The 547,619-nt window shown below is 48.7% G+C and overlaps 36 protein-coding genes, 2 long non-coding RNA genes and 2 pseudogenes across 162 annotated transcripts; 22 read left to right on the top strand and 18 right to left on the bottom strand.

Moving 5' to 3' along the window:
* The first annotated feature begins 96,327 nt into the window (after positions 1 to 96,327).
* LOC129489329 (dehydrogenase/reductase SDR family member 4) lies at positions 96,328 to 112,494 on the top strand. 6 transcript variants are annotated; one of them, XM_055291738.2, is made up of 8 exons: positions 96,328 to 96,536; positions 97,655 to 97,832; positions 102,797 to 102,898; positions 108,979 to 109,049; positions 109,146 to 109,197; positions 109,497 to 109,631; positions 110,429 to 110,484; positions 111,974 to 112,494. In XM_055291738.2, the coding sequence occupies exons 1-8, from the start codon at positions 96,409 to 96,411 to the stop codon at positions 112,086 to 112,088; spliced, it is 837 nt and encodes a 278-aa protein (XP_055147713.1). In that variant the 5' UTR covers positions 96,328 to 96,408; the 3' UTR covers positions 112,089 to 112,494. The 6 variants fall into 6 exon arrangements, with proteins under 6 accessions (XP_055147713.1, XP_055147714.1, XP_055147715.1 ...); XM_055291739.2 differs by lacking the exon at positions 102,797 to 102,898; XM_055291740.2 differs by lacking the exons at positions 102,797 to 102,898; positions 109,497 to 109,631.
* Positions 112,495 to 113,143: 649 nt separating this feature from the next.
* LOC134731414 (uncharacterized) lies at positions 113,144 to 132,337 on the top strand. Its single transcript, XR_010113641.1, has 2 exons — positions 113,144 to 113,359; positions 127,370 to 132,337. It is a non-coding gene; the product is annotated as an uncharacterized lncRNA (long non-coding RNA).
* Positions 132,338 to 133,547: 1,210 nt separating this feature from the next.
* Positions 133,548 to 148,102, top strand: LOC129489332 (dehydrogenase/reductase SDR family member 4-like; annotated as a pseudogene).
* A 600-nt stretch (positions 148,103 to 148,702) lies between these two features.
* On the top strand, positions 148,703 to 166,147 carry CARMIL3 (capping protein regulator and myosin 1 linker 3). 13 transcript variants are annotated; one of them, XM_055291718.2, is made up of 40 exons: positions 148,703 to 148,930; positions 150,442 to 150,536; positions 150,824 to 150,874; positions 150,978 to 151,037; positions 151,132 to 151,247; positions 151,447 to 151,544; positions 151,802 to 151,872; positions 151,973 to 152,046; positions 152,279 to 152,354; positions 152,435 to 152,523; positions 153,034 to 153,128; positions 153,357 to 153,443; positions 153,649 to 153,758; positions 153,901 to 153,978; positions 154,536 to 154,612; positions 154,693 to 154,797; positions 154,888 to 154,957; positions 155,424 to 155,505; positions 155,634 to 155,730; positions 155,879 to 155,933; positions 156,020 to 156,192; positions 156,397 to 156,465; positions 156,702 to 156,795; positions 156,889 to 156,987; positions 157,361 to 157,489; positions 157,660 to 157,773; positions 158,233 to 158,408; positions 159,220 to 159,307; positions 159,446 to 159,583; positions 159,860 to 159,923; positions 160,065 to 160,273; positions 160,670 to 160,770; positions 161,372 to 161,687; positions 162,036 to 162,164; positions 162,811 to 162,877; positions 162,983 to 163,072; positions 165,002 to 165,120; positions 165,204 to 165,384; positions 165,555 to 165,665; positions 165,797 to 166,147. In XM_055291718.2, the coding sequence occupies exons 1-40, from the start codon at positions 148,891 to 148,893 to the stop codon at positions 165,820 to 165,822; spliced, it is 4,119 nt and encodes a 1,372-aa protein (XP_055147693.1). In that variant the 5' UTR covers positions 148,703 to 148,890; the 3' UTR covers positions 165,823 to 166,147. The 13 variants fall into 13 exon arrangements, with proteins under 13 accessions (XP_055147693.1, XP_063465410.1, XP_063465411.1 ...); XM_063609340.1 differs by having other exon boundaries at positions 165,794 to 166,147; XM_063609341.1 differs by having other exon boundaries at positions 160,667 to 160,770; positions 165,210 to 165,384; positions 165,794 to 166,147.
* Positions 166,148 to 167,265: 1,118 nt separating this feature from the next.
* CPNE6 (copine 6) lies at positions 167,266 to 174,822 on the top strand. 2 transcript variants are annotated; one of them, XM_055291727.2, is made up of 18 exons: positions 167,266 to 167,453; positions 167,953 to 168,067; positions 169,377 to 169,548; positions 169,944 to 170,123; positions 170,487 to 170,561; positions 170,727 to 170,801; positions 170,967 to 171,050; positions 171,142 to 171,231; positions 171,591 to 171,695; positions 171,924 to 172,010; positions 172,245 to 172,304; positions 172,565 to 172,698; positions 172,776 to 172,830; positions 172,922 to 172,973; positions 173,614 to 173,747; positions 173,889 to 174,125; positions 174,328 to 174,502; positions 174,623 to 174,822. In XM_055291727.2, exons 1-17 carry the CDS (start codon positions 167,408 to 167,410, stop codon positions 174,463 to 174,465), a joined length of 1,839 nt encoding a protein of 612 aa, XP_055147702.1. In that variant the 5' UTR covers positions 167,266 to 167,407; the 3' UTR covers positions 174,466 to 174,502; positions 174,623 to 174,822. The 2 variants fall into 2 exon arrangements, with proteins under 2 accessions (XP_055147702.1, XP_055147701.1); XM_055291726.2 differs by having other exon boundaries at positions 167,269 to 168,067.
* Positions 174,823 to 177,562: 2,740 nt separating this feature from the next.
* On the bottom strand, positions 177,563 to 212,197 carry NRL (neural retina leucine zipper). Of its 7 annotated transcripts, none has more exons than XM_055291750.2 (4): positions 212,058 to 212,140; positions 181,216 to 181,441; positions 179,186 to 179,593; positions 177,563 to 178,285 (listed from the first exon to the last, which is right to left on the bottom strand). In XM_055291750.2, exons 3-4 carry the CDS (start codon positions 179,564 to 179,566, stop codon positions 177,953 to 177,955), a joined length of 714 nt encoding a protein of 237 aa, XP_055147725.1. In that variant the 5' UTR covers positions 179,567 to 179,593; positions 181,216 to 181,441; positions 212,058 to 212,140; the 3' UTR covers positions 177,563 to 177,952. The 7 variants fall into 7 exon arrangements, with proteins under 7 accessions (XP_055147725.1, XP_055147723.1, XP_055147724.1 ...); XM_055291748.2 differs by lacking the exon at positions 212,058 to 212,140 and adding an exon at positions 191,386 to 191,492; XM_055291749.2 differs by lacking the exon at positions 212,058 to 212,140 and adding an exon at positions 191,380 to 191,487.
* On the top strand, positions 191,038 to 201,043 carry PCK2 (phosphoenolpyruvate carboxykinase 2, mitochondrial). Of its 6 annotated transcripts, XM_063609373.1 has the most exons (11): positions 191,124 to 191,172; positions 191,680 to 191,759; positions 193,790 to 194,035; positions 195,114 to 195,298; positions 195,386 to 195,589; positions 195,968 to 196,155; positions 196,478 to 196,640; positions 196,913 to 197,131; positions 199,669 to 199,806; positions 200,072 to 200,167; positions 200,423 to 201,043. In XM_063609373.1, the coding sequence occupies exons 4-11, from the start codon at positions 195,241 to 195,243 to the stop codon at positions 200,875 to 200,877; spliced, it is 1,521 nt and encodes a 506-aa protein (XP_063465443.1). In that variant the 5' UTR covers positions 191,124 to 191,172; positions 191,680 to 191,759; positions 193,790 to 194,035; positions 195,114 to 195,240; the 3' UTR covers positions 200,878 to 201,043. The 6 variants fall into 6 exon arrangements, with proteins under 6 accessions (XP_055147705.1, XP_063465440.1, XP_063465441.1 ...); XM_055291730.2 differs by lacking the exon at positions 191,680 to 191,759 and having other exon boundaries at positions 191,038 to 191,352; XM_063609371.1 differs by lacking the exon at positions 191,680 to 191,759 and having other exon boundaries at positions 191,086 to 191,172.
* Positions 212,104 to 221,312, top strand: DCAF11 (DDB1 and CUL4 associated factor 11). 32 transcript variants are annotated; one of them, XM_055291733.2, is made up of 15 exons: positions 212,104 to 212,259; positions 212,878 to 213,084; positions 214,248 to 214,375; positions 214,597 to 214,724; positions 215,000 to 215,064; positions 215,385 to 215,485; positions 215,718 to 215,864; positions 216,080 to 216,134; positions 216,477 to 216,545; positions 216,890 to 216,947; positions 217,042 to 217,227; positions 218,164 to 218,317; positions 218,691 to 218,843; positions 220,266 to 220,372; positions 220,470 to 221,312. In XM_055291733.2, exons 2-15 carry the CDS (start codon positions 212,930 to 212,932, stop codon positions 220,602 to 220,604), a joined length of 1,641 nt encoding a protein of 546 aa, XP_055147708.1. In that variant the 5' UTR covers positions 212,104 to 212,259; positions 212,878 to 212,929; the 3' UTR covers positions 220,605 to 221,312. The 32 variants fall into 32 exon arrangements, with proteins under 32 accessions (XP_055147708.1, XP_063465463.1, XP_063465449.1 ...); XM_063609393.1 differs by having other exon boundaries at positions 212,717 to 213,061; XM_063609379.1 differs by having other exon boundaries at positions 212,717 to 213,084.
* A 1,216-nt stretch (positions 221,313 to 222,528) lies between these two features.
* FITM1 (fat storage inducing transmembrane protein 1) lies at positions 222,529 to 229,845 on the top strand. The gene is made up of 2 exons (XM_055291737.2): positions 222,529 to 228,825; positions 229,207 to 229,845. The coding sequence occupies exons 1-2, from the start codon at positions 228,560 to 228,562 to the stop codon at positions 229,817 to 229,819; spliced, it is 879 nt and encodes a 292-aa protein (XP_055147712.1). The 5' UTR covers positions 222,529 to 228,559; the 3' UTR covers positions 229,820 to 229,845.
* A 3,046-nt stretch (positions 229,846 to 232,891) lies between these two features.
* Positions 232,892 to 236,392, top strand: PSME1 (proteasome activator subunit 1). Of its 3 annotated transcripts, XM_055291702.2 has the most exons (12): positions 232,892 to 233,255; positions 233,559 to 233,731; positions 234,415 to 234,447; positions 234,573 to 234,635; positions 234,751 to 234,861; positions 234,950 to 234,995; positions 235,130 to 235,227; positions 235,479 to 235,547; positions 235,626 to 235,693; positions 235,775 to 235,829; positions 235,904 to 235,990; positions 236,169 to 236,392. In XM_055291702.2, exons 1-12 carry the CDS (start codon positions 233,078 to 233,080, stop codon positions 236,247 to 236,249), a joined length of 1,062 nt encoding a protein of 353 aa, XP_055147677.2. In that variant the 5' UTR covers positions 232,892 to 233,077; the 3' UTR covers positions 236,250 to 236,392. The 3 variants fall into 3 exon arrangements, with proteins under 3 accessions (XP_055147677.2, XP_055147678.1, XP_055147679.1); XM_055291703.2 differs by lacking the exon at positions 232,892 to 233,255 and having other exon boundaries at positions 233,572 to 233,731; positions 235,665 to 235,693; XM_055291704.2 differs by lacking the exon at positions 232,892 to 233,255 and having other exon boundaries at positions 233,573 to 233,731; positions 235,904 to 235,998.
* On the bottom strand, positions 236,393 to 239,951 carry EMC9 (ER membrane protein complex subunit 9). 7 transcript variants are annotated; one of them, XM_063609339.1, is made up of 6 exons: positions 239,743 to 239,951; positions 238,532 to 238,741; positions 238,314 to 238,390; positions 236,975 to 237,044; positions 236,790 to 236,884; positions 236,393 to 236,626 (listed from the first exon to the last, which is right to left on the bottom strand). In XM_063609339.1, the coding sequence occupies exons 2-6, from the start codon at positions 238,727 to 238,729 to the stop codon at positions 236,440 to 236,442; spliced, it is 627 nt and encodes a 208-aa protein (XP_063465409.1). In that variant the 5' UTR covers positions 238,730 to 238,741; positions 239,743 to 239,951; the 3' UTR covers positions 236,393 to 236,439. The 7 variants fall into 7 exon arrangements, with proteins under 7 accessions (XP_063465409.1, XP_055147684.1, XP_055147683.1 ...); XM_055291709.2 differs by lacking the exon at positions 239,743 to 239,951 and adding an exon at positions 238,863 to 239,672; XM_055291708.2 differs by lacking the exon at positions 239,743 to 239,951 and having other exon boundaries at positions 238,532 to 239,673.
* A 629-nt stretch (positions 239,952 to 240,580) lies between these two features.
* Positions 240,581 to 244,528, bottom strand: PSME2 (proteasome activator subunit 2). 2 transcript variants are annotated; one of them, XM_055291705.2, is made up of 11 exons: positions 243,764 to 244,528; positions 243,437 to 243,469; positions 242,922 to 242,984; positions 242,591 to 242,677; positions 242,455 to 242,485; positions 242,270 to 242,367; positions 241,612 to 241,680; positions 241,404 to 241,471; positions 241,187 to 241,241; positions 240,801 to 240,887; positions 240,581 to 240,705 (listed from the first exon to the last, which is right to left on the bottom strand). In XM_055291705.2, the coding sequence occupies exons 1-11, from the start codon at positions 243,809 to 243,811 to the stop codon at positions 240,625 to 240,627; spliced, it is 720 nt and encodes a 239-aa protein (XP_055147680.1). In that variant the 5' UTR covers positions 243,812 to 244,528; the 3' UTR covers positions 240,581 to 240,624. The 2 variants fall into 2 exon arrangements, with proteins under 2 accessions (XP_055147680.1, XP_055147681.1); XM_055291706.2 differs by lacking the exon at positions 243,437 to 243,469 and having other exon boundaries at positions 243,764 to 243,891.
* A 30-nt stretch (positions 244,529 to 244,558) lies between these two features.
* RNF31 (ring finger protein 31) lies at positions 244,559 to 257,927 on the top strand. 4 transcript variants are annotated; one of them, XM_063609323.1, is made up of 21 exons: positions 244,559 to 245,121; positions 245,207 to 245,353; positions 245,490 to 245,645; positions 245,874 to 245,933; positions 246,033 to 246,108; positions 246,650 to 246,827; positions 247,313 to 247,700; positions 247,857 to 248,147; positions 248,566 to 248,646; positions 248,752 to 248,937; positions 249,053 to 249,259; positions 252,419 to 252,592; positions 252,676 to 252,774; positions 252,865 to 252,954; positions 254,576 to 254,690; positions 254,806 to 254,924; positions 255,181 to 255,294; positions 255,427 to 255,484; positions 257,129 to 257,225; positions 257,507 to 257,675; positions 257,788 to 257,927. In XM_063609323.1, exons 1-21 carry the CDS (start codon positions 244,930 to 244,932, stop codon positions 257,839 to 257,841), a joined length of 3,051 nt encoding a protein of 1,016 aa, XP_063465393.1. In that variant the 5' UTR covers positions 244,559 to 244,929; the 3' UTR covers positions 257,842 to 257,927. The 4 variants fall into 4 exon arrangements, with proteins under 4 accessions (XP_063465393.1, XP_055147671.1, XP_055147670.1 ...); XM_055291696.2 differs by having other exon boundaries at positions 248,398 to 248,646; XM_055291695.2 differs by having other exon boundaries at positions 248,398 to 248,646; positions 255,115 to 255,294.
* IRF9 (interferon regulatory factor 9) lies at positions 257,928 to 263,831 on the top strand. 7 transcript variants are annotated; one of them, XM_055291698.2, is made up of 10 exons: positions 257,928 to 258,603; positions 259,402 to 259,582; positions 260,233 to 260,416; positions 260,648 to 260,778; positions 261,146 to 261,224; positions 261,328 to 261,399; positions 261,852 to 262,220; positions 262,322 to 262,448; positions 263,112 to 263,227; positions 263,387 to 263,831. In XM_055291698.2, exons 2-10 carry the CDS (start codon positions 259,403 to 259,405, stop codon positions 263,518 to 263,520), a joined length of 1,392 nt encoding a protein of 463 aa, XP_055147673.1. In that variant the 5' UTR covers positions 257,928 to 258,603; position 259,402; the 3' UTR covers positions 263,521 to 263,831. The 7 variants fall into 7 exon arrangements, with proteins under 7 accessions (XP_055147673.1, XP_063465401.1, XP_063465403.1 ...); XM_063609331.1 differs by having other exon boundaries at positions 257,980 to 258,603; positions 261,879 to 262,220; XM_063609333.1 differs by lacking the exon at positions 262,322 to 262,448 and having other exon boundaries at positions 257,982 to 258,603; positions 259,402 to 259,538; positions 261,879 to 262,220.
* A 4,873-nt stretch (positions 263,832 to 268,704) lies between these two features.
* On the top strand, positions 268,705 to 277,450 carry REC8 (REC8 meiotic recombination protein). Its single transcript, XM_055291675.2, has 20 exons — positions 268,705 to 269,545; positions 269,647 to 269,788; positions 269,893 to 269,961; positions 270,079 to 270,221; positions 270,306 to 270,378; positions 270,471 to 270,591; positions 272,713 to 272,794; positions 274,011 to 274,090; positions 274,332 to 274,413; positions 274,544 to 274,574; positions 274,656 to 274,732; positions 274,904 to 274,953; positions 275,295 to 275,423; positions 275,808 to 275,874; positions 275,979 to 276,112; positions 276,281 to 276,329; positions 276,593 to 276,659; positions 276,795 to 276,926; positions 277,000 to 277,106; positions 277,206 to 277,450. The coding sequence occupies exons 2-20, from the start codon at positions 269,733 to 269,735 to the stop codon at positions 277,289 to 277,291; spliced, it is 1,635 nt and encodes a 544-aa protein (XP_055147650.1). The 5' UTR covers positions 268,705 to 269,545; positions 269,647 to 269,732; the 3' UTR covers positions 277,292 to 277,450.
* IPO4 (importin 4) lies at positions 277,415 to 286,093 on the bottom strand. Of its 2 annotated transcripts, none has more exons than XM_055291665.2 (30): positions 285,892 to 286,093; positions 285,725 to 285,811; positions 285,516 to 285,595; positions 285,388 to 285,429; positions 284,839 to 284,968; positions 284,569 to 284,748; positions 284,257 to 284,322; positions 284,054 to 284,155; positions 283,884 to 283,967; positions 283,463 to 283,627; positions 283,305 to 283,358; positions 283,036 to 283,145; positions 282,635 to 282,743; positions 282,359 to 282,488; positions 282,043 to 282,156; positions 281,826 to 281,939; positions 281,491 to 281,611; positions 281,191 to 281,302; positions 280,976 to 281,091; positions 280,781 to 280,858; positions 280,647 to 280,704; positions 280,441 to 280,546; positions 280,174 to 280,367; positions 279,989 to 280,039; positions 279,475 to 279,600; positions 279,152 to 279,360; positions 278,908 to 279,040; positions 278,710 to 278,814; positions 277,885 to 277,954; positions 277,415 to 277,768 (listed from the first exon to the last, which is right to left on the bottom strand). In XM_055291665.2, exons 1-30 carry the CDS (start codon positions 285,958 to 285,960, stop codon positions 277,638 to 277,640), a joined length of 3,246 nt encoding a protein of 1,081 aa, XP_055147640.1. In that variant the 5' UTR covers positions 285,961 to 286,093; the 3' UTR covers positions 277,415 to 277,637. The 2 variants fall into 2 exon arrangements, with proteins under 2 accessions (XP_055147640.1, XP_063465392.1); XM_063609322.1 differs by having other exon boundaries at positions 277,879 to 277,954; positions 285,892 to 286,048.
* A 223-nt stretch (positions 286,094 to 286,316) lies between these two features.
* On the bottom strand, positions 286,317 to 304,707 carry TM9SF1 (transmembrane 9 superfamily member 1). Of its 7 annotated transcripts, XM_055291669.2 has the most exons (7): positions 304,480 to 304,707; positions 296,926 to 297,022; positions 291,844 to 292,205; positions 289,810 to 290,431; positions 289,333 to 289,518; positions 287,553 to 287,826; positions 286,317 to 286,979 (listed from the first exon to the last, which is right to left on the bottom strand). In XM_055291669.2, exons 3-7 carry the CDS (start codon positions 292,186 to 292,188, stop codon positions 286,586 to 286,588), a joined length of 1,821 nt encoding a protein of 606 aa, XP_055147644.1. In that variant the 5' UTR covers positions 292,189 to 292,205; positions 296,926 to 297,022; positions 304,480 to 304,707; the 3' UTR covers positions 286,317 to 286,585. The 7 variants fall into 7 exon arrangements, with proteins under 7 accessions (XP_055147644.1, XP_055147642.1, XP_055147646.1 ...); XM_055291667.2 differs by lacking the exons at positions 296,926 to 297,022; positions 304,480 to 304,707 and adding an exon at positions 292,719 to 293,445; XM_055291671.2 differs by lacking the exons at positions 296,926 to 297,022; positions 304,480 to 304,707 and adding an exon at positions 292,865 to 292,930.
* Positions 292,863 to 306,050, top strand: TSSK4 (testis specific serine kinase 4). Of its 5 annotated transcripts, none has more exons than XM_063609337.1 (5): positions 292,863 to 293,529; positions 293,781 to 293,893; positions 300,727 to 304,008; positions 304,736 to 305,099; positions 305,551 to 306,050. In XM_063609337.1, the coding sequence occupies exons 3-5, from the start codon at positions 303,797 to 303,799 to the stop codon at positions 305,710 to 305,712; spliced, it is 738 nt and encodes a 245-aa protein (XP_063465407.1). In that variant the 5' UTR covers positions 292,863 to 293,529; positions 293,781 to 293,893; positions 300,727 to 303,796; the 3' UTR covers positions 305,713 to 306,050. The 5 variants fall into 5 exon arrangements, with proteins under 5 accessions (XP_063465407.1, XP_055147662.1, XP_055147663.1 ...); XM_055291687.2 differs by lacking the exon at positions 293,781 to 293,893 and having other exon boundaries at positions 292,884 to 293,529; positions 300,727 to 303,433; positions 303,794 to 304,008; XM_055291688.2 differs by lacking the exon at positions 293,781 to 293,893 and having other exon boundaries at positions 292,884 to 293,529; positions 300,727 to 303,433; positions 303,794 to 304,008; positions 305,480 to 306,050.
* A 1,026-nt stretch (positions 306,051 to 307,076) lies between these two features.
* On the bottom strand, positions 307,077 to 311,419 carry CHMP4A (charged multivesicular body protein 4A). Its single transcript, XM_055291689.2, has 6 exons — positions 310,955 to 311,419; positions 309,229 to 309,378; positions 308,964 to 309,141; positions 308,098 to 308,212; positions 307,810 to 307,945; positions 307,077 to 307,397 (listed from the first exon to the last, which is right to left on the bottom strand). Exons 1-6 carry the CDS (start codon positions 311,061 to 311,063, stop codon positions 307,339 to 307,341), a joined length of 747 nt encoding a protein of 248 aa, XP_055147664.1. The 5' UTR covers positions 311,064 to 311,419; the 3' UTR covers positions 307,077 to 307,338.
* Positions 309,243 to 314,074, bottom strand: MDP1 (magnesium dependent phosphatase 1). Of its 4 annotated transcripts, XR_008659954.2 has the most exons (7): positions 313,467 to 314,066; positions 313,285 to 313,345; positions 313,101 to 313,211; positions 312,041 to 312,148; positions 311,859 to 311,944; positions 311,544 to 311,700; positions 309,243 to 309,378 (listed from the first exon to the last, which is right to left on the bottom strand). XR_008659954.2 is itself a non-coding variant. In XM_055291693.2 (6 exons), the coding sequence occupies exons 1-5, from the start codon at positions 313,501 to 313,503 to the stop codon at positions 311,574 to 311,576; spliced, it is 390 nt and encodes a 129-aa protein (XP_055147668.1). In that variant the 5' UTR covers positions 313,504 to 314,074; the 3' UTR covers positions 309,243 to 309,378; positions 311,544 to 311,573. The 4 variants fall into 4 exon arrangements, 3 of the variants coding, with proteins under 3 accessions (XP_055147668.1, XP_055147665.1, XP_055147667.1); XM_055291693.2 differs by lacking the exon at positions 311,859 to 311,944 and having other exon boundaries at positions 312,095 to 312,148; positions 313,467 to 314,074; XM_055291690.2 differs by lacking the exon at positions 309,243 to 309,378 and having other exon boundaries at positions 311,505 to 311,700.
* Positions 314,075 to 314,399: 325 nt separating this feature from the next.
* On the bottom strand, positions 314,400 to 330,325 carry NEDD8 (NEDD8 ubiquitin like modifier). Its single transcript, XM_055291694.2, has 4 exons — positions 330,186 to 330,325; positions 315,937 to 315,984; positions 315,686 to 315,768; positions 314,400 to 314,766 (listed from the first exon to the last, which is right to left on the bottom strand). The coding sequence occupies exons 1-4, from the start codon at positions 330,201 to 330,203 to the stop codon at positions 314,670 to 314,672; spliced, it is 246 nt and encodes an 81-aa protein (XP_055147669.1). The 5' UTR covers positions 330,204 to 330,325; the 3' UTR covers positions 314,400 to 314,669.
* On the top strand, positions 329,584 to 337,535 carry GMPR2 (guanosine monophosphate reductase 2). Of its 10 annotated transcripts, XM_063609330.1 has the most exons (11): positions 330,796 to 330,912; positions 331,154 to 331,270; positions 331,409 to 331,528; positions 332,049 to 332,177; positions 334,029 to 334,112; positions 334,259 to 334,432; positions 335,364 to 335,445; positions 335,540 to 335,646; positions 335,815 to 335,857; positions 336,544 to 336,703; positions 336,887 to 337,535. In XM_063609330.1, exons 1-11 carry the CDS (start codon positions 330,811 to 330,813, stop codon positions 337,074 to 337,076), a joined length of 1,308 nt encoding a protein of 435 aa, XP_063465400.1. In that variant the 5' UTR covers positions 330,796 to 330,810; the 3' UTR covers positions 337,077 to 337,535. The 10 variants fall into 10 exon arrangements, with proteins under 10 accessions (XP_063465398.1, XP_063465396.1, XP_063465397.1 ...); XM_063609328.1 differs by adding an exon at positions 329,584 to 330,782 and having other exon boundaries at positions 330,888 to 330,912; positions 335,540 to 335,857; positions 336,544 to 337,535; XM_055291681.2 differs by lacking the exon at positions 332,049 to 332,177 and having other exon boundaries at positions 330,778 to 330,912.
* On the bottom strand, positions 334,757 to 341,243 carry TINF2 (TERF1 interacting nuclear factor 2). 3 transcript variants are annotated; one of them, XM_055291684.2, is made up of 9 exons: positions 340,449 to 341,243; positions 340,202 to 340,306; positions 339,987 to 340,088; positions 339,499 to 339,606; positions 339,315 to 339,411; positions 338,714 to 339,170; positions 338,558 to 338,625; positions 338,359 to 338,450; positions 334,757 to 338,227 (listed from the first exon to the last, which is right to left on the bottom strand). In XM_055291684.2, the coding sequence occupies exons 1-9, from the start codon at positions 340,638 to 340,640 to the stop codon at positions 338,093 to 338,095; spliced, it is 1,356 nt and encodes a 451-aa protein (XP_055147659.1). In that variant the 5' UTR covers positions 340,641 to 341,243; the 3' UTR covers positions 334,757 to 338,092. The 3 variants fall into 3 exon arrangements, with proteins under 3 accessions (XP_055147659.1, XP_063465405.1, XP_055147660.1); XM_063609335.1 differs by having other exon boundaries at positions 334,757 to 336,108; positions 340,449 to 341,175; XM_055291685.2 differs by lacking the exon at positions 340,202 to 340,306 and having other exon boundaries at positions 340,449 to 340,931.
* A 6,211-nt stretch (positions 341,244 to 347,454) lies between these two features.
* TGM1 (transglutaminase 1) lies at positions 347,455 to 364,447 on the bottom strand. 2 transcript variants are annotated; one of them, XM_063609314.1, is made up of 16 exons: positions 364,360 to 364,447; positions 362,079 to 363,252; positions 361,037 to 361,342; positions 360,700 to 360,888; positions 359,458 to 359,706; positions 358,953 to 359,071; positions 358,717 to 358,824; positions 358,097 to 358,271; positions 357,559 to 357,697; positions 357,309 to 357,412; positions 354,713 to 354,801; positions 354,085 to 354,238; positions 353,693 to 353,974; positions 353,385 to 353,545; positions 352,871 to 353,007; positions 347,455 to 347,860 (listed from the first exon to the last, which is right to left on the bottom strand). In XM_063609314.1, the coding sequence occupies exons 3-16, from the start codon at positions 361,338 to 361,340 to the stop codon at positions 347,632 to 347,634; spliced, it is 2,439 nt and encodes an 812-aa protein (XP_063465384.1). In that variant the 5' UTR covers positions 361,341 to 361,342; positions 362,079 to 363,252; positions 364,360 to 364,447; the 3' UTR covers positions 347,455 to 347,631. The 2 variants fall into 2 exon arrangements, with proteins under 2 accessions (XP_063465384.1, XP_055147639.1); XM_055291664.2 differs by lacking the exons at positions 362,079 to 363,252; positions 364,360 to 364,447 and having other exon boundaries at positions 361,037 to 361,365.
* A 79-nt stretch (positions 364,448 to 364,526) lies between these two features.
* RABGGTA (Rab geranylgeranyltransferase subunit alpha) lies at positions 364,527 to 370,838 on the bottom strand. 4 transcript variants are annotated; one of them, XM_055291658.2, is made up of 17 exons: positions 370,484 to 370,838; positions 370,109 to 370,165; positions 369,833 to 369,943; positions 369,330 to 369,454; positions 368,945 to 369,132; positions 368,483 to 368,686; positions 368,073 to 368,156; positions 367,902 to 367,984; positions 367,712 to 367,813; positions 367,501 to 367,606; positions 367,356 to 367,407; positions 367,097 to 367,185; positions 366,857 to 366,945; positions 366,647 to 366,763; positions 365,759 to 365,872; positions 365,416 to 365,503; positions 364,527 to 364,752 (listed from the first exon to the last, which is right to left on the bottom strand). In XM_055291658.2, the coding sequence occupies exons 2-17, from the start codon at positions 370,109 to 370,111 to the stop codon at positions 364,604 to 364,606; spliced, it is 1,704 nt and encodes a 567-aa protein (XP_055147633.1). In that variant the 5' UTR covers positions 370,112 to 370,165; positions 370,484 to 370,838; the 3' UTR covers positions 364,527 to 364,603. The 4 variants fall into 4 exon arrangements, with proteins under 4 accessions (XP_055147633.1, XP_063465389.1, XP_063465388.1 ...); XM_063609319.1 differs by having other exon boundaries at positions 364,527 to 364,744; positions 370,484 to 370,637; XM_063609318.1 differs by having other exon boundaries at positions 370,109 to 370,245; positions 370,484 to 370,635.
* LOC134731413 (uncharacterized) lies at positions 370,586 to 397,902 on the top strand. The gene is made up of 3 exons (XR_010113640.1): positions 370,586 to 370,601; positions 397,201 to 397,306; positions 397,742 to 397,902. It is a non-coding gene; the product is annotated as an uncharacterized lncRNA (long non-coding RNA).
* Positions 389,735 to 398,986, bottom strand: DHRS1 (dehydrogenase/reductase 1). The gene is made up of 9 exons (XM_055291661.2): positions 398,770 to 398,986; positions 398,086 to 398,259; positions 395,864 to 396,007; positions 395,635 to 395,714; positions 391,812 to 391,944; positions 391,339 to 391,485; positions 390,709 to 390,778; positions 390,278 to 390,358; positions 389,735 to 390,134 (listed from the first exon to the last, which is right to left on the bottom strand). The coding sequence occupies exons 2-9, from the start codon at positions 398,233 to 398,235 to the stop codon at positions 389,998 to 390,000; spliced, it is 942 nt and encodes a 313-aa protein (XP_055147636.1). The 5' UTR covers positions 398,236 to 398,259; positions 398,770 to 398,986; the 3' UTR covers positions 389,735 to 389,997.
* Positions 398,987 to 399,024: 38 nt separating this feature from the next.
* On the top strand, positions 399,025 to 408,282 carry NOP9 (NOP9 nucleolar protein). Of its 4 annotated transcripts, none has more exons than XM_055291656.2 (10): positions 399,025 to 399,390; positions 399,598 to 400,038; positions 400,795 to 400,905; positions 401,148 to 401,289; positions 401,415 to 401,607; positions 402,258 to 402,398; positions 402,914 to 403,039; positions 403,223 to 403,459; positions 403,677 to 403,782; positions 404,122 to 407,339. In XM_055291656.2, exons 1-10 carry the CDS (start codon positions 399,144 to 399,146, stop codon positions 404,277 to 404,279), a joined length of 1,902 nt encoding a protein of 633 aa, XP_055147631.1. In that variant the 5' UTR covers positions 399,025 to 399,143; the 3' UTR covers positions 404,280 to 407,339. The 4 variants fall into 4 exon arrangements, with proteins under 4 accessions (XP_055147631.1, XP_055147632.1, XP_063465385.1 ...); XM_055291657.2 differs by having other exon boundaries at positions 399,028 to 399,390; positions 403,223 to 403,370; positions 403,754 to 403,782; positions 404,122 to 408,282; XM_063609315.1 differs by having other exon boundaries at positions 399,030 to 399,390; positions 400,753 to 400,905.
* On the bottom strand, positions 404,810 to 407,111 carry CIDEB (cell death inducing DFFA like effector b). 2 transcript variants are annotated; one of them, XM_055291662.1, is made up of 5 exons: positions 406,984 to 407,111; positions 406,558 to 406,702; positions 405,558 to 405,707; positions 405,131 to 405,321; positions 404,810 to 404,951 (listed from the first exon to the last, which is right to left on the bottom strand). In XM_055291662.1, exons 1-5 carry the CDS (start codon positions 407,022 to 407,024, stop codon positions 404,819 to 404,821), a joined length of 660 nt encoding a protein of 219 aa, XP_055147637.1. In that variant the 5' UTR covers positions 407,025 to 407,111; the 3' UTR covers positions 404,810 to 404,818. The 2 variants fall into 2 exon arrangements, with proteins under 2 accessions (XP_055147637.1, XP_055147638.1); XM_055291663.1 differs by lacking the exon at positions 405,558 to 405,707.
* A 997-nt stretch (positions 408,283 to 409,279) lies between the features above and the next one.
* On the top strand, positions 409,280 to 411,180 carry LTB4R2 (leukotriene B4 receptor 2). The gene is made up of 2 exons (XM_055291659.2): positions 409,280 to 409,393; positions 409,789 to 411,180. The coding sequence occupies exon 2, from the start codon at positions 409,799 to 409,801 to the stop codon at positions 410,873 to 410,875; it is 1,077 nt and encodes a 358-aa protein (XP_055147634.1). The 5' UTR covers positions 409,280 to 409,393; positions 409,789 to 409,798; the 3' UTR covers positions 410,876 to 411,180.
* A 994-nt stretch (positions 411,181 to 412,174) lies between these two features.
* On the top strand, positions 412,175 to 417,472 carry LTB4R (leukotriene B4 receptor). Its single transcript, XM_055291660.2, has one exon. The coding sequence runs from the start codon at positions 414,694 to 414,696 to the stop codon at positions 415,825 to 415,827; it is 1,134 nt and encodes a 377-aa protein (XP_055147635.1). The 5' UTR covers positions 412,175 to 414,693; the 3' UTR covers positions 415,828 to 417,472.
* On the bottom strand, positions 417,464 to 433,409 carry ADCY4 (adenylate cyclase 4). The gene is made up of 25 exons (XM_055291648.1): positions 432,835 to 433,409; positions 431,115 to 431,312; positions 430,846 to 431,007; positions 430,110 to 430,259; positions 429,530 to 429,678; positions 429,340 to 429,451; positions 428,491 to 428,618; positions 428,184 to 428,342; positions 427,725 to 427,857; positions 427,385 to 427,558; positions 425,323 to 425,366; positions 425,103 to 425,189; positions 424,849 to 424,918; positions 424,408 to 424,505; positions 423,352 to 423,436; positions 423,107 to 423,244; positions 422,392 to 422,502; positions 421,952 to 422,136; positions 421,671 to 421,755; positions 421,112 to 421,270; positions 418,839 to 418,985; positions 418,433 to 418,540; positions 418,202 to 418,316; positions 417,759 to 417,883; positions 417,464 to 417,673 (listed from the first exon to the last, which is right to left on the bottom strand). Exons 1-25 carry the CDS (start codon positions 432,988 to 432,990, stop codon positions 417,521 to 417,523), a joined length of 3,231 nt encoding a protein of 1,076 aa, XP_055147623.1. The 5' UTR covers positions 432,991 to 433,409; the 3' UTR covers positions 417,464 to 417,520.
* Positions 433,410 to 434,366: 957 nt separating this feature from the next.
* RIPK3 (receptor interacting serine/threonine kinase 3) lies at positions 434,367 to 462,059 on the bottom strand. Its single transcript, XM_063609321.1, has 13 exons — positions 462,000 to 462,059; positions 458,084 to 458,181; positions 439,784 to 440,068; positions 438,156 to 438,248; positions 437,806 to 437,946; positions 437,363 to 437,672; positions 436,764 to 436,909; positions 436,591 to 436,637; positions 436,215 to 436,382; positions 436,037 to 436,104; positions 435,426 to 435,800; positions 435,225 to 435,285; positions 434,367 to 434,729 (listed from the first exon to the last, which is right to left on the bottom strand). The coding sequence occupies exons 4-13, from the start codon at positions 438,173 to 438,175 to the stop codon at positions 434,533 to 434,535; spliced, it is 1,533 nt and encodes a 510-aa protein (XP_063465391.1). The 5' UTR covers positions 438,176 to 438,248; positions 439,784 to 440,068; positions 458,084 to 458,181; positions 462,000 to 462,059; the 3' UTR covers positions 434,367 to 434,532.
* LOC129490827 (uncharacterized) lies at positions 450,368 to 450,468 on the bottom strand (annotated as a pseudogene).
* NFATC4 (nuclear factor of activated T cells 4) lies at positions 459,986 to 470,811 on the top strand. Of its 5 annotated transcripts, XM_055291653.2 has the most exons (11): positions 459,986 to 460,099; positions 461,063 to 461,191; positions 462,252 to 463,347; positions 465,190 to 465,352; positions 465,922 to 466,121; positions 466,447 to 466,619; positions 467,078 to 467,218; positions 468,414 to 468,469; positions 468,729 to 468,855; positions 469,047 to 469,307; positions 470,388 to 470,811. In XM_055291653.2, the coding sequence occupies exons 1-11, from the start codon at positions 460,090 to 460,092 to the stop codon at positions 470,453 to 470,455; spliced, it is 2,424 nt and encodes an 807-aa protein (XP_055147628.1). In that variant the 5' UTR covers positions 459,986 to 460,089; the 3' UTR covers positions 470,456 to 470,811. The 5 variants fall into 5 exon arrangements, with proteins under 5 accessions (XP_055147628.1, XP_055147624.2, XP_055147629.1 ...); XM_055291649.2 differs by lacking the exon at positions 459,986 to 460,099 and having other exon boundaries at positions 460,795 to 461,191; positions 469,047 to 469,628; XM_055291654.2 differs by lacking the exons at positions 459,986 to 460,099; positions 461,063 to 461,191 and adding an exon at positions 461,279 to 462,129.
* Positions 470,812 to 491,921: 21,110 nt separating this feature from the next.
* NYNRIN (NYN domain and retroviral integrase containing) lies at positions 491,922 to 512,244 on the top strand. 2 transcript variants are annotated; one of them, XM_055291647.2, is made up of 9 exons: positions 491,922 to 492,140; positions 492,284 to 492,498; positions 501,313 to 501,491; positions 501,616 to 503,172; positions 504,049 to 504,179; positions 504,327 to 504,423; positions 505,939 to 506,040; positions 506,259 to 506,360; positions 507,542 to 512,244. In XM_055291647.2, exons 2-9 carry the CDS (start codon positions 492,301 to 492,303, stop codon positions 510,390 to 510,392), a joined length of 5,217 nt encoding a protein of 1,738 aa, XP_055147622.1. In that variant the 5' UTR covers positions 491,922 to 492,140; positions 492,284 to 492,300; the 3' UTR covers positions 510,393 to 512,244. The 2 variants fall into 2 exon arrangements, with proteins under 2 accessions (XP_055147622.1, XP_055147621.1); XM_055291646.2 differs by having other exon boundaries at positions 500,833 to 501,491.
* Positions 510,773 to 512,244, top strand: LOC134731409 (uncharacterized). Its single transcript, XM_063609311.1, has one exon. It carries the CDS (start codon positions 510,773 to 510,775, stop codon positions 511,406 to 511,408), a length of 636 nt encoding a protein of 211 aa, XP_063465381.1. The 3' UTR covers positions 511,409 to 512,244.
* A 7,573-nt stretch (positions 512,245 to 519,817) lies between these two features.
* On the bottom strand, positions 519,818 to 523,151 carry CBLN3 (cerebellin 3 precursor). The gene is made up of 3 exons (XM_055291645.2): positions 522,011 to 523,151; positions 521,557 to 521,676; positions 519,818 to 521,257 (listed from the first exon to the last, which is right to left on the bottom strand). Exons 1-3 carry the CDS (start codon positions 522,440 to 522,442, stop codon positions 521,060 to 521,062), a joined length of 750 nt encoding a protein of 249 aa, XP_055147620.1. The 5' UTR covers positions 522,443 to 523,151; the 3' UTR covers positions 519,818 to 521,059.
* Positions 523,024 to 534,574, top strand: KHNYN (KH and NYN domain containing). Of its 4 annotated transcripts, none has more exons than XM_063609302.1 (8): positions 523,024 to 523,233; positions 523,956 to 524,173; positions 524,701 to 525,845; positions 525,957 to 526,087; positions 526,171 to 526,267; positions 529,310 to 529,417; positions 529,626 to 529,727; positions 530,276 to 534,574. In XM_063609302.1, the coding sequence occupies exons 1-8, from the start codon at positions 523,182 to 523,184 to the stop codon at positions 530,523 to 530,525; spliced, it is 2,103 nt and encodes a 700-aa protein (XP_063465372.1). In that variant the 5' UTR covers positions 523,024 to 523,181; the 3' UTR covers positions 530,526 to 534,574. The 4 variants fall into 4 exon arrangements, with proteins under 4 accessions (XP_063465372.1, XP_063465375.1, XP_063465373.1 ...); XM_063609303.1 differs by having other exon boundaries at positions 523,214 to 523,361; XM_063609304.1 differs by having other exon boundaries at positions 523,225 to 523,409.
* SDR39U1 (short chain dehydrogenase/reductase family 39U member 1) lies at positions 533,004 to 536,103 on the bottom strand. 6 transcript variants are annotated; one of them, XM_055291641.2, is made up of 7 exons: positions 536,042 to 536,099; positions 535,640 to 535,746; positions 535,482 to 535,564; positions 535,075 to 535,099; positions 534,244 to 534,371; positions 534,016 to 534,161; positions 533,004 to 533,725 (listed from the first exon to the last, which is right to left on the bottom strand). In XM_055291641.2, exons 1-7 carry the CDS (start codon positions 536,055 to 536,057, stop codon positions 533,316 to 533,318), a joined length of 915 nt encoding a protein of 304 aa, XP_055147616.1. In that variant the 5' UTR covers positions 536,058 to 536,099; the 3' UTR covers positions 533,004 to 533,315. The 6 variants fall into 6 exon arrangements, with proteins under 6 accessions (XP_055147616.1, XP_055147614.1, XP_055147613.1 ...); XM_055291639.2 differs by lacking the exon at positions 534,244 to 534,371 and having other exon boundaries at positions 534,016 to 534,159; positions 534,978 to 535,099; positions 536,042 to 536,103; XM_055291638.2 differs by lacking the exon at positions 534,244 to 534,371 and having other exon boundaries at positions 534,016 to 534,159; positions 534,978 to 535,099; positions 535,413 to 535,564.
* Between the last annotated feature and the right edge of the window lie 11,516 nt (positions 536,104 to 547,619).

The following is a 547,619-nucleotide window of genomic DNA, read 5'->3' as shown; positions in this document are numbered from 1 at the left end:
AATAAAAGAGGACACAAACAAATGGAAGAACATTCCATGCTCATGGGTTGGAAGAATCAATATCGTGAAAATGGCCGTACTGCCCAAGGTAATTTATAGATTCAATGCCATCCCCATCAAGCTACCAATGACTTTCTTCAAAGAATTGGAAAAAACTACTTTAAAGTTCATATGGAACCAAAAAAGAGCCCGCATCGCCAAGTCAATCCTAAGCCAAAAGAACAAAGCTGGAGGCATCACGCTACCTGACTTTAAACTATACTACAAGGCTACAGTAACCAAAACAGCATGGTACTGGTACCACAACAGAGACATAGATCAATGGAACAGAACAGAGCCCTCAGAAATGATGCCACATATCTACAACTATCTGATCTTTGACAAACCTGACAAAAACAAGAAATGGGGAAAGGATTCCCTATTTAATAAATGGTGCTGGGAAAACTGGCTAGCCATATGTAGTAAGCTGCAACTGGATCCCTTCCTTACACATTATACAAAAATTAATTCAAGATGGATTAAAGACTTAAATGTTAGACCTAAAACCATTAAAATCCTACAAGAAAACCTAGGCAATACCATTCAGGACATAGGCGTGGGCAAGGACTTCATGTCTAAAACACCAAAAGCAATGGCAACAAAAGCCAAAATTGACAAATGGGATCTCATTAAACTAAAGAGCTTCTGCACAGCAAAAGAAACTACCATCAGAGTGAACAGGCAACCTACAGAATGGGAGAAAAATTTTGCAACCTACTCATCTGACAAAGGGCTAATATCCAGAATCTACAATGAACTCAAACAAATTTACAAGAAAAAATCAAACAACCCCATCAAAAAGTGGGCAAAGGATATGAACAGACACTTCTCAAAAGAAGACATTTATGCAGCCAAAAAACACATGAAGAAATGCTCATCATCACTGGTCATCAGAGAAATGCAAATCAAAACCACAGTGAGATACCATCTCACACCGGTTAGAATGGCCGTCATTAAAAAAGCAGGAAACAACAGGTGCTGGAGAGGATGTGGAGAAATAGGAACACTTTTACACTGTTGGTGGGACTGTAAACTAGTTCAACCATTGTGGAAGTCAGTGTGGCGATTCCTCAGGGATCTCAAACTAGAAATACCATTTGACCCAGCCATCCCATTACTGGGTATATACCCAAAGGACTATAAATCATGCTGCTATAAAGACACATGCACACGTATGTTTACTGAGGCACTATTCACAATAGCAAAGAGTTGGAACCAACCCAAATGTCTAACAACAATAGACTGGATTAAGAAAATGTGGCACATATACACCATGGAATACTATGCAGCCATAAAAAATGATGAGTTCGTGTCCTTTGTAGGGACATGGATGAAACTGGAAAACATCATTCTCAGTAAACTATCTCAAGGACAAAAAACCAAACACTGCATGTTCTCACTTATAGGTGGGAAGGTGGGAATTGAACAATGAGAACTCATGGACACAGGAAGGGGAACATCACACTCCGGGGACTGTTGTGGGGTGGGGGGAGGGGGGAGGGACAGCATTAGGAGATATACCTAATGTTAAATGACGAGTTAATGGGTGCAGGAAATCAACGTGGCACATGGATACATATGTAACAAACCTGCACATTGTGTACATGTACCCTAAAACCTAAAGTATAATTTAAAAAAAGAACACATATGGTTACATGTGCTTGAAATGTAAAATAACTGGAAGGAATTCCAAATGTTTTATTATTTTAAAAACTCTGTGGTCATTCAGTGTTTATCTGTTGAATGACTTATGAATAAAATGAAAACGAAGTAGAACTAAATTAATACACGTATCCAGAAATTCACCATTTCCTCCCACTTTCAACATCTTTATTGTGTTCCTTCTTAAATATGTAGGAAATGAAGCAAATGTTTGCCAGAGAGACATAGGTGAGTAGTTTTTCTTTTCTGAGTCTAAGGAGAGCAAACAATTAAAAGACAATTTTACTGTGGTCAGTTTTTGTGACCCTGTATCATCTTTGTAATGTCTGACTTCCAGCTTTAGTGCATTACAGTAGGGATCAAATGTCTGTATTTTAAGAATGTCATTGGTAGCTTTTTGAAAGTTGATAGATTTAAGTGTAAACCAGTGTTTGAACATGAAGATCTGGATCACAGTTTTGTAACATCACCTTTCAATAAAGGTAGCTCAACAGTTGGAGATAATAATGACTTCTTGTTTAACATAGTATGTGATTTATACAGACAAAAAAACAACACGGTGTTTGTTTGTTTGTTGTGTATTGATCTGTTCTTAGTAAAATTTACAAGATGTTTTTATTTTTAATTATCTGCTGCTTTTTTTAATAGAAGCGATTTAATTTCCCTAGTTTCAGGTTAGAAATATGTCTTTTTCTTTCAGAATGGTAATTTTATTTCTTGAGGTAGAGTTTTCCTCTTGAAGCTTCTCATATTCATGTCTCCGAACTTCAACTTCTGATGTATTTCACAGCACATGATTTGCAGGTCATGCATCATTGCCTGCAACTCTTTCTCCCTCTGAAAAAGCCTGGGATGATAACAATCTCTCTTTGAACTTTTTCATCAGCTACTGTAACTTATTCTCTCCAGTTCTAACTCTGCTTTTGTGACCTGATGCTGAAACGTTTATCTTGAAGACCTAAAAAAGTGATATTTTCCTCCAGTATAACTTTATCCTGTACTCTTGGCTTCTGTTGATGTATCTGAATTGTTCCACGTAACCAGGAAACTTCCCATGCTATTGTTAAGAGTACTATATTCCCCTACTCAAGATACTAGTTTTCTTATTTACCTTCCTCTATAATATGGTATGCACACGTTCTTCCTGTGACTGATTAGATTCAGATACCTTTTAAATTAGGTTCAATTTCCAGGGTATCCAAATGGGCTGCCCATGAGGAGAAGCAAGCACACTGCAGGAGGTTTTCTTTAACTTTTTGGGCACTGACCTAAAAAAAAAAAAAAAAAAAGAGAGAGAACTTATGTTTTATCAAGATAACTTTCTGTGTTATCTTTACTAGGTTTCTGATTACTTAGGAAAACTGAGCTTTGAAAATGTTAAGGTTTTTAAAAATCCATATAACTTTCTGTATTGCTTTTGAAGTTGTTTATCACTCTGGTTAAATGCATGGCTATTGATTTATAGTAACCTATGATCCTGTTTCGATCAACTGTTTCAAAACTTTTTTCCACCTTTGGCATGCTTCCCCAGGATCAAAATTCTAAATTAAATCATTTTGACTTAGATTTCACTTTGGAATTTTCCAGTTGAGCCCCTGGAGAGTCTCAAAGGATATACTTCTCATCTTGTAGAGACATTAAATGATTAGGCTTATTTGGTAAATTTTATGGGGAACACTGTCAAAGATGAGTGATGCTAGATCTTCTTTCAGTTGCATTCATGAGTGTGTTTTTGATATGACTGTTCCGAAACTTAATAAGACTCTTAGAAATCTGTCATCAGTCATAATTCTGGATATTATGTTACATGCAACAAAAATAAGTGAATTTCCTTGTCAATTGCTGATTACAACGAACTTTCGTCAGATTTTTAATCACGACTAGTTTAAGTTTTGGTCATCCACAGTTATTGTTTTGATTTTTCTCTAAAAGCAGTTGAATTACTTTTCATAGAAAAGACTCTAGAAGTACTCTTAAATATAGGTTTTTAATAACTTTAAGATCAACGGACTAGATAAAAATTTCCCAGAACTCTAGTAAAGAAACTGATGAGTTCATGAAATTGCTGATCAAGATCAAGCAAGACAAAAATTAATTATGTGAGACTGAATAACTGATGAAGATAATGCTTTTGTGGTCTTTATTTAAAACATTTTTGGCCAGCACAGTGGCTCATGCCTGTGATCCCAGCATTTTGGGAGGCCGAGGTGGGCAGATCACAAGGTCAAGAGATCGAGACCATCCTGGCCAACATGGTGAAACCCCATCTCTACTAAAAATACAAAAATTAGCTGGGCGTGGTGGCATGCGCCTGTAGTCCCAGCTACTCAGGAGGCTGAGGCAGGAGAATTGCTTGAACTTGGGAGGTGGAGGTTGCAGTGAGCCGAGATTGCACCACTGCACTCCAGCCTGACGACAGAGCGAGACTCCATTTCAAAAAAAAAAAGCCAAAAAACAAAAACAACAAAATAATAAAACATTTTTGATTCTTTACTTGAATGTTTTGTTTTTCAGATTTAAAGAAATTTTCTCTCTCAAGCTATCGGTAGCTTGCAGCAACTTGGCAAAGTATACTTTTGTGAACAAAGATGGATGCATTTGCCTTTTCTCTCCACTTGATTCCTCCAAAATTTGGAAACTATTCATAAGTATTCCTATGGCAATGTGGTTATTTGCATAAGTCCAGTGAAAATCTGCTCTCTCTTTACAGCAGGATACAATTAGAAACATTGGCTATATTGTCAAAGCTTTGATGGAAATGTCATTTTGAGAATGTGCATAGAATGCCTGGCTTCCCAGGCATTCTGGTTTCCAGCCTTACCACACGTAGATAAAAATGATCACTTCCTGGAAAACTCAAGAACCCTAATAGTTTGAATTTTAGATTTAGATTTTAATTTAGATTTTAGTAAAATCTAAAGTCTGCCTTGGTTTGGCTTTCTAATGTCAAGAGGTTTTTAAATCTGAGATTCTCATGTGATCTATGTGGAGAGAAAAGATTATGTTTCCAACAAAAAGCTAAAACATCTGTTACTGGGTTGTAGCTCTGCACTTTTTCAAATTCTTGCTATCTGACTATAGACTACACTAGACCCTGAATTCATCTAGATTCCTCCAATCCAACTTTCTTCCATGAAAATACTAAAAACAGTAACTTCTTTGTTTCTAAAACCCTATAAGCTGAAACTTGACAAATTTTTAAAAATGAGTCCTGTGCCTAATGTATAGGCCACACAGAAAGTTCACCAAACTACGCAATGCTATATCCAGAGACATTCAAACTACAAATCAGGATGAGAAAAGTTAACTTTTTCTTTTCTTTTTTTTTTTTTTTTTTGAGACAGAGTCTTGCTCTGCTCCCCAGGCTGGAGTGCAGTGGCGTGATCTTGGCTTACTACAACCTCTGCCTCCCAGATTCAAGTGATTCTCCTGTCTCAGCCTCCTGAGTAGCTGGGATTACAGGGGTGTGCCACCACACCTGGCTAATTTTTGTATTTTTAGTAGAGATGGGGTTTCACCATTTTGGCCAGGATGGTCTCGATCTCCTGACCTCAAGTGATCTGCCTGCCTCGGCCTCCCAAAGTGCTGGGATCACAGGCATAAGTTACCACACCTGGCCAAAAAGTTGACTTTTTCATGTTGTTAACAGCTTTTCCCAAGATATCAGAATAAGACTCTATATTATAATGAGACTCTTACCCTCTTAAAGCCTACCTTTTTCATTTGACAGGATAATGGTCATTTGATTTATTCAACTGGTTACTTAGGTTCATGGCTCAAAGCCATTATGCAAACTGGTATTGTCATACTACCATTAATTTTACTTTGTATTTTTCTTTTTAAACTTTGCATCTGTTATTGCTAAATTTTGCAGAAGTGCAATTCCTGACAGAATAATGCTGGCTCAGCACTTTGAAATGATAACAAATGCCTATGAAATACAAAAATAAACTTAACAATGGACTCCAGGTATACTCAGCCTGAGAGCCACTCCCTTCAAACCTCTCTTGTTGCTCAAATTGTGGCTAAAAGGGTTTTAACACTGACTTCTCACTGCCACTTACTTTCGCCAAAGTGGGACCGTCTAGACCAGCAACCAAGGACAGGTTTATCTCAGCACCAAGGAGTATCAAAACCTCATTACAGGATGACTTATTAGTGATACTGTTGGAGAAAGATCTTGATCAAATGGAGAAAATGTGAAATTTGTCAGAATCAAAATGGAATCACTTATGTTTAAACACAAAAAAACAAAAACAAAATTTGACAAATAGAGCTAGAGAAAGCAATGAAGAGAAAGTTTTGCTGGGCATGGCAGCTCACACCTGTAATCCCAGCACTTTGGGAGGCCAAGGTGAGCAGACTGCTTGAGCTCAGGAGTTTGAGACCAGCCTGGGCAACATAGTGGAACTCCGTCTCTACAAAAAGTTAACTGGGCATGGTGGCACACATCTGTAGTCCCAGCTACTCAGGAGGCTGAGGTGGGAGGATCGCTTGAGCCCAGGAGGCAGAGGTTGCAGTGAGCTGAGATCATACCACTGCACTCCAGCCTCGGCAACAAAGCCAGAACCTGTCTCCAAAAGAAAAAAAGAAAAAAAAAGGGGTTCTTATGCATCAATGCCTAATAACAAAAACTATTACAAAAGATTCTGTAGAAACTGCAATCTTGCACAAAGGCCATTGCAATCTTACAAAAAAAAATACATCTGCAAGAAAATCTGCCCAGCAACTGCCTATACAACCTTGGACTGGCATCACTCCTGTTATTGATCCTTGTAACAAAGGATAATTATCTTAAAACAATTATGAAATCATCTTCATTTTTCTTTAAAAATCTTTGTCTTCCTTTGTTTCCCTGAATATGCATGTAGTTTACTATGGCATGCATATTTCCATTGCAATGCCCTATTCTAAAAAATGTATAATTTTTTAAAGCCTCTCTCGCTGTGTTTATTATTTAGGTTGACAGCAGGAATCATGTTCTTAACATCCTACATTTTCAAATATTTGGATTTATATTAGATAATAATTATATTTAGTTGCCAAATGTCCTAAAGCTCATCTCAGTGCAAGGACTTGGTGTCTTTTGGAGTTAACTGGTTCAGCGTCCAATGCATTGGTCAACATCCCACATTAGAACACTCCATGGCACCATTTTCTTTTCTTTGGCAAGAAAGGATATGAGAGTGGAACACATACTCACACATGCAATTAACTAGTAATAGCATAGGCCTGCCAAGGGGCATGACACCTGAATTTGGCAGGAAAGTTGTTGAGCAGTAGCTAATCTCTTCTTAAATTGGTGATGGGTACATAGACTTTGACTACGGCCTAAAGGTGATCCCAGTGACAGGAGTTATTCTTAAGGTTGGATAGGTCCTTGGGTGTCTGGGCAGCTGTTGTTCTCTCTGCTCTTAAAGGCAGGTTATCCTTCCCTTTCTCCTCCTCCTAGGACACACCCATGACGTCTCCCCACCCTCTTTCCAGAATTCACTTGGTTGAATTATCAAGACCCCACATCACCTCCTTTGGAAGTGATTACTTCTGAGAGGAAGCCTTCCTTGCTTGTCTGTCCCTTCAATCACACTCTGTATCTTCAGCATCTAGCCCAATACATAGTCTAAAAACAGATGCTCAATAAATGTCTGCTGAACTAACAAATGAATACCACTCATTTGAACCTCATCTACTGCTTTGTCTTGTTCATTTCCCCCAATTTTTTTTCTGAATTTGACTGCAAATGCATTAAGGATAAGATGTTAAAATGTGTTGCTTTCCTAAAGAGTCCATATTTGCAGTTTTGGTTAGCCATTATATGTTTGTGAGTTCCTTGAATCCTTCTCCAAAGCACAAATCTCTTGCTTAAGAGAGGTCATTTTTAGGAGAGCCCAGTCTTATATCATAATGAATTGTGTGTAGGGCCTAGAGAGAAGAAAGCCATTGGAAGAGATGCCTTGGATGAGCCTCAGATCCATTAACTCATTTTTTCATTTCATTTTCATACTAACTTCACTGGATTAGTAAGGTTGGTGGCACTAATCCACTAGATTGGTTGATTATCTTTAAAGCCCATGTTCGTAACATCTATGTCACTCCTAGGAGTTCAATTATGAGTAGATGAAATATGGTGAATTCAAATTTAAGCCATGTTGAATCTTGAGCCCTCAAACACCTATAGAAGCAGGAGGATACCTATGTGCAGGCAGAGGCCACATAAGACTTAATAAATCCTAGCTGGTCTTATCTTAAGTGGGCCTCCCCAACCCATTGTCCACATTCTGAGCTGCTTTTGAGATTGGGCAATTAGTACTTACCCTAGTGTGGATTAGAAAAGAGTCCCGTCTGGGCAAAGTACTAGAGATGCACAGCTTGTTGACTGGGTGGCACTGTTGTTCAAATTAGGAAAAGCATCTCCTCTGGGTGGACAGCTGAGAAGATTTGAGTCTGAGCAGGATTCCAGGCTCCCTCTATATTTTCTGGGCTCCCTCTCCATTTCCGACAGTCCTGATGACTCTGCTCTCTACCTTCTCAAATCCTTGAGGTCTCAGCCATTCATATTTGCAGTAAGCCATCCCTCTACAGGAACCTGTAAGCCACCACTGGTCCTAATCCTTATCTCTATAAAGATCCCATATACAGAGTTACTCTCTTCTCATAGTCCGTGCATATGGAAAGGACAAGAGTCCTTTCCAGGTTTTTAATTTACTTTGGCCCCATTTAAATTAATCACTCAAATGTTATGAGACACACAAGGTAATTGGCACATGCAAGCCCTTGGGATTACCATCACATCTTCCCACAGTCACCTGAAAACATATTTCAGTTTATATGAATGTGGTCCCTAAAACAAAAATAAGAGGTTTAGAGTGGTTTTCTCTTTCCCAACCCTTCTTGCTGCATTCAGTCTGTACAACTATCACCATTCTTATCCCTGCAGAGCCAGCGAGATGACTATTCTCTGATAAGAAGCAGTTGTACCTCTGTCTGATAGGAGAGCCATGTAAGTGGGAAAAAGAGAGAGTGTGTAGTAGCTGTGAACTGCTGGCCTTCCCTTCTGTTGCCTTCACCACCCATAACCTGAACTCTCCTTTCCCCTCTACCCTTCTCCCTGTCAAATACTAACAAGGCAGATTTCAGCTTCTTAGAGTAGAAGGTATCTTGGCTGTGCCCAGAGAAGATGGATGAGCATCAGCGTTGACTGTGAGTTTGAGTTCCTGTAGGGCCTTGAGCTTCTTTTGATGGAATATAATTCCAGTCAGTCATCTTCCAGCCTCTCCAGGAAATTGATCCTGTCCTAGCCTTTACTGGAGCAGAGACCTCTTGTGTTTCCTGCTTCCACCCCATGCCCGAATTAGTGGTTCAGGCCCCTGGATGAAAACTCACAACCTTGTGAACCCTGCTGTCCTAATCTTCAGTCCCAACCTCAGGACAGAACTCATGAGGATTGGGCCTGAGGTTTCCACAGTGTCAGCAATGGTGATGTGGAAAGGGGAGCCCTGAGATTCACAGCGGGTTCTCCAGGCTTTTTTCCTCTTCATAAGTGTAACATAATGAAATAAAGTATCTCCAAGGGAGAGGCCAAAAATGCTTGGGGCCCAGATTCTCGTTGGGGCTGAGATTCCTGGAGTGTCTCACCTTAGTAGGGTAACCACCAGTCTGAAGTTTTCCTTTAGCTTGGCATGTTCATGTCTTCACTGCCATCTTATTCGTGAGCAATCAGACCACTGGAAAATGCCTCCAGCTTATAACCTCATTGAAATAGATTTGTATCAGGACATTCTATTCCCATAAATTTATCAACTGAAGGGTTAATGATGTCATGTCAGCCAGTCAGAGCCTCTTTCCCCAGGAGAGTAATCTGACTGGAGAACACAATTCTTATCAAAAATTTGCTTGGAAAATATGGGTTCAGTAAATAGAACTGGACTATTTTAGGAGACACTTTGTTCAAGTCGATAACCAATTTGTCATTCATTTCAACTAAGATTCTCTAAGGGGACTGTGTTAGTCCATTTTGCACTGTTATAAAGGAATACTTGAGACTGGGTAATTTATAAAGAAAAAAGATTTATTTGGCTCACAGTTCTGCAGGCTGTACAAGCATGGCACCAGCATCTGCTCAGCTGCTGGTGAGGTCCCAGGAAGCTTTTATTCATGGTGAAAGGCAAGGAGGAAGCAGGGATGTGACATGGTGAAAGAGGGAACAAGAGAGAAAGAAGGAGGTCCCAGCCTCCCTTAAACAACCAGCTCTTGCATGAACTAATAGAGTGAGAATTCACTTATCTCCAAGGGGATCGCACCAAGCCGATAGTGAGGGATTCACCCACCATGACCCAAACACCTCCTACCAGGCCCCACCTCCAAGATTAGGGATCACATTTCAACATGGTATTTGGAGGGGACAAATATCTAGACTATATCAGGGACCAAGTATTTGCATTGTCTTTCTCCTTACAAATCTTTTGCATTTTTTACTGTGAACCGTGTCCTGTAACAACACTTTGTAACTTGTGATGACTTTCAAGTTTGTGTATAAAACTTCGGATTGAACTGAGATTTACCAAGTCACGGTGATATGTAGAATGACCCCTTAATCTTCAGGAAGGTAATTCAGTTTATTCCACATCACACATTTTTCTACTAGATTGTTAACACTTTTCATTTGCCTCAACTTCCACACATTAAAGGATTTAGTCTTTCTATCATATATGTTGCAAAAAATATTTCTCAATTTGTTTTGCCATTTACCAACAATAAGTTTTAAATTTTTTCATAATAAAACTGATCATTCTTTCGTGGCTTGGAAGATTAGATTGTCAGTCTTAAGAGTATTGATTAAAATGCCCGAAGCGAAGGGAGAAAAGGAAAGTTGAGGCAGTTGCTCCTCAAGGGCTGAACAAATTACAATAAATACAGAGATTATATATATATATACACATTTTACCTATGTATCTATTATCTACCTTATAATCCACCCATTCATCTATCTACCATGGTACTAACAGAATGTGCCTTGAAGGTCTACAATTACAGGGAATGTAATTAAGCAGAGGCTCCAACTGCTGCAGTCTGAAATCCACCTGGGCATTTCCTGGGGATCTATGCTCTCCCTCTGCCCCACTCTCCCACCCCACCTACTCCCTGGCTACTCCTAGCCAATGACTGATCACAGCAGGGACACTAAGACAGGCTTGTTCCTGGGAGATGCAGAGCTCCTCTGACAGCAGACTTGGGCCTGAGGACTCCCAGCAGCCTTGCTGAACTTTCCTAGACTGTACAGCAGTATAGAACAATTCCACCTAGCTTTTCTTTTCTCTCTTTTTTTATTCAGAGTCAAATGTACATGGCAGTCTGATGCTCTCCCAGCGCTCTGGATCCTTCCTCATTTTCTCTTACAAGTATTTGTCCTAATAAGGTCCTTGCACCCTTAATCTTATTTTGGTATCTGCTTCGTAGAAGACCCTGGCTAACATCTTATGATGCTCTCTCATTTCTTAATTGTGTGGCAGCTGCCTAGCTCCTCATGGTAATTTTAGGTCAATTTCTTCTCTTACGTCGTGATTCCTTTCTTTTCCTATTGACCCATTGCCATGAGGAGCCCAGAATGATGAGGTAGTACTCACAGCTTTGAGTACAGAGGACCCTTACTGACTCCTCCTGTGAAAGTATCCCCCTGGTCCCCACTGTCCAGGAGCTAGCACTTCTGATTCAGCAGTGCCTGAGGTTATGGGATCAGAAAGTGTGCAGTCCACAGTGGATCAATGGGATTGATCATAAGAGAGGCTGCTAATACTTCTACTCATCAGTTTGCAGATCCATGTATTCTAGATATTGGTGTATATCACATATATACCATATATAATGAGTGTACTTACTGACTGAGGACAGTTCCAATCCTACAGTGTCTTGTCTACAGCTAGTGACTTAGATTAGCCTTTGAAGGCCTTTCCATTTTTCTAGTAGATGGAAGGCTTCCAGTGTATGGTAGAACCAGTGGATCCTATGGTAATACCTCCATGACCATACCTCTTTTGCCATTAAATGAGTCCCTTGATTTGAAGCAATGTTGTGCAGAATCTAGTGCTGACAATTCAGTCATTCTGTAAACCCTAAGATAGTAATCCTGGAAGAACCATGCAATTAAGAAGGCAGAACATATTCTGGAAGGAGAAATCACTGCCTCCTCCAGGGTAGGAGTCCAGTGTAATCAGCCTGTGCCCAAGAGGCTGGCTGCTCTCCTTGAAAAATGGTTTTATACTGAGGGTGTACAGGGCCAGTCTCTGCTTCTGGAAAGTTGAGAATTCAGTAGTGCAGATAGCTAGATCAGTGTTAATGAAAGGGAATACATGCTGTTGGGTTCATGCACAGCCTCCATCCCTGGCTATCACTGGCCATTGCATGAGCACTTCAGTAATCAAAGGGAGTTGTTGTGTTTATTTTGTTTCTGCATGCCTTCTCTATGATGGTTGCTCTCTCGTGGGCACTGATGTAGACACAAAGATCTGCACAATTTGTCCCCACTGCCACAGATCCACCCACCTGTGTTTTTCCCAGATCTCCTACTCTCTGACCAATTAGGGGGTGGGGTGTCATACACTTTTAAACAACCAGAACTCAGAGCAAGAATTCTCTCATTATTGTAAGGAGGGCACAAAGCCATTGATGAGGGATCCGTCTCCATGATCCGAACACCTTTCATTGAGGCCCCACAACTAACATTGGGGATTACATTTCAACATGAGATCTGAAAAGCACAAACATCTTAACCATATGTCTCGTATGGTGAATTAGGGTTGTAGGTTTTTTGTAGTGACATGGGGCCATAGGTTCAGGCCATAGCCATTTGGTCACCAAAAGCAGATGGCCACGTATTTTTTGTATGAGTCATCAGGGAGGCTCTGGGCCCTGCAAAGGGCTGCCCCAGGAAGGACTTAGACATGGAAAAGAGGAAGCTCCTGCCCTTTCTGGACCTCACTCTGTTGGATCTGGGCTTCAAAGAGTCTATTTATGCTTGAGGGCACTACCAAGCTGCAAGGGAAAGGCAGCCTATGCCACATGAGAATTATGTGTTTGTCAGAGTCACATTTGAGACGTCTAGGCAGTTTGACATTTGAGAAGGAAATAGATGCTGGCTGAATTATTGAGCCATGACATCTGCCCAGGCTTAATTTACCCTAAGGATTCTGCTAATAGCATCCATAAGACACTTTTCTAATACACAAGGGGTCACAGGACTTTGATAGTATCCTGTGTGCCTTCCACCCTTGACATAAGTATTTGGTTTAATTTGCTTATACCAGATTGTCTTTGTCAATTAGGCATCATCTCCACGCTTTCTGCATTCTCCTCTGCATTGCAGGGAGGTCTGGAACGTCATTTCCCAGTGTCACTTTCCTGTATGGCCTTGGGTTAGAGTCTGCCAATTAAAGGCACTCACGAGGCATTTGGAAAGCAGAAGAGAAGTCAGTATCTCTGTTGGCAGCTGTGAACAGATGCTTGGACATATGACAGGCATACGATTTGCTCCAACTTCCAGGCAACCTCCTGAGAATCACCTGCTTTGGTATTGTAGACAGCTGTGGTTATTGTTAGCAGCTTTACTGGAATCTAGCCGTTCTTAATTTCATGAAGGTAGCAACAGTTTCTATATTGCTTCTCCAACCCTTCTAATCGTTGTGTAAGCTTCTGATTTCCTGTTTTAAAACCCTTTCTCCTTGCAATGCAAATGTGCTTCTCTTTCACTGAGAGAACCCTGACTGATAGAACAGTGCTGCAGCCTCCCGTCTCCCGTCGCTTCATGATGATCATAGTGGTGGTTGGGGGCGACCTTTAGGAGTAAGAACTCCTAGCAAATGTTTCAGTATAGCAGAGCAGGCAGCTTCTAGATAATTCCTCTATCTCTGTGCCAGAGACCCTTTCTGTACAATAACAGTCACCCCTGGTGGTGTAGAACAAATAGGATTAGATTTTATTTCTCCTCTTGTGGCCTTCCATTGGCTAGAGTTCAGCATGACTAAGGTACTTCACTTAAGACGACTTAGCTGGCTAATGCATGATCTGGCTATAGTCTAAGATATTTGCAGTGAATTATGCAGAATTAAAGGGATAGATATTCACTCTTAGACTCTAAGCCATATGGGGAGTGCTTCCTCAAGCAAACAGGTATGAGTGTATGTGTCACACAAGGAATTTGTCCATTATCAGAGATCTCATATTTCCTTTGTTTTTAACACAAATATGCCCTTAGGGAAGTTGATTGTCAGGGATAGAGGAAACTAAGGACAACGTGGGGATGTGGATGTCTCAGTGTATGCCAGCCTTGTTATATGATGAGGACCACTGCAGCAGACACTGCTGGTGCCCCGTCTATTTTCCCTTTCTGCACTCAACATTCCCACAGACAGCAGCTGAAGGTAAGTACCTGTGGCTATGCTCGAGGGCTTTGGCTGGCCAAAAGACATTCAGCTTGGGTGCAGGGGAGGCCAGAAATGCCAGGGGAGTTCTCAATTAATGATCGGAGCAGGTGGATAAATAACCCCATCTTCTTTGCCCACCACTGGGACAAATCTGGGGCATGCTTTGTCTCTGAGTCAAATTCCATGAAAGTTTCTCCAGGGAGACTGAGCCCCAGTATCTAGGGTTGCCAGATTTAGCAAACAAAAATACAGGATACCCACTCAAATGTGAAGTTCAGATGAATGATGAATAATGTTTAGTATAACTATGTCCATCGTAATACTCAGGACATACACATATTAAAAAATTATTTGATGTTTGTTTGAAATACAAATTTAACCAGGAGTCCTGTATTTTATCTGCAAAACCTACCAGGAGTCCAAAGCAGTTACTTGCTCATTAGAGCTCCCTGTATTGGCTTCCTGACCTTCTGTGTCCCACATCCCCCAGCTCCTTGCTGGAGCTTCCTGGGGTCACCTCTGAAATAGACGCTCGCTCTCCATCTCACTCTTAAGAGTCTGATCAAACAGCTCCTCTCAACTATTGCTGTGGCACTGGGAGGTCCTCAGAAATGAAAGCCCTGAGGATGCCTTGAATTGACTATGGATAACTTTCTGGAAGCTATCAGAACAGTGGCTCAAAATAAAACTTAAGCTTGGTTACAAGAGAATAAAGTTACATTTCTTGAACAGCAGAGTTTGTTGCCTGAGCTTCGTACGTGCAGTCCACGTCTTAAACCTTCACAAAGACGCTATGGGCTAGGGACTATTATTCCACATTTAACCATGGTCATTTCAGGATGCCAAGTGATTTGCCCAAAGTCATAGCTAGTAAGTGGCAAAGCCAGGATTCAAACCCAGACCGTCTGCCTCCAGAGCCTGTGGTCTCATCCACGCAATACACTGGGAGACGTGGGGAAAGACTAGGTTTTAGTTGTGCCACCTAAAGATGGTTAGGGTCTAGACTAAAGCAGTGGCAGCAGGGATCCAGGGGAGGTTGCTCTGGTTGCACCTGTGGGTTCTGGTGGCTGGTTGGTTGTGAGAGTCGTGAGAGCACCCCCTCAGTTTTATCTCTTGCCATATACACTGCCCCACATTCCAGCAGCACTGGCCTTCTTTCTGGTTCTCATAAGTATTCATGTCTACACCCAAGACAGGAGTATGCTTTTCCTTGTGCCTAGAAGTCTGTTTCTGGCCCTCTTCCTTGTCTCTCTCACACTCATCTTTCAAGGCTTGGCTTATTTTTTTTATTGTGGTACAATATACATGGCATAAAATTTACTCACCATTGTAACCATTTGTAAGTGTTCGGTTCAGAGGCATTAAGTACATTCACATGGTTGTGCAACTGTCACCACTATCCATCTCCAGAATATTTTCATCTCGTCAAACTGAAACTCTAAACCCGTTAAACAGTAACTCTCCATTCTCTCCTCCTCCAAGCCTATTGCAACCACCATTCTACTTTGTCTCTATGAATTTGACCACTCTAACTACTTCATAAAATTGACTCATACAGTATTTCTCATTTTGTGACTGGCTTAGTTCACTTAGCATAATGTCCTCAATGTTCATCCATGTTATAGTGTATTGCAGAATTCCCTTCCTTCCTTTTTAAGGCTGATGAATATTCCATTGTATGTACGTATCACATTTGGCCTATCCATTCATCCGTTCACAGACTGGGGTGCTCCCACATTTTAGCTACTACAAAAAATGCTGCTATCAGCGTGGGTGTACACGTCTCTTTGAGTCCCTGCTTTCAAGTCTTTGGGATATACACCCAGAAATGAAATTGTTGGATCATATGGTAATTCTGTTTTTAGCTTTTTGTGGAAATGCCATACTGTTTCCCATGGTGGCTGCACCATTTTACATTCCCACAAGAATTCCATTATCTCCATATTCTCAGCACCTCGGCTTATTTGTAGTTTCTTTAAGGAAGCCTCTTCTGACCCTTTTTACTAAGCTTACTCCCGCCCCGCTCCTTGCCACATCTTCATTGAGCTTATCATAGTTGAAATTTAAATGTTTATTTTTATGATTATTTGCTTAATGTTTGGCTCCCCACTGGACTGCAAGATCTACGTGAGCAGGGACCATGGCTACCTTGATTATAGTAGCTTTGTTCCCAGTAACCAGCTCAGTGTCTAGCACATCATTGGTTCTTGATGTTTCTTCTGGGTAAATGAACGAATGATACTTCTATTTTGGGAGAATGGGTGGAAGGTGATGGGTTCATACAATAAAAATACAAAGTGAGTTAAGTAGTACGGAGTGGTCATCACAATTCCCCAATTGGCTGTCTGGCTCCCTGTCCCTCCTCGGACTCCACCAAATCCCCACCAGCTGTCTCGGTGACTGACCTAGGGATAGGACAGATGAGTTTTTATGACAACTGAAAAGAGTCTGTAGAGAATGGCTGTTTTAAATGGCCTCAAACTACCTTCCTAGAAACAAATCTCTGGGAAGTCAGAAGAGAGCAGCAACTTGGGGGTCTGCCATTCCTCCAGACACAAGGATTTTCCATCTGGTGGCCACATTCATGCTTACTAAAGAGCTCCTCAGTCTTCTAAGGACAAGAGAAGAGCAGTGTTACAGTGTATGGTCCAGTTAGTCCTTAATGGTTTTTTAATTGTTATTCAGCACTGAAGACAACCCATCTGGATTTAAATCATTTATATGTTTCTCTGAATATATATATATTATACATTATACATTATTTTATATGTTTTAATATATTAATGTACTATATATAATATGTAAGCATTATAATATATAATACTATATATAAAATACATAAATATGTATCCCTAGTCAATCAAGTGCATCTGGCCATCAAAAAAAAACCTTGATGCTGGAAGAGGTCTTGGAGACCATATTGTTCAACCTGTAAATTTTGCAGGTTCAGTCTCTAGGCTCAGTGAGATGAATTTTGTCCATAGTCCCTGTAATTTAGGAGCAGAGGAAGAACCTTGATTCAGCTTTCTACTCTAAGTTCAAGTGGATTTTTTTCCTGACTAGATAATGGCTATGTCAAAACAAAAATTGTACCAAAGTTAAATAGGCAAAGGAGGCTTTATTCAAATTTGTCGCAATAGGAGATAGAGGCCAGAACTCAGTCTGAACACAATTCTGCTGAAACAAAAGGAGTTTTTAAGAGATGGGGTAGGGAGGAGTATTATAGGCCATCTATGTTTGCTAACCAGCTTTACCCAAACCAAAAGCAAACTTTCTCATGTCTTCATGACAGGAGGTTAGTTTTACAACTTGGAGCAAGGCACCCACTGAAGTGAGGCTCCCACTCCCTCCCACCCCCCATAGAAACTGGAAGATAGGGCACTATCTCCCTTGATGCTTACATTTCAAAGAGATGGCTCCAAGGTCCCTGAGAAGGATATTCCTGAGTTATAAAATTAGCAAGAGGCTTAAAAAAAAATACTTACTTCTCAAAGGGGCAGAGAAGGTATTTACAATTACAGGTTTTCAAAAGTAAGTGCTCTGAGAAAAGGGAGGTCAGGGGGCTCCAGAGTCAGGAAGAAGCCTGTCCAAAGTTTAGTGAAGCTGAGGGGAATGTTAAGACCATCTTGGTCAGATACCACAATATCTACAACTTATTCTCATTCCGAGATTGTCCCTTTCCTAGAACTTTCAACTCAGCTATAAACTGGCATATTTTTCCAAGTTTCCAGTGGTTCACTTTGAATCACCACCAATGGATGACAGTGGCATGGCACAGACTGCCCTTCAGTGATGACTCTTCCACATCCCTGCCAATGTCACCTTCCATGTGGATTCCTTCCTTTCCCTCCCTCTCTTACTTCCTTCACCATTTGTTCCTTTTCAAAAATTAACTTTCCAAACGAAAATTGTCATTGTTTCCCACCCCTTAACACATTTTGAGTCCATTATATAAGCAAAACCAAGCCTGTCCAGGTGAAGAGAATATTTTTTGGCCCCAGAAGTTTCACCTCCCCACCAAGGGGCAGGGGGTAGGAACTGCTGAGATGGAATTGTGGTACTATCATGGCAGCCTGTTCTGATCTCGCAATCCAACCCAGCCACCCACTCTGCCCCAGGCAGAGACAGTGCCTTGATAACTATGCTTGATTGTTCCCTGTTTTCTCGTGTTGGCATCTTTCTGTTCATTATGATTATAGGCCAGCTTAAATCCCTGTTCAAATATCTTGTTTAATTTTATTAATCCATTCAAAAGAGATTAGTTAAGGTTTCTTCCCTGAAATTTCCAAATTCTTTCACCGAAGTCTAATCCACAATAGATGCTAAATAAATATTGGTTTAATGAGTGATTGAATGTCATTGTTTATAAAAAATTGTTTCCTAATATTTGTACCCCTACATGATTAAGAATCTGCAGTTAGTCATTAAACAAGACTTGTGTAAGTATCAGAAAGAAAGAAGGTAAATTGCATCAAGTTCTATGCAATGTTTTCACTTAAGGAGTGTTTTCCAACTTTTTCTTTCCTCCTTCTCCTACCTCTTCCTTTACTTCAACCAATAGAAAGAAGTACGTTTTCTATTGCAATCTGCTACACACACACACACACGAATGAAACAAAAATTTCATAAAGAAATTTTCACTCTCACTATAGTTTCAATGCACTGTGATATTTTCCATTCCATTCCATTCCATTACTGGGTATATACCCAAAGGATTATAAATCATCCTACTATAAAGACACATGCACATGTATGTTTATTGAGGCACTGTTCACAATAGCAAAGACTTGGAACCAACCCAAATGTCCATCAATGATAGACTGGATTAAGAAAATGTGGCACATATACACCATGGAATACTATCCAGCCATAAAAAAGGATGAGCTCATGTCCTTTGCAGGGACATGGATGATGCTGGAAACCATCATTCTCAGCAAACTAACACAAAAACGGAAAACCAAACACTGCATGTTCTCACTCATAAGTGGGAATTGAACAATGAGAACACATAGACACAGGGAAGGGAACATCTCATACCAGGGCCTGTTGGGGGTGGGGGGCTAGGGGAGGGATAGCATTAGGAGAAATACCTCACGTAGATGACGAGCTGATGGGTGCAGCAAACCACCATGATATATGTATACTTATGTAACAAACTTGCACGTTCTGCCCATGTACTCTAGAACTTAAAGTATAAAAAAAAATTTAAATGTGTCAAGATAATGAGAAGATAATCCAGAGACTGGGAGAAAATATTTACAATATATATATCTAATAAAGGATTTGTATCGAAAATATAAAAAGAACTCTTAAAGCTCAACAATAAGAAAATAAATAACCTGATTAAAATATGAGCCAAAGACCTTAATGGACACCTCACCAAAGATGATATACTGATGGCAAATAAGCCTATAAAAATATGCTTCATGTCATATGTCATCAGGAATATTCAAATTAAAACAAAAAGGTATTACCACTACACACCTATTAGAATGACCAAAATCCAGAACACAGAAAATATCAAATGCTGGTGAGGCTGTAGAGCAACAGGAACTCTCATTCATTACTGGTGAGAATGCAAAACGGTACAGCCTGTTTGGAAAACAGTTGGGTAGTTTTTCACAAAAACTAAACATACTCTTATTACACAATCCAGCAATAACTGTTCTTGATATTTATCCAAAGGTGCTGGAAACTTATGTCCACTCAAAAACCTACAATTGGGCATTTATTCATAACTGCCAAAATTTTAAAGTAGCTAAGATGTTCTTTAGGATGTGAATTGATAAATAAACTGTGATATACAGTTTCCAGGCAATGGAATATTATTTAGTATTGGAAAGAAATGAGCTACAAAGCCACAAAAAAAACATGGAGGAACCTTAAATGCATATTACTAAGTGAAGGAAGCCAATCTGAAAAGCTACCTACTGTATGATTCCAACTATATGACATCCTGGAAAAGGCAAAACAACATAGATAGTGAAAAGATAAGTGGTTGCCAGAGGTTTTAGGGGAGAGATGAGCGAATAGGCAGAGAGCAGAGGATTTTTAGGACAGGAAGAAATATTCTGTGTGATATAGGCATACCTCAGAGATATGCAGGTTTGGTTCCAGAACAACGTAATAAAGCTAATATCTCAGTCAAGGAAGTCACACAAACGTATTCGTTTCCTAGTGCATATAATAGTTATGTTAATAGTATACTGTAGTCTATTAACTGTGCAATAGCATTATGTCTTTTAAAAAGCACATACCTGAATGTAAAAATACTTTAGTTCTAAAAAATGTTAACAAACATCTGAGCCTCTCATAAGTCATACTCTTTGCTGATGAAGGGAGGGTCTTGCCTTGATGTTGATGGCTGCTGACTGATCAGGGTGGTGGTTGCTGAACGTTGGTGTGCCTGTGGCAATTTCTTCAAGTAAGTCAGCAGTGAAGTTTGCCGCCATCAGTTGACTCTTCCTTTAACTAAATATTTCTCTGTAGCATACAATGCTGTTTGATAGCATTTTACCTGCAGGAACTTCTTTCAAAATTGGAGTCAATGCTCTCAAATCTTGCTGCTGCTTTATCAACTAAGTTTACATAATATTCAAAATCCTTTCTTGTCAGCTGGGCACAGTAGCTCACACCTGTAATCCCAGCACTTTGGAAGCCAATGTGGATGGATCACCTGAGGTCAGGAGATCGAGACCAGCCTGGCCAACATGGTGAAACCCCATCTCTACCAAAAATACAAAAATTAGCAGGGTTTGGTGGTGCACACCTGTAATTCCAGCTACATGGGAGCCTGAGGCAGGAGAATTGCTTGAACCCAGGAGGCAGAGGTTGCAGTGAGCCAGGATCATGCCACTGCACTCCAGCCTGGGCAACTCAGCAAGACTCAAAAAAAAATTATTTCTTGTCATTTCAAAGCATATTCACCCAAGGAATATGTTTCATCTCCAGAAACCATTTTCTTGGCTCATCCATAAGAAGGAACTCCTCATACATTCAAGTCTGATCATGAGATTGTGGCAATTTAATCATATCTTTGGGCTCCACATATAATTCTAGTTCTCTTGCAATTTCTGCCACATCTGCAGTTCCTTCTTCCATTGAACTCTTGAACCCCTCCAAGTCATCCATGAGGGTTGAAATCAACTTCTTCCAAACTTCTGTTAATGTTGATATTTTGACCTCCTCCTGTGAATCACAAATGTTCTTAATGGCATCTAGAATAGTAAGTCCTTTCCAGGTTTTCAATTTACTTTGCCCAGATCCACCAGAGAAATCACTATCTTGGCAGCTGCAGCCTTATGAAATGTAATTTCTTAAATAATGAGACTTGAAAATTGAAATTACTTGTTGATCCATGAGCTGCAGTATAGATATTGTGCTAGCAAGCATGAAAACAATATTAATCTTTTTTTTTTTTTTTTTTTTTTTTTTTTTTTTTTTTTTTTTGAGACGGAGTCTCGCTCTGTCGCCCAGGCTGGAGTGCAGTGGCGCAATCTCGGCTCACTGCAACCTCCGCCTCCCGGGTTCACGCCATTCTCCTGCCTCAGCCTCTCCAAGTAGCTGGGACTACAGGCGCCCGCCACCACGCCCGGCTAATTTTTTGTATTTTTAGTAGAGACGGGGTTTCACCGTGGTCTCGATCTCCTGACCTCGTGATCCGCCCGCCTCGGCCTCCCAAAGTGCTGGGATTACAAGCGTGAGCCACCGCACCCGGCCAACAATATTAATCTTTTTGTACCTCTCCATCAGAGCTCTTGGGTGACCAGGTACATTGTCAATGAGCAGTAATATTTTGAAAAGAACTTTTTTTACTAAGCAGTAGATCTCAACAGTGGGCTTAAAATATTCAGTAGGCCATGCTGTAAACAGATGTGCTGTGAACCAGGCTTTGTTATTCCATTTATAGAGCACAGGCAGAGTAGATTTAGGGTAGTTCTTAAGGGTCCTAGGATTTGGGGAATGGTCAGTGAGCACTGGCTTCAACTTAAAGTAACCAGCTGCATTGGGCCCTAACAAGAGAGTCAGCCTGTCCTTTCAAGCTTTGTAGCCACACCTTGACTTCTCTCTAGCTATGAAAGTCCTAGACGGCATCTTCTTCCAATAGAAGGCTGTCTTGTCTATCTTGAAAATCTGTTGTTTAGTGTAGTTACCATCACCAATTCTCTTAGCTAGATCTACATAACTTGCTGCTGCTTCTACATCAACACTTGCTGCTTCACCTCGCACTTTTTTTTTTTTTTTTTGAGATAAAGTTTTGCTCTCATTGCCCAGGCTGGAGTGCAATGGTGCAATCTTGGCTCACCACAAGCTCCACCTCCCAGGTTCAAGCAATTCTCCTGCCTCAGCCTCCCAAGTAGCTGGGATTACAGGCATGTGCCACCACGCCTGGCTAATTTTGTATTTTCAGTAGAGACAGGGTTTCTCCATGTTGGTCAGGCTGGTCTCAAACTCCCAACCTCAGGTGATCCACCCGCTTCAGCCTCCCAAAGTGCTGAGATTACAGGCGTGAGCCACTGTGCCCTCACCTTTCACTTTTGTTATAGAGATGGCTTCTTTCCTTGAACCTCATGAACCAATCTCTGCTAGCTTCAAACTTTTCTTCTGGAGCTTCATCACCACTATCAGCCTTCACAGAATTGAAGAGAGGACCTTTCTCTGGATTAGGCTTTGGCTTAAGGGAATGTTGTGGCTGGTTTGATCTCCTATCCAGACCACTAGAACTTTTTGCATATCAGCAATAAGGCTGTTTTGCTTTCTTACCATTTGTGTGTTCACTGAAGTAGCACTTTTAATTTCCTTCAAGAATTTTTCCTTTGCATTCACAACTTGGCTGTTTGGTGCAAGAGGCCTCGCTTTCAGTCTATCTTGGCTTTCAACATGTTCTCCTCACTAAGCTTAATTATTTCTAGCTTTTGATTTAAAGTAAGAACATGCAATTCTTGCTTTCACTTGAACACCCAGAGGCCACTGTAAGGTTATTAATTGGCTTAATTTCAATATTGTTTTGTCTCAGAGACTGGGGTGGCCTGAGGAAAGGGAGAGAGACAAGAGAACAGCCAGTGAATGGAGCAGTCAGAATGCACACTTTATCAATTAAGTTGGCTGTATAACCACATGTTCTCACTTCTAAGTGGGAGCTAAACGATGAGAACACATGGACACATAGAGGGAAACAACACGTGCTGGGGTCTTTCCAAGAGTGGAGGGTGGGAGGAGAGAGAGGATCACGAAAAATAACTAATGGGTACTACGCTTAGTAGCTGGGTGGTGAAATAATCTGTATAACAAACCCTCATGACACAAGTTTACCTATGTAACAAACCTGCACTTGTACCCCTGAACTTACCATTTAAAATTTTTTAAGTTTGCTATATTACATGAGTGCAGTTTGCGACTCCCCAGGACAATTTCAATAGGAACACCAAAGATCACTGATCAGAGATCACCATAATAGATATAATAAATAATGAAAAAGTTTGAAATATTGTGACAATTACCAAAATACAACAGAGATATGAAATGAGCACACGCTGTTGGGAAAACGGCTCTGACAGACTTGCTAGATGCAGGGTTGCCACAAACCTTCCATTTGTAAAAAACACAATATCTGTGAAACACAATAAAGTGAAGCATGACTACTTGAAAGTCAGTATCACTGTATATGAAACCCTTTGTTCACATTTTCTTTCTTTGTGTATATGAAGCATTACTATATGTGGGGATGTTATTCTCCCCCACATATCTTTTTGAACAATTTTTTTAACTTTTAGATTCAGGGGGTACATGTGCAGGTTCGTTACAAGGGTAGGTTTTGTGATGCTGTGATGTTTGGGCTTCTATTGATCTTGTTGCTCAAAGAGTGAACACAGTACCCAATAGGAAGTTTGTCAGCACTTCTCCCGCGTCCTACCATCATGTCTTTTAGAGTCACCAGTGTCTATTTTTTCCATCTTTATGTCCATATGTACCCAATGTTTAGTTTCCGCTTATAAGTAAGAACACGCAATACTTGATTTTCTGTTTCTGCATTAATTCACTTAGGAAAATGGCCTCCAGCTACACCCACATTGCTGCAAACAACATGATTTAATTCCTTTTTATGGTTACGTTGTATTCCATGGTGTATGTGTATCACATTTTCTTTATGTTTTTGGATAATAACTTTAAATGACATTTGACTGTGATCTTTTCCTATACTAATTTTATTTTCCTGAATTTTTTAGAAGGAAACATCATTCATGATAAACTGTATAAGTTCAAACTGCCCCATAATCCATGGTTTTATGCATTGTTTAAAAATAAAATAGTCCCTTAAAATGTCCTAGCTCTATTCTCATTGCCCTACTTTAATTTGGCCCTCTCTTTCTTCAACCCTGTTGCCGCTGCCTGGCTCAATTTTGCCTCCACTCCTAGCAATCTCTCCTCAATGTGGGACTCTGCCCTAGAAACAAACCTGTGCAGGTCCTTTTCAAAGTTCACAGAGTCTGGACCATGCCAGCCCCTTCATAGTCTACCAGGCACTCCTTGCAGTCATCCAACACTGGGCTGAACAAAGCCCCTCCCAGTTTCATCAGCTGTTTCCAAAGATGTCCACTGTGCTTCCAGTGAACTATTGTCAGCTCTTTGGAATTCTCTCTTCTCAGATCCTTCATTGACACTGCCCCATTACTTCTGTCTTCTTTCCACATAGATGTTACTACCATGCAGGTCTTGTAGCTATTGGGGATTTGTCACCAGTTCTATTTCGGGGTTTGTGAAGATGGCTTGTCATGGAGGTTTATAAATGTTTTCCATGGGCTTGAGGTTTTACTATCCAGTTGCTCTGTCTGTTTTAAAGACAGAATTTGTGTTGACAGCTTAGTGTGTTGGTTACATTGTTTAGAGCATGAGCTCATGAAACTTGACATGACAGTTGTATAAACCTATAAGGGCTCTTAGTCAGGATAAGAATGTGCCTTGGTCTCCAAGCCCTGGGCACTCCACAGAGCTACTGAGAGTGAAGCCCATGCTCCCAACACAGCAAATCTGCTATGGCCAGGCGTGGTGGTTCATGAATGTAATCCCAGCACTTTGGAAGGCTAAGGCAGGAGAGAATTGCCTGAGGTCAGGAGTTCAATACCAGCCTGGGCAACACAGCAAGACCTCACCCCTGAAAAAAAATTTCAGTAGCCAGTGCCTGTAGTCCTAGCCACTCAGGAGTCTGAGTTCTAGCTACTCAGGAGGATTGCTTAAGCCCAGAAGTTTGAGATTACCATGAGCTATGATCATGTCACTGCACTCAGCCTGGGCAACACAGTGAAACCCGATCTAAAAAACAAACAAACAAAAAAACATATTTGCTATTACTATGGAAGGGGTGGAAAACTCCTGCCCAAGACCAACCTCAGATCTAAATCTGAGTTTGGTTGCCACAAGGAAGAACAGCAATGCTGAGGAAGCCCCATCCCTAAGGCCCAAGCACACAGAGAGGGCCTACCCAAGACTGAAACGGAACCAGGACAACAGATAATTTCCCCTGCCCTCACCACAAGCGTAGCACAAAATAACAAACTGTAGTAGTCTGCTGCTAGGAAAGGGGAAAGAGAATGAAAAGAAAATCCTCTTTTGCATGAGCATATAGGGATGGCTAAATGCTGAAGGTGAAGTACGGAAACCGAGAAAAATTCTCTGACCTCAGCTTCAACCTTAAGCAGAAGGCAACAATAGCACAGCACTAGAGGGATTTAACTCAGTGGTATAAAAAAAGTAAAGAGAGCAACAGTAAAACCCAAGCTTAACTAGCTGGGCGTTGTTGTGGTCATCTGTAATCCCAGCTACTCGGGAGGCTAAGGCACAAAAATCACTTGAACCCAGAGGTGGAGGTTGCAGTGAGCCAAGATCACGCCACTGCACTCCAGCCTGTGAGACAGAGTGAGATTCTGTCTCAAAACAAAACAAAATCCCAAGCCTACCTCCATTTCTGACGAGATTGACTCAACCTCCCACACTGTCTAACAGAAGAAAAGGCATGTCTTTTCCATACATAAATACTATTTAACTCAGTGTCTACTGTTCTACACATCATGTTCACCATGCAATCAAAAACTATGAGACATACATATATCAGCTTAAATAATTCATTGCAAGGAGATAAAGCAATCAACAGAACCAAACTCAGAGATGACCTAGATGTTGAAACTATGAGACAAGTGCTTCAAAATAACTGTGACTAATACTTTTTTAAGGCCTATTGGAAAAAGTAGCTAGCATGCATGAGTAGATGGAGAATTTCAGCAGAGAGATGGAAACTATCCTAAAGAGTCCAATAGGAATGTTAGAAATGAAAACATGCCATCAAAGATGAAGAATTCATGCTAGGCGCAGTGGCTCACACCTGTAATCCTAGCACTTTGGTAGGCCAAGGTGGGTGGGACATCTGAGGTCAGGAGTTTAAGACCAGCCTGGGCAACATGGTGAAACTCCATCTCTACTAAAAATACAAAAATTAGCCAGGCATGGTGGCGTGTGCCTGTAATCCCAGCTACTTGGAAGGCTGAGGCAGAATCGCTTGAACCCAGGAGGCGGAGGTTGCAGTGAGCCAAGATCACACCACTGCACCCCAGCCTGTGAGACAGAGTGAGACTCTGTCTCAAAAAAAAAAAATAAAAAAAGAACAGAACATCCACAAGTAGTGGGACAATATAATCTGTCTAACATATGTGTAATTGTCCAGAATGAGAAGACAGAGAATAGAGCAGAAGAGAAATATTTAAATGCGTAACAGCCAAGAAGTTTTTGAAATCAATAAAGATATCAAACCAGAGGTACAAGAAACTTAAGAGAAACTCAAGCAAAATAAAAACAAATAAAACAACACACACACACACACACACACACACTTACCCCTAGATATATGACATTCAAACTTCTGTATATCAAAGATAATAAGGAAATCATGGAGGCAGTCAGAGCTAAAAGAAATATTACATACAAAGGTTTTTAAAGAGAAGTATAGTATATTCGCATTAGAAACAATTCAACAAACCTGTTAGTATTGCATTGAATCTGTAGACAAACTTAAGGGAAATGTATATAATACTGAGTTATCCAACCATAGACATAATATCTCCCTCCATTAAGTAAGATCTTCTTTAATGTCTCTTTGTAATTTAAATAGACTTCTGCACAAAAGGCTTGTACATGTTGTGCTTTATTCTTAATTATTTAATGTTTTGTGCTATTATTAATAGCATCTTTCTTTTTATTTTGTTTTCTACCTCTTTGCTGCTAATATATAATATTGTAAATTATTTTCAAATATGAAGTTTGTTCTGTCAACTTGTTAAATGTATTAATTTTGATAATTTATCTATAGAGTCTTTTGGATTTTCTAAATATCCAATCATCAGATGACCCATGAATGATAACACTTTATTTCTTCCTTTCCAATATTTATGCCTTTTACTCATTCTCTTGAATTACTACACTGGGTAGGATTTCCAGTATAACACTGAAAAGGTGTAGTATTTGTGGGTATTTTTGTCTTGTTCCTGAACTCAAAGGCAAACTCTTCAATGGTTCTTCAATTCCATGTGTTGGCACAGAATGTGAAGCAATGAGAACTCTTATATGCTGATGACAGAAGTATAAATTCATACAACTATTTTGAAAGTAAAGTCATTAACTATTAAAGGTAAAGATATAATACTCTATGAGCTAAAAATTCCAATTCGGCCTGAAACTTTAAAACTACTAGAAGAAAACATTGGGGAACTGCTCCAAGACATTGGTCTGGGCAAAGCCTTCTTGAGTAAGACCTAAAAACCACAGGCAACCAAAGTAAGAATGGGCAAATGGGATCACATCAAACTAAAAAGCTTCTTCACAGCATAGGAAACGAATAGCAAAGTGAAGAAACAACTTATAGAATGGGAAAAAAATTGCAAACTATTCAACTGGCAAGGGATTAATAACCAGAATATATAATGAACTCAAACCACTCAACAGCAAGAAAACAAGTAATCCAATTTTTTTAATGGACAAAAGATGTGAACAGACCTTTCTCGAAAGAAGATATACAAATGGCCAACAGGTATATGAAGAAAATGCTCAACATCATTAATCATCAGAAAAATGCAAACCAAAACTACAGTGATGCATCATCTAAACCCAGTTAAAATGACTTTTATCAAAAAGACAATAAAACAAGAGGTACCAGTGAAGATGTGAAGAAAGGGGAATGCTCATACGCTATTGATAGGAATATAAATTAGTACAGCCATTTTGGAAAACAATATGGGGGTTCCTCAAAAAACTAAAAATTAAGCTACAATATGATCCAGCAAATCCCACTGCTGGCTATATATCCAAAAACAAAAAAGGGAAATCAGTGTATCAAAGAGATATCTGCACTTCCATGTTTATTCACAAATAGCAAAGATATGGAGTCAACCTAAGTAACCATCATTGGATGAATGGTGGTACATATACAACAATGGAATATTATTCAGCCATAAAAAGTAATGAAATCCTGTCATTTGCAACAACATGGATGGAACTGGAGGACATTATATTAAGTGAAATAAGCCAGACACAGAAAGAGAAATATCACATTTTCTCACTCATATATGGGAGCTAAAGAGTCGATCTAATGGAAATAGAGAGTAGGTTGATGGTTACCAGGAGCTGGGAACTGTGGAGGTGGTTGGAGGATGAAGAGGGGTTGGCTAACAGGTACAAAAATACAGTTAGATAGAAAGAGTAAGATCCAGTGGTAACACAACAGGGCAACTATAGTTAACAGTAATTTATTGTATTTTTTGAAATAACTAGAGGAGTGAAATTGGAATGTTCCTAACACAAATAAATGATAAATTCTTGAGGTGACGGACATCCCAATTACGCTGATTTGATCATTATACAATGTATGTTTGTATCAAAATATCAAACCCCATAAATATGTAAAACTATTATGTAGCTATAAAAAATTTTTTTGGCCAGGCGCAGTGGCTCACGCCTGTAATCCCAGCACTTTGGGAGGCCGAGGCGGGTGGATCACGAGGTCAGGAGATTGAAACCATCCTGGCTAACACGGTGAAACCTCGTCTCTACTAAAAATACAAAAAATAAGCTGGGCGTGGTGGCAGGTGCCTGTGGTCCCAGCTACTTGGGAGGCTGAGACAGGAGAATGGCGTGAACCCAGGAGGTGGAGCTTGCAGTGAGCCGAGATCGCGCCACTGCACTCCAGCCTGGGTGACAGAGCAAGACTCCATCTCAAAAAAAAAAAAAAAATTAAGAAATTTCAATTCTGGATATATGCCCAATAGAGCTGCATGCACATAGGCCCTAGGAGGCATGATAAGAATGTTTTATAGCAGCACGATTTATGGAAGCACAATTTATATAACTGGAACAAGTTACATTTCTATCCACAGTAGAATGGATCAATTGTGGTACAGACATCAATGAAATATGTATTGGTTGTCTATTATACTACCCCAAAACTTAGTGACTTTTCATTGCACAATTTTATGGATCAGCAATTTAGACAGAATTCAGCTGGGGAGTTCTGGTCTCAGCTGAGCTGCCTCATGCACCTGTGAGATTCTTTTAATTTCTGAGGGCTTAGCCCAGACAACCAAGCTTACTCAGCTGTGTTCCACATACATCATTCTCCAGCAGTCTAGCCCAGCCTTTTTCATGTGGCCGAGGCAGGAGTCCCAAAATACAGAGCAGAAGCACACAAGGCTGCTGGAGGCCTATGCTCAGAATAGGCATGTGGTCACCCTCACCGTATTCTATTGGCCAAAAGAAGCCACAATGCCAGCCCAGATTCCAGGGAAGAGAACTAGATCCCATTTCTTCATGGGAGGAGCTCTAAAGTCACATTGCAAAAGGCATGGGTATTGGAAAGAGTGAAGGAATGTGAGTGTTTCTTTAATCTACCACAGAAAACTGTGATTGAAGTGAAAAACAATAACCTGCTACTACACATAACAACATGGATGAATCTCATCAATAATGTTGAGTGAAATAAGCCAGGCTAAAAAGAATGCATACTGTATAATTCTTTTTATATGAAGTTCAAAACAGGTAGAACTAAAGTATAGGGTTTATAAATACATGCTTAATAAAGTATTTTTAAGTGGGAAATTAATCATCATAAATGTCAGGGTGCTAGTTACTTTGGGAGGATGATTGCCTTAAGATAGTGGAAAGGCATCAGAAATTGAGCAACACACAGGGGCTTCTGGGTTCTTGGCAGCGTGCCTTCTTAACCTGAGTGGTAATGACCTAGGCACTCATTTTGAATCACTAAGTGGTAGATGTATGTTTTGTGCATTTTTCTTTGTCTTATATCTCATGATAAAAAATTAAATAATGTATGATATTGGCACAAGGACAAAACGAGGACAAATGGAATATAATAAAGAACTGAGAAAAAGTTCATATCCATAATAAGAATTTGATATACAATAAATATTGCATCACAGTTGATTGACAAAAGGACAAATTGTTTATGAGATGATGTTGGAAAAACTGTCTCATTAGAGGTAAAAAATCAAACTGGATCCCTACTTACCAGAGTATATATACAAGGAAAGCTCTAGAAGGATTAAAGATCTCAAGGCAAAAGATTATAAGTCAATGGTAAATATTGTGTGTTAATATCTTCCTAACAATACCAGGCAGGGAAGGACTTCTAAAGAACAGCAGAAGAACAAATCATAAGGCCAAAGCTGATTAAGTCAATTGCATCAAATTAAGAAAATTTATTCAAGGAAGAACATCATGATCAAAGGTAACAAACAGGTGACAAATTGAGTGTTATTTGCTATCCCTAATGTTTTTTAAAAACTAACACAGTATCTAACATATACAAGAAGCCATTAAAATTAAGATTAAAAAGCAGAAAATCCAAAAGAAAAATGAACAAAGGAAATAAACAGGCAATTTGCAAAAAGAGGAAATCGAATAGGCTGGCAAGTGTATAAGGAGAGGCCCAAACTGGCTATGAGAATAATTCAACTTTTCAAAATAACAAGACATTACTTTATTATGCTGGCAAAAATTATAGAGCTGAACAATGCCAAGTATTAGCAGAAATGTGAGGATAGAGGTGTCCTCCTATGTTACTGGTGGGCATGTAGACCGGTGCAGCCACCCTAAAGAGCAATCTAACAGTTCTCAGTTCTATATCATTGTGCTTCATCACCATCAAGATCGACTTTTGGATGTGTACTGGAAAAAACAAAGCAAAAAAAACCTCATACTGTAGTTTACTTGAGTACCTGTCTGAGGATGTTTATTCAGACTGTGATGGTGAGGAACTGAAAGTGACCCAGATGCCTATCTAAAATAAAGCAGATAAGAAAAATGTGGAGTACCATCAGCAGTTAGAAGCAATGAGTACACACACCCAGAGTGTCATGCATTACGCTGAGTGAAAAAATAGGATCCATCGCACATATCAGTTATAAAAATTAATACAACAAACCAAACAGACAATACACATTTTACAAGAATACATACAACTAACACCACATACATTAAACAGAAGGGTTTTCTTTAAAGGAGAAGGAGGCAAATGAAAGTGTAGAATGAGGCTAAGGGGACTGTCTAAACCAATGACGGGGAGTGCCATGAACTGAAGACTGTGTTTAACCCAACCCTGTATGTCCAAAAGAAGAAAAAGCTCAAATAAAATCTTCCTCCATGGCTTTTTTCTCCATGGCAACTGCTGTTAATGTGTGTGTGTGGGCCGGGCGCGGTGGCTCACGCTTGTAATCCCAGCACTTTGGGAGGCCGAGGTGGGCGGATCACGAGGTCAGGAGATCGAGACCGCGGTGAAACCTCGTCTCTACTAAAAAATACAAAAAAATTAGCCGGGCGTGGTGGCGGGCGCCTGTAGTCCCAGCTACTCGGAGAGGCTGAGGCAGGAGAATGGCGTGAACCTGGGAGGCGGAGCTTGCAGTGAGACGAGATTGCGCCACTGCACTCCAGCCTGGGCGACAGAGCGAGACTCCGTCTCAAGAAAAAAAAAAAAAAAAAAAAATGTGTGTGTGTGCGCGCGTGCGCGTGAGTGTGTGTGTGTTGTACATTTCCTAGAAAAAATGCTGAATGCATCTACTAGCACATTTTTATGGCCATGTATTTCTTATTTACATAATATTATTCTGTACCTTGTTCTTTTTGTTTCATAATATACTTTGGACATCTTTCCCTTTCAGCACTTACAAATCTATCTCACTTTTAAACAGCTGTATTATTTTTATATACTCCAATTTAATTTTCCTATCAATAGATACTTAAGCTTGCTTTTTAAGTTGTTTGCTATTAAACGAGTTTGCTTTTTAAATTGTTCGCTGTTGTCATTCAGAAGACCACCGGGATGGTTAAACAGTAGAAAGGAGAGCTTTATTGGTGATACTGGTTTGTAAGCTGGGAAGAGAAACTAGCAAACCAGCACGGACTGACGGTGGTCTCTCTTTGAAGGGGGAGGGAACAGCTTGGGTTTTATTCCTCATGGGTCTGTGTTACACAATAGAGCCATACATGTTCAGCAGGTTTGGGGAGAAGCTATACATATTTATGAGGGGAGCTGAGCAAATGAGCAACGAGTAAACACACATGTTACATACATCTCGTGTTTGCTTTGAAGCAGGGTTTTAGCATTAAAATGAGGTGGAATTTGGCTCTTTACATCAAAAGGTTAACTGTAGGGCACAAAGACCGTTTGTCCACAGCCTCTATAAGCTGACTGAAACTGGCTTAATGTTTACAGTAGCTTATCAGAAAAGAGTGTTTGTAAGGCCAGTCCTCTATCCAATCAGAATTATAGTAGTCTGGGTTATAAATCAGATTTAGGAGAGGTCCAATGGCTGCTATTGTTAGGAAGTTTAGAGTCCTGGGAATTTAGAAATTTGCCGTGCCAGCTGGGCCCTGAACGCTCCACTCGTAGGTAACTTTGTTTCCTTAACCTTAGAGTCTATCTTAGTTGATAAAGGGGCACTTATTTTGGACTCTCAGATCACACTATTAAATTGTAGGGACCAAGAGAAAACTTCCCCTTTGCCCTCTGAAGATTCACTGAAAATCAACTGACAAAAGCAGACTTACGGGAGGAAGGGCATACAAAATTTATTAACATGCGCATGTATTCACAGGAGTCATACAAAATATAAAACTCAAAGAAAGAGCCAGATGGTTGATGCTTTTATACCATCTTGAGGTTACAGAAAGAAAAGAGCTTGGAGCACCGCAATACAGGTTATGGGAGGGAGAGAAGAGGAAACGCATGGCTACCAAATGCAGTCTTATTAGGTAGATGAAACCTCGCGGGTAGCAGCTCTCAGAGAGAGTAGACGGTAGCCTGCGCTTGAGTTAATCTTTCCTGGATCTGGACTAAAAAACGGTGCCTCAGAGAAAGCCTAGCTTTATTTCACTAATGTAGATTTTTCTCTACAGATGAAATCTCCTCCAGAAAAGGCAGCTTTTCTGGGCTATTCTTGTCTGCAGGCCCTCTGAATAACCATCTCAAAATATGTCTAAAAAGTCTATTTGGGAATAACATTTTTGTTTCCTTTAAAACAATGCCCTGCAAATATTCTTGCACATACACTAACAGGAAATTTTATCAAGCATATTCACAATGTAAATCCCAAGCAATGAAATTTCTCAGTCAAAACAGTCAAAATACACATACACTTAAATATTTGATAGACGTTACCAAATTGCCTTCTCAAAGGTTGCAACAATACAAAATCTCATCAAAAAATCTGAAAGTACCTATTGCTCCATACTTTTTCCAGCTGTAGGTATCATAAAGGTTTTTTAAATTTTTTACCAATCTAAAAGTTGAAAGATCCTATCTTACTGATGTTTTTATCTCCATATTTTAAATACGTGCGAGACTAAGTATATTTCCATAATTTTACAGGCCATTTATATTTTTCCTGTGAACTGTCTGTTCTTATAACATGTCTATTTTCTTCTGAGTTGTTTTACTTTCTCATTCATTTGCATGAGAGTTATTTTGCAAATTAAGGCAATTAGCCATTTTATCATATGTTCTGCAATTACATTTTCAGTCTGTCTTGTCTTTTGCCAAACAGAAGTTTTAAATTTTACACAGTTAAATTTATCAATCTGCTCCTTTATGGCTTCTGGAGAATAGATATTTTAAATTTTATTTTGTGGCTTGGAAGCTTAAGTGCTTTTCTGCGAGGATTGATTAGACTGTCTGAGGTGATGAGGGAGGAGGAGAGTAATTGAGACAGTTGCAACTTAAAGGCAGAACGAAGACTTTAAATGAAGAGCTGGCAGAAGTGCTGGTGGCAACAGCCATAGCAGCCCAGCTGAGGCAACTTCCAGGGCAGTGACATTCTGGTAGGGCCTATTGGATCCTTCCACATCAAGGAAGTTCTTAGTGATACTGGTGAGCAGCCCAGGCTGGTCCTGGGCCTTGAGGCAACTATCAAGTGCTTTCTGGACATATCAGGGAAGGGAACTCCTCAGGGGAAGTAGACTTCATAATTATTTGGGTTTTGGAGAATACTGGAGAAATAATAGCTTTCTTTATTAAGTTGGCAAAACTGGTTACACTTGTAATATTAACCTCACAGTCTGGTTTTCTCTACCATGGTTGTGAGAGAGATTAAGATTTTTTAAAATTATATTTACTTAAGTCCTCTTTCTTTTTTTTCTGTTTTCTATTTCACTTATTTCTGCTTTAATATTTATTATTTCCTTCCTTCTGCTAACTTTGGGCTTCATTTATTCTTCTTTTTTTAGTTCTTTGGGATGTAAAGTTGGGTTGCTTATATGAGATATTTCTTTTTTCTTAATGTAAGCATTTATAGCTATAAATTTCCCTTTTAGAACTGCTTTTGCTACATCCCAAAAGTTTTGGCATGTTTTGTTTCCATTTTCATTTCTTTCAAGATTTTTTTGGTTTTCCATTTTATTTCCTCTTTGACCAATTGGTCAGGAGTTGTATTGTTTAATTTCCACATATTTCTAAATTTTCCAATTTTCCTTCTGTTGGATAATCTGAAAGAAATGGATAGATTCCTAGAATTATGTAATCTATCAAGAATGAATCATGAAGAATTTAAAAATCTGAATAGAGCAGGAACAAGTAAGTAATAAATAAATAAAGGAGACAATTAATAATTTTTTGTTTTGTTTGAGATGGGGTCTCACTCTGTTGCTTAGGCTGGAGTGCAGTGGCACAATCTGGGCTCACTGCAACCTCTGCCTCCCAGGTTAAAGCAATTCTCCTGTCTCAGCCTCCCGCATAGCTGGGATTACAGGCATGCACCACCACGCCCAGCTAATTTTTGTATTTTTAGTAAAGACAGGGTTTCACCATGTTGACCAGGCTGGTCTTGAACTCCTGACCTCAGGTAATCTGCCCACCTCGGCCTCCCAAAGTACTAGGATTGCAAACGTGAGCCACTGTGCCCAGCCTGAATTAATAATTTTTAATAAAACCTCCCAACATGAGATTTAAGCTTACTTCTTGAAAAAAAAAAAACTCCCAACAAAGAGAATTCCAGGACCAACTAATGTCACAGGTGAATTCTACCAAACATTAAAAGAAGAATTAATGCCAATCCTACTCAAAATTGTTCAAAAAAATGAAGAGGAAAAAACTCTTCCAAACTCATTTTATAAGACCAGCAATACTCTGACACCAAAGACAGATAAAAACACTGTAAGAAAATGAAATTACAGACCAATATCCCTGATGAACATAGATGTAAAAATACTCAACAAAATACTAGCAAACCAGATTGAATAGCCTACTAAAAGGATCATTTACCATGATCAAGAAGGATTTATCCTTGGGATGTGAGACTGGTTCAACACACACAATCAACAAATGTGATACACTATGTTAATAGAATGAAAACTAAAAATCATATGATCATGTCAATAAATCCAAAAACATGCATTGACGAAACACCACATCCTTTCATGGTAAAAACTATTAACAAATTAGGTATAGAGGGAATGTGCCTCAACATACTAAAGGCCATATATGACAAGCCCACAGCTAGTATCATACTCAACAGTGAAAAGTCAAAAGCTTTTCTGCTAAGATCAGGAATAAGACAAAGATGCCCATTCTCATCATTTCCATTCAATGTAGTACTGTAAGTCCTAGCCAAGCAATGAAAGAAAGAAAGAAAGAAAGAAAGAAAGAAAGAAAGAAAGAAAGAAAGAAAGAAAGGGAGGAGGAAGGAAGGAAGGAAGGAAGGAAGGAAGGAAGGAAGGAATCAAAATAGGAAAGGAAGAAGTAAAATTGTCTCTGTTTACAGATGACATGATCTTATATAAGAAAACTCTAAAGAGTCCACCAATAAACTATTAGGACTAATCAACAAATTCAGTAAAGCTGCAGCTACAGAATCAACACCAAAAAAATTTGTTGCATTTCCATACACTAACAATGAAATATCTTGAAAAGAAATAAAGAAAATAATTCCATTTATAATAGCATCAAAAACAATAAAATACCTAGGAATAAATTTAACCAAGGAGGTGAAAGACTTGTACACTGGAAACTATAAGATACTGATGAAAGAAATTGAAGAATATACAAATAAATGGAAAGACATTCCATGTTCATGGATTGGAAAAATTAGTATTGTGAAAATATTCACACTACCCAAAGCAATCTACAAATTCAATCAAATTCCTGTCAAAATTCCAATTGCATTCTTCACAGAAATAGACAAGACAATTTTAAAATTTGTATGAAACTACAAAAGACCCCAACTAGCTAAAGCAATCTTGAGAAAGAAGAGCAAAGCTATAGGCATAACATTTCCTGATTTCAAAGTATATTACAAAAGCATCATAATCAAAACAGTATGATACTTACATAAAAACAGATAAATAGAGCAATAGAACAGAATCAAGACCCCAGAAATAAACCCACACGTATACAATCAGTTAATATTTGACAAAGATACCAAGAACACACAATGGGGAAAGGATCATCTCTTCAATAAATGGTGCTGGGAAAACTGAATATCCACATGCAAAAGAATAAAATTGGGCCTTTATCTTACACCACTCACAAAAATTAACTTGAATTGAATTAAAGACTTTTAAATGTAAGACCTGAAACCATAACAATTCTAGAAAAAAATAGAAAAAAAGTTGCTTGACATTAGTCATTGCAATTACTTTTTGGATATGACACCAAAAGCAAAAGTAACCAAAGCAAAATAAATAAGTAACTACATAAAGCTGAAAAGTTTCTGCACAGAAAAAAACAATAAACAAAAAGGCAACTTACCAAATGGGTGAAAATGTTTGCAAGCCGTATATCTGATAAGGGATTAATATCTAAAATATACAAAGAACTCATACAACCTAATAACTAAAACTTATAATCTGATTTTAAAATGGGCAAAGACCTGAGTAGACATTTCTCCAAATAATGCATACAAGTGGCTAACAGCTACATGAATAGGAGCTCAACATCTCTAATCACCAAGGAAATGTAAATAAAAACCACAATGAGATGTCACCTCTCACGTCAGGATGACTGTTATCAAAATAGACAAAAGATATGTGTTAGTAAGGATGGAGAGAAATAGGTACACTATTGGTGGAAATGTAAATTGATATGGCCATTATGGAAAACAGTATGGAGTTTCCTCAAAAATTAAATCTAGAATAACCATATGGTCTAGCAATCTCACTTCTGAGTACATATGAAATGGAAATGAAATCAGTAGCTCCATGAAATACCTGCACTCCCATGTTCATTTCAGCATTATTCACAATAGCCAAGACTTGGAACTACTAAGTGTCAATTGATGGATAAATGCATGAAGAAACTGTGGTGTGTGTCTATATATATGTGAGGGTGTGTGTATGACAAATATTCAGGCATTAAAAAAGGAAACACTGCCATTTGTGACAACATGAATGAATCTGAAGGACAACATGTTTAATGAAATAAGTGATACAGAAAGACATATACTGTATGATTTCATTTATATGTGGAGTCTAAAAGAGTTGAACTTATAGAAATAGAGAGTAGAATAATGGTTGCCAGCAATGGGGGTTAAGGAGACATAGGGAGATGTTGATCAAAGAGTACAAACCTTCAGTCATAAGATAAACAAGTTCTGGAGAGTTAAAATACAGCATGGGTGGTGACAGATGTGTTAATTTGATTTTGATAATTATTACACAATGCATTTATATATAAAATCATCACATTGTACACTTTGAATGTGAGACACACAATCTAAATCGTCAATTAAATATTTGAAAATAAGAGAAGAAAAAATGATTGAAAAAAATCAGCTGTTGAACTTTGCAGTTTGGGTGATACTGAGGTATTCCAGTGAAGGGCAGTGACAGAACAGCCACGTTGGCAATTTTTTTAGAAAGCTTTCTGTCCTGTGTGGCAGTGAGATGCAGAACTGTGGTCACTTGGTTGCATCCATTCTAAATATTTAATGTAAGACAAAAGAGGGCATTGATAATTGGTGAGCACTGCATTGCACAAAAGGAGGGAGGGTAGGCTGCTGATGTCAGTATTCCCCCTGGATTTTCCTCCCTAACCTTCCCTGATAAACAACTGACTCCCTGACAGTAGTGAACATGCTCGACAGGGGCAATAGAAAATCAGGAGCAAACTTTCATGCCCAGCAGCTGCCCCACAAGAGCTTTACTCTTCTAAATGTTAAAAAAACTTGAATTATGTAAGCTAGAAGTGAATGTACTGTGAACTTCTTTCAATTTCTTGTAATTCTCTCGCTGACAAGATTTATGGGAAAGAATTGCAGTCATCTAGGTCACTTCAGTGCACTAATACAAAAAGTTGTGCTAGGAACTAAATTTTGTGTGCCCCCAAAATTCATATGTGAAAGCTCTAATCCTCAGCGTGATGGTATTTAGAGGTGGGACCTTTGGGAGATAATTAAGTCATGAAGGTGGAGCTCTCATGAATGGGATTACTGCCCTTATAAGAAAAGACACAAGCTGGCTGGGTGCAGTGGCTCACGCCTGTAATCCTAGCATTTTGGGAGGCCGAGGCAGGAGGATCACTTGAGCTCAGGGGCTCAAGACCAGCCTGGGCAACATAGTGAGACCCTATTTCTATTTAATTTTTTATGAAAGAAAGAAAAGAAAGATAAGAAAAGGAAAGAAAGAAAGAGGAGGGAAGGAAGGAAGGAAGGAGGGAAGGAAGGAAGAAAGGAAGGAAGGAAGGAAGGAAGGAAGGAAGGAAGGAAGGAAGGAAGGAAGGAAGGAAGGAAAAGAAGAAGAAGAGGGAAAGAAAGAAAGAGAGAGAGAGGGAGGGAGGGAGGGAAAGAAGGGAGGGAGGGAGGAAGGGAGGAAGGGATAAAAACAGAGAGAAAGAAAGATGAAAGAAAGGGAGAGAAAAAGAAGAAACAAGAGAGAAAGAAAGAAAAGAAAGAAAAGAAAGAGAAAGAAAGAAAAAGAAAAAGAAAGGAAGGAAGGAAGAAAGAAAAAGAAAGAAAGAAAGAAAGAAAGAAAGAAAGAAAGAAAGAAAGAAAGAAAGGAAGGAAGGAAGGAAGGAAGGAAGGAAGGAAGGAAGGAAGGAAGGAAGGAAAGAAAGAAAGAAGAAAGAAAGAAAAGAAAGAAAGAAAGAAAGAAAGAAAGAAAGAAAGAAAGAAAGAAAGAAAGAAAGGCACAGGAGAGATGATTGCTCTTCCTCACCATCATACAAGGATACAAGCAAGAAGGTGTCCTTCTACAAACCAGGAAGAGGACCCTCACAAACTACAGTTTATTATAGAAGCTGAAGGCAAAGGACAGGCATTTTACATTCCTGTAAATGGGATGTAAAAGGGGCAAGATTACATCCCTTAGTATACCAGCCACTCTCTGGTCTCTGACCAAGTCTCTCTTAGAGCAAAACAAATACAACCTTAATATTTGGAGGAGCCAGTGAGGGATAGAAATATATTACAAGAAACAGTTCATCCATCCTATAAAGCCATTGCATACAATTGATATATTAATACTGATTTGGTTACATGTCCCCCCTTCATCTACCACTATTTGTGTCTTGTGATAAATTTGTGCAGAACTATTTAGCATAAAAATTAGCTTATGATTAGCTAACTCCAGTTCTTCCATAAGGCAGTCATTTTCCATCAACATTACATCCTAAGGAGCCTTTAACCCCATTTCCCAATACATTGACCATCAGTGTCAGTATTACACCCTTACCAGCAATACCAGTGTCATACCGTTTTTGCAGAATGGTAGATTACCAGAGTCTCACTCAGTCATTAAGAGTTCGTTCAGTTTATCATTATTTCATATGCCCAAAATGTCTCCCAGAGCAATGCCACTCAGGTTTGCAGGCTTCCATTGCAGTTTGTCAGGTTCCAAAAGCAGAAGTGGTCTTGGCAACAAATGGCCTCACCTTTTCAGACATCTGGTATGATTGAGCTAAGAGAGACAATATCATCTTTTGCTTTGAGCCTCTCTTGAGGTACAAATGTAATAGTGGATATTCCTCATTACATAGCTCATTTATTCATTCATTTATCCTCAACTGCTATTCCTCCTCTCTCCCTTTATCTTTTGACCCATCCTTGGCCACCTCTGAGAGACGTGAGGTTCAGCCACTGTCCTGATCCAGATGTCCAGCAACAAGATTAGTCCAGCAGGTGTCACATCCTCGGCTCACTCTTGCTGACATAGGGTAGGGTTAGAGAGGCACAGAACTAGTGGGGCATCATTGCCACTAGGCGATATTGTTACAGTCACTGTCAACCCCAATTTTGCAGGATGGGGTGAAGGCACAATTCATTTCATCAAGATCTGAGGAATTCTGATCTAAAAGTTTCAAAGTACAGTTACAGTTTCCTGCTTAGGGATCATCCCTGACTCCTGAATCTGCAGTCACAGCTCTGGTGCTGGGATCACTACATCAAGTGGGAAAAAAGAAAATTGAAATGATACAGCAAAAAAAAAAAAAAAAAAATGAGGTGATCTGGAGAAGAATTGTAATCAACTTGTCAGCTGTGGGAGGACCCTCTCCCAGGAAATCTGTCCCATAGCCATCTGCAGTCTTTGTCTCTTTTACTGGCACACAGAACAGATCTTGTTGGCAATTTCTGCAAGAGGAAAATGGCTGGATTCAGTCCATCTCTTCATTGCTGTAATACTTCCACATCCTTTCATTTCAGGGACCCAAGTAGCCACATCAAGCAGCAAACCAGGATATATTCTTGCCCATTCTAATTACCTTCTGACCCTAGAAAGGAGCTCTTCTTGTGGGCATCAACATGTCCTATTTTAATGCACTCCTTAAATATTCAGGGGTATATTTTAATATACTGGCCACCCCCTGGTCTCTCACCAAGTCTTTCTTAGAGGAGACTTGCCTTCCATAAGGTCATGCCCTATGTGAGCATCCATTTAATACACCAGTGTTCCATTGCCCATCTACTTGACCATATAGCCAGGCCACTGGCCACTGCCCATGAGTCAGTAAAAACCCAAACCTAAACGCTTTTTTATTGTTGTTCAATTCTCCCATCACTGCCAGGAAAACAGCATGTAATTCAGTCTGTTGAGTTAATTTGTTACCTTCTTCAAACAGAGCCTTTCAATCTGCCAGTCTTAGTGTGATGGCCTTCCAAACAGGATGCCACTCATCCATCTTGGAACTGTCATCTGCAAACCAAGCGGCTCTTTGGTTAATACAGATATGTATTTGTTGGTTAACGCAGATCTGTTAACAGGGCACTGTCCAGGTGATGATAGGATCCAGCAGCCTCTCAGGTGGTTCTGAGGCAGGATAAGTAAGGTTAGAAGGCCATACTGTCTTGTCCTCCTGTGTGAAGCCCTGTGGGCTTTTTTCACAGCAGACTCTGCATCCCTTGCAAACTCATGCATCAGCACCTAACATAGTGTGCAAGATAAGCAGTCCTCCAGGATACCAGCAGCTGCCAGGTAGTTACAAGTTCCTGATATCCAGTACAGCCTGGGAAAGAGAACAAAAGCCTCTTATTCCTGATGTAGCTTCCCCAATCTCCAGCCAATCAAATTTCTGCCTTAGGGGAAATAGGCACATCTCGAGGGTCCTGCATGTGCAGCTAGGCTCAGGTTTAGCTTACAATGGCCTTTTCCTCGTTTCGATAGTAAAAAACACACCCCTAGATGGAGATTTTATATGCTAATGATACATGTGATCCATGTTAGAGCATGTAGATACTGAGCACACATGCCAACCGCAGGTCCGCCTTTGCGTATTTGACCTCACCAGTACTTTATGAATACTCATGGTGTACTTTCGTTTTGCAATAAACTTCTTTGCCTACTTACTTTGGACTCATTCTGAAATTCTTTTGTGCGGCAAAGTCACGAACCTGAACCAGCCCACTGACAACAGTTCCAAAGTCAGTGGTACAGGGAAAGAGCCTACCGGCTTGTAGATACAATGAGTCCCTCTGCATTCCCCCAGTAACATGTTCCTATAGAACCCACTTCCATTTCATCATGGAACACTCCCAGACACTGCCTGCTTTATTAGAGTGTTTCTCTGACATCACCCAAGACATTACGGATATTTCAGGTTTCAGGAGTATTTTACATCCTTCAGTCATAGAGGCAGTCTCCATTAATTCCCAATAGCAAACTAGAAGTTGTCTCTCTACTGGCATATATCTTACCATGCCATCCAAGAATGTTCTGGTACAAAATTCCATTGGCCCCCTCTGGGTGGCACTCATAAGCTTTTGCAGTAACCTCCATTCTGCGTAAGTATGTTACAGAGACTGCCAAAATCATGTATGAGTGTGGAACATAAGGGCCCAAAAGCATCCGGAGAGAAAATACTTTTCACACTTCTGACATGGTCTGATTTTGTTTGGGTCCCCATTCAAGTATGGCCCTCTTTGTGGGTAGTTGTATGGACCAAAGCTAGCAATATACCCAATGTAGAATATGCATCCTTCAAAACTCAAATCTACCACACAAATGTTGGACTAGATTATAACTAACGTTCTTAGTTAGATCTAGGAATAGATATTGACGGCAGTTTGCAGTCACCTATGTAATGTCATGGGTGGCTCCTACCCAGGTTATTCCTAAGAATTTCACCAACTGAACAGGCTCTCTGACTTCTGCAGGATTTATCAACAATCCTGTGCTGGTCAAGTGTGTCATCCCCCATTTAGGTCAGTCCACCCTGGTCTTCAGTTTCAGACATTATCATGATAACATCAATATAGTGTACTATTACACTCAGAACCCGCATCAATCCAAACCTCCTCTCACCAGTTTATGACAGTAGCTGGTGAATTCAAATAACCCTATAGCAATTCAGTAAATGTAAATTGGAATCATTCTCACAAAAAGGCAAACTCCAATTTATTCCTTTTAGGATTGAGACAGAAAAAGCATTTGTAAGATCATTCAAAAAGCCACTCCTACCAGACAGGACATTCTAAGGGCTTAGAGACCACCTCCCAGAAGCTGAGAGCAAAGGGGGGAAAAAAAAAAAGGTGGTCAGACATCTTTTTGGATAAAGTTAAATTATTTATTATACAGCAAGTCTCAAGCCTTATTGAAAACCATCAGGAAAACTACAGAACAAAATTTAACAGTATTTTCCTTCCTTTCCACACAAGCATATTGCAGGATAAGGATCCTGTCTCTGAATCTATATATTCTGCTCATCCCGAGAATTTGACTTTAAGAAAAGAGGAAGAACTTTGTGAAGTAAATCACATGAGATTTCCTGATGTGCCCTAGAAAAGTTTTGAATTTCTGTAAGAGGATCCTACCACTCATAAGAAAGCAACGAACAATCTGCTGAAGTTTTTAATTTCTTACACGTGTAAGCAAGCTTTCTTTTGTTTAACAACCATCAAGAACTGGGACAGATATTGCCTCGTTTCAGGTGAAAATGATATCCATGTGTGCTTATCACGAGTTTGGCCCAGAATTCAGTATGTATTTGTGCAGTAAAAAGTAAGGATATGTTTTAGATAAAAGATGTGAATTTCATTCTATATTTTTAACCTCAGAAAAACACTTTGTATGCACATATAAGCCTATAAAGGAAGTCAAGAAACTAATATATGTGCATAATAATTTTGCAACTGCTAGACCTTTATTTGACCTTTATCATATCACTCAGTGAAAAAAAATTTCAAATCTTTAATAAAATAATGTCTTAAACTATGTTCTTACTCATTTTGCTTTGGCTTGTGATTAATTGCTTTACTATTCAATACTTGCAAAAATTTAAATTTATAATCCTTATTTAAATAAGTCTACCAAGCTGACGTTTCAAAATTCATTTGCTTTTTGGTTTAAGCCAGTTATTTAGAAGAAATATATTATGTTTATCTTAAGGGTTTTTAAAATTTATGAAAAAGAAAGAGATGGATTTTTTAAAGTTATCCAGTCATTAGCTGCCTGATTCTATTCAACACAGATTGGTTAAAAAAAATGATAGCTTTAAATAGGAGAAATAATTACTCTTGCATATATCATATACCAAGTCCCATACCTCATTAGTGTGTCTTATACTATGAATGTGTGATAAAACTTTGAAGCCTACTTGGATAAAATATTTCAAAACTCAGGTAGGAATTTATTAAAAGAAGAAACTGAAGTCTCCTCACCTACATTACTGACTTGCAGTAGAAGGGATATCCTTTGTGGGGCAGAGGGGAGGGGGAACACACAAAAAGAGTAGGCTGATAGATTGGCTACAGTAAATAGATCCACTGAAAAACATCAGTCCCTATAAAAAATAACACTGACAAATAATAGTAGGTTATTACATCCATAGCTTACTCTCATAACAATGACCCATAGCTTTAGATGTAATCGTGTTTATGCAGGGATTCCTGGAGACCTGAAAATTAACTCAAGCATTTCTTCAAAGTAGAAAGATTGAGAATGGACTAGAACCTACTGCCACTGTGTCAGTGTGACTTGGGTTTCTGTGCCTTCTCGTTTGCTCATGTTCTGATCCCTGAGGACTGTGAAGAGCAAAGGTCTACTGACCACTGACCACTGGCCACTCAAAAGGCAGGATCCGTTATGACATCGTTTTGCACAAGTAGAGCACTAGTGCCCAGTTGGGCGTCAGCTTCACTGCAGGATTGAAACATGGCTGCTAGTCTCCCTGTATTCTTCTGAGTGCCTTCAGTCAAAAAGTGCAGAATTGCTCTTAAATGAGGTAAATATACCATGTGCTGATTCAAAAATATATCTGAGACACATTAACATGAAAAAGACAAGTTAACAAATGATGTGTAGCATGTAAATACATTTATGTAAATGTACCAAATTATGTAATTGTATGAGTTCCTGTCTGATTGTATGTTCAGAGACACAGAGGGGAAACTAAAGGTTGTGATATTGTGACATAAGAAATTTATATTTTGATCTTCTTTCCCAGCTATTGGCCATAGCTCCTAAAACCTTTGTAATTGTCTAAGCCATAAAAGGTGCTAGGAGTGTCTTTTGTTCTAATATTTGATTTTTGACCCCAGTTTCAGACCCAGGGATCCTAAATGCCTTGGAATTTCCTGTGTGATAGGAGCATCTTTTCTTCTAATGAGGTGACTCTTGCTGAGCTCCTTAATGAGGGCTAGTCTCCAGGAAGACCAAGCCATGGTTAGAAGCTTGGAACTTTCAGCTCCACTCCCATCATTAGGGAGAGGAGAAGAGATAGAGTTTGAGTTAATAATTGATCATGCCTACATGGAGCCTCCATAAAAATCCCTAAAAGACAGAGTTCAGAGACCTCTTGGGTTGGTGAACACATCCACGTGCCCAGAGGGCAGTGCACCCCAACTCCACGGGGACTGAGCCCCTGCATTCAGGACCCTTGCTGACCTTGCTCTATATATGTTTTCATTTGGCTGTTCATATGTATCCTCTATCATATCCTTAATAATAAACCAGCAAAAGTGTTTCCCTGAGTCCTGAGAGCCAACACAACAAATTGTCAAACTTGAAGAGGAGGTCCTGGGAACCCTCCATTTGTAGCCAAGGCTGACAGAAGTGTGGGTAACTTGGGGATTCAGTACTTGCAACTGGCTTCTGGAGCAGGGACAGTCTTGTGGGACTGAGCCCTTAACCTGTACTAACACTAACTCCAGGTAGCTGGTGTCACAATTGAACTATAGGATGCCCAGCTGGCGTCCAAAGAATGGGAGAATTGGTTGGTGTGGGGGAGTGTTGGGGGAAGCCACTCATTTGGTCACAGAAGTGTTGAAAGTGTTGATTGTCATAAAGAAAATTTTTTTTTCCTCTTTAGGGCAAATTGTGGGGATGGGGCATGTCAGGGAAAGAACAGAAGGGAAAAAATACCTCATTAAGAGCTATGAAAAGGAAAGGAATTTTAAGAAAAATAAAACTGCTAAATATAGCAAATAGGATGAGAGCTGCTATATACAAAATGACAAAATTAACAAAGTTACATACCCAGCATCTGTATAGCAATTTACAGTTGTCAAAACATTTTCACACATATATATTCATGTGTATATACATATATGTGTACATTTATGTATATGTGTATATATATAATTTTATGTGATATTCCTAGAACTTCTCTACCTAAAGATGGAGCACACTCCTTCCCTCCTGGTGCAGGAACACTGAGTTATACCTTCAAGACCTGAGTCACATTACTATTTGTTCTGAATTTAAAAAATCAAAAAGCCAAACAAACACTGATGAGACTAGGTTCTAATGCCAACTACTTTGTCAAGGATGCAAACCACTTTTCTACTCAAAAGAATTTATAGATTCACAACTATGAAAGCCAGAAAAAGGTAAACATACTTTGGAAAGAAATTGCCTGGCATAGAGGCAGTTTCCACACATTTAAGCCTGACTCCAAAACTGTCAATGGAAGCCTGTATTTTGCTGACAAGTCCAAGAAACCTGTTCAGAGCAGCCCAGGCTGAGATTGGGGAGGTGCACTTGAAGGCAGGACCAGGCAAGAGGCTCTGTAGTTAACTTGGTTTCCACCCTCAGCCTGCATTTAGACACCCCACTAACTTCAACGTTCATGTTGGCTTAAAATACAAAATTGCTTGAATTTTAGTTCACAACACGTATCTAATTCATAATTGAATTCATAAAACATTATGGCTTAGAAGTTAACAGCATGGGAGCCTGGCCATCATGGTGAAACCCTGTCTCTAAAAAAAAAACTATAAAAATTAGCCTGGCGTGGTGGTGCATGCCTGTAGTCCCAGCTACTCAGGAGGCTGAGGTGGGAGAATCGCTTGAACCCGGGAGGCGGAGGCTGCAATGAGCCAAGATGGCACCACTGCACTCTAGCCTGGGCAACAGAGTGAGATCCTGTCTCAAAAAAAAAAAAGTTAAGAGTATGGGGTTTAAAGACAAATCTATGTGTTAATGAATAATGATTATATTTGTTGGGCAGGTTATTTAACTTGTATATGACTCAGTTTCCTATGTGTCAAGCAGGGATAGTACCACCCACTTCAGTGGGCTTGCATGAAGATGAAGACACCAAATGAACCTCAGTTAGGTACATAGAATATACTCCAAAAAAAAAAAATGGACTAATAATAGAAATAACTGCTCTAGAACTCACCTTAGGAGAAAAGAGCCTGAGTTCCACAGAGAACAAACATCAGCTGTGATACATACCTGCTTTATCCAGCTGAATCTCAGCTTTGTCTGCCTGGATCCCAGCACACAATCCTCATGATCCCATAAGAGGCTCAAGGCATCTACAGAGGACAGACGTTAAGACAGAGATGTGACTTTTTTCTAGGTTCAGGAGTACATGTGCAGGTTTGTTATATAGGTACATTGCATGTCACAGGAGTAGTTTTTCCAGCCTCACCCTCTTCCCATCCTCCGCCCTCAAGTAGACTCTGATGTCTGTTGTTCCCTTCTTTGTATCCATATGTACTCAATGTTTAGCTCCCACTTATAAGGGAAAACATTAAGTATTTGGTTTTCTACTCCTGCATTAGTTTTCTTAGGATAATTGTCTCTAGCTCCATGCACGTTGCTGCAAAGGACACGATTTTGTTCTTTTTACTGTGACATAGTATTCCATGGTGTATACATACGACATTTTCTTTATCCAGGCTGCCTTTTTTTTTTTTTTTTTTTGAGACAGAATCTCACCCTGTTGCCCAGGCTGGAGTGCAATGGTGCGATCTTGGCTCACTGCAACCTCCGCCTCCAGGGTTCAAACGATTCTCCTGCCTCAGCCTCCCAAGTAGGTGGGATTGCAGGCGCCCACCACTACACCCAGTAATTTTTTTTGTATTTTTAGTAGAGACAGGGTTTCACCATGTTGGCCAGACTGCTCTCTCCAGCCTACCATTGATAAGCATTTAGGTTGATTCCATGTCCTTGCTATCATAAATAGTCCTGTGGTAAACATACATGTGCATGTGTCTTTATAGTAGAATGATTTATATTCCTTTGGGTATACACCTAGTAATAAGGTTGCTGAGTTGAATGGTGATTCTGTTTTTTAAGTTCTTTCAGAAATCACCAAACCACTTTCCACATTGGCCAAACTAATTTATATTCCAAGCAGCAGTGTACATGTTTCCCTTTCTCCAAAAAAAGGCGTGTTTTTTTTAAGAGACTAAGAAACTCCAAATAATGAATGACTGTCTATCATGTGCAATGACTCTGGAGAAGTATAAAATACGAACTCTGCCCTTAAGATATTGTCAGCCTGGTGGCAGTGGGAGGAGGGGCAGGGGAAACACTGAAAGTTGGGTTGGAGAGACAGCCATGTAAAACCAAGTAGATGTATTTATAAGGCTTCCCTGCAGTAGGGATGCCTTTGCTGAGTCTGAGGGAAGAGTAGGAACAATCCAGGGAATGAGAAGATGCAAGCATGAAATGCAAGAACATTGTTATGTTTATAGTAGAAGGAGCTTGTGAAGGCAAGGGAGAGGAGTCAGGGACAAATCAACAAAATCCCAGTGTAGGAAGCCAAGAAATGTACATTTTATCATCAAAGCCATTGAATCTCCACAAAGAGATGAACTTTTTTTTTTTTTTTTTTTTTTTTCTTGAGACGGAGTCTCGCTTTATCGCCCAGGCTGGAGTGCAGTGGCGCAAAGAGATGAACTTGATCAGCTTTTCACCTTGGAAAGACTCCTCCAGCTTAGTTTGGAAGTAAGAGCAGAACAGAAGCTACAGCTACACTTCAGGTAAGACAGATGACCACTCCAACAAAATGCAGCGACCGAGGAATCAGGAGAAGATCAACTAAAAGCAGATATCATATTAGCAGGGCTTGGTGACAATTGGGTATGGAAGAAGTGAGAAGGATCTTGGCTGACTGCAGTTTCCGGCTTAGACAACTGAATGGGCAGTGGGCCCATATGTTAACATAGAAAATACAAGGAAAGAACCAGAATTCCTGGGAGCTAATGCGCACAGTCCCTAGAGATTCAGAGAGGTCCCTGTGCACTGTGGCGGTAAGCAAAGCTATGAAAGAGGCCCTGCATGATGGACAGAATGTGATTTGGTGTCTTTCAGTATGAGCCTCCATCCTGGTTTGGGGCTTTGAGGACTCAACAAAGTGAAGTCTGGAAAGAGGGAAGGGAGACCTCCTGGTGTGTCCTAGGGGGAGGAGAAAGGAAAGGATGCCCTGACTTAGAGAGCAGAGAGAACAGCAGCTGCCCAGACACCCCAGGACCTGCCCAATCTTGAGCTACTCCTGTCGCTGGGATTCCCTCTGTGCCCTAGACAAAGCAACTGGGACTCACCATAAAGGTAAGAAGATTGTATGTTGAATATTTTATATAAATAGATCTATAGAGATATGAATAGATATTCTTTCAAAAATACCATAGGCCTGAGACAGGCGTCCCATCCTTTGCACAAGAGAATGCTATAGAACAGTATATATGCAAAGACTTTCCAAGAGGTAAGTAGGCATATATATGTTTTAAAAATCAATTTCTTCATTGGTATGAAAGATTCAGAAAAGCAAATTTATAAAATTTATAGAGACAAAATAGATAAAGGTTGCGTGGTTCTGGGGCTTGGAACAGGGATCAACTGTAAAGGGCATGAGGGGTCTCATTTGAGCAATGAAAATGCTGTACAACTCACCAAATGTGATGGTTGCACCTCTTGGTAAAGTTACAAAAATCATTGAATTGTAGACTTAAATTTTACGATATGCTTCAATAAAGTTGTTTCATAAAACAAGAAACCAGTTTTCAGATCTTCAACTTCCATGTGTGGTCTTTCCTAATAACCTGCCTGAGAAATGATCTGCCTGAGAAAGCACCTGTGTTCAAGGTGATGTAAAATTCACTTTACTACCTCCCCTTTTAGTTGGCCAAGCTCAAAAAGGAGAGTCTTATTCTGCTCCTATCCTTATTTTACTATGGTGTGTGAACTCCAGTGAAAAAACCTCCAAGTTGCCAACAGAAAGACCATTATAAATATTGGTTACTGGGGGCCGGGCGCGGTGGCTCATGCTTGTAATCCCAGCACTTTGGGAGGCCGAGGCGGGCGGATCACAAGGTCAGGAGATCGAGACCACAGTGAAACCCCGTCTCTACTAAAAAATACAAAAAATTAGCCGGGCGTGGTGGCGGGCGCCTGTAGTCCCAGCTACTCGGAGAGGCTGAGGCAGGAGAATGGCGTGAACCTGGGACGCGGAGCTTGCAGTGAGCCGAGATTGCGCCACTGCACTCCAGCCTGGGCGAAAGAGCAAGACTCCATCTCAAAAAAAAAAAAAAAAAAAAAAAAATATTGGTTACTGGGATGCCTTTTTTAATGATTAATGCCTTAGGGCTTCTTATCTTTCCCTATCTTATACTTAATTTGGTTAAGAGTGTAACTTGGTATTAGAAATTAAGTGTTTTAATCTGTGTTGAGATGTTCTGAATTTGGATACATGGTGGAATGTGGCAGTGGATGTGTTGACAATTATCCTTTAAGGACCTCATCTTTCCACACCTCAACTCTTATCAAGGAACACAGATGGGGAAAGTTCTACAAGAGATGAGCAATGATAGCATGGATACACAACATTTAGTGCTGCAAATAGCTTTTCCAGGTATTTAAATGTGTGCAATCCTTTTCAGCTCTTCTCAACGCTCACTGATAGGTTATGTTATTAGCTGGGGGAAAAATCACCTTTGGACAGATGAAGCTCAACGGCTTAGTGACACTTTCAAAGTTTTCAAGGTATGTTGGATAAAGGCCAAGAATAAAAATTTTACCTGACTTCTTCAGAGCCAATATAGATCAATCAGCAAGGTAGTGAAAGTATATTTTACCCAGTCACATCATGAAATCCATAATCCAACTCCATGATCCCTAATTTTGGGTGGCCCCTTGATGCTGCCCAGCTTCACACTTCATCTGCATTCATACTCCCACTCCCTTGACAACTGTGTGATTCATCCATGGATGCTGAAGTCCCCTGTATAAAATGGTATGCTATTTGCATATAGCCTATGTGCATCCTCCCACGTCTCCTCAAGCCTCTAGCTCCTCACTCTCCACTGATGACCTCTCCTCCTATTTCTCTGAGAAAATTGGGCAATTAGAAGAGAACTTCCAAGCTCCCACCACATACCTCTCCACCCAAACACATCTCTTCCCATTCACTCTCTCTTCTCTCCACTGACTCTAGGTAGATTCTAGGTGCTCCTGGCAAAAAGCACCCCCACCCTGTATTCTGGTCCTATCTCCTTCTGCCTATCCCAGGATGCTCCTCACTGGTCTACCCTTGCACCCCTGCATTGACCAGCTCACCCTCTATCCTGGATCACTGGGATCCTCCTCATTGGCCTATTCTCCCCCAACTCCCACATGTTTTAAAACAACACAACTCTTTGAAAGGGTTGCCTACATCTACTGTCTCTTATTTGTTTCCTCCCCATTTTCAAGTTCACTCAAGTTTTGTGCCCCCACCACTCCACTGAAGCCTATCTTGTCAAGGTTGCCAATAAATTTCACACCACAAAAACCAAGAGTCAATACTCAATCCTCATTTTACTTCAACTATCAGCAGCATCTGACACAGCTGATAACTCTCCTCCTTGGAAACTATCTTCACTTGGCTTTGAGAATGCCAAATGCCTGATTTTCTCCCACCTCTCACCTCTGCAAACAAATACTGAAAGGTCATGTTCTCTAAACATGGTGTGACCCAGACCTCAATTCTTCTTTTTGTAACTTATACTCACCTACTAGGTAGACTCATCATATAGACTCATATAGAGTACTATATGGTGATGACTCCTAAATATATACTTCTAACCTGGACCTCCCCCAACTCCAGAATTGTGTATCCAATTGCTTACTCTACATCTCCACTTGTATAGTCTGCTTAGCACCTCAAATTTAATGTAACAAGGCTTGCTTGCCCTAAGTGGTGACCAGACCTTTAACCTGGATGAATCAGAGCCCCTGCTTTCCTTAGTCAGGCCACCATCCCTGCAATTGCCTGTTCATGGTTAATACGAGGCATGGGACCACCAACAGATGCCCAAATGGATCCTTTGAATTTCAAATATATTGTTCTGTGTCATCATTTAGTATCAGGTATCTAACTTCTTTATGGTCATCAGAGGCAATTATATCTCTGCTGTTCTAGTAGTACGAGGATTCCAAAATAATCAGAGGGTAATCATACCTTCAGATTCAGGGTAACCTTCATTGTGTTCTCTGGTAGAAGCATTTCCACCTAACAGAGAACCAAGTGCTCCAGACTCACTATCTTAGTCCATTTTCTTTGCTGTAACAGAACGTCAAAAATTAGGTAATCTATAAAGAAGAGAAATTTATTTCTTACATTTCTCGGCGAGTTCCAAGGTTGAGAGGCTGCTGCTGGTGAGGGCCTTCTCACTATGTCATAACATGGCAGAGGACATCACATGGTGAGAGGGAAGTGTGTACGCCAGCTCAGGTCTCTCTTCTGCTTCTTATGAAACCACCAGTCTTATCATGGGGGCCCCACCCTGATGATCTTTTCTAATCTTAATTACCTCCCAAAGGCTCCACCTCCAAATGTCATTAACCTCCTGCAAACGCCAAAATCTCATGTAACCTAAGCACATCCTCCCATATACTTTAAATCATCTATGTATTACTTACAATACCTAATACAATGTAAGTGCTATGTAAATGGTTGTTGTACTGTATTGTTTAGGGAATCATGACAAGAAAAAAAGTCTGTGCATATTAAGTACAGACACAAGTTTTAACAAAACATTTTCAACTTGCCATTGGTCAAATCCATGGGGTGCAGAACCCATGGATACAGATGACTAGCTGTACATCCATAAAGTAGATTTTGTGTCAAGGACTTATATCAATTTATACCTGAAGAGATTCCCCATATTGCCTTCTCAATGTGTTCCTTCCTGACCCCACTTAATGATAAGGGTCATTCAGTCCTGTGAGGATGAGAATCCTCTATTTCCCTGCTGTTCTTTGTCAGAAGAAGCTCAAAGTAACCAAATGGCAGCCACAGATTATAGCTGAATAAGGCTTTTGCTTATTCCCAAATAAAAGCATTCCCCTTTGAGATCTAAGACCTCTAAATTAACAGAGTCCACAGATGTAGGAATGCAGCAGGGTACGGGATGGGGGATGTCCCCAAGTTGGCCACCGGGCATGATGGTAAACAGAGCCACTCCTGCTTCTACCCCTTGGTTCCGGGAAACTGGAAAGTCAAGATCTGGGGGCATCAACTCTGATATGTGTCAAGGTCCCACTTCTTCCCACCCACATCCCCTGTCCTTGGCATAGCAGACCTGCCTTATGTGGGAGTTTAACCTCCTTTGGAGCTCCTCTACTCTTTTTCAAAAGGTCCTCCAGCTTTGACAGCTTTTTTTTTCTTTAGCGATGTCTCGCTCTGTCACCCAGGCTTGAGTGCAGTGGTGCAATCTCAGCTCACCACAACCTCCACCTCCTGGGTTCAAGCGATTCTTCTGCCTCAGCCTCCTGAGTAGCTGGGATTACAGGTGCCTGCCACCATGCCAGGCTAATTTTTGTATTTTTAGTAGAGACAGGGTTTCTTCATGTTGCCCAGGCTGTTCTCAAACTCCTAACCGCAAGTGATCCACATCCCCCCTCCTGCCCCACGCCTCAGCTTCCCAAAGTGCTAGGATTACAGGTATGAGCCACCATGCCCAGCCAACACTTAGCTTGTAATACTGATTAGTTACTTTCAGCTTTGTATTATCCTTTTCCTGAGCGTCAGTATAGTTACCACAACCCTCATATTTCTCAAATGCCTAATACCTTGTTCCAGTTAATGCATTCCCTTCCACAAGTATACCATTGCAGCTCATCACCAGTGAGCGACTGCACCACCACCTTCTGCTACTAGCTATTGATGTCCTATCTACCACCAGTGATGCCAGCTGGGTGGCTGGTAATCCCACTCTAAGACACTGTTTCCTCATCTGCTTTCCAAGAACATCCCTGGAACAACCCACTGTCCCTGTTTAGGTTTCCAGGAAGCAGACTCTGAGATGGAGGTTAGCATGCAGGAGGCTCACTAGGGAGTGCTTTGAGTATCAACACCTGTGAAAGGGAAGGGAGGGATGTGGGAATGCAGATGATGAAGTTCAGCTGCAATGCAGACTCAATGAATGCCTCAGCCAATCCCGCAGAGAGTTCCGAAGATGGGGTGGCCATCAGAGCTGTCCTGAGTTGGGGTGTAAGAGCCGGGCTCTATACCACTCATTAGTCAATCCTGGATGTGGGCTGCTGGGAAAGGGCATGACCCTGGGCATGATGGCTCTCTTCAGTTTAGGAAATCGCAGAGGAGGTTGATGGGTAAGGGCTCTCTGCCAGCAGCGCTCCCAGCAGCTGGGATAATAAATCCTCTAACCCTGAAGGGCGATCGGGTAGCAAATATCAGCAACGACCACAAAACCCAAGTTACTGAAAACAGACATACCTGTTACATACACCCTTAGGTACTGTGTGTTCATGTAAAAATGTGCCTGGGGATTGTGTGCTCTGTCCTCTGCTCATTTTCCTCTACCTGTGAATCCCGAATTTCAGAGTACCCCTGACATCTGGAAGCCTATGCCCTCACAGGTGGCAGAACCCATTACAATAATCTCTTCATGGATCACTCACGTGGCTGTTGGCAGGAGGCCTCGGTTCCTCAACACACAGCACTCTCCTTGGGTTGGCTTCAGTGTCCTCACAACATGGTAGCTGGCTTCCCCCAGAACAAGGAGTTGGAGAGAACAAGAGAGGAGGCCTCAACACCACTTACATCCTAGTGTCAGACATCATAAATCATCACTCCCGCCACATTCTATGCTTTAAACGTGAGTCACTAAGTCCATCCTGCACTTAAGGTGAGGGGAGTGGGTTCCACCTTTTGAAAGAAGTCATATCAAATAGTCATGGACATATTTTTAAAACACTACCTATAGAGAGAAAGATATTCTCCAAATCGACAATGATAGATACTTCTGAGGAAGGGCGTAGATGGGAGGAGTAAAGTAAAAGGAGGCCTTTGTTTTTTCTCTGTTTTTTATAAGAAGAATTTACTTTTGTAAATAAAAAATAAGAATATTCTTGATTGTTGAAAACATGGCAACCAGTGAAACTGGGTGGGAAAAGAGATGCTTATCTATGGAGCAGATTGTGATTTACTGTTCTCCTCTACCACGGTTTATCCTGCTTGACCCCACCCAACTAAACACAAAAGAATGAGAAACTAAATGATCATTGCCAGCAGCTTCTTCGAGGAGTCATCATTTTCCTAGCACGTGAACAAGGAGTCTGATTACTGCACTATATTGAGATGTGAAAGGTTGGGGAAAAACATTAGAGCCATTAGTCTGTTCCTGCATCCCTATCCTTCATCCACAATTTCATTTAATGCAGAAATTATCTTATTAGCTTTGATGGCTTGATTACAGGCTCTGGCTGGGGCACAGACATTCCAGGAATATCCAAGAGGGCAGAGCTACTCGGTGGGAGATTCTACACCCTCGTGGCCCCTTCCATCCAGGCCCTTGGGTGCACTCCCTCTCCTGAATCCCACATAGACTGCCATTCTCCGTCATCTAGGGCCAGCCCAAGTATCTCCAGGCAGGTAGGGAACCCTGTGGGAGGATCTGTCAATGTCCAGGCAGAGAAATCACACAGTTGCTGGATAGGAGCTGTCTGTCTCCTGGGTTTTTTTCCCCTCCTGGGAGTCAAGATGTCTCCACCCTATCTGGGCCTTTGCTGGCCCCTTCAGGCAAGGGAAGGAACTTCAGCTGTGTCCACAATCACAGAACTCATTCCCATCTCCCCAGCCTCCCACACGTCCTTCAGCTGATCCTTTGCATAAGAAAGACAGAGTCCCCAGATGCTAAACTATACGGAGGAAACCAGCAACAAGTGGGAACAAATAAGACCTTCTCCCCTGCCTATAGGAAAGTACTTTGTAAATGTGGGCTACCCCTGTCAATTTACAGATCAAGAACCATCCTGTGAGCCCCAAAGGCATTGCTAGAGATACTCAAAGCTCAACCACTAGCTATCCCCAGTCTCTATTTGTCTTGCATTTGTCATTTGTTTATGACTCTCTCCCTTTTGAAGGAGATCACACTGAAGAACTCCCGGTCTTGGAGACATTTCTGGATTGGGCAAGGCTGCTTCCACAAATTGGGCCTACTGTCGGTGTGGGCCAGACTGCAGACAAGAGGCAGCCACTCTAGAGAGTGTGGGCAGTCACAGCATCACTCCAGTTCCATCTGCTACCCCTGCAGGACTTAAGAGGCAAAATCTCCCTCTGACCCCGTTCCCTATCATAATACACCCTATCTCTAGACTCCCTGCTTTTCTGAGAAGGTTCACCAGGGTCAAGGTCTGGGGTCAACAAAGCTCAAGGGTCTACCCTACTTTAGGAATGAGAGTACCACCTCAGCAGCTTCCCTAGAAGTAGCTCCACACATAGGCCCTGATGTTTGCTTTTGGCAATCAGGTGGTGAGGATTTTCCCAGCATCTCCCTGGCCAGACCACAGATATGATTAAAGATGAGTTAACAAAGGGCAGACTGAAGCCTTCGAGCTAAGGAGTAGCTTTCCACAAAATCATAACAATCATCTAAAGAGTCATCCTTCCCCCAGCTGCCTAAGCCCTTTATTCAAGAAAAAGCATGGCCCACGTGAGAATGGGCTTAACATGTTTAGGCTGCTATACTGGGGATGCCTTATAATTCCACGCAGGAAGTGGATGATTTCTGCCCAGTGAGCTTTTTCATATAGTATCCAACCTGGAAGTTGTTCCCCTCTCTTCAAGAGCCAACACTACTTATAAATACCCCAGTGCAAAGCAGAAGGAGATAAGCCTTTCCTAGATACCAAGCAATATGCATTTTCACAGAGCGAACAATATACCGTCTACAGTAGTCTGAATAATGGCCCCAAATATATCCACATTAACCCCCAGAGCTTGCAAATGTTTTCTTATGTGGTGGAAAGGACTTTGCAGGTGTGAATAAGTTAAGGATCTTGAGATGGGGAGACTATCCTGGGCCGTCTGAGTGGGCACTAAATGTAATCACAATGTAGTTATAATAAATGTACTTGCAAGAGGGAGAAGAGAAGAGGAGGTGATCTTACCACAGAGGAAAGAAGGTGAGGTGATGCAGAGATTGAAGTAACTCACTTTGAAGATGAAGAAGAGGCCACAGAGAAGGAAAACAGGTGGCAAGCAGATGCTGAACAATACAACAGATTCTCCCCTAAGATGCTGCAAAAGAGATCGGCCTTTCCCACACCTTGACTTGAGTCCAGTAAGACTGATCTTGGTTGGACCTTTGACCTGCAGAACCGTAAGAGAATACACTTACATTGTTTTAAGCCACTAAGTGTGTGATAATTTGTTACAGCAGCAACAGGAAAGTAATATACCATCTTTAAGCCCATCATTTTGTGTATTTTTAACAGCCTTATTGACGTGTAACTGACATATTTAAATGAGCTGCACATATTTAAAGTGCACAATTTGATAAGTTTTGACATATGTATACAAGCATGAAACAATCATCATAGTCAAGATGGTGAACATATTCATTACCTTCAAAAGTTAACTTACACACCTCATAATCTGTAACTCTTGGTCCTCCCTGAGCCCTTGCCTTCCAGGTAACAACGGATCTGTTTTCTGTCACTATAAATTAGTTGCTTTTATATATAAATAGAGTCATATAGTATGTACTCTTTTTTGTCTGGCTTCTTTTGTGCAGCCTAGTTATCGAGACCCAGCTGTGCTGTTGCATATATCAATATTTCATTCCATTTTGTTGCTAAGTAGTATTCCATTGCTTAGATATACTTTAAGCACTCACCTGTTAGTAGACTTTTGGATTATTTCCATTTTTTGGCTCTTTAAAATAAAGCTGCTTTGGGAGGCCGAGGCGGGCGGATCACGAGGTCAGGAGATCGAGACCACGGTGAAACCCCGTCTCTACTAAAAATACAAAAAATTAGCCGGGCGTGGTGGCGGGCGCCTGTAGTCCCAGCTACTCGGAGAGGCTGAGGCAGGAGAATGGCGTGAACCCGGGAGGCGGAGCTTGCAGTGAGCCGAGATTGCGCCACTGCACTCCAGCCTGGGTGACAGAGCGAGACTCCATCTCAAAAAAAAGTAAAATAAAATAAAATAAAGCTGCTATGAACATTCATGTAAAAGTCCTCACATGCTTTCGATTTTCTTGGATAAATACCTATGAATGGAATGGTTGGATTGCATGGTCGATGTATATTTTACTTTTTAAGAAACTGTCAAACTGTTTTCCAGAGTGGTTGCACCATTTTACACTCCCAGCAGCTACCACATCTTGTTTTTATGTTATTCAAATTATTTAAGTTTTTCATGAATTGAAGCTCATCTCCATCCCTAAATAAGGTAAATAATTACATTATTACTTTTTGTTTGTCTGTTTGTTTTTGGTTTTGGTTTTTAGTTTTTTGTTTGTTTGTTTGTTTTGAGATGAAGTCTCGCTCTGTCGCCCAGGCTGGAGTGCAGTGGCATGATCTCCGCTCACTGCAAGCTCTGCCTCCTGGGTTCACACCATTCTCCTGCCTCAGCCTCCCCAGTAGCTGGGACTACAGGTGCCCACCACCATGCCTGACTAATTTTTTTTGTATTTTTAGTAGAGACGGGGTTTCACCGTGTTAGCCAGGATGGTCTCAATCTCCTGACCTCATGATCTGCCTGCCTTGGCCTCCCAAAGTGCTGGGATTACAGGTGTGAGCCACCGCACCCAGCTGTATTACTTTAATAGTAATACTTTAAAACAACAGAGAAAAAATTGAGTATCAGATGGAGGAGACAGGGATAGAAAGAAAAATGGTAGACACGGAGAGGAAATTGGAGGAGAGGAGTGAGACAAAGGAGAATAAGAGAACAAAAAAAAAAAAAGAGGGAGAAAAAGTGAGAGAGAAACACAACAAAGTACTATCAATTAGAGTCCCCACAAGAAACTGATGGCTTGTGCAAACAGACTAGTTGAGGAATTTTTAATAAAGGGACTATGACCAATATGTAGGAAGAACTTATGAAGCCAACAATGGGTCGTGTAGTTCTTTGGTTACCATCTCTAAGCGTGAAGGCTGTCAGGGAAGGGAGATTCTGGGCACCCTGAGAGAGCAGCTACCGGAAAGGACCACCCACCAGAAGTGGGATGAGCTAACTCTCTTGAACTGGAAGGGAGTGAGCTGCAGTAATAAACTCCCCAACTCACTCTGCACCCCACCTCCCAGTGCCTGCTGATGACTTCCTTTAGCCAAACCCAGCTAGAAGCCAGAAAGCATGAGTCTGTTGATGATGTTCATTTGGGCCAGCCTCCCTCCCTGGCCTAGAGTGGACAGGTAAAATGTGGATCTAGAAAGGCAAAGAGAAGACACCTAGTACAGGAGCCAACAGAGGAAAGGGACAAGGAGCTGAACTGCTTTACCATCTTCCTCCATTTGTGACAGGAAAAGGTTGACAAAACAACATGTAAGTATTGAGAAACGTGCCTGGGGGTGCAGTGCCTTGTGATGCACAGGGCTGCTTACTCTGTGCGCCAGAATTCTGACCACAGTTGTCGGCGTGGGCCATTCCATTTTGAGATCCGTTTTGAAAGGTTATTAACTTGGGCTTTACAAACAAACAAGTCTGATTGTATCCTCCTTAGAAAGGGAAACCCTCTTCTAAATCATGAAACACGGTGTCGTGGCTTTGTGTGAAGTGTGGACTGTGGAAGCAGGGTCTACAGTAGGAAGGCCCAAGACGCATGACACTGGAGATGCTTTATGGGGAAGACAAAAAATGTCCTTAAACCTCGGAGGAGATAGATGCACACATTTTAGAAGGACGGGTCATCTCGTTGAGTGTTTATTCTTCCAATTTATCAGATGACCTGCCTGTCTGGGGGTTAATCATCTCCATTTTATCCCTTTTAACACAAGGACTGCAGGAAAAAACAACAAGATGATCAAAAGCAGAATTCAAGCATCTGTCAGATCCACTGGAAGAGGTGAAAGCTTTCTTTCTCTGCAACCTTTTAATCTTTTATGTTTTATTTTATTTATTTATTCATTTATGAGGCAGGGTCTGGCTCTGTCACCCAGGCTGGGGTGCAGTGGTGCAATCTCAGCTCACTGCACCCTCCACCTTCCAAGCTCAAGTGATCCTCCCACCTCAGCCTCCTGAGTAACTGGGCCTACAGGTGAATGCCAACACTCCCAGGTAATTTTTGTATTCTTTGTAGAGATGGGGTTTTTCCATGTTGCCCAGGCTGGTCTCTAACTTCTAGGCTCAAGGGATCTGCCCACCTCGACCTCCCAAAGTGTTGGGATTACAGGCGTGAGATACCGCACCCGTCCCTTTTTTATTTTTTAATCTCATAAAACTCTAAAATTTATCTCCTTTAAATTATATCTACATTTCATCTTTTATGAATCTTTGTGATGACCATAAACAAGCCATTCATAATCAGATTTTTTTTAATTTTATTGTTTTATAAATTTTTTATTTTATTTATTTATATTTTGAGATGGAGTCTCGCTCTGTCGTCCAGGCTGGAGTGCCGTGGCATGATCTCGGCTCACTGCAAGCTCTGCCTCTGGGGTTCACGCCATTCTCCTGCCTCAGCCTCCCAAGTAGCTGGGACTACAGGCACCCGCCACCATGCCTGGCTAATTTTTTGTATTTTTAGTAGAGACAGGGTTTCACCATGTTAGCCAGGATGGTCTCGATCTCCCAACTTCGTGATCCACCTGCCTCGGCCTCCCAAAGTGCTGGGACCGCAGGTGTGAGCCACTGTGCCCGGCCAAATTTTTTTAAAAATTTAATGGGACTTCTATAGAGACAGGGTCTCCCTGTGTTGTCTAGGCGAGTCTCAAACTCCTGGGCTCAAGTAATCCTACTGCCTTGACCTCCCAAAGTGCTGGGATTATAGGCATGAGCCACCATGCCCAGCCAACAAGATATTGTTAGAACACCTTCTTATCTCAGGTGGGAATACTGAGGTGTTTTCTTCTATCTATTCTATGAACATATCAGTGGCTAATATTAATACATTTTCCATCCATTTTTTACAACATGGACACTGAAGGGAAACCTGGAGGGTTGGTAGTAATTCTAACAAATGGATATGCAGTCAAGTTCCTTTAATCGGAGCTTTTTGTGATCTGAGTTCCTTGTTCTCTTTGTTCAGAACATCTGAAGGGGAAAGTTGAGAAAAGTCGAGCTTACTGCTATTAATTGCTTCTCCCAGTTTCTGCAGTCCAAGAATCCAATGAGGTGATACGATACGGATAGGGCAAGTAGCTTACTATGGTTCCAAACATTTTGTTAAGTGGAAAGATAGTCAACAAAATTTCCTATTCACAAATGTGAGCCAATTCAGGGAAGAGTGGAAAGAACAGCTAGACATGAGGTCAGGAGTTTGGCATTCTAATTCCAGTTATTCTGCTAACTAGCTGTATGTTCTTGAGTAACATTAACTTAATTCCTCTGTGTCTGTTTCCTATATCCTTCCAGCGGAATTATTATACTTACCAAGACTAATATACCTGAAAGTGGGCATCAAGCCATTCAACAGAAACAACCTCGGCAGGTACTGCCGAGGAGAGGCTTAATGGTGTTAAACAGGAAAAACGAAGGTAAGGAACGACCTAGAACAGCACAGCAGTTAAAAGACCAGGCTAGGATGTGGCACAAAGAAAGCAGGCTTTTTAAAAAGGCTTGAAGCAGAGCAGCAGCACAGGCAGAATCCCCACACCACAGAGAGCCAGAAGCCTTCCCCAGATGAGTAACTTAGTAGCAGGGATTTTGTAAAACACATTAGAGTCTCCTCGGGATTACAACTGATTACAACTCTGGAGAGGCAAACTTTGAGCCAGTGCATAAGCAAAGGCCCTGACATCAGATAGAGCCTGGTACAGGATGACATGGGGCAAAAATAATGAGAGACACCAAGAATAAAAATAAGCAGAACATGAAAACACAAGAACAAGGGAAGTCCCGGCAGAGCAAACGGTATTCTGTCAGCCCTGGGTAAGGGTTTTTGCCAATTCCCTGGGGGTGAATCCCCTTCATTAATTCATTCAACAAAAGTATGTGGATCATCCTCTCTGTACTAGGAACTTACCAGTTTGGGGGCAGGGATACAACCATGAGCACAAACAGCTCACCTTGGAGCTTACAGCTAATAGGGAAGACAGATCAAGGACCATGAAGGAAAGCAGCCAAAGTGCTGTAGGAACACATAGACCAAGAGGCTGGGGAGACGACAGATCCAAGCACAGAACAGCAAAGGGAGAGGCCCAGACAAGACAGCAAGTGCATTCAAGAAACTGAAGGGCCAGCCCATGAGAGCAAGGAGCAAGGGCTGTGTCAGATGAGGCCAGACAGGACAGGAGCTGGGCCATGCAGGACCCAGGAGGCCTGGTTAGGGATTTTACTCTTCACCCTAAGAATAGGGGGAGGCCACTGAAGGGTTTCAAGCACACATGTGTTTTGGTAAGATCACCCTGGCCCATTTGGAAAACAAATCAGAACCCACTGTACATCATTTAAAGTTCATTCTCTGAAAGCATGACCACATTACCTGTATTCCTGTGGTGTTTAATAAAGAATTTGTCTGGTCTTAGTCCAGGGTTCCTGACATGGAGCTTCTAGAACCCTTGGAATTTCCCAAGTGACAGAAGTGTCTTCATTATTCATGAGCCAGCTGAGTTCATGCTAATGAGGAAACCCATGGTAGCCCCCTAGATAGCTTCAGGATGGGGCTGTTCACCAGAAAGACTCAGCAGAAAGACCAACCACATGATTAGAGGGTTGGGACTCTGAGCAATGTGATGTCAGCTCAGCCTGACCTCTGGGGAGGAAAGGAGGGTGGAGATTGGCTTCAATCAGTTGGCCACTGATTTAATGAACTATGCCTACATAATGAAACTCCAATAAAAACTCTGGACACCAAATCTTAGTGTAGCTTCCTGGCTGGTGAACACATTGATGTGTCAGAAGGGTGACAGCACCCTGATTCCACAGGAGAGGGCACAGAAGCTCCACACTCTGGACTCTCCCAGAACTCACCTGTGTATCCCTTCCTTTGGCTGCTCCTGATCTGTATCCTTTATAATAAAATTGTAATTATTTTTTAAAAAGTGTTTTCTCAAGCTCTGTGAGACATACTAGTGAATTTTTTAACCTGAGGGGGTTGTGAGAACTCCCAAATTTGTAGCCACTTGGTCAAAAATGCAGGTGGCTTAGGGGTCTCTGAATTGCAGCTGGCAACTAAAGTGAAGGAAGTCTTATGGAGGACTGAGCCTGTAACTAATGGGGTCTGCACTAGCTCCAGGGGGTTACCACCAGAATTGAATTGTAGCATGCCGGGTGGTGTCAGACCAGCTGGGGTTGAAACAGAATGCATGCTAAATTTTATTTTAGTCATTCTTAATTTCAAATCCAAGAATCCTTTGTTTAAGGAAGAAACAAACAAACAAACAAAATCCTTGTCCCAAAACTAAGAAATGGGAAGATTTGTCTAAATTTGAGAAAAAACACTGGCTTTGGACAGCTCAAAATGCAGACCTTGTTGCCTAACACCCAGAAGTGAGCCCCCAGTGAGCTCAATACCATTGATGCTTTCTTGTTACTAGCCCTAACATAACTTGGGGGTTAAATCTTGTTATTCCCACACTTCTGCCTCTTGTCATTTGTTTTTGAGAAGTGTTTTCCCATGGCCTGAGTGTGCACCCCTGCCACCTCAGACCGTCCTGCCGTGGGCTCCCCTCCCAACAGCTGATGTGGACTCCATGTTTTGGTAACCTTTGAAATGGAACTCTAAACTTTCATACTTTTAAAAAACTAGCTGCCTACATAAGCGTCATTTGTCAACTCCAGAATTCCTCATTTTCATACCCTTCCTGGATGAGCAGGCTCATTAGTTATCTTCTTAACAAATTAACAAGCATTGAATTGGGCTTGAGAGCAATTCATCTAAAAATTTTTATTGAACATTTCCTAGGAATGACTATAGTAAAAATTCAAATTAGTAGTGGGCAGGAAGTACCAAAACCAGGGAATAAAATATCTCTTACAGAATGGGGTCTTAATAAGGCATTTCAGTCAAGACAGATTATATTAATAGGCTATACACTTGATATGCCCAAGCAAGGCACATTAATTAGCAAGATACTGGTATTTATAATTAACACATCATTTTAAAAATTCTGTCATGAGTGGTCTTTAGGTCTTTATAATCATTTGTATTATAAATTTGTTTATCAAATTTTTCCTAATTTGAAGTAGCATCTCATTATAAGTGATTCTCAATAATCCTTCTCTTCCATGTTGTCCAAAGTGGCAATACTTCTGGTCCCAGCAGTAACCTGTATCATAATCATTGTCCGGAAGGAAAACATCTAGTTGTTCATTCTCTTTATCATAGATGGAGCTGGAAGAACACAACCAACCTTGGAGCAATTCAATTTTTTTCCCACCTCTTTATGGCAAATGCCATTTTACCACTTTCTTCTCCCCTCATGTCCTTGGATATTCCAATCATTCCTTCCAGAAAAACACATACTGAAAAAAATGGTTTTTAATGTTTAGAAGTTGGAGATAGAAAGGAATGAGCTAGCTAGTATTGTCTTCCTTGTCCTATTGGGTGTAGAGCTCTTAATTAACTCACTTCACAGTCACCAGGCTTCCTTCTGATTCATCTCCAGGGTCTACACCCTTAGTTACTGCTGTTATCTACTGGTTTTACAAGGACCACATAGAACCACAGGGCAGAGAAGTAGCTAGTGGACTCTGCCCACAGTTTGCTGGGCTAGTCCTCCCTTATTTTATGCCATCAAAACTAACACAAAGCTTAACTACAGTTTCTTACTTTGGGTCAACTTTATCAAGATTTCTAGGGGATCACTAAAAATATGTAATTACCTATTGCGTTCCTGAATATAAAGAAGAGAATGATAATATTCTCTATTTCAGAGTAGAAGAAAGAAAGAATGAGGCATATAAAAAATGTGTGTGTGTGTGTGTGTATGCACACACACTCTGTATTTATATTTTGGCTCTGTTTTATTTCTATGCGACTTGTGATTCTGTACTTCCTCACATAGCATTTCACTTTTTTCAAAACATTTTCCCTTAGAGACTACATTCAGAGATACTTTCAGGTATCTCTGATGCAGGTGGTGGTTACCAGTATTGAGTGTATCCTGACTAATTAGAAAGTCAAAGTGCTTTAGGCTGGGCACAGTAGTCCACACCTGTAATCCCAGCATTTTGGGAGGCCGAGGTGGGCAGATGGCTTTGAGCTCAGGGGCTCAAGACCAGCCTGGGCAACATAGTGAGACCCCTCCCTTACCATCTCCACAAAAAATATAAAAATTAGCTGGGTGTGGTGGCACACACCTGTAGTCTCAGCTACTCAAGAGTCTGAGGTGGGGGGATGGCTTGAGTCCTGGAAAGCGGAGGTTGCAGTGAGCCAAGATCGTGCCACAGCACCCCAGCCTGGGTGCTCAAAAAATAATAATAATAAAACAACAACAAAAAAATCTGGTAATGTCATTGATGAAGTTTTTGTTATTTTTTAATCCTTGACTACACGACAGAGCCAGCTAAGATTTTCAAGTGTTATTTTCATTCCCATTAAGAGATAAAACCTTCTTGGTCACAGCAAGAACCAGGACAACTACTTCACCTCTCTTTGCATGAATTTCACCTCAAACACACACATACAAAAATCTACTTCAAAAAAACCATTATCAATAACTTAAAAAAAATCCATAAACTCAGCAGAAGAGAGCCTTTCTCCATGCCATGACAGAGAAAAATACACCACTATTATTCAAGAGACCTGGGGAGAAAGGTCTAAAATTCTTTCCCCTTGAAAATAATAGGAAAAGCAAATAGCAGTCTTTTAGATTCTGTGAATAAGGCAATATAGCTGAAATTTATTATACAAGATCTTCATAAAATCCTCATGCTACTTTAAACTTCATTTTAGAGCTTTGTTAAATCTGATGGCAGAAATAATTAAAACACATGCATTGAGATGAAACAATAAATTTTCCTCTGCTAACTGATAAGAACTTCTCATCCACAGAAATCAGTTGTTATTTCCCCAGGATCTAAAACAAGACTGCACTGGTATTTGTGTAAAGGGCTCAGGGTAGACACCAACCAGCATCATTTGGTGCAGCTGGAACTCATGAGAGCAGGATCAGCCCAGCTAGGTCCCTGCCCTCCCAGCCTCCTGTTGAAAGGTGTGCTCGGGCCAAATGGACAAATGTGCCATGGGGATGCCAGCAGGGAAACTCCACCCCTTGATATTCTTCCGTTTAATGAGGTATGTATAAAGGTAGTCTTGCGTGGGGGAATAAGCATGTTAGATAACACACCAAACAGTTTCAACCTTACGTGTCTACTGTGTAGGAAAAGTCCCTCAGATGTCACCGCATCCAGAACTTGGAGATCTTGGGAGCCCTCCATCTCACGGGACATTGAGTCTGAGAGCTGGCTCATTGTCAGGCAACTTAGAGGCCCCAGGGCCAGGGTCAGATAGTGCTGCTTGTCTCCACAACTTCCAGGAGTATAGAGTTGGGTATACACACACAACATATACAAGTATACAGCTGTGTGTTTGTAACATTTGAATTTAGACAAATTTGCTTATACATGCCTTTTCAAACATGTCTCATAACATATGTAACCTAAAATATATGGGTGAAAACTGTTCACATGATTTTTTTTACAGATCCCACCTTGAAACTGCAATTATTGGTCCCCTCAAAGATTCAAGAGAGCTCATCAGAAGTGTTAGCAATGACAGCCTTGCTTACAGGCAAATTATTAAGAGAAAAAACTCATTGACATCCACTGGGTACTTCACATTGTGTTGTTGTCCTAAACTTAAGCACACTGGTCTTCCTCCTGTTTTCCTTTCATTTTTAGTAGTTTTGCCATCATCCTACCTAAAAATATAAAGTCATCTTTGCTTTATCTTCATCCATCTCCCCCATCAGTCACCAAATACTGTGACCCTCCTTCACAAGTTGGAGGGGAGTGTGACCTTCCCCCAGCACCTCCTGCTGCCCCTGTCCACACTCTCATTGCTCCCACCTGGGCTAGTGCAACAGGCCCTGGGTTGTCTCCCTGATGCCCATCTGGCCTCCACAGTCTCCGGCGTTGTCTTCCACTCATTTCGCAAATGCTTGTTGATTTCTTACTATGAGTCAAAAGATGGGTGACTTACTGAAGACACGAGGATGAACAAGACCCCCGCCCCCGCCCCGCTGTCAAGGACCTCGAAATCTAAAATACAAATTCCATTGTGTCACTCACCTGCCTAAAATTCTCCAGGGGACCACCATGGCCTATAGGATGAAATCAGAATGTATTAGCACAGCACATACTGATGGGATCTGGCCCCAATCTGCTCTGTCTCATCTTCCACCATTCTGCCCCATGTGCCCAGGTTGCAGCCACCCCAGCTACCTATAGCCTGTTCAACCTTCCAAGACTCAAGCAAACCACGCCCTCTACCTGGAACGCTCTCCCTGTAGCAAACTTCTAGGCAGCAGCACCCTGAGCAGGCTCACAGAGTCTACCGTGGATGAATCAGAATGCCAAGTCAGCGATTTTCCATAAACCCCACAAACGTGTATACAGCACCTACCAGGCCAGGCACTGAGGGCCCTTACATGATTTATCATTATTCCTCACAAGGAACAGGAAGCTACTCTTAGTATCCCATTTTACAGATGAGGAAACTGATACAAAGAACATCATATAATTTGCCCAAGGTCACCGATAGGAAGTGGCAGAGCCAGAATCTCAACCTGGTTCCAAAATCAGTGCTTTTAACTACTTTGGTAAACAATGAGAATTTCTGGAGGACAGAAAGTTCTATCCCCGAGGGGCAGGCTACATGGGAAGCCAAATAATGCCATGAGAGGTTACGTGGTAAGCTTGCAATCGAAAAAGCGTTACCGTAACTCAAGTGTTTGATGGGGTCAGGGTAGCCTAAAACATCCTTTTCCACAAAAACACAATGCCTGTTTCTGGACCCAGAGACACCATGGCCTTGGGCTGGGCACCTCACCTGAGCAGGGCATAGATTAGCATGTACGCCTGCCTCTCCTCCTCCTGGAGTCTGTGGGTCTTTAGCCCTTGTTCTAATTAACAAAATACCTTCATTCAGGCCTGAGAGTCACTCCACCTCCTTAATGTGACTGGGCCCCTCTCTGCTCTGATGAGTTATGCTGGTTTTACAGTTTATAGCTCAGAGAGCGCTTATCTCTGCTATTTCTTGCAGATGTTTTCACTCCTGCCTCCACGAGGCGGCTAATATTACCCATTTGAGGATGACAAAATAGTGAGGAAGGTCACAGAGCTGGTTCTCAAAGTGGGACTTGAACCTCGGCCTTCTGACTGCCAATCCTGTTCTTTCCATCCTACTCATTGTTTAAGAGAAGAAGCCTTCAAGATCTGCAGCTAACCCAACCCTACTGGCTCCACAACCTTGAGCCCAGCCTATGCGTCTGCTTCCTCCCCAGCTCACACTGGTCTCAGCAGCCATCCCAGGAGGCGCCCCAGCAACATGCTTCCCTGGTGCCCCAACTTTATGCACCCAGCATGTCTGGCCACAGCAGCCACCCACTGCATGCACCATACCTCAGTGTCTGTCCACACTACACCACAGTGAGCAGTCCTGGCCTCCCTTGGCACCACCCTGTGGCCCCTCTCCTTGCCATCCACGCACACTCTTCCTCTGCCGTCTGTGCCACCATCTCTGCTCCTCTGCATTGCAGTTTTCTGCTCCCTTGGCCACAGCTCCAAGATTCTACCTGTTCTCCACTGCTTCATCTGGACTCCTAGGCAGGCTTACTCCCACCTATTTTTCTCTTGTTAGCCTTGGCATTGTCTCCACTCTCTGCCTTTCCATTTATGTGGCACAGTAACTAAATGTTTTGCATTTTCCAACACCACACTGACTTCAACTCTTCTGTCCCATCATCAGACCATTGGGGAAATTTTACAGGTCAGAAATATGTAGATTTATTGTGCCTAGACATCATGTTTTCATTGGCACCACACGCAAAGAATACAAAATCCAAAAGGCACCAACGAATATAGCACATATAGTGAAATTGTCACTTCCTAGCCCTCTTCCCCAGGCCCGCAAGCCCCCGCTTCCCCTACTCAGGGGCAGCGACTGTAAGCAGTTTCTTATGCTTCCAGACGTAGTCCATGAACCTCTGACTTGGGCGGGATTGCCCATGTTTCAGCAGCAGCATTGGCAACTTTCTAACCATTTGTAAATGTAATAGTATATAAAGATTTTTTTTAATTCAGCTTCGATTCCACCACCCTAAATTAACTCATGTCATTTCTCTACATTGCATCCCAATTTTTATCTACATACACACATTTTTCATTGTTTTAATCATAGTATGGTTAAAAGTTTAGTTCTACTTCCATTGCTAATTTCATAAACATATTTCATCTTCGTTATTTTTAACAGCTACATAATATTCATTTGGGGTAAAACTCAGTTCTTCAGTTTTTATTCCAAGTTTTCACAATTGTAAATATCAGTATAACAATCTATAATTTTTTCTTCTTTGAATTATTGCTATAGGACAAGTTCCCAGAGTGGTAGTATTGAATCTAAGGAATGTTTCATGTCACATTTAGCCAAATAACTCTCTTAGAAAGGTGAGAGCAGTTTGTAATTCCTCATACAGGTATAAGGACACATCTTACTTTTGTTCCGTCAAATACAATAATTATACTTATCAACAAAAAATGCTTCCTCATAATGTTCTGTTTATGTATTTCTGTAGTAAATAAATAACTCAGGTCAATGTCTTCTCTTTAGGTTTCTGTGTTTAATGCAGACTTCCGTTAGAAGCAGTCCTCAGAGCCTGTTGGAATAAGATGAGTGAGTGACTGGTTGGATTTCTAGGACCTCAAAGAGCTTTTAGTTCTTTGTTGCGCCCCACATGAAAGGCAGTTTGGCAAGGTCAAGTATGGTGGGGATGCATTCTCTCTCTCTCTCTCTCTCTCTCTCATCCTTGGTAACATCGTTTCATATCCACTGAGCTCTTTTTATGTTACTAGAAAATCCAATCATGTTTCCAATATATATTCTTTTAAGAGTGATCTTCTCTTTTTGAGTGTCATCAAAGATGTATTTCCCTTATTATTTAAAATATGTATAAGACCCCTCCCACTTTGGAGAGCAGGACCTGGACTTGAACTTGGGCTCTTCACTTACTAGTTATATCCCTTGGGCAAATCACTCAGCTTCTTGGAGGTTAATTTCTATCTGTAAGACGGGAGATTAATAATATCTGTCTACTTCACATTGTTGTAAAAATCAAATGAAAAGATGTATAAGTGTGAGAACTGTTTCCTAAATGTTCATAACTATTCTGTTACACCATGTGACTCTTCTCTATTTCAAGTCTAATCTCTTATCGATTCTGGAATAAAGTATTCCTGCATCTTTAATTATTGACTTAGGACCTTTTCTTTCTTTGGCTTACTCAGGAAGTCTAACTATTCAGAAATTGCAATACTCAGATCTATTCCCCAGATCTGCCCTCCTGAAGTGTTTCATTTCTTAATTTAGTTTCTTTAAATTCTGGATCTATTGCTCAGGTTTCTTTACTGATTTAAGTGCCATTTCTGCTTTGTGCAGTTTAAACATGATTTTCAGTGTGTCTTTTGCAACATTCATTACTTTCATTCTTTTTTATTCTGACTTTCACTAGGGAGGATGTAATGTCCACTTCATTTCTTTGAAAAGAGGCTCCAGCCATTTTCTGAATTCTATGTATGGTTCCCCGTGGTTGTTTCTTTCTTTGGGATTAATTAAAATAAAGTTTTTTGTGTGGCCTCATTGGGTGTTTTTTGAAACTTTTTTAGGAAACCCACATTGATTTTTTTTCAGTTTAGTGCATTCTCCCTTAAGTTACTTCAGTGACTGGTCTTTGCTGTACTGCTGAAAATTCTTTAGCAACATTTTTCAATTAATTTTAAGAGAATTTGCAATTAGGAGTTTGACTGGTTTTCTACTCACTCCAATATTTTCCCGGATAATTTTTTCTACCATGTCAGGCCTTTCCATCTTCTGACTCAATGGAGTCTGGAAAGAATCCAAAGTCTAATGATGGGATTAGAACAAGAAAGCCAAGTACTTTCAATGGAAAACTGAAAAATGCCTTTTTGTGCTTTGTTGCTGTTGTAAGGCTCAGGCTGAGTCTAAGAAGTGGGAAGAAAGATTGGAATACTGAAATAAAATCTTACCAAAAACGCTATAATAACCTTACATATTAGCTGCATTCCTAAAGGCTCTGAACCTTCCAGGCATCTCGCAAGCAGCAAGGGCCGCATTCATTTCTTTGGCTATAAGTGAAGGGATGCTAAATTATTTCCAAGGTCACTTTTCCATCTCTGAATTTCTACATTAAATAATGTTTAAGCTGCGAGTTCAGGCATGAATTAATGTAACCAGAATTATTCCCACTTCTTGCTACCCTGCCCACAAAATGCATACACACACCACACCCACTTTGATTTCCCAATTTTTAAATTGTTCAAATCAATTGTTATTAAACATAAAATGAAGCCGGGAGAGAGAAAATGAGGGAACCGAATACAGAATTCCTCCCTTCTGGAATCAGGGCAGCCTCTGCACCCCCAGATCTGCTCTAACACATGAGGTACTTAAGACGAGACCCCTCAAGGCAGCACTCTGCCAAGGCATGGGTGAGTCACCAAATCTCAGCCGTTAGGACTGTGGGGGTGGCCCTGAAGCCCTCTGGTGGACAAAAGTGGCATTACAGCCTTCTCTGCATCCAAAAGGTCACAGCCCAGTTGAGATGGAAGCCTCCCATGGTTCTGATCTGCAAGCGTGACCTGGAATCCTAACCAAGGGCCAACCTGCCCACGACAGGCTGGATCTTTGCCTCAGAAATGGTGCTTTTGTCATTTTGAGAAATATTATCCCTGCAGATTTCATATTTGAAACTCAAGAAGGCTATGGTGGATTTCAAATAGGGTAATGTTAAATTTTTACTACATTTTTACTAGTATTGTGGGCACTCCTACCAGAAGAAAAATTTTTTAATTCCATACAATTCGGAATGAAGTTAATCAGAATGAAGTTGTTCCCCACTCCTTTCTTGTGTCCTTCCAGCCCTCAGGGTGGTAGCAGCTTCCACTGCCACTAATATGTGGTTGTTTCACCAGCCTCTTTGGCTTCTCAGCCCAGTCCATTGTGTAACCAATTTCCTGTTTTAATTTCCCTGTTTGAAATGCCTACAATGATTTTGTTGTGCTTGGCAATAGGAATATGGCAGTGACCAAGACAGACTTCGTTCCAGATCTTATGGAGCTCATAGCCTAGCCCAGGAAAATAAATATTAAATAAGCACTCATTCAGTTAACAATTATTTCAAAAAGGAAGTACATGAGAATGCATAGCAGAGGAACTTAACCTGGAATACGGATAAATTTTGTAGTTCCACAGGTGACACTAGAAGCTAGAAACTCCAGGCCAGCAGGACTTTACACAGAGACAGTCCCATAGCTATGGTGGAAGCACAAAAAGTTCTGATGTTGCCTCTCCTCCTCCCTGGATCCAGCAGGGAAGAAAGGAGGGGTTCCTAGCCAAAGGAGGAAGTGAAGGACTTCAGGCAGGATTCAGTGCACAGTAGTGACAGAGAAGCAAGGATGGAGTTCTTCTGACAGCCTGCAGGCACCCAAGAAAACTTGGCTCTGCTAGATCTGGCCAAGAAAGAAACCACAATCTTGAAGGAATGTGTCATCCCCCTGGCAACCTCCAAGCCACAGGTGTCAGGCAATGTCCAGACCACGCCTGACTCAAAAAATGATTTCCCAAAGATTTAACCTATAATATCACAGTATTTCCCCAGTCTCCTCCTGACCAGCTTCATATGATAGGGAACGAGGTTGGGAGAGCCAGCCTGCTGCTGTGCTCTCTTGTCCCAACAGGTGTCTGCTCCTGTGTTGATGAGCTCAAAACATCCTTATCTTCTCTACCTGTCAATACGATGAATACCAGATTACTCAACACCTTGACGCACCATGCCAAATCCTAACAACTCTAAATTTATATCAGATGGGATAGGCATACTTTATTCAGCTTTGCCATTTAGATCGGGGGTCCCCAATCCCTGGGCTACAGGACAGATAAGTCCATGACCTGTTAGGAACCAGGCTGCACAGCAGGAGGTGAGTGGTGGGCAAGCAAGGGAAGCTTCATCTGTATTTACAGCCACTCCCCATCACTCACATTACCACCTGAGCTCCACCTCCTATCAGATCAGCAGAGGCATTAGATTCTCATAGGTGCATGAACCCTATTGTGAACTTTGTATGCAAATGATCTAGGTTGCATGCTCCTTATGAGAATCTAATGCCTGATGATCTGTCACTGTCTCCCATCACCCCCAGATAGGGCCATCTAGTTGCAGGAAAACAAGCTCAGGGGTCCCACTGATTCTACATCATGGTGAGTTGTATAATTATATATTATATATATATATATAATATATAATGTAATTATAATAGAAATAAAGTACACAATAAATGTAATGAGCTGGAATCATCCCAAAACCATCCACCTGCAAACCCCACAGCCTATGGAAAAACTGTCTTCTATGAAGCCAGTCCCTGGTGCCAAAAGATTGGGGACTGCTGATTAGATCCCTGTTTACAAGATCTAAAGTTTTTTGAACAGAGAACTTCTACTCCCATACAACAGAGGGAAGCCATTACTCGCCATCCTGCTTACAGAGTCCCCAATAAGGAATGAGGGAAAGAGCAAAGTTTCAAGTCTTCTCTCTCCAAGTTCACTGCCTATTCTAAGTTAATATTAGATGGCCTTAGAATGCCTAAACCATTATAACTCCACATACTACCCCCCACAGGGCCTTGGTCTGTCCTTTGAACTCCAATGACATTTAGTGTACACTGTCAAACTCATGACTCAAGAAGTCATTATGGGTCAGTTGTAGCAACTGAGGCAGGCCAAGAAAAGGAGGGAGCTCTGATGTTGCTTGAGACCCTTGGATGAGGGCCCAGAGCAGCCCTTCTCAATCTGGGCTCCATGAGAAAACTAAGCCCTAATGCCCAAAGGCATCTATTTTATGTGATGAATTAACTTATATTTCTCGTTCTTCTAGAATGGAACTAATTATGTCACATCTTAGAGAAACTGAGAAGACAGTCACTCAAATAATGTTCTGTAGACCTTAATTCTTTCCTGGAAATCCTGCTGAGAAAGGCTGGCCTAATAGCAAAACTAGGTTCCAGTAATACTTTTGTCACTCTCTTGAACCTGTCTAATTCACAGGATCATACACAAATGATGACAGTCACACAAGCATCAGCACAACTAGGGAGAAATGTATATTGAAAGGACATGGATATAAAGACATAGGGAGAGAACATGGAAAAGCTACTAGGCAACGAGAAGAGCCCCAAGAAGGCCACACCCAGGTCTCCCGCTGGCCTTTTATCTTCCTTCTGCACAAATGAGATTCAGCAGATGCTTATCAATTTAACAAGAGATATCTGACCCCTCCAACTAACCAGACCCATTCCATTTTAGCAGAAGACAACCAAAGAAATTAAACCTATTTTTATCTAGCATGATCGCCTTTGCAGGGTCCATTTTCTGGATATATCCACACAAAACCACCTTCTCCCTTCATCACCCTCACACTCTCCCACCCTCAGTCCACTGAGCCTTGTGGGAAGTTGTGAAGGGGTGCAGAGGAACTAGTTACCAACAGTGACTGTGTTCCATGGGATAAAGAAAGAGTGGGACACTGGAGGGAAGATTCATATGATCTGCCTCGTGGTCCCAGAGTTCTGCCGACTGGGGCAAGATTGAGCCACTCTGTGGGAGAGATGCAGTGGAAGGGTGGAAAAGAGGTGCTGATGAATCCCACTTAGTTTAGCGCTTTTTTTGGCAGTTGTTTTCTAGGTGTTTCATTGATGTGTCCTATTTCCTCAGCTAGCTTGTAAATTCCTTCAGTGCAAAGATGAAGTTTATGCTGTAAATCTTTAATTTTCTACAGTGTTTAGCACAGTGCTTCTCCTGCAGATGCTTAATCAGCATATTGTTGATTAATTAGAATCTGCTTGGGAGGAAAATGGTGTATCCTTGCAACAATTACAGTTAAGGTTTATGTTGAAGTACTGTATGAATATCATGTAGCTTAAAATACTTAATACTTGTGCACTATGAGCCAAAGCTCTCCCCCACACCCTGCCCTGCTGTGCTTCATGGGAACCACCCACCTTGAAAATTGGACAGAAACAGAATCCTGAGTGGGGAGGGGGCCTCCTCACTGCTGGAATTTAGCAGAGCTCCTCCTGGAAACAGCCCAAAAGTCTCTTTCTCATCTAACTCTTCAGGAACAGCAGGAAAATCAGAAACTTACCGCCCATCTCCCTTCCACCGCTGCTGCCCCCTCCAGTCAGAGGTTTGTCTCATGCTACCCCCATGCGAAAGCAACGCTTTGCTGCTGAACTCTAGAGTCCCAGCAACACTCACCTCTTGCTACTCGCAGTGAGCAATCAGCTTGCATAGCCCATCCCCAGGGCCTTCAGCTCAGCCTCAGGACCACCTCTGGTGGGGTCCTAGTGCTCCTCTGTGGCCCGAAGCCTATGAGATCTGACTGCCAGTTTCAGGCTGGGGCTCACAGGGCCCTGACCCCTGCTGTGGCTCCCAGATCAGTCAGCCAGGAGCTTGGATATCAAGACCTTGGAGGGAGTTTGATGCTGAAAACTGGCACCAAACTCCCTTCAAGGTCTTGATATCCAAGCTCCTGGCTGACTGGTTCAGAGACTTTAGGAATGCAGCTAAGTAACCTAAACACACATAAAATTGACTGAGTCTCAAAACCCAGAGGAGTGGCCTGATGCCTGTAATCCCAGCACTTTGGGAGGCCAAGGCAGGTGGATCACTTGAAGTCAGGAGCTCAAGACCAGTCTGGCCAACATGGTGAAACCCTGTCTCCACTAAAAATACAAAAATTAGCCAGGCACGGTGGTGTGCGCCTGTAGTCCAAGCTGCTTGGGAGGCTGAGGCAGGAGAATCTCTTGAACCCCGGAGGCAGAGGTTGCAGTGAGCCGAGATTGCACCAGTGCACTCCAGTCTGGGCAACAAAGCCAGACGCTGTCTCAAAAACAAAAATAAACAAATAAACAAACAAACAAAAAACAGTGGATTCAGTTTCAGTGGGGAACATGCCCTTCCAGTGATGAGAAAATGTGTTGTCCATCATCCATCCCTCCAACCTGGAGTAATAACTAGAAAGTAGCAGAGTGAACATGGAACCAGGACAGAGAGTTGGCTGGTGCTGAAGGATCCTTCAACCAGACAGGAGGACAAGCCCGCAAATAGCCTTGGCTGACCCTCTGTTGCTTGCAATTCTTGTGCAGAATGTACAGAGAATGCAACATTCTGAGATAGGAGGAAATGCCCAGAAAAGGCCAGGCTTTGTCTCTGTCATTCCTAGAACAGCCTGCAATGCTTGGCTCATCAATCCAAGTGGCCTCTGAGGTATAAAACCAGAGCAGAATGCTTTCAGGGTCCCTCAGTAGTGGTGCTATATCAGTCCATTTTGTTTTGCTATAAAGGAATATCTGGGCAATTTATACAGAAAAGAAGTTTATTTGTCTTACGGCTTTGCAGTCTCTACAAGAAGCCTAGCACCAGCATCTCCTCAGCTTCTGGTGAGGTCCTCAGGAAGCTCCCACTCATGGTGGAAGGCAAAGAGGGAGGCAGCATGTCACATGGCATGAGAGGGGGCAAAAGAGAAAGGAGAAGGTGCCAGGTTCTTTAAAACAACCAGATCTCACATGAACTAATCGCTGAGAGCTCACTCATTACCACGGGGAGGACACCAAGCCATTCATGGGTGATCAACCCCTGTGACCCAAACACCTCCCTCCAGGCCCCACCTCCACACGGGGGATCTCATTTCAACATGAGATTTGGAGGAGACAAATATCCAAATTATATCAGATGTATAGTAGAGCACATACAGATAAGACTGCATCCACCCTGGGCAGCCTCCCTAAGCCTTGGGGGACCAGCACATCATGGATCCTAGACTTCTGTTGGCCCTTGCTTCCTGCCTAGGAGTACTAAAGTTGCTTTGCCTGACATGTTGCACAAGTGCTCTGTCTCACCAAACTCATACACTGGCAGCTGGGTTTGGGCAAAAACCTCCTGCCAGATCTAGAAATCTGCCAGATCTAGGAAACTTAGTAGAAGCTGGCGAGGTATTTAGAGTTCTCCTCTGGGATTCTTAATAGTTGCACAGAATTCCCCACCAGGGATAAATACCCATGCACAGTATTCTGCTTAACAGAGGCACTGGTGGTGCTGATGTGCACCCACTCTCCACGCTGCAGCACACCTTCGGGGTGTCCAGAATATTCATGCCTACCAGAACATATGGGTCTTCTTTGGGACAATATTAGACTCTAAAAATTCCACTTTTTTTAGAGACAGGGTCTCATCCTGTCACCCAGGCTGGAATGCAGTGGCACAATCATAGCTCACTACAGCCTCCAACTCCTGAACTCAAGTCATCCTGCCTCCTCAGCCCGCTGAGTAGCTGGTACTACAGGTGCACGCAGCCATGATCAGCTAATTTTTTATTTCTTGTAGAGATAAGAGTCTCACTATATGGTCCAGGCTGGTCTCAAACTCCTAGCCTCAAGTGATCCTCCCATCTCTGCTTCCCAAAGTGCTGGGATTCCAGGCGTGAACCACTGTGCCCAAACTCCTATAAATTCTTAACTCACAGCCATCTTCATCCTAAATTTGATGAGTTTAGATCTCCTTCCTTGTGTCTTAATCATTTCATCAGATTTTTGAACATATTTTAGCCCTTTTCTAAACATGTAGACAATGTTACATCATGCACTGACAAATAAGGGTTATCAGCAGACATATGTGATGGCAGGGATCCCACGACTTCCATGAGAAGATGAGTCTCCTGCCCTTTCCTTTGCACTACCTTCCAGATTTCATCTCCACTGTACTTAGAAATGATGTCCTCAGCCCTCCACTCATGGCCTCCAGTGGATTCTGGCAGTCAGGACTGCCCCAGGATCCCCACAAATCTGACAAGGATTTATGTGACCTCTTTGCTAGGTCTCATTGGTTGGTAGCGAGTGTGTGGTTTGTTATCTTCCCTTCTTTTAACTACCTTGTCTTTGGGGGTAAATGCAAAGCAATTCTGTACACCTTGCCTCTCTCCATCTAAGCCAAGCTGAGGGTCAGAGTCCTGGGGTGACTATCCTGCCGTGTGGTCAGGCACACCTTCTGGCTGTGCTACAAGGCAAACCTGGTCTTCTTGTTTCTGCTAGTCTGCAAAAAATTAACAGTCAACTAACACAACCTTTACACCACATTTATCAACTTTGGCAAAGGGAAGCCTGAACTTTGGAAACTGTTTAGTAGGGTTGGTTGCCCAAGAAGTCAAAGACCAGCCTAGCCAATAGTATCAAAGTCGACTGTGTTCTTTACAGCCATAACTAACAGTTGTTGTTGTTGTTGTTGTTGTTGTTGTTGTTGTTGAGATGGAGCCTTCCTCTGTCACCCAGGCTAGACTGTAGTGGCCCGATCTCAGCTCACTGCAACCACCGCCTCCCAAGTCCAAGCTATTCTCCTGCCTCAGCCTCCTGAGTAGCTGGGACTACAGGCACACGCCACCAGACCCAGCTAATTTTTTGTATTTTTTTTTGGTAGAGGTGGGGTTTTGCCACGTTGGTCAACCTAGTCTCAAACTCCTGACCTCAAGTGATCCACCCACCTTGGCCTCCCAAAGTCCTGGGATTACAGATGTGAGCCACCGTGTCCAGCCTACATTTTTATTAATATATTTTAAGTCACTGTACTCAAATAAGCAATAAGATTTGGAATCTGATCTGCAGTTCTTATTTGGGGGCATCAAGAAGAATTTCCAGCTCAGTGAACTATACCCAAACAGGCAGTTTAATGTAGTATAGAACAGCCAGTATAGACCTTTCAAACTGGCTCCACACTAAGAAATACATGTTAAATGATAACGCAATGCATGCACATGCACAAACACACACACACACACACACACTCCTACATCACTACAACAGAAGCTTCTTAAAGCAGTGCTGCCCTAGAGGAAGATGAACATGAAAGTGATTTATTAGGAACTATTCCCAGAGAAAAGAGATATGTGAGAAAGTAGGAGTAGAAAGGAGCCAAGTAAGGGTACAACATCAAGCCAAGTCCCATGGCTTGATTTGAGGCAATTTTGATACACTCCCGCAGAGGGCTTGGGGAACATCATAGGTCACACCTCAGTCATCCAGTGAGAGGGCAAAAGAGCTAGAGTATGTCTATCCCCACCCCCATCAGTCATTGGTTAAAGGTGTGAAGGGAGGGAAGGGACATAAATTCCCAGGCACTTCTGGCTGTCTTTACCTTCCAACAGCATGCTGGCTTTTGGGAAAGAATGCACACTGGGATTCAACTGGTTTACACAGAGATAGCAGAGGGATCCCAGGTGACATAGGTGGAGCAGGAACAGCTTCTGCTACAAACACCCTAACCATAGGTGATGAATTTTGGTATTTTCTATTCTGATTTTTTAAATTGCTGGTCATGCATTTTAATCTCAATCCAGCCACTTCTAGGTGTTATTTAAACTGCCTGGGGCATTTTCCTCATTTCTAAAATGGGAATATCAACTTTGCTTATTGTAGTGAAAATCAAAAATGACATAGATATCCCTATGTCTATGGGATAACAGTAGGTATTCAACGTGTAGCTATTATGATTAATAAATGTGTCCTCAAAATGCCTCAAAAGAGTAACACGAAAATTTCTTTATCCTCTTAACTATTCTCAAGACACACATGCATAAAAACACCAGTGGTGGAGCATGAGTTCCTTCGCAGAGACACGATGCACATATGCACAAATATTCACCACCTCCATGACTTTGTTCTTTATTCCCTTTGCTCAACATAGTGCTCATCATTCAAGCTTCATTTTAAATGTCCCTCTTTCATGAAGCTTTTTCAGACCCCAACTAAAAATACTCTCTCCCACCTCTGAATTGCCATACTCTTCTATTTGAAGTTATTTTATGGCAATTTTAGCACTTTCTTTTTCCTCTTTGCAATATCTATTAAAATCCTGACTTGGGAACAGACAGACAAATCAATGAAATGAACTAGAGTCCAGAAATAGGCTCAAATACATATGGTAATGATAAAGAAACCAAAGCATGGAAGAGTTACTCAAACAGTGCTGAGACAACTGGTTAACCATTTGGGAAAAAAACTAACCCGGATTTCTATCTCACTTCCCACACAAGCACAAATATCAGATGGCCCAAAGATTTAAACATACATACACACACATTGAATAACTACAGGAAATCTTATAATTGAATCTTATACTTTTGGAGTAAGAAAGGCCTTTCTAATCATGACACAAAACTCAGAAGCCATAAACAAAAAACTAAATAAATTTATTCCATAAAGATTTTAAACTTCTACAATTCATTAAAAAGACATCAATTCAAAAGTCAAAATGGTAAAAATATTCACAACATATGACAATCAAATGGTTAATTTCCTTTTATAAAGAGTTTATAGGAATAAATAAGAAAGAAGTATTAACAACCAAATAAAAGTAGACAAAGGTCATGAGCAGTTCATTTAAAAAGAAATACAAATATCTATAAACATATGAAAAGATAATCACCTTAATATCATTAATAATTAATATTTTCTCCCACATCAGCAAAAATCTGTATGTTTGTTAAAGCTGAGTGTTACAAGGGTGTGATGAAATGGACACCATCACACAGGACTGCCTTTCAGGAAGGTTCTCTGCCACTGGAAAAGGGCACAGCTTTTCTAGAGGGCAACAGGTAATTTCTATTAAAATATCAAAGACACACTCCTCTGCCCTTGTACTTCAACTATTTATCTGGGCTTAGTACAAGTTCTCCTAGCTGCATTTACAAGGATGCTATTGCAACATCATGCCTTAGAGAAAAACCATAAACAACTGAAGTGGTTTCCAATAGGGGACTGGTAAGTGATAGTTCACCCAGATAATGAACAAAGGAGTAAGAATGGAGTAGATCTGTATGGCTTGCTAGTCAAAGTTCTCCTAAATACATCAACAAGCAGAGAAGCACAGATACACATTGACACACACAAATGAGTGCATGTAAAAAATAATGAAAACTGAATAAGGTCTATAGTCTAGTTAGTATTGTACCAATGTCAATTTCCCAGAATTGATATTATACTACAGTTGTCACCATTGGGGGAAGAGTACTCAGGGACTCTATGTACTACTTTTGCAACTTCCTATGAGACTATAATTACTTCAAAATAAAAAGTGTTTCTTTAAAAAATCATGGTGCATAAGTATTTATGGTTTCTTCAATCCTTGTTTAATTAAATTCAAAATGAGTGAGCAGAACATATGTAACCAGAAGGACAAATCCACCCTTCCCTTTTGTCAAGCACATCTGTGTGAAGAGACCACCAACAGGCTTTGTGTGAGCAACAAGGCTGTTTATTCACTTGAGTGCAAGTGGGCTGAGTCCGAAAAGAGAGTCAGCAAAGGCAGATGGGGAAGGGGTTGCTTTATAGGAGTTGGGTAGGTAATGGAAAATTACAGTAAAAGGTGGTTATCTATTGTTAGCAGAGGAGGGGTTCACAAGGTACATGGTGGGGAGATCATAAGACCCATTGTCCAGAAGAAGAATGTCACAAGGTCGATTGATCAGTTAAGGTAGGGCAGGGACAAGTCACAATGGTGGAATGTTGTAATATTAGTTAATCAGTTAAGGCAGGAACTGGCTGTTTTACTTCTTGTGTGGTTTTTCAGCTGCCCCAGACTTCTTGGCTCCTGCAGGCCATCTGGACATATATGTGCAGGTCACAGGGGTTACAATGGCTGAGCTTCGGCTCAGAGGCCTGACACTTTTTACTTCTGAGGGACTGCCCAAGGTAGAAGGTTAATAAATTCTTAAACTACTCCCCCCCACTTTCACTACAGAGATTAAGAGTACAGTTCTGTCCAAGGATTTGATCTGGTCCAACAAAGAGCCTTCTTCGGAAGTGGATTTGTTTTGTCCTTTGGTGAGGCTTGTGATGGGCCTTATTTATTCGTATTGTAGGTCTCTTATACTATTCCAAAAACAAGACAAGGGAACTGAAACCACTTTGCATAATAATGTCACCTATTATCTCCAGTGAGGCTAGTCTGGCCACCTCTGGATCAATAGTTCTCTTTTTTTTTGGATGGAGTTTTGCTCTTGTTGCCCAGGCTGGAGTGCAATGGCATGATCTTGGCTCACTGCAATCTCTGCCTCTCGGGTTTAAGCGATTGTCCTGCCTCAGCCTCCCGAGTAGTTGGGATTACAGGCGCCTGCCACCATGCCCGGCTAATTTTGTATTTTTAGTAGAGACGGGGTTTCTCCATGTTGGTCAGGCTGGTCTCGAACTCCTGACCTCAGGTGATCCGTCCGCCCCAGCCTCCCAAACTTCTGGGATTACAGGCGTAAGCCACTGCACCTGGCCATAGTTGTCTTTCTTATTGTGGATTTAATCTGCGTTGTCCGTAAGAACTCAGAATTACTGTTGATGCTTCAAAGGGGTGTGTGTGTGTGTGTGTGTGTTCAGTTAATCCAGAAATTCCTCCCAGGAAAATAGAAGACCCCAGGAGGAGTGGGGCAACACCTCTTTATCTGCTACTGGCAGAGAGATCTTCATGAAAGTACACATGAACCTCCGGAACTCGATGCGCTCCACCAGCCGGCCTTAGCTTGTCAAAGCCAACCTTGCAATTTCCTGCTGAAGCCCCCGTGGAATAGCTCAGCTAGCAGGAACTGTAGAGTAGAGGATTCTTACTTCAGTGCATCTTGATGTTCTGAGTGAAGGAACAGCACAGACCCTCTGGGAGACCATCCCCTGTGTGTTAGTGAGGTCTTGCATTGTAAAGGTTTTGAAGAAAGGAGACTGTGTCTGTGAGTCCTCAACAAAGCAGACACCTGATTGGAGTTAGGAGTCCAAAGGGTTTATCCGAAGTGGCACCTGTGAAAGGAAAAGGAAGGAAGCAGGATCGAGAAGAAGAAAGTGTTAGACCGTGAGATGCAGGTCTGACAAATGCCTAACTGAGAGCTTCAAAGCCAAGAGGATCTTTAGAGAAGCCACATGTTGGGCAGAAATAGTGAGGTCCTTGACCACACTGTCCTGCTCAGTAATGGCCAGAGCCACCCTGAGAAGAATGTGACCTCCTTCCAGAAGCTGAAGTAGACCAGAAGGTGTTAACAGCTGGACACTCATAGCTAATCAGGCTCTCAGCAGCTGGGCCGAGTCCTGTCTAGAAGGAAAACCTGAGCTGTGACCTGCATCTCCACATCTGCCACAGGGACTATGTCTGGAGGACAGAGGAAACCTCAGTTTTGAAAGCAGGGCTAGGAATTTGCTGGTGCCAATAAAAGACCCAATGGGAGCTTATATTAGGCATCCTATGCCTGGTGGATTTGTCCCTCTGTATTGTGACTCATTCCGCCCCCAAATCTTCAGTGAATTTCTTAGTGCCATGGCATTGTGAGGAATAAAGAATAGGCAGCTGGAGAAGTGTGTGAGTCCATTTTACATTGCTATAAAGGAATACCTGAGACTGGGTAATTTATAATGAAACAGGGTTTATTCGGCTCACAGTTCTGCAGGCTATACAAGCACAGTACCAGCATGGAGGAGGTACCAGGCTCCTTTTAACAACCAGCTCCCGCATGCACTAATAGAGAGAGAACTCACTCATCACCAAGGGGAGGGCACCAAGCCATTCATGAGGGATCTGCCCCCATGAAACAAACACCTCCCACCAAGCTCACCTCCAATATTGGGAATCACATTTCAGCATGAGATTTGGAGGGGAAAAACATCCAAACTGTTTCAGGAAGTATAGTATTCCCCATCTCATCCCTGCCCCAAAGCCTGCATCTCAGCATCCATGTAGAAATAATGCAAGGGCCATAATCTTGGAGTTCCCAGAAGTGGCCAGCCCCAGAGAGTGCTGAGGCCCAAAATGGAGCCACCCGCTATTTGAAAATAGACTGTGGAACTGCACAGACAAACCCCCTTCCCATACCACCCCTTCCCAAATACAGCAGAAGAAAGCAATCCTAGGCATGAGGGGAAAGAGAAGCCCATACTTGTTTTATAAGAATATTCTGCCTGCTAGGACCATGCAAATACTGGGATATTTCCAACCAGTATTCACAAACAACTGCTTAAATACTGGGCACTCAGAGAAAAAACTGAAAAACCAAAAATTTGAGTAAGCTACACAACAGAGTTACAAAACTCTAGGAGTCGCTTCCAAGATGGCTGAATAGAAACAGCTCTGGTCTACAGCTCCCAGCATGATTGACGCAGAAGACAGGTGATTTCTTCATTTCCAACTGAGGTGCCTGGTTCATGTCACTGAGATTGTTTGAACAGTGGGTGCAGCCCAAAAAGGGTGAGCTGAAGCAGGGCAGGGCATCACCTCACCTGGGAAGAGCAAGGATTCGGGGGATTTCCCCTTCCTAGCCAAGGGAAGCCGTGAGTGACTGTACCTGGAGGAACAGTACACTCCTGCACAAATACTGCACTTTTCCCATGGTCTTCGCAATTGGCAGACCAGGAGATTCCCTCCCACGCCTGGCTCAACAGGTCCCATGCCCACGGAGGCTTACTCACTGTGCAGCAGTTTGAGATTGACCTGGGATGGTGGAGCTTGGTGTGGGGAGGGGCGTCCGCCATTGCTAAGGCTTGAGTAGGTGGTTCTATGATCACGGTGTAAACAAAGTGGCAAAAAAGCTCAAACTGGGCAGAGCCCACCACAGCTCAGCAAGGCCTACTGCCTTTCTAGATTCCACCTCAGGGGGCAGGGCGTACCTGAACAAAAGGAGACTTCAACATCCCTGCAGACTTCAACATCCCTGCCTGACAGCTCGGAAGAGACCAGTGGTTCTCCCAGCATGGCATTTGAGCTCTGATAATGGACAGACTGCCTCCTCATGTGGGTCCCTGACCCCTGTGTAGCCTGACTGGGAGACACCTCCCACTAGGGGCCAACAGACACCTCCTACAGGTGGGTGCCTCTCTGGGACAAAGCTTCCAGAAGAAGGATCAGGCAGCAATATTTGTTGTTCTGCAGCCTCCGCTAGTGATATCCAGGCAAACAGAGTCTGGAGTGGACCTCCAGCAAACTCCAAAAGACCTGCAGCTGAGAGGCCTGTCTGTTAGAAGGAAAACTAACAAACATAAAGGAATAGCATCAACATCAACAAAAAAGACATCCACACCAAAACCCCATCTGTATGTCACCAACACCAAAGACCAAAGGTAGATAAAACCACAAAGATGGGAGAAACTAGAGCAGAACAGTCAAAACATCCAAAAACCAGAACAACTCTTCTCCTCCAAAGGAATACAAGTCCTGGCCAGAAAGGGAACAAAATTAGACAGAGAGTTTACAGAAGTAGGCTTCAGAAGGTCAGTAACAACAAACTTCTCCGAGCTAAAGGCGCATGTTCTAACCCATCATAAGGAAGCTAAAAACCTTGAAAAAAGGTTAGACAAATGCCTAACTGGAATAACCAGTGTAGAGAAGAGCTTAAATGACCTGATGGAGCTGAAAACCACAGTACGAGAACTTCATGAAGGATACCCAAGCTTCAATAGCCGATTTGATCAAGCAGAAGAAAGGATATCAGTGATTGAAGATCAAATTAATGAAGTTAAGTGAGAAGACAAGATTAGAGACAAAAAGAGTAAAAAGAAACATTCATTCAGGAAACACAGAGAACACCACAAACATACTCCTCGAAAAGAACAACCCCAAGACACATAATTGTCAAATTCACCAAGGTTAAGGGAAGCCAGAGAGAAAGGTTGGGTTATCGACAAAGGGAAGCCCATCAGACTAACAGGGGATCTTTCAGCAGAAACCCTACTATTGGGGGATCTGGCCAGCAGACCGCAATGCAACAGGGCACTCTCTTAGTTCCCAGGTGGATCAGCAGGTTGAGAAATAATAGACACACACAAGATAGTGAAAGCTGGGTCCAGGGGGGTCACCGCCTTTTGGTCCCATGGTGCCAACAACACACTGGATATACCAGCATTTATTATTAAGTTTAGTGAGGGCAGGGGTAGGTTAGTGAGGGATTTAGGGTCATTTGATTATGAGGTGAGATGGTCACATGTGGATGAAGTAATTCTTTAACATAACATCTGTATGCAGAAGTACTGTATACAGGGATGAGGATTTACAATATAGTGTATGCATCAGTAATTTCTAACAGAGCCTTAAAACAGAAACACAGTCTTTCCATAACCTATGATTAGCAAGATATTAATCAGCAGTAACAGTTGCAGCAAAAGATGGTTACGAAAAATCCATAGAAACAGGACATGAAGCTAGACAACCAGTTAGACCAGAAATTCTCAGAAGGGAGTATGCCTTAACCCTAAAGAGGCCTAGAAGAGCCATGGCAAGATGAGGGCATTTATAGCCCTATCTTATCCATATGGACAGTTGCCCCCCATGCATCCATTTATAGGCTCTCCACAAGGGTCGCATTCCATTCCCAGGGCAATGAACATCTGCTTTTCTGGGATAGGAATCTTGGTGATGTGAAACCTCCCTGACTGCATGTCCATTCACAAGCTCTCTGCAGAGGGAAGCACATCACGCACTATTGGCTCATTCTGGCAGTCCAACCTGGCATTGTCTTTAGACAATCCTGCATGCAATTTTGTATTTACAATAATCAGGAGCATTTCATCTTTTATTCCATAGCAATAGTTTCAGGGGGTCTTCCTACACCCTGCAAGCCAGAAGAGAGTCAGGACCAATATTCAACATTCTTAAATAAAATAATTTTCAAAATATAATTTCATATCCAGCCAAACTAAACTTCATAAGTGAAGGAGAAATAAAATCCTTTACAGACAAGCAGATGCTGAGAGATTTTGTTGCCACGAGGCCTGCCTTAGAAGAGCTTCTGAAGGTAACACTTTACATGGAAAGGAACAAACTTTTTGTTTTGCCACTGCAAAAACATACCAAATTGTAAAGACCGTCGATGCTATGAAGACACTGTATCAATTAATCGGTGAAATAACCAGCTAACATCATAATGACAGGATCCAATTCACATATAGCAATATCAACTTTAAATGTAAATGGGATAAATGCCCCAGTTAAAAGACGTAGACTGGCAAATTGGATAAAGAGTCAAGACTCGGCCGGGTGCAGTGGCACATCCTGTAATCCCAGCACTTTGGGAGGCTGAGGCAGGTGGATCATGAGATCAGGAGATCGAGACCATCCTGGCTAACACGGTGAAACCCCATCTCTACTAAAAATACAAAAAATTAGCCAGGCGTAGTAGCACCAGCCTGTAGTCCCAGCTACATGGGAGGCTGAGGCAGGAGAATGGCATGAACCCAGTAGGTGGAACGTGCAGTGAGCCAACATTGCGCCACTACACTCCAGCCTGGGTGACAGAGTGAGACTCTGTCTCAAAAAAAAAAAAAAAAAGTCAAGACCCATCGGTGTGCTGTATTCAGGAGACCCATCACACATGCAAAGACACACATAGGCTCAAAATGAAGGGATGAAGGAAGATCCACCAAACAAATAAAAAGTGAAAAAAAGCAGGGGTTGCAATCCTAGTCTCAGATAAAACAGAATTTAAATCAACAAAGATCAAAAGAGACAAAGAAGGCCATCACATAATGGTAAAGGAATCAATTCAATAAGAAGAGCTAACTATCCTAAATATATATATGCACCCAATACAGGAGCACCCAGATTCATAAAGAGAGTTCAAACAGACCTACGAAGAGGCTTACACTCCCACAAAATAATAATGGGAAACTGTAAACCCCACTTTTAATATTAGACAGACAAAAAGACAGAAAATTAACAACGATATCCAGGATTTGAACTCAGCTCTAGACCAAGCAAACCTAACACACATCTACAGAACTTTCCATTCCAAATCAACAGAATATACATTCTTCTCAGCACCTCATCACACTTATTCTAAAATTGACCACACAATTTGAAGTAAAACACTCCTCAGCAAATGTCAAAGAACAGAAATCACAACAAACTGTCTCTCAGACAACAGTGCAATCAAATTGGAACTCAGGATTAAGAAACTCACTCAAAACTGCACAACTACGCGGAAACTGAACAACCTGCTCCTGAATGACTACTAGGTAAATAACAAAATGAAGGCAGAAATAAAGATGTTCCTTGAAATCAATGAGAACAAAGACACAACATACCAGAATCTCTGGGACACATTTAAAACAGTGTGTAGAGGGAAATTTATAGCACTAAATGCCCACAAGAGAAAGCAGGAAAGATCTAAAATGAACTCCCTAACATCACGATTAAAAGAACTAGAGAAGCAAGAGCAAACAAATTCAAAAGCTAGGAGAAGACAATAAATAACTAAGATCAGAGCAGAACTGAAGGAGATAGAGACACAAAAGAAACCTTCAAAAAATCAATGAACCCAGGAGCTGGTTATTTGAAAAGATCAACAAAATAGATACACCACTGGCAAGACTAACAAGGCAGAAAAGAGAGAAAAATGAAATGTGCACAATAAAAAATGACAAAGGGGATATCACCGCCCATCCCACAGAAATACAAACTACCACCAGAGAACACCTCACACAAATAATAGAGAAAATCTAGAAGAAATGGATAAATTCCTGGACACATAGACTCTCCCAAGACAAAATCAGGAAGAAGCTGAATCTCTGCATAGACCAATATCAGGTTCTGAAATTGAGACAATAATTAATAGCCTGCCAACCAAAAAAAGTCCAGGACCAGATGGACTCACAGTTGAATTCTACCAGAGGTACAAAGAGGAGCTGGTACCATTCCTTCTGAAACTATTCCAATCAATAGATAAAGAGGGAGTCCTCCCTAACTCGTTTTATGAGGCCAGCATCATCCTGATAACAAAGCCTGGCAGAGACACAACAAAAAAAGAGAATTTTAGGCCAATATCCCCGATGAAAATCAATGCAAAATCCCTCAATAAAATACCGGCAAACCGAATCCAGCAGCACATCAAAAAGGTTATCCACCACGATCAAGCCGACTTCATCCCTGGGATGCAAGGCTGGTTCAACATATGCAAATCAATAAACGTAATCAATCACATAAACAGAACCAATGACAAAAACCACATGATTAATTATATAGATACAGAAAGGACTTCGATAAAATTGAACACCCTTTCATGCTAAAAACTCTCAATAAACTAGTTATTGATGGGACATATCTCTAAATAATAAGAGCTATTTATGACAAACCCACAGCCAATAACATACTGCATGGGCAAAAACTGGAAGCATTCCCTTTGAAACAAGGCACGAGACAAGGATGCCTTCTCACAACTACAGCTGCTATTCAACATAGTATTGGAAGTTCTGGTTAGGGCAATCAGGAAAGAGAAAGAAATAAAGGGTATTCAAACAGGAAGAGAGGAAGTAAAATTGTCTCTGTTTGCAGATGACATGATTGTATATTTAGAAAACCCTATCATCTCAGCCCCAAATCTCCTTAAGCTGATAAGCAACTTCAGCAAAGTCTCAGGATACAAAATCAACGTACAAAAATCACAAGCATTCCTATAAACCAATAACAGACAATAGAGAGCCAAATCATGAGTGAACTCCCATTCACAATTGCTACTAAGACAATAAAATACCTAGGAATCCAACTTACAAGGGATGTGAAGGACCTCTTCAAGGAGAAATACAGACACTGCTCAAGGAAATAAGTGAGGACACAAACAAATGGAAAAACATTCCATGCCCATGGATAGGAAGAATCAATATCGTGAAAATAGCCATACTGCCCAAAGTAATTTATAGATTCAATGCTATCCCCATCAAGCTACCATTGACTTTCTTCACAGAATTGGAAAAAACTACTTTGAATTTTATATGGAACCAAAAAAGAGCCAATATAACGAAGACAATCCTAAGCAAAAAGAACAAAGCCGGAGGCATGATGCTACCTGACTTCAAACTATACAGCAAGGCTACAGTAACCAAAACAGCATGGTACTGGTACCAAAACAGATATCTAGACCAATGGAACAGAACAGAGGCCTCAGAAACAACACCACACATCTACCACCATCTGATCTTTGACAAACCTAACAAAAACAATCAATAAGGAAAAGATTCCCAGTTTAATAAATGGTGTTGGGAAAACTGGCTAGCCATATGCAGAAAACTGAAAGTGGACCCCTTCCTTACACCTTATAAAAAAATTAACTCAAGATGGATTAAAGACTTAAATATAAGACCTAAAACCATAAAAACCCTAGAGGAAAACCTAGGACATACCATTCAGGACACAGGCATGGGCAAAGACTTCATGACTAAAATACCCAAAGCAACGGCAACAAAAGCCAGAATAGACAAATGGGACTTAATTAAACTAAAGAGCTTCTGAATACCAAAAGAAACTATAATTAGAGTGAACAGAGAACCTACAGAATGTGAGAAAATTTTTGCAATCTATCCATCTGCCAAAGGGCTAATATCCAGAATTTACAAAAAACTTAAATTTACAAGAAAAAAAAGACGATCGAAAAGTGGGCCAAGAATGTGAACAGACACTTCTCAAAAGAAAACATTTATGCGGCTAAGAAACATGAAAAAATGCTCATCATCACTGCTCATTAGAAAAATGCAAATCAAAACCACAATGAGATACCATCTCATACCAGTTAGAATGGCAATCATTAAAATGTCAGGAAACAATAGATGCTGGAGAGGATGTGGAGAAATAGGAACGCTTTTATACTGTTGGTGGGAGTGTAAATTAGTTCAACCATTGTGGAAGACAGTGTGGCCATTCCACAAGGATCTAGAACTACAAATACCATTTGACCCAGCAATCCCATTACAGGGTATATATCCAAAGGATTATAAATCATTCTACCATAAAGACACATGCACACATATGTTTATTGCAGCACTGTTCACAACAGAAAAACCTTGGAACCAACCAAAATGCCCATCAATGATAGACTGGATAAAGAAAATGTGGCACATATACACCATGGAATAGTATCCAGCCATAAAAAATGATGAGTTCATGTCCTTTGCAAAGACTTGGATGAAGCTGGAAACCGTCATTCTCAGCAAACTAACAAAAGAACAGAAAACCAAACACTGCATGTTCTCACTCATAAGTGGAAGTTGAACAATGAGAACACATGGACACAGAGAGGGCAATATCACACACCAGGGCCTTTTCAGGGGAGTGGGGGGCTAGGGGAGGGATAGAATTAGGAGAAATACTTAATGTAGGTGACGGGTTGATGGGTGCGGAAAACCACCATGGCACATATACACCTGTGCAACAAACCTGCACGTTCTGCACATGTATCTCAGGACTTAAAGTATAATTATTTAAAAAAAGAAATTAAAAAGTGGGGATTGGAGCATAGAAGAAAGAAAAGAAAAGAAATTTGAAGGACAGTATGTATAGTGTCATTTCAATTGTGGCAACAATTTTTAAAAGAAAAATGCATGTAAATGTATAGGAAACTTCTGGAAGGATACACAAAGCCAAGAGCTATATGGGAAGAAGGTAAAAGAACCATAGGGAAGAGCTACCTTTTACTTATCAAATAATTTTCTGTCCCTTTTTAAAATAATAAGCATGTGTTATTTTTATAATTTAATGAATAGATGTGTTGATTTGAAAAACACACTGATCCTGAAAGTTTAAATTCCAGTTGAGAGAAAATTGATTTCTATGAAAACTATGGATTGCCCCACAATGCCAGAAAACTGAAGTGTAGCTATACAACACACACAGTGGTCGAGGTTGTCATCAGTCGCTCTGATTTCACATAGAGAATTTAAAACACCTGACTGGGTGCAGTGGCTCATACCTGAAATCCCAGCACTTTTGGAGGTCAAGGCAGGAAGATCACCAGGTCAAGGGATCGAGATCATCCTGGCCAACATGGTGACACCCTGTCTCTATTAAAAATACAAAAATTAGCTGGGTGAGGAAGTATGTGCCTGTGGTCCCAGCTACTCGGGAGGCTGAGGCAGGAGAATCACTTGAACCCAGGAGGCAGAGGTTGCAGTGAGCTGAGATTGTGCCACTGTACTCCAGCCTGGTGACAGAGCAAAACTCTGTTTAAAAAAAAAAAAAAAGAAGAAGAAGTTAAAATGCCACAGTCCTTGGTGGGCTTAACAAACGAAGATGAACGTGGGAATAAAGACAAAGATAAAAGAGTGTATTTGGAAGAAGGGGTCAGGAGGCTCCTTGCTTCTAGTGAACAAGGGCCCTGAGCTTCTATAGCCCTTCATATTTATTGAGTAAAGGAGATAGGGAGAAGGGGGTAGTTGTCAGTCAGCTGCTTGACTTAGTGCAGGCTTGCATGACTGCATTCTTTGAACAGTAGTCTAGAGATGTTCCAGTAGATAACCTCAAGGAGCACAGCACCAGGGAGTCATTGCCCTCAGCAAACCTTCTGGTGGCAGGTGCAGAAGTGAGTTTGCCCACATTCTGCATTCATGATAAACAGTTTGTTGTTAGATCATACAGCCTTCAGTGGAATGCTGAGTTGGTCACGACCCTCAGGCCTTTGGCTCCCTACATTAAAACACCCATTTCACCAGATTAAAAATATTCAATAAAATTTCTAAAAAACATTTAACGCTTGCCAGCATTTAGTAAGGAAGTGCTCAATAAATACTGTTAACATTACTTTCTCTGCTTGGTAGTTACTATTACTATTACTTTCTCTGCTTGGTAGTTGTCCTAACCCCACACCAGCCCTCCCACATTGCCTAATCCTGACTTGTGTCACTGATGCAGGACTCAACTGTCAATCTAGGACAGCTATTCCAAAATGCAAGAATTAAATTCCACCCCAGGTGAATTCTCTTCTGGACCACAGGCAGCCCTTGAAAAGGATGGGAGTAGAGCCCTCAATCATGGAGGCATTTGTCCCTCAAGATAGGCAGATTTTACCGCCTCCATATAAGAACAATCCCATTACCTATTACAGTTCCCATTTCAAAGAGATACTCCCACATACGCATGTATTTCCCTGAAAGATTTCCCGTTATTTTATTTATTTATTTATTTATTTATTTATTTATTTATTGAGATGGAGTCTTTCATTCTGCTGTCCAGGCTGGAGTGCAGTGGCATGATTTTGGCTCACTGCAACTTCTGCCTCCCACGTTCAAGCAATTCTCCTGCTTCAGCCTCCTGAGTAGCTGGGATTACAGGCACATGCCACCAGGCCCGGCTAGTTTTTGTATTTTTAGTAGAGACAAGGTTTCACCATGTTGGCCAGGCTGATCTCTAACTTCTGACCACACCCAGCTAATTTTCGTGTTGTTAGTAAAGAGGATAACAGGCATGAGCCACCATGCCCAGCCCAAGATTTTCTGTTCTTATCTCCAATAAGCGAGCTTGATGAAGAGTAGTGCTAGAGATTCCCACACTTCTTGACTTCCTTCTATCCTTTTCTGCTCACAGGCCCCCTCCCTAATGTCCCCTGTGCTCTCCACAAAAGAAATAGTGCTAGAGGGCAAATAGCAACCCTGCCCACACAAGGAAGGGCCATGTGATGTTCACCAAGCGCCCAAGCCACAATTCTCTCTTCCCAGAATCCTTTGCTCTTTGAAGTGTAGTCTTCCTCACCTTCCTGCAACCCTCAGCCCCTCAGTGGGCATGTCTACCTCTGAAGAGAAGGGGAAGAGACATCAAACGCCCCCTGCAGGCCTGTCCCTTTGAACCAAGCCTTGAAAACTCCCGCAGCAGTCCTCCTGTGTACCCTCACCCCAGCCCCACACACAGATGGAGAGCCCTGGGAAGGGTGCCCACAGTGCATTAGCTCCAAACAGTGCAAGAGGACAAGGAGTGTGGCGCTTCCAGCCTCTGTCAATAATTCATGAGGCTCAGAGTGAGGAGCATCAGTCAGAGTCAGCTTTCCCTGGACATGGGGAAAATGATACTGAAGCTCTCCTGTCTCATCGGGATGTGCCGAGTAGCAAAGCAGAGGACTGCAGCTGTAACTTCTTGGCTGGGAAAAACACTATCAATCCAGTGCAGGCCGTTCTATTACTTGCTCGCCATAGACCCCCTTTTGAATGTTGAAACCCTTTTTCAGCTGCTCAGCTGACCTGCACATATACTAAATGAATCTTGAGCAAACATGAATTCTATTCAAAAGTCATGCCTAGAACTGGATTTCACAAACCAGGATTCTTTCCCCTTTAATTGTAGGGACTGGCATAAGGCTGCCAAACTGGTGATTTCACCAACAACACATCTCTAAACCTACCCATCTGCTTTCATCTTTTCTGAAAGAAAACACTAACACACACACACGAAAAGGAGCAAACGTATACACCACAATAAAGGACTGTTAAATAAGCTTAGCTTTATGAAACTCACTGTAATGTGTTTCCTTTTCTCATTTTGCCTTGAACTAGTGAAAACCTTGCCATGAACCAGCACTGCTTCTCAGTCTGGCTTTGGAGGCCAGTGGGTTAAACCAATTCAGATGCTTACATTTGGGTCTGTTGGGGCCTTTCTACAGTGTACCATAAGCCATCCAGATTTATTCATCCTCCCAGAAACCCAGGAGGGAGATCACTTTAGCCCACTTGGCAGAAGTGGAGACTGAAGTGTTGGACACAGAATTTATAGCTGGCAAGGACTTTATTCATCATCTACTCCATACCCTCAGTAATTTACAGATGAAGAGTCTGGCCCAGGGCACCAATAATAATCACTACATGGTGGCAGTAACTACTATGTGCTTAGTAGCTTACAGTTCATAAGGAGATTTTGCATTCAACAAATATTTATTGCACTAGGATGGAGGCTGAGACCTGGGGACAGAGTGGTTAGGGAGAACTTGAGTGCCCGGAGTTCTTTGCATTTCCACCACTGCTTGAAGGATTCTCCAGCCTCCTCGCTACCACTTAGCCCCTGTAAAGGAGGAAGTCCCTTTGGCGACGGATATGAGATCCTGTTAGGCTAATGACCATAGTCTGCCCTCCAGGGCCCGAGAAGATGGAGACCTTGGGCAGAGTGAAGGGCAGTGTCAGGCCTGGTGCAGCTACTCCCTATCACGTCTCTCTCCCAGGCTCCTCCAGCCTCACCTGGTGGACTCCATGGGGACCACAGGCCTCACCTCCATGGGCAGTCTCAAAACATTTGCCCTCCTGTGGGCTGTCTCATACATAGACCCAGACTTTCTTGGAGAAGGAATTCCGAAGAAGCAAAAGCAACCAACTCAAAACCCCCAATTCCCCGAGAAGAAAAGGTGGGCAAGCAGATGCAGAATGGCAGCAGCCAAAGTCTGGGGGTTCCTGCCGGGGCCAGGGGAGGGGCGAGCCCTACAGGCAACTTGAACGGAGAGCGCTTTGATCACCCGCCAGCCCGGGAAAGCAAGCCCCAGTCGGGCGGAAGGTAGCTGGCTGCGGGGCGCCGCGGCGGAGGGAGGCGCCCAGGGCCACAGACCGCTCACAGCGGTACCAGGGCGGGGAGCGGGGCGGGCAGGGAAGTGGCCCGCCCTTCGCCCTGCCCCTCGCCCTACTCTCTGTCACTGCCCCTGGGAAGAGTAGAAACCATACTTGCTGGTCTGAGCCATGCACAAGGCGGGGTTGCTAGGTTTCTGTGCCCGGGCTTGGAATTCGGTGCGGATGGCCAGCTCCGGGATGACCCGCCGGGACCCGCTCGCGAATAAGGTAGCCCTGGTAACGGCCTCCACCGACGGGTGAGTGCTCCTACCGGAGTTTCTGAGGCCCTGGCTGCCTGGAAACAGGCACTGGCCTCTCATCCTCGGCCTCTGGTACCCCTGTCCTCAGACCTTACATGCTGCCAAAGTCTGGCCCTGGAAAAAATTAGCCACGTGGTCCGCCTGAAGCCCCTCCGAATCCCCTGGCCCTGCACCCTCCCTTGCCTGCCTTCGTGTCCCTGCTGCCTCTGGCACAACTGTGCCACCTCTGTGCAGCCCCATCGAGCTAGTCTCCCCAGTGTTCTGGGCTGCCCCAGTCAACCAGCCCCACCTAGCGTCCGGGAAGACCAGAAACTGGAAATCCAAGAGAATCTGGATTTCAAAATCCTATCCCAAGGCCTCCAGCACTTTGAAAATGTACCAGACACTCCATTTTGGCACCGGAAAGTCTCCCGGAACCCCTCCCCCATACCTAGATGGGACACAAGAGCCATGTGTCAAGATTTTTGTTTAGGTCGGTACATCTGGGCCTACCTTGCCCAGCCTGTTTCTCACCCACCACTCTTGTCTGTCCTGGTTCTCATTTCTACAGGACTTTGCTAGATGCCAACTCTTCACAAAGCTAAAATACAAATGTAGGTAAAATGCTAATGACTGACAAGTGCAGAATGTGTAACTCTTCCTCCCAAGGCAATATTTACATTTTTGACTGGAGACCATCTTTTCACATGCACCCCAAAAAATAACTAAGGATAGAATTTTGAGAATGATGTAGACGAGCAAGAAAGAAACCTGGGGAGCAGGGCTGTTCTGAGTGAGACTCTCAAATCACGGAAGTTGCTGCTGCTGCACACCCAGCTTATTTCTCACCTCTCAGTCCCAACAGGAGATGAAGCCTGTCACCCATGGTGGGAACTGTAGAAAGTAATGTCAGTTCTTGGAAACTGAGGCTGCGGTCCAGGTCATAATAAAAATAAGTAAATGAGTGCCAAAAATGGCCGTGCCATTAAGCCTGTTTTACACATAGTAGGGACACGTGGAGGTCATATAGAGAAAGAGCCAGAATTCAAACCTGGGCAGTCTTAACTTCAGAGCTCATGCTGTTGACCTCTTCCCCTGCACAGGCCTTGGCAGTCTTTGTCTCTTTCTGCTCACAGGATCGGCTTCGCCATCGCCCGGCGTTTGGCCCAGGACGGGGCCCACGTGGTCGTCAGCAGCCGGAAGCAGCAGAATGTAGACCAGGCGGTGGCCACGCTGCAGGGAGAGGGGCTGAGCGTGACGGGCACCCTGTGCCATGTGGGGAAGGCGGAGGACCGGGAGCGGCTGGTGGCCACAGTGAGCTGCAGGGAAACGGGCACAGAGCCAGGAGGTGGAAAAGGGAGCCAGCCTGAGCCTCTTTCCCTGCTTTCCTGGACAGCAGCACATTTTTACTGCGTGCCTTTCTATTATGTCCATATACTAACGTTGGAGAATCATCCCATCTCAGTCAGAGAATTTTAAAACATTCTAATGCTTCAACCCTGCATCATCCCTCGAGTACCCCAAAGAAACAGCTGGTACTGGTTCTCCAGTAATTTTCAATCTAATTGAACAGATGTGAAGGGTAAATACAACCACAAAATAGATGTTCCCACCCATGAGCTAATAAACAATCCCCTATTCTTCAGCTTATAGAGTCAAGTCCCTGGGAACCTCAGGAAGCAGCCCACCATGTTTCAACCACTTACTATGTGCAATTTCCTGTGTTCAGAGCCTTACACAGGTTATCTCTAGAGCCCACAACAACCCAAGCAAGGCAAGGACTGTTCTCTCAGTCTGCAGACCCCGGCTCAGTTAGCTGGAGCAACTGCCCAAGGTCCCACAGCCAGTAAGGAAAGACGCAGACCCCCCAAGCTCCCTTCCTTTATTGGCTGCCTGTGGACTACCAGGTACTGGACTTCAGTCTCAAAGAAAGTATGTAAGTCAGTGTCATAACTAGTAGTGGACACTAGCCTTGCAGCTGCAGAAGCAAATATGAACCATCCAGCAAAGCAAGCTCCTCTTCCCTTGAGGCTCAGGGCACACACTTTATTTCCCAGAGTGGAAGGGAGAATCTACCCAAAAATGGAAAGTACAGGATTGTGCTAACAGACTGGAAGGTTGGCAGAAATAATTTGCATAAAATTCTTAGAAGAGGAGGATCTTAAGCAATAGTAGACAGTAGTATGGTAGACAGAATAGGGTAATTCCATTTTTAAGGAACTGTCTGGCAAATGCTCAAATGTGCATTGGAAAGAGCCAAATATGAGTCCGAGAAGGTCACAAATGTGAGTCCAAAAAAGCTTGGCCTAGGCTGGTGGACAGAGCCCAAGATTGGGGCCTTGATCCTGATGGTGGAAGGAGCCGTTTGGGAGTCTGGATCAATTAGTGACTAACCATATGACATGTAAGTAGCAATGTAATGTGAAAATCCTGCTGGAAAAACATCCTGTAGCCCCAACCAGGTTCACTTAACATGGCCTACAGGCCTGGCCCAGAGGTGGTACTTGAGCTAAACCTTCAGGAATGGATGGGAATGGACAGATGGAATACAGATGAGGTTCCAGATAACTCTGCAAAATGAGCAGACAGCCAAGGAGGAACTGAAGGAAAGAGAGGAGCACTGTCAGTCAACAGTGGAGAGCACAGGCTCAGGAGTACTGCTGGGAAAGGGGCTGCATTGGAAAGATAGAGGCTATGGGCCTCCATATCCTTTTTTTTTTTGAGATAGAATTTCATTCTTGTTGCCCAGGCTGAAATGCTATGGCACAATCTCAGCTCACAGCAACCTCCGCCTCCAAGTCCAAGCAATTCTCATGCCTCAGCATCCCGAGTAGCTAGGATTACAGGCATCCACCACCACGTCCAGCTAATTTTTGTATTTTTAGTAGGATGAGGTTTCACCATGTTGGCCAGGCTGGTCTTGAACTCCTGACCTCAGGTGATCCACCCCCTTGGCCTCCCAAAGTGCTGGGATTACAGGCATGAGCCACTGCGCCCAGCCATAGCTTCTTAAAAGGATATGTGAAGGACCTTAAAAGGATATGGCCTCTTAAAAGGATATGTTTACACATTCTTGTAGGAAATAAGAAGCCATGTGAGGTTTTGAGCAAGAGAAAGATGGTTATTAGGAAAGCTAATCTGGCTGTGGTAGGAAGGATATACAGAGAAGACACTGAATCCAGGACATCAGTGAGGAAGCTGTTGCTGTCATCCAGGTTTAGAGCAGTGGTGGTGGGACTGGAATAGATGTGCCCAAGAGACATTTAGTGAAAACGAACCAAGATTTTCCAACCCCATGTCAAAAAGTGGGAAATAGAGAAGTCAAAAATGACTCTCAAGTAGTTTGTATGACCACTGTCAGAGAGGAGAATGATAGAATACTTGTCAGCAATTTGAAATGTCTTCTGCCAGTTGCCGCATGTTACCCTGCAATGAGAAAAGCCATTGCCCTGAGAATGGATACTATCCAGTGGCCTCTTCATCTGCACCACGAAGCTTCTCAGTGGTGTTGTAAGCGGAAACCAGAGTAGCTGCCTATCTGCTTGATTATATTTTTTCTTTTTTTTTTCTTTTTGAGACGGAGTCTCGCTCTGTCGCCCAGGCTGGAGTGCAGTGGTGCAATCTCGGCTCACTGCAAGCTCTGCCTCCCGGGTTCACACCATTCTCCTGCCTCAGCCTCTCCGAGTAGCTGGGACTACAGGCGCCCACCACCACACCCAGCTAATTTTTTGTATTTTTAGTAGAGATGGGGTTTCACCGTGGTGTCATCTCCTGACCTCGTGATCCGCCCGCCTCGGCCTCCCAAAGTGCTGGGATTACAAGCATAAGCCACCTCACCCGGCTATTTTTTCTTAGAAATGTATAACTATCAGAACACAGAACACACAGCTCCTAACTGCTTTAGTGTAGTGATCACACAATTTAGAATAAGACTTAGAAGACTTTTTTTTTTTTTTCCAGAGACAGGGCCTCACTCTGTTGCCCAGGCTGGAGTGCAGTGACATGATCATAGCTCACTGTAACCTCAAACTCCTGAACACAAGCAATCCTCCCACCTCAGCCTCCCAAGTGGCTAAGACTATAGGCATGCACCACCACACCAGTTCATTTTTTAAATTTTTTGTAGAGTTCGGGCTGTATTTCCCAGGCTGTTTTGAACCCCTGGCCTCAAGTGATCCTCCCCACTGGGCCTACCAAAGTGCTAGGATTATAGGTGTGAGCCACCACACCCAGCCTCATTCATCTTTTATGGTTTGCTATCTCTGTTCAATCAAAACCCAGCCTCCTCCCATCTCTGTGCTGACAGATCTGGAAGGAGAGGGGCATGGGGTATGCAGCAGAGTAGAAAATGTCTCCAGGTGATTCTAGAGCAATCCATTGTCTCCTCCCAGCCCAAACACATGTGTACTGAGCACAGCGCACATCACTTATTAACTTATTCTGTACCTCCCTAGTAGCAAGTCCATTGGTGAGACTTATACAGAGCCAAGGCAGGTGACTGGGCTTTGTGCCAGGATACTAAAATTTAAAGGGTTCAAGAAAGTATTAATACTGGTTTTAAAAGATTATGTGACTGTAAATTTTGTTAGATTTACGTGTTGACAGCCCAGGCATTCCTTCAACCGTCTAGAAACAACTGAGCTTAGCACCTAGTTAACAAGAATAATTAGTTAAAAATGGGAAGCTAGTAGGTGGTGTACCTTATTATTAACACCCCTCTGTGTGCCAAATCCGGGGCACAAAGTTGACCAAGGGCCCATGTACTGCTACTTGCCCAAGGCATCAAAATTTCCAGTTCTGGGCAAATGCAAAGTCTGGTTTCAGGGTGGCTTTGTACTGAAAACCCTTGTTGGCAGATTCTGCTTGGCCATTCATTACTCTAGCACACGCTTCACTATCTACTTGTAACGTATTAAGGAGGTGAGATGTTGCCTTTCTTGGCTTTCTCAATGTAAATTTCAGTTTCTGCCTTCAATCTTTCATGCCTCCAGGTCAAAGAGAGCAACAGAGACAGGGAAAATGACATCACAACCAAATATGGAATTGCTTTAAATTCAGGCTGGTATCTTCTCCCATCATGACTCTCCTGGGCAACCAGTTTCCTAATGACCCCAACTCACTTTCAGAGGACTCTCATGAATTAGCTCTGTGCTACAAAGTGGGAGACTGACCTCAGTTCTTCCACCACTAACTAGCTTTGTGCCCTGAGCAAATCACTTTCCCAAACACAGAATAAGTAGGCCTCCTGTTCTTAGCTAGCCCCAGTGTGCCACTACTGAACTATAAGATCTTGAGAAAATTCCCTGAACCTGTTTCATCATCTCCACCTTAAGGACACTGGAATAGATGATCTCAAAGTCCCCTCCAGGGTAACTTTCTTCAGCTCTATTTAAGCCAGTTTTTCCATTCAGGTAAGTGTGGACAGATTGACTTTGAGATAATGGTAACTTATTCAAGGAGAACTGGACAGTAAGTACTTGGAGAAATGTGGGTGGAACTCCATGTGAAAGGAAGAGGAGGGGTCTGGAAATAGATTTTGAGGTGAGACTTGAAATCATGAGAATGAAGGAGCTTCCCAAAGGGAAAGTGTAAAGAAAAGAGCATCAGACACAGCCTTAGAAGAATAGGAGGTGGGAAGAAAAGACTGCAAAAGAAATAAGGCCAACTTCCTGGTGGGTCATGCCTGTAAAACTTTAGGATACCGAGCCAGGTGGATGGCTTGAGCTGAGGAGTTCCAGACCAGCCTGGGCAACATGGCAAGACCCTGTCTCTACAAAAAATACAAAAATTGCCCGGGTGTGGTGGCACGCACTTGTAGTCCCAACTACTTGGGGGGCTGAGGCAAGAGGATGGCTTGAACCCAGTAGGTCAAGGCTGCAGTGAGCTGAGAACATGCCACTGCACTCCAGCCTGGGTGACAGAGCAAGACTCCATCTAAAAAAGAAAGAAGCCAACCTTAAATGGTTAGCAGCAGATCTTAGGGTAGTTTTCAAAAAAGATGTTTTAAGAAACATAAGTTATTTTGATGATAGTTCCTAAGAAGGAACCTTTTGTTGTCATTGTTGTTGTTTTTAATATAAAGATAAGGTCTCGCTGTGTGGCCCAGGCTTCTCTCAAACTCCTCAACTCAAGTGAGCCTCCCACCTTGGCCTCCCAAAGTGCCATGATTACAGGCATGAGCCACAGCTCCTGGCCCAGAAGGAAGTTTTTATCAACATGGGTAAACGCACCTCCCTTACTTACTGCAGCCCTGGTACAGACCTTACCCCTCTCTCTAGGCTGTGAAGCTTCATGGAGGTATCGATATCCTAGTCTCCAATGCTGCTGTCAACCCTTTCTTTGGAAGCCTAATGGATGTCACCGAGGAGGTGTGGGACAAGGTGAGAGGGGGTTAAAGCAGCAGGGAGGGGGGCCTTGGAACACATTCAGCACAAACTGCATCTGCTTTTAGAATGCATTTGTCAAGGGCAATGTAAATGTGAGGACTCTTTGCCACGTGCCACACACCTGGAGCACACCTTGTAAAGGGCAGGTGGGGGTGGCTCTATCCCTGCCCTTCTCATTCATTTCTGCTGCTCCTAGTTCTGTCTGCTTCTATCTGCTCTTCACTAGCCACAGTCTGCTCCCTTCCCCAGGCTTCTTCCCTGACATGGTCTTCTGCCTTGTTGATTTCCAACAGAGACGTTAGCAGCTAATATGCCAACAACTACAACACTTAAATTTACACACCCACCTGTCCCTTTTTCAGCTGACAAAAAGTAATCATTTTTTATTTTTTGGGAAATATTAAATGCTGCTAGTTATTTAAAATACTAATTTTGGTGAAATGAACAGTTGCCACTTTATAACATACATCCTTTAAAAAAATAAAATAAAAACCTATATTATTTTCTTCTTAACTGCAATGTCAAGAAAATCTGAGATCCAGATGTCTAAATTCAAGTGGTAGAATATTGGGTTTTATGTGAAAATGTATAATTACATTATATTCGTAATATATTTCACACACACTCTTTAATTACAAAACTTTAATTAAAGTATTTGTCTTTGTTTATTAAGGTTAATATTCCCACATGATTTGGAAATGCTAATTTTGATGATCTCCCATGGTTCTGCTTTTTACACTGATGTTGCATTAGTCTGTTTTGCATTGCTATAAAGGAATAGCTGAGCTGGGCAATTTATAAAGAAAAGTTTGTTTTGGCTTATGATACTGCAGACTGTACAAGAAGCATGGTGCCAGTATCTGCTTCTGATGAGGCCTCAGGAAGCTTACAATCATGGCAGAAGGAAAAAGGGAGCAAGTGTGTCACATGGCAAGACAGGAAGCAAGAGAGAGATACCAGTCTCTTTTAAACAACTAGCTCTGGCATGAACTAATAGAGTGAGAACTCACTCATTGCCACCGGGAGGGCACCAAGCCATTCATAAGGGATCCACCCTCGTGACCCAAACACCTCACGCCAGGCCCCACCTTGAACACTAGTGATCACATTTCAACATGGGACTTAGAGGGGACAAACATACCAACTATATTAGGTGTCATCAAAAATTTCTCAACACTAAAATATCAGGTTGTGAAAATACTATGATTTATTTACCAGTGTTTCACACATATAAAGACCAGGGTGCCAAAATGTTCTTCAGTGAGCTAGTTTTTGATTCTAGTTTGAGCTAGTTTGAGAGAAGGCTGGGCAACACAGTGAGACCTTTTCTCTATATTAAAAACAACAACAACAACGACAACAAAAACCTTCCTTCTTAGGAACTATCATCAAAATAACTTCTCTTTCTTAAACCATCTTTTCTTCAAAACTACCCAAAGATTTGCTGCTAACCATTTAAGGTTGGCTTCTTTCTTTCTTTTTTTAGACAGACTCTTGCTCTGTCTTTTTTCCTTCTTTCTTTTTTTTTCTTTTCTTTTTTCCTTGCTGTGTCATCGAGGCTGGAGTGCTGTGGTGTGATCTCAGCTCACTGCAACCTCCACCTCCCAGGTTCAAGCGATTCTTGTGCCTCAGCCTCCCAAGTACCTGGGACTACAGGCATGTGCCACCACGCCTGGCTAATTTTTTGTATTGAGATGGGGTTTCACTGTGTTGCCCAGGCTGGTCTCAAATTCCCGGCCTCAACTGATCCCCACACCTCGGCCTCCCAAAGTATTGGGATTACAGGCGTGAGCCACCACACACAGCCAGATTCTGATAGCCTTTAAAATAGAGGAGTATCATTCATGAACAGTCTGAATAGAGACCCTATGAAAGTCAGTTTTAAACTGAGTACAGGCACACCTCAGAGACATTTGGGTCTGGTTCCAGGCCACCGCACAATAAAGTGAATATTATAATAAAGTGAGTCACATGAATTTTTTGGTTTCCCAGTGCATATAAAAGTTATGTTTACACTATAATGGTCATCTAATGGAAGTCTATTAAATGAGCAATAGCATTATGTCTTAAAATATATATATGTATCTTAATTTTAAAATACTTTATTGCTAAAAAATGCTGACAATCATCTGAGCCTTTAGAACTTGTAATCTTTTTGCTGGTGGAGGGTCTTGCCTCAACATTGACGGTGGCTGACTTAGGGTTGTGTTGCTGAAGGCTGGGGTGGCTGTGGCAGTTTATTCAAATAAGACAGCAGTGAAGTTTGCCACATCAGTTGACTCTTCCTTTCACAAAAGATTTCTCCGTAGCATGCAATGCTGTTTGATAGCATTTACCCACAGTAGAACTTCTTTCAAAATTGGAGTCAATCCTATCAAAGTCTGCCACTGCTTACTCAACTAAGTACATATAATATTCTAAATCCCTTGTTGTGATTTCAACAATGTTCATGGCATATTCACCAGAAATAGATTCCATCCCAAGAAACCACTTTCTTTGCTTATCCATAAGAAGCAACTCCTCAGCCGTTTACATTTTGTCATGAGATTGCAGCAATTCAGTCCCATTTTCCAGCTCCACTTCTAGTTCTCTTGCTATTTCCACCACATCTGCAGTTCCTTCCTCTGATGCGATCTTGAGCCTCTCCACATCATCCATGAGGGTTGGAATCAACTTCTTCCAGACTCCTGTTAATGTAGATATTTTGACCTCCTCCCATGAATCACAAATATTCTTTTTTTTTTTTTTTTTTTTGAGACGGAGTCTCGCTCTTTCACCCAGGCTGGAGTGCAGTGGCGCAATCTCGGCTCACTGCAGGCTCCACCCCCCGGGGTTCACGCCATTCTCCTGCCTCAGCCTCCTGCGTAGCTGGGACTACAGGCGCCCGCCACCTCGCCCGGCTAATTTTTTGTATTTTTAGTAGAGACGGGGTTTCACCGTGTTAGCCAGGATGGTCTCGATCTCCTGACCTCGTGATCCTCCCACCTCGGCCTCCCAAAGTGCTGGGATTACAGGCGTGAGCCACCGCGCCCAGCCTCACAAATATTCTTAATGGCATCTAAAATAGTGAATCCTTTTCAGAATGTTTTCAGTTAACTTTGCCAAGATCCATCAGAGGAATCAGTATCCATGGCAGCTATAGCCTTACAAAATGTATTTCTTAAATAACAAGTCTTGCAAGTCAGAATTACCCCTTGATCCATGGGCTGCAGAATGGATGTTGTGTTAGCAGGCATGAAAACAACATTAATCTCCTCGTACATCTCCATCAGAGCTTTTGAGTGACCAGGTGCATTGTCAATGAGCAGTAACAGTTTGAAAGGAATCTTTTTCTGAGCAGTAGCTATCAATGGTGAGCTTAAAATATTCAGTAAACCATGCTATAAACAGATGTGCTGTTATTCAGGCTTTGTTGTTCCATTTATAGAGCACAGGCAGAGTAGATTTAGCATAAATCTTGAGAGCCCTAGAATTTTCAGAATGGTAAATGAGCATTGGCTTCAACTTAAAGTCACTGGCTGCATTAGCCCCTAACAAGAGAATAATCCTGTCCTTTAAAGTTTTGAAGCCAGGCATTGACTTCTCCTCTCTAGCTATTAAAGCCCTACATGGCATCTTCTTCCACTGGAATGTTGTTTCATCTACATTGAAAATCTGTTGTTTGCTGTAGCCACCTTCATCAGTGATCTTAGCTAGATCTTCTGGATAACTTGGTGCAGCTTCTACATCAGCACTTGCTGCTTCATCTTGCACTTTTATGTTACAGAGGTGGCTTCTTAAACCTCATGAACCAACCTCTGCTAGCTTCCAACTTTTCTTCTGGAGCTTCCTCACCTCTCTCAGCCTTCAAAGAATTAAAAAGTTAGGGCCTTTTTCTGATTAGGCTTTGGCTTAAGGGAATGTTGTGGCTAGTTTGATCTTCCATCCAGAACACGAGAACTTTCTCTCCATATTAACAATAAACCTGTTTTGCTTTCTTATCATTTATATGTTCACAGAAGTAGCACTTTTAATTTCCTTTGCATGCACAATTTGGCTAACTGGTGCACATGGTCTAACTTTCAGCCTGCCTCAGCTTTCAATATGCCTTCCTCACTAAGCTTAATTGTTTCTAGCCTTTGATTTAAAGTGAAAGATGTGTGACTCTTCCTTTCACTTAAACACTTACAAGCCATTATAGGGTTAATAATTGGCCTAATTTCAATGTAAATGTGTCTCAGGGAATATGGAGACCCACAGAGAGGGAGAGAGATGGGAGAAGGGCAGAGCAGTCAGAACACACAACATTTATCGATTAAGTTGACCTTCTTTTCTGGGTGTGGTTTGTGGTACCCCAAAACAATTATAATAAAACCATGAAATATCACTGATCACAGATCACCGTAACAGATATAATAATAATGGAAAAGTCTGAAATATTCCAAGAATTACCAAAATGTGACCCAGACACAAAGTGAGCACACGCAGTTGGAAAAATGGCTCCAATTAATGCAGGGTTGCCACGAAACTTCAATTTGTAAAAAAAAAAAAAAAAACACAATATCTGCAAAGCATAATAAAATGAGATGTGTCTATAACTTTTCTTTTAATTTGTATATGTTTTAAACTATCACAGTACATCAAATCCAAACATAATGGCTGATCCTTCATTGAACTCTGGACTTTAAAAAACACACACACACATTTGGGGGACAATTGAGGCCAATATATTAGATAAAATTATCATCATTGTCAAACTCTTGGTTGTGATAACAGATTATGGTTGTGTAAAAGAAAATCCTTACTCTTTGGAAACGTATGCTAAGTATTTGGGGATAGAGCATTGTAATATCTGCAACTGAGTTTACTTATTTTATTTTATTTTATTTTATTTTATTTTATTTATTTTTTATTTATTTATTTATTTTTGTGATGGAGCCTTGCTCTGTTACCCAGGCTGGAGTGCAGTGGTGCTATCTCAGCTCACTGCAACCTCCACCTGCTGGGTTCAAGCTATTCTGCTGTCTCATCCTTCTGAGTAGCTGGGATTACAAACACGTGCACCACATCCGGCTAATTTTTGTGTTTTTAGTACAGACGAGGTTTGCCATGTTGCCCCGGCTGCTCTCGAACTCCTGACCTAAAAGTGATCCACCCATCTTGGCCTCCCAAAGTGCAGGGATTAGAGGCATGAGCCACCATGCCCAGCACTGAGCTTTTTTTTTTTTTTAATTTACATTTTTTTCATTTTTGTTCTTAGTAATTTTTGATTTTATTATATAAAATCTTTCAGAAAACTTGCAACTGAGTTTCAATGGTTCATTTAAAAAACTGTACAGATCTACAGAGAGGACAAATAGGACAAAATGTGAACAACTGGTGAATCAAAGTGAAGGATATCTAGATATTCATTGTATTTCTATCTCCAATTTTTCTGTAAGATTGAAATATTTTAATATAAGCAGTTGTCTCGAACAATGTAAACAGGGGTCATACATTTGTTTTAGATTATGGATGTGGGGATTCTGATTGTAGCCTGTCCCCCAGCTTCCCCAGAAGGTGACTCCTCATGATCCCACTTTCTAATCATGTCTAGCCAGACAGTCCATCCTAGAGGGCCAAGAGCATCTCACTCCCTATGAGTAGAAGCCAGAGAAGTGCTAGAACAACCCCAGGTATCCAAGGTCAGGCCACATTTTCCCTGAGAAGCATGGCCCACTCTAGGGCAGGTCCAGGAGGCTGAGAATTCCAGGCTCTACCTACTTTGAAGAAACAGAGAAAACACAGCTCAAATCCAAAGGAGCCCTGAGGATTTAGGCCCCTTCTGGGCCAAATCATACTTGGATGGTTATGAAACAAGATGAACCAGGCTGCATTTTTGCTCACCTGAACCTAATGTATCATTATCTAGCTGGGCAGCTGGTGAGAGCTACTTCTCCCCGAACCTCAGTTGCTTCATGTGTAAGATGCAGGGTATATCATCCTAAGATCTTCAGCAGCTCTGACAAACAACCTAGGAACCCACTCTAACTCCTCATTGCCATGCCTCCTCCAGTGCTCTTCACTCATGCTGTTTCCCCTTCTCTTGGCTTCAGACTCTGGACATTAATGTGAAGGCCCCAGCCATGATGACAAAGGCAGTGGTGCCAGAAATGGAGAAACGAGGGTACAGAGAGTGAGAGAGTCTGGGTGAGATGGGACCCACACGGGCTGAGGGCAGTGGTCCACACTGGGAAGATGGTCAGCTCTCTTCTTTTTCCAGAGGCGGCTCAGTGGTGATCGTGTCGTCCATAGCAGCCTTCAGTCCATCTCCTGTAAGAACCGTTTTGTCTGCCCCTTCCACCCCATCCTCCACTCCACATCTTTCCACCCCTCCTGTTACCCAAAGAAGACTGTGTCCCCTTTTGGAATCACACCACCAAGTCCCTGCCCACAAAATAGATGCCTTGCCTCCACAAACCATAACCTAGGGGAGGTTTAGCCACAAGACAGTTTCCTAACTGTGCCCCTCCCTTACAGGAGATCCCTAATGACCACTGCCCTTTATGTCTAGTTATTAGAACCAAGAATGACCTGGAAACTGTGAGTCTAACCCATTGTCTTCTTTCTCCAGGGCTTCAGTCCTTACAATGTCAGTAAAACGGCCTTGCTGGGCCTGACAAAGACCCTGGCCATAGAGTTGGCCCCAAGGAACATTAGGGTGAACTGCCTAGCACCTGGACTCATCAAGACTCGCTTCAGCAGGATGGTGAGGAAGGGGAGCTTTGCATTTCACTGGGACCCCTTGAAAGGCATCCATCTTCTTGGACAGGGAGGTCCAGTAGCTGAGTCCTCAGCTCTCAGCCACTCCATTCTCCTTCCCTGGACTTTCCCATATTCCCTCTCTGTACCAGCTGCCCTATACAAGCCAGACTCTTTATCACACTGTTCCTGAGGTAGAGGCTGGAGACTGAGGTATTCAGACTGTACTCACACTGTTTCCTCCCTCCTTACATGGATGAGAATTGGAGAGATGCAGCAAAATGCATCACTAGAACCTGAAACAAATGAAACAGATGAGGGCAGTGGGGAGACCTGGGAGCTAGAAAAAAATAGGAAGTGAAAGAGGGAAGTCTCTGTCTCCATCCTTCCTCTCAGTTACCATGAGGACGGGCAGTTTCTTCCCTTTCTGTTCCTCACTTTCCTCTTCTTAAACATAAAGAGATTTCTGGGCACGGTGGCTCATGCCTGTAATCCCAGCACTTTGGGAGGCCGAGGTGGGTGGATCACGAGGTCAGGAGATCGAGACCATCTTGGCTAACATGGTGAACCCCCGTCTCTACTAAAAATACAAAAAATTAGCTGGGTGCGGTGGCGGGTGCCTGTAATCCCAGCTACTTGGGAGGCTGAGACAGGAGAATGGCATAACCCGGGAGGCGGAGCTTGCAGTGAGCCGAGATAGCGCCACTGCAGTCCGGCCTGGGCGAAAGAGTGAGACTCCGTCTCTAAAAAAAAAAAAAAAAAAAAAAAAAAAAAACCGTAAAGAGATTTCCCTTCTGCCTGCAGCTCTGGATGGACAAGGAAAAAGAGAAAAGCATGAAAGAAGCCATGCGGATAAGAAGGTAAACCGTCATGGGGGCAAGGGCCCTAAGAGACATGAAGATGGAAAGGTCTGGTCCCTAGCAGCCCACAGCCCGCTGTCTCAGTCCCACAGATAACACAGGCAGGCTGTCCTCTGCCTCACAGACCACAAATTCATAAACACTATCACTACAGTGGCCTGCGCAAGAAGTCAGCTTCCCTTTCAAAAGGTAAACACAGAGACATCGGGGGTTTCAGCAGTGCAGAGCTCTGGGAGAAGCCCTGAGTCCTCTCTCCACCTGGGGGATTGTGTCCACCTCTGAGCATCCATGGAGACCAGGGACCAAAGCCAAAACCATGCTTTTTTAGTTCCCTTGAATAATGACACATGTTTACAAAACTCAAGTTGATGATCTACAATCCAAATGAAAGGAATGAAGAGTTTTACTAAGACCCAAACTCCCCTTGCCTAAGGAGTTACTTTCTTCCCCAGTGAGCTGGGTGAGCTGTTCAAGCACCTTTGTCCGGCTCCCTTTCCTCTAAGTTCCCTGCCTCTCTCTAGCTTCTGGCTTCAAGGACAAATGCCAGCAATGCCTAACTCTGTACTGGTCCAGACATCCCAAATCTTCCCAAAGCCATTCTGATGTCAGGCATGAGCTGCAGGCCTGGTTCACAACTCATTAATAAGTCAGGGGATTGTCATCCTAGAGCACCAATGAATGATCTAGCCCATGTAGCTCAATCCTGGATGCACATTAGAATCACCTGGGGAGCTTTTTAAACTGCAGATGATCAGGCCCCACCCACTCCCAGAGATTCTTTTTAATTGGTCCAAGGTAGGACTTGAAGATCTGGGGTTTTGTTTTTCTTCGTCTTTTCTTTTCTTTTCTTTTTTTGTTTATGCCTCTCAAATGATTGCAAGACACAACTAGAATGGAGAACCATTAATTCAGCCCTTCTAGGTTTGAGTTACTCACTCTGCTCACCTCTAGAGCATTCTATGGCAGGTAGATTAAAGTGTCTCCTAACTATGCAGTCACTGATAAAATAAGAATTAGCACATTCTCACCAAATGAACCTGACTTTAAGGCACAAGTATAGATTCCTGAAAAAGTTGTAAGCTGAATCTGTACAAATTGAATCATTTTAAACACACCATTTACTGTGACACAGACTCCCTGATACTTTAGTGTGTGCACATGTGAAACCATTTTTTTGAAGTATGAAATAATTTCTCACCATTTTATCTATATAACTTGGGATTTTGGTGTCCTGAGCTCTCTAAAACAGTGTGTTTCTATAGTATTTGAATATTATGGGTAATGGTTTTTGCAGAGTACAGTATGCTTATACTAAATTATAACAGCATATCCTCATGGTAACACTATTTGATAGGCGGAAAGCTTGTACACTGATCCCGAAAAGTCATCTGATAATTCTTGATTAAGCAAATTTCATTCCCTGTGTCCTAGGTGAGGGAGGCAGACCTGTTTGATTTTTACTCCTTTCCTTTCTTCGCCTATTCCCCAGGTTAGGCGAGCCAGAGGATTGTGCTGGCATCGTGTCTTTCCTGTGCTCTGAAGATGCCAGCTACATCACTGGGGAAACAGTGGTGGTGGGTGGAGGAACCCCATCCCGCCTCTGAGGACCGGGTGACAGCCCACAGGGCAGAGCTGGGCTCTAGCTCCTGGTTCTGTTCCTGCATTCATCCACCGGCCTTTCCCACCTCTGCTCACCTTACTGTTCACCTCATAAAATCAGTTCTGCCCTGTGAAAAGATCCAGCCTTCCCTGCCGTCAAGGTGGCGTCTTACTCGGGATTCCTGCTGTTGTTGTGGCCTTGGGTAAATGCCTCCCCTGAGAACACAGGACAGGCCTGCTGACAAGGCTGAGTCTATCTTGGCAAAGACCAACAGATATTTTTTGCCCGGGCCACTGGGGAATTTGAGGGGTGATGGGAGAGAAGGAACCTGGAGTGGAAGGAGCAGAGTTGCAAATTAACAACTTGCAAATGAGGTGCAAATAAAATGCAAATGATTGCGCGGCTTTGAATCGAATTGACGTGTTCATTTCTCAGTATGGGGTGGTTAGCTGAGCAGACAGCAGAAGTCTGGCCAGGCTGGATCTCTGGATCTCCCAGCCCTCCTCCCTGTCTCCAGGACCTGGGCGTGATGTTCAGGGGTGGAGGTGTCTGCAGAGCTGCCAACTGGAAGGCAGGTGGCACGGGAACTCCCAGAACGCCACGGGGATCCCCGAGGCAGGGCGAGCCTGGCGACAGTGGGGAAGGAAGAACTCTCTAACACCTCCCCGCCCCTTTCCTCCCAGATCAGGCCAGGTCCTCTCCGGACATGGCCCTAGGTCCGGAGTTCCCTCCTGAGTCAGCAAGTACCAGCTGGACAGGTCCTGAGCCGGTGGGGAATAGAGAAAAGCCCTGCAACGTACCCAGATCCACAAACAAAAGAAATGGGTTCTGCCCACGGGCCCGAGGATTGAGTAGACGGAAAGTGGGGACGCTGTCCCCCGCCCCAAAGGCACTAACACTGGGCGACACATGCTGGGCCTCTCCTGCCTCAGCCGGCAAGAGGGGTGGGCGCCAGCGCGCTGGGTCTCAGGAGGCTCGGCGGCGCGCGCGCGCGCGCATGCTCAGTCCGGCAGCTCTCCGGGCGGGCGTTGGAGCCCGCGCTCCAAGGCCAGGGGGGAGGGGCGCTCACGCAACCGCCTCTGTCTGGAGCGGGCTCGCCTCTGCGGCAGCGGTCAGTGCCCGGGCTTTACTGAAGCCGAGTCTACCATATGGGGAGGCTCCACAGCGGTGGGGGTGGCGGGGGTGGCGGGGGTGGTGGCGGCTCCTCTGCAGCAGCCTCAGCAGCAGCGGTCGCCATGGCCAAGCCCACCGTGAAGCTCATCTAAGAGTTGTAAGGTATGGAACTGCCTCGATCTTTGGGACGCCCCGTATGGTAGCATCCCAGATCCAGCGTTCCTCCCCGCAGTGCACCCCAGCCCGTTGCCTCACACCCCGCCACCCCACGCATCCAGGCTCTAAGGCAGCCCCTGCATGGCAGTCCCTGGAGCATCCTCCGCTGGAGCTAGAGCTTGACGGGTGCGGGGGGGTGGGGGGGGCGGGAAACTGCATCAATTAATGGGGCGGTGGGGGAGGGACGTCCTCCATTGCTGAGGCTTCAGTAGGCGGTTCTATGATCACAGTGTAAACAAAGCCGCAGGGAAGCTCTAACTGAGCAGAACCCAGGGCAGCTCAGCAAGGCCTACTGCTTCTCTAGATTCCACCTCAGGAGGCAGGGCATATCTGAACAAAAGGCAGCAGATAGCTTCTGCAGACCTCAGTGTCCTTGCCTGACAGCTCTAAAGACAGCAGTGGTTCTTCCAGCATGGCGTTGGAGCTCCGATAACGGACAGACTGCCTCCCCAAGTGGGTCCCTGACCCCCGTGTAACTTGACTGAAAAACACCACCCAGTAGGGGTGGAGAGACACCTTATACAGGTGGGTGCCCCTGTGGAACAAAGCTTCCAGAAGAAGGATCAGGCAGAAATATTTGCTGTTCTGCAGCCTCCTCTAGTGATACCCAAGAAAATAGAGTCTGGAATGGACTTCCAGCAAACCTCCAAAGACCTGCAGCTGAGGGGGCCTGTCTGTTAGAAGGAAAACTAACAAACAGGAATAGCATCAACATCAGCAAAGGACAGCATCAACATCAGAATAGCAAAGGACATCCACACCAAAACCCGATCCATAGATCACCAACATCAAAGACCAAAGGTAGATAAAACCACAAAGATGGAGAGAAACCAGAGCAGAAAGGCTGAAACTTCCAGAAACCAGAACGTCTCTTCTCTTCCAAAGGAATACAAGTCCTCACCAGCAAGGGAACAAAACTGGAGAATGAGTTTGATGACTTGACAGAAGTAAGCTTCAGAAGGTCAGCAATAACAAACTACTCCCAGCTAAAGGAGCATGTTCTAACCCATTGCAAGGAAGCTAAAAACCTTGAAAAAAGGTTGGACGAATGGCTAACTAGAATAAAGAATGTAGAGAAGAGCTTAAATGACCTGATGGAGCTGAAAACCACAGTACAAGAACTTCATGAAGGATACACAAGCTTCAATAGCCGATTCAATCAAGTGGAAGAAAGGATATCAGTGATTGAAGATAAAATTAATGAAATAAAGTGAGAAGACAAGATTAGAGACAAAAAGAGAAAAAAGAAACATTCAAATTCAGGAAATACAGAGAACATCACAAAGATACTCCTTGAGAAGAGCAACCCCAAGACACATAATTGTCAGATTCAGCAAGGTTAAGGGCAGCCAGAGACAAAGGTTGGGTTATCAACAAAGAGAAGCCCATCAGACTAACAGCAGATCTCTCAGCAGAAACCATACAAACAAGAGAGTCGGGACCAATATTCAACATTCTGAAAGAAAAGATTTTTGAAACTACAATTTCATATCCAGGCAAACTAAGCTTCATAAGTGAAGGAGAAATAAAATCCTTTACAGAAAAGCAGATGCTGAGAGATTTTGTCACCACCAGGCCTGCCTTACAATAAGAGCTCCTAAAGGAAGCACTAAACATGGAAAGGAACAACCAGTACCAGCCACTGCAAAAACATACGAAATTGTAAAGACCATCGATGCTATGAAGAAACTGCATCAATTAATGGGCAAAATAACCAGCTAACATCATGACAGGATCAAATTCACATATAACAATATTAACCTTAAATGTAAATGGGATAAATGCCCCAATTAAAAGACACAGACTGGCAAATTGGGTAAAGAATCAAGACCCATATGGTGTGCTGTATTCAGGAGACCCATCTCACGTGCAAAGACACACATAGGCTCAAAATGAAGGTGTGTCCGGAATTGGTGGGTTCTTGGTCTCACTGACTTCAAGAAGAAGCCATGGACCCTTGCAGTGAGTGTTATAGTTCTTAAAGATGGCGTGTCCGGAGTTTGTTCCTTCTGATGTCAGACATGTTCAGAGTTTCTTCCTTCTGGTGGGTTTGTGGTCTCGCTGGCTTCAGGAGTGAAGCTGCGGACCTTCGCAGTGAGTGTTACAGCTCTTAAGGTGGCACGTCTGGAGTTGTTCGTTCCTCCCATCCGGAGTTGTTCATTCCTCCCAGTGGGTTCATGGTCTCACTGGCCTCAGGACTGAAGCTGCAGACCTTCACGGTGAGTGTTACAGCTCATAAAGGCAGTACGGACCCAAAGAGTGAGCAGCAGCAAGATTTATTGCAAAGAGCAAAAGAACAAAGCTTCCACAGTGTGGAAGGGGACCCGAGTGGGTTGCTGCTGCTTGAAGGGGTGGCCTGCCCCTCCACACCTGTGGGTATTTCTAGTCAGGTGGGACGAGAGACTGAGAAAGAGAAATAAGACACAGAGACAAAGTATAGAGAAACAACAGTGAGCCCAGGGGACCGGCACTCAGCATACCAAGGACCTCCACCGGCACCGGTCTCTGAGTTGCCTCAGTTTTTATTGATTATTATCATCATTATTTCAGTAAAAAGGAATGTAGTAGGAGGGCAGGGTGATAATAAGGAGAAGGTCAGCAACAAACATGTAAGCAATAGAATCTACATCATAATTAAGTTCAAGGGAAGGTACTATGACTGGACATGCACGTAAGCCAGATTTATGTTTCTTTCCACCCAAACATCTCAGTGGAGTAAAGAATAACAAGGCAGCATTGCTGCAAACATGTCTCACCTCCCACTATAGGGCGGTTTTTCTCTCATCTCAGAATTGAACAAACATACAATCGGGATTTATACCGAGACATTTAGTTCCCAGGGGCAGGCAGGAGACAGTGGCCTTCCTCTATCTCAACTGCAAGAGGCTTTCCTCTTTTACTAATCCTTTATGGGTGTTGTGCTGGGGGACGGTCAAGTCTTTCTCATCCCATGAGGCCATATTTCAGACTATCACATGGGGAGAAACCTTGGACAACACCCCGCTTTCAAGGGCAGAGGTCCCTGCGACTTTCCGCAGTGCATTGTGCCCCTGGTTTATTGAGACTAGAGAATGGTGATGACTTTTACCAAGTATACTGCTTGTAAACATTTTGTCAACGAGGCACGTCGTGCACAGCCCTAGATCCCTTAAACCTTGATTTCATACAACACATGTTTCTGTGAGCTCCAGGTTGGGTCAAAGTGGTTGGGTCAAAGTGGCTGGGGCAAAGCTACAAATTAACATCTCAGCAAAGCAATTATTTAAAGTACAGGTATTTTTCAAAATGGAGTCTCTTATGTCTTCCCTTTCTACATAGACACAGTAACAGTCTCATCTCTTTCATTTCCCTACAATGAAATGAAATGCTGGCTTGGGCAGCCTGCTTTTATTCCCTTATCTGGCCCCACCCACATGCTGCTGATAGGTCCATTTTCCAGAGAGCTGATTGGTCCATTTTGACAGGGTGCCGATTGGTGTGTTTACAATCCCTGAGCTAGACATAAAAATTCTCCAAGTCCCCACTAGATTAGCTAGATACAGAGTGCCACTTGGTACATCCACAAACCTTGAGCTAGATACAGATTGCTGATTGGTGCATTTACAAACCTTCAGCTAGATACAGAGTGCTGATTGGTGTAATCACAATCCCTTAGCTAGACATAAACGTTCTCCAAGTCCCCAGCAGATCAGCTAGACACAGAGCGCTGATTGGTGCATTTACAAACCTTGAGTTAGACACAGACTGCTGATTGGTGTATTCACAATCCCTTAGCTAGACATAAAGGTTCTCCAAGTCCCCACTAGACTCAGGAGCCCAGCTGGTTTCACCCAGTGGATCCTGCACCAGGGCTGCAGGTGGAGCTGCCTGCCAGTCCCGCACCATGCGCCCACACTCCTCAGCCCCTGGGTGGTCGATGAGACCAGGCACTGTGGAGCAGGGGGCAGCACTCGTCAGGGGGGCTCGGGCCACACAGAAGCCCATGGCAGGGGGGAGGCTCAGGCATGGCAGGCTGCAGGTCCCAAGCCCTGCCCCACAGGGAGGCAGCTGAGGCCCAGCAAGAAATCAAGTGCAGCACTGGTGGACCGGCACTGCTGGGGGACCCAGCACACCCTCCGCACCTGCTGGCCTGGGTGCTAAGCTGCTCACTGCCTGGGGCAGGCAGGGCCGGCCGGCCACTCCAAGTACAGGGCCCACGGAGCCCACGCCCACCCAGAACTCGCGCTGGCCCACAAGTGCTGCGCACAGCCCTGGTTCCCACCCACGCCTCTCCCTCCACACCTCCCTGCAAGCTGAGGGAGCCAGCTCTGGCCTCGGCCAGTCCAGAAAGGGGCTCCCACAGTGCAGCAGCAGGCTGAAGTGCTCCTCAAGCACGGTCAGAGTGGGCGCAGAGGCCAAGGAGGCGTCAAGAGCGAGGGAGGGCTGCCATCATGCTGTCACCTCTCAAAGGGATGGAGGAAGATCTACCAAACAAATGGAAAGCAAAAAAAAGCATGGGTTGCAATCCTGGTCTCTGATAAAACAGACTTTAAACCAACAAAGATGAAAGGAGACAAAGAAGGCCATCACATAATGGTAAAGGGATCAATTCAACAAGAAGAGCTAACCTAAATATATATGCACCCAATACAGGAGCACCCAGATTCACAGAGCAAGTTCTTAGAGACCTACAAAGAGGCTTAAACTCCCATACAATAGTAATGGGAGACAGTAACACCCCACTGTTAATATTAGACAGAAAACATGACAGAAAATTAATAAGGATGTCCAGGACTTGAACTCAGCTCTAGACCAAGTAGGCCTAATACACATCTACAGAACTCTCCACCCCAAGTCAACACAATATACATTCTTCTCAGTGCCACATCACACTTATTCTAAAATTGACCACATAATTGGAAGTAAAACACTCCTCACCAAATGTCAAAGAACAGCAATCACAACAAACTGTCTCTCAGACAACAGTGCAATCAAATTAGAACTCAGGACTAAGAAACTCACTCAAAACTGCACAACTACATGGAAACTGAACAACCTGCTCCTGAATGACTACTGGATAAATAACAAAATGAAGGCAGAAATAAACATGGTCTTTGAAACCAATGAGAACAAAGACACAATGTACCAGAATCTCTGGGACACATTTAAAACAGTGTGTAGAGGGAAATTTATAGCACTGAATACCCACAAGAGAAAGCAGGAAAGATCTAAAATCAACACCCTAACCTCAAAATTAAAAGAACTAGAGAAGCAAGAGCAAACAAATTCAAAAGCTAGCAGAAGACAACAGATAACTATGATCAGAGCAGAACTGAAGGAGATAAAGACGTAAAAGAAAACCTTCAAAGAATCGATGAATCCAGGAGCTGCATTTTTAAAAAGATCAACAAAATAGACCACTAGCAAGACTAATAAGGAAGAAAAGAGAGAAGAATCAAATAGATACAATAAAAAATGATAAAGGGGATATCACCACTCATCACACAGAAATACACACTACCATCAGAGAATACTATAAACACCTCTATGGAAATAATCTAGAAAACCTAGAAGGATTGGATAAATTCTTGGACACGTACACCTTCCCAAGACTAAATCAGGATGAAGTTGAATCGCTGAATAGACCAATAACAGCTTCTGAAATTGAGGCAATAATTAATAGCTTACCAAACAAAAAAAGTCCAGGACCAGATGGATTCACAGCCAAATTCTACCAGAGGTACAAAGAGGAGCTGGTACCATTCCTTATGAAACTATACCAATCAATAGAAAAAAAAAATCCTCCCTAACTCATTTTATAATGCCAGAATCATCTGGATATCAAAGCCTGGCAGAGACACAACGAAAGAAAATTTTAGGCCAATATCCCTGATGAACATCAATGTGAAAATCCTCAATAAAATACTGGCAAACCAAATCCAGCAGCACATCAAAATCTTATCCACCACGATCAAGTTGGCTTCATCCCTGGGATGCAAGGCTGGTTCAATATAAGCAAATCAATAAACGTAATCCATTACGTAAACAGAACCAAAGACAAAAACCACATGATTATCTCCATAGATGCAGAAAGGCCTTCAAACAAAATTAAACACTCCTTCATGCTAAAAACTCTCCATAAACTTGGTATTCATGGAATGTAACTCAAAGTAATAAGACCTAATTATGACAAACCCACAGCCAATATACTGAATGGACAAAAACTGGAAGCATTCTCTTCAAAAACCGGTACAAGACAAGGATGCCCTCTCTCACCACTCCTATTCAACATAGTATTGGAAGTTCTGGCCAGGGCAATCAGGCAAGAGGAAGAAATAAAGGGTATCCAATTAGGAAAAGAGGAAGTCAAATTGTCTTTGTTTGTGGATGATTTCACTGTATAAGAAACCCCATCATCTCAGCCCAAATTCTCCTTAAGCTGATAAGCAACTTCAGGAAAGTCTCAGGATACAAAATCAATGTGCAAAAGTCACAAGCATTCCTGTATGCCAATAATAGACAGCCAAATCATGAGTGAACTCCCATTCACAATTGCTACAAAGAGAATAAAATACCTAGAAATCCAACTTACAAGAGATGTGAAGGACCTCTTCAAGGAGAACTACAAACCACTACTCAAGGAAATAAGTGAGGACACAAACAAATGGAAGAATATTCCATGCTCATGGATAGGAAGACTCAATATCATGAAAATGGCCATACTGCCCAAAGTAAATTATAGACTCAATGCTATCCCCATCAAGCTACCACTGACTTTCCTCACAGAATTGGAAAAAACTACTTTAAATTTCATATGGAACCAAAAAAGAGCCCGTATAGCCAAGAAAATCATAAGCAAAAAGAATAAAGCTGGAGGCATCACACTACCTGACTTCAAACTGTACTGCAAGTCTACAGTAACCAAAACAGCATGGTACTGGTACCAAAACAGATATCTAGACCAATGGAACAGAACAGAGGCCTCAGAAATAACACCACACATCTTCAACCATCTGATCTTTGACAAACCTGACAGAAACAAGCAATGGGGAAAGGATTCCCTATTTAATAAATGGTGCTGGGAAAACTAGCTAGCCATATGTGGAAAGCTGAAACTGGATGCCTTCCTTACACCTTATACCAAAATTAACTCAAGATGGATTAAAGACTTAAATGTAAGACCTAAAACCATAAAAACCGTAGAAGAAAACCTAGACAATACCATTCACGACATAGGCATGGGCAAAGACTTCATGATAAAAACACCAAAAGCAACGGCAACAAAAGCCAAAATAGACAAATGGGATCTACCTAAACTAAAGAGCTTCTGCACAGCACAAGAAACTATCATCAGAGTGAAAATACAGCCTACAGAATAGGAGAAAATTCTTGCAATCTATCTATCTGACAAAGGGCTAATATCCAGAATCTACAAAGAACTTAAATTTACAAGAACAAAAAAACAAATAACCCCATCAAAAAGTGGGTAAAAAGTATGAACAGAAACTTCTCAAGACATGTATGCAGCCAACAGACATATGAATAAATGCTTATCATCACTGGTCATCAGAGAAATGCAAAGCAAAACCACAATGAGATACCATCTCATGACACTTAAAATGGCAACATTAAAAAGTCAGGAAACAACAGATGCTGGAGAGGATGTGGAGAAATAGGAAGGCTTTTAGACTGTTGGTGGGAGTGTAAATTAGTTCAACCATTGTGGAAGACAGTGTGGCCATTCCTCATGGATCTAGAACCAGAAATACCAATTGATCCAGCAACCCCATTACTGGATGTATACCCAAAGGATTATAAATCATTCTACTATAAAGACACATACACACATATGTTTATTGCAGCACTGTTCACAATAGCAAAAACTTGGAACCAACCCAAATGCCCATCAATGATAGACTGGATAAAGAAAATGTGGCACATGTATACCATGGAATACTATGCAGCCATAAAAAACAATGAGTTCATGTCCTTTGCAGGGACATGGATGAAGCTGGAAATCATCTTTCTCAACAAAATATCATAAGGACAGAAAACCAAACACCACATGTTCTCACTCATAAGTGGGAGTGGAACAAGGAGAACACATGGAAACAGAGAGGAGATCATCACACACCAGGGTCTGTTGGGGGCTGGGGGCTGGGGGAGGGATGGCATTAGGAGAAATACCTAATGTAAATGACGAATTGATGGGTCCAGCAAACCAACATGATACACGGATACCTATGTAACAAACCTGCAAGTTGTGCACATGTGCCCTAGAACTTAAAGTATAATAATAAAAAAATGAAATTCTAGATAGAGCAATATCTCACAAAATTAATAATCCATTCCATTTAAATAGACAGACTATATCAGTCAGCCTCTGGCACCTACAGATCATTCACTGTTTTGTTTTCTGGGTTCTTTTTTAAGTAAATAATTTGCCAACATTTAAAATTTAAATATTTCCTATTACCATCCGGATTTCTAGCTTCTGTTTAAAAATCCCAAGGGCTGGCAGTGCTGAGCCAGCATTCTCAATGACAAACATGAATGGAACTGGGTGTGCCTCAGATCTGCAAGGTGGCCACTGCCAACCTAAGGTGTGTTGCCATTTATCACTGAGCTTAAGCCACCACCAAAGTTTAAGCCATTCTATATACTATGCATAAGGGGGTAGAGCAGCAGGTAAATTCACTTTAGGAGGAAAAATTCATCAAAATCTGTGTAAATCAATAAAATTTAAAAGCTGTGGGAACCCCCAAAATCATTTTAAGCCTTGAGACATGACTGTGATCTGAGTCATATATGGTTATAACTTCTGTTCTCAAATTATAGGTTAACTAGCTTTCTTATTTTTCTTCTTCTGTACAATGACTAGAGAGAATTAAATGACATCATGGAAAAAAACCTCTGGCCTTCTTAATTAATGACCCTTGTTATAGATTAATTTCCCATTGTTGTCCCGCTTTGCTTAGACCAGATGACAAAAACCCACAATTATTACAGCCTCTAAAAAACCAGTTAAATGTATCCTTCCCAAAAAGAAACACTGCCTATAACCGATCAAATGGCTGTAACTATGTGCCAACCTTGTACGAATAATGTTATAATTTTGCTAAACCCTCCTCTCTCTCTGGATATATAATTGAAATCTTAACTTCTCTACTTCAGAATGCTGACTGCATTCCTTTGGAGTTGATGTTTCCAGATGGTCCATCCTCACACTTTGCACTTCAATAAACACTCCTTAAATTCAATTCTCACCCTTTTATTATTTTAGGTTGACAAATCTTTTTTAAGGTAATTTGACCGTCATAGCCATCAATTTAAAATTTTGACCCAGTGTACAAATGCATTTGTACCAAACACACAAAAATACATATTCATCCAAGGTTGTTCACCATAGCATTGTTTGAAATAGCAAAACACTGGAAGCTACTTAAATATCCATCAGTAGGAGACTAGCTAAATAAATTATGGAATAGCCACACAATAGAATACTGTACATCTATTTTATAAAAGAAGAGAGAGAATAAAGTAGGTCTATTATGTACCACTCATTTGCCAAGAATGTATTTTAAAAAATAAAAAGAGTGGGCTGGGCACGGTGGCTCACGCCTGTAATCCCAGCACTTTGGGAGGCCGAGGCGGGTGGATCACAAGGTCAGGAGATCGAGACCATCCTGGCTATCATGGTGAAACCCCATCTCTACTAAAAATACAAAAAAATAGCCGGGCATGGTGGCAGGTGCCTGTAATCCCAGCTATTCGGGAGGCTGAGGCAGGAGAATGGCATGAACCTGGGAGGCGGAGTTTGCAGCGAGCTGAGATTGCACCACTGCACTCCAGCCTGGGTGACAGAGCGAGACTCTGTCTCAAAAAATAAATAGATAAATAAATAATAAAAAGAGTGGCTGACAAGATGACCAAATACGAACAGCTCCAGTCTGCAGCTCCCAGCGAGATCAACAGAGAAGGTGGGTGATCTCTGCATTTCCAACTGAGGTACTTGGCTCATCTCATTGGGACTGGTGAGACAGTGGGTGCAGCCCATGAAGAGCCAGCTGAATCAGGATGGGCCATCACCTCACTCAGGAAGCACAAGGGGTCAGAGAACCCCCTCCCCTAGCCAAGGGAAGCCGTGAGGGACTGTGCCATGAGGAACAGTTATGAAGCCAAGCTAAGCTTCATAAGTGAAGGAGAAATAAAATCCTTTACAGACAAGCAAATGCTGAGAGATTTTGTCACCACCAGTCCTGCCTTACAAGAGCTCCTAAAGGAAGCACTCAAAATGGAAAGGAACAACCAGTACCAGCCACTGCAAAAGCATACCAAATTGTCAAGACCATCGACACTATGAAGAAACTGCATCAACTAATGGGCAAAATAACCAGCTGGCATCATAATGACAGGATCAGATTCACACATAACAATATTAACCTTAAATGTAAATGGGCTAAGTGCCCCAATTAAAAGACACAGACTGGCAAATTGGATAAAGAGTCAAGACCCATCAGTGTGCTGTATTCAGGAGACCCATCTCATGTGCAAAGACACACATAGGCTCAAAATAAAGGGATGGAGGAATATTTACCAAGCAAATGGAAAGCAAAAAAAAGCAGGGGTTGCAATCCTGGTCTCTGATAAAACAGACTTTAAACCAACAAAGATCAAAAGAGACAAAGAGGGCCATTACATAATGGTAAAGGGATCAGTTCAACAAGAAGAGCTAACTATCCTAAATATACATGCACCCAATACAGGAGCACCCAGATTCATAAAGCAAGTTCTTAGAGACCTACAAAGAGACTTAGACTCCCACACAATAGTAATAGAAGACGTTAACACCCCACTGTCAATATTAGACAGATCAATGAGACAGAAAATTAACAAGGATATCCAGGACTTGAACTCAGCTCTAGACCAAGTAGACCTAATAGACACCTACAGAACTCTCCACCCCAAGTCAACAGAATATACATTCTTCTCAGCACCACATCGCACTTATTCTAAAATTGATCACGTAAGTGGAAGTAAAACCCTCCTCAGCAAATGCAAAAGAATGGAGATCATAACAAACAGTCTCTCAGGCTGCAGTGCAATCAGATTAGAACTCAGATTAAGAAACTCACTCAAAACCACACACCTACATGGAAACTGAACAACCTGCTCCTGAATGACTATTGGGTACATAATGAAATTAAAGCTGAAATAAATAGCTTCTTTGAAACCAGTGAGAACAAAGACAGAATGTACCAGAATCCCTGGGACACAGCCAAAGCAGTGTTGAGAGTGAAATTTATAGCATTAAATGGCCACAGGAGAAAGCAGGAAAGATCTAAAATTGACACTCTAATATCACAATTAAAAGAACTAGAGAAGCAAGAGCAAACAAATTCAAAAGCCAGCAGAAGACAAGAAATAACTAAGATCAGAGAAGAACTGAAGGAAACAGAGACAGGAAAGGCCCTTCAAAAAAATCAGTGAATCCAGGAGCTGGTTTTTTGATAAGATCAACCAAATAGATAGACTGCTAGCTAGACTAATAAAGAAGAAAAGAAAGAAGAATCAAATAGATGCAATAAAAAGTGATGGGGGGGATATCACCACCAATCCCACAGAAATACAAGCTACCATCAGAGAATACTATAAACAACTCTATGCAAATAAACTAGAAAATCTGGAAGAAATAGACAAATTCCTGGACAAATACACCCTCCCAAGACTAAATCAGGTAGAAGTCAAATTCCTAAATAGACCAATAACAAATTCTGAAATTGGAGCAGTAATTCATGGCCTATCAAACAAAAAAAGCTCAGGACCAGACGGATTCACAGCCAAATTCTACCAGAGGTACAAACAGGAGCTGGTACCATTCCTACTGAAATTATTTCAAACAACAGAAAAACAGGAACTCCTCCCTAACTCATTTTATGAGGCCAGCATCATCCTGATACCAAAACCTGGCAGAGACACAATAAAAGAAAGAAAATTTCAGGCCAATATCCCTGATGAACATCATTGAGAAAATCCTCAATAAAATACTGGCAAACTGAATCCAGCAACACATCAAAAAGCTTATCCACCACGATCAAGTTAGCTTTATTCCTGGGATACAAGGCTGGTTCAACATAAGCAAATCAATAAACATAGTCCATCACATAAACAGAACCAATGACAAAAACCACATGATTATCTCAATAGATGCAGAAAAGGCCTTTGACAAAATTCAACAGCCTTTCATGCTAAAAACTCTCAATAAACTAGGTATTGATGGAACATATCTCAAAATCATAATAGTTATTTATGACAAACCCACAGCCAAAATCATACTGAATGGGCAAAAGCTGGATGCATTCCCTTTGAAAATCAGCACAAGACAAGGATGCACTCTCTCACCACTCCTATTCAACATAGTATTGGAAGTTTTCTAGCCAGGGCACTCAGGCAAGAGGAAGAAATAAAGGGTATTCAATTAGGGAAAGAGGAAGTCAAATTGTCTCTGTTTGCAGATGACATGATTGTATATTTAGAAAACCCCATCATCTCAGCCCAAAATCTCCTTAAACTGATAAGCAAATTCAGGAAAGTCTCAGGATACAAAATCAATGTGCAAAAATCACAAGCATTCCTGTATGCCAATAATAGACAGCCAAATCATGAGTGAACTTCCATTCACAATTGCTACAAAGAGAATAAAATACCTAGGAATCCAATTTACAAGGGAAGTGAAAGACCTCTTTAAGGAGAACTACAAACCACTGCTCAAGGAAATAAGTGAGGACATACACAAATGGAAAAACAGTCCATGCTCATGGATAGGAAGAATCAATATCGTCAAAATGGCCATACTGCCCAAGGTAATTTATAGATTCAATGCTATCCCCATCAAGCTACCAAAGACTTTCTTCACAAAATTGGAAAACAACTACTTTAAATTTCATATGGAACCAAAAAAAGAGCCCATATAGCTGAAGGGGACCAGCCCCTCCACACCTGTGGGTATTTCTCGTCAGGTGGGATGAGAGACTGAGAAAAGAAATAAGACACAGAGACAAAGTATAGAGAAAGAAAAGTGGGCCCAGGAGACTGGCCCTCAGCATATGGAGGACCCGTACTGGCACCAGTCTCTGAGTTCCCTCAGCATTTATTAATTACTATTTTTTACTATCTCAGCAAGAGGAATGCGGCAGAAGAGCAGGGTGATAGTGGGGAGAAGGTCAGCAAGAAAACATGTGGCAAAGGAATCTGTGTCACAAATAAGTTCAAGGGAAGGTACTATGCCTGGATGTGCATGTAGGCCAGATTTATGCTTCTCTCAACACAAACATCTCAGTGGAGTAAAGAATAACAAAGCTGCATTGCTGCCAACATGTCTCGCCTCCCGCCACAGGGTGGTTGTTCTCATAACTCATAATTGAACAAATGTACAATCGTGTATTATACCAAGACACTCAGTTCCCAGGGGCAGGTAGGAGACAGTGGCCTTCCTGTATCTCAACTGCAAGAGGCCTTCCTCTTTTATTAATCCTCCTCAGCACAGACCCTTCATGGGTGTCGGGCTGGGGGATGCTCAGGTCTTTCCCATCCCACGAGGCCATATTTCAGACTATCACATGGGGAGAAACCTTGGACAATACCTGGCGTTCCAGGGCAGAGGTCCCTGTGGCTTTCCACAGTGCATTGTGCCCCTGATTTATTGAGACTGGAGAATGGCAATGACTTTTACCAAGCATACTGCCTGTAAACATTTTGTTAACAAGGCACATCCTGCACAGCCCTAGATCCCTTAAACCTTGATTCCACACAACACACGTTTCTGTGAGCTCAAGGTTGGGGCTAAAGTTACTGATTAACAGCATCTCAGGGCAAAGCAATTGTTCAGGGTACAGGTCAAAATGGAGTTTCTTATGTCTTCCTTTTCTACATACACACAGTAACAGTCTGATCTCTCTTTCTTTTCCCTACATACAGCCAAGACAATCCTAAGCAAAAAGAACAAAGCTGGAGTCATCACGCTACCTGACTTCAGACTATACTGCAAGGCTACAGTAACCAAAACACCATGGTACTAGTACCAAAACAGATGTATAGACCAATGGAACAGAACAGAGGCCTCAGAAATAACACCACACACCTACAACCATCTAATTTTTGACAAACCTGACAAAAACAAGCAATGGGGAAAGGATTCACTATTTAATAAATGATGTTGGGAAAACTGGCTAGCCATAGGCAGAAAACTGAAACTGGACCCCTTACTTACACCTTATACAAAAATTAACTCAATTTTGTTAAGGTGGATTAAATTAATTTGGATTTAATTAAGATGGATTAAAGACTTAATTATAAGACCTAAAACCATAAAAACCCTAGAAGAAAACCTAGGCCATACCACTCAGGACACAGGTATGGGCAAAGACTTCATCACTAAAACTCCAAAAGCAATGGCAACAAAGTCCAAATAGACAAATTGGACCTGATTAAACTAAAGGGCTTCAGCACAGCAAAAGAAACTATCATCAAAGTGAACAGGCAACCTACAGAATGGAAGAAAATTCTTGCAATCTATCCATCTGACAAAGGGCTAATATCCAAAATCTACAAAGAGCTTAAACAAATTTACAAGAAAAAAAACAAACAACCCCATCAAAAAGTGGGCTAAGGATGTGAACAGACACTTCTCAAAAGAAAACATTTATGCAGCCAACAAACATGAAAAAAAGCTCATCATCACTGCTCATTAGAGAAATGCAAATCAAAACCACAATGAGATACCATCTCACACCAGTTAGAATGGCCATCATTAAAATGTCAGGAAACAACAGCTGCTGGAGAGGATATGTAGAAAGAGGAACACTTTTACACTGTTGGTGGGAGTGTAAATTAGTTCAACCATTGTGGAAGACAGTGTGGCCATTCCTCAAAGACCTATAACCAGAAACACCATTTGACCCAGCAATCCCATTTCTGGGTATATACCCAAAGTATTATAAATCATTCTACTATAAAGAGACATGCACACATATGTTTATTGCAGCACTGTTCACAGTAGCAAAGACTTGGAACCAACCCAAATGCCCATCAATGATAGACTGGATAAAGAAAATGTGGCACATATACACCATGGAATACTATGCGGCCATAAAAAAAGATGAGTTCACGTCCTTTGCAGGGACATGGATGAAGCTGGAAACCATCATTCTCAGCAAACTAACACAAAAACAGAAAACCAAACACCGCATGTTCCCACTCATAAGTGGGAGTGGAACAATGAGAACACATGGACACAGGGAGGGGAACATCATACACCAGGGCCTGTTGGGGGTATGGGGGGCTGGGGAAGGGATAGCATTAGGAGAAATGCTTAATATAGATGATGGGTTGGTGGGTGCGGTAAATCACCATGGCACGATTATACCTATATAACAAACCTGCAAGTTCTGCACATGTATCTCAGAACTTAAAGTATAATAATTTTAAAAAAAGGAAAAATGTAAAAAAAGAAATTAAAAAGTGGGGGTTGGAACATAGAAGAAAGAAAAGAAATGCAATTTGAAGGACAGTATGTGCAGTGTAATCTCATTTGTGGAAACAATTGAAACAATTTTAAAAAAAAAATGCATGTAAATGTATAGGAAACTTCTGGAAAGATACACAAAGCCAAGAGTTATATGGGAAGAGGGTAAAAGAACCATAGGGAAGAGTTATCTTTTACTTTTCACATAACTTTCTATCCCTTTTTAAAATAATAAGCATGTTTTATTTTTATAATTTAATGAACAGATGTGTTGATTTGAAAAACACACTGATCCTGAAAGTTAAAATTCCAATTCAGAGAAAGTTGATTTCTATGAAAACTATCAATCCCCCAACAATGCCATCAAAATGAAGTGTAGCTATACAACACAGACAGTGGTTGAGGTTGTCATCACTCAATTGAATTTCACATATAGAATTTAAAACACCCAACCGGGCTCAGTGGCTCACGCCTGTAATCCCAGCACTTTTGGAGGCCGAGACAGGAAGATCACTAGGTCAAGAGATGGAGACCATCCTGGCCAACATGGTGAAACCCCATTTCTACTAAAAATCAAAAAAATAGCTGGGTGAGGTGGTGTGCTAGCTCACCAGCTACTGTAGTCCCAGCTACTCGGGAGGCTGAGGCAGGAGAATCGCTTGAACCCGGGAGGCAGAGGTTGCAGTGAGCTGAGATTGTGCCACTGCACTCCAGCCTGGTGACAGGGCAAGACGCCGTCTCAAAAAAAAAAAAAAAGAATTTAAAATGTCTCAGTCCTTGGTGGACTGAACAAAAGAAGATTAACACGGGAATAAAGACAAAAGAGTATACATGGAAGAAGGGGTCAGGGGGCTCATTGCTTCTAGTGAACAAGGGCCCTGAGCTTCTATACCTCTTCATATTTACTGAGTAAAGGAGATAGGGAGAAAGGGGTGGTTGTCAGTAAGCTGCTTGACTTAGTGCAGGCTTGCATGACTGCATTCTTTGAAAAGTAGTCTCCAGATGTTCCAGTAGATAACCTCAAGAAGCACAGCACCAGGGAGTAATTGCCCTCAGCAAACCTCCTGGTGGCAGGTGCAGAAGCGAGTTGCCCACATTCTGCACTCATGATAAACAGTTTGCTGTTTGATCATATAGCCTTCAGTGGAATGCTGAGTTGGTCTCGACCCTCAGGCCTTTGGCTCCCTACATTAAAACACCCATTTCACCAGATTAAAAATATTCAATAAAATTTCTAAAAAGCACTTAACACTTGCCAGCACTTAGTAAGGAAGTGCTCAATAAATACTGTTAACACTCTTACTATTATTTCTCTGCTTGGGAGTTGTCCTAACCCCACACCAGCCCTCCCACATTGCCTAATCCTGACTGGTGTCAGTGATGCATGACTCAACAGTGAATCTAGGACAGCTATTGCAAAATGCAAGACTTAAATTCCACCCCAGGTGAATTCTCTTCTGGACCACAGGTAGCTCTTGAAAAGGATGGGAGTAGAGCCCTCAATCATGGAGGCATTTGTCCTTCAAGATAGGCAGATGTTACCACCTCCATACAAGAACAATCCCATTGCCTATTACAGTTCCCATTTCAAAGAGATACTCCCACATATGCATGCATTTCCCCAAAAGATTTCCTGTTCTCCTTTTTTTTTTTTGAGATGGAGTCGCTCATTCTGTTGCCCAGGCTGGAGAGCAGTGGCATGATCTTGGCTCACTGCAACCTCTGCCTCCCAGGTTCAAGTAATTCTCCTGCCTCAGCCTCCTGAGTAGCTGGGATTACAGGCACGTGCCACCAGCCCCAGCTAGTTATTGTATTTTTAGTAGAGACAGGGTTTCACCATGTTGGTCAGGCTGGTGTCCAACTCCTGACCGTGCCCAGCTAATTTTTGTATTTTTAGTAAAGACAGGATTTCACCATGTTGGCCAGGCTGGTCTCGAACTCCAGACTACACCGGGCTACTTTTTGTATTTTCAATAGAGACGAGGTTTCATCATCTTGGCCAGCTGGTCTCGGACTCCTGATCTCAAGTGATCTGCCCACCTCAGCCTCCTAAAGTGAGATTACAGGCATGAGCCACTATGACCGGCCCAAGATTTTCTGTTCTTATCTCCAATAAGCCAGCTTGATGAGGAGTAGTGCTAGAGATTCCCATACTTCTTGACTTCCTTCTATCCTTTTCTGCTCACAGGCCCCCTCCCTAATGTCCCCTGTGCTCTCCACAAAAGAAATAGTGCTAGAGGCCAAATAGCAACCCTGCGCACACAAGGAAGGGCCATGTAATGTTCACCAAGCTCCCAAGCCACAATTCTCTTTTCACAGAATCCTTTGCTCTTTGAAGTGTAGTCTTCCTCACCTTCCTGCAACCCTCAGCCCCTCAGTGGGCGTGTCTACCTCTGAAGAGAAGGGGAAGAGACATCAAACGCCCCCTGCAGGCCTGTCCCTTTGAACCAAGCCTTGAGAACCCCCGCAGCAGTCCTCCTGTGTACCCTCACCCCAGCCCCACACACAGATGGAGAGCCCTGGGAAGGGTTCCCACAGTGCATTAGCTCCAAACAGTGCAAGAGGACAAGGAGTGTGGCACTTCCAGCCTGTCAATAATTCATGAGGCTCAGACTAAGGAGCATCAGTCAGAGTCAGCTTTCCCTGGACATGGGGAAAATGATATTTAAGCTCTCCTGTCTCATCGGGATGTGCCGAGTAGCAAAGCAGAGGACTGCAGCTGTAACTTCTTGGCTGAGGAAAACACTATCAATCCAGTGCAGGCCGTCCTATTACTTGCTCTCCATGCATCCCGTTTTGAATGTCGAAATCCTTTTTTTTTTTTTTTTTTTTTGAGACAGAGTCTCCGTCTGTCGCTCAGGCTGGAGTGCAGTGGTGTGATCTCAGCTCACTGCAAGCTCCGCATCCCGGGTTCATGCTATTCTCCTGCCTCAGCCTCCTCTGTAGCTGGGACTATAGGCACGTGCCACCACACCCGGCAAATTTTTTGTATTTTTAGTAGAGATGGGTTTCATCGTGTTAGCCAGGATGGACTTGATCTCCTGACCTCGTGATCCACCCACCTCGGCCTCCCAAAGTGCTGGGATTACAGGCGTGAGCCACCACACCCTGCTGAATGTCGAAATTCTTTTTCAGCTGCTCAGCTGACCTGCACGTATACTAAATGAATCTTGAGCAAACATGAATTCTGTTAAAAAGTCATGCCTAGAACTGGATTTCACAAACCAGAATTCTTCCCCCTCTAATTGTAGGGACAGGCATAAGGCTGCCAAACTGGTGATTTCACCAACAACACATCTCTAAACCTACCCATCTGCTTTCATCATCTTTTCTGAAAGAAAACACTAACACACACACACACAAAAAGAAGCAAACCTATACTCCACAATAAAGGACTGTTAAATAAGCTTAACTTTATGAAACTCACTGTAATTGTTTCCTTTTCTCATTTTGCTTTGAACTAATGAAAACTTTGCCATGGACCAGCACTGCTTCTCAGTCTAGCTTAGGAGGCCAGTGGGTTAAACTAATTCAGATGCTTACATTTGGGTCTGTTGGGGCCTTTCTACAGTGTACCATAAGCCATCCAGATTTATTCATTCTCCCAGAAACCCAGGAGACAGATCATTTCAGCCCACTTGGCAGAAGTGGAGACTGAAGTGTTGGACACAGAATTTATGGCTGGCAAGGACTTTATTCATCATCTACTCCATACCCTCAGTAATTTACAGATGAAGAGTCTGGCCCAGGGCACCAATAATAATCACTACATGGTGGCAGTAACTACTATGTGCTTAGTAGCTTACAGTTCATAAGGAGATTTTGCATTCAACAAATATTTATTGCACTAGGATGGAGGCTGAGACCTGGGGACAGAGGGATTAGGGAGAACTTGAGTGCCCGGAGTTCTTTGCATTTCCACCACTGCTTGAGGGACTCTCCAGCCTCCTCGCTACCACTTAGCCCCTGTAAAGGAGGAAGTCCCTTTGGCGACGGATATGAGATCCTGTTAGGCCAATGACCATAGTCTGTCCTCCAGGGCCCGAGAAGATGGAGACCTTGGGCAGAGTGAAGGGCAGTGCCAGGCCTGGTGCAGCCACTCCCTATCACGTCTCTCTCCCAGGCTCCTCCAGCCTCACCTGGTGGACTCCATGGGGACCACAGGCCTCACCTCCATGGGCAGTCTCAAAACATTTGCCCTCCTGTGGGCTGTCTCATACATAGACCCAGACTTTCTTGGAGAAGGAATTCCGAAGAAGCAAAAGCAACCAACTCAAAACCCCCACTTCCCCGAGAAGAAAAGGTGGGCAAGCAGATGCAGAAAGGCAGCAGCCAAAGTCTGCAGGTTCCTGCGGGGGCCAGGGGACGGGCGAGCCCTACAGGCAACTTGAACGGAGAGCGCTTTGATCACCCGCCAGCCCGGGAAAGCAAGCCCCAGTCGGGCGGAAGGTAGCTGGCTGCGGGGCGCGGCGACTGGCGGGAGGCGGGAGGCGCCAACCGCCACAGACCACTCCCAGCTGGCCGGGGGCGGGGAGGGGGCGGGCAGGGAAGCGGCCCGCCCTTCGTCCTGCCCCTCGCCCTACTCCCTGTCACCTCCACTGGAAGGAGTGGAACCCAGACTTGCTGGTCTGAGCCACGCACAAGGCGGGGCTGCTAGGCCACTGTGCCCGGGCATGGAAGTCGGTGCGGATGGCCAGCTCCGGGATGACCCGCCGGGACCCGCTCACAAATAAGGTAGCCCTGGTAACGGCCTCCACCGACCGGTGAGTGTTGGTGCCGGAGTTTCTGAGGTCCTGGCTGCCTGGAAACAGGCACTGGTGTCTCGTCCTTTGCCTCCAGTGCCCCTGTCCTCAGACCTCACATAGGGCCAAAGTCTGGCCCTGGAAAAAAAGTAGCCACGTGGTCCGCCTGAAGCCCCCTCCGAATCCCCTGGCCCTGGACCCTCCCTTGCCTGCCTTCGTGTCCCTGCTGCCTCTGGCACAACTGTGCCACCTCTGTGCAGCCCCATCGAGCTAGTCTCCCCAGTGTTCTGGGCTGCCCCAGTCAACCAGCCCCACCTAGCGTCTGGGAAGCCCAGAAACTGGAAATCCAAGAGAATCTGGATTTCAAAATCCTATCCCAAGGCCTCCAGCTTTTTGGAAATGTACCAGACATTCTATTTGGGCACCGGAAAGTCTCCCGGAACCCCTCCCCTTTACCTAGATGGGACACCAGAGCCGTGTGTCGAGATTTTTGTTTAGGTCGGTACATCTGGGCCTACCTTGCCCAGCCTGTTTCTCACCCACCACTCTTGTCTGTCCTGGTTCTCATTTCTACAGGACTTTGCTAGATACCAACTCTTCACAAAACTAAAATACAAATGTAGGTAAAATGCTAATGACTGACAAGTGCGGAATGTGTAACTCTTCCTCCCAAGGCAATATTTACATTTTTGACTGGAGACCATCTTTTCATATGCACCCCAAAAAATAACTAAGGATAGAATTTTGAGAATGATGTAGACGAGCAAGAAAGAAACCTGGGGGCAGGGCTGTTCTGAGTGAGACTCTCAAATCATGGAAGTGGCTGCTGCTGCACACCCAGCTCATTTCTCACCTCTCAGTCCCAACAGGGGATGAAGCCTGTCACCCATGGTGGGATCTGTAGAAAGTGATGTCAGTTCTTGGAAACTGAGGCTGCAGTCCAAGATCATAATAAAAATAAGTAAATGAGTGCCAAAAATGGCTGTGCCATTAAGCCTGTTTTACACGTAGTAGAGACACATGGAGGTCATATAGAGAAAGAGTCAGAATTCAAACCTGGGCAGTCTTAACTTCAGAGCTCATGCTGTTGACCTCTTCCCCTGCACAGGCCTTGGCAATCTTTGTCTCTGCTCACAGGATCGGCTTCGCCGTCGCCCGGCGTCTGGCCCAAGATGGGGCCCACGTGGTTGTCAGCAGCCGGAAGCAGCAGAATGTGGACCAGGCGGTGGCCACGCTGAAGGGAGAGGGGCTGAGCGTGACCGGCACCGTGTGCCATGTGGGGAAAGGCGGAGGACCGGGAGCGGCTGGTGGCCACAGTGAGCTGCAGGGAAATGGGCACAGAGCCAGGAGGTGGAAAAGGGAGCCAGCCTGAGCCTCTTTCCCTGCTTTCCTGGACAGTATTGGTGAGATCCAATGCAGTGCTGTTAACTAAAACATCACACTGCGTTCTGCATACCCAGCCAGCCCACCATCACATTTTTATTGTGTGCCTTTCTATTATGTCCGTATATTAAAGTTGGAGAATCATCCCATCCCAATCAGTGAATGTTAAAACATTCTAATGCTTCAACCCTGCATCATCCCTTGCATACCCCAAAGAAACAGCTGGTACTGTTTCTCTAGTAATTTTCAATCTAACTGGACAGATGAGAAGGGTAAATACAACCACAAAATAGATGTTCCCACCCATGAGCTAATAAACAATCCCCTATTCTTCAGCTTATGGAGTCAAGTCCCTGGGAACCTCAGGAAGCAGCCCACCATGTTTCAGCCACTTACTATGTGCAATTTCCTGTGTTCAGAGCCTTACACAGGTTATCTCTAGACCTGACAGCAACCCAAGCAAGGCAAGGACTGTTCTCTCAGTCTGCAGACACTGGCTCAAGTAGCTGGAGCAACTGCCCAAGGTCCCACAGCCAGTAAGGAAAGACCCAGACCCCCAAGCTCCCTTCCTTTATTGGCTGCCTATGGACTATGAGGTACTGGACTTTAGTCTCAAAGAAAGTATATAAGTCAATGTCACAGTTAGTAGTGGACACCAGCCTTCCAGCTGCAGAAGGAAATATGAACCATCCAGCAAAGCAAGCTCCTCTTCCCTCGAGGCTCAGGGCACACACTTTATTTCCCAGAGTGGAAGGGAGAATCTACCCAAAAATGGAAAGTACAGGATTGTGCTAACATATTGGAAGGTTGGCAGAAATAATTTGCATAATCCTAGAAGAGGAGAATCTTAAGCAATAGTAGACAGCAGCATGGTAGACAGTATAGGGTAATTCTGTTTTTAAGGAACTGTCTGGCAAATGCTCAAATGTGCATTGGAAAGAGCCAAATGTGAGTCCTAGAAAGTCACCTTGCCTGGATTAGGCTGGTGGACAGAGCCCAAGATTGGGGCCTTGATCCTGATGGTGGAAGGAGCCATTTGGGAGTCTGGATCAATTAGTGACTAACCATATGACATGTAAGTAGCAATGTAATGTGAAAATCCTGCTGGAAAAAATATCCTGTGGCCCCCACCAGGTTCACTTAACATGGCCTACAGGCCTGGCCCAGAAGTGGTACTTGAGCTAAACCTTAAGGAATGGATGGGAATGGACAGATGGAATAGAGATGAGGTTCCAGATAACTCTGCAAAATGAGCAGACAGCCAAGGAGGAACTGAAGGAAAGAGAGGAGCACTGTCAGTCAACAGTGGAGAGCACAGGCTCAGGAGTACTGCTGGGAAAGGGGCTGCATTGGAAAGATAGAGGCCATGGGCCTCCATATCCTTTTTTTTTTTTTTTTTTTGGGACAGAGTTTCACTATTGTCGCCTAGGCTGGAGTGCAGTGGCACCATCTCAGCTCACTGCAACCTCCACCTCCCAGATTGAAGCAATTCTCCTGCCTCAGCCTCCTGAGTAGCTAGGATTACAGGTGCCCACCATCATGCCCAGCCAATTTTTGTATTTTTAGTAGAGACGGGGTTTCACCATGTTGGCCAGTCTGGTCTTGAACTCCTGACCTCAGGTGATCCACCCCCTCAGCCTCCCAAAGTGCTAGGGTTATAAGCATAAGCCACTGCGCCAGCCATAGCTTCTTAAAAGGATATGTTAAGGACCTTAAAAGGATATGGCCTCTTAAAAGGATATGTTTACACATTCTTGTAGCAAATAAGAAGCCATGTGAGGTTTTGAGCAAGAGAAAGATGGTTATTAGGAAGGCTAATCTGGCTCTGGTAGGAAGGATATACAGAGAAGACACTGAATCCAGGGCATCAGTGAGGAAGCTGTTGCTGTCATCCAGGTTTAGAGCAGTGGTGGTGGGACAGGAATAGATGTGCCCAAGAGACATTTAGTGGAAAGGAACCAAGATTTTCCAACCCCATGTCAAAAAGTGGGAAATAGAGAAGTTAAAAATGACTCTCAGGAAGTTTGTATGACCACTGTCAGAGAGGAGAATGATAGAATTCTTGTCAGCAATTTGAAATGTCTTCTGCCAGTTGCCACATGTTACCCTGCAATGAGAAAAGCCACTGCCCTGAGAATGGATACTATCCAGTGGCCTCCTCATCTGCACCACGAAGCTTCTCAGTGGTGTTGTAAGCGGAAACCAGAGTAGCTGCCTATCTGCTTGATTGTATTTTTTCTTAAAAATGCGTAACTATCATAACACAGCAAACAGCTCCTAACCGCTTTAGTGTAGTGATCACACAATTTATAACAAGACTTAGAAGACATCTTTTTTTTTTTTTTTTTTCCCAGAGACAGGGCCTCACTCTGTTGCCCAGGCTGGAGTGCAGTGGCATGATCATAGCTCACTGTAACCTCCAACTCTTGAGCTCAAGCAATCCTCCCCCATCAGCCTCCCAAGTGGCTAAGACTATAGGCATGCACCACCATGCCAGTTCATTTTTTAAATTTGTTATAGAGTTGGGGCTTTATTGCCCAGGCTGTTTTGAACTCCTGGCCTCAAGCGGTCCTCCGTACTGGGCCTACCAAAGTGCTAGGATTATAGGTGTGAGCCACCACACCCAGCCTCATTCATCTTTTATGGTTTGCTATCTCTGTTCAATCAGAACCCAGCCTCCTCCCATCTCTGTGCTTACAGACCTGGAAGGAGAGGGGCATGGGGTATGCAGCAGAGTAGAAAATGTCTCCAGGTGATTCTGGAGCAATCCACTGTCCTCTCCCAGCCCAAACACACATGCGCTGAGCACAGCACACATCACTTATTAACTTATTCTGCACCTCCCTAGTAGCAAGTCCATTGGTGAGACTTATACAGAGCCAAGGCAGGTGACTGGGCTTTATGCCAGGATACCAAAATTTAAAGGGTGCAAGAAAGTATTAATACTGGTTTTAAAAGAGCATATGACTTTAAATTTTGTTAGACTTATGTGTTGACAGCCCAGGCATTTCTTCAACCGTGTTGAAGGTTAGCACCTAGTTAACAAGAATAATTAGTTAAAATGGGAAGCTAGCAGATGGTGTACATTGTTAGTAACACCCCTCAGTGTGCCAAATCCAAAGCACAAAGTTGACCAAGGGCGCATGTACTGCTACTTGCCCAAGGCATCAAAATTGCCAGTTCTGGGCAAATGCAAAGTCTGGTTTCAGGGTGGCTTTGTACTGAAAACCCTTGTTGGCAGATTCTGCTTGGCCATTCATTACTCTAGCACACGCCTCACTATCTACTTATAACGTATTAAGGAGGTGAGATGTTGCCTTTCTTGGCTTTCTCAGTTTAAATTTCACTTTCTCCCTTGAATCTTTCATGCCTCCAGGTCAAAAGAGAGACAGAGACAGGGAAAATGACATCATAACAAAATATGGAATTGCTTTAAATTCAGGCTGGTATCTTCTCCCATCATGGCTCTCCTGGGCAACCAGTTTCCTAATGACCCCAACTCACTTTCAGAGGACTCTTATGAATTAGCTCTGTGCTACAAAGTGGTAGACTGACCTCAGTTCTTCCACCACTAACTAGCTTTGTGCCCTGAGCAAATCACTTTCCCAAACACAGAATAAGTAGGCCTCCTGTTCTTAGCTAGCCCCAGTGTGCCACTACTGAACTATAAGATCTTGAGAAAATTCCCTGAACCTGTTTCATCATCTCCACCTTAAGGACACTGGAATAGATGATCTCAAAGTCCCCTCCAGGGTAACTTTCTTCAGCTCTATTTAAGCCAGTTTTTCCATTCAGGTAAGTGTGGACAGATTGACTTTGAGATAATGGTAACTTATTCAAGGAGAACTGGACAGTAAGTACTCGGAGAAATGTGGGTGGAACTCCATGTGAAAGGAAGAGGAGGGGTCTGGAAATAGATTTTGAGGTGAGACTTGAAATCATGAGAATGAAGGAGCTCCCGAATGGGAAAATGTAAAGAAACGAGCAAAGGGTCAGACACAGCCTTAGAAGAATAGGAGGTGGGAAGAAAACACTGCAAAAGAAATGAGGCCAACTTCCTGGTGGCTCATACCTGTAACACTTTGGGAGGCCGAGGCAGGCGGATGGCTTTAGCTCACGAGTTCGAGACCAGCCTGGGCAACATGGCAAGACCCTGTCTCTACAAAAAATACAAAAATTGCTCGGGTGTGATGGCACACACCTGTATTCTCAGCTACTTGGGGGCCTGAGGCAGGAGGATGGCTTGAACCCAGTAGGTCAAGGCTGCAGTGAGCTGAGATCATGCCACTGAACTCCAGCCTGGGTGACAGAGCAAGACTCCATCTAAAAAAAGAAAGAAGCCAACCTTAAATGGTTAGCAGCAGATCTTAGGGCAGTTTTCAAAAAAAAATGTTTTAAGAAATAGAAGTTATTTTGACGATAGTTCCTAAGAACAATGGTTTTGTTGTTGTTGTTGTTGTTGTTTTTAATATAGAGATAAGGTCTCCCTGTGTTGCCCAGGCTTCTCTCAAACTCCTCAGCTCAAGTGGTCCTCCCACCGTGACCTCCCAAAGTGCCATGATTCCCAGCGTGAGCCACCACGCCCCGCCCAGAAGGAAGTTTTTATCAACTTGGATAAATGCACCTCCCTTACTTACTGCAGCCCTGGTCCAGACCTTACCCCTCTCTCTAGGCTGTGAAGCTTCATGGAGTTATCGATATCCTATCGATATCGATAACAAACTCTGTCTGCTTTTAGAATGTGTTTGTCAAGTGCAGTGTAAATGTGAGGACTCTTTGCCACGTGCCACACACCTGGAGCGCGCCTGGTAAAGGGCGGGTGGGGGCAGCTTCCTCTGCCCCTGCCCTTCTCATTCGTTTCTGCTGCTCCTACTTCTGTCTGCTTCCATCTGCTCTTCACTATCCACCGTCTGCTCCCCTTCCCAGCCTTCTTCCCGGCATGCTCTTCTACCTGGTTGATTTCCAACAGAGACATGGCAGCTAATATGCCAACAACTATGACACTTAAACTTACACACCCAACTGTCCCCCTTTCAGCTGCCAAAAAGGAATCATTTTTCATTAGCTGGGAAATATTAAAAGCTGCTAGTTAAGTAAAATACTAATTCTGGTGAAATAACCAGTTGCCACTTTATAACATACATCCTTTAAAAAAGTAAAAATAAAAACCTATATTATTTTCTTCTTAACTGCAATGTCAAGAAAATCTGAGATCCAGATGTCTAAATTCAAGTGGTACAATATTGGGTTTTATGTGTAAGTATATAATTACATTATATTCGTAATATATTTCACACACATTCTTTAATTACAAAGCTTTAATTAAAATATTTGTCTTTGTTTACTAAGGTTAATATTCCCATGATTTGGAAATGCTAATTTTTTATGATCTCCCATGGTTTTGCTTTTTACTCTGATGTTGTATTAGTCTGTTTTGCGTTGCTATAAAGGAATACCTGAGCTGGGCAACTTATAAAGAAAAGAGGGTTGTGGCCAGGCGTGGTGGCTCACACCTGTAATCCCAGCACTTTGGGAGGCTGAGGCGGGCAGATCACGAGATCAGGAGATCGAGACCATCCTGGCTAACAGGGTGAAAGCCTGTCTCTACTAAAAATACAAAAAATTAGCCGGGCGTGGTGGCACGTGCCTGTAGTCCCAGCTACTTGGGAGGCTGAGGCAGGAGAATGGTGTGAACCCGGGAGGCAGAGCTTGCAGTGAGCCGAGATTGCGCCACTGCACTCCAGCCTGGGCAACAGAGCGAGACTCCGTCTCAAAACAAAAAAAGAAAAGAAAAGAGGGTTGTTTTGGGTTACACTTCTGCAGACTGTAGAAGAAGCATGGTGCCAGTATCTGCTTCTGATGAGGCCTCAGGAAGCTTACAATCATAGCAGAAGGCAAAAGGGGGCTGGCGTGTTACATGGCAAGAGAGGAAGTAAGAGAGATAGTAGGCTTTTAAACAACTAGTTCTGGCACGAACTAATAGAGTGAGAACTCACTCATCGCCACCGGGAGGGCACCAAGCCATTCATAAGGGATCCACCCTCGTGACCCAAACACCTCACACCAGGTTCCACCTTGAACACTGGTGATCACATTTCAAAATGGGACTTAGAGGGGACAAACATACCAACTATATGAGATGTCATCAAACATTTCTCAACACTAAAGTATCAGGATATGAAATTACTATGATTTATTTACCAGTGTTTCATACACATAAAGACCAAAGTGCCAAAATGATCTTCAATGAGTAAGTTTTTTATTCTGTTAGGCTTTGTCCCTCTTTTTTTTTTTTTTTCCTCACTGTGTCATCGAGGCTAGAGTGCAGTGGTGCCATCTAGCTCACTGCAACACCCGCCTCCCAGGTTCAAGCGATTCTTGTGCCTCAGCCTGCCAAGTACCTGGGACTACAGGCATGTGCCACCATGCCCGGCTAATTTTTGGTATTTTTAGTAGAGACAGGGTTTCACTGTGTTGCCCAGGCTGGTCTCAAATTCCTGGCCTCAACTGATCTGCCCACCTTGGCCTCCCAAAGTGCTGGGATTATAGGCGTGAGCCACTGCACCCAGACAGATTCTGATAGTCTTTACAATGGAGAAACATCTTTCATGAACAGTCTGAATAGAGACCCTATGAAAGTCAGTTTTAAACTGAGTACAGGCACACCTCGGAGATATTGTGGGTCTGGTTCCAGGCCACCACACAATAAAGTGAATATTATAATAAAGTGAGTCACATGAATTTTTTGGTTTCCCAGTGCATATAAAAGTTATGTTTACACTATAATGGTCATCTAATTGTAGTCTATTAAATGAGCAATAGCATTATGTCTTTAAAAATATATACATATCTTAATTTTAAAATACTTTATTGCTAAAAAGTGCTAACAATCATCTGAGCCTTTAGAACTTGTAATCTTTTTGCTGGTGGAGGGTCTTGCCTCAACATTGACGGTGGCTGACTTAGGGTTGTGTTGCTGAAGGCTGGGGTGGCTGTGGCAGTTTATTCAAATAAGACAGCAGTGAAGTTTGCCACATCAGTTGACTCTTCCTTTCACAAAAGATTTCTCTGTAGCATGCAATGCTGTTTGATAGCATTTATCCACAGTAGAACTTCTTTCAAAATTGGAGTCAATCCTATCAAACTCTGCCACTGCTTACTCAACTAAGTACACATATTCTAAATCCCATGCTGTGATTTCAACAATGTTCATGGCATCTTCACCAGAAATAGTTTCCATCCCAAGAAACCACTTTCTTTGCTTATCCATAAGAAGCAACTCCTCAGCCGTTTACATTTTGTCATGAGATTGCAGCAATTCAGTCCCATCTTCTGGATCCACTTCTAGTTCTCTTGTTATTTCCACCACATCTGCAGTTCCTTCCTCTGATGCGGTCTTGAACCTCTCCACATCATCCATGAGGGTTGGAATCAACTTCTTCAAGACTCCTGTTAATGTAGATATTTTGACCTCCTCCCATGAATCACAAATATTCTTAATGGCATCTAGAATGGTGGATCCTTTTCAGAAGGTTTTCAGTTGACTTGGCCCAGATAAATCAGAGGAATCACTATCTATGGCAGCTACAGCCTTACAAAATGTATTTCTTAAATAACAAGTCTTGCAAGTCAGAATTACCCCTTGATCCATGGGCTGCAGAATGGATGTTGTGTTAGCAGGCATGAAAACAACATTAATCTCCTTGTACATCTCCATCAGAGCTTTTGAGTGACCAGGTGCATTGTCAATGAGCAGTAACAGTTTGAAAGGAATCTTTTTCTGAGGAGTAGCTATCAACAGTGAGCTTAAAATATTCAGTAAACCATGCTATAAACAGATGCGCTGTTATTCAGGCTTTGTTGTTCCATTTATACAGTACAGGCAGAGTAGATTTAGCATAAATCTTGAGAGCCCTAGAATTTTCAGAATGGTAAATGAGCATTGGCTTCAACTTAAAGTCACTGGCTGCATTAGCCCCTAACAAGAGAATAAACCTGTCCTTTGAAGTTTTGAAACCATATTAACAATAAAGCTGTTTTGCTTTCTTATCATTTATGTGTTCACAGAAGTAGCACTTTTAATCTCCTTCAGAAATTTTTCCTTTGCACTCACGATTTGGCTACTGGTGCACACAGCCTAGCTTTCAGCCTGCCTCAGCTTTCAATATGCCTTCCTCACTAAGCTCAATTATTTCCAGCTTTTGATTTAAAGTGTAGGATGTGTGACTCTTCCTTTCACTTGAACACCTAGAGGCCATTGTGGGTTTATTAATTGGTCTAATTTCAATATAAATGTGTCTCAGGGAATATGGAGGCCCACAGAGAGGGAGAGAGATGGGAGAAGGGTGGAGCAGTCAGAACACACACAACATTTATTGATTAAGTTCACCTTCTTTTCTGGGTGTGGTTTGTGGTACCCCAAAACAATTATAATAAAAACACAAAAGATCACAGATCACCGTAACAGATATAATAATAATGGAAAAGTCTGAAATATTCCAAGAATTACCAAAATGTGACACAGAGACAAACTGAGCACATGCCGTTGGAAAAATGGCTCCAATTAACGCAGGGTTGCCATGAACCTTCAATTTGTAAAAGACACAATATCTGCAAAGTGTAATAAAATAAGGTGTGCCTGTAACTTTTCTTTCAGTTTATATATTATTTTAAATATCACAGTACATCAAATCCAAACATAATGGCTGATCCTTGATTGAACTCTGGACTTTAAAAAAAAACACATTTCGGGGACAACTGAGGCCAATATATTAGATAAAATTATCATCAATGTCAAACTTCTTGGGTGTGATAATGGATTATGGTTGTGTAAAAGAACATCCTTACTCTGGGAATGTATGCTAAGTATTTAGGGATAGAGCATTCTAATATCTGCAACTAAGTTTATTTATTTTAATTTTTATTTATTTATTTATTTTTTGAAATGGAGTCTCGCTTTATTGCCCAGGCTAGAGTGCAGTGCTGCGATCTTGGCTCACTGCAACCTCCATCTCCCGGGTTCAAGCTATTCTTCTGTCCCCTCCTCCTAAGTAGCTGGGATTACAGAAACATGCCACCACGTCCGGCTAATTTTTGTATTTTTAGTAGAGAAAAATTGGTGAATCTAAGTGAAGGATCTCTAGATTCTCATTGTACTTCTATTTCCAATTTTTCTGTAAGATTGAAATATTTTAATATAAGCAGTTGTCTAGAACAATGTAAACAGGGGTCATACATTTGTTTTAGATTATGGATGTGGGGATTCTGATTGTAGCCTGTCCCCCAGCTTCCCCAGAAGGTGCCTCCTCATGATCCCACTTTCTAATCATGCCTAGCCAGACAGTCCATCCTAGAGGGCCAAGAGCATCTCACTCCCTATGAGTAGAAGCCAGAGAAGTGCTAGAACAACCCCAGGTATCCAAGGTCAGGCCACATTTTCCCTGAGAAGCATGGCCCACTCTAAGGCAGGTTCAGGAGGCTGAGAATTCCAGGCTCTACCTACTTTGAAGAAACAGAGAAAACACAGCTCAAATCCAAAGGAGCCCTGAGGATTTAGGCCCCTTCTGGGCCAAATCATACTTGGATGCTTATGAAACAAGATGAATCAGGTTCCATTTTTGCTCACCTGAACCTAATGTATCATTATCTAGCTGAGCAGCTGGTGAGAGCTACTTCTCCCTGAACCTCAGTTGCTTCATGTGTAAGATGCAGGGTATATACCATCCTAAGGTCTTCAGCAGCTCTGACAAACATCCTAGGAACCCACTCTAACTCCTCATTGCCATGCCTCCTCCAGTGCTCTTCACTCATGCTGTTTCCCTTTCTTCTCTTGGCTTCAGAATCTGGACATTAATGTGAAGGCCCCAGCACTGATGACAAAGGCAGTGGTGCCAGAAATGGAGAAACGAGGGTACAGAGAGTGAGAGAGCCTGGGTGAGATGGGACCCCACATGGGCTGAGGGCAGTGGTCCACACTGGGAAGATGGTCAGCTCTCTTCTTTTTCCAGAGGCGACTCAGTGGTGATCGTGTCCTCCATAGCAGCCTTCAGGCCAATTCCTGTAAAAACCCTTTTGTCTGCCCCTCCCATCCCATCCTCCACTCCACATCTTTTCACCCCTCCTGTTACCCAAGGAAGTTTGTGTCCCTTTTTAGAATCACACCACCAAGTCCCTGCCCACAAAATAGATGCCTTGCCTCCACAAACCATAACCTAGGGGAGGTTTAGCCACAAGACAGTTTCCTAACTGTGCCCCTCCCTTACAGAAGATCCCTAATGACCACTGCCCTTTATGTCTAGTTATTAGAACCAAGAATGACCTGGAAACTGTGAGTCTAACACATTCTCTTCTTTCTCCAGGGCTTCAGTCCTAACAATGTCAGTAAAACGGCCTTGCTGGGCCTGACCAAGACCCTGGCCATAGAGCTGGCCCCAAGGAACATTAGGGTGAACTGCCTAGCACCTGGACTCATCAAGACTCGCCTCAGCAGGATGGTGAGGAAGGGGAGCTCTGCATCCCACTGGGATCCCTTGAAAGGCATCCATCTTCTTGGACAGGGAAACCCAGTACCTGAGTCCTGAGCTCTCAGCCACTCCATTCTCCTTCCCTGGAATTTTCCATATTCCCTCTCTGTACCAGCTGCCCTATCCAAGCCACACTCCTATCACACCTTTTCTGAGGTGCAGAGTGGAGACTGAAGTATTCACACTCTACTCACACTGTTTCCTCTCTCCTTACATGGATGAGAATTGGAGAGACACAGCAAAATGCATCACTAGAACCTGAAACAAATGAAACAGATGAGGGCAGTGGGGAGAGCTGGGATCTAGAAAAAAATAGGAAGTGAAAGAGGGAAGTCTCTCCATCCTTCCTGTCAGTTGCCATGAGGATGGGCAGTTTCTTCCCTTTCTGTTCCTCACTTTCCTCTTCTTAAACTTAAAGAGATTTCCCTTCTGCCTGCAGCTCTGGATGGACAAGGAAAAAGAGGAAAGCATGAAAGAAGCCCTGCAGATAAGAAGGTAAACCGTCATGGGGGCAAGGGCCCTAAGAGACATGAAGATGGAAAGGTCTGGTCCCTAGCAGCCCACAGCCCGCTGTCTCAGTCCCACAGATAACACAGGCAGGCTGTCCTCTGCCTCACAGACCACAAATTCATAAACACTATCACTACAGTGGCCTGAGCAAGAAGTCAGCTTCCCTTTCAAAACGTAAAAGCAGAGACATCAGGGTTTCAGCAGTGCAGAGCTCTGGGAGAAGCCCTGAGTCCTCTCTCCACCTGGGGGATTGTGTCCACCTCTGAGCATCCATGGAGACCAGGGACCAAAGCCAAAACCATGCTTTTTTAGTTCCCTTGAATAATGACACATGTTTACAAAACTCAGGTTGATGATCTACAATCCAAATGAAAGGAATGAAGAGTTTTACTAAGCCCCAAACTCCCCTTGCCTAAGGAGTTACTTTCTTCCCCAGTGAGCTGGGTGAGCTGTTCAAGCACCTTTGTCGGGCTCCCTTTCCTCTAAGTTCCCTTCCTCTCTCTACCTTCTGGCTTCTGGGCACTATCTAGTTTCTCCATCTTGTCCCTCAAGGACAAATGCCAGCAATGCCTAACTCTGTACTGGTCCAGACATCCTAAATCTTCCCAAAGCCATTCTGATGTCAGGCATGAGCTGCAGGCCTGGTTCATAACTCATTAATAAGTCAGGGGATTGTCATCCTAGAGCACCAATGAATGATCTAGCCCATGTAGCTCAATCCTGGATGCACATTAGAATCACCTGGGGAGCTTTTTAAACTGCAGATGATCAGGCCCCACCCACTCCCAGAGATTATTTTTTAATTGGTCCAAGGTAGGACTTGACTATCTCCGGTTTTGTTTTTCTTTGTCTTTTCTTTTTTTGTTTAAGCCTCTCAAATGATTGCAAGATACAGCTAGAATGGAGAACCATTAATTCAGCCCTTCTAGGTTTGAGTTACTCACTCTGCCCACCTCTAGAGCATTCTATGGCAGGCAGATTAAAGTGTCTCCTAACTATGCAGTCACTGATAAAATAAGAATTAGCACATTCTCACCAAATGAACCTGACTTTAAGGCACAAGTATAGATTCCTGAAAAAGTTGTCTCTAAGTTGAAACTGTACAAATGGAATCATTTTAAACACACCATTTACTGTCACACAGACTCCCTGATACTTCAGTGTGTGCACATGTGAAGTCATTTTTTTAAGTATGAAATAATTGCTTACTATTTTATCTGTATAACTTTGGATTTTGGTGTCCTGAGCTCTCTTAAAAAACAGTGTGTTTCTATAGTATTTGAATATTATGGGTAATAGTTTTTGCAGAGTACAGTATCCTTATACTAAATTATAACAGCATATCCTCATGGTAACCCTATTTGATAGGCGGAAAGTTTGTACACTGATCCTGAAAAGTCATCTGGTAATTCTTGATTAAGCAAATTTCATTCCCTGTGTCCCAGGTGAGGGAGGCAGACCTGTTTGATTTTTACTCCCTTCCTTTCTTCCCCTATTCCCCAGGTTAGGCGAGCCAGAGGATTGTGCTGGCATCGTGTCTCTCCTGTGCTCTGAAGATGCCAGCTACATCACTGGGGAAACAGTGGTGGTGGGTGGAGGAATGCCATCCCGCCTCTGAGGACCGGGAGACAGCCCACAGGGCAGAGCTGGGCTCTAGCTCCTGGTTCTGTTCCTGCATTCATCCACTGGCCTTTCCCACCTCTGCTCACCTTACTGTTCACCTCATAAAATCAGTTCTGCCCTGTGAAAAGATCCAGCCTTCCCTGCCGTCAAGGTGGCGTCTTACTCGGAATTCCTGCTGTTGTTGTGGCCTTGGGTAAATGCCTCCCCTGAGAACACAGGACAGGCCTGCTGACAAGGCTGAGTCTACCTTGGCAAAGACCAACAGATATTTTTTGCCCTGGCCACTGGGGCATTTGAGGGGAGATGAGAGAGAAGGAAGCTGGAGTGGAAGGAGCAGAGTTGCAAATTAACAACTTGCAAATGAGGTGCAAATAAAATGCAGATGATTGCGCGGCTTTGAATCGAATCGACGTGTTCATTTCTCAGTGTGGGGTGGTTAGCTGAGCAGAGAGCAGAAGTCTGGCCAGGCTGGATCTCTGGATCCCCCAGCCCTCCTCCCTGTCTCCAGGACCTGAGCGTGATGTTCAGGGGTGGAGGTGTCTGCAGAGCTGCCAACTGGAAGGCAGGTGGCACGGGAACTCCCAGGACGCCACGGGGATCCCCGAGGCAGGGCAAGCCGGGCGAGGGAAGGAAGAACTCTCTAACACCTCCCCACCCCTTGCCTCCCAGATCCAGCCAAGCCCTCTCCCAGCATGGCCCTAAGTCCCGAGTTCCCTCCCGAGTCAGCAAGGACAAGGTAAACGGGTCCTGAGCCGGTGGGGAATAGAGAGAGGCCCTGCAAGGTGCCCAGGCCCACAAACAAAAGAAATGGGTTCTGCCCACGGGCCCGAGGATTGAGTAGATGGAAAGCGGGGACGCTGCCCCCCACCCCGAAGGCCCGGACACCGGGCGACGCACACCGGCCAGCTCACGCGGGAGCCAGCGAGAAGGGTCGGCACGAGCGCGCGCGGGGTCTCACGCGGCTCGGCAGCGCGGCGCGCATGCTCAGTCCGGCAGCTCTCCGGGCTGGGCGGGGGAGCCGGCGCTCCGAGGCTGGGGGAGGAGCGCTCAAGCAGCCGCCCCTGACCCGAGCGGGCTCGGCCGCTGCTGCAGCGCTCAGCGCCCGGGCCCTGCCGAAGCCGGGTCTAGCATGTGCCGCGGCTCCCCGGCGGCGGCGGCGGCTCCTCTGCAGCAGCCTCAGCAGCAGCGGCCGCCATGGCCAAGCCCAGCGTGGAGCTCACCCGCGAGTTGCAAGGTACGAGGCTGCCTCGGTCTCTGGGACGCCCCGTCCAGCATCCCAGACCCAGCGCGTTCCTCCCCGCGGTGCATCCCAGCCCGGTGTTTCACACCCTTCACCCCATGCATCCCGGCTCCAAGGCAGCCCCTGCATTCCAGTCCGGGCATCGCTGTCCCCTGAGCATCCTCCGCTGCCTGCCTCGCCTCACCCGGTCGGGACCTTCCAGTCCCGGAGCCGCCCGTCCCGCCCTTCGGTGACAGGTGCAGTTCCCTGGTGCTCCCTGGGGCTGACTTTCGGCGTTCCTGGCCCACCCTCGGCGAAGCGTCCAGTCTCCCATCCGGAGAGTCCCCGCTTCCCCGCCGGGCGGGGCCAAGCCCGCCCCTCCCGGCGATGGGAGCTGCCCCTGGTCCTGACCGCTGCGTGGCTTAACACCCTCCCTCCTCCCGGCCCCGCCCCGGAACTGGCCCTGAAGAGCCCCTTCGGAGCTGGGCAGCGCCCAGGCCAGTGGGGGCAAAGAAGGGAGTCAGGGAAGAGGCCCTGGATTAGAGCTAAAACCAAGAGCAGGAGGGTCTCTGCGGCTCGCCTCCCACAGTCCCCGTCCCAGCCTGCTTCCTTCCTCGCTACCCACCACCCACACATCAAGGCCTCTCCCGTTTGCATGGTTCTCAGACCTAGCCCAAACCTAGGCCCGGCCACCCAGCACTGCCACAACCCTGACCCCTAGAGACGGGAGCACAGGCTAGCCCACGCAAAGCGCAGGATACTCATGGATACTTAGAGGCATGCTGCGCCGTGGCAATCTCCCACACCTGCACACACACAGCACAATCATGAGACCTGTGTAAACACATCTTCACAGAGATGGCACCCCAGCACACGCGCGTGCACACACACACATACACTATATCTGGGTGGTTCTGCCAGCAGATGGGTATGGGGCTCATTTAAACATTAATTCTTCTCCCTGCCCAACACACACAGAGGAAGTGTCTGGCTCTGTGCCCCTTCCACAGCATACTCATTCACACTTACCTGTCCCCACCAATGCCACACTCAGGCTCCCTGACATCTCCAGGAGGCATGCACAGTCTCATAGTAAAGGCAGACACTCACACCCAGACCACCTAGAATATAGTCAAAGGGACACCCCACACCCCCACACACTGACTCACTGTGTATGTGTCAATGGCTGTTGTAGTGCATGGGTTGGAAAAATTCTTCACACCCTCAGAAGTGTAAGACACACCCTCCCACAGACAGTCAGCAACCGTCCCCTGACTCAGGGACATCAGGAGCCGGAGTTTTCTCCACACCCTACTCCCTCTCTAATAGAAAGAGAAAAGTCAAAAAAGAGACAGTGTGAAAAGTCACCCAAGAAGGAAAGGCCTCTGTCCCTGTCCTCCCTTCTTTGTCTCTCTGTTTCTCTCTCATCCCATTTGACCCTGACCCTGCCTCTATCTGGAGAGCTCTGGGAGGTGGGGGTGGCCAGGGTAAGGGGAAGCTCTGAGCAGGCTCCCACCCACCCTCAGACAGCATCCGGAGGTGCCTGAGCCAAGGGGCCGTGCTCCAACAACATCGTGTGAAGTTGGAGACAAAGCCCAAGAAGTTTGAGGACCGAGTGCTGGTGAGGGCACTGGGCATGTGGGGAGGGAGGAGGTGGCTGGCAAGGGCAGCTGGCCAGTAGAGGGCAGGGAGCTGGGAGGACAGAAGAGACAGAAGTGGGTGGACACTGAGGAGACAAGACCTAGGGGGAGGAGGCAGGGCTGGACTGTGTTGATGTCCAGAAGTCTACGGTAGGGCGTCGGGTTTTGGGGACACTCCAAGAGCAGAGCTGAAGGGCTTAAGGAGGGCAGGGCCACGGGGGCCCAGCAGCTGCCATGAGCTGCTGATATTCTTTTCCTCTCTCTGCAGGCCCTGACCTCCTGGCGCCTCCACCTCTTCCCCCTTAAAGTCCCAGCCAAGGTGAGTTGGGCTGAGGAGCAGGAGAGCACCTGGCATGCTCCCTACCTCCCCAGCCTGGCAACCCAGGTCCTTACCAGGAGCTGAGCATCTCCATCCCTCCTAGGTGGAGAGCTCCTTCAATGTCCTGGAGATCCGTGCCTTTAACACGCTCAGTCAGAATCAGGTGAGTACCAGGGCTCTGGGCCCCACTACTGGGCCAGCTGGAGGAGGGAGCAGAGAGGAGGGAGTCTGAGGCTCTGACGCTTCCTCTCCCCCAGATCCTGGTGGAGACAGAGCGTGGCATGGTGAGCATGCGACTGCCATCAGCTGAAAGTGTGGACCAGGTGACACGACATGTGAGCTCTGCCCTGTCCAAGGTCTGCCCTGGCCCTGGGTGAGTGGCAAATGAGGGGTCTCTTAAGGCATTCGATGAGAGGGACAGTTCTTCCCTTCCTCCTTCCCCTGGGCCAGGGCTGAGAAAGAGAGCTCTCATGTCCCCACTCTTGGTTTTTCCTGGGATGCAGGAGCTATAACGTGGGAAGAACTGAGAGCCTCTTTCCAGCGCTCTCTGGAATAACTTGTTTCTTTTCCAGGTGTTTGATCCGGCGTGGAAATGCAGACACCCCAGAGGGGCCCCGAGATACATCCCCCAACTCTGAGACTTCCACATCTACCACCCACAGTGTCTGCGGTGAGCAGGGGCTGATGTGAGGAAAGTAGGCGCTCCACCATCTTGCCCCATGACCAGAGCCCTTTGTGCATAGGGTGTTGCCTGGGTGGGCGGGCTTTGCCTGCCCTAAGGACTCCCAGCTCCCAGACCTCAGGAAGTTCATGGCATAGCAAGAACCAGGAGCACTAGCACATAAAGTGACCTTGACTGTTCTCGAACCCCAAGCCTATTCCCCATCTCCTTACCCTCATGGAACCAGCCTCTCTCCTGCCCCACAGGTGGCTTCTCTGAGACCTACGCTGCTCTGTGTGACTACAACGGGCTACACTGCCGTGAGGAGGTTCAATGGGTATGTTGGGCAGGGACCCCGAAGGGAACTGGTGGGACCTGGAGGGAGGGGACTAAAGAGGAAGTGGAGAGCAGGTGCGAGCCAGTTCCATCTCTCCAAGGATGTGGACACCATCTACCATGCTGAAGATAACCGGGAGTTCAATCTTTTGGATTTCAGCCACTTGGAGAGCCGGTAAGCAGATAGGGCAGAGACTCCACCCTCAAATTCCCAACTTCAGCCCAACCCCAGCCCTTCCCAGGAGTGCCCTTCTGGTCCCACAGCCCCAGCTTTATCTCCCCAACTCCATCCCATCCCCATCTACCGATTTAGGCCTTCCCCACCCCAACCACCCTATCCTTGGTCTCTTCTTTTCTGACCCAGCCACCTGCTCACCACTTTCCTGCCCCCTTCCATGTGCCCACAGAGACTTGGCCCTAATGGTAGCAGCCCTGGCCTACAACCAGTGGTTCACCAAACTCTACTGCAAGGACTTGCGGCTGGTAGGAACTACGAGAGGCTGGTGAGGTGGGAGGAATAGTGCCCCCCTTGGCCCCTGATCACAAGACCCCCTCTTCCTCAGGGCTCTGAAGTGCTAGAACAGGTGCTACATACGCTAAGCAAGTCGGGGAGCCTCGAAGAGCTGGTGCTGGACAACGCCGGGCTTAAGACGTGAGGCCACTCTCCTCCTTGGGCAGTAGTGCACCCTTGATGTAGTTTTAGGGTCCCAGAACCTCAGAGCATGATGCAGGCCTCTGGACTATCTTATCCAGTGCCTCTCTCTACAGAAGAGGAGACCAAGGCCGAAAGAGGGCACAAAGCAAGTCGGAGGTCAAGCTAGAACTCAGACCCAAGCCTCCTGACCCCCAGCTCCATGGCCTTTCCCCAGGATGTTCCATGCCCCGTCCTCTTTTTCCATTAACTACCAAGCAGGGTGGGCTGCTCCAGTCTTGAGGACCCAAAGCTGATCTTTGTCTCAGCACAACTTCCTAAGGTGTGGAATGCCCCCAGGTACTCCGGAGTGGTGACAAGCTCCCTGGCAGGCCCTGAGCTGTTCCCCTGTTGTGGGGGCCTCTGACCATTGCAGCCCCAGCCAGGCAGTCAGGCAGAGGAGGAGGGGAGACCCAGAGGCTGGGACCTGGGGCTCAGCTCAGGACAAATCCTTCCTCCCCTTCCCTGAAGGGACTTTGTCCAGAAGCTGGCCGGGGTGTTTGGGGAGAACGGGAGCTGTGTGCTGCATGCCCTCACTCTGTCCCACAACCCCATCGAGGACAAGGGTGAGCCCCAGCCCTGAATCCTGTCCCCATCACAATGCAGACCCCTGTCCTAGCCCAGAGCCCAACCAGGTCTGAACAGCAGCTCTCCAGCCTGATTCCAGCCCCTGCCCTGACACCTCCCTCCTTGACCCAAGGCCTGTACCCTACTCGAGCCCCCAACCTGACTCTGTGCCACCTGTGCCCACTGCTGTGCCCCTCACTGGGCCCATGTCTCTCTCCACTCCCCAGGTTTTCTCAGTCTGAGCCAGCAGCTCCTCTGCTTCCCCACTGGCCTCACCAAACTGTGCCTGGCCAAGACTGCCATTTCCCCTCGAGGTACTCGCACCAGGACCCCTGACCTCTGACCCTACCCTGGTGCTGCCTGGGGTGTTGAGCTCCAGAGGTACATCCACACACTCACACACCACCTCAGGGATGGAAGAGTGAAAAGGAGCCACGTTTGGGGAGCGGGGAAGAGTTATGTGCTGAGGGGAAGAGGTGGGGCTAGGGGCCAACCCAGCCCAGTGCCCGCTGTGCTCAGGGCTCCAGGCACTCGGCCAGACCTTCGGGGCCAACCCAGCATTTGCCAGCTCACTTCGATACCTGGACCTGAGCAAGAATCCTGGGCTCCTCGCCACGGATGAGGCCAATGTGAGTCCTCAGAACAGCCTCAGCCCCCTGCAGAAAGCATGCTTAAGCTTCAGGAGCTGGGAGGCCTTCTGCCCCATGGCCTCTAGGGATGGTGAGACTCCATCGTCCCTTCCCCTGCAACCCCTCTTCCTTCCTACTCCAGGCCCTCTACAGTTTCCTGGCCCAACCCAATGCCCTGGTGCACCTGGACCTGTCAGGAACTGACTGCGTCATTGACTTGGTGAGGAGTTGGTGATGGGAAGCCAGTCTGAGGTGATTTGGGAAGACCACAGTGGGCCTCAGTCTCACCCCCTATCCCTGAGTACACAGGCGGGCAAAGCTGTCTAGATGACTTCATGTTCAGCTGAAGTATAAAGCAATGTCCATAGTTCATACCTGTGTGGCACTTTATCCAGGTCACAAGGTTGTGCTTGCTGTGCTTAAAAGCCAGCCCTTGCTCCCTTCCCCACCTGTGCGCCCTGGCTCCACCAGGGGAATGGATGCTTTTTCTGACTTGAATAAGGCACCTTAGGAGTCAGTGGTGGCCCTGGCTTTACACATCCACTGCCTGTGAGCAGCTTCATGCCCCTGGAAGCCAGGCAGGGAGTAGACCCATGTTCCACAGGGGAGAAAACAGAGACTTCAAGAATCTGAGTGGGCATCTCCAGTGGTGCTCACACAGGCTGACCACAGAGAATGAAGAGCCAAGAACCTCGATGGGGAGGGAGGGGGAGTCCTTTCCTGCCACCCCCTACCCCCTTCCAGCTCCCCTGAGACCCACCATATCTCCCTCCACAGCTTCTCGGTGCCCTGCTCCACGGCTGCTGCTCCCACCTCACCTACCTCAACCTGGCTCGCAACAGCTGCTCCCACAGGTGGGAGAGGAGGGGGAAGGGAGGATGGGGCAAGACATGGCCAATCCCCTCCCTCGCTGACCCCAGGGTTCTCTCCACAGGAAGGGTCGAGAGGCCCCTCCGGCCTTCAAGCAGTTCTTCAGCAGCACCTACACACTGAGCCACGTCAACCTGTCGGCCACAAAGCTGCCCCTGGAGGCCCTCAGGTCGGGTGGGTGCAGGGTTGGGGGCGCATCCAAGGGAACCACGGGGAGCGGGAAGAGGTAAAGGAGGGCCTGCTGACCTCCCTCCCACAGGGCACTGCTTCAGGGCCTCTCCCTCAACAGTCACCTCAGTGACCTGCACCTGGATCTCAGCAGCTGTGAGGTGAGCCCTCAGTCCCCAACCCCTCTGCCCGCCTCCGACCCATGTGCATTTCTCGGACCTAAGTCAAACCCTGGCTCCATCTAGCCTCTGTGCTGACCCTCTGCAACCCCCTGACCTGGCCACACCACCACTTTCCCCTCTCAGTCTGGGGTCTGTGGCCCTCTTTTCCAGAGGCCATTCATTCTCAGTCTCTAGTATCTCTGCCCTTAAAGCTTTGGCGTGGGAGATACCAGACTTTTCCACCAGAGGGCAGGAGCAAGCTGTCTCAGGAATAGCAGCCTTTCTGGCCGAAGGGAGGGAAGCCAGCTCTAGGGAAAGATCTGGTGTGGGGAAAGGGTCTCCCTGATTTTACACCCAGATCCTGGCATGACTTTGAGTTCTGGTGTGACTACTCTATCCTAAGCATTAAAGGTGCCCTATCCCCCACCCCGACCCCTGCCTTCCCTACCTCACCTTGTCCCTGCAGCTCCGCTCAGCGGGAGCCCAAGCCTTGCAGGAGCAGCTGGGAGCTGTCATCTGTGTGGGCAGCCTGGATCTGTCAGACAATGGTGAGTAGTGGTGCCTCCCTTCCCTGGGGCCAGGGGAGAACAGGGGCCTGGAGCATACAGAAGCAGCCCTGAGGGGACACCAGTCAGCCTCAGGCCTCGAGTCCAGGCCTCTCCCGTCTGCTCACCAGGGTTTGACTCGGACCTCCTGACACTGGTGCCCGCACTTGGCAAGAACAAGTCCCTCAAGCACCTGTTTTTGGGCAAGAACTTCAATGTCAAGGCCAAGTGAGGCCCCCTTTCCCTGCCCATAGACCCTCATTCCATCATTCACCCATCCTCTTGGCTCACCGTATTACCTCTGGCCACCTCTCTCCTCCTCCAATAGCATGACCCCAGCCCCTCCCCTCCTACTCTGAGCCCCGCCTCCCTGCAGGACCCTGGAGGAGATCCTCCACAAGCTGGTGCAGCTGATCCAGGAAGAGGACTGTGTGAGTGCCTGTGCCTGGGCCTGGGAGGGGACCTGCAGTCGGAGGAGGCTGTGGGGACTGGGCCCAACCCCCCCTTGCCCACACAGTCCCTGCAGTCACTGTCGGTGGCAGACTCCCGGCTGAAGCTTCGCACCAGCATCCTCATCAATGCCCTGGGCAGCAACACCTGCCTGGCCAAGGTGGATCTGAGCGGCAATGGCATGGAGGACATCGGGGCCAAGATGCTGTCTAAGGCCCTGCAGATAAACTCCTCCCTCAGGTGGGGCCCACACCGGGACCCCCTGACCTGGAGCCCCAGCCCCTCCCCATATATACACAATCTCCCTGCTTGCCTTGATGCTCTGGACCCCCAGCCCCAGAACCATCTCTGAGTCAGCCTTATTGCCCCAAGAGGATTGTGTCCCTGGCCCCTAGCAGGGACCCAGGAGGAGGGGTGGCAAACTGGTGCTTACCCTGCCCCCAGAACTATCCTATGGGATCGGAACAATACGTCTGCCCTGGGCTTCCTGGACATCGCAAGGGCCCTGGAGAGGTGAGTAGACCATGGTCCTGCCCTGATCCAAGTCCCCAGCCTCCCTGTGCCTGGATCAGGCCTGAACTACTCTTGCCCCACCCTAGCCCCTTCGACCTATTTGCACAGAAATTTTAGGAAGGGCCATGGAAGAGAGAAATGATGAGCAAGGGGGCTGGAGGGCTGCTCACCAACAGAGGAGGCAGGGGCCTCCCATCCTCACCTGTTCCCACCCAGTGTGCCCCTGTGTCCCACAGCAACCACACGCTGCGCTTCATGTCCTTCCCCGTGAGTGACATCTCCCAAGCCTATCGCAGCGCCCCTGAGCGCACCGAGGACGTCTGGCAGAAGGTGCAGGGTGCTGTCCTAAGCAGGGTGGCACAGCAAGGGGCAGGGGGCAGCCCCCATCCCCAGGCCCTGACCCACCAACCCCATCATCTCCAGATCCAATGGTGCTTAGTGAGGAACAACCACTCCCAGACGTGCCCCCAGGAGCAGGCCTTCAGGTTGCAGCAGGGCCTGGTGACCAGCAGCGCCGAGCAAGTAAACATTTCCCTCTGGGACACGGGGCATACCCGGGGCATGCAGGGCACAGGTGTGATGTGATGGAAAATTGAGTGGGGGAGCATGAAGAAGCACTGCATGGTGCCTATCACTGGACTGAGCATGTGGGGAAGCAAAAAGAGAGGACATGCAGGATATGGGCTTCAAACATATGTGGGCGAACAGCAGGAGTGCACAGGACTCCGGGAGCTCAGCTGGGCATTCAAGAAGGCTGTAGCAAGGAGGACCAGGCCAGCCAGAGACATCACCTCCACCACTGTCGGTGCCAGCACCAGTAGCACTGCCTAAGGGGTCCTACCTGCGAAGATGTGGAAGCAGGGGTCCCCTTGACACCCCTGCCACTGTGCTCCAGATGCTGCAGCGGCTGTGTGGACGAGTGCAGGAGGAGGTGCGGGCCCTGAGACTGTGCCCCCTGGAGCCTGTGCAGGATGAGCTACTCTACGCTCGGGACCTCATCAAAGATGCCAAGAACTCCCGGGCGGTGAGCCCTCCACAGGCTACCCTTCCCCTGAAGTCTGGAGAACCCAAGAAGGCCGACCATGCTAAGCCATGCCAGCCCTGCCCTGTGCATCTGCCTTCCTAGCCCAGGGGCCCCAGAGACCTAGCAAGTCCTGGTTCTGGCCTGCTAATCATAACCTCTTCCTTCTCCAGCTGTTTCCCAGCCTCTATGAGCTGGGCCACGTGCTGGCCAATGACGGGCCTGTGCGACAGAGGCTGGAATCAGTAGCAAGTGAGGTGTCCAAAGCTGTGGACAAGGAGCTGCAGGCAAGTCCTGGAGGAGGGAGGAAGCCATGGTGGGAACCCAGTGTTGATTGAGGCCCTAAGCCCAGAGCTAAAGTCAGATCTGGGAGACTTCTGGAGGGCCAGGAGGACATGCACAGAGTTGAGACCACCCACACTGCCACTGTACCAAGGCATTGCTGCAGTATCAGGCTTGGATTTTTTTCTGCTAGCTTTGATGTTGGTCTCTGAACTCTGACCTCCCCACTCTGGATTTGGATCCTTGGACTGACTCCCCCTGTCTGTATGGTAGGGTGAAAGGAGCACTGACCAGAAAGTGGGGAAGCCTTAGTGTCCAAGACTCTGCCACTAACGGTTTTGTGACCTTAGGCAGGTCCCTCAGTCTCAGCAGGAGGGGCTGGAATAGATAAAGTCTCTTCTGCTGTGGTGTCAGCCCTGATCCTGTCCCCCTTGGGCCTCTGGCCTCCCTTTCCCCCATACTAGGTGATCCTGGAGTCCATGGTCAGCCTGACACAGGAGTTATGCCCTGTGGCCATGCGGGTGGCCGAGGGACACAACAAGATGCTGAGCAATGTGGCGGAGCGAGTCACTGTGCCCCGGAACTTCATCCGAGGGGCACTGCTGGAGCAAGCAGGACAGGACATTCAGAACAAGCTGGAGTGAGAGGCAAAGGGCAGGGCTGGGGGCTGAGCTGGATTTGGCCCAGATCACTTAGGGACTTAGGACTGGAGAGCTATCAGCAATGAATAATGAATGGCACAATCTCCATTATAAGGATCAATCTTTAACCAAATGCAACCTTGCTATTTAGGGTCTGACTGGTCTTTGCCCTAGAAATCTAAGTGCTGAGCTGGGGTTTAGGAGCCAAGGTTGTGCCCACACAGGTGTACACACACCTACCCACACAAATACACCAGGAATGGGATAGCAGGGCCTCCTCGGAGGCATGGGCGAAGAAAAGTACCTGAGTTGGGTGCATGGAAGCACTGTCTTCCTCCCAGTTTTCATTGCCCCTAGAGTTCTTTCATTCTGGGTCTGGGTGCCACCACTCACCAAAGCAAAGGAAAACTAGTACACATGCCTATGAAACAGCTAGGCCCAAGGAAGGGTCTTTTCTACCCTCACAGTAGCAACTAGCAGGGTTTAGTTACTCAGCACCCCAGTTACCTAGCTGTGTTCCACTGGGGTTCCAGGGGCCTGACCTACGGCCCCCTTGCTCCTCCTTCTCCTCGAATTCCTCTTTCCCCACACATAGTTGAGCTGGGGGCTCTGGGGTGGGACTAGATGTGTATTTGTGGAGAAATGAGTGTCGAGGGCTAGGCTGCCTCCTTCAGCAGCGACATGCGCTCCATGGGCAGACAGACCAGGCCAGCTGGCCATTCTCTCAGGCTTCTGGGAGAGGGAGTGCCTCAGGGGCCATGCGGGGGACTGAGGTGCTACTGTTCTGAGTAGCCCCACCTGTGCCCACAGCGAAGTGAAGCTCTCAGTCGTCACCTACCTAACCAACTCCATAGTGGATGAGATCCTGCAGGAGCTCTACCATTCCCACAAGAGCCTGGTAAGGCTTCTGCAGCCTGGCCTGGCTCGGGCACGCCCTCCACCCCACATCATCCTGTCTCCCTAATCACCCTCCCCTTCAAGGCCCTGGGAGGTGGGCAGCTTCCATGGAATTCTGTTCACGCCTGCCCTTCCCCAGGCCCGGCACCTGACCCAGCTAAGGACGCTGTCAGATCCACCAGGGTGCGCAGGCCAAGGGCAGGATCTGTCCTCCCGGGGCCGAAGCCGGAACCATGACCGTGAGGAGACCACAGATGATGAACTTGGGACCAACATTGTGAGCCCTCCGCTCCCTGCTCCTCCTTAATAACCTGGGCCCTGCCCTTAAACCTGCACAACACTGTCCCCTTCCACTGATCTGTACTCCCCTGGCCACCTCACTGTGCCTGGCCTTCTGCCCCCAATCCCTATCCAGCCCAACCTCTTCCCTCATCCCAGTGCCTCAGCCCCCTGAGGAGCGAGGGGCAGGATGGGCTCAAATAAGAAGGTTTCATGAGGAATGGATGGCTCTGGGTGAGGTTCCTGGCCCTGCCACTCGTCTTCATTTCTGCAGGACACCATGGCCATCAAAAAGCAGAAACGCTGCCGCAAGATCCGGCCGGTGTCTGCCTTCATCAGTGAGTCTCCCAGCCTCCGTTCTCGTGGACTCCAGACTCCCGCCCTCCGTAGCCCCTCTTTCCCTTGATTTTTTCTCTGTCTCCCCATCCTGCTTTCTCCCCATTCCTCTGCTAGTCCCTCTAATGCTCCTGTCCTTGCAGGCGGGAGCCCTCAGGACATGGAAAGCCAACTGGGGAACCTGGGGATCCCCCCTGGCTGGTTCTCAGGACTCGGGGGCAGCCAGCCCACAGCTAGTGGCTCCTGGGAAGGTCTATCTGAGCTGCCCACTCATGGTTACAAACTAAGGCATCAAACACAAGGGAGGCCCCGCCCCCCCAGGACCACACCTCCAGGACCTGGTCGACCCAGTGTGAGTCCCTAAGGCTTCACAAGAGGATCCCCTTCACTTAGTGACACCAGAAACCAGGGGTTTTACCTTTAGGACCCAAATGCCAGAGACAATAGCCTTGAGGGATTGGGCAGGAGTCCAGGCATGTCAATGAACAGGTGAGGGATTGTCCAGTTTGTTTGAGAGCTAGACCTTGTCACAGATAAGAAATCTCTGTCTGCCGGGCAGTGTCATTCTTATTTTGGTGAAGGATAGAGCCACCAAGAACACCAAGAGCCACCAAGCTTAGGAAACACCGGGTGAACTGAAGTCTACATTTCCATAAATATCCAAGCCCAAAGGGGAATGCTCTGAGTGGATGGAAGGTGGGGCTTCCTGACCTAGATGAGATGTCCCACGGGACTTTCCTCCCAGCAGATGCCAGCACCTGGCACTCGTCAGGAGAATGGGATGGCCACCCGCCTGGATGAAGGGCTGGAGGACTTCTTCAGCCGAAGGGTCATGGAGGAAAGTTCTAGGTGTGATGCCTAAACACACTCCCATTTTCAGCAGGCCCCAAGGCCCTAGAAGGGCTGCTGTGTCCTCCCAGCTCCCATGGGAGTCTCCATAACAACAGTGCCCAAAGCCAGTCTCTGTGGGAAATTTCCCCACATTCTCATCCTTCCCCACCCAGCCATGACCTCTGCATCTTCCCAGGACAGCTGGGAAGAATGGGGCCACAGTGAACCACCACAGTGGGGTTGGAGAGCAGGTGTGGATGCGAGGGAGGTGGGGGGCAGCCCTGGGACAGGATACCCATTAGTGGTGAGAGGCCAGGGGGGTAGTGTTCCCCGTCACTGTCCTGCACACTGCCCGGGGTCTGTCCAGGAGGAGCCAGGTCACTTGGAGAAGCTGAGAGGAGGTGCGGGGGAGGTGCCTGAGAAGAAATATCAGTCTGCGGGAAAGGCTGCTAGAGGATTACAACGGGACAGGAAAGGCAAGGGCATCATCTCCCTGAGAACTAAGTGGAAAGGGCTGCAGTGCAGCCGGGGAGACCAGATGAGAGGAAAGCAGGTTTATCAGACCCAGGATTGAGCTTGCATCTGGCATTTGTTGCTAACTTACCCCGATTCTCCCCAGCTACCCCCGGACTCTGAGGACCCTGCGGCCAGGACTCTCGGAGGCACCGCTGCCTCCACTCCAGAAGAAGAGGCGCCGGGGCCTGTTTCACTTTCGCCGTCCCCGGAGCTTCAAGGGGGACAGGGGGCCGGGGTCCCCCACCACTGGACTCCTCCTCCCTCCACCCCCACCCCCTCCCCCGACTCAGGAGAGCCCCCCTAGCCCAGACCCCCCAAGCCTCGGCAATAACTCCTCTCCCTGCTGGAGCCCAGAGGAGGAGAGCAGCCTCCTCCCTGGATTTGGTGGGGGCCGGGGGCCTTCCTTCCGCAGGAAGACGGTAAGTGAGGCAAGGGGTGCCGTGTCTTCCCCTTTTCCTGCCCCACACTTAACCCAGTCTCCTACCCCACCCCAAGCTTAATGGGAGAATGCTAGGACCCAGGGTTCTTGGGAACATTGGTCATTTCAATTCTCCTCTCCTTGAGAGTGGACTAAGACCCAGTGGCCAAGAGCATGCTGCGAGTGCTATATGCGAATGCAGGCGTTGGAAGGACTCTTCAGAGGGTCTCGGCAGGGCTTCCCCGTGGCTAGGGACTCAGTAAGGCAGGGGTCCTCCTGACAACTCCCTCACAGCCTGGGGAGCCCCATTCCACTGGGAACTGCTAATAAATAAGAGACCTTGTTCTAGGGCACTGAGGGGTCAGAGCCAGGGGAGGGGGGCCCAGCCCCTGGGACAGCACAGCAGCCAAGGGTTCACGGTGTTGCCCTTCCCGGGTTGGAAAGAGCCAAGGGTTGGAGCTTCGATGGGAAACGAGAGGTGAGTGGAGCCTGGGACAACGAACTGTGGGTCCTGAGGGTATCTGTCCACCACCCTCTCCTTCCCGCTCCCTCATCCCTGGTGGTTGAGTAGAGAAAGCAGATGCTTTGGCATTAGAAGATGTTAGCTGCTGTGCAGCCCCCACCACACACTTGCCGTGGAGCCCTGGACTGGTCACTTAACCTCTTGAAACCTCTCCTTCTTTACTGTAAAATGAGGGGTTATAAAAATACTTACCTCTAGAGCTCTGTTTCCCAAACAATGGTGACTTGATTATAACCTTTGCAACTGATTTTTACCTGAATTATTACTTACACAGTATTTTTATTTAAATTAACTCACCTTTTTTTAACTTAGGCTAGACCTAGGGGTTATCTTTAAAATCACAGGCTGTTTGAATGAGTCATGTTTTTTTCTACTACACATGAAATACATATGTAACTATAAAGATGGAAGTATACTCATTTGTGTAAGCCATTTCTTGTGCCCCTGGGGAGGTATGGGTGCCACTCTTTGGGAAACAGTCTAAGTGTCTAGGGACTAATGACATAAGAATGACATGGAGATGCTAGAGCAGAAGCCCTTTGTCAGCTGCGGTCCTGCCACAGAGGAGACTTTCTTACGACCTGACCCACTGTTCTTTCAGGGCCCAGGCCCAGACCTGGAAGGCAGCACCCAGGCCTGGCAGAAACGGCGCTCTTCGGATGATGCAGGTAAGAACAGTCACATTCAAAGCCCTTTTTGACCCCTCTCTCAGGGGTCAAATTTACCTTTTTCCTTTCTTCTTCTCTCTTTCTCATCCTCTCTCTCTACTCCAGGGCCTGGATCCTGGAAGCCTCCACCACCGCCCCAAAGCACCAAACCAAGCTTCAGCGCCATGCGCAGAGCAGAGGCCACATGGCACATAGGTATGGAAAGCCTCTTTTCAGGCAGCAGTACTGAAAGCCCAGGGTGTGTCCAAAGAAACAGAAGCCCATAACCCCTGTGCTGGGGAATTTATGGCCAAGGTGGGGCAGTGAGAAGTCAACACAGTGAAAATGTTTAAGGATATTTACAAAGCTATATCCAAAAGAGACAAACAACCCAATCCAAAGAAAGCTTCTACAGAACAAAAGCGGCTTCTCCAGTGTTAGCAAACAGGAGCAATGCTTTGTGGATGGCTCTGGTGAGTTCTCTAGGGCAGGTGCAGCCTCTGGTCACCGTCGGCACAGTGGCAGCCTTTGTAGACAAGGCTTCTCTCTGCACCTTGCTGGGAAGAGGGTGGGAAAGTCAAACTGCCAGCAAGTACCAGCTATGCCAGGCCCACCTCACAGATTCCAGCCTCCTCCAGAAGTCGTTTATCAACTCAACCTCAGCTCACGCAGAAAGGTGCCCCAAACATGGGCAAGAGCTCGCCTCGGAGGTCAGAAACCTGCGGTATTAGTCCTTCTCAGCCACCCACCACCTTAAACAAGTCATTTACTTTCTGGCCCCATGACTGGAGGAGTAAAAGGGAGGGGATTATCCCAGGCATGACACTTCCCTTCTGCTGGCTTCAGAGCACCTTCTGCTTAGGGAGCCACTAAAGAAAAGCTGGTCAGCTCAGCATCAATTTCAGTTGCCAAAGGCCTGGACTGTGACCCTCCAGCAATATTGACATAGACAAAATCTCCCCGTAGATGGAGACACCCCCTCAGCCTCTTTCACTCCCACCACCAGGCTAGCGCATAAGGGCTGGAGAGAGCTAAGAGCTGAGCGGGCTGATCTGGCTTGAGCCACGTGCTCCCCACTGTCCCATCCCACCCATTCTACATCTGCCCCTCTCTCCCCTGTAGTGCAGAATCAGGCTAGCCTGAGACTTGGAGTGCCCGTGCCCTTGCCTCCTCCTCCAAGGCCAACCCAGCACTGGGGGCATCTTTGCTGATTTTTTCCATCCCATACACAGGCTAATTAAAGCGCCCCAAAGTCGGGCTCCATCTTTCATTTAGGAAACCGCAGTAGTCAATTGCCCCACTGCACACACACCTCACAGATCCACACGCAGACAACACTTTCCAGTGTCAGACCCACAGGCTCATGTTGCTTAAAGGCCACCAGGGCAGGGGATGAGTGTGCCAGGGCACCCCTCCATCTAAATCAGACTTTCAGACAGAGTTCCGAGAATGCCAGGCTGCAGCCTTGGCAGAGCCCCCAGGGCACTGCAGCCTGGATGGGCAGCATGCCTGTGGACCCAGCAGGCCCTGGGCCCTGCCCCAGCAGGAAAGGGGTCGGGCACTGCTCTGCAAGAGGAACAGCTAGGCCAGAGTCCCCTCCAGAGGTGATGGCCTCAGGATGATCCTGGGAAACAAGGGCTAAGGAGCGTGGATGTAGAAAGGCACATGAAAGGCCGGGTGCAGTGGCTCACACCTGTAATCCCAACACTTTGGGAGACCAAGGCGGGCAGATCACGAGGTCAAGAGATCGAGACAATCCTGGCCAACATGGTGAAACCCCGTCTCTACTAAAAATACAAAAATTAGCTGGGCGTGGTGGCAAGCACCTGTAGTCCCAGCTGCTTGGAGGCTGGGGCAGGAGAATCGCTCGAACCCGAGAGGTGGAGGTTGCAGTGAGCCAAGATTGCACCATTGCACTCCAGCCTGGGCGACAGAGCAAAACTCCATCTCAAAAAAAAAAAAAAAAAAAGAAAGAAAGAAAGAAAAGAAAAAAAACAAAAGGCACATGAAAGGCAGAGACATAGGAGCAAGTGGGCTTGGAGGGAGAAAGTCCTGGCCTCCAGGGCTTCAGTGGAGAGAGGAGACAGGGGCAGGAGCTATGCAAGAATGCCTTTTCCTGCAGCTTCTCCTCTCTCTCATCCCCAGCTGAAGAGAGTGCCCCCAACCACAGCTGCCAGAGTCCCAGCCCAGCCTCCCAAGATGGGGAAGAGGAGAAGGAGGGAAACCTCTTCCCAGAGAGGACACTTCCAGCTAGGAATGCCAAGGTGAGGGCTGGCAAGATGGGTAGGGGAGGCACTTTGATGAGGCAAAGGGACTAACTGACCCAGCATATTCCTTCCTCTGCCAGCTACAGGACCCCGCTCTAGCTCCACGGCCTCCCAAGCCAGTGGCTGTGCCCAGGGGCCTCTGGCCTCCCCAGGAACCAGGGGTCAGGGAGGAGGCTGAGGCTGGAGATGCAGCTCCAGGAGTCAACAAACCCCGGCTGAGGCTGAGCTCACAGCAAGACCAAGAGGAGCCCGAAATCCAAGGTCTGCCACCCTGGCTGAGTGGGGGGCTCAGGGCACCTCTAGGACTTTGCTGCCCACATCAGGTCCTCTTCCAGAGCATGGAATGAGTGACAACCAGGAGTCACAGCCTGGATGAGCATCCAAGCCTGAGCCCCACTCCTGTGTTAGGCCTGCCTTGATTGTTATTTCAGGGCCCCCTGATCCAGGCCGGCGGACTGCCCCCCTGAAGCCCAAGAGGACACGGCGGGCACAGTCCTGTGACAAGCTGGAACCTGATAGAAGACGGCCTCCTGACCCCACAGGTGCTGGTGGTGAGAGGGCAGGTCCCCCCTTCCCACCTATCTGTCCAACATGACACCCCCCGAAGCCCCAACACCAGGTGGCTGGCTGTCCCTGCCCAGGAAACAGGGCTCCCTGGATTTGTCCCCAGCAGGAACCAGTGAGCCAGGAACAGACTGACAACTGCCACAACACCCTCCTCAGCCCTCGACATGTGCCTCACAAGGACTCAGACCCCTATCCACCCCCAGTCCCCCAGGGCCCCCTGCCAGCCGCTGTCCTACAGGGGCAAGACGGCAGGACCAGGCATGGGGGAGCTGGAGGCAGGGACTAGAACAAAGGGAGCCACCTGGAGAGATGGAGGCTGTCAATGCCTGCCTCGATGCCTCTCTCTGCAGAGAGCTTCTGGGTGGGGGCTTATCTCCTCCTCCAGGAGGGTGGATCTCTGTCCCTCTATCCCCAGGGACTCTCTCCCCACTTGTATAGAATAAAAAACCAAAATCACTGCCTGCCTCGAGTCTGCTATCTTCCCCATTCACTGCCTCCACCATCTGCTCTCTTCCCACAAACCCTCGGAGCTTGGCCACAGTGGAGAAAAATGAGAAACATTCCACAGGGATAGACTTGGGGTTCTGAGAGGAGCAGGAGAAAAAACAGAACTGCCGAGGGAAGGGGACTGATAAGTCCCCAAGCCAAGGTGGATGTTATGCACAAGGTCAGGGCTGAGCTTCCTGTAGAAAGAACCAAAAGGACAGAAACCAACACAAATGTCTGTCCAGCTTTTGGGGGTGTAATGGGATTGGAAGCCCCAGTGTACCTGAGGGACACAGGAGCAGTGTGTGTGTGTGTGTGTGTGTGCGCGCACATGCACAGTAATGGGGAAATTACATGATGTTGTGTCGTCCTGGGGGCACCCTCACTTGTCAGAAATCTCAATAGCAGAGTGGCTTGCAGGTGAACAGAAGTCTCTGTGGCATGAGGTCAACAACTAAAGTAGCTATCTCCCAGGTTGTCCTAGCAAATACTATCTTTGCATTCAAGATCCCACTCAAAAGCCCCTTCCTCTGTGAAGTCCTTCCTGATGCCTTCCCCACTCATCCATATCGCACCCTGCCTTAATGTGCTCCCACTGCATCCTGAGCAGGTCCATAATATTGCACCTGTCACACTTAATTGCGTATGCATATTGGCTTATCCTCTTTCTGTCTGTCTGTCTGTCTGTCTTTCTGTTCCATATACATCTGTCTCCCCCAGGGGCAGAGGCTGTGTCTTAATCACCTGTGTAGCCCCAGCACCTGGCACAGTGCCTGACACCCAGGAGATGCTCAATAAATGGCTGCTACATTAATACATGAGCAGCTTAAGGGGATGGAGGGTGAAGGTAAATGCTCTTGCGTACTCATCGCAGACCACAATGTCCCCAAATGTCTTCACATGTGGTTTGCAGCTCCCCAGGCAACTGCTTACTTCCCTTACTTACCGATTTCACCAGGAATGACTTGTTTTGTTTCCTTAAGATCTGTGCATGGCACAGCCCCTCCCACAAGGGTAAGGCCATATGGGTTGAATCTCGGGGGGTGTTGGGTACAGTGTGGCACCAGGAAGAAGCCTTGGGAGTCAGTCCTTCAGCACATGCCCTCATCTGACCAGAATATGAGGTTGGGTGTTCTTAAGCAATTATGTCCATTTCCTGTGTCTCCTTATAAAATGGTGGCTAGGGAACTGGACATCATTCTGAAAGCTAAGACGTTCAGCAAGGCACGTGATGGTTTTTAAGGAGCACGGGAAGATCACATTCTGCTGTATTCCGGGTTAGTTTGAGTGAGTACATGTGTGACAAGGACAGCCCAGTGTTCCCGTATATGTGACTGCAGATATCCTTAGCTAGTGTAACAATGTTGAAAGTGATGTGAGAAGGGGTATGTTTCCCAGTGTGTATCCGCCGGGGGCTGTAACTGTCATGGTGTCACAGTGAGTTTATGTACTGGCGCCTGTGTGTGTCAAGATATGTGTGAGCCTGTGAGTCGTGGGTGCATGTGTCGCCATCATTTCTCTGTTTGAATGTGTATGTGCATGCACCACTGCAATGTGCGCATCTCTGATTCTGGGTGTGGGTGTGGTGTGAAGGGGAAGATGTGTGTCACTGTGTCTGTGGGGGTCCTGTCTCTAAGCCACCCCCAGCCTGCCCTCCTCCCCCGGTTCTGTGGCTCCCTCCCAGGCTGTGGCCCTGCCCCTTCCCTCTTCTCCCTCCCAATCCATCCATGCAGGGGGAGCTGGTGCTGCGCCCCCCCCCCACCCCTCCCCACCCAGGCCCCATAAATAGCAGCAGAGCCGGAGCTGGAGCCGGCGCCAGCGGCTGGAGCAGCAAGGGAGTCAGGGCCAGGGCCAGAGAGCCGGAGAGAAGAGCCCCCGACCGAGAGCCCAGGTGAGCCCACCCTTCCTCCCCAGCCCAGCCCCAGCCCAGCCCAGCCCAGCTTGGTCCAGTCTCCATAACAACATCTCCTGGAGCCCCCAGAGAGATCCCAGCCCTGCCCAATCCCTTCACCACCACAAGCCCCTGCCTATCTCAGGGACCCCCAAGAACTGGGAGACTTGTGGCTGGAAGGCAGAGACCCCCCCTCCCCCAGCCCAGACCCTCCCTCACATATCCAGAAAGGCACACACTGTGGGGAGGTAGATATCCAGCCAGAGAAAGGTCCCACTTCTGAGGGAGGTACAGGAACTGTCACACCCTCCTGGAAATGGACACACAACATAGGGGGACAGACATGGAGGGTGGGGCACTCAGACACACCAATGCACACTCACTCAGGGAAGCATGACATGGGATCAGACAGCCTCACCCTGAGATCTGTACAGACACAGACAGATGGACTGACCGGCCATGAACTCGGGCCGGCATACCCCTGCCTGCTTCAGCCCGAGGCTTGGTACCACTGCTGGGGGAAGGTGGCATGCGTGCATCCCACGGGCAGCATGGAGGGAGCCACGACTCCCCAAAAATCCTGTCGCTAAGAGACAGTGCCAGTGCTGCCAAGAAGTGTGAAAACAGGGGAGGTGGGGAGGGATGTGAGGCTTGTCACAGTTGGAGCTCCTGCCAGGAGCCTGAAGGAGCTTTCAGCAGAGCCCTGGTCCTGCCTCCCAGCCCACCACCACCCCTTTTCCATCAGCTAGCCAGAAGGGGAATGGGGGTAGGGAGTGGATAGGGATAGCCCGGCAGGGGCCTTTCCAACCTGTCTCCTGCCCACTGCAGACTCCACTTCTGAGACCCATCCTCTTCAGACCTCCAGGGGCCTCTCCACCCCCTGCCCCACCCCCTTGCCCTAGTTTAGCTCCCTCGTGCCAAGACTGAGTGCAGCGCTGGCACAACCCCAGTCGGGAAATAGCAGAAGGTGCTGAGGCAGCAGAAAGTGTAGATCAATCGATGGCCTAGGAGCCAAGACTGCCAGGAACATCCCCACCCCAATGCTTCAGCCCTCTCCAGCCCCATCCACTCATACCTAGGCCAGCCGCACAAGGCTTCTGTGCAGGAGTGGGAGGCTCAGGTCCTCTGCCTTCCCCTGCTCAGAACTCTGGTGAAGCTGAGCAGAGGGCAGGGGAAGCAGGAGGTCCGTGAGGCCCCAGGGTCTAGGGAAGGAGGTTAAGGGGTGGGGCCCAGGGACCCCAGAGGATAGACCCCTCTGCTGGCAGGTGTTCCCTTTCCAGGGTCCAGGCCACCTGCTCTGTCCCCACAGTGACATGTCGGACCCTGAGATGGGATGGGTGCCTGAGCCCCCAACCATGACGCTGGGGGCCTCTCGGGTGGAGCTGCGGGTGTCCTGCCATGGCCTCCTGGACCGGGACACACTCACCAAACCCCACCCCTGCGTGCTGCTCAAGCTCTACTCTGATGAGCAGTGGGTGGAGGTGAGAGCAGTTCAGGTTTCTCCTTAACTAACCTGGGTTAAGCTTGGGAAGGAGGGAGGCTGGGTGGGAGCAGTGAATGCCTTGCAGGGAAATGTGTGGACTCTGCAGCGCCTTCTCGAGGCCGCTTGGGTAACCTTGGAGATGGAGTCCCAGAGGGTCCTGAGATTGACCCAGAGGCAGTGGGGTTGCACCCAAAGGCCTCATGATAGCCCAGAGGACTGAGGGTCCAGTGGGCAGGCAGCACCCCAAGCTCAGGGATCAGCTTAGGAAGAGAAGAGCTGGTTGCTGGGGACGTGGGGACCCAAGAAGAGCTGGCATGACTAGGGCCGTCCAGGGCAGGGAAACGTGTCCTCGGTTCCCAGAGAGTCCTCGCCTCCCTTCAACCACTACCACAGGTAGAGCGCACGGAGGTGCTTCGCTCCTGTTCCAGCCCTGTCTTCTCCCGGGTGCTGGCCCTTGAGTATTTTTTTGAGGAGAAGCAGCCCCTGCAGTTCCACGTGTTCGATGCCGAGGACGGAGCCACCAGCCCCCGAAATGATACCTTCCTCGGCTCTACAGAGTGCACCTTGGGCCAGGTCTGCATTCCCAGCTACCCTTCCCTACCTCCATCAGCTTTGCCTCTGGAAGCCGAAAAGAGAGAAAACGTGAGCTCTAGAGCTAGTTCAACCCAGCCTTGGCTCCCATCTCTGCCATTCACTAGCTGTGCAGCCTCAGGAAAGATAGTTAACCTCTCTGAGTCTTAGTTTTCCTATCTAAAAAATGGAGGAGTGGTCGGAGTGCTTCCCTCTTCAGACTACTGTAAAAATTGAGCCCAACCCTAGCCCAACTCAAAGTGCCAACCCTCGCAGACACTCAGGGCATTTATTATTCCATCCCTTGTACGTGGCCAAGGCAGATGGGGATGTCACAGCCGGGTCTCCCTCCACCTCCATCCCCAGATTGTGTCACAAACCAAGGTCACTAAGCCATTACTGCTGAAGAATGGGAAGACTGCGGGCAAGTCCACCATCACGGTAGGCAAGATCACCTGTACTCACCCTTGGTCCAGGTATTCGATGCCCCTGCATGGACACCTATGGTGACATCATGCCCAGGACCACCCCCACCTAAGGGAAAGGGGATGGGGTGGCCCCTGTGGTAAGGATAGGGGAGTCCTGCCACTTGTATCCCCCTTGCAGATCGTGGCCGAGGAGGTATCAGGCACAAACGACTATGTGCAACTCACCTTCAGAGCCTACAAGCTGGACAACAAGGTTGGAACCCCAGAGTCCAGGCCCCCAACTCCCCTGTCAGTCCTAGGCCTCCCACTCAAGACAGATCCCGGGAGCCCAGGCCTGCTCTCTTCCCAGTGTGAGCCCAACCCCCACCCTCCTTGCAGCTCTCACCAACCTCAGGGGCCCTTTCTCCTGTATCTTCAGGATCTGTTCAGCAAGTCTGACCCTTTCATGGAAATCTATAAGACCAACGGGGACCAAAGTGATCAGCTGGTCTGGAGAACTGAGGTTGGTGCCTGGGGCTATGGGGATGAAGGGAGGGAGAGTAAAGTAAGAAAACCCAGACAGGAGCTGACCAGCCACCTGGTGCCTCTCCAAGGTGGTTAAGAACAACCTGAACCCCAGCTGGGAGCCGTTCCGCCTGTCGCTGCATTCCCTATGCAGCTGTGATGTTCACCGACCTCTCAAGGTGAAGTCCCAGCCGAGCCAGCACAGCCTACTTAGAGCAACCAATCTGCTATCTAAGACCTTTCCCCTGCATGTGGCAAGCCTCCCTCCTCTCCCCCAAGTGATAAGCACATCCCACTGTGGGATAAATAATAGGTCACAGCTCAATGTTAAACTTCCCACATGTATGCATTTTATCAGTGGCCAAAGTCCCTAGCAGATTGAGCCAAAGAACAAAGTTCAGCAGGTGGCCTCTCTGGGCAGGCTGAGGATCTTTTTGGGCCTCGAGACTGTGAGGTCCCTGCCTCTGAGTCCCCCTACCCACCGTGAACACCGCAGAGCATCTCCAACCTGACCCCACCCCTCCCCCTGCCTTCTCAGTTCCTGGTGTATGACTACGACTCCAGTGGGAAGCATGACTTCATCGGCGAGTTCACCAGCACTTTCCAGGAGATGCAGGAAGGGACGGCAAGCCCTGGGCAGGAGGTGCCACAAATACCCCACCCCCAGAATCCCACCCAGATCCCTGGGAGAATCCTGAGGGTGATGCTGAAGAGACCACTGTAGGTGATAGGAAGTGGCGAGGGTGGAAAGCAGCTGGGCTCAGCCGAAGGCCCGAGCCATGGGGGTCTTGCTCTGGGAGGCTCTGCTGGAAGGGAGAAAGAGGGGTCACCTGATGGACTTGTGACTCTGAGCTTGTGGGGTGGGGTCTAGATGCAGTGGGACTGTATCAACCCCAAGTATCGGGACAAGAAGAAGAATTACAAGAGCTCAGGGACGGTAGTTCTGGCCCAGTGCACGGTAAATTTCACTTCCTGCTTCAAGCCTTGCCCCAGCCCCTGCCCCTACCACACTCTCAGGTTCAACCCTTCCTTTGTTTCAAAGACCAGTTTCTGTGCTTCTGGGAACTGGGAACCACCCCCAACTGCAACCCAAAATCTCTGGCTCCCCCATGTTCCCCACAAAAGCCCTACCCAAGCTCCCTCCTCAAAGGACCACCCCATCCCCTCGCCTTACCCCTCTCCCTACCTCCAGGTGGAGAAGGTGCACACCTTCCTGGATTACATCATGGGTGGCTGCCAGATCAGCTTCACGGTAAAGACTCAGAGTGAGGGCACACAGGCAAGAGGGAGGGGCTGAGTCCATAGTGAAAGGAAGAAGCCCAGAATCTCCACTGCCCCAACTTGGGCTGCTCATGAGCCTTCGCATTGTCAGCTTATGCGCCCCCCTCATCATGTGGCTACCTGTAGCCTCCCCACCACTCGTCTTAGTCCTCCCTACAGATCCCAGCTCTGGCCTAGGCAATCTGGTGGCTCTCATGGCTGCAGCATGACCTTTTTCCCACCCCCACCCAGGTGGCCATCGACTTCACCGCCTCCAATGGGGACCCGAGGAGCAGCCAGTCCCTGCACTGCCTCAGCCCCCGACAGCCCAACCACTACCTGCAGGCCCTGCGTGCAGTGGGAGGTATCTGCCAGGATTATGACAGGTAGGAGGGAGTGGGGTGGGAGGGAACAGGCAGGGAGGCCTTGCCCGATGGATTCCACAGCCTTTTCTTCTCCCCAGTGATAAGCGGTTCCCAGCTTTTGGCTTTGGGGCTCGAATCCCCCCCAACTTCGAGGTAGGCTAGATACGAGGGAAAGAAGGAGATGGGGGGCGTGTCAGTCAGGAAGAAAAGGCAGGCCCTCACTGCTCCTGCCTTGCCCTCGCAGGTGTCCCATGACTTTGCTATCAACTTTGACCCGGAAAATCCTGAATGTGAAGGTAAAGGGGGAGATTTTCACCTGCCCCGCCTCCCCCCAGACACACTCCACACAGGAGCACAGACTCCAATCCCAAGGGCCCAGCTTCCTGTCCCTTCCGCCCATCCCAGGCCTGTCTTTTTTTTTTTTTTTTTTTTTTTTTTTGAGACGGAGTCCCGCTGTGTCCCCCAGCCTGGAATGCAGTGGCGCGATCTCAGCTCACTGCAAGCTCCGTCTCCTGGGTTCACGCCATTCTCCTGCCTCAGCCTCCCGAGTAGCTGGGACTACAGGTGCCCGCCAACATGCCCGGCTAATTTTTTGTATTTTTAGTAGAAACGGGGTTTCACCGTGTTAGCCAAGATGGTCTCGATCTCCTGACCTCGTGATCCGCCCGTCTCGGCCTCCCAAAGTGCTGGGATTACAGGCGTGAGCCACCGCGCCCAGCTTCAGGCCTGTCTTTATCAGGCAAGGCTTCCAGGGCCGAGGCCCAGCATCTGCACCCAACTCTCCCTGCCAAGGGACCATCCAACTCTCCCACTGCTTAATGAAGGAACTCGAGGGGAGGGCAGTCCTCAGACCTGGAAGCATTTCCTTGCTTTAAGGAGTGTCAGGAGGGGGCCCTGCTCATTTCTACCAGCTTCACAACTTCTCTTCACCCACAGAAATCTCAGGAGTCATCGCCTCCTACCGTCGTTGCCTGCCCCAGATCCAGCTCTACGGCCCCACCAACGTGGCCCCCATCATCAACCGTGTGGCTGAGCCCGCCCAGCGGGAGCAGAGCACCGGCCAAGCCACGGTAGGAAGACATGGCGGGCAAACAGGAGCTACCCCATGTGTCTTTAAGTGGTGCCAGGGCCAGGGCCTGCACCTTGGTGGAAACGGTGTCAACGCCCTTGCACACAAAGCCAACCCTTCTACCCTCTCTGCTTGCCCTCAGAAGTACTCGGTGCTGCTGGTGCTCACTGACGGTGTGGTGAGCGACATGGCTGAGACTCGCACTGCTATCGTGCGTGCCTCCCGCCTGCCCATGTCCATCATCATCGTAGGCGTGGGCAATGCTGACTTCTCTGACATGCGGCTGCTGGACGGCGACGACGGTCCGTTGCGCTGCCCCCGAGGGGTTCCTGCAGCCCGAGACATTGTCCAGTTCGTGCCCTTCCGAGACTTCAAGGATGTGAGTCCCCTGTGCCCCTTCCGGCTGAAGGACTCCTCAGCTTCTCATCCCCAAAAATCTGACCTTCGTCTTCCACCATTTGATGTCCTGCTAAGGACACGGGAGCCCAGCTGGCCACCCTGAAGCCCCACTTCTCCCTCAGCTGACCCTGCCTCCCCTACTCTTCCTCTCACCCCTAACCACATCACTGTCCCCACCCTAGGCTGCCCCCTCTGCACTCGCCAAGTGTGTCCTGGCTGAGGTGCCACGGCAGGTGGTGGAGTACTACGCCAGCCAGGGCATCAGCCCTGGGGCTCCCAGGCCCTGCACACTGGCTACAACTCCCAGTCCTAGCCCGTGACTGCCACCCTCCGGACCGACACTCCCTCAGCCTCTCAGTGAGTCCTGGGGGTTCCAAAGGAGTGGACACAGTGGGTGCAAAGTGGGGCTTGGTAGAGCCCATCTAGGCTGGGTGTAGTGTAGAAGAGAGTGCTTATGACTCTCCCACCCCCTCCCAGGTGCCTGTCCTGACCCTCGTGACTCCAGTGACCAATGCCTCCACCTCTTGGACCAGCTGTGCCCCCTGGGTTCTGGACGTGAGTGGTGGGCCCTGCTCCTATCTCTCCAAACCCCATACCCTTCAATGCTGTGGCCCCTCAGTGACTTCCTTGGGTGATCCTGACTTTCTAGCCATTAATAAAGAGAACTGCTCCTAGCACCTCAGCCTGTAACCATCATGCCTCAGATGCCCACTGGGCAGCCTGCAGCACCCCCACACACACCATAAGAAATGAGGACCAGCACCTTTCAAAATCTGAGACAGAGCTCCCCAGGCAGGCTGCTGTCTCTGCAGTCTTACCCCAACTATGTGCCAGTGGGATCTGAGAAGCCCCCACCCTCACCTCCCAACCCCAGGGGGTCTAGGCACCATGGAGAATAATTACAGGAGATAGGAGGATAATTAGGGGCTGTCAGGGGGGCAGGATGAAGCTTTCTTATAGCTGTCTCCAGAGAGGCCCTGCTGAGTCCCCCAGGAGCTGAACCCCAGCCCCCACACAGCTGTGGGGCGGGCCAAGAGCAGATGCTGGGGGCACTGAAGGAGGGCAGCAGGTCTGCTAGTGAATTGGGAACATAGCGGAGCATCTAAGGCCTATACAGTCTGGTTTCCTGGGTGTGTCAATGTGTGTGTCTGTTCATGGCCTTAATGGGTCACATTCATGGACTCAGGGATGTGCAGTGCATGAACACACAGATTCACACACTTAACAATCTCATCAGCAACAACAGCAAATATCATTATGTAGCATGTGTCAACTTTATGCTAAGTGCTTATTTAAATGCATTTATTCTCAGTAGGTGGTTACCATTATTTTCACCATTTTTCTGACAATCAAGTGCGGCTTGATTTTAACTCACCCATGGTCAAAAAACTGGTAGAACTACAACTTGAAACAGGGTCTCACTGTGCCACCCAGGCTGGAATGCAGTGGCACGATTATGGCTCACTGCGTCCCCGAACTCCTGGGCTCAAGTTATCCTTCCACCTTAGCCTCCTGAGTAGGTGGGACTCCAGGTGCATGCCATTACATCTGAATTTATTTTATTTTATTTTTTTGTAGTGACAGGGTTCTCGCTATGTTGCCCAGGCTGGTTTCAAACTTCCTCCTTGGCCTCCCAAAGTGTTGGGATTACAGGCAGGAACCACTGCGCCCCACCTAAAGCACTACTCTTAATCACCACAGTGGGCAACTTTTTTTTTTAAGTATACTCAGGTAACCCAGGAGTATCCTTTTGAGACCCAGGTATGTGTACTGTATATGTGGCCTAGTTGTGTGCTCAGGTGTCTGTGGATGGTTCTGTCTGCCTTGTGTGCCATGCAGGTGAGAAAAGTGAACAAGAAAAGTAGTGGGTCTGAATTACAGCTCCAGGGCAGGCAAGGATAGACACAGGTGAAATTTAGCGTGAGAGAAAAAGAGCTGGGCTCCTGGAAGGACCCTCCCTGCCCCATGCTCTCCCTTCAACAATGAGTGTGGAAGGGGATGAAGAAAGAGAAGCTAAAGGTTCAGTGAGCCCCTCAGAGAGAGAATCCAGAGCCAGAGAGGATGGCCAGTGGCCAATGGTGGGGAAGGGAGAGGAGACGAGAGAAATTCTGAGAGTGATGGAGGAGAGGACTCCCATTGCAGGCTCCTAAGCGGAGGAGGGATGAGCTGGGATAGAGGAGGGGAAAGAGGGAGCAAGAACTGTGATGGGAAGAGAAGAGACAGCTGGCGAGGGGGTGGAGAGAGGGGGTAGAAAGGAAGAGGGACATATGGGAGCCTCTTCCCCCATGCCCGAAAGCTTCTCCCATTTATTATGTCCGGTAGAGGACAGATGACAGTAACTGGTGAGGCGGCTGCTCCCGGCACAACGCCTGTGCTCTGCCCAGAGGCCCCATCTGCCCTCCCCTTAGGCTGCTGAACTGGAGGACTGGGTTACCATGGAAACTGTGAGACCTGGATAGCCACAGACAGGCCGAGCTGGGCCACTGAGGCTTCTGAGTTTGGTGGTGGTGGTGGTGAGAGGGGGAGGATCCATCTGTTCCAATGCCTGCCCCTCCACCCCATTTCCATTGGCTCTCCATAACAGATGTGCCACTCAGCTCCAGGTGGGGACTTCCCTTTTTCTTGCTCTCTCTCTCTCTCCCTCTCCCACACACAGACACACAAAACAGTAGCCTGAAGCAGGGATAAAGAATGAACACTTCTTAAATTGCAAGAACATTTAGCCGATTGCATTAGAATTCTGCCTGGACTTCAAGTTTAATTCACAAAAGCTGCACTCTCTCAGCAAATTGTCATCCCAGGAGAAGTCTCGCCTCAGCCCTCAGAGAGGTGGGAGGTGGCAGGAGCACCCTGTGCAGGTCTGGAGGCCCAGACAGCCTGGAGGGAGCTGCAGAGGACCCATGTATGCACTCACAGAGAAGCCAGGCTTCCTCACCTGGGCTGCACATCCCCTGCCTCGGCTGCGGCTGGGAAACTGCAGCAGGATAGGAGGTGCCTTTGGCGAGATTGTCTTGGGGACTTCTTGGGGAGACCACCAGGACTTCCATAATGGGGAGATGCCAGAACTGGAAAGGGAGCAGAAGTCGTCCAATCCACATGAGAATTAGATGAAGTAACACAAGTCCAGGAAGCAGTTGATTTGCTCAGGGTGACAGGGGGATCCCATGGAAGAGCTGGGACTAGGACCCAGGTTTCCAGACTTCTGCACAGAGCTCTCTCCCAACCCACACCAACAACCCCCAGAGCTCAGTCTTCAGGCCTTTGCTGCTCTGAGCCCTGAAGGCCGCAGAGTTGGGCAGGGAAAAAGCATCTTGGATAGAGGTCCTAATCTGTCTAGTAGCTGGATATTGAAATCTTGAAAATTCTGTAGTGCTAAAATGGGGAGGTTACAAGCTTCAGAATGAAAATACAGCCTCATTGCTAATTACAGCTTTAATGTGTTACAGGTTGAAAACCTTGAATTAAAAACTAAACTGAGGTGGGAGCTGCAACCCTCCTCCACCTCCCATTCACTGTGTCACCACACTTCCACCCCCCAGTGCCTGGCACTGGTCCCTGCAGAGCTCAGCGTGCTGGTCATGTGGGCTGGGTTTCTGGGTTCGTAAGGGGAGGGGACCCCTCTCCAGAAAATGACCAGCATCTAAATTCGGGCATGACTTGAGGACCCAAAAGCTTTGGGGATATATGCGCGGTCATACAGGGCGTGGCTAGGACCAGAAGGCGCTCTGGTAACGATGCAGAGAACCGTGCAGCCGCCTCCTGGGCGGTGCCACCCAACCCACTACACCACAAGGTGCTCTGAACGGCTCAGAGGAAGAGTTGGGAGGGGTCCCCGGACCCGGGGCCGCTCGAGGTTAGCCGGTCACAGCGAGCCTTGTAGAGATCGCGCTCCCGGGCCAGGCGGGCCACCTCGGCCCGCAGCGCGTCCAGCTGGGCGGCCAGGCGGGCGCGCTCGGCCTCCAGCCCGCGCCGCTGCTGCAGCCGCTTGGAGCGACAGGCCTGCGCGTAGCCGCGGTTCTTCAGCGTGCGGCGCCTCTGCTTCAGCCGCAGGGCCTCGTCGCGCCCGCAGCCCCGCAGCTGCCGATTTAGCTCCCGCACAGACATCGAGACCAGCGCCGCGTCGGAAAACCGCTCTGCCAGCTGCGGAGGGAGAGTGCAGAAACCGGGTCAGCGCCAGGTCGCACCCTGCTCGGCCCTGAGGGCCCGAGGCTACCGGGCTCCGCCCTGGGACAGCCCCGCCCCGGTTCACACCTTCACGGGAAGGCTCGCCCTTTCACGCAGTCTGTTTCAGTCCAGACCCTGCCCAAGGCCCCGACGCTCCCCGGGCCCCCCAGCTGACCGTTGCTCCAGTCAGGCGGGTGACCCACGGTGCAGGGCCGGCCACGGTCAGGCGAGCCCATCGCGCATCTAAACCCCAGGCTCGTCTCTGGGATCCCCGGCATCCAGCTCCAGGCCGGGGTGTGTCCAGTGGACCCGCACCCAGACAGCCCCCAACCCTCCAACGCGCTGCGTTTCCCTGTTCTGAAGCCCGCAACCCGGTGACCCTTCCAGGATTTGGATTACATCCTAATGCCCTCAACACCCCCATCTGTGTCTGTAATTAATAGGATGAGTCCCAATCCTTCCTGAGAAGGTTGGGGGGCTGGGAAGCACGAAGTCTTGAAAAGGCCAATCTAAACCAGTCTTAACCCAGCTCCACTCCACACATAACCCTTTCCCTGGTTTCCACACTCCGTGTATCTGTTTACCTCCCGGAGTCGCCCACTCCCCAGCTCAATTCTTCCCTTTGGATTCTCTGCTAATCTTATCTTCTCCCTGCTCCTTCTGGTTCAGCCTACTCATTTCTCTCCATTTTAAGAAAAGGGGGAGAAGCAGAATGTAGTTTTCTCGATCTGATTTCTTTCAAGGGACCTTCTTCCTTTCTCCTGCCCTCTGTCCCCTGTCCCAGTCCATAACCTCCTCTGGCAGCTCCCCTTCCTCTCTTGGGCAGTCCTCCTTCCTTGCCCTGCCTCCCCTCAGGCCAGCTTGCTGACCACTCACCTGGACGTGCTGGGCTCCTGTCTCCTCTGGGCTACCCGGGTAGTAGCCATGGGGCCCATCAACAGGGACAGGGCCCTGACCCTGCAGCAGCTCCACGGCCTCTTCAGGACTCAGCCCCAATGCCTCCCCAGCCCCCAGCTGCTGCTGCAGCGTAGCCAGCCAGTACAGCTCCTCCAGGCCTGGTCGGGTGCCCTCGGTCGCGCCCGTCATGCCTGGTTCACTGAAGGTGGGTGAAGGAGGCACTGAGCTGTAAGGTGTGGATCCCAGTGAGGCTGTAGGGGGGCCAGGTCGGCCCTCAGAGGGCTCCCGCTTTACCTCAAACTTCATCAAGTCAAAGTCATTGACATATTCCATGGCCAGGGGGCTAGGGGGCAGGGCCATCCTGGAGCTGGGCTGGGAGGGGTGCACCTGCAAAGAGGAGGAGAGGTCTGGAGCACATGGAGGCCACCTGCCATCCCCTCTTCACCAAGTCCCTCTTCCCTCAAAGCCCAAGTGCCCTGGAGCAAGAGTTTGGGAAAGCCAGAGGGATGGTGCAGTTCTGTTCACTGCACAGTCCCCGCCAGGCTGAAGAGTAACCTTTCAGAGGGCAGGGACTCCTGACAGGCGACAAGCAGCTGAATTCCTGAAGGAGGAAGAGGACAGCACAGCCTCTCGCCCCACTGATGCCTCAGGATCTATGAAAAGCAAGAGCAGTATGGCAGTGCTCTCAACCCTAGTGCTGAGACATGCCGAGAGGTCTGTCATCTCAAAAGGCATCATTCCATTTCCAAGCCATTTTTTAAAATTGCTTAATTAACTGTGACAGAGTCAGTGTATATTTTAGGACAGTGGGAAGGCATGTATGCTGTGAATTTTAAGATCCAAGGATAATGTGTTCTTATAGCTCTCTGTCTCTCAAGGCACTCAGGGAAGTGCCTTGCCTATAGAAGACCCTCAGTGTACATTTGTTCCATGGATTAATCAATCAATGAATCCCTTTTGTAGGGGCAAGAGGCTTTATATGGAAAAAAGAAAGGCCCTAGAATTAGTTCTAGAAAGATCAGAATCAACTGGCCACCATCTTTCCTCAAGGCCAGTCTCTCCAACGGGACCAAGATTGATTTTCCTTCTTCTATTCAGAACTTGTTATGTTGTGTGAACTTGAGCAGATCACCTTCACCCTTCTGACCCGTTTTCCCTTCTGTTCAATGAGGGCAGTTAGACTTTGTAACATATACCAAAGAGTGTTCTCTGGAACACTGATTCTGAACAATACCTATGAAGAGGTCTGTGCTCAGATAACTTTGAGAAATGTTGCCTCCTACACATAGCACAAGAGCATATTAACCTGAGCGATCCTTTAGTAAGCCATCTGTTCAAGTTCAACAAAAAGTGTCCTAAACTTATGTCACCAAGGAACTCTCCTGTCTATTACAACCATGGGGCACATATTCACCTGAGGAACTTCTGGCTGGGTGACCTCAGATACCCTTCCCAGCCTTGAAGTCCAAGCTGTAGTCCAGCTCCCAATTCCAGTAACTCCCACCCCATCCCCAGAAGGTGCGCGGCATGGAGTGTTCATCCCCAGGGCTTAGACTTCGGCTCCTTCTAGATGCCCCAAGCCTAGGTAGCCCTCTTTCCAACCACATCTCAGACCCCCAGGCTCTACCCAGAGAGGCAAAGAGGAAGACCCAGGCCTCTCTCTTCCTGTTCCAGGGCAGGGTTGCTGCCCTCTCTGTGGAACCTGTCACCCTTGAGAGGACAGAGGGGATGGAAACAGACACAGATTAAAGGAACTGGGTCTTGGCAGAAAGGAGATGGTGAGACACAGAGAGATACCCAGAAAGAATTGGATGTACAGAAGGAGTAGTGGGGAAGGTTGTTTATCTTTCTGACGTGATAGCAGTGAGGGACACAGGCCAGTCAGGGTGGGAGTAGAGTAGGGTACCAAGGTGTGAGGATTCTTGAAAACAGACAACAGAGAGCAGGTGTTGAAAGAGGGGGTTCTAGGTGAGCAGCCTGGCACCCAGGTAGGCCCTGGATATACTCACTTTAGAAATGGCCGAGAGGATGTGGTCAGTGCCAGAGCCAGACAGGCACTGCTTCCCAGGAGACTGAAGGCTCCATGGAGCAGGACCTGGTGCCTCTGCTCAGCTCCAGGGGGCTGTGGGCACAGAGCCCAAAGGGCATTCTTAAAGGGCCAGCTCTCTGAGGTCATCTGTGGCCCTGAGGCCTCCAACCAATGAGGTAAGGAGATCATTTGCATATCTTACTGGCCTGGGGTTGGGGGAAATGGAGAGAGAGGAGAGTACAAGTATGCTTATTCTCAAAGAAGGAAAGGGGGCATCTTCCCCAACAAAGCTCCTCACTGATGATCCGACTCCCAAGTGCTCAGTTTCCCAATTCAGACAGCCACATGGGTCTCAACTACCACCCCTCTATGTGAACACAACCCTCAGCCCTAGCCATGCATAGCCTGGGACTGGAAAAAGAGGACCAGACAAACTCCCAGCACCCCCACCTTCCAAGGCCCTGCAGCCCCTCATCTGTCTTTGGAGACTATTAGCTCTCCCAGGCCCACTCTCACCTGGCCTATTGGATCTGTTTCCTATTTTCAAGAATCCTCACATTTCTGCCTCTGCCCCACCTTCAGGCTGACTGGTTTTATGCCCCTCATGGCCGTTGCATCAGAAAGGAAAGCAACTTTTCCCACAGGGGATCTCCAGGACTTGGCCACCGTATTTTGTCTCTCCCATTCTTGCTGATCCAGCCCCAGGACAGGCAGCCCAGCTTGGGAGAAGGAGTAGGAAAAAAGAGAACAGGGAACTCTGTTCCTTCCTTCTGGGCCTTAAGGGACATTGAAATCTAATCACCACCAGTCCATCAGAGACACTTTTGTAACTGGCCTCACATGCCCTCTGCTTTCTCTCACCTTTTCCCTGTGTGTGTCTCTGCCCCTCTCCTCCTCTCTCACTCATTCTAGTTCCCAGATGGCTGGGGGGTGACCTACATTTTCAGCCTAATCCCCTAACACCTCTTAGAGCTATCATCCCTGAGTAGGAGTGGGAACAGGGATACTAGGAATTATCCAAGGAGATGTTTAAACCTGTCCGAAGCTGTTTAAATAGGGTCTATGGAGTTAAAGGCCACTCCCTACCTTCTGAGGCCACCCAAATACTCCCATGGGGTTAATAGGTCCTCTTTCTCAACACAGAGGCCTGGGTGTCCATCAGACCCCAAAGGTCATCACTTATAAAACTTAACCTGGTCCCAGCCTTAGATGTTGGGGAAGAGCTGGCAGATACAGATTATCTAAGATGGTGGTTTCTGAAGTGTGGTCCCCAGAGCGGCAGCATCCATATCACCTGAGAACTTGCTAGAAATACATGTTATCTGATCTCACCTTAAATCTACTGAGTCAGAAACTCTGGGGGTGGAGCCCAGAAATCTGTGTTTTAAGGCCCTTCCAGCAAGTCTGACATGCTTGAAGGCTTGAAGCCCAGGCATGGTGGCTCACATCTGTAATCCCAGCATTTGGGGAGGCCAAGGTGGGAGGATCACTTGAGGTCAGGAGTTTAAGACCAGCCTGGCCAACCTGGTGAAACCCCATCTCTACTAAAAATATAAAAATTAGCTGGGCATAGTGGAAGGCACCTGTAATGCCAGCTACTCCTACTGAGGCAGGAGAATCGCTTGAACCTGGGAGGCAGAGGTTGCGGTGAGCCGAGATCGCACCACTGCACTCAGCTTGGGCAACACAGAGAGACTCCATCTCAAAAAAAAAAAAGAAAAGAAAAGAAAGTTTGAGAACCACACAGAATGCCTACAGTCTACCCAGCTTCCCTGGGGAGGCATGTGTATATGTTTGTCTGTGCGTGTGTATGTGGTCTCTCCTACTATGCTTTCCATACACATATTGGAAAACCTAGATCAGATGATATCACTCTCTTCCCACACCTGGGTCTCTGTTTTAAGGAGCAGAAACCATCGTCACCATTCAAGCTTCTCTCTGTGACTGCCTGGATCTACTGCTGTTTTCTCAAAAGAATAAAAAAGCCTAAGGCCTAGGAACCAACCGCAAAATGGGAATGAGGATCATGGGGAGGCAGGACCCCACCCACATGCCCATGGAATGTAGCTCTCTAAAGTGGACACCCAGGAAAGAGACTCTACAATTTCCCTGGTTGAAGAAGGAATGGGAAGTGTTGAGTGCAGCCCCTTTTTCATGCCTGCTCTGGCCTGGCCAGACACTTGCCCCCAACCAGCAGCTGTCAGGTCTGCACTGATCCTCTTGTTTACTGGAGGGCTCAAAGGAGAGGTGGGAGGGCTAAGCTGCTAACGGGCTAAGGGAGTCAGACTAAACAAGCTCAGGCGAGTTGAGCTGCTTGGGGCTCAGACCAGGCACCACTAAACCAGGGAAAGGAGTTGGGGGAGTGAGGGTTGGGCCCAGTCTGGGCCAGAGGAAAGGACCAAGGGCACAGAGAGGAGAGTCTGTGGCAGTCAGTGGGGACCCAGAAAGCAGAGCCCATCTCCCGTATCCACTGGAGACTGAGAAATGAATACTGAGACTGAAGGGCTCAAGGACATCTAGGGATGAAAAAGATGAAGCCAGCGTGACTCCAGGAATAATAGAACAGAGGAAGGAGACCAAGGATGCAGTAGGTGTAGATGTGAGATAGAAGACAGGACAAGTCAGGGTCTCCATGGGGATTTGGATTACGGGAGACAGAAAGATGTAGGCACATGGAAGAGATGGGTAAAGAGAGGAAGTCTTCCAGGAGAGGACCAAGAAGGGAGTAGGGGACAACAGGAGGGGTGGAGAGGAACAAGGACTAGAACAGTAAGAGTGGTAGAAGGAAGAGACAGGACATAAGATTGGGGACCGAGACCTAGACACCAATACAAAGAAACAGACACATAGATAGGCCACAGACGAAGAACAGTGGCCAAAGGACAGAAAGGTAGCAAGATATGGATGGAATGATATTGGACAAAGGGGAAAGAGGGGCAGGCAGGCAAAGGGCCTGCCAGAGTGGGATAGAAAATGAAGAGGAAGCAGAGAAGATGCGACAGTCAGCATTCCAGGATGCTACCTCCTCTCCTCTGTCCTGCACTCTCATTTTTGGAAACCTGAAAGACTGGTTCTCATTCCTAGTTCTGGCTCATGGTGTCTAGATCTTCAGTAATAGATCCAAATCCTCAACCTCTTCTTGGTGTACCTCCTACATGCATTTGACAAATGCATATTAAACACCTATTCTGCACCACGTCCTGAGTAAGGCATTAGCGACTCCTCAGTAACAGACTGATACCAGCCCTGACTTCAAGAAACTTACAGACTGATAAAACAGAGAAACATCAAATTATTGCCCTTTGGCTGGGTGCAGTGGCTCACGCCTGTAATCCTAGCACTTTGGAAGGCCAAGACGGGCGGATCGCTTGAGCCCAGAAGTTCGACACCAGCCTGGGCAACATGGCAAAACCCTGTCTCTACTAAAAATACAAAACCTGAGGTGGGAGGATCACTTGAGCCTGGGGAGGACAGGGCTGCAGTGGGCCATGATGGTGCCACTGCACTCTAGCTTTGGAGACAGAAAGAAAGCTTGTCTCAAAAATAAATAAATAAATAAATTATTGTCCTTAGGCCCAGGCAGGAGTGGCCCCTGCCCTGGGCCCTGTGCTTTAGAAGGCTCCACTCTGACCCTCCTCTGGCTATGTCCCACCACAGGGGTGAGGGGTCTAACTCTCCTCTGCCCATACCTTAATCCTCTCAGGGCCACACTCCAGATAGCTAAGCATTCCCTGTCCAAAAGGCCCAAGCCCGCTCCTAGGGCCCACAAGAACCTCTTCCCTGGGTTTGCCCTCCCACGGCTGGGCCACATGACTGGTTCACACATTCCAAGGTCAAAGGGTAGACAAGGGGTAGCTGCTTGCAGGAGGCTGTGGACAGACTTGGGATGGCCTGATGGGAGGTCCACATGGTTCCACACAAGGCCCCTTGCAGTCCAAGATGGTATCGGGCTGGGAGGCGAAGTGGGCCCAGCTGAGGGCCAGTGGCCAAAACCACATCTCCCTGCACCATCATATTCTGGTTTAGAACCCTGAGGATTCCAAATAAAATACAAATCTGAACCTGGCCTTCCAGGCCATTGTGAAGTATATATTTGTCAATATATTTGTCAAGGGAGAAGAACAGAATATATTTTGTGTAATAGTTTGTTAGCCTGAGTTATACATTTTTTTTTTTTTTTTTTGAGACAGCTCTGTCGCCCTGGCTGGAGTGCGGTGGTGTGATCTCGGCTCACTGCAACCTCTGCCTCCCGGGTTCAAGTGATTCTCCTGGCTCAGCCTATCAAGTAGCAGACGTGCACCACCATGCCTGACTTTTTTTTTTTTTTTTTTGACACAGTCTTGCTCTGTCCCCCAGGTTGGAGTGCAGTGGCGTGATCTCGGCTCACTGCAAGCTCCACCTCCCGGGTTCATGCCATTCTCCTGCCTCAGCCTCCGGCTGGGACTACAGGCACCCACCACCACGCCCAGCTAATTTTTTTTTTTTTGTATTTTTAGTAGAAATGGGGTTTCACTGTGTTAGCCAAGATGGTCCTGATCTCCTGACCTCGTGATCCACCCGCCTTGGCCTCCCAAAGTGCTGGGATTACAGGCGTGAGCCACTGCTCTTGGCCTAATTTTTGTATTTTTAGTAGAGACAGGGTTTCATGTTGGCCAGGCTGGTCTCGGACTCCTGACCTCAAGTGATCCACCCGCCTCAGCCTCCCAAAGCATTGGGGTTACAGGCATGAGCCACTGCGCCTGACCCTGAGTTATACATTTTAACCTTTTGTTGTTGTTGTTGTTTTGTTTTTTTTGAGACAGGGTCTCGCTCTGTCACCCAGGCTGGAGTGCAGTGGTGCAATCATAGTTCACTGCAGCCTTGAACTCTTGGGCTCAAGCTATCTCCCACTTTAGTCTCCCAAGCAGTTGGGACTACAGGTGCACACCACCATGCCTGGCTAATTTTTTATTTTTTGTAGAGAAGAAATCTCACTATGTTGTTCAGGCTGGTCTTAAACTCCTGGGCTCAAGTGATCCTCCAGCCTCTGCCTCCCAAAGTGCTGGGATTACAAGGCATGAGCCACCACACCCAGCCCATTTTAAATATTTAAACACAAGGTTTGAGGGCCTCTATTTGTACTCCTGCCGCAGGTCCTACATATGTTAGAGATGTGTCTACATAAAAACAAACCATTTAAACAGAGATGAATGTGCTATGAAGAAGAAGGGCAGGGTGCTATGAAATTTTCTTCCATGAAGACATACTCTAATACAAGGCCAGAAGGGATACATCACAGGGACAGATTGCCTAAGAAAGTCATGTTAAACCAAGACTGGTCAGGTGAATAAGAAGTGACCCTGCCTGGAGGTGTGGACAGGGTGGGAATTCCAGGTGGCAGAAACAACATATGCAAAGGCTGTGAGGCAAGAAAGACGTAGACGTATTCACAAAACTAAGAAAAGATCCATGTAGCCAGAGAGTAGAAAGCCTGGAAGGTGGGAAGAACATGATAGGTGAGGCTGGAGAAGTCAGCAGGGGCCAGATCATGCAGAGCCTGGGAGGTCACATTAAGGGTTTGGGCTTTATTCTAAGAGCAGGGAGAAGCTTACTGAAGGGTTTTCAGTAGAGACATGATGTGATCAGATTTGTGTTCGAAAGGATCACGTATGTCAGCACTTTGTGTTTGTGGAGGAAGGCAACAATGAAATAAGAGTCAGATTAGAGGACTAATGCCATAACCAAGTTGAGCCTGGGGAATATCTGCAACTGGAAGCACACTCTGAGACAGAATCTTGTGTGCAGGTGGTTTATTGAGGGGGGGCGCATAGGGGGGACTTTCAAAGAAAGAGTAGCAGGACCCAAGAGAGGGAACAGTTGAAAGGCACTGCAGTTGTAATCAGCTGAGCCTAAAGAGCTCTGGGGCTGGGATGGACCTTCGGAGTTGTTCCAAACTGAGACAAAGGGCTAGGCCTCTGTACTTTATAACAACCATTCATTGGATACATACTGCCCCCAGGAAGCGGGCATTGCATTTGGTGAGACAGCCCCCTTTGGCCACAGATAGTGCTCAAGGAAGTACTCAGCTGTAAGCCATCAGCAGCCAACACTCAGCAGCTGGAACAATGAGCATCATGATCCTGAAGCGGGAATCTGGGCTGCACACCACAGCATCACTACTCAGGGGCTGTGAGACTTCAAGGATGAACCCAGAGGTCCCAGAGAGGACAATGCAGATCACACTCTGCCCCCTGGTGGTACTCCTTGGACATGGGGCCAGCTGGTGGGCCAGGCTCTCCCGGCAGGGAACTAAAGAAAAGTGTGTGGCAGATAAGGGGAAATGAGCAGTGCAAGGAAATCCGCACGTGAGCCCCTTGCTCCGTCTGCCTAAAGCTAGAGAAGAAAGTAATGGTGGGGAAGAAGAATTCAGAAACGTGGCACTCATTCATTCTTTTATTCAACCAACTTTTATTAAGTGCCTATTATAGGCCAGGTACTGCTAGGAACTAGGAGAAAAACAAGACTGAAATTATCACTCTAGTGAGGATTACAGAGATATAAAAGTAACTACAGTATAGTAAAGTACAAAAATATAGGCATATACTGGGCTAGAAGCAACACAGATGAAATAGATGTTCATTCTAAGAGACGAACAGAAAAGGCGTGTGTGTGTGTGTGTGTGTGTGTGTGTGTGTGTGTGTGTGTGTGTTTGAGACAGAGTCTTGCTCTGTTGCCGAGGCTGGAGTGCAGTGGTGCGATCTCAGCTCACTGCAACCTCCGACTCCCGGGTTCAAGTGATTCTCCTGCCTCAGCCTCCTGAGTAGCTGGGACTACAGGTGTGCACCACCACACCGAGCTAATTTTTGTATTTTTAGTAGAGACAGGGTTTCACCATGTTGGCCAGGATGGTGTGTGTTTAATTTGAGTGCAGATGCCCAGAAAAAGTTCACAGAAGTGCTCTGGAAACTTCAGAGTTCAGTACCTAGGAGGAAAGGAGGCAAGTGGGGATGTGGGGGTGACAACATTAGATAAATAGGAGTCAGATTATGAAGGACATAAGATATCATGTGATGGAAAGAGCCCTGAAGAGATTTTAAGCTTAAGAGTGATATGATCTAATTTTTAATGGTAAATCAAGGGGACAGTATAGGATTTATAGGGAGAGGGGGACTTGGTAATTAGAGTCAGAAAGATCTGGATTCAGATTCCATTTCTCCTGCTAACCATTTGTGTGACTTTGAGCACATGACTCTTTTTTTTTCAATACACACAAAGCAATTTTATTTGTATGTACTTGTGGTAAACAATTAGAAAATTTCATTCATCATAGCATAAAAGTATAAAATATTCAGGAATAATTTTTTTTCAGAGCAGGAATGGAAGTTTATTAAAAAGCTTTAGAGCAGGAATGAAAGAAAGGAAAGTACACTTGGAAGAGGCCCAAGCAGGCATCTTGGAGGTCATGTGCGGCATTTGACCTTTGATTTAGGGTGTTATATGTTGGCATACTTCTGGGGTCCTGCCTCCCTTTTTCCTTGATTCTTCCCTTAGGGTGACTGAGCAAATGACTCTTTAAGCCTGTGTCCACATATGTAAAATATAGTTGTGAAACGAAATGAGATTATGCATGCAGAGTTGCTGACACAGAGCCTGGCACCTACTGTCCATACCATAAACATTATTCTTCTCTCTTAACTCTCCAAGTGGATTTGCATGCACAATGTGGGGAGTGGCTTGGTAGGGAGAGGGGTTGGTGTTTGGAGAGGCAGGAGTCCAAGAAGTGCCTTAGAAGCTATCACCTGAAGCCAGGTGAGAGATAAGCCCTGAACTAAGGCCCCGGCCATGGGGATAGTTGCAGACTTGAGGGCTGAGAAGCACAAATCCAAAGGTCCTGGCATCTGATTAGCTATGGAGGATAAGAATAGTCTAGACTGATTCCCTTTGGGGCAACTGGCCAGATGATGGTGCCATTTGCTGAGGTAGGAAACCATGAGGGCAGGTGCAGGATTATGGAGAAGATGATGACCTTCAGGTCAACCATGCTGCCACCAGTGTGCACACCTTTAGGCCCAAAGGTTGGCCAAGAGGTATCGGTTTGCAGCTGGGTAAGTGTGGACAGAGTTTGGATCTATGAACCAGGGGGAAAGAGATCCAAATACATATACCTGAGATTGAGTGTAGGCTAGAGCCTGAGGGGGAAGAGACGGGGACCAGTAGCAAGCCCATGGCAGGAGACCAGCTCTCCTTATCCCACTATGTTCCAGCACAGAACTCCAAGAAATCTGAGAATCAAGATTGTTTCTGTTGCAAGTGGCAGAACTCCAATTAAAATTAGCTTGAGCAAGAAAAGAAATGCATCGATTCCTGTAACTGAAGTCAGGAATCCATTGCTCGCCATCTCCCTGCTCTGCTTCCTCTAGGCTGGCTTCTGTCTCAGACAGGTTCCTGCTTTGCAGTGCCAAGCTAACACTCAGCAGCTCCAGGCTTATATTCTACCAGTTCAGCCACTCAGCAGAAAGAGAGCTAACTTCCAAAGTTTTCAGAAAAAGTCCCAGAGAGAGATCTCATGCCCATCCTTGAACATCCTTGATTGCTGTGGTCAGAGTGAGGAACACAAAAGTTGGCTAAGCTGCAAGCCTACCCCCAAGAGGGGTGACATCAGACCCACATGACAATACAGACTGAGGAGATGGTTCCCCAAAAGAAAATCGGGGTGCTATTACCAGAAAGGGGGAGTGGATGCTGAGCAGACACCCATCATAGATATGCTGAGTTTGAGGTACGCTAACCCGTCTAGAAGTTAGGGGGCTGGGCATTGCCTTTCCAGTTCCTCCTCCTGGGGACACGACACCCTGAGTCCTGGGCCTTTCTGTAGTCCAAGTGCCCAACGCTAAGGTCCACTTAGTCCACAACTCCTAAATCCCCGTTTCTCCTCCTGATCAAAGCTCCTTTCTGCCTTACCATGAAATGGTGGAGTCTCTCCACCCCTGGGTCTCTTCCTTGGTCCTCTGATCTGAGGACTGAGAAATCAACTGAGGACTTTATGGTGGTAGTTGGGTGGGCAGATGCGTTTCCTCATTGGATTGTGGAGAGAAAGAATGACCAGGCCGGGCGTGGTGGCTCAAGCCTGTAATCTCAGCACTTTGGGAGGCCAAGGCGGGCGGATCACGAGGTCAGGAGTTGGAGACCAACTTGGCCAGCATGGAGAAACCCCGTCTTTACAAAAAATACAAAAAATCAGCCGAGTGTGGTGGCGGGCGCCTGTAATTCCAGCTACTCTGGAGGTTGAGGCAGGAGAATTGCTTGAACCCGGGAGGCAGAGTGTGCAGTGAGCCGAGATCGCGCCACTGCACTCCAGCCTGGGTGACAGAGTAAGACTCCGTCGGGGGGAGAGGGGGTGTGCCGGGGGAGGAGAATGACCAGATCAGAGGACCAAGGAAGAGACCCAGGGGTGGAGAGACTCCACCATTTCATGGTAAGGCAGAAAGGAGCCTTGATCAGGAGGAGAAACGGGGATTTAGGAGTTGGGGACTAAGTGGACCTTAGCATTGGGCACTTGGACTACAGAAAGGCCCAGGACTCAGGGTGTCGCGTCCCCAGGAGGAGGAACTGGAAAGGCAATGCCCAACCCCCTAACTTCTAGACGTCTGGCCCCTGTGGTCTCCCGCCCCTGGCCTCGCCCCTCGTTCCTAGCGTGTTTGCCACCTAGTGTCTCTCCCGGGAGCAAGAGTCCTCAAAGTTACATCATGTGCGGCTGGGAGGGCGGTGGCAGATGGGGGGCGGGGCCTCGAAGTCGGGGGCCGAAGAGTGGACCCAGTCCTCCAATGGGAGAGGTGGGTTTGGCGGTTGGGAGGCAGGGGTTGGGGCGGCGGCTGGGCTGACCTGGGGCCTGGAGCCCCGGGGCCGAGGGAGCTGGCCTGCCGGCGGGACGGAGGAAACCTAGTGCCAACCCTGCCAGGTTCCGCCCCCGCGCCTGCCCCCCTCCTTTTTAAGCGCCTCCCGCCAGCCTCTGCTGTGGCTCGCTTCGCCGCGCTCCCTCCTTCCCCGCCTTCCATACCTCCCCGGCTCCGCTCGGTTCCTGGCCACCCCGCAGCCCCTGCCCAGGTGCCATGGCCGCATTGTACCGCCCCGGCCTGCGGTGAGTGACCCCCGGCCCGGGGCCCACCCGCACCTTCCGCTGCGCTCGTCCCCTCGGGGCTGCCAGTGGCGCTCTCTTGCTCTCAGCCTCCGCCAGGTTTCCCATCCTAGGCGGAGGCGGGCAGGGGCGACTGCTGTGGGTCCAGCCTCCCGCGCCGCGCGTCTCTTGGGAGGGCGGCCGGCCGGTGCTCTTCGTTTCCGCCCGCACCTCCCCTTCTCTGCCTCGCTCGCCTCTGACCGCGCGATCTCTGTCACTCTCAGAACTTCCTCTCCCTCCTCGCTCGTCTCTGCTGAGCCGGGTCTCCGCATATCCTCCTTTCCTTCCCAGATACCTCCCTCGGACCTCTAACGGGCTGTCAGCCAGCGCTCCAGGGTACTTCGAGAGGTAGCAGGGCCCTGGGGACAAGGGTACGTGAGCCCCGGGAGACTGAGCTCAGAGCCCCCTAAAGAAAGTGGAAGGTTAAACATCCATTCCCGGCCTCTCCCAGACTGGAAGGACTGGAACCTGGCGGGAAGTCCAGGGCAGCCGGAGGGACCTGGGGCCAGGGGAGGGAGGCAAGCAAGATGGGAGGAGGGCGCCAAGTTGCCTTCGTTTCTTACATAGCTTGCTTCTTCCTCTGTCCAGGCCTGGAGCCCCCAGGCTCTTCCTGTTTGCCCATCTTCTTAGTCTCCTATTTATTCTCTGAGGCCTCTCTTCTCAGCTTTTGTCCGAGTCGGAAGTGACCCACATCTGTCGCACAGCCCGTTCCACTTGGGCAGCCCTTGTGGGTGGTCTCTGAAGGAAAGGTCCCACTTAGAGGGCTGTAGGAGGGTGTGGGGGCTTCACAAGAGATAACGTGAGCCAGGCTCCAGCTGGAGAGAGGCTCTCCTCAAGACTGTGTGCTTGAAAATTAATGCTCACAGAGAACTTCCCTCTGAGGCAGGAACAGACCCAGGTCCCAGCAGCCCTCCTCCCCTGCCCCTGGGGCCACACTGATCATCTATCCTGCTTTAGCGGAAACCACCCTAGCTTCTACCCCAGCCAGACTCAAGCACCCGCATCCATGCTCTGAGCTTTCTCCCTTCCCCAGGCTAACACCCTCTGAGTCTGAGCTGCCAGCAGGCTGCTGTTCCACCCTCCCACCAACACCAAAGCTCTCTAGGCATGTGGCCTCTAGGAAGGAAAGCCAGGGGAAGCACGGGGTCACGTGGTCTTGGGTGTGGGGGCAGTTTCTGATGGGCGAGGCCTTGTTAGAGGAGGAGAGTAACATCCCTTTCATGGTCTTTGCTCTCTCGGGCTTACTCCACCTTGGGTCCAGGCCAATCAGAGCAGACCTTGCTTCTCTGTCTCCCAGGGCCATGAGAGGCCAGACAACAGGACACTGTCCTCCTGAGAATTCAGCCCATGGGCCCCAGCCAGTGACACTCATTCCCCAGTGGTCAACCTTCCACACAGTTCAAAAATACTTACCCGAGGGCAACATTTTATGCAATCATTGTTGGTCCAAGTGGGCAGCAGCAGATCAGGGCCTGGAAGCCCAGCATCCAGTCACCTATTCTCTGTGCAAGAGCCCTCATCTAGAAACCTGGCACTGGAAAGACTGGGACCTTTGCCTGGGGCTTTCATAGTCTTACAGCATACACACCAGAAGGAAAGAATAAAAACAGCTGCCATTTTAATTTATAAAAAACTGTACTTGAAAATGGAAATAAAATGGATGAGGCTTCAAACACCAGACATATGAAGTTGTCACCTGGGCCCAACTTCTTGTCTTGACACTTGGGCCAAAGGCCCCTACTCATTTCTTTTTTTTTTTTTTTTTTGAGACAGAGTCTTGCTCTGTTGCCCAGGCTGGAGTGCAGTGTCACGATCTCGGCTCACTGCAACCTCCACCTCCCGGGTTCAAGCAATTCTCCTGCCTCAGCCTCCTGAGTAGCTGGGACTAGAGGCACACGCCACCACATCCAGCTAATTTTTATAGTTTTAGTAGATGGGGTTTCACCATGTTGGCCAGAATGGTCTTGATCTCCTGACCTCGTGATCCACCTGCCTCGGCCTCCCAAAGTGCTGGGATTACAGGCGTGAGCCACCAAGCCCAGCCATCTCCCTACTTATTTCTAAACGTTGATTAAACAGTTAAACATGGGCATGGGCTACACATGCAGTAACATCAGCATGCCTACATGTATACTTCCACACAGCCAGGCATGTGCCTTTTTTGCTCATTTGGCCATATCTGTCCCTCGCTGAGCAGGAGACACCCTCCTCAAGCCTCATAAAGGCTACAAGATACATGTGTCTTGAACACATCCCACACACCAACTGCAACCTGCTCTTCATGGTCCCTGCATGCAGACATGTTTTAGCAGGCTGCAGCCCAAGCTTTCTGTCTCTCCACCACCTGCCTTGTCCACTCTCGATGACAGCAGCTAGCTCATTGCCTCTGTTTCTCCTATAGGCTTAGCTGGCATGGGCTGAGCCCCTTGGGCTGGCCATCATGCCGTAGCATCCAGACCCTGCGAGTGCTTAGTGGAGATCTGGGCCAGCTCCCCACTGGCATTCGAGATTTTGTAGAGCACAGTGCCCGCCTGTGCCAACCAGAGGGCATCCACATCTGTGATGGAACTGAGGCTGAGAATACTGCCACACTGACCCTGCTGGAGCAGCAGGGCCTCATCCGAAAGCTCCCCAAGTACAATAACTGGTAAGCCTTGGGCTCCACAACCTGCAAGATAGGTGCACTGAGGCCACTTTGGGTTCACCAAGGCAAAATCAACTTAATTAGAACATCCCAACGGAATGAACAAGAATGAGAGCTTTGGGGTAAACGGACTCAGAAACTGGGATTTGCTCACGCCTATAATCCCAGCACTTTGGGAGGCCAAGGCTGGTGGATCATCAGGTTTCGGGAGTTTGAGACCAGCCTGACCAACATGGAGAAAGCCCATCTCTACTAAAAAAAAACAAAAAATACAAAAATTAGCCCAGTATGGCGGCACATGCCTGTAATCCCAGCTACTTGGGAGGCTGAGGCAGAAGAATCACTTAAACCCAAGAGGCGGAGGTTGCAATGAGCCAAGATCGCTTCATTGCACTCCAGCCTGGGCAATAAGAGCGAAACTCTGACTCAAAAAAAAAAAAAAAAGAAAGAAACTGGGATTTTTTTTTTGTTTTTTTTGTTTTTGTTTTGAGACAGAGTCTCACTGTATCACCCAGGCTGGAGTGCAGTGGCATGATTTCAGCTCACAACAACCTCTGCCTCCCGGGTTCAAGCAATTCTCCTGCCTCAGCCTCCGGAGTAGCTGGGATTACAGGCATGCGCCACCACGCCCAGCTGATTTTTGTATTTTTAGTAGAGACATGGTTTCACCATGTTGGCCAGGTTGGTCTCAAACTCCTAACCTCAAGTGATCCACCCACCTCAGCCTCCTAAAGTGCTGGGATTACAGGCATGAGCCACTGCGCCCAGCCTGGTTTGTAGTTTGTATTTTATTTTAATGTTAAATGAAGAAGCTGATATAAATAAGATCCTTTGCTTTTTTTTTTTTTTTCCTCACCAGTTCAGGGAGCTTTTGCCAGGGGCAGAGACCCCCAGAGGGCTGGGACCTTGGGGAACACCCCTTAGATGGGACAAAGCCTGGAGGAAGGGACTGAGATGTGATTGGGTGGGGAAAAATAAGGCCAACAGAAGACCTGGAGTCAAAGTTGGACTTGAAAAAGTGGGTCTAGGGACAAGGGAAACCTGCTGGCCACCATCTTCCTGACAATCCCCTCTTCCCCAGCTGGCTGGCCCGCACAGACCCCAAGGATGTGGCACGAGTAGAGAGCAAGACGGTGATTGTAACTCCTTCTCAGCGGGACACGGTACCTCTCCCGGCCGGTGGGGCCCGTGGGCAGCTGGGCAACTGGATGTCCCCAGCTGATTTCCAGCGAGCTGTGGATGAGAGGTTTCCAGGCTGCATGCAGGGTAACCAGGGCAGGGGCACAGTGGCAAGGGCATGGAAGATATGAACAGGTTTGGAACCCTTCATCCAGGGGATGCCTTCCTCCACAGGCCGCACCATGTATGTGCTTCCATTCAGCATGGGTCCTGTGGGCTCCCCGCTGTCCCGCATTGGGGTGCAGCTCACTGACTCAGCCTATGTGGTGGCAAGCATGCGTATTATGACCCGACTGGGGACACCCGTGCTTCAGGCCCTGGGAGATGGTGACTTTGTCAAGTGTCTGCACTCTGTGGGCCAGCCCCTGACAGGACATGGTAAGCACCTGCTCTGCTCCAAGGGGGACACAGAGGCCTTCTTGTACTTGGAGGAAATCCCAAATCCTACCTCTCCACAGACCCTAAGAACCTGTCCTCTCTGGCAACCTAATTCCCAAGATCCAGAGCAGCAGTCCCAGCAGAGGGATGAGGCTGTGTTTGCAGAGCACTTTGCACAAGATTGAGAAAAATCCATGTCCAAGAATAGGGGCATGGAAGCTAATGGTTATTATGAGGTGGGGGGGCTTCAGCCACCCCTGCCAAATCCCAAAGCTACTGCTCCCAAGTGTCTCTCCTGCCAATCCCTGATCCCTCCGGCCCCTGACATCCCAGTTCCTGATGCCGCTGCCAGCAGCCCCATGACCCCATTGTCCCCAGGGGAGCCGGTGAGCAAGTGGCCGTGCAACCCAGAGAAAACCCTGATTGGCCACGTGCCCGACCAGTGGGAGATCGTCTCCTTCGGCAGCGGCTATGGTGGCAACTCCCTGCTGGGCAAGAAGTGCTTTGCCCTACGCATCGCCTCTCGGCTGGCCCGGGATGAGGGCTGGCTGGCAGAGCACATGCTGGTGAGGGCCTGGTGAGAAGCAGGGCAGCTGCCGGGGACAGGGCTAGGGGTGGGGCCTGGCCAGTCTGGCTCAGCCTCACCTCCCTCCTGCCAGGTGCCAGGCTGGTGGGTGAGGACTCTACTTGAAGGCCCAAAGCTTTAGCCTCAGGCTGCTGAATGTTGAGGTTTCCCCTGCCACTAACCCAGGCCTGATGGCAGGGCAGTCACTTACCTAGTGAATAAACATTGGTCCTCCCTATTAAACCCTAGCTGCCCTTCCCCATGCAGACCATGCCCTGACCTTTGGTGACCTCTTTCTTATTCCCTCTCTCCCCAATGCACAGATCCTAGGCATCACCAGCCCTGCAGGGAAGAAGCGCTATGTGGCAGCCGCCTTCCCTAGTGCCTGTGGCAAGACCAACCTGGCTATGATGCGGCCCGCACTACCAGGCTGGAAAGTGGAGTGTGTGGGGGATGACATTGCTTGGATGAGGTTTGACAGTGAAGGTGAGGGACCCTCAGATCACACTCTTGGTTCTGGCTCTTGTCAGAGCCTCGGGGTCTCCTTTCTAGTGTTCACAGTGACTGTCAGTGAGAAAGTTTCCTGAACACCCAACCCTGCTCCATTCCTCTGGCAGCCCAGCCACCCTAGAGACAGCCTTTCCTCATCAGATCTTGGGTCCATCTCAGGACAGGGTGGGGTGGAGCAGGACCTTCTTTGGTCTTACATCTCAAGTTTTCCTTGTTTGGTCCTTCCTTTCTTTCACTTCTCCTAACAGGTCGACTCCGGGCCATCAACCCTGAGAACGGCTTCTTTGGGGTTGCCCCTGGTACCTCTGCCACCACCAATCCCAATGCCATGGCTACAATCCAGAGTAACACTATTTTTACCAATGTGGCTGAGACCAGCGATGGTGGCGTGTACTGGGAGGGCATTGACCGGCCTCTTCCACCTGGTGTTACTGTGACCTCCTGGCTGGGCAAACCCTGGAAACCTGGTATGTGCGGTGGGGAAGGTGTGGCACAGCCTCCAGGCCTCAGCACCTTAATGGTGGAAAAGCTTTCTCCGCAACCTCCAACCATCTTCTAGGACTGCCAGGAGGCACAGAAGTCATGAACGTTTGCAGTTTCCAGGACCAGGCAAAATCTCAGTTCATGTCCCAACTCCACTAGTCACTGGTTTTGTGATCTGGCTAAGTTGCTCAACTTCCCTAAGCTTTAGTTTCCACATCAGTTGAATGAAGGTAGTCGTGATAGTGCCTATCTCATGAGGTTTTTGGAGGATTAAATAGTGCATAAAAAGGGCTTAGCACACTGACAAATACACAGTAAATTCTCAATAATAAATACAAGCTGGATTTTTTTAATGAAAGGAAAAGGAAGGACTTTTGAACATTCTTACAGAAGGTATTTGGCTCCAAGCACTATCCATAAAGTTTGGCCCATTAGGAAAAAAGGAAAGCTGCCTCCTCTGCTCCAACTCTCCTCCTGCCACTTGGCTCCCACTGTCCCCTGTATAATAACCACTGTCTAAAGTTCAGTATTGTTACCCTCACCCTTCCCCTGTCCCTCCAAAGCATTCACCCCAATCCTTTCTACAAACAAAATCAGGTCAGTGCTTGAGTCTTTCTCAGAAGCTAGTTTCTGAATCCTGTCATTACCCTGGGCGCCTGGGAGTCCCACCTCCCCCTCAGCCCTGCACTCTGGACCTTCAGTATTCTTTCCATGGTCTTCTGCAGTCAGGCAGTCCAGACACCAAGAGGCGGGGGCAAAGAAGAGCACGGGAGGGGAGGGTGGCCTTGTGGTCACTGAAGCCTATATTCAGGTTTGCCAAGCTGGCCTAGCAGTCACGCTCCTTGCTTTATCTAATCACCCTTTATTTTTACTAACACCATCATTAAGCCCCCCTCAGCCTTCCCACCCAACTGAGAAATCCAGGAAACTTTCATCTTTCCCCACAGGCTAGTTCCCCAACCCTTTCATCATCTCCAGATTTGGGGGCATAACTAGGGCATCTTGTCCCCAGCTTCAATTCCCAGAATAATACCCTGTGTTAGGATCCTGCACTGGGTGCTGATGAAGGATAGCTCTTATCTGCAATGGCAGGCAGAAGCCGGCGGATGGGAGAGGGTGAGGATTTTGGCCCCGTGGCTTCCCCACTCCCCAGGTCTGACCAGCAACCTCCAGCAGAGAAGGCACCATGTCCACTCAGGGGCCACACAGTGGTGCTTCATACATGTGCCACTGACTTAGTCCCAATCCCCCCCCAGGACACCTGAAGGTGCCAAGTGTGACCTGGGCTCCTGAGGTTATCCCTACCCATGTGATATCCCTATCTCTATTCTTCAAGCCCTATCACTTCATCAGGGTCTAAGCAGGGCAGGGAAATCACCAACATTTTGTTAGCTTTAAAATCAATTCCTTGCCGGGCACACTGACTCACATCTATAATCCCAGCACTTTGGGAGGCCGAAGCGGTTGGATCACCTGAGGTCAGGAGTTCGAGACCAGCCTGACAACATGGCAAAACCCCGTCTCTAATACAAAAATTAGCTGGGCATGGTGGCTCACGCCTGTAATCCCAGCTACTCAGGAGGCAGGAAAATTGCTTGATCCCAGGAGGCAGAGGTTGCAGTGAGATGAGACTGTGCCACTGCACTCAAGCCTGGTGACAAAGTGAGACTCTGTCTCATAAATAAATTAACTAACTAAATAAATAAAATCAGGCCAGGCGCAGTGGCTCATGCCTGTAATCCTAGCACTTTGGGAGGCCGAGGTGGGCAGATCACCTAAGGTCAGGAGTTTGAAACCAGCCTGGCCAACATGGTGAAACCCCATCGCTATTAAAAATACAAAAAAATCAGCCAGGCACGGTGGTGGGTGCCTGTAATCCCAGCTACTGCAGAGGCTGAGGCAAGAGAATTGTTTGAACCTGGGAGGCGGAGGTTGCAGTAAGCCAAGATTGCACCACTGCACTACAGCCTGGGCAACAGAGCAAGACTCTGCCTCAAAAATAAAAAGATAAAATAAATTCCTATTTGCATTTTGATAACTTAGGAGAGTCTGTCTTCCCCGGTTTGCTGACGGAAAGTCAATTCTCTGAAGTACTAAGCTGACATTCTCAGTTTTTGCATTAGGTTTGGGTATTTATTTAAATAATAGTCTCACAAATAATGAAATAGTTTCTGGGGGAAAAGTTATTATAACCTTATGCCCATATCTAACCCCATTCCCTTGAGTCCTGGTCAGTGCCAAGTGCCAGTAGCTTGGTACAAACATTAGTGCCCTGCCAAACCCCAATTCCTCTCCCACTCTTTTCTCACATAGCTCAGCTGGCTGCACCTTCATGGCTAAATAACTTGAGCTCTTGGAGATGCCCTGGCCCCCTTCCCTCTGCTCCTTATCACACAAGGTTCTAGGCAGCTGATGAGGCAAAAAAAAAAAAAAGAACCCTGCAAGAATGTGTGCCCATGTATGTGTGTGTTGGGGGTCAACATGACCTTGGAAATAATAGTGTTTGTATTTCCTCTGCCAGGTGACAAGGAGCCCTGTGCACATCCCAACTCTCGTTTTTGTGCCCCGGCTCGCCAGTGCCCCATCATGGACCCAGCCTGGGAGGCCCCAGAGGGTGTCCCCATTGACGCCATCATCTTTGGTGGCCGCAGACCCAAAGGTAAACAACATATGAGCTCCATGTTCTTGGCAAAAGGGCTATCTCTGTATTAGGGCCTACCTCCCTCTGATCCTGAGCCTCAGCCTGGATCTCACCTGTCTCCAGAGTTCTCCCCTGGTGAATGCAAACTTGGGAGGAGGCAAAGGGTCTGAAAATGGGATAGCCAAGGTCTTAGGAGAGAGAGTAGCAGTCAAGCTCACCGGAAGGGCTGGAGTTAGGGTCCAAAGAAAAGGGCTGCCTGTGACTCTGTTCGTTGGTGATCTAGGGGTACCCCTGGTATACGAGGCCTTCAACTGGCGTCATGGGGTGTTTGTGGGCAGCGCCATGCGCTCTGAGTCCACTGCTGCAGCAGAACACAAAGGTGAGCACCCTCGCCATTCCTCTCTCTCCTCTGTGTGCACACAGCACCTCCTGTCTCCCTTCCTGGGTCAGACCTTCCTTTTGTCCACCCCTGGAGTCTGATATGGCCCCACCTCTTCCCACTTCTATCTTTTCCCCATCGCTGAAGATATTCAGAACCATAAGCCTTTCACAGCTTCCTCCAACTGGATGCAGGGTGCCCTTCCCTTCCCCAGTGAGAAGGAAGATTCCTTACCCATCTTGCTTCCCTCCCTAGGGAAGATCATCATGCACGACCCATTTGCTATGCGGCCCTTTTTTGGCTACAACTTCGGGCACTACCTGGAACATTGGCTGAGCATGGAAGGGCGCAAGGGGGCCCAGCTGCCCCGTATCTTCCATGTCAACTGGTTCCGGCGTGACGAGGCAGGGCACTTCCTGTGGCCAGGCTTTGGGGAGAATGCTCGGGTGCTAGACTGGATCTGCCGGCGATTAGAGGGGGAGGACAGTGCCCGAGAGACACCCATTGGGTTGGTGCCAAAGGAAGGAGCCTTGGATCTCAGCGGCCTCAGAGCTATAGACACCACTCAGCTGTTCTCCCTCCCCAAGGACTTCTGGGAACAGGAGGTTCGTGACATTCGGAGCTACCTGACAGAGCAGGTCAACCAGGATCTGCCCAAAGAGGTGTTGGCTGAGCTTGAAGCCCTGGAGAGACGTGTGCACAAAATGTGACCTGAGGCCCTAGTCTAGCAAGAGGACATAGTACCCTCATCTGGGAATAGGGAAGCCACCTTGCAGAAAATATGAGCAATTTGATATTAACTAACATCTTCAATGTGCCATAGACCTTCCCACAAAGACTGTCCAATAATAAGAGATGCTTATCTATTTTACACAAGATTTGTGCTGTTTTCATTTCCCACCTATCTTCACAGGCTTCCCTCTAACACCAATCTCACAATCTTCTTCCTCCAGCCCCTGGAAGAAGCACAGCCCGGCACAATCAAAGATCTGTTTTACAGGCAGCTCTAGAACTGGGTCACAGACATAGGAATTGCTGGGAGAAGACATTATCTGCTCTATGTCCTGAGTTCTTTAAAAAAAAAAAAAAAAAAAAAAAAGGTGAGGCCGGGTGTGGTGGCTCATGCCTATAATCTCAGCACTTTGGGAGGCTGAGGCGGGCAATTCACAAGGTCAGGGGATTGAGACTATCCTGGCTAACACGGTGAAACCCCATCACTACTAAAAATACAAAAAAAAAAAAAAATAGCTGGACGTGGTGGCAGGCGCCTGTAGTCCTAGCTATTTGGGAAGCTGAGGCAGGAGAATGGTGTGAACCCAGGAGGCAGAGCTTGCAGTAAGTCAAGGTTGCACCACTGCACACTCCAGCCTGGGCAACAGAGCAAAACTCCATCTCAAAAAAAAAAAAAAAAAAAAAAGTGAGGGCCTCAGCAAGCTGCTCAGTACAGCCCCCAGGCCTAAAATTATTCCTGATCTCCCACTTAGATTGCAGAAGCCTCTACAACCCCATTCTCCAGTGAAGTGGCTTCATTGTCAGTTCTCAAATTTGTTCTTCCCCCTGCCTTACCTGGCACTAGGAGTTGCATAGTATTTACGGAAGCATATTCAATATTAGGACAGCTAGCAACACTTCTGTAGCACCTTCTGTGTGCCAGGCACTGCCGAGACCAGCTCAGTTAGGGAGACCCTAACCCAGCTGCAATAGAGGAATTAAAGACACGCACACAGAAATATAGAGGTGTGGAGTGGGAAATCAGGGGTCTCACAGCCTTCAGAGCTGAGAGCCTCAAACAGAGATTTACCCACGTATTTACTGATAGCAAGTCAGTGATAAGCATTGTTTTTATAGATTATAGATTAAAAGTATTGCTTACGGGAAACAAAGGGATGGGTCAAAATAAAGAGATGGGCTCTGGCTGGTTATCTGCAGCAGGAGCATGTCCTTAAGGCACAGATCGCTCATGCTATTGTTTGTGGTTTAAGAACACCTTTAAGCAGTTTTCCACCCTGGGTGGGCCAGGTGTTCCTTGCCCTCATTCCAGTGAACCCACAACCTTCCAGTGAACCCACAACCTTCCAGCGTGGGTGTCATGGCCATCACAAACATGTCACAGTGCTGCAGAGATTTTGTTTATGGCCAGTTTTGGGGCCAGTTTATGGCCGGATTTTGGGGGCCTATTCCCAACATGTCCCCCTTCTTTGATTAGAGTGATGCTGATTAGCCCAATGTTTTCCTTTTTTACATTTTGGACATATTTCAGGCTCAGCAGTTTTCTTTTTTCTCCTATCTGGTGGCCTAACTCGCTGATTTTTTCTACATTCTTTTTTAGTATGACCATGCTTCCCACAGTTAAAACAAGCTCCAAGAAATGGAGTATTTCCTTTATCCACTCTTGGTCCTGCCATTGCCTGTGCCAACAAAGTAGCTTTGTGCAGATTACCTCTGATACCATCACAGAGCTTGATATAATCAACTAAATGTACTTTTCCTCTAACAGGTCACAGAGCAGCCTGGCAATGAGGATTAGCATTGTCAAAAGCTAATAACTGCAACACTATATCCTGAGCAGCCAAATCTACAATCACCTTTTAAGAGACGCCTGTAACTGAGCTATAAAATTTGCGTACGGTTCTTTTGGTCCCTGCTTTACAACACTAAAGGAAGGGTATTGTTCTCCACATGAAGTGATTTTTTTCCCAAGCTCTAATGCACACTCCTCTAAGCTGTTCTATGGCATCATCCTGCATGACCACTTGTGCATCTAAACCAGCCCCGCCGCTGACCCAGAAAAGTTGGTCTGCAGTTATATTAATTTGAGGTTGGGACTGGGCGTTGCGAGCAGCCTGAATGGATGCTTCATCTGCCCACCAAGTTTTAAATTGTAAGAACTGAGCAGGAGTTAAGACAAGCTCTAGTAAGAGCATCCCAGTCAGTAGGAATCATCTGACTGGAAACAGCAATATTCTTTAACAGTCTCATTACAAAAGGAGAACCTGGTCCATACTGATTAATAGCTTGTTTAAATTCTTTGAGTAATTTAAAAGGAAAAGGCTCAAATGTAGCTATAATGTTGATCTGGGGGGTGTATTCTAACAGGCAACTGCCAAAGCCTCTAAATCACCCTCTCGTCTAGCTTGCTGAATTCCTGCCTGAATAGAACTGAGAGCAGTCACTCGAGGCACTGCTTGAACAGTCACTGGGGCAACTACTTTTCACCCAGTGACCTCCGGAAAAGAAAGATCTGGAGAGTCAGGCCACTCTTTTTCTTCAAAATAATAATGATGGGTGCAGAAGGGTAGGGATGAACCTGTCCCTCCTTTGCCACTTTAGCTTTAGCTGGCAAACAAACCTGCTCTGTTACTTCTTCTGTTACTTCATTATACTTTCCTTCCTCCTCATCATCAGTGTGAAAACGTTCCAAGGTGGAACAAACCACAGCCCACACTTGTCCCATTGTTACCCCGATGTTTCCGAGCTCCCCTTCTTACTCACCACAGGGACTGTTTTAAGAGTACTCGGGTGTCCTCCAGCTTAGTTCCACGTTCTCCAACCATCGCTCTGGCAACCCTTCGACCTGGATTCAAGCCCCCACATATGGGCACCGCTTGCCGAGGCCAGCTCAGTCAGGGAGACCCTAACCCAGTGGCACCAGAGGAATCAAAGACACGCACACAGAAATATAGAGGTATGAAGTGGGAAATCAGGGGTCTCACAGCCTTCAGAGCTGAGAGCCTCAAATAGAGATTTACCCACATATTTATTGACAGCAAGTCGGTGATAAGCATTGTTTTTATAGATTATAGATTAACTAAAAGTAAGGGAAACAAAGGGATGGGCCGAAATAAAGGGATGGGCTCTGACTAGTTATCTGCAGCAGGAGCATATCCTTAAGGCACAGATCACTCATGCTATTGTTGGTGGTTTAAGAACGCCTTTAAGCGGTTTTCCACCCTGGGTGGGCCAGGTGTTCCTTGCCCTCATTCCGGTAAACCCACAACCTTCCAGCGTGGATGACATGGCCATCACAAACATGTCACAGTGCTGCAGAGATTTTCTTTATGGCCAGTTTTGGGGCCAGTTTATGGCCAGATTTTGAGGGCCTATTCCCAACAAGGCACTGTTCTAAGCACATACCTAATAACCCTTTGGGGGAATTACCATTTTACAGATGAAGTAACAAAGGCACAGAGAGGTCAAGTAATTTGTCCAAAGCTTCACAGTTAGTAAACAATAGAGCTAAGGGTTAAAGTGATAAAACTCCAAAGACATGTCTTTCATAGTAGTATAGACATCTAGAACTGCAAGGACCTTAGAAGTCACCTATTCCGCAGGGTGCAGTGGCTCATGCCTGTAATCCCAGCACTTTGGGAGGCCAAGGAGGGTGGATCACCTGAGATCGGGAGTTCAAGACCAGCCTGGCCAACATGGTAAAACCCCTCCTCTACAAAAATACAAAAATTAGCCAGGCATGATGGCAGGTGCCTATAATCCCAGCTATTTAGGAGAATCACTTGAACTCAGGAGGCAGAGGTTGCAGTGAGCCAAGATCATGCCATTGCACTCCAGCCTGGGGGACAGAGGAAGACTCCGTCTCAAAAAAAAAATAAAAAAATAAAAAGTCCCCTATTCCGTGTTTCTCAAACTTAAAAGTGCCTTTGAATCACCTGGAGATCTTGTTAAAATGCAGATTGTCACTCAGCCAGTCTGTAGCAGCCTCAAGATTTTGTTTTCCTTACAAGCTCCTGGGTAATGCTGATGCTGCCGGTCTGCGGACTACAGTTTAGAGCAGCAAGGTCTTAGCCTAAATTCATCTGAAATCAACTTTGGACAGTAATCAGGAAAACAGTGCAGTGATCTCACATGAGTCAGGGGCATCAGCTTAGGATAACTTCTGTGCAATCTGGATCAGGCTGAGAGAATGTATAACCTAAGGTGGGTAGTATGGTAGTCTTTACCCAGAAAAAGGGAACAAACTTCAACAAATAAAATGGAATTATTGGGAACTCCCTCAAAGGAAAAAAGTAGAAGAGGAAACGCCAAGCATTCTCATAGGAAATGCCAGTGACCAGCCAGAATGTGTAAAAATCTAAAGGTCAGAGTGGAACAGAGGTTAGAATAAAGTTAGCAATGGAGTATATTGTACTTTAAAACACAGCCGGCCAGGCGCGGTGGCTCACACTTTGGGAGGCCGAGGTGGGCTGATCACCTGAGGTCAGCAGTTTGAGACCAGCCAGACCAACATGGTGAAACCCTATCTCTACTTAAAATACAAAAATTAGCCGGGCGTGGTGGCCCATGCCTGTAATTCCAGCCACTCAGGAAGCTGAGGCAGGAGAATCACTTGAACCCGGGAGGCTGAGGTTGCAGTGAGCTGAGATCACGCCACTGCACTCCAGCCTGGGCGACAGAGTGAGACTCTGTCTCAAAAAAAATAATAATAAAATAAATAAAATTTAAAATTTAAAAATAATAATAAAACACAGCCAAATCCTTAGCTTCATAAATACCATATGATAACTGAATATCATCAGAAGCAGCATAGCACAGGTATTAAACACATAGTAGACTCCAGCCAGAGGTGCCTCTCAGTTGCTTCATCTGTAAAATGGAAATGCCTACACTTTACAGTCTTGTTGGGAAGATTAAAAGAGTCAGTGGAATAAAGCACTCAGAACTATGCCTGGTACCAAATAACCATTTAATACATGTTAGCTATCATCACCTTTTCACTTTATAATGATTAGAGTAGGCCCTGTAAGCGTATATTACATATTGCTGACTCTACAGTTTAAAAAGGAACATGAGCAATGTAAATAAAATCTAGGAGAGAAAGAAAATAGATTTAAAAATAAATCCCTCCAGCTAAGAGGCAGGGAACTGGGGTTCCAGGCACCTTTCTGGTATCTAAATGCACAGGGACAAGAAAGTGTTAGCCTTAAAAATTATTTTTATTAATTAGAATAAAATTGGGCTGCATGCCTTTCAGCTCCAGATAACTGATAAAATATGGTTAACACATTATAATCTTTTTATTTTAAAATAAAACACACATACAGAAAACCATCTAAAACAAAGGTATGGCTGAATAAACTATCATAAAGTGAACACCTTTGGAACATTACTCAGGGAAAGAAACAGAACTTTGCCAGACACCAACCCCGCCCCGCCCCACCCCGACTCTGTTGCCCATCTCTATCATAGCCACCCCTTCCTGCCATAGTGGATACTATGGTGAGTAATAATTACTTCTTTGCATTTTTTTATAGTTTGATCACCTAAATGTAGATCCTTAGACACTATAGTTTACCTTGCTCCCATTTAAAATTTTTTCCTATGTCTTTCAAGTCTCTATCAGTCTACAGATTCCCCCTCCATTCCTTTCTTTTCCTTCAATTTATCCATTGATGAATCCAGACCCAGATGTTCAGTGTCTAAATGCATTAACTCACTAGGGATTGCAAAACAGCCATATTTGAGTTGTCATAACAGTTGCAATAATTTTATAAAATGGACACTTCTATTTCATTACCCTGTGGTATCGTTTATATTTTTTTTTTTTTTTTTTTTTTTGAGACGGAGTTCACTCTTGTTGCCCAGGCTGGAGTGCAATGGCACTATCTTGGCTCACCGCAACCTCCGCCTCCCAGGTTCAAGCGCTTCTCCTGCCTCAGCCTCCCAAGTAGCTGGGATTACAGGCATGTACCACCATGCCTGGCTAGGTATCGTTTATATAGGAACAGCAAGATAACTGCTTAATTCTTTATCTTTATTTACCATCTTCAAAATAATGATTTGATTTCCTATCATCCTTCGAAAAGGTAACCAGTTAGTTACACACAAACATTATGAACTCATGGATTTAAACATACTTAGTGTTTATTAAACTGACCTTATTAAATGTTCAAATTGTCCCACATTTGGCTATGGAAGCTAGGCCAAAAAGAGCTGAGTCCTTTTGACATGATACATACTCCTTGCTTCCCGGCTATCCAGTATAAGTTGCTCCAGGCTCATCATGTTCATTTCCTTCCCCAAACCTGGAATCAGCTTTTTCTCTAAGAAGCTCTGGCTTCTTTCAGGGGGAAATGGCATTTTAAGACCACAATCTGGATGCTAGGAGTGTTCATTGATATCGGATTGGTCATTGTTTCTAGATCTTTTTGGTGGATAGTGACAGAAGATAAAACCTCATGAACTCATACTGATATGTTCTATTCAAAATCAGGGCTAAAGGGTTTTCTGGTGTTTTCTTGAAACACGGTCTTGCTTTGTTGCCCAGGCTGTAATGCAGTAGCGTGATCACAGCTCACTGCAGCCTCGAATTCCTGGGCTCAAATGGTCCTCTTGCCTCAGCCTCCCGAGTAGCTACAGGTGCAAGCCACCACGCCTGGCTAATTTTTTTTTCTTTTAGAGATGGGGTCTCACTATGTTGCCCAGGCTGGTCTTGAACTCCTGGTTTCAAGCAATCCACCTGCCTCAGCCTCTCAAAGTGCTGGGATTACAGGTGTGAGCCACTACCCGGGGCCACTAAAGGGTATTTACTTATATTACATCTCTAGCTCCTACTCTACACACAGAAAAATCTGATTTTTACAGACACAAGACATGAGAGTATTAGAACATCCCATAATTACTTAGTGGCTTTCTAGTCAACACATTTTAAGTTCCTAGGTAAATTATTAGCACACTCTCCATTTCCATCGACACAGAGAATACTATAAGGCAATGTTCAAACACATGCATGAGCATCAGTCACCTCCAAAAACAGAACTGTCCCAGGAGCTCTGTGTGGTCACCAAGCTGGGGGCTGCAGTAGAGGAGAGGACAGAGTTAGCTAGAGAATGAAAATGCTCCTTTCCTTCTCTCCTCACCAGCCCAGCCTGCCCTCTAGTGGAGATGCTAATGAGCAGGAAAGAGGCCAAGACAGGTCAGGCAGGAAGTCAACTAGCTGACATTTACTTAGCAATTACCAGAAATTGTCCTAAAATGGGTGCTGAAGGTAGAAAAACCTCTCTGTGGCTTTAAGTGACTTTAAGTGCAACTGGAGAGAGTAGAGGTTACCCAAATGAAAAGTGCTTCACAAACTGTAACCAAGCAACGTACCAAATTTCAAAATCAAGACAGCATAGGCAAAATTGAGTCTATCAAAATGACTTCACCATAATTATTTTTAAAGATATGCCATTTTATTTATTTCAATAGACACATTGTATACCCTAAGATAGAAACGATCTTACACATTTTGAAAAACATTACAGGTCATAGTGAGATAATCAAGTTCATAGGCTTAAAAATCTTTTACATGCAGCCGGGCATGGTGGCTCACACCTGTAATCCCAGCACTTTGGGAGGCCTAGGCAGTCAGATCATTAGGTCAGGAGATCGAGACCATCCTGGCTAACGTGGTGAAACCCCGTCTCTACTAAGAAAAATACAAAAAATTAGCCAGGCGTGGTGGTGGGCCCCTGTAGTCCCAGGTACTCGGGAGGCTGAGGCAGGAGAATAGCACGAACCTGGGAGGCGGAGCTTGCAGTGAGCCGAGATCGGGCCACTGCACTCCAGCCTGGGCAACAGAGCAAGACTCCATCTCAAAAAAAAAAAAAAACTTTTATACGCAAAAAAATTAATCAATGAATCCAGTGATGAATCTTATATTCTTTTCCATTTGATGTGGAGGACCCATTTTAATCATAAAACCTCAGTTATTTTAACATTTACCATGACTTTTAAATGTTTTATTCAATAATTTACAAGTTCCATATTACAAAAGCTTGAATTAGAAGATTTTATTCAGGTTTAAACTAATTTGTAAGAAGGAGAAAAGAGAATCAAAAAATGAATTGTTAAAGAGATAAGTTTAACAGAAGTTTTTTGTTCGTTTTTCTGGACCTCAGGTGCTATAGCTGTATTAATCATAATTCTTTGTAGAAGCTACACCTTTGTCACTGGTTCATGCAAGCCTTCTCCACTTTGTTTAATGATGTAATGAGCTGGGTATCATTAAACTTTTTTTTTTTTCTTTGAGACAGGGTCTCATTCTCGCCCAGGCTGGATGAAGTGCAGTGGCGCAATCATGGCTCACTGCAGCCCTGACCAGACTCAGGTGATCCTTCCACCTCAGCATCCTGGGTAGCCAAGACTACAGGCCCAGCTCAATTTTTTTTTGTATTTTCGGGGTTTCATCACGTTGCCCAGGCTGATCTCAAATTCCTGTGGTCAAGCGAGCTGCCTGCCTCAGCCTCCCAAAGTACCGGGATTACAGGTGTGAGCTACCACACCTATTATACTTTTTAATGAAAAACTGAAACCACATCGTTTTTGCATCTATTACATGTCACCAGAAGAAATGATTTTTTTTTTTAACTTGACAATGTAGTTTGCACAATTTCCCATGGTATAAAAATAGAAAGCTACAACAAACCTATACCAGGAATAGGTACCTTAAAAAAAAATTGAAGACTACAACACCATTTTAATAGCTACCTGGTATTTCTGTGTCTATACTACATGGGACCATAATTTATTTAACCAATCCCATATTGCAAGATATTTAGATCTTTGTTTCCAGTGTTCCACTTTTATCAATCACTGCTATGTAGAACATAAGTTTTTATGCGTGTCCGGGCTAGATTTCTGGAAGCAGTATTACTGGGTCAAAGTGCAAGGCTGTGAGGAAGGCAGTTTTGTAAAGACAGCTTCCCTCAGATAAGAAATTCTCCTGGGAAGGTGCAGAGGTAAAAATAAACAAGGTATTTATTGGCATATTTGCTTGGCAGAAGTATCAAAAAATGAGGTTACTAAAAATAGACAAACAGGTTTGGAAGTTTGTATTTGAAACAATGAACAACAGTGAGCCATTTGTTGATTTTCTTTCTGTAGAGACAGGCTTTAGCTCTACCCCCAGGCTGCAGTACAGTGGAGCAATCATGGCTCACTGCAGCCTCCACCTCATGGGCTCAAGATTCCCTCCTCATCCTTCCCAAGTAAGTTGGGACCATAGGCACGCGCCACGATGGCCGGCTATTTTTTTTTCTTTTTGTAGACTGGATCTATGTTGCCCAGGCTGGCCTTGAACTCCTGGCCACAAATGATCCTCCTCCTCGGCCTCCCACAGTGCTGGAATTACAGTCGTGAGCCACTGCGCCCAGCTCACTTGTGGGTTAAGCACTAAATGCTGTTAGAGGAGGATTCTTCAGCAGATCAACTAGCGGAAGAGGCATAGGTGTTTTTTTGTTTGGTTGGTTGATTGTTGTTTTTTTGTGTGTGTGTGACGGAGTTTCGCTATTGTAGCCCAGTCTGGAGTGCAGTGGCACGATCTCGGCTCAATGCAACCTCCGCCTCCCGGGTTCAAGAGATTCTCTTGCCTCAGCCTCTCGAGCGGCTGGGATTACAGGCGCATGCCATCACACCCGGCTTTTTTTTTTTTTTTTTAGTGATGGAGTTTCACCGTGTTGGCCAGGCTGGTCTCGAACTCCTGACCTCAGGTGATCCACCCGCCTTGGCCTCCGAAAGTGCTGGGATTACAGGCGTGAGCCACCGCGCCCGGCCAATTTTTTAAAAAATGATTCCGTCACATTCTGAGAGAACGCAGGTAAAATCAATCAATAAATAAAGATCCCGATTTTCCAGGCTGGATAACCCAGAAACCACGGAATCCTAAAGTCTCAATAAACGTTAAAGCACAGATAGTAAGTAATCTGGCAATAGAGGATGGGCGCCCAGCAGACCGCCTACATAATCAGTGGAGCCGACTGCAAGATGAAAATGCCAGGCACTTGCTTTAAAATTACTAATAATTTCAAGACCGTTAACACTAGAACATTAAACCAAGTATTCAGGACCCTTCTAAGCGCAGAGCCCATCAAAGCTAGCCCTGGTGACAAGCTCAGGTCTCCGGGTCTGGAGACTAGGAGACGTTGCCCGAAAGCTGGCCAAACCCTCGCCCTCACTGGGAGAGGCCCCAGGAAGGCCCAAGAAGGCCACGAGCCCTCGCTCCCATCCCTGCCCTCAGGAGCGGGCGGAGGGAAGCTCGCAGATTTCCCAAGGAAGTACAGGCTGCAAGGACTGAAGTTCAGCTCGGACCCTGGGCCTCTGAGTTTGAGACAGCAAGGTCATTCAACCCACACGTCCCCACCCAGCCAGGGCGAGGATCAGAGATGTGGCAAGCCCCGGCCTTGGACTCAGGCTTGTTACTCATAAACCCGCAGGAGAGGGCAGGAGAGGGCAGGAGGGGGCAGGAGGCGGCGCGCGCGCACCCTGGACCCGCGGCCGGGTGCGGAGAGGCACCGCGAGGACAGACGGTCTAGGGAAGGTCTGCAAATCCCGGAGGGCCAAGGGAGCGTCTAAGGGGACAGCGGAACCGGAAAAGCTTTGAAAGAAAGACGCGTGTATTAGGGAACGTCTGCAAAGACCGCAGCGGAAAGCCAGGGATTGTCTTAAAAAATTGCCCGACCGGATAAAGGGAGGTCTAAAAGGGGACCGTCCCAAGAGCAAGGCTTCCAAAAGCTAAGCCCGGAAGGACGGTGTGGAGGCCTACTGGGACGCCGGGCACCCTTTAGGGCAGAACCGACTGGAGCTGCGGTCAGCGACAGAAGAACGGCTCCAGCTGGACAGGGGAAGCAGTGGGGAGAAAGAGGAGGCCCTTGGGCACTGTCTGAAAAGTGCGATGCCAAATGATCTTTAGGGACAGACAGTAAATTGTATCCCTTGCCAAAACACTTCTAGGTAGCGAACCACCAATCGTTTCTTTTTTAAGCCCCGCCTCTCAGCCATTACGTCTGATCCAGGAAGCTGCCAGTTCCCACTTACTCCTCCCCAACAAGAGCTAACAGCCTTCCTTGGGTGCGCACTTTCTCCTCCCCTCAGGCCCCTCGCGCATTCTCCCGCCTACCTATCAATCATCGTGCTCCGCTGTCCAGTTGGCTGGCCAAGGGGGCGGGGCCGTCGTGTGACGTTTGCGCCCGCCGGCCGGGAAGCTGCGAGATGCGTGACGAGCGAGGCGCGTGACGGAGAAGCGGTTGGCCAACGCAGTGGCGGCAGTCGGTGTAAACAAAGCCTCGCGCTGCTGCGGGTCCTGCGACCGCTCCTGGCTGGTGGGTGATCTCGCGTGGGGCGGTAACCGCCGGCTTCAGTGGGAGGTGCTTCTCAGCTTCCTCCCCCTCTTGGCGTACACACCCCCGGCGCACCACGTGGGCGTGAGGCAAGGAAGGAGGGGTGTTAGGCCAAATTCTATTTTCATTGGCTGTCACTGCTGCCGTCTTTCGTAAGGGGGCGCTCTGATTGGTCGATAAGGTGGGGGCGTCGAGGGTCTTTGAGTCCTAAGGCTTCTAATTGGTTAGATGAGATAAGCTAGTGAAGCGCTTTCTTCCGCGAGGGATTTCGATTGGTCGGTCAGAGAGGTTACCTGGAAATCCAACACCGCCCAACACCCCTCCCGCTCCCCAGTCCAGGGACTTCGATAGGTGAGTTTGGTGTAGAAAACAAATCTTTCTTCAGTTGGTGAGCTAGGGTAGCGCACTACGGTTCACTCTTGCTTTCTTTGCTTCACAGGATTGGGGAACGTTTGTGTTCCTGACGCCTTGGTAGTTGGCATAGGCTAAAGAAAAGGGATCTCAGCCCCGAGGAAGGGTCACCCTCCTAGAGATAGCTACTACCGCGTCTCAGGAGACCCTGGTATTTCTAGAGCACGCTTTGCTTTCACCAAACCCAAGGAGGTGACAGGAGGAGCCCCCGCACAGGACCTAAGGATGCTGTGACCAGAAGATGGGATCACGGAACAGCAGCAGTGCAGGATCCGGGTCCGGAGACCCCTCCGAGGGCTTGCCCCGAAGAGGGGCTGGCCTGCGTCGGAGTGAGGAAGAGGAAGAAGAGGATGAAGATGTGGATCTGGCCCAGGTACTGGCCTATCTCCTCCGCAGGTAACTTACCCTCTGGTGTGACCCCCACCAGGTGCTACCACAGTGCCTTGATCCCAACTCCAGGCAGGAAAATTACAGAGGTTAGGAAATGGGATTCGCTCAGGGCAGCTGTTCTGTTTGAGCGGAACAGCGTTTCCCTGCTGGGCACCCATGGCACTCAGCTCCATACCCAGTAAGAGTGGTTCTTACCTAGGGAGGGTCACCAAGAGGACCTGCTCATGTGTTTGAGGGGCTATTCAAGGGAGCCTCTCTCTGAGACTACACAAATATAATCTATTTTCCAAGTAAGCTTGAAAAAAAAAAAGGGGGGGGTCCTGGTGGGAAAGGAGTGATGTAAGGGGTGAAGAGATGGGAAGGGAGTGTTGAACTTTTTAGTAAGGCAGTTGACACATGATATGAGGCCACTTCGATTTACTTGAAAAACAAGTTTAATTTGCCCTGACTCTAACCTGTTCTTGAGGAAAGAATGCCTTGAAGGGAGAGACCACCTGGAATTGACTGGAGAAGAGTGCAGCTGGCTTTCTTTCTTTGCTTACGGCTCTTTGAGGAGAAGATGAGCTTGGGGGTCCCTTCAGAATATTGTATTCTTTTTTGTTTGTGTTTTGTGTTGGTTTTAGTAGACATAGACAGGGCTCACTGTGTTCCCCAGTCTAGAGAAAAGGCTATTCACAGGTGTGATCAAGTGCACACCACAGCCTGCAACTCCTGGGCTCAAGCAATCCTTGCCTCCCAGGTAGCTAAGACTACAGTTGCACACACCACCGCACCCAGCTTAGAATATTGTCTTCTGTGGTGGACTTCTCAGGCAGAGGCTCAGAAGGAAATGCTGTGAGAATGTTTAGCTCCTTGGGAGGTCAACTTAGTAGGTCATGTCCACAGCGTATTGGTCTTGCTCTAAGGAAATGATGTTAGAATGTTGAGCTTGCTGGGAGGTCAACTTAGTAGGTCATATCCACAGCATGTTGGTCTTGCTCTTGCTGTAAGAGTAAGACTCACTTTCCTACTGTGTTTTATAGGAGACCAAAAATAACAGCCAAGATCTAGTCAGCCTCAAACCTCAAAATGAGTACCAAGTGGTCTAAGAGCTAGATAGTCATTGACTCTGAATTTGGTTGTTTTGGGGGACGAAGTCCCCTCCTTTATAATGGGGGGTCTCTCCACAGAGGCCAAGTGAGGTTGGTGCAGGGAGGAGGTGCAGCAAATTTACAATTCATTCAGGCCCTCTTGGACTCAGAGGAAGAGAATGACAGAGCTTGGGATGGTCGTCTTGGGGATCGATACAACCCACCTGGTAAGAGGAAAAGTCCCTAATGTTGGAAGACTTTTACTAGAAAACCTTTTAGTGATATTTTGAATGATAGGTTACATCGAAAGAAGGTACGATAATTTAAGGAATAAGGAGTCCTTACAGCCCCAGTATATTCAGCCACAGGGGTGGGCTTGGGTACAGTTCTGCTAACTGTCCTCTGAGGCTGGAAGACCTAGGATGAAACTTCTCCTTGGTACTCACAGTGGATGCTACCCCTGACACCCGGGAGCTGGAATGCAATGAGATCAAGACACAAGTGGAACTGGCCACAGGGCAGCTGGGGCTTAGGCGGGCCGCCCAGAAGCACAGCTTTCCTGGAATGTTGCACCAGGTAGGCCTCTCCACCTCCCAGCCTGGCAGCAGGCCTGCCAAAGCAGCCAGAAGCTCTGCCAGCCCCAGAGAAAAAGGAAGTCAACTTTCCAAGGAAGAAGCCTCAAGGGCTGGGGCTGGAGAGTTAACCAGCCTCCATCAGAGTTCTGTGGGACAGACTATGATGTGTTGTGTCCATTTCTATAACAAGAGCAATATCTTTGGAGGAGGGGGCTTGATATGGCTGAAGTGGCCCTCTATTTCTGCTAGCAATATTCCCCAATCCCTTCCATTTAGAGAGAACGGGGCCTCTGCCACCGGGGAAGCTTCTCCCTTGGAGAACAGTCTCGAGTGATATCTCAGTGAGTATGGGGCTTGGTGAAGAGACTAAGGGCCAGATAGGTCTTATCTCCTAAACTGTGAGGGGGTAGGTGTTAAAGGAGCCTCAGAGATATTAAAGGTTAGGTTAAATGGGGTTGAAACTTTGAGAGTAAACAAAGTAGAAAAGTGTAGAAAATTGTAGAAATTTAGAGGATGGTGGAATGGTTGAAAGACGGGGTTGCACTCACAGCCAGAAGGGAAGAATGACTGTTCTGATATTCCAGCTCTGTTAGGATTCTGCTAATTGGGACACTCCTTATCCTGAGCACCCCTTACCCTCACTTTCTCTCTCCTTCCCTAGCTTCTTGCCCAATGATCTGGGCTTCACTGATAGCTACTCTCAGAAGGCTTTCTGTGGCATCTACAGCAAAGATGGTCAAATATTCATGTCTGCTTGCCAAGGTACCAGACCCTTGTCCTATAAACTGTCTTTTCCTGGTACATGGGACGTTCCCCCTGACTGAGGCTAGAAAGCCACAGACGGGGAGCTCAGACCTGGCTTAAGGATGCTTAGCCAGAGCATGTTTCCCATGATAAAGGGAAGACTCCACAGGTACACCGAGTGGGAGACTTCTAATCTAGGAAAGTTACAAGGAAAGTGTCCCATAATTCTGCCTGATCTTTACTTACACAGACCAGACAATCCGACTGTATGACTGCCGGTATGGCCGTTTCCGTAAATTCAAGAGCATCAAGGCCCGCGATGTAGGCTGGAGCGTCTTGGATGTGGCCTTCACCCCTGATGGGAACCACTTCCTCTACTCCAGCTGGTCTGATTACAGTGAGTATGCACCAGGCTTCCACTGACTCTCCAGCCTGGGACCTGAGGTTTCCATGTGCCTGTCCCCTCTGAGCCAGGATCCCTCACTTTGTCTTGGGAAAATCACTCCCAAAGTGCTCCAGTACCCTTGTCCCCTGTTTGATCTCTTCCCTAGCTTCACTTCCACTCTCCTTCCCCCATCCCTGAAATATTCTTGTTTTTCTTGGTTCTCTTAGTTCATATCTGCAATATCTATGGTGAGGGAGATACACACACTGCCCTGGATCTCAGGTACTGGCTTCCCTTTCTGGTCAGACTCATCAGAAACTTCTCAAGGGAAGCTCTTCAGGAGCAAACCTCTTGAGTTGGAAGTTCTGCTTAGGGGAAAAAGTATACTGGTGGGTCTGTGTGCATTCGTGGGAGGGAAGCACCATCTTGTCAGCCAGAGCACTGGGTAAAATAGATGGTTGCAGGGTGATTTCTGGGTTCTCACTGAGCATCTGCATTGTGGTGCATGTTAGCCAGACTTCTTTTTTCCCCTGGGGATGTGCCTTACAACCGTTGTCAGGTTCTATGTAGATTAACAAAAGCTGAAGGGAAGTCCACTTAACCCAGCTCCTTCTTTGCTTTTAGGCCAGATGAGCGTCGCTTTGCTGTCTTCTCCATTGCTGTCTCCTCAGATGGACGAGAAGTACTAGGAGGGTAAGTGCTTGTGGGGTATATTTCCCTCAATAACAAGACGGAGATTCTGCCAGAGATGAGCTCTGCTGTTACACAGATGGCACTGGCAGCTGCAGAGAACAACCAGACCTTCTCCAAGGTCAGGATTTACAAGTTGCTTCACCCCTTGCTCTCCATTTCACCAGCACGAAATGGGAGGTGTCAAGCCTCCATGAAACACAGCTAACTCTTCCCCCACTTCCTGTATAAAAAGAGCAAACGGCTTGACCCAGAGCAGGATTTCTCAGTAGAACTCTCTAGAGCATATACCACATTGGTCCTCTCGATCATGGCTCCAGGACCCTCCTTTATCTCTTCCCTTTCAGGGCCAATGATGGCTGCCTATATGTCTTTGACCGAGAACAGAACCGGCGCACCCTTCAGGTATGGCTCTTGAGATAGAGCCTCTGCCTCCTGGTTTTTGGCTTATTATAAGACCTAGAAAGAGGTCTTATATCTTGGCCTCCTTTTCGCCTAGATTGAGTCCCATGAGGATGATGTGAATGCAGTGGCCTTTGCTGATATAAGCTCCCAAATCCTGTTCTCTGGGGGAGACGATGCCATCTGCAAAGTGTGGGATCGACGCACCATGCGGGAGGATGACCCCAAGCCTGTGGGTGCACTGGCTGGACACCAAGATGGCATCACCTTCATTGACAGCAAGGTGGGCCAGAAGGCAGGACTATACAGCCAGGCCACTAAGGTTCTTTCATGCCCCAGGAGAGCATGAAAGCGGACTGGTGTGGGAATTTGACAAGCTCCTTATTAACGAAGGTTTGTAAAAGTTGGAGTTTAGGGAAGGGGCTCAAGCCAGGGAACATGAATTCCATCTGTACTCACCAGTCCTCAAGGAGCAGAGCAGGGCTTTTCGTACAAGAAAAATGGAAGACCAGTCAGGTGCGGCGGCTCACACCTGTAATCCTAGCACTTTGGGAGGCCGAGGTGGGAGGATCACTTGAGCTCAGGAGTTCCAGACCAGCCTGTGAAACCTAGTGAGACCTCATCTCTTTATTTAAAAAAACAACAACAACAAAAAGCTAAGGCCAGGTGCCATGGCTCACGCTGTAATCCTAGCACTTTGGGAGGCCGAGGCGGGCAGATCACGAGGTCAGGAGATTGAGACCATCCTGGCTAACATGGTGAAACCCCATCTCTACTAAAAATACAAAAAAATTAGCTGGGTGTGGTGGCAGGCACCTGTAGTCACATCTACTCAAGAGGCTGAGGCAGGAGAATGGTGTGAACCCAGGAGGTGGAGTTTGCAGTGAGCCGAGATTGCACCACTACACTCCAGCCTGGGTGACAGAGCAAGACTCCATCTGAAAAAAAAAAAAAAAAATTAAAAATTAAAAAAGGAAAAATGGAAGACAATCTGATTCAGGCTAGAATAGGAAAGCCAGCCAGTACCCTGGGCAAGGAAAGGAAAACCTAGCCAGGTGGTAGGATCTGAGGCAGAACGCTGGAAATGAGTTCACCTGGATGAAAAGAGGCAAGTAAATCCAGAGGCCAGAGTTCTGCTCAACTAGAGAACGGGAACTAGACTAACAGGCGCCGACATTTGCAAGCTCTGATGCTTCACTATCCACCTTTGGATTCATAGGGTGATGCCCGGTATCTGATCTCCAACTCTAAAGACCAGACCATCAAACTCTGGGATATCCGACGCTTTTCCAGCCGGGAAGGCATGGAAGCCTCACGCCAGGCTGCCACACAGCAAAACTGGGACTATCGCTGGCAGCAAGTGCCCAAAAAAGGTGAGACTGGAAGTATAGGCACAGTGGATTTGTCTGTAGCCTGGGAGCCCTGGAGGACCTCCCCCTCAGCCCTCTTTGCCAGGCATTAACTCTTTATTTGCTAAATCGTGGATGGAGTGGCCAGAGGTTCCTAGGATTGGGGCCTGGGTGGGGGTCACTCAGAATCAACCAATACAACAGTATTTGAGTGTAATGATTAACCAGCAAGGCCATATTGGAGACTCTCCACTGACTATTAGGTGGAGAAAGAGCCACCACTTGAAGGTTGGAAAGGCATTTGTCACTGGGCATTGAACCTTGCTCAGGACTGGTGGTACAAAACAATCCCAAAGCAGATTTCCTAACTTAGGGCTTACTCTGCATCCCTGCCCAGCCTGGCGGAAGCTGAAGCTCCCAGGGGACAGCTCCTTGATGACCTACCGGGGCCACGGAGTGCTGCACACCCTCATCCGCTGCCGGTTCTCCCCCATTCATAGCACCGGCCAGCAGTTCATCTACAGTGGCTGCTCCACTGGCAAAGTGGTTGGTAAGGATTGTGTCAGAACAGGGGGCCTCAGGAAGGGCAGGAATGACTCCTTGCCATTCCACCTATAACGACCAGTGACCACCTTAAAAAGCCCAGTGACAGCTACAGGTAAAATCAAACTTAGCCTGGAGGCTTAAACAGAGAAATAGAAACCATTCTATTTTTCAGTGTTTTAAATTAAGAAAAGGAACATAGAATTCTAGACAGTAAATATAATAGATTGCCAAAAATATAGTTGGTTCTGTTTTTCAGCCAGTCAAGAAAGAGGTTGCAGATGAAAGGTAGGAGGGAACAGAGACAAAATGACACAGGAAGATGGTAGCAAGTAGTAAAGGGACATGCAGTTGCTGAAGCAGAAAAGCACAGAACGAAATAAGCTGGGCGCAGTGGCTCATGCCTGTAACCCCAGTGCTTTGGGAGGTCAATGAGGGCAGATCGCTTGAGCCCAGGAGTTTGAGACCAGCCAGGGCAACATGGAGAAACCTCGTCTCTACAAAAAATGGCTGGACGTGGTGGCACAGGCCTGTAGTCCCAGGTACTTGGGAGGCTAGGGTGGGAGAATCACCTGAGCCCAGGAGGTCGAGACTGCAGTGAGCCATGATTGTGCCACTGCACTTCAGCCTGGGTGACAGAGTGAGAAACTGTCTCAAAAAAAAAAAAAGGTCGGGCACAGTGGCTCACACCTGTAATCCCAGCACTTTGGGAGGCTGAGGCGGGTGGATCACCTGAGGTCAGGGGTTTGAGACCAGGCTGGCCAACATGGTGAAGCCCCATCTCTATTAAAAATACAAAAATTAGCCAGGCATGGTGGCAGGCGCCGGTAATCACAAGCTACTTGGGAGGCCGAGGCAGGAGAATCACTTGAACCCAGGAGGCAGAGGTTGCTGTGAGCCGAGATCACTCCACGGCACTCTAGCCTGGGCAACAAGAGCGAGACTCCGTCTCAAAAAAAAGAAAAGAAAAGAAAAGAAAAAAAACAGAAGTACAGCTACAGATACAAGGAGCCTAAGGCAGTGCTGTCCCTAGAGAGACACTCATGTCCCATGACAAAAGAAAGATGCACCCTGTCCAGATAAGGTGCAGCAGGTACACACACCCCCAGACAGCTCATTGTTCACTTTTGTGGTGCCTTCCGTATCTTACTAAAATCTTTAAAGCCACTGCATTTTCTTAACTGTAGCCCCTGTGAAATTTAGCTGAGGGCCAGAAATACCCACACCACTAAACCATACCCTCAACCCAAGGTATGGAAAGGAACAGGGATAGAAGCAAAAATAACACAGTCTTCTGGTGTGGGCTTTGCTCCCATGGGAACATGGGAAGTTGCCTGACAGGCAGGTCAGTGGTGCTACTCACAGGGAGGTGAGGGATAGTTTAGTGGTCTTGTGGTGCTCCCTCTCCACTCTTGCCTGTCCTGGACAGTGTACGACCTTCTAAGTGGCCACATTGTGAAGAAGCTGACCAACCACAAGGCCTGTGTGCGTGACGTCAGTTGGCACCCCTTTGAAGAGAAGATTGTCAGCAGTTCGGTGAGGTTGCAAGGGTTGGGGGTGCTGGCACATGTCTGGGGCTTGGACTTGGGTGGGGGCAGCACATCCTGACTACTTGCCACCCTCTGCCCTGCAGTGGGACGGGAACCTGCGTCTGTGGCAGTACCGCCAGGCTGAGTACTTCCAGGATGACATGCCAGAATCTGAGGAATGTGCCAGCGCCCCTGCCCCAGTGCCCCAATCCTCTACAGCCTTTTCCTCACCCCAGTAGATCCGACCTCCAGCTCCATATAGGGTGAACCTCTTGATAAGCTCTCTGCCTCCTCCTCCCTTTCTCCCTTGTGGGGAATGTTTGGAGGAATCACTGGAGAAACATAAGCCTGGGCTCTGAGCCTCAGCTGAGCCCTGGAAGATCCTCCCCATGGGGCAGAGTGGTCTCTTTACGTGCTCACAGTCAGTCAGCTTGGGTCCCTATCTCTGGCCAGAGTTTGGCAGGACTGCCATTATCTGGGGTGTGGCCTCTGCCAGCAAGAGAAGTGTCCTGGGTGTTTTTAATCATGTTTGAATGTTAGGGGTTGGATCCTAGAGTAGACGCCTGAGGCCATATCTGAACAGACCTGTCAGCCAGGCCTGCCAGGTCTTCGTGTTGAGGATTCAACTGGCCAATCACAGGACAGGTGTCCTGGCCTTTCTTCCTGAGGTCTCTAGGGGAGGGGCATGGGTAAGGGTGTTTCCTTAGCACCCTCCTGGGGTGGGGATTATGTCTGCTGTCATGTCTGGGTCTTTAGGGTAGGACAGGCTGTGGTATGAGAGGCAGGAGTCTCCACAAGGCTTCATGTGGCCCCTCATAGGGCAGGCCCTGCCCTCGGGGAAGGTCCCTTCATGCTGGAGGCACACAGCTTTAAGGAAGTAGGTTGAAGTAGGACTCCTTCGTCCTCTCACTGGCTTTGGCTCCCTCAATAAACTGTGTGGGAACCTGGCTCAGTGTCTGTCTCTCTGTCTCTCTCTGTTTTTCCTATCTGAGGTCTTTCATCTTCTCACTTCAGGAAAACACAGTTTCAACAGAGTCTTCAGATGCGATCCTGTGTAGGAGAAAATACCCTTCTGGTGGCCCATGAAAAAGGGAAATACCAAAACCATTTGTTCACTGAGCCTTGCAATAGGTGCTCCCTCATCAATTTCAGAAGCTTGCCTGCAAGTAGATATCGAGAGAGCACACTTTCTATTAGAGCCTGGTAATACCCATATCACTTCTGCTCTGAGGCCGGGCCTGCAGCTGTGCAGTCTTTGGAAGAGGTAGCCCATGAACGCAGAGCCTGAGAGAAGCAAGTCGGCCCTGACGCCAGGCCCCAGTGGGCGCCTCACACTCAGAACCTTATAGCCCAGAGCAAACCGATGGTCAGGGAGAGTGCTAGAGCTCACACCCAGCTCTGAATAGATCTTCCCTGATGACATTTCACGCCCTCTAAGGCAGTTTTTAACCGAAGGTACACACATCCAGGGGTGTTCACAGGCTTTCACAGCAAGGGTACCTATTTCATGGCAAAATAGGCAGTTTTAAAAGAATAAACAAGCTAGGCGTGGTGGCTCACGCCTGTAATCCTAGCACTTTGGGAAGCCAAAGCTGATGGATCTCTTGAGCCCAGGAGTTTGAGACCAGCCTGGGCAACATGGCAAAACCCCATCTCTACAAAAAATATAAAAAGTAGGCCGGGCACGATGGTTCACACCTGTAATCCTGGCATTTTGGGAGGCCAAGATAGGTGGATCACCTAAAGTCAGGTGTTTGAGACCAGCCTGGCCAACATGGTGGAACCCCATCTCTACTAAAAATACGAGAAAACTAGCCAGGTGTGGTGGGTGCCTGTAATCTCAGCTACTCGGGAGGCTTAGGCAAGAGAATCGCTTGAACTTGGGAGCAGAGGTGAGCCGAGTGCAGTGAGCCGAGATCATGCCGTTGCACTCCAGCTTGGGCAACAAGAGCAAAACTCTGTCTCAAAAAAAAAAAAAAAAAAAATAGCCAGATGTGGTGACGCATGCCTGTAGTCCTAGCTGCTCAGGAGGCTGAGGTGGGAGGATCACCTGAGCCCAGGAGGTCAAGGCTGTGGTGAGCCGTGATTGTGCCACTGTACTCCAGCCTAGGTGACAGAGTGAGACCCTGTCTCAAAAATAAATAATAAATAAATAAATGTCCAGATCTTGGCTTCTGTGTTCTCATTCCTCAGATTGATCTACCTAGTGTGAAACTCCCATGCCAGATCTCCTTTCCTATCCACTCTTTTCATTCCCCGTCTGCCAAGTGATAAAGTTACCTAAGGTGCTACCCATCTCACCCAGAACCTGTGTTACTTCCAGGGCACCAAATTAAGAGAGAAATTCAAATTGTTAGTATCCTTACAGCTTCATTAGATCAAAACCCCACAGACCATCCATTCTCAGTAAGAGATGCATTTACAATACAATTTTATGTTATCAAAATAATGTAAAATGTTTGTTATACAGGCATACCTAGGAGATATTGCGAGTTCATTTCCAGACCACTGTAATAAAGTGAATACTGCATAAGGCGAGTCAATTTTGTTGGTTTCCCAGTGCATATAAAAGTTATGTTGTTTTTAGGCTGGGCACAGTGGCTCATGCCTGTAATCTCAACACTTTGGGAGGCCGAGGCAGTGGATCACCTGAGGTCAGGAGTTCAAGACCAGCCTAGCCAACATGGTGAAACCTCATCTCTACTAAAAATACAAAAATTAGCCAGGTGTGGTGGCAGGCGCCTGTAGTCCCAGCTACTCAGGAGGCTGAGGCAGGAGAATCGCTTGAACCTGGGAGGCGGAGGTTGTAGTGAGCTGAGATCACACCTCTGCACTCCAGCCTGAGCCACAGGGTGAGACTCCGTCTGGAAAAAAAAAAAAATTTTGTTTTGTTTTTTGTTTTTTTGAGACAGGGTCTCACTCTGTCACCCAAGCTGGAGTGCACTGGCATGATCTCAGCTCACTGCAGCCTGGACCTCTCCTGGTTCAAGCAGTCCTCCACCTCAGCCTCCTGAGTAGCTGAGACTAGAGATGCCCACCACTACACCTGGCTAATTTTTGTGTTTTCTGTAGAGATGGGGTTTCGTCCTGTTGCACAAGCTATTCTCAAACTCCTGGGCTCAAGCAATCCTCCCACTTCAGCCTCCCAAAGTGCTGGGATTATAGGCATAAGCTACTGTGCCTATGTGCCTAGCCATGAATGTTCTTAATGGCATCTGGAATGGTGAATCCTTTCCAGAAGGTTTTCAATTGACTTTGTCTACAGCTATCAGAGGAATCGCTCTGGCAGCTGCAGTCTTACGAAATGCTTTTTTTTTTTTCTTGAGATAGGGTCTTGCTCTGTCAGGCGCAGTGGTGCGATCTCAGCTCACTGTAGCCTCTGCCTCCCCTGGACTCAAGCGATCCTCCCGCTTCAGCCTCCCAAGTAGCTGGGACTACCAGCACACACCACCACATCCAGCTCGTTTTTGTTATTTTTTGTAGAGATGGGGTTCGAAATGTATTTCTTAAAGAGTAAAACTTGCAAGTCAGAATTACTCCTTGATCCATGGGCTACAGAATGGATGTTGTGTTAGCAGGCATGAAAACATTAGTCTCCCTGTACATCTCCAGAGTTTGTAGGTGACCAGGTGCATTGTCAATGAGCAGTAATATTTTGAAAGGAATCTTTATTTCTGCGGAGTAGATCTTAACAGCGAGCTTAAAATATTCTGTAATCCATGCTGCAAACATATGTGCTGTCATGCAGGTTTTGTTGTTTTATTTATAGAGCACAGCAGAATACATTTAGCATAATTCCTAAGGCCCTAGAATTTTCAGAATGGTAAATGAGGATTGGTTTCAACTTAAAATCACCAGGTGCATTATCTCCTAATAAAAAGAGTTAGTCTGTCCTTTGAAGCTCTGTAGCCAGGCCTTGACTTCTCTCTAGCTGTGAAACTCCTATATGGCATCTTCTCCCAATAGAAGGCTGTTTTGTTTGCTTTGAAAATCTGTTATTTAGTGTAGCCACCTTCATCAATGATCTTAGCTAGATCTTCTGGATAACTTGCTGCAGCTTCTATATCAGCACTTGCTGCTTCACCTTGCATTTTTATGTTATGGAGGTGGCTTCTTTCCTTGGGCATTATGAACCAACCTCTGCTAGCCTCCTCACCACTCTCAGTCTTTATAGTATTGAAGAGAATAGGCTGGGCCCAGTAGCTCACACCTATAATCCCAGCACTTTGGGAGGCCAAGATGGAAGGATCACTTGAGGCCAAAGGTTGGAGACCAGTGTGGGCAACATAGTGAGTGTTGGCATGCACATGTAGTCCCAGGTACTTAGGAGGCAGAGCAGGAGGATTGCTTGAGCTCAGGAGTTTGAGACTGCAGTAAGACATGATCATGCCATTGCACTCCAGGCTGGGCAGCAACGCAAGACCCTGTCTTTTAAAAAAAATAATAATAATTGGGGCCTTGCTCTGGATTAATTAGGCTTTGGTTTAAGGGAATGCTGTGGCTGCTTTGATCTTCCATCCAGACCACTAAAACTTTCTTGATATCAGCAATAAGGCTATTTCACTTTTGTATCATTTATGTGTTCACTGAAGTGTAGTACCTTTTAATTTCCTTTAAGAACTTTTCCTGGACAGGTGCAGCAGCTCACTTCTGTAATCCCAGCACTTTAGGCAAAGACAGGAGGATCACTTTAGTCCAGGAGTTTAAGACCAGCCTGGGCAATATAGTGAGACCCCGTCTCTGCAAAAAATTTAAAAATTAGCCAAACTTGGTGGCCTGCACCTGTAGTCCCAGCTCCGCGAGAGGAGGATCACTTGAACCGGGGAGGTCAAGGCTGCAGTGAGCTGCGATCATGGCACCAGATTAGGCTTTGATTTAAGAGAATGTTGTGGCTGCTTTAATCTTCTACCCAGACCACTAAAACTTTCTCCATATCAGTAATAAGACTGTTTCACTTTCCTGACAGAAAGTGACCCTGTCTGAAAACCCCCAAAAACTAAGGTATTCATGTACTAATAATATATTTTAGACTACTAACAGTTACAATGAAAATAGAATCCATAGGAAAAAAAATTAACTCTTAGGGCTTTATGGTCACAGGACATTTCAATTTTATTTATTTTTATGTTTTGAGACAGTCTTGCTCTGTTGCGCAGGCTGGAGTGCAGTGGTTTGGAATGCAGTGGTGTGATCACTGCTCACTGCAACCTCAAATTCCTGGGCTCAAGTGATCTTACCATCTCAGCCTTGTGAGTAGCTGGGTGGGTGCCACCATCCTTGGCTAATTTGTGTATGTTTTGTATAGACAAAGTTTCACCGTGTTGCTCAGGATGGTCTAGAACTCCTGGGCTCAAGTGATCCTCCTGCCACAGTCTCCCAAAGGACTGGAATTGCAAGTGTGAGCCACCACACCGGGCCCAGAAACTATAAAAAATTAAATTTTTTGGCCGGGCATGGTGGCTCACGCGTGTAATCCCAGCACTTTGGGAGGCTGAGGCAGGCGAATCACTAGGTCAGGAGTTTGAGACCAGCCTGGCCAACATGGTGAAACCCCATGTCTACTAAAAAAAAAAAAAAAAAAAATTAGCTGGGTGGTGGCAGGCGCCTGTAATCCCAGCTACTCGGAAGGCTGAGGCAGGAGAATCGCTTGAAACCAGGAGGCGGAGGTTGCAGTGAGCTGAGATCGTGCCACTATGCTTCAGCCAGGGAGACAGAGTGAGACTCCATCTCAAACAAACAAACAAAAAATTAAATTTTTTGAGTTACTTTTCTTGCAAAGAAATGTGATAAATGGTCAATAAAAGACTTTCAAGCATAAAAACATGTTAGGATAAATTCTGTGAGGGAGTAGAATGGAAATATAATTTCTGATGTAAAATCTTGTCGTGTTTTAATGGATAATGGTGAAGTATCTAATCACCGTAGTATTTAGATTTCATTGGATACATTTGAAATAGTGATATAATGGTTTTATTTTGAAATGTCAGTATATAATACACTAGAAATTATGTCCTTTGCAACTATTTAAAACCACAACGAGACCAGGCATGGTAGCTTATGCCTGTAATCCCACCACTTTGGGAGGCCAAGGCAGGAAGATCACCTGAGGCCAGGAGTTCAAGACCAGCCTGGTCAACTTAGTGAGACTTTGTCTCTACAAAATAAATATTGAAACAAGGTCTCACTCTGTTGCTTAGGCTTGGAGTGCAGTAGTGCCATCACGGCTCACTGCAGTGTCAACCTCCTGGGCCCAAGTGATCCTCCCATTTCAGCCTCCCAAGTAGCTGGAATTACAGGCACGTGCCACTATGCCCAGCTAATTTTTTAAATTTTTGTAGAGATGGCGTCTCCCTATGTGAGACCAGCTCAAGGTGGTCCCAAACTCCTGTGGCTCCTCAGGTTGGTCCCAAAGTGCTGGGATTACAGGTATGAGCTACCACACCTGGCCAAAAAATAAAAAATAAATTAACTAACCATGGTGATGCATTCCTGTAGTTCTAGCTACTCAGGAGGCTAGGGCAGATGATCACTTGAGCCCAGGAGTTTGAGGCTGCAGTGAGCCATGATAGCACACTGCATTCCAGCCTGGGCAAGAGTGAGACACTGTTTCAAAAAAATAAATAATAAAACTTTAATAAATAAAAATGAGGGGAGGGAGTTTTTTTTTTTAAGATGGAGTCTCGCTCTTGTTGCTCAGGCTGGAGTGCAATGGCACAATCTCGGCTCACTGCAACCTCTGCCTCCTGGGTTCAAGCGATTCTCCTGCCTCAGCCTCCAGAATAGCTGGGATTACAGGCGCCTGCCACTGCGCCCAGCTAATTTTTTTATTTTTAGTAGAGACAGGGTTTCACTATGTTGGCCAGGCTGGTCTCGAACTCCTGACCTCAGGCGATCCACCCGCCTCAGCCTCCCAAAGTGCTGGGATTATAGGCGTGAGCCACCACGCCCCGCCTAGTTCAAAATTCTTTTATAGGGTTCGTTGAAGGTCACTATTCCAAGGTATGGGCTTTAGGATCTGGAAGGAATCTGATTGATTATCCAGTCTGTCTTGATCAATTTATAAAGGAAATTGATTTACTGAGGACTGAAGAGGGTTCATTGATTTTCCTAAAGCCACACAGCTGGGCCCAGAACTCAGGTGTCCTTGCTTGCTCATTCCTTTCACTACCTCCACTGTGCTCTGAAATCCCACCACTGGTTTTGAGGAATGAGGAAGAAAGAAAAAGTGATCTCGAAACAGTTACTGACTAACAGACACTCTCCGTGGGTAGATGGCTCTCTGCCCTGCTGCCGCCGCCTCAGCAGTCAGACTGGGGGGGCAGGCTTGTATGGAGATCCCCGAGGCCCAGGGTAGTTGGTTGGAGGATGGAACTTAAGGTTTCAGTTGACTCCTGTCTGGCAATTGCCCTTTTAGGGTCTCCTCTACCTCTGTCACCTGGGAGTAAACCTAATCTTTAGGGATCTGAGGGTCAACGTGATCAACAGATGAAACCGCCAGTTTACACAGCAGCCCTGGGCCAAACTAGTCCCTTAGAGACCGTCAATCCAGACAGGAACTAGGGCAGAGCCAAGCTGCTGGGGTCACAGAGCACTGAAGTGGATACCTCTGCTGATCTGCCTCCCAAGGCCTAAGGTGGCCACAGTGCTATGCACAGCCACCTTGCTGCATCCTGCTGTTGGTAGGCTCTTGTGCTCAGAACCCCAGGAGAAGGGCTAGATCACACTGATGATAAGACTGACAGCTTTTTTTTAAAAAAACGACTTTCAAGGTTTGGTTATTTTTATCTTCATGACCTCTGATTTCCCTGTGGAGCAAATGGTAAAGTAGGGGTGGGTGGAGAGGGACTTTGGCAGACCCTGGCAGACTGTGGACAAGGACAGCCCTGAACAGCTGGCCCTGAGACATGAACTGGAACATGGTTGGAGCCAAGGACACAGGACTAACGGGAAAGGACACAGACTGCTGTCAGGATGCATACTACCACACACCCGAGGCCAGGACCCTGCTGACGTGGCAGACCTCCACCCTGGCCCCTTACTGCCCCCCGCCCCTCTCCCCTGCCTGCCAGCTGCCAACAGGGCTCTGCCTTGTGTCTGCGACACCTGTCACTGCCTATCCTTGTCCAGAGGGGGCCCCATCAGCCCCTCCTCAGCTGCCCAGCAGAGCAAGCAGTTAGTGGGGAGGGGAGGGAACATGGAGCGGGGGCCGGTGGTGGGGGCAGGGCCGGGGGCCGGGGCCCGAATCCAGGCACTACTGGGCTGCCTGGTCAAGGTGCTGCTCTGGGTGGCCTCTGCCTTGCTGTACTTTGGAAGCGAACAGGCCGCCCGCCTTCTGGGCAGCCCCTGCTTACGGCGCCTCTACCATGCCTGGCTGGCAGCAGTGGTCATCTTTGGGCCCCTTCTGCAGTTCCATGTCAACCCTCGGACTATCTTCGCCAGCCACGGCAACTTCTTCAACATGTGAGTCCACTCAAGGCTGTGGGAGCCGGGTCCGTGCACTCTGGGATCCTAGCTCCCTTCTCCAGGCTTCTGTCCTCCTGCCAGTCTGAACACTAAAAATAGGCTAGGAGGTTGAGGAAAAGGTCGGGGGAGGGGGAAGGGAACAGAGCCCTGGGGTACAGGGGAAGTCGGGAACAGGACTAAAGAGGAAATGTGGACCCTGGAATGCTGAATGGTCCTCCAAGGAGATGGCAAAGTTTAAATGACTGGGGGCTGTAAAGGGCACAGCAAGAAGAGGACCAGTGATGATGTGTAGGGTTGGGGAGAGTGCAGTGATGGGAGCACAGACCAGGGTGGGAGATAGAGCTTGGGGTCTCAATAGTCTCCCCTCTTTGCCCACAGAAAATTTGTGAATTCAGCCTGGGGCTGGACATGCACCTTCTTAGGGGGCTTTGTGTTGCTGGTGGTGTTCCTGGCTACACGGCGCGTGGCAGTAACTGCCAGACACCTGAGCCGACTGGTGGTGGGGGCAGCCGTGTGGCGGGGAGCCGGCCGGGCCTTCCTGCTCATCGAGGACCTGACTGGCTCCTGCTTCGAGCCACTGCCCCAGGGTCTGCTGCTCCACGAGCTGCCTGACCGCCGCAGCTGCCTGGCGGCCGGCCACCAGTGGCGAGGCTACACCGTCTCCTCCCACACCTTCCTGCTCACCTTTTGCTGCCTGCTCATGGCAGAGGAAGCAGCTGTGTTCGCCAAGTACCTAGCCCATGGGCTTCCTGCCGGCGCCCCCCTGCGCCTTGTCTTCCTGCTGAACGTGCTGCTGCTGGGCCTCTGGAACTTCTTGCTGCTCTGTACCGTCATCTATTTCCACCAGTACACTCACAAGGTGGTGGGCGCCGCAGTGGGCACCTTCGCCTGGTACCTCACCTATGGCAGCTGGTATCATCAGCCCTGGTCTCCAGGGAGCCCAGGCCATGGGCTCTTCCCCCGTCCCCACTCCAGCCGCAAGCATAACTGAAAGAAATAAAAGCCATCGGGCCTGGCTGTGGCTCCTCTCATCATTTGGTTGGGTCCTTGAAAGGGTGGGAAAAGGGTCTGGTAGTCACTAGGGTTCCCCAGCTGTTCCTTGCTCTCATCAACCTTGTATGTCCTTCCTTATGCTTGACCATCCCTCCAGCTGTCCTTTCAGTCTCCTAGTTTTGCAGACTTCAGGCTATCTGGGGACTGAGACATCCAGGAATGGTGCTTCTTTTTTTTTTTTTTTTTTTTTTTTTGAGACAGAGTCTCACTCTGTCGCCCAGGCTGGAGTGCAGTGGCGCGATCTCGGCTCACTGCAAGCTCCGCCTCCCAGGTTCACACCATTCTCCTGCCTCAGCCTCCTGAGTAGCTGGGACTACAGGCGCCCGCCACTGCGCCCGGCTAATTTTTTGTATTTTTAGTAGAGACGGGGTTTCACCGTGGTCTCGATCTCCTGACCTCGTGATCCGCCCGCCTCGGCCTCCCAAAGTGCTGGGATTACAGGCTTGAGCCACCGCGCCCGGCCGGAATGGTGCTTCTAAGGCAGGTAATGGTGCCCTTAGGTGTGGGCATCATCCTTGCTGAGCAGTTGCTCCATCTCCAGCCTGTTTGATTGTTTTTCCTGCCTTCTCCACTGAATCTCCACTCCCTCTCTTCAGGGGCCTACCTATCTGGGCACTCCTCTCAGGGACTCTTCGTACCCTGTCTTCCCCGTAGGGGGTCTGTATGTGCTCATCTATTTAACAAATGTTTATTGAGCTGAGCATAGTTCTATGCCATGTAAATAAGACAAGATTTCTGCTGTTTGGAGGCATATGAGCTAACTGGGGAAGGCAGATAATAGACACACAAATAATAGCAAAACACTTGCACTGCGTTTACTCTGTGCCAGACACTGTTCTAAGTGTCTGTAAGTTCTTTATAAAAGTTAACACATATGGCCGGGCGCAGTGGCTCACGCCTATAATCCTAGAACTTTGGGAGGCCGAGGTGGGCAGATCACTTGAGGTCAGCAGTTCAAAACCAGCCTGGCCAACATGGTGAAACTCCATCTCTACTAAAAATACAAAAAAAAAAAAAAAAAAACTACTTGGGTGTGGTGGCGGGTGCCTGTAATCCCAGCTACTTGGGAGGCTGAGTCAGGAGAATCACTTGAACCCGGGAGGCGGAGGTTGCAATGAGCTGAGGTTGCGCCGCTGCACTCCATCCTGGGCAACAAGAGCAAAACTCCGTCTCCAAAAAAAAAATTAACACATTTGGTCCTCACAACAATAAAAGTATGAGGTAGGTTGTACTGATCTTGATTGGCAAAAAAAAAAAAAAAAAAAATTGAGATAGTAGTGTTCCCATTGTACAGTTGCAAACACTGAGACACAGAGGTTAAGTAACTTGTTCACAACTAATAAACAGAGGAGCCATGATTACAAAGCTAGACAATATGGGTATATCATCTAGCCTCTAAACCAGGAATTAGCAAACTTTGGCCCTCCTGTGGCCAGTTTTGTATGACCTGCGAGCTAATAATTATATATATATAATATATATTTATATATTATATATGTTATTATATATAATATATATTATTTATATATTATATATAATATACATAATATATAATATATTATATATTATGTATATTATATATAATATATTATATATTATGTATATCATATATTATATATTATGTATAATGTAATATTTATATATATATAATTTTTTTAAAAGGCAGAGACCTGGCAGTGATGGCAGTGTAATCCCAGCACTTTGGGAGGCTGAGGCAAGAGGATCACTTGAGCCCACGAGTTTGAGACCAGCCTGGGCAAGATGGTGAGACCCTGTCTCTACAAAAATTTTTTTAAAAGAAAAAGGTAAAACGTTTTTTACATTTTTATTTTTATTTTATTTTTATATATTTTTTGAGACAGAGTCTCACTCTGTTGCCCAGGCTGGAGTGCAATTTTGGCTCACTGCAACCTCCACCTCCCAGGTTCAAGCGATCTCCTGCCTCAGCCTCCAGAGTAGCTGGGATTACAGGCCCCCAGCACCACACTCATCTAGTGTTTGTATTTTTAGTAGGAACAGGGTTTCACCATGTTGACCAGGCTGGTCTCGAACTTCTGACCTCAAGTGATCTGCCTGTCTTGGCCTCCCAAAGTGCTGGGATTACAGGCGTGAGCCACTGTGCCTGGCCGTTTTTACATTTTTTTAATGGTTGAAAAAGCAAAAGAATAAGAATATTTTATTACAGGAGAAAATTACATGAAATTCAAATTCCAGTGTCTATAAAATTTTGTTGATCTCACTATACTAATTCATTTACATAAGGCAGCTTTCCTACTACAATGGCAGAGTTGAGTAGACAGACACTGTAAGGCCTATATAGCCTAAAATATTTACTCTCTGGCCCTTTATAGAAAAAGTTGGCCAGACGCGGTGGCTCATGCCTGTAATCCCAGCACTTTGGGAGGCCGAGGCGGGCGGATGACGCGGTCAGGAGATCGAGTCCATCCTGGCTAACATGGTGAAACCCCCTCTCTACTAAAAATACAAAAAATTAGCCGGGCGTGGTGGGACGCGCCTGTAGTCCCAGCTACTCTGAAGGCTGAAGCAGGAGAATCGCTTGAACCCTGGAGGTGGAGGTTGCAGTGAGCCAAGATCGTGCCACTGCACTCCACCCTGGGCGACAGAGCGAAACTCCATCCCCCAACACACACACACACACACACAGACACACACACACACACACGTTTGCCAAAACCTGGTTTAAATCAGTAAATTATCCTGAAAAAAAAAAATCCTGGCTAATATCAGAGAGGTAAATGCTATGAATGTACTGAAACAGGATGATTTGTAATAGATTTGGAGGAAGGTTCCTTATAGAGGATGATGAAAATAGTTCTCTCTGAAGAGGTGACATCTAAACGGAGAACCGAATGACAATACCCAGGGTAAGGGTGTTTTAGGCAAAGGGATTATTAGCAAGAGCAAAGGCCCTGAGGCAGGAATGAACATGACACATTTGAGAAACAAATAGCCCAAATATTTGCAAGTGTAATGAATGAAGGGGCAAGCAGTAGAAAGTGGACTTAAAGGGGAGACAGGTGCGACAGCCTTTTGGATTTCATTCAAAGGTCAACAGGCAGCTGAGAAAGGGTTTTAAGCCAGAGAGACGCATGAACCCGCTGCTCCGTGAGAGTGGGTTATAGAATGGCATCTGCAGCCGTGGTCCAGGAGAGAGTTGGTCCCGGCTTGGATAGGGATGCTGCCAGCTCTGGTGCCGGTGTTGCTACAGGTGCGGAGGATGTCGGCAGAGCCAGAGGCCCACGCTAGCAAGGCTAGGAAAGACAGGCCAAGTCTTATTCCATCTCTGGGGAAAGACGGAAGAGCCCTAAATAAAGCTTATCTGTCCCAGGCGGAGCAGGGGAAGAAGAGAGCAGGTGGGGAGCCAGTTGGGAGGCGGGAGGTGGAAGGCGGGGAGCGGAGAGACTGGCTTGGGCTTGGCGATGGGAGGACCCGGACCCGGCGTCCTCAGGCGGCGGGCGGCAGGTGGCGGGAGGCGGGAGGCGGGGACGAGAGGAGGGCGGGGAGGCGGGGAGGCGGGGACCGGGCCGGCGGAGGTGGGGAGCCTGGAAGCTGGCCCTCGCGAGGCGGCGCGGGGAGGGTGGGTGAAGAGCGCCTGTGCGCGCTAGGGGGAGCCTCACCCACCCCCCTCCTCTGCGGCACCGCCCCTTCCCTGGCAGGGCTGACCCCGCCTCCTCCAGCCCTCCCCGCCCCACTACCCAGGAAGGCCGAGCAGGGTGCGAGCGCCGCTTTCGCTTTCCCTTCGCTGTGCCCACTCCTCTCCTCGTGCGGCGCTAGGCCCCCCGTCCCGGTCATGGCCATGCTCAGAGTCCAGCCCGAGGCCCAAGCCAAGGTGAGCGCCGCGGGGTCTAGAAAGGGCCCACTGGGGAGGCGTGGCTCGAGCGGCCGGGGGCATCCCCGACCCGCCCCCCAGGCTCCCACGCGAGTTGGGGGCAGTCGGCCGAGCTGGTGCGCCCGGAGCACCTGCGCCCCGGGGAGGGCGGCGACTGCTGCCTGCCGGGAGAGGCGAGGCGGCCGTGGTTCTGCGGGGTGAGGTGAAGCGGAGAGCTGGCGTGGAGGGGAACTCCGCTGGCCTGGAGCCGGGGCCACACACAGACTGGGTGCGGGACTGCCCCAGCTACCTTCTGGCCTTTCCCTCAGGGAGGGTCCCGGGGCCCACCCCGTCCCTGTCCTACTCGCAGAGGGCTCTCAGCACCCCTCGTCACACCTGCCAGGCGACCCCAGGGATCTGTTCTCACGTGAACACTGGCCCTTCACCGCCAGGAATGTTCTCATCCCCCGTATCCAGCCCCAGGGATACCCACTCCACTCTCGGTAGATCCAGGTCTGCAGAGATCCACCTCCTCCACCACCCCAACCCACCCTACAGGCATCCATCTCGCTTTCTTCAGGTCTGGCCTTAGAGGCATCCCCTCCACCCTTCCCCAGGTCAGGCCCTACATAACCCTAAGGGAACTGTCCTCAAATGAACTGGCCTTAAAGCCAAGTTTCTGAAGGGATGCGTGTGCCCTACAGGTGGATGTGTTTCGTGAGGACCTCTGTACCAAGGTAAGACATGCCCCATCAGCGCGGCCCCACCCCTGCCCAACTCCTACTGCTCAATCCTGCCTCACTACCTAGGACGGGCATTTGATGCTGACTCCCATCCTCCTCCACCCTCACCTCACAAACAGACAGAGAACCTGCTTGGGAGCTATTTCCCCAAGAAGATTTCTGAGCTGGATGCATTTTTAAAGGTACTGCAGCTGGGCAGGGAGCTAGGGAGTAAAGGCCAAGAGAAGAGTCTGGGGGCTGTGAGAGTGAGATGAGAGGAACTCCCTCACCTCTAGCCCTCCTCCCACCCTACACCAGGAGCCAGCTCTCAATGAAGCCAACTTGAGCAATCTGAAGGCCCCATTGGACATCCCAGTGCCTGATCCAGTCAAGGAGAAAGAGAAAGAGGAGCGGAAGAAACAGCAGGAGGCAAACTGGGAAGACCTGGGAGAAGGGATCCAACCATGGGGGTAATCAGTCTTAGTCCTAACTCTCATGAGCCCCTCTCTTTCTGCAGAAGGAAGACAAAGATGAAAAGAAGAAGGGGGAGGATGAAGACAAAGGTACTTGAAACCACAATGGTGGGAAGAGACTTGAGTCCCACTCACAGGAGCTCCTCCTAAGGATTTCTTTCCACTCTCCCCTTCGCCCCTCACACAGGCTCAATCACGTGACTGACCCGTTGCTCACTCTGTAGGTCCTCCCTGTGGCCCAGTGAACTGCAATGAAAAGATCGTGCTCCTTCTGCAGCGCTTGAAGCCTGAGATCAAGGATGTCATTGAGCAGCTCAACCTGGTAAGCCCTCCCCCTTCAACTCTCAGGCTTCAAGTCAAACCATTGTCCTCCTGGTCCCTGCCATTTAGGGCCTGGCACTTGCCAGGCTTTAGCAAGAGAGGGCACAGCAAGTGAAACCAGAAGTCCAGGCCCTGGGGCTCAGGATAGACCTGGCACACCTCCACCCAGTGTGGGGAGTGAAGCAAGGGAGAATATGAAACTGGGAATTGGGTAGAGGGCTGATATGGCATTATGCCATTCCCTCTTCCCAGGTCACCACCTGGTTGCAGCTGCAGATACCTCGGATTGAGGATGGTAACAATTTTGGAGTGGCTGTTCAGGTGAGAGCGCTACCCCACTTCCCTGCTCTTTTCTAGGCCATGCTTCCTTCCACTTTCCCCCTTGCTTTTTTTCCCTAGGAGAAGGTGTTTGAGCTGATGACTAGCCTCCACACCAAGCTAGAAGGCTTCCACACTCAAATCTCTAAGTGAGTGACCACCCATGTGCACACTGTTTTTGTTTTGAGAGACCTCCTTCTTCTACTCCATACACACTTCTCCATCCACAGGTATTTCTCTGAGCGTGGTGATGCAGTGACTAAAGCAGCCAAGCAGCCCCATGTGGTAGGTGAGGCCCAGGTCAGGCTGCATGGGGGAAGGACACATGTAAGGTCAGGCCTGACCCGAGCTTCCCACAGGGTGATTATCGGCAGCTGGTGCACGAGCTGGATGAGGCAGAGTACCGGGACATCCGGCTGATGGTCATGGAGATCCGCAATGCTTATGTGAGGAGGCGAGGGCAGGGCAGGGGTGGGCAGAGGCAGCTTCCCCAGGCCAACCACTCCCTGACCCTGCAGGCTAGGGGTTAAGGGTAACAAAGCTCAGCTTCTCCACAGGGCTAGAAATGGGGCACAGAGCCACTGGAGGCCTCTGACTGACCTCTACTCCTCCCTGGCCCTGTAGGCTGTGTTATATGACATCATCCTGAAGAACTTCGAGAAGCTCAAGAAGCCCAGGGGAGAAACAAAGGGAATGATCTATTGAGAGCCCTCTCTCCCATTCTGTGATTACAGCAGAGACCTTCCTGCTTTTTACTGGGGACTCCAGATTTTCCCCAAACTTGCTTCTGTTGAGATTTTTCCCTCACCTTGCCTCCCAGGCACAATAAATATAGTTATACCACTGCCTATCAGCCCAAGTCTCTTTATTGGATCCGGACCCCGCTGGCCCTGGCTCAGGCATTTCCATTTCCATTAGTGGGACCAACCCACTGGGTGATTTGAGTGTTGAGCCGCTGGTTGGTCCAGTCCTGCCGGATGTCATCAAGGTGGCAGTCAAAGTCCACAAGGTGCTGGTGGGCCCTATCTTCCAGTAGAGCTCCCACCATCTGCCGTGACTCTTCCCAGTCCCTCCACATCACTCTGAAATAGTAACCCCCATGGAGGTCAAACAGCAAGTAGTGGGTCCAGACACAGACTTAACAGAGACTGGGTCCAGAAAAAGACCCTTAGGGCAGGGCCAAGGACAGAGGAGACCCAGGAGCCTTGGGCTTCTAAGAAGAGGTAGAGGGAGTGGGGTACTCACAAGTTCTTATCCTTAGGGACCCAGCGGAGACCTTGGTTCTCCAGGACGATGACCGGGGGCACACGAGGCTGAGGCACCAGTTTCTGATTATCCAACTGAGTGGACAAAGATGTGCAAGTGAGAGTTTCAAGGGTCCCCCCACCCTACTTTCTTTTCACCTCCCCACCCAGAAACCCAAGCCTCACCATAATAAGTACTGCATCAGGGAAGAATTCTGCAATTCGCCCAGCAATTTTCAAGGCCAGGGGCCCAGGGCTGTGTAGAGGGAAGACCAGAGGAGTGAGGAGCCAACTGTGGGCAAAACCCATCCATTTGAGCTGGGCCTCCCAGATCTCATAGATGTGGGCGCAGCTGTGGCCTTTCCCTGTAGGTGGCCTGCGGGGATCGGGCCTGCTGGATGCTTGATGCACGACTGCTTGATGCTTGAGTGCTGTGGGAAACAGGTGCTCAGATATTGCTGGTGAGAGTGGAAACCAAAGGTGGTCTTTTTGGAAGGTAATTTGGCATAACCATCCAAATTGAAACTGTATACATACCATACATATGCCAACCCAGAAATTCTACTTATAAAGAATTTATGGTAATTATAGGACAGCGTCTGTAATAAAACACTGGAAACAACCTCAATGTTTAAAGCATTAAATAAATTAGAGTACATCCACATTCAGACTATACAGCTGTTAGGGAAAGGTAGATCTTGGTGTGGAAATGGGATGATGTCAAGTATTTATTAAGTGAGGGAGAAACGAAAATTACAAAACAGTACCTCTAATTGCTTCATGTATATGATTAATATATATATATAATTGTCTTTTCCTATATGTATAAGGAAACTGCCTTATTTTTGAAGTTAGTGGTTGGGATTTCTCTGTTCTTTCAGCCCCTGGGGGACACCTCAGTTAAAGCAAGATCAGTCTGTTGGCCGAGAGTGGTGGCTCACGCCTGTAATCCCAGCACTTTGGGAGTCCGAGGCGCGTGGATCACCTGAGGTGAAGTTCGAGACCAGCCTGGCCAACACGGAGAAACCCCATCTCTACTAAAAATAAAAAAATAAAAATAAAAAATATATATATAAAAATTAGCTGGGCATGGTGGCGCTCATCTGTGATCCCAGCTACTCGGGAGGCTGAAGCAGAAGAATCGCTTGAATCCAGGAGGTGGAGGTTCCAGTGAGCCGAGATTGCGCCACTGCACTCCAGCCTGGGAGACAGAGGGAGACTCCGTCTCAAAAAAAAAAAAAAAAAATCAGTCTGTTGATACACAGTTGTCCTCCCCGCCCTAACGGCACTCCAGGGCAGGGCTCTGTCCTATTCATTTTTATATTTTCTCACTCCAGTAACCAGCATAGTGCCTGGTGTAAAGCCCCTGCTCCTAAGCGTTTGATGAAGGAAAGATAAAAGGAATGACCTTTGTTCATCTTGTGCGCCCCCGCCCCGCCCACCGCCCCACGCATCCTCGCCCTCTATTCCTCCAACCCCCAACCCGCCATAATCCTTTCCTTCTTCCTCTGGCTACGCCACTCACCTCTGATCATTCACAGCTGCATTGGCATGGTAGTAACCAGCCACCACCAAACCAGCCTGTGCTCCCCACACATCCACCTGTCGTAGGAAAGAGGCCATCAGTAATTAAATTGTGCTGCTGACTTTGTGGATGCTCACTGCTGCCAAGGGACCGGGGATGAACTTGGGCTGGGGTGTTGGGTGGGTTCGCGGTGGGGGATGGGCATCCAACGGAGGCACCTGGTTGAGGGCGACCTCCAACATGACGGACAGGGCCAGGTGGCTGTGGAAGAGGGGCACACAGTCGGTGAGGCACAGGCATTCTCCGGACCGCAGCGCTGGCGCCAGAAACAGCCCGTTGACTGCGGCGTGTGGGTACCGGGCAGCATGCAGGCACATCTTCAAGTAGGCCAGGGCCGAGATCTCCACTTCCCCCATGGCGAGCGAGGCCTGGACGGGAAGCAGCAAGCCGGATTAGTACCGGATTAGGCGAGCCGGTGCCTAACTCGCGTCCGTGAAGCTCCCTCCAGCGCTTCGGTACGCTCTTTGACCCTTCCCCGTGCCCTCTCACTTCGGTTCGGCGACAACGCTAACTCGACTCGCAGGTAGCCCGCCGTCTCCCGGCGCCCTGGGTCCGGGAGTCTGCCCCCGGCCCAGCCCAGGAGGAGGTCCCGATTGCATCCGAGCCCCGCCTTCCCGCGCCCCCAGCTGGCGGCGGCGACTCAGCGCCTGCCTGGGAGACAGACCAAGCTGCAGCTCCCTGCAGAACTGGCTCCTGGAGTCCCGCCCACGTGGTGCTCCTTGATAGGGCTAAAGGCTTTCAATTTGTCCAATCAGCGGCCGCGCCCCAACGTTGCCCCGCCTTTGTCTCCAGCGGACTGGAAAGAACCCACCATTGTGAAGCAAAGAAAATTGCCCGCACTCTTATTGGCTAGGTTCCCCGACTTCCGCTCTCGGTTGGCGGTTGGCTTTGCCTGTTACCTGTGTTGCCCACTACTACCGGCTCCGCAGAGCCCCGGGGATGGAGCGCTAACCCGTAGCCGGGTGTCCCGGAGCGCTGCGGGCAAAGCAGATCGCCTTGCGCCTATTACGGGATGAGTGGATCTGTACTCTAGGTCGGCTCTGTCACTTACTAATGGACCGTGTTGCCTTCGCGACTGCAGGTTTTCTTGCCCTTGGTTTATCTTTTGCCCATGTTCCTTTAAGGATTTAATGACATATGTATGGGAGCAGGCTTCCAGCCTGTCTAGTGCTTCGCAGCACATTCTTATCTCATATTTTATGACAGGATAAGGCCCTGAATTAAAGAACAATCCCATGGAGTTTATAGCAAGATCACAGCAAAGGAACCCTTGTCTCTACCACCAGCCCACGGCTGAATCTTTAAAAGCAGAGATAAAGACAGTGATTGGCTGAAGGGGGTATGGGGGAGGACAGTAAGAAAAACTTACAGATTCATCCTTCCCATAATGTCCTGCGATGTATTTCCTTCACCACAATGCCTTGGAAGCATTATTTTTTCCCCTCCCAGCCCTTAAGGAGTCCAGGCCTGGCACGGTGGCTCACGCCTTGTAATCCCAGCACTTTGGGAGGCCGAGGTAGGTGGATCACCTGGGGTCAAGAGTTCGAGACCAGCCTGGCCAACATGGAGAAACCCCGTCTCTACTAAAAAAAAAAAAAAAAAAAAAAATTAGCCAAGTGTGGTGGCACATGCCTGTAATTCCAGCTACTCAGGAGGCTGAGGCAGGAGAATTGCTTGAACCCGGGAGACAGAGGTAGCAGTAAGCCAAGATCATGCCATTGCACTCCAGCCTGGGCAACAGAGCAAGACTCCATCTCAAAAAAAAAAAAAGGAGTCCAATCATTCATCCGTAGTTCTCCATAGTTCTCCCAGTGAAACCTCATTCTCCTTCTAGGCTTTTCCTAAACTGATGAGGATTCTTTCTTTCTTCATTCCTGATGTTGACCACAGAACTTTCCCCTTGTCTATCCAAAGCCTGATTATTCCCATAAGGGCTCTGTGCAAATGCCATGTCTTCCAATAATTCCTGAGACCTCTGGATGAAAATAATACTGTTACATTCCAAAATACAGGTTATCTGCATGGCTGCCATGGCATGTAACAATCCCCACCCTATTCCTCTGGAGGACCTCTTAAGATTACAGTGGGCATCTAATTAATCTTTGTCTTCGTGACACCCACCCCTTCCCACCACATTCATCTTCAGTCTGGACATACGTGCCACTCAATAAATGCTTTTTGAATGAATGACACATGCCAGAAGGGAATCCACACATCATATAGATCATTTATTTTCCTCCTAGTCCTGGGTTCAGTACATAGATGGCTTCTCTTCACCCTTTGGGTTGACAATTTTCTCCAGGTTGCTGCTGATGATATGATAAAGCTCAGCCTGGGAGAAGGCCAGAGTGCAACAGTCAGGTTCTCAGCCAATCCCCTGCCCGCCCCCACTCATCCACCTCCCCTAAAGCCTTACTCCACACTCACATAGAAGGCCCTCAGGTCCAGCACCATGGCCCTGAGCTCCCCATAGGCTGCCTCATCTCGCTCATGCACCAAGGCCCGGTAATCCATCTGCAATGTGGGAGGCAAAGCTGAGTCAGTCCTATGGGAGGCTGGGACATGAGTCTGGTTTCCTTTTATAGGAAATAGGTTAACTTGAGAATGAACCCCTTCTTAGCACCAAGAAATAGGATCCCAAAGGACTGAGCAGAGAAAAGGGTCAAGGTTGTTGAAGCCCAAACCAGTTTTTCTAGGCAATGCTTTTAGCTTAATATTCTCCATATTAGGAAAGTCACAAGACAAGGAGGACTTCTTCCTCCACACCTCCTCGTCCCACCCCCAGCTAAAAGGCTGGTGGACTATCTACTCACTACATGTGTCTCCTTGGAGGCCTTGGCCACAGCATCCCCACGTTCTGAGAAGTACCTGCCAGAAGCAAGGGAATACCACAGGAATGAGTGTTCAGGGAGATGTACTCCCTCAGACCCTTCCCAAAGTCTCCCATCATCCTGATGGGGTTGCCCAGCTTTGGGGGTCCCAAAGAAATGCTCCTACTGCCCCCAGTGCTGGTCCTCCAGCTGCCCTCACTTGGAAATGGTTGTCTGGAAAGCTTCCACTTTGGTCTTGACGGCATTCACCCTCTCCAGCACCTTCTCCTGTGGTGACACGGGAGGCAAAGACAACACTTCATGTCCTCCCCATTTCATATACTATCTTCCTCCTCCTCCTGGTTCATGTCTAGCTCACCCCCCGAGGCTCTCCCCACTCTAAGTGTCTTCAGTTACCCTTTTCTTACCTGGATTGCTACCCCAAAATCATTTCCATCTTCAATCTTGGGGATCAGGTGTTGGATCCATGTAATCACCTGGGTTAAGAGGCATCATGTAAGAATATTCAACAAACATACTAAGTTCTTCCTATTACTGTCACTTCCTAAAAAATAGTTATATTTAATTGGGTACTTATTACGTACCAGGTACTGTGCCATGTATTTATTTCATTTAATCATCGCGGCAACCTTCAGAGATAAGTATTTATTGTACCCATTTAACAGATGAAAAAACTGAGTCACAGAATGTCTAAGTGACTTACTTAAGGTTACCAGCTAGGTAACTGATAGAATCACGATTTGAACCTAAGCAGTCTCTCTCTAGGGTCCAATCTTTTAAAACAATTCACTCACTATATCATACCACCTCTACTATGAACCCAATACAGCAGTAGGTTCTGAGGTTACAGAGTGGATACTGCACAGTCTCTAATTTTGGGGGTACCATTGTGATAAGAGAGGTCTAACAGAACGAGGAGAACAAAGGGGATCTAAGCCCAAGGCACAGAAGGAAGTTTTCTTTTTCAGGACTAGGTCTCTGTATGAAGGACTTGTATCTACGGAGGAGTCCAGGGCCTCACCTTGTGTGTCTTCTCTTTCTGCTTCCCCCATTTCCCAGGCTTACCAGAATGCATTTCTCTTTGAGAGTCCAGACTTCTGGCTTAACCAGGGCAAGCAGGGACAGGACTTTCTGATTCCCAGGGAGAAATCCACACTTAGGGACTGTGAGAAAGAGGGGATTCAGGCCCTTTCTCATCCAGTAGTCAATGTGCCATCTCCCCTTCCCTAGTCACCTCTTATCTCTCTTACCTTCTTTTTTCTCCTGCTTATCTGTTTCCATCTAAGGCAAAAAGGGGGGAAAGTAGCTTTAGAAAAGTCACAGAGGTTGAAGGGCTATCTGCTCCATTGGGTTTATAGTCCAAGTACTGCACCCTGAGTGCCTCACCTCATCATCCTTGGGTGGAGGGTCTGGGATGGGGATGTCCAGTGGGGCCCGGAGGGAAGTCAGGTCAGCCACATTGAGGGAGTCCTCCTGCACAGAGCTCACTGTCAAGGGCTGCCCAGCCTCTTCCCCTCATCCTAGGTCACAGCCTTCCCTCCATACATCCCACTTGCCCTCTGCCTCCCAACCTAGGCTCATGCCTCACACCATCCTAATGTTCCTAATCCACTATTTGAAACTATTCTCTGCATGCTGAATCCAGTTGTTAGCTAGAGAGGGTGGGCAAAGGGGATAGAGGACATGGGATGGGGCAGGAGGGGCCCACACTACTCACTTGCAAGAGCTGATTCAGGTATATGATTTTCTGTGGCAAGAATCTGTAGAGGAATTCCTCAGCCTGTGGGTTACATTGCAAGGGAGGGGAATCACAGAATATGCTCAATGAGATGTCTGACAAATGGAACTGGAAGGGCCTTTGGAAATCACTGGGTCCAAGACTTGCAAATGAGGAAACCGAAGACCTGAAAATGAAAGGACTTGCCCAAACTGGTAAGTGGCAGAACCAAGGTTAGGACTGTGATATTCCTGCTTTGGAAGCCATGGTTTTTTTCCTCCACATCAAAAGAGGGGGGAAGTGCCAGAAGTCGGGAGAGTCATAAGAAAGGTCAGATTAAAGGTAGCTATCAATAATTCCGGGGTTACTTTGGGTGAAGGCTTGGTAAGGGAAGTAGGGTTAAGTCTAGGGTGACTTGGGGGATCATTCTGAGAGGCTGTTGTATTGGTCCAAGTATTGGACCTCAAGTATTGGTCCAAGATTCTGGGTCAAATCGCTCAAATCCAGAGACTTACCTCCTGGAAAAGATTCTGCCTGAAGACCTCCACCTACACAGAGAGCAGTACCCGGATGTTGGTTAAGGGTCTGGGTTGTCAAAAGCTTCCACCCACAACAGGGTGCCCTCGAACTGTGGCTCAGGCCTTTCTCACCACAAACTAGTTTTCCCTGGAAGCTCCTGCTTACTGCAGTCAGAGCGCAGGAATCTGGGAATCCCCGAGAAGAGAAGGCACTAGCGAGATTGGGGGAGTTCTCTGGCACTGCTTTGGTCCCCTGAACCACCCAACTTGGCCTCCACCCAAGAGGGTTCTATGACCCCTTCCTGGCCTCCGATTCCCCATTACCTGTTTGCGGGCTTCCCCGCTCAGGCGCACCCCACACGGCTTGGCCATGCTGCTTCAGTCGCTAGATCTCTGGTCTCCCGGCTAGTCGCCCGGGCTTTCGCTTTCACTCCCCAGGTCCAGGCCCGCCCCCCTCAACCCCGCCCCCTTTCTTCTTTCCGCCCCCCTCCTACCCCTGGCAGGCCGCAAGCAGTAGGTAGCCCCTCAGCCATTCCCAGCCAGTTGCCACTAGGAGAGGCGGTGCTGGCTGGGTCACAAGCCCAGGGGCTGCCCAAGGGAGGGGCTAGGGTGAGTGGGACCGCGGAGACTGGAGCGGGGGCTGTCCCTCGGAGAGGGGCGGGGCTTATAGCTAGGGCCAACGGGAAGTCCAGGGTTGGGGTAAGAGAGGTGGGAGTATGGCAAAGTGGGTATTCAGTGGCGGGGCTCCCCCAAGAAGGCTCGACCGCAAGTAGCGGACGGAGAGAGATCAGAGCGTCTAGGAGGGGCAGCCAGAGGGAGCGCCTGGGGTGGAGAAGGACTAGCCGCCCTTAGAAGGGAGCGGGCAGGGTTTGGGTGAGGGTCTTCCCTCTGCCTTCAGGACAGACCGGAGATGGGGCGGGACTCGCTTGAGAGGAGCTAGGCCCGGCCAGAGTCGGTTCCCCTGCAGGGTGGGACTTCCCCGGTGAGGCCCGGAGCGTACCGGACTGGACCAGCTAGAAAAAGAAAGGTTTTGAGCTGAATAGGATAACCCCGCGCCTGGGGCTATCCGGAAGGGGTGGAACCAGATTCGGGGAAGGCGGGGAAGAGCGCCTGATTGAGGGAAGATGGTGGGGCGCTCTGAGGGAAGAGCCCGGAGCCATTTGCCTTCTCATTGGTTGGGACCTGGCCCTCCCTCTTGGCCACGCCCCCTAGTTTCCTGACACCCCTCCAACCTTAACCTTAAGCCCCGCCCATTCCCCCGAAATTGGGTCGCAGTCCCGCCCTCTCTCCTAGTACTTCCTGTTCTCTGCTAACCCTGGCGCTGGGCCGGGGGCTGGAGAGTGACCGTGGTCTGAGTGACCTGGGGCGGCTGCGCGGGCCGTGGTGGGCCTCAAAGCCGGGCACCAGACGGGAGGGGCGGCGCTTGGGCCGCGCGCTGCCCGCGCCGGGTCCCGGCGGGCGGCGAGGCTGGGGCTGACTCCTTCCTCAGGATGCCGGGGGAGGAGGAGGAGCGGGCCTTCCTGGTGGCCCGCGAGGAGCTGGCGAGCTCCCTGAGGAGGGATTCCGGGCAGGCGTTTTCCCTGGAGCAGCTCCGGCCGCTACTAGCCAGCTCTCTGCCGCTAGCCACCCGCTACCTGCAGCTGGACGCCGCACGCCTGGTCCGCTGCAACGCTCATGGGGAGGTGAGGCCTGGCCCCGCTTGGAAGGGGGACACCAGAGCCTGAGGCCCGGGCCACGCTCACACCTCTCTGCTCTCCTTGCTCCCAGCCCCGAAACTACCTCAACACCCTGTCCACGGCCCTGAACATCCTGGAGAAATATGGCCGCAACCTTCTCAGCCCTCAGCGGCCTCGGTACTGGCGCGGCGTCAAGTTTAATAACCCTGTCTTTCGCAGCACGGTGGATGCTGTGCAGGTGAATCCCCTGGCCTTATGGGAGAGGGGGCTGGGGTTTGGCTAGAAAAGGCCTGAGGTTGTGCTGAATGGGAAGGGGTCCAGCCCTACTAGGCAGGAAACCTCCTGGTTGGTGACTGGTTGTGAATGTGTGGCAGGGGGGCCGAGATGTGCTGCGATTATATGGCTACACAGAGGAGCAGCCAGATGGGTTGAGCTTCCCCGAAGGGCAGGAGGAGCCAGATGAGCACCAGGTTGCTACAGTCACACTGGAAGTACTGCTGCTTCGGACAGAGCTCAGCCTGCTATTGCAGGTGAGATGCTCCTCTAGTCTTGATGGACTTACGCACCAGGGCTGGGGAGCCCAGCCTAACTCAAGTAAGTCTGAGGACCCCCATGCTGCTGAACTATGGGCATAGTTCAGCATTCTGGGAGCTTCGGGTACTGATTTTCCCTCTGTGAATGTTAAGGGACCAGGGCTTAGAGGGAGGGCTTTGTTCTAGGGGTCTAGGTGGAAACCGTTTTTATCTGTATTATTGCAGAATACTCACCCAAGACAGCAGGCACTGGAGCAGCTGTTGGAAGACAAGGTTGAAGATGATGTAAGGAAGGCAGGAAAGGGGCTGATGTACAAAAGAAACAGGAATTGTGGGACTCTGTGTCCCTAAACCCTTGTTCATTCCCTGCCCTTTCTTTTTCAGATGCTGCAGCTTTCAGAATTTGACCCCCTATTGAGAGAGATTGCTCCTGGCCCCCTCACCACACCCTCTGTCCCGGGTATTGTTGGTCCTAAATTGGAGACCAACTAGGAAGCTATATTGATAGAAATTTGGGATGCTCCTTTGTCTTCTTGGTTATCTTCCTTTGCGTTTGTTTGTTTGTTTGTTTGTTGTGAGACGGAGTTTTGCTCTCATTGCCCAGGCTGGAGTGCAATGGTGCTATCTCCGCTCACCGCAACCTCTGCCTCCCGGGTTCAAGCGATTCTCCTGCCTCAGCCTCCCAAGTAGCTGGGATTACAGGCATGCGCCACCATGCTCGGCTAATTTTGTATTTTTGGTAGAGATGGGGTTTCTCCATGTTGGTCAGGCTGGTCTGGAACTCCCGACCTCAAGTGATCCACCCGCCTCAGCCTCCCAAAGTGCTAAGATTACCGGTGTGAGCCACCATGCCCGGCCTCTTTGTTTTTTAAAAGAGATTAAAATTGTTTCCTTGGGTCCAGATGTTTAAAAAGTAGTCTTGTGATTTGCCCCCATCCACAGCAGATTCAGATGTAACCTGGTCTTTTTTGGAAAGATGTTCCATCTCTCCTGCTCTCCAGGCTCCACTCCTGGTCCCTGCTTCCTCTGTGGTTCTGCCCCAGGCACACTGCACTGCCCATCCTGTAAACAGGCCCTGTGTCCAGCCTGTGACCACCTGTTCCATGGACACCCATCCCGTGCTCATCACCTCCGCCAGACCCTGCCTGGGGTCCTGCAGGGTACCCACCTGAGCTCCAGGTGAGAGGGCTTCTCTTCTGGGTGGGAGTGAAATTTAGAGAACTTAAGATCACTTGATTATCGACTACCTGCCAGTTTCTGTGTTAAAGACTGTTTAATAGAGGACAAGTAGCCAGTCAGAACCCTGAAGGACATAATAGACATACACATCAAGCAGGTAGCAATTGCAGTAACCTAGGTTGTTATGGTAATAGGTGGTTTGCAACCTAGTCTGAAGGGTCAGCTGAATCAGGTGGCAATATGGCAATATTTTAAACACCTAGTGTAGGTCAGGCCGTGTATTAGCAGTATCTACTAGGAAGAAGTGAGCTTTAAGCTGTGATTTAAATGTTGCATAGGCTATGGATATAGGAGTATTCGAGACAGGGACAATGTGTGCAAAGGCCAGTGACGTGTTGTTACCCAGGAAATGGGGAATGCTTAGAGGTGAGGGATCCAGGCACCAGATGCCACTTCAGCAGGCCATGTCTGCTTTTCCATTACAGTTTACCTGCCTCAGCCCAACCACGGCCCCAGTCGACCTCCCTGCTGGCCCTGGGAGACAGCTCTCTTTCTTCCCCTAATCCTGCAAGTGCTCGTTTGCCCTGGCACTGTGCTGCCTGTGCCATGCTAAATGAGCCTTGGGCAGTGCTCTGTGTGGCCTGTGATCGGCCCCGAGGCTGTAAGGGGTTGGGGTGGGGAACTGAGGGTCCCCAAGGAACTGGAGGCCTAGAACCTGATCTTGCACGGGGTCGGTGGGCCTGCCAGAGCTGTACGTTTGAGAATGAGGCAGCTGCTGTGCTATGTTCCATATGTGAGCGACCTCGGCTGGCCCAGCCTCCCAGCTTGGTGGTGGATTCCCGAGATGCTGGCATTTGCCTGCAACCCCTTCAGGTAACCTGTTCTGGCCTTCCCAGCTCTTTATCGTGTGTTACCTCAGGTCATTCTCTTCCCTATCCCATGTTTTCCTTCAGTTCCTCCCAACTCCCTGTATTTCTGTTGTGAACTTCAGCCAGTCAGTCAAAGGGATAATTCTCTCTGCCTTCCCAGCAGGGGGATGCTTTGCTGGCCTCTGCCCAGAGTCAAGTCTGGTACTGTATTCACTGTACCTTCTGCAACTCGAGCCCTGGCTGGGTGTGTGTTATGTGCAACCGGACTAGTAGCCCCATTCCAGTACAACATGCCCCCCAGCCCTATGCCAGCTCTTTGGAAAAGGGACCCCCCAAGCCTGGGCCCCCACGACGCTTTAGTGCCCCCCTGCCCAGTTCCTGTGGAGATCCTGAGAAGCAGCGCCAAGACAAGATGCGGGAGGAAGGCCTTCATCTAGTGAGCATGATCCGGGTAAGGACTAGGCCTGGGATGAGGTAGGGCTGAGCTGGTGTGGGAAAGGAGATGCTGCAGGTGGTTAATAGTTTCTATGAATCTTGTCATTGTTAGCAGCAGCTGCCTGTTACTGAGGCAGTTACCATGCTGTACACTGATGACATGATCCATATGTCTGAGCTGAGCCACTGTCACCATCTTAGTTCAGGCTGAGGGTGGGTGAAGGGTGCCCCTCCTGATGGGCCTGATGGGCGGGACTGTGCCTTAGGAAGGGGAAGCTGCAGGTGCCTGTCCAGAGGAGATCTTCTCGGCTCTGCAGTACTCGGGCACTGAGGTGCCTCTGCAGTGGTTGCGCTCAGAACTGCCCTACGTGCTGGAGATGGTGGCTGAGCTGGCTGGACAGCAGGACCCTGGGCTGGGTGCCTTTTCCTGTCAGGAGGCCCGGAGAGCCTGGCTGGATCGTCATGGCAACCTTGATGAAGCTGTGGAGGAGTGTGTAAGGACCAGGCGAAGGAAGGTATCAGCTGTGCTGGATATGGGATAGGGTCGAGAATCTGCATCTCTCACACTCTCCCTTGCTTGCTTTCCCACTTCATTCCCCCTCGCCACTCCCATCTTGCAGGTGCAGGAGCTCCAGTCTCTAGGCTTTGGGCCTGAGGAGGGGTCTCTCCAGGCATTGTTCCAGCACGGAGGTGATGTGTCACGGGCCCTGACTGAGCTACAGCGCCAACGCCTAGAGCCCTTCCGCCAGCGCCTCTGGGACAGTGGCCCTGAGCCTACCCCTTCCTGGGATGGGCCGGACAAGCAGGTGCTGGGAGGAGGCAAGAAGCCCAAGGGTCCACCTAGAGGAGCAAGAGGGAGCTGAGGGGAAGGGTCCGTGGAGTCTGACAGCACTTCCCCCCTCCACCTGAATCACATTGCAGAGCTTGGTCAGGCGGCTTTTGGCAGTCTACGCACTCCCCAGCTGGGGCCGGGCAGAGCTGGCACTGTCACTGCTGCAGGAGACACCCAGGAACTATGAGTTGGGGGATGTGGTAGAAGCTGTGAGGCACAGCCAGGACCGGGCCTTCCTGCGCCGCTTGCTTGCCCAGGAGTGTGCCGTGTGTGGCTGGGCCCTGCCCCACAATCGGGTAAGTCCCTCCCCACAGTACCTGGTCCAAGAATTACTCTATTCTTTTGGACCCCCACCCTGTCCCAGTCCCCATCTCTGATCCTGTCTTCTGCTCTTCAGTTGCCCATGTACCCCTGAAGGCTTCTGGGAGGGGGAGGTCAGGAACAGACTTATCTCCTCCCTTTTAAAACAATGTTCTATTATGGAAGTTTTCAAACATGCAATAGTAGAAAAATTGTACTACACTGTATAACAAATTCCCATACCCCCCTGCAACCCCTCCACTTCCAGTGTATTCGTCATCAAGCTTCAGCAATTGTCAACAAACATGATCAGACTTTATTTCACATATATACACAGATGGTTATTTTGATATCAAATATCAGGCATAATATAGTTTATAAATGCTTCAGTATATATCTCTAAAATGTAAATATTTATTTATTTACTTATTTTTTTTTTGAGATAGAATTTCACCTTGCCCCCAGGTTGGAGTGCAATGGCGCGATCTCGGCTCACTGTAACCTCTGCCTCCTCCAAGCAATTCTCCTGCCTCAGCCTCCTGAGTAGCTGGGATTACAGGCACCCACCACCACACTCGGCAAATTTTTGTATTTTTAGTAGAGACAGGGTTTCGCCATATTGGCCAGGCTGGTCTCGAACTCTTGACCTCTACAATTATTTTAAAATACAGAGTAAAACCAAAATAAAACACATATAGAGCCAGTCTAACTACTCTGACCTAGAGTACGTGGAGGCTCAGGAACTAAGAAGGGCTTATTCCTATAAACTGGATATTTGCTGATATTAAAGAATTACCAGGCTAGGCACGGTGGCTCATTCCTCTAATGCCAGCACTTTAGGAGGCCAAGGCAGGCGGATCATGAGGTCAGGAGATCGAGACCATCCTGGCTGACTCCGTGAAACCCTGTCTGTACTAAAAATGTAAAAAACTAGCTGGGTGTGGTGGCAGGCGCCTGTAGTCCCAGCTACTCAGGAGGCTGAGGCAGGAGAATGGTGTGAACCCTGGAGGCGGAGCTTGCAGTGAGCGGAGATTGCGCCACTACACTCCAGCCTGGGCAACAGCGCAAGACTCCGTCTCAAAAAAAAAAAAAAGAATTACTGTTCATTTTTGTGTGTGTGTGTGTGTGTGTGACAGTGCTACTGTGGCTATGTTTTCAAAAAGAATTTTGCTGGGCATGATGCCTCATGCCTGTAATCCTAGCGCTTTGAGTGGCTGAGGTGGGAGAATTCCTTAAAGCCAGGAGTTCGAGACCAGCATGGGCAACATAATAAGACTCCCATCTCTAAAAAAATAAATAAAGGGCCGGGCGTGGTGGCCCACGCCTGTCATCCCTGCACTTTGGGAGGCCAACGTGGGTGGATCACAAGGTCAAGAGATTGAGACCATCCTGGTCAACATGGTGAAACCCCGTCTCTACTAAAAATACGAAAATTAGCCAGGTATGGTGGCGTGCACCTGTAATCCCAGCTACTCGAGAGGCTGAGGCAGGAGAATCACTTCCTGGGAGGTGGAGGTTGCAGTGAGCCAAGATCGTGCCACTGCACTCCAGCCTGGGTGACAGAATGAGATTCCGTCTCAAAAAAAAAAAAATTAAATTAAAAAAATAATAAAATACATAAAGTTGGCCAGGCACAGTGGCTCATACCTGTAATCCTAGCACTTTGGGAGGCTGAGGCAGGTGGATCACCTGAGGTCAGGGGTTCGAGACCAGCCTGACCAACATGGTGAAACCCTGTCTCTACTAAAAGTACAAAAATTACCCAGGCGTGGTAGTGGGTGCCTGTAATCCCAGCTACTTGGGAGGCTGAGGCAGGAAAATCTCTTGAACTTGGGAGACAGAGGTTGCAGTGAGCCAGGATCGCGCCACGGCACTCCAGTCTGAGCGACAGAGTGAGACTCTGTCTCAAAATAAATAAATAATTGTAGAATCTACAGGAAGTTTCAAAAATAGTACATAGAGTCCTGTGTACTTTCCACTAACCTTCACTCAGCAATGACATTTTTTTGAGATGGAGTCTTGCTTTGTTGCCCTGGCTGGAGTGCAGTGGCGCAATCATGGCTCACTGCAACCTCTGCCTCCCTGTTCAAGCGATTCTCCTATCCCAGCCTCCTGAGTAGCTGTGATTACAGGCATCTGCAACCATGCCCGGCTAATTTTTTTTTTTTTTTTTTTGGAGAGTTTTGCTCCTGTTGCCCAGCCTGGAGTGCAATGGTGCAATCTCGGCTAGCTGCAGCCTCCGCCTTCCGGGTATCAAGTGATTCTCCTGCCTCAGCCTTCCAAGTAGCTGGGATTACAGGCATGCGCCACCACACCTGGCTAAGTTTGTATTTTCAGTAGAGACGGGTCAGGCTGGTCTGGAATTCCAGACCTCAGGTGATCTGCCTGCCTCAGCCTCCCAAAGTGCTGGGATTGCAGGCATGAGCCATGGTGCCTGGCCTAATTTTTGTATTTTTAGTAGAGACAAGGTTTCACAATGTTGGCCAGGCTGGTCTCGAACTCCTGGCCTCAAGTGATCCGCCTGCCTTGGCCTCCCATAGTACTGGGATTACAGGTGTGAGCCAGCATGCCCGGCCCCCAGTGGTGACTTCTTATATAATTATGGTACAATATCAAGACCAAGAAATAAGACATTGCTACAATGTTAGCTATACTACAGGTCGTGTTCATTTTTCACATGGATGTGCCGCTGTGTGTATGTGTGGTTCTATGCAGTTCTGTCCCATGTATAGATGCATATAACCACCACCATAATCAAGATACAGATTGTTTCATCACCACAAAGGAACTCCCTCATGTACCTCTTTAGTTATACCCTTCTGCCCCCACTTCTGGTCACCTGGCAACCATGAATCTGTTCTCCACCTCTATAGTTTTGTCATTTCAAGCATGTTATTTGTATATTTAATGGATTATGAATGTTTTTATAGGCACTTTTGCCTTTACCTTAGGTGTCACCATCGTCTATTTTCCTCCACCCGACTATCTTCAGATGTTTAGGTTGCCTGCCTGGCCCCTGCTGGCACTTGAGGTTGTTAACCCTGCCCAGTTGTTAATTAGACCCTGATTTCTTAGTGGACACCTGGCCACTGCCTCTTCCCTAGGCTGGCAGCTGTGGCTTCTGACCCCCTCCCCTCCAACCCCTCACCTTCCAGATGCAGGCCCTGACTTCCTGTGAGTGCACCATCTGTCCTGATTGCTTCCGCCAGCACTTCACCATCGCCTTGAAGGAGAAGCATATCACAGACATGGTGTGCCCTGCCTGTGGCCGCCCCGACCTCACCGATGACACACAGTTGCTCAGCTACTTCTCTACCCTTGACATCCAGGTACTGCAGCCCCTCTAGGACTCAGGTACCCTGAGCTTTGAACAGGAACCCTCCTACCCACCACCTCTGCATCCTGTCCCCAGCTTCGAGAGAGCCTAGAGCCAGATGCCTATGCATTGTTCCATAAGAAGCTGACCGAGGGTGTGCTGATGCGGGACCCCAAGTTCTTGTGGTGTGCCCAGGTAAGTGGCCTGCCCAGGGGAGCTACTGTGGAGGGGCAGGGGATAGTTCCAGGTCAGGCCTTTGATAATTTTATGCTCTTGCACTTCCAGTGCTCCTTTGGCTTCATATATGAGCGTGAGCAGCTGGAGGCAACTTGTCCCCAGTGTCACCAGACCTTCTGTGTGCGCTGCAAGCGCCAGGTGAGGCACATTCATCCTTTCAGAAATACTTGCTGAGCTACTGCCAGGTATTGTGTTAGACTCAGGGGAGTTTGCGTACCGGACAGCAAAATAGACATGAGCTCTGAGGTCAAAAGGGCTTACAGACTAGTCAGAAAGACTAGGCACAAGGAAAAAGGGAAGAAAGCAGAGGGAGGGAGGAAATCGGGAGGGAAAGGAAAGGGGAGGAGGAAGGAAGGAAAGAAAGTGAGCCAGAGGAACTAATTATGCATAGGCATAAGTTCTAGGAAGAAAACAAACAGGAACCTGAGATCAGGGTAACAGAGTGGACCTACTTAGGGTAGAGAGGTCAGACAAGTCTTCTCTAAAATGGTTTAAGCTCAGGCCTAAACATTAAAAAGAAGCCAGCCATGCAAAGAGCATTTGGGAGAGAAAGAACAACACATGGAAAGGCCAGAGTCAGAAAAAGTGTTGTACAGCTGGAGCCTGGAAAGCAAGGCGGGAGTGGCAGGTGGTCAGAGAGAAGCCAGCTGCCAGGTCTGGAGAGCCCTGGAGGCCAAGTGAGGCAGGCGTCCGTCCGCCTTCATTCTGAGATAAAGCAAGGGTGATACTATCTCATTTATCTTTCATTTGTTTGTTTATTTGTTTATTTATTTATTTATTTATTTATTTTTAGAGACAAGAACTCACTCTCACCCAGGCTGGGGTCCACTGGTGCAGTCACAGCTCACTGCAGCCTCCAACTCCTGGTCTCAAATGATCCCTCGCCTCAGCCTTCCAAACTACTGGGATTACAGGCATGAGCCACTATGCCCAGCCACATTTATCTTTTAAGAAGTGTAATATTTGGCTAGGCATGGTGGCTTCCGCCTATAATCCCAGCACTTTGGGAGGCCATGGTGGGTGGATCACTTGAGGTCGGGAGTTCAAGACCAGCCTGCCCAGTATGGTGAAACCCCGTCTCTACTAAAAATACAAAAATTAGCCGGGTGTGGTGGCATGTGCCTGTAATCCCAACTACTCTGGAGGCTGAGGCGGGAGAATCACTTGAACCCAGGGGGTGGAGGCTGCAGTGAGCCAAGATCACGCCATTGCACTCCAGCCTGGGTGACAGAGCGAGACTCCGTCTCAAAAAAAAAAAAAAAAAATGTAATATTTGATACAAAAAAAATTTCATCTACATCATGTCTGAAGCAAAGTGAACACCTGAGACTACCACAGAACCAAAACACCACCAATAATGTGGAAGCTACCTGACTTACAGTTTTGAAGGCCTTTTGACAGCCATGGGGAGAATTGACCCTAGGGGAGCAGGAATGGGAAACAGAGAGACTAGTAACCAAGGCAAGCAATTGCAGCAAGGTCTGATGGTGGCCTGGAGTAAAATGGTAGCAGTAGGGATGAAGGAAAAGGGGATATGGTTGAGATGGTCTGTGGGGTAGAAACAAGGCAAAAGGAGTATGAGGTGGTAGGAGAAAATGAAAGGACCAAGGATGGCCTCTCATTTTGAGATCTGAGCAAATGGTAGGTGGCAGTGACATAAACCAAGCTGGGGAACCACTGGATGTGAGTGGAGGGGCCAGCAGGAAAGGCCAGGGGATGGGATAGTGCTCCCATGTGAAGCCTACTTTCCCTCTGGCAGTGGGAGGAGCAGCACCGAGGCCGGAGCTGTGAGGACTTCCAGAACTGGAAACGCATGAACGACCCAGAATACCAGGCCCAGGGCCTAGCAATGTATCTTCAGGAAAACGGCATTGGTAAGGCCGCCCTACTTGGCCTGTTTGCTCAGAAGCCTGTCATTGCCAGCAGCTCTCTTCCTGAGGGCCTTGAGTTGCAGCGGCAGCTCCAGCCCTGACCTCTTGTCCTTTGTAGACTGCCCCAAATGCAAGTTCTCATACGCCCTGGCCCGAGGAGGCTGCATGCACTTTCACTGTACCCAGTGCCGCCACCAGTTCTGCAGCGGCTGCTACAATGCCTTTTACGCCAAGAATGTGAGCCCAGAGAGTTGGGGAAGGGATGGAAGGGTGGGGGGCGCCATTGGCTTTGAGAGGCAGAGGCTATTGAGTGGCCCCGGGGAAGAGAAGAGGTCAATGGGATGTAAAGCACAACTTTCTATCCCCTTACCCTTTGCTTGCTCCTCCAATGTCTCCATCTCCCCTCACCCTTACACCCCTCACGCAGGGGTTCCTGAGAGGCCAGGACCCCAGCAGTCTCCAACTTCCTCTCTCCCATCTGGGTTTCTGCCAGAAATGTCCAGACCCTAACTGCAAGGTGAAAAAGTCCCTGCATGGCCACCACCCTCGAGACTGCCTCTTCTACCTGCGAGACTGGACTGCTCTCCGGCTTCAGAAGCTGCTACAGGTCAGAGGTGGCCCGGAGAGAAGAAGACAGGGCCCAGGGTGGGCAAGAATGGAAAAGGCTCCATGCTAGGAAATGCAACAGGGACTGGCATCAAGGGGAATGTAACACCCGTCTGTCTCTCCTCCTCCTCAGGACAATAACGTCATGTTTAATACAGAGCCTCCAGCTGGGGCCCGGGCAGTCCCTGGAGGTGAGTGTTAGGACGAGCCTTTGAGAAGAGGAGATGGTGTGCTGGGCTCCCACCGTGTGATGGGTAAAGGGGAGGCTTGGGTCTGGGGTCACTTGTTGCATGCTCTTTGGCAAGTTAATTGAGACCCCAGGCCTTGTTTCTTCCGCTGTAAAACAGGGGTAGTATCCACCTTGCAGCTAAGCCATTTTACATAAGACATCTTTAAAGAACCTGGTACCCAAGAAGGCATTAATACTATTTTTCTTCTCCCATTCCCAAATGATCATAATTAATTAATTAACTCAATGAGTGTTTAATGAGACCTGCTAGTTGCAGGGCACTATTTTAGGTTCCATGAGGGCAACAGAAAGGTGTTACATATGGTTCTAACCTCTTTGACTTCTTACAGTGTAGACAGAGGTAAGTCTACAGTCTATACCACCCTGAATGTGACTGATCTTTTCTGATCTTGGAGGCTAAGCAGGTTCAGGCTTGGTTAGTATTTGGATGAGAGATTGGCTGGGAATTCCAGGTGCTGTAGACTTTAAATTTATTTTTAAAAAAATAGAGGTGGCCGGCTGGGCGCATTGGCTCATGCCTGTAATCCCAGCACTTTGGGAAGCCGAGGCGGGTGAATCACGAGGTCAGATCAAGACCATCCTGGCTAACACGGTGAAACCCCATCTTTACTAAAAAATAGAAAAAATTAGCCAGGCATGGTGGTGGGCGCCTTTAGTCCCAGGTACTCGGGAGGCTGAGGCAGGAGAATGGCATGAACTCGGGAGGCGGAGCTTGCAGTGAGCCGAGATCACGCCACTGCACTCCAGCCTGGGTGACAGAGCAAGACTCCATCTCAAAAAAAAAAAAAAAAATGTGGCCGGGCACGGTGGCTCACGCCTGTAATCTCAGCACTTTGGGAGGCCGAGGCAGGTGGATCATCTGAGGTCAGGAGTTTGAGACCAACCTGGCTAACAAGGTGAAACCCTGTCTCTACTAAAAATACAAAAAAATTAGCTAGGTGTGGTGGCAGGCACCTGTAATCCCAGCTACTCAGGTGGTTGAGGCAGGAGAATCATTTGAACCCGGGAGGTGGAGATTGCAGTGAGCCAAGATTGCGCCATTGCACTCCAGTCCAGCCTGGGCAACAAGAGTGAAACTCCATCTCAAAAAAAACAAACAAACAAAAAAAAAAAACAGAGGTAGCCAGTAGCCAGGAGTGGTGGTTCACACCCATAATCCCAGCACTTTGGGAGGCTAAGGCAAGAGGATTACTTGAGCCCAGGAGTTTGAGACCAGCCTGAACAACATAGTGAAACCCTGTCTCTATTTAAAAAAAAGAAAGAGGTAAGACCTTCACAGAATAAGTTAACTAGTCAAGAGATAAATAACAACCAAAAAAAAAAAAAAAAAAAAACTAAAGAGGGTATGTGTTTATGAGCCAAAAGCCAGCTTGGATAAAAGTAGGGACAAGGTCCCTGCCTCTGTATCAGATGGTCTGCCGTTGACGGCACCTCTAAGTACCCACCAGCACCACTGGGAAAGCAGGAGTTGCTGTGCTCAGTCCCTTCCTTGGAGGCCGCCTTCCCTGCCTTGTGGATATCCCAGTTTTGGAGCTTTGTGGTCATTGGCCTCCCAACAGAGGCTCCCTTCTTCCCTCACCTTTAGGTGGCTGCCGAGTGATGGAGCAGAAGGAGGTTCCCAGTGGGCTCAGGGACGAAGCTTGTGGCAAGGAAACTCCAGCTGGCTATGCCGGCCTGTGCCAGTGAGTGCCAGCAGGACATGGGCATGGTGTTGGGCAGTGGGTAGAAGTGGTGAGGGCATGCCCAGGCAGTAAAGTGGGTCCTTGGGAGCAGTAGGTCTCGCAATGGGTGGGAGGGAGGAGGCTTTCTGGGCAAGGGCATGGGTAGATAGTAGCAGGCAGTGTGGGCACAGGCAGGTTGTTAATCTTGTTCATCCAAGTGTCTCAGAGTCCAGCTATGTTAGACGACACACTCAGTTAATATTAGCCAACAGAACACATATTCTGCTCCCTTTTCTCCCCAGGGCACACTACAAAGAGTATCTTGTGAGCCTCATCAATGCCCACTCGCTGGACCCAGCCACCTTGTATGAGGTGGAAGAGCTGGAGACGGCCACTGAGCGCTACCTGCACGTACGCCCCCAGCCTTTGACTGGAGAGGATCCCCCTGCTTACCAGGCTCGCTTGTTACAGGTATAGCCTCCACCCAGCCTCACCTCTTAACCCACCCTACAGAAGTCACCTGGTGCAGGCTGTATCTGAGCTCCAGCCTTCCGGTATCATTACCTTCTCTCTCCTTCTGCAGAAGCTGACAGAAGAGGTACCCTTGGGACAGAGTATCCCCCGCAGGAGGAAGTAGCTGAGGGCAAGGGTCCCGATGAGGGTCCCATGGCCTGCTCCCTCAAGAACAGCTCCAGCACCAATAAAGAGGCATCTTACCACCCAGGCTTCTTGGTGGTTCTTCTTCCTGGTGCCACCATCTAGGGGCACCGGGGAAAGAGTGGGGTGGACAGAGCTTTGCTGAAAAGGGCCCCCTGCAACCTAGTGCCTGACCCTCCCTGGACTCAGGACCAGGAAGGAGTTGACACCCTGGATGGTCAAGGGAGGCCCTCCCCATCCAGCAACCTGGCCTGGGCTTCCTCCCTCCCTGCCTCCTTCCTTTCTTTCATAGAATTCGACTGGTATTTGAAGTCACCCAGTATGTATCAGGTGGGCACTGTGGGGGAACGCAGATGCACAGGTGTACACAGCAATCCAGAGGTCCCAGGCCTGACTCCAGGAAACTGGCCTCCCTGGGGAAGCCACGGTGTCACCCAGAGGTCAGATACAAGCAAGAGTATCTGAGGGAGGAAGGGGAATGAGCCAGGCTGGAGCTGAGCCGGCAGAGCAGGGCCCCCCTGCTGCGACAGTGGCATCCAGATAGTGAGATGCTCAGATGCTGCTGCCCTCTAGTGGCCGCCAGTTCCCTACTCAGACCACGTGATTTCTGGGAAAAGGCCCTCCCTGGAGGAGAACTGAAACTTAGGGTGGGGACTGTAGAAAGGGGCGGAGAGATCAGCCGCCCAGCCAGGAGTTAAGCTGAGGTCGTCTGAGCCCTGCGACAGCCTGGACAGCAACTCAGGTAAGACCAGCCAAGGATGGTAGTCAGCCTGGGATCTAGGGGTAGAAAGTCCCGCCAGATTGGGGTTAGGGGGTCCTAGGGGTGCCTCTGTTAGACTGAGGGATAGACAGAAGATCTCTAAGTCAGGAAGTGGGAGATTCAGCCTGAGAGTGAGACTGACAAGGGCCAGCACCCCAGACCCTTGTAGGCAAAGGTCAGGAGGACCTACTGCTGGATTGTTCAAGGAAGAAGGCTCGTGGCCCCAGCCTCAGTGGACCGTTTGTTTCCTTGCCATCTGGCCCTGCCTACTTCTGCTGCAGCTCCACCCCCACCTCTGCTTCCTGCCCCACCTACTCCTGGGGCCGGCAGGGGTTGGGGGTCAGAGGCTAGGTTGTGTAGGCTGTGGGGCGGTGGGTAAAGAGCCTGATGCATCTCAGCAGAGCCTACTTCTGCTGATGCTCGGGAATCTAGACAGGGCCTGTCACCAGGAACGATCACCAAAGGGAATTCTTTCCTAAACAATACATTTCTGAAAAGTCCTAAAATTAAGACCAGTGCCCAAGGTTTCCTTCCAGGTATCACAGCTTAGAATGCTAAAAACAATGTTTTGGGGGGTTTTGTTGTTGTTTGTCATTGCTAGTGATGGCAGAAAGGAAACAATTCTGCCTCATAGAGTGTTGAAATGTGTCTAGAGCTAAGAGAAGATGGATGGGATCTCTGAGAACTGTTGCCAGAATCTAGTCTCAATGGCCAGGGTCTCAGGAGATGTTGCCTCCCAAAGTGTCTGTTCTGATGCTTCCTGCCCCTCTTATCCCCCAGGATGGCATCAGGCAGGGCACGCTGCACCCGAAAACTCCGGAACTGGGTGGTGGAGCAAGTGGAGAGTGGGCAGTTTCCCGGAGTGTGCTGGGATGATACAGCTAAGACCATGTTCCGGATTCCCTGGAAGCATGCAGGCAAGCAGGACTTCCGGGAGGACCAGGATGCCGCCTTCTTCAAGGTGAAAGGGCCTGGAAACCACTGTTCCTCTGCGTGAGGGATGGTGTATACACTGGTACACTCACCCTTGAGCACTTGCGTCTGCCTGGGTTTCAGATAAGGGACAGATTGGAGAAGAAAACTAGCTGCATCATTTGCAGAGTCCAGTACAAAATGAAAATGTGGACGCCTTGTTCAAAAATTTTAGGGATATTGGCCAGGCATGGTGGCTCATGCCTGTAATCCCAGCACTTTGGGAGGCCAAGGCAGGTGGATCACGAGGTCAAGAGATCAAGACCATCCTGGCCAACATGGTGAAACCCTGTCTCTACTAAAAATACAAAAATTAGCTGGACCTAGCAGCACATGCCTGTAGTCCCCAGCTACTCAGGAGGCTGAGGCAGGAGAATCGCTTGAACCACGGAGGCGGAGTTGTAGTGAGCCAAGATTGCACCACTGCACTCCAGCCTGGCGACAGAGCGAGACTCAGTCTCAAAAAAAAACAAAAAAAACAAAAAAAAATTTCCAGGGATTTCAAGATGGCAACGCAGAGCACAGACCCTGCATAATCCCTTCTGAGCTCAGAGCTGTACTCCCGTAAAGCCAGTCCTGTTGGAGGGGCAGGTGGAGCCTGTAACACACTGCCTCTTCTACCCTTGCTTTCTTTCCTAGGCTTGGGCAATATTTAAGGGAAAGTATAAGGAGGGGGACACAGGAGGTCCGGCTGTCTGGAAGACTCGCCTGCGCTGTGCACTCAACAAGAGTTCTGAATTTAAGGAGGTTCCTGAGAGGGGCCGCATGGATGTTGCTGAGCCCTACAAGGTGTATCAGTTGCTGCCACCAGGAACCGTCTCTGGTGAGTTTCCCCTTGTCCAGCCACTCCTAGATTCAGCAGACTGGGGAGGAAGGATAGATGTGCGGGCTTCCCCCAGGCTTCTCATAGCTCTGCCCTGTCCATGCCCCTGGGGGGCTGCAACCCAGGTTTCCCTTCCTAGACCTGCCCATCCTTCACTGCCTCAGACCTCTCCTTTACCCTCTGTCCTTGCTCAAGACCCTGACCTTTCTCTGTCCCTCAACAATTCCACAGGCCAGCCAGGGACTCAGAAATCACCATCAAAGCAACAGCACAGTTCTGTGTCCTCTGAGAGGAAGGAGGAAGAGGGTGCCATGCAGAACTGCACACTCAGTCCCTCTGTGCTCCAGGACTCCCTCAATAATGTAAGAGATGGAGAGGGAACTGGGTGGGCCTAAGGGCAGGACAGTAACTAGAGGGAGAGGTGGGCCAATGAAAGACACTGTGTCTTGGGAGGCTGAGGCGGGCAGATCACTTGAGGTCAGGAGTTCGAAACCAGCCTTGACCAACATGGTGAGACCCCGTCTCTACTAAAAATACAAAAATTAGCTGGGCGTTGTGGCATCTGCCTGTAATCCCAGCTACTCAGGAGGCTGAGGCAGGAGAATCACTTGAACCCGGGGGCGGAGATTGCAGTGAGCCGAAATCGCGCCACTGCACTCCAGCCTGGGCAACAAGAGCAAAACTCTGTCTCAAAAAAAAGAAAGAAAAAAAAAGACACTGTGTCCGCAGGAGGAGGAGGGGGCCAGTGGGGGAGCAGTCCATTCAGACATCGGGAGCAGCAGCAGCAGCAGCCCTGAGCCACAGGAAGGTACCACCTGCCCTGCCTCTTGTGTCATCCTCCATGCCACACCCTCTGGCCCAAGATTCCCCAGTCCCACTCTGAATGACCAGTGCCTTTGCTTCCCTTCCAGTTACAGATACAACTGAGGCCCCCTTTCAAGGGGATCAGAGGTCCCTGGAGTTTCTGCTTCCTCCAGAGCCAGGTATGTGGCATTTCTGACTTCCTCCTGTGCCCTGTGCCCCTGAGGTCTTCCACCTTTGACTATGCATGCATTATCTAGTCAGTCAGGGCTTACAGCAAACTGTGCCCACATTACCATAGCCCAAGGCACTGGTTTCTAGGTGGTGAGAATTCCATATGCCTGGCCAGACTCCAAAAAGCTTGCTTCCCAAAAATACCACCCTATACACTCTCCTGGAAATCTACATTGAGACAGTGATTTCATTGGGCCAAACAGAGGCCCAATCTCAAGGGACCTTCTAGTAAACTACAAGCCCTTGGGCACTGAGCCCTGAGGCCTCATGGTGAATCACATACTAGCTACTTGCCTGAGTGATAGGAAAACCTGAGAGGAAGCCCCCTGGCTGGTGCGGGGAGGGGAGGTGGAGCTGTTCCCCTGGGGAGGGGCTGCTGCCAGCCTGCATGCTCCTCCAGCAGCAGGTAGGGCTGTTCTATCCCCAGACTACTCACTGCTGCTCACCTTCATCTACAACGGGCGCGTGGTGGGCGAGGCCCAGGTGCAAAGCCTGGATTGCCGCCTTGTGGCTGAGCCCTCAGGCTCTGAGAGCAGCATGGAGCAGGTGCTGTTCCCCAAGCCTGGCCCACTGGAGCCCACGCAGCGCCTGCTGAGCCAGCTTGAGAGGGGCATCCTGGTGGCCAGCAACCCCCGAGGCCTCTTCGTGCAGCGCCTTTGCCCCATCCCCATCTCCTGGAATGCACCCCAGGCTCCACCTGGGCCAGGCCCCCATCTGCTGCCCAGCAATGAGTGCGTGGAGCTCTTCAGAACCGCCTACTTCTGCAGAGGTGAGGCTGTTCTCTCTGGGCACCTGAGCTCCCACCCCCTACCTCTTAGTACCCCCTGGGCCCAACTTGGTGGGTCCTGCCACCTCCCTGTCTGCCAGCAGATCCTCCATGTAGCCTATGCATGGCACTCCTGCACTTGTGTGTTGCACATCCTGTGTGGCCATATGCCCAGCCTGGCAGCTACCTGGCAGTTCTCCTCCAGCCAAGACAATGGAAGAGGTGGTTCAGGTAGAGCCCAGCACAAGAGTGTCATATCTTGGAGAACACCATCACACTGAAGCATGCAGTCACTATGTGAAGGTGCACAGAAGAATTGGCACAGAGATTTTGAGCCTCATGGCCTTCTCCTACATACACAGATTTGGGAGAGCTGGCACACATCACACACTCTGGCCCTGGCTGCACTGTCTCTACCACACTCCAGGCATGCCTTAGGGTTGTGCTTCTCTCCCATCCAATTCCAGCTCCTACTTAATTCTAAACCTGAGCTTAAGAGTGGGACCAGGTGTACAGGGGGTGCAGAGTGTAGGTGTTCCCAGGGCCATGGGTACCCTAGCACTGGGAGGATGTGAGCAAGTAACAAAGGTCTGGGCACATCTGTGTTAGCAGCCAGGGCTGCTGCCTGGGAGGACTCTAAACTCTCCCAGCAGAGAGCTTGTCGGGCTGTGCTGTGATCCGCTACTTCTAAGCACTTATATGAGGCAGGGGCACACTTTCCTATTTGCACATGGGTGAGTAGCACTTAGTTCCAAGTACTTCTGACCTTGCAGCTCCTGCTCTGGCAAGACCCCCTCCTACCTCTCTCCATCATGGGTTCCTCACTATTTTCTCCCTGCCTGTGGCCCTCTCTCTTCTTTTTGTTCTTCCAACCCTTGACCCTTTCTCTTTCAGACTTGGCCAGGTACTTTCAGGGCCTGGGCCCCCCACCGAAGTTCCAGGTAACACTGAATTTCTGGGAAGAGAGCCATGGCTCCAGCCATACTCCACAGAATCTTATCACAGTGAAGGTGAGCTCAGAGCAGAGGTAGAGTACCCATCTAATGAGAGCAGGGACAGTGGTGCTCCAGGAGGCGAAAGGGGTCTCCCAGTGTGGAAGGAGCTCCTGGGGGTGGTGTCTGTCCCTGATGCACTCACTGAGACGCTCTTCTCCATCTCTTCCAATACAGATGGAGCAGGCCTTTGCCCGATACTTGCTGGAGGAGACTCCAGAGCAGCAGGCAGCCATTCTGTCCCTGGTGTAGAGCCTGGGGGACCCATCTTCCACCTCACCTCTTTGTTCTTCCTGTCTCCTTTGAAATAGACTCATTCTTCACACGATTGACCTGTCCTCTTTGTGATAATTCTCAATAGTTGTCCGTGATAATTGTGTCCTGAAAATCCTCGCACACACTGGCTGGTGGAGAACTCAAGGCTAATTTTTTATCCTTTTTTTTTTTTAAATTTTGAGATATACACCCTCTTTCATCTGTAAGGGACTAGGAAATTCCAAATGGTGTGAGCCCAGGGGGCCTTTCCCTCTTCCCTGACCTCCCAACTCTAAAGCCAAGCACTTTATATTTTCCTCTGAGATATTCACTAAGGATTTAAAATAAAATTTTATTGAAAGAGGAATCAGTATCTGATTTTCTGGGAGAAGAAGGTAGCAGTGGTCACAGACAGAGATGTGAACTTAAGAGTGGGGCACTGGGGTTCTCTTCCTGCTGACATCTCCAGCCTCTTTCCTCCCCTCTGCCCACAGGTTCTGGCTAAGATGCTGCCTGGGCCCTGTGGGTCCTGGGCCTGGCACTCTACAGAGGTACCCTCTGGGCAGATAAGATTAGGGTGTGGGTTGGGCACCAAGCCTTCAGCCAGGCACTATAGCCACCAACTTCACATGGTAAAGTCTGGGCTCCACAGTTCTTGCTAGAAGGCCCCAACATTGGGCCTGAGGTTAGTTAGACTGGAGGTCTAAATGAAGAGGAGACACTTGAGGGTGACCTGAAACTATGGTCTAGAGGCCCTGGGGCCTGAGAACAGAGGAGTCAGAAGAGTTGCTGAACCTGTACCTGCTGTTACTGGCACCTCTTCCTCCAGCACAAATTTCACTGTCACCCCAACAGGGTACTCCCAAACTGGATTCCTTGCTCTAAGCCCCATAAAAGACACTCTGGCTGGCTGGGCGCAGTGGCTCACGCCTATAATCCCAGCACTTTGGGAGGCCAAGGTGGGTGGATCACTTGAGATCAGGAGTTTGAGACCAGCCTGGCCAACATGGTGAAACCCCGTCTCTTCTAAAAATACAAAAATTAGCCAGGCGTGGTGGTGGGCACCTGTAACATCAGCTACTTGGGAGGCTGAGGCAGGAGAATCGCTTGAACTCGGGAGGCAGAGGTTGCAGTGAGCCAAGATCGTGCTATTGTACTCCAGCCTGGGCAACAAGAACAAGACTCTGTCTCAAGATTTAAAAAAAAAAAAAAGCACTCCGGCCTAGACTGCCATGTCATGCTGTTCATGAGACTTGAGGGCTCCAAATTGGCTGACACTCCTTTCCCTTTCCCCCATGTTCATCTTACTACCAAACTGGAAGTTTTTCCTTCACCACAAGGCCACTTGTCACCTACTTTTTTGTACACTCATTTCCAGCAAACTAGTTCCAACCCGGGCCACAGCCTTCAGCTTCTTTCTTCCTGCATATGACACCAGCTTAGCTCTCCAGACTTCCTCCTGTCATTTCACTCTTCAGCCCTCAATGGCCCACACACATGATCAAATCTGGATGCCTAAGTCCTCCTAGGACCTTCTTGCTGCCTCATTTGACAAGCTTCAGTGCTGCCTTTGAGCCTCCCTGCCTCCATGGACCTCCCTTCTTCCCTTCAGTCTTGTCCATCATCCCCCTGGGAAGCCAAGCGCCTAGACATTCTCTGCACTAGCAGTGAAGAAATGAGGTACTGAGTGCAGAGGTGTACAAACCCTGTTGTGCCCTCAATGTGATGCAATGTGATGAAATCGTTCCTGGACCTTCTTTGTACAAGGTCTAAATTATCTCCTTGACTTCCATTTTATTTTATTTTGATTAAAAACAGAAACTTGGCTGGGTGTTGTGGCTCACACCTGTAATCCCAGTAATTTGAGAGGCCGAGGTGGGTGGATCACCTGAGGTCAGGAGTTTGAGACCAGCCTGGCCAACATGGTGAAACCCCGTCTCTACTAAAAATACAAAAAATTAGCCAGGTGTGGTGGTAGACACCTGTAATCCCAGCTATTTGGGAGCCTGAGGCAGGAGAATCACTTAAACCCAGGAGGCGGAGCTTGCAGTGAGCCAAGATCGCACCACTGCACTCCAGCCTGGGCAACAAGAGTGAAACTCCGTCTCAAAAAAAAAAAAAAAAATTTTTTTTTTCGGCTGGGCGTAGTGGTTTATGTCTGTAATCTTGGCACTTTGGGAGATCGAAGTGAGAAGATTGCCTTAGCCCAGGAGTTTGAGACTAGCCTGGGTGACAGTGAAACCCTACCTCTACAAAAAATTCTTTTTTTTTTTTTTTTTTTTCTGAGACAGAGTCTCACTCTGTCGCCCAGGCTGGAGTGCAGTAGTGCAATCTTGGCTCACTGCAACCTCCACCTCCTGGGTTCAAGTGATCCTCCTGCCTCAGCCTCCTGAGTATCTGGGATTACAGGTGCGCGCTACCATGCCAGGCTAATTTTTGTATTTTTAGTAGAGACAGGGTTTCACCATGTTGGCCAGGCTGGTGTTGAACTCCTGACTTCAGGTGATCTGCCCACCTCAGCTTCCCAAAGTGCTGGGATTACAGGCGTGAGCCACCGCGCCTGGCTCCCCAAAATTCTTAAAAATGCGCCAGGTGAGGCCAGGCATGGTGGCTCACACCTGTAATCCTTGCACTTTGAAAGGCCCAGGTGGGTGGATCACTTGAGGTCAGAAGTTCGAGACCAGCCTGATCAATATGGTGAAACCCCGTCTCTACTAAAAATATAAAAAAAATTAGCTGGGCATGGTAGCACATGCCTATAATCCCAGCTACTTGGGAGGCTGAGGCAGGAGAATCGCTTGAACCCAGGAGGCAGAGGTTGCAGTGAGCCAAGATCGTGCCATTGCATTCCAAGCCTGGGCAATAAGAGCGAAACTCCATCTCAAAAAAAAAAGTGAAAAAAAAAAAAAAAGCCAGGTGTGGTGGTGTGCGCCTATAGTCCCAACTACTTGACCTCCTAAAGTGCTGGGATTACAGGTGTGAGCTACCATACCTGGCCTCCTTCCATTTTCTATCATACCCCACATCCAATTCATCAGCAAATCCTGTCGCTTGCTATTCCTTCAATATGTATCCAGGGTCTGACCACTTCTCTCTGTTTCCATCAGCAACACTTTGGAACAAACTACCACCATCTCTCATGTCTCCTCCTCTGCTTCCTTCACATCTGTTTCCACTCGTGTCTACCTTAAGCTATTCTCAACACAGTAGAGATCCTTTTCACAAATAATTCTGATCATGTCACTCCTCTGCTCAGAACCTTCCACTGGGTCCCAAATCACCCAGGGTAAAAGCCCAAATCCCCATGAGGACCTCTGAGGTCCTGTGATGTGACCCTGCCCTCCTCTCTCTCTCTCGCCCCTTGCCATTCTTCCTCTGTCACTTTGCTCCAGGCTCCTTGAACCCACCAAACACATTTCTACCTCAGGGTCTTTGCATGTGCTGGTTCTTTTGTCCAAATTACTCTTCCTTCAGGTAGGCACATGACTTACCCACTTTCTTCAAATTTTATCTCTTAAGAGAGGGGGCAAGGCTTCCCTGAGTACCCTCCCTAAATAGCAGCCGTCATTATTCTATCCTCCTATGCTGCCTCATTTTCTTCATAGCACTTATGGCCACTTCATGTATGTCTTTCTTTTCTTTCTTTTCTTTCTTTCTTTCTTTCTTTCTTTTTTTTTTAAGACAGAATCGCCCATGCTGGAGCACAGTGGTACAGTCATGGCTCACTGCAGCCTCGACCTTCGGCCCAATCGATCCTCCTATCTCAGACTTCTGAGTAGCTGTGACTATAGGCATGTAATTTGAGAGGCCGAGGCGGGTGTCACCTGAGGTCAGGTGTTTGAGACCAGCCTGGCCAACATGGTGAAACCCCGTCTCTACTAAAAATACAAAAAAATTAGCCGGGCGTAGTGGCACACGCCTGTAGTCCCAGCTACTTAGGCGGCTTAGGTAGGAGAATTGCTTGAACCCAGGAGGCGGAGGTTGCAGTGAGCCAAGATGGTCCATTGCACTCCAGCCTGGGCGACCAGAGCAAAATTCCATTTCAGAAAAAAAAAAAAAAAAAAAAAAAGCTCCCAAATTGAAGGGGACTATAAGAAGACAGGGTCAGCTCAGCTGCAGTAAGAGATAAGTCTTAGGAAGAAGCATGCCCTGGAGTCAAGGCAGAGAAGGGCATTCTAGGCCAAAGAAATGGCTGTGCAAAGGTAGGAGGCATAGGGACAAGGGTTATTTGTTATTACAACCATACCTGTTAAATTTACACAAATAATTGCTTGAGAATATGGCTTTTCCAGGCTAGGAAGTATGTGCTGCATCCAAAAAAGCTAAAGTCTATTTCAGCCGGGAGAACACTGACAGCTGGGAAAGGACCACATGTGGCGTGCCCATAACCTAAGTTGTTCAGATTTAGGAAGTGATGCCAGTAAGTCCTTTCGGAGTTTCGTGTAAGACTGACTTCTTCAGCTGGGGCACAGTGGCTCACACCTGTAATCCCAGCACTTTGGGAGGCCAAGGCAGGCAGATCACCTGAGGTCAGGAGTTCAAGACCAGCCTGGCCAACATGGTGAAACCCCTGTCTCTACTAAAAAATACAAAATTTAGCCGGGTGTGGTGGTGGGCGCCTGTAATCCCAGCTACTCGGGAGGCTGAGGCAGGAGAATCCCTTGCACCCGGAAGGCGGAGGTTGCAGTGAGCTGAGACTGCCGAGATAGCGCCACTGCACTCCAGCCTGGGTGACAGAGTGAAACTCCGTCTCAAAAAGAAAAGAAACCAGCCTGGCCAACATAGTGAAATCCCGTCTCTTCTAAAAATGCAAAAATTAGTTGGGTGTGATGGAGGGTGCCTGTAATCTCAGCTACTCAGGAGGCCGAGACATGAGAATCGCTTGAACAGGAGGGGATGGGGGGCGGAGGATGCAGTGAGCCGAGATTGCCGAGATAGCGCCACTGCACTCCAGCCTGGGCAATAGTGAGAGACTCCATCTCAAAAAAAAAAAAAAAAATTGACTTCTTCCTCATTGACCTGTGGTGGTGGCTCCAAGGCCATCATCTCACAACTTTTTTTTTTTTTGAGACGGAGTCTTGCTCTCTTGCCCAGGCTGGAGTGGAGCTGCACGATCTCGGCTCACTGCAACCTCCGCCTCCCAGGTTCAAACATTATCCTGCCTCAGCCTCCCTAGTAGCTGGGATTACAGGCGCGTGCCACCACGCCCAGCTAATTTTTGCATTTTTAGTAGAGACGGGGTTTCACCATGTTGGTCAGGCTGGTCTCGAACTCCTAACCTCATGATCCGCCCGCCTCGGCCTCCCAAAGTGCTAGGATTACAGGCGTGAGCCACTGCGCCCGGCCTCATCTCACATCTTTCTACCTCTGCAGCACACGACACCCCCTAGTTGGAAACAAAGTCGGAGTTTGTGGATTGGGGGAAGGGCGGGGTCTAACCTCAGGTCAGGCGCCGTGCAAGGTACATCTTGGCGCCTGGAAGAGGCCCAGCACAGTTGCCCCCGGGGTGACCCGACCTCCCCTACCAATTGAGGCGCCCTTGTTGCCAGGCTCACGGCGGGGGAGCGACGGGGATGCGCTCATTGGTCAAGGAAGGGGCGCTTGTTACTAGAGGCGAGAACCGGAGCCCATTGGTCGGAACACCTCACAATGGACCCCAGCGGCGCGCAGAGTCTTTATTATTGGTTTGCTGACTGCCTCGGGAGACCCTGTTGCCAGGACACTTGGCGCTCCCGACCCGATCCCCGTTCCCCATTGGCTGTCATGGCAAAAGCCGCCATCTAATGAGGAGCGAGGTGCGGGGTTCCGGAGTGCGCGCTTCCTGCGGTGCGATCTAGTCCTGCAGGAGGCGGCCCAGGGGCCTGACATCGCTCCCAGCGCTCGAGGACCGAGGCCTGTTGTGGAGGACACCGTGCTCCCTTGGGACCTGCTCTGGATTCCGGCCCGGGCGTCCCCTCGGAGCTCTGCATCTCCAACCTGGAACCCAACCCAGAAGGCTCAAGTTTGACGCATCACGCGGCGTGCGGATCCACTGAGGGTCCACAGAGAGGGGCGCCCATCTCCTGCGTCTCAGTTATCCCGGTAATCGTGTATCTGCCCATTGTTCGTTGCCTCATTAACTTGGCTTTCTGGGTGCACCCACCTTGCCACCAGAGAAGTCCAAATCCTGACTTCTCTCCAAGGTGTTGGGAATTCTGTGCCCTAAAGAATTCCGACTCAGATTCGAACGGGGAGCTGGTGGAATCGAGGGTGAAAGACCAGAGGGACGATGTTCTACTATCCCCACGTGCTTCAGCGCCACACTGGCTGCTTCGCCACCATCTGGTAAGGGCGGGGCCCGTTGGCGCGCGATGGGGGACGCTGGCCGGGATCCCAGCCTGACAGCTCCCCCTCCATCCCCATTCTCCCACCTTCCCCACCCACTTCAGGCTGGCGGCGACGCGCGGCAGCCGGTTGGTGAAGCGCGAATACCTGAGGGTGAATGTGGTGAAGACCTGGTAAGGCCCAGAAAAGGGAAAGAGGGCCTGGTGCGGGGCGTGAGTTGGCGGACGGGGTGGGCAAGGCTGTGGGTCCAGTCCTGGGCGCAGCGGTAATCAGGGCGCATTGTTCCCCAGCGAGGAAATCCTCAATTACGTGCTGGTACGAGTGCAACCCCCGCAGCCCGGCCTGCCGCGGCCCCGCTTCTCCCTCTATCTCTCAGCCCAACTTCAGATCGGTGTGATCCGCGTCTATTCTCAACAATGCCAGTACCTCGTGGGTAAGGCTGGGCACCCTCAAAGGTGGGGCGGGCTGAGCAGCTGTCTGCTAAGCTGGCTGTCTACCTCGCTCTCCCTGCCCACAGAGGACATCCAGCACATCTTGGAGCGCCTCCACCGTGCCCAGCTGCAGATCCGAATAGATATGGAGCCTGAGCTGTGAGTGTGCCCTGGGCTTTTGATGGAACACCTGCTAGCTTGGCCTCAGCCTAGCTCAGCCTCAGTCCTTGATGGCCTACATTCTCTCCCAGACCCAGCCTGCTGCTTCCTAACCAGCTGGCCATGATGGAGACCTTAGAAGATGCTCCAGATCCCTTTTTCGGGATGATGTCTGTGGATCCCAGACTTCCTAGTCCTTTCGATATCCCTCAGGTAGGGCTCATTCCCCAAGACTCATGAATTGGCAATGCAGAAGGGGAGTGCTGTCCCTATGTCACTTTGACATTGGGGTTGGGGAAGGAAGCTTGCCACAGCTCTCTCGAACAGGAGATGGTGCAGGGGGACTGCCTAAGTGGACCCATCCAGGCGAAGCCCCCTGTACTTACCTACTCGGGGCCAATCTGATCAGACGGTTTCCCCACTGGAGGCAGCTCCTGTCCCCACTTGTCTCTACACTGTTTTCACTGCAGAGGCCCTAATCCAGGCTCTCATCTCTCTGCACTGGGCTTTCTTACCCCTGTCCTCCTCCATCTATTCCCAATACTCATACAGCTTAATGTCACCCCCTTCCTCGGTTCCCCATTTGAACAGTGGCTCCTGCTGCAAACAGATTACTAGCATTTGGGGCTCTCCATGCCCCATTTATTTTTTAATTTTATTACTATTATTATTATTATTTTTGAGACAGGATCTTGCTCTGTGGCCCAGACTGGAGTGCAGTGGCACGATCTCAGCTTACTGCAACCTCCACCTCCCCGGTTCAAGCGATTCTCCTGCCTCAGCCTCCCGAGTAACTGGGACTACAGGCATTCGCCACCATGCCCAACTGATTTTGTATTTTTAGTTGAGACAGGGTTTCACCATGCTGGCCAGGCTGGTTTCGAACCCCGACCTCATGATCTGCCCGTCTCGTCCTCCTGAAGTGCTGGGATTACAGACATGAGCCACAGAGCCTGGCCCAATATTTTTAGGGTTTTGCCATATTGGCCAGGCTGGTCTCGAACTGCTGACCTCAGGTGATCCACCCACCCTGGCTTTCCAGAGTGCTAGGATTACAGGCGTGAGCCATCGCGCCTGGCCTATTATTATTACTTTTTGAGATGGAGTCTCTGTCACCCAGGCTGGAGTGCAGTGGCGTGATCTTGGCTCACTTCAACCTCCGCTTCCTCTGGTCAAGCGATTCTCCTGCCTCAGCCTCCCGAATAGCTGGGATTACAGGTGCCTGCCACCATGCCCGGCTAATTTTTGTATCTTTACTAGAGACGGGGTTTCACCATGTTGGTCAGGCTGGTCTTGAACTCCTGACCTCAGGTGATCCACCCGCCTCGGCCTCCCAAAGTGCTGGGATTACAGGTGTGAACCACGGTGCCCGGCCATACCCCAGTTTAGAACTAGTCACCCCCAGGCTTCTCTCTCGGTCCTCTGGGCATCTGTGGCTCCTAAACACTAGTTTGGCCCTTATGCCTCAATGATGCCACATTCACATCTTTGCTTGTGCTGTTTCCCTAGCCCATAAAGGTCACCCCTCATCCTCTACAAGTCCGGTTCTACAAATTCTTACAGACCTGGCTCAAATGCTGCCCTTCTCTATGAAATATTTATCCCAGTCTTAGCCGGAACCAAATGCAGTTTGGGAACTCAGCATTTTGCTAGGGCCTTGTTTTACCCTTTGCCTTGACTCTTGTAGGGTTACATACAACCTTGTCTCCCCACTAGACTTCCTTAAGATCAAGAATCTTTTCTGTTCACCTCTGTCAACCGCAACACTTGACAAGGATAATGATGCACTGCTTCTTGCACAATTTTTTTTTTTTTTTTGAGACGGAGTCTTGCTCTGTCGCCCAGGCTGGAGTGCAGTGGCTCAATCTCAGCTCACTGCAATCTGCTTCCCAGTTTCAAGCAATTCTCCTGTCTCCGCCTCTCAAGTAGCTGGAATTACAGGCACTGCCACCAAGCCCGGCTAATTTTTGTATTTTTAGTAGAAATGGGGTTTCACGATGTTGGCCAGGCTGGTCTCAAACTCCTGATGTCAAGTGATCCACCCACCTCAGCCTCCCAAAGTGCTGGGATTACAGATGTGAGCCACTGCACCCGGCCTTCTTGCACAAATTGATGAGGGCTAGATAACTGGGGTATGGGTTGGGGAGGGAGGTGAGAACAGGAACTGGGGAAAGGAGGCCAGATAGCGGGTGAGTTTACTGCAAGCTGATGTCAATGCAACAAGAATTAGGCATAAAAGGAGATTACCGTGCATTGTTGAAGAAGGCTGTGAAAAGTGGGAAAGCAGGGGGCTGAAGCTGAACCCTATCTTTTGTTTCCAATCCCTCCCCAAAGATTCGACACCTCTTAGAGGCTGCAGCCCCAGAGAGAGTTGAAGAGATCCCTCCTGAAGTCCCTGCAGAGCCCAGGAAGCCAGGTCAGCAGAGAGAACCTTCTTTCTGGTGAGAGGCATAGGCAGGCCCAAGAGCTGTAGAAATGACCATTTTTGAGCTTAAGAGCCAGGCCCTGTGAGGGGCACTTTTTTTTTTTTTTTTTTTTTGAGGTGGAGTCTCACTCTGTCGCCCAGGCTAGAGTGCAGTGGCGCCATCTCGGCTCACTGCAAGCAATTCTCCCACCTCAGCCTCCCTAGTAGCTGGGATTACAGACGTGCACCACCACGCCCGGCTAATTTTTGTATTTTTAGTAGAGATGGGGTTTCGCCATGTTGGCCAGGCTGGTCTCAAATTCCTGACCTCAGGTGATCTGCCTGCCTTGGCCTCACAAAGTGCTGGGATTACAGGTGTGAGCCACTGCGCCTGGCGAGGGGCAGTTTATGTGTGTAACCTCATCAGTACCTCACAAGAGTCCTCTGAGGTCAGATTTCTTATCCTTGTTTTGTTTTTTTTTTTTTTTTTTTTTGAGAGATGGGGTATCACTCTGTAGCCCAGGCTGGAGTACAATGGTGCACTTTAGGCTCACTGCAACCTCTGCCTCCCGGATTCAAGCAATTCTCCCTCCTAGTAGATGGGATTACAGGCATGCACCACCACGCCCAGCTAATTTTCGTATTTTTAGTAGAGATGGGTTTTTGCCATGTTGGCCAGGCTGGTCTCAAACTTCTGACCTCAGTTGATCCATCCGCCTCAGCCTCCCAAAGTGCTGGGATTACAGGCGTGAGCCACGACACTTGGCTTTTTTTTTTTTTTTCTTTTTTTCCCAGGCTGGAGTGCAGTGGTATGATGATCATAGGTCATGCAGCCTTGACCTCCAGGGCTCAAGCAATCCTCCCACCTCAGCCTCCAGAGTAGCTGGGACCACAGGGATAAACCACCACACCTGGCTAGTTTTTAAATTTTTTGTAGAGATAGGGTCTCGCCATGTTGCCCAGGCTGGCCTCCAACTCCTGGGCTCAAGCGATCCAAAGTGTTGGGATTACAGGTGTGAGCCACTTCGTCCAGCCTCCCCTTTACCGATGAGGAAAGTGAGGCTCACAGTGGTTAAGCAGTGTACCCAGGGTCAGGATGCCAGAGATTAGCCTGGGTCTGATTAGAATCCAGGTTACCTTGACTTCAGAGTCCATGCTTTTCCTTAACTGCATGGCTGTGGGAATTTGGAAAGAAGCAGAGAGGCTGGTGACTCTCCTGTCCCTCCAGAAAGGATTCCGGTCACTGTGCTGCCACCTGAGGCCATCACGCTCCTGGAGGCAGAGCCGATACGGATCCTGCCGATTGAGGTGAGTTGTCCCCTGTACATAGGGCCTGAGGTCCAGCCCCCTTGCAGCTACTTCTCTCTGTCCCCAGAGTCCTGCCTTTTCTGTCTCCATTTCCCTATTCTCTGTCCCTGGCACTTGAGCACCCAGTGGTTTCCTTGAACCTGGCCCTGTGGCATGCTTCTGGGATCCACTCTCCTGGATCCACTTGCCTTTTTCAGAAATGTTATTGAATCCCCTCCCCTTGCTCTTCCTCTCTGGACAGGGTGAAAGGGAGCTCCCAGAGGTCAGCCGCCGAGAACTGGACCTGCTGATCGCAGAGGAAGAGGAAGCTGTCTTGTTAGAAAGTAGGTGTCTCCGGCAGCATAGGGCCCGCCTGGAGCTGGATAGTCAGACCCCTGGCGTGGGCAGTCTGGGACTGGGCAATGCTCCCATTTCTCCTTTTCTGTCCTCTGAACTCTGATTCTCTCTCCACAGTCCCGCGGCTCCCACCTCCAGCTCCTGCAGAGTAAGGACAAGAATTCCTAGACCAGGTAGGGTGTCGGTGCTGGGAAGGGTCTCCTCATTTCTCTTGCCCATTTCCCCTCAGGGTGGAAGGAATAGAAGAGGCACTGGGCCCTGAGGAGCTGAGGCTGATAGGCTGGGAGCCTGAGGCCCTACTCATGGGTGAGTGCCCAACATGCCCCAGGGGCTTTTCTGGGAGTACCTGGATACTGCTGCAGACAAGGGCTTTATATCCCAACTTGCTAAAGGGAGGCCCCTGCAGTTTCTTGCCCTGGCATTCTGCAAGGGGTAAGGGGCTATGGGACAGAGCCACAACCTTGGGTGTTGTTGCAGAGGTGACCCCCCCGGAGGAGCTGCGTCTGCCAGCCCCACCCAGCCCAGAGGTGAGTAGCATCCCTTCTAATCCTCCTCCTCCTCCTCCTCCTCTTTGCCCTCCCCCGCAAGGACTGCCTCCCCAAGCCCAGGGCCACTGCTAGCTTACAGGGGTCCTTAGTGCAGATGATAAAAGACGCCCCTTTCTACGCCCCATCGTATCTGGCCTGCACTTCCCAGATGGGTACCCGTATGCAAGGTATGAGCTGCTCAAGTGCATGGAGACCCCACACAAGCCCTCTACCCAGGTTCCTCTAGGGGTGGGGTGTGGGGTCCTGTTAGCAGTCCACCAGAATGACAGGAAAAGGAGTAATGGACAGCCTTGCCCCTACCTGCCCTCCCCACTCAACAGAGGCCCCCAGTCCCCCCACCTCCTCGCCGCCGCCGTCGTCGCCGGTTACTATTCTGGGACAAGGAGACTCAGATCTCCCGGGAGAAATTCCGGGAACAACTGCAAACCAGAGCCCACTGCTGGGAATGTGTGAGTGCAGCCCAGGCTTTGCCGGGGAAGGGAGGGAGGCAAAGATGACCAGGGGCACATGCAGGCTGAGCCTTCTAAACTCCTCAGGTGGGTGGGGGGAGGATTGGGAACTTGATGAAAAATCTCCTCCATTCTCCAGAAAATGCAGGCGATGTGGGTTTGCACATATACAACTCTTCATGCTCCTTTAGTGACCCCACCTGTCATACACATGGGCACCAGGTTAAAAAGTCCTTCTTTTAGCAATAAGCAGGGCAGGCAGGGTCATGAGCCCAAAAGCTGGGGAAGTCCAGAAGCCCCAGAACAGTGCATTGCAAAGAGGCAAAGGGGCCCTGAGGAGTGGCTGCTTTATAATGGGGCTTCTGACTTTCCCCCACCACACAGCCCATGGTGCAGCCTCCCGAGAGGACCATCACAGGCCCTGCGGAGTTGTTCAGAACCCCAACTCTCTGTAAGAATGGCGGGGGTTGGGCACAAAGTATCCTCAAAACCAATTCCTCATTCCTGGTGCTCCTCACGCCTCAAACCCTGTGCCTACTACCCTCTTGTCCACAGCTGGCTGGCTACCCCCTGAACTACTGGGTCTCTGGACCCATTGTGCCCAGCCACCCCCAAAAGCCCTCAGACGAGAGCTGCCTGAGGAGGCTGAGGAGGAAAGGAGAAAGATTGAAGTTCCGAGTGAGATCGAGGTAACTGCACCACCTGTTTACTGTATCGCCCCAGTGCCAGGGTCTGCCTGACCAGCTGGCTGCCCTCTCCTGCTATGAGAGCCAACAGCACAGGCTCATTGGCCTTGTGCCTTCTGAGGCCCAAGTCCCAGATGCTTGGGGTCTTAGTTCTGCTTCTCCCATCCCCAGGTCCCGAGGGAGGCCCTGGAGCCCAGTGTTCCCCTTATGGTGTCTCCAGGTAAGCACCTAGAGAAGAGAGGCAGTGGGACCACACCCTAACCACTGTCCCAGGAAACTAGTATCCCAACTGCTGAAGCTGTTTCATGAGTGAAGGCGTGTGTGTGTGACATAAGGAAGCACGGACTGGTCCTCCTCAGCTCTCCCACCTATGTGCTTTTAACAAGTCACTGCACGGCTCTGCCATCTACTTACACCAGGTGGCCACAAGGCCCTAACTACCACCCAAGCAGACACCCACCAGCGCCTTTCCTCCCCCAACAGAGATCTCCCTAGAGGCAGCTGAAGAGGAGAAGACCCGCATCAGCCTTATCCCACCAGAAGAACGGTGGTAAGTGGCCAGGCTCTGTGAGAGCCAGGGCCGACAGCCCTTGGCCAGGTGGTGGAAACAGCTGCTGGGATGGGTATGCCCCTTGTCACTGTCACAGCTGCCACCTTCCCTACTCTTACTCTCATGTTCTCCTAGGGCCTGGGCTGAGGTGGAGCAGCCAGAACTTCCTGCACTGCCCGTGGTGCCTGAACTCCCTGAGGTGCCCATGGAGATGCCTTTGGTGCTGCCCCCAGAGCTCGAGCTGCTCTCACTGGAAGCTGTGCACAGGTACCAGGGAGGTGGCACCTTGATGGGATAGACCTGGGCTGAAGCCTCTGCTAATGGTTCTTGATCCCTATAGGGCAGTGGCACGGGAGCTGCAGGCTAACAGGGAGCCCGACTTCAGCAGCCTGGTGTCACCTCTCAGCCCCCGCAGGATGGCTGCCCGGGTCTTCTACCTGCTCCTGGGTGAGTGTATGCATGTGTGTGTGTGGGGGGCAGGGACACACAGACCAGAGGCCTGTACAGGGACTCCCCCGACCTGCCCTCTCCTCCCCTCCTGACCAGTGCTCTCAGCGCAACAGATTCTTCACGTGAAACAAGAAGAGCCATATGGTCGCCTTCTGATCCAGCCGGGGCCCAGATTCTACTAAGGTTAGAGTCCATTTACAAAGCTGCCAGGAAACCAGCCACTTCTAGTACACCACGTCGTGCCTCACTGGGTCCTGCTTACCTCATTTCTGAATATGCATTTCCAGCCTTCTTGTTCTCAGAGCTATTGTTCAAGCAGAAAACAAGCTGCTTTTATTACAGTACGATGTCATGACTCATTTGTAACAGATCCAGCCTCAGGGACAGCCCTATAAGGCAGCAAGTGGGGCTGGCTCCAAATGGGTATGAGTCTCAGAATCTTTGGTAAGGCAGAACTGAACTGGGCTGAGAGGTGGTCTTAAGGCCTGGGCAGGCTCTATTCTCTCTGGACTGGCTGCAGCCTGCAGTCTAGGAGAGGCCCAGTTCAGCCTGGAGCTCCTGAGCCTTGTCAACAGGCAGTGAGCCCAGAGCTGCTTGAAAGCTGTCGGCGTGCTGTTTGGCCAGGAACGTCAGGAGCAGCAACAGTGCGGCCTTGGTGTCTGGGTGGAGAGGGAGGGAGAAAGGTCAGGGGCCCTAAAGCCTCGCTGCCCCAGGCCCTCTGAGCCTTGCCACTCCCAGCCTCTCCGAAGCCCCTTCCCATGACTCCTACCCTCACCTGGTGGGATCTTGTTGTCAGCCAGAATGAGGCTGCAGATACGCAAAAGCTCGGGGGCCACATCTATAACCTGTGAGGAAAGAGTGGCTGACTCAGGGCAGCAGCCCCAGACCCCAGGTCTAGGCGGGTGGTCAGGACCAAGGAGTGGCAGAGTCTCTTATCAGGGGGGTGGTTGCACCTGGTACTGATTCACAGGCATCCAAGACAACTATGAACATGAGAAGAACCAATGAAACTTGGTGGTAATGACTCTTTTTTGGAGGGAATGGGGGATGTGGGACAAGATAATTAAAGTCATAGCCTCAAGACCAAAAGAAACCCAGACACTCAGGAGCTCCACCTACACAACAGTCTCTAAAGGTATAAGACAAGGGTGACACAAACACTCGGACATGACTCCAAACCTAGCTACTTGGTACAGGCAAAATCTCTTCAGAGAGCAGAGCTGATCTGATTGAAATGCATGGTGTGGTGGCCCAGAGGGACCCTGGGCTCCACAGAGCACAGTTTGAAAGGGCCTTGGTTTAGGAAAGCAGCCTAGGAAAACTGCAACTTCTGGCTCAGACCAAAGGGTAGAAATGGAGCTTCCTCAGGAAAAATGCTATGTGGAGAGAGGAAGTCCCTCCTGTCCCATCACAGGACTGGCTGCCAATCCTTGCAGACAAATAAGAAATGGTGCAGGGAGTATCAAAAGAACAGCTGAAACTGTCACCTTGCATCAGGTGCAACTGACAGCCTGGAGCTCCCGAGCCTCATCAGCAGACAGTGCCTATCACTGAGTGGAACGGCACACTCCCCTCTGAGGGCTGCCAGCAGCAAGGTTACCTGGTCAGGGCTGCTCTGGTACAGGAAGCTGAAGAGGCGCCCAATGGTGACCCACTCCTCCAAGTCCTCCTTCAGTGGCAGGGCATGCAGTAGGGCAGCCAGCACCTGGGCACACAAATGTCTCAGGCCAACCTGCCCTGCCCTCCACCACCCTCCCTCCTCAGCTTCCAAGCCCTGCCTGATGTCTCCCTCCCTCACCTGGGGCTCTGGTTTCCTGGTGGGACTGGCCATCAACAGGCGGGCAAGTGCCCCACAGATGTTGTCACGGACACGATCATGTCGCTCCCGCGCCAGGAGGGGAAAAAGGAGCCCCAGCAGCTTGGGGAAGTGTCTGGTCCACAATCAAGGAACGGCCACATGCTCAGGTAGACCTTGCCCACCTGCAAGCCCTGGGGACACTCCCCCAACCTCCAGTCCCTCCCCTCCTTCGAGCCAAGGATACTCCTGGGCAGGGTGGCCCCCGTGCTCTGCCAGCACGCCCATCCCAAAGATGGCATTGCTTCGCACCTCGGGGTCTGCCTCTCGGGCAGTGCTCAACAGCACAGGGAGCAGCTGAGACACAAACTGGGCTGAGGCAGCACCCAGGCCCTGAATAGTCTCTGCCAAGGTCCCCACTGCAAAGGACTTCTCTGCCACTGTGCAGCCCTGTTTCTGATGGGGGAGAACAGGAAGGAGTACAGATCAGCCTGGGCCAAGGATAAAGGCTGTGGTGGGCACCAGGTGCACAAGGGGACTAGGGCTTGAAGCCAGAAGACGGACACTCACTGTCTTGCACACCAATAATGGCAGGAAACCAGCAAAGAATGGGGCAAAGGAGTCTCCCCCAGCCGCGGCTGCCAGGGCAGGGATGGCCTCTCCAGCGTGCTCCAGCAACATGGCGTCGTATTCAGCCTGTGGAGCCACGTCAGGGGCTGGAGCACTAGGGCCAGCTCAGTGACTGCACACCTCCCTACCGTGCTCTGCCACCAGCTGCAGGGGTCTCTGGGGCTGCCCTTGGTTGATAGGGCTGGCCCCTCTCAAGCTGGGTGTTTCCATGACCCAGCTTCTTCCCCTGGCTCTTCTGCTCCTGCCTATCGCTCCAAGCACACCCCAGTCCACACTGCTCTCCTTCCCTGAACTCCCACTGGCTTAGTGGGATCCGGGTTGTATCCCTCTGGCCATTACCAATCTCTTTTAGTGGCCCTGGCTGCCCCAGGCCAAGCCCAAATACATTGTCCACCCCTGTCCCTGTGGAGACTGCCTGGACTGCCTGGTCCCAGTTTTTATCCCTGGCTCTCACCTGATCATCATCTTCCTCTTCCTCCTCCTCGTCAGTATCCTGACAGGCTGTCTACAAGAAGTAGCTCAACTTAGCGGGGCTTTCACGCCCCTTCTCTTTTTATGGGGGTAGGGGGGTGGACTTGTAGCCAGTCCCCAACCCGGGCCCGGCACCTCTCCTTCCCGAAGCCCACCTGCCCTGCTCACCTTCCTCTGCAGCACAGCCTTGAGCATGCTACAGAGCTCAGCGAGGCGCCCAGGGGGCTTCAGTGTGAGGGCCCCACAGCTGCGGAGCACCCCTGTCAGGGCCTCCAGCACGGCCATCACCACCTGGCGCTCCCGCTCCCTGTTCACTGCCTGCATGTAGGATGGCACCACTCGGGCCAGGGCAGCCTGCAAAGCTGGGGACATTATTGGCTGAAGCACCAGTCAGGCCCTGTCCCTCCCCAAGAACCCCCAGCCTCTCCTTCTCACCAGCAGTGTTGGGTTCCGAGGGGCAGCTTTGACAGGCCTTGTGCAGTGCACAGCAAAACTGACCCAGAGCCTCATGGGCTGCCTTCCGCACATTCAGGTGAGGGCACTGCAGGATGAGGAGGGGTGGGATGTGTCTGCTGTGTGCACTGTGAACACAGGGCCCCCAGCCTGAGAACTCCACCCACTCCACCCACCAGCCCACTCACCTCCAGCAGTTTAAATACTTCTTCAAAGACACTTTCCATGTATGGAAGGAAGGCCACACTACAGAGAGAGACACAGCCGTGGGTAAGGGGCCCCCAGGCAGGGTTTTCAGTGCCAGGGAAGGGCGAATGCTCACCTGGTATTCACAGAGATCTCCCCCACGGCAGCACAGGTGTCTTCCTTCTCATCGAAGAAGGCATTCTCCACGCTGTACCTAGAGTAAGATGGGGAGAGGCAGTGGTGATCAGGCACCAAGAGGAGCAGATCCAGTACTAGGCCCTTGTCTAAAACCAAAGTCGAGATTCCTGATCAGAAGAGCACCCCTCCGTACCCTGAGATCTCCGAGTCATCCTCTTCATCCACATCCTCATCCATGAGCTCCTCCTCTTCTTCCCCATCACTCTCATCGTCAAACAGAAGGAAGGAGCTGCTCCCGTCATGCTGAGGCTGGAGCGGAGGCACGGCAAGGACTTTGGCTCAGCTGGGCCCAGGAGATAAATCCCATTGCAGGGCTGGCCTGGCCCAGCCCACCCACCCTCTGCTCACCACAATGCCCTCGGTGGAACGCAGTGACAGCAGCATGAGCGTGGTGATCTGTTCCAAGTGGGGTGCCAGGCCCTCGCCCATCAGACCCGATAAGGCTGCAAATAGGCTGTACCTGGTCAAAGCAGGCAGAAGAAGCTGTATGGTCCTGCCTGCTACCACCAGACAGGATGGGGGAGCCTGGGAACACCTGACTATGGTCCAAACCAGAGGACTGGAGTCTGGGATGGGGATTCAAGTGGGTCCAGTGGGCAGACAGGAGGGGTGGGGACAAGGGCAGAGGCAGGGTGAGGGGTCACTCACGTGCAGCGCCGCAAGTCAGGGTCGTCTACCTGGTCGCAGAGGCCCAGACCCAGCTGGCAGCATTCCTCAGCCAGTGGCCTCATGGGCTCCCCCACTGCTCGTGCCAGCACCCCCAGTGTCTCTGTGGGGGCAAGGGCTCCATTAGCACCAGGAGGTGGAGGTGGGCTATGGGACCAAAGGTGGTGGCTGGCCCCACCCCTTGGTACAGCATGAAAAACACCCCTTTGATGAGAAGGAAGACATCCGTGCTCCTGTGGGGGCAATCTCTGTCAACACCAGGTGAGCACCAGACCTTTGCTGGCACTGGGAGCCCCACCTGGGAGCCTCTCACTCACCCAGGCTCTGGATCTGCACAGGCTGAAGGTCCTCACGGCCTGTTAACAGGAATTCCCGCAGGTGCTCCATGATGGCAGGGAAGTAGGGCAGCAGCGAGGCCTGGGCAGCCATAGCTGCAGGATGGAAGGACAGAATCAGAGCTGGAGAGGGCAGGGACCACCAGCCACAGGGCCTTTGGGTGAACCCCACATCCCTGCCTCCTGCCTCTCTCCTCACCAATGGCTCCCAGGGCGCTCACAGCCAGCTCCTTGGCCCGGGGACTGCTGGGGTTCCTCAGAGGCTGCAGCATGCATTCCATAAGCTCCGGAAGGTAGGGCTGCACTTTGGGCCCTATGGGAAAGGATGCTCCTCTACCAACCAACCCAGGTCTGCTACCTGCACGCCCACCTCCCTCCAGGCGGAAACCTCTTTGTGGCACCATCACACCCTTTCCCCTACCACAGGCAGCAATGCAGGGAGATGCACATCCTGTACATTCAGCCAAAGCCGCCACCTCATGCCCCTCCCCCAAGCTCCCCACTGCCATCACTACCTAGATTCTCCACGAAGTTCTCCAGGGCATAGCAGGCCTTGGCTAGGTGATGTGTGTGTCCAAGAGGCACCGACTTCAGGTAGGTGAGGAGCAGTGGCATCACCTCCCTTGAATAGCTGCTGATATGGGGCTGGGGGAGGGAGCAAGCAGGGCCTGAGTCAGGTTCACCTGCAGGGCACACACAAGAGTGCCGATGGCAGCAGGGATGCTTGAAGAGATGAAAGGTGAGGGGAAGGGGACATTCAAGTGGTGGCTCCCACATTCAGCCTGGTTCACCTGTAGGTTTTCTGAGAACTGGCCCAGGGCAAACAGCGCAGCACTGCGTACAACTTGCGAGGGGTCCTCTAGGCCCTTGCACACGATCTGCAGCAGTGGGGGCAGCAGTCTGGATAGGGCAGACAAGAGGACACAGGCTGAGGAGCTACACCTGAGAGCCCTAGGCTGACGTGTTCTCTTCATTTTCCCTGGAAAAACCAAGGCTTTTCCTGTCACCAGAGAGTGGGCAGCAGCCCCTGGTCCCTATAGCTGGGAAGCCAGTCATTTATCTTCCAAGCCAGGACACTTTTGATAATGGGGGGAAACGCTATTGATAAATAAGCTTGAACAACAAGTGTAAACCAGGACAGCCATGGTCCTCCCTGTGGGCAAGCCTCACCCTGGGACAGGGGAATAGATACCTCTGCCTGATGTGGTCGCCAGCTCCGTCAGACAGTACGGCCAGCACCAGGAGTCCAGCTTTGCGCTGGTATGGGCTCTCGCTCCGCAAGGCCTCTTCCAGCATGGGCATCTAGGGAAGCATGTGGCACGCTCCTGAAACCCCAGTGAGAGCCTGCCCATTCCTGTGGCAATAGAGGCCTTCACACCTCCCAGGGTCCAAACGTCGTTGGCCTCAGGGGACTAGGCACACTTGGAGGTAGGGACACCAGAAGGACAGAGCCACACTTACCAGCTGGGGACAGAGCTTCTCGGGGGGCAGGTGTAGTGCCAGCATGTCCACAACCTGAGATGGGATGGGGAGACTTACTTTGCTTGACTCCATCTCTGCCTCCCCAACGTCCCACAGCCACCTAACACCTTCCCCCTCTGTCCTGCCCCACATCTCACTTGTACAGCGAAATGCTTAGGAGTCTCCCCCATCAGCTCAATCTCCAACTCTTCCTCTTCTGAATCCTGGTCCTCGGGATCCAACTGGCCTGGTGGGGGCTCAGCAGCCATAATGGGGAAAAGGGTATGCAGCAAGGGTGGCAGGAGACGATTCTTCAGTAAGGCCTTGACAGAGAAGGTGGAACAGTGTCCCTAAGAATCTGCTCCCAGGACGGGCTCACATTAAAAATTCCAGTCTTCCAGGCCATAAGGGGTCTGATAGAAAATTCCCAACCTCCCAGGCAGGAGCTGGGGTGAGGCCCGGCCAAGGCTTGAACCCCCACAGTACTTTAGATACCCTGAGATGGACCGAAAGCCCCAGGAGTGAGACTAAGGGTAGAGATGGGGGTGGGGTGATATGTGTCAATGGGCACTCACTCACCTTGCTCTTGACTTTGACCAAGAAAGTGAGGCAGCAGAGAATACGTACGCGTATCGCATCGCCCAGGGCCACATTTCTAGCCACCTGTCCAGAGAATAACAAAAATCAGAGACAGGGAAGGAAAGTCCCAGCAGAGCGTGTAGCAGGGGCCATGTCCACTCCAGGCTCACCTCCAGGCAGAATGTGAGGATTTCAGAGAGGTAGGGGGTGATGACGGGCACCTCTGACTCCAACAGTTCATCCAAAGCCTCAAGGCCCTCACAGGCCTTTGCCTGACAAACAAGGCACAAGGTTACCATGCTCTTCTTCAGTGGGCCAAGCTGGACACTTCTGCACTCTCCTTCCAACAGAGCTCCTTCCCACCTGTCCTCACCTCATCTATGGGGATCAGAGTCTGCACGGCCATAATCAGCTTGGGCACCAACATCCGAGCGAGAGGCTGAGGGACACATCACAGAGGGCATGATGCAGCCCAATCTCACACCCCAGCAGCTGGCAGCTTCCTCACAGCCTGAATTGCGAGGAGGAGCCCGGGCATAACAGCCAGGCCCACCTACAACATCCCCTCTCAATTGTCAAGAAGGGCCACGCAGGTAAAGAATCCAAAGCAGCTTTTTAACTTTTACTGGTGAGGACGTGAAGGCATGAGGAAAGGGAGTCAAAGATACGAGGGCCCACATCTCACCACATCTTCAGTGCTGAGGTAGGGGGCCATGGTGGTCAGAGTGCGCAGGGAGTAGAAGAGCAGCCCAGGAGAGCCCACCTCACCAAGAGTCTCATTCAGAAGCCGAAGAAGCTCCCAGTGGTGGGGTTGGAAGGCCTCAGGCCGGGAGGTCACCACCACACTTAGCAGCAAAAGCCCCATCTGTCCAAGAATAGAGGATGGGAGAGCAAGCTTACGAGGTCAAGCTTACAACCTCTCAGGTCCTCCCTCCTGCCAACCATGTGATGGTACCTCTCTCTCTGGGCTGTGGGGGCTGTGGGTACTGTGCTGAAGCAGCTGCAAAAGCTGTGGCCAGGCCTCCAGGCCTTCCTTTCGAAAAATGGTGGCTGAGAGCTGGGCCAGGCTGAGGCTCACACAGTGCCTGCAAACAGGAGAGATCTCCTCCAATCACCCTCCAATACCTTCCTCTGCACACAGTGGCCAGGCTCAATGGGGCAGCCAGGAGAGAAACTTTCAGGAGGTGTGGGCAAAGGGTCTTTGCCAAGTTGGGACACATGAGACAGCAGCTCAGAGGGAGGCCAGCAGCACTGCGGGCATGTAATCTGGTAAGTTCAGTCTAACTTAGCCTGAATTTCAGTCTTATTCTTCTGACTTGGGTTTGGCAGATCATCATCACCCTTCCTCAAGAACTTTAGTCTTCAAAACAGCCTTAAAATCCTCACTCCACCTTGTGTCTAGAACTGAAGTCCCTGCCCCACAAGTCCCAGCCTGGAGCTGAAAGGGAAGGCAGAAACCTAGACAAAGTCGTCAAGATCCCGAGAGAAGGGGGTAGGTACTTACTCTGTTTCTCTCTGCAGGGCCGTCAGGATCAGGGACTTGAGGCTGGAACACAGGTGGCAGGTGTTTGGTACCCAGCCTGCCCAAGAAAACTCTCCGCCTGGCCCCGCCCCACCCCAGGCCCAGCCCACCTCTCCCGTTGCTCCGCCGCCAGCCGTCGCCAGCGGGTGTTCAGTCGTCTGCGGGTCAGCACGGCCGCAAACTGGCGGATCTAGGACGAGGAAGCAAGCACGTGGGAGTCCGGGCAGGAAGGTGCTGAGCGGACCGCCGGGGGGCGGATATTGGGGCTTGACCAGTGGCGCACAGTGGGAAGCTCGGAGGGGAGAGTCAGGGGCCTCACCTGGGGGTCGGCCGCCGAGGCTAGCAGGTCGCAGAGAGCCGGCAAAGCGGCGGGGGCCCGAAGAACGATCTGGAGCTGTTCCGTGGCCTGGGGGGAAGCTAGGGGTGAGAGTCGGGCCTTTCCCGCAACCTCCCGCTCGCCCTGGCCCGGTTACGCCTGCTCCGTACCCGACGGATGCGCTCAGTGTCCGGCAGCAGCAGCTCCCGTAGGAGCTGTTCTAGCCTGGCTGGCTCCATGGCAGCAGCTGAGCCGCCGCTACTGGGCCCAAAAGGGGAGGGGGAGGGACAGCACGTGGAGGCTTGACACCCACTTCCGGCGGAAAGGGCGTTGCCGCACGCCCCGCGGGTTGCCAGGTGATTCAATTCGCTTCCCACAAAGAGGTCCGGCTCCTCCACTTCCGTTAGGCTGAGCACCGGCTGAGTCGCGGAAACCCGACTCTGGCAATGTAGGTTCCCCACGCCGGGAGTTCCCCAGCTGGGTTGGAGAACTCGAGCTTCGGGCATCCAGTGGCCAGCTCGGCTTTCTAAAGGACGGTGCCCTTAACAGCAGGGCTCGAGTTCCTATATCCAGACCAAAACCTCCAACTACATGATCCTTTTTCTTAATAAATTTTATTTTGATAATTGTAAAAAGAAAAATCAGGACCAAAACTAAAGGCAACTTAAAAAGTTCAAATATATACTCCTTATGTAATAGAGATTTATAATTTCCAGGCCCTCTCTGGGGAAGGAAGGCCCAAAGGGCAAAGGGGAAGGCAACAATGCCATCACACAATTCAGTCAATCAGAAGAGAAGCTGGTAGGAGAGTTCAACGGGGCATGAAGAAAGGGAGAGAACAGCAATAGTTCTGCCATACAGAACTCAGTCCATCTTGAGGTTAACATAGATATACCGGATGAACTTTAGGGAAGAAAAAAAGGAGATGGTGCCCAGCATGAGGAAGAAGACATAACCAGTAAGTAAGGAGTAGCCGAAGAACTCTACTGTCTGTACTGCCCCAGACATGTTGGAGCGCCGGGCATAATAGAAAACTGAGTAGAGGAAGATGAAGAGGCCGGTGGAGCCAACACTCAGCACAGATCGCCACCACCAGCGGTAATCCTCCCCAGACAACTGGAAGTAGGTGAGTGCAATGGAGATGCAAGCCCCCACACTCAGCAGGATGGCGAAGACAAAGAAGAGGATGCCGTACAAAGTGTACTGCTCCCGACCCCATACTGTGGCAAAGATGTAGTACAGCTCCACAGAGATGGCACTGTGAAGAAAAGAGATGATACACAGCATTAAAGGGCTGTGCACCATCAGCACAGTGGCTGGGCTGAAATCCAGCCCCCACCCTCTCCCATGTTGCTGGGTCATTGTGAAAAGTGAGTTCACTCCACTCTCTGTCCCAGATCTCCTGGCTTCATGGGGATTTTTTGCCTATGATTAGCTGCTCTCACTTCAAGAATATCTTCCCTAATAGATTGAGGGCAGGGATCTTGTCCATTTTACTTTCCACTTCATTCTTTGCCAGGCACAAAGAGATATTCAACAAAGTAAATGGGTCATCAAATGGGCTTTAAACCCCACATGATGTCCATAGACATTAAAGTCAGAAACCAGGAAGGTGAAGGGGGGGATGTCTCCAGAGAGCTGTGTAAGTGAGACACTCTCATATCATTCAAGCTCAGTCCTGCTTGGGGATAGGAGGAACCATTTAATAATCTCTGAATGGTACCACTGAACCAGGGATCAATGGGTTGGGTTAGGGTACTGGATGAGTAGGGACAGGAAAAGTTGAGGTCAGGAACCTGAGAGTGATAGCCATGGAATAAAGGGAGGATACCTGAAAGGCAGGAAGCCTCCAACAGTCATGTGGATGACAGTAGACTTGTACCAGGGCTGGGGTGGAATCTCCCGGGCGATGTTCTTGGTGCGACAGGGTGCATCAAAGGGGCTGGCGTTGTTCTTCCCGAAGATGCCTCCAATGACAGTGAGGGGAAAGCCCACCAGCAGCCAAACCGTCAGAAGCAGCAGGATGGTTGTGGCTGGCAGAGCCTGTGTCGAACCATTGGCCCAATGCACTGAGTTCACCACACTCCACGTCAGGAAGAAAGGCACTGCAGGGATGGGCCCCCGGAGGGAGGGTCAACACTAGGAGCTACATCTCTAAGGGCACCCACTTACATCCAGGACCAAAAGGGGAGGGGGTTGAAGCAGCCTGCCACTCTAACGGCAGACTCATGCTCCTGGATGTCCCTGCAGAGTCGACTGCCTTCACCTTCACCTCCACCCTTTCAGGTCCCATTATTCTTTGCTCTGTTTTTTTTTTTTTTTTTTTTGAGACAGAGTCTCGCTCTGTCGCCCAGGCTGGAGTGCAGTGGCGTGATCTCTGCTCACTGCAAGCTCCGCCTCCCAGGTTCACGCCATTCTCCTGCCTCAGCCACCCGAGTAGCTGGGACTACAGGCACCCGCCACCACGCCCGGCTAATTGTTTGTATTTTTAGTAGAGATGGGGTTTCACTGTGTTAGCCAGGATGGTCTCGATCTCCTGACCTCGTGATCTGCCTGCCTCAGCCTCCCAAAGTGCTGGGATTACAGGCATGAGCCACCGTGCCTGGCCTCTTTGCTCTTTATATTACCAACACCACCCCCCAACCCGATGTCATTAAGGATCCAGGTAGCTACTACATAATCTGAGAGTAACACAAATCCATCTGCCTCCAGGGGCCTGTCTTGCCTTGGAGTTGGTAACTCCTAGCATGAGACATTCCTTTGGATTAAGGCCCTGTTTTCAGAAAGGCTTGGTTCAAATATAAATGTGATGGGATATAAATCAGACACATAGAATTGGGAACAAGAAGGGTTCACAACAGAGACTACTACTGCCTTTGAAAGGGCAATCTGGTTTGAAAGCCTAGAGTGGGCCCACCTTCAAAATAAAAATTCAAGGGTGTTATTTTAGTGTAATGGGTGAGAATACAAGTCAGACTGCTGAAACCTAGTTCACTACTTTTTAGGAGTGTAATCTCAGACAAGTTACTTAAGCAGCCTTTAGTTCAGTTTCCTCATCTGTGGAATGGAAATATTACCTACTTCACACAGTTATTGCTGAGTGCTTACGACACTGCCTAGGACATTTTGAGGGCTTAATAATTTTAAACTATTCAAAAGAAATACATTCTTGTCTTTTTTGGTTTTCTTCTTTCTTTTACAATATTCCTTCCCTTCAAGCCTCATCCTGACTCTATCCCAAGTTCTATGATGTGTTCTTTTTTTTTTTGAGACAGTCTCACTCTGTCACCCCAGCTATAGTGCAGTGGTGCAATCATGGCTCACTGTAGCCTCAACCTCCCTGGCTCCCCAGGCTCAAGCAATCCTCCTGCCTCAGCCTCCCAAGTAGCTGGAATTACAGATGTGAACCACCATGCCCGGCTAATTTTTTGTTATAGAGAGAGGGTCTCACTATGTTGCCTAGGCTTGTCTCAAAGTTTTGGGCTCAAGTGATCCTCTGGCCTCGGTCTCCCAAAGTGCTAGGATTACAGGTGTGAGCCACTGTGCCCGGCCACAATGTGTTCTTCATTCCTAAGTCCAGAAAGGCCCACCAGGGAAAGGAAAGTCCTCACCAGAGAAGAGACTGGTGGTGAGAATGATGTTCCACACCCAACGCTCGCCTCCAATCTGCCGGTAGAAGTGGCTGGACACGTAGCCAGAGATGCAGCAGGTCAGGGCATACAACAAGATGGCTGCTGAGTTAATGGCCCCATGACGGTGCACATTGAACATGCCCAGCAGTGCCATGACAATAATGCCTGCAGGATGGTAGTGGAAAGCCCAAGTTAGGCCTCACCTGTGTCTCTTCTACCAATTTCAGAGGAATCAGCCCCCCTTCTCCCAGGCCCAGGGCCTCCACCAAAACAGTCTCCCCCAGTTTTGCTATCCAGAAAATCTACAATAGAATATGCGCATTCTTGCTAGAGCCACCCTATCCCTTAGGTCTGCCCCTCTGGATAGAAAAGAAGATCCACAGACCTTTTCTGAACAAACTCCCTACCTAGTTCTACCCCATGAGATAAATCCCCAATTCATTTTTATCACCTCACCAGTGCCAAGGGCCAGGAACTGGGCGCCCACGCCAAGCACAGCACAGAGCAGACCACGGTATGGGGGGAAGCGGAAGACATCTGTATGGATAATTTTCCAGCCATTGTCACCCTGGTCAAAGTCATCACCAGAACCTGCAGAGGTGGTCTCCTCATCTAAGTTGTACCGAGCCAGGTCATTCCGAAGCACACGCATAAGAATGACAGCCACAAAACCCACCAGTAAAAACACAAGCACCATGGAGTTGATGATGGACAACCAATGGATTTCCAGTGTTCGAGGAAAGAAACCACTATCGTCACCACGGCGCCTGTCACTCCGACGCTCCACTGAAGTCTCAGACCAGCGCACACTGTAAGTGTGGGTAAGGCCTAGGAACTCGTCAGGTCGTAACCCATCCAAGCTGTGGGGCTTGACGTCCCGTACTGAAACATTGGCAAATATAATTCGGTCTCCATGGAATTCTAGGTGGAAGTCCAAATGGGTCCAGAGTCCTATCTTGTGGCTGTGTGGCAGGAAGCCACTCTCCTCCATGTAGCCCACAAAGCCCCGGATTGGCAAGTCATCTACCACAAATTCAAAGTAGTAGAGTTCTTCAATGGCCTGGCGCAGCTGCTCCACCTATAAAGAGCAAGTCAGGAATTGGTCACACAAGATCTTCCCAGGCACAGAGAGCAAAGTTTCTCACCTTCAGCACTACTGATATTTTGGGGTGGATAATTCTTTTTTTTCGAGATGGAGTCTTGCTCTGTCACCGAGGCTGGACTGCAGTGGTGCAATCTTGGCTTAGTGCAACCTCCGCCTCCTGGGTTCAAACAATTCTCCTGCCTCAGCCTCTTGAGTAGCTGGGATTACAGGCGCCCACGACCACACCCAGCTAATTTTTGTATTTTTAGTAGAGACAGGGTTTCACCATGTTGGCCAGTCTGGTCTCAAATTCCTGACCTTGTGATCCGCCCGCCTCAGCCTCCCAAAGTGCTGGGATTGGTCGGGTGTGGTGACTCACGCCTGTAATCCCAGCACTTTGGGAGGCCGAGGCGGGCGGATCACGAGGTCAGGAGATCGAGACCATCCTGGCTAACACGGTGAAACCCCGTCTCTACTAAAAATACAAAAATTAGCCGGGCGTGGTGGCTAGTAGCCCAGTAGTAGTCCCAGCTACTCGGGAGGCTGAAGCAGGAGAATGGTGTGAACCCGCAAGGTGGAGCTTGCAGTAAGCCAAGATTGCACCACTGCACTCTAGCCTGGGCAACAGAGCAAGACTCCGTCTCAAAAAAAAAAAAAAAAAAAAAGTGCTGGTTTTACAGGAGTGAGCCACCACACCCAGCCTGGGGTGGATAATTCTTTGTCATAGTGGGGTTATCCCGTGCACTGTAGGATGTAGCTTTCCTGGCCTCTTCCCATTCCATGCTGGTAGTACCCCCCAGCTGTAAGAACAAAAAATGTCTCCAGACATTGCTAAATGTCCCTTGGGGGACAAAACTGTTCCCTGTTGATAATCACTGGATTAGACTCTAGTATGTTTAGAGTCTCCAAAAAAGAGCAAGTATGACTTGACAGGGTTAAGGCCTAGAAAAAGGAGAGCGGTGAGGTATAAGGAGGTCTGGAGTGGACTAAGGAGAGAAGTACCAGGATTCACTAAAGAAAAAGCATGACAGGGAAGGTTAGGTAGAGACTACAGGAAACAGTTAAGAAACAGCCAAGAGGTAGGCATGGAAGGAAACAGAACTATGTAGGACTGACAGTTGGGACCTCATGACCAACAGAGAAGCTTGCAGTAAGAAACCCTGGGCTCTGATATCAGTTCTGCAATTCACTGTCCATGTAATCTTGAAAAAAGTAACTTCTGAGCAAGTATGTATCTTAGTCAACTGAATTAGAATAGCATCACCTGCCCTGCCTGCCACACTGGGTTGTATTGTATTTAGAATCAAATCAGACAATTTCCATAAAGGTACCCTGAACCATAAATGTAAGGCACTGTTAGTCTCTGGGAAGGAGGGCTACGTGATAGCCAATGTGGAGAGGCTGACCTGTGCAGAACTGAGCTGCATGTGGCACAGAATTCTCTTCTCCACGTTTTCCCGAAAGCGGATCTCATACAAAGACTCAGCCATTCGGTCCCCATCCAGCACTTCACCCAAGCTAAGGCTTTTGTGACGTATCTTCTCAGGGCAGCAGACTGGAAGCTGATAGTAGTGGTAAGTTTCCTGAGGGTTATGGTAGGGTCCCACTTTGTTGACATATAGAATGACAGGGTCGCCGGCCTTGTAGTGTGTCACACCTTCCACCCCTGGCCCATGGCCTGTGCCCAGCAACAGTATCAGGATTGGCAACCACTGGCAGCTCCAACTTCGAGGGTTCCCTACGACTGTCATCCTTAAGGCAGTGGAACCTGTTTGGGGGAATCCTTAGGTTATAGAAACCAGGGAGGTTACAGAAACCCCAGGTCAGGTGCCTCGAACTGAGGTCCCGTGGCTCCACTTGCTCCCATTGGCCCCCTCCCTGCCCCACCCTACCCCACGTCTCTCTATCCCAAAGACCCCGCTCCACCTCTGCTCTCTCATCCTCCCAACCTGGGGTTCACCCCTCCCGCAGCCCGTCCGGCCCGGGGCCTCTACTACGCGCCCTGGCCCGTTTCCATGGCAACGCCGCGCGGTCTCGCACCTCGGGTCCCTTCCCGCCACAGCCCCGGGGTCCTCACAGCGCGGGAAGGGCTGGCCGAGGCGGCGCCAGCGGCCTCCGCGCCCCAGTAGCTGCCCTTGGGCTCCTCCTGGGGTCTCTCCCACAGCGGCGCGGTAGCGGCGGGTTGGAGAGGACCGGCCGACCGACTTCCACGGGGTTGCCCGCTGCTGCGCCTGACAGCGGCGGCTGCGGCCACACCGCGCTGGACACCGCTCTGGCTTACTCAAGAACTCCCCGCTGCGCCTTCTCCATCTGGAGGCCCGGCCCAGCTCCGGAGACCCCGTGAGGCTCGGCTTGCCCCGCCCGTCCTCGGCGAGGCGGGGGTCCTCCCGGCGATCAGCAGCGCGGCCCAGGACACGTCAGTCTTACCACTTCCGCCCTCACCGGCGGGGACCTCAGCCTAGCTCCTTGCCTGGAACGCAGAGGGCCTTCGCTGCTGCGGCCCCTGGGGACCCCTTCGCGACGGCTTCCCGGGGAGGGGGCTGAGGCCTGGCAGCGAGGACCCTGACCCCTCTTCGGGAGAGGAGCGGCTGCTAGGCCGCTCGCTTGCCCCTGGAAAGATTTGGGGTTTGAGAGCTCTTGGCCAGGAGGCTCGCGCTGGCCGAGGCCCAAGAGCTGTACCCGCGGGACGAGACTAGCGAGGGCCGGGGAGATGGAGCGCAGGCGGCGGCTGGGTTCGAAGCACTTGCCGGCTGAACCACCTGCTGCTGAGGCTGAGCCCTAAGAGGCGGTTCGTGGCCCCCCAACCGGGGAAGGGGCGAAGTTTTGGGCATCTCTGCCATGCAAGAGTCCCAACGTCTGAATCTCACCTCACTCCTCTCCCACCTGTCATGAATGGCCCGCGCCAAAGTAATAAATATGTAATAGGAATGTCTTCCCGAGGCTGTGCTGGAGACTTCCCTGGCCGCACAGTGACCATTCAGTGCCCCACGATAAGCAAGGCGAAACCCAGTCTGGCGCAGAGGCGCGCAAGGAGAGAAGTCTGTCCTTTCACTCTGAGTTGGGCAGCCTCACACGGTTATTGTTAACTGGCGGTAAAGTATCTCGCGGTCCGTTAGTCTATGTTTTTGTTCTTATTGATCATTGTGTATGTCTTTGGGCTTCTATTAACTTTGTATGTCAGATTATTTTGAAAAAGTTTACCCTTGTGTTTGTCTCAGCTATTTTAAAGGGGATCTGCCGTCTAGGGAGTTCCCCTTGAAAATCGGACCTTTGAGCAGTGACTTTTGTTTTGCCACCTGGGAGCAACGTGTAAGGAAGTGGACTTAAGGTTCTCTCTCCCCAGGGGAAGAGGCACAGCGGAAAAATCACAAGTGACTTCTGGCCTGAAAAGCCCTTGATTTAGCTGCTTCTACAATTACTGCCCTTTCTGACCCAGTTCTTTCCCTGCAGACATAGGTGAGGTTTAAAGAAGTAGATGGTGGAGTTTTTTTAGACAATCAGTGAATTTTGTAATTAGAAGAAGAACTGAGGTCGGGCGCGGTGGGCTCACCCCTGTAATACCAGCACTTTGGGAGGCCCAGGCGGGCATATCACCCGAGGTCGGGAGTTTGAGACCAGCCTAACATGGTGAAACCCCGTCTCTACTAAAAATACAAAAAAATTAGCTGGGCGTGGTGGCGGGCCCCTGTAATCCCAGCTACTTGGGAGGCTGAGGCAGGAGAATCGCTTGAACCTGGGAAGCGGAGGTTGTAGTGAACCAAGATCAGGCCATTGCACTCCAGTCTGGGCAACAGAGCGGGACTCCATCTCAAAAAAAAAAAAGAAAAAGAAAAAAGAACAAGACCTGAGAGTGGCTTAGAAATCATCTCTAACTGACAACCACCTGGTCTCTAAAGCCAGAAACTTGGGCCTCTTTCTCTATTTTTTTGTTTTTTTTTTGAGACGGAGTCTTGCTGTGTCACCCAGGCTGGAGTGCAGTGGCGCGATCTCGGCTCACTGCAAGCTCCGCCTTCCGGGTTCAGGCCATTCTCCTGCCTCAGCCTCCCGAGGAGCTGGGACTACAGGCGCCCGCCAACACACCCGGCTAATTTTTTGTATTTTTAGTAGAGACAGCGTTTCACCGTGTGAGCCAGGATGGTCTCGATCTCCTGACCTCGTGATCCGCCCGCCTCGGCCTCCCAAAGTGCTGGGATTACAGGCTTGAGCCACCGCGCCCGGCCTGGGCCTCTTTCTCTATATCTTCCCACTCAGATATCAGTGTCACCAAGCCGTCTCCACTTATTTCCTGAATATCTTCCAGATGCTTGCCTCCACTTCTTTGGTTCAGGCTCCATCTTCTCTCACCTAAACTACCATGAGAGCCACCTTGCTAGTCTCCTAGTCACCTTCCCCCTGGGTCGTTTTTCACACTGCTACTGGAAAGTTTTTCTTTTTTAAAATCAGGATTCTCAGGGGAGGGGGTGCCTTGTCATCAGCATTTTCTTTTTTTAAAAAAGCAAGCACTGAGGCCGGGCGCAGTGGCTCACTCCTGTAATCCCAGCACTTTGGGAGGCTGAGGCGGGTGGATCACCTGAGGTCAGGAGTTCAAGACCAGCCTGGCCAACATGGTGAAACCCCATCTCTACTAAAAATACAAAAAAATTAGCCAGGCATGGTGGCTCATGGCTATAATCCCAGCCACTTGGGAGGCTGAGGCAGGCTAATCGCTTGAACCCAGGAGGCAGAGGTTGCAGTGAGCTGAGACTGCACCATTGCACTCCAGCCTGGGCAACAAGAACCAAACTCTGTCTCAAAAAAATAAGCACTGATTTTGATGTATACCCAGATTATATGAGCATACAAGGTAGAGTCAAAATAGCCTGGCATATGAGACCGCTCAGACCTGGATCCTAATTACTTCTCAAGGTACATTCCCCTTCTGGAACCCTATCCTGTATTCAAATAGAAATACTGAATATCATTCTCAAGCCTGCAAGCCTCATATTGTTCCTCCTGCCTAAACCACTCAATCTCCTATTCCCTACTTATCTTTTTTTTTTTTTTTTTTTTTGAGATGGAATCTCGCTCTGTTGCCCAGGCCGGAGTGCAGTGGTGTGATCTGTGCTCACTGCAAGCTCCGCCTCCCGGGTTCACGCCATTCTCCCGCCTCAGCCTCCCCAGTAGCTGGGACTACAGGTGTCCGCCACCACGCCTGGCTAATTTTTGTTTTTGTATTTTCAGTAGAGACGGGGTTTCACAGTGTTAGCCAGGATGGTCTCGATCTCCTGACCTCGTGATCTGCCCGGCTTGGCCTCCGAAAGTGCTGGGATTACAAGTGTGAGTCACTGCGCCCGGCCTTTTTTTTTTTTTTTTTTTTTGAGACAGAGTCTCACTGTCAACCAGGCTGGAGTGCAGTGGCATGATCTCAGCTCACTGCAACCTCCACCTCCCGAGTTCAAGGGATTCTCCTGCCCCAGCCTCCTGAGTAGCTGGGACTACAGGCGCACACCACCATGCCTGGCTAATTTTTGTATTTTTTAGTAGAGACAGGGTTTCACCATATTGGCCAGGCTGGTCTCGAACTCCTGACTTCGTGATCCGCCCGCCTCGACCTCCCAAAGTGCTGAGATTACAGGCATGAGCCACTGCACCCGGCCTTATCCTTTTCTTTGAACAGTGCAAATGTCACCTTCTCTATAAAGCCTTCCCTTACATCTCCTCCCAGGTTTGTTTATAGCATGTGTCACTGTAGTGTTATTTTACTTCTTATATGTCTGTCTCCCTTGCTAATTTCAAACTCCTCAAGGGAAGACTGTAATTTATTCATCTCTGTTTCCTCCGGACCTAGCAGTGTTTAACTCCTCACAGGAAGACTGTAATTTATTCATCTCTGTTTCCTCAGGACCTAGCAGTGTTTTTGTATACATTAGGCAGCTTAATACATGATCCTTGCATGAACTGGTTTACCCCCTGTACATGAGAGACTAGAGTTGCCACCAAGTTACCTATCGGGGGGCCAGCCTGTGGGATCAGATGGGCGGGATTGGGTGGGCCCCCTTACCATGGTGTGCCCTGGAAAACTGCTCATCTTGCTAGATTGAGGATGTAGAGCTGGCTTCCAACAGAACTTTGGAACCATCTTGCCAGCAAGGTCAGACTGTCAATAAATGGGAATTTATTGCATGCCTGTGGCATAATCTGTTCTTGAAGTATTTGTTCTGTTTTGGAGGATGGAAGATATGAGAATTTGGATTCTTCCCTTGTTCTTTCCTCTGCCCCTCTGTCCCCCACTGATATAGTTTGGATAGTTATCCCTGCCCAAATATCATGTTGAAATGTAATCCCCAGTGCTGTAGGTGGGTCCTGGTGGGAGGTTTTTGGATCATGGGGGCAGACCCCTCATGGTTTGGTGTAGTATTCACCGTATGAGTTCTCACAAGATCTGGTTGTTTAAAAGCGTGTAGCACCTCCCCCACAACTCTCTCTCTCTCTCTCACTCCCATTCTCACCATGTGATGTCCCTGCTTCGCCTTCACTTTCCGTTTTGATTATAAGCTTCCTGAGGCCTCCCGAGAAGCTGAGCCAGCACCATGCTTCCTATACAGCCTGTAGAACAGTGAGCCAATTAAACCTCTTTTCTTTTTCTTTTTCTTTTTTTTTTTTTTGAGATGGAGTCTTGCTCTGTCTCCAGGCTAGAGTGCAGCCGTGTGATCTTGGCTCACTGCAACCTCCCCCTCCCGGGTTCAAGTGATTCTCCTGCCTCAGCCTCCAGAGTAGCTGGGACTACAGGCACGCACCACCATGCCCAGCTAATTTTTGTATTTTTAGTAGAGATGGGTTTTCACCATGTTGGCCAGGATGGTCTTGATCTCTTGACCTTGTGATCTGCCTGCCTAATTTGGTCTCCCAGAGTGTTGGGATTACAGGCGTGAGCCACTGCGCCCGGCCTAAACCTCTTTTCTTTACAAACTACCCAATCTCACGTTTTTGTTTGTTTTTGTTTTTGAGACAGGGTCTCACTTTGTTACCCAGGCTGGAGTGCAATGGTACTATCTTGGTTCACTGCAGCCTTCACCTCCCAGGCTTAAGTGATCCTCTTGAGTAGCTGAGACTATAGGCACATGCCACCACACCTAGCTAATGCTGGTATTTTTCGTAGAAATGGGTTTTTGCTATGTTGCCCAAGCTGGTCTTGAACTCCTGGGCTCAGGTAATCCACCTGCCTTGGCTTCCCAAAGTGTTGGGATTACAGGCGTGAGCCACTGTACCCGGCCTCAGGTATTTCTTTCTTTTTTTTTTTTTTTTTTTTTTTTTTGAGATGGAGTGTTTCTCTGTCACCAGGCTGGAGCGCAGTGGTGCGATCTCGGCTCACTGAAACCTCCAACTCCCTGGTTCAAGTGATTCTCCTGCCTCAGCCTCCCAAGTACCTGGGATTACAGGCATGCAACACCACGCCCAGCTAATTTTTGTGTCTTTAGTAGAGACAGCTTTCACCATGTTGGCCAGGCTGGTCTCGATCTCCTGACCTTGTAATCTGCCCGCCTCAGCCTCCCAAAATGCTGGGATTATAGGCATAAGCCACCACGCCCAGCCTGGTATTTCTTTATAGCAATGCAAGAATGGCCTAATACCCACCACACAAAATCTTTTTTGTTTTTTTGTTTTTTTTTTGAGACAGAGTCTCACTCTGTCACCCAGGCTGGAGTGCAGTGGCACGATCTCTGCTTACTGCAAGCTCTGCCTCCCGGGTTCACATCATTCTCCCGCCTCAGCCTCCCAAGTAGCTGGGACTACAGGCACCCGCCACCATGCCTGGCTGGTTTTTTTTTTTTTTTTTTTTTTTGTATTTTTAGTAGAGACGGGGTTTCACCGTTTTAGCCAGGATGGTCTCAATCTCCTGACCTTGTGATCTCGCCTCAGCCTCCCAAAGTGCTGGGATTACAAGCTTGAGCCACCGTGCCCAGCCTTTTGTTTGTTTGTTTAGACAGAGTCTTGCTCTGTTGCCCAGGCTGGAGTGCAGTGGCATGATCTCAGCTCACTGCAACCTCTGCCTTCTGGCTTCAAGAGATTCTCCTGACTCTGCCTCCCAAGTAGCTGGGACTACAAGCGCCTGCCACCACACCCAGCTAATTTTTGTATTTTTAGTAGAGATGGGTTTCACCATGTTGGTCAGGCTGGTCTTGAACTCCTAACCTCAAGCAATCCACCAGCCTTGGCCTCCCAAAGTGCTGGGATTACAGGCGTGAGCCACTGCGCCCAGCTACAAAATCTTAAATCTAAATAACTCCTCTGTGAGCACAACCTCCTGTTCTTCTCATTCTCTCAATTCCTACCAAACTTGTTTTTCCATTCCAGTGACACCTGCAACTCCTCCTCCTGCCCCTTTGGCCAGTTTCTAGCTTGTCTTCTGTGTCAGCTGCCTTGCTGTAAAGAAATACCTGAGACTGGGTAATTTATAAGAAAAGAGCTTTAATTGGCTGTGGTTCTGCAGGCTGTACAGGAAGTATAATGCTGGCATCTGCTTCTGGGGAGGCCTCAGGAAGCTTACAATCATGGCAGAAGGTAAAGGGGAAGCAAGCATCTCACGTGGTGGAAGCAGGAGCAAGAGGGCAAAGGGGGAGGTGCTACACACTTTTTAAAATGACATCTCATGATAACTCACTGCAAGAGGGTGGTGCTAAACATTCATCAGCAACCCACCTGCATGATCCAGTCACCTCCCACCAGGCCCCACCTCCAACATTGCAGATTACAACTGACCATGAGATTTGGGTGGGGACACAGATCCAAACAATATAATCTGTTGCAGGAAGTCAGGGACCCCAAACGGAGGGACTGGCTGAAGCCATGACAGAAGAACGTGGATTGTGAAGATTTCATGGACATTTATTAGTTCCCCAAATTAATACTAATTAATACAAATTAATACCAATATAATACTTTTATAATTTCTTATGCCTGTCTTTACTGCAGTCTCTAAACATAAACTGTGAAGATTTCATGGACACTTATCACTTCCCCAGTCAATACCCTTGTGATTTCCTATGCCTGTCTTTACTTTAATCTCTTAATCCTGTCATTTTGTAAGCTGAGGAGGATGTATGTCGCCTCAGGACCCTGTGATAATTGCGTTAACTGCACAAATTATAGAGCATGTGTGTTTAAACAATATGAAGTCTGGGCACCTTGAAAAAAGAACAGGATAACAGCAATGTTTAGGAAACGAGAGATAACCTTAAACTCTGACCTCTGGTGAGCTGGGCGGAACAGAACCATATTTCTCTTCTTTCAAAAGCAAATGGGAGAAATATTGCTGAATTCTTTTTCTCAGCAAGGAACATCCCTGGGAAAGAGAATACATGCTTGAGGGTGGGTCTCTGAAATGGCCCCCTTGGGTGTGGCCATCTTCTATGGTCGACACTGTAGGGGTGAAATAAATCCCAGTCTCCCATAGTGCTCCCAGGCTTATTAGGAAGAGGAAATTCCCGCCTAATAAATTTTGGTCGGCCAGGCACGGTGGCTCACGCTTGTAATCCCAGCACTTTGGGAGGCGGAGGCGGGCAGATCATGAGGTCAGGAGATCGAGACCATGGTGAAACCCTGTCTCTACTAAAAATACAAAAAAAAAATTAGCCGGGTGTGGTGGCAGTGCCTGTAGTCCCAGCTACTCGGAGAGGCTGAGGCAGGAGAATGGCGTGAACCCGGGAGGTGGAGCTTGCAGTGAGCCGAGATCGCACTACTGCACTCCAGCCTGGGTGACAGAGCAAGACTCCGTCTCAAAAAAAAAAAAAAAAAAAAAAAAAATTTGGTCAGATCGGTTGCTCTCAAAACCCTGTCTCCTGATAAGATGTTATCAGTGACAATGGTGCCCGAAACTTCATTAGCAATTTTAATTTCGCCCTGGTCCTGTGGTCCTATGATCTTGCCCTGCCTCCATTTGCCTTGTGATATTCTACTACCTTGTGAAGTATGTGATCTTTGTGACTCACACCCTATTCGTACACTCCCTCCCCTTTTGAAAGTCCCTATTAAAAACTTGCTGGTTTTGCGGCTTGTGGGGCATTACGGAATCTACCGACATGTGATGTCTCTCCCGGATGCCCAGCTTTAAAATTTCTCTCTTTTGTACTCTGTCCCTTTATTTCTCAAACTGGCCAACGCTTAGGGAAAATAGAAAAGAACCTACGTGACTATTGGGGCAGGTTCCCTGATAATCTTCCTTACCCATGCAGCTTAGATTCCGCATTCCATCATTTCAGCCACATTCTTGCATATGTTCTTGATGCCCCTCTCCCATTGTTTCATTGCAGCTGCCAAGCAAAACCCTAAATCATCCATCAACATTCAAGTACCTGTAACCAAGATGCTAAAAGAATCACAACACTATATGTGTCTATGGACAAGTTGTTTTCCAACCTCAGTTGGGCCCTCAATGCTGCCCATTTTCTAAACCAGCTCTTTTCTCCACATTTCATCTGTCTTCGCATCATTTGACCTCCCTATATAGCTTAGTGGGAGATGCAAGCAAGAGAAGCAATTACAGACACTATGTTAGGTGCTGTGACAGACAAAGTATTGGGCCTGTGGGAGCACCCAGGAAGAAGGAATATCTAACTGAAGCTTGAGCAGTCAGTTAAGCCTTCTTTAAAACAGCTCCACTGGGCGCGGTGGCTCACGGCTGTAATCCCAGCACTTTGGGAGGCTGAGGCAGGCGGATCACCTGAGGTTGGGAGTTCGAGACCAGCCTGACCAACATGGAGAAACCCCGTCTCTACTAAAAAATACAAAATTAGCCAGGCGTGGTGGTGCATGCCTGTAATCCCAGCTACTTGGGAGGCTGAGGCGGGAGAATGGCTTGAACCCGGGAGATGGAGGTTGCAGTGAGCCGAGATCGTACCATTGCACTCCAGCCTGGGCAACAAGAGCGAAACTCCATCTCAAAACAAAAACAAAAACAGACTGGGCGCGGTGGCTCACGCCTATAATCTCAGCACTTTGGGAGGCCGAGGCAGGCGGATCACCTGAGGTTGGGAGTTCAAGACCTGCCTGACCAACATGGAGAAACCCCGTCTCTACTAAAAATACAAAATAGCTAGGCGTGGTGGTGCATGCCTGTAATCCTAGCTACTAGGGAGGCTGAGGCAGAAGAATCGCTTGAACCTGGGAGTTGGAGGTTGTAGTGAGCCGAGATCATGCCATTACACTCCAGCCTGGGCAACGAGAGCAAAACTCCGTCTCAAAAAAAAAAAAAACAAAAAACAAAACAGCTCCTATGCCAAGTTCTCAAGGAAGATTTGGAGTTTGCCACAAATACAGAAAAGCAGTTGTGGATCATTATGTGTGTGTTAAAAAATAAAACTGGGGAGGTAAGCAGGATCAGACTTAAAGCTGTGTGAAAGAATTTGGATGGACTTGATCCTAAAGAGAATGGGGAGACATTGAATTGTTTCAAATGTTAATAAAATCAGATTTATGCTTTGGACTTGGGATGGACAGACTGGAGGGGAGCAGAAGGCTGGCTGGGGCCATCTGTTCGATGATGGAGGTGTGAACTAAGGGAGTAGCAGTGGGCTCAGAAAGCCATGAGAATATTATCAAAGATAATCAGGAGGTATAAGGGATAGGATTTGGTGATAGACTGAATGTAGGGACTGAGGCAGGAGGGTCTGGGATGACATTTGAGTGTCTAAATTAAGGGTGATTAGTGTACAACTCACAGAAAACTCTGAGAGAAGAAAATAAGTTCAATTATTGATATGGTAAGTTTGAGATGGATATGGTAAGTTCCATGCCTGGGGCAGACATGGCCATGTAATACTGGCTGCTCTATCTAAACTCCAGATATATGGGATGGAGATGAAATTAGGAGCAGTCAGCATAAATGTAGTATTGACATCATGGGTATGGACAAGATTAAGGGAGGATGTGAAGGTTTGAGAAAATAAAGCTTGTGATAGAACACTTGGGATATGATTAAGGGATGGATGGAGAAAGATATAACTTCAGTGAAGGCTGAGGAATGACCAGGATATGGAGGAAAACTAGAGCGTTCTGGCTCATGGAAGATAAGGATGCATTTCAAGGTTAGATTTTCCTAGAACATGTTCAATACCTTATAATTGTAGTATTTTCACACTCATATTTCTCATGCTGCATTATAAGCTCTAGGATCATAGTGTCCCTATTGGCCTCATTGAACTAAGGGGGCTGCAATGGGCTCGGAAAGCCTTGAGTGTGTCATTAAAGAGATAAGTAGGAGATAGCAGAGACAGGATTTGATGAAAGATTGTATGCAGGGATTGAGGAAGGAGGAAGGGTCTGGCGTGACATTTGGGTGACATTTTATCCAAGTATTCAGCACACTGTTGGGTACTTAGTAGGTACTCATATATCAGTGAAAGGGCTGATCTTTAGGAGTTTCACTAGACTGTGGAAGGTGCCTCTGGGAATGAGTATGTTTCCAACTGCACTGCATTCTCAAGTTTTGTGGCCAACGATGGATAGGAGGTGGATTGTGATGTATTCGGAACATGGGACCTTGAGGAGTTCCGTAACCAAAAGGAGAAAGTAACAACAGCCAGTGGAGACAAAAAGAACTGCTTCTCTTTCTTTCCACCTCCAAGTTCCTAGTGGAGGGCTGAGCCCAGCATCCCAGACTCGTGTGACTATATAGGGAAGCATTTGGAGACCTACTTCACTTTGATACCCTAGCCTTCGGCAGCTCAAGGTGTTGGCCTTTGGATAGGAGGCTTCCAAGTAGTAAAGCTCCCTGCTCTCAGCAAGCCCAACACCATGAGGAAGGGAGATGTCTTAGAGGCAGCACCAACCACCACAGCCTACCATTCCCTCATGGATGAATATGGTTATGAGGTGGGCAAGGCCATTGGCCATGGCTCCTATGGGACAGTATATGAGGCTTTCTATACAAAGAAGAAGGTCGTGGTGGCAGTCAAGATCATCTCAAAGAAGAAGGCCTCTGATGACTATCTTAACAAGTTCCTGCCCCGTGAACTAGAGGTTGGAAAGGGGGCTGGAAGAGGGAACTGGAGCTTGGTACTAAGCTGCTTGAGGTTTCTCAGAAGGGGTATGGCCAGGAGGGGTGGGGCCAGAAACCCCTAAACCAGAACTGAATGTCTCACTAAGCAGCTAGGAAAATTTATGTAAGTTAAATCTCTTTCCCATCCACCCACTCACCTTCAGCCCCCCAAAAAGTAAAGGTGCAAAACATAGCGTTTGCCCACAGGCTACCAGTTCTCTGGGGTTGAGGGGTTGATCCTATTGCAAAGTCCTAAGTCAGTAGCTGAGGGTAGGAGATGGCTGGGAGTGCAGTCAGGGTTCTCCCTTCCCAGGTTTGATGGGTTCTTCTTCTGAGGTCAGGTAATGAAAGTCTTGCGGCACAAGTACCTCATCAACTTCTATCGGGCCATTGAGACCACATCTCGAGTATACATCATTCTGGAGCTGGCTCAGGGTGGTGACATCCTTGAATGGATCCAGCACTACGGGGCCTGCTCTGAGCTCCTTGCTGGCAAGTGGTTCTCCCAGCTGACCCTGGGCATTGCCTACCTGCACAGCAAGAGCATCGTGCACCGGTAAGGGCGCTGCCACCCAGACTGGGGCCTTTGCCCTCAAGGGGGTTTTATGCACATCTCCCATTTCCTGCCCTTTTTTCCTCTTTCGAACTCCCTCCTCAATACCTAGGCCTGGCCGGGCGCGGTGGCTCACGCCTGTAATCCCAGCACTTTGGGAGGCCAAGGCGGGCGGATCACGAGGTCAGGAGATCGAGACCATGGTGAAACCCCGTCTCTACTAAAAATACAAAAAATTAGCCGGGCGTGGTGGCAGACGCCTGTAGTCCCAGCTACTCGGAGAGGCTGAGGCAGGAGAATGGCGTGAATCCAGGAGGCGGAGCTTGCAGTGAGCCGAGATCGCGCCACTGCATTCCAGCCTGGGTGACAGAGCGAGACTCTGTCTCAAAAAAAAAAAAAAAAAAAAAAAATACCTAGGCCTGTTCATGCACTCTATTTTAATCATATGGTCAAAGATACTGATAAAGTACTCACTGTATGCAGAACATTTTATGAAATACAATGGTGAGCTCCCGGTGGTCCTCAGATACCATCCTCTCTCTCTCTCTCCCTACTTTGGGCTCTGCTCACAACTCCATGGCTTTCCTTCCTCTCTACCTTGTGCCCTCATAATGGTTTCTACCTCCCACTTCTGTCCTCATCTTTACCCTCTGACCCCTGGCCCTTCAGCTCCCAGTCTAAAACTAAGCCCTCTCCCCAGCCTGATGCCCAGCCTTTCTGCTTCTGGTAGGGACTTAAAGTTGGAGAACCTGTTGCTGGACAAGTGGAAGAATGTGAAGATATCAGACTTTAGCTTCGCCAAGATGGCGCCTTCTAACCAGCCTGTGGGTCGTAGCCCTTCTTACCGCCAAGTGAACTGCTTTTCCCACCTCAGCCAGACTTACTGTGGCAGCTTTGCTTATGCTTGCCCGGAGATCTTACGAGGCTTGCCCTACAACCCTTTCCTGTCTGACACCTGGAGCATGGGCGTCATCCTTTACACTCTAGTGGTCGCCCATCTGCCCTTTGATGACACCAATTTCAAAAAGCTGCTGAGAGAGACTCAGAAGGAGGTCACTTTCCCAGCTAACCATACCATCTCCCAGGAGTGCAAGGTACTGGCTACTTAAGGAGGGCTGAGCCCTCAGGGATGACCCACAGGGAGGGGTGAATATCCAACCTAGGTCACCCAACCTAGGCCTCCCAACCCTGGGGAAAGGGTCTTCCCACACCAGAGCCATCTCACACACTAGCTCCTGTCCTACAATACAGTATGGAAGGCATAAAGGGCCAACCACTAGGCTCCAAACCTTGCCTGATACACAGGTTCCAGCTTCTGTCTCTTTAGGCCAGAAGGGAAATATGGAAAGCATTCCTCCCAAGGAACTCTTCCCTTCCCCTCCAGGGAGTTAACTGCCTGGCTCTCCAAGATAATACCAGAGCCACACCCACTTTGACCAGAGTGGTATGATGGGCTATCCTGCTTCTTTCTTAGATCCAACTGCTCATTGCCTGTGTGGCACAATGGAGAAAAACTCAGGCAAGACCTCTCTCTCCCTGCTCTAGAACTTGATCCTCCAGATGCTACGCCAAGCCACTAAGCGTGCCACCATTCTGGACATCATCAAGGATCCCTGGGTTCTCAAGTTCCAGCCTGAGCAACCCACCCATGAGATCAGGCTGCTTGAGGCCATGTGCCAGCTCCACACCACCACTAAACAGCACTAATCCTTGGAAATTACGACCTGAAAATGGCTGAAGGAGGGGGCTAAGAGAGGAGCAAAGCAGGAGGTCTTGGGCTAAAAATCCTTTATACCAAAAATAAATCTAAGTCTGATTTAGTTTCATCAACTAGGGCCAAAGACATTCTTTTCTCAAGGCAATCTTATAGCAGGGAACACTGCTGGGATAAGAGATTTCTGCCCAGAGCCTGTAACCAATAATCTTGACACTGTGTTAAATCAATAGTGTAATTCATGATGTGGCTCTTAGGGGATGGGGTGCTCAGATTAACACTCTATTTTGGGAAGCTTTATTATTCAACTCAATATATGCTCATTATTTTACATCTTTGTGCTGTTTAAATGCTCAAGCGGTGGGGTAAAAGCCCTGGTTCTTCCACTTTGATTATGGCTCTGCCTGTCTATAGTCCAAAGTGATGGCACTGTTAGTTCTTTTAGAAATAGGTATTCGAGCTGTGTGCAGTGGCTCACGCCTGTAATCCCAGCACTTTGGGGGGCCGAGGTGGGCAGATCACTTGAGGTCAAGAGTTCGAGACCAGTCTGGCCAACATGGCAAAACCCTGTCTCTACTAAAAATACAAAAATTAGCCGGGCATATTGGCACCTGGCTGAGGCAGGAGAATCACTTGAACCCAGGAGGCAGGGGTTGCAGTGAGCCGAGATCGTGCCACTGCACTCCAACCTGGGTGACAAAGTGAGACTCTGTCTCAAAAAAAAAAAAAAAAAAAAAAAAGAAAAGAAATGGGTATTTGGGTGTATTAAGTACCTTGGTTCCTTTTCCCTCTTCCAGTGTCACCTTAACCACTACTGACACAATAGCAGGGAGACAAGGCTTCTCACACTATTGTTCCCAGACACGGAATTCAAACCAAGCCTTCTAGTAGTGAAAGCTACTAACTATGGGTTCTGGATAAAGGAAAGCTACTTGCTCCTTCCATTCCAAGTAGCAAAGCTATTTGCTCCTTCCATTCCAAGTAGCAAAGCTATTTGCTCCTTCCATGGTATTCTCCCTCCTTGTCCTTGAAAATGGGCTTTGTAAAAGAAATTTGGGGCTGTCTTGGCAGAGGCATGACCAGGGAAAAGCAACTAGGGAAGACTCAGAGATGCCTCCACATGGTTCTAAGTGGTAGATGGCAGTTTCTTCAGCCTCAGCAACTAGGCAACTCTAGGACAAACTGACTTGAAAGATGAAACAGTGTTTGCCTGGAACATAGGTTGAGATATTAGGAATGCCCATTTATTCTATGTTCCAACCCCTCTTCTTTGCTCTAATTATTCATTGCTTGAAATAAGGCTCCAAGGGCCAGGGGAACAGCTTCAGGGGTAGACAAGGCAGTATAGACACTAGGATTCCATCTGCCCAGTTTTATTGGGAACAAGGGCATTATAACTGCTATCAAAGAGAAGGGAGCCCAAGGGCTCCTTCTGTAGCAAGATCCTTCTTCAGAGTTGAGCCAGGGCTGGGAGGGTAAGAGACCCTTTTTTCAGGCAGGGTCACACTACCACCCTCAGCATGACTTCCCCAAAAAGTTATCCTCCTTTAGCTCAGCACTTGGCACTTAAGGAAAAAAGGATCAACAAAGGTAGCATTAGGAAAACAAGCCCAGATTTATCAGGATACCCACTCAGCCAACTGCTTTAGTTCTTCTTCATCTTCATCCACTTTTGGAGCTTTGAAGACAAAGATACCCAGAGAAAAGAAAAGAGAAGCATTAAGGTCTCAGCAACTCCAACCGTCCCCTGCTATGACATTCAGAGCCTGCTGAATTTTCTCTCCCCAGCAAAAAACCTAAAGGTGTGGTCCTTCTGCTTGCTAGGCTGCTGTTCAATCCCACAGCACCTTTGTGCAAATTAGAAAAAAGGTGCCTCTTGCTCCTGCCATTTACAGCCCTAAACCAGGGTACATGGCTTGTTGAGTGAAGCACAGGCTAGGTGGGTGCCTATATGCAGTCAACAACCTGCACAACTGCAGCAGCAGCCCTTTCTGTGTGGCTCCTTTGAGGTAGGATGGATGAGGAATAATCTTTCCCCATATCTCTCCCACCCTCTTAAGTCCTCAAGACAACAGAACAACCCCGCATACCTGGCCCTGCCGGCAGATGAGTAGAAGGTACACTAGGCAATTTGACTGGGGGTTCTTCCCCCTTGTCGCCCACATTTAACAACTCCTGGGCCAATTCCTCCTGCTCCAGCTCCTCTAGCTCCTCCAGCAGTTCATCCTGGATAGGGAAGACAAGACCATTTAAGATGAAGAAAAAAACTTCTACCTTGAAGTTCCCTCCCAAACTTGTCCCAAGAGCCTCTCTTGGGTGTTCCTTCTGGCCAGTCCCATACTTTCTCCAATATTCCCTGACCCCTCACCCCCAATCACCTCATCCACATCATCTCCAAAGCCCATAGGCCGAGAAATGGCATCTGAGATCTGCTGGGCCACCTCCTGTTGTTCCGTGATGTCAGTCATCAGTTCATCTACCTTGTCAATGTCCCTGAGAATGAGATAGACAGCTAAGAAATCAGGCAACAATGCCCCCTTGACTTTCTCATCTCACATGAATGAAACCCCTCCAGCCTTGTAGGGTCACACTGATAAGCCCATAACTATCAATCAGAAGAGATCCCTGGAAAATTGCAAAGACGCAAGACTGGGCTAAGAAATAGCAAGGAGCCACACTGGAAAGGATAGGTTTCATTCCCTTTCCCGAAGGATCTTTAAGAATTAGAAAAGGCAGCCAGGCATGGTGGCTCACAGTTGTGATCCCAGCACTTTGGGAGGCCAAGGCAGGTGGATCACCTGAGGTCAGTTCAAGAACAGCCTCGCCAAAATGGCAAAACTCCATCTCTACTAAAAATACAAAAATGAGCTGGGCACAGTAGTGCACACCTGTAATCCCAGCTACTCAGGAGGCTGAGGCAGGAGAATCACTCGAACCCAGGAGGCAGAGGTTGCAGTGAGCCGAGGTTGTGCCACTGCACTCCAGCCTGGGCGACAGAGTGAGACTCCGTCTCAAAAAACAAAACAAAACAAAACAAAAAAAGAATTAGAGAAGACATCTTTCCTCCCTAGAATGCCCCAGGCAGTGAAAGAATCTTAAAGGAAGCAAGGGGCAGATGGAGGTCTAGCCATCACAAGTATCTATACTGCAAATCCACATTCTGACAGGCTTTCAAGTTTAAAGTGTGATAGCAAGCCACTCTTCCCAGTGCCTGGGTCCCCTCCACCCCTCCCCCCGTACCCACATGTCCTGGTAGGCCTTCTTCATGCTTTGGGCAGCAAGCTCCATGGTACGAAGAACTTCTGCATTGGTAGTGGCATTCTCAATGGCCTCACGCTGAAACTCCAGGGTGGATAATGTCCCGTCAGTTTGTGCCAGCTGCTGTTCGAATCTTTTCTTCCTCCGCAAAGCCTGTAAGGCAGCTGACCCAGCCCATACCCTGAACGTCAAGAGTCAGAAGCACCTGCTTCCCATCTGGGCCCTCCCCATAGGCTTGTTTCCCTCATTACCTCTCTTATTCTTGGTCCCATACTTCTTGGCTGTTTGTAGCTCCTGTTGAATCTTCTGCTCCAAAAATTCCTGTTTCTTGATCAGTATCTTCTCTGTCTCCTTCAGTTTCTGTATTGCTTCTTCAGGGGTTGGCCCTTTCTCCTTCTTCCCTGAGGAGTCCAGTGGAGTAGGCCCAAATTTTGTGAAGGAAACATATTAGCCACCAATCATTGAATACATAGTATGTGCCAGAGACCTGACTGTGTTATTGCTAATCCCCAAATCTCTACAATGAACGTGCTATCTCTTCACTTTAAAAATGTGAAAACAACCACAAAGATGTTAAAAATCACAACTAGTAAGAGATTGTGCAGGAATCAAAATGTGGCAGTATGAGTTCTAAAACCAATATTCTTTTTACTATTCCTAGCTGCCTTTCTTTTTTTTTCTTTAGGCAGAGTTTCAGTCTTGTTGCCCAGGCTGGAACGCAATGGCGTGATCTTAGCTCATCTCAACCTCCGCCTCCTGGGTTCAAGCGATTCTCCTGCCTCAGCCCCCCAAATAGCTGGGATCACAGGCATGTGCCAACATGCCTGGCTAATTTTTTGTATTTTTAGTACAGACAGGGTTTCTCCATGTTGGTCAGGCTGGTGTCCAACTCCCAACCTCAGGTGATCTGCCCGCCTCGGCCTCCCAAAGTGCTGGGATTACAGGCATGAGCCACCGCGCCAGGACTTCTTTTTTTGAGACAGAGTCTCACTCTGTTGCCCAGGCCAGAGTGCGGTGGCATGATCTCAGCTCATTGCAACCTCTGTCTCCCGGGTTCAAGTGATTCTCCTGCCTCAGCCTCCCCAAGTAGCTGGGACTACAGGCACACACCACCATGCCCACCTAATTTTTTTTTTTTTGTGAATGGAGTCTCCCTCTGTCACCCAGGCTGGAGTGCATGGTGCGATCTTGGCTCACTGCAACCTCCGCCTCCTGGGTTCAAGCGATTCACCTGTCTCAGCCTCCCCGAGTAGCTGGGACTACAGGCACGTGCCACCACAACCAGCTAGATTTTTTTTTTTTTTTTTTTTTTGTATTTTTAGTAGAGACAAGGTTTCACCGTGTTGGCCAGGCTGGTCTCGAACTCTTGACCTCAGGTGATCCACCCACCTCGGCCTCCCAAAGTGCTGGGATTACAGGCGTGAGCCACCGCGCCCGGCCAATTTTTATATTTTTAGTAGAGACGGGGTTTCACCATATTGGCCAGGCTGGTCTCAAACTCCTGATCTCATGATCCACCCACGTCGGCCTCCCAAAGTGTTGCGATTACAGGCGTGAGCCACCGCGCCGGGCCAAGAAGGCAGTCTTTCTTCTTCACCTTAGATCCCTCTTGCCCAGCACAAAGTATTATAGAACAAGGTTTTGAAAAGGGCTGAAGACAGCAGGAAACTCGTCTTCAAGCCTCAACAATGGGAGCCAGCACGATCGCCACGCCCTCAAGTCCCCTCCCCGATCTTGAGTTCTTCCCTCTGAGAGTGGGGGAGGACGGCGGACGGGAACAAGGCGCCCTGACATGGTGTGCCTTTTGGCACCGGCGATGAGCCTTGCTCCGCCATCGGCCGACGGGGTTTTCCAGTCAGCCTGTCTCCTGATTCTCTTCCCCTGCCCGGCGCAGCGGTCCGGCCGAATCTCGCCGGGGTCTCCTCTTCCCCTGCACCAGCCAGCGCCTCCTGGCTGGCCAGTCCCACCCTGGCTCACCCTTCCCGAAGAGCCTGCCAAGACCACTCATCGCGAGCTCGCCTCTCCCGCCTCCGCCCCTCGGCGTCCTCCAGACTTCCGCCTTGCTCCTGGGAGGGTGATGTCTCATCGCACAGGACCAGCCTTGCCCAATCCCTCCTCAGGGCGCCGCCGCGACATCATCAAGAGGCGCAAATGAGACCACCGCTGTCACGTGACCCAAGCCACCAGCCCCAGACCGACGTGCTCCTCTTAAAGCAGCCACATCATTTTCTATTACATAAAAAGACAGTTCTATCTCCACCCCAGAGTATGTGCTTGTTCTCCAGAAGGAAATGTGCAGTGTGATGGCACCTCAGTGTATGGGGTCAGTGGGAAAACTTCATGCTCTTTACAGAGCTCAGGAAAGTGGGGTGGTATAGGTTCAAGCACTTGGGGTTGCCCTAAGTTTAGATGGCAAACCTGATGCAGTCTAATGTCTCACATTCTGGTCTCTGCACCTCAGGACAACCAACCCCATTTCACAGGCTAGAAAAATAGAAACTCCCCACACTGTGGGTAAAATCTCTTCTGTCACACACAGATGAACTTTAATAAATTACAAATGCACCTGAAAATGCCTTCTTGATTTCCTTTCAGTTTAGGCCTCAAATGGGCTCTCCTCAAGGCTGGACCTCAAGGCCCAGTTTGGGCCTTCGCAAATGTCTCTAACCCTTGACTTAGAGTTTGAAGATTCATTCCATTCTGGATGTGAATGCAGGTAACACCTAGAAAGATAAGAAGTCACATTTCATTAGGCTTTCAGGGTTCTCCATTATTACTCTGACCTTTGTGGGTGCCACCTATAGGGCAAACTATCCAACCTGTATGTATCTACCCAATCCCTCCTAGGGACCCCAAATGGCTGTTCCTCATCACTCAGTACCCAGTTTGCTGATGTCTACAATATTCCGCCTCTCATCATCAAAGAAGATCATCTGGGAGAAAGGAATTCCAGTCTTCTGCTGCAACCTGTGCAAGACAGGGCAGGAGTAACCAAGCTAGTATCTTGGTTTCTCAAGCCTCTCTGGTACTTTCTCACCCTGCTCCTCCCTTATCTCCACATACCTCTCAAAGTGTGTGATCTTGCTGCCCGGATAGATTTCCCGATGAACAAAGTACCTGATGAGGTCAAAGAGCTCCAGTAGCTGGGTGGCCCCTTCTATCTCACTTGTCCTGCAAAATGGTGTAAAAGATGGGATTAGTAAAGTGAAGGGCCAGGGCTACGTTAACTTATTAAGCAAAGTTAGTAAGTATAACCAGGGAAATCCACTTGCTGTTTTTCTGGGATGGACAGGCATCCTCAGACTCTGTTTAACTCCATTGTCTTCCTATTTGACACAATTGGTGCTGGGCCAATGTTTTAGCTTTTGTTTTGAGACAGGGTCTAGCTCTGTCACCCAGACTGGAGTGGAGTGGCCCAATCACGACTCACTGCGGTCACGACCTCCTGGGCTCAAGTGATCCTCCCACCTCAGCCTCCCAAGTAGCTGGGACTACAGGTGCATGCCACCACAATTTTTTTTTTTTTTTTGGTAGAGATAGGGTCTCCCTCTATTGCCTAGGCTGGTTTCGAATTCCCGGGCTCAAGTGATCCTCCCACCTAGGCCTCCCAAAGAGCTAAGATTACAGGTGTGAGTCACTGTGTCGGGCCCCACTTTTTTTTTTTTTTTTTTTTTGAGACATTGTCTCACTCTGTCACCCAGGCTGAAGTGCAGTGGCTCCATCTCAGCTCACTGCAACCTCCACCTCCCGGGTTCAAGCGATTCTCCTGCCTCAGCCTCCTGAGTAGCTGGGATTACAGGTGCGCGCCACCATGCTCGGCTAATTTTTGTATTTTTAGTAGAGACGGGGTTTCACCATGTTGGTCAGGCTGGTCTTGAATTCCTGATCTCGTGATCCACCCGCCTCGGCCTCCCAAAGTGGTGGGATTACAGGCGTGAGCCACCGCGCCCGCCTGCCGGCCCCACTTTTTAATAGTTAAAAGGCACAGGAGAGCATTCAAGGAGAAAAAATATGCAAATACTTGGAAACTTGCACCGTCCCTATTTTTGTAGCCCAGGGGTTTCACTGTCTCTTGCATGCACCCTTCAGCATTACACTATCAGTTGTCAGTCGCTCTTCTTACCTTGAAGCAGCCGCACCGGGCACCCCAAGGCTCTGCAGTCGTTTTAGGACCTCAGGCACCTCTGGGTACAGTCGGACGTCTTGGCCCCGCCTATCTCGTACAGTTCCATTACTGGAGAGAGCAAGAGTGCGCTCAGCCCTGGCTGGGTCCCATCTCGCTCCAGTCCTCCCTGTCCCTACCTCACCTGCTCTTATGGAACGGAGGGTCTACGTGCGTGTCGACCCAGAAAGGCCAGAGAGTGTAATCTGCGAGAGGAAGGAGAGGGAAGGTTCAGCCTGGGGCGGGAGACGCAGGGATTCGGGAGCTGCTGTTAGGGGTGTGGAAAAGGAGGGCACCTTACGAAATTCTCCCCTTCCCGTCCCTCACCCAAATCAAAGACTGCCAGCTTCGGTAGCCGCGCCATGACCCGCACCGCAGGCTGCGCGCAGCAGAGGTGGGGCTTCACCCAGGGCCGTAGAGAGCGCGGAACCTCCGGCAGCTAAGGCGGCCACTCTGCCTGCCATAAACTGGCGACTAGAGCGTCGCCACTCGGGGCGTCATCAGCCTGGAGATGGCGCAAGAGTGCCATCTGATGCTGGGCGGGGAAGAAGATTGCAGCGAGGTACCAACACGACCGCACATGCAACCACAGCAGTGAAGTCTCTTCAAGGCATTGGCCACGGGCATCCTCCCTACTTCTCCACTCCACCCAGCCTTGCCCGATTCTATTATACTAAGAAGCCAGGGAAAAAGGAAAGCCTTTTCTTCTAGCACCTGCCTCTTCTTGAGACCCAAGTGATACATCACAGCTTGTCACTCAATCTTTCTGCATTATCAACCTCTTGATAGTGTAGAACCCAAAGTCCTCAGTAATATTCCAGCCATAGAGTGCAGTGTCAGCCAAACCCTTGAAGGCGTTCTCCAACCAGGCCTAAATGTCCAGTAGAGCCACAGTGAGAGATAATTCACTCCGAAGGTTTCCATCATCCATGTCAGCACTACACTGGTAGATGTTTAACAACCAGTTTGTGGGGAGGAACTGATCTGTAGTGTTTGCCAGTTTCTGTAAATAATCCTACCATGGCCAATTTCAAGCTACCAACATGAAGTCACTTAATAGAGTTGGAAAAAGGTGCCAGTAATTGGCTCTCATTAGCCACTAGGAACTGACTCCAACACACCACTAAGTAGGTTTTCCTAAAATCTGATAATCCCTGTAAGAGCACCATTCCTTCCACTGTCTGATTCCTTCAGCCTGCTATAACTGAGTGAGCATTAGGTCCATTTTTATTTCAGTCAACTTGTGCAACAGAAGAAAGATTCCAGGAGGCCAGGAAATATTTTATTGACAACCAGGGACACAGTCTTAAGAGAGGGAAGCACACAGGACTGCAAACTGACACCCAATAGCCAGCAAGGGCCCTCTGGGCCAGGAATACTGAATCCTAGGATCCTCACAGTCTCCCACCAGTAGACATACATTACTGGGCATCCAGGGGAGGGGGCAGTGGCTATGGTGTCCCAGAGAGTGAGAGGATATATGATGCCTCATTATGAGCGACAGGGTAAGGAGGTAAAATGGAGTGTCCATCACTGCCTAAGACCACCTCCTCCTCTCAGAGCCAACACCAGGTGAAGGACTGAACCACCTAAAATCTTGTAATCAGCTGCTGTCTTCTCATCATTCCTGCAGGAAAAGGAAGCAAAAAAAAAAACAAAAAACAAAAAACAAAAAAACAAGAAAAAGAAAAAGAAGACTTAAGAGTTTTTTGTTGTTGTTGTTTTTGACAGAGTCTTGCTCTGTCATCTAGGCTGGAGTACAGTGGCATGATCTCAGCTCACTGCAACCTCCACCTCCCAGGTTCAAGCAATTCTCCTGCCTCAGCCTCCCGAGTAGCTGGGATTACAGGTGCCCGCCACCACGCCCAGCTAATTTTTGTATTTTTAGTAAAGATGGGGATTCACCATGTTGGCCAGGCTGGTCTCGAACTCCTGACCTCAGGTGATCCACCCCCTTCAGCCTCCCAAAGTGCTGGGATTACAGGCGTGAGCCACCGTGCCCAGCCAGAACAGGAGTTCTTGAGTTTCCTGGATCTCTTTGGGGGGGGGGCGCTCTGTGAACTTGAATGAGAAAAAAACCCCATCTTTATTTTTACTAACCCCCAACTGAAATTTAACATTTCTTCTAACTTCAAACATAGCCCAAAAACCACAGTAGTATTAGCAATATAGGTAACTTGTTAACAATAGCAATTAACTATTTTCTATCATAATCATTTATAGGTATCTTGAAAATATTTCAAAATTATGGTCATATTAGACCTATCATTAGATCTTATGCATTAAAAAGTACATATATTACTATATCACATATTTTAGTATTTTAATAACTATTTCAATATAATTAGTTTTCTTTTAATTCTATATATTTTGTTTTATGCCTGAAAAAATCTTATTCTGAGAAGGGGCTTAGAGGCTTCAACAGATTGCCAAAGAGTCTAAGGCACCAAAAACAAGAGGCAATCCGATCCACCTCAGTACGTGCCCCTCTCATCTTCTCATCTTCACATAAGATCGCCATGCTGTCATTCTCACTCCAAACTCACATCTGTTTGCCACTGTAGATGAGCCTCTGCTGTTGTGGGGGGATTCCCTCTTTCTCCTCCACACGCTCCTTGATTCGCTCCACCTTTAGAGAGACAAGTAGTCAGGGGCTGCTGCTCAGGGGTAGGACCATGGAAATGGAAAGAACAAGGGCTATGCAGACAGCATGAGAGCAAAAGGACCAAGTTCATAAGCATATGCAAACAAATATACATGGCAAGAAGTACATGAAGAGGAGTTGGGCATGCATCACCTTGTCTGTAGGTTCAATGTCAATCTCAATCTCCTTTCCGGTCAGCGTCTGAAACAGGCAATGGTTTCATGAGTCCTTAAAGCCCAATGTACAATTTGTCTTCTAGGTAAAACGTCCTATCTTGGTCTTTGGGATCTACTGCCTTCTAAAAGATGCATATTTTCAGCAGCACTGCTTTGGAGAATGAGAAGGCTTTGAACATACCTTCATTTATCAAATATTTTTAGGCTGTAAACAACTTTGATAGGGCAAGATTCTTTGAACCATCTGATCCTCTTAATTCCATGAGTCATCTTCCAAAATCAGTCCCCCAAAATCAGTGAGAATATTGGCATTCTTTTGGATGATATGGCAATGAAAGGTTTTATTTATTTATTTATTTATTTTTGAGATGGAGTTTCACTCTTGTTGACCAGGCTGGAGTGCAATGGCACGATCTCGGCTCACCGCAACTTCTGCCTCCCAGGTTCAAGCAATTCTCCTGCCTCAGCCTCCTGAGTAGCTGGGATTACAGGCATGCGCTACCACGCCTGGCTAATTTTGTATTTTTAGTAGAGACAGGATTTCTCCATGTTGATCAGGCTGGTCTCAAACTCCCAACCTCAGGTGATCCACCCACCTTGGCCTCCCAAAGTGCTGGGATTACAGGCGTGAGCCACTGCGCCCGTCAGAAGGACCTTGTTCTAAATATCAATGCTAGAAATTAATATTCAGATAATTCGAAGAATTCTCAAGGACACCAGAAATCATCTCTGAGCAGTTTTTTAAAAAATGCTAGAATTGGCTGGGCATGGTGGCTCACACCTGCAGTCCCAACACCTTGGGAGACTGAGGCTGGAGGATCACTTGAGCCTAGAAGTTCCAGACCAGCGTGGACAACACGGCGAAACCCTGTCTCAACCAAAAAAAAAAAAAAATTAGCTGAGTGCAGTGTGCATGCCTGTAGTACCAGCTACTTGGGGGGCTGAGGTCGGAGGATCGCTTGAGTCTAGAAATTAGAGGTAGCAGCAGCAAGCCACGATTGTGCCACTGTACTCCAGCCTGGGCAACACCCTTGCAAAAAAAAAAAAAAAAAGAAAAAGAAAAAAGAGAAAAGAAAAGAAGATGAGAAGTCAACATTACATCTCCCATATCTTTCCAGACTTCTACCTAAATCCTTAATTGCAGCTCTTGTCTTCTTGACTTCTTCCATAAGTTAAGGGCTGGTGATATCCAAACACAATAATTATACTGATTATGCAGTCATAAATGTCGTGTCTTCTCCCATCTGTTCTTGCTCTTAAAAGCTCTATCTGCATTAGTCTACAGTGATCCAGGCCACAAACACACCATGCTCATTCTAATTTATGGGCATTTATTTGTTTCCGTTGTTTTCCTTGTTGCAATATCCTCCCCTTCTCCTTCTCCAAACTTCAAGACCCCTTAAATATAAGATCTCCTCCTGGCCGGGCACAGTGGCTCACGCCTGTAATCCCAGCACTTTGGGAGGCTGAGGTGGGTGGATTACCTGAGGTTGGGAGTTCGAGACCAGCCTGGCCAACATGGAGAAACCCTTCTCTACTAAAAAACACAAAATTAGCCAGGCATGGTGGCGCATGCCTGTAATCCCAACTACTTGGGAGGCTGAGGCAGGAGAATCGCTTGAACCCAGGAGCCAGAAGTTGCAGTGAGCCGAGATCGTGCCACTGCACTCCAGCAATGTATAAAATCTCCTGTATGATGTGTAGACCTGTTCCCAGTGTACTTTATTAATACTTCCAATATTAATATACCAATTACAGCTAGTTGTTTAAGTGTTAAACTTTCCCAGTGTTTGACACACAAGCAGTCAATGAATATTTTTGAAGGGCTAAATATACTGATGATCATATTATAATCACAGCTAACATTTACTGAAAACCATTTTTTTTCCTTTTATTTTTTTAAGAGACAGGGTCTCGCTCTATCACGCAGGCTGGAGTTCAGTGGTGTGATCCTGGCTCACTGCAGCCTTGACTTCCTGGGTTCAAACAACCATCCCACCTCAGCCTCCTAAGTAGCAAGGACTACAGGGTGTGTGCACCACCACACTCAGCTATTTTTAAGATTTTTTTGTAGAGACGAGTTCTGTGTTGCTCAAACTGGTTTCAAACTTGTGGGCTCAAGTGATCCTCCTGCTTCGGCCTCCCAAAGAGCTGGGATTACAGGCATGAGCCACCTTGCCCAGCCACTGAACACTTTCTAAGGGTAACTATGATCAGCATCTTACATGCATCACATTTAATTCTCCCAGTATTTATGAGATATGGACTATTACTATTTCCATTTTATAGATGAGAAAAATAAGACTTAGGTTAAAAACATATCTACGCAATCAAAAGTAGGGAGTGGATCCAGATTCCCTGGTCCCAGAGCCTGTGCTTTTATTTCTGTACTCCATCCTACCTGAGTCTGGCTGGTCTAGTATTGGGACCCAATGTACACTCCTATAGTAGCTCACAAAATAACATATGGTTTCTCCTTATGGTATTCACACAGACCAGCATGAAACAAGAACTCAGAAAATTTCCCAACAAGGAGAATGATTTAGTACTAGTATGTTTCCAAAAATACAAGAACAATTCCTTCGGATTAACCTGTTTGGATATGAAAGAATAAATTACAGCAATGATTCTCAAGCTTCTACCCTAACCTATGCTGGTCTGTGTGAAAATTTTCATCAGCCTATGGTAAAATGAGAAAAGCAGTGTTAACAGTGAAATTTTCATGAAACTAAATATATTCAGGTGTTAATGTCCTTTCAGAGAATGGTGCTGACAATTTGTGGTAACTTTAAAAAGACAAAATAAAAAGTTTGTAATTCTGTGTTGTCCACAAATTATTTCACTTTACTTTTTTTTTGAGACGGGGTCTCAGTCTCACCTGGATGGAGTGCAGTGGTGCAATCATGGCTCACTGCAGCCTTGACATACTGGGCTCAGGTGATCCCCACCTCAGCCTCTTGAGTAGCTGGCACCACAGGCGGGCACCAATACGCCTGACTACATTTTGTATCTTTAGTAGAGATGGGGTTTTGCCATGTTGCCCAGGCTGGTCTCGAACTCCTGACCTCAAGTGATCCACCCGCCTTGGCCTCCCACGGTGCTGGGATTACAGGCGTGAGCTACCGCACCTGGCCGATAATACAAATTTTTATTTATTTGTTTTGAGATGGAGTTTTACTCTTGTTGCCCAGGCTGGAGTGCAACGGCACAATCTCAGCTCACCCTGCAACCTCTGCCTCCCAGGTTCAAGCAATTCTCCTGCCTCAGCCTCCCAAGTAGCTGGGACTACAGGCATACACCACCACAACTGGCGAATTTTGTATTTTTAGTAGAGAAGGGTTTCTCCAGGTTGGTCAGGCTGGTCTTGAACTCCTGACCTCAGGTGATCTGCCTGCCTCGGCCTCCCCAAAGTGCTGGGATTATAGGTGTGGGCCACCGTGCCCGACCACAAATTTTTAAAGAGTGAAAAAAGACCCTCAGAGAAGACCTAGAGCCGCTCTCCCAAGAGCAAAATGCTTGGACCTCATATTTTTAAAAAGAAATTTTGGTTTGTAAATTCTGAAACTCTAGAGTTGGCCCCTTGTTTCTGAAATCGACTGTAGAGGCCCATAAATATATCTAGAGAGCAATTTGGCAATATGGTGTCCCAGCAACAATACTTCCAGGAAAATACTCATGACTATGTCCAAAAGCATACCTACAACAATGGTTATTGCAACCTTTTGATACTGTAAAATTAGAAACACAATCTAAATATCAAACAGTTGAGGGTTAAATAAATTACGATACAATCTTAGAAAAAAAATTACAAAGCCCTCAAACAATGTTTAGGATAACTATTTGTAATATATTAACAATATGCTGATAATTTAACAAAAAAGTTATAGTATATAGAGTATAATTAAAATTTTGTAAAAACAAAACATGCATCTATATGCTCTCCAAAAAGCTTAGAAGGGTATATACAGTATATTAATGCTTTAACTTGAGCAGTGGAATTATGGGTGATTTTAATTACATTATTATGCTTTTCTGTATTTTCCATATTTTATACCACAAATGTGAATATGCTGTAATGAGAACAAATTATTAGGCCGGGCGCAGTGGCTCACGCTTGTAATCCCAGCACTTTGGGAGGCCGAGGCGGGCAGATCACGAGGTCAGGAGATTGAGACCACGGTGAAACCCTGTCTCTACTAAAAATACAAAAAAATTAGCCGGGTGTGGTGGCGGGCGCCTGTAGTCCCAGCTACTGGGAGAGGCTGAGGCAGGAGAATGGCGTGAACCTGGGAGGCAGAGCTTGCAGTGAGCCAAGATCGCGCCACTGCACTCCAGCCTGGGCAACACAGCAAGACTCTGTCTCCAAAATAAAAAAAAAAAAAAAAAAAAAAAAAAAAAAAGAACAAATTTTTTAAAAAACAATGTCCTTGATAAGGGTAAGATTTTGTAAAGCAGCACTGTCTTGTAGAAATGTAATACAAGCCATATATGCAATTTTTAAATTTACTAGTAGCCACATTGTAAAAGTTCTTTAAGAGGTAAAATTTTAATATTTTTAAACCCAACATAGCCAAAATATTATTCACATGTAATCAATATAAAAATTAATATATCTTACGTTTTTTCTAACCAAATCCTGAAAATCCTGTATTTCATATTTATATCACATGTAGAGATGGGGCCGGGTGTGGTAGCTCACGCCTGTAATCCTAGCACTTTAGGAGGCCGAGGGGGTGGATCACGAGGTCAGCAGTTTGAGACCAGCCTGGCCAACATAGTGAAACCCCATCTCTACTAAAAATACAAAAATTAGTTGGCCATGGTGGTGGGCACCTGTAGTCCCAGCTACTGGGGAGGCTGAGGCAGGAGAATCGCCTGAACCCGGGAAGCGGAGGTTACGGTGAGCTGAGATCATGTCACTGCACTCCAGCCTGGGCAACAGAGCAAGACTGCATCTCAAAAAAAAAAAAAAAAATAGAGATGGTAGGCTGGGCATGGTAGCACATGCCTGTCGTCTCAGCACTTTGGGAAGCAGATGTGGTAGTACTGCTTGAGCCCTGGAGTTTTGAGACCAGCCTGGGCAACATAGTGAGATCCCCATCTCTACAATAAAATTAGCCAGGCATAGTGGCACAGGCCTGTAGTCCCAGCAACTGGGTACTCAGAAGGCTGAGGCAAGACTGCTCAAGCCCAGGAGTTCAATGCTGTAGTGGGCTGATTGTGCCACTGCACTCCAGCTTGGGTGACACAGCAAGACTCTATCTCCAAAAAAAAAAAAAAAAAAAAAATTCAAATGGTAAATTTTCATCTGAAATACTTGACATATATTTAAGTTTCATAATTTACAATAGAAAAAGTAGATTTATACACCCAACTTGTTCTAAACATACTTAAAAGGTTTTTTTAAATTTATTTTTATTTATTTATTTATTTTATTTTTTTTTGAGATGGAGTCTTGCTCTGTGTCCCAGCCTAGAACACAGTGGAGTAATCATGGCTCACTGCAGCCTCCAACTCCTGGGCTGAAAATATCCTCCCACCTCAGCATTCTGAATAGCTGGTACTACAAGCACATACCACCATGCCTGGCTAATTCTTTTTTGAAAAAAAAAAAAAAAAAAAAAAAAAAAAATTTTTTTTTTTTGAGACAAGGTGTCACTGTGTCACCCAGACTGGAGTGCTGTGGCATGATCTCGGCTCATCACAACCTCTGCTTCCCAGGCTCATGCAATTCTCCTGCCTCAGTCTCCCAAGTAGCTGGGATTACAGCCGCGCGCCACTACACCTGGCTAATTTTTGTATTTTTTAAATTTTTAACGTTTAATTTTTATTTTTTTATTTTTAATTTTTAATTTTTATTTTTTTATTTTTTGAGACAGAGTCTCGCTCTGTCGCCCAGGCTGGAGTGCAGTAGCACGATCTCGGCTCACTGCAAGCTCCACCTCCCGGGTTCACGCCATTCTCCTGCCTCAGCCTCCAGAGTAGCTGGGACTACAGGCGCCCGCCACTACGCCCGGCTAATTTTTTGTATTTTTTTATTAGAGACGGGGTTTCACTGTGTTAGCCAGGATGTTCTCGATCTCCTGACCTCATGTTCCACCCCCCTCGGCCTCCCAGAGTGCTGGGATTACAGGCATGAGCCACCGCGCCCAGCCAATTTTTATATTTTTAGTAGAGATGGGGTTTCACCATGTTGGCCATGCTGGTCTCGAACTCCTGACCTCAAATGATCCACCTGCCTCGGCCTCCCAAAGTGTTGGGATTACAGGCGTGAGCCACCATGCCCGGCCTGAAAATTGTTTTGTAGAGATGGGGTCTCGAAATGTTGTCCAGGTTGGTCTCAAACTTCTGGCCTCAAGTGATCTCCCCGCCTCAGCCTCCTAACTCACTGGGATTACAGGTGTGAGCCACTGTACTCAGCTAAGTTTCAGTTTTTAAATTTAATTAAAATCAAGTACAATCAAAATTTCAAATCTTCAGTCTCTCTAGTTACATTTCAAGTGCTCAATAGCCAAATGTGGCTAATGGCTACCATTTTGGACACTGTTCAAATATTCCAGCTAATATATGAAGCAACAAGAATATTAGAGTATCTCCAGCTTGTAACCCCCAGTGAAACAATGGATCTAGGAAATGACTAACATCACAGAAAGCAAAACGATCTGATGGAAGTGCATACCACATCACCACCTATGAATTCTTCTCACATATGAACATACAAAGACTAATCAAGCCTCTAGATCTAATTACCAGCTGACAGGAAATACAGAGGAAAGAGGAATATGTTAAAAGACAATATGGGAACCCGTTGCGGTGTCTCATGCCTGTAATCCCAGCAATTTGGGAAGCCGAGGTGGGCGGGTCGCTTGAGGCCAGGAATTTGAGACCAGCCTGGCCAACATGATGAAACCTCATCTCTATGAAAAATACAAAAATTAGTCAGGCATGGTGGCGCACGCCTGTAGTCCCAGCTACTCGAGAGGCTGAGGCACGAGAACCCTGGAGGCACAGAAGTTGCAGTAGTGAGCCAAGATTACACCGCTGCACTCCAGCCTGGGTTACAGAGCAAGACACTGTCTCAAAAAAAAAAAAAAAAAGAAAAACATGGGAATGTAATCAGCAAAATTCAAACTGCAGGAAACTCTAGTTTATTCAACAAGAAAAAAAATGGGAAAAAGGAGAATCTACAGATTTAAAGAAATTTAAAACACATAAACCAATGGCAATGTATGGATCTTAATTGGATCCAGATTCAAACTGTTAATAAAAAAAGAGAGAGAGACGATAGGGTAATTTGATGATAGCAATCAGTTAAATTTTTAGACATAATAATTATGGTTATGTTAGAAAACAGGTTATCTTTCACAGATAAACACTGAAATATGTATGAATAACATATGCTATGCTATCTGGAATTTGCTTTAAAAAAAATCAGGTAAAAGGAGTTGGTGAGTTTAAATTAAATAAGATTGGCTATGAGATGATAATTTTTGAAGCTGGATGAAGGGTGCATACACCCTTCTCTTTCCTGATGTATGTGTTTGAAATTGTCCATGAAGTTGTTTTAAAGCAATTGAACAATTTTAGAAGATATTCTTGATATATCATACTGTAACCTGACAATACATTCAATGCTATTTAAACAAGTATAAGATGAACCTAGACTGGGCGCAGTGGCTCACGCCTGTAATCCCAGCACTTCGGGAGGCCAAGGCGGGCAGATCACCTGAGGTCAGGAGTTTGAGGTCAGCCTGGCTAACATGATGAAACCTCGTCTCTACCAAAAATACAAAAAAAAATTAGCTGGGTGTGGTGGCACGCACCTGTAATCCCAGTTATGCAGGAGGCTGAGGAGGAGAACTGCTTAAATCCAGGAGGTGGAGGTTGCAGTGAGCAGGGATCACGCCACTGCACTCCAGCCTGGGTGACAGAGTGAGACTCCATCTCAAAAAAAAAAAAAAAAAAAAAAAAAAGATGAACCTAAACCTAACATACTGTGCTAGGCACTGGAGGAAATACAAAAGAAATGTGATCCAGCCCTGCCAACAATCTTTATCAAGCGAAGATGTACAACCAAGAAACAATTAGACACAAAATTAATAGAATAAGGCTGTATACAAGGAAGTTCTGGCTGGGCACAATGGCTCACGTTTGTAATCCCAGCACTTTGGGAGGCTGAGGCAGGTGGATCACTTGAGATCAGGAGTTTGAGACCAGTATGGCCAACATGGCGAAACCCTGTCTCTACCAAAAATACCAAAAATTAGCTAGGCATGGTGGACGCTTGAACGAAGGTGGAGGTTGCAGTGAGCCAAGATCGTGCCACCACACTCCAGCCTGGGCAACAGAGGGAGACTCCGTCTCAAAAAAAAAAAAAAAAAAATTAAAAATTAAAAACAAATCAAAACAAAACAAAACAAAAGGAAGTGCTATATTGTCCAAACACAAGGGGCAATGACAAACTGCTATGGTGAATGAAAATCAATGTTAATCAATTTAAGCCTTGAATGAGCTAACATTATATAACACTAGATACAGTGTTTTAATTTATATAACATTATAATACTATAATAGCCAAAATAAAAATGACTGATGTCAGCATTTTTATGGTGCTACAAGGGTTCCAGCTAGTAAGGGTACGGAGCAACTGGAATGCTCATATACTGCAGGTGGGAATATAAAATGGTACAACCCCTTAGTTTCTTTTTAAAGTTATATATATCTACCACATGACCTAGTAATTTCATTCTTAGGTATTTATCCAAAGGAAATAAAAACATATGTTTACAAAAAGACTCATATAACAATGTTCATAGAAGCCTTATTCATATTAGCCAGAAACTGGAGATAATTCAAACACCCATCAACAGGAGAATGGATAAACAAATTATGATATAATTCATCCAATGAAATAGTATTCAGTAATAAGAAGGAATAAACCACAGATTACAATAGACATTATGCAGAATGAAAGAAGCCAGATACAAAAATTGTACATTGAATAATTCCATTTATATAAAGTTCTAAAACAAGCAAAACTAACCTATGAAACTCTTGAGGGGGTAGGAATACAAATGTTTAGATTTTGTAATTACATGAACGTATGCTATTGTTAAAAACTCACTGAACTAAACCCTTAAGAACTGTGCATTTTATTTTATATTAAAAAACATGAATGAGAAAACTGGTTCACACAGTAAAGACAGTTGCCAAAGTAATCTGCAATGAGGAAATCAATGAAGGATCTGGGGTTAGGGAGTAATATAATGAAAAAGAAGCTCAAGGAAGACCTGCACATTATGGTTTTGTACGTCATGTCTTGGTTTAGACTCTACAGTTTAGAGGGGATATGACGGTAGAAAACCTGGTTGGAAGTATTACAGAGAAATAAAGATACAAATGAGTAAGATCCCAGACCAGAATGAGGGTAATGGAGATGGAAACAAAAATCAAACAGAAAGAGGTTTTAAGTGAAAAATTAGATCTTATAAAAGGACCATGTAATTTTAAATGACTCTAAAGAATTGTATTCCAGACACCTGAATGATTGATGGGATTAATACATGAGATGGGTATTGGGATATGGCTTATGACAGAAGATGATGCATTTAATTTTTGAACCACAGAGACAAGGTAACAAGATTTAAATTGGGAAGAATTGTAAAATCTTACATAAAAATATGGAAGAAGTCAGCTACACAGAGACAGCAGTTGAAAATGAATCATTTGGCTGGGCATGGTGGCTCACGCCTGTAATCCCAGCACTTTGGGAGGCCAACGCAGGTGGATCACTTGAGCTCAGGAGTTCAAGACCAGCCTGGGCAACATGGTGAAACCCCATCTCTACTAAAAAAACAGAAAATCAGCCAGGTGTGGTGGCATGTAACTGTAGTTCCAGCTACTTGGGAGGCTGAGTTGGGAGGATCCCTTGAACCTGGGAGGTGGAGGTTGCAGTGAGCCGAGATCATGCCACTGTACTCCAGCCTGGGTGACAGAGTGAGACTGTCTCAAAACAAAAACAAAATGAGGCCAGGCATGGTGGCTCATGCCTGTAATCCCAGCACTTTGGGAGGCCGAGGTGGGTGGATCACCTCAGGTCAGGCGTTCAAGACCAGCCTGGCAAACATGGCGAAACCCCGTCTCTACTAAAATACAAAAGTTAGCCAGGTGTGGTGGTGGGCACTTGTAGTCCCAGCTACTTGGGAGGCTGAGGCAGGAGCATTGCTTGAATCCAAGAGGCGGAGGTTGCAGTGAGCCGAGATCGTGCCACTGTACTCCAGCCTGGGCGACAGAGTGAGACTCCATCTCAAAAAAAAAAAAAAAAATAATAATTCAAAAAGGGGTCAGACATGGTAGCTCACGGCTGTAATCCCAGCACTTTAGGAGGATGAGGTGGGAAGATCACTTGATCCCAGGAGTTTTAGACCAGCCTGGGCAACACGATGAGACCCCATCTCTACAAAAAAATAAAACAATTGGCTGGGTATGGTGGTGCCACACGCCTGTAGTCCCAGCTACTCAGGAGGCTCAGATGGGAGAATTGCTTGGGCCTGAGAGGTCGAGGCTGCAGTAAGCCGTGATGGCGCCACTGCACCCTAAGCCTGGGCGACAGAGTGAGAACCTGTCTCAAAAAAAAAAAAAAAAAAAAAAAAAAGGAACTGTAATAAAAATGTGTCACTTATATGGTAATTAACAGCTCTTTTTCTTTTTTAAATTAATATTTTCTTCAGATGAGATTAACAGCTATCTCATGTGTAACTACTTTCCTATGTATTTAATAAAAAAATGCAACAAACAAGAGGGGATGGGGGGAGGGGGAGATAGAGAGAGATGGGGCACAGAGGCCTGTTTGAAGGCAGAAGGGTAAGTGTTGCAGGAAAGACGACTGGCAATTTTAGATAAGTACCACATAAATATGGATTCAAAGAAACAGAAAAAATCTAGAATCTTGCTATTCAAAGTGTCTTTGCTATTCAAAGTCTGAGAGTGTCAAATGTCTTGCTATTCAAAGTCTGAGAGTGTCAAAGCTCCCAGACATTCAATATCACCTGGGAGTTTGTGAGAAATGCAGAAACCTGTGCCCCACCCTAGACCCACAGAATCATAATCAGCATTTTAGCAAGACCACAGGTGATAGGACACTGTATTTTCTTTTCAAGTTCCCACACACACCATTGATTTTTTTTGTTCAAACAGTGTTTTTTTTTTTTTTTTGAGACAGAGTCTTGCTGTTGCCCAGGCTGGAGTGCAGTGGCACGATCTCGGCTCACTGCAGGCTCCGCCCCCCGGGGTTCACGCCCTCCTGCCTCAGCCTCCGGAGTAGCTGGGACTACAGGCGCCCGCCACCTCGCCCGGCTAATTTTTTGTATTTTTAGTAGAGACGGGGTTTCACTGTGTTAGCCAGGATGGTCTCGATCTCCTGACCTCATGATCCGCCCGCCTCGGCCTCCCAAAGTGCTGGGATTACAGGCGTGAGCCACCGCACCTGGCCCTTTTTTTTTTTTTTTTTTTTTTGAGACAGAGTCTCACTCTGTTACCCAGACTGGAGTGCAATGGCACAATCTTGGCTCACTGCAACCTCTGCCTCCCAGGTTCAAGCAATTCTCCTGCCTCAGCCTCTCAAGTGGCTGGGACTACAGGTGTGTGCCACCACACTCGGCTAATTTTTGTATTTTTAGTAGAGACAGGGTTTCACCATGTTGGCCAGGCTGGTCTTGAACTCCTGACCTTGTGATCCGCCCACCTTGGCCTCCCAAAGTGCTGGGATTACAGGCGTGAGCCACCATGCCCGGCCTTTCAAACAGTATTTTTTAAACTGCAGGTCTCAACCCATCAGTGGGCAGGTCTCAACCCATCAGTGGGTTATGAAATCAACTTAGAATTGAAAGTTTGAGAGCATATCATAAATAGCAAAGTTTTTGTGCCTTATGGGTCGTGACATAAAATTTCTTAAGGTGGGGTGAAATTTTCAAGAAGTGTACAAAACACTTAACATTAGTAACTTAACTTCTTTGGACCTAGTGGACATGAGAACCCATATGCATTGAAAAGCCAATAAAAGTATTCAACAGGCCGGGCGTGGTGGCTCATGCCTGTAATCTCAACACTTTAGGCCGAGGTGAGCGGATCACCAGGTCAAGAGATCGATACCATCCTGGCCAACCTGGTGAAACCCCGTTTCTACTAAAAATACAAAAATTAGCTTGGCGTGGTGGCACGCCCTGTAGTCCCAGCTACTCGGGAAGCTGAGGCAGGAGAATCGCTTGAACCCGGGAGGCGGAGGTTGCAGTGAGCCGACATTGTGTCACTGCACTCCAGCCTAGTGACAGAGTAAGACTCTGTCTCAAAAAAAAATATTCAACAGTTAGTGTTTCTCAAGATTTTGACAGTGATCCATACTAAAAATTAGTATGAACTAGTAACACCCCCTGTGTAATATACATATAAAATAAAATAAAAAATTTCAGGCCTGGCAAGAGTGAGACTCCGTCTCAAAAAAAAAAAAAAAAAATCACAAAAAATCACAAAACAATATCCTTACCTAGCACATAATATTTCCTATTTTCTCCCTCTCTCTCTTTTTTTTTTTTTTTGCAGGGAGAGATGGAGTTTTGCTCTTGTTGCGCAGGCTGGAGTGCAATGGCGCCATCTCAGCTCACTGCAACCTCCGCCTCCCAGGTTCAAGCAATCCTCCTGCCTTAGCCTCCAAGTAGCTGGGATTATAGGCGCCCACGACCACGCCCGGCTAGTTTTTGTATTGTTAGTAGAGGCGGGATTTCACCATGTTGGCCAGGCTGGTCTTGAACTCCTCACCTTAGGTGATCCACCCACCTCGGCCTCCCAAAGTGCTGGGATTACAGGCGTGAGCCACTGGGCTCGACCTTTTTTTTCAGGCAGGGTCTGGAGTGCAGTGGTGCCATCACTGCTCACCGCGGCTTCGACATCCCAGGATCAATCAATCCTCCCATCCCGGCCTCCCGAATAGCTGGGCCTACAGGCATGCGCCCAGACCCTTGGCTAATTTTTTGTATTTATTGTACAGGCAGAGTTTCGCCATGTTGCCCAGGATGGTCTCGAACTCCTGGGCTCAAGCGACCGGCCCGCCTCGGCCTTCCAAAGTGCTGGGATTACAGGCGTGAGCCGCCGCGCCCAGCCTATTTTCTCTTTTTAATGGTGCCAGTGACCCATTCACCTATTACATTGATGTTACGACTCTCATATAGGCCGCTACTCAACGTTAAAAAAAATCATCTTTAACATACTATTTTAATACTTGACCTCAAATCTTAGCTAAGAAGTAGTTTGGAAGGACTGGGTAAGAGAAGGTTAAGAATGACTATTATGTACGGTAAATATGCTAAGAAGCTGACGAAATAACGATAGATTTACTTAGCTACAAAAAGGCCAAACTAGCATTAGACTTCACTTGTCAGCAGTTTTGTTTTTTTTTTGCGGGGAGGGTGGGGATCTCTGTCTGTCTGAAGGCACAAAAGAGAAAACAGCAGATAGGGCTAATGAGGGCTGGAAATTGGTGAAGAACCACCACGGAAGTTGAGAGATGCAAATGAAGGAAACCATGGCTAGTACCAAGAACTAGGGCAGCGGTAACTAACCTGCCTCAGCCAAAGAAGTGAGGCTGGTCCAGGATGCCAGGCTCAGAAAGGCAGGTGCTGACTGAACACACTCCCCGCTTTGGTTCCTGTAGGACGGGTGAGATACCACACCTTGGCAACCACCAGTAAAGGCTCATAGTCTAGCCCCTGGGAGGCCCCGGTTTCTCCGGGCTAACGTTTTAGGGCTGTGCTCGGAGGCGACCTACGTTAGGGACTGGGAGAAGCAGGTACCCTGGGAATGAAGAATGGAGAGCAGCGCTTATTCCAAGAATCTGAGAGACGGGGGAGTCAAGCCGCTGCTAGGCCTTCTCTATGACTGGGGGGTTCGAATACAGTGAGACCCGACAAAAGCGACCCCATTCTGGGTGACAGCAGAGTCCTGGCAAAAAAGCAGGCATGGCAAAATACCCCAGGGTCGTCAGGTGGGACCTGGGCCCCGCTCTCAAAGCCCTTCTGGGTCCCCCTATTTCCCACCACCCCTCGCGCGGAGCCCTGAGGCAGTCAGCGTCCTCCAGGCTAGGGAAAGGCGTGGTTTTCCTTCCCCACGTCTCCCGTAAGGCACTGCTGCCAGCCCAGTACTACTGCGTCTTGGCAAGGCTGGAGGTGCTCCCACCTTCACTTTAATTAGCATCTTCTTTCCAGTTTGGGGCTGCACACGGATAAATCGCTGCTCCTACCGCTCCGGTCGCCGCTGCCGCTCTCCAGCACTCTGCCTGCAGGGGCCCCTTCTGCTTCCGGGTCACTGGCTCCACCCCTCCCCCCCTTCTTTCCACTGGGTTCCGGAGAGGCTCAGGAGTTCTCCCGCGTTTCGGTTCAGTGACGTCGTAAATTAAAATAAGGCATCCAGTTTAGCAACAGCAGAGATGACGACTCTGCGATTCTGAGAGTCCCTGGCGAGCCCGGGCTAGCGAAAAGTGGGGGCAGAACGAACTACACCTCCCATTGTGCCAGTAGGCGGTCCCGCCCGTTTCCCCCTGGGAGTTGTAGTCTAACCCCCCTCGGATCCAACATCAACCTCAGTGCGTGAACTCTGTTATCCAGAAGGCCTCGCCCGGCCGCCGCCGAAGCTGGAATTCGTCGGTTAGTAGTTCTCGCCGGCAACTAGAGGAACCTGCTGGCGTGGCCCAGAAGGCTCAGCGGGATTGCACGAGGTTAGTTGCTAAGCAAGGTGGTCTTTGGTCAACTGCCGCCTGGACCAAGGCAACAGGAAGTGAGTACCCCTATTCCGGAAACTAGTTATGAACCCTCCCCGCCCCCCGTCGCCAACATTCCTTCGTTCCCCCAAATCAGCCTCTTGCCCCATTGCTCTTTGCAGGAGTGGAAGAAGGAAGTGTAGCTGGGTAAGGAGTGCACCGTCAGGGTCTCTCACAACCCTTTCCCAGCTCTTCTCCCCCACAAACAGTACCTGGGATGGAGCCCTAGGGTAATCGCAGCCACGGGATGGGCCGAGGCGACAGGCTTCAGGGACCACACTTCGACCTTTGCCCGACCTTCCACAACTTAAGCGAAGGGAGGCCGCCAGCCGTAACAGGGCGTTAAAGCCCAGGGGAAGATTGGTCCTTATGACTTCCTGCCTTCCAGCCCTCAGATTCATCGCTACCCCCAGGCGCCATGCCTCATATTGACAACGATGTGAAACTGGACTTCAAGGATGTCCTTTTGAGGCCCAAACGCAGTACCCTTAAGTCTCGAAGTGAGGTGAGAAAGCTTCTCTACTTGCTGTTTCTTGACCCCACGCTCCCGGTGGGCCACAACCAAGAAAGATGCCTGTCCTTGTCCTAATATGGTACGTTTTTTGGATTAATGAAATGCTCAATTTCCTGTTCATATGTGCAGGTGGATCTCACAAGATCCTTTTCATTTCGGAACTCAAAGCAGACATACACTGGGGTTCCCATCATTGCTGCCAATATGGATACTGTGGGCACCTTTGAGATGGCCAAGATTCTCTGTAAGGTAGGGCTTTCCTCATGCCCCATCCCTATTGGTGTCCAGTTAGCCCAGCTGACTGCAGAGGTGTTTGCATCCCCACCCCCATGCCCAGTCAGCTCTCTGGCAGTTAGCAGTCAGGATGCTCTGATTTATGGTTTTTTCCACTACTAAAGCCCTTTATCTGATAAGTTCAAAAGGCCATCTGAATTAGTGAGATTCAAAGCTAAGTTTTGCTCCGATATTTCTGATTTATGAACAGAATTTTCCCTTTTGTCCTGTTTAGCAGTTTGTACACCTTGCCAACTTTTCCCACCACCCAGGTCACCCCCTCACAGTCACATGCATCCCTTCAGTTATGCGATTGTCCACATTAAGCAGTCACTGTTTTAGTCCAGAAACTACAGTTTAAGCATTCAAAAATCCTAACTAGAAGATCCTAGGAGAAGCAACGTATTAATTTTCTTTAATAAGAACAATTCATTAATAAAAGAATAATTCTGCCATTCTTCTTCTTTTTTTAATCTTCCTCTTCTTTAAGTCCTAGGTTCCTGGGAGTTTCTGGGATGTGCCCCAAATGGGATGTGTTTTTCTTATATACAAGTTGTTCACTTTGAAATGGAAGATGCTGCTCCTGTCAGTACTATTACCTGCCTCTATACTTGTTGCTGAGAAGGTAGAGAGTTATCTGGGCACTTTGAGAATATATGCACTCTGCTGGTTGATCCATGTAGCCCTGGTTGATGAATTCTGCTATTGTTTGTGGCTCCATTAGTCTTAAGGACTTCATATCCTTTTTCTATTTTTGATTGCTGTGTCTTTGTGGAATGTCTTGTCATTTCTTTGAGGTTGATAGTTGCGCAGTTTTATTTTTACTTTATTTTTATTATCATTCAGTAACTGCTTAGGAATCTTTCTGTTGCCCACTGTCCATCTGCCCTGACCAGTAGAGTTCAGAAATGGTGACTCTGACTGCAGAGTTAACAGACGTGCTGTAATACATGAACCGTTTTGGGGACTGTCTTAATGCTTTATGTGGAGCCTGGCTTTCAGTATTGCTGATGAGAGGTAAAGAAATCAGGTTTTAGAGATAAGAGCAAAGTCTTACTGTAATAAAAAGGTTGGATGCAAGCAAACATCTTTTTCTAAGCTTGGTATGTAATCTGATGTGCTCATCATGCCACACTCTGCCAGTATATCTCCAACGTCTGCTGACTTCCTATCCTATAGTGACTTTTCTTTGCTTATCAGTATGTTGATGATAGAGTTGTTGAGAAAGCAGAATTCAATACCAGCTTTAGCTAGATATTGTTGATCTCTGAATACGTATGTAGAGCACTTGCTTGTTGCTAGCTAATACATGACTTCCTTGGGTTTCTTGTCAGTTGCAAGATTTGTGCTGTTTCAGCCAACTGCTGTCTCTTGTCTGTTTGCATGTAGACATGTAAAGCACAAACACTAGCATTCACAACGGCCTTTGAATGCCTTCCTCAAAGTATTGGGATATTGTTTGCAATCTGTTGAGCTAGAGAATATGAGTTTGATGAGTCATTATATCCTTGAACTTTATTAAAATGGACTGAATGAAACAGATTTTTTAGCTTGATCCATGTCCCCAACTAGGAAATTTGTCCTTTTTTCCATTAGAGATGGAGACAGGGTAGGGTAGCCCCTTATCAGCTCTTATCAACCTTAAGGCATTACCTTTGGTGAGCATCCAGACCTACTGAATTACTGCTGGTAAATGAACGAGAACATAACCAAAAATAGTTTAGTACTAGCTTACCTTAGGAGAGGGGCTGAGTCAGTGCAGAAAAACACAGGCTCCATCCAGCCTCTTCATGGTTCTTTCATGTCTGCTGCCTGTCCCACTGCACCAGCAGCTTGTCACCTTTTAAGTCAGAAGCAGTGAATGTGCTGGCAGATGAAATCCAACCCAGATCACTCAGTACTTTGGTGGGAAATCTGACAAGTACTAGCTTATGGTAAAAAGAAAAAATGATGAGTTCATGTCCTTTGTAGGGACATGGATGAAACTGGAAACCATCATTCTCAGTAAACTATCACAAGGACAAAAAACCAAACACCGCATGTTCTCACTCATAGGTGGGAATTGAACAATGAGAACACATGGACACAGGAAGGGGAACATCACACTCTGGGGACTGTTGTGGGGTGAGGGGAGGGGGGGGGACAGCATTAGGAGATATACCTAATGCTAAATGACGAGTTAATGGGTGCAGCACACCAACATGGCACATGAATACATATGTAACAAACCTGCACATTGTGCACATGTACCCTAAAACTTAAAGTATAATAATAATAAAAAAAAAAGAAAAAAAAACCCTACTGGTATTTGTAGAGAGAAGAAAGGTTGAACTCAAATCCCAGCTCAACCTAACTTCTTTGACTTGTTTCCTCCCCAACTTCAATCATGTCCTCCCTCAGATAGAATAGGTCTGTTTCTAGAAAAAGACCTTAATAAAGTTTCCCCCCTTTTGATGCTTCTTTGTCTTCTCCCCAGTTCTCTCTCTTCACTGCTGTCCATAAGCACTATAAACTCGATCAGTGGCAAGAGTTTGCTGGCCAGAATCCTGACTGTCTTGAGGTAACACTGGGCATACCCTGCTCCCTTCCTTATCCCAGTTTTCCAGCAATTATATTTTGGCTTTCTGGGGACCAACACTCACCAATGACCCACTGGCTGCCCACCAGATCATCTCTCATATGCCAATGGCTCTGTTTCTCCCACAGCATCTGGCTGCCAGCTCAGGCACAGGCTCTTCTGACTTTGAGCAGCTGGAACAGATCCTGGAAGCTATTCCCCAGGTGAAGTATATATGCCTGGATGTGGCAAATGGCTACTCTGAACACTTTGTTGAATTTGTAAAAGATGTACGGAAGCGCTTCCCCCAGCACACCATCATGGTATGTTTCTATTATAGTCGGTACCTTTTTATCTTTCCACTTTCCTGCCACTCCGTTTTGCTACATCAGTCCATTTCTCCTCTGCTGCATTATGATATTCCTAGTTCATTTAATCATGATACTGGATGATTATCCATAGTTCTAAGCTGAAAATGTCTATTTGGTCATTGTAGTATCTCTGACCCTTGGTTCATAGTCTCTGTAAATCTAGTCCCTGATGTCACTCACCAAACCATGATGGAACATCTGTGCACTGTACATACCTGTGGTACATAGACATCTGCCCACTGAAATAGACACATAATACAGTCACATAAAAAGGGGTCACATGAACAATGATTTATTTTTTTACAACCTTAGAAGAGTGGCCTTCATTTTCTTCACAGCATTGAGGGGTGTGTCTACTGACCATCAAAAGCCAATACAACTGGTCAAATGGGTCTTTAGCCTACACTACCATGCCTTCTTCCTTTCCCTGAAGCCAGACAGGTTCTATGACAGAATGGCTTAAGGACAGAATATGTTTGGGTCTCTTGAGGAAGGGGAGCTAAATCTACTGTAAATCAGATGTGAGCCTGGTCCAGTAATTCCCTTTGCCTCACTCAAGGCTCCTCCATGCCACTTCATGTGTCCCTGTTGATCATAGCACCTTGTTGCCTTAGAAAAGTGCATCATGGACCTCAGCTTTACCCTAGGTTCAGTGGTGACATTGGCCACTCACTCCTACCTTGGCTTGGTGTTGGGCGAATGGGTAGGGAGCAGGGTTCTCTAAAGTGTCTAGTGTAAAAGCCCTCAGAGGGCCCAGTAGAGGGGACCTAGTTATCCTTTCTTTGTAATAATGTTGGAAAGTCATGGTCCATGCATACTGTAACAATACATGACCTCCTGTTTCTGGCCCTAAGGATGCTGTATTTCAATTGCTCTGTCTCAGGCAGGGAATGTGGTAACAGGAGAGATGGTAGAAGAGCTCATCCTTTCTGGGGCTGACATCATCAAAGTGGGAATTGGGCCAGGTAAGCTGGTTCACTGGGGGACCACCGGCTACCCCCCTTCAGTGGCAAACACCTGTGGAGCACATCATTCTCACCCTTGTCATGTTCTTCCTAGGCTCTGTGTGTACTACTCGGAAGAAAACTGGAGTGGGATATCCACAGCTCAGTGCAGTGATGGAGTGTGCAGATGCTGCTCATGGCCTCAAAGGCCACATCATTTCAGTAAGACTCAAGGGCAGGGTAGGGTATGAGCTGGGTTTCTGCAGGGTATGGAGGTGGCAGAGATGGATTAGAATTCCTGGGTTCTTGTTGGCTTTGAGTTGGGCTGTTGGGACATCGCTGAGGGCTTGGGAAATCCATGTTGTGTTCATAGTGCTCCTTACTTTGCAGGATGGAGGTTGCAGCTGTCCTGGGGATGTGGCCAAGGCTTTTGGTAAGGAGCTTGAGGGCATGGAAGGATGATTCTATACAAGAGGATGAATCACCTCTGAGGGTCTAGGGTCAGGCTAAGAGAGGCTCAGGAAGTCATTCAGATTCTTTCATAATATGAATTAGTGACTCTGAAGTCTATGGTATCACCTGGGGCAGCCAGCAGGGGACATCTGAGACTCCAAGTGTGGGCCAGGGCCATCTCACCATCTCCTAGATTGCTGCACAGTGCAGACTCCTGATCCCCAGCCATACCTAAAAATATTAGGCTCTGAGGAATGGGACAGCACATCTGCATTTTTCATTTTGCACAGCTTCCCAGGAGATCATTACTCCCATTAGAGTTGGGGATCTTTGCTCTTGGGACACATGAAATGAGTCTTATTTAGCTGGGCACAGTAAAATGAAATGACCAGACGATGATGGTAAAAACAGCAAAAGGAGAAAGCAAAAGCCAGGCAGGGACTCTCCAGAGGCTCTTCTTTAAATCTTGGGGAAATCATACCCACTGAGGAATAGAGGCCAGGGCAGATCAGGCCTGCATGGATTGTGGGTCAGCTAGGGAAGCTGAATGAGGAAGATGCTGGAATCATTGTCAGGACTGAGAATATGGTGTGAGTTGCTCTTGAGGGTGGCCATGTGAGCACCTTGGCCAGATTAATCTCTTTCCCCCCTCCATGATGGTGGCAGGGGCAGGAGCTGACTTTGTGATGCTGGGTGGCATGCTGGCTGGGCACAGTGAGTCAGGTGGTGAGCTCATCGAGAGGGACGGCAAGAAGTACAAGCTCTTCTATGGAATGAGTTCTGAAATGGCCATGAAGAAGTATGCTGGCGGCGTGGCTGAGTACAGGTATGTGTGGAGGCCCAGAAGCTTAGTAATAGTATGGGGGCAGAACTCATGGCTGCTGAGAGGGGGATGGTACAGTTCTCAGGAAAAGCATGGTGAACCGGGGCTCAATGCTAGGGTCTGGGGAAAAGTCCCTGGGCTTAAGGAATCCAGAAGAGAAGATAATAAAGTTTTTCCTACTTTAAGAGCCTCAGAGGGAAAGACAGTGGAAGTTCCTTTTAAAGGAGATGTGGAACATACCATCCGAGACATCCTAGGAGGGATCCGCTCTACATGTACCTATGTGGGAGCAGCTAAGCTCAAAGAGTTGAGCAGGAGAACTACCTTCATTCGAGTCACCCAGCAGGTGAATCCAATCTTCAGTGAGGCGTGCTAGACCTGAGCAGTTCTACCCTCCCAAGGCACCAGTACTCTACCATGGGGCATCCCAAGTGGGGTCCTCACCCATCCCAGCTACTGCAGCTCTCTGTTACTTTGTCATTTCCTGTTGTCTCACTCCTGAGGGCTCCTGCAGTAACTCTGTACTTCTCTATCTGCACACACAAAATGCCCAAGGCACTCACTGGGGAGGAAGCAAGGAAGCAAACAGTCTGAGAAAATGATGCAAGAAAATCAAATGAGAATCTGGGGACCCAACATCCTGAAGATTATTAAAAGGAAAAGATGCTGATTGGTACATAAATCTTTTACATGGCCTTGGTCTAGAGGAGGCAGGCTTTTAGAATCATGTTTTGTTAATCTGCTTCACTAAATGGGAACTTCACATATCTAAAAAGCTCTGAAGTGTTTGTATATTTGACATACCTCAATAAAGAGAGAGCTCATTGACTGTAAAGAGATGCTGGGGCTTTCTGTACAAGGCTAGCATCTGGGTGCTGCTGCAGAGTGGGTGGTGGTAGGGTCAGCACTGACCCAGTGGGGTCAAGAACAATGAGTATTATTCCCATGAAGTATCTCCATTCTAGTGCCACCACCCCCAGATAATCTGGCAGCATGAGAACTTACAAAGTATATTCTGGCATTAGGACACATATTTCTAGAATACCAAAGGACCTTTCTCTTCCAGGCTGTCAACCCTGCTAACCCTTTTAGGCACAGCTGAACAACACTTAGCAAGGGAAGTAAAAAAAGGCAAAGGGATCCTTCCAGTTTGGAAGGGACAGTTCTGTTTCTAAGGAATGGCCTATGCTGACCTTATGGAAACCTTAATTCCCCTCCTTCACATCAAGGCAGTATTTTAACAAATCCAAAGTTTAATTATTAAGGATTACAAATATTTTTAGCAGTGTAGTTAGGCAATCCAAGCCTGGACTTCCACTTCATTCCTACTAAACTACTTGCAGAGCTGAGGAGGCAGGAGACAGGCAGAGTACAGAGGGCATTTTAGTTCTATCACAAAGGTCTAGAGCTGTCTCTACAGTCACAGGAAGGAACAGGCATGGCACCGTGGCCAGAAGGGGGTAGGTATTCACAGAGAGTGGGGATCAAGGTGTCAAACTTTGTCTTCTGATAGTTTTCCAGAGATTCCTGTAGAGAAGGGAGCAGGGAGATCCTACCATCTGAAACCATTCCCTGAGCCCTCTGAATTCTGAAGCATATGAATTTCTCAGTCTGTTTTACCCATCCCCTTCCCCAGCTTTCTGCTCCTTCCTACTCACCTTTCCTTCCCCCTGGCCATTTTCTTCCTCATCAGAGTCTAAAACCAAGTCCCCTATGGTAATGACGGAGCTGCACAGAGATGGAGGACACACTGTAGGAGGGAAACCAGAATCAAACTACTACTTCTAGATGAACACAGGCTCTTGAAAGTCCCCAAGAGAGTAGGCTGTTGATCCAATCCTGACTCAGACTACCTACCTGGCTTCCTGGCCCTAGGAGGTAATAATGATAGTCTCAGGGGGTCCGTGTAGCAATCCAAGCAATTCCTGAGGTGAGAGCAAGCAAAGAGGATAGGATGAAGGGAAGGCAGGCAAAGAATGTGCTCCTAGTAAGAAGCAACTCTGTTCCACTCACTCCTTTTGCTCTGTGGCAGGCAAGTCAACTGGGTTCTCCTTCAGAGCCCTTCCCCCCAGGGTCTGGCATGGACTCTTAGACTTCCCAGTGGAGGCTGCTCTTGTGCTCATGGCTAGGTCTGCTGTGTATATCGCATGTTCTTCCTTGCTCTCAGGCTTAGATATGACCTGGGTTGGTGAGCCGAGATTCCTAAAGGGAAACAGCATGACTGTGGGGCGCTCCTTATGGCCTCCCCTACTGGAGGCCCATTGGGACTGGACTCTTCGTCGGCCTAGGGGGGCCAGATTGAAGTGTCGGCCAGCTAGAGGTGCTGGGTGCGTCCTTGAAGATGGTCCCTGAGGAAGGCGTGTGCCAGGCTTGGCTTTTGGCAGAGGATTGTGGAGTGCTAGTCTTTGTTGCTGAGGAGGATTCTGTTCCATGGGCTCAGCCAGGTTCACTGAGTCAGTAACAGAGCACTCTGAAAAAGAAAATGAGGCCCCTTATAAAGAGAACAGATAGTAACAGAATAACTGGTTTCTTATGCCCGGAGCCCATGGAACTATTCCAGTGGACTGCCTCAAAAGGTCTCAGGCTAAACACTACACCTACAAATTCCTGGTACCTGGAAGTGGCCACCCCATGTCCACACCATATTGTCTCCAGGCAAGAGAAGAGGTGATAGAGGCTCCAGGCTGCATCCAACTCAGCACATCCTGAAGCTGTGGGCAGGGACAGAGGTATGAAGACCACAATCCTTGATACAACCACCCCACACTCTGCCCTTACATGTTTTGCCCCAACGAAACCTGCTGTGCCTGTGGTGTAGGCAGTGCTTTCTCCAGCTGACACAAGTATTCAAAAAGCAACTTTTCCATGGCAGCCAGAAAGGGTTCCCCATACTCTTGTTCAAGTTCCTACAGCGGGGGAGAGTAGGAGGTCAAAAGTGGGTTAGTGGCCAGGCACGGTGGCTCACGCCTGTAATCCTGGCCCTTTGGGAGGCCGAGGTGGGCGGATCACTTGAGGTCAGGAGTTCGAGACCAGCCTGGCCAACATGATGAAACCCCACCTCTACTAAAATACAAAAATTAGCTGGGCATTTGTAATCCCAGATACTCGGGAGGCTGAGGCAGGAGAATCGCTTGAACCCGAGAGGCAGAGGTTGTAGTGAGCCGAGATTGTGCCACTGCACTCCAGCCTGGGCGACAGAGCGAGATTCCTCAAAAAAAAAAAAAAAAAAAAAAAAAGTAGGTTAGAGAAAATAGGAGCCACATAATAGCCTTCAAACCAGTCTCACCTGCAGCTTCGAGGCCAAATCCACAGGAGCCTCTGACAGCTGCTTCACCTGCTGGTAAAAGGTTTCCTGTGCCTCCAAAATCTTCCTCAGATCCTGCTTTGTCTGTTGAGGATACAGAAGACAGAGAAGTCAGCACCAACATCCAGTAGACAGGAGGAGCAACTTTGCTGCACCAAGTGTAACTGGGGTCAGGGCTTGTTCCGGGGATTACTCACAGCCTTGGGATCCCGCACTATAGGTCCAGATTCTGGAAAGTGGTGATTCAGGGTTTTCAGGACTTGGGCCCAAGGCCGGCCCTGCAGGATCAGCTCCACCACCACCTGTACGGTACTGAATTCAGAATCCCCACTTCGGGGCAAGCTGACCTTTTCCAACTAGTCTCATCCCCAAGCTGTAGGCCCTTGTCAGGTGCTCGCATCCCGCCCCTTTCTTTCCCCTTCCAGGTCCTACTTGCTCCAATACCTTGGCCTTTAGGCCCATACAAAGGCGTTCGTGGTGCCGGTAGCGAACCAAGCCAGGGGCAACAGCGCGCAGAGATCGCAGAAACTCCAGTACTCGCGGAAAATGTTCCACGCAGCGTCCGCGCACAACCTGCCAGCTAGCCGCGGCGGCAAAGCGTAGAGCTGCGGGACCGGCCACCGGGGGCGTAGCCATGGTCGGCGGGCTCCGCCCCGAGGCGGTCCCTCCAGGTTCCTCACCCGGATGGGTGAGGCTTTCCGATCACTCCTAGGGGCGGGGCTTCTGGCAACGCCCTGTGGCTCGGCTCTGGGTACCTCGCGATCTGACTCGGCTCCCTTCCATAGGCCCCCAGAATTCTGGGGGAGGGGGTCTTCTGGCTCGGGCTGGAGGAGCCTGAGTGGAGAAGCTGACCGTCTCCAGTGGCACTGGGTCGCTCAGCTTTAAACGCCGCTGCTGTCTCGAGCCCGAGGGTGCCTCACTTCCGGCTCCGCTACTAGCTTCCCTTGCCCCGGAAAAGGGCGGTAAGAGGGAGCCAATGGGTGGCCACAGAGGGAACTGTGTCGGTGCGCCAGAAGGCCACGCCCCAGCGGAGCTGGAGCTGCCCGCTGCCTGCGCCCTCTGCCGGCTGACATGAGTTGGCCGCTGAAGCTGTTGTGGCTGCTGAAGCTGTTGTGGCCGCTGAGGCTGTTGTGGCCGCTCGTCTGGGTCCTCCCACCCTCGCTTTCTTCGCCGAGCCTGCGGAGAAGCCCCGTCACTCCCCTGAGGCTCGACTTCCTAGTCTGTAAAACAAGGATCATGCCACCGCCCTTTCCCACTGTCTTCACCCATCGAAATTCAGTTCTTTAAATCCCAGACCCGAGCCGGCTACAAAGCCTTCCCGGCTGCGCGCGTCGCTTCCAGTAGGAATTCGACTGTTCCTTCTATAAAACAGAAGAGGGCGCCCGCCCTTAAAAAATAAAATACAGGCCGGGCGTGGTGGCTTGTGTCTAATCCCAGCGCTTTGAGAGGCCGAGGCAGGAGGGTCACTTGAGCCCAGGAGCTCCAGACAAGCCTGGGCGACATGGTGAAACCCCTTCTCTGCTAAAAATACAAAAATTAGCTGGGCGTGGTGGCAGGCGCCTGTAATCCCAGCTACTCGGGAGGCCGAGGCAGGAGAATCGCTTGAACCCAGTAGACGGGAGGTGGGAGTGAGCCGCGATCTTGCCTCTGCATTCCAGCCTGGGCGACAGAGGGAGAATCCCTGTCAAAAAAAAAAAAAAAAAAAAAGAGGAGGAAGAAGAAATAAAATACAGGCTGGGGGCATGGTGACTCACACCTGTAATCCTAGCACTCTGGGAGGCCGATATGGGAGGATCGATCCGCTTGAGCCCAGGAGTTCCAGACCAGACTGGATCACATGGCGAGAACCTGTCTGTATTGAAAATCAAAAAACTAGTGGCGCGCCTGTAGTCCCAGCTACTCAGGAGGCTGAGGTGGGAGGATTGTTTGAGCCAGGGAGGTTGAGGCTTCAGTGACTGCACTCCAGCCTGAGTGATAGAGTGAGACGGGGTCTCACACGCACACACACACACACAAATTAGTTTCTTGTTTTAGGATTCTGTTGTGCACTGAACTTGTCAGCCCCCTAATGTAATTGACTGCTCTTCTTGACTGTCTCTTTCACAGGCTTCCTGGTGCCTCTCATTTCCTTCAGCAAGCACAGAACCTAACACACAGCTTACACTCCTTAATTGTTGGCTGGATTAGTTGCCTGCCTTGACCACTTTACAAGGATTTAGTGAAACTGCTCCGTCTTTAGCCAATGTCTTCCATTCCCAGAGATAATGATTCATACATCCTTGTCTCCGCCCCGCATCAGTCTCAGCTGATCCGCACCTTCGACTGCCCAAGAAACACCCAGTCCCAAAGTACCCCAAAATGGATATGTGTGAAATTCTAGTTATCTTCCTTTTTTCCTTTATTTATTCCTTCTCTATTCCTTCTCTAATGTTCTTTCTTTCTTATGTAGATCTGAACTTCTGTTGTTTTCCTTTTTTTTTTTTTTTTTTGAGACGGAGTCTCGCTCTGCCGGCTGAAGTGCAGTGGCGCGATCTCGGCTCAGTGCAAGCTCCGCCTCCCGGGTTCACGCCATTCTCCTGCCTCAGCCTCCCGAGTAGCTGGGACTATAGGCGCCCACCACCACCCGGCTAATTTTTTGTATTTTTAGTAGAGACGGGGTTTCACCATGGTCTCGATCTCCTGACCTCGTGATCCGCCCGCCTCGGCCTCCCAAAGTGCTGGGATTACAAGGCGTGAGCCACCGTGCCTGGCTTTTTTTTTTTTTTTTTTTTTTTTTTTTTTTTTTGAGGTGGGAAGACAGTCTTGCTCTGTTGCTCAGGGTGGAGTGCAGTGATCTTGGCTCACTGCAACCTCTGCCTCCTGGGCTTAAGTGATCCTCCTGCCTCAGCCTCCAAAGTAGCTGGGGCTACAGGCATGCACCACCATGCTTGGCTTATTTTTTTCTATTTTTTATAGAGACAAGTCTTTGTTGCTCAGGCTGGTCTCGAATTCCTGGACTCAAGCCATCTTCCCACCTCGGCTTCCCAAAGTGTTGGGATCGCAGGCGTGAGCTACTGCACGCAGTCCCTGGCTAATTTTTTAAAAAATCTTTTTTGGTGGGTGTGGTGGCTCATGCCTGTAATCCCAGAACTTTGGGAGGCTGAAGTGGGAGGATCACTTGAGGCCAGGAGTTTGAGACCAGCCTTGGCAACACAGTGAGACCCTGACTCTACAAAAAAAAAAAAAAAGAAAGAAAAATGTGTTTTGTAGAGAAGGGGTCTCTCTGTGTTGCCCAGCCTGGTCTATCTTCATTTTTTGTTTTTGGTATTTATCCAGCTTGCTGTTCTCGGAGCTTCCTGGATCTGTGTTTTGTGTCTATCATTAATTTGCGGGAAATTCTCAGTCATTATTGCCACATTTCTTCTGTTCCTTTATTTTCTTCTCTGCCATTCTGATTATGTGTATGCTACACTTTCTATAATTGTCCTACAATTCTTGGATATTGTGTTCTTTTTCATTTTTTTTTCTCATTGTATTTCAGCTTTGGAAATTTCTGTTGACATTTCTTCAAGCGCACCATGTTCTTTGGCCATGTCCAGTCTATTGATGAGCCCATCACAGACATTCGTCATTTCTGTTACAGTGGGTTTGTTTGTTTGTTTGTTGAGACAATGTCTCGCTTTGTTGCTCAGGCTGGAGTGCAGTGGCTCAATATCAGCTCACTGCAACCTGTGCCTCCCAAGTTCAAGCAATTCTGGTGCCTCAGCCTCCAAGTAGGTGGGACTACAGGTCGTACACCACCACGCCTGGCTAATTTTTGTTTTAGTAGAGATGGGGTTTTGCCATGTTGCCCAGGCTGGTCTCAAACTCCTGACCTCAAGCGATCCACCTGCCTTGGCCTCCCAAAGTGCTAGGATTACAGGCGTGAGCCAGTGTGCCCAGCTGAATTATTCATTTTCAGCTGCTATCTCTGTGTAGCTGACTTCTTGGGAGTCCGAGGCAGGTGGATCGCTTGAGCCCAGGAGTTTGAGACCAGCCTGGGCAAAATGGCGAGACCCCCGTCTCTACAAAAAAAAAATTGAAAAACTAGCCAGGCATAGATGTGCACACCTGTAGCCCCAGTTACTCAGGAGGCTGACGTAGGAGGATTGCCTGAGCCCAGGAGGTTGAGGTTGCAGTGAGCTGTAATCCAGCCTGGTTGCAATGAATTGCACTCCAGCCTGGGCAACAGAGTGAGAACAGAATGAAATGGATGTATTTCAAAATGGCTACTTTCCTTTTCCCCTCTGCCAGAATCACGGGGCGGGAGGTGGGGGAGCAGGGGGTTCTCCAGTTTTCACTGTGGGATCCTGGTAAAACTTGTGGCCATGTGCCATGGCTCACACCTAGGATTGCTTGAGGCTAGGAGTTCGAGACCAGTCTGGGTAACATAGTGAGAACTTGTCTCTACAAAAAAAAAACAAACAACCTAAAAGTTAGCCAGGTGACCGGGCGCAGTGGCTCACACCTGTAATCCCAGCACTTCGGGAGGCTGAGGTGGGTGGATCACAAGGTCAAGAGATCAAGACCATCCTGGCCAACATGGTGAGACCCCGTCTCTACTAAAAATACAAAAACTAGCTGGGCCTGGTGGTGCGTGCCTGTAATCCCAGCTACTCAGGAGGCTGAGGCGGGAGAATCACTTGAACCTGGGAGGCGGAGGTTGCAGTGAGCTGAGATTGCACCACTGCACTCCAGCCTGGTGACAGAGCGAGACTCCATCTCAAAAGAAAAAAAAAAAAAGCCAGGCATGGTGGTACACACCTGTAGTCCTAGCTAGTTGGGCTGAGGCAGGAGGATTGCTTGAGCCCAGGAGTTGGAGCCTGCAGTAAGCTGTGATTGCACCACTGCATTCCAGCCTGGGCAAAACAAAAACAAGAAACAAAAAATAAAAAACACCAAAAAAAGGGTAGGGTCCCGCCTAAGAATGAGACCTCTAGATTTTGTTTTGTTTTGTTTTTTGAGACAGTCTCACTCTGTCGCCCAGGCTGGAGGGCAGTGTCGTGATCTCAGCTTACTGCAGCCTCAACCTCCCCAAACGCAGGTGATCCACCTCAGCCTCCTGAGTAGCTGGTATTACAGGCATGTGCAACCACACCCGGCTACTTTTTGTCTTTTTTGTAGAGATGGGGTTTTGCCATGTTGCCCAAGCTGGTCTCAAACCCTTGAGCTCAGTGATCTGCGTGCCTCAGCCTCACAAAGTGCTGGGATTACAGGCATGAGCCACCATGCCTGGCCACTATAGATTTTTTAGCTCTCAAATTTGTTCACCCTAAGCCTCCAGCTATGAGTCAATTACACTTTAAGTTTTCCTACCCTGGTACTGGCTCCCCAGAAGTTTCTGTTTCTGTTTCTGGGCTTCTGCTGTTAAGGTGTGATTCTCTGTATCTGCCTTTTTGTCTCTCCAGTTTTAGGGGCAGCAGTTTGCCCTGTGCCCTCAATTCTCTGATAGATCCAACAAGAGTTGTTGACTTTCAGTTTGTTCAGCATTTTTCTTTGTGAAGACAGGAGTGAGGACTCCCAAGCTTGTTACAGGCCAGACTAAAAACCAGAGGTCATTATCTTCACTTTTTTTTTTTAGACGGAGTCTCACTCTGTCACCCAGGCTGGAGTGCAACCTCCACCTCCCGGGTTCAAGCAATTCTCCTGTCTCAGCCTCTCGAGTAGCTGGGATTACAGGCATGTGCCACCATGCCTGGCTATTTTTTTTTTTTTTTTTTTTGTATTTTTAGTACAGACTGGGTTTCACCATATTGGCCAGGCTGCTCTCGAACTCCTGACCTTGTGAACCCGCCTTGGCCTCCCAAAGTGCTGGGATTATAGGCGTGAGCCACCATGCCTGGTCTATCTTCTCTTTTATAATATGGTCTTCCTCCTGGGCTTCGAATTTCTGTGCATGGCACCTCTCTTCATGGCACCCATGAGTCAGAAACAAGGCCACCACCCTTATCTCTGCCCTCCCTCCTCTCCAAATTGAATCTATTACCAAGTCTAATCAGTTCTATTTCCTATACAACGTTCAAACCCACCCCCTTTTTTTTCATTTGTACTGCTTCTACCCTAATTCAGGTTCTCCTATCTCTCATCCCAAGAGGACTCTAGTCTTCCTACCTCCAGCCCAACCCCTCTAATTTCTTTTCTATGTTGCTTTCATCATGAATCATGTGAAATACAAAACTGATCATATCATCCCTAATTGAAAGCTCCCCCTTACTTTCAGAAGAAAGTCCAAACTCCTAAATATGGCAAAAGGATTTTTAATGAACTGGCCCAAGCTTACCTCTTCAGGCACATCCCTTGCCACTTTGTACTCATCGTGCACCCATATGACAGTCCTCATCCAGCTGTCTGCATTTTCCAAACATACTGTGTTGTCTCACATGTCTGTGCTTTACACGTGTTGGGTGATTCCCCTGTCCTTTGCCTCTTGGACTTGACTTTTTCTCATCTTTCATGGGTCATCTGATAATCACCTTCATGAAGCCTTTCTGTATCAGCCCAGGCAGAATCACAGTTCTCTGGGCCCCTCAGCATCCTGAACATCCCTCTACTACCATGCAGAACCTATCTCATAAGGTTGTTGTAAGGATTAAATGAATTCATAAATATAAAGTGCTTGGAGCCTGGCTCCTGGTAAGCGTGACATATGCATTTACTGTATTTAGAATGTTTGCATGTCTGTCACCCCCACTGGACAGGAGCACCTTAAGGGAAGGGCTTGTTTCTTCTTGTGCATGTTACACTACTGATGCCTCAAGGTGTGCACCTTGTTCATGTGTTTACAGCTAGTAGGAACAGCTCAATTTTAGCTCTCTTTTTCCTGTCCCATGAGCCCTTTGTCTTGAAAGCCTTCTAAACTTAAAGGTTCAAGAAGACAGGCGTTCAGGACCGGAATATCAGGTACATGATCTCATGGCTACTGCTAGCCCAAGAAGAATGCAGGCAGTGGGAATGCAGAAAAAAGAACAGCTGAGAAGAAAAATGAAAGGGCGTTGTTCTTGAACTTTAGTGTGCACAGGAGTCAAACTCTTGGTGAGTTTGTTCTGGGCCTCTGCCACAAGGATTCTGACACATGAAGGCTATGGTAGGGCCCATCTATCTGGATTATTAATAAACACTTCAGTGATTGTAATAGAAGTGGTCTAGAGACTACACTTGAAAAATCCTGAGGTAAGGGAACAGTTTCATTCAAATCAAAGCCAAAATCCTCCAAAACTCACCCACAGGAAAATTTCCAGGTAGAAGAGAGTTATACAAAGAGTATCGACTCTGTCTCTCTGAGCCTCAACTTCCCTTGTGGTTTCCTCTCTCTGGTGAGGGACACCAGCCCCTATCAGTGGATGATACAGAAAGGCCATGTGCAGCCCTGGGACAAACCATGGCTCCATCTGTCTTGGTGTGGCATGGACTGAAAGATGGACAGAGCAGCAGCTTCATTAAAAAACAGTTTATTAGCATCTGTGCCCCCAGTGCAAGTGAAGACTGACTCCCTCTCCGGGAGCCCTGGACTCCCCACCTGAGCTTCTGGGGAGCTGCTCTGTAGTGTGCCCCCATCTTGGGGCAGTGTCCTTGCTCATCTGACTCCAGTCCCATTGCTCCTGGCACAGGGCTAAGCTCCACCTCGAGATGCCATAGGGATGGTCTCTCCCAAGTGACTGTCACCTCCAGCGTCTGAGAAGAAGCCCCTGTCCCCAGGGGCTGGGGCCACATCCACCTGGATGACACCGTGCACCTGGGAGAGCTGCGGGCTGTCCAAGCTGGCAATGAGCTGGCGGGGGCCTGGTCGCACAGGCACAAATGTCTGGCGCAGTGTCACTGTTTCATTACCTCCAATGTCCCTGTGGGCAGAGACAAGGTCATGGGCCTGGAGTAATTGGGGGCGGAGTGGGGAGTAAGAGCTGATCCAGGGCAGTCAGGAGGAAGAAGCAGGAGGTGGACCCATTCAGACAATTCCAGGCTTACCTGAAATTTCCACACCCAAGACCAGGAGCCCCAGGGCGCCTCTGCATAGCCAGCTCAGCAGCCACCCACCAGCTGCCTGTGCTGAAACTCTCCCCATCGTCTGGGACTCCTCCCTGCCTGCTCCCACATCCACCTGGACAAAGACTGCTGATGCCACTGCAGAGGCCTCTCATGCCATCCCCTCCATCACCACTGCTCCTGCCCCAGACAGAACATCCTCATCTCACCTGGGGTTTCGAAAACCAAGAAAACTTCAAAATGAGACTTTGGGGGCCCAACACAATATTTCCAAATACTTTCAGTTTTGACAAGAGCATAGGTTGAAGAAAAGTAATTACTCTCTGCTATGATCATCATTCCAAAGAAAAAAGAGCATTTTCACACACCAAAACATTAGAAGGATGTTATCTTCAAAAAAAAAAAAGGAAAATCCTTCCCAGGAACAGACAGCAGACATCTTTAAATGGACATAAACCCTTGTGTCTTTCTCTGTATGTGTGTGTGTGAGAGACAGAGAGAGAGAGGCGGGTGGACAAACACACACACATGCACACACACACACACACACACACACACAACCAGTGTCTTCATTTTCTCCTTTCCACATGGGCCTCTGAAAAATTGATTCCCAGACCTCCCCTGGGAATCATGATTTCACTAGTCCTCTAATGGGACTCCCTGTCTCCCATCCCACTTTTATATTCTGTTCTGCTAACCACTCAGAGGTGAACTGAATCCTTCAAGGATTTAGTGCTCCTTTGGTGCTTGTAGCACAAGATCCTGGCTCTCTAACTTGACACACAGGCTCACTCTGACTCAGCTCCTGCTACTTGCACAGCCTCATCATCCCCCATCATTCCTCCTGCTGAGCAGCCCTACCGAATGCCTTCTTCCCCAGACTCACCTCCAGAGTCATGCTTTGCAGTCTTTGCCTTGTGTGGCATGAGCACCCAGCTCTGCCTCCCCACCCTGGGTGTTGTTGTGAAGGCCTACTTTTCCTCCAAGGCCTGGCACACCACTTCCTCAGTGACGGCTCCCCTGAGCACCTCCTACCTCTAGGAAAAGGAAACTCACCCTTCTCTGAGCTCCTCCAGCAATCTGCACGTTTCATTTTATACACTGAACATGACTGCATTTATATTGCATTTGCTCGTGCCTGTGGGAATTTGTCCTTCCTGCCTTTGCCTAAACCTTACCTCTGGTGCCCTATTCAACCCAAGCCTGCCGTTGGGGACCCTCTCCAGACATAGAACCTGTGCAGCCACTATTATCCTCTAAGAGAATGAGCCAACATCCCTAACTCCAAGGATGAGTTATTTTCAGGGCAAAGCATTTGGCTTGGAGCCTGGTTCTGAGGGGTTTCCCTGGACCACTCTACTCTCTTTTCTACCACTTGTTAGCTGTGAGGCTTAGGGGAAGCTATTTAACTTCTTTGTTCCTCACTTTCTGGGTCATAAAATGGAAGTGAATGTAAAAGGAGGAGTGGGATCTGATTATCTTGAAGGTGCTTCTGAGCTCCCTGAAGGAGGGAGGCAGGGATATATAATAGAACGTAGTATGATAGGAAGTCTATAAATTAAGTCTATAACTTAGTGGCTAGGCTATGTCCTGACTGCTTACAAATTTGCATTCTTAATTTTTGCTGACTTTTTCATAGATACAAGATTCAAGGTTGTTGAAGCTCAGACCAGCCCTCGGAAGTCTATTTACTCTATACCATAATTGAACTGTAATATTTCAGAAAGTAACCTTTACATTGCAATAACTGATTATTTTCAAGAGAAACTGTTTTCTAGGTGGAAATGTCAAGATCTCTCCCTCCATTGGTCTCATTGTGAGGTGGGGACTTTAAGACACCTCTTTTGTGAGCTGAAGCTGAGTACAAGCCATCTGCTAAAGCTGGGATGTTCCTGGAACTAAGTGTGGGTCATGAAACCAACTCCCCAACAAGGACACCAGAACTTAGACATCGAAATGAGCATTATCCAATTGTGTACTTGTTCAATCATATTGCCTGGGCTTGAAACATTTTTAAAACTCCTCCTGGACTCTTCTTCAGAGCTATTTAAACCATACACACACGCGTGTGCTCAGTGACGCAACGGTCAGCCTGTCCTTCCTTCCACAGCATGTCTCAGTTCTGATGGAAAAGGGCAGTTACCCACTTGTTCACTTATCTTATTAATTAGTCTTAGCCCTTGATGACTTCGGATTTCTCTGCAAAGTCAAATCTATCCCTAAGAAGGCAGATTGACCACTCTGAGGACATTCTAGAGAATATGATTCAGACTCTGAGGGAAATTCCCAGGAAGGGTTTGGAACAGACTTCCAGCCTCCCTGGTGACTGCTTTTGGTGGTGACAACAGCCATCTGGAGGAGTGAGTTCTGGAATGTTTATTAAGTGGCCAGTCACCACACTGGGGTGGCACACCTTATACTATAATGGGGTTCCATGCCACAGCCTTTGATGTGCAAATGAGAGGCAAAGTACACCCATCTTGGAATCTTATATATCTGAACCAACAGCTCAGAGATGTCCCCCTGGAGGCTCCCAATTGTACTAGAGGCTCTGGTCTGGGTTCACAGCAGCTAAGGAGCCACAGACTGTCCAAGGAGGATCTGCCTTAAGAAACCGTCATCCAACCCTGTCTTTTACTGTAGGGAGACTCACATAAACCCTACAGCTAAAGACAGGGAACAGGTCCCCCAACACTCAGCACGGTGGCCCTTTCCTTACTTCCAGGCAGGGCCAAGAGGCAAAGGCCTGGTGGGGCTGCTGAGGCAAGTCTAGCTCTGCAGATCCCTTAGGATGAGGAACCTCCCCCACCATGGTGGGGGTGTGGGTAAAAGATGCCTGCTGGGCAAGACTAGCAGAGCAGGCTATCCGGGGGGTTCAGGCTCTGTTCACTGAGCTGCCAGAGTCCCTGGTAGGGTGACATGAGGAAAGCCCTCCTCTGTGACACATCATAGCATTCCCGGGGCCCAGGCTGGGGCAAAGATCAACATAGCTGCCTTCCCAGCTTTGGCCTAATGGTGAAGGTGGTGGCCACCATCAGGAGAGCTGCTGTGTGTGAGGGAGGGGTGGGCAGGTGGGCAGGGGGTCCTCTGCCTCCTCCCCTCAGTTTCCCCACCCCAAGCCATTGTTCTTTCTCAAGAGCTCACTGTCTGAAGATGAAGCCTGCCCCTGTCCCAGAAGGCTGATCTAGAAGGCCAGGCTCTGGCCTGCTCTCCTTTCCCTCCGTGCTTTTCCTAGGGAGGGACAGGGCAGCATGTGTGAGTCTGTATCAAAGACGACAGCCGCAGGCCCAGGAACACAGCATGTGTGTGCCCTCACTGCACCCAGGGGCTTGCCCAGCCCAGGATCAGGCCCAGACGGGCTGGGTAAGGGCCTGAGGGATGGAGTTCTCTCCTCTGGAAGTGCTACTTGGCCCTCATGGCACAAAACAAACAATGAGTTTGAGAGCCTGCGCATGGTATGCACCACAGTGGGAAGAGCAGAGTTTGCCCCCTACGAGCTGTGAGACCATGTGAGACATGACCGCTAGCTTCCCCATCTGTAAGTGGGGGTGATAATGGCAATAATAAAAATAACAACTACCAATGGAGCACTAACTTTGTGCCAAGCAGTGCACTAAACAACCCTAGGTCCAGGGGCTATTGCTATCCCTGCTTTACGGATGAGAACACTGAGGCTTGAAGGAGAGAAGTCGCTTGTCCAAGGGCATATAGCCAGTAAGTGCTAGAGCTGGGACCTGAACCCATACCGTTAGGGTTCCAAAACTTTGCTTGTGTGTGTGTCTGTGTGTGTGTGTGTGTGTGTGTGTGTGTGAGAGAGAGAGAGAGAGAGACAGAGACACGGAGTCTCACTCTGTCACCCAGGCTGGAGTGCAGTGGCACAAACATGACTCACTTCAGCCTCAACCTCTCCAGGCTCAGGTGATCCTCCAACCTTAGACTCCCAAGTAGCTGGGACAACAGGTGCACACCACCACACCTGGTTAATTTTTAAAAAATTTTTTGTAGAAACGGGGTTTCACCATGTTGCCCAGGCTGGTCTCCAACTCCTGGGCTCAAGTGATCCACTCACCTTGGCCTGCCAAAGTGCTGGGATTACAAGTGTGAGCCACCACACCCAGCCCAAAACTTTGCTTTTAATCATATGATGACCTTTAATGTACTTTTTTTTTTTTTTTGAGATGGAGTCTGGTTCTGTCACCTAGGCTGGAGTGTAGTGGCACAATCTCAGCTCACTGCAACCTGTACTTCCCGGGTCCAAGCAGTTCTCCTGCCTCGGCCTCCCAAGTAGCTGGGATTACAGGTGCCTGCCACCAAATATGGCTAATTTTTTTACTTTAGTAGAGATGGAGTTTTACCTTGATGGCCAGGCTGGTCTTGAACTCCTGACCTCAAGCGATCTGCCTGCCTCGGCCTCCCAAAGTGCTGAGATTACAGGCATGAGCCACCGCACCTGGCCTTCTAATGTACTTTAAAGAGTACATTATCCAAAGTAGATAATATTCCTTTGGATATTGTTTGGATAATATTATCCAAAGGAGATAATATTCCTTAAAGTGCCTGGTCAATTCTTCAGTGCTGGACAAATATTAGCAATGAGTTACTAATGATTCCTATGTGGGGCTTTTGCTCCCTAATTAGATAGTGAGGCACGGCAAGGACACAGCACAGTACCAGATGCCCAGGAGGTCTCCCTAAAGGCTGGTGGGACTGAGCTGGGTCGGGAGGTACTGCTAGCTGGCCCCAACCTGCTTGTTTGGGTCCTGACAGAACATACTTGTCCAGACAGAGAGGAAGCAAAGCTGGGAGCCAGGGCAGCCTGTGGGGAAGGCCAGAGTGGAAGCAGGAGTAGGGGGAGAGGCCAGACTCACCCAACGTTGAGGATCTTGGGCCTCTGTAACCCAGAGCCCTCGAGCCGGAAGACGACATTGGTGAGGGTGACGGGAAGGGGGTTCTTGAAGACAATCTGTACTTCACACTCCCGGCCAACCACTGCTGCTCCCAGTAACTGAGAGAAAAAGAGGCCCATTCCCCACATCAGAGACCCTGGCCAAACACACGGGGACTGTACACTGCACCAGAGAGGGGAAGCTGCTTAGAAGCAAAACCTCCCCCTGAGCCCCACATTTATCCTCCTGAGAGAAGACTCCCCAGAAGTCAGAGAAGAAACTCCAACCTATTCCCCAACAAAGGCTGTCACAGAACCAGAGACATAAGATCCCATGCTACAGATGAGGAAACTGAGGCCCCAGAGCCGGTCCTTGACCTTCTCCTACAAAGGCTCATCAGGCCAGCCTGCTCCTGGCTTAGCGCCTGCCTCTGATGTCCTTATCCCCTGGCCTTCACTCTCTGACCACCCCTCATGCCCCAGCAAACTGCATTCACCGTGAGGGAGAGGTCTGGAGTGCGCAGACGGAAGGTGTGCTGCTTGGCCAGCACCTGCCCGCTCTCCTTGACATGGCCTGAGACATTGAGCAGCATGGCCCCCTGGTCCACAAGATGGGGCCGGTATTCCTTGTAGGCCACTGGCATGGTCACACGGTCCGCTGTGGAGAAGAGGCATGGTGTCACTGAGGCCTGCTTCCCTACATGCGGCTTCCCCCAGGGACTCCCCACTGCTCCTGGGGTCTCCATGGCCGCAGCCCTGAGGTGCCCAGCCATCCAGGGGGCAGGGCTGGGTAAGGAGCACTTACAGGCCCCTGGTGCCAGCTCCACTTCCTTCTTCGTCTCCTTGAAGATGGTCCCACTGACACCAGTATAGAAGGTGACTGAGAGGTATAGGTGCAGTTTCACTGTGCGGCGGCTGCTGCTGTGATTGGTCAGCATCACAGAGACCATCAGATCCTGCCCCATCACCGCGTCCTGTGCCTCCACCTGCATGGCCACATCCTCCGCTGAGCCCCGGTTGGCATACACATTGGGTTTGCTGCCATGGGCTGCTGCTGTCTCTACTGCCTTCCGCTCTGCGTCTGAGCCTGGGGGTTGAGGGTCAAGGATGAGGTTCCAATTCCCACTTGGGTGGCCAAGCACTTGGCAGGAACACTTGCTGTGGGGCCCAGAGCTGGCTGGGTTGGGGGAATGGTACCTTCTGGGTGCTTATAGAGGTAGGTGATGTCCTCCCGCACGTTGGAGCCGATGGCCTTTGTGACAATGAGTGTGCCGATGGCCTTCTCCTCCACATACACAATCTTGAAGCTGCCATCGTCCTGCCGCTGCCAGTACACCTTGTCACTATTCACCTGTGGGGGGTGGGGGTGAGCAGGAATGAGTGAGCCAGAGGGTCTGAGGGTGGCCTGACTCCCGGGCTCCTTCTCCTGATCCCAGGAGCTATGGGACAGGGCTTGGTCCCAAGGGTGGGAGCTTCCTGGCAGAGCCCAAGGGGAGACTTTCCAAGACGAGCCAGACGAGGCCAGAGTGCAGGGAAGAAGCTGGTCTGGGAGGCTCCTCACAGAGCACTTTGGCAATAATAAGAGTAATCCCTCATGCTCATTGGCTGACTTTACGACTAGTGAACCAGTTTCATACCCATTATCTCTTTTGATCCTGAGTACCGGAAGCAAGACAGCCTTGATTATCCCCTTTTACAGGTGAGGAAACTGACTTGTATAATGAGTGACTTGCCCAGGGTCGCACAGCTGGTCAGTCAGCGGTGAAGCTGGGACCAGAGAACCCATGACCGAAGCCCAGGAAGGCACCTGGAGCCCAGCCCTCACCTCAGCAAAAATGAAAGGTGTGTCGTACTTCATGTAGACCAGGCCATTCTTGATGGACTCCACGGAGCAGGGGCCGCAGCAGAAGATGCCTAGAGAGTGAGGTGGGACAGAGGCAAGAGATCTGAGAAGGCGGAGAGGGATCTTCAGACCTGGGGTAAGGTCCACACAGGGCGCCAGCCCTACCCACTCAGGCCTGGTCCCACTGCCTGGTGGCCACTGGAACAAGACCGTCAGCCCTGACCCAAACACTTGGGGGTCAGTTGACAGCCAGTGCCACACAGGTATGGAAAACAAAGAGAGAGCTGCTCCATTTGGCTCTCAATCTGTTTTTCTCAGCCCAGGCTGCTCTGCTGGTACAGATGTGCAGACCAGCCTGCCTGATAACCAAGTCCCCGACATACTCTTTCATGGCTGGCTGACACTGGATGTCCACCATCTGTGACCCCCAGAGGACAGGACGCCCCATATCATAACCAACACACAGTCCACAGTGGCCCTGCCTGCTGGTTGGGAGAGCAAGGACACCACCGCCACCACCATTCCAGAGACATGTGGAATAACCCTCAGCTCTGCAGCCTGCTGCCCTGTCTACTGGGGGGAGCTGGTGGGAAATAGAGTCTGCCCTTATCATACTCAGGAGGCTGTCTAGAAGAGCTAGGCTGACAGGAAGAGGCCTGGCAGGAGACGACAGAGTGGTAAGTGAGTACCATCCAAGAGGAAAGAATCTTAGACAACACATAACACTACACACTCCTTTACAGATGGGGAAACAGCAAGGCGAAGTGCATGCCAGGATCTCACAAGGCAGGCGGTGCAGGGAGAATGAAAGGAGCTAAGACTTTTTGAGTAGCTACGATACTCCCGGCATGCTGCTGGTCCCTTCAGATACAGAATTTCTCATTTAATCTTCCCAATCACCCTATATGGTATGTATTACCCCAAATTACATCCAAACCACCAAAGCCTAAAAGTTCGAGGTGCTTGCCCAAGGGCATACATCTGAGAAGTGATCAGGCTAAGATCAAGCCCCAGTCTGGCTGGTCCCGAGCCCCCTGCCTGATGTCCACCCTACCACTTCCCAGAGTTGGGGGCCAGAGCTCAGATCTGCCAGTGTCTGGGCCAGGCTGTTTCAGCATCACAGGCATCACTGGATTGCACAGCTCAGGGGGCTGTGTTCACATATCTGAGTGAGAGGGAGGGCACTGGGAAGAGGCCAGGGGAGGAATGTAGGCTAGGGAGGACTCTCTGACCTGGGGTAAGGGAGAGGCTGGACAGAAGGTAGCTGGCAGGGCAGGCCTGGTGGCCTGGGGCTGGAGTATCACGGTAGGAAGGGGTGGGGTTTGTTTGAGAACAGAGTGTATGGTGGTTCTAATTTCTGCAGAAACACATGTATGTGGACACAGAAGAGAGATCCGTGGGTTATATTAACAGTAATTATATATTACGGCAGGGTCATAAGGGCTATTTTCTTCTTTGAACCTATCTGAGCCCTGATTTTATTCTATACTGTATATATAACTCACAGTGAGCAATGGAACAGACAGGAGGGAACTCGGTGAAAGCGAGAGTATGTGCTTAAAAAGGACTAGACTTGCTCTGTCGCTGAACTACCACTCTGTGCCCCAGAGGAGGTCACTCCATCTCTCTGGCCACCCTTTGGAGTGGGTCCCAAATCTGGCTGATCGTCAGAATCACCAGAAGAACTTTCAAAAATATACATTGTTAGCATCTATCCTTGGAAAGTCTAATGTATCAGGTTTGGGGTAGAACCTAGAAATTTACTTTAAAAATATTTTTGGAAAAAACCCAAATACCTCCTGAGAGAGAATAGGGAAGCTTTACATTTTGTGTTGTTCAATTCTGCACTTTTTTTTCCTTCCAAGCATGTATTACTTATAAAAATGACTTTAAAAGGGTCCTTTAATTAATTATCTCCAAGATATGTAAGTTAAGGCCGGGCGCGGTGGCTCACGCTTGTAATCCCAGCACTTTGGGAGGCCGAGGCGGGCGGATCACGAGGTCAGGAGATCGAGACCACAGTGAAACCCCGTCTCTACTAACAAAATACAAAAAAAAAAAAAAAAAAAAAAAAATTAGCCGGGCGTGGTGGCAGGCGCCTGTAGTCCGAGCTACTCGGAGAGGCTGAGGCAAGAGAATGGCGTGAACCCGGGAGGCAGTGCTTGCAGTGAGCCGAGATTGCGCCACTGCACTCCAGCCTGGGCGACAGAGCAAGACTCCGTCTCAAAAAAAAAAAAAAAAAAGATATGTAAGTTAAAAAGCAAGTAAGAATAGTGAATATGAATTCTCTTTCTCTGAATACTCTTACAGCGTTTGAATTTTGAACCTCCCTTGTATATTAACCATTATAAATAAACCATTATAAATAAGTAAAATGTAGGCAAATAGAGAGTTATATAGAATGGTAAAAATAAACTAACGTCCACGTGGTGGTTCAGCTGATAAACCCGTGTTTAAGAAGCCATGGGGTTACAGGGCTTGGCTCTCCGGCCCAGCCCAGCACTGACACTCTGGACTGTGGTACTCAGGTGGGAGAGATGAGCAGGGGTGTGGTGGGGAGTGGGGGGGCCCAGCTTACCACTGCTAGTCTCCTGGGGCGTGGCATCCACCACCTGCCACCCGTCAAAGCCCGAGGGCAGATCCGGCCTCTTCATCCAGCAGTCGTTCCACACATGGAAGTTCCTGGGTGGACATGGAGGAGGGGCTGGGTCTGAGCCCCAGGGTCAGGAGTCCACAGTTTCCCCAGCCTCCCCAGCCGTGCCCGCCCTCCACCTCCAAAGCTCAGGTCACCGTTCTTCAGCACAGATGGGCAGTCTGCCCCAGCTCACCAGACAGAATCATGGTTCAGGTGCTCCAGGGGCTTCATGTTCTCGTCGAAGTAGATGTCCATGGTAAGGGATGTGTCTGTGTCGTGGGCGGAGTTGAAGTTGGTGACAGTACGGGTGGCCAGACCCAGGCAGCGCAGCACTGTGGAGGAGTGAAGGTTGGGGTTCAAGGCATGGGTTGGGGGCAAGTGAGGCATCGTGTCAGGAGTATCAGGGGAGAAGGGCAACTAGGATTGCCAAGCTGGGCATAGACTGCCAGAGTCAGGGTCACTGGGGCCAGAAGGCCTTTGGACTACAGAGCACTTGGGGTCAGGGGAAGCTAGGCCACCTGCCTGGCTCAGTCCTTGCCTGTCCCTTCTCCCTCCTGTCCCTTAGGCCTCTCTCTGTTGTTAACACTAATTAATGATAATTAAGGCCAGCCTATTATCCACCCCACCTGCACCCTGCACTGTAGCCACAGCTGGGCAGGGCTGGGTAAGCCTGGCTTTCTTCCCTTCTCCCTGTAGGGCCCGGGCCACTCCTGTCCCAGTCCCTCCACTACCTGTAGTGGTCACGCCAGCAAAGACCCAGCACTGGCCATAGGGGACGGAATAGCCGGTGCGTAGGTAGCTAAGCAGGATCTCCACGCTGCCCACCCACGCTGATGGGTTAGTGCCTCGGGAGTAATCACCAGACCAGTTCCCAATCAGGACTCCATTGTCATCCAGGGAGTTCACCTGCCCAGGACAGGATGAGATGGGGCTGAGGTGGAGGAGGGGCTCAGGACCTACCATGTGGTCCTTAGCCCAGCCCCGATCCTGCAACCACCCCTTACCCCTAAATGCCTCAGGATCCAGACATCAGCCTGAGCTCCACCCAGCCCTTCCCTCAGCCATCTGCCCCCCTCCCACCCAGGCTCTGACACAGGAATGTGAATCCTGGGTGTGCCAAGTTTTGGGTTTGGCCCTACATTCCACAGGAGCTGGGACAGGAGCCAGGAAAGGTGGGGTGGGGGGCAGGCAAGGGAGAGGAGGAGGGAGACCCCTTCCTGAAGTATCCTTTGCAAGGGCAGGGACAGGGCTGGGGGTCCTCGAGGAATCCAGAAAGGGCAGGATGAGGGTGGGGGTGTGGCGAGGCAGCTGGCAAACACACAGTAAGACTCAGAGATGTGAGGGTGCTCACCATGGCAGAGATGACCCGGGAGACACTGACTGGGTCTCCACGGCCGCCATATGGCATCCCTCGCCGGTCCAGGATGTATAGGCAGGCATCCAGCACCCCGTGGTCAAACTGGAAGGAGGGATGGAGGGCAGAGGTGACAGCCTGAACCCTCGGCCAGCACCCTGCTCCAATACCCCAGCCCCCACACCCACCCCAGCTCCCCTGGGTGTATGTGACCCTGGCCAGCTACACCATACCTGGCCGTAGTTCCAGGTCCGCTCACCAATCTGTGCTTCGGTCCCATAGTAAATTCTCCCAGACTCATTAAGTACATACTCCTGCCGCCAATCCTCATGGTCCACGTACACAATGTCCTCTATATCCCCAGAACACACAAAACTGGTTCCCTCCAGTTCTCTCCCTGGGCCTCACCTACTTCTGGCCAGTTCTGCAGGACTCATGTCCACAAAATGCGGGGATGCCCCTAGACTGACAGGACTGCTGTAGGAGGACAGGGGGAGGATGACAGATGGTGGAGGAGATTGGCTGTAGCCAGGGGCCTTTGCCAGGAGAGGTGTGGCTGGCTGTGTGATCCTGGGTTGGCCACCTTTCTGCACCAGGCCTCAGTCCTGTCATCTGCTCAGTGGGAGGCTGGCTTCTTCTGGGGTCAGGCACTTAGGCACCCCGCCGCATCCGAGGGCAGGAAGCCCTTCACTGTCTTTCCCTCCCATCTACCCTCTGCTCCAGACCCCAGCTGCTCACCTGGGCACCAGGGGTTGAAGAGGATGTAGATCTCGTTGCGGGGGTCAAAGGGCAACTGGAACTCCCCAGCGTCTGATTGTGTGCGGACTGTGAACTGAAACTTGCCGATGATGGCGTTGGGGGAAGTGTGGACCCTCAGGTTCAGATTCTGCCCACTGGCCTTGACCACCTGGGCTTTCCAGCCTCCACTGCCCCCCTTGCCCACTGGGATGATCACGTGCGTGCCCTTGCCCACCTCGGGGTTGTTTCCTAGAGTAGGAAATCAGCAATTAGCTGGCAAGGCCTCCCTGAGGAGAGGGGATGGAGCCTGGGACTTCTCCCAACCACACCCAAAATGTGTATGAGCCACTGTGTGTGTCCCTACGTTGGGCCATCGCCTTATTCGCTGACAGTCTCCCTCAGAGCAGCTCTGTCTCCACCCAATGCTTGCCCACGTTAGGGCAGGGCCACAGTCCAACATCCCAAACCTGTTCCCCTGACACTGAACTCTGAGGTGGGGAGGAGAGACGAGGGCTTCTGTCACCTTCTGCCTGCCTGACTATCACAGTGCCTGGGCTGGAGGGGCAGATCCACCTGCCCCGTATGAAACAGCAGTCCTGATCCTGAAGGCCAACCCTGCCTGCTCCCTGGGGCTATAGCTTCCAGAGCCCAGGGCATCCCTGGTGGAGGTGGTAGGGGTTCCTGGGAAATTAAAGGGTGAGGTGGGCAAGGTTAGGCCCTAATCAAAGGGTAAACGGAGTCACCTGCCCCAGGCAGCAGCATAATTACCAGCCTGAGAAATCAAGCTCCACCAAGCAACACGGTGAGGCAGGCACCTGCCTTGGGTCACGGGACAGAGGGACAGAGACAGAGAGAGACAGAATTGGCAGAGATGGGGGACATGGAAGGAGAGAGGGAGAGAGAGAGATAGAAGAGAGAACCAGCCACATCCTGGGGAATGAGAACAGATGCAGAAAGGACAGAGCAGCAATGCCGAAGGAGGCACTGAGGCAGGCCCTGAAGAGGAGTACTCTGAGACCGATGCCCCAGGAGGCTTGAGGAGGATGGGCTTGGGAAAAACTGAAACACCAAGACCCTCTCTGAGACACACCCCCAGGGGCACACCCACACACTTGCACCTGCCTTATCTGGCACGGGTGAGGAGTGCGGCAGGGAGGAGCCTAAAGACCTCTCTGACCCTAATGCCAGCCTCTCCCCACCAAACATAGGGCCTTCACCCTTCCCAATCCAAGCCCCACTGACCAATGAGTAACTCAAGGGTGATGCGATCAGAGGATTCATAGGTCCGGGACAGGAGGAGGAGCATGTGGAAAGGCTGCCCGCGGCGCACTATCAGCTCGTCGTACTCATACTCCTCCGTGTGGTGCTCTCGGCGGTTCTGGTCCGAGCGTGAGCTCAGCAAGTCCACACCGTTCACTACTAGCATGCCCTCTGCAAGGACACAGCTCCGTGTCAGTGAAGCCCCATGAGGAGCCCAGGCCCTCATCATTAGCCTCCTATCCCCCCAGAAATGCCAGGCGGAGTCTCTGTCCCATTAAAGCCTTTCAGCTCTCAGCTGAGGAGGACAGACCAGTCTCACCTCTGATGGTGCCATCTCCAGCTGCATTGACACCGCTGCCCCGGGAGACAGGTCTTCGAGTGCCAGAGCTGGACCCTCGACCCCTGGAGTCAGAGGGTTCAGGTCCCCAGTCGTCATCTGCCGCATTTCGGCATGAACAGCAGCCACAGCAGCGAGCCCAGAAGGAACGGCCTCCCCCTCCTCTGCGAGAGCGTCTCTCTGGCTCTGGCTCTGGCTCTGGCTCTGGCTCTGGAGACGGCGTGGTAGGGGGCTGCAAGGGATTGCCACCCCAACGGCCCACGTCGGAACGTGGCCCATCCATCATGCCTGTTAGGAAGAGGCAGGGGTGGCTCCTTAACCCAGGTAGCCCCAGCCAGCTGACCCAGAAACCCTCCATCCAGACAGCTGATTCGGTCCCAGCCCGATGACCGAGACAATCCCACCTTGGCCCAGAGATTCTCCAGACACATCCAGAGACCTTCTGCGAAGACCATTCAGACTCACCCAGAGAAGCTTCTCATGCTGCAGAGAAAAGCCTCCCCTCACCCCCACCAAACCACATCCGAAAAACTGCCCAATGAAGAAACCCACTCAACGATCCATCCCGGGAAATCCACATAGTTCCCTGCATGGACACTTGTCCCAGCCTCAAGACCCAGCTGCACACACATCAGAGTGCTCCAGCATCCCTGGGCCTGGTCCCTCCACCTGCTAGCTCTGCAGTCTAGAGGTGCACAACACTGACAGCTTCTAGAACTCATTTCTTAGCAGAAATCCCCCAACTCAAGGTTCCTCACAAGACAGACAAGTGGCCCCGGGGCCTGGGGTCCTTGGCATTCCCCAGTCAGGGAAGACCCCACTTGGGGCTGCCAGGAGAGGTAGGGCATGGCAGGTGCCCGGAGCCTGTGCCCAGGGAAAGCAGAGTCTTGGTGTTGGGGAACAGCCTGGCTGGGGCTGACAGGTACACAGCCGGCCCACACCCCACCTTGCTGGATCCAGGCATGGCCTCCGATAGTGTGGGCCGCCTGGACTCAGCACCACAGTGCCTGTGGGAGCCCCTCACCTGGCAGCAGTGTTGGCAACCGCAGCACTGAGTCCTGGGGCTGAGATGGAACAGGTCAGGATGGATGGGACAGGACCCACGGACTGGATGCCGCAGGGACAGGCCTGGTAAGTGACTTATGTGGGAGGGAGGGGCCAAACTGCTGTAGGGGGCGGAGGAAGAGGCCAGGCCTCTGGGCGGGAAATGGGGAGAAGATGCTAGGGAGAGAGCAGGGGTGAGGTCTGTCTGGGCTTAGGCTGGGCTTTGGTGGGAGCCACCGGTGTGATGGCCCCTGGCACCAGGCTGATTCCTGCCAGACTGGGCATGTGAGGAGCCCCTTCTCCCAGATGAAGAAGCTGCAAGGGCAGTGGGGCAGGCAGGCCCTTCCACCCACAGCCCTGTCTGGCCGACCTTCTGGTCCCAAGCTTAGGCTGCCTACCTCTGCTCTCACAGGCTCCTGCTGCCGAGCTCTGTGCAGCCCAAGCCAGGCTCAGCCCTATGAAACTGGCCCAGGGGCCTGGTCCTGGAACTCATCCTGCCCAGGGAGGTGCTGGGATCCCAGGTTGCAGACTGGTGACATCAGCAGCCAGGCCCTCAGACTGGCTCCACCAGCTAACCCCTGACCTGTTGGCTCTACCAGATATTCTGACTCCCGCCACCCCCAAGTCTGTCCCTTCTTTCTCAGCTACTCTACAGCCCCAGGCATGAGTGAGCTGCCCCTCAAGTTTGGGATTAGGGAGATCAGAGTAGGAGCAATCTCATTTCACGTCCCCCACCCCCGCTGTAGCCTTGGGGGGTTGGGGGATGCTTAGGTCTTTCCACTCAGGCTTTGGTGGGAACTGAGTCCCCCTTCCAGGAGTACAGAGTACCTTTCTCTCACTGAGAGGAGTCTCTGCTCAGTTGGACTCGAGGATTCCCTTTTCTCCAACCTGGAATTCTTCCTGGGAATCCAGACCAACCGGCTCAGGCACCTGTGCTGTGTGCATCCTAACTCCACCCCGACACTGGGGAAACACTAAGGATGGCACCAAGGTGATCCCAAGGCAGAGAGGAGGAGGCTAGGCATCTTCAGGGAGGCTCTCCTTGGGTCTTGTCCTTGGGCCCGTCAGCCAGGGGCTTCTTCCTTCTTTCCTTCCTTCCCACTGGTGTCCCAGCTCTGCCCATGGGCCGCCGAGCAGAAGACAGTGAAAACAGGCTAACAAGAAGACACAAGGAAACAGAATCCAGGAGGGGCTGTTTGGTGATGCATCAGGCAGGGAGGTGCCGTGGGGAGTGGGGACAGAGAGGCCGCAGGAACTGGCAGGGAGCCCTCCACACCCACACTGCCTTTTCTTGTCCAGCTCCAAGCACCAGAACCTGCCCGGGGGTGGGGGCAGGTGCCCCACCTCCAACACCCTCAGTAGACACACCAGTGGATATCAAACTTCCAGGCAGGTCAGCCAGAGGGCTTTGTGCAGGGGCTGGGTGTTTGTGCATCACTGCAGATACGGGAAGGGGCAGGGCCCTGGTTGTCCGGATGTGTATGAGCACATGTGGGCCCAGGCAGATCCCAGAGAACCAGGAGGATGCCTTTGTCACACTCTCTCCCTAGCTTTAATCAATCTTTCTCTCCCCACCCAGCCAAGTTTGAGTCACTGCCCTAACCCCTGAGCCAGTCCCCTCCCCCCACCACCACTCAGGACTCTCTAGGTCAGGACAAGGTGTGTATGTGGTATGTGTGGGGGGACACCATAGGAGCAGACACTCAGCTCAGGACCTCAAGGAGCTGAGGCCAGGCCGCTGCCCAACCATTCAAGCAAGAACATGAGTCTAGAATCCCAGACCAAGGGTAGAGACAACTTTGGTTTCAGTGCTGAAGCGCTCTGGCCAAGAACCTTGGGCAAGTCTCAACAGCAGTTTCCTCATCAGTACACTGGGCCTAATAATCTCATCCCTGAGACTCTGTGAGGATCAAATGGTATCATGTATTCTCAAAGGTACTTCAACCGTAGAGTGCTACTCATGGGGACCGATACTGTTGTTCAGGCAGGGCGGAGCAAGGGCACCCTGGCCCATTCCTGGGAACATGGAGCCCTTGAGCCTCCCCAGCTATGGTGAATGGGGGCCAGGGCAGGGGGAACATCTGGAAGGTGCAGGGGTCATGGGAAAAAAGTGTATGATGCTTCCAGCTGGAGAAACTCACAGCTGCTCTGTAGCTTAGCCAGAACCAGAACCTGATCCCAAGCCCTATTCCTGCTTGGAATCTAGACCCAGTCCCAGCCCCTACCCCAAACCAGAAAGTAAACAAAAGCTCAGCCCTCACCCTGAATTCTGCCCCAAACACTGAAGCCTTGGCTGTCTCTGAGAGGAAACAACAGGATGGCGCAGAAAGAATGAGCTGGCAACACCCCATGTCTCTTCCCTTTCTTTTCCAAAAATAAATAGCTGTAGTGATGAAGGCAGTGGTGCAGTGATAGCAGCGACAATAGCTTGGTAGCCTGAGAGGGCCTCTCCATTCTTTATTCAGTCCCAATAAGTTAAAGGGCAAGGGTAGGGGGCAGGGCCTCTTAGGTGAGGATGCTGCTAACTGAAGGCAGCAGTTCAGCCAGTTGCTCCAAGATGCCCACCGCTTCGCACAGCGGGTTACCCTGCAGGTTGAGAAGGACCAGCCTGGGGCAGGAGGCAAGAGGCTGGAGCACTGCAGGTTGCTGGAGGCCTTGTTCAGGACAGTCAAGGAAAGCTTGGCAGGTTCCTCCCAATTCATTTGCTCCTGTGTACCCTCAAGAGCTGGGGACTGCTGCCTGGAAGTCTGTTTGATGGGCATCTCATATGCTCCCTGGAGGGAGTCAGGCTCTAGGCAGGGACTGCAAACGCCTGCCCACAGGGTCAGCCAGGAAAGAATGAGCCGCAACACCCCATGCAGGCTGGTGTAGTATCAGGGGAGTGGTGGAGGGTATGATAAGGTGGAAATCTAGCCTGGTCCAAAGAGACATTTACTATTCAGCAATGACCAAGGGCTGCTGAGTGAAAATACCAGTGTAAGGTTGCTCTAACTTCCAATTTTTGAGAGGAATCAGAACTCTAGATGTTTTTTAAAGTATGAAACTTCCTGATTTTCAAAAAACTACATAGACCTGAAGAACAGCTGCAGGCTGCTCATTTGTGAACTCTGACTTGAGGAAGTCCACTCTGCACAACTCCACCAGTGCAGGTCAGTGATAGCCCGACAGCCCCAGGCTCTCCCCCTTCCACTCACACTACAGAGCCCCTGTTTCCTGCCCTGCAAAAGGGTGGCACATACCCTGCCTGCTGTCTGTCCCTTCCCAGGGTGGCACCTCACTTTACCCACTGTCTGAAAGGCACCCAGAAGGAAGGATACGGTTGTTGCACAGTAGCAGCTCCTGCAGCCGGGGTAGGTTGGTGACGCCGTCCAGGGACTCTATGGCATTATCACTGGCCTGTAGCACCTGGGGGCAGGGAGGGCAGGGAGGCAGGACAGGCACCGTCAGCCGGGGATGGTTCAGCAACTGAGGAGCTCAGGGTGACGGGCCCACAGTGCACAGAGGGGCTCACAGGGTCAGGCTGTGTGATGGAGGTGAAAGGCACCCAGTTACCTGTTCGGGGTGGAAGGTCCTGCACATCTTGTAGGATGGGCAAACTTCTGAGGTAGAGGGAGAGGAAAAGAACCACCCATGACAGGGATGGAGACATGGGTACTTTACCTCAAGGCAGCGCAGGGCAGCCAGTGCAGGTGGCAGGGTTCGGAGACGATTGTGTGACAGGTCAAGATGGGTGACCAAGAGCAGCTGTTCCAGATGGCAGAGCACTGTCAGATCCTGGGGGGTGAAGGGAGGAAGGAGGTGATGGGCTTCCCAGGAGACCTGGGAGAAGGTCCTCAGCCAGCATTTATTAGGCACATGCCCTCTGTGCACCACAGGCCCTCGGGGACCCCAGGCAAGGAGAGGATGGAAGCATGTGGGAAGCTGACCTTACAGCCCACAGCAGTACATGACGTGGGACAGACAGTGAGTGCTGCGAGTGGGGTAACCAGTGGGGTGGGTGAGGAGGAGGAGGCCTGGAGTTTGGGGGTACAGGGGCCAGTGGAGGGTGCTGGGTAAACAAAGACTGGTCCCCCATGGGGACTGGTCCTGATGAGGCAGAGATGAGTTTGGCAGGAATGGAGGTGGGCTCTGTGGTGATGTGATAAAACTAATGTGTTGGGAAGGACTAGGAAAAGTGGAGCCTGGACAACTTCTCAGGAATCTCTGGAAAGCATTTGGCCTTCAGGTATTGGGGGTTGCTCCAGGGTGAGATGTCCTGGAATGTGTGGGAGGAGTGGGCTAGGGGTCACTCTGAAGGAAGATGAAGCTGTGATCAGCCTGGGGAAGAAACAGCACAAGGAGGTCCTAGTGACTTGGGATTTGAAAGTGAGTGGCAAGAAGAATGGGCTGAGTGACAGAAAGGCCTGGAAGAGGAGCAAGCTGGCAGGCAGGGATGAACTCTATCTTGATTGGAAGTCCACAAAGGCACCTGAGACTGGGGGCAAAGTCAGGGACGTGGGGAGGCCAGAGGGATGAGGGCCAGGGGAAGGCGTGCATGGCAGCCCATACCTTGTGAGCCAGGTGCAGCACACGCACCTCGGCATACTCCATCTTGAGCACGCTATTCTCTAGCAAGAACTTGCTGCGCAGGTCATCCAGATACGCCGCCCGCATGGGGTCCACGGCCTGGAGTGGATGGGGTGGGCAGGGTATGCATGTCAGCTGCCTGCCTCCTGCCTGCTGGGCCTCCCCCTGGCCTGTTCTGCAGGCACAACTTGCCTTGAGGGTCTGGAAGTACTGCAGGGTCTCTTTCTCATACAGCAGGGGGTCCAGTGCCCGCATCAGTAGGATGATGGTAAGCAGGCACCCTGAGGAGAGGGCAGGGAAAAGGAGGGTTTCTCCTGGATCCTCCTCCGCTCCCATCCTCCTGAGGCCTTCCTGCTGTCCTCTAAGGGCCACACTGGAAAGGGGTTTCCTCAGCGGGCTCTGGGAGCAGACTCTCACGGAATGGGGCCTCACATTTATTCTCAGGCTCCAGCTCCTGTAGCTCCTTACAGGATTCCAGCTCAGACTGCAGCACTGTGGACTTCTCCACTGACAGCTCACACCTGAGGGTGGGCAGGGTGGGGAGGTGTTGAGGCCCACAGCCCTGAAGCACTGGTCAACATCCCCAGTATCTAGACTGAAACAGCTCCTTGAGGCCCCAGCCTCCTGCCCTGGCTGCCTGATGCCCAGAGTCCAGAGCCCCTCTCCTTGTTTTGTGCTTCCCTATCACCACCTGAATAGCTGCTCGTCCATGGTGGAGTCCCGGCACCAGCCCTCCTGGCGGCCTGGGGAAAGAGTAGGTGGTTGCAGGGTGCACCCTTGAGAGGAAAAGAGTGATGGGGGCTGCTGCAAGGGGTGGAGGCTGCAGGTTCTATCACCTTTTAAAAGCACGCATTCTTTCTGGACATCGCCTGCTGTCCAAATGACACGAAATGTATGTTGGGGCAACTGGTCGTTGAGGGAGGCAGCAGGCAGGTCACAGAGCTGGGAGTACTGGGTCAAGGAAATGCCCTGGCCTAACCACTTTTTTGACTGTCCCACCCAGCCCTGCCCCAGACCCCCACTTCTGCCCCACCAATCTTGGGATACCCAGACATGGCTGGGCCGGTTCCTGCCATCTGGGGTCCTCCACTCCACAATCAGGGGAGAATCATCAACCATGAGCAGCAAGATCTCCGTCCTGGAGCCCACCTGGCACAAAGGACAAAGAAAGACTTCAGCCCCATCAGCACCAGGCCCACAATCCCACAGTGCTCTTGACAAAAGCTGCAGGACTCACTAGGAGGGGCCGAGAGAAGGAGACAGTCAGACAGGCCTCGTCCCGGCTCACATGCAGGCAGCGCAGTGCATCCTGGGGGTCAGCTGCGGGGAGACACAGTGTCAGATTTCCTTAAACCCTCTCCCATTCCTACTAAGCCCTAAACACCCAGCCCCTTTCCTCATTGCTCACCTCGGCCTAGGAGCCAACGGTGATAAAACCAGGCACTCTGGTCATTGGGGTCAGTGAAGAAGGCATTCTGCACCAGCTCCAGCTCTGTGGGGTTCCAGGAGGCATGGGGCTGTGGTCAGGACACTGGTGAGCTCCTGGCCACTCCAATACCCTACGCTCTCCTTGGAGCACTTCCCCCCCCAGTCTCACTTATATGCTGTCCTTGCACAGGGGCTACGTATGTCAGTTTTATCTTCCCCATCAGCCACTTGAGCTCCCTGCAGCCAGGGACTGATTGTTAGGCACCCCTGGAGCCAGGCATGAAGTAGGTACTCAATAAACCTGAGTGACAGGTTCAGGAACAGGATCAGGCATGGGGGCTGGAAGGGTGGCACTGCAGAGTCCTCCCGAACATCCCTGACCCTGCTTACCTTTGAGCAGCACATCCTCAGGGAGGCGCCCCTGTGGTCCAGAATCCGGCTGGGGGTGCAGCTGGGGCAAGAGACAGGAGCGGTAATGCCAGGACGAGTAGTTGGAGAAGTTTCGGGTGATGAGGCTGTCAGTGAAGGCTAGCTCTTCTGCAGGGGGCACGGCTGCCTGTGTGGCCACAAACCGCCGATAGTCCCAGCAGTGAACTGGAAGGGAGAGGTGACAGCATATCTTAGAGGCAGGGCAAAAGGAGCTACCTGACTGGGACCCCTAGAGCCCCTCAGAGAACCCCTAGAAACACCTCAGTGCACTCCACAGAGGATGCATTTGGCTCCAACATCCCTTTCAGCACCAGCTCAGTGGACCCATCCTGGATATTCCTCCCCATTCTGGGCCTTACTGAGGCCCCAGTACCAGAATGTGGGCAGGTGAGGGCTGTGGGGACAGAATCTGCAGGCACATACAGTTCCGTTCATCCACCTCCAGGAAACGGGCACAGAGCTCCAGCTCTCGGGTCCAGTTGGGCTCAGGCAGGCGGCCTAGCAGCCAGCATCGGTGGTGCCAGGTACCATAAGACTTGGGGTTCACCCGCAGGCAGCTCTCCAGGAAGCCCAGTTCTGCCTTCACCAGAGCAGCCAACTCTTCAGGAGACCTGTACCCAGAAGGGAAGTGGGGGGGGCGTCAGGGCTCTCCTACAGTCAACCTCAGCTCACCCCTCACTTTCGGCACCCAGCCCCCTACTGTCCTCCATCTATGCCACTGGCTGCCCCATTTCTCCTCCACCCGTAGACCCAGGCAGTGCAGGTGCAGGGCCAGGGCAGTCTTCTGAGATCTTGAATTCCTACACACTTCTGAGTCTCCAGCTGCTGGAGCACCTCTCGTCGGCAGTTCCAGAGGGTGGCAAAATCAGGGTTGGCTCCCAGAATCTGGCTTGTCAGTTCCAGCACTGACTCATCCAGCTCACCAGCCTGGCGCTGAGAAGATAGGTGGCAGGGTCAGAGATCATATCAGTTTCCCACTACAGGACTAAATAACGTAAACTTAAAACCATCCAATATTCTGTGAATCCCACATTATACAACAGGTACTAGGAACCATGCTTTATGGCCTTACAGGTATTCTCTCATTTAATCTTCACAACAGCCTTATGCAGTACGTGCAATTATTAGCCCCATTTTACAGATGCGCAAACTGAGGCCCAAAGAGATTCAGCAACTTGCCCAAAGTCATACAGTTATAAGTGAGAGAACCCAGAATTGGATCTAGGCAGTCTGACTCTAGGGACCAGCTCTAGGCCTCTGTACTATACTAAGGGAGCTACTTGGGGTTGGGGCTACCTCTGAGGGCCCCACCTTCTGGAATATGGCCTGGGTGGCTGACTGGTAGAGCTTCAGCTTCTGCTCTCGCTCTAGCCTTTTGGCCTCCGCCTGCTCTTCTGACGTCTTCACCTTCAGGCGTCCGTGCTACAAGGATGAACGGGTTGGAAGAGTGCAAGTTGCCTTGCAGGAGCTGACCTGCAAAAACCCCACACTGTGGAGCCCAAGGTTCATACGGGGCAACCATGGCACGGCCACTGGGGGTGAGGGCGTGGGCCTGCGGAGGTGAAGGGCTGGGCTCAGGGTTCTCACCATGGTGCCGGCTCAGGGTTCAAGACAGGGGAAGGGTCCAGTGGTAGCCCTTGAAGTCTGAGGAGAGAAGTGTCAATCACGTAGCCCCGCCCCTGCTAGCTCCGCCCACAGCTGTGTCCCGGAAGCGGCAAGCGTGCCTGGGCAGAGACCCCCAGAGTGTAAAGAGGTCCTGGGACAGGCTTTGCACGTTCAACAAGAGGCGAGCACCCAGACTAGGACTTCCATCCGTGTGGCCCTTCCTATGGCCCGATTCGCCCAGGCCAGAGCGCGAGCCGGGGCACCTGGGCGTTGGGGACCATTCTGCGCCACAAAGGTTGCCGCTACCCGCCCGTCCCACGGCTCCCGGGCACCCCCGCCCCCCGCGGGCGGACCCACCTGCGCTGGGAGGAGGTGCGGGGGACGCGGAGCTGCGGCGCCCGCCACAGAGCCCAGGCGCTGGCTAGAGCGGCGCCACGTCCCGGCTCATCGAAACGCAGCGCACTCTGCAGGCTTGGTGAGGGACTTGCGGCGGAAGAGGCCGGCTCGGAGGCGCGTGCGCGGGGGCTGTGCGCTCGCTGTCCGGAAACGCCTCGTACCTGTTAGCCACTTGGTGTGTACGAGTGCGCGCAGGCGACTGTAGCGTGCGTGTGAAATGGGGGGAGGACCATGCCAGTTGGTAACTCAAAGTGCAGTGTAGTTAGTGGAAGAGGTTTCTCCAACAGCCGGAAACCCGCACCTTCACTACTCCACTGACCTCACCCTGGCCACACCGACAGCCTTCTAGATGTCAAATCTAACAGGTGGAGTTTCCTGCCATTTTCTCTAACCTCTGAAGCATTTGACGCTACCCACTTCTTTATACTTGACACCGCATTCTGGCTTCTCCTCCTGCACCTCTGCCTCTCTCATCTGTTCACCTCCACCCCTAAATGTTGGTGATCTCTGGGGCCCTTTCCTCACCCCCTTTTCACTTCACACACTGTTCCTGGGAGAATGTTTAAATCTAAGCCTTCAACTGCTTCGAGTTGGAGCTCCTCAGAGCTGTTTTGGCCCACAAATCTGGCATTACACTTTCTGTGGGTGAGTTCATCCACACTCATTGTTTTAATTACTACCTGTAAATTGATGACACCCAAATTTATATCTCCAGCCCAGATGTCTTGCAAACTTAAATAACAATAAATAATATACATGCACATACATATTCAGACACCTGTTGGATATCACCTGGTGTCCCAGAGACACCTCAAACTCCAAAAGCCAGAAGGTATAAGTTATCTCTCATCCATTCTGTCTAAACATTGGCCTTTATGTTTTCTATTGTAGTGAATGGCAGTATTTCCTCCTCACTTCTTAAACTCGCTTAAATACTCTCTCTCTTCCCACTGCCACTAGGAGTTCAAACTCTGAATTTCTTCTCCAGATTGTTGAAAGTCTTTTCAGTGTTCTCCACCTCACCCCTTGTTATCAGTCCATCCTCTGTGCTGCTGAATCCATTTTTCTAAAATGCAGATTTTATGTCATATCTCTGCCTAAAAGTGCTGAGTGGCTCCTTTTCAGGATAGAATTGTAATCTCTCAGCTTAGCACATCAGACCTATTGGCATTTGGGCTCTGCCTACTCTCTGGCTGTATGTCTTGCCTGACCCTGCCAAAAACTCTTCATGACAGCCTACAGAAATACTTGCAGTTTCCTAAATATGTTAGCCTGTTCCCTCTTGACTCTCCTTTCTTCACACTCCTCCTTTGCTACAGTAATTCCTGTTTATCTTTAAGATTTAACTTTTTGAACTCCACAGAACAAAGAAAGAAAATGTAACTGAAGTGACACCTCGAGGAAGTTCTCTAAAATGCCCCAGTCTGATTTGATAGACCTTCATATGTACTTTCAAAGACTGTGATTTTTTCCCTGTGCCTGCTGTAAGGAAGGTTTTCTGGTGGAGCCTTCATGAGGTTCAGGGTGGCTAGTGAGTGTGTGTGTACCACACGTACATGTGTGTGATGTCTTTGTGAATAGTGTGTCCATGTGGCATGTGTGTGTTTATAACTCACACCTGGGTAAGAAGGTAGTGCTTTAAATTTTTTTTTTTTTTTTTTTTTTTTTTGAGACAGGGTCTCACTCTGTCGCCCAGGCAGGAGTGCAGTGGCACGATCTCTGCTTATTGCAACCTCTGCCTCCTGGTTCAAGCGATTCTCCTGCCTCAGTCTCCCGAGTAGCTGGGACTACAGGCATGCACCACCACACCCAACTTATTTTTGTATTTTTAAAAGAGACAGGGTTTCACCATGTTGGCCAGGCTGGTCTCAAACTCCTGACCTCAGGTGATCTGCCCACCTTGGCCTCCCAGAGTGCTGGGATTACAGGTGTGAGCCACCATGCCCGGCCAGTGCTTTAAATCTTTATATATCCTTCACACCTCTCTCAGCCCCTGGAAATGTATGTAAAGTGTCCATTATATACTTGTCCTTTCCTAGATCCTATAACAAATTCTCGAGGAAAAGAGACATTTTTCCTATCCCTGTGTAGTTCCAGTGAGGAAAAAGTTAAACCATTTATTGGTTCTCTTTGTGCAAGCCACTGTGATGGGAGTTTTGCATATACATAAGGGATGTGCACACACAAAGAATTACAGGTAGGAGGCAGTAAGCAGAGTGATTAAGAACATGGATGCTGGAGCCAAACTGCCTGGCTACAAATCCTAGCTTTGCCACTTACTTGTCCCAGTGTGACCTGGGGCAAGTTACTCAACTTCTGTGTTGAGTTTCCTCTGTGTCTCAATTTCTTCAACAGTAACATAGGAAAAATATTATCTAGCTGCTGCAGTTGAAGTTAATCTGTTGAAGTTAAGCTGAAATAAAAGAATCTATGTAAAGTGCTTAGAATAGTATCTATACTAAGTAAGGCCTCAGTATAGTAATAGGAAACTGAGGCTCAGAAAGATTAAGTAACTTGTTGAGGGCCACCCATGTAATAAGTGGCCAAATGGGACCTGTGTCTACTCTGGTCCAGCCTTCTCACCTCACCACCAGCTTTTTTTTGTTGTTGGTCACCTCATTCTCTAGCTTCCTGCTCTGTGCACACTCACAGTCGCAACCAGATACTTGGGAACACAGATGCCCTCAAGTGCAGATTTGCCTGGTACAGTCTTGCATCATAGTCACTAATCACACTGTGATTAGCAATCTTGAAACTGGGAAGGTTGAGTCAAGCAGGCTTAAGAGAGGAAATGAGTCTCATGAAAAAATCTGCATCAGAGAAGGCAGGTCCTGGGTTTTGGAAAGAGTGGGCAGGAAGGGTATTTCAGGTATGTAATATGACGTGAAGGTGGGGGAGAGAAAGCCAAACAAACTTAGCTGGCTGGCAGAGAGAGGCTGAGCCAGGTGCCTTTGGAGATAAGAGCAGTGGAACTGATGATAAGCCTCTTGCTTGAAGGTAAAAGGAGCCGTCAGGAGTTACATTTGGCCTCCTATGTGGGATAAGTGGGAACCATGCAGGTGTCTGAGAGCCACAATCTTTTTTTTTTTTTTTTTTTTTTTTGAGACGGAGTCTCGTTCTGTCACCCACGCTAGAGTGCAGTGGTGCGGTGTCTGCTCACTGCCAGCTCCGCCTCCCGGGTTCACGCCATTCTCCTGCCTCAGCCTCCTGAGTAGCTGGGACTACAGGTGCCTGCCACCATGCCCAGCTAATTTTTTGTATTTTTAGTAGAGACGGGGTTTCACCTTGTTAGCCAGGATGGTCTTGGTCTCCTGACCTCGTGATCTGCCTGCCTTGGCCTCCCAATGAGCTAGGATTACAGGCGTGAGCCACTATGTCTGGCTTTTTTTTTTTTTTTTTTTTTTTTTTTTTTTTTTTAGACAAATTTCGCTCTTGTTGCCCAGGCTGGAATGATGCAATGGCACGATCTTGGCTCACTGCAACCTCTGCCTCCTGGGTTCAAGCGATTCTCCTGCCTCAGCCTCCCGAGTAGCTGGGATTACAGGCATGCGCCACCATGCCCAGCTAATTTTGTATTTTTAGTAGAGACAGGGTTTCTCCATGTTGGTCAGGCTGGTCTTGAACTCCTGACCTCAGGTGAGCTGCCTGCCTTGGCCTCCCAAAGTGCTGGGATTATAGGCATGAGCCACCATGCCCTGAAAGCCACAATCTAAATGATGTTTGAAGAAGAGATTTTTACTGCCCTCTATGTATAGAAAGAAACAATAATTGAGTATCAACAGAGCCCCAGACATCTTTTTTTTTTTTTTTTTTTTTTTTTTTTTTTTTTTTTTTTTTGAGACGGAGTCTCGCTCTGTCGCCCAGGCTGGAGTGCAGTGGCGCAATCTCGGCTCACTGCAAGCTCCGCCTCCCGGGTTCACGCCATTCTCCTGTTCACGCCATTCTCCTGCCTCAGCCTCTCCGAGTACCTGGGACTACAGGCGTGTGCCACCACGCCCGGCTAATTTTTTTGTATTTTTAGTAGAGACGGGGTTTCACCGTGTTAGCCAGGATGGTCTCGATCTCCTGACCTCGTGATCCGCCCGCCTCGGCCTCCCAAAGTGCTGGGATTACAAGCATGAGCCACCGCGCCCGGCCCCCAGACATCTTATTTACTGCACTCACTACCTATATGAAATAGGTATTATTATCCATATTTTACAATTAAGCAACAGGGAATACAGTGGGTTCGCAGAGGTTAGTTTCTTGTCCAAAGTCACATATCTTTGAGATTCAGAATTGAGTCGGCTGTGTAGGTGAGAGTGACCATTGCCAGAGGCCTGAACCTGAATTTCTTGAGACCTGAAACCCTGGCGTCTTTCCACCCCTGCCAATTCATTCTCTACTCATGCTCCCAACATACATACACAGAAGCACACACACGTAGTCACTTATAATGGCTCCAGGACCCTGAGCCCGTCACAGACCAGAGATAGTCTGAAGGGAAGAAAGGGGGCCACGAGCTCTGGGTCAGGGCCCTGGGTCAAAGCTTGTCTAGAAGACATGGTCTGAAGGCAGGGGGAGCAAGTGCAAGACAGGTAATGGAGCTATTGCCGGGCCATGTGCAGTGTGTGGTAGTGTGTGCATTCAGTCCCTTGATGTTCAGCATCAGTGCTGGGCCTCACAGCATGTTGGGTGCCAGGGATCCAGTAGTGGACCAGAAAGACAAGTCTGTGTCTTCCAGAGCTTACAGTGGGGTGTAGCACTGTCCAATAGAACTTTCTGTGACAATGAAAGTGTTTGGTATCTGTGTCATCTAACACGGTTGACAGTAGCCCCATGCAACTACTAAGCACTTGAAATGTGCCTAGTGCAATTGAGGAACAGAATTTTTCGTTTTGTTTCATTTTAATTAACTTAAAAATTTTTTTTGGCCAGGGGCCAGCTGTAGTGCTGTAGTCCCAGCACTTTGGGAGGCCGAGGCAGGCGAATCACTTGCGGTCAGGAGTTGCAGACCAGCCTGTCCAACATAGTGAAATGCCATCTCTACTAAAAATACAAAAATTAGCTGGGCATGGTGGTACGCGCCTGTAGTCCCAGCTACATGGGAGGCTGAGGCAGGAGAATTGTTTGAGCCTAGGAGGTGGAGGTTGCAGTGAGCTGAGGTCGTGCCACTGCACTCTAGCCTGGGAAACAGAGCAAGACTCGGTCTCAAAAAAAAAAAAAAAGTAGGTGGGACTACAGGCACACACCCAGCTAATTTTTAAAAATTAGCCCATGCCTGGGAAATTAAAAAAAAATATTTTTAGAGACAGGATCTTTCTATATTGCCCAGGCTGGTCTCCAACTCCTGGCCTCCAAGCAATCATCCTGCCTCAGCCTCCCAAAGTGCTGGGACTACAGGCATGAGCCACCGCACCTGGCCTAATTTAAATGTAAATAACTGCATGGGGCTAGCGGCTAGTATTGGACAGAGTAGGTCTCTTGGGTGAGACATGTAAGATGGAGTAGGACAGGGGCCCATGAGGGCCCAGAGAAGGGGCACCTCACCCAGACTCAGGTTAAGAGGAACTTGTTTTAGATCTGGTGATTGTAATGATTTACATTTTTTTCTGTTTAACTTTTGATGCTTATTCTATTCTTCTATAAAACTTGTCACTGAGGCATAACGTATTATACTGAAAGTGCAGAAATCACAGATGTGCAGCTCTGATCCTCCTATTTTAAAACTCTCCCAGACACAGGTATGGGTAAAAGGTTTAGTGGGGGATGGGAGACACAGAATGGAGGTAAATGTGGGGAAGGAGGTTAGAAAACCCCCTCTTCAGGGATGATCTGGCAGAACCTAGAATCCACATCCTTGTCCCTGTGGCTGTGGGTGGGCAGTGGGCATTGAGAATGAGGATGGAGAAGGACTATTTCTGAGGACCAATAGGCAGGATTTGGTAGCAGGTGAGACTAAGATGCAGGGACGAAGGGAACTTGGAGGAAGGCTTGCAGTTGTAAAGCTGAGGACTTGAGAATTTGTGGTGTCCACAGAGGTCCTAGAACATGGGCATGGGGAGGGATGGTTGTGTGAGAAGAGGAAGGGCTACTTCTCACATGTTTGGTTTTGATGTGGAGATGTCCTGAGGCAGCAAGAAATCCTTGCCTGGAGAGAGGCTGAGAGGTCAAGGCAGAAGAAGTCAGCGTGGGTGTCAGGTGTGCGCAGGTAGTAATTACACTCAGCAGAGAATGGGTGCTCTGGGAAGAGGGGAGGTGAGGGAACCCAAAAACAAGCTTTGGTAGAGCGTGGTGAGGGCTGGGCTGAGGGTGTGGGGTGGAGAAGCCTCAGTGGAGGGCAAAAGAAGAAATGGACAACAAAGAGAGGAGAACTTCTGTGCTCTTGAAGCCATAATTAATGAGAAATTGTAATGACTGAATACTTTATCACCATGATGCCAAGAAACTGAACCTCTGCCCGAGGCCACACAGCCAGAAGCGATAAAGCCTGGCCTCATGCTCAGGCTGATTCCAGAAGACGCTTTCTTGCTGGCTTTCCCTCCAGCCTCGCCCACCATGCTTTGCTGGAGCTGGCCAGGGCCAGGAGTGTGGGAGAAGGGTGGAAGGAGGCGTCCAGAGACCTCTGGGAAGCTGGGGTGGGGGTGCTGGATGCTGGCCTTGTGGGGGAGGGGGGCCAGCAAGGGGAGGCAACTCAGGCCAGATGGTCTGGATCTAGTCTTGGGACCCAGAGGAAATCAAATATTGGGAAATCTGAGTCCCAGCACAAGTTGGGGTCAAGAAAATGAAAGGGGAAGAGCAGCGCTGGGTGCCTGCCACGTGTCAATGATAGCAGAGTTGAAGCTTCCCCGTGGCACAAGCAGAAGTGCCCAATTCTTATCTCTTGCAACAGGGACCTTCCTCTGCCCTCAGCTTCCTGATTCTTTATAACTCTGACCATCACAGAGCAGAACGTCATAGCGAGACAGGGCTTAACGGATCCCCAGAAGCCCAGAGATACTCAGTGAAGTCACATATCTGGAGGTGGGGCCAGTGAAGTCACATACCTGGAGGTGGGGCCAGGTTTGGAAACTGGGTTTTCAAATGACTATCTTAGTGCTTTTGCACCCATCAGCTCTATCTTAGGATATGTTGAGCAACAAAATGGTGAACTGTGGGTGTGCTGGTAGGATAGTAGTTATGGTTGTAACGGGTGGGACATCCATCACCAAATAATATGAATTAATGTGTTTTTGTCAACCTGGAGGGAGGTCCCTAGTGATGGCACTTTTTCAGTGACATGGAATGAGCACAGATGCCACTCTCATAATCAAAGGTCACTTGCACATAATTGGGAGGAATACTGGATGATGGCATCTGGTGAGATTGTTGGGCCAGATTTGTCACGTGGTATTGAATAGGGACAGAATTACAGTCTGGTTCTTTGGTCTTCAGATAATCAGCTGCACAAGAGTGAGATACATGAGGGGTGGAATAACAATAGTATATGAAGACAGGAGGACTCTGGCTGATAAGGGATTGGAAAGAATTGACTGATGTGCTTGCCAAAAGCACTAACATGACTTTGGGATGCACTAAGAGAGCTTTAGTAGCCAGAACAATGGGGCTCATAGGCCCCAGACTCTGTGAGAGTCAAACCCTGTTAGGAGTGTGTGGCCCATTTTGAGAGGGACAGAGACAAACTGTAGAGTCCAGAGGTAGAAATCAGGATGGTGAGAAGAGCCCATGACCACAGGGAGGACATGAAGATACTGAACTGGGAGAGAAGATTCAAGGGGCAGATGATAGCGGTCTTTCAACTCCTGGAATAGAAACGGAATTGATTCTGCGTATCTTGAGAGCAAAGACCAAAGACCAGAGAGTGGATGTAGATCCTTTATGAGGAAGGACTTTCTAATAATTAAAGCTAATTATTCTACCAAAGGTAGATTGGGCCTCAATGAGAGGTGAGAGGCATTCAAGCACATGTTGGTCAACCACTTTGTGAGAATGTAGTAGTGGACATTCAGAGACCAGAGTCTCTCCATGCTGAAGTTCTGAAAGATTCTGATCCGTGGGACGGAGCAGGGGACTAGAGTAACTCAGAGCCCAAGAAGATCCTCTCCATTGCCCATTTCCCCCAACTGCCCATTCCTTGGACACTTGGTTTGAATGCTTGCATTCTTTCTCTTCTCCCTGCTCCCCAGTTCCTTCTGAGTCAGGCTGGGGAAATTCCTTGATGGCCTGTGGGGGTTGTCATGTGCCTGTAGCACACTTCCTGGCTGGGGAAGAAGACGGAACAGGTTAGCCAGTGAGAAGGGAGGGCAGGTCCCCAAGGCTGCCCTAAAAGACAGAAGGGCCCCAGAAGGAAAGTCCCCACAAGAGCATTCTAACTCTCCCAGGGTGTGGTGGGTACTGACTCAGGTTGGCGTCTCTTGGGGAAGAGTTGAAGGAAAAGCAACCAAGAAATGGTGCTGAAAAGCTGGAAAAACTTCTTGAGCCAGCCAGAACTGAAGCCTCTGTGACAGGAGCCAGGCACTGCATGGTGACTGGTGATGATGATGACATGTTGGCTAAAAATTGCCCAGAGCACTGGTGGAGGTGGGAATGTAGCCAAGAAGCTCACTGCCTGGCAAGGCTGCTGCCCAACTGCAGGGGGCACCATCACATTCGGTTTTGGGCATATATGATGTGAGTGGTACCAGGAGGCAGAAGCCCTGACGTTCTATGTCAAGTGAGAAGCAGAAGCTGTGAAACAAAGTGAGACTGTGGGTCCTGGGGAAGGATGGGATGCTGTTGCTGGTAGATGAACACAGGGGACTAAGGACATACTCCTCTAGGGGAGGAAAGAGGAACTGCTCCTTTTGGGGGAGGACTCAGGCCTCACCCTTTCCCTGTCCCATTCATCCGTCGAACAAATACTGACTGAGGGCCCTCTGTGCCTGATCTGCACTAGGGTGGGGGCTACGACAGTGAGCAGTGCACAGACACAGTCCCTGTCTCATGGAGCATACAGGCTAGCTCTGGGCTGTTTAATCGAGCTTTCTGGATGATGGAAATAATCACATAAGCAAGTGTAGAAGGACAACTCCTGTCAACTGCTCTGCCTTTTTAGAGAGGCATATGGTGCTGGGTGAGCACCTGATGGGGAGCTGCCCTGTCTGGGAATGGGGGTGGGCTTCCTAGGGAAGTGAGTGGGAGCGGGGGCTGTAGGTGAGCAGAAGCCCTGGCTTGGGGCTCGGTCAAGTGCCTCTTCTGTTCCTCTCAGCACCAGGTCCTGTGGTGCCTGCATTGTAGCTCATCCTGTGGGTGCAGCGCCGCACTTCTGCTCCTGCTGTGAACTACCTACCCAAGGGGATTCATTTGACTGCATTTCCTCTCACCTAGCAAGGTGCCTGCACCATGGTGGTTGCTCAACTAATGTTAACATAATTTAGCCAGTCAATTATCAACCAACAATTATTGAGCACCAGTACAGCTCAATATACAGCGGTGACCAAGACAGACAAGGTCCCTGCTGTCATAGGGCTTACATTATAGTTGGGGAGGGAGTCCCTGTAGGAGCAAATACGCACCAAAGACAATTTCAGGGAATCTAAGTGCCCCTGAGGGAAATGAAACAGGGTATTGAGACTACTTCGGAAAGAATTAATGAATGAATAAATGGTGAGCCATGGCGGCACCCACCCACTGGGCTGGGGTGGGAGATGAGGAGGAGGAGTTGGGGATCTTAGAGCCCGGGGCAGGGAGCTTGGTCAGGGGTGGCTGCACTCCAGGCTGTAGGGCCAGGCCTCGCAGCACCAGAAGGGAGTGGACAGGGAGTGGTTCCGAAGCTCAGAATTCAGTGTAAAGGAGAATGCCTAGAACTGCTGACAGGAGCAATGCTGTGTTCCTGAGTCCTTGTGGGCCCAATCATGACTCAGGCTTGAGCTCTGTGCCTGGCAAAGAACACTGAGGGGAAGAGGGGCAGGGAGGACCTGGAGTAGCCCCACAGAGGCATCCAAGGCTCCCACTGCTTTCAGCCCTGTTGGGAAATTCTCTCAGGTCCCTGAGCAGGGGTTTTGAGGCTGAGGTGTGGTGTATGGGGCTGAGGCCAAGGACTGATGCATACTAGGGATCAATGAGTCCTCAGAGGGTCAGTCCTGGGATACAGACACTGCCATGGCTGGCCCAGCATACCTCCCCCCCGGGGAGGAAGGGTGGAGCCCTCACCAGTGGGTCTCACTGGGCCTGTGAGTTCAGCCACACTCTGGGTTCGCCCTAGGTACTGTGCAGTTCTGTGCTGAAGGTTTCAAAGTTTCTGTGCATGGGGAAGGAGACAGCAGGGGAATAGGGGATGAAGGTTCCAAGACCTAATGCCTAACTTTGGGAAGGAGTCATCCTTATCCAGGAAATGGATGAAGACATCTATGGCTCTAACACTAGTCAAGAGCCAAGTGAATTTCATAGTAATAGGTTCCCTGGAAGTGGGCAAAGCAAGGGTAGAAGACGCCAGGAGAAACTTGTAGGAGGTTGAGATGGGCCTGGCTGGATGAATTCTGGCAGGCAAAATGGGGTTGGGGGATGGGTGAAAGAAGAATGAGCGGTAATCCAGAAATCAGAACAGCTGGAGCAAAGGTGCAGAGGAAAGGGAGTGTGGTCAAGTTTAGGGAAGAGTAAGGCTCAATGTGGCCAAGAGGAACTTAGGCTGGGTGAGCTTGGGAAAGCTTTCACCATTCTGCCCAGTCCCCAGCCCTTCCTCTACCCAAAGTAGAAGGCCTCCAAAGTCAAAACCAAACCAGAGGCCGGGCACAGTGGCTCACGCCTGTAATCCCAGCACTTTGGGAGGCCAAGGTGGGTGGATCATTTGAGGCCAGGAGCTTGAGACCAGCCTGGGAAACCCCGTCTGTACTAAAAATACAAAAATTAGCCCGGCATGGTGTAATTCCATGCTACTGGGGAGGCTGAGACAGGAGAATTGCTTGAACCCAGGAGGCGGAGGTTGTAGTGAGCCGAGATAGCACCACTGCACTCCAGCCTGGGCGACAGAGTGAGACTCTGTCTCAAAAACCAAACCAAACAAAACAAAACCAGATACAAGAAAGCAGAAGCAGCATGATGCAGGGAAAGAGCTCACACTTTTTTACAGAGTTATACAGATTTGGTCGAATCCAGACTGTCGCTGTAAAGACTTGCAATCCTGGATAAGTTACTTAGAATTTCTGAGCCTCAGTTTCCTCAGCTGTAAAAGAGTACTTACCTCATGTGGCAGATGAAAAGAGTAGGGCCTAGGTAGAGTGTTTGGGCGTTGCATGTGCCCAATAAACCTGAATTCTCTCAGCCCCTACAATAACACAGGTCTCTGATGATAGGGTGTTAATGTGACAGTGAAGGGCCAAAGCCAAGGCACCTTTGCTCCCTCTTGCATGAGGCCCTCTAGGGATGCTCAGGCTGTGTCTGTTCTGGCTTTGCTCATTTCTTCTGCAACTGCCTCTTAATGAGGAGGTAGCCAAGACCTCCTTACTCACCAATATGGGGCATATGTGTTGGTACTTGCTAATAGAAATTGCACAAAACCAGGCCCACTTCCTCCCTTTGCCTACTTCCCAGCATTCCTCATGGGCTCCTCCATTCTCAAGGGTCTACGGAAGAGTCCTCATGTCCTCCAGATTCACCACTATCAAGTTAAGCACAAGCAGCTTCCAGTTCCTCTCCACTGCTGGCATTTAAGTCCAGGTGGCTGGTGATCCCTTGGCCTTGCTTCAAGCTGAGCCTGAGCCTGCACCTGGACTCTGGCTGAGGAAACTATTTGCCCCCACAGCTGGCCCACTGCTAAGTTCCCCGGGAGGCTTGGAGCAGAGAGCAGTGGGCAGCAGCATCCCACTGAGAATTGCAGAACTCTCAGCACATGACAACTCTGTCCAAACCTCTGAACTAAGAGACTTGACCAGACTCCAGATCGGCTTTTAGCAGCACAAGGCTGTATCCCTAGGATGGCCCCAGCCCCTCTTAAAGTGCTGGCTTGAGAAAGCTCAGTGCTGCCAGAAAAATTTATTATTTGTTCTAGCTAACACCTGATGATAGGCCCCTGACCTCACTTTCTTAGAACATTTGGCTCAAAATGGCTTGCCATTATAAATATGTATCTCTTGCAACTCAGAAGCATCAGGTCTTCCTTTAAAATATAGTCATCAAGGCCGGGCATGGTGGCTTACGCCTGTAATCCCAGCACTTTGGGAGTCTGAGGCAGGCGGATCACTTGAGGCCAGGAGTTCAAGACCAGCTTGGGCAACATGCCAAAACGCTGTCTCTACTAAAAATACAGAAAAAAAACTTAACCAGGCGTGGTTGCACATTCCAATAGTCCCAGCTACTCAGGGGGCTGAGGTGGGAGGATCGCTTGAGCTGGGGAGGTACAGGTTGCAGTGAGCCGAGATCGCACCACCCACTGAACTCCAGCTCACGCTACAGAGTGAGACCCTGCCTCAATAAATAAATAAATAAATAAATAAATAAATAAATAAGAGACAGAGCCCTAACTTAGGTACATGCCAGCCAGAGACAGAGAGACAGCTGGCCTCATTCCATTCACTCGGAGGCTTTGCTAACCCCCTGCCTCCTCCCTTTACAGCTCCCAGATCACCTGTGCACAAATCAGAATGGAGCTCAGCTCTTTCCCCTACTGTCAGTAGTTACTGAATAAAGCCTGCTTTCACTGCTTTAACTAATATCTGCTATTTCTCTTCGATACCACCTGCAGAAGACCCAGCCCGTGCTCCTCCTTAGCCCCTGCTCAGTCCTGAGGCAACTCCTGCCTCATCTGCTGCTCAACATGGGGCCCATCAGCCTGGTTAAACCAGCAGCCATGGGGCTCTGAGGAGGACCCCTAGGCCAGGGCACCCATGGGCACGTGTGTTGGGGGGAACTGAGTGGAGTGTCAGGCAGGGAGTCAGGACACACTGAGGGGGCAAGGATGCCCTTGGTTGCCTGCGGGCAGGAGCTGAGACAGAGGTGAGGCTTGGCAGAGAAAGGCAGGGATAAGAATGTTCTGTCACCCCCCCAGGAAGGTGAAACCTGGATGAAACGAGAGTTGTGTCCAGCCTAGGGAGGTGCCTGGCTGTGGCGACCCCTCCCGCTCCTTTGAGTCCCCACCCTGGGTCTTGCCATTGTTGCCTAATGTTTTCATGATGCCAACTGGAAGCACTTTGAGAGCTGGACCTTTGTCTCATAAGGCTTGCCTGTACCCATCCACCCTGCCCTGCCCAGTGCTGAGCACACAGGAGGCTGCACAAACACCAGCTGACCAGGAGATGGAGGGTTAAAGAGGGGATTAGAGCACAGGGGCCAGTGAGGACAGGCAGGTGATAGGGCTGAGGGGTCGGGAGGAACAGTGCAAGGAGGGGAAGCCTGAGAAGGTGGGGGCAGTAGGGCCCAGGGGAGTGCGCTTGGTGGAGAGGGTGGGCCAAACTAGGAGGGGAAGACCAGGGACTGGAGGTGATGGGGAGGGGCTGCGGCAAAGGACTTCTGAGGTCGTGGGTGGGGCTCTCCCCAGGGATGGGGAGGCCAAAAGCCTAAGGGACCAGATGCCTCAGTGACAGTGCCAAGGCCTTTGGCGTGGGTGGTAGGAGACAGATGCCTCAGAGACAGGGCCAAGGCCTTTGGCGGTCGTGGGTGGGTAGGAGCCAGGGTGACAAAGGGAAAGGGCAGCCCTGGGCCCAGCCGCCTGCCTGGGTTTGTCCACTGGGGCCTCATGCGTGCTCCTCACTCTTCGTGCCTGGATCGCACCCCACTGTCACTCACATCGTCTCCTCACTTCCCTGGCCTGCCAGAGACCTCCCCTCCTACTCATGGGCCCAAAGGGGACTTCAGGAGCTGGTGGAAACTCCTCCTCAGTGACTTGTCCGTAAACCTGGAGTCACTGATCCCTCGGTCCAGCCCTGCACCCATCCTCTTCCTGTTTAATGTAGGCAGTTAGCCAAAGCTCACATTAGTGGGGACACCTGGGGATAGAGGTGCCACAGTCAGCCTCATTTTGATACCTCACAACCCTTAGGCAGTTGTTCTAGAAAGAGGAATCTCCGTGTGACATGCATCTCACAGCCACGTTTGGGTCCACTTCCTTGGAGGAGACAGGGGCTGGGCCAGGCCGCTCAGGCTGGTCTCTTCTAGGCATTCACACTGCTTCTCTGCTGTCATTAGTCTCTATTTAAGCTGTCACACTTTCCTCTTACCCTCTCTGTTGGTGGGGTAGGGAAGTTTCTGGTGGTGGGAGCAGATGCATTAGGACCTGCGAAGGGGTGGGGGCTTTGGGCGCACTTAGAAGTGTTAGACACAAGGGCCAGAGTGGGCCTCAGACTGGAAATTATGACCCCTCTGCTGGAGAGAGAGGCCCAGATTTGCAGGCAGCAAATCTCTTCTCTGAATATCTTAGATGTTTGCTTGTAAGGCATGGGCTGCCTCTGTGGCCACCCAAGAATGCAGTAGCACTGGCTGCCTCTGGGCTGAGGGCAGGGATGAGAAGGAGACTTTTCACTGTGCATCCTTCAATACCTTTTGGATTCTGAGCCATGTGAATGTGTTACCTCTGAAAAATATAAATTAACAGGCTGGGCACGGTAATTTATTACGTGCCTGTAATCCTGGCACTTTGGGAGGCCAAGATAGGCAGATTGCCTGAGCTCAGAAGTTCGAGACCAGCCTGGGCAAGGTGGTGAAACCCGGTCTCTACTAAAATACAAAAAATTAGCCGGGCGTGGTGGCAGGCGCCTGTAATCCCAGCTACTCAGGAGGCTGAGGCATGAGAATTGCTTGAACCTGGGAGGTAGAGGTGACTGTGAGCCGAGATCATGCCACTGCACGCAGCCTGGGCAACAAAGATAAACTCTGTCAAAAAAAAAAAAAAAATAACGATGCAAAACAAAAATCTCTTCTTCTCTCCCTGGGCTCCTTTGAGGAATAAAGCGTCTTCAGGGACCAGCCAAGAACCTTGACTTGCTTCAGTTGGGGCGGGCTGCATCTCAGTGAGGCCCTCAGTGCCCCACCAGTGCTACGTCTGGCAGACTGGCTTCTCCTTCACTGCTCAGGCACATTCTTTCTTTCTCTGTGCCTGTTGCTGGTTTCATGGCATCCCTCAAGCCAGGGATACCACCACCACAGTCCCACAATAGTCCCAGGTCCCTGTTGACTCTGCCTCCTACAATGTCTCGTCTGCTCACACCTTCACTGCATCACATCCCAGGGATACTGATAGCAGGCCAGCCTTCTGGCTACTCCTCTGGTGTCTGCCTCTCTCCTCCCTCTAGTCCATCCTCCCCATACCTCAGCCCCAGTGAACTTCCAAAATTCAAATCTGGTGATTTTACGTTTCTGCTTAAATCCTCCTGCAGTTGACAGTCTTAATGCTCTGCCCAGATCCCCCTTGAACTTTCTTTTTCCATTTTTGGGCATGACACTCCACTCTGTCCTTTCTTTTATTATTTTTTATTTTTATTTTATTTATTTATTTATTTTTTCAAGACGGAGTCTCGTTGTGTCGCCCAGGCTGGAGTGCAGTGGCACGATCTCGACTCACTGCAAGCTCTGCCTCCCGGGTTCACGCCATTCTCCTGCCTCAGCCTCCAGAGTAGCTGGGACTACAGGCGCCCGCCACCACGCCCGGCTAATTTTTTTGTATTTTTAGTAGAGACGGGGTTTCACCGTGTTAGCCAGTATGGTCTCGATCTCCTGACTTCGTGGTCCGCCCTCTCGGCCTCCCAAAGTGCTGGGATTACAGGTGTGAGCCACCGCACCCGGCCTATTTTTATTTTTAGACAGTCTCGCTCTGTTGCCCAGGCTGGAGTGTAGTGGCGTGATCTCGGCTCACTGCAACCTCTGCCTTCCGGGTTCAAGCGATCCTCCTGCCTCAGCTTCCCGAGAAGCTGGGATTACAGGTGCATGCCACCACACCAGGCTAATTTTTGTATTTTTAGTAGAGACGGGGTTTCAACATGTTGGCCAAGCTGGTCTCGAACGCCTGACCTCAAGTGACCCACCTACCTCTGCCTCCCACAAGTGCTGGGATTACAGGTATGAGTCACTGTACCCGGTCCCCACTCTGTGCTTTCAAGGCTGGCACCTGTAGCCCTTCTTGGAGGACTGCCTTTGGCCTCCTGGACTGCTTTGCCCTGGGTGGCAGTGTACCCAGTGACTGCTCTGTGGTCACTGAGCACCATGTGCTGGTGGTAGTGTTGGTGGGAATAAAAGCCCAGAAAAACCTCGTCCCAGGCTGGAACTACTCTGAGGCCTTACACACCAAAGCAGTTCCCTCACATCATGCCAGAGCTGCTTTCTGCAGCTGAGAGGGTGCTCGTGCTTGGCTTCACCAACCCTGCTTACTGGTCTCCCCGGGAGTACCTCATAAATCACTCAGGGTTTAACGTGGATCCTCAGTGGAAACCTATCACCCACAATTTAAGTCTCAGTCATAGATCTTTACTCCACTCTCTCTCTGGAAATGTATTCCATATCGAATCTAAATTTAAGCCACATCAAACTTCTAGCTGTTCTGCTACTTTTGTGTCTTAGTACTTGCCTTAAAAAAAAAAAAAAAAACCACCTCCACCCCCCGCCCATCGTTTACATGTCTGGTTAGTCTCGCCCCCTTCCTCAGTTCTCCAGGCATGCTGCTTCCTTCCTCCTGTGTCCTCAGGGCACTCTGGGTAGTTTACTGTAGCACTCATCTCACCAAATTCAACTAGTCTTCCCTGGTGTCTTGCATGGGGATGGGCAGACAGTTTCAAAAAACAAATGTTTTTGAATGAATATTGATTCCCCAAAATGTCCTAGTGCTCTCTAGTGTCAGGCTTCTCACATCCTGAATCTCTTCTATCTTCAATCAAAAGTGACTGTCCATGTGCCATTCCCTTGGGTGGTGTACTCTGTGGCTTATGTTTCTAAGATGACTGAAACCTCATCAGAGAGAAGCACAGTGGTCTGCTGTGAATAGCACTATTCCTTCTGGTTTCTTGGGATACCAGGACTGAGGTCTTACTCCACATCTTATGGGACTCTTGGGTCCCAGTTCACTCACTGCCTTCAATAAATAGAAGGTCTAGATGACTTCTAAAATCTCCCATGGCTGAAATGAAAGTCTTTTGTGGGCGGGGGCCTGGTCTGTCTTGCTCTGTTCTATCCTGAAGCCAAGAATGGTGCCTGGTGCAGAGCAGGCTATTAGATTTATTTGTTGAGAGAAGGAATTGACAATTTTTTTTTTTTTTGAGATGGAGTCTCACACTGTCGCCCAGGCTGGAGTGCAGTGGCGCGATCTCTGCTCACTGCAACCTCTGCCTCCCGGGTTCAAGCGATTCTCCTGCGTCAGCCTCCCGAGTAGCTGGGATTAGAGGCATGCTCCACCATGCCCGGCTAATTTTTGTATTTTTATTAGAGACGGGGTTTCACCATGTTGGCCAGGCTGGTCTCGAACTCCTGACCTTGTGATCTGCCTGCGTCAGCCTCCCGAAGTGCTGGGATTATAGGCGTGAGCCACCGCGCCCGACCAGGAATTGACAATTTTGATGGTTATGTATTGCTTGGTGCTTTATATATATGTATTATGTCATTTAATTCTCAAAGTGGTGGAGTCAGGATTTGCCTGACAGTTTATATGAGTTTGAAGTCCATGCTTCCCTCATAATATCTTGAGACTTTAGGAGACAATGCCATCATGGAAGGTTTTGTTCCAATAGTGGTTTTTGTTTTTGTTTTTTTGAGACCGGGTCTCACTCTGTTGCTCAGGCTGGAGTGCAGTGGTGTCATCATGCTCACCAAATCCTCCTACCTTAGCCTCCCGAGTAGCTGGGACCACAGGTGCATTCTACCATGCCCAGCTAATTTTTTTTTTTTGAGACGGAGTCTTGCTCAGTCGCCCAGGCTGGAGTGCAGTGGCATGATCTCGGCTCACTGCAACCTCTGCCTCCCGGGTTCACGCCATTCTCCTGCCTCAGCCTCTTGAGTAGCTAGGACTACAGACGCCCGCCACCACGCCCGGCTATTTTTTTTCTTTGTATTTTTAGTAGAGACGGGGTTCACCATGTTAGCCAGGATGGTCTCGATCTCCTGACCTCGTGATCCACCCGCCTCAGCCTCCCAAAGTGCTGGGATTACAGGCGTGAGCCACCGCACCCGGCCCCAGCTAATTTTTAAAAAATTGTTTTGTAGAGATGGGGTCTCCCTATGTTGCCCAGATTGGTCTCAAACTTCTGCGCTCAAGCGACCCACCTTCCTCAACCTCCCAAAGGACTGAGATTACAGGTGTAAACTACTACGCCCAGCCCCATTGGTGGATTTTAATGATGGCTGTGGAAGGCTGGAGGTGGTCCTGAGGCCCATCTTCTTTTTATAGCACATAGGCAACTGCCTCTTCTCCTCACCAACCTCAGGAGATAACAGGAATTTATGCTGGTAAGTGGGAGGGTGAGCAGGTGCTGAGAAAATCTGATCACTGTGATCTTAATTAGCTGCCACAGCAAATGGTGGCATTTAGGTGCACAGTTCCAAAGGTTCTATACCAGTCACGTACTGATAAGCCAGCCCTCTCTCTAAAAGAAAGCCTTGATTGGTAGCATTTATGGACTTCCATGGGACATGTACTGTCGCCATGGCTGATTCAAGACACCACATGAAATCACTGAATGAGGACTTAGAAAAGATGCACATCAGAAGCTCTCAGAAGCTGGTGAGCCACTCCACTCACCACTGGAACAGTAACTGGGGACGGTCCCCAGAAAACCACAGGAAGACTTCTGCTGACCCTGTGGGCAGCCTGGGGAAACCTCAGCTCTCACTCTGAAGATTTTGAATAAGTAAAATGATTTATGCTTCTCTGATTTATGGCAGCCATCCCATCACTTTGGATGGTTATCTAGGCTGTTGAGTGGAAGGCTCTCTCAGAATAGCCCTTGGCTTCTCTTAGGAACACACCCCATTGCCTTGCCTCAGGCTAGGACAGCTCTCTTGCGTAGGCAAGGCAGCTCTATAGGGCTCATGCTATTAGTTCTGCAGAAAGCAATTCAGGTAGTAGCATCCCAGGAGGAAGGATGAGAGTTGTCGGTGGAGCGACTGCTCCTCAGCTGGGGCATGAGAAACAGGTCTTGCAGGGCAGAGCAGGAACAGGTCTGGAGGAACGGGGTCTTGTCCTGGGGCAGAACCCCTTGAGAAGCTTCACATTTACACATCTTTGAGTCTTTCTCCCAAACAGTTAACATGTTGCTGAGCACAGAATTAGCAGTCAAAAACACATTGAAAGAGAGATGAGACTTTTATTAGCTCCCGGAGCATTTTTCAATACTAAGGCAAAAAGTAAAAAGAAGGACAAGGAAAACCAAGGCACAAAGAAAGGACCTAAGCGCACCCCAGAACTCACCACGGACACACAGCAGAGGCCCTCTCTTCATATCAAGGGTATGGGTAGGCAAGAAAGGCTGCTGTTTCATTGAGATAGGACCAACCACCAAGCCCAAATGAGAAGACAAGTAGACACGTGGTGTCATATACTGGGAGGGTTAGAACTTGCTAGTGTAGAGGGCAATAATCCACTTGGGCACACGGAGGAAGGAGGGCACGTAGGAGGCCAGCCAGCCCAGGCCCGACACATGTGAGAGAACAGAGCTCAAAGACAAATAGTCTTGGACGGGGCGGCCTGGGAACAACAGGAGGAGGAGGATTAGATTCTCATTTCTCACTCCTCAGATACCCTCACCTTGGCTGGAGAGACCGAGGGAGGAGTGGGCAGGGAACAGAGGGAACAGCAGTCAAGGCTGGCTGCTGTGCCAGGGTCCTCACCATCCACATCCCGAAGGCCATAGCGTCGAGCAAGGTCACAGGATGGCAGCACCTTACCACTCAGGCTCAGGATGTTGGGATCTGCGGGCACACAGACAGGTGGAGATGGCAGGCAGGGGAGTATGCAGAGTGACAAGGTTTGGGCCCAGTTGGACAGGGCACTGCTGAGACAGACTCAGGAGCCCTGGAGAACTCTTTCTTTCTGTTCCTGGGGAGGCTCTTGGGCCTTGGACTTTTTCCACACTTCCCAGGAGCCTGCTCCTAAGGCTCTCAGACCTCAAACTGGGAATGCTGACCCCTTGGGCCTCAAAAAGCAGAGAAAAGAATGACATGTTCCTCAATCAACTCCCGAGCCAGATCTGGGCACTCGATGCTACCGCCCTACACATCCTCCATGCCCTTTCTTATTACCAGCTGCCCCCAAACTTCACCTGTTGCCAAAGCCACCACACATTTGCCACTCAATTCTGTGGTTTCCGCAGATGAGAAGGTTGATTTGAACTGAAACACAGGGGCAGAGAAGTGAAGGGTTAATTTCCAAGAGCACCGCCCAAGTCTCCTCCCCGTTTCAGCTTCTGTTCCAGGAGAAAGAGACCAAAGACCAAAGAGGCCAAAGACCTCAAGCAGGGCCTGTAGGACCCAAAGTATTGGCAGGTGCCAGAGCCACTCCTCCCCACATCCAGGTGAGCCATATGCCCTGGCACCAGGATCTGCTGTCTTTGCTAAGTGGAAGGATCTGGTAGTGCCAAATAGTGTTTGGACCTTCTAAGCTAGCTGGTGTGGGGGTCAAGTGCATGGGCTTTGGAACTAGACAGCCTTTCCACTTAGGACATATGTGACCTTCAACAAGTTTCTAAACCTCTCTGGGTTTCAGTTTTGCCATCTGTAGAATGGAGCTGGTATCTCCCTTACAGGATTAAAGGAAATTATGTGTGTCCCATGCTCAGCCCTGCACCTGCCACAGTAAGCACCTGGTGAGTGGGAGTATCTGATCTTGTTATTGAGGATGGAGAGGCTGACTCCCCTGTGTTCTCTGCTTCCTTCGCCCTCCCCTTGCCAACCTGCTTAAACACAGGATCCTGCAGGACCTCCTCCTTTGCCATATGCTCCTTCAGCAGTTCTGTCTGCACAATCCCTGGCCACAGAGACACATAGCTGACCCCATGGCGCCGCAGCTCGTGGGCACAGTCAGCAGCCAGCTTGTCACACTGTGGAGAGGCGGAAGGCAGGGTAAGAGCCACCTAGCCATGTCACTTTTCTGCCCTGCCCTCTCTGCTTCTACTGTGAATGCTCCACCCACCCTGCCCTTCCCAGGAGCTCCAAGGTCTCAGCTGCCCACCCTCCCCATCCCAGTGTGATGCCTACTCTAGCCAACCGAGAGGAGCACAAGCAAAGGAACTGTCCATGGATGAGGCAGAGGAGGAGTTGAGAGGAGCCAGCCTTACCATTCTGACCACTGGGGACTGTACCTCCTGAGCTATAGGTACCATCACTGTCCTTTACCTCCTCAGCTCCTATGCCACTGGGTCCTCACCGCAGCTTTGCCTACACCATAGGGGACGTTGAACATATACTGCAGGCTTCCAGGGGAGGAGATGACCACGATGAGCCCCCGGCCAGCTGGTACCATCAGCCGTGCCCCATACACTGAGCAAAAGTAGTGGCCTCTAGAAGGTGGGGCAAGGGAAGAAGGAATGAACCGTGTTAGTGCTGGCCTGGGCGCCACGGCCTCTGGCAGCTTCCCCTGCCTTCTGGTGGTTGTTGTCCACTAGGAAGGCTACATAGGGTGGGTTAGCGACCTGAGGAATTAGGGGCTTGAGGCCATATTCTGAGAGGAAAACTGGTCAAAATAACCACTGACAGATGAGAAACAGCAATCTTTGGAAGATGAAATGGAAGGCAAGAGCCCTGTCACAATAACAATTACAAACAAAATTGTTAAGGGGGAGAAAATTTAAGAAATGTATAGTGTCTACATGGAAAAACTATAAAACCATGACAGAATAAGTACAGACAAAATCTTTCAAAGCTAAGAACTGACATGTAAATCATCATTTCTATGTAAATCAATCCATAGATTCAGTCAAATTGGATTATATCTCAATAAGACCTTTTGGAGGAATCGATAAAATAATCTAAAGCTCAATGAGAAGAATAAACATGTGAGAACAGCCAGAAAAACTGGGCACAGTGGCTCACGCCTGCAATCCCAGCACGTTGGGAGGCGAGGGGGACAGATCACTTGAGCTCAGGAGTTTGAGACCAGTCTGGCCAATGTGGTGAAACCCCATCTGTACTAAAAATACAAAAATTAGCCAGGTGTGGTGGTGCATGCCTATAGTCCCAGCTACTAGGGAACCTGAGGCAGGAGGATCTCTTGAACCCAGGAGGCAGAGGTTGCGGTAAGCTGAGATTGTGCCATTGCACTCTAGCCTGGGTGACAGAGTGAGATTGTCTCAAAAAAAAAGAAAGAGAACAGCCAGGACTAAAAGGACTAATGTCTTGTGGGTGAGGGGGATTGCTTTCCCTACCCCTGCTGTCACCCATATTAAAATGCACAGGGGCCAGGCATGGTGGCTTATGCCTGTAATCCCAGCATTTTGGGAGGCTGAGATGGGAGGATTGCTTGAGGTCAGGAGTTTGAGACCAGCCTGGCCAACACAGCAAGACCTCATCTCTAAAAAATAAAATAAAATAAATTAAAATGTACGAGACATGATAGTTAAAAGAATGCAGTACAGGTGTAACAGTAGACTGATAAGTCAATGAAACAAAACAGTGAATAATTAGATACAAGTGTATGTGAGAATGCAATGTATTACAAAAGGAACCTGTCAACTCAATGGGGAAAGTTGGATCATTTGGGACAACTGACCAGTTATTTGAGTTAGGGGAATTGGGTCTCTGCCTCATTTATTATTTTAAAATTAAGCCTAAAAGGATCAAATATTTAAATATAAAAAATGAAAGCACAGAAGTACTGAAAGAAAACATGATCAAATGTGTTTATAAACTTGAGGGGGGGAAGGCTTTTCTTAGCATCACACCAAGATAGAAACTATAAAAGACTGAAAGATTTGACTTCTTAAAATTAAGATACACACACATACACATACAAATACAAAGATACATGTATATTTCTGTATATATAAAGAGCAGGGCGAGGCTGAGTATGGTGGCTCATGCCTATAATCCCAACACTTTGGAAGGCTGAGGTGGGTAGATCACTTGAGATCAGGAGTTCAAGACCAGCCCAGCCAACATGGTGAAACCCCGTTCTCTACTAAAAATACAAAAATTAGCCAGGCGTGGTGGCAGGTGCCTGTAATCCCAGCTACTCGGGAGGTTGAGGTATGAGAATCGCTTGAACCCAGGAGGCAGAGGTTGCAGTGAGCTGAGATTGCACCACTGCACTCTAGCCTGGGTGAAAGAGCGAGATTCCACCTCAAAACAACAACAACAACAACAACAAACGAGCGGGGGGAGTATGCATGTGAAAAATGAGTGATAAATTGGGAAAAATATTTGTAAAATATATGCCAAAGTCATTTGTTGCACAGTGATCTCTTATAAATTAATGCGAAAGTCAAAGATTTTTTACAAAAGAACAAAGAGCCAATAAACAAAGGGGAAAAAAAGTTCAACCTGACAAATAGTGGAAGAAGTATGAATTAAAACCCCTTTATATATTTTCGGCTTATTATAGTAACAAAGCTTGCCTGAGTGCATGAGCTGACGCCCCCTGGTATGGTAGAGGACATGGGGAAACACATATTCCCCTTCATTGTCTTGAGATAAAAAATTGGTAGGGTCTTTTTGTAGGACAGCTTGATAATATTTATTAAATCTTTAAAAAGTACATATTCTTTGTTTTCTCTTTTTCTGTTTTTCCCATAGTCTCCTTAACCTAAGGGAAGTACATATTCTTTGATCTAAGAATTCCACTGCTGCAACAAATAAAGGATTAGAGAAATAAATGATCATACATCCTCCCAATAGAATATGTACAAGTATTAAAAAGAATGAGAGATATTTACGTGAAAAATCTGAAAGAATATATGCCAGGCTATTAATGGTAGCCATATATCAGGCAAGACAGCAAAGGATGGCATTGAGGGGAATAAGATTATACTGGTCTTCAGATTTTTTCCATATTTAAAAAAAGTAACACACACATAACGGTAACCAGAATAAATTTCTTTTGCATGGGGAAGGAGTTAGGACCTTCCAAATGAAAACAAGTAGAGTTATAGTTTTAAAGGAAAGTGCAGCCCAAGGTAATACAGAGGAAAGGCAGTAAATGCACATGGGGAATGGGTGGGCAGGAGGTGCTGGGGGGCTGTCAGGGCTCATCAAGGGGCCTTTACCTTGGATAATTCATCAGGGCCCAAGGTCTAGGGTCTGGGCCTCTGCCTTGAATCTCTGCTTCAAGGTCAAAACCCTGGCCAGCAAGAGATGAGGGTGTGGAAGGCACCTCTCTTTGGAGAATATGGTCATGAACACTGGCCAATTTCCAGCTCTTAAGGTGTTCCTTTCTTGCCTTTGGCCTCACCATCCTCCTCTGTCCTAATGATCTTCCCTCCACTTTGGAAATCACAATTGCATTCTAATCCTGCTTCCTTGGGATTGTTACCAGAGTACCAAAATTGGAGCGGTGGGTGTTCTTGCATGCTTTAGTCACAGATTTGCCGATAATCTCGTGGTTACTCCCACAGGTGACTGATCACATCCATCAGGCATGGCTTGATTATATGAGAGCGTAACATCATTCCAACAGTAACAGAGGCAAAACTGGTGTGCATTATGCTAGGCGAATTCTAAATGCTGTGTTTCATCTGACTCCTGGGCTAGATTACCTGGTGTGACCCAGTGATATCCCTGCTCTCCCAACTCTGACCCGGCAGTGCCCTTGCCTGTGGGTGTGGAGTGAGGATGTGGAGACTAAAGAGCATTGGTGTTCACTCCTTCTTCTTAAGCTTCTCCCGGTCTAAAACAAAACAATTTCTCCCTCTAACCATTTTGAAAGTATAGACTACAGGTTGTGCGCATTACTGAGAAGAGGAGGCTTCCTCCCTTCTGGGTCTTGCATTTGGATGGGCAGAGAGTGAGGCAGGAGAGAGGCCAAGGGCTTGTTCTGATGAAAATTACTGACAGAAACAAGGCAAGAGTTGACATTCTCAGATACAGACTCACCTGGATGGAACTTCTCCAGAGGTAAGTGGGACAAATGGAATTGAAGGAAGAAGAACGAGATGGGGGAGGCCAGAGGGAAAAGGAGAGGGCATGTAAGGAAAGGCCTGGCCGTCAAGCTGGCCAAGTGAGTGCGGGAACACGGGCCTGGGCAGTGGAGCACCCACCTGAGTCCGACGTTGTTGATATCATCCCACATGGAGGCAGGGGTTTCCCAGAATGCCTTATTCCTGGTGTTCAGGATCGTCTGGAAGGCACAGGGAGGGTGATGAATGATCTGAAGGTAGGGAGGTGTGAGGGGCTGGGTAATGGAAGGGACAATGAGTGGGGATGAAGACGCAGGGGTCTGAGGGGGAGGTCAGAAATGTGGAGTTGGGAACAAAGTTCAAAGGGTACCTGGACCCCTGCATAAGCGTTGTTGACCAGCACATCCAGACGCCCTTGCTGTTCCCGATCCACTTGCTCAAACAGGCTTCGCACTTCACTCTCCTGGCTTGAATCGCACACCACAGGCACACATCGGCCCCCGAGGGATTGTGCCTGGAGTAGGACAGGGGATATGAGCTCACATTCGCACATGGATGTGAGTCATGACAAAACTCCCCAACCAAAAGCGGGCGGGCTTGAGAACCGAGAAGACAATCCTAGGAGAGCCAGCTGCAGAGGCAACATGGCAGGCAACACTGCCCTCTGGTGTCTGTTTGAGTAGTTTCAGGAATGATAGGCCTCCCCACCCCAAAGCAAGGTGAATTGCAATGTAAGTTTTAATAATCTACAAACATTTACTGAGGCCCACCATGTGCACGGCAATGTACTTTGCAAGTAGAGGGTAAGAACAAGTGAGGCATGGAGTCTGTTCTTGAGAAATGAGTAAGCATCCTTTTCCTTGTTGTGGTCATTTCCATCTCTCATGCCCTTAGCTCCCACCCTTCACTACTCACCTAAAACCTCTACTCAGTCCCAGCTCTCTTACCCTCACTCCACCAATGCTCCTGCTTGGTAATTGAAAAAACCAAAGCTGTCAGCCATGAATGATTTCTACTTCCTGTTCTGTCTCACTCTCTACAAATGCCCACAAACCTCCAACTTCAGAGGAAGAAGAGTCCCTTATCTAAGAACAATCCTCCTATTCTCCAAATTTATACTCTGGGTCCCCCCCATTACCCTCCTTGTCTGAACTACTGCAATGCCTCCCAACTACTCACCTGACCTCCAGTCTGTCTGCCTTAAATTAATTCTTCATAATCCAGCCAGTACGACCTATCTAAAACAAAAACCCTGTTCAAAATCTCCTAACTGGATCTCCATCTCTTAGAGAATGAAGCCTGAGTTCTCTCCTAGGGTCTTCCAAGACCCACTCTTTCCTCTTTAGCCTCTCACTCACTACTGTTCCCTTGCATTATCTCACACATCTACTCTTTCACACATCGTCCCTATGCTTATGGAGCTCCCTTTGCTGGAATGCTTTTCCTAACTTCCTTTACCTAACTCTTACCTTTCAAAACTCAGTTCAAGAACCACCTACCTCCTCCAGGACGCTTTCCCAAACCACTTTCCCTAGCCACTCTCCTATGTCATCTGGATGCTCCCCAACACCCCTAGAGTATTCTGTGCATATCTCCCTCTTATAATTTACCATATTCACATTACATTGAAATGACTGATTTCTGTACCTGACTTCCTGTTGGAATCTATCTTCATTTTTAATTTTAATTTTTTTTTTTTTTTTTTAGAGACAGGGTCTCACTGTCACCCAGGCTGGAGTGCAGTGGTGCAATCATAGCTCACTGCAACTTCGAACTCCTGGGCTCAAACAATCCTCCTGCCTCAGCCTCCCAAGTAGGTGGTACTATAGGTGCAGGCCACCGTGCCTAGCTAATTATTTAAAAAATATTTTTTGTAGAGACTGGGTCTAGCTATGTTGCCCAGACTGGTCTCCAACTGCTGGCCTCAAGTGATCTTGCTGCTTTGGCCTCCCAAAGTGCTGGGACTACAGGCATGAGCCACTGTACTCTACCATGGACTGTGTCTTTGAAGAGCAGAAATTAGATCTTATTAGTCTTGGTAACTTCAGTGGTTTACCAATGCATAGCAAATCATGGATACTCAAATATTTATTTAACTGAAGTCTAGTAAATAAGTAAAAAATGTACAGTTCAAAAAGGTCTTGCCTGAAACAGAGGAAGGCACAGGTTCACAACCCTTCAGTTGCAATTCCAAAATCTCTGCTCTCAAACAAAAAGTTTTTTACTTTTCTTTTTTTTTTTAATACAGTGTCTCCCTCTGTCGTCTAGACTGGAGTGCAGTGGCGTGATCATGGCTCAACTCCTAGGCTCAAGCGATCCTCCTGCCTCAGCCTCCGGAGTAGCTGCTGGGACTATAGGCACATGCCACCATGCTTGGCTCAAACACAAAGTTTTTTCATAAAACTCACTTGGCAGCCAAATTTTACCTTACTTGAAGTTATTTATGGGGTTTTTAATTTCCACTTTGAATAAACATTCACATCTTGTTGAGTAGTATTATAGTTTCAGGTAAGGGATTAGGAAAGGGAGCGTTTAAGTGGAAGGGCTCTCTCGGGTGGTTTCTGCAACTGTGGTCCCAGAGGAAGCACTCACCTCCTGAGCAACAACGCGAAGGGTGTCCAGATGGCGGCCAGTAATGTAAACTGTGGCACCTGCTTTGCAGAGCTGCAAGGCAATGCCACGGCCAATACCCCTGGAGGCACCAGTCACCACACACACTTGGCCATTCATAGGAGCTGCCATGACTCACAGGCAAAGGAGGAAGGTCTGTGGAAGCAAAGACTTGCTCTGAGGGAAGCCTGGAGACTGTGTGTGTTGGGGCGAGGTGGGGCGGGGGGCGTAGGGGAGAACCTCACTAGGGCTAAGAGGAGGAGCCAAGGTAAGAATCCTTTGAGGGGAGAGGAGTCAGAGGCTGACAACTGGGTGCGGGCCTGAGGGCAAGGGAGTCAGAGGGTTGTCCGCAATCTGCGGACAACTGGGTGCGGGCCTGAGGACAAGGCTGACTGTCTTCTGGGAGGCCCGGAGAGTGAAGAAGGGGCTGAGTGGGACTGTCCAGAGGTGGACAACTACTACAACCCTCTGAGTGTGGCTGCCTGGATGGGGGAATCTGGCGCGGCAGCCCCTCGGGGCGCGTCCACGCAGAGTCCTAGGCTATCTGGAGCTCCGGTCCCTGGCCTGACCCAGTCCGGCTGAGCCAGAGGCGCAGCTTCCGGGCCGGGGATGAGCGCGACGCCTGGAGATCCTAAGCCTTAAGTGGGACGAGCGTGTGCCGCTTACCTGCCACCTGCGCTGCCGCTGAGGTCTGCAGATTGCAGGGCTGCGGTGGAAGTCTAGGTTCTGGCCCAGATTGAGCCGGCGACGTGGAGGCAGTGTTCAAGGGTTGATTCTGTAGTAGGAACTGGGGCGATTCTGTGCTGGGGTCGGGGGGCAGAGTCCTGGGCCAAAGTTGGAACCTGCGGATGGGGGCGGAGCGATCTGGGGGACACACCCACCCCGCCCGGCTGGGGCCGCGCGGAACTATGACGTAGTAGCTACGTCAGGAGCGCGCCCGCCTTTCTAAACTTGGTCTGGAGTAGGCGCACGCTTGGCGCCGTTGAAGGTCTGTCAGCAGCTAAGGAAGCTTTTGCAGCCGGACAGGTCGCGAAGCACACATGGGGCTGGGTCCGCGCTCTCCACACAAGGTGGGGCGCCGGTTCCCAGCTGGTGGCAAACGGGGGCGCGGGGCCAAGGGGTCGGGGCGCCCCTTACCGGGCCGTAAGCGGCAACCCTGGCCGCCTCCGGATGGGCGCTCGGAGCCGGCTCCAGATTCGCACCCGCACCTGAGCCCGGAAGCTCTGGGATATTTCCGCCGGGCGCTGTCAGCATTGAAAGAGGCTCCCGAGACTGGGGAAGAACGAGGTAGGCAGCAACTTCGGGGTTTAGACCAAGAGCATCAAATCCAGGTCAGGCAAGGAAACTTTCTAGGGTCGGCAGGGTGTGGGGACTTAGTTTCATTTCCCATGTCCTCTTCCTCGGCCTCCGACCCACGACCCTTGGTTAAGCGAGGGTACATAACCGTATTCTCTATTAAGTCTCTTCAAAGTGTGTCTTTCTTCACTTTTCCAGATCTGATGGTGCACAATATTATGAAGGAAGTAGAGACTCAGGCCCTAGCTTTGTCCACGAACAGAACTGGCAGTGAGATGCTGCAGGAACTGTTGGGATTCAGTCCCTTGAAACCGCTTTGTCGCGTGTGGGCTACTCTGCGCTCCAACTTGCGCACTGTGGCCTGTCACCGATGCGGGGTCCATGTATTGCAAAGTGCTTTGCTACAGCTCCCTCGATTACTGGGGAGTGCTGTAGAGGAGGAGGAGGAGGATGGGAAGGATGGTCCCACGGAGACCCTGGAGGAGCTGGTCCTGGGACTAGCCGCTGAGGTGTGTGATGATTTTCTTGTCTACTGTGGAGACACACATGGCAGCTTCGTGGTCAGAACTCTGCTTCAGGTGTTAGGAGGGACTATTCTGGAGTCTGAGAGAGCTAGGCCTCGTGGTTCCCAATCATCTGGTAAGTATTACAAGAGGAAAGTGGACCTAGGGGGAAGAAGAATTTAGTTCAGAATGAGACAGTAAACGGAAGAGTAAGTCTTCATGGGGGAGCTTGACCTGGAAGAATTAGCTTGACCTGCCCTAATCTGAATAGGGCTTAGAAAGCCGAAGATTAGTGTGTGCAGAGGCCCAGAGGTAGGGATGTACAGTTGTGTTTGGGGGAAGGCTAGTAGAAAGGACGCAGGAGGAGAAATTTTTAAGCATGACTTAATATACAAATGGACTCAAGCAAAAGTAACATACATACTGGACTCAAGCAAAAGTTCAGGAAAGAATACCCTTACTACATGCAGCCCACTCTGTTATTTTTTTTTTCTTTTCAAAACTTTATTCTGCTCTATTTCTTTAAAAAAAAAAAATGCTAGTTGAGACCACTAACTTGATTTCATGATACAGTCTTGAGCTGCGATCCACATTTTGAAAAACTCTGGGAAATAAAGTCAGCGAGTTTAAATGAGGCTTTATTTTGGAATGCCTTGAATACCTGGCTGAGGGGGTTGAACTGTCTTCTGTGGACCATGGGGAAGCTGGTTGAAGTTTCTTAGAAAAATTAAGACAGAAATGTAGTCTCAGTTCAGTCATCCAGAAGAGACATTCAGTTGTACTACATCTGTTCTGCATCTCCAAGCGGAATCCTTGTTCATCTATGGAATTTTTCTCTCCTGGATGGCAGTTTGTGATCTCCCCACTGCACATGTTCTTAATCTTCCTTCAGAAGCACAGAAGGCCCCAGCTCAGGAATGTAAGCCTGCTGATTTTGAAGTCCCTGAAACCTTTTTGAATCGCCTTCAGGATCTGAGCTCCTCCTTTCTGAAGGACATTGCAGGTAAGGAGGGAAGTAGGAGGAGGGTCTTGTATCTACTTTTCTGGAGGTGATTTTACCACCAAGCAAGGCCCTTAGGTCACGTTATTCCCCTTCTTTTCAAACCTAGTCTGGTTTGATGTTCAAAGCACTTTGTATAGTCCCTTTGTGTCCATAGTGCCCTGTATCTTGTTGCCTAAAGTTTGAGGTTATGCAGGTTGTCTGGATTTTGAGAAAGCTGCTTTATTTCTGCCCTCTCTCCACAGTGTTTATCACTGATAAGATCTCCAGCTTCTGTCTTCAAGTGGCTTTACAGGTCTTACACCGCAAACTTCCCCAGTTTTGCGCTCATCTCTGCAATGCTGTGATTGGCTACCTGAGTACTCGCAGTTCCTCAGTAGATGGCAGGTATGGTCAGGGCCTCAGGATTGACCAAAGTTGGTGGGGCTGTGTGAAATGAATGAGGTGATGTAGTGCAACTGTATTTTGCATGAAATGGAGTTAAGACTGCCTGATGCCCTTCTTGTCCCTAGTCCCCTACTGCTATTTCTCCGAGATCAGACGAGCTCCAGACTCCTGGAGCAGGTCCTGCTGGTGTTGGAGCCCCCAAGGCTCCAGAGCCTCTTTGAGGAGCACTTGCAGGGGCAGCTGCAGACCCTGGCTGCACATCCCATTGCCAACTTCCCTTTGCAGCGCTTACTGGATGCAGTCACTACCCCTGAGCTGGTGAGTTGGAAACCTGAGCTGGATCTGTTTCTGCTAATTCTTGATCATTGGACCTTATTTTATGGTCTGTCTGCCTCTATATACCCTTGACATTGTGCTGGCCATTGCCCTTGAAAAGCTATTCCTTGAGGTTTTCCAGAGCTTAGGATAAAGGTGCCCACCTTCTAGTGAGGATTTGTTTTGACTTCTCTCAGGTATGAGGACCAGCAAGAGACTGGCTTCATTCAAGTTCATAGCTTGAGGTTCCATGGCCCACCCAGACTCTGGTACTTGGCTGTAAGCCCACATGAGTGCTAGAGCTTTTGCCATAGCTTCTCTTTTCCTTTGCTGCTTAGGACTAAGGTGGGCTTCCTTGTGGTCTCATGCATTGGGTGTTAGAGTGGAAGCGCAGGTTTAATTTTAGTCCCCCCTTGCCCCTAGTTCTCCCTTACACACAGGCAAGAGCCACTTAAAGTTCCTTCCTGTGGGGTGGCACCTCTAAGACTGCCCCCTTGTCCTGGGCCTTATCTAGCCAAACAAAAGTCCTGATACTGGCAATGCTTTTTATGTTTTATCTAGCATTTTTACTTGTTTTCATTGGGAAGATTTCTCTGAATAATGTGGTCCACCATTACCAGAATGCCAAAGTTACATCCCATGTTTCCCATCAGCTGTCCCCTGTGTTTGAGGAGCTGAGCCCTGTCCTGGAAGCTGTATTGGCCCAGGGCCACCCAGGGGTAGTCATTGCCCTGGTAGGGGCCTGTCGCAGAGTTGGGGCCTACCAAGCCAAGGTCCTACAGCTCTTGTTGGAGGTGAGTGGATATTACCCACAATCTGTTTATGCCCTCAGTCCAACTTCTACCTGTTAGGACTTATCTAATCTTAAGTTTTTGTACCTCTGGACTCAGGAAGTCTAACGCCCAAGGAGTTCACAGGAATGGGGGAAAATGAGGCCTATAGGTGCCCGCCACCACGCCCGGCTAATTTTTTTTTTTTTTTGAGATGGAGTTTCGCTCTTGTTGCCCAGGCTGGAGTGCAATGGCGCAATCTCGGCTCACCGTACCCGGCTGAGGCCAAATGTTATTTCACAGTCCTGGAACAAAAATTGTCTCCCAGAACTAAGAGAGAAGTTTATTTAAGGGATAAATGTTTATTAACCCCTGTATGTGATAGAGGCTGGGGATACAGCAAGGCATGAGGTCTGCTGTCATGGAGCTCACATTCTTGTGGAGTTGGGCCTTTTTTCGTTTCCTGAAGGTGTTCCCTTAAAGTTGAGGTTAGGGATGGAGAAGTTCTCAGGTTCATCATATTTTGTCTTCTTCTTTAGGCATTCCACTGTGCAGAGCCCTCATCCCGGCAAGTGGCCTGTGTGCCTCTCTTTGCCACTTTGATGGCTTATGAGGTGTACTATGGACTGATGGAGGAGGAGGGGGCAGTGCCTGCAGAGCACCAGGTGAGGTAGAGGAGAGGCCAAGCCAGTGACTGATTGGGAGCCAGGCCTCCCAGGGTTTAGCAAGCCTCTGACTTCTGAGGTGAGAGTGGTGACTTCATCCAGGTGGAGGTGGCAGTGTTCTGGGGATGGGCTCATCCACCTGGCTTGTTGGCGCCTCCTAATTTCCTATCTCTGCGCTGCCAGGTGGCAGTGGCCGCAGCCAGAGCCTTGGGGGATGTGACAGTCCTTGGGTCTCTACTGCTCCAGCATCTACTGCACTTCTCCACTCCTGGTCTTGTACTTCGAAGTCTGGGTGCCTTGACGGGACCACAACTTCTGGCCCTGGCCCAAAGTCCTGCTGGCTCTCATGTGCTCGATGCCATCCTGACCAGCCCCTCTGTGACGCGCAAGCAGCGCCGCCGTGTGCTGCAGAACCTAAAGGTTAGATTTCTGGCTTCTGCCTTGATTCCCCACCATCATCCATTTAGAGAATATGAGCTTTCCCCGGACTGTACCTTCAGACTCAAAAACGCTATGTAATTCCTAGACTATTTTAATTCAGCCCCTAAACACTTCAGAAAATTCACTCTCTGCAAGCCCCCAAAATACACTTTTGTGGACTTTGCTAGAGAGACCTACTTTGCTTGTCTCCATACAGGGACAATATGTGGCTCTGGCCTGTAGTCGCCATGGCAGCCGTGTGCTAGATGCCATCTGGAGTGGAGCAGCCTTGAGGGCCCGGAAGGAAATTGCTGCTGAGCTGGGTGAGTACCAGCCCTTCTTTTTGATGTTTCCAGACTCTCCCCTCTCTTACTCCAGATCACTGGGTAGCCGGGAAGTCTACTGAAATTCAACAGTCTTTAGTTCCAAAGGGTGGTCTTGCTCATGGGTTCTTAGCAGTCTGCTTTCCCCTTCCCTTCCGCTGACTGATTGTGCAGTCCTCTGCCCTCACCCTGCCCTCTGACTTCTGTTCTTTGGAAAGTGAAGTGTTCACTTTATCCCAGTGGCAGTCCCAGGGTCTGGGGGAAATGGAGGGATCTTTACCTCAGGTAGAGTCTGTCTTTGAGCATGGTAGTACTAAACATGAGTGGTTCCCTTTGCAGGGGAGCAGAACCAGGAGCTGATGAGAGACCCTTTCGGCCACCATGTGGCTCGAAATGTGGCCTTGACTACCTTCCTAAAGCGGCGAGAGGCTTGGGAACAGCAGCAGGGTGCGGTGGCCAAGCGGAGGCGGGCATTGAACTCCATACTTGAAGACTGAGGCTTTGGATCTGGGACTGGGTGTTGATGGGGGAGGGCAAAATGGGGTATCCACCCCATCCCTTTCCTGGTTTAAATTGGAGTCAGAAGTCTTAGTGGTAAATATTTGATATTTTTATTGGAAATGTTTTTGTTAGTTTGGGGGGAAGGTATGAAGACAGATCTCAAGGTAAAGTCAGAGAGGGCTGTCATCAGTATGCTGGGGAGTTTAGGGACAGGAGGCATTGGTAGGGGATTAGATGTAGCAGCAGTCAAGCTGGGATCAAGATGCCTGGGGGACATCTTGATCTTGGCCTTTCAGGGCAAGTGGGAGGCCAGAAAGGTGGCTAGGAAGGGACAGCATTCTTCAGGTAAGGGTATAGACTTGGGATGTGAGGCGTTATGCTGAAAGGTTCTGTCACGAGGGGATCAGAGGACAGTGGGGAAATTGGGTGAGTTATCTAGCCTGTACTGTCTGCAGGTTCTGAAATTTGATGCTGTCATAGTCTTTGCAGTGGGTCGCTTGGAATGATCCTGGGGGCAGAAGCTCAGAGCCTCTTCTTAGTAGGAATGGAGGCGGCCCTTCTGCTGCCACTGCTCAGCCCCCTCCACTGCATTACGAAGGGTGGAGGAAATTCCCAGCAACATATGGCCCAGGCCTTGCAGCAATGTGGAGGTCCAACGAAGGAGCTCCCTGAAGGGCAGAGACGAGGAAATCAGATGATTTGGGAAACCTGGGAGGAAGCCATCAAGCTGGGAGATGAGGACTTTCCACAAGCAAGAGCTAGCTAGGGGTAGGTGGGTGCAAGAGGAGGGATTATGGGGACTATCCAATTGTAGGGGATAGGGAAGTATGACATGTTGATTTCTGACCTGAGTACTTTCTTTGGGCCGAGTCCTTGAAAGTCACAACTCATGGAGTAGAGCCCGTAGAATGTGGCTTTGACATTCAGGCTGCCAAGGAGGTCTCGAGGGTTTTGCTTGTACACATCAAAGGTGATGCGGGCAATGTCCTTGCTGTGCTTGGGCCTCTCCCGTCCCAGGCCATATAACAGCACTCCACTCTGTAGGACACCCTTGTCAGTGCAGTAGATCCTCATACCAGACACCCACCACTAATCTCCATCAGCACTGGGTCAGACCCTCCCTCGCTTGGACTTTCTGTCCACTGTGTGACATTCTTGACAATTCCACAACTCCCCCTGCACCTGATCCCCAGGATCAGGGTTAAGCTAGAGAGGAAGCCCGGGAAAGCTCTAAAGGACGGCCATTGGAAGCAGCCCCAGTATAGGCCTCTTACCCTTGTGGGGCTCCAGCTCTGACCAGATTCCAACACCATCAGGCACGTGTCATCCTCCAGCAGCTGGAAGAAGTCCTCACTGTCCACTGCGGTTCCATCCTCCTCTAGCACCAGAGTTAGCACTCCATTCAGCAGTAGGGTCTCCAATGCCTGCCCAATGGCAAGAAGCAAGAAGGAAGGGCAGGTCTTATCCCATGCCCCTTCCCTCTTTAGCTGCCCAACATCCATCAGTTGGCTCTAGACATTGGTCGATGTCCCACCTTGACTTTGCGGCACTTTGATACCTCCTAAAGGCTGCAGCTCTCCGTGTTCTTCAGTTTTTGGGGGATCCTAGCTAGAGGCTGACCTTTTTCTTCTTTGCTCCTACCATGTCATTGGCATCTCCCCTTGCTCCCCTCCAAGTCACTTCTGGTTTGGAATTGGGAAGCAAGCCAGGTTCTCATGAAGTCCACCCTTCTGTCTTATCTACAATGCTGCACCTCACTTCCCACACCCTCAGAGTTCTCCAGAAGTGTTTTCAGTAATAGTGTTTAACCTTTTTGAGTCCTTACTCTGTGCCAGGTATGAGGACTTTACCTACATTATCCTCTTACTCCTTTCAACAACCCTAGGAGGTGATGTATTATTATTGCCTTTGTATAGTTGAAGAAACTGAGATTTTGATAGGTTGAACAACTTCCCAAGGTTTGACAGCCAAGAAGTGGCAGAATCAGAATTTGAACTTGATTTGTCATACAAATCACCTTTCCATACTGGCTTCTGAATTCCATCCCTCCAACTCTCCCTATCTCCTGCTAACCCCTGCTCCCATAGAAAAGCTCACTAGGTGGAAAATGAACAAATTGACCAGAGCTCATTAGGTCCACCCCACTGCTTTTAGCCCTCAGAGGGAGGGGCAGCTGTGTGACTTCAGCCGTCTGCTCCATCATCGCAAGTTGCCACTGTTGTGGAGCCCCTTGGCTACCCCTGCTATAGGAACCCAGGAACCTGGCCTACTTACTTTGGCTAGCAGCTCCTGGCGGGTGGCAGCTGTCAGGCCTTTCCGGATGGTCCGCTTGTGATCACAGACACGGAAAGGTCGCTGGGGTGGTGGAGCTGAGGTCCAGACCCTCCTTCCAAACTCCGAGCTTATATTAGATACTGACCTGGTAGTTGAGAAGAAAAGTCAAGAAGGGGCGAGGAGGGCCTTGGTGAGTGTAAAGGGCATGATGAGGGTAGAGTGGCTAGAGGGCTAGGGAGAGAGAGATCTAGGTTTATAGATTAGGGATGAGGGAGAGACCATGGAGTGCAGGTGGGGGTGGGTGGCTCAGGAGCTTGACAAGCCCACTGTGGAGTGGGGAGCAGGAGGAAGGGGTACTGGTTAGTCTCCTAGGGGCTGATATATATCCCCTAAAGGTGGAGGGTAGAGCGGAGGGTTAGCAGTCACCTGAGTAAGTCACTGGGGTTCAGAGCTGAGAGGTACTCCATGGTGGACGGGAGAGTTCCTTCCCTGGAACTTCTGGGCTGGGTGGTTCTCTCCTGTGCTGGGGCTTTAATGGTGTTTTCTGTTACAAACCTGGGATCTCAGCCCAGGACAAGGTGGGAATGAGTCAAGCCTGGACTCTGGCCCCCCTGCCTGGCCAGTAAGAAGGGCAAAGTCCAAGGGGAGGGATGAGGGAGGGGACAGATGGGGTCCTGGAGGAAGAATTGCCTGGCAAAAGCCATTGGAGCTTGTATGTGTGTCTTTGGTGACGACATGTGTTGTGAGGGTAGATGGGAACCATGTAAAAGGATGAAATGTGACTTCTGGTGTTTTTTTATTTCTATGAAGGGAATTTCTGGGGACGGTTTCTGGCTCTCAGGCTCTGAGAAGCTGCAGTATATGTGAGTGGCTCTGTGTGTGCTGCCACCTACTGGAGAAGCTGTAATCTGCAGCTTTAGGAAAAGGGAACCCGGGGCGGAGTGTGGGGAAGCGGGATGGCAGCATGGCAGGGCTTTGGAAAATGAGAGGTGAGACTGTGTCCAGGAAGGGTGTAAGGAGAGGATGGATCCTGATACATGGATTCAGGATCATTAGGGTCCTGTCTCCCTGGCCTTCCTGCTTACCTGCTCCTTCCTTCCTCCTTGGTCAAAGGAGGGGCCGGCTCATTGCTCTGGCTTCATTTTCCAGAACTGCCTGCTTCAGTCACACTTAGGTCATCTTCTCTCTCACTTTTCTCCTTTTGCCAGTTAATGGACGTGAAGGAGATGTGAATGGGGCAGGGATGTCCTTTGATGGCATCAAGACTTTAGCTTTTGGTGCGCTGTGTCCCAGCTCTGATTTCAGTTGCAGCCGTGATGGACAGTTGCATGGAAGCTGAGACTCTCACTGACAGTGAAACCCTCAAATGAACACAATCCCTGCTTTCCTGGCCAGGATCCTTGTAGGGTCCCCCAGCTTCCCCACTTTTTTTCTGCGTCCTGACAAAGAAACACAGAGTAACTTGATTGCCCTGTGACCTGGCCAGCTGCATGTCCCCTGGGGCTGAGCCAGAGCCTTGAAAAGGTATTCAGGTTGTTGCCCAAAACACTGAAAAAAACTGGCCCTGGCCCTGAACCAAATGCCTTGAACGCTCATAAACTCCATACCCTGACCCCCTTGTTTTGGATATACCTAGGCAGAACAACTCTCTCTCACTGTCTGTTGTGAGGATATGCTGTAGCCCACTTGTTAAGTACATTCTCCTAATAAATGCTTTGGACTGATCACCCTGCCAGTCTTTTGTCTTGGGCAATCTATACTTTTCTCAAAGGTTCCCAAGGCCTACTGAAGGGACTTAACATACTCATAATGGCATTCCTCTCTCTTGTTTTACCCTATGCCCTCACTTCCTGAGTTAACCTCCCAAATACAGCATCACCTGTACCCAAGCCCTTAGCTCAAGCTCTGCTTTGGAAGAACCCAAACTAAGACAGTGCTCCTGGTGCCCTGCCCAAGCAACCTCAAGTTCTGGCTGTTACTTGGGCAGAGGCCTTTCTTTTCCCTTCCCCCAGCTCTATCCATCTGCCAGGCCCCCCTCAAATCTCTTCATTTCCAAGTTTTGCTTGACTTTTCCAAGAAGAGAGGGCTGCTGCTTAGTATGTCCCTACTCATCCTTTCCTTTCTTGTCTTGTATCCTGGTGCAGCCTGGTAATGGGGCCTCTTCATGGTTGTGTGTCATGACTCCCTAACCATTATGCCTCCATGCATCCCCTGTTCCTCCTGGAACCTGGCACCATTCCTTACATGGAAAAGCTGTCATTGACAGCCCGGTGAGAGCCCTGAGGGTGGAGTGACTGGGGTAGGGCCTGAGGCAAGAGGTGGGAGGAGGTAGGTCAGGAGCTGAAGAAAAGGGGCTCAGCCGGACCAGGAGACTAGAAACAGGCAAAGATAAGGCAGGTGGGGGACTGAGTTGTTTGGGTCACCTTCTCTGCAGGCCAGAGAGACCAGGCAACATACACACTGCAGAAGGTGGGCTGGGAGGATTGGGGCCAGAGCTGGGGGAGGGATAACAGAAGCAGGACCAGGGTCAGGATTTAGCGGAGTCCTCCTATTTCCTTCTACTGCCAGGGAATCTTACTGCCCCCCTTCAGCTTATGCTGTTTCCTGGCAAGGCAGGCTCTCACATGCCTGGACGCCTGGATGCGTTGGTGATGGGAAGGAGCAGGGTGAGGGAGGGGCCCCAGGAGAGGCCCAGGATGAGCCTCATCTTGTCCCTCCCCATTCTTGCCTTACCCTCTGCAAATGTGATAGGCAAAGGACAGGAGTAGGCACCTCGCCCACTGCTGCTTAACCTTTCAGCTTCTCCAGGCCCCCAATCCTGCTTGCTCCCAGCTTGGTAAGTAGATCTGTGCACGATCCTTTACACCCCACCATCCAGTTTTGCCCAGATGTGCTAGAATGGGGCTGGACAAAGAAGGAGGGGCCAGACTAGAGGAGTGGTGGTAGAGATAGTGACAGCCTGGGGTGAGGACTTTTTGCCTGTTTACCACTGAGCTCTGGGAAACAGCCAGGAGTGGGGCAGGTCAACTGACTGGGAGCAGGGGATCTGGGTCCCAAGAAGGAGTTGTGTTTGAGGTGGGGTCTGGGTCCTTGTGGAAGTCAGGACTCCCAGGCAGGAAAGAGGCAGGCTGCAGGGAAGTGAGGAGGCATGGCCCCTTCTCATCGGGCATCACAGGTGGGGTTTTGCCTCACCTCTGAACGCCCTCTGTGGCGCCTTCCACCCATCTGTAGGCCCAGAAGGATGTCGGTCTGCTACCGCCCCCCAGGGAACGAGACACTGCTGAGCTGGAAGACTTCGAGGGCCACAGGCACGGCCTTCCTGCTGCTGGCGGCGCTGCTGGGGCTGCCTGGCAACGGCTTCGTGGTGTGGAGCTTGGCGGGCTGGCGGCCTGCACGGGGGCGACCGCTGGCGGCCACGCTTGTGCTGCACCTGGCGCTGGCCGACGGCGCGGTACTGCTGCTCACGCCGCTCTTTGTGGCTTTCCTGACCGGGCAGGCCTGGCCGCTGGGCCAGGCGGGCTGCAAGGCGGTGTACTACGTGTGCGCGCTCAGCATGTACGCCAGCGTGCTGCTCACCGGCCTGCTCAGCCTGCAGCGCTGCCTCGCCGTCACCCGCCCCTTCCTGGCGCCCCGGCTGCGCAGCCCGGCCCTGGCCCGCCGCCTGCTCCTGGCCGTCTGGCTGGCCGCCCTGTTGCTCGCCATCCCGGCCGCCGTCTACCGCCACCTGTGGAGGGACCGCGTATGCCAGCTGTGCCACCCGTCGCCGGCCCACGCCGCCGCCCACCTGAGCCTGGAGACTCTGACCGCCTTCGTGCTTCCTTTCGGGCTGATGCTCGGCTGCTACAGCGTGACGCTGGCACGGCTGCGGGGCGCCCGCTGGGGCTCCGGGCGGCACGGGGCGCGGGTGGGCCGGCTGGTGAGCGCCATCGTGCTTGCCTTCGGCTTGCTCTGGGCCCCCTACCACGCAGTCAACCTTCTGCAGGCGGTCGCCGCGCTGGCTCCACCAGAAGGGGCCTTGGCGAAGCTGGGCGGGGCCGGCCAGGCGGCGCGAGCGGGAACTACAGCCTTGGCCTTCTTCAGTTCTAGCGTCAACCCAGTGCTCTACGTCTTCACCGCTGGAGATCTGCTGCCCCGGGCAGGTCCCAGTTTCCTCACGCGGCTCTTCGAAGGCTCCGGGGAGGCCCGAGGGGGCGGCCGCTCTAGGGAGGGGACCATGGAGCTCCGAACTACCCCTCAGCTGAAAGTGGTGGGGCAGGGCCGCGGCAATGGAGACCCGGGGGGTGGGATGGAGAAGGACGGTCCGGAATGGGACCTTTGACACCAAACCCTACAACCTGCTGCCCTTCCCTGTCTCTTTCCACCCCCCACTCACCCTCGGGAGGTCAGTGTTCTGGAACATTTGGGGACCCTTCTTTGACTAGAGTTTGCATCTGGCTGGGTAGGATTACTATACACTTGGGGCAGGCCCAGGCTCCTCCAAACTGAGGGATTATGAGGGTGGTGATGGTCCCTGTTCAGGACTATTGCGTGCTTGCAGGTTGGCATGTACCCATGTGCCAGCATTGCTTACTTGTTGCCAACAGCTGTTATTGTGAAATACACTGGGAAGCCATTAGATGATGACTTCAGTGTGCCTCCCCTGGTGGTTCTTCATGCCTGAGTTGTACTGAAGCCACCTAGTTCCCTGCTGGGTCAAGCCAGGTTGGGCAGTGCCGGCCTTCAGTGGCATCTTGACCTGCCCTCCTCAGCCCAGGTGCCCTGGTTCCACAGGCCAACCCATAGAACCACTCTGGAAGTAAAGGAGAAAATGGAAGGAGAGGTATGAGAGCTTGGATGAGGTGTAGGAATGGGATCCATTCTCCGAGGCTTATAAAAGCCTCTGGGGAGGAAATGGCTCTGAAGGGGAAAGTGAATCTGTGGGGTTTGAAAAGAAAGTTTTCCTGCCTGTCTTGTGTTTGGTCCAGTGAGTGTGAGACAGGCACATAAGGAGTGGACAGTGGTGTAGGGGCCCTGGGAGTCTGAGACTTATCTTCCTCCCTGACCATCTGATCCTCCCTGCAAAGGCCACCTGACGTGAAAAGGAGCCCAGGAGCAGGCCCTCAGTCAGGGAAGTTTGGAGGTTGGCCATCGGGGGGTATGAGGAATGGCAGGAATATTTAGAGGACAGGAATAATTTTTCAGAGAAGTGCCACCTATTCTTTTTCTCTTTGCCAAGTCTGGGCTCCTTCCAAGATGCTGCTAGCTATTCCTAGCCCCTTCCCCAATACTTCTCTGGCCCCACCTTTTGGAATCCCTATCTAGGTCTAAAAACGGTTCTAGATCCTGACACCTTTGATTGGGGGATGTAGAATGGGATTCTTTTCAGGGGACATCCACAAGTACACATCTGTGGTCACTAAGGTGACCAGCTCATCCCAGGTGGCCCGGGACTTTCCCAGTTTTAGTGCTGAAAACTCCTTGTCCCAGCCCTGCTGGTTTCCCAACAAACTGAGATGGTTGGCCGCTCAAGTGGCTACCCTGACCATCACCCCAGGCTCTACTTTAGCGACTGCTCACACCTACCTGCCTCCCAGACAGAAGTCAAAACACAGCAAAAGAAACCCAGTCCCCAGGGTCATGCTAGGGCTACCAAAACTGGGATGAACTAGCACCTGTGAACTAGAACAGCAGGGAGTATGCTTAGAGTGCCTGGTCCTGGGTGTGGAGAAGAAAGGCCATCAAGGTAGATGCGGGTGGGGAACAGCTTGAGAGAGGAGGCAAGGACAACCCAGTTGCTGTCTGAAGGGGCCTCTAGTTGACCCTGGAGCTTCTGTCCCTAAACACAGGCCTCACAGGATTCTTTCTGTCCTCTTGCACTGGGCAGAGTTTCCCTAACTTCCTCTGTTGCACATTGCCCTTCTCTCACACCCCGTGTGGTCAGAAAGCCCTTCCTCAACTCTGACTTCAGTTCTTGCTGCGGTTTCTGCCGATTTTTTTTTCATATCCTCTGCCTGACAGCTGCGGGGTCAACTCTGCTCTGGCTTTTCTCCAAGCAGAGCAAGTGGGGGCTCTGGAAAGGTTAAGGGACCTCAGTGGCCACCATTACACTTTGCATCTTTCCTGAGAAGTGAGAGTTGAAAGGGAAGCAGGAAGGCCCATGGTCAGATTGAAGGAAGGACTTTTTAGTTTTTTTTTTTTTTTTGAGACGGAGTCTCGCCCTGTCATTCAGGCTGGAGTGCAGTGGTGCGATCTCAGCTCACTGCAGCCTCCACATCCTGGGTTCACATGATTCTCCTGCCTCAGCCTCCCAAGTAGCTGAGACTACAGGCACATGCCACTACACCCAGCTAACTTTTGTATTTTTAGTAGAGACGGGGTTTCACCACGTTGGCCAGGCTGGTCTCAAACTGCTGACATCAAGCGATCCGCTCCCCTCAGCCTCCCAAAGTGCTGGGATTACCGGTATGAACCACCACAACTGCCAGGAATTTTTAGTTTTTAGCTTTTGCAGGAGACTTCAAGGAAAGGAGACGTTCCTCTGTCCAGGAAACAGGGAAGGGGACCATTTCTGCATTGCTGGTTTCCCCTCTTGTCAGGGTGGGCATGAGGCATCACTGTTCCTGCTCCCTCACTCCTGCTCCTCATGCTCAGCCTGCCTAGCTCGGCCTCAACTTTGTGTGTCTAAAGTGGAACTGAATAGTAGGCTGTGGGAAGATAGGAAAGAGGTGGTGCCAATCTCCTTGCCCAGATCATAAATCCAGACTCAGCAGGGTAACCACATAGGCAAGCACAAGGCAGGTGCCTGGGGAAAGGGGAAGTAATTGGCATTCTGTGTGATACCAAGGAGACCATTTGGATTTTGGCTTCTACCAAAGAGAATGGAGAATTGGTTGACCTAAATGGAACCAATCCCTTTAAGTAAGGGGAGGAAAGGGGGTGCTGGAAGATGGCCCTCTTCCCACGACTAGATCATAGCTTGAACTGAAGCCAAGGACAGACTGCTGCCCCCTTCGGCATTTACTGGCGTGCCCTCTTTAAATCATGATGTTGTCTAACCCAAACCCAGACCCAGGACCTAGTCACAGCTCCAACCTACACTTCCTATTAATCTTAAAAACAAAAACAAAGATATCAGCATTGTAGCCTCTCAATCTGAGCCCATTTCCCTTCTCTGGCTACCATACCTCCTTCTCCTATATGATACCATTCACTACTTTGTTCAATTCTCCAGTCTAGACCTGCATCTTGAGGCCACACCCAGCCTACTCACTCCCCGCACCCCTCTTTCCTCTCTCACTGCTCCTTCCTGGTCTCATCTGGCCCCACCTCTGAGGAGTCCTCCTGCCTTCTGGGTTGCCCTGGAACACAGACTATCCCCCCTCGTACTGAAGGGAGTGGGTAGGGGTTTCAGCCCCACCCTCAGGAAGATGCGTCTTCCCTGTCCTCTGCTCCGTGGTACTTCCTCTCTGGCTGATTTAGCAAACAGCACCTAGACCTGGGGCCAGGCCCTTGGCAGTGGCACAGATCCAGGGATAGGCTACACCACCCTGCCCTAAGCCTGGGATTGGCATCAGCTTCCAACCAGTTCCTGCCAAAGCTTGTAAGTTTCCTGGGAGCGACCATGGTTGTGGTGGTGGTGGGACGGTGTGCAGCCATGAAAGAAGGTGCAAAGGAATCTCCAAAGAAAGCCTGACCAGTGTAAAAAGTTGGGAGGCTTTGTCGTTGTCACTTGTCCACTAACTCCTCCCCTCCCTGTTATTCCTGGTTGACCCTGGGCATCTCTGGGGACAGTAGGCAGGTGATTGGGAAAGTTAATGGGATTGAGGGGCTGAGGGCCGGGCAGGGGGCAAAAAGACTGGCCTTTCAAGGGGTGCAGCATTGGTAGGAACTCTCAGTTTGGTTCTGGGCTTTAGGGTCTCCTAAGGGGAGGAGACTGAAAAGGTCTGGAAATGCTGCTGCTGCTGTGGTCACTGTATATTTTGCAATTGGGTCTGTGGGCAGGAAGGGGCCCCATGGCCCAGTTAGGAAACTAGTCTTTGTACTCAACCAGATCCCTTTAAGATGTCAGTCTGCAGCGATGGGGGCAGTATATTTCAGGGGGACCTCTGATGCTGCTGACCCTGGAGATAGACTAGAGTTCTCAGCCTAGGTGTGTTCATGGCGTCAGGAAACCCTTGGTCCTCTACTCTCATGCGTGTGTCCGCCCTCACTCTCCAGGTCCTCCCGACGGCCATGAACACTACATCTTCTGCAGCACCCTCCTCACTAGGTGTAGATTTCATCTCTCTGCTTTCTATCATCCTGCTGTCAGTGGCGCTGGCTGTGGGGCTTCCCGGCAACAGCTTTGTGGTGTGGAGTATCCTGAAAAGGATGCAGAAGCGCTCCGTCACTGCCCTGATGGTGCTGAACCTGGCCCTGGCCGACCTGGCTGTATTGCTCACTGCTCCCTTTTTCCTTCACTTCCTGGCCAAAGAAACCTGGAGTTTTGGACTGGCTGGTTGCCGCCTGTGCCACTATGCCTGCGGAGTCAGCATGTACGCCAGCGTCCTGCTTATCACCGCCATGAGTCTAGACCGCTCACTGGCAGTGGCCCGCCCCTTTTTGTCCCAGAAACTACGCACCAAGGCGATGGCCCGGAGGGTGCTCGCAGGCATCTGGGTGTTGTCTTTTCTGCTGGCCACACCCGTCCTCGTGTACCGCACAGTAGTGGCCTCGGAAAAGAACTCGAGCCAGTGCTTCCCACAGTATCCCAGCGAAAGGCACCGGGCCTTCCATCTAATCTTCGAGGCCGTCACGGGCTTCCTGCTGCCCTTCCTGGCTGTGGTGGCCAGCTACTCGGACATAGGGCGCCGGCTGCAGGCCCGGCGCTTCCGCCGCAGCCGCCGTACCGGCCGCCTGGTGGTGCTCATCATCCTGACCTTCGCCGCCTTCTGGCTGCCCTACCACGTGGTGAACCTGGCCGAGGGGGGCCGCGCGCTGGCCGGCCAGGCCTCCGGGTTCGGGTTCGTGGGGAAGCGGCTGAGACTGGCCCGCCACGTGCTCATCGCGCTCGCCTTCCTGAGCAGCAGCGTGAACCCTGTGCTGTACGCGTGCGCCGGCGGCGGCCTGCTGCGCTCGGCGGGCGTGGGCTTCGTCGCCAAGCTGCTGGAGGGCACGGGCTCCGAGGCGTCCAGCACGCGCCGCGGGGGCAGCCTGGGTCAGACCGCTAGGAGCGGCCCCGCCGCTCTGGAGCCCGGCCCTTCCGAGAGCCTCACTGCCTCCAGCCCTCTCCAGTTAAACGAACTGAACTAGGCCTGGTGGAAGGAGGCGCACTTTCCTCCTGGCAGAATGCTAGCCCTGAGCCAGTTGCGTACCTGCAGGAGGAGCAGGGGCGTGGAGGGCGTGGGAGCGTGGGAGGCGGGAGTGGAGTGGAAGAAGAGGTAGAGGTGGAGCAAAGTGAGGGCCGAGTGAGAGCGTGCTCCAGCCTGGCTCCCACAGGCAGCTTTAACCATTAAAACGGAAGTCTGAAATTTAGTCAACCTTGTGAGTGGGGTACGTGTGCTGTGGGTATCGGGGTGCTCGTGGGAGCCCTGGTGGGGCCCCTCTCAGTAGTTGAGAGTCGCGTCCTTTAGTTCCCCATGATTTACAATTTTGGAAGGGACACAAAGAGACATAGACTGCCCCCATCCCAGATGATTCCGAGTACATAGTCTGCAGATAATACTTAGCAAAACGCAGTCTACAGACTCCTAAAGCAGCTTGTTTAGGAAGACCACCCGTGTGGGCTTATCACTCCAGGTTCTGTGACTCAGGGGACCTTCTGAGAAAACAGCACTGCTGTGAAACATCTTCCCTGAAGCCTGTGATAAGTCTCCTTGTTAGCATGACTCCAACTTCCTGCCAATAATCTTTGTCCTCTCCGTAGGAGATGTTCTAGGGGATGCCTTCCTTTCCTCCATTTCACCAAGAGGCCAGACTTGAGGACTAAGTCATTAGATCTTATCCCTTAGAATTCTGCGTATCAGCATCTGCTAACCGCCACAACACACCCTGGCACAGGGTGGGGCTGAGGGCCCCAGGAAACAAAGATTCCCAAAAGTGAGAGGGATGAGTCATTATTTCCTAGAGATGACTGTTGTTTTAGAGAAGCTTGCGCCAACTCTGTTCTGACAAGGTTTTAGCAAGATGGCAACAACAGTGGCAGCAGTGTACTTTTTGGATCTTTCTCATAAAAAAACAAAAGAGCAAGTTAGAGAGGGAAACCAAATATCCACATGCAACATCCGCAACAAACCTAGTATGTCAAGGTTTGACATACTCCCATGGACCCCAGAGTATGAGCCAGTGAGAATGAGTCATCAATACCTCAAGACCCATATACCAGCATCTGTGCAGAAGGATGAAGAAGGAAGCAAAGGGATGTTGGATAGACCTAAGAAGAGGAGATCCCCAAGCTGTCTACAGATCCTTACTGGAAAGTATGGTGTACCAATTTGAGAACAGCAGCTGAAACTGGGAGGGACCTAACAGTATTGCCCAGGCCTCTCGCCCATTCTGTATGGTGAGCACATAATAGGTACTTATTTAGTGTTTGTTGAATGAATAAAGTTCAAATGACATTTCCCTGGAGATTCTTCCGGTATTTGTGAGTAGGGGGCAAGAAAGGGCAAATTTTTGTTTTGAGTCATATGGCTAAATTCTTTATGGTTCCAAGGTGTACAAAATACTAGAATCAAGTTGGCAGAGAGGCTGAGGGAGTTCTCTTCCTGAGCTTGTGAAAAAAGTCACCCCCTTTCAACATGCTCAGTCTCACATGCATGCATGTGTGCAGGCATGTGCACACACATACACACACACACTCGCACTAAAATTGGCCTGGGAAGAATACTTCCCACTGAAGGGCAAGGAGAAGGTGATCCCCAGCTATATCAGCAGCTTCAGACATCAATGGATTCCAGACACCCCAGAGTCTCTTTATTGAGGTTCTTAGAAGGGGAGTGCGATCTCAGCCTAGGGTAGCTGAAGGAGGTCCAGTTCGTGTCAAGTCTGTGTTCAGGAAGTAGGTGCAGAGCTGCCCTTTGCCTTTCACCTTGATGACACCCCGGCTGTAGCAGGTGTAGCCCAGGGACTGTAGGGCCCATGCTGTCTCCTCAGTCACCTACAATTGGAGGGGGGTGAGGGAATATGGAGGTGGCCCTATTCTTAGTCCCCCTCCCCCTATGCCTCCAATGTGGTTCCCTCACTTGGATTTTGCCAAGGACTCCTGTACTCTCCATGCGGCTGGCCACGTTCACTGTGTTGCCCCAAATGTCATATTGCGGCTTCTGGGCCCCAATAACTCCAGCTACTACTGGTCCATGGTTCAACCCTAATAAGGGATGTGGTAATGACAGACTTGGAGAAGGAAGAGGGGAAGAGGAAGCCATAAGGAACTGGAAGGAAGGGAGAAGAGCCTGGGGGGCCCTAGAGGAGAGGAGGGGTCTCTAAGGCTGGAGGAATGTAGCTTAAGAAAAAGAGCGGGAGAGCCTTGTACCTCCTGGCCCAGCAGCTTCACACCCCAACCCAGGGAGTGAGTCAGGAAAGGGGCTTCAGGATGAACTGGGAGCAGCTAACAAAGGACTTGGAGTGGCGCAAGCTCAGGAAGGTGAGGAGGTACCAGACTGCTGCAGCAGGGGAAGTCTCTCACCCACACGCAGGCGGAAGTTGTTGAATGAATGCTTGTTGATGACGTCCAGCTTAGACCCCAGGGCCACGGCAAATTCCACCATAGTGCCAAGGTGGCTGCAGCTCCGTTCAGCATCCTGGCAATGGGCCCGCCCACCAGGGTGGGCCAGTGAGGGCACAGGAATAAGTCCCACTAATGAGCCCATCAATGAGAGCCCAGAGGAGGGTGGTAGGTAAGGAAGGGTTGCCGTACCTGTTGTGCATCCTGTCCAGAGGTGGCATTTAAGCCTGTGGCTGCCATGTAGGTGCTGCCGATGGTCTTGATCTTCTCCACCCCACTGAACTTGGGCTTGGAAAGCAGCTGTATATAGAGAAGAGTCCTGTCCCCAGTCACTCTCTCCATCCCCTCTCCCAGAAACCCAGCCCCAAGCCTTTGGAGTTAAAGGATCAGGCTGTGGGAGTGGGGATGGTGTCAGGAAGGAGAGGGTTGGTGGTGGGCAGTGTTACTGGAGTGGGTAGATCTGGGGGATCAGAGGAGGCGAGGGAGTACTGTGGAGGGGAGGATTGACTTCATGGCCAGAAAAGCAAAGTGGAAGGAGGTACTGTGGAAAATTCTAGAATCTAGGACATAGGGTCTGGGAGACTCTCGGAATTTTCACCTCATCAAAATCAGCAATTATCTCATTGAGCAGCCTCAGACACTCTAGGCCCTCATGATTGATGTTGGATTCAGAGTAGAACTCCTTGAAGTCTGGGACTGAGGCAAAGAGGACACAAACGCATTCGTAGGACTGGTGGTAGAGATCCTGGGGGAGCAGGAGACAGGAGTGAGGGGTGCGTGTCATGTTCCTCTCCCTTCTAGGTCTGTGTGGGGCCCTCGTCCCCATGTCCACACTCCTGGTCTCCCTGTTTAAGAAGAATTGGGAAGGAGGGAGAGGAGTAGGGCCAGGCTACCCCAGGGAAGTGACTCAGGAGTCAAAGCTTAGATCTCATTGTAATTCTAGGAGAGACAGAGGTTTGGCGTCAGGATCACCTCACAGCAACACGAAGGGAGTCACTCCTAGAACTGGGATCCTGTCAATGTGAATTATTTCTATAACCTATCTTATTGCTGAAAGGTGTTTAAGTCAATTAAGCCGGCTACAAAACCAAAGGTAAAATGTGTTTAAGTGTTTAGGTCAGTTAAGATAGGTACAAAAGGAAAGATAAAGTAAGCAACAATAGGGACCATGAGGCAAAGGGAAAATAAGGGTAAGATAATAAAGATGGAATCAGACCTGAGGGTGCTTCACAAAATGAGTGCCATGAAATCCTATTTAGTCTTAGATTTTGGCTCTCAGCTTTCTAGCAGCCAAAGTGAAGAGAGAAAAGGATCGATTACAAGATTCCCTGTGTCTGTAAGAGAAGAAACCAGAAACAGAACTACTCCTGATCTTGAGAGCAGGGAGCAGGTGGTGGGGGCATAAGGCTGTGAAAGAGCTCCTGAGCTGCTTCTTTTAACATTCCTCAATATGAGCCAAGAGCGTTCCTATAGCAGAGGGCCAGCAGGTGATACAAATAAGATGGTACAGATATGTGGGTGACTTTATGATGGTTTGGCTCTGGCAAGATTTTTGAGGATCTAGAGCAGCATCATCCAATAGAAACTTGTGCAATGGAAACATTCCCTATCTGCAGTGTCCAATAGGGTGGCCACTAGCTACAAGTGGCTGTTGAGCCCTGGAAATGTGGCGGATGCAACTGAGGAACTGAATATTTTATTTTAATTAATTAACATTAAAATTTCATATGGCTAATGGCTACCATATTGGATAGTGCAGGTCTCGAGAGAGGGGTGGACTGTACCCTCTAGACCAGCAGTCACCAACCTATTTAGCCCCAAGGATGGGTTTCATGGAAGACAAGTTTTCCACGCACCCAGGCTGTGGGGGGGGGATGGGGTTGGTTTTGGGATGAAACTGTTCTACTTCGGATCACCAGGCATTAGTTATTAGGTTGGTGCAAAATTAATTGCATTTTTTTTTGCCATTAAAAGTAATTACTTTTAGGCCGGGTGAGCCTGTAATCTCAGCATTTTGGGAGGCCAAGGTAGGTGGATCACCTGAGATCAGGAGATCGAGGCCAGCCTGGCCAACATGGTGAAACCCTGTCTCTACTAAAAAAAAAAATACAAAAAAAATTAGCCAGGCATGGTGGCAGGTGCCTGTAATCCCAGCTACCCGGGAGGCTGAGGCAGGAGAATCGCTTGGACCCAGGAGGCGGAGGTTTCAGTGAGCTGAGATCGCGCCATTACATGCACTCCAGCCTGAGCGATGAGACTGAAACTCTGTCGCACTCCAGCCTGAGCGACGAGAGTGAAACTCTGTCTCAAAAAAAAAAAAAAGTAATTACTTTTAATTATATTACTTTTAATGGCAAAAACTGCGATTAATTTTGCACCAGCCTAATAGATTTTCATAAGGAGTGTACAACCTAGACCCCTTGCATGTGCAGTTCACAATAAGGTTCAAGTTCCTATGAGAATCTGATGCCGCTACTGATCTGACAGGAGGCGGAGCTCAGGCGGTAGTGCTGGCTCATCGCTCACCTCCTGCTGTGTAGCCCAGTTCCCAACAGGCCATGGACCAGTATCAGTCTGCAGCCTGGGGGCTGGGGACCCCTGCTCCAGACAGCTCCCATCAACACCTAAGCTTCTGGAATGTGTGGAATGGTCATGAGTTAGAGAAGACATGCCTTCCAAGTAAGAATTTGAAATGCATTTTGTGCTCACCAAAGAATCTAAGATGTTGTGAAAATGAAGACGCTTGACAAGCACAAGGGCTTGGGTGACCCTTGTGGGGGTTCTAGAGAGAACGGGCCATAGGTCAAGACTTTCATCCGAAATTAGGCCCTATGGCGTCTGTGGCTCAGGAGTCAGGGGGTCAGGAGTCACCTCGTTGCGCCGGTTCTGGCCAATGAACTGGGGGGCCACGTGTGCAGGGAGCACATTCTCCAAGAGCAGCCGAGTCAGGTTCTCCATCGTCTCTGTCTCCTCCCGCTCCTGCCTCAGCTTCTTCTTCCACAGGAAGTCCAGGCGGCAGTAGTACTCATTCTGGGGAGGGTCACCAGGGGCCATGGGGAGACACAGGGCAGGGGAAGCCCAGCTCCTGTGTGTTCAGCCCCAACTCCATGATGCCTGAAACCACCCCCACCCCACCCCCAGTTTAGAAGTAGAGCTTAAGGTGCAAGTATCCTTGGAGAGAGACTATCCTTGAAATTAGATTCAGACTAGGGATACAGAATTGGCAGCAGACTTTTTCTAAAGCATGGGCTTTCCCAGATAGGGGTGTGGGAGAAAGGAGGGGCGGGGAGTGAAGGAGAAAGAAAGGAAGCAGGAAGGCTCGCTTAGAAGCTTCCGATGGGCATTCAACCCTGGAGATTAGAAAGACCAAGTCACAAATATGGGGGCCACTCATAGGTGGGCCCTGGTGGGGCTGAGCTGGGTGACTTACCTGGCGAGCCAGGACAAGGAGGGTGAAGAAGAAGATGAAGAAGGAGATAGCACCCATCAGTTTGGGCTCCTTCAGCACTCCGGGCCTGAAGGGGCCATGGATCAGGGTTGCCCCTTGCTTTGCCCCTTCCTGGCCTTCTCCCTGCCCCTATGTAGGCCTCCGCTTCCCTCCCACTTTGCCCTGTGGGTGATTCAGGTCAGTGAGGCCAGGACAGCTCTGCTGTGTTCCATCTCACCCCCATCCCAGGGGGCTCGGCACCTCTGTCCAGCAGCTGTGCACACCTGGAGTCCAAGGGGCCCAGATAGAGGCGGACGATGAGGCATTCGGACAGCCAGGCGTGGGAGTGCAGGAAGAGGGAGCAGGATGCTGCCAGCCACAGCAGGAGCAGCAGCAGCTTCAGCTCGAAGCTCATGTGCAGAAAGAGGGAGCAGGAGAGGAAGCCCAGCGTGCAGCAGTGCATGGAGTACTGTGGGACCAGGCAGGGGTCAGGAGTGGGCATGTCCCATAGGCAGTGGGGGGACACCTGAGGGCTCCCTTCCTGTCCCTCCCAGGCCCAGGTCCTATCTGGGAGACAGGGGGCATTGTACACACTGATACACACTGGGTGTGACTTATGTCTGTTCTAATCCACAGAATGGAGTGTTCCTCCACTCAGGGGGCTGTGGGCTTGGGCTGAGGAAGGGTGTGCAGAGGGAGATTAAGGGCATGTGGGAACACTCACTGGGACACTGATGAGAGGCAGAGACCCAGGGAGCTCCCAGGAGAGGTTGGAAATCATGGAGGACACATTGGGAGCTTGGAAAGGGCAGTCTGATGATGTTGGGAAGAAGAACTGCAGAGGAGATGAGTTGAAGAGGCAGGTAGCTTCTTGGGCACAATGGTGGCTTGTGCTGGGTTTCAGCTGACCCAGGGATGAGTCAGGGGCAGACTCGTCCAAAGGGGTGGATCCTGCTATTTCTGGTTGGGAAGGGAACCTCAGCACTGGGGTCCTCACTGGGGGAGGAGTTATGTGAGGGGCGTCGAGAGTCCTCCTCTGACTCTGAGCCACTGTGTGAGCTCTTGCCAGCCACTTAGCCTCTCTGGGTCTTAGTTTCCTCTTCTGTAACTTGGCTGGTGGGTGATTCCCAGGAGCCCTCCAGGAATAGGATTCTAGGAATGAGTCTAAATCCTGAAAAATCAGCCAAGTGATCTAAGTAATAAATAACTGCCTACACAGAAAAAAGATAAGAAGGACATTCGCCGACATGTTATTAACAACTATTATGCCCAGATGGTAGATTGCTGGAGACTGTAATTTTTTTCTTTTTATTTGTACAACATCTCCAGCATCCCCTGGGCTTAGTCCAGCTGCCTGCCCAAATCCAGGGGTTCCCTTTCAGTCCCTGGCAGGTCCAACATGCCCTGATGGGAGTGGATAGGGCCCCCTCTGTCCTCACCAGGCTGGTAATGGCCATGGCAAAGACAAGGAGGATGGTGGCGGTGCCCAAGGCTATTCTCAGTCCTGGTCGTGTGGCCACCAGGCCAGACAGTGCAGGCAGCCAGTGCAGCATCTTGGGGCCTTTCAGGACACACCTCTGTGGAGGGAATATGGGCATCTTAGCCATGGGGCTGGGGCACCCTCTTCAGGGCAGGTTGTGACCAGGGCTCTGGCATACCACTTCCACCCCTCAGCCCACCTCACCATCAGGTCCTCTGAGAAGCAGACAAAAAGGATGAGGAGGAAGAGGAGGAAGGTGATGCTATACATGATGGCCAGAGCTGGGGGCCTAAAGGGAGACAAAAGCGAGGCCTTGAAGTGCCAGAACAGGCTCCCTGTGTGCTATGAAGGTGCTGTGTGAGCTGGGTGGGAGTTGGGGGAAGTGGTTCTGGGGAATCTGGGTTGGCTGGCGATGGGGTCCCAGCTGATAGAAGACATTGCACTCTGATGATCTGGGTTGGCTGGCTTAAGGGTCTACAGCAGTGTTGAGGTGGAACAGGGACCCATATGGTGGGGAGTGGGGGCTCACAAGAATGGCCGAGGCTACGGCAGACCGATCTCTGGGCCTTTAGGCCAAAGCTCTTTAACCTGGCTGAGTTTTCTTTTTTTTGAGATGGAGCCTCGCTCTGTTGCCCTGGCTGGAGTGCAGTGGTGTGATCTTGGCTCACTGCAAACTCCGCCTCCTGGGTTCGGGCGATTCTCCTGCCTCAGCCTCCCGAGTAGCCAGGATTACAGGCGCCCTCCATCTCACCCAGCAAATTTTTGTATTTTTAGTAGAGATGGGGTTTCACCATGTTGGCCAGGCTGGTCTTTAACTCCTGACCTCAGGTGATCCACCTGCCTCGGCCTCCCAGAGTGCTGGGATTGCAGGTGTGAGCCACCACACCCGGCCACCTGGCTAAGAACAAGTCCTCATCCCTCCTAGCAGTGGACTAGGAATGAGGGCCTACTTTCTAAGCTCATGCATTTGCTGCCAGATTTGGGTTTCTCAATGGAAACAAACCTGCCTTCATGGGGATGTTGTTAGCATCAAAAGAGATGCTCATGGGAAAATGCTAGGGCTGTGTAGAAAGTCCGCAGGATCTACAAGGTTAAGATAAGGGCTGTGATTATCATTTTCCCCAGAACACATATTTCCTCTGTGGGTAAGTGCCTGAAGCTAAGGGGAAAGGGTGAAGGAAGAAAGTGTGGCCAGGGGTCATGAGCACAAGGTGATCCGCTTATGACAGCCAGGGCCTCCTTTGCCTGGGGCACTCTCACCTGTTTGTCACTAGCATCTGGATGATGAAGTTGGAGAGAAAAACCAGGAAGGTGCAGGCTTCATAGTATTTGAAGGCGGGGATTGCAGAGAGTCGGTACTGAAAGTGAGGGGGCCGGAGGTGGAGACAGGGTCCAGTGCTACCCATCACCTTGAAGGCATCACTCCCAGGCAAGGGGTGGGCTCCTCAGCCTCACTGCCCAGCCTCCAGTTCAGTTCCATGTAGACCCTACCAGTTCTCCAAGGAGTTACCCTCCTTCCTCCCCCTACCATCTAGTAGCTCAGTCTACAGAGTGACTTTCCTTTAGAGAGAGGCACAAGCTCCTCACCCCTAGGATCACAAACTGAGCAGACCTGGGGAGGAGACCCAAGGTCTGACCCCTCCCCAGCGCCAAGGGACTAAAGCTGGGAAGTTGTTTGGTGCCACCCACACCACAGCTCACCTCTTTCTCCATCTCCTTCTCTCTGAAGTACAGTGTCAGTGGGTTGAAGTCCTTAGACTGCTTCCACTGTCTGGTGGGAGGGTGGGCGAAAGCACCAGAGAGCAGAGGGCACAGAAGGGCAGGAAGAGGGCAGAGTGAGGGCAAGAGGGGGTGGTCAGGCGAGTCTTCCCTCCGGCCCTTCAGGGAGCACCATCCCTTCTCCACCACATGACCTCAGGGCCTGTGGCCCTCCCAGCCCTCTTTGTTCTCCGTACTTCTGCGAGTTGAGCTGCTCAATGACCTGGAAGAACTTGGCATCCCCAGTGTCCAGTTCATCATCTAGTCCCCGGGGGGTACGGCTCCTGCACAGTGAGAGCCAAGTCCATCACCACAGAGACCCTCAGAGCATCTGGGCAAAGCGGGAGCAGGACCCCAGGGAGGATGGAGGGGGTCATCCAGACAGCCCCACTGGCAAAAACTTTGAGGCCTCCTCACCGATCCAGGCTCCACTGGGGGCTGAAGGAAGCCAGGGTCTTCTCCTGTTGGGAGAGCACAGGGGGAGGTGGGTATGGTGGGTGTTTTCCCTGCAGTGAGTTAGACCATGAGCCACACTGCATGCTCTATACATGTCTTTGACCTTGGGCATTTCACTGGGCGCTTTCCTTTGCCTCTAATGACCTCTCTGTCTCCCAAATCCCACCTGCCCTTGAAGGGGAGGTTTGAATCTCCTTAACGTTTCCCCTGACTCTCTAGACTCCCAGGATCTTTGTGTGTGTGTGTGTGTGTGTGTGTGTGTGTGTGTGTGTGTGTGTGCGTGTGTGTGTGTGTGTGTGACGGAATCTTGCTCTGTCGCCCCAGGCTGGAGTGCAATGGCATGATCTTGGCTCACCGCAACCTCTGCCTCCCAGGTTCAACCGATTTTCCTGCCTCAGCCTTCTGGGTAGCTGGGATTACAGGCATGTGCCACCACGCCCAGCTGATTTTTGCATTTTTAGTGGAGACGAGGTTTCACCATGTTGGTCAGGCTGGTCTCAAACTGCTGACCTTAGGAGATCCGCCTGCCTTGGCTTCTCAAAGTGCTGGGATTATAGGCATGAGCCACCGCACCTGGCTGGATTTCTTTTTTTTTTTTTTTTTTTTTTTGCGATGGAGTTTTGCTCTTGTTGCCCAGGCTGGAGTGCATTGGTGCAATCTCAGCTCACTGCAACCTCTGCCTTCCAGGTTCAAGCAATTCTCTTGCCTCGGCCTCCTGAGTAGCTGGGATTGCAGGCACGCACCACCACGCCTGGCTAATTTTTGTATTTTTAGTAGAGATGGGGTTTTGCCTTGTTGGCCGGGCTGGTCTCAAACTACTGACCTCAAGCTATCCATCTGCCTCATCCTCCCAAAGTACTGGGATTACAGGCGTGAACCACCGTGCCTGGCAAGATTTCTAATATTTGACTGAGCCCCTGGAACTTCAGGGGCTAAGTGGATTTCTGTGCTAGTGAAGGTCCTGCCTCAGGAGACACCCTTGAACAAAGGGTCCTGCTCTTCCACCCTGATACTCCCTAGCCTGCACACCAGTGGAAAGCGGCAGGAGGTCTAGCATGGGCCCTGGCGGGCATTCCTGCTATGTAATTGCACCTAAGGTCATCTCACAGTCCCGGGGCTTGTAGCAGTCCCCACGCACCACTCCACCCACACTGGAGGTCTCATCCTGCAACAGTCAGCTGAGCCTCAGCTTCCCCCTTCCTCTTCCTCCTGTCAGCTTAACCCTCTGACCTCTCCCCTACCTCATGTTAACACTTGGAATTGGCTGGGCACGGTGGCTCATGCCTGTAATCCCAGCACTTTCGGAGGCCGAGGCGGGTGGATCACAAGGTCAGGAGATCGAGACCACGGTGAAACCCCGTCTCTACTAAAAATACAAAAAAATTAGCCGAGCGTGGTGGCGGGCGCCTGTAGTCCCAGCTACTCGGGAGGCTGAGGCAGGAGAATGGTGTGAACCCGGGAGGCGGAGCTTGCAGTGAGCCGAGATCGCGTCACTGCACTCCAGCCTGGGAGACAGAGCGAGACTCCGTCTCAAAAAAAAAACCTACTTGGAATTAAGTACTTCCTGCAACCACTGCTGCCAGTGTCCTTCCCCCACTCCCCAGTGTTGGGGGGATTGAAGAAGAGAGCATGCCGTTTCAGGAATTGAGTTAAACAGAGACATTTCCTGGTGGTATGGGTGCACAGCCCTAGAATCAGAGACAGGAAGGAGTGGGGGTCCAACTGCCTTTGTGGTGTCAGGGGAAGGCACTCTCCTGAGTAGAGGCTGGGGAGTTATGGACATGGGGTCTGTAGGGATCTTGTGTCTTCTCTGAGGTGAGCTGGAGGGCTCTTTCTCTGGAAAGAGGGGCAAGGAAGGGCCTGAACCAGTGACTGGGGTGACCAGACAGTTCAGGACTTTGGGATGTCACAAATCATTAAGTGGCTCCCTGGTGGTGGGGGCAGGGAAGGCTGGGAGTGGGGCCTGAGGATACTGGGGGTGGATTTAACTAAGCTCTGGGGCTCAGGATGAAAGTGCACATACCGGGAGAGGGGTGGAGGTGGACACAGGGCTGTCTCCGTGGCTCAGGTGGGCAAAAGGCTTGGCTGCACCCCAGGACTCCAGGTAACGGGTCATCAGCAGTGATGGACGCATCTTGAGGCCCTCAAGCGAGGACAGCAAGCCTCCTGCAGTGCCCTTCTCATCCTCCTCCTCTGCCTGGGGCACATGAGGGCTGAGAGTAAAGACCACAGACACTTCTTCGTTCTCCCTCCACCCCCTACTAGGACCCAGGAACTCAATCTCTGGCACAGAAGAGATCAGGCCTGTTGGCTGTGGGGTGGTTTGTGTGGGCCAGCCCATGGGGTCTGGGCTGGGCTTTTACCCGTGGATCGATGACCAGATAGGTAGGCTCCCCTAGCTCCCGAAGGTAGGGGTCCCGATGCTCCATGCCCGCGTCCTCCACAGCATAAGCCCCTGCCAGCAGGGCCAGGGTAGCCCCTGTGATGTGCACTCGCCTGGAAGGAGGGAGGCAGTAGGGGTCAGCAGGGAGGGCCTTCAAATCTCCTATTTCCTGCCCCCTCACCCCCATGGCTCCTAGAACTGACAAACATCTCATGTTTTTTAAAGATCATTCCTGGAGGTCTGACTTCAAGAAAGAGCCTGTGTTACAGGACGTGCCTCCCAGCTCCCCTCCCTGCACCCTAAGATCTCCCAAGCCCCATATGGGACTCATCTTAAGGTACTCATCTTGTGCTTATCTTAAGGAACCAATGAAAGGTTGGCAGCCTGTGGTAGGCCTGGATGGCCTTCTGCTGTAGCTGCCTAGGGCCCTAGGTCTCACCCTGGTACACCGCCTGCCTCCATGTGGTTAGCCAGTGTGACATCATGGGACCAAACGTCGTACTGCCACTTCTGCAGCCCGATGACTCCACACAGTACGCTGCCTGAGTGCACGCCCACACGCATGTTGATGTCCACGCCAGTGGCTGCCCGCAGTTTCCTGAGCAGTGTGTGTGGGGGACAAGCTGAGTCCTACCCTCAGCCCTGCCTGTGAGACACCCCTATTCTCACAAAGAGGACTTCTGTCAGCTCCCTGCTGCCCCCCACATCCACCCTCGCCATTCCTCTTGACTACCGCCTGAGCTGACCTGATGGCCCGGCACATGTCCAGCCCCATGCGCACGCAGTTGATGGCATGGTCTGGCAGTGAGAGTGGCAGCCCGGAGACACAGTAGTAACAGTCCCCCAGGATCTTGATCCGCATGCATTCATGCTCCTGGGAGTGTGTATGTGGGTGTGCAGAGGAACCTGGTTAGAGGTCAGAAGGGTAGGAGGGAGTTGGGAAAAGTGGGGAGCGAGTGGGGTATTCCTGAAGAAATTCCAAGGTGGGGTAGTGTCTAGATCAGATCTAGGGACTCCTTTCACTTGATATGGGGCTAACTGTCTTCCACGCAGATCTCTTTCTCAGAAGGGTTTCCCCAAGGGCTGGATGGCTGTGGCTCTTTCCACTTTTGGCATGTGAAGGGGGTACCCAGAGTTGAGTAAGTGTTGGTGGTCTCAGGATTGAGAGGTTGGGGGGAATCCAAGAATTGGCTGCTTGGAGGCATCCCTGGAGTCTAAGCAGGTTGCTGGGTTGAGGTTGCCTAGGGCAGAAATTTCTCTTGGAATGGCCTCCTAAGGTTAGAATATCAGAACGTCTCTATAGATTTGGTTGTAGTGTCCAGAGACACATATGTTGGGGCTCTGAGCATGTTTGGGGCATTGTACTTGGGACATCTGTGGAGATACTGAAGGATCTCTGCAGGTTTGACGTGTGTGGTGAGCAGCTTCATGACTGAGGATGTTTGAGAGGGCTTCCTCCTTCCATTGGAATATCTGGGGGCCTGCATGCACTGAAGTGGGCCTGGGATCTTATAAGGTGGGAGTTTCCCTTGGAAGGGGGTACCCAGGATGGGATGCTTGAGGGTCCCTGGGTGGGGAGGGAAGCCTTCTCTGACCTTGGCGATCTGGTCGAACTTGCCAAAGAGCTCATTGAGCATGAGCACCAGCTCCTTAGGGGAACACTCGCTGGCCAGCCGCGTGAAGCCCACGATGTCAGCATATAGCACGCTGCATAGGGCAGACTGTGTCAGTGGCGCCAGGGTCTCAGCCCACAGCCCCCTCCCTTCCAGCCATTCTTCCTCATACCTGACTCCCTGGTGCCTCTTGACATAGAGGCTGTGGAAATTGTTGGTGCTCTCTGGCCGTGAACCCTGTCCTGCCTGCAGCCGTGCCATGATCTCTGCCTTCATCTCTCGGGCCAGGTAGGCAGGAAGGATGGACAAGAGAAGGTGTTCCTGGAAGAGGTCACTATGAACACCAACTCCTCTGCACCCTAAAGCCAGGAGGCCCTGCCCCCCAAATCACTCAGGAGCCCACACTGCCCACCCCAGGTGCTCCCCAGGATTCTCCCCCAGGTCCTCCCGCTGCACACAGCAGGGCCCCAGCACTCCATCCTACACTGATCACCTTTAGTGACTGAACTCCCAGTATCGACACCTGAATGGGAGTTCACTTAATATCATAACGCTCTAAAGTGCTTTTTACAAGCTTTGGTTTGTTTGAGCCTCACAACCTTCTAAGATGGGCAATACCCACGTTTTATACAAAAGAGGAAACAGATCAAGAAACCTGCCCAGAGTCACTCAACTTGTGGAGGAGCCCCGTAGTGTAATCTAAGCAACTCCTCTCTCGGAGCGCTGGTCTGGCCTTCCTAGGCCCGGCTGACCTGGTGCTTCTTCTCGGTGTCCAGCCGCCGGCGTGAGTGCAGGGAGCTGAGTGCCTCCCGGAACGTGGCCCGCAGGGCGCGCTCCATCAGCGCCTTGTGATATACTCCTGCCACGTTCCCGCACAGGAACAGCACCGCGTTTGCTGCCAACTGTGGGTGAAGGCCAGCCTCAGAGGGCGCGGGACCAGGGTGGTTGTCGTGTGTAGTTGGAGTTGGTCTCAAAGACTGGCTGGGGAAGACTGGGCTTTACGGTGAGGGACCTAACTATTGTGGGACAAGTGGTGCCACACTGTGGCATCCCTAGGGGGGTTTCCCTTCCCAGAAGCTCCCTGCTCCAGACTCTAGGCTGCTTCACCAACACGACCTCTTAGGTCCGGAAACCTTTGCAGGTACATTTCCTGTGCTTGGAATACCACTCCACTGTCGCTACCCACTCCCATCGCACAAACCTTTTATTTTTTTAACATTCTCTGTCAAGGTTTCATTAACCACATCTGTTGTCCCCGGGGCAAACCACGACTCGACTCCCTTCCCTGTGGCCTAGATCCCTCTTCTGGTAACAGCAGGCATTGCACCACACTGTTGTACCAGCTCTGCGAAAGCACAGTTGGGTATCCTGCGCCCAGCGTTGCACCTTGCCTTGGAGTCACAGCTCAACAACCCCCCCGCCCGAAAGAAGCCTACTAGCACGTGGCAGAGCCGTCCTGGGCGCAGCCTGTGCTACTTGCGTGCTCACCTGCGGCAGCAGTGCAGGCCGTGAGTCCGGCTGTGGCCCAAGATACAGCCAGAGGACCAGCAGATGCGAGAGTGAGGAGGCGAGGCCCGCGACGGCGGCGTCCCGCATGCCCATGGGCAGCATGGTATACACCGTGAAGATGACGAAGAGAAAATAGGACACCTGGGGGCGGGGCGCGGGAAGCCGAAGGCCCAAGTGGGGCTATTCAAGGCCTGGTGAGGGATCGAAGACAGGGCCGTCCCCGCTGCCCTGCCTGCCGCCCCTCTCACCTGGTCCCAGGCGCTCACCACGCCCCCGGTGAACAGGAAGGCGTGGCCTAGCGCTAGCAGCGCGACCCATACCAAGCTGGACAGTGGACGCGTCCAGCGCTGCAGTCGCTGCTCGCGGGAAGCCAGGCCCAGCAGCAGCGAGAAGCCGCCCAGCGCGCACAGCACAGTGGTCAGGAAGCTCGGGTCTGAGGTCAGCTCCTGTGGGCAGGGATATGTGAGGCAAGATTGTGACAGGGAGAAGGAACGAACCTGATAAAGGAAGAGCCGGCCGCTCAGCCCCTCAGCCAAGTTCTGAAAGGTGTCTCAAGCCTAAGTATGAAAAGGAGGCAAGGAACCTCCGCTTGCCATTCACTTTAGGTTGAACCATTTGAAATTGCTTATGTCCTACTGTTTTTATCTAGACTCAGCAATCTCGTATGGTTTTTGTTTGTTGGTTGGTTTTTTGAGCAGAGTCTTGCTCTGTCGCCCAGGCTGGAGTTCAGTGGCGCGATCTCGGCTTACTGCAACCTCTGCCTCCTGGGTTCAAGTGATTCTCATGCCTCAGCCTCCCGAGTAGCTGGGATTACAGGCTCCCGCCACCACGCTCGGCTAATTTTTTTTTTTTTTTTTTTTGTATTTTTAGTAGAAGACAGGGTCTCGCCAAGTTGCCCAGGCTGGTCTCGAGCTCCTGGGCTCAAGCGATCTCCCGCCTCGGCCTCCCAAAGTGCTAGGATTACAGACGTGAGCCACACCGCCCAGGCTCCTGTGGTCCAACCTATTTATTATCTTGCTGGGCCAGCTACCCAGAAGATCTGGCTCCCATCCCCTATTTGTGAATCCATGACGTTTCTGAGCCTCAGTTTTCTTATCTGTCAAACGGGAACTAAAGCGTCATGAAGCAAGTGAAAGACAGATCCAAGCTCACAAGAAGGCACTTCGGAATGAATGTGTCCAAATCTGGCTAATTTGCTCGGGAGATTCCCCGCGCCGGGGCCGGCGGCTGGCAGCTTGAAGGGCGGCGCGAGGCAGCGCTCGAGCAGCAGGGGGCGCCAGGACCCGCGGCGTCCCGCACCTCCCTGGCCGCCAGGGCTGCGATCTCGCCACCTGCCTCAACTCCAAGCAGAAGTTCCACCGCCGTCCCAGCATTTTGTCCCCACCTCTTCCCGCATTTAGGCGTGGACCAGCAAGGATTGGCCGCACCCGGTGATTTTCCCACCTTGCCTCCAAGCAGTGAAAAGAAAACCCGGGGCAGGCCATTTCTAGAATTGGATTGAAGACCCTCTTCCTCCCCAAACAGGAACTGGACATGGGTTTACTTTGGGACTCAGTGAGAGCCGGGTGGAGGGTGCCTTCTGGGAGTCTGTGGGTACAACTGCCCTACATCCCCTAAGAGGGAGAGAAAGGCAGGAAATGAATTCCCCAGGGGCCTCCTAGAATTTCCCCTTTGGAAAACTGGAAAATCCGGTGATGGATTTATTGTAGAACCCGTAGACCAGGGATGTTCATAAATTCTGTCAGAACCCGGACAGAAACAAGAAGCATCCAGGACTCAGCTTTCTCCCTGCGCAGACCCAGAAGGGTAGTGACTGGCCCAGGGTCACTGCAGTTCCTAGCCAGGCTCAATGGTCCTTTCTTTCTCTGCTCCCAGCAACGAAAACACATCGAAAAGAAGACCCCACAAACCCCAACCCCGAAAATGCTCCCCAGGCAGCGACCCTCCCGCAGCAGAGGCCCGGCTCACCCTGCCGCTGGCCCAGGCCACGGCGAGCAGCGCCGCGAGCGCACAGAGCACGATCCCCAGCAGCAGCAGCAGCAGCGGGTACTGCTGGCTCAGGCTGTAGTAGGTCTCGTAGAAGAGGTCTTCGCTGGGGGGCGGCCGGGGGCTGAAGAGGGCCATGATCTCCCCAGCCCCGAGCCCCGTGGCTGGCTAGGGCCGGGCGCCGGGTTACCTCCTTCGGCCCGGCGGGCCCCACCTGAGCTTTTCTCACCCGCCCCAAGCCGCTACCACCCCGCGCCCCCAACCTCGTGGCAATCCCGTCTCCTCTTTCAGGCCCTCCCTGCGGCCTCCCAGCCCGCTCCCAGCTGGCGATGAGGGGATCCCTCAGTCCTTTCCTCCTCCTCCCTCATACCCGGATTGTGGAGGTGCCCTGGAAAAGCCTCATCGCCAGGAGGGCAGGATTTGGGGTTGGTGCGAGGGAGCCCCGGGTTCCCCTGACCCCCGAACTCACAGCCCGCGGCGCTGGCGCAGCGGGGTGGGCTAGGCCAGGGGAGGGAGCCGGGGACCTGATGGCGGAGTCGCGCTCGCCGCTGCGCTCTGGCTCAGAGTCCCGGGCGACAGGCGCTTCCCTCCCGGCGCCGCGGGCCCCCTCCCACTTCCCCGACGGGACAGCCCGGCCCCTTCCTGTGCCAAAGCCGAACTCCCCTGGTCTCCTCCCGCACTTGGTTTTGTTTCTCCTAACACCATCGCCTCCCCGCTTCAGCCCCTTCAGTGAAGGGCAATGTGGACCCTGGGAGAGATGCGAAGGGGTGGGCTGGGGTGGACCGAATGGGATGTGTTCAAACGGAAGTGAACATTTGGTAGTGGGGAGACCGAGGGCGGGGGGGCTGAAGCCTGGCGAGAATGTAGGGAAGAATGTGGGTCCTGGTGGGGATCTAGGTCAGAGTTGGGGGCGCTCATTCTCCTCGCGTCTCCACCTGGCTGGCAACCACTACCACCGGGTTTGAACTGTTCATGCTCCGTGGGAGGGGGTGCACCTGTGTATGGCTTTAGGAGCCATAGCTTCCCACTCCCGAACAGCAGCTGGGAATAAAAAGGGAAGCAATGTCTAGGAAGCAACCTGAGTGTGTGGTGGAGGCAGGTGTGTGGCGTCATGATCTCTAAGAGCCTGGGGGCACCGTGCGGGGCCTGGTCTGTGATCTTTCACACCGACTCATCCCTCCCCAGAGCCCTGCAACTGAGTCTTGAGAGCCCAGAAGGAAAGGGACCACAGCCTCTGTCCCCAGAGTTTAGGGTCAGGGTGGGGTCGCCATCCTAGGCTGTAGAGGAAGAACTGCCCTGAGATTAGAGAGTGGTCTGGGGAACCAGGCCTCTGGGATTCCTTCCTGTTGTAGCCGGCTGTGCCCTGACCTTGTGTGCCAGGCCATTGCCCACTCCCAGCCCCCAGCATCCCCACTTCCTGCCATAGCAGAGCTGTGGTACCTCCCTATCCCTCACTGGCAGCTCCCACTCCCATCCCAGTCCCTCCCTGCCCCTGGCTGAGCTCAGACTGACTAGCATTCCATCGTGTTTATTGACTCCTGGGGGACAGATCACAAAGTCGTTTTGTGGGCAGGCCAGACTGCCCTAGAAGGAAGTCAGGGGCCTCTAGGGATGGCACTCTTCCTTAACTCGTAACTCTTGGAGGCAAGCTCGGAAGTTGCTTTATTTCCCACTATGATTTTACCAACCCTGTGGCCTGCTCCAGGCTTCAGGATCTTTAGGGCCTTCTTGCGAACCTACTGGTGGGGGGTGCTGCAAGCCCCTTCCCTTGCCCGAAGGTGCCAGGCCCCCTGTGGGCAATGCAGTTGTCTGTTGCATAGTCAAGTAGTTGTTGTTTCCAACTTGCACCCCAGAGCAGTCGTATATGTTAACGAGCCCTTTAAGAGAAATAGTGAAATAGTGATGGTGGCAGGAGGGTTTAGCTGTCAGAAAGGCCAAGGTATGGGTGGGTGGGGAGTATGAAGTCTCTACTTGTCAGTGGCTGTGTCAAGGTGTGCCCTGTGCTCCTCCCTTCAGAGCTCTTCTCCAGAATTGGGTTAGCAGAAGCTCTAGAGGTGGCAACTGACATTTGAGACCCTGATCTTTTTTGCTGGGAGGTCCTCTGGACTGCTGAAACAATGGAACCTAGGGGGCTCACAGAGCTGGTGTTGTGGACAGTTAGAAAATTCAGGGACAAATCTAGGCTTTGTTGTGTGACCTCAGAAGGATCCTTTCTCAGGGGTGTCAGTTTTCCCATTTATGAAATGAGAAGGTTGAGTTAGATCATCTTCTCCCCTCCCCTCCACAAAGTACCCTGAATCTAGATATAGGTCTGGAGGAGGAGTCTGGTGGAAGAATTGATAAGGGAAAAGAAAGAGGTGGAGAGTGGGTACCTGTTACTGGATTTGGCTCCGGGGTCCTGCGGGACCAGTTCATGCCTCGTCTCTCAGCCCCCTGCAAACAGCACAGAGCATCCAGTTCTGCCTTGGAGCCTGGAGCTCCCACTGCACTCCTCTCAGCCCCAAGGTTTCACTGGCAAGGGGACAGCATTTATAAGATTCTTAGTGCATCCCCTAATCCTGCCAATGTCTCACCCGGTTCCCTCGGGGTCCAGGACTTGGTGTTCCAGTTGAGGTGGGGCTGGGCATCTGGTTTCTGAAAGTTGAGGTCTCTGGAGTCTGAGGAGGTTGGGCCATTGAATCTGAAGACGTGCCTGCTGTCCTGGCTTGTGGAACCTGCTCCTCTTGTGCCCTGCTCCTCTTGGTGAGGCTCAGGTATTTTGTAGGAACAGAGCTGGGAGACTCCTCTAGATTCAGTTTGTTTAGCCCCTCAGAAACCATGACATCATTATAAGAGTGCTGGTTTTCTGTGGTTCTCCTAAAGTCATCCATTTCTGTCCCTCCTTGGCCTGACTCTGGGGTAGAAAATCTCCTATCGCTGCTCCTGAGCTCAGACAGGAAATTCTTTACCTGCAGGGATGGGAGGAGTTTGCTGGGCATGACTTGGATGAGCCAGAGTAAACCCAAGGGAGTAGCCTCTTGGTCCACAATCTGTTGTCTGGGAACTCAGGGGTGGGCTGGGGAGGGTGGGGACAAAGGGCAAGGCATAAAAAGCAGTGGTCAGTGGTGAGTGTCACTAGATGGCCAGGTAGCCACGTTGTGCCATCCCTGACCAGCTCCTGGGGAGGGGTGATGTTGGCGCTCACTGTGGAGACAGCAGCATTCATATTGTTTTTCACCACCTGGAAGGCTTCATTAGTTTTTGGTAGGCATTCTAGAGGGACAGCAGAGTGGGATGCAGGTGAGCAAATCTTCTTTTTCTGAGAAAAGCCCGCTGCTGACGGACCCAAGCTTATCCCAGATCCAGCTAACTGGCCAGCTCACCCTGGAAGGAGGGTCTGTCCTCAGGCTCACTGCTCCAGCAGAGCTGCATTAGCTCCTTCAGTCCTTCTAAGCCGGGAGTTTCAGGCCCAGCTTGCGGCAGCTCAGCCAATGAGGGCCGGGTCTGCCTCTTGCACACTGCTCCATACACCAGTGATGGTTCGGTTGGCACTGGAGTAGGGGAGGAGGGTGAGAAGAGAAGGCATTCACTGTAAAAGGGAATTTTCTGCTCCGTCATGGAAAGAGGCAGGGAGTGTAATGTGGGGGCACGAGGAGGGAGGAGGGCAGTCTAAGTAGGTGAGCAGGAAGGGGAAGCCTTGAGGCTTTCAAGAGAAGGGCACCTGGGATTAAGGATCCCAGAATCCTCCTAGAGTCTTACACTCAGCTTCTCTTCCAGCGAGCACTGCCCACATTAGGATCCCGAAGCTGCAGGAGACACAAAGGTAAGGATCGGTCCAATCACTGGCAAGACTCCTTTCCTATACATCATCCCCCGGGAGGGCCCAGAGAAATGTAGGAATCCTGGCTGTGTGTTTGGGCCGGGATCCTTACCTGTAGACATCACTGGCTGTGGAGGCCTTCCAGTTTACGTTAACAAACAGTTCTGGGGCCAAGTAGCCCAGGGTGCCCCCTGGCTCCCTGGACCCTGTCCCTGACTGTGAGCCTCCCTGAAATGTGGACAGGCCAAAATCTGCCAGCTGCAAAGGAAGGAAAGAAGTGGGAGGTAGGGAAGACAAGGGGGCCAGGCAGCCTCCAGGAACCCCCCTGCCCCCAGAAGGTGCAGGTTCAGCTTTGTAAAGGGAGTGTGGAGGTCAAGGGAAGAGGTTCGCTTGGATGGTAGATCTAGGTGCCTTGTGGTAGGGATGGGTCAGGGTCTAAATCTCCAGGGCTGGGTCAGCCATGACTCTTTGGAGGGGCTGGTGGGGCAGCTGGTGGAAATGACTCGTGTGGGTTGGGGCCTCTATCACCTGGTATGGCAGGAGCTAAAACTGCTGGCTGGGCTTTGTCCCCTGGCAGCCCTGTGTCCAGAGGGAGAGGCTATGCCTATTCAATAGACAGGGCTCTGGAGGTCTAGTGTCCGGTGGGCCTGGCTGGAGCAGCTCTGGGGTGGGGCCTTGTCCTGAGGCTGAGAGGGGTGTAGGCCAGCTGACCTTGACTTGCAGCTCTGGGTCCAGCAGGACGTTGGATGGCTTGAGGTCCCGGTGCAGGAGCACCGGGTTCTGGTTATGCAGGTAAGACATCCCAAGCACCACTTCTTTCAGCAGGCGGCAAAGGAGCGGCCAGGGCCGAGGGCACTGGGACTGCAGCAGCCCCGAAAGGGAGCCGTTCTCCATGAATTTAGTCACCAGAGCCGGCTTGGGATCTTGGTCCCAGTTCACCTTCTCGATAACCCCTTCTAGGCGCAGCACGAATTCATTATCCAGACTTGCCATGGCCTTGACCTCCCTGGATATCGCCTTCCTACACTCCAGGAGAGAGCTGGAGTCGCACCGGGGTCGTGGGAAAATCCCTCCCTTCCCCATTCAGGCCCCAGAGCACAGTGGCTCCACCTTTTTGGCCAGATTGCTGCTGGGGGGCAACCGGGGTCACTCACGAGTTTACGATCTTGACTGCCACATCGTAGCCCCACTTCCTATGTTGCGCCCGGAACACTGTGCCGAACCCGCCTTTGCCGACGAACTCCTGGTTCTCCAGTTCCTCGATGGACACCAAGGGGGCGGAAGCACCGCTGGGGCTGAGAGAGGGGTGTCGCCCATTAGCCGGCCGTGCCGTAGGTCAGCGCTGCTCCCCGCGCCCCTGTGACTCGGCGCTCTCACTGCAATCCCCAGCCTCCCTCGCCGGCCCCCACCGTCCCCGGACTCAAAGACGTTCTCTGAGCGAGTCTGTGGGGCGCTCTGGGTGTGAATGTCGGAGGCTGCGATCGACATGCCACTCTCTACTCACCATAACTTGACGCACGACATCAGGCTGGAAGGTGCCAGGGGGCCTCTGGAAATTGCGAGCCGTAGGAGATGGAGTGACTTCTGGGGCTTGGGTCTTTGGCAGAGAGGAGAAGGGGTCTGTCTATGCAGGGGTCAGTCTCTAGACCAAGACGGTGAGTCTGCTTTCCGGGTTGCTACCCCTTTTTCGAGTTGACTAAACAACTTTTAGGCGCCTCTACAGTCCCGCCCCTGGGGTGGGGCAGGGGGCAGAGCGAAAGCTAGTGCCTTTCTCCCTGACTAGCGTTGCCTGAGCACCTGCCGCGTGCCGGAGCCAGATTAGGTGTGGCTGGGCATTGAGGATGTTAGGGAAGGATTCCTCACCTTCCAGGAACCCACAATTAGCCCACTCCTACAGTCAAAGCCTTCCATTTTCCCACAGGATTTCCTGCTCCACCACCTGCCAGGCCATGAGTGGAGATGTTGCTTAGGAGGGTTTTACGGTTCTAGGGCTCAGCTCTCTCACAGCTGCCCTAAGATCATAGCCAACACATATATAAAACTTATCATGCACCAGGTACATATATTAGCTTATTTAATTCTCACACGAACCCTAAGGGGATAGGTACTGCTTTTTTACCTTTCTATAGATGAGGAAACTGAGACACTGAGAGTTTAAGTACCTTGCCTAAGCCCATATGGAAATAGTGGCTCTGAACCATCAAGTTATCCTGTTTTCACATAGGCTTCAGGGCTGTACCACTCAGCTGGTCGCGCAGGTGGCTGGGAAAGGTGTGAAGCATCCAACGATGTAGTGAAGGATCCCTATCTGTATTCCTGCCCAGTCCCTATAGCTGCTCTTGAGAGGCAAGTCTTTGGCATTGATAGGGACTTATATGCCCTTTGAACAGGAGCTCCTGGAGGTGGCAGGCCCCAAACCCACTCCCAGGGCATTGTAGTAAGGCTAGATATATCAGCCCATCCAGAGGGTTGGTGACATTGTGGTGTACACTACAGTGGAAACACCTCAGAGCTTTCCTGCCCTCTCCCTTGCATGACAACTCTTGCATGCAAATACCCTAATTAATGTTCCTGACAAGCACACGCTCTGGACACAGTCTTTTGATAACCCAGAAGCATGGAGAGTCTTAAAGATTTAGGACAGAAAAAAGGTGTCCATATTTTACCTTTCTGAGGTCTGACCATGACTGGAGTTTGTGGGAACCCGATAGGGCCTGCCCTAGGCACTCAGTCCTTCACAGGGATACTCAATCCTGTGGGTTGTGCATTGGCTCTCACTGAAAGGTGCTCACCTTGGTACTTGCTTTCCATTTTGTTCAGTGGTCCATGGGCTCTGCTGGTTGAGGCAGAAGTGATCCGCAGTTTTTTTCTAGAACAACTCCTGGAGAGCCACACCATGGCTTCTAGTAGGGTCAGCTCATGCTATTTTGGAGCTATTTAGGGAATTGTTCAACTGTAGTCTCCTTAAAAGCCAATACATGGCAGATACCCAATAAATATTTGTTGAATTGAATGAATAAATGAACCCAAAATATTGAGCATTTCTTAAGGCACTGATCATCTTAGATGGAGCTCCATACTCAGTAGGAGGAAAGAGGAGATTGGGTTCCTGTAGAGACTGAGGGCTCTCACCTGCACAGTTCATGAAATCCATCTGAAGTAGGCCTTAGGATAGAGATATGGTGGTATCACACAGAATCCAAGAAGGCAAGAAGTGTAGCAGGTCCTCAGAAAAGCCTAGAGTCAGAAGCTCAGAGCCATCAAAAGGGGCAGCCACTCCCTTTGTGATTCTTTTTGGAGAGAATAACCCAGGCTCAGTATCTCCACTTGAAGGGAGCAGGCAGAAAGGAGTTGGAAAGGTGTTATAACTGGGTTTCTTCAGATTGGGACGAGACCCTGAGAATCAGGGATAAATCACTGTGAAGCACAAAGTTGGGTGTGGTATCAGGGCCTATACTACTTTTTGACTCAAAATAAACAGCCCCTTTAAAAGAAGGAAGAACAAGGAGAAGAACCTTAGACTAAGTGCCTAATAGGACCCTCAGCTTCCAGCGAGGGGGTGTAGGGGTGGACCTAGGCAGAGGCTGATTCTTGGAATTCGGAGCTCTGGTCTTTTCTGAGGACTGATGCCTCTGACCACAGATATCCCATGCTTTTGGAGCCTACTTGGGTATTCTTTTTTTTTAATTAAATAAAAATTTTTTTTTGAGATGGAGTCTTGCTCTCTTGCCCAGGCTGGAGTGCAGTGGCGTGGTCTTGGCTCACTGCAACCTCCGCCTCCCGGGTTCAAGCGATTCTCCTGCCTCAGCCTCCTGAGTAGCTGGGATTACAGGTGTGTGTCACCATGCCTGGGTATTTTTTTTTTTTTTTTGAGATGGAGTTTCACATTTGTTGCCCAGGCTGTAGTGCAATGGCGCGATCTCAGCTCACCACAACCTCTACCTCCTGGGTTCAATCAATTCTGTCTCAGCTTCCCGAGTAGCTGGGATTACAGACATGTGCCACCACACCCGGCTACTAATTTTTGTATTTTTAGTAGAGAAGGGGTTTCACCGTGTTAGCCAGGCTGGTCTCGAACTCCTGACCTTGTGATCCACCTGCCTCAGCCTCCCAAGGTGCTGGGATTACAGGTGTGAGCCACCACGTCCAGCCTTGGATATTTCTTATTCCTTCAGTTCCCTGCTTCTGATTGTCTCTAATTACATTCAGTTCAACTCTCCTGTGAGCTCTGGTTCCCTGTCCCTAATTGCTGTAGGGGTAGCGGGTTGTGGGGGATCTATGTGGTCTCTCCTTGCATATTCTAGTCTTAATTTTTATCTGTTGTTTGATTAAGAGATTCTAATTATAGACCAAATGGTATTAATTGAGGTGACAGTGCCGGCCAGGACTAATTTTTTATAAAGGTCTGCTACCAGTAATTCCACTCCTGAGTATATCCTAAAAGAATTGAGGCTGGGCACAGTGGCTCATGCCTGTAATCCCAGCACTTTGGGAGGCCGAGGCTGGCGGATCACTTGAGGTCAGGAGTTTGAGACCAGCCTGGCCAACATGGTGAAATCCCATCTGTACTAAAAATACAAAAATTAGCCAGGCATGGTGGCATGTGCTTGTAATCCCACCTACTCAGGAGGCTGAGGCAGGAGAATCGCTTTAACTCAGGAGTCAGAGGTTGCAGTGAGCAAAGATCACACCACTGCACTCCAGCCTGGGGGATAGAGCAAGAGTCTGCTCAAAAAAAAAAAAAAAAAAAAAAAATAGGAAACATGGATTCAAATAGATAACTGTACATCAATGTTCATAGCAGCATTATTCGCAACAGCCAAAAGGTGAAAACAACCTAAATGTCCATCAATAAGTGAATGGATCGGTCCAGTACAAACTGTTGTATATATACATACCATACAATATAATTCAGCCTTAAAAATATGATTTGACCTTAATAAAATTCAGACACATGCTATAATGTGGATGAATCTTGAAGATATTATGGTAAGTAAAATGAGCCAGTCACAAAAGGACACATATCGTATGATTTCATTTATATGAGGTACCTAGAATAGTCAAATTCATAGAGACGAAAGTAGAATGGTGGTTTGTAGGGGCTGAAGGAAGAGAATGGAGAGTTACTGTTTAGTGGATAGAGTTTTAGTTCGGGAAGATGAAAGGTTCTAGACATGTAGTAATGGTTATACAGTGAAGTCAATGTACCTGATGTCACAAAACTGTACACTTAAAGGGTTAAAATAATAAATTTTGTGCTATGTGTATTTTACCACAAAAAGAATCTGCTAAAGATATGATTCTAGTATTAGAAAGGGACATATGAAAATTTGCATTAATAAACATTTAGCTGTTTGATTTAACATCAAATTTCACCGCGAAGAAAGAATGTATGTATGTATATGTATATATGCTTAGAAAAATATATGAATGGACAAATAGAAAAATGTTTAAAGGAATTATTTCTAGCTGATGGGCTTACAGGTGATTTTTATTTTCTTATATTTTATATTCATATCTTTTTCTTAGTGTATGTGCTGCTGAGGTGAGTACTTATAGTCTTATTTTTATCTGTATTTTCTAATTTTCCTGAAATGAGTTCATGAAATGAGTGTAGTAATTCTACAGTTCAGCTTCCTCTTTGTTCCCAAGATGCACCCAGAGATGTAGGAGCTTCCCTTTCCCACCTGCCACTACCCTAGCCTGTCAATCTATTATTTGCTACTCCTTCCTGATTTCTTGTAATTCTAAGTAGCCTGCTGGTCTCTTTGGTATTTAATGGATGTTATTAGGTCTTGGAGTTTCAATATGGTGAGTACGATTTTGACAGACATAACATGATAGAGGTGATTCCACTCAGAGAGAATGTTCTGAGCCAAGGGTAAAGTCTACAGTGTGAACGTTCATGAGTCCGACTGCCAGACTGGCTGAGTGGCCTTTCCCTCCCCGCCCCCACCGGCAACAATGATAAAAACTGGTCTTTTCCACACTTGATGGTTCACAAAGCACTTTCACAGTAAATCCTCACAATCAAGGGAGGTTGGACATACTGTCTAAGATTTACAGAATAAAAAGGTCTCATTTTTTGTCTGCAGGTGAATAGCAAACATAGAGTGATAAGAAATCCCTTTTATTTATTTATTTATTTATTTATTTATTTATTTATTTATTTATTTTGAGACGGAGTCTCACTCTGTCATCCAGACTGGAGTGCAGTAGCATGATCTCGGCTCACTGCAACCTCCGCCTCCCGGGTTCAAGTGATTCTCCTGCCTCAGACTCCTGAGTAGCTGAGATTACAGGCGCGCACCACCACGCCCTGCTAATTTTTATATTTTTAGTAGAGATGGGGTTTCACCATGTTGGTCAGGCTGGTCTCGAACTCCTGACCTCGTGATCTGCCCACCTCGGTCTGCCAAAGTGCTGGGATTACAGGCGTGAGCCACCGCGCCTGGCCATAAGAAACCTCTTTTTACTATGGCAGTGTGGATTCCCGCCTGCCCCCTTCCCTCCACTCCCTGCCGACTCAGGGATGCTGCAGCTCATGGGGGAACCCTTATCCCAGCTACTGAAAACAAACCCTCCACACATGCGGAAAGGGTGCAACTATGGGCAAAAGAACTGTCACTTTTGGGGACTGAGCTATACTCAACTCAGGAAAGTCACCAAACAAACCCCAGGTTTGAGAGAGAAGAGTAACGGGGAGAACTTTCCACTTGGATAGGGACTCCATCCACTGTGGCACCCGCCTCTCCCTATCCTTGGGATGCTTTCTTTTGGGGAGTCTCCTCCAGGGCCCAAGTATTGCTCTTCTCCTTTAGGATTCCAAGCAGGTCTGAAGCCCCCTTTTACTTGTTTTTCCTTAGGAGAGCTGAGGGGCTGATGCTTTCACAAAGAACCACATACCTTTAGCTCTCCTATCCCACCTGTGCTCCCTGTCTCAGCAAAATGGAATCCTTGTGCTTAATCTGTTTCCTCACACCGCATTTTGGATCTGCATCCCAGAGTGTCTCTTTGGCAGAACTTAAGGTACTTGTCTGTACCCTCAAGGAAAGGGAGGCTGGGCAGGGTAACTATTTCGATTCTACATTACCATGGCAGGACCAAAAAGATTTTGGGCAGCTATAAGTTAAGTGACCACACACATATAACCGTAATGCCCCTTCTGTCAGTGTGGAGTCCTTCTCTCTTTCTTACTGTCTAGTTAATGTCAAAGATATAATTTCTGTGCTCTCCCAGCTCCTCTCACCCCAGTGGAGCAGGCCACTGCTTCATATTGCTTCCCCAGCTGGGTGTCCGGCTGTTTCTCTTTTCTTTTTCTTTTGTTTGAGACGGAGCTTCGCTCTCGTTGCCCAGGCTGGGGTGCAATGGTGCCATCTTGGGTCACCGCAACCTCTGCCTCCCGGGTTCAAGCAATCCTCCTGCCTCAATCTCCCGAGTAGCTGGGATTACAGGCATGTGCCACCATGCCCGACTATTCTTTTTTTTTTTTTTTTTGTATATTTAGTAGAGACAGGGTTTCTTCATGTTGGTCAGGCTGGTCTTGAGCTCCTGACCTCAGGTGAGTCCTGCCATTTATTTACAGGGAGTAAAGTATAGCCTAATGATCAAGGGTATAAGCTCTGGAGTCAGGCTACCTGGGGTTGATTTCTGCTCTGTCAATTACTGGCTGTTTGACCTTTAGCAAGTTACTCAGCCTCTCTGAATTTTGGTTAATTATAGCACCTACTGGATTGGGTTGTTCTGAGGATGAAATGAAATGAGGATGAAAGAACATAGCAAGGCTCAGCATGATAATAGGTTAGACCACAGGAGGCTGGGCACGGTGGCTCATGCCTATAATCCCAGCACTTTGGGAGGCCGAGGCGGGTGGATCACGAGGTCAGGAGTTCAAGACCAGCCTGGCCAACATACTGAAACCCCGTGTCTACTAAAAATAAATAAAAAAAAAAAAATAGCTGAGTGTGGTGGTGGGTGCCTGTAGTCCCAGTTACTTGGGAGGCTGAGGCAGGAAAATCGCTTGGACCCAGGAGGCGGAGGTTGCAGTGAGCCGAGATTGAGCCACTGCACTCCAGCCTGGGTGACACAACGAGACTCTGTCTCAAGAAAAAAAAAAAAAAAAAAAAGAAAGAAAGAAGACAGCATAATTCCAGGCAAATATTACATGCTCAATAGGTGGTAGGTATTATCACAATAAGCATTGCTGTGTTTCCAATATGAAGAACATATCTAGTTCACAATTTATTTGTAGAGCAGAGAAAATGGATTTAACTACTGTTCAATGAAATAGCTCTGTCTTCCTTCTCCTGAAAATTTCCAGCCCCACCCCTTCGTCCTGGGGCATTTTTAACAACTCACCCCTCAAGTCTCTCTCTTCTCTCCCAGACAACTGTTCTGAGGGAGTGACTGAGGAAGGCAGTGTGTCCCTCCCTGCCTGTGGTCTTGAGGAGAGAGGGCTTTAAGCGAGGGTCTCTGGTTTCTCTGCTGAGAAGTATTGGATGTCTGTTGCCTGGTGCAAATGTGCTCAACAAGGCTAAGAGGGTTATGTTGTTGACCCAAGGATGGGCTTTGGGCCTGAGGCAGCCACTTGGGTGCACGGGGCTGTGTGTCCTCAGGTTGCCTCTGATTTGAGCTGCATCTGTGGTGAGCCATCCCTTAACCCTGCCAGGATCCCATCCAAGAGGACTTTTCTCTGCCTTTCTCCCTTAGCTGAGAGAAGTGTGGGAGAGGAGAGTAGCATCAGTGCTCTGAGGGCAACCTTTAACCAATGAAGGGAACCAGCCAGTGCCCAGCCTCCTGTCCTTTCTGAGGTGTGTTCTGCAGTTCCTGAGGATCTGCTCTGAGTTCCACCTCAGTAGCTAGCTCAAAATGCACCTTTGTATTGGCATTTTCTCCTTCCCTGACTCACATTTTCTGCTCCCTCCCTTCTGATCCCTGGGGTCACCCTTCCAGGAAGTCTCAAGTCCAGGTCTCAGGGGCACTGTTTTCAGGGAACACAACCCAAGACACACCCTTTGGCCTGTTTCCTTTTCATTGTTTCTCCCCTGAATGTCTTTGTAACTAGGATCCTGATCTGAAACGAAAGAGGGAAGGAAGGGAAAGGAGGGGAACAGAAAGGAATCTAACCTTCTCAGAGATGGGGCCTGATATATACACGCTGGAGCCTAGGATGTGCTAGGGACTCTCTCCCACCTGTCATCTCATTCTAAGTTTAGCAACAAACCTGTGAGGCAGAATGTCATTAGCCCCATTCAACGGATGAGAAATGGAAAAGGCCATGAGAGTAACTAGCCTAAGGTCACACGATGACTTTGTGGCAGAGCGGGGTTTTAACCCTGATCTATGCTCTTTTTAGCTATCTTCCTTTTTGGGCAAAGTCCTTTGACAGAATCAGAAAGAAGAAGAACTTTGAATCAAGTAAGACTTTTTTTTTTTTTTTATTAAATATTTTAACAGGAGTCATTCTCATGCCCCCATGATTCAATTACCTCCCACCGGGTTTCTCCCATGACACGTGGGAATTGTAGGAGCTACAATTCAAAATGAGATTTGGTTGGGGACACACTCAATCCATATTAGCATATACTTAACTTTTAAAGAATTTACCAAATAGGCCACTGTGCAGTGGCTCACACCTTTAATCCCAGTACTTTGGGAAGCCGAGGTGGGTGGATCACTTGAGGTCAGGAGTTCAAGACTAGCCTGGCCAACAGGTTGAAACCTGGTATCTACTGAAAACACAAAAATTAGCCAGGTGTGGTGGTACACACCTGTAATCCCAGCTACTTGGGAGGCTGAGGCAGGAGAATTGCTTGAACCTGGGAGGTGGAAGCTGCAGTGAGCTGAGATCACACCACTACACTCCAGCCTGGGCGATAGAGTGAAACTCTCTCTCTCAAAAAAAAAAAAAAAAAAGAATTTGTGAAATAGTTTTTCAGAGTAGTTGTAGTATTTTATATTCTCACCAGAAATGTATGAGAGCTCTAGTTCTTTCATATCTTTGCCATCATTTGCTATGTTCAAGTCCTGTTACTATTAGTTATTTGGATAGGTAGCTCATTGTGGTTTTAATTTGCATTTCCACAATGACCAATAATACGAGCATGTTTTCATATGCTTACTTGCCATCCATATATCTTTATTTTTTTAATTGAGACAGAATCTCACTCTGTTGCCCAGGCTAGAGTGCAGTGGCGGGATCTCTGCTCACTGCAACCTCCGCCGTCCAGGTTCAAGTGATTCTTGTGCCCCAGCCTCCTAAGTACCTGGGACTACAGGCGTATGCCACCACATCTGGCTGATTTTTTTGTATTTTTAGTAGAGGCGGGGGTTTGCCGTGTTGCCCAGGCTGGTCTCGAACTCCTCACCTCAGGTGATCTGCCCGCCTCGGTCTCCCAAAGGGCTGGGATTACAAGCGTGAGCCACTGCGCCCTACCACCATCCATATATCTTCTTAGGTGAAGTGTCTGTTCAAATTTTTGGCTCATATTTTAATGGATTGTTTGTTTTATTATTACCGAGTTTTGAAAGTTCTTTATATATCCTGGATACAAGTTCTTTTTCAGCTGTATCATTTAAAAATACTTTCTCCCTGCCTATGGCTTGTCTTTTCATTTTCTTAACAGTTTCTTTCAAAGAGCAAAAGTTTTACTTTTGACAAAATCCAACTTGTCAAGTTTTTCTTTTATAGATGATGCTTTTGGTGTAGTCTATAAGAAATTTTTGCTTCACCCAAGGTTACAGTGATTTTCTCTTACGCTTCTTTCTAAGTTTTAGAGTTTGGGTTTTATATTTCTACCTGTTATGATTAAAAAATAGATCTATTCATTTTTAAAGGTTCAGATATTCCTGCTTATGGTGTGTGTGCATGTGTGTGTGTGTGTGTACTTCTTGGATTTTCTTTAGTTTTTAAGAAAGTTCATTTTGAAAGTATAAGATTGACTCACCTTTGAAAAGGGAACTACCAACAGGGAATTTGTGTAACTCAGACCAGGTTTTGGATGGAAGAAAGTGCCCTCCACAAACAGCTTTGGTGTGGAGGTAAAGAGGTGCCCCAAATGAGCAGTATAGGTACATAAATGACCACTGTTCTCATTTGAATACATGCCTTCTCAAGTTCTTCTCTGCCAGGAACTCTGGCTTAAAAAGTTTTGCTTTGTTTTAATATCAGAAGCTGTGGAATGGTTTTGAGCTATGTTGCAACATGATCAGATCTGTGACTTAGGAGGCCCAAGCCAGTGGCTACATGGGGCATGAATTGAGATGGGGAGAACTGGAGGCAGGGAAAACTGCAGGCCACAGTTAGAGCAATTCAAGTGAGAGGTGATGAGGACCTAACCAAGTTAATGCCTGCAGGGATGGAGAGGAAGAAACTCAGTCTAGAAATAACTCTGAGGTATTAGTAGAAGAACCTGGGGATGAGAGGGAAGGAATATTCAAGTTTCTATTCTGGGAAATTGAGAGAATAGTAATGCCATGACACTGAGGTATGGAACATAGAAGAGATAGATTATGTGGGAATGGGCTATATTTGGATGCGGACATATTTTTCTGAGAGCCACGTGCTGCAGCCTCAAGGGATCCCTGGCAGGCAGGAGAAGACAGGAGACCAGAGCAGGGAAGTGGTGAGAGTTATGCTGAAATGAACGACACCAACCGAGAGCGTCTATGGAGGAAGAAGGGAAGAAGGCAGAGGACAGAAAACACTACATCTCCAAAATCAGGCCAGCAGAAGAGAAACCAGTGAGAGAAACTGAGATCAGAGAGGCCGGAGCAGAACCAGGATAGCCAAGAGAGGAGAGACTCATCAGACTCAGCTGCTACTGAGAAGGCGTCTAAGCTTGGGTTTCCCAAAAAGAAGAGCCTGAGCTTGGATTTAACAAAGGTAGTGTTTTGGGGAGGGGATCCCAAGAAGCAGCAGTGTGGGAACAGAGTGCGAACTAGGAAGGGAAGAAAGCCAATATGAGGATGTTTTGTTGAGATTGTTATGTAGGCAATGGAGGCTCCTTTCCAGTAGAGGCTCCAAATTTAAAGAATGCCTCCCAGAATTGTCCACATGAAGGACGGGAGGCTGGAACATTCATCTGCCAGTGTCTGCACTCATTGGTCGAGGATTGCATCTGGAGGCACTAACTCCCTTGCACTTCTTGGCTGTGTTTGCATTGGAGCTGGAAAGGAGAAGGGCGGTGAGCAAGCTCCCATTGTGTGGGAGAAGGACCTTGTGATGGTTACATTTTATGGGTCTGCTTGGAGGGTGTTTTTGGATGAGATTCAACATCTTAAAAAGTGAACTTTAGGCCGGGCACAGTGGCTCATGCCTGTAATCCCAGAACTTTGGGAGGCTGAGGCGGGCAGATCACGAGGCCGGGAGTTCAAGACCAGCCTGGCCAAAATGGTGAAACTCCATCTCTACTAAAAATACAAAAATTAGCCAGGCGTGGTGGCTGGTGCCTGTAATTCCAGCTACTCGGGAGGCTGAGGCAGGAGAATTGCTTCAACCCGGGAGGTGGAGGTTGCAGTGAACTGAGATCGCGCCACTGGGTGACAGAGCAAGACTGTCTCAGAAAAGAAAAGAAAAAAATTGAACTTTAGGCCATGTGCTGTGGCTCACGACTTTAATTCCAGCACTTTGGGAGGCTGAGGCAGGAGGATTGCTTGATCCCAGAAGTTTGAGACTAGCCTGGGCCACATAGGGAGACTCTGATTCTGCAAAAATAAATAAAAACAAATAAAAAATGAAGTGGTTTAGTAGTGAAGGGAGGGAAAGAGATGGATGTTAGGTTAAGTATAAAGAACGATCAAGGGAATTATCCATGCTTTCTATGATACCTGCCTGTTATTCACTTAGTGGTGGTATTTGTAATCAGATCGACTGTCCAGGTATCTCAGTGCTTGTGTTCAAGTAATCTTAATTTTACTTAATAATGACCCCAAAGCAAAGAGTAGTGATGCTAACAATTTGGATATGCCAACAAGAAACCATAAAGTGCTGCTTTAAGTGAAAATGTGTTAGCTGGGTGTGGTGGCATACATCTGTATGTAGTCCCAGCTACTTGGGAGGCTGAGGTGGGAGGATCATTTGAGCCCAGGAGATCAAAGCTACAAGGGGCTGTGATCTCACCACTGCACTCCAGCCTGGGTGGCAGAGTGAGACCCTGTCTAATAAATGAAAAGAAAAGAAAATGTAACTTTGGCGTTCTTTGGCTGGGGTTTGGTGCTATCTGTGGTTTCAGGTCTCCACTGGGGGTCTGGAACATATCCCTGCAGATAAGGGGGAATATTGTATCTGTCTTTGCCAGCTGGCATAGTGTTAAGCGCTGTCAGTAGTGAGTGCTGGAGGAACACTGGAGGAGGAGGAAGTCCATCTTCCTGGTTTTGGTTTGCTCCTCTGCCTTACTCCTGCAGCGTGTGCAATTTCTTCAGTGTACACTCAGGCAGTGCAAAGTGGTCAGCAGTGCCTAGCAGCCAAAAGCTTCGCCTGGCACCTTTCTGGGTGGCTTCTCAGCCTGTTGCAACTGCTAAGGCACCTCCCCACGAATAACTTGCTTTGGCATCTGCTTGGCCAACTTCGCAGCTATTTCAGCCTAAGAGTAGTGGGTTTCTCTTATATTTGCTGTTCCTGTGTCCTTTGGAATTCTCGTTTCTTCTTACTAGCTAATCCCTTAGAGTGCCAACACCCTGTTAGAGTTAATGCTTCTTTATTTTATTTTTACAAATAAAAATACGAGACACTCCATGAATTTGCATGTCATCCTTGTGCAGGGGCCATCCTATTCTTCTCTGTATCGTTTTAGTGTATGTGTTGCCAAAGTGAGCACAATACTTGTTTATATTAAACGTTCCTGTTTCAAATGACTGTGTGGTTTCTGTGTCCTGATTAAACCCTGACCAATACAGCTTTAGTCCTAGAATATAGTTCTTCAGGGACGCTAACGACACCCTGTGGTGTTTAACAGGCCCTTCCTCCTCAACAGGCCCTAAATTCCAGTTTTTGTTTCCTCAGGACTGTAGACTACTGAGAGTTCTTCTCAGCCTCCTACCTCTTAGGCACTGTCTCCTGCTGAGTCTGGCCGCCTCTCACAAATCGATAAATATCCCCCGTGGGACAGACCATGCAGAATGTTGGCCTCACCTCAACATGCTTCCCTTTCATCTGAGACCTTGGCCCTTCAAAGCCTTCTGCCTTGATGAATTTCCGGTGTCTTCAAACATATTTAAAAAAGTTTGTACCCAGCTATGCAAAGGCACACAGAGTGGTATAATGGATTTTGGAGACTCAGATATGGCAAGGGTGGGAGGGGGTGAGGAATAAAAAGCTGCATATTGGGTACATTGTACACTATTTGGGTGACAGGTGCACTAAAATCTCAGACTTCACAATTATACAATTTACTCATGTAACCAAAAACCACTTGTACCCCAAAAGCTACTGAAATAAAAAAACTTTTAATAATTGTACCCAGCTTTTTTAGTTGCTCTCAGAGGGTTGATCTGATGCAAATTAGTTGATCATGGTGAAGTCAGCTAGAGTTAATGACAGATGGATAAAATGTTTGTGGAGCAGCAGCGAGGGTCCAGCCGAAGTTAGAAAGCAGTGACTTATTATGGAATCAATCATCATGATTGTGAAACTTTCTCCAGACTGGGAGGCAGAGAAATGCATGCTTGGCTTACCTCAGTTTGGGAAGTGATGGAAAGTTAAGGGCTGAGGAAATTTTGATTGCTTGTGAAAACACTTTTGAAATGGCTCACGTGGATCCCAGGTTGGACAGGGAGAGCACTAAAGCTGGAATAGGGGGTTGTTAGTCTAGGAGAATAAAGTAATGGAAATCAGAATTGGTGAGGAGAGAGCAGGGCACAGAAACTCAAGGTTTGGGCCAAAAAGGGGAATTTCAAGGCTGGGCATGGTGGCTCTCGCCTGTAATCTCAGGACTTTGGGAGGCTGACGTGGGTGGATCATGAGTTCAGGAGTTCAAGACTAGCCTGGCCAAGATAGTGAAACCCTGTCTCTACTAAAAATACAAAAATTAGCTGGGCGTGGTGGCATATGCTTGTAATCCCAACTACTCGGGAGGCTGAGACAGAGAAGTGCTTGAACCCAGGAGGCGGAATTTGCAGTGAGCTGAGATCACACCACTGCACTCCAGCCTCGGTGACAGAGCGAAACTCTATCAAGTGTAATTTCAGAGTTTGGTAGTAGGGAATGGAGCATTCCTAAACCCTGGTAAGTGGACAGTATGTTGTGTCTTTAAATTATAGATGTAAGGGTCATTAGATCGAGGAACATAACCTGGAGTATTGGAATAGCCTTAGTCCCCAGGTGGCTGGCAGGGATGAGGTAGAGAGAAACCCTGAGCCGGGGCCAAAGTCCACCAGAGGAGTCCTTTAGGTTGTCAGGTGGCCATGACTCAGATAGGGACAGGGTTGTATGAGTGAATGAAATGAATGGCACAGCCTTCAGAGGAGTTTCTAAGTGAAAATGATCAAGAGTGATTCTGAAAGCTGCTATGAGGCCATGGAGAGGAAAACTCCACTTTCTTCTCTGATATGTGGAAGGATGGCCTGTCTGTGCAAAGGTTATGAGAGAATGTCCAGGTCTCAGGTAAGGTGAGAGGGAGGAAGTTTTGAGTGAAATGTTTGAAGAAACACGAAGTTACACCAATAGGATAGGGATCCACAAGGTAGAAGGGGAAAGGTAAGAGGTTGAGATTGTTCCTGGGGAGAAGCAGGGATGGAGCAGAGAAGACAGCAGGCCGCATGATGGCAAATCATGCGGGAGAAGGAAGCATGTTAATATGAGCTATAAGGGAGGAATAGCCTCCCTCCCTCCCTCCCTCCCTCTCCCCCTCCCTCCCTCTCTCCCTCCCTCCCTCCCTCCCTCCCTCCCTCCCTCTCCTCCCTCCCTCCCTCCCTCCCTCTCCTCCCTCCCTCCCTCTTCCCCTCCTTCCCTTCCTCTCCCCCTCCATCCCTCCCTCTCCCCCTCCCTCCCTCCCTCCCTCCCTTCCTTTCTCCCTTCCTTCCTCCTTCCCTCCCCCCTCATTCAGCAAATATTTATTAACCACATGCAAAGTGCAAGGCACTCTGTTATGCAATAGGGAAAGACACAGATGAATCAGAAATGGATTCTGCCCTTAGTTTACATTCTGAGGGGTGACATGATTTTGTTTTAAAGACATAACCTCTTTTGCTTGTTTAGTTTGCAAGTTTCCTTTCTATCTGTTAATTCATATGATGTGAATCTCTGTGGGAATCTACCTTTCTTTAAGGAAGCCACACTAATTAACTCTTTATAACAGGGAGAAAATAGAAGAAAGAACAAAAGTTATGATTATTTCTATTTCAAACAAGAAGAGGAGGCCGGGCATGGTGACTCATGCCTATAATCCCAGCACTTTGGGAGGCTGAGGCAGGTGGATCACCTGAGGTCAGGAGTTCGAGACCAGCCTGGCCAACATGGGGAAGCCCTGTCTCTGCTAAAGCATACAAAAAATTAGCCCAGCGTGGTGGTGCACACCTGTAATCCCAGCTACTCAGGAGGCTGAGGTGGGAGGATTTCTCTCTTTTTTCTTTTTTCTTTTTTTTTTTTTGAGACAGAGTCTCACCCTGTCTCCCAGGCTGGAGTGCAGTGTCACGATCTCAGCTCACTGAAACCTCTGCCTCCTGGGTTCAAGCAATTCTCCTGCCTCAGCCTCCCAAGTAGCTGGGATTACAGGCATGCACCACTACATCCAGTTAATTTTTGTATTCTTAGTAGAGACGGGGTTTCACCATGTAGGCCAGGCTGGTCTCGAACTCCCGACCTCAGGTGATTCACCCACCTTGGCCTCCCAAAGTGCTGGGATTGCAGGTGTTCCAGGTGGCCAGGTGGGAGGATTTCTTGAGCCCAGGAGGTGGAGGTTGCAGTGAGCCAAGATTACGCCACTGTATTCCAGCCGGGGCGACAGAGTGAGATTCTGTCTCAATAAATAAATAAATAAGCAGGAAGAGGAAATGCAAGGGAAGGAGGTAACACTTTATTCACTGGACACTCAAGCAGAAAACAGAACGAAAGACACCACCCTCATGTCGGCCATTGGACAGGTTGGTAACTGGTAGTTTGCTTCTGTTTTTGTTATCTTATATCTTGTCTTTGACCAGCCCCTTAGCTGGCTGTTGTGTTTTGTTGTTGCTGTACTTAGTAGGGTGGCCCACCTTCATTCTGGAGGGTTTTGAGCACTTGACAGTCCTTCCTATGTAGGCTTGTAGCAATCTTCTGCTAACCCTCAGCAGCGGGCATGGTGGGAAGCACTCAGGAGAGTGCTTGGAGTTTCAGGCCTACCCTTTTGGGCTCTACTGCTTAGTAGTAACCTTTCTTCCCCATGATGGTTGGGGTCAGTCACAGTAGACCTAAACAATACTGTGACATATTTTTGTTTTTGCTGTTTTGCCAGTTTATTATTTAATTAAATTTATTTATTTATTTATTTGTTTTGAGATGGGGTCTTGCTGTTGCCCAGGCTGGAGGGTGGTGGCATTACCATAGCTCACTGCAGCCTCAGCCTCCTGGCTTAGCTAATCCTCCTGCCTCAGCCTCCCAAGTAGCTGGGACTACAGGCATGTGCCACCACGTCTGGCTAATTAAAAAATATATATATTTTGTAGAGACAGGGTCTCACTATGTTGCCCAGGCTGGTCTTGAACTCCTGGGCTCAAATGATCCTCCCACTTCAGCCTCACAAAGTGCTAGGATTACAGGCATGCACCAGCATACCTGGCCTGCCAGTTCCTTTAATGGTACAGGCCTAAAATGGGCAGTGGTAGGGGAAACCACTCTCGAGTCCCCTGTGGAAGTAGTTATTCCTTGAATTGTGAAATCTCTAGAGAGTCATAGGGATTAGAAGCAAAACTGTGGAGATTGGGTCGGTGACAGCATTTGTAGAGATGAGACCACCCCTTGTGTATTCCTTTCCTATTGCTGCTGTAATAAATAACCATAAACTTAGTGGCTTAAAACAACACAAATGTATTATCTTACAGTTCTGTAGGACAGAAGTTCAACACTGGCCTCACTAGGCTAAAATCAGGCATTGACAGGGCTGTGGTCCTTCTGGAGGCTTTAGGAGAGAATCTGTTTCCTTGCCTTTCCAGCTCCTAGAAGCCACCCACATTCCTTGACTCATGGTCTCTTCCTAGACTTTCAAAGCCAGCAACTCTGCATCTCTCTGACTTTTTTTCCCACAGACACAGCTCCCCCTGATTCTCTTCTGTTGTCTTCCATTCCACTATCTTTGTTTTTTTTTTTTGGAGATGGAGTCTCCAGCCTGGAGTGCAGTGGCACGATCTCTGCTCACTGCAGCTTCTGCCTCCTGGGTTCAAGTGATTCTCTGGCCTCAGACTCCCAAGTAGCTGGGACTACAGGCACGCATCACTATGCCTGGCTAATTTTTGTATTTTGGGTAGAGATGGGGTTTCACTGTTTGCCAGGCTGGTCTTGATCTCCCGACCTCAAATGATTCACCTGCCTCGGCCTCCCAAAGGGCTGGGATTACAGGTGTGAGCCACCGCCCCCAGCCTACATAGATATACATATATATATATATATATATATATATTTTTTTTTTTTTTTAAGAGATGAGGTCTTGCTATGTTGACTGGGCTGGTCTTGAACTCCTGGCCCCAAGCAATCCTCCTGCCCTGACCTCCTGAGTAGCTGGGATTACAGACATGAGCACTCAGTTTCCCTTTGTACTTTTTAGGACACTTGCGATTATATTAGGCCCATCCAGATAACTCAAGATAGTCCCCCACCTCAAGGCCCTTAACTTGATCACGTTTACAAAGTTCCTTTTGCCATGTAAGATGACATATTTATAGTTTTTTGGGAACTAAAACACGAATATCCAATAATTGAGGGTTGGGGCTGGGCCATTATTCTGTCTGCCAAATCTTATTTCTTAGAACCACATATTCTGGTATTGGTTAAACAATCATATATATTAGTCACTAGATGAAAGTACAATGCACATTTAACCTCGGTATAGTATCTCACTGATGGTAAATTAAATAATTACTTAATTTTGCCACTCTATAGGTAGGACTGTATGCACCAAAATGTCAGAGGATGTATGGGGCATTTGGAATTGGATGGGGGGAAAGATTGAGCTTTTGCTCAATAAGACTCCTTCCACATTCCATCAAGGAAAGCTAGATGAGATCCTGAAGGACCAGGTAGCAGTTCCTATAGAACACTTTAAAGATGATGAGGAATGTGGGATTCTAGGGTTGAATTTTTGTTTCCAATGGCATTGGATAGCTAAAGGTGAGAGAATAAAAATGTTAAACACAGAATACCCACCTCAAAGCCCGGAAGAAAATAAAGCACCATTGCCTGGCATCCTTCTCTCTGCAGATATCAGCTAAAAACTGAATTCAGAAATTGCTCTTGCACTGTAATCTCAGCACTTTGGGAGGCTGAGGAGGGAGGATCACTTGAGGTCAGGAGTTTGAGACCAGCCTGGACAACATGGTGAAACCCCATCTCTATTAAAAATACAAAATTTAGCCGGGTGTGGTGGCAGGTGCCTGTAGCCCCAGGTACTCAGGAGGCTGAGGCAGGAGAATCGCTTGAACCCAGGAGGCAGAGGCTGCAGTGAGCCGAGATCACACCACTGCATTCCAGCCTGGGTGACAGAGCCAGACTCCATCTCAAAAAAAAAAAAAAAAAAAAAGAAAGAAATTGATCTTGCAAGTTGTTGAATTGCAGCAAAGTTTACAACCTTACCAGTTTTTTGCAGTGAAAGTAAGAATAATGATCTGGGGCTGGGCGCAGTGGCTCATGCCTGTAATCCCAGCACTTTGGGAGGCCCAGGCGGGTGGATCATGAGTTCAAGGCCAGCCTGGACAAGAGGTGAAACTCCATCTCTCCTAAAAATACAAAAACTTAGCCAGGCATGGCGGCGGGCGCCTGTAATCCCAGCTACTTGGGAGGCTGAGGCAGAGAATTTCTTGAACCCAGGAGGCAGAGGTTACAGTGAGCCAAGATCACGCCACTGCACTCCAGCCTGGGTGACAGAGCGAGACAATAAATATAGTCCCTGTTGAAACAATTTTCACTGTTTTCTTCTTGCAGAGGAGAGAGTGAAATCTGCTTTGCTGTTATAGCTCAATTCCTTAGGCTCATACTCTGACTAGGATAAACCAGAAGGTGGGAAGCAAAAACACCAAAATAAACAGGAATGATGCCCAGAAGGAGCCACGGGAATTTTCTAAGGCAAAATCTGGAGAATTCTATGTGACCATGAACATGAATGTACGTGGTCATGAATTTAATTGGATCATGGATTTTATCCAAAAAGACAGAACATAATTTTAGAGTGGACCAAATTAATTGCACTAATGGTCTACCATGTATATTTCAAGTGCTTGACCCACAACAAAGCTCAACATCTGCCCTTTTAAAAGTCTCAATGGGGTCGGGTGTGGTGGCTCACACTTGTAATCCCAGCACTTTAGGAGGCCGAGAAGGGCGGATCACTTGAGGTCAGGAGTTCGAGACTAGCCTGGCCAACATGGTGAAACTCCGCCTCTACTAAAAATACAAAAATTAGCTGGGTGTGATGGCACACACCTGTAATCTCAGCTACTTGGGAGGCTGAGGCAGGAGAATAGTTGGAACCCGAGAGGCAGAGTTTGTGGTGAGCCAAGATCGTGCCAGTGCACCCCAGGCTGGGCCACAGAGTGAGACTCCGTCTCAAAAATAAATAAATAAAAATAAAAATAAAAAACTCACTGGTCTTGCGTTTTACCTGATGATCCAGGAGAAGCATAGTATATATATACTTTATATACATGCATGTCTGTGTATATATATACAGATGTACAGATATATGTATACATATACATATATATCTATATGTATATACATATACATATATATCTATATGTATATACATATATAGTATATATATAGTATAGCTGTGTATATGCTATGTAGTATAGTATATAGTATATCTGTGTATATGACCTCAGGCAATCCACCTGCCTGCCTCGGCCTCCCAAAGTGCTGGGATTACAGGGGTGAGCCACTGCGCCCGTCCTTTTAAAATTTATTTTTAGTAGAGACAAGGCTGGCCTCTTCTCTTCAATTACATTCTCTATGGCTATGCACACGGTCTCAGTAGGATAATATTCCAGTTGCTCAGAGTGGTGACCTGTTCTGTAGCACACCCTTGGATTGGCTTTTCTTCTTTCCAGTTTCACTTTTTCCATTCTTCTCTTTCTGTTCCCTATGATTGCTTTTCACTATAAACTACTTGCATCCTGTTCTTGTCTCAGGCTCTACTTACCGGAGGAGCCAAGCCTAGGACAGATTCCTGTGTAAAATGTGTTGGAATGAATTAGCAAACTTGACAAGTACCCAGGAGGCCTAGGTTCCAAATCGACTCTGTTACTAACCTGATTTGTAAAAGTCACTTTATCTACTGAAAAGGTGGGCATTTTCGTCATCATTTTCAGATGGTACTATGGGAGAAGATCTTCAAACCATTTGTTAACTGAGGAAAAAAAAAAGCAAGAAAAATGCTTGTCACGCGCATAAAAAGAGCATGTGTGTGTGCGTCATGTTAATAAAGGCATACAAAATGATGGACCATCAAGGTTTACTACGTATTTTTGTATAGCTTGAATTGTTTACAAGAGGAATGCATATTAATTAGCTTTATTTAGACCTCTGGGGAAAAGAGAAGACTGCATCTTGTGTAATTAAAAAAAGAAATAAATAACATCCACCTCCAAGGAAGTTGAATGATGCTTGTTAAAGTGCAGAGCAGAAGCCACCAACCAAGGTAAGAAAGCCGGGCTGTGCTCCCGTATGTGCGCCAGGAGGCAGCGGAGCTGAGACCGAGGCCAGGCGGCGCGAGAAACCGCGAACCAAGGAAGGGCGGCTGGGTCTTTCTGGTCGCCAGGGGGCAGAAGTGTAGGGCAACCTAAATCTGCAACTACCCGCTGTTGCCCAGGCTCCAATGCCAGGCCGAACATTTCAGAAGTCATAAGTTCCATCTCTCTGCCGCAGCCGAGACAGATTGGACGGTTTTCAGAGTGAAGGGGATGCCCCCCCGCCCCCCGCCTCAGAGAAGCTTGGCACTCTGAACAATCTCAACCACTCTCCCCTCTGCTCCTCCCTTCCCTACCCCCCAACACCCATGGAGGGGAAATTGAGTCACTGGGAGGAGAGGCCAGAGTCATCAGGGGAATGAGGGCCGACGCCAGCCCTCAGGGCCTTCCAGATGCTAGGAGGAGGAGGGTTCTCCAGGAAAACAAAGGGGGGTGAGAGGGGAAGGCGGTTGACTGGGCAGGAGCTGAGCCAGACACATGGAGAAACGCTGCCCAGGATCAAAGGAAATATGACATTTGAAAAGAATGTGCGCGTCTGCATGTGCTGTGCCTGCGGGGAGGGGGGCCGGGGAGAGGCAGAGTCTGGGGGAACAGGGGCTGGGCCTCGGGGTCTCTATCCCGCTTTTCTCGCCTCCGCTTCCCACCTCCCTTGCCCTTTTAGGTACAGGCTGGTTGATGGGTCGAGGTGTTCCTCGTCCTCCCTCCCCGTGTGTTTCTCCTTCCTTTATTTCCGAGATGAAGCTGGAAGGGAAATGTAACCTGAGGAGACCAACCAAAGGAAAAAAAAGAAAAAAAAAAAAAAAAAAAAAAAGAAAGAAGAAAATCAAACCAGGCCGCCTCCCCGCTCGGCCTCGGAACATTCTTCTCTCCCCGCCGGCCTGGCCTCTTCTCCCCGCCCCTCCTGTGTTGCGGCCCTGGGCTCGGAGCCGGGGCAGCTCCGCACGTCACTGGGGTCCCCGGGGGCTGGGGGGGTCCCCTGGGCGGGCCCGAGGGAGGACCGAGGGGAGGGAGGGAAGCCGCCTCGGACGCTGCGGAGCTCCGGCCCGTCGGGCCAGCCCTCCCTTCTTTCCCCAGTCCCGTAGAGCCTGTTTCTCATTAGAGTAACGGGCGCGGTCCCCGCCCGGCTTCTGAGTGTTTGTAAACGTCTGACCCGGGGCCGTCGCTTAACCGTTTAGTTGCTGGGATGGGGCGGCTTTGGGGGTGCGGCCCTGAACCGGAGGGATTTAGAGACTGGAGACGCTGCGGCCTCTTAGAGAGGTTGAAATTGTGTGGGAGAAAATGATAACCACCCTCCCATCCCTCCTACCCGCCAGCCTCGCCAGTATCTCCCACTAAGTCACGAATCTCCCATCTAACTCCCTCTCACACAACCCAGGCCTCTCCAAGCCTGACTTTCCCGGAAACTCCAGTCCAGGTCTTCCTTCCTCCTCCAGCCCAGGTGACAGGTGTCCAGCCTGTGGGGGGGTGGGGGGACAAGAGGTGGGGGGAAGAGGAGGGGAGCCCACAGGGTCCGGAGGTTCCAGGCCCCTAGTAAACCTGGCAAGGATTTTTAGAAGAGCCGGAGTGGGATGCTATCGGGTCAGAGATTCATTCCAGACTACAGTTCTAGGGAGGAGGCAGCCAACTTCCCGTGGAGGCTAATTCACGGCCCCTCTGGGTGGCTGGGACAAGGGCAGAGGCAAAGCCTGGCCCGGATCTACGCCCAACAAGGGCTGTAGGCCTAGGGACAGTTCTCAAAGCCTCTTTGGCTCGGACTGCTCCCAGAAGCATCCAGGCTGGCTAAGCGTTCTTCATCTTTGGGGGTCCTGGAGGAATGGCTGATGGAGGCGCTGATTCGGCAGGGCAAAGACTTCCAGAAGGCCCGGGCAGAGTAACCCCAGGCAAGGGAGCCGGAAGAATAGCCTTTTCCTCTTCCGAGCAGCTCGGTGCCACTCTGCCCCAGGACCCTCCTGGCCTCGGACTTGGAGGGAAAGGGGAGGAGAAGTTGTTCTGCCATGCTAGGTGCTATCTACACAGTCTTCAGAATTTAAAAAAGGGTCTTCCGTGGGCTTTCTACCCTGGGGGCCCAGGATGTGGCCCCTTTAAGGCTCTCGGACCCAGAACCTTGAACTGAGACTAGGGGAGGTGGGGGTTGGGCTCCCTGCGGGAAATGATTGTCACAACGGCGGACCAATAGGCAACATTAGTATCACTCTTGAAGGACCGTTTTCCAATTCAGTTTTTTTTTTTTTTTTTGAGGGGGAGGGACTGAAGAGAGGACAGAGGGAGGGAGGGTGGGGGAGGACGAGGGGCGCGTGGTTTTCCCATCTCATCCCTGGAGGAGGGGCCGGAGCATCCCCGGCAGCCAATCAGGGACAGGCTGGGGGGGGGGCCGCTTTGAAGAAGTTTGGGGGAAAAAAGTTTGGAAAAGTTTCTATAATAACGAGGGGGCTTCTGGAGGGAGGCGGCAGCGACGGAGGAGGGGGCTTCTCAGAGAAAGGGAGGGAGGGAGCCACCCGGGCGAAGATACAGCAGCCTCCTGAGCTCCCCCCTCCCACCCAGGCCGGGACCTGGGGGCTCCTGCCGGATCCATGGGGGCGGCCAGCTGCGAGGATGAGGAGCTGGAATTTAAGCTGGTGTTCGGGGAGGAAAAGGAGGCCCCCCCGCTGGGCGCGGGGGGATTGGGGGAAGGTTAGTGCGGGGCTGGGAAGGGGTCTTGGGGTCAGTGAGAGGAGGGCCGGGGATCCTGAGTCTGGGGAATTTAAGGCAGCGAGCCTAGGGTGGGGGGGTGAGGGAGTCAGAGGTCGAAGCGAGTCGGGGAGGCTCGCTGGCCTGCGGAAGTGAGGCTGGGGGCCCGGGCACCACTTTCTCCTTTTTAGGTCGTGACTGGGGTGGGGGTGGGGGTGCTGTTGGCTGTGCGCCGCCTCCCGGCTGGGCCGCCTGTCACTGAACTGGGGGGCGGGCGGGAACTGCGGCCCCAACAGCAGCAGGCGCCGCCAGGGGAAGGGGAGGTTTGGCGCTGGAGCTGGCCCCTGGCGGACCAAGCTCTGGCCCGGCCGACTGGACGCCCGGGGCTGGGGGGTGCTGTCAGGCCTCGCTGGGGCGCCCCTCCCCCTCCCCCGTCTGGCCGCAATGAGAGGCAGATGGCGGGGACCGAGCCGGGGGCGGCGGCAGCCGCTCGCACGAATCCGCGCTGCCCGCTGCCCCCCTTCTCCCGGCTGGGCCCGGCACGCATCACCCCCTCGGCTGCACCTCCGCCCCCAGATGGCGGGGAGAGAGGGAGGAGCCACCTCCCCTCGTCACCACAGCCCTGACGCCCCCCTCCCCTCTGGCCACGGTTGCGATGGCAACTGGGGCTCCTGCCAGCGCCGTTTGGGGGTTTGAGAACCGCTGCTAATTGGGTTCATGTGTGAGTCGCCCCCAGTCCAGCCCAGTGCCTCAAGAAACACGCCTCCAGGCCCAGCCCCAGCTCCAGCCCCTCTGGACCCACCTCTCTCACCTTAAGACCCACCGGATCGGGTACCCTCGGTCCCAAGATCCGGGGGCCAGTGGGCAAAGGCCTGGCATGCCTGCTTCAATCTCCTCCATCTTCCCAGGTCCAACTCTGCTTTTGTCTTGTGGCTCAGAAGGTCTCCTTGCTGAGGGGCAGGGAGCATAGAAGGACTTGGGGCCTGGCCACTTAAGGAACCTAGCCATCTCACCTGCTTCTCTCTTTCCTCCTCTCCCTCTGCTCCTCTTCCCATTTTGACAGAACTGGACTCAGAGGATGCCCCGCCATGCTGCCGTCTGGCCTTGGGGGAGCCCCCTCCCTATGGCGCTGCACCTATCGGTATTCCCCGACCTCCACCCCCTCGGCCTGGCATGCATTCGCCACCGCCGCGCCCAGCCCCCTCACCTGGCACGTGGGAGAGCCAGCCTGCCCGGTCGGTGAGGCTGGGAGGACCAGGAGGGGGTGCTGGGGGTGCTGGGGGTGGCCGTGTTCTCGAGTGTCCCAGCATCCGCATCACCTCAATCTCTCCCACGCCGGAGCCGCCGGCAGCGCTGGAGGACAACCCTGATGCCTGGGGGGACGGCTCTCCTAGAGATTACGCCCCACCAGAAGGCTTTGGGGGCTACCGAGAAGCAGGGGGCCAGGGTGGGGGGGCTTTCTTCAGCCCAAGCCCTGGCAGCAGCAGCCTGTCCTCGTGGAGCTTCTTCTCCGATGCCTCTGACGAGGCAGCCCTGTATGCAGCCTGCGACGAGGTGGAGTCTGAGCTAAATGAGGCGGCCTCCCGCTTTGGCCTGGGCTCCCCGCTGCCCTCGCCCCGGGCCTCCCCTCGGCCATGGACCCCCGAAGATCCCTGGAGCCTGTATGGTCCAAGCCCCGGAGGCCGAGGGCCAGAGGATAGCTGGCTACTCCTCAGTGCTCCTGGGCCCACCCCAGCCTCCCCGCGGCCTGCCTCTCCATGTGGCAAGCGGCGCTATTCCAGCTCGGGAACCCCATCTTCAGCCTCCCCAGCTCTGTCCCGCCGTGGCAGCCTGGGGGAAGAGGGGTCTGAGCCACCTCCACCACCCCCATTGCCTCTGGCCCGAGACCCTGGATCCCCTGGTCCCTTTGACTATGTGGGGGCCCCACCAGCTGAGAGCATCCCTCAGAAGACACGGCGGACTTCCAGCGAGCAGGCAGTGGCTCTGTCTCGGTCTGAGGAGCCTGCCCCATGCAATGGGAAGCTGCCCTTGGGAGCAGAGGAGTCTGTGGCTCCTCCAGGAGGTCCCCGGAAGGAGGTGGCTGGCATGGACTACCTGGCAGTGCCCTCCCCACTCGCTTGGTCCAAGGCCCGGATTGGGGGACACAGCCCTATCTTCAGGTGAGGGTTGCGCTTGGCACCACCGCTCTCTCCAGCCATTCCACTAGGGGAGCAGGAGGGTCAAGGGATGGATTTGAAGACACTAGTTTCATGCCCTCTGAATTTCAAAAGAGAATCTGCAACCAGCTCAGCAGCTGCCAACTACCTGGTTTTAAAGAGAACTAGAAGAAAAAGTGTACCTCTGGATGATTTACAAGAGGGCAACAGTTCCCTGTGGGCCAATTAGAAAAAGCCCCTCCACCCTCCCAACCCTAGCTATTGTAGGAGGATCAACTAGGTTAAGGAGGTGTTCCTGTAGCCTATAGAGTGCTCCCAAGCCCCCGCTCTGCACTGGCATGTGGCTGAGTGTGGAACTTGGGCTGGATTTCAGCCTTCCACTCTGGCCCTTTCAAATCTGCCAGACCTAAGCAGATTTCCACTCTGTTGCAGGAAATTCCCCCTCTCCATTCCTTAATTTCTAGAGCCTGACCTACTGGCTTAAAAGTATAGCTGCTAACTTGAATAAAATAGCATATATTTGCAAGTCAAATAATTCATGTTAAAACTTGCAGTTCTATTCCTTCCACCCTCAGAGAATCTTGCCCATTTCAATAATCTTAAATCCTGAGATGTTAGACTGAGCTGGTTCTGTCCAGAAAAGTTTCTAGGGGAAAGAAACGTTGACACTGGTACCCCTGGGTTTCCCATAGGGCAAAGTTTCTCAACCTTAGCACTATTAATTCGGCACTACTATTTTGAGCAGGATAATTCTTTGTTGTGTGGGGGTGTACTGGACATTATAGGATGGTTTAGCAGCATTCCTGGCCTCTACCCGTTAGATGCTAGTAGCACCCACTCCCCTAGTTGGGAAAACCAAAAATGTCTTCAGACATTGCCAAATATCTGGGCAGTTACTTGGGGGGCAATTACCAGTTGAGATCCACTGTCCTAGGGTATCAGGGAGCACAATACAGGATAAGTTGTCCCATCTGAAACCCTTAGCTCCCTGGAACTCCACCTATCAAGCCCCAACTAGTGGAAAGGGAGCTGGCTTGGGAGCAGAATGTGCTCAGTCCTAGGTCTGTCAGTAGCTGCTGGCTTCAGTTTCTTTTTTTCTTTTTTTTTTTTCTTTGAGACAGTGTCTTGCTCTGTCACCAAGACTGGAGTGCAGTGGTGTGATCTCACTCAGCCTCGACCTCCTGGGCTCAAGCGATCCTCCTGCCTCAGCAGGAGTAGCTGGGACTACAGGAGCACCGACACGCCCGGCCGCTTTTTGTATTTTTTGTAGAGACGGGGTTTCACCATGTTGCCCAGGCTGGTCTCAAACTCCTGGGCTCAAGCCATCCTCACACCACCCCCCACCCCTGCCTTGGCCTCCCAAAGTGCTGGGATTATAGGTGTGAGCCAACGTGCCTCAATTTTTTAATTTGTAAAACAAAGGGTTCATATCTGAGGCCTTTTCTGGTCTGAAGCGGCACTTCTTTTTTCTTTCCATCCAGGTCTAGGGATTGAGATGGGCTTGAGAATCCTCTGTATCCAAGTGAAGCCTTCCCACCCCAACCCCTGCGCTCAGAGCTGGGAAGAAGGGAGTTTTAGGCCTGTTGTCATCTTTCATACCTCAAGGGGCTCTGTCCCCTACTTCCCCTTGTGTCTGGACTTTTGGATTTCTTCATTTCTTTGTCCTTTTCTTAGTTTTTTAAAAAATTCTTTTTTCCCTTCTTTTCACAAGTGTTGATGTACTTCTTTATTTCTTCTGTGCTTTCCTTTCTCTCAGACCCGTACCCCCTCCTCCCTCACAGATCCAGTGTGGGCCTGACTGGGGTCTGAGGCTGCACATGATTAATGCTCTTCTCTCTCACCCAGGACCTCTGCCCTACCCCCACTGGACTGGCCTCTGCCCAGCCAATATGAGCAGCTGGAGCTGAGGATCGAGGTGCAGCCTAGAGCCCACCACCGGGCCCACTATGAGACAGAAGGCAGCCGTGGAGCCGTCAAAGCTGCCCCTGGCGGTCACCCCGTAGTAAAGGTAAAGGACAGACAGCAGGCCTGATATCCTTTCTCCTCTCCCAGATAGGTTCCAGCTATGCAGACACATGGCACTGCCCTTTCCCACACTCCCTCTCAGCTCTGACCCTGCAGGCAGCCTGGGGGAGGGGCTGGAGTTGGGGGAGGAGGGGTGCAAGGACCCGGATATACTTTCTACTCCCCCGTCCTTCCACCCCCACTCAACTCATCCCATGGGACACCAGCCTCATGTCTACTCTGGAAAATGGTGGCCTGCCAGATATGGGGGAGGGTTTAGGCTGAGGCCAAAAGTCACTGGGAGTTAAGTTTTCTCTATATTGAGTTGGGCCAGTCTCTTTGGAGGCTCTTTTGCCTCTGCCCAGCCCACTTTGGGCTTTATTCCAAGAAAAACACTGTGAACTCCAGGCCATGTTTTCTCCACAACGGGTGCCCAGTTCCCCAAGGGATTCCCTTGCAGGATATCCTTTATCTTCCACCATTCCCATCCCATGGTAGACTGAAAATCTAGGGATGAATAAAGGATGAGACGGTGGGGATTTCAATGAGGTGGCCTCTCTCTTCCTCTGCCAGCTCCTAGGCTACAGTGAGAAGCCACTGACCCTACAGATGTTCATCGGCACTGCAGATGAAAGGAACCTGCGGCCTCATGCCTTCTATCAGGTGCACCGTATCACAGGCAAGATGGTGGCCACGGCCAGCTATGAAGCCGTAGTCAGTGGCACCAAGGTGTTGGAGATGACTCTGCTGCCTGAGAACAACATGGCGGCCAAGTAAGTCCCATGCAACTTCCCCTCAGTCTGCAGGCTTTAAACTAGCTTTCTCCATTGGGCCTATGCTAGCCCACTTCTTCCTTTTCCCAGAAGAGGTAGACATTTTTCCTAGGAGCTGGCTTCAGGCCTATCCACCATCTGGAAGAGGACTTTTGGGGTTGGGGGGTACCCCAGAGAGGCCATCTCTGGGTTAGAAAATAGCCTCCTAGGCACTCGTCGAAAGTCATTCAAGGCTTTGGATGGAGGGCGGGAACTTCCCTCTTTAGGGATGTATCACCATTTTGGCTTCAGCTAGGAGGGCTTGCCATCCATCCTTTGCCTCCAGCATTGACTGCGCCGGAATCCTGAAGCTTCGGAATTCAGACATTGAGCTTCGGAAGGGTGAGACGGACATCGGGCGCAAAAACACACGTGTACGGCTGGTGTTCCGGGTACACGTGCCCCAGGGCGGCGGGAAGGTCGTCTCAGTACAGGCAGCATCGGTGCCCATCGAGTGCTGTGAGCAAAGAGGCCCTGGGCCATCTCTCTGTCTCTTGCAACTCTTTTGTCTGTGTGTGTGTGTCTGTCTGCCCATTCCCTCTACAGCGTCCTGTGCCCTATCTGTCCTGGGTAGCTCTATAGAGGACTCAGCTTCTTTCTATTCTAGTTTGCCCCTGCCACAGACTCTGTATCTGGGGTGGTCCAGAGTGACACTGGACCCTATCTATTCCTGGGGTGCCCTGTGCCCTTGTTTGAGAAACTCCCTGGTCTACCCTGTTTAACCCTCTCTCTGCTCTGGGAGTGGCCCCTTACATGGTGTGTGTGACTCCATGGATATTACTGGTTTATTTGTGTATCCACTGCTGAGGAGGGCTCCCTCAGAGCCCTGTGGCAGTTTTCCCAAAGAGGGTGGGGACAGAGGAGGCCACCCCACCATGCCTAGCCCAGCCAGTCCTCTTCCTTGCACTGCTCTGCAGCCCAGCGCTCAGCCCAGGAGCTGCCCCAGGTGGAGGCCTACAGCCCCAGTGCCTGCTCTGTGAGAGGAGGCGAGGAACTGGTACTGACTGGCTCCAACTTCCTGCCAGACTCCAAGGTGGTGTTCATTGAGAGGGGTCCTGGTGAGTACCTGCTGGGGAGGGGAGGGCAGGCAGGGAGAGCTTGGGAGTGGCAGGTGAAACATCTCTGGCATTGTCACTAAACTAGCCAATGGAGCCTCAGTTTTTTTATTTGTAAAATGGGACAGACAGACTACCCTTTCTATTATACTGTCTGCTTTCCATGTGGGATGGGTACGACAGCAATCTAAAATGTTGAGGATTCTGAACAAACAGAAGCAATGCACATTCTGTCTGTTAAAGAGGAGTCTGCTTTGAGATAATTTACCCCCCTGTAGATAGGGTATATGAGGAGAAGGGAAGAGGTGATTTACACACTCACAGCTACCCGCTGGGCCCCTCTTGAGTTATGGGCAGTGATTAACAGAGCCTGTTAGGTGCCCCGAGATGGAGCTGCAGGAGTGGAGGAAGGGAAGACTGAGGGTTCGAGTTGCCGGCACCAACCTGAGGCCTTTGCCCTCTCCAAACACTGCTCACTAAGAGCCTCAGTCCCTATATCCTTTTTTTTTTTTTCTGATAGCAGGATCTCACTTTGTCACCCAGGGGAGTGCAGTGATGCAATCACGGCTCACTGCAGCCTCAACCTCCTGGGCTCAAGCAATCCTCCAAAAATATTCTGTGTAGAGATAGGTTCTCCCCATGTTGCCCAGGCTGGTCTCAAACTCCTGGACTCAAGTGATCCTTCCACCTTGGCCTCCCCAGGTGGGATTGGTGGGTTCTGGGATTACAGGCATGAGCCACTGCATCTGGTCCCTATATCCAAATTTAGCATCCTAGGACCATGTCAGAGCTTCTCCAGAGGTTCTAGGTCATGATACTTGGGGGTCTCATTGCCTTCTGTCGAGCTAGGACCCTTTCCTACCTTTGGTCTTCCTTCTCAGCGTTATCATGGGAAATGATGTTTGGAGTTGGGTGGGAGGGCTCAAGAGTTTCTTCCGTTACTAACTCCCTCTGGTATCTGGGCTGGCCCTGTCATTTCTCTTGGTCTCAGTTTGCTTCCCTGTACCTTGAGGACAGTTTTAAACCCTACCTCTTCCATTCATATTAAGTTAACATGCAGTGTGCTCCTCTGTGTGTCTGACCTTCTAGGGCCTTCTGAATTTGTCCTTGGCTCTAACAGGAGGGGAAATGGCAGAGAACTAGGGCAGGGGGCAGGGGCGCTGGAGTTGAGCTGCAGCTCTCTGATCCCTCTGGACAGATGGGAAGCTGCAATGGGAGGAGGAGGCCACGGTGAACCGACTGCAGAGCAATGAGGTACCAGTGTCACTTGGATACCTCCTGGGTGGCGGGGGTGGGAGAAGGCAGGGGATTTTCAGCTGGGTCCTCTTGCTCATGGGAGTGGACTTTTCTGGAGGAGGTAGACTGGCCATTCTGTAAGCAGGTGCATCTCTAGGGAATGAACTTTGCCTCTTAGAAAATGGAGAAGGCTAGAAGGTGGAGTCTGGGCCCCTGGAAAGGCTGGGCTAAGCCCAGATGCCCGAGGGCTCCCTGCCTCATTTATACTCTTCCCTAGGTGACGCTGACCCTGACTGTCCCCGAGTACAGCAACAAGAGGGTTTCCCGGCCAGTCCAAGTCTACTTTTATGTCTCCAATGGGCGGAGGAAACGCAGTCCTACCCAGAGTTTCAAGTTTCTGCCTGGTGAGCTCTGGGACAGTCCATGGTGGGGGTATAGGGACATGGGGAGCTGGAGCAGGGGCAGAGGGAAGCAGTACCCATCGTGAGGGGCCAAGGGGTGAATGGAACCTGGGAGGAGCAGGCAGCTGGAAAGTGTGCAGGGGGAGACTACCAGACCTCTCACCAGCATGTCCTCCCACTTCCTGTCTTCCCAGTGATCTGCAAAGAGGAGCCCCTACCGGACTCATCTCTGCGGGGCTTCCCTTCAGCATCGGCACCCCCCTTTGGCACTGACATGGACTTCTCACCACCCAGGCCCCCCTACCCCTCCTATCCCCATGAAGACCCTGCTTGTGAAACTCCTTACCTATCAGAAGGCTTCGGCTATGGCATGCCCCCTCTGTACCCCCAGACGGGGCCCCCACCATCCTACAGACCGGGCCTGCGGATGTTCCCTGAGACTAGGGGTACCACAGGTTGTGCCCAACCACCTCCAGTCTCCTTCCTTCCCCGCCCCTTCCCTAGTGACCCGTATGGAGGGCGGGGCTCCTCTTTTCCCCTGGGGCTGCCATTCTCTCCTCCAGCCCCCTTTCGGCCTCCTCTTCCTGCATCCCCACCGCTTGAAGGCCCCTTCCCTTCCCAGAGTGATGTGCATCCCCTACCTGCTGAGGGATACAATAAGGTAGGGCCAGGCTATGGCCCTGGGGAGGGGGCTCCGGAGCAGGAGAAATCCAGGGGTGGCTACAGCAGCGGCTTCCGAGACAGTGTCCCTATCCAGGGTATCACGCTGGAGGAAGGTGGGTGTGGGACTGGGGGCTGTGAGTGTGAGTGTGTGCAAGAGATTGCTCTGCATGTTTGCTGAGGGCTGGAGCTGGGCTTTTCAGAGATCGGGCATCCCTGGTCTCTCAGGGCCAGTTGGAGGTTCCCAGGAGGCATGTTCTTGATGCCTGTGGCTGCCTGAATCCAATTAACTGAATTCTGAAGGGTGCATGGGGTAACTGTCTCAGCCTTTCTCCTGCCTCTGCCTCTGCCTTCTGCTCCAAATCATAAAATCTCAGAGCTAGAAGCACTTTCAAGGTCATTCCATCCGGCTCACTCAGTTTGCAAGTTCAGGTGCTGAGTTCCAGAGAGGGATGGTAGCCTGCTGAGGTCCCAGTCAAGCACACTTGCCATTGCCTCAGCTTTCCCCTAAACACGGTGTCTGTGGTCAGGGTTGGTGAGGAGGAGCTTTCCTGTTTTGCCTCTCCTTCCTCCCATTGGCTACACCCATCTCTGGCCCTGCTGATATCGATTCCCCTGACATTTCAGGCTAAGCCAGCAGGAAAGAGCTAGGACGGGCGCCTGGGAGCCCACATGGAGGGAGTTGGGCAAGATTTGATTCGGAGCAGGTGTCAAGACACGTTGGGGAAACTGAGGCCCAGTGGCACAGAAGCCAGTAGAGGAGGAATCTAGAGGCCTCTTAGATTAAGGCCTGCCTGGAATGGATTGGGGGTGGGTCTTTGGAAAAGGAGGGGACCCACCTCTAGCCCAGTCTCTCAACTGCCCCTCCTTTACAGTGAGTGAGATCATTGGCCGAGACCTGAGTGGCTTCCCTGCACCTCCTGGAGAAGAGCCTCCTGCCTGAACCACCTGAACTGTCATCACCTGGCAACCCCAGCCCCAGCCTCAGCCCTGCCCCCTTTCCCTCCTTCCCGGAGTGGTGGCTACAGAAGCTTGGGGCCAACCCTGGCTCCTCTTTCCCCAGCTTCTGTCTGTCTCACTGTCTTCCCTCCCCTCCCCTCCCCCAGCTGAGGTGTGGCCTTCAGGCCTGGTGCTGCCTTGGAGGGCTGGGGGTAGGAGTGTGTGGAGGAGGGTGGAGGGTGAAGACTGAGGCTAGGTGCCAGAATGGACTGGAGTGAAGGCGTGTCTAGAGTGTGGGCTGGCTGTTGTGCTGGAAAGCTGGGGACAGGCTGATGGTAATAAACTGCTCAATGACCAGTGCTTCAGGCTCCAGAGCTCTTTGGAGAGATGGGTTGGGGCAGCTTACTCCAGCCCTGGCCCAAGGAGGCCCAGAAGTTGGAAAGAGATGGAATGTGGCTGGGAACATTGCATCCCAAAGAGCTTCTCAGTGGAGGAGGCTGGGGAAGGCATGAGGCGGCTCAGAGGCTCCTTGACTGGGGCCAGGATTGGGGGCCAGGGCTTGAGTAGGCCTCTCCACTCTCCTCCTTGGGGGTCCAGGTTCCTTAGGAACTTTGGGATGAGGCCCAGGAGGCTGCATTTTTCCAGCTCCTTAGTCTTGCCACCACACAGATGATTCTGATTCATAGCCAAGATGAGGACACACTGATGTAGTTGATCCCTCTCATTTACAAAGGAGGATTCTAAGGTTCAGAGAGGGAAAGGGACTTGCCTGAGGTCACGCAGATAATCAGCAGCACGTTGAACGCTGCACTCCTGGGCTCCTGTCCCCAGCCCCCATTCAGACACGCTGACTCCGGAGGTCCAGGCCTCTAAGGCTTCTCTCCCTGGAGTGAGGGTGGAGGTGAGGGAGAGCTGGCACAAGCTGTCCCTCTGGATCCTCCACTCCTGGGGATTATGAAGACATTCTGGAAAGATTTGTGCTTCAGAGGTAGACTGCAGAAAGCAAACAGTCTACCCAGCAGCTCTGAATGTCACCTGCCCTGGGGCTCACAGCACTGTATGAGTTCCTGGACTATCTTGCAAATACACCCATGCTGGCCTTCTAAATAGCTGGTACATCCATCACCACTGATGGGCCTGGGCTGGAAACCTGGTTTGTCCCCTGTCTTGATGGCCTACGAGAGGCCAAGTTCCACTGGGCTGGGAAAAGTCACTTTGTCTGTCTTGTTCACCTGGAGACTGACACACAGTAGGTACTGAGTACAAATAGCTTGATTTGGCTAGGCTTGGCTGCAGGGGGACGTGCCTAAAAGACATTCAGGGCATTTGCACTTGGGAAACGTGCCTCGCCTTCAGGCTGGTAGGGCCTTTCTATGCCCAATGAGTCCAGGCAGTCCTAGCAAGTACTCAGGAGAGTAGGGGTGGGTGTGACAGAGGCTGGCTCTGGATTGGGGGACAACAGAACCAGAGTAACTCCTCACCTGTTGCTGCTTTGCAATGAATTTCCTTTACCTTCCTGGAACACAAGCTGCTGTGAACCAAACCGATATCAAGTGATTAGCTCACTGGGCCTCCTTGGCTGCTTTTCAAAGATCCCCTTCAGCCCCCTGCCAGAGTCACTGCCCCATAATCACCATGTCAGAAGGGACCCTAGGGCACTCGTGTCCTATTTAGCAATCTTCAGCACTACCTCTAAGATCTCTGACAGAGGGTGGGTCAGCCTCTGTGTAAACAAAAAGCTGTTAGGACTTGTTGCCTCTCAAGGTGGACTGTTCTGTTTTCTGCCAGGACACTGCCATTCATGCATTGTCAGATATTTATTAAACAGCAGCAAAGTGCCAGCCAATTGGTCCTGGAGGAATTCGTAGCCTCACGGGGCAAAAGTAAATAAACAGCTCATTACAATTCAACAATTCAAACTCAATATGTTTTGTACAGAGAGTACATTAGACCTTGAGGAGTCAGTGAACAATGTGTGTGTGTGTGAGAAAGAGAGAGAGAGAAAGACAGAGAGAGAGAGAGAGAGAGATGGGGTCTTGCTCTAGTGTCTAGGCTGGAGTGCAGTGGCAGGATCATAGCTCATTGCAGCCTCAAATTGCTGGGCTCGAGTTATCCTCCAGCATTAGCCTCCCAAAGTCTGGGATAATAGGCATGAACCACCGTGCCTGCCTTCAATGAACAACTTTTTTCTTTCCCTGCTTGCTCCTTCATCCACCGGCCCCCTCTCAGGTAGTGGACTCCCCACCAAGGCACGCAACCCCATGCCACTCCGTCCCACAATGAACAATTTAAGTGTGAGATGCAGAGGGAACAGAGGAGAGGTATTCCATCCAGCTGCAGGGGTTGCAGGGAACTTCAGGGGGTGACTTCTAAACTGGGACCTGAAGATAACTAGTAATTAACCAAGCTAAGAGTAGGGGAAGGGCGGGCCAGGCAGAGGGACCAGAAGAGGCAAAGTCCTGGAGGGGAGTGGCAAGTAAGGAAGGCTGACAGATCTCTAGGGCCTGGTATACCTGGAGAACTCCGAAAGGTTCCCCTTTGAGGGTGGGAAGGCAGGTGAAGTTCTGGAAGTGGGGGCTATAAAAAGGTATTGCAGAGGGAAGCCAGGCTGAATTCTGAAGGACCTTATAGCCTGCCAGGGCATTTAGAGTTTTCTAAGGATGATGGGCACTATCCCACTAGACTGTAGGCCTTCAGCCGTGAGTGATGTAATAGATTTGCCATAAAGTTCTTCCTCACATTGAGCTCACACCTGCTTCTTTGTGACTGCTCTGTAAGGGGCTCGTTATGCCCTCTGGGCCCACACTGTTCAGGCCTAACCCCTCTTCTCTTTGGAATCCTGATGTGGGTCGGCCTCCTGGCGCCGTTGTGTGTAGTCACTCTGAGACTGGGGTCATTGTCTCCTCCCAGGCTCTCTACAGACATGTAGCTTCCTGAGGCTGTAGTTAGGAGAGAGAAGAACGAGGCTGGGTCTCCAGGTGGTGTCAGAAAAGACCTTCTTGGCCCAGGTCTGAGGATTACTTGTGTTTGAACCACTAAGGAGGTTTTTGTTTTTGTTTTGTTTTTAATACAGATTCCTAGGCAACACTTAACCTCCTTGGGAGGGAGGGCTGGACCCAGGTATCTGCATATTAAAGAATACCTTCAGTGATTCTTCAGCACAGGAAAGTTCAAGTACTAGAGTCACCTGCCAATTGTCATTCCTTCCCATTCCAGACTCCAAAATAGCCCACTGCCCTGCTCTCTAAATCTTGTCTAGGCTGCCCTGGGTAGAGTCACCTGCTGAAGAGGAGGAGATGGGCACACACAGTCCTCACATTACAGTTCATCCTTCCCCTCACCTGGCTCTGTCCTGCCAGCTAGAGAATCTGAGGATGGTCTCAGGCACAGCAGGAGCATCTGCCCTCCGAACTCACTGAGTCTCCTCTGGCTGGAACTCTGGACCTCCACGATGCTTGGGGAGTGGCGTGTTGTGCAGCTTTCCATTGGGGTTTGGGATCTGCTTGGATTGAGTTCTGTGATGCCTTGGAACCCACTGCTGGACTTTCTAAATTGTCATGGAGAGGAATTCCTGGAAATTCCAGTTGCAGAAAGTGCACAGGGGTTTGGCTGCTTTTTTAGGAGCCTGTTTTAATGGCCTCAGTGTCTTGACTGTTCACGTAGCCAATTCCCCACAAAGTGCTGCAGGGCTCCTGTTCTGTGCCAAGTCCTGTGCTAGGCTCCAGGGACATGCATCTCACTGCAGGCTTGACCTGGAGGAGCAGACAATCTCATCACCAATGAGAGAGACCTTCCTGCCTAGAGATTGAGGTGAACAGAGCAGTGAGTAATGGTGGGAAAGTCCCTGCGGCTTTGGCATGTCAGAGAAAGGCACTGAATCTGTCCTCTCTCACTGCTTGTGTATCTCTTGTAGTAACAGTAGACAATTACGTTTTGAGATAACCTGTGAGTCCATCCCTTATGGTGGGAACATGACATTCTCTGAAAGGAACAGATGGTCCTAATGTCCATTCTACTGGAATAAAGAGCGTCTGGGGTCAGGAAATGGGGATTTGTTACTGAGGCCTTGGGTAGAGTTAGAGGAAGCATCTCTCTGTACTTCTCTCTCCTGGGCCTGAACCCTGAGGGCACTAGTTAGGCCAGGCTGTTTCCAAGCAGCCCACACCATGGTGAGGGAGAATCCTGGCAGGGCTGGGAGCCAAGGGCCAAGGGGCAAGTGAGGCAGCTCCATTGCTGGGTGGCGCTCCACTTTTATGCTCCTTTGAGCAATTCCTTTCAGTTCTTCCTGGATGTCTTACTTTCTTAGGGCTGCTGAACCAAAGCACCACAAACCGAGTGGCTTAAAACAACAGAAATTTATCGTCTCACAGTTGAGGAGGCCAGCAGACTGAAATCAAGCTGTTGGCAGGGTTGGTTTCTTCTGCAGGCCCTGAGGGAGGATCTGTTCCATGCCTGTCTCTTAGCTCCTGATGGTTGCTGGCAGGCTTTGATGTTCCTCAGCTTGTCGAACCATCACTCCAATCTCGGCATCTGTTGTCACATGGCTGTTCCCTATGGCTCCTCTGTGTCTCTGTGTCCAAATCTACCTCCTTTCTCTTATAAAAGACACTGATCATTGGATTTCCCACCCTAATCCACTATGACCTCATCTTAACTTGAATACATATAGAAAGACCCTGTTTCCAAATAATGTCACATTTACAGGTACTGGAGCTGAGGACTTGAACATATCTCTTTTGGGGACCCAACTCAATTCCCTACACTGGGTTTCCTGCAAAATTTTGTCAGTCATTAAGATCTCAATTTTGCTATGGAAGGTTAAGTAAAAGTGCCCGTGTTTGGGTCCAAGTAGTGAAGGGGAGAACATTGTCTTCTGATGCCAGCTTGGTGGATGCAGCCATAATTCATGGGATTCCCAGGGGAAAAGTGACGTTTGAAGGAGGAAAAAGTAGGAATTTGAGGCCCAAATCCTCAAGAGATTCTTCCTATCCTGCTGCCCTTAGACAATCTTGGTGTTATTTTATTTGGGATGCTGGCCGACTGTAGATTTACTTACAACTACATGTCCAAACTGGAAAGAGTGAATAAGATGAGAAAGGAGTAAGTCATTACATAAGGATGGGATTCTCCATGAGTATCGTATATTAAAAGCTCTGAGGAGTCCTCTGAGAAATCCCTTTAGCTGTTTAATCCAGTGTTTCCCAAACTTACTTAATCATGATGCTCTTTTCTGTAGGACAGTACTGTGTTCATTAATTACTCCCATGTAACACATTACCCCAAAACGTAGTGGCTTAAAACAACAATGAAAAGCTATTTCTCAGAGTTTCTGGGGGCCAGAAACTTGGACGTAGCTTGGCTGAGCAGTTTTGGCTTGGTATGTTTCATGAGGCTACAGTCACTGGAAGTGTCGCTGGAACTGGAGGACTCATATTCTAGGTGGCTCAGTCACAGGGCTGGCAAGTGGGTGTTGGCTGCTGGTGGGAGGCCTCAGTTCTTCACCCTCTGGGCTTTCCACAGGGCTGCTTGTGTGTCCTCATGACATGGCAGTTGGGGCTTACCCCACCATGAGCTACCCAAGAAGCCAGGGTGGAAACTTCATAACCTTCCCTTGGAAGGAACTGTCACCTCCACCATACCCTATTAATCACACAGACCAGCCCTAATTCAGTGTGGGGACACCAGAAGGTGAAGGTCATATGGGGCTATCTTGGAGGCCGGGTGCTACATTAATTAATTCACTCAACAAATATTAACTAGTACCTAATAGTGCCAGGCACTGTTCTAGACACTGAGGATACAACAATGAACACAACAGACACACACTTGTCTCCATGGAGCTCACATTCTAGTGATACTTCATTCAATGCTTGAGACAACTTGGGAAATGCTGCTTCACAGGTATTTGGAAGAGTAAGTGAGAATTGTGAATACAGAATGATAAATGTGGCCAGGTGCGGTGGCTCACGCCTGTAATCCCATCACTTTTGGAGGCCAAGACGGGCAGATTGCTTGAGCCCAGGAGTTTGAGACCAGCCTGGGCAACATGGCAAAACCCTGTCCCTACAAAAAATACAAAAATTTGCCAGGCGTAGTAGTGCACATCTGTAGCCCCAGCTACTTGGGAGGCTGAGGTGGGAGGATCACTTGAGCCTGGGAGGCAGAGGTTGCAGTGAGCCAAGATGGTGAAACTGCACTCCAGCCTGGGTGACAGAGTGAGGCCCTGTTTCAAAAAAAAAGATAAATGCTAAAACAGGAGAGAAACTCACAGTATCAAGGGAATGAGGTCTCCTGACATAGGTTTGGAGAGTGGTCAGGGATGGTTTCCTGAAAGAGGTAGACGTGAAGTTAGCCAATCAAAGGAGGAGTGGGAAGAGGAAAAGTGTTGCAAGCAGATGGAACAGCACGTACAATGCCCCAAAGCTTGATACAGTTGGAGAACGAAAGTGGCAGGAGCATATTATGTGTGTATGTGTGTTATGTGTGTGCTCGTGCATGTGTGTGCCTGCCCATGCACGTGGGGTGGGGAGAAGAGGTGAAAGATGAGGTTAGATGAGGTAATTGGCTGTGGGAGGGGAGGCACAGAGATGTCAGTGATGGCATCCATGTGTCTGGTGTCAATCACAGTGATAGAGTATAGAGGGGGAGAGAAAGGAGTGGAGAAAAGGAGTAAGAGAGGTTTGGGTTGGTTATGAAATGAAGAACTCAATTTTGTTCACATTAAGTACAAGCCATCTTTGGGGTTGTCAAGAACCTGTTACAGGTTAGCAATTCCGCAACTGCTTTCTATGCATACCAGTGTTGAACAAATAAGTAAATAAATTGTCGCTAGTGGGAGGCGAGTTTCTCACTGTCACAGAAAGAAGAGGGATGTTAGGATGGTGGTGGTGCTGGATTTGAGCTGGAGATATCAGCATGAATTCATGTGCATTTTAATACATATACATACACTCAATAGTATAGAATATCTTTAATAGATACATATAGATATCTTTATCTATCTATAGATCTCTACATAGATTTAATCCATAGATGTCTATATGATGTGTATGTATGTACACACAGATAGAGAAATAAATATAGATGTGGTATATATACACACACACACACATATATATAATGTATGTTAGTATATATACTTATATTTGTTAGCCTTGTCTGCAAAGAGGGCCTAAAAGAAGTGATACCCCATTAGCAACAAGAGTACTTAGCATCCAGATCTTGGTTTCTAAATAACATTCTCCAATAAAGCAGCCAGGGTTCCTTGGAAAAATGGTTAATTCTTGAGCTGGGACAGGGAACACATAAGATGATCCTGGAACAACTTTTAGTGCCAGAAAATAAAGAAGTGCTAAAAAAAAAAAAAAAAAAAAAAAAAAGGAGGGAAGGGGCATATCAAAAGGACACAGGAGCCAACTTGAAAGAGCTCCCAATGGCCAAATCTGGAACAGTTTGAGCAATGGTAATAGATAATAATATTGGATTATAACTCCAAGAGTAAAATAAACCTTTATAAGTCCATACTGATGTAAATAAAGTATTGAATAAATAACTAAATGAGAGAGAAGAACTAAATGCAGAAGAATTCTAATTATAAATGTATAAGGAATAAGGAAAACAGAAAATCACTATTAGACCACCACAATAATAATTGCTACAGGCAAGATCCATTGATTAATGCTAAAAACAGTAGATAAAACTTTAAGGAAAAACAGGACATTTGCAAAACCTTCAAGTATCTGTCCCCCAATACACGAATACCTGAGCAGTTTTCACACACTATCACAAATTCTTTGATGTCCCTTTCTCCAGGAGGTGCAGCTTATTTCCTCTTGCCTTGAGTGTGCTCTGGACTTGGGGACCTGTTTCTTACAGACTATGGAAAGAAAAAAACAGTAACTTTACAGTAGAGAAACCTCACAAACACCACCTGAACTGAATGGTCAAGATGAAGATCACCAGCAATAAATCATGTTGACATCATGTGCCCCCATATACTGCAACGAGAAGGGCACATCACCTTTGTGCTACTCCTGCCAAAATCGACCACCTTAGTCTTTTCATGAGAAAACACCAGACAATCCCAGACTGGGGGACATTCTACAAAATACCTAACCATGAGTCTTAAAAAGTGTTGAAATTTAAATTTAAAAAACATTTTTTTCTTAAATAAGGTCTTTCTCTGTTGCCCAGGCTAGAGTGCAGTGGCATGATCATTGCTCACTGCAGCCTTGGCCTCCCAGGCTCTAGCAATCCTCCCACCTCAGCCTCCAAGTAGCTGGGACTACAGGTGTGCACCACCACGCCCAGATAATTTTTGTATTTTTTGTAGAGACGGGGTTTGGACATGTTGCCTAGGCTGGTCTCAAACCCCTAAGCTCAAGTGATTCACCCACCTCAGCTTCAAAGTGCTGGGATTACAGGTGTGAGCCACTGTGACCCACCCACTTTACATGTTTTAATTCTAAATTTGCTGCAATCCTAAACCAAGGCTCAGAGCAATTGATTAAAAGCAGCAGCAGCAGCAGCAGCAGCAGCAGAAGAAGAAGAAGAAGAAGAAGAAGAAGAAGAAGAAGAAGAAGAAGAAGAAGAAGAAGAAGAAGAAGAAAACACATTATGAGGCCGGCGCTGTGGCTCACACCTGTAATCTCAGCACTTTGGGAGGCCGAGATGGGTGGATCACTTGAGGTCAGGAGTTTGAGACCAGCCTGGCCAACATGGTGAAACTCCATCTTCACTAAAAATACAAAAATTAGCTGGGCATGGTGGCGCAAGCCTGTAATCCCAGCTACTTGGGAGGCTGAGGCAGGAGAATCGCTTGAACCCGGGAGGCAGAGGTTGCAGTGAGCTGAGATCGTGCCACTGCACTCCAGCCTGGGTGACAGAGAGACTCTGTCTCAAAAAAACAAAGACAAACAAAAAAAACAACCAAAAAAGAAAACACATTAAGGAGTATTATCTGCTCCAGGAGGCTTGACAAGCCCTTTACATAATACATAGCTGATCTTATTTAATCATCTCCCAATAATCCTGAAAAGTCTGTCCTGTTATTATTCCCATCTCACAGGTCAGGAAACTGAGGCACAGAGGGTTTAAGTAATGTCTGGAGTTCCACAGCTTGCCAGAGACAGAGCTGGGATTTGAAGGTCTATTTCCTAACTCCAGGTCCAGCGATCTTTTCCACAACACTGCAGCCAATTCCTTATCACATGGGTGAAATCAGATGAAAAGTAAACATCCAGGGCAGTCTTCAAATGAGGCAGCCAGACGGGCCACAGATCGAACTTCAGACTTGTAACCAAAGGTTTGGGGATTCATGCTCCCAGTTGTACACTGTTTACTTCTTAAGTAGTAAAATGAATGGGGTTGGATTGATCCAAACAGTGCCTAAGATCCCTTCCAATTCTGACACTCCAGGAGTTTATGTTTCAAAAGAACAACCCGCAGAGGAGCCTGCAGAAGGGGACCCTCCCACTCAGGGTGGCCTGATAGAATATAGGACATGCATGTCCCATCCCCAGCCCTCTCTGCAAAAGGTAGGGTCTGGGAGGGGAATATGGGCTGAGTGTTCGTAGAATGAGGCTGGTTTTTAGTCCCCACATACTCCCCTTCCCTACTGCATTCTTTTTTTTTTTTTCTTTGAAAGATGCTGCTCAGCCTTGGAGACAAGTCTTTTTCATCCCTGATGGCAAAGGGCAGAGGAAGAAAGATGCCCAAGGGCTCGATCAGCCTTGGTACCTTGCCCACCTCCAGTCCCTAGCATGAAAGGTTTTTCTAAGACAGAGTAGGTAAATTTCAATTTTTTTTTTTTTTTTTTTTTGAGGCAGAGTCTCACTCTGTCGCCCAAGCTGGAGTGTGATGGCGTGATCTCGGATCACTGCAACTTCTGCCTGCCGGGTTCAAGTGATTCTCCTTCCTCAGCCTCCCTAGTAGCTGGGATTACAGGTGCATGCCACCATGCCTGGCTAATTTTTTTGGTATTTTTAGTAGAGATAGGGTTTTGCCATGTTGGCCAGGCTGGTCTTGAACTCCCGACCTCAGGTGATCTGCCCACCTTGGCCTCCTAAAATGCTGGGATTACAGGCAAGAGCCACTGTGCTCAGCCTCAATTTTATCTTGTGTTGTTTTTGTATTATTTTCTCCATCCTCAAAACTCAGACACTTCCTAACTTAGCACCCATTGGCTACTGCTTATAGTCCTGCCTGGTTTGGGGCTTCCCAATTTGGGGTGGATCTGGCTACACTTCATTTTCTGCCTCCATCAAGACTCCCTATTGTTTCTTTGAGGTTGTATTAGGTCAAGGCAAACACTTCTCTTGTTCTCCCAAGATGTAGCAAAATGTCACAATTCTTTTTGGCTCCATTGTTCATTAGCCACCCCATTTCGTTATTCTATTTGCACAACTTCATCATTGAGCAAACTTTTTTTTTTTAATAGGGGTTTGTGATGGTTAATTTTATGTGTCAATTTGGCTGGGCTAAGTGATGCCCAGAGAACTGGTAAAATATCATTTCTGGGTACATCTGTGAGAGTGTTTCTGGAAGAGATCAGCATTTGAATTGGTAGACTAAATGAAGATCTTCCCTCATCAATGTGGGTCCACATCACTCAATTATGTTGACGGCCTGAATAGAACAGAAAAGTAGAGGAAGGGCAAATTCTCTCTATTTGAGCCCAGTCGTCCATCTTCGTTTACCCTCGGACATCAGAGCTCCAGGTTCTTGAGGGAAGGGCACACATAGATTAGTGTTTTCTGCACAATCAATTCACTGACTTCTCCTTGTCTGACCCATGAATGTGTCTGTATCTTTTGAGGTTCATTTGGTTCAGATGCTACAGACACCACCCTTCCCCAGGCTGCTGAAATGACTTTCAAACATGGACTGAATTACACTACTGGCTTTCCTTGTTCTCCAGCTTGCAGTCAGCAGATTGTGGGGCTTCCTGACCTCCATAATCACATGAGCCAATTCCCATAATCTCTCTCACTGTCTCTCTCTCTCTCTGTTTCTCCTATTGGTTCTGTTTTTTTGGAGAACCATGACTAACACAGGATTATAGAAACTGCAGGAGAAATGTTAGTGCCTGTTGGGATTAGAAAGGCACATAGGATAAAGCCCTATCCTCAAGGCTGCTGCAGCTGTGATAGGAGCTAGTCTTGAACAGCTCCATTTATTTGTTCACAAAGGATTTACTATGTGTTAATTATCAGGCAATGGTAGGCACTCAGGATGTCAAGAGCAATAAGATATGATTCCTGTCCTCAAGCAGTTCACACCTAAGAGATCACTAACTGGTGACTTGAGGCATTTGGTTGGCAAGATGCCTTAATTATTTCTCTCTGTTATCTACGGCTGTGTAACAAATCACCCCAACTTAGTGGCTTAAAACCACAATAATTTACTTTTCCTCACAGTTCTGTGGCTTAACCTGGTGATTCTCCTCCTGGTCTCACCTGGGCACACTCATGTGGTTGCATTCCGTTGGCAGTTTAGCTAGTTGGTCCTAGACAGCCTCACTCCCAAGTGTGAAGTCTCAGCTGCGGCGGCTGGAATGGCTGAGATGAGTTTGCTTCTGTCTGCCCATGTGACTTCTTTCTGCCGGTATCTCAATTTCCTTCCTTACGGCTATCCTGGGCCTCTTCACACAAGAACAGAGCATTCCAAGAGGGTCAAAGTCAAAGTTGCAAGACTTTTTGAGGTCTCGACTCAGTGTAGTGTACAAATGCTACTCCCACTGCATCTTATTGGCCAACACAAGTCACAAGGCCAGGCTAGAATGAGGAGGAGGAGGAATAGAATTCATCTCTGATGGGGGAGCGGCAATGTCACATTGTAAAGGGTGGGCAGATAGAGATGGGAGGAATTTGTGGCCATAGGTTGCAGTCTACTACAGCTGCTACAGCAAAACAAAATTAGATTTCACATAAACATCAAGTTTACAATGTTTTTTCCTTAACAATGGGGAGATTTGGCAACAAGCCACTGGAGCTGAGTAACTGCTGTGCCATTTAGACTGGGCATTCTATCTCTAGCCCATCAGAGTCTCTAGCACTTCTTTTTTATAGAGTTGGGTTCTTGCTCTGTTGTCCAGGCTGGAGTGCACTGGCATGATCATGGCTCACCGAAGTCTCTACCTCCTGGGCTCAAATGATCCTTCAGCCTCAGCCTTTAGAGTAGCTGGGATTACAGGCACTCACCACTCCAGCTATTTTTTTTTTTTTTTTTTGGTAGAGGTGAGTTTTGCTTTGTTGTCCAGGCTGGTCTTGAATTCCTGGCCTCAAGTGATATCCTCCTGCCTCGGCCTCCCCACTACTGCTTTATTTATTTATTTTTTTAGATGGAGTTTTGCTCTGTTGCCCAGGCTGGAGTGCAGTGGTGTGATCTCAGCTCACTGCAACCTCGACCTCCCAGGTTCAAGCGATTCTTCTGCCTCAGCCTCCCGAGTAGCTGGGACTACAAGCATGCGCCACCACACCCAGCTAATTTTGGTATTTTTAGTAGAGACAGGGTTTCACCATGTTGGCCAGGATGGTCTCAGTCTCTTGACTTCCTGATCTGCCCGCCTTGGCCTCCCAAAGTGCTGGGATTACAGGCGTGAGCCACTGCACCCGCCCCCAGGTGCTAGGATTTCCAGGGCTAGGATGTAGTAGTCTCTGGGCTATTGATATCAGAGTCTGCGTTTTTAACTACTATATTCAACTGCCATCACCAAATGGGTTCTATAGATAATTACATGGGAAACCACTGCTGGGGAGTTACTAGAAAAGTTTGAGTAAGCTCATGCCACAGAGCAAGTGATGCTCTTCAATTAACTAGGAGTCTGGATTCAGAGCCGAATAGGGGTGAGGGAGGCGAATGGTCTGGTGGCTGCTACATCAGTTTGAAAGTCATTTCAGTAGCCTGGACCAGGGAGGTGTCTGTAGCATCTGAACAAAATGAAACTCAGAAGATACGGACACATTCTTGGGTCAGACAAGGAGAAATGAGTGAACTGGTTGTGCAGAAAATACTAATCCAAGTGTGCCACTTCCCTCTGAGAAACTTTGTAGGCTCCCTCCTGCCTATACCTGCCAGTCTCAGTGGTAACACATTGTTCCGTTAAAAAAAGGAGGCTGTAATGTAAGCTATGGACTTTGGTTGTTAATGTTGTGTCAATGTTGGTTCATCTATTCTAACAAAAGTATCACATTGGTGCAGGATGTTGATAGTAGGGGGAGGCTGTGCACATGTGGGCACTGGAGGCATATAGGAAGTCTCCTTTCCACTCAGCTTGGCTCTAAACTTAAAACCACTTTAGAAATAAATTCTATATACACAAAAAGTGGAGGAGGAGGATGGTTTCTGAGGTAAGTTTAGGAAACTCAGGTAAATAAGTTGATTTTTAAAAAAACTGCGGGACTTACAGAATTGCTTTTACTTCATAACAATATAGTCACAAAACATAATTATGCAATTGCTTTTTTCAACTTTGGACATAGGCTCCGTCACAGCAGGGCACATACTCATTGATGTATCGCCAGCACCTAGAATGGCTTGGCACATGGTGGACACTTTTTAGTACAAGGAAGAAGGGAGAAACAGTCAACTCGCAGGACTTAATGATTGACTGGCTGAGAGAAGTGGGGGGCGGTTAGCTTCAGAGTGGCTTTGGTTTGTCATACCCTTGCTAGAGACTTCCCAGAACTCCCACTCCCTGTCCTTCTCTGCTTGACTACTAATGGCCTGAGACCCGTCAGCCTCCATGGGACCAGCTTTTGCCCTCGCCCTGCCATCAGTGGCTCCTAGGCATGTACCCTTCATCCACTGTGCTCACTGACCCTCCTTCAGACCTCCAGCCTCCTGCAGATACTCCCCCAAAAAGTCCCTTCTGCACAGCTTGGAAGCCCAGCCCAACACCCTTGGAGCCCTGAAACATTGTTGCTCCTGTTTTTCTCTTCATGAATCACCCAAAATGCAGCAATGCCTCATGGTAGTAAATATAGGTAAGTGTGGGAACCACCAGAGTCCTCTGGTGTCCTTGGGCAGCCAAGGAGTAGATCCTCTCGAACCTGCCCCCAGGCTTGTTTTAAGAAGGGCTGGAAATATGCCAGCACTGAGGCAAGGCAGAAATCACCGTATCTGGTGTGATGTCGGGGGCAGACTCTCTTTGCCAGCTCAAGCCAAGATAAACAGTAATTCTAAAGTCCCGGGGATAATGTTTGTTTCAGAAACAAGTCCCAGAGAGAGGTGGGACCAGCCTCTTCATGTAAAGTTAGAACATTCCTGATAACAGACGAAGAATTTCTCCTGTAAGTATTGATATATTTGTGTAACAACAGGTCTACCTTCTTTCTGTTAATATTAAAAAATTATAATGATAGTTTCTGCTTATTTTGAAAATTCTGAAAAAAAAAAGGACTCTGAAGCAGGAAGTGGAAGCCTCCTCTTGTACTCCCTACTCACTCTCATCTTAAAGGCATGCCATATATCTTGTTTTGCAGCCTGTGCCCTTGTGCTCCTCACCGCCCCCCTCCTTTAGGAATTGCTCTATGCTCTACTTCATTATTTTTATTGGCCACATAATTTACCATGGTACGGATGCACCATAATACTGGAGAACAATCTTTAATGCAATCATTCTGCTTCTAGGAATCTGTCCCACAGAAACACCTGGCACTAGCGTGAAACACTGTATGTACATAAATGTTCATGATAGGATTGTTTGCCAGTAGTGAAACCCTAGAAACAGTCTGTTCATTTGTAATATAATTGAAGAGAGATGAGGAGCCAACCACTGAGGTATATATGAGAAACTCTGACTTTGAGGACTCTGTAGGTGAGACAAAAGGCCACTATAAAATACTAAACATGAGTTTTCTACCAATAAAAGTTTCCCCTTTGCGGGGGCAAGCAGGGTAGTATCAGGTTACCTGTCCTCTAACCTGGACTCCAGTGATCTAAAACAATCGGAAGGACACTCCTGACAGTAGTAGTCTCTGTTGTTGTTCTCCTTCTCCTCCTCCTCTTCTTTCTCTCTCTCTCTCTTTGTTTTATAGAGACGAGGTCTCACTATGTTGCCCAGGTCCCACCTAAAGTGGGATTATGGGCATGAGTCACTGTGTCAGATCTTTTTTTTTTTTTAATTAAAGACAAAGGTTAACATGGTATTCTGCATTTTGCTTTTAATTTTTGGTATAAAAAATAGAAAAATCGGCCGGGCACGGTGGCTCACGCCTGTAATCCTAGCACTTTGGGAGGCTGAGGTGGGCGAATCTCCTGAGGTCAGGAGTTTGAGACCAGCCTGGCCAACATGGTGAAACCCCGTCTCTACTAAAAATGCAAAAATTAGCCGGGCTTGGTGGCAGGTGCCTGTAATCCCAGCTACTCAGGAGGCTAAGGCAGGAGAATTGCTTGAACCCAGGAGGCGGAGGTTGCAGTGAGCCAAGATTGCACCATCGCACTCCAGCCTGAGGGACAAGAGCAAGGCTTTGTCTCAAAAAAAGAAAAAAAAAATTAAACCAAGTTACACATTTAAAAAAAAATGACAAGCACCAAAAATACCCTCAATTCTAGAAAAATAACATGGTATTTAAAAATTTTTTTTTATATATTTCTTTTTTTATTAATTTTTTTTGCACACAAAACAATAAACATTTTCTAAAAATACATACAAACAAAAAGATGCATATCAAACATATTAGGAAGGTTGCACACGGGAAGACAGGGAATAGAAATGGGGGGTGGGAATTAAAGAAAATAAATGAGAGAGAGACTTTGTATGGATCAATGATAATAACTCAATCCTCTATTTGACAAAGAAGAAGGAGAAGGAAGAGGAAGAAAAAGAAAGTGGGATAAAGGATCCGAAAGGGAGGAAAATAGAAAAAATTAGAGTATGACTCCAGGGTAGAGCTGTTTTGTTGTCGCTGGGTTGGTTGGTTGGTTTGTCTGTTGTATTTTTCATGTTTCGCCATGTTGGCCAGGCTGGTCTTGAACTCCTAGCCTCAAGTGATCAACCCGCCTCAGCCTCCCAGAGTGCTGGGACTACAGGCATGAGCCACCACGTCCAGCCCCCACATTGAGTCTGGCCTCTGTGGTAGACCTCCCAGACGGGGCGGCCGGGCAGAGGCGCTCCTCACTTCCCAGACGGGGCGGCCGGGCAGAGACGCTCAATTCTAGAAAAATAACATGGTATTTTAAAAAAATTAATAAACTGCCCGACATGCAGTTTTCGTGACCTCTACCTTTGTGTGGCCATTCCAGGTGAGGTGGCATAGTGGACAATAGGAATATATCTGAGAGGCTTTTCAGCACAGGACGGCAAACAATAAGTATGCATGGAAGTTACTGCAAACTATGTGAACACATCCCACTGAACCCACAGTGAATGTGTCTCTAACCTACCTTCCCCCCAGCTAGGTCCCAGAAAAGCCTGTGGCTGCTCCAGTGTCACTTGACACAAGGTGATATGTAACAGAGCGGAAGTTGGAAGAGAAAGACACTGTCATCTTGAACAACTGTGATTAAAATATCTTTTGCAAATTCTACAAAAACACAGGACCATGTGAACACACAGCTGGGTCCCCTCCCAGGGCCTTGGCAAGGGCCTCTGCAAGTGACCTGAAGCTTTAGCTTCCTTAGCAGACACTGTGCCTGGGGGTGTGGGTGCTGAGGCGTGAATCGGGGCAGCCAGCAGCAGAGAGTTCCCTCCAGCAGCCCTTCCTTGCACTTGGCTTCAAGTTTACCTTTACATGTCTTGGAGATAGTCCCATATTAGGACAAATAGAGGTGCCTAATTCTACGCCCCCTCAATTCTTTTGAATGATAGTATTCTATTGTATGAACATCCACATTTAGATCATTTCCAACCTGCCATAGTGAATAATGCTGCAAAGAATATCCTTGCTCAAATGGATATGGATATTTAGCATTTGTGAGAATATATCTGTAAAACACATTCTCAGAAGTGTAACTGCTGGGTCACAGAGTATGTTTAATTAAAATTTTGATAGATATTGTCAGTTGCGGTCCTTGGGGGTTGTGAGAACATGCCAGCAGGGTGTGAGAGTGGGCAAGACTGTGTGTTAGCAAATGTTGCTGATTCTTGCAGCATTTTTTTTTTTTTTTTTTTACCTCTGTAGGTTAAAAAAATAGTACTTTGCTGTAGTTTTAATCTGCATTTCTCTTATTAAAAGTGAAGTGGCACATGCTTTTATATTTTAAGAACCATATACAGGTCCCTTTTTGTGGACTGTTTTTATACTTTGTCCATTTTTCTATGGGTTAATCTTTTTCTTCTTTATTTGTAAGAATTGCTTAAATACTTCAGAAATTAGCCCTTGATCTATGGCATAATTGGCAAATATATTCTCCTAGCTTTTCATGTGTCTGTTGACTCTGTTTATGGTGTTTATGTTTCCATGGGAAATAATTCTATATTTATGTAACTAAAAGTATTAAACAGTTTTAAAATGACTTCTGATATGGGTATCATTCTTAGAAAGGCCTGCCTCTCCCAAATGTAATAATATAAAAATTCTTCCGTGATTTGCTGTAGTACTTTTATGATTTCATTTTTAGTATTTAAGTGTTCGATCTTTCAGAAATTTGTTTTTCTGTATGGTGTTAGGTATGAATATTTTATTTTATCTCAGAAGGCTACCCTATTGTTCCAAGATCATTTATTGAAAAATACATCTTATCTCCACTGATTAAAAAACTATCTTGATTAGATTAGAGGAGAATACCTCCTGGCAAAAAACAAAACAAAAATGATCTTGGCCATATACTAAATTTCAGTATATAGTTGGTCTTATTTTCTAGATTTTTAGTCTGTTCCATAGAACAGTTTATTTATGCACCAGTTGTTCACACTACCTTTAACATATGTTTTGATTTTGGGGCCTCTAGCCTCCAGAACTGGGCGAGAATAAATTTCTCTTATTTTAAGCCACTCAGTTTGTGGTAATTTATGACAGCAGCCTAGGAAACTGGTACAGAGACAGAGCTGGGATTTGAACCCAAGTCTTTGACTCTGAGTCCTGTGTTCTGAATGGGAGCACAGGATTATTCATTTCTGTTCCTAAGAGAGAGTGTTTACGAGGGGAAGAGTAGGGGAAAATTAGTATAACTTAGTTTCCTTAAGCCTCCCCGGCCTGTAGGTGTTAAGAGATAGAGTGTGCTGAATATTCTCTGTGTACTCTTCACTCTTCTCCATCCTGCCCTGTGTTCAGGAGGTTGACCTCAAGGGACGGCTTAGCCTTCCACGGCCTTGCCATTTGGCTTCTGGTTAGGTTTGTCTAGTGCTGGGCATTCGCAAGCCACAGGAAGGTGGATCCCTCCATGCTGGGTGGCAGCCTGCTGGTGGCTGTGACCTTTACCCAGGCCCATAGCTTCTGTCTTGTGGCCTATGGCTCCAGTTCTCGCCCAGTGGTTGGTGGCAGTAACCACTTCTGCCTTTCCCCTTTCAGGCCTACTGGTGGTAACAGCTTCCTGCTGATACCTAGCCCTCAAGAACTGCACCAGTCTCTTACCGGTTTTCCATAATCCCACTCAAATCCCCATAAAAGGGCCATTCTTTAAATTTCCTTCAGTCATCATTTTTGCGAGTACCGTGTTTCCTACTGAGATCCTGACCACTCTGGGGACCATATTGTGTGACACAGAGAGAGTAACTCTGGTTTCCTTGACTCTAGCCCTCAATGCTCATTTGGAGCCACCTTAAGTCCCGACCATTCCAAATGCCTCTGGGAGGGCACTTCTGCTTTGTGGCTCTGAAGGAATGCAAGTTGCTCAGGGACTATGGCACAGTCGGAGAGAAGCCTGTCTCCTCTCTGGCTTACTCCTACACAAAGATCCCAAGCAGGGCTGCCTGGGTTCCAGGGCTCCCTGCCCCATCTCCGGAACTTGGATAGGTGTGGATCTGGGCCAGGTACTTGAGTGATAGCACTGCCTCCCTCTCTGGAGCCTTGGAGGAATAAGGATCTATTACTCTGTCAAGCTCACAGGGCAGGCCCTTCCTTTAATCAAGATGAGCTTTCTTCTTGGAGGTTTCTCATTCCTCATGCAAACAGACTCGTGACAGGGTGTGCTCCCCTGTTGCCAGACATGCCTAGACATATCGAATTCTACTCACACTTGAGCTGGGATCCTTTTATAGAAGGTTAGGAAAGTAAATGAGGGCCAAGTTGCAGAAGGCCCCCAACACATCAAACCAGTTTTAAACTAATATTGTAGGCAAGGAATCACTGAATGTATTTGAGATAGGGAGAGCCTTGGATCAAGAACTGCTAAGAGCTTAGCTTGGTTGCCATCTCAGTGCCCATATTCTTGCTCTCTCTCTAGTTGAAATATCCCCATCAGCAGAGAGGCCCCATGGAGTCATTCTCCATCACAGTATATTGTCTTATTTCCAGGAGAGTAGCTCTCCTTCTCTGAAATCACACTCTTTCTTTCTTCTTCCTCCCGTATTCCATGAGGGCAGGGAGATCTCCATCTTACTCAACGCCATACTCTTAGGGCATGGCTCATAGTAGACACTCAGTGAATACATGTTAAATTTGTTGAATGAGCGAATGAATTTGGTCCTATGAATGAATTTAGATGAGGAAGCCCATAGAGTTCAAGGGACTTAGTGACCTGCCTGAGTCCACATTAACTCATGTAACTCATCCAGAACTGAGCATAGCTGGGATTAAAATCAGGCTACCTAACCAAATCTCTACCTCCAGGAGAGGCAGGAGGTGGGGGATGGGTTAGCAGGAAGGGTGAGGAGAGGATTTCTAGGAAGGTGTGGTAACACATTGGCCAGAACTGAGGTGGGGGAGAAGAGACAGGCTCTTGAAAGGGGGAACTAACATATATTGGGTATCTACTCTGTGCTAAGCACTGTACCTGGCGCTTTATGTGTGGTCTGATTTCTACCCTCTGCTGTATGTATTATTATCCCAATTTTCATGAGCTAAAGAAATAGGGACACAAGAGTTTAAATAAATTGTCTGCTTTTATCCATTTATACATAACTTGATTCCTAAACTTGACCTCTTCTGACCCTCAACATGGCCTCTTTGAACATAGAATTAAACCCAGGATTTCTCCATGAAGATGGCCACCATGCCTGGGTTCATGGTCAGATAGAGGAGGGCAGCAAGAGTTAAGCATTCATTCAGGGAAGGAGTGGGGAGCAGGGTTATGTGGCTCTCACCTTGTTTTGTAAGATAAACTGAAGCACAATAAGGCAGGAGGCTCTTTTGATAAAAGGAGAGCAGTCAGAGGTGGAAAGAGGGCCAGAGATGGAGATTGACCCCAAAGGCCTTCTGCTTCAAGGTACTATAGAGGGGCAGGACAGGAGGACCAGGCAGGGTGGAGCAGAAGGCTTTGGAGCCAGAAGTAACACAGATCACTTTTTCCTTTTCTGGATTCCAATCTAGCGGGAAGAATAAGGTGTGTGGGATGAAGTAGGGTGTGGTGGGCTGATTCCAGTCCAGACCAGGATTAGCGTGAGCCCCTCCTTGCCCCCAATTGGGCCCCTTCCTTGCAGTGGGGTGCTCCTGGTCCCTTTCCTGCACACAAACACGTGATGACCCTGCAGACCAGATGTTCCAGGGCAGGCCTAATTTAAAGTCTGATGCCTTTTGAACCCATAAGTATACTTGTGTCTATCAGACTGTGGCTCTTCGTTTTAGTCTGGAAAATAAGATCATTGAGGCCGAGACATAGGCCCTGCCCTCCACAGGGCCAGGTTCTGTTCAGGCCCAAGGCTGTATAAGGTGTTCTTTGTGCTGGGGATGTGAGCAGAGCCTGGATGTTGAAGGTGGTCTGCTAGCCCAGGGTTAGTCCCAGACCACTGATGCCAATTGACTGACTGGTCAGGGGTTGCAGGACACCTCGGAGGTTAAATTACTGCCCGGACCCTCTATCTCCTTCCCCTCACAGCATAACTCAAACGTGCTAAAGAGGGCTTTCATAAACAACTCAAGTCTGAAAACTCTGGCAGCACTCCCGCCCCTCCAGCCCTGGGGGGCTTCAGGAGGGTCTGGGCTGCCCGCCAGCTCCAGGCTGTCCCTAGACTTCAGTGGGGGGTGGGGAGTCAGTGCTGTTACCCTTTCCTTCCTGCTTGGTCTCCAGCCCAGAGTTTCCTTAGGCCCTAGCCTCCCTGGGCTCCCCACCCTACTCTACCTTAACCCTTTCCTCCCAGGGAAGGAGTGGCCGAGGTACCCGTTCTCTTGGGACGCCCGAGAGAGGCGGTTAGGGGTGGGGCGGAGGTGGGAGTAAAGGGGAGAGATCCCTGTTCCAAATCTCAAAAAAGGGTGCCGGAAACCAATCCTCCCCTCCTTCCTCTTCCTCGTCTTTCCATTAGCAAGAGGGGAACGTGGAAGGAAACTAACTTTGACCCCTGGATTCTGGCTCTGGGCCCAAAACTTGGGTGGAAGGCAGAGGCCTCCGGGACCCTCCCCGCCCCCTCCTCCCCGCCCCGGCTCCCCCTCCCTCTTCTCCGCGCCCCCTTGAGCTATCCAGCAGACACAGACACAGTTGATCCAGGAGGGGCTGGCGGAGTGCTGGAGGGGGAAGCCTGGGGGCGGAGGGAAGGGCGGCAGGAGCCCGACCGGTCCCACCCCTAGCTACAACCCCGGGCAGGAAGAGCTCGTCGCGGTAGCAGCGGTCGAAGGGGACCAAGCTCCAGAGGGCGGGCGCGCGAGCCGTGCCGGGTGGGTCCCGCCGCCTGGAGGAAGGAGGCCTTGCTGGGGGCGCGCCGCGGGGAGGAGGGGGCGTGGCTTAGGCGCCTGGGGCTGGGGGCTGGGGCGCCTGCCGCGCCGAGACCCGGGTGACACTATCGTCTCCTTCGTTCCAGGAGCGGGCGGGGCAGCCATGCTCCTGTCAGGGGGCGATCCTCCGGCGCAGGAATGGTTCATGGTGCAGACAAAATCGAAGCCTCGGGTGCAGCGGCAGCGGCTGCAAGTGCAGCGCATCTTTAGGGTCAAGCTGAACGCCTTCCAGAGCCGCCCGGACAACCCCTACTTCTGGCTACAGCTCGAGGGGCCCCGAGAGAACATGGGCAAAGCCAAGGTAAACAGCTTCTCCCCACCCCCACCCATCTCTTCCAGCCAGATCACTCTCTCCCCTTCCCCTGGGGAGATGGTGGTCCGCAGAGGCACCACCCACCCTGCCCCCGCTTGGATTTGGCAGTGTGGCAGGCAGGTACTGGGCCATCCTCCTGCTTCCCCAGATCAGCCTGCGCTCCTTCCATGCCCGCTTCTTCCCTCTGGTTCCTTCCTTTCCTGCCCCTCCCCTTCCCTACGTGTCACCTCTGTCCCTCAAGTGCACTGAGAGCACCTCCTCGGTGTGTGTCCCCCCATGAGACTTCCCTGGCCAGGGCCCCAGCATCCGCAGCCCCACTTTTCCATCTGAGGAGAAACTCAAGGCGCTGTATTTCTGTGGCCTCTGCAACACACCTCTTTGTTCTCCACCAAGGCTGAAAGACCCAGGTCCTTCTGTCTCCTTTTAAGTCTCCTTAAATCCTGGGCTGCCTCTTGGAGCCTGTGAGTACTAGGACTGGAGGCTTTAGAGATGCTTCTAGAGTGACACTGGCATTTTACAGATGAGGTACTGGTGGCCAGAGAGGGTAAGGGGCCTGGCTGAGTGCTCAGAGTCAGGTAGGTGAGGTGGTGGGGGTTGGACCAGAACCCAGGGCTCTGGGCTCCCTGCCCCACGCTCTTGATGCCACTCAGCTTCTTGCAGGAGTTCAGAGTGGGGTGCAGCCCTCTTCCCAGATTCCCACCCCTTGGAGATGGGTGGGAGTCTGGGAGGAGGGCTATGGGCTTTCAGATGAAAGGGCTTGCTATGTGGGGCTGGACCTTGGACAGGCCAGATCACAGCGCGCCTCTCTTGCAATCTCCCTGGCTTCTCTCACAAGCTTTTCCTCCCCTTGGGCCTGTCAGATTCCCCTGTCCCCCAAGGTTTACCTCTTCCCTTAGATTCCTTTATTTTACTTCTTCTTTGTAGGAATGCCACAGCCTCCCTCTGCCCCAGACCACCTTCCCCTTTAACACACACCTACTGCAGCTGGGTCTATACCTATATCTTCATTGGTCAAGGCCATGGGTGGGGAGGCCCAGAACTCCGCCAGCCAGCCTGGTAGGCAGGCAGGCTGGGAAGTTCCTCCCTCAACCCCTCTGTGGAGCTGCTAGGTCAGCAGTTTTTCCAATTTTGACAGAGATGCTAGGAGAGGGAAGGGGTGTCTTCCCAGAGAACAGATGTGCTGGAGGCCTTGAGAGGAAGACTTTTCAGAAGCCGGGGTAGGGTAGGCTAACAAGAGGAGTGTTTTGGGTTCTTTGGGTTCTTAATGTTTTTGTTACTTTGAAAGACAGCAGCTCACCCTCTTAGGAGACTCGCACTTTCTTTTTCTTTTTCTTTCTTTCTTTTTTTTTTTTTTGAGATGGAGTTTCACTCTGTTGCCCAGGCTGGAGTGCAGTGGCACAGTCTTGGCTCACTGCAACCTCCACCTCTGCCTCCTGTGTTCAAGTGATTCTCCTGCCTCAGCCTCCTGAGTGGCTGGGCTTACAGGCATGTGCCACCATGCCCAGCTAATTTTTGTATTTTAGTAGAGATGAGGTTTCACCATGTTGGCCAGGTTGGTCTTGAACTCCCGGCCTCAGGTGATCCACCCGCCTCAGCCTCCCAAAGTGCTGGGATTACAGGCATGAACCACTGTGCCGGGCCAGGACTCACACTTTCGGAGGTACCCCCCCACCCCCTCCTTGCTCAAATCCTGGATTGGCTTCTCCAGGCCTATCTGCTCCGTCTCCCTCTGCTGCTTCAGGGTTCTTCAGGCCACAGATCTCACACTTCAGGCTCCCACTGTAGGCCCTGCTAATGGAATCAGTGGCTCCCTTGATTCCGAGCCCTGTTCCTCCACTCCCCCTTTGTCTTCCGTTTGGGAAAGGCATTGTTGAAAAGTGGGAACCCAGCGTGAGGGGATTCTGGGTAGCTCCTTGCCTTATTGTACACAATGAGCATAAAGGAGACTTTCTTGGCAATTTGGAGAAGGAGGACAGGGAAGGTGGGGGGTGGTTAAAGTTTTGTCTCAGGGGTTAGGGGATCTGGGTTTGATATGCTGCCACCAAGTTACAACCAAGATAGGAAGGGTGTGGTGAGGAGAGTTTGAGACTGGGGTTTGCTACCTGTTAACTGGGTGACCAGATCAAATAATTTATCCTCTCTTGAGCCATTTTCCTCATCTATGGAGCAGACTATAATAATACCTGGTTCATGAAGAGTTTGTGACAGTCTGCTGAAATCATGCATGTTACAATACTTTTATAAAATGTGGAGAGCTATAGAGTATAGATGTTAGCTACTATTGTTTTCAACTAGCTGCATAACTTTGAGCAAGTCCTTTTCCCTCTCTGAGTCTCGATCTCCCTGTTTGTAAAGTGGAAGTCTTGGATTAAATGCTGTCTAAGGTCCAGCGATCTGACACATGAACATTTCCCAAGTGTAAGGATGTCTTGTGGTTCTCATAGGGAGGTAGCGTGGCTGGCCCCAATCTCAGCTGTAGGGACACAGAATCACGCACTTTGTTAATGGCCTACTGAACATAGGCCAACAGGCAGAGAGGACTCTGGGAGACCACAGGTTGCAGGACTGGGGGAGGGCTGATGGAGTGGGTGGCTTGTTGGCGTCTGAGGGGAGGAGGGGTCGAGAAGGATACAGGCTCATCAGAGAAGGGCCTGAGTGTGTTTCTATGTGGTTGGTTTCTCAGGAAAATCTCTGTGAAACTTGAGTGCTTTAAAATTGTTTTGTTGTGGTGGGATTAAAAAACATTGAAGACATTACTGTGAAACACATTCCCAGGCAGCAAAACAAACACTGGGGAGGCCTCTCTGAGGTGAAATCAGTGAGTGGAGAGGCGGGTTTTAATAATGATCAGAAGAGGCCTGGGACAAGCCCTGCTCCGCCCTTCTCCCCTTTGGCAATGAAGTGAGGATGGGGTGGGCGGCAGAGAAGAGAGGTGACCACTGCGGGAGGTGATGGGGAGCCTAAAGGCAGTGGTAGTGGGCAAGAGTACCTTTTGGAGACTGGGTTCTGGAGCTCTGGGACAGGGTGTGGCCTGCTGACATCTGGCTTGGCTGTCAGATGGAAGTTGAACTATCTTTGCGCACACTAACTGTGAGCAGTACCCTGAGAGTTGGTTGTGGTCAGTGCCTGGAGTTGGCTCCCATGGACCCACTGTTAAAATTTCAGGAATTGTGCAAGCGAGTGGAGGAGTATTTACAGCCATGGTGGGAGTATTTATGCCACAGAAATTGGCAAATGCGACAAATCAAGTTTACCCCCCACCCCCAGCTGATTGTTAAACATTTACCAGGACACCTACTTGTGTTGTGGGCACTGAATACTTCTTTTTCTTTAAACTTAAATTTTCTTTTATCAAAGTAATACACATTTGAAAAGTCCAGTTATTACCAAAAGGCTTAGAAGAGCACACAGTGGTTCCCTGCCCTGGCCTTCCCAATTCCTCCTTCAGTAACCGTCCCCACTGACAGTATTTGCTCTGGCATTTACGCATCTCCACATTTCTAAAAGAATATGTAGACACTGTTGTCTTTTAATTAATCAACGTTTGGTGTTATCTTTTTTTGGTCCCATTATCGTATGTGAGGATTTGGCTCCCTTTCACGGCCAGCCCCTCTTCTCAAGATAGTTCTGTTTCAATTATCTGCTAAATCTACATTTAGCATTGCCTCGTTATGCTTGTGCACATAGCGTTCACATCGAAGCACTGAAGTGTACTATGATTTTGTTTTCTTTCTTACTTTTTGGTTTCACTGAGGTCATTGAGGTTAAGCACTCCTTGTTTTTCAATTTGCCTTTCTTTGTACCTATTGTTAATTCTTATCACTTCCAGTAGCCTCTCAGTACAGTTTTCTACAAGGTCAGTCTATCAGTTCAAGGTGTTCTTTTGGTTCTAAATTTTTTCTTGGCGCCATCTCTCCTGTCTGGTCTGTTGCTTTCCAGGCTGACACAGCTGTCGTTCTTGGCATCCTTTGCCTTTTTTCTTTGCTAAATACTCATATCCCGGACCTTGAAACTTTTTCTTTCCTGGGCTGATGGAACACATCCATCTGTAGCCTCAAGTTAAAAAGATGGTGCAGCAGCAAAGTGTATGCCGATGCCTGCTTTCCACATGCCTGTCTCTTGAGTCATACCCTCCAATCTGAACTAGTTGTCCTGCGTAATGACCGTTGTCACCCTAAAACAGTGCCTGGCATGTAGTCAAGAATGATTTGTCGAATAGATGAATAAATTCTGATATTTCTCTTCACTGTCATCCTGGAGATGGTCTTTGCTTCTTTCCTATTTGGTTTGCTGGAACACTGCTCTCCAGTAGCTTCCCGGGAAAGGTTTTACAGGAGGAAAAATGCCGAGGTTGCATGTCCACGTTGCATAGCCAAAGGATACTTGATTGATAGCTTAGCTGATATCAAATTATAAAAGGAAAATTATTTTCCTTCAGAAATGTGAGGGTTGTGCTCCATTTGGAGGAGCCTGAAGCTATTCTGGTCCCTGGTCATTTGTGTGAGATGTTTTTTTCTCTGGAAGTTGTCAGTTTTCCCCAATGTTCTGCAGTCTCCCAGTGAGGCCCTTTTGTGCGGGTCTGTTTTCCTCCATTGTCAGGCACTTTTGTTGTACTTAGGGGGCCTTCTATCTGGACACTCATGTTCCTCAGATCCGGGAAATGTGGGGAAATATTTAGTAGATGATTTCCTCCCCTGTGCTATCTCTGTCCTCTCTTTCTGGAAGTCCTCTATTTTCTTATGTTTTCTCCTCTTTTTCAACTTTAACTTTTTGTTCTGCTTTCTGAAGTTTTCCTTAATTTTATCTTTGAAGCCTTTTCTTGGGTCTTTCATTTCTGCCATCAAATTTTAATGTCTAGAAGTGACTTGTATTCTGTCTGTTAAAAATAGTATCCTACGCTTTTTAAATAAAATTTGAAACGCATGTATTCTATTCTTGTTTAGTGTGTACCATATTCTTTGTTACCTCACTGAGGAGAGAAATGATAGTAAGCTTTTTGAAGTTTTCTTCTCCCCACTAGTTTCTCTTCTTTCAGGTTGCTCTTTTTTTCCTGTGTGGTTTGTTCTCTGTGTTTCACATTAGAAGTTTTCCTCATAAGCCTGATAATCCTTGCATGATAAAGAGTGAAGGACAAAAAGCTGATTGGGAGTGGAGGCTGTGGGCAGGACTTGTTGATTTTGAGCTTGATTGTACAGAGATTTGCAGGTGCTGTCGGTTAGGGATCCTGTTTTGTGAACTTTAAGTCTTTGCTCTTGGGCTGGCCAGGTTTTCCAGAATGTATGCCTCTCTTCTGTGGCCTGGAGGGTCAGGGTCTGGCTGCCAAGCAAATCTCTGAGTGGGAAGAATGAGTTTCTCTGCGTTTAGCTTGCATTGTACACATCATTCTTTGGCCCTCCTCACTCCCTCCATGTTTTTTGTGTGGTGCTCACACCTTTGATTATGCTGATCAACCTTGACTCCTAAGACCTTGTTTTGTACTCCCTGGAGAACAGCCCTCCAGTGAGCGGGAAGGTCCTTGCCAAGCCTGTGTGTGTGTGTGTGTGTGTGTGTGTGTGTGTGTGTGTGTGTTGGGAGTCGTTGGGCTCCCAGATCTAACTGCTCCTCAAAGAACCTGGTTTTTCATATTCCCCTTCACTTCCAATTCCAGAGTTTCTTGTTGTTGTTTTCTGAGCCTTTAGAGTATCCTGCAGTGTAAATTGGGGTGGTTCTGGAAAGTAGACGATAAATGATAACTGACTTATGAGAAAGGAGAGCCCTAAGTTAGGTGTTAAGTAATAAAGCACCTTGACAAGTACAGAATAGTATTAAAATATGTCATATAAATGCTTTTATTTAACTTACAAGTTGACTAACGACCTGTGGGTATTGGACAATATATTCTTACAAATACAGTGCTCTTTTTCTGTGCCCTTTTCTATTCTTTCGTATCATCTTTCTACCTAGTTGTTAGTTGTTCCTGCCTCTTCTTCTCTACTTTTTCTCCTCTTGGAGGAAGAAGGTCTGGGTTGGCTTTAGGCAGGAAAGCTGTTCAGGTATTTTCAGACTGTAAATGCCTGTTATTCCCTTATCTTCTCTCCCTCTACAGTATAGACGGCATCATGGTGAAGACCCCCGACTGTGAAGCTAGAGTGCCTGAGTATCCCAGCCTACTAACTGTGTGATCTTGGACATATGGCCTTCCTTGCTCATCTAAAATGGGGATAATAGTGTTTTCTTAAAGGGCAGAGGAAGGAATAAATAAGATAATGTGTGCAAAGTGCCTGACACATAATAAGCTCTCACTAAATATTAGTTCAGATTTATTATTTTAAAAATTATCACAGTTCCTATATATTTCTTAATTTTAAAATATCAGGCCAGGCACGGTGGCTCACACCTGTAATCCCAGAACTTTAGGAGGCTGAGGCAGGTGGATCGCATGAGGCCAGGAGTTCAAGACCAGCTTGACCAACACGGCAAAACCCCATCTCTACTAAAAATACAAAAATTAGCCGGGCATGTTGGTGCACATCTGTAATCCCAGCTACTCGGGAGGCTAAGGCAGGAGAATTGCTTGAACCTAGGAGGCGGAGGCTGCAGTGAGCCGAGATCACTGCAGTGGAAAAATTCTGGTATCAGAGCCTCTAGCTGTGTCACTGTACTCCAGCCTGGGTGACAGAGTGAGACTTTGTCTCAAAAAATAAAATAAAATAAAATAAAATAAAATATTGAACAGTTGATGGAACCATAAATATTCTAAGATCTCTGCAGAAAGAGAAAGAAGCCACCCATAATCTTCTTCCCCAGCACATCTCTCCATTTTTCATGTTGTTTTCAGGTCATCGAAATGGGGGTGCATGGGGTGGGGAATATTTGTTAAGGTCTGAGACAGCCCACACCTGCTCAGATTTAACCTTGCTAGGCAGTGGGACCAGATGAGGTTGGGGTAGGAGGGGTTGGCTTGGGATGTCCATCGGGTTTTGAGCTGGTTTTGAACTGATTGAAAAGGGGTTAGACATGTATTTCAGGCCCTGAGGAAGAAGTTGCAGGTCTGTGGCCTCCTCTAGGTGGAAGAGGGACACGTAGGCCTGAGCAGGGAAGGATGACCCGGGGACTGAGCAGAGCCACCAGGGTGGTCTTCAGGATCACTGTTGGAGATCCAAAATGGAGTATGGGACTGCCAGGGGAAAGCAGGAAGAGGGATGAGAAGGATGACTATCAAAGAAAGGGGATGTGGAAGGGCATGGGGGCATATGAAGTCCACATGGGGTGGCTGATTGGAGCAAGAGCTCATGGGACCACACTGATGGAACTCAGCCAGAGCAGAGGAACCCCAACCTCGCCCACCCCAGCTACTGCTAAAGATGGCGAGTGTGTGCACTGTGAGCTCTGTGAACTCTAGGACTTGGTCTGCCCAGAAAGCCAGAGGTCTTCCTTCTGTTTAGCTATTGCATGTATATGCTGGTGCAGGGGTTCCCCTGGACACTGGCCCAGTGGCTTATCTCCTCCTCTGTCGCCTCTGGGCAACTGAGTTACTATGATTAGGGGTACACGTTGTGCTAGAGGTATTCTGGAGGGGAATGAAGCTCGAGTCTCACATGATTACCCTGTAGTCACTGTGGTCTGCCAGAGGAGGTGGAAAAAATTCTGGTATCAGAGCCTCTAGCCGTGTGCCCTTGGGCAAGCTGCATAGCTCTTCTCAGCCTGCACAATGGGAACAGGCTGTGCCAGGTGTCATCCTCAGTACTTTCTGCGTATTAATTCACTGAAGCTTCAGAGTGGCCCAATGAGGCAGGAACTATTACTGTTCTCATTTTACAGATGAGGAACTGCAGGCGTGGGGGGCAGGCATGCTGTGTGAGTAATAACTTGCCGCAGGTTGCATAGTTCCTGGCTTATGGAGGGTGCTCAGTAGAGTGCAGCCACCTTCCCCCCAGCTGTCACACAATTCAGGAATGCCAGACTGGGCCTAGACCTCAGGAGCATCCAGTTTAACCTTCCTTTTTCTCGGTGAAGAGACTTAGGTGCTGAGAAGGTGATAGATGCCCCACAATTAACCTAATCAGTTGAGGTCGAGTTGGAGCTGCAACCTGGGTTCTTTCCCTCCTCTCTCCCAGGCTTCCCTGTTCTGTTGGTGTTCCCTGGAAAGAAATGGGTGTGTGAGGGTGCAGGACCAGGGAGAGAGTGGCTGGCCATGGGGGAGTCATTTGGCTCATGGTGGATGGGGGGTGGTAGTGGTGGGGCCACATGGTTAGTGAGGGGCTGGCCTTTTGGGTGGCTAGGGCAGATCCGGGGCAGGCCCCTAATGGACTAATTTCATTGTGTTCTCCCCACTGTGCCCAGGAATACCTGAAGGGCCTGTGCAGCCCAGAGCTGTGGAAAGAGGTTCGCTACCCGCCCATCCTGCACTGTGCCTTCCTTGGGGCCCAAGGCCTCTTCCTGGACTGCCTTTGCTGGAGCACCTTGGCCTACCTGGTGCCTGGCCCCCCTGGCTCCCTGATGGTGGGCGGGCTGACTGAGTCTTTCATCATGACACAGAACTGGCTGGAGGAGCTGGTGGGGCGACTGCGCTGGGGCCCTGCCCCTCTGCTGACCCCCCGGGGGATCTGGGAGGCTGAGGTGACCCGGGCCTTTGGGGCCCTGGTCTGGATCCGTGGTGACCAGCATGCAGGGGACCTACTGCAGCTGCCCCCAGCGGTCCAGGAGCTGCTGCTGAGCCTGGTGCGGGATGCTGCAGGCAAGGAAGACATCATCGAGTGGCTCAGCCGCTTCGGCATCTCTGACTCCCACTCTGATCCGGAGGTTCTAATCTGCCCTCCCCAGCAGCAGAAGGAAGCCCCAGCCATGGTGTCCGTGGGAGAGAGTCCTGGACCCTTTGTGGACATGGGGACCTTCCAGAACAGGGGCCCAGAAAATTCAAAGAGATTGTCTAGCCTGGGAGCCACTGGGTCCCTGATCCCAGCCCAGAGCACACTGCAGGAGGCAGCAAACCAGCTGGTACGGTAAGTTCTGGAGAATGAACCTGGCTTCTCTGATCCTACCCCTGCTCCCCTACCCTAAGGAAATAGTAGTAGTTTGGGACCAAACTGGCCTTCCACCTTTTCAATGAACTTGGGCTTCCTCCAGGGTCGGTTCCAACAACCAAGATGGTATGGACAGTGCTCAAGAGGAAGGGCCAGTGCAAGCCACAAGCAGCCAGGACTCCACGAACCACACACAAGCCTTGTTGAAGCAAAGGCAGGTCCAGAGGATAGAAGATAAACTTCTCTTCCAACCTCCAGTATCAGCCCTGGGCGTGTGCCCACCCTGGAAGGCCTGGACCCCAGGGCCAGCCTTTGGGTCATTGTGGCCGGGGGCTATTGCTGCAACCTTCTGGAGGATCAATGAGCTGCATTCTCTACATCTGGCCTGGCTCCTTTCCCAGGCGTGCTTCAATTTCCCCTTCTGGCAGAGGCCTCTGGGCCCCATTCAGTTGAAGCTGCCAGGGCAGAATCCTTTGCCCTTAAATCTGGAGTGGAAGCAGAAGGAGCTGGCTCCTCTGCCCAGTGCAGAAAGCCCAGCTGGTAGACCAGATGGGGGGCTGGGAGGAGAAGCAGCCCTGCAGAATTGCCCAAGGCCAGAGATTCCCCCAAAAGTTACGAGTTTATTGGTGGTCCCTGGGAGCTCAGATGTAAAAGACAAAGTTAGCTCGGATCTCCCACAGATAGGGCCACGCTTGACCGCTACACCGCAAATACAGGCTGGAGGTGAGCCGGGGGATCAAGGGAGTATGCAGTTGGATTGTAAGGGACTGGAAGAGGGACCCCCTCCAGTGCTGCCAACAGGGCAAGGGAAGCCCGTGGCTCAAGGGGGGCTGACAGATCAGTCAGTACCTGGAGCTCAAACAGTGCCTGAAACTCTCAAAGTGCCCATGGCTGCAGCAGTGCCCAAAGCTGAAAATCCCCCCAGAACTCAAGTGCCACCTGCAGCTCCCAAAGTGCCTACATCCCGAATGATGCTGGCAGTGCACACAGAGCCTGCAGCTCCCGAAGTGCCTTTGACTCCAACAAAGCCAACAGCTCAATTGATGGCCACAGCTCAAAAAACAGTTGTGAATCAACCGGTGTTGGCAGCTCAAGTGGAACCCACAACTCCAAAAACTCCCCAGGCTCAGAAGACGCCTGTAGCAAAAACATCACCTGCAGGTCCCAAAACACCCAAAGCTCAAGCTGGGCCTGCAGCTACAGTTTCCAAAGCACCTGCAGCTTCCAAAGCACCTGCAGCTCCCAAAGTACCTGTGACCCCCAAAGTCTCCAGAGCTCCCAAAACACCTGCAGCTCAGAAGGTGTCCATGGATGCAGGGCAAACCTTGGATGTAGCCAAACTTCTGAGTGAGGTCCAGCCTACATCAAGAGCTAGTGTCTCCTTACCGAAGGGCCAGGGGCAGGCTGGAAGGCAGGGTCCCCAGCCCAGTGGCACCTTGGCCCTCAGCAGTAAGCATCAGTTTCAGATGGAGGGGCTCCTCGGGGCTTGGGAGGGGGCCCCAAGGCAGCCACCTCGCCACCTGCAAGCGAACAGCACAGTGACCAGCTTCCAGAGGTACCACGAGGCCCTGAATACACCCTTCGAGCTGAACCTGTCAGGGGAACCTGGAAACCAGGGGTTGCGGCGAGTGGTCATCGATGGCAGCAGTGTGGCCATGGTGTGAGTAGTCATGGACGTGGGGTGGGCTGGGGATGCTGTGGAGCTGGGGCAGGGCATCCCTGGCGGACAGAATGTGGGCATCCCTTCCCAACCTTCCTATGGGCGACATGGGGAAGAGAGGGGAGGGAAGTGGTCCATCCATGTTGAATGGCTCCTGCATGCCAGGCAGTGTGCATGGAATCCTTACAGCAGCCTTCAAGGGCAGGTTTCTGGTGTCCCTCTCTGATAGATGCTGAAGCAGGCTCAGAGGTGGGAAATCTTGCCCAAGATCCCTGAGCCAGCAAGGGGTTCAGCTGGCCTTTTCGCTCAGATGTGTCCACTGCCAAGGTCCATGCCCTTCCCAGGCCAGCTTTTAAACTTTTAGCCCAAACTTCAAGGCCCAGCACAGATTTCTAGTGTGAAGATTTTCCTGACCCTGCTGGCCCTTAGCGATTGCCCTTCCTGCACAGTACTTACTGCTGTAGAGGTGTTAGCATAAACATGTGCATGCCACATAATCTGCCACATGATAGAGTAGTTTCACCTGTGCAGAGCACACTCCCAGCACACTGTCGGTGGCCAGGGAATTTTTGTTTGCTTTAAGCCCTCAACTGAGCTCTCTGAGTGGAGGGGCTGCCTTCTTCCTCTTGCCCTCAGTGTCCCTACACACATATGTACACACAGGTACATGCACACACACACATGCGTGCACACACACACAGAGTTTCTGGCAGTGCCCCGCACCCAGTAGGTGCTCACAGAATGTCTGAGTATGGAGGGAAGGGGAGAGGGCATCATTGGTGTCCTTGGTGCTGGCATTGCTTGCTTGCTGCCCCAGGGCTGGCTCTGAGGGAGGAGTGGTGAGGCAGGGTCTTTCCTTGTCCCACGACCCCACAGGCACGGCCTCCAGCACTTCTTCTCCTGCCGAGGAATTGCCATGGCAGTGCAGTTTTTCTGGAACCGAGGACACCGAGAGGTCACTGTGTTTGTTCCCACCTGGCAGCTGAAGAAGAACCGGAGGGTGAGAGGTGAGGTGTCCCCTGCCTGCCCAGCCTCCGCAGTGTCACCAGGCTTTCTTCTCTCTGCCTTGCTGCCCCCACCCTCTGCCACCCCAGAGTGGCCATTTCCACTTAGCCCTCCCTTGACCATTTCTGTCTTCTGCCTTTTGCCCCCAGAGAGCCACTTTCTGACGAAGCTACACTCGCTCAAGATGCTTTCAATCACGCCCTCCCAGCTTGAGAATGGCAAGAAGATCACCACCTACGATTATAGGTGTGCCGGTCCCCAGGCCTGCCCTCCTGGGCTCAGGGAGTTGGGCCCGGCTGGTGTGTCAGGTGGAGTCCGGCCTGTCTTCTCTGGGAAAATGGAGGCAAACATGTTGGGGGTGCGGGTTGTGCAGAGGGTGGGGTGGAGCATGAGCCTCTGTTGGCAGAGGGATGGGCACATTGAGGAAAGGGCTCGAGGCTGGCTCTCCCCAAGCCCGGAGTTGTTCCTGACTTTGGGACTCTGGAGTCCGTCTGCCTTAGCTAACAGGCATTCTTCCCCCATGACCTGTGAACATCAGAGAGGTTTCCCCAGGGTTTTGGGTGCCCGTTTTGGTTGAGGCTCATGTCTCCAGACTGCTTTAGTCTTTTCCTCCCTCGGAGCCCAGTCACTGGTGGAGCTCTGTGCATGGCTGATGTGGACGGAGCCCTGGATGCCTAAACCCCGAATGCTTGCCTGCTTGTCAATCCTAAGCGCCCACTCCTCAGCATGGCTGCAGGACCTCTGTGCTCAGGGGAAGCCTGTGACTCTGCCTCTCTTAGGGCAGGGAAGGCCCTGGCATAGTCACTGGTTCTGGGTTGGAGTTGAGGCTGGGCAGACAGAGATCCTGGTTTCACATAGGCAACTCTCATGCCAGGCAGGGAGAAGTTCTGTTTCTCTACACTCTTCCCAAGACCTGGCACCCAACCAGGCCTGGGAAGGGCTGGGCAGAGAACCTCATGCATCCCTCCTTGTAGAGCTAGTCCCCTCCATCGAGTCTTTAAGTGCCTCTGAGTTCAGGCGTGGGTTTGACGCCTGCTTTTCTGCAGACCTTCCCTCTGCTGGGCACTTGAAGAATAGCATGCTTTGGGGAGCCCGAATGGAAAGTTTCAGGGACTACTGAGAAGTAGGTAGCCTTTGCTTTCTTTCCTGGTCACAGCCCTCTTTAGAGGAGAGGTGATCCTTGGAAAAGTGGATTTGTTTATTCAGGTATGTGTGCTTATATGTGTTAGCGTATATATGTCTGTATGTCTTGGCATGTATACGAATATTATGCATTGGTGAAGCATTATAATGGAATATTTGTGTGTGTGCTGTGTGGCCGGCACTTACCTAGACACTTAAAAGCATTATCTCATTCAGTTTAATCCTCACAGCAACATGGGGTAGGTATTTTATCTCTGTTTTACAGATGCAAAAAATGGAAGCAGTAAATACACCTGTGTGATTGTGGACGAATGTGAGTTTCCGTGTCTGTGCATGTGTACGTATGTGCCTATGTGTATAACAGGGGTGTGTGTTTGTATATACAGCTGGGAGTGCGTGCATCCAAGGTCACCCTTGGATGACCCTGATCCCTATCAGTGATCTCACATGGCTGCATAGAGGAGGGGATGGGCTCAGGGGTCCTGGATTTCTGAGTAGGAAGGGCAGTGTCTTTGTCTGACACACCTCAATGTGAAGCTGCAAGTTCATTTTCCCAGATGACCCAGGAAGTGAGGGGGCTACTTACTGGGTCATTAGTGACTTCCCCTCTCCCTGCAGGTTCATGGTAAAGCTGGCAGAGGAGACAGATGGCATCATTGTCACCAATGAGCAGATTCACATCCTGATGAATAATTCCAAGAAACTGATGGTCAAAGATCGGTAAGATGGCTCCCCAGAGGCTTGAGCCATTCCTTCCCCTTGGATGTCAGGCAGCCCCTGGCATGGGAGAGATTAGGACTGGAAGAGAGGCCTTGGAGTAGTGCCCACCAGCACCTGCCAGGATGTGGGTCTCAGCCCCATGGAGAAGCCAGGCGACAACTGGGTGTGGGTGGGTCAAGGGCTCACAGTGACTGTGCCTCTTCTTCCCCTGGGCCCAGCTTGCTGCCTTTCACCTTTGCGGGGAATCTCTTCATGGTGCCTGATGACCCCCTGGGCCGTGATGGCCCCACCTTGGATGAGTTTCTGAAGAAGCCAAACAGGTAATAGGTCAGGCCTCCACAGCCTCCCAGGCCCTCCTGGGGCTGATCAGAAACTTCCCCTTAGTGTTGGCCAACATCTAGTGCGTAATTATGATCAGAGTGAGTGATCTGACTTTTTCATGTCTTTATACTTGTGCCACATGTTTATGTGTTCATAAACCACTTACAGTAGGTTTTAATACATACATGAAAGCACATATGTAGAATGTAGTTTTAACATTCTATATGCATCCTTCCAAACTGGCATTTGTGCTCAATGATTTATTAGTTTTTTCAGATGTATGCTATGCTAATTCATGTAGCTCTGTTTAATGGTCATATAGTATTCCATTACAAGTGTACCCAATAGATTTTTCTGTTTTCTTGTTGAGGGCCATTTGACCACTTCCATTATATGCTGTTGGGTCCAAGGCTGCAGTGAACAGCCTTGCTCTTATTCTTTGTATCTAAGGGAAGCTGTGTCTAGAATATTCACCAAGTAGGATTTTTTTCTATGTTCATTGTCTCATTCGACCCTCACAACTTGAGTTATACATAAATGACCACTGTCCTCATTTTATAGATGAGGAATCTGTGACTCAAGTGACTTTTCCAAGGTCACATTGCTGGTGCCAGCAGAATTGGTTTGCAGTAACTTGGATCCCCTGCTGCCCACCTGCCAGTTCCCTAGGCCCAGCAGAGGACCTTGGTCAGGATCTTCTGGGTAGAGCACTGCTTCCTGGGGCCAGATCCCCCAGTCTCACCTTGCCAGTTTGGAAAAAAGTGATGTGGATGAGGTTTGCCTGCTGTGTCCTCACAAGTTCCTTGTCAGGCTCTCCTTCGCTTTGGTGACACTGCCCCCTTTTTCCAGGATTGCTCATCCTGGGTTAGGCTGGAAGCTGCCAGTCATCTCTTATCAAATCGTTGGCTTACAGCTAGTTTAAATGTTAGTTGGTCAGTGAAGTTTTGATTGGATGAGGCTTCAAGGCACAAATGAACCTCTAATACTGGAGGTCTGGCCCATGCATGAGGTAGAGGAAGTATTTATAGGCAGGGGCCCAATTGTGCCTCTGTCATGCAAGTTGTTGGCACTTGGCCCAGCCTCAGGACACTTTGGAATGGGGTTTCCACAGAGGCACTTTCCCTTTGGAGGATTGCTCAGGATAGGGCTGCCTTTCCCTCTTCCATCTGTTTTGGTGTAGGTTGGACACTGACATTGGCAACTTCCTGAAGGTGTGGAAGACCCTTCCTCCCAGCTCAGCCAGTATCACTGAGCTGAGTGATGACGCTGACTCTGGGTCCCTGGAGAGTCTGCCGAATATGGAAGAAGTCAGGGAAGAGAAGGAGGAGAGGCAGGATGAGGAGCAGAGACAGGGGCAGGGCACACAGAAGGCGGCTGAGGAGGACGACCTTGACTCTTCGCTGGCGTCAGTGTTCAGGGTGGAGTGCCCGTCCCTTTCGGAGGAGATCCTGCGGTGCCTCAGCCTCCATGATCCCCCCGATGGGGCCCTGGACATCGACCTCCTGCCAGGGGCAGCTTCTCCCTACCTGGGCATCCCCTGGGATGGAAAGGCTCCCTGCCAGCAGGTTCTTGCCCACCTGGCCCAGCTCACCATCCCCAGCAACTTCACTGCGCTCTCCTTCTTCGTGGGCTTCATGGACTCCCACAGGGATGCCATCCCTGACTATGAAGCCCTTGTGGGTCCCCTGCACAGCCTCCTCAAGCAGAAGCCCGACTGGCAATGGGACCAGGAGCACGAGGAGGCCTTCCTGGCCCTGAAGCGAGCCCTGGTGTCTGCCCTCTGCCTGATGGCCCCCAACTCCCAGCTGCCCTTCCGCCTCGAGGTGACCGTGAGCCACGTGTCCCTGACAGCCATCCTCCATCAGGAGCACTCAGGGAGGAAGCACCCCATAGCCTATACCTCAAAACCCCTCCTCCCTGACGAGGAGAGCCAGGGCCCCCAGTCAGGGGGAGACAGCCCCTATGCCGTGGCCTGGGCCCTCAAGCATTTTTCCCGCTGCATTGGAGACACCCCGGTGGTCCTGGACCTTTCCTATGCCTCCCGGACCACTGCAGACCCTGAAGTGCGGGAGGGCCGCAGGGTTTCCAAAGCTTGGTTGATCCGATGGTCCCTCTTGGTTCAGGACAAAGGCAAGAGGGCCCTGGAATTGGCCCTCCTCCAGGGCCTGCTGGGGGAGAACCGCCTGCTGACCCCCGCGGCCTCCATGCCTCGCTTCTTCCAGGTTCTGCCGCCTTTCTCTGACCTGTCCACATTCGTCTGCATCCACATGTCGGGCTACTGCTTCTACCGTGAGGATGAGTGGTGTGCTGGCTTTGGTCTCTATGTTCTATCGCCCACCAGCCCCCCTGTCTCCCTTTCCTTCTCCTGCTCCCCTTACACGCCAACCTATGCCCACCTGGCAGCCGTGGCCTGCGGCCTGGAGCGCTTTGGCCAGTCCCCACTCCCAGTGGTTTTCCTCACTCACTGCAACTGGATCTTCAGCCTCCTGTGGGAGCTCCTGCCCCTCTGGAGGGCTCGGGGCTTCCTCTCCTCTGATGGAGCTCCCCTCCCTCACCCAAGCCTGCTCTCCTACATCATATCCCTCACCTCTGGCCTCTCATCCCTTCCGTTTATCTACCGAACCTCCTACCGGGGCTCTCTGTTTGCTGTGACAGTGGACACCCTGGCCAAGCAGGGTGCCCAGGGGGGTGGGCAGTGGTGGAGTTTGCCAAAGGATGTGCCAGCCCCTACAGTGAGTCCCCATGCCATGGGCAAGAGGCCCAATTTGCTGGCATTACAGCTGAGTGACAGCACCCTGGCCGATATCATTGCCAGGCTGCAGGCTGGGCAGAAACTGTCCGGCTCCTCACCTTTTAGTTCTGCCTTTAACTCACTCAGCCTTGACAAGGAGAGTGGCCTGCTTATGTTCAAGGGAGATAAGAAGCCCAGGGTCTGGGTAGTCCCAACGCAACTCCGGAGGGATCTGATTTTCTCTGTGCATGACATTCCCTTGGGGGCCCACCAGAGGCCTGAAGAGACCTACAAGAAGTTGCGTTTGCTGGGGTGGTGGCCCGGGATGCAGGAGCATGTGAAAGATTACTGCAGGAGCTGCTTGTTCTGCATCCCCCGAAATCTCATAGGCAGCGAGTTGAAGGTTATTGAGTCCCCATGGCCCCTCAGGTCGACCGCCCCCTGGTCGAACCTGCAGATCGAGGTGGTGGGCCCGGTCACCATAAGTGAGGAGGGCCATAAGCATGTGCTTATTGTGGCTGACCCGAACACCAGGTGGGTGGAGGCATTCCCCCTGAAGCCCTACACACACACGGCTGTGGCCCAGGTGCTGCTTCAGCATGTGTTTGCAAGGTGGGGTGTTCCTGTGAGGCTGGAGGCAGCCCAGGGGCCCCAGTTTGCCCGGCACGTCCTTGTGAGCTGTGGGCTGGCCCTGGGAGCCCAGGTGGCCTCCCTGAGTAGGGACCTCCAGTTCCCCTGCCTAACGAGCTCAGGGGCCTACTGGGAATTCAAGAGGGCCCTCAAGGAGTTCATCTTCCTTCATGGGAAGAAGTGGGCAGCCTCCCTGCCCTTGCTGCACCTGGCCTTCAGGGCTTCCTCCACTGACGCCACACCGTTCAAGGTCCTTACTGGGGGTGAGTCAAGGCTCATGGAGCCCCTGTGGTGGGAGATGAGCAGCGCAAACATTGAAGGGCTCAAGATGGACGTCTTCCTGCTACAGCTGGTGGGGGAGCTGCTGGAGCTCCACTGGAGGGTGGCTGACAAGGCGAGTGAAAAGGCCGAGAACAGGCGTTTCAAGCGGGAGAGCCAGGAGAAGGAGTGGAATGTGGGTGACCAGGTCCTCCTGCTGTCCCTCCCCAGGAATGGCAGCAGTGCCAAATGGGTGGGTCCCTTCTATATCGGGGACCGGCTGAGCCTGTCACTCTATAGGATATGGGGCTTCCCAACCCCAGAGAAGCTGGGGTGCATCTATCCCAGCAGTCTGATGAAGGCCTTTGCCAAGAGTGGCACCCCCCTGTCCTTCAAGGTCTTGGAGCAGTGAGCGGGAGCAGCGGGGGTGCCCCCTGCCCCAGGGCTGTGGGTTTCTGCTGCTAGGCCTCCTCCTGTCCCAGCAGTGCTCTCAGCCCACTAGGGGCCCTCAGTTGTGCCTTTTGTAGAGAAGTTGCTTCATAAAGCTTTGCTGAATTGCCTTGAACTAGGGACCAGCATCCCTGTGGAAACATCCCCAGTCTGGGGTACTTGGAGAATTTGCCAAAGGCTGTCAGATATGGGTCCCTGGCAGTTTTACACTGGGAAATAGAGTGCTTCTCTAGGATATACCAGGCTCAGTGTCTTTTCCCCAAGTATCCTCTTTCCCCTTCACATGTAGGTGTGTGGTGGTGTGCATACACACACTCACGCCAGAATCTTACTATCTTGGCCATGAAACTGTGGCTGCGGACCTCGGAATTGGAACCACAGTCCTTTCCCATACAGAAACCCCAAATGTGGGCTTCTCCCTCCAACCTGTTCTTCTGGGGACCCTTTGCCCTTAGAGCTGTCACAGATGACATAAACCTTGGCAGGCTGTGGGGAGGCCGCTGCCTCCTAGCCTCACAGTCAGCTTTCTTAAGCCAGGTGTGGCCTGCACAGCTGTCAGGGCAGGGCTGGTCATCCTCCCAGGCCTCCAGGGCAGTGTCTTGGAGTGGGAGGATGGCCAGCCACAAGCCACCAGCTTGTCAGCACGGGAAGGGCAAGGGGGAAATGGGTTCGCCTACCTCATTTGACTCCAGCAAATGGAGACAATTCCTGACCCCTGCTTCGATGGTGTTGACCCCACAGGAATCAAGGATCTTGATGCCAAGTGTGGCATCTCTACCTGAAGAGCTGCTTCTGTTAGACCCAGGGGCCCCGGCCTCTGTTTTAAGGGGGGAGGGCATCTGCAACAAGAGTGGCACACGGCGAAGTGCTGGCATGGCTCTACCTCCCAACCCCTCCCAACCCCATCCCAAAGTCTACAGCCCTCTGCTCCTTCTACCTCCACTGTATCCTGCATCCCAGACCCTACAGATTGTGTGATTGCTTCATCTGTAACACCCCCCTCCCCCCGAGTCCTGTGGACCTGCCTTCTGTGTAGAGCAAAACCCAGGCTCCCTCACAGCCATTCTTTGCAGAGAGCAGCCTTGCAGTGAGCGTGAGTTCCTTGCAGGTGTGTGCATGTACACTCACCCTCTGAATTGCTGCTGCTGCCAAGGAAGTGGGCTCCAGGTGAAGGCCAGTGCCACTTCACTCTGGCTGGCCTTCTGAGTAGTTTCATTTCTCCAGAAGCTGAGCCAGTCTCCTGGTCTAGCACAGGTTGCCAGAATGCTTGGCGTTGCAGAGTGCTAGAGCCAGTGGAGAACTTGCCAACTTGATTGTTATACAGCAGAGGAAAGAGGATCACAGAGGGAAAGTGATTCACCCAAAGTCACACAGTGAGTTCATGGCTGAGCTGAGACCAGGATTAAGCTTCCTGACTCCCAGTTCACCATGAAAAGGGTTCTGGCAACAGGTTCAAGCTGGAGAATCCTTCAAAATCCTACACCCACATTCTCTCCAACTCTTCATCTCCCTGATCTTCCAGACAAACTACCTGGATGTTGCCCTTAAACCATTTCTAGCTGTTAACCCTGTCCAGAAAAATGATTGAGTGATAGCTGAGAAGTGGAAAGTGTGGGATTTTTGGCAGGTGCTCTCTTTCCTCCGCCCCCCGCACCATTCTTTCTCTTCCTCCTCTCTGTAATGGTATGTCCAGCCTCACTCTCCCTCCCTGGTGCTGTATGCGTTCCCCCTGTTAGCTACATTTATGATCACATACCCTTGTTTTAAGTGAATTTTTTTTTCATTTGATTTGTCAATAAACGAATCAAACTGGAGCTGATGTCCAGTTCTTTGTTTAGCTTCAGTCTCAATTGTGGGAATGAGAAGTGTGGGGCAGTCATGGGGTATGGCTGCTATATGTTTCCCAGATAGACTTGCAGATTTGAAGAAAAGTACCTTTTCCAGATCATCTGCCCCAAGCTCTTACTGTACAGATGAGGAGAGCAGGGCCCAGAGGGCGATATGCTTAAGGCTCCATAGCTGCTTCATGGCAGGGCTGGAAGGAGAGTCCCACCTCTGGGTTTCCAAGCTGGTACTCTTGGCAGTTAATGTCTTGGAAGTGGGCAGGGTGGGAATGAAAACGAGTGATGAGGCAGGGCACAGTGGCTCATGCCTGTTATCCCAGCACTTTGGGAGGCCGAGGTGGGTGGATTGCTTGAGGCCAGGAGTTCGAGACCAGCCTGGCCAACATGGTGAAACCTCGTCTCTACTAAAAATACAAAAATCAGCTGGGTGTGGTGTCAGGCATCTGTAATCCCAGCTACTCAGGAGGCTGAGGCAGGAGAATTGCTTGAACCCGGGAGACGGAGGTTGCAGTGAGCCGAGATCACATCACTGCACTCCAGCCTGGGTGACAGAGCGAGACTCCATCTCAAAAAGAAAAGAGAAAGAAGGAAAGAAGGAAAGAAAGAAAGAAGGAAAGAAGGAAGGAAGGAAGGGAGGAAGGAAAGAAAGAAAGAAAATAAAAGAATGATGAGAGAATGGTGTTGGTGCTGAACCAGCTTCATTTTACTGGAAAAATTATAGACCTAGGTTTGCATCTATATTTGCTACCTAAGCAGGCTGTTTCCTGAGGCGTCAGTTTCCCCATCTGTAAAACGCAGGGTAACAATTCCTAATTTATGAGATGGTTCAAGGATTACATGAAATTATCTGTTTGAAGAGGCTAGTATGACTTGAGATGGAATAGCATTCATCACACGTAGCAAGCATTACTCTTCTTCCTGCCCTGGGAACTCTTGCTGTTCTGTCCCCTGAGGGTCAGAGACCTTCTTAACCCAGGCCAAGCTTCGTGACTTTAGGCCTTTGCTTTTTGCTGCCTTTCTCACCTGCCCGGGGTTCTGCTCAGCACTGGCTGGCATACGGGTCGGGGTGGGAACCATCCTTCCTGAGAACTCCCTAGCTCATGTGCATACCATTGTTCATTCAGTATCTATAGGACACCTGCTATGTGCCAGGCTCTGCCTAGGTGTGGGATGGCTAACAGGTAACAGGAGTGACAAGGTCTCTGCCTCTTTGCAGCCCGCAGTCACGTGAGGGAGACAGACAATCCAACAAACAAATACAGTTCAGGGTGGTGAGGGAAACAATGTGGCTTAGGAGCCCATGGTGCAGGGGCCTGGGGTCTCAGCCCACACGACAGTCAGAGAGGCCTTGCCTGAGCCCCTTCACCAAAAGTAATAGGATTTTGCCAAGCCACCTTTCCAGTCAGCCTTCCACTTTAGAGTGCTGACCCTTTCCATTGCTGACCTGTACTACAAACAATTTATTAATTTTGGTTATTATTTTTTACTCTAGGTAACTTTAAGCAAGAATCAGATTTTACTCACACTGGCTTCTAGGTCCTCTGACAGTGAGGTTTTTCTTCTTTGCTGTTCAACAATCTACCAGGTCTGAACAGAAGTTTGAGATTCCTCCTATTTTTGGAGGGGTGAATTAAAGAGTTTTGTCCGTGGTAAAGCACCATGGACACTCTAGGCAACCAGTCACTGCTTCTCTGGTTTACGCCATCACAATTATTCCTTCTTATTTGGGCCCTGGCAGGAGGGCTTCCCCAAGTCTCTAACAGAGAAATTACAAAGTTGCCAGTATCCAAACAATCCCATGATATAAGCAAACAATAAAAAAAAGAATATTCCTATCCCGTGCCCCTGTTTAAACTTACATAAACTGTCTGGTGAGGTTGGGACCACCTAAGCCTTGCTATACCATGCTTTCCTAGCAAGTATTTACTAAGTCCATGTGTTCATGAATGAAAGTGAACATACCTGGAAGACAAAAGCTTTGTAGCAGGTAAATGGCTACAATAAATAAAAAATCCTACCTGCTTTTAAAAGACTGTCCAAGAATTCCTGGGACAGGTCCAATTTTTAACTTGTTTACTAAGTCATCTGGTAACAGTAACTTACATATACTGAGTACTTACTCTGTGTTGGGTACTGTTCTAAGTGCTTTCCAACCCTGTGGGGTGCATACAATTAGTATCTCCATTTTATAGATGGAAGAAAATGAGGCACAGAGAGGTGAAGTAACTCACCAAAAGTCATGTACAGCCACTGAGAGGCTGGATTTGAGCACTGACTCCTGTGCTCACCTTTTCTTTTCTTTTCTTTTTTCTTGTCTTGTCTTTTTTTTTTTTTTTGCAACAGAGTTTTGCTCTTGTTGCCCAGGCTGGAGTGCAGTGGCACGATCTCGGCTCACTGCAACTTTCGCCTCCCAGGTTCAAGTGATTCTCATGCCTCAGCCTCCTGAGTAGCTGGGATTACAGGCGCCTGCCACCATGCCTGGCTAATTTTTGTACTTTTAGTAGAGACAGGGTTTCGCCACGTTGGCCAGGCTGGTCTCGAACTCCTGACCTCAGGTGATCCACCGGCCTCGGTCTCCCAAAGTGCTGGGATTACAGGCATGAGCCACCATGCTCGGCCTCTGTGCTCACCATCTTAACCACTATACTACTGCCTCTGACACAAGTACATTCATTTTGTTGTTAGAATTAGTCTCCCCTCGCTTAATCTATAGTCTCTCCATCTGTTATTAATGCACTACATAGAGTCCGCTAAGATGTCTCCATTAAAGTTTGGTCCTCAGTAAGATGATTCACAAACTAAAATGAATTTACCTCTGTTGGGTCCAAGAACTATTCTCTTGGACCTGATAAGTTTTGACTGAAATGCTGTACTCTCTTTTTCCAGAGTGCCATTTCCCTTCAGCTAATAAGTGGCGCTATTTCTTAGGTCTGTACCTTCTTGTAGATGGTGAAAAATGAAGTAGTAGAAATTCTGGGAGTTGAATTGTGAGGGATCTCGAAAACCATGTTAAGAAATATGGATTTCATTCTGAGGCCCACCTGGAGCCCCCAAAGGGCCTTAGGCAGTGAAGTTTATTTACACAGATCACTAAGGCAACTGCAGTCTGGAGAATTGAAGGGAAACCACAGGACCAGTTAGGAGACCACAGGACCAGTTAGGAGGCTTTCATAGAAATCTAGCTAAAAGATTGTTAGTTTGAGCCAGGGCAGACGGAAAGAAATGAATGGAACTGATGGATGTGAATGACTAGACATGAGGGTAATGGGAGAGGGAAGAATTAAGGATAATGGCCATTTTTGGTTTGGGCAACAGGGAAGTTTGATTTACAGATATAGAGAACAAGGGCGAGAGAACAGATTTAGGGAGGAAAGACTATAATTTCAGGTTTTAGCATGTAGACTTGAAAGTGGAATATTCAAGGCCGGGCGCGGTGGCTCATGCCTGTAATCCCAGCACTTTGGGAGGCCGAGGCGGGTGGATCACGAGGTCAGGAGATTGAGACCATCTTGGCTAACACGGTGAGACTCCGTCTCTACTAAAAATACAAAAAAAAAAAAAAAAAAAAATTAGCCGGGCGCGGTGGCGGGTGCCTGTAATCGCAGCTACTCAGGAGGCTGAGGCAGGAGAATGGCATGAACCCGGGAGGCAGAGCTTGCAGTGAGCCGATATAGCGCCACCGCACTCCGGCCTGGGCAAGAGAGCAAGACTCCTTCTCAAAAAAAAAAAAAAAAAAAAAAAAAAAAAGAAAGTGGAATATTCAATGTATGAGTCTGAGTTTCAGAAAGGGCGATCCTGGATAGAGATAACATTGTCAGCATATGGACGGTCATTTGTGCCTTTGAGAGTGTCTTAGGACCAAAGAATGCTAGGGCAGAACCTTGATGAAAATCAGCACTTAAGAGATGCAGGGCACAGGCAGAGAGGTGGAGGAAAACCAGGGAGCGCACAGTCAGGGAAGTCGGGGCAGAGTGCTTCTAGAAGGAGGGCATAGTCAGCAGGGTCAAATGTTAGAGACTGAGTGACAGGAGGACTAGGAAGTGTTCACCAGCTTCAGTAACACGGAAGTTATGAGCCATGGCTGAGGGCAGTTCAGGTGGAGCAGTGGAGGCCATAGTTCACCGGTGATTAAGAGGTGTGCAAATCGAGAGTGTAGACATTTGTATACTACAATATTTTGCTTTAAGGAGGAGATGAGCTGACGCTAACTACCTGCAGGAATAGATAGAGCTGAGGATAACTATACCTATATCTACAACTACTTCCACGCCTATCTTCTCTTAGATTTAAGAGACTTGAGCTCTTAAACTTTAAGAGTTGCTGAAGGGAAGGAGTGAGTAGAAAGGAAAGTGACAGAGGACAGGATGTCTGGAGGAAACTGGATCCAAGACTGGTGGATGAGGATAGCAGCCTTGACAGGAGGAGGAACTCGTCTCCCATCGAGACAGGCAGGAGGAAGCAGAGATGGGGAGGAAGGTGAGTTTGTAAGTGTGGTGGTGGGCAGGGTCCTGCTTGGAGTTTCTGTGTTCTCAGTGAGGTGGAAGGTGAGGCTGTCTGCCGCTGACCATGGCCATGGGAGCAGAACCAGTGGGGCAAAAGGCTTAAGGAGTGAACAGAAGCCGGCAGTGGATTCTGGGGAAGATGAGGGGCAGCTGGCAAAGGAAACCAGTAAAGAGTTAGAGGATTGAGGATTACAGGATTGAGGACCAGATGTGGCTGGAGGCCATGGATTTAGGTCCACATTGAATCCTTCATCAGTGGGACTTCTCTGTAGGAATCAGCTGCCAGGGCATGGGCATAGGGAAGGTGAATAGTTGGAGTCTGTTGTTAGGATCCTTAAAGTCTGAGGAGCTTTTGGTACCTGAAGAGGACCACACACCATCACCTGTGCTTTATTTATTGTTTAATCTATTCACAAACCTACTGAAGGAAAAATTGTCTAAATGTTTGAACACGATTTCTATAACCAGCAAATCAAAATCTATACATTTAACAAGTCAAATTATTTAAACATTGATTGAAAACAATCAAATCCTCCTAAATATTTCAATTGAATCACTAATATGTCAGTTTCTCTAAAAGCTTCATTTTGGTAAGGGACACATACCATTATAAGGATTATAAAGTTTATAACACCTATGCTTAAATCCACTATAAAGATGGGCGGTAGACCTGAGAGATATTATCTCAGCTCAGGCCAATTTTTGAATTTAGATATCTAAAATAAAAATATATCTCAATGTAGATCAAGTTTTGGATTATTAATCAATGAATTTTTGGTTGGGACCTGGGAATTCGTTCACCTTCTAAAATGATTAAAATCTGAGCTGGTATTTATCTTGTATATATCAAGGGAGATTTTCAAGCCCATACGTTTTCCATGCAGTGGTATTGTAGCTGGATGCCTTTTCTCTACACGATGCCATCTCTAAGTTTAGTGACTCTGATATGCAGATGTCCTGAAGATGTCCATGCCTTAATCCCTGGAACCTGTGAATATGTTATGTTACATGGCAAAACGAACTTCAAATATGCAATTCAGGTTGTGGACCTTAAAATAGGGAGATTATCCTGGCTTATCTGGGTGGGCCTAATCACACAAGTCCCTAAACTCAGAGAACTTTCTACACTGAAGTCAGAGAGATGTGGTAGAAAGGTAGGCCTGAGAGATTCAACGTGTGAGAAGCACTTGGCTTGCAGTTGTTGGCTTGAGAATGGAGGGGGCTAGGACCTAAGTCCTACAACCTTAAGGAACTGAACTTTAAATGAGTTTAGAAGTGAATTGTTCCCCTCCAGTAAGGAAGGCTGCCCTGTTTATAATTTGCTTTTGATCTTGTGAAACCCTGAGCAGAGAAGCCAGTCACGTTTTGTTGGACTTCTGACCCACAGAAACTGTGAGTAATAAATAGTTGTTTTAAGCCACCAAATTTGTAGTACTTTGTGGCCAGATGTGGTAGCTCACACCTGTAATCAGATCACATGAGGCCAGGAGTTTGAGACCAGCCTGGACAACATGGCAAAACCTCATCTTTACTAAAAATACAAAAAATTAGCTGGGTGTGGTGTCAGGCACCTGTAATCCCAGCTACTCGGGAGGCTGAGGCATGAGAATTGCTTGAACCCAGGAGGTGGAGGTTGCAGTGAGCCGAAATTGCACCACTGCACTCCGGCCTGGTCGACAGAGCATGACTCTGCCTCAAAAAACAATAAAAAACAACTTCTAGTTGTCTTCCCCAATAGCTAATCTCCCCTTCTTCCTTATTATAAAACTCCCAACTTCTGGTTGGACATGGCTGCCTGGAATAAAAACTATAGCTCCTAGCCTCACTCCCTGGCTTGGTGAGCCCAGGTAACTAAATTCTACTGAGACACAATCAGAAATATTGGTGCATCTTTCAGAAAGCTGCTTTCAAGGAAAGAGATGTGCTGTTTTTTCCTTCCTCCTTCCTGTTAGGCTGATGTAATGGCTGGAGCTCAGGGAGCCGTCTTGGGTCATGAGGTGGCAAGCTAAGGACGGTAGAACAGCAAGACAGAAGACTGGGCTTTCAAATGATCATAAGGCTGCCATCCATCCCTGGACTCTTATTTACAGATTTTTCTATGTGAGACAGAAATGATTTCCTATTTTGTTTAAGCTATTCTTATTTTGGGTTTTACCGTTACAGCCAAACCTACTCTTAATCATTTTGCCTAATTAATATCTCATTATAATTAGTGCAGTAATACAGAGGATCCATTTTCCAGGAGATGAACGATCAAGCCTGAGCAGTGAACAGCTGTCTTTTGGACATTTGACTAATCCATTGTCTTATAGCACACCATTGGACTGTTTTTCTTCTTAGTTGCAAAATATACCCAAATAGTTCCATCAGTATCTTTCATTCTTGGTACAGTGCCAGATCTTCTTGGAATTACTCACAGTTCTCTGTACTCACCCCTCCCTACTTACATAGATAAAGAAAAGCAAATGTACCTTGCAAATAGACAAAATGCCTACTATATTTATGTTCTTGTACTTATCACGACTGACTAAAAATAGCTTATTATATTCACTCTTCTTCACTCAGTATATTAACTACCTTTTGGCACACTTTATAGTGACTTCTTCCTTTTTGAATATCATTGCAGGTACATGGATTTAAAAAATTCACCTTGTTCCAATTAACTATATTATTTTCCTTTTGATAATCAAATTGTCAAAGCATGTCAAGTGGGAGCTTCTTTAAGTTGATTCCCTTGCCTTTTCAGCTTTACTTTATACATTTAAAAAGTATGTTTGCTTTCTGTCATCAACAACATGTTCTGGGCCTGGAGTTACTTAAGGTGTGCCACTATTCTCCAAGGAACCTGAGGGTTTTTGGTATTTTTTTTTGAATGGTGACTAATAATTGAAGCAAAGATCCAGTTTCTAAGAATGGATATCAGATTGTTCCTGATGTTGTTTTCAGGATTAGTGACAGTTCAAAAAGTTATTTCTTTTCAAAACCACAAATTCACCTTGGTATTTCCTATTTAACTCAAACATTATTCAACTTTTAAAATGTAATTTTAGTATACAGTTTAATATTTATTTGCCTCTGCAACATACCTACTTGTACCTGTAACTCCCGATCCAAACTCCAGAGGCATCTTCTCTTTAGTAATCCTATAGTGTCTCACTGACCACCATTCTCTAGCTGTTTTATTGATAGATTCATCCAGGCTGGGCCAATGGGACAGCGGGATAAGAAAGAGAGAGGGAGAGTTTAGCATACTGGCAGGAGAGGGTCTGAAGGAATGAATCATGGAATCCCAGGTAATAGGAAGCCTAAGGAGGAGAATAAGACAGCACAGTCAGGAGAAAGAGAGATGGTGGGGATAGGCTGGAACAGATACAGTGAAGATAACTCAGTGAGAGAGCTGGGAGGAAGGAGGCAGCAGAGTGTGGAGGGACTAAAATTCAAACTTCAAAGGTGGAGCAGTTTCAGGAGGTGGCCAAGCAAGAGGATGCATGGTTATCGTTGTTTTCCATGGTCCACTTCCAGCTCTGTATACCTGCTCTCAGCTCTGCTCTCAGCCAGAGCAAACACACTCACCCTAGTCTCAGATTGGGAGGTAAGGGCCAGAGTCTATCTGGGATCTGGCATAGAAGGACAGCTAGGATTGCTGCCTGCTGGCTGCTCTGCTATACATGCAGAATGTGTACCATGTTCAGTCTAGACAATACACCCTCCTTCCTTCCTCACCAGCCACAGACTCCAGGCCCTTCCCACACTTCTGCCTGTGGCTGAGCCTCCCACCCTAGCCCATACGGTGCTGGTTCAGTTTCTGACGGTGCTGGCTGAGATCCGTGATGCTGGCATTCCTCACAGGAAGAAGCCTGCAGGGTACGCTGAGGCTTGTCCATCTGGTCTCCTGTGGGGGCCTGTCAGGCTCACCTGTGCCACCTGTCCCTGAACAGCATTGAGCAGGAAGCCGGGGTGGGGGAACAGGAGGAGCAGAGGCCGCAAAGTGGTGCAGATCTTCCTTCTTGCCAAACCTTGCCCTGATCCTAGGGCTGCAGGCAGGAACAGATGCAGCAGGTGGCTGGGAGGGTAACTGGGGGTGGGTGGTGGGAAGGCCTGGTCTGGAGATGCCACAGCTCTACTCTTCTCTTAAACTTGGGTGTTTGGCACAGGGTCCCATGCAAAGAGGTGGGATAGGCAGCCAGAGGGAGTCTCTCTCCTGCCTCTGCTGTTTCTGGGGCAAGAGAAGGCAGAAGAAAGTTGTCAGGGGCTGGATTCTTGTGCTTGAAAGGCTTGGGTCCTCAGAGAGGGAAGATGAGGAAGCCAGAGAAACTTGAGTATTTCCAGCCACCCAGTAGATTCCCCCGACGCAGGCGCAGAGACACTCGGTCCCCGGGGTCCAAGGGCAGTAGCACAGAGCTGGTGGCTGCCTCCCGGGTCACGTCAGGGTCATTGGCAAAGGCTGAGATGACAGGCCACGTGTTCAGCATCAGGCTCACCTGGGGAGGGGAGCCCAGTTAGCCCCCATTCCCCAGCCCTTAGCTCATGACCCCCCACTTTCCCAGGGGCTTCCTCTTGGGAAGCTGGGTTTTAATGGGCTCTCCCGGGAGGGCTGAGGGGCAGCCAGCATTGGACTCTGCACATCCTCCACACTCAATGCAAGGCAGGCCCATTCCTCCCCTGGTCCTGGCCTCCAGGACACAGGTCAATGGAGAGTCCACCCGGAGGTCAGCTGGGCTCCACTTCTTCCCCCTCCCTACCCTCCTGAGCCGGGGATGGGGGCCAGTGCTGAGGTCACCTGGACAGTTTGGCGGTTGTACACCTTCACCACATGGAACCGGAAGCTGTAGACACCCCGGACAGGGGCTACAAAGGAGCCAGAGGCCCGGTCAAAGCCACCGCCCTCGTTCACCAGGACCTGGGGGAAGCAGAGCCTGCTGAGTGGGGCTCAGGAAATGCCCATGGCTCAGGGGTACCATGGGGACTAGGGGCAGGGGCAGTGAGTAATGAATAGGAGTGGCAAGCAGGAGTGAATAGGAGTGAACAGATTCAAAAGAAATGGTGAGAAGGGGCAAGGAGGGGCTGCGTATGGGTGGAGGGAGGGGAAACCATCGGTGGGGTGGTGGGGCAACAGGCCAGATTAGGGAAAGATGTAGGAAGCTGTTTTCTTAAAGCCTCAGAGACAGCAAAGTGGGCTTGGACAGTTGCTTGCAGGTCCTTGCAGGTCCCCTGGACAGGGATAGGGGGATTACCTGGTCGAAGTAGATGGCCCCACTGGTGCCATTGCCGGTTTCCCCTGCTGGCTCATGGTGGTGGCTTCGGACCGCAGCAAATGCCACTCGCCCAGGGGGCGCCTCTCCCAGGGCTGCTCCCCCGGGCCCCCCTGCAGCAGCTCGGCCAGGCTCACAGACCACCAGGCACTCCCCCTCCAGCAGGACGGGCTCTGACCCCTCCTGGGCCCACCCGGCCCCCAGGGCCAGAAGCACCAGAGCCAAGGGCAGCCCGGCACTGTGTAGGGGACCTGGTAGCCAGTGTGGCTTGGCTCCCAACATGGCTGAGGGGCTCTGCAACCCACAAGTGCCCTGGTCTTCTGCCCCTCTTCTGTTTCCGCTCCTCTCCCTGGACTCTCTCCGCCGGCACCCTGATCGTCTGCCCTCTCTAGGCTCGCTGAACCCCCTCTCCATACCTGTGTCCCAGCTCTGTCCTGCCTCCCACTCTTACTCCTGCTGTCACTGCAGTTCCCTCCTCCTTGGCAGAGCATGCGGTGACAGCAGTTGGGCTTTGGGAGAGAGAGGAGGGATGAAGCCGCCTGCCCGCTGGACGGGAGGGCTGCAGCCAGAGCTTCAGGGCAGCCCTGCTGGACGGCACAGCACTGAAGGCTGGACCTGAGGGGGATGGAGAACATGGTATGTGTGTGTGAGGGGTGTGAGAGAATGTGTGAGTGTGTGCATATGCCAGAGGCAGGCCCTCAACCCCTTCCTCCTATTCCTCCTGTCTTCAGAATCCCTCACAAATCAACAGCCCTTCTTCGTGGCATCTTTCCATTTGTTGGAGGAAAGGGGTACTCCACCAGGGGTACACCCGTCCCCCGCCTCCGCCACGATTGCTTTAGTGGAAAGTGCTTGGGCCTAGAGCACCAGTGGGCCAGTCACGCTGCCTCTTTGGTCGGCCACATCTTTATTCGCGGGAAACAACTTTCAACGCATGGTTCCGCTTTTCGAGAAATAACTGCGCAGAATGCGCGAGGACCCTGAGGGCCGGGAGACAGACGGGAGGGCTGGTGAGAAGCGCGAGGAGCGAGCCCTGGAGCCGCCGAGGGGACTAGGCCGAGCGGGACCGTCGGGGCCTCTGGGAGCGGCGGCGGGGTTGGGAGGAGGGCGCGCAGCCGGGAGGAGCTGGGCTGACTCCGCCCCAGGCCAGGAAATGACTCAAGAAACAGTTTGCGAGCGATGTGGACAAGAGAGGTCCCCGTTGGGTGAGGAACCCGGGAAGGCCCGCCCAGATTCGGGCCCCCTGCCCTCGTCCCCTGGGCTGGGGGCGCGGGCAAAGCGGGGGGCCGGCGGGCGCTGAGAGGACCCGAAGCCGGCGCGGGCGGCGGAGGCGGTAGGCGCGCCCCTCCCCCGCGCCCGGGAGCGGGGAGCGGGGGCCGCGGTGAGGAGTAGGCCCGGCCCGGGGTGGCTGCCCCAGTCAGCGGTGGGCGGGCCCGGCCCGGCCCGGCCCCTGGGCCCTGGGCGGCGCTCGTGGCCTGACGGAGAGGGGCAGCGGACGGCTGGGGGAGGGGTGGGAGTGGCTTGAACCTTGGAAATGGCAGACGAGGGCCCCCAGAGGACAGCCTAGTTCAATCCCCTGCTGAGGATTCGTCTTTAAGAAGCTGCAGAGTCCCCCAGGAGACTCCTTCTGGCCTCCAGGCCGAGCTGGAGCCCCCCCACCCTTCTTGCTTCGGACTGTGGTCATCCTTTTCCAAAGCCCAGACGCCCACCCTCGATAGACAGCCTTGTTTACCGGGACTTCCTCTCCGGAGAGGCCCGCGTGACATACTCCCTTCCTACCTCCAGTGGACTTAGATGTTTGTCACCTCCTGGTGCTGTTTACCAGAGCCTTAACTAGGTGCGACCTGTTGATAGCTGGTGTAGTCCCAGGAACCAGGATTTGGATGGAGGGTACAATGAGGCTCTGAGCTGCCTTCTCCCCTTCCAGGGCTGGGGGCAGCAGCCATGCCTACCTGGGGGGCCCGCCCTGCGTCCCCAGACCGCTTTGCGGTGTCTGCGGAGGCTGAGAACAAGGTTCGGGAACAGCAGCCCCATGTGGCGCGCATCTTCAGCGTGGGGGTGAGCGTCCTTCCGAAGGACTGTCCGGACAACCCCCACATCTGGCTGCAGCTGGAGGGCCCCAAGGAAAACGCCAGCAGAGCCAAGGTGAACTCCTTCTCTCCCCCATCCCTCCAGGCACCAAGGACGCTTTCCCCCAGGGCGGAGGAGAGCAGGGAAGAGGAGGGGCCTGGGGAGGATCTCGACTTCTTGGTTGTCTCACTGGCAACCTCAGTGCCCCTGAGTTTTGAGGGACTTTCCAACTCTATATTTGTTTTCAGTTTCAGCTTAATTTCTTCTGTGATGGCCCAGGCTCGCAAAAATCATTCTGTGCTCTTTGGGAGAATAGAGATATCTGGCTGAACAAGTTGGCCCCACCAAGGAATGCACTGTGGGGTGGGAGGCTGGACCACATTGCTTCCTTTGGGATTAGGCTGGGGTTCCAGGATGGCTCAATCATGTACCAGCTTTGTGATGGGAGTCTCAGTTTCCTTATCTCTAAAATGGGAATAACATCATGTGGATACTCCAGACATCCTGGAGCTCAGGAGCGAGCAAGGAGCCAGGAGAGGTGACCTGGGCCAGTTAGGATTCCAGCAGTTTACTTTTCCTGACCTTCCCTTCCTCCCAACCAGGAGTACCTGAAGGGCCTCTGCAGCCCAGAACTGCAGGATGAAATCCACTACCCGCCCAAACTGCACTGCATCTTTCTGGGAGCCCAGGGCTTCTTCCTTGACTGCCTGGCCTGGAGCACGTCAGCCCATCTGGTGCCCAGGGCGCCCGGCTCACTGATGATCAGTGGCCTGACTGAGGCCTTTGTCATGGCTCAGAGCCGGGTAGAAGAGCTGGCAGAGCGGCTGAGCTGGGACTTCACGCCAGGACCGTCTTCCGGAGCCTCGCAGTGTACTGGAGTGCTGAGAGACTTCTCTGCCCTGCTGCAGTCCCCGGCGGATGCCCATAGAGAGGCTCTGCTGCAGTTGCCCCTGGCTGTCCAGGAGGAGCTGCTGAGTCTGGTGCAGGAGGCGTCCAGTGGGCAGGGGCCAGGAGCACTGGCTTCTTGGGAGAGGCGGAGCTCAGGCTTGCTGGGTCCTCAGTGCCAAGGAGTGAGAGCTCCCCTTAGTGACGGCAGGGAGTCCCTGGACACTGGATCTATGGGACCCGGAGATTCCAGGGGAGCAAGGGGAGACAGTTACGCTGTGGTGAAGGAGGGAGGGAAACAGGGTGGTCCCAGGGAGATGGATTTCGGGTGGAAGGAGTTGCCTGGGGAAGAGGCCTGGGAGAGAGAAGTGGCCCTCAGGCCACAGTCAGTGGGTGGAGGGGCAAGGGAGTCAGCACCCCTGAAAGGGAAGGCCGTGGGGAAGGAGGAGATAGCTCAGGGAGGAGGAGGGTTCTGTGTCCACCGTGAGCCTGCCGGTGCCCATGGCTCCTGTCACAGGGCAGCTCAGTCCCGAGGAGCCTCCCTCCTCCAGCGGCTCCACAATGGTAATGCCTCTCCTCCGAGGGTGCCCAGCCCTCCGCCTGCACCGGAACCCCCATGGCACTGTGGAGACCGGGGTGACTGCGGAGGCCGGGGAGATGGGGACAGGGGAGACAAGCAGCAGGGCATGGCACGGGGTCGGGGGCCTCAATGGAAACGAGGCGCCCGAGGGGGCAACTTGGTGACTGGCACACAGCGTTTCAAGGAGGCCCTGCAGGATCCTTTCACCCTGTGCCTTGCCAATGTGCCTGGCCAGCCAGACCTCCGCCATATTGTCATTGACGGCAGCAACGTGGCCATGGTGTGAGTACCTGGTGGGGCTAAGGGCCTAGGAGAGGGAGGATATGTCCTGAGGGGCTGGCATTGTAGCCAGGGTGCCAAGCCCCTCCTCTGGCCGACCCCCTCCCACTACAGGCATGGCCTCCAGCACTACTTCTCCAGCCGGGGCATTGCCATTGCTGTGCAGTACTTCTGGGACCGTGGCCACCGTGACATAACTGTCTTTGTGCCTCAGTGGCGCTTCAGTAAGGATGCCAAAGTCAGAGGTGAGTTGGGCCTGGTCTTCAGTGTCCCGGGATAGGCTCTGTTTCCACCTTGAGGAGAACCCTATTATGTTCTTTTTTAATAGAGAGTCACTTCCTGCAAAAGCTGTATTCCCTCAGCCTGCTCTCCCTCACACCCTCACGAGTCATGGATGGCAAGAGGATCTCCTCCTATGATGACAGGTACTTGCTCCTCTCCTGGCCCAGGCTTGATATTCAAGCCCTGTGGAAGATTGAGGGAGAGAGAAAAGCTCCTGGTGGTTTACGCTGTTTCCAAGCCTTGGTGGTGGGTAAGGGGCCAGTTATTCCTCTGGGTGCCTTATGATTGGGTAGGTAAACCTGCCCTGCAGTTGTGATGAGACGACCTGTAGACAACCATGTTTGCCTATTCATAATTCATCAAACAAAATGATACCTTGTGTTTATATAGTGCCTTACTGTCTAGAAAATACTGGTTTAGTGGAAAGGTGGGAAATCTGGTTACATAAATAGCTGACAGATGTCTTCTTATAACCTGAATGTCCAAACATGCAGAGAAATTTCCCTAACATTCTGGAAAAGCCAGAGTAAAGGTCAAAATAACAAGTAAAACGAAGAAACACAACCCACGAATAATAGGACTGTACAAAACATGGTATAATAGAAAGATCACTGGATTTAGAATTGGAAGATCTGAATTTGAGCCTCAAGTAGCACTACTCATTGACTTTGACTGTGGAACTTTTCGTAGTGAATTAACCTCTTTGTCTCAGGGTCCTCCTCCAGTCATTTACCCTCCTGGTGAATATACGAAAAAGATAAGGTATGTGCTTGCCTTGCTCAAGGTGCTAGGCAAGAGTACAGTGACATTCCCTCCTAACTTTGCACAGACCTACTCAAGTGTGGCAGTGGGTATATCTCCAATCTACAGTCGTGGAGACAGAGGGTCAGAGTGGTTACCTGTCTTAGCAAAGGGGAATTAGGCCTCAAAGCTGCTAGATGGTTTGAATGAAAATACAAGGCACACTTCTACCATAGTCTGCATAGGTGGTGTGAGGAATGAGCAGATTTTAGAAAGCCAAGTCAAAAAATTTGTGAGTTCTTTATTCTCTAGGACATTATACAGTTTTTAAAAATTAGTTTCCAAACCATAGTGATTATATACTTTGTCTTTCAAACACCTTCTATTCCTTAACAAGTAAACGGTATTCTACAAAAAAAGCAGTTTATGTTCTCCCAATGTTATTCTATTTATATCTAGATTTCACAGATTACCCAAGATATGGAACCTTCTTTCCACACCTGCATTGAAACAGAATTGAAACTGAAGATTGAGTTCATTTTAATGAATGTTAAAGGCATGTGTCTGCCCAGTTGTGTGGGACCTGGTTGGCAGATAACATAATATAAATTGGGAATTTGCCCAGTAACAGTGAATGAGCACAGTGGTGCACAGCGTAGGCATACGGAATGAATGTTGCTGAACAACATGCTGTGTAATGCGATCATAGTAAAATATGCTTAACTGGAAAATACCATTTACATACCATAAGTGTACCATATACTTTTTTTGTTTGTTTGTTTTTGAGATGGAGCCTTGCTCTGTTGCCACACTGGAGTGCAGTGGCACGATCTCGGCTCACTGCAACCTCCGCCTCCCAGGTTCAAGAGATTCCCCTACCTCAGCCTCCCGAGTAGCTGGGACTTCAGGTGCATGCTACCACGCCCAGCTAATTTTTTGCATTTTAGTAGAGATGGGGTTTCACCATGTTGGCCAGGGTGGTCTTGATTTCCTGACCTCATGATCCGCCCACCTTGGCCTCCCAAAGTGCTGGGATTACAGGCGTGAGCCACCAAGCCCGGCCAAGTGTACCACAGACATTTGTATGTCATTCCCTTAATTTGTTTCCTAGACAGAAGCTCAGAGCCCGATATCTGTCACACCTAATCCTGACTCCCAGTTCCCCCTATACCACACTATCTTTCAAATACTGACTGCTCACTTAGTACTAGGTGCATGGCTTGCAGGAGGAGGTGGGAACACTGGGAACAAGATCTGATTCTTGACTAGAGAGCTGAAAGAAACCATAAATCAAACACTACAGGAACTCAGAGGGAAGGGAGCCCCCTTCTGGCTGGGGTTTTGTGGGAAAGGAGAGATTTGTGAGTTTTTGTGTTGAGAAGACTGGGATGGGTTGGATCTCTTCGTTTCTAAATCTGTTAAAAAGACCACCACCCATCACCTCATGAGTCCTACCCTGTCTTGTGGCATCAGAATTACTGAAGTGGAGCCCAGGCATTTTTTTAAAGAGTTCCCTTGATGATTCTGTTCCTCAGCAAGTCTTGGGAAGTGCCTTCCAGATAGAGGAAATAGTTGGAGAAATATGGAAGTCAGCATAAGACATATGTGGAGAGCAGAGTGTAATCTGATTATTGATTTTAGCTAGAGTTGAGGGTGGGTTAGGGAATATTGGGAGAGATAAGGTTTTAAGAGTGATTTGAGCTGGCCTGTAGAAGGCCTTAGCTGCCAGGCCTGGGTGTGTAGACTTTATTTGGTAAATAAAGGGCAAGTGTGGAAGAGTTTTGTGTAGGCGATAAGTATGCTTTCTTGGGGCAGGGCGGGGGAGACTGGAGAGTGGGTGAGTGGTCAGAGGCGGGGACCCCCTTGTTAGGAGGTTATACATGGTCTCAGTTGCAATATCTGAATTACTGGGGTGGTAATGGTGGGCCTGGGAAGGAAGGGAGCAGAGCGCAAGGCTTTTCAAGGGAAGGGCATGTTGGATTTGCGAGGGATTGGTTGGGCAGGGTGGAAGACAGAGCTAGATCTTACTGTTTACTAACGAGACACAAAGTGTTGGGTGAAGGACTATGGTGAGCAGATAGGATGCTACTGGGAGACCACCTTGGATTCATCTTTGTTTCCTCTCTAGCCCATGGCACTTGTATCTAGTCAGTTGCCTATAGCTGGGTCAAGGAGAGGTAGGGGGCCACATCTCCATCACCAGAAGTGGCTCATGGGAGACAGTACAACTTCTGGGGTTGGGGCCTTGGAGAGTCCCAAATGGTTGCTGTGGTTTTTACTTTTATTTTTATAGATTTGGGGGATACCAGTACAGTTTTGCTACATGGATATATTGCATAGTGGTGAAGTCTAGGCTTTTAATGTAACCATGATCCAAATAGTGAACATTGTACGCAGTAGGTAATTTTTCAACCCTCTTTCGGTTGCTGTGGTTTTGGAGACAGGTTCATGGTGAAGCTGGCTGAAGAGACAGATGGGATAATTGTCTCCAATGACCAGTTCCGGGACCTGGCGGAGGAGTCTGAGAAGTGGATGGCAATCATCAGAGAACGGTGAGGGAGCCCTCCCGCTGAGAATTGGGCACAGATGCAGATGTTTTTCTAAAGCCAGCTCTGCTCTGGCCATGGGGTGAAAACTCTGGGAAGGAGGTGAAGTTTTCTTGAAGGATGGAGCCAGCAGCTTCTGGTGATACTGGTCTCAGTTGTCTGGGAGGTGGGCAAGGGCCCCCTCTGTGACCACACATTATCTTTCGCCATCCAGCCTGCTGCCCTTTACCTTTGTGGGAAACCTCTTCATGGTACCTGATGACCCACTGGGGCGAAACGGCCCCACCCTGGATGAATTTCTGAAGAAGCCAGCCAGGTAATCAATCCCCTAGACTCCTTGCAGGCAGCCCCCACCTCTGGCCCTCTCTCAGCAGGCCCAGAGACTTGGGTGGAAGTGTGACCTCAGTTTGGGCTAGCTTAGTTTTGCAGTGGTTTGAGTTGCATTGGCCTTGGCCTTTATAAGCTTCCCAGGGGATCCTGACATAGAACCTCCTTGCTGGGAGGGAAACACCTGCTTCCTGTTTCTCTTAATCAGCATGTTTGATGGAGTTATTTGGAAAATGGTTGCTTATACTGAGAGCCAGTTGTATTCAGCATGCCTTCTGCTGACCATTACATAAGTGATTCATTTAGGACTAGAACTAGATCATAATAGTGGCAGAGTTCACCCTGTTTCTGAAAGAACGGCCCATCTTCCCTTCAGAAGTGGGTTGATACTGCCACTCAGTGGTCAGCTTCAGGAACTTCAGGATTTCTTCCCCAAAGCCAGGAAATAGGCAGGACAATTAAGAGAGGGGTAGCCCACTAAGATCTAATTTCCCCCCCAGGATGCTCATCAGCTCTTTTTGGTCTGTTTCTTCCCAGGACACAGGGGTCTTCTAAGGCTCAGCATCCTTCCAGGGGCTTTGCAGAACATGGTAAACAGCAGCAGGGGAGAGAAGAGGAAAAAGGTAGTGGTGGCATTCGGAAGACCCGGGAAACAGAGCGGCTCCGGCGGCAGCTGCTGGAGGTGTTTTGGGGTCAGGATCACAAGGTGGACTTCATCCTGCAGCGGGAGCCATACTGCCGGGACATTAACCAACTGTCTGAGGCCCTGCTCAGTCTTAACTTTTGAGCCTCACCTGCTTGAGTGGCTGCCGCCCTGTCAGCTCCAGCTGCCTCCAGCTCAGCCCTTTCTGTGAGAGTCCCTCTGCTGCTCACACTCTGATCCAGAGGCACCCTGAGCTGGTGCTTTGGATCAGGGAAGCCACTTTGGGACAGGTCCATAAAGTGACCTGATCTTACCGAGTCAGGACCTCAGCCAGCTCTCAAGAGGTTCTGCTCAGCCTTAACTTCTCAACTTTGCCTTAGCACAGGGTTTCTGTAGGGAGTGGGGACTGCTAGAGAGGATTAGTTCTGGAGACTGAGACTGTTGGCTCCACCTCCAAGCTGAGCTGGGGTGGAGGGCAGGGTGGGCAGGAAGTGACAGGAAGTTAAGCTGTTCCTCTCCCTGGCTGCTGCTCTGGATGGCCAGAGAACAAGATGCTCCCTTGCTGAGCTCCTGGGAGCATGGAAGGAGATGCTAGGCCCTGGCACAGCGTTATGTGGACTGGGCCACGATAGGGTGGAATGAGCTAGTGAAGAAGGCAAGAGACTTGGCCTCTGGTCTCAGCTATGCCTGTTTGTGGCCTCGATTGAGTTGCTTGGGCTTTACTTCCACCTACAAATCAGGGGTAAAAATACCTGTGGGGAGGAGAAATGAGAACATAGAGGAAAGCTTCTTGGAGGAAAGGTGCTTGGGCCAAGTCTCAGGTGTGTCTGCCTGTGGCTGCACAGGCTCTTTAACCGAAACCTCACTTTCAGAGAGATGTGGGTCCTTTGTCTCCAGGGTCCACACCCTAGATTTTAACACTGCATTCTCACTATAACATGCCCTATAATGGCTGCATCCCTTTTGAGCAACCTCCAAAATCCACATTTACACAATAGGTAAATTAGGGATGACTGCATTATCAAAATACTCTCAGGGTTCCTATAAATGGCAGCTCTCCTGTTGTATTCAAGTATTTGTTTACAGACTAACAAATGTGTTGGCAAATCCCCGGTTAGATGCACTTGCTGGTGTTGAGATGAACACGTCGATTTTTCACCAAATCGATGAAGCTATGCTCTGCAATGACAATATTAATGTGATCCGACCCTAACATTTTCTCTATGGAAGACATATGTTGCATAAAGCAAGGCACACTTCTGCTTTATGTGTGTGTGGGGATGGGAGGACTTAACAGAAGTTGAACCAGTTGGTTCTAGATGAACCAATTATCTGGAAAATGAAAGAACCAGAGTTGGAAGGCACTTGACTGGCCACCAGACCAACTCTGCTGTTACTGACATGCTCTCCCCACCCTGATTCCTAGAGGTCATTGCCCTGGATCTGCTTGAAGTCCTCCTGTGCCGGGGAATTTACTATCTCCAGAGTAGCACATTACCTGTGTAGATGGTATTTATCAGTACTCTTTGCTTTAGTGCAGCCTAAAGTATGCTTTTCTGTTACATCTACCTTTGAGGCTGGTCATACCCCCAGGAACAATACAGAGCCAGTCAACTTCCTGGAATCCAAGACCAGATAAAGAAGTAGGACAGGTGCCCCTGGGTTCTGTTCTGTGTGGGCCTGCGGCGAGTCTCTGGACAAGATCTTTTCCAGGCCCTGACTTCTGCCTCAGAGCCTCTGAGTGGCACAGGGAGTTGAATACTGCATGGAGAGTGTAATGATGATGGGGAGGGTCCTTGTGTCCTCACTCCTCCCTTTTTGGTGATTTACACCACTGTACCATACTGACCCGGGCTGGGGGCAGGTGTGTTGGAGACAGGCTGGTCAAAGAGGTGACGATGATTAAGAGAAAACCCAGAGGTCCCTGAGAAGAGATTGGTTAATATGGCCTGAACTGGTGGCTGGGGGAACTGTGTCTGGTCAAGTTATGGCAGATGTTACAGCTTTAGGTAGGTAAAAAGGATCCTAGATGAAAACCTGGGAGTTTTTTTTTCCTGATAGGGTTGTTTATAGCTCTTGATTGGCTTCTTGCCCTTTTCACTTTCAGTGATGGTGGGTGTGCAGCAGACCAAAAGTGTCTTCTGCCCTTTTGTGCTAAGGGCCCTGGTTGACTGAGTGGCCCCAGCCAGATGAGAGGCAAGTCCTAAGCTTCGTATAGACAGGGATGTTGACTTTGTTCTGCTGCAGCCTGATAAACTGGGACCACTGTGTGGTTAGTAATGCACTTGCCATTTGGTGACACAGACTGAAGGCTATCCTACACCTGGGCCTTCCCTTTTCCTCTACTGGCATCCTAATGGCACTCTGACAGCATCCAGGGTGACTACAGGGCCCACTGGAAATGGATCATCATTCTCTCTTCTAGTGTCTACCTTCATCATAACCTGATGTCCCAAACTTTTGACAAGTTCTTTTGGCAACTGAAGGACCAAGAAGGGAGAGGGTGATGAGAGAGACTGCCCATTATAACTTTCAAAACCCTGTCTTTGGGGAAGAATCATCTAGGGTGACATTCCTTGAAGTAAATCCCAGGAGAACCTAGGCCAAAGAGATGAGCCAAGCTTAGTGAGACAATTTATTTTTATTGCCTAAACTGCAGAGCATTCTCTACACAGCGTAGAAGTGGGGCAGCTGCAGGACATGTAGAGAAACCAAACTGAGAAATCTTACAAGGAGTTGAAAAGATTAATGTCCCAATCTGATGAGATTACGGCCTTGAGACAATAAGGTGGAGCAGCAGAACAATGGGAAAGAGGACTGGGGGAGGAATCTAAGAACCAGATGGCTTCGGCTCTCTAGAGGAGCTGAGCCTATTCACAGTGCCTAACCTGGAAGCCTGTGGGGGACAGGCCTCAGGCCCTTGCCATGACCTACTTAGGCTACAATTTCCTTTAAGGCAGCCCCTAGCTCTGGGAAGGAATACTGGTAACCAGTGGCCAGTGTTCGCCGTGGGATCACCTTCTGGCCCTCCAGCAGCATGATGGCACGCTCTCGCCCAAAGACAGCTTGCACCACAGTGCTGGGGAGAGGGATGAAGGCTCGGCGGCCCAGGGCAGCACCCAAGGTCTGGGCAAACTCAGCATTAGTGGCGGAGGATGGAGCCACTCCATTCAGGACCCCGTGCACGTGGTTTGCTTCAAGGGCATGGGTCAGGATTCCTGCCAGGTCCCCGATGTGTATCCAGGGGAAGAATTGGTGGCCTGAGCCGATGGGGCCCCCCAGGCCCAGGCGAAAGGGCAGCAGCATGTGGCCGATGGCACCACCCCCACGGCCCAGCACAACCCCTAGAGCAGGCAAGAGGGAAGGTACAGGGGTCTTCTCAGCCTTGAAGGAGCCCCACTGCTCCTCCTGGTTTCTGTTTCCCCTTCCTCACTCTCCCCATGCTGACTTGGCTCTGTAACAGAAGTGAGCAGTATGGCTCTCTTTAAGACTTCACACCTCATCTGCAGGTTGGCTATAAGTGGTGTCATCCTCTCACTCTGTAATTGTAATCTCAGCTCTCCTAATCCCATCACTTTCCCAGCCCAGAGAAGACATTCCAACCCTGTCTGATACCCAGGCCCCTGTTTCTCACCCGAGCGCACCACCACCTGGCGTGTAGAATCTCCAGGAAGCCTGGCTGCAGCTTCCCATTTGGTTACGAGGTTGGAGAAAAAGTCAAAGTCCCCTCCTGGGCTGTCTTCATCATACTCTGCAGTCAGACTGGGCTGGTAGTAAGCTGCCGGTGGAACACAGTCATTTGCCCTGGGTGTCCTTGGTCCTGCCTGGCTCTCTGTAGTGGAGGCTCCCCTTGGCCTCAGCTTCTTTGGCCCTTAGGATCTCCCCATTTGGAGACAGAGCCATTTGGATATTTTCCCTTTGAACTTCTCCATGACCTGAAGCGTTCCTTTCCTGGAGGAACTCTGGTTGCAGGGCTAAACTTAGAGGCTGCTAGAGTGTAGTGGTTAAGAACAGGAACTTGGGTACCAGGCTGCCTGAGTTTTAATCAGTTCCCTCATTTATTAACTCTCTGACTTGATGCAAGTTACTTAACCTCTGTATAGAATTTTCACATCTTTAAAATGGGAATAATAGTACCTACCTCATAGGGTTGTTGTAAGGAATAAATGATAATAAGCATAAAACACTTCAAATAGTGGCTGGTGTGTATAATTGTTTGCAATTACTTAGTCCCAAAGGTGACCAGGAACTCTGTTCCTAAAGAACTATGGTGTGAGAAGTAAGGGACTTTGGGATAGGTGGACTTTTCCCTGGCACTAAGAGTGATGCCACTCCCCACTCTTTTTCAGGGTCTCAATTTCTTAGTGAAAGTACACAAAGGTTAGGAGAAAGATGCATGGATCAAGGGCCTAGGAAGTCATTTTGCCTGGAAAAGACCAGTGCTATGCAAAATGGTGTGTTCCATTGCCTGGAAAAGATGAGTGCTATGCAAAATGGTGTGGACAGCTATGCAAAATGGTGTGTGCATAGCTACAGAGGTCTGAGTTACCCCGTTCCCCTGGTGAATATAAGGGGCTGGTGATTTGGGGGGCATACCTACACCGGTGACTAAGACCCAGGCCTTGGGGGGTTGTGGGGCTTTGGTGATGGCTTTAGCCAGCAACTGAGTGGTCTCTAGGCGGCTGCCGAGAACCTCTTTTTGGAAGGTTTCATTCCATCTGCAGGAGAAACATGGGAAATAAAAAGCCATTAAATACATAAGTGCACATACCCCTCTCTCTGTCTTTTCCTGGGAGCTATTTCATACCCATTTCTAGTAAAGCCCTGAATTTTGGCTTAAGAGAAACAGTCAACGCCTCCTGTAGAGGGAAAGGGCACACATTTCCTGGGCATCCTGAGTTATACCTGAGGACTTAAGCCAATTGGCTGACTGGGTGGAGGAGCAGGTGGGGGTGGAGGAGTGGAGCAGAATGAGTATTCTGGGATATCGGTTTAGTTCGGAATCTGGGAGCTCCATTACCCATAGCTCACAGGTTCTCATCAGTGGGGCACTCTCCTCCCTGTGCTCTAGTGGGTATCAGCTTTAGGGCCCGGGCTGACCTTCGGAGAGGGTTGAGGATGTTCTCTCCGGCCAGGTTGACGGCGGCATCGCAGCTGGGCAGCCCCGATGCAGCGAGCTCATCCTGTCGGAGAAAGCACACAGTGCCCCTGCCCGGCCCAACTCTGCCCTCCCACCCGCTTCCAGAGGATGGACGTACCCACGTGATCCGGCCGGGCCCGGGCTGTCGGGAGACCAACGTCACTTCGTGGCCTCTGGCATTCAGCAGCTGGGTTAGGGCTGTCCCAATGAAGCCTGTCCCGCCACCTGATCGGAAAATACAAATTGTTTATATTCCCGTGGAGTCGGGGTGGGGGCGCCTTCCGTCCCCGCTGTGGCCCCTTCTTCCGGCGCCACCCCATCTGACACCAGACTTCTCCCCACTTCTCCCCCTCCTCGCGATGCAGAGGTGACACAGGTCACAGGGATTAGGGAGATTCTTGGGCTAGGAGGCCAAGGCCAGGTTGCCTGTGCACTAGACAGTGCCCTCCCGGAAGCGGATTCCCAGTCCTCAATCTCCGATTAAGCCCGCCCAGCACTTTCCCTTTCTGCCCTCCCTCACCCACAAGCACACGCATAGCGACTAGGACCTAACGCGCCTGCGTAAGGTTTAGAGTTTACCTCACTTCAGACGCGACTACGACCTCTCTGCGCATGCCCTTTCGGGAAGCGCGTTCCAATCGAGGTCGCAATCCTGTGCGTGACCCTTCTCGGCGACCCGGAAAGACTTGTAAATATAGGCTGTGTGTTTCTCTAGCAAGCGAGGTGGGAGGGATTAGACCGATGGACCCGGAAAAGGCGGAGGAGGGAAGGCTTTAGTGTAGAAAACCAACCAAGCCAAACCCAAACCAACAAAACCCTTCACCTAAAACCCGAAGCTACCCAAACCTCAGAATTCTGGATGTCTATTAAGTAGGCGGGTCAGTAATGGAAGAGAACCCTTCCACCGGTAATCTGGATTTCTTTCCACTCGGCCAGTTTTTTCTTCTCTTTCTTCCCGCTGGCTCCTTTCTATCAGCATTTAAATATTCCAAAGATCCCCTCATACTAAAATAAGCCTTCTCCAGACCTGTTTTTCCTCCAGCTAATATTCTTTTTTTTTTTTTTTTGCCTTCATAGCCAAACTTCCCAAAAGTGTGGTTTCCATTTTCTACTTCTTACTTCACTCCTATAGGGTTTGTGCCTTTATCATTCATTTCCTCACTCTCCAAGAACGTAAGTTTCCCATGTGACACCAAATCTAATCCCTAGTTTTCAGTTAGTTTTCTTGACCTCTCAGTATCATTGGGCACCTGCTGATTCCTTTCTCCCTTTGAAAATGTTTGGCTTCAGTGAAAGACATTCTCTTCTTGGCTTTCTCCTACCTTTTTTCAGTCTCTGGTGCTTGCTTCACCTCTGCTAAGTTCTTAAAATATTGGTATTCCTCAGAGCTGGATCCTAGAACCTTCTCTTCCCATTCTGCACTTTACCCTAGGCATCTATGCCTTGAATTCAGACTTTAACAGAAGACATCCCAAATCTCCTATGCAACACGGATCTCTACTCTGAGCTCCTAACCCCTATACAAACTTTTCACTACACATCTCTTCTTGGACGTCTGAAACCCTATTGATTTTAAATACTGAATCTCTCTCAGATTTATCTAAGAGGGGTCTTTGAAAAGTTCATGGAAAATGTGTATTATGCTAAAAAATACATAGGTTTCCAAATTTTTTTTACACCAAAATAAACTTGTACTAACTTGTTATATAACATATCTGAACAGGATCTGAGGCACTAAGAAGGCTAAGACAGTTTGAAAAGAGCCCCTATCAAAGCAACCTGAATTCTGCTAAAATTGAAGCAAGAACAAACATGGAATTTGTGGTGAAGAATGATGAAATTGATGCTTTATGAAAAGTTTATGAGGACAATGCCCCAAATAAATCAGCAGTCTACAAATGCATAACTCATTTTAAGAAATGAGGAGATGGACAAGCATGGTGGCTCATGCCTGTAATCCCAGCACTTTGGGAGGATTATGCACGAGGCTCTCTCAAGCCCAGGAGTTTGAGACCAGCCTGGGCAACATAGCGAGACCTCATCTCACTAAAAATTTAAAAGTTAGCCAGGCGTGGTGGTGCACACCTGTAGTTCCAGCGTCTTGGGAGGCTGAGGCAGGAGGATTGCTTGAGCCCAGCAGTTCAAGGTTGCAGTGAGCTATGATTGCACCACCGTGCTGCAGCCTGGGCAACAGAGTGAGACCCCGTCTCAACAAAAAGGGGAGGAGATGATGTTGAAGATATAGATAGTGGCAGACTATCCACATCACTTCGTGAGGAAAAAAATTCATCTTGTTTGTGCCCTAGTTGAAGAGAACTGACAACAGCAGAAACAATAGCCAACACCATGGACATCTCGGTTCAGCTTACACAATTCTGACTGAAAAGTTACAGTGGAGCAAACTTTCAACTCGGTAGGTAACAAAGCTGTTGTACCCAGATCTGCTACAGGTAAGAGCAGAGCTTTCAGTGGAAAGTTCGAACAAGTGGGGTCAAGATCCTTGATATGGCTTTGTGACCTCACCCAAATCTCATCTTGAATTGTAATCCCCAGCTATTGAGGGAAAGACCTGGTGAGAGGTGATTGGATCATGGGGGCAGTTTCCCCCATGCTGTCCTCATGATAGTGAGGGTGTTCCCATGAGATCTGATGGTTTTATAAATAGCAGTTTCCTGTGGGTTTTCACTCATTCTTTTTCCTGCCACCATGTGAAGACGGTCTTTGCTTCCCCTTTGCCTTCCACCATGATTATAAGTTTCCTGAGGCCTCCTGAGAAATGCGGAATTGTGACTCAATTAAACCTGTTTTCTTTATAAATTACCCAGTCCCCAGCAGTTCTTTATAGAAGTGTGAACACAGACTAATACAAGCCTGAAGCATTTCATCAAAGTATTGTAACAGGAGATGAAACATGGCTTCACCAGTATGATCCTGAAGAAAAAGCACAATCAAAGCAATGGCTATCAAGAGGAGGAACTCAAAGCAAAGCAGACCAGTGAAGAGCAAACATAGTGATGACAGTTTTTTTTTAGGATACTCAAGGTATTTTCCTTGTTGACTTTGTGGAGGACCAAAGAATGATAACATTAATTTGCCTATTGAGAGTGTTTTGGGAAAGTCAGCCAAAGCTTTAGCAGAAAAACACTTGAGAAAGCTTCACCAGACAGTTCTCCACCGTGACAATGCTTTTGCTCATGTCTCTCATCAAACAAGAACAATTTTGTTAGTGTTTCAATGGGAAATCTTTAGGCATCCACCTGATTTGGCTCCTTCTGACTTCTTTTTGTTTCTTAATCTTAAAAAATTCTGTCAAGAGCACCCAGTTTTCTTCAGTTAATAATGTAAAAAGGACTGTATTGATGGGGTTAAGTCTCCAGGACCATCAGTTCTTTAGGGTGTACTAAGTGGCTGGTGTCATTTCTTACGAAAGTGTCTTGAACTTGGTGGAACTTATGTTGAGAAATAAAGTGTATATTTTATATTTTTTAATCTTTTAATTCATTTTTTCCACAAACGTTTTGCAATTTCCTCATATTTCCCTCTGTCTCTGCCATCACAATCCTCTTATGAGTTATTCTGTCTTGTGTAAATATCTGCAGTAGTCTCCTAGTAGGTCTTCCTGCTTTTGCATGTTTCTCCTCTCCAAACTATTTCACACATTGCAAGCTGAGTGATCTTTGAAAACCATATGAAGGGAACGTTATAGTGGCACGTATAGTTTAAAAAACTCCCAGTTTAAAATTCCCGGATATGCTGGATAAAATTAAACATACCTCCATTTAAATGTATTGCCAAGTTATCTAGAAAAATAAAAAAATCCCAGAAGCCAAAAAATGACTGAGGTTATGGGACTGAGGTTATGACAAAGATTATTTGCTTGGCCAAACTTTAGTCAGGCTTCTGAACCTTCTAACAAACCTCATTTGTACACCTCTTTGTAAAATCCAGTTTTCGCAAAGAGCCTTGCTAAGTCAGTTTAGCAAGAACCCCGTCACCCTTGATATCTGATCACTCTCAATCTCTGATCAGGCCCCTCATCCTTCATCCCCTAGGTGATGTCTGATCACCTTGGCCTATCTTCACATGAATCTGGTTAGTTTGGGTTAGCCAGAATCCCTCTTAACCTTGATATTTTTCTCTTACTAATTTTTCATCCACTGACCCCCACCTTATTCCTTGGCTATAAATTCCCACTTGCCCATGTTGTTTCAGACTTGAGCCCAATCTCTCCCACTGCAAGACCACATTGTAGTGGTACTTGTACCTATTGTGATGGAAAGTCTTCCTTACCTTACTCTATCAAGTGTCACTGAATAATTTTCTTTAACAGGTACTTACTTTGTGGCTTTTAGTTTCGGTAACCCAGAGGCTTGGGTGACAGGAGACCATGCCTGAGATAGAAGCAAATTTGGGACTGAGACCCCTGCATAAAGCCCTTGGACTGTGTTCTCAGATAGAAAGTAAACTTTAAAAGTCCACCTGGTATCAAAGAACATGGCCTGGAAACTTGTTTCTCTAGGCTTTGCTCTTGTTTAGGATTGATTGTCAAAAAAATTACTGTTCTCTGAGAAGTTGTATCTATTGTCCTGTCCGCCTGCATATTTGTGGTTTGAATTAATTGTTACCTACTTGGCCTAGAAAGCTCTAACCCAAGAATTTAAGTTAAGTGTTCCAGATAGAAGACATAAATCTTCCCTCGGTTTGGTTTCACCGGATTTCAATAGATAAAAGTCCTGCCAAGCATGAACATACAATACAAAATTACAAAACACACAAGGAAACAAAGCACTCTGAGGGTGTCAAATAAAACCAAACCAAAACAAAACAACAAACAGCAGAATTAGACAATCAAAGATTTAAAGTGTTAGAATTTAGAGATATAGAATATAAAATTACCAAAGTTTAAAATGTTTAAGAAAGAGAAGAAATTAAAAACATGAGAAAGGGACAAGATGCTATAAAAAAAATACCAGCAGAATTGATAAAGAACCAACCTGAACTTTGAAAAATTAAAATTTTTTTAATTCAAAAAATTTTTTATTGTACTTTAAGTTCTAGGGTACATGTGCACAATGTGCAGGTTTGTTACATATGTATACATGTGCCATGTTGGTGTGCTGCATCCATTAACTCATCATTTACATTAGGTATTCCTCCTAATGCTATCCCTCCCCTTACACCCACCCCACAACAGGCCCTGGTGTGTGATGTTCCCCACCCTGTGTCCAAGCGTTCTTATTGTTCAATTCCCACCTATGAGTGAGAACATGTGGTGTTTGGTTTTCTGTCCTTGCGAGAGTTTGCTCAGAATGATGGTTTCCAGCTTCATCCATGTCCCTACAAAGGACATGGACTCATCCTTTTTTATGTCTGCATAGTATTCCATGGTGTATATGTGCCACATTTTCTTAATCCAGTCTATCATTGATGGACATTTGGGTTGGTTCCAAGTCTTTGCTATTGTGAATAGTGCCACAATAAACATATGTGTGCATGTGTCTTTATAGTAGCATGATTTATAATCCTTTGGGTATATACTTAGTAATGGGATGGCTGGGTCAAATGGTATTTCTAGTTCTAGATCCTTGAGGAATCACCACACTCCCTTCCACAATGGTTGAACTAGTTTCCACTCCCACCAACAGTGTAAAAGTGTTCCTATTTCTCCACATCCTCTCCAGCACCTGTTGTTTCCTGACTTTTTAATGATGGCCATTCTAACTGGTGTGAGATGGTATCTCACTGTGGTTTTGATTTGCATTTCTCTGACGGCCAGTGGTGATGAGCATTTTTTCACGTGTCTGTTGGCTACATAAATGTCTTCTTTTGAGAAGTGTCTGTTCATATCCTTTGCCCACTTTTTGATGGGGTTGTTTGATTTTTTCTTGTAAATTTGTTTGAGTTCATTGTAGATTCTGGATATTAGCCCTTTGTCAGATGGGTGGATTGCAAAAATTTTCTCCCATTCTGTAGGTTGCCTGTTCACTCTCATAGTAGTTTCTTTTGCTGTTTAGAAGCTCTTTAGTTTAATTGGCTTCCATTTGTCTATTTTGGCTTTTGTTGCCATTGCTTTTGGTGTTTTAGTCATGAAGTCCTTGCCCATGCCTATGTCCTGAATGGTATTGCCTAGGTTTTCTTCTAGAGTTTTTATGGTTTTAGGTCTAACATTTAAGTCTTTAATCCATCTTGAATTAATTTTTGTATAAGGTGTAAGGAAGGGATCCAGTTTCAGCTTTCTACATATGGCTAGCCAGTTTTCCCAGCACCATTTATGAAATAGGGAATCCTTTCCCTGTTTCTTGTTTTTGTCAGATTTGTCAAAGATCAGATGGTGTAGATGTGTGGTATTATTTCTGAGGGCTCTGTTCTGTTCCACTGGTCTGTCTCTCTGTTTTGGTACCAGTACCATGCTGTTTTGGTTACTGTAGCCTTGTAGTATAGTTTGAAGTCAGGTAGCATGATGCCTCCAGCTTTGTTCTTTTGGCTTATGATTGTCTTGGCAATGCGGGCTCTTTTTTGGTTTCATATGAGCTTTAAAGTAGTTTTTTTCCCAATTCTGTGAAGAAAGTCATTGGTAGCTTGATGGGGATGGCATTAAATCTATAAATTACCTTGGGCAGTATGGCCATTTCCACGATATTCATTCTTCCTATCCATGAGCATGGAATGTTCTTCCATTTGTTTGTGTCCTCTTTGATTTCATTGAGCAGTGGTTTGTAGTTCTCCTTGAAGAGGTCCTTCACCTCTCTTGTAAGTTGTGTTCCTAAGTATTTTATTCTCGTTGAAGCAATTGTGAATGGGAGTTCACTCATGATTTGGCTCTGTGTTTGTCTGTTATTGGTGTTTAGGAATGCTTGTGATTTTTGCACATTGATTTTGTATCCTGAGACTGTTGAAGTTGCTTATCAGCTTAAGGAGATTTTGGGCTGAGACGATGGGGTTTTCTAAATATACAGTCATGTCATCTGCAAACAGGGACAATTTGACTTCCTCTTTTCCTAATTGAATATCTCTTTATTTCTTTCTCCTGCCTGATTACCCTGGCCAGAACTTCCAACACTATGTTGAATAGGAGTGGTGAGAGAGGGCATCCCTGTCTTGTGCCAGTTTTCAAAGGGAATGCTTCCAGTTTTTGCCCATTCAGTATGATATTGGCTGTGGGTTTGTCATAAATAGCTCTTATTATTTTGAGATACGTCCCATCAATACCTAGTTTATTGAAAGTTTTTTAGCATGTAGAGCTGTTGAATTTTGTCTAAGGCCTTTTCTGCATCTATTGAGTTAATCATGTGGTTTTTGTCTTTGGTTCTGTTTATATGATGGATTACATTTATTGATTTGCATATGTTGAACCAGCCTCGCGTCCCAGGAATGAAGCCAACTTGATCGTGGTGGATAAGCTTTTTGATGTGGTTTGCCAGTATTTTGTTGAGGATTTTTGCACTGATGTTCATCGGGGTTATTGGCCTAAAATTCTCTTTTTTTGTTGTGTCTCTGCCAGGCTTTGGTATCAGGATGATGCTGGCCTCATAAAATGAGTTAGGGAGGATTCTGTCTTTTTCTATTGATTGGAATATTTTCAGAAGGAATGGTACCAGCTCCTCTTTGTACCTCTGGTAGAATTCGGCTTTGAATCCATCTAGTCCCCGACTTTTTTTGGTTGGTAGGCTATTAATTATTGCCTCAATTTCAGAGCCTGTTATTGGTCTATTCAGGGATTCAACTTCTTCCTGGTTTAGTCTTGGGAGGGTGTATGTGTCCAGGAATTTATCCATTTCTTTTAGATTTCCTTTTTTGTTTTTGAGATGGAGTCTCACTCTGTCACCCAGGCTAGAGTGCTAGAGTGCAGTGGTGCTATCTCAGCTCACTGCAAGCTCTGCCTCCCAGGTTCATGCCATTCTCCTGCCTCAGCCTCCTCCTGATTAGCTGAGACTACAGGTACCCGCCACCATGCCCAGCTAATGTTTTTGTATTTTTAGTAGAGACTGGGTTTCACCATGTTAGCCAGGATGGTCTCGATCTCCTGACCTTGTGATCCACCGACCTCAGCCTCCCAAAGTGCCAGGATTACAGGCGTGAGCCACCGCGCCCGGCCTAGATTTTCGAGTTTATTTGCATAGAGGTGTTTATAGTATTCTCTGATGGTAGTTTGTATTTCTGTGGGATCAGTGGTGATATCCCCTTTATCATTTTTTATTGCATCTGTTTGATTCTTCTCTCTTTTCTTCTTTATTAGTCTTGCTAGCGGTTGGCCTATTTTGTTGATCTTTTTCAAAAAACCAGCTCCTGGATTCATTGATTTTTTGAAGGATTTTTTTGTGTCTCTATCTCCTTCAGTTCTGCTCTGATCTTAGTTATTTTCTTGCCTTCTGCTAGCTTTTGAATGTGTTTGCTCTTGCTTCTCTAGTTCTTTTAATTTTGAGGTTAGGGTGTCGATTTTAGGTCTTTCCTGCTTTCTCTTGTGGGCATTTAGTGCTATAAATTTCCCTCTGCACACTGCTTTAAATGTGTCCCAGATATTCTGGTATGTTGTGTCTTTGTTCTCATTGGTTTCAGAGAACATCTTTATTTCTGCCTTCATTTTGTTATTTACCCAGTAGTCGTTCAGGAGCAGGTTGTTCAGTTTCCATGTAGTTGTGCGGTTTTGAGTGAGTTTCTTAATACTGAGTTCTAGTTTGATTGCACTGTGGTCTAAGAGACAGTTTGTTATAATTTCTGTTCTTTTACATTTGCTGAGGAGTGCTTTACTTCCAACTGTGTGGTCAATTTTGGAATAAGTGCGATGTGGTGCTGAGAAGAATGTATATTGAGTTGATTTGGGGTGAAGAGTTCTGTAGATGTCTGTTAGGTCCACCTAGTGCAGAGCTGAGTTCAAGTCCTGGATATCCTTGTTAACTTTCTGTCTTGTTGATCTGTCTAATGTTGACAGTGGGGTGTTAAAGTCTCCCATTATTCTTGTGTGGGAATCTAAGTCTCTTTGTAGGTCTCTAAGGACTTGCTTTATGAATCTGGGTGCTCCTGTATTGGGTGCCTATATATTTAGGATAGTTAGCTCTTCTTGTTGAATTGATTCCTTTACCATTATGTAATGGCCTTCTTTGTCTCTTTTGATCTTTGTTGGTTTAAAGTCTGTTTTATCAGAGAGTAGGATTGCAACCCCTGCTTTTTTTGTTTTCCATTTGCTTGGTAGATCTTCCTCCATGCCTTTATTTTGAGCCTATGTGTGTCTCTGCATGTGAGATGGGTCTCCTGAATACAGCACACAGATGGGTCTTGATTCTTTATCCAATTTGCCAGTCTGTGTCTTTTAATTGGGATATTTAGCCCATTTACATTTAAGGTTAATATTGTTATGTGTGAATTTGATCCTGTCATTATGATCTTAGCTGGTCATTTTGCTCATTAGTTGATGCAGTTTCTTCCTAGCATCAATGGTCTTTACAATTTGGCATGTTTTTGCAGTGGCTGGTACTGGTTGTTCCTTTCCATGTTTAGTGCTTCCTTCAGGAGCTCTTCTAAGGCAGGTCTGGTGGTGACAAAATCTCTCAGCATTTGCTTGTCTGTAAAGGATTTTATTTCTCCTTCGCTTATGAAACTTAGTTTGGCTGGATATGAAATTCTGGGTTGAAAATTCTCTTCTTTAAGAATGTTGAATATTGGTCCCCACTCTCTTCTGGCTTGTGGAGTTTCTGCTGAGAGATCTGCTGTTAGTATGATAGGCTTCCCTTTGTGGGTAACCCAGACTTTCTCTCTGGCTGCCCTTAACATTCTTTTTTTCATTTCAACCTTGGTGAACCTGATAATTTTGTGTCTTGGGATTGCTCTTCTCGAGGAGTATCTTTGTGGCATTCTCTGTATTTCCTGAATTTGAATGTTGGCCTGCCTTGCTATGTTGGGGAAGTTCTCCTGGGTAGTATCCTGAAGATGCTTTCCAACTTGGTTCCATTCTCCCTGTCACTTTCAGGTACACCAGTCAGACGTAGATTTGGTCTTTTCACATAGTCCCATATTTCTTGGAGGCTTTGTTCATTTCTTTTTACTCTTTTTCCTCTAAACTTCTCTTCTTGCTTCATTTCATTCATTTGCTCTTCAATCAGTGATACCCTTTCTTCCACCTGACCGAATAGGATACTGAAGCTTGTGCATGCCTCCTGTAGTTCTCATGCCATGGTTTTCAGCTCCATCAGGTCATTTAAGGTCTTCTCTATGCTGTATATTCTAGTTACCCATTCGTCTAATCTTTTTTCAAGGTTTTTAGCTTCTTCACGATGGGTTCAAACATCCTCCTTTAGCTCAGAGAAGTTTGTTATTACCAATCTTCTGAAGCCTACTTTTGTCAACTCGTCAAAGTCATTCTCCGTCCAGCTTTGTTCCATTGCGGGCGAGGAGCTACATTCCTTTGGAGGAGAAGAGGCACTGTGATTTTTAAAATTTTCAGCTTTTCTGCTCTGATTTCTCCCCATCTTTGTGGTTTTATCTACCTTTGATCTTTGGTGATTGTGACCTACAGATGGGGTTTTGTGTGGATGTCCTTTTTGTTGGTGTTGATGCTATTCCTTTCTGTTTGTTAGTTTTCCTTCTAACAGTCAGGACCCTCAGCTGCAGGTCTGTTGTAGTTTGCTGGAGGTCCACTCCCGACCCTGTTTGCCTGGGTATCACCAGCGGAGGCTGCAGAACAGCAAATGTTCCAGAACGGCAAATGTTGCTGCCTGATCCTTTCTCTGGAAGCTTTGTCTCAGAGGGGCATCTGGCTGTATGAGGTGTCATTAGGGCCCTACTGGGAGATGTCTCCCAGTTAGGCTACTCAGGGGTCAGTCTGATCTCCAACTCAAAACTTAGTAGTTTGAAACAACAATAGTATTTATTATCTTGTACAGTCTTGTGGGTTAGGAACATGGCAGCAGTTTAGCTCGGTGGTTGTGGGGTGTGGCTCAGGGTCTCTCATGAGGTTATACTCAAGATATCAGCCAGAGCTGCAATCATCTGAATACTTGATTGGGTCTGGAGGATCCTCTTTCAAGAAGACTTGCTCACACGCTGTTGCAGGAGGCTTCATTCCTTGCTGATTGTTTCTTGCCATGTGGACCTCTCCACATGGCTGCTTGAGTATCCTTATGACATGGCAGCTGGCTTCCCTGGAGTGAGTGATTCAAGAGAGTGAGAATGAGGAGAAAGCTTCAATACCTTTAATGACTAATCTAATCTCAGTGTAACATACAGTTACCTTTGTCACAATCTATTTGTTAGATGTGAGTCACTGAGTCCAAGGGGAGAGAAATTTGGCTCTAAAACTTTTAAAGGGAAGAGAGTCAAATAATTTGTTGGCACATTTTAAAACCAACACAAGCTCTGTGCTGCATTTAGGGCTTCTCTGAGATGCTTGTAGACTCTCTCAGTTGTGCCTGGGAATTGTGGTACAATCCCTGTTATTTTTGGATGCCTCTTTTACCTTTCCAGGTTTTCAAGCATCTCTCCTTACCTCCCTAGCTAGGCTCCTTCTCAGAGAGTTCAGGCAGCATTTATAATCTACTTATGTTCTCTCCGAATCTTTTAGCTCCTTCCCTAAGCCCAGGGAAAGCTAGGTAATGGGCAACTGCTCTGATGTCATAGGCAGTTTCTTTCCTACCCTCTGATTTATAGAACAAATTCCATGCTTGGTCTTCTCTCAACAAAACCCTTGCTCTTGAATTTCCTCCTTTCCAGGCTATTAGTTACATATGGAATAAAACGACTTGCTTTTGAGAGTCAAAACTAAGACTTGTCGGATTTGTTCCCTTACACTGCAGAGAGAAAAGGAAGTACTGAGAGGGAAAATACATTGGGTAATATTGCAAAGCAAACTGGCTTCATACATGCCTAGATCCAGGTGCTTACATAATGTCATCAAGAATCCACATCTTTTTAATTCTCAGCTCTTATTTTTTGTTGGTTGACTTCATTCTTAGGAAGATTTTCTCCCTTTAGAGTGAGAGTGAATTCTTGGCTTCTATTTCCAGCAGAGTAACTATTTCTCTTAATTCCATAAAGAATGTCAGAACTGACTCTTCTTGGACTCTTATGGGTCTCGTGCCATCTCTGAACAAACTACTGTGGCCAAG

The sequence above is a fragment of the Symphalangus syndactylus genome, chromosome 9 (assembly GCF_028878055.3).
Source record: "Symphalangus syndactylus isolate Jambi chromosome 9, NHGRI_mSymSyn1-v2.1_pri, whole genome shotgun sequence".
NCBI lineage: Eukaryota > Metazoa > Chordata > Mammalia > Primates > Hylobatidae > Symphalangus > Symphalangus syndactylus.
This window is presented reverse-complemented; position numbering and strand designations above follow the sequence as displayed.

Excerpts from the sequence above, each read along its gene's own strand:
- FITM1 (XM_055291737.2), top strand. The coding sequence starts at position 228,560 with ATGGAGCGGGGGCCGGTGGTGGGGGCAGGGCCGGGGGCCGGGGCCCGA. Across the intron at positions 228,826-229,206 it reads CACGGCAACTTCTTCAACAT|AAAATTTGTGAATTCAGCCT; the intron begins GTGAGTCCACTC and ends CTTTGCCCACAG.
- NEDD8 (XM_055291694.2), bottom strand. Across the intron at positions 315,769-315,936 it reads ACATTGAACCTACAGACAAG|GTGGAGCGAATCAAGGAGCG; the intron begins GTGATGCATGCC and ends GTCTCTCTAAAG. Across the intron at positions 314,767-315,685 it reads ATCTACAGTGGCAAACAGAT|GAATGATGAGAAGACAGCAG; the intron begins GTGAGTTTGGAG and ends CTTTTCCTGCAG.
- GMPR2 (XM_063609325.1), top strand. The coding sequence starts at position 330,811 with ATGAACCCTCCCCGCCCCCCGTCGCCAACATTCCTTCGTTCCCCCAAA. Across the intron at positions 331,529-332,048 it reads TGGCCAAGATTCTCTGTAAG|GTTCCTGGGAGTTTCTGGGA; the intron begins GTAGGGCTTTCC and ends TTTAAGTCCTAG. Across the intron at positions 334,113-334,258 it reads AGAATCCTGACTGTCTTGAG|CATCTGGCTGCCAGCTCAGG; the intron begins GTAACACTGGGC and ends TTTCTCCCACAG.
- LTB4R2 (XM_055291659.2), top strand. The coding sequence starts at position 409,799 with ATGTCGGTCTGCTACCGCCCCCCAGGGAACGAGACACTGCTGAGCTGG.
- NFATC4 (XM_055291649.2), top strand. The coding sequence starts at position 461,092 with ATGGGGGCGGCCAGCTGCGAGGATGAGGAGCTGGAATTTAAGCTGGTG. Across the intron at positions 465,353-465,921 it reads GCGGTCACCCCGTAGTAAAG|CTCCTAGGCTACAGTGAGAA; the intron begins GTAAAGGACAGA and ends TTCCTCTGCCAG. Across the intron at positions 469,629-470,387 it reads GGGTATCACGCTGGAGGAAG|TGAGTGAGATCATTGGCCGA; the intron begins GTGGGTGTGGGA and ends CCTCCTTTACAG.
- NYNRIN (XM_055291646.2), top strand. The coding sequence starts at position 492,301 with ATGCTCCTGTCAGGGGGCGATCCTCCGGCGCAGGAATGGTTCATGGTG. Across the intron at positions 504,180-504,326 it reads GAAGAACCGGAGGGTGAGAG|AGAGCCACTTTCTGACGAAG; the intron begins GTGAGGTGTCCC and ends TTTTGCCCCCAG. Across the intron at positions 506,041-506,258 it reads AAACTGATGGTCAAAGATCG|CTTGCTGCCTTTCACCTTTG; the intron begins GTAAGATGGCTC and ends CCCTGGGCCCAG.
- CBLN3 (XM_055291645.2), bottom strand. The coding sequence starts at position 522,442 with ATGGAGAGGGGGTTCAGCGAGCCTAGAGAGGGCAGACGATCAGGGTGC. Across the intron at positions 521,677-522,010 it reads GGGCCATCTACTTCGACCAG|GTCCTGGTGAACGAGGGCGG; the intron begins GTAATCCCCCTA and ends TGCTTCCCCCAG. Across the intron at positions 521,258-521,556 it reads ACAACCGCCAAACTGTCCAG|GTGAGCCTGATGCTGAACAC; the intron begins GTGACCTCAGCA and ends TCCCCTCCCCAG.
- ADCY4 (XM_055291648.1), bottom strand. The coding sequence starts at position 432,990 with ATGGCCCTCTTCAGCCCCCGGCCGCCCCCCAGCGAAGACCTCTTCTAC. Across the intron at positions 427,858-428,183 it reads GAGGCAGGCGGTGTACCAGG|GCGAGTGCACATCACAGGGG; the intron begins GTGAGACCTAGG and ends CCCTCCTTCCAG. Across the intron at positions 417,674-417,758 it reads GAGTCCTTGGCAAAATCCAA|GTGACTGAGGAGACAGCATG; the intron begins GTGAGGGAACCA and ends CTCCAATTGTAG.
- EMC9 (XM_055291707.2), bottom strand. The coding sequence starts at position 237,328 with ATGGTATGTATACAGTTTCAATTTGGATGGTTATGCCAAATTACCTTC. Across the intron at positions 236,885-236,974 it reads CTGATGCAGTACTTATTATG|TTGGATAATCAGAAACTGGT; the intron begins GTGAGGCTTGGG and ends TTGTCCACTCAG. Across the intron at positions 236,627-236,789 it reads GTCCCTAAGGATAAGAACTT|AGTGATGTGGAGGGACTGGG; the intron begins GTGAGTACCCCA and ends TTACTATTTCAG.
- NOP9 (XM_063609315.1), top strand. The coding sequence starts at position 399,144 with ATGGGGCTGGGTCCGCGCTCTCCACACAAGGTGGGGCGCCGGTTCCCA. Across the intron at positions 402,399-402,913 it reads TCCTACAGCTCTTGTTGGAG|GCATTCCACTGTGCAGAGCC; the intron begins GTGAGTGGATAT and ends CTTCTTCTTTAG. Across the intron at positions 403,460-403,676 it reads GTGTGCTGCAGAACCTAAAG|GGACAATATGTGGCTCTGGC; the intron begins GTTAGATTTCTG and ends GTCTCCATACAG.
- REC8 (XM_055291675.2), top strand. The coding sequence starts at position 269,733 with ATGTTCTACTATCCCCACGTGCTTCAGCGCCACACTGGCTGCTTCGCC. Across the intron at positions 272,795-274,010 it reads TGCAGAGCCCAGGAAGCCAG|AAAGGATTCCGGTCACTGTG; the intron begins GTCAGCAGAGAG and ends CTGTCCCTCCAG. Across the intron at positions 276,660-276,794 it reads ATCCCACCAGAAGAACGGTG|GGCCTGGGCTGAGGTGGAGC; the intron begins GTAAGTGGCCAG and ends ATGTTCTCCTAG.
- CPNE6 (XM_055291726.2), top strand. The coding sequence starts at position 167,904 with ATGCAGGGGGAGCTGGTGCTGCGCCCCCCCCCCACCCCTCCCCACCCA. Across the intron at positions 171,051-171,141 it reads AGCTGGTCTGGAGAACTGAG|GTGGTTAAGAACAACCTGAA; the intron begins GTTGGTGCCTGG and ends TGCCTCTCCAAG. Across the intron at positions 172,831-172,921 it reads GAATCCCCCCCAACTTCGAG|GTGTCCCATGACTTTGCTAT; the intron begins GTAGGCTAGATA and ends TTGCCCTCGCAG.
- TINF2 (XM_055291684.2), bottom strand. The coding sequence starts at position 340,640 with ATGGCTACGCCCCCGGTGGCCGGTCCCGCAGCTCTACGCTTTGCCGCC. Across the intron at positions 339,171-339,314 it reads CATGGGGTGGCCACTTCCAG|AGTGCTCTGTTACTGACTCA; the intron begins GTACCAGGAATT and ends TTTCTTTTTCAG. Across the intron at positions 338,228-338,358 it reads ATGGCCAGGGGGAAGGAAAG|GAATCTCTGGAAAACTATCA; the intron begins GTGAGTAGGAAG and ends CCTTCTCTACAG.
- LOC134731409 (XM_063609311.1), top strand. The coding sequence starts at position 510,773 with ATGAAACTGTGGCTGCGGACCTCGGAATTGGAACCACAGTCCTTTCCC.
- CARMIL3 (XM_055291716.2), top strand. The coding sequence starts at position 148,891 with ATGGCCAAGCCCAGCGTGGAGCTCACCCGCGAGTTGCAAG. Across the intron at positions 152,355-152,434 it reads ACTGCAAGGACTTGCGGCTG|GGCTCTGAAGTGCTAGAACA; the intron begins GTAGGAACTACG and ends CCTCTTCCTCAG. Across the intron at positions 153,444-153,648 it reads GACTGCCATTTCCCCTCGAG|GGCTCCAGGCACTCGGCCAG; the intron begins GTACTCGCACCA and ends CGCTGTGCTCAG.
- TSSK4 (XM_055291686.2), top strand. The coding sequence starts at position 303,209 with ATGAGGAAGGGAGATGTCTTAGAGGCAGCACCAACCACCACAGCCTAC. Across the intron at positions 303,434-303,793 it reads TCCTGCCCCGTGAACTAGAG|GTAATGAAAGTCTTGCGGCA; the intron begins GTTGGAAAGGGG and ends TTCTGAGGTCAG. Across the intron at positions 304,009-304,705 it reads AGCAAGAGCATCGTGCACCG|CCTGATGCCCAGCCTTTCTG; the intron begins GTAAGGGCGCTG and ends CCCTCTCCCCAG.
- MDP1 (XM_055291690.2), bottom strand. The coding sequence starts at position 313,503 with ATGGCGCGGCTACCGAAGCTGGCAGTCTTTGATTTGG. Across the intron at positions 313,212-313,284 it reads CCTCCGTTCCATAAGAGCAG|TAATGGAACTGTACGAGATA; the intron begins GTGAGGTAGGGA and ends TGCTCTCTCCAG. Across the intron at positions 311,701-311,858 it reads TGTAGACATCAGCAAACTGG|GTGTTACCTGCATTCACATC; the intron begins GTACTGAGTGAT and ends TTATCTTTCTAG.
- TGM1 (XM_063609314.1), bottom strand. The coding sequence starts at position 361,340 with ATGATGGATGGGCCACGTTCCGACGTGGGCCGTTGGGGTGGCAATCCC. Across the intron at positions 360,889-361,036 it reads TGGAGATGGCACCATCAGAG|AGGGCATGCTAGTAGTGAAC; the intron begins GTGAGACTGGTC and ends GTGTCCTTGCAG. Across the intron at positions 359,072-359,457 it reads CTTCAACCCCTGGTGCCCAG|AGGACATTGTGTACGTGGAC; the intron begins GTGAGCAGCTGG and ends CTGGGGATATAG.
- RABGGTA (XM_055291658.2), bottom strand. Across the intron at positions 367,408-367,500 it reads AGAATGCGTGCTTTTAAAAG|GCCGCCAGGAGGGCTGGTGC; the intron begins GTGATAGAACCT and ends CTCTTTCCCCAG. Across the intron at positions 365,504-365,758 it reads CTGCCCTGCGCTGCCTTGAG|GTGCTACAGGCCAGTGATAA; the intron begins GTAAAGTACCCA and ends CCCTGCCCCCAG.
- LOC129489329 (XM_055291738.2), top strand. The coding sequence starts at position 96,409 with ATGCACAAGGCGGGGTTGCTAGGTTTCTGTGCCCGGGCTTGGAATTCG. Across the intron at positions 96,537-97,654 it reads GTAACGGCCTCCACCGACGG|GATCGGCTTCGCCATCGCCC; the intron begins GTGAGTGCTCCT and ends TTCTGCTCACAG. Across the intron at positions 109,632-110,428 it reads AGACTCGCTTCAGCAGGATG|CTCTGGATGGACAAGGAAAA; the intron begins GTGAGGAAGGGG and ends TTCTGCCTGCAG.
- RNF31 (XM_055291695.2), top strand. The coding sequence starts at position 244,930 with ATGCCGGGGGAGGAGGAGGAGCGGGCCTTCCTGGTGGCCCGCGAGGAG. Across the intron at positions 246,828-247,312 it reads GGTACCCACCTGAGCTCCAG|TTTACCTGCCTCAGCCCAAC; the intron begins GTGAGAGGGCTT and ends TTTCCATTACAG. Across the intron at positions 257,226-257,506 it reads GGCTATGCCGGCCTGTGCCA|GGCACACTACAAAGAGTATC; the intron begins GTGAGTGCCAGC and ends TTTTCTCCCCAG.
- RIPK3 (XM_063609321.1), bottom strand. The coding sequence starts at position 438,175 with ATGTCGTGCGTCAAGTTATG. Across the intron at positions 437,947-438,155 it reads ATGTCGTGCGTCAAGTTATG|CCCCAGCGGTGCTTCCGCCC; the intron begins GTGAGTAGAGAG and ends CCCCTCTCTCAG. Across the intron at positions 436,638-436,763 it reads ACAGCCAGTGATGTCTACAG|CTTCGGGATCCTAATGTGGG; the intron begins GTAAGGATCCCG and ends TGTCTCCTGCAG.
- IPO4 (XM_063609322.1), bottom strand. The coding sequence starts at position 285,960 with ATGGAGCCAGCCAGGCTAGAACAGCTCCTACGGGAGCTGCTGCTGCCG. Across the intron at positions 284,156-284,256 it reads CTCTGATCCCCATAGATGAG|GCAAAGGCCTGTGAGGGCCT; the intron begins GTGAGGACAGGT and ends CTTGTTTGTCAG. Across the intron at positions 283,628-283,883 it reads TGGTCAAAGTCAAGAGCAAG|GCCTTACTGAAGAATCGTCT; the intron begins GTGAGTGAGTGC and ends TTCTCTGTCAAG.
- DCAF11 (XM_063609377.1), top strand. The coding sequence starts at position 212,930 with ATGGGATCACGGAACAGCAGCAGTGCAGGATCCGGGTCCGGAGACCCC. Across the intron at positions 215,865-216,079 it reads CTCCAGCTGGTCTGATTACA|TTCATATCTGCAATATCTAT; the intron begins GTGAGTATGCAC and ends TGGTTCTCTTAG. Across the intron at positions 220,373-220,469 it reads AGAAGATTGTCAGCAGTTCG|TGGGACGGGAACCTGCGTCT; the intron begins GTGAGGTTGCAA and ends TCTGCCCTGCAG.
- CIDEB (XM_055291662.1), bottom strand. The coding sequence starts at position 407,024 with ATGGAGTACCTCTCAGCTCTGAACCCCAGTGACTTACTCAG. Across the intron at positions 405,708-406,557 it reads GCCAGGAGCTGCTAGCCAAA|GCATTGGAGACCCTACTGCT; the intron begins GTAAGTAGGCCA and ends GCCATTGGGCAG. Across the intron at positions 405,322-405,557 it reads AGAGCTGGAGCCCCACAAGG|AGTGGAGTGCTGTTATATGG; the intron begins GTAAGAGGCCTA and ends GGTGTCCTACAG.
- LTB4R (XM_055291660.2), top strand. The coding sequence starts at position 414,694 with ATGGCGTCAGGAAACCCTTGGTCCTCTACTCTCATGCGTGTGTCCGCC.
- PCK2 (XM_055291730.2), top strand. The coding sequence starts at position 191,324 with ATGGCCGCATTGTACCGCCCCGGCCTGCG. Across the intron at positions 194,036-195,113 it reads CTCCCCAAGTACAATAACTG|CTGGCTGGCCCGCACAGACC; the intron begins GTAAGCCTTGGG and ends CCTCTTCCCCAG. Across the intron at positions 196,156-196,477 it reads GGCTGGCAGAGCACATGCTG|ATCCTAGGCATCACCAGCCC; the intron begins GTGAGGGCCTGG and ends CCCAATGCACAG.
- DHRS1 (XM_055291661.2), bottom strand. The coding sequence starts at position 398,235 with ATGGCAGCTCCTATGAATGGCCAAGTGTGTGTGGTGACTGGTGCCTCC. Across the intron at positions 396,008-398,085 it reads TTCGCGTTGTTGCTCAGGAG|GCACAATCCCTCGGGGGCCG; the intron begins GTGAGTGCTTCC and ends GTCCTACTCCAG. Across the intron at positions 390,359-390,708 it reads TGTGGTGGCTTTGGCAACAG|ATCCCAACATCCTGAGCCTG; the intron begins GTGAAGTTTGGG and ends GTGTGCCCGCAG.
- SDR39U1 (XM_055291638.2), bottom strand. Across the intron at positions 535,565-535,639 it reads GGCCCGGCCGGATCACGTGG|GATGAGCTCGCTGCATCGGG; the intron begins GTACGTCCATCC and ends TTTCTCCGACAG. Across the intron at positions 535,100-535,412 it reads TGCCCCACTGATGAGAACCT|ATGGAATGAAACCTTCCAAA; the intron begins GTGAGCTATGGG and ends TTTCTCCTGCAG.
- KHNYN (XM_063609302.1), top strand. The coding sequence starts at position 523,182 with ATGACTCAAGAAACAGTTTGCGAGCGATGTGGACAAGAGAGGTCCCCG. Across the intron at positions 526,268-529,309 it reads ATCTCCTCCTATGATGACAG|GTTCATGGTGAAGCTGGCTG; the intron begins GTACTTGCTCCT and ends TTTTGGAGACAG. Across the intron at positions 529,418-529,625 it reads ATGGCAATCATCAGAGAACG|CCTGCTGCCCTTTACCTTTG; the intron begins GTGAGGGAGCCC and ends TTCGCCATCCAG.
- TM9SF1 (XM_055291669.2), bottom strand. The coding sequence starts at position 292,188 with ATGACAGTCGTAGGGAACCCTCGAAGTTGGAGCTGCCAGTGGTTGCCA. Across the intron at positions 290,432-291,843 it reads TGCAGCTCAGTTCTGCACAG|GTGGAGCAGCTGCGCCAGGC; the intron begins GTCAGCCTCTCC and ends TGCTCTTTATAG. Across the intron at positions 289,519-289,809 it reads GTTCCTGGCCCTTGGCACTG|GCATTATTGTCATGGCACTG; the intron begins GTGAGGTGATAA and ends ACCATCCTGCAG.
- CHMP4A (XM_055291689.2), bottom strand. The coding sequence starts at position 311,063 with ATGAGACATCACCCTCCCAGGAGCAAGGCGGAAGTCTGGAGGACGCCG. Across the intron at positions 309,142-309,228 it reads TGGGACCAAGAATAAGAGAG|CTGCCTTACAGGCTTTGCGG; the intron begins GTAATGAGGGAA and ends GGGCTGGGTCAG. Across the intron at positions 307,398-307,809 it reads TCATCTGCCGGCAGGGCCAG|CTCCAAAAGTGGATGAAGAT; the intron begins GTATGCGGGGTT and ends TTGTCTTCAAAG.
- PSME1 (XM_055291702.2), top strand. The coding sequence starts at position 233,078 with ATGCTGCCAGCTCTGGTGCCGGTGTTGCTACAGGTGCGGAGGATGTCG. Across the intron at positions 234,636-234,750 it reads AGCTGGATGCATTTTTAAAG|GAGCCAGCTCTCAATGAAGC; the intron begins GTACTGCAGCTG and ends ACCCTACACCAG. Across the intron at positions 234,862-234,949 it reads AGCGGAAGAAACAGCAGGAG|AAGGAAGACAAAGATGAAAA; the intron begins GCAAACTGGGAA and ends CTCTTTCTGCAG.
- PSME2 (XM_055291705.2), bottom strand. The coding sequence starts at position 243,811 with ATGGCCAAGCCGTGTGGGGTGCGCCTGAGCGGGGAAGCCCGCAAACAG. Across the intron at positions 242,368-242,454 it reads TAAGCAGGAGAAAAAAGAAG|TCCCTAAGTGTGGATTTCTC; the intron begins GTAAGAGAGATA and ends TCTTTCTCACAG. Across the intron at positions 240,706-240,800 it reads TGGACCTGAGGGCCTTCTAT|GCTGAGCTTTATCATATCAT; the intron begins GTGAGTGTGGAG and ends GCCTTCTCCCAG.
- IRF9 (XM_055291698.2), top strand. The coding sequence starts at position 259,403 with ATGGCATCAGGCAGGGCACGCTGCACCCGAAAACTCCGGAACTGGGTG. Across the intron at positions 260,417-260,647 it reads GCCACCAGGAACCGTCTCTG|GCCAGCCAGGGACTCAGAAA; the intron begins GTGAGTTTCCCC and ends ACAATTCCACAG. Across the intron at positions 262,221-262,321 it reads AACCGCCTACTTCTGCAGAG|ATCCTCCATGTAGCCTATGC; the intron begins GTGAGGCTGTTC and ends GTCTGCCAGCAG.
- NRL (XM_055291746.2), bottom strand. The coding sequence starts at position 191,457 with ATGGGAAACCTGGCGGAGGCTGAGAGCAAGAGAGCGCCACTGGCAGCC. Across the intron at positions 179,594-191,379 it reads GAGCGCAGCGGAAGGTGCGG|GTGCACCCCTCCCAGCCCAG; the intron begins GTGGGCCCCGGG and ends TCCTCTTTGCAG. Across the intron at positions 178,286-179,185 it reads CAGGAGCCCAGCACGTCCAG|CTGGCAGAGCGGTTTTCCGA; the intron begins GTGAGTGGTCAG and ends CTCCCTCCGCAG.